The sequence below is a fragment of the Harpia harpyja genome, chromosome 3 (genome assembly GCF_026419915.1).
Source record: "Harpia harpyja isolate bHarHar1 chromosome 3, bHarHar1 primary haplotype, whole genome shotgun sequence".
In the NCBI taxonomy this organism is placed as follows: domain Eukaryota; kingdom Metazoa; phylum Chordata; class Aves; order Accipitriformes; family Accipitridae; genus Harpia; species Harpia harpyja.
The window spans coordinates 26,685,000-27,217,671 of record NC_068942.1 but is presented as its reverse complement, the minus strand read 5'-3'; the positions used below and the strand labels follow the sequence as shown (position 1 = coordinate 27,217,671).

Sequence of the window (532,672 nt, the reverse complement as noted above, 5' to 3'; positions counted from 1 at the left end):
AGGGCAGTATGAGAAGCTGAAAAATCCTTGACTGAGTGTAAACACTGCTTAGCAACTAATAAACATCAGTGTGTTATCGTTATTCTCATCCTAAATCCAAACCACAGCACTATACCAGCTACTAAGAAGAAAATTAACTTTATTCCAGCTGAAACCAGGACATTCTTAAACTTACTTTCAGGTAAGATCAGCAGTGAAATGTGCAGCAGTAAGACAGAAAATGGTAGATGTGGTATTCACTAAAATACAAATGTGATGAACTCAAATTCATTAGAGTTGTATGTTGAACAGTTTAGCTGGAAATACTTTCTTGGGTGGAGGGGCTAGAATCACCAATGGCAATGATGTTTTCTCCCCTTCTGCCCAGAAGTGAGATTAAATTGGAGATGGGTTCATTTTCCTGCTTTGAGGAGATTTTAACCCTTAGAACTCGGATGTCCTTCATGTAGCAGATTGTCCCAAACAAGAAGTTAACAGCATCTGATTGCTCCCAGTATTTAAGTTTTTCGTACACAGTGTGATGGTCCTACCAGAGAGACGGAAGTAGATGGCTCTCTGAGAAACCTGTGTGCTGGGGGAGAAGGCAGAGCGGCATATGATGCAGTACTGGTCACGGGAAATCCCAGTTCAGATCCTAGTTCCGAATCAAGGACAGAGTGGGTTTCACCAGTCTTCAAAGCTGAAGTTTAAAAATGGTCCTGGTGGTTCCTATCTCTGTGTCATGTGTGTTTACTGAGAATTTATCAGTATTTATCAGCCTTGTGCTCTGCTGAAGGTGCGTTCCAGGTGAGTGTCCTAAGTGCAAGGCAATCAAACTGCAACATGGATGACTGGCAGAGACTAAAATTAGAACTTTTTGTTTTCCTTTTCTTCCTGTTGTTCTAAGAGCCCTGAAACCATGTTGCATTTTTGTCACTGCAGGGCTGAAAAAACATGTTCATCTATCACCTCTCTGCTTTTGAAGTCCCTCCCACAGCCTGTGAAGTCTATAAATCCCAGCCTGCTCCATTCTAATCACTTTAACTTCAAAGAAGGTAGATCAAGTTCAATTTTTTTGTGATCATTTTCAATTCTCTGTTTATTCCAGGCTTTATGTTCCCTTTGTAAAACTCTTTCAGACATTCTTGTTTTGGCTAATCTGCATAGTACATATGTGCAGCATGTTGGAAAACCTGTCTGTATGTCAGACAGAAGCTTACAGCTTCCCAGCAAGTGCAGGGGACTTCTGGATCGATCTGTTCAGAGAAGATGGCACCCTCAGAGCTCACAAGAGTCGTACTGCCTTTGGTTAAACCCCACGCCCCTAGCCAAAAACACTTGCAAACTCCAAAGCTATCACAACAACTGCAGGCACTTAAATCCCCAAGATGTAGGAAGTATTTCTCTTACATGCCTCTCACATTTACTTTGTCTTTAAATTTTGATTATGTTAGGAAAAATGCAGTTCTCTTTGTTCTTAATGATATACGATTAACATGCTACAGGCTATAATTAAAACAGAGATTTTTCGCTTAGCCCATGTTTTAGGCAAAATCATCATTACTTTTAAAAATACATTAGAACACGTTTGCTTAAATATTGCTTGAGATAAAGCATCAAACTTACAAACACTCCAGGAATTTCCAGGGAAGTTTATAATACACCTTAGTAGTAACTAAGGCTCAGTTCTAAGTATTTTCTCATGTGTGTAATCTTACTGAGAGTGATAGAAGTTTCCACAGTAGAGAGTAAAGATTTTAGGCGGCCTTGTCAATATATAGAATGCCTTTGGGAGAAAAGTTAGGACAAAATGGTTCAAAATAATTCATAGAGGATTTTCCTGTCTCCCAGTTGGAGCAGAATGAAAATTAATAAAATGACAAATGAAAATCTGGCAAAGTTCTTTCTTTCTCTGCAACTTCTTGTCACTCAAATGTACAGATGTGTAGTGCCCCTAAACGCAGTATATCACAGAGTGCAGGAAATAAAAGAGCATCAGCATGGCAGATACATACCAAGCGTATGTATAATACTTGAGAGATACTTGTGATACTCTTCATACTTGAGAGATGAAATAGGAATAAAATGGAACTAAGTTGGAGCACAGTCATGGAATTAAAATAATTAATTCTTAGTAACTTAAAGGCTTAACCGAGTTGCCAGGCATTGGAGAGAATCATGGGGCTCCTCTCATGATTTGAAATGGGGTTCAAATCATAAAAACTTAGTAAATGCAGCTCCAGGGGGCCATCATCATTACCTGCAGTTGACCCTGTGGAGGTGGTTTAATTTTGCAGAAAGGTGGGCAGGGAAAAATTAAGCTTTAGAAGTTTGCTGGGTGTAAGTTCGTTACATTGCAGGTATGCTTATATATAGCAATTACTGTTACCAGGAGGGTTGTAATGAACACGTGTGGCCATTAGAAAGGAAAATAAAGGCATGATAGTTTTGCTTAGTTCAAATGTTTGGTGTATTTGTTGGAATTATTTTTGTGTGTAATGAAGTACAAAGCTGAGATGTAATAGTAACAGAACATGAAAATTTAAGTGAAGTCAGTTTGATGAAAATGATTTATGTAGCCGATAAAAGTATATCCTAATATAATAATTAACATTAAGAAATGCTTGGAAAAAATGTATGCAATGTACATAAAACAAGATTCAAAAGGCATGTTTAGAAAGGTGATTCTCCAGAGTTTGTCCTCCATTTATTTCTTAAGAGAATTTCATTTTTTTCCACATGCCTTTGCTGCTTCCAGGCTCTTTTTGAGCAAACATCTGGTTTTGTTTTTTTAATAATACAGAATTGCATTTCTCCCTCTTCCTTTCCACCTAAGTATAAGCTAATACAGTATCTGTAATACTGTAATAATAATTGATCAAAAATGAACATGGAAAAACTTACAGTTAAGACATTGTTGTGGTTGTAGTTTTTAATGTGGAAAATAACTACAAGGGAAACGTCAGGAACTAAGGGGATTTCTTTTGAAAACTTGACCTTTTATTTTTCTTCTATCCCTGAGTCAGAACCCCAATTCTAGTGAAGTAACTAACGACCATGTTGTTGCATATCAGTCTAAATGTCTGATCGAAGGTTGGATTTTTTAAGATGTTGACCAAATTATTTATAAAATGCAAGAATACTACCCAAAGCAGGCAATGAATAGTATGCTAACAGAAAATTCTCCAGTATAAATCAAAGAAGTCTGTCATAAGGCTTGTGGCAGGGAAAACAAATCAAGCAGGGAAAAGAGAAAAGGTCTATTTTAAAATGAGAATGCTAAATGAGATAGCTAATTGATGTCTGCCTCATAGGCATAGAACTATTATAGAGAGAATTGATGTCAGATTGCTCAAAGATGATGCTGTAAATGCAGTGTAACAGGTGATGAGATCTGTGGGAGATCTTGGGGTAAGGCATGCAAGGATTCTGGAAATGAAAAGCACTTTTAAATTGATTGTGATATGAATGGGGAACCAGTGGAATTGGTTGAAAGTGGGAGCAGTATGGTGACTTTCTTCTCAGTCATGGGAACGAAAGCAGTGATGGTCGCTCCCAACTGCAGTACAGAAAGTGATCATGTCATGAGAGCTTGGAGAAGAATTCAAGACCAGAGGTACAGAGATTTCCATAGTGTCACTTGTGCTGATCATAGATGGGGAATATTGTTTATTTTGGTACCATTATCTGGGAAGCTTCCTAAAGTTGCTGAAAGCAGCAGACTTCCTTTGCCTTCTAGTAAGCAAAAATGCAGCTTACAAATGCACGCTGGACTGCTAGATGCCTGCAAGACTAGATGTCTTCCTGAAGATTTGATGTTGCTGGTGCTAGCAAATTTCTAAATAAGCTCATATGAAAAGGAAACTCAGTATTAAGTGTTATTCTAAAGGAAAGATAAATGAATGGGAGTGGATTCACAGTATATTTTACTGAAGAGACTAAAGCTATTGCAGTACTAACAACACGTGAACAAACAAATGAAAAAATGTAATTAAGACTGGTTTAAGATGAGTATCGAGTGTAGAAAAGAGCATTGCTAAGGATCAGAATGTTGGTACCATTCTACTATTTCCAGCACTGAAATACATGTTAAGAAATAAGGCGAACACAAACATGATACCTAGTATTAAAGCTTTTTTGGCTGGATTTGGGTGGAGTTGTAAATCGCAAATCAATTCTTTTATGAACCACAAATTCTCCTTTTTCTTTACTTCATACACTTGTCAACAGCCTCTGATATTATCTGATAAGTCCCTATTTTAATATTATTTCATAACGTAGTCTCAATTTTATATGTTGTTAAAGAAACTTTGAAATAAATCATTATGCGTATCTTTACATTCAGTAGCCACCTTCAGCTGGGTGTTAATTGGCACAATATGAAACAGATCTGTTAAGGGGCATTCACATGTTGAAGTTATATTGAAGGTTTTGCAGGGCTATGCAGGAAAGCAGGATTTATTTCTTCATGCAAATGTTTGCACATCTAATAAACAACTTACCTGGCATGAATTTTCATGAAAACAGCAAAACTTTGGAAATTATCGGATGATGTTTTTTCAAGGGCAAGGTTTCAACATGAAACTAAAAACTTAGTTCTGAGCGTCGCGTTCATCCAGAGAACTGGAACAGGCTTTGTGATCGGTATGCTGAGGCAAGGCCAAACAAAACAGCTCCGATTTTGAATATCGGATAGTTTCTAGTGTTACAGATAAGGAGAGGAGACTGATGAAATGCAGTCTTCTACAGCTACTGGATGTTTGGTACAGGGGAGCTGAACTCAGACCAGTATATGGAAAGGGTGAGGTTTGTGGCATGGACCTAAGGTAGCACACCGGTGAGCCTTGAGAGTGCATGGGAATCTCTGTAATGGTGATGGAGGTTGTCTTCCTTCTTTAAGATGCTGCGGGTAAAATGTGATCTGTATTTTTGTAACTAAATTTTTTGTTTGGTAACGCAAAGTTATCTCCTGCTGTAACCAGTAAGATGTCGGCAATTCCAAGACAACTGCCATCCCTGCCCCCTTTTTTTCTTTCTTGTACCTTTTTCATCTTTCTCTCACCTCCCTTCCCTCCTCCTCTGAGTTTCCTTTTTTGGACAGTGGGCTTCATGAAGAAACTGGCAACACAGAATTAGTATTTCAAGTCGATGGAGAATTCAGGAACGTAAGATAGGACCAGTTTCATCCTATTTGGTGAGCTATTTCTGCAGAGGAATTCCTTAGACAAACCCTACTGAAGATATAATTTGAAGGAAAAGTAGTTATCATCTGGACAACAGTATCCCTAAAATTTTGGGGGCACGTAATTAGATTTATTATCTTTCCGTTGCTTTTGTTCCTTCTCTAGCTTTTGCATTTTTAAAGAAAATATTTCAATACCATTTATATGTAAGTCATTGGAAGTTCCATTTTTTCCCCACTTTTAAAAAATTAAAGGGTTTTATGGTTATAATATTGTGGATGAATGATGTCTATAACCAGTAGAAATGCTTCAGAGCAGGTTGAAAGGAGGATGCTAGGCTTTCTGAAATGCTCTGATTGAATATGAGATATGGGAGCATCCAACTTGCTTTAACAATAAAAACTCTTTTTTTTTTTCCTGTGTAAAAATAGATCACAGTGCAGTGACCCCAGAGGGAGAGAAAGAATGAAAAAGATACGCATTTCTCTAAAACTCCTGACTATATTGTTACAATCTGTGTCAAAGAATGACAAATCCGAATTGCACTGCTTCCTGTGTTCTTTGAATTAGAGCTTGGTGTGTGCTACACCATTTTGACCTCTTCAAAATTTTGTAGTTTAATTAGCAGATTTCTTTCTCCCTATCCAGTTCATTTTGAAAGGGAAAAAGGAAGAGACATATGCCACTGTGATAACACTTCATTATTTTCTGAATCTAATTGCATATTTTGAATGCAATTGGTATGAAAGCATTCTTGTATGAATTTAAATCAGAAGGACATAAAACCAATAAGCAGTGTTAACCAACAGGGATTGAAGACTACCTGAACTGGCTAGAAAAAATTTACTCCCCAGTCACTAATTTATAGGCTTGGTGCTTACTAGTGTATTTGTCCAGCTGCACCTGCCTTATCAACGTGTTCAAATGTGAATTAGTTAGCACAAAAAGTTGGCAGAGGAATAGGGAATTTTTCACCTCAAGGTCAGAAACAGGGCAGGCTGATACTGATTTAGTGCTGTTATGGTCTGATAGTTCGGCATGAACATGTCTCTATATTGCCATCAGTTGACACGTGTCTACATTTGAAGAAACGCTCTTTTCTAACTGACATCCTTTTTGCAAGAACACTAAGTAGCAGGCACCTGCCTTAGCTGGCAAAAAGTTAGGTGTCCTGGCTAAGCCAGTTGTCTAGGCTTCCTCTGTAAGCCGTGGGGAGAGGGATTTTCAGAGTGATTCATACTGTTCTAAGATACGTGTCTAAAATAGATGAGATGACTCATCCTCTGGAAGTACCTGCCACTCTACTGATGACAGAGGGAGACCTAGATGACTAACTTACCCTAGATAGCTAAATTCTGGACTAGTAAGTAATGTGAGAGAGAGCTCAGCACCAATGTCTTTTTTCTTTAATGAAAGGGGGCTCAAGTATGCAGTCATTATGAAAAAGGTTGTAAGAAGACCATTGGTCATGCAGTATATGCTGAAAAAGAGGTGGACCTGCATTGCTGTCCTGCTATATCTTTCATAAATATGTTGATTTTATTTTTTGCTAAATTAATCTCTGTCAAGGTGAGAAAAAGAACATGCTTCTTCACCTTAAAAATCCCCCTGGAAAGGGATAAGTGTTATTTACATTACACAGAGGTATGAAGCAATGGGCATGATATTTATTCTGCATCAGTTTCCATTATTTAAATTGCTTTGTATTGAAATTGCTTTGTATTTATACCAGTGGAACTGGATGTAAAATCCATTACACTTGGTGTTTATATACTAAAAGGTTGTTAGCATTTATCTCCTTAAGTCCAGCATGGACTTTGAAGATCAGCAGTCTGCAGGGGAATGTGCATGACATTAACTTCACTGTCCACTGGTTACTGCTTCAGGTGCACTTTTTTCCAGAACTTATGAAAACTAAGCTTTAAACTCATTAATATTTAATTAAAACCCATCACTTGGCCACTTTGAAAATTATGAGGTCTCCGTGAATATTCAGGAAGTATTCACCACGTCTGATTTTAGATACTGAGTTAGGTTTCTAAACAAGGAATCTAGGCACCTTCTGTAATCAGCAGAGAAGAGTTGGCACCTCCAGGGAACAACTCAGAGCAGCTCAGGTAAGCAAGAAGTTAGTGCTCTGGTTGCCCTCCAGAGGATATACACTGCTGCCTAGCTTGAATCCTCTGAAATAACCTCTGAGATCCTTATCCCTTGCTATTTACTGTGCAGGAAGCCTAGCCTGGTGTTGTAGGCTGTTAAAGTGGGCAACATGAATACTTCACTTCTAGTTTCCTATCATAATTTTTAGGTCAGTAATACATTGTCAACTCTGAGCAGAATATTTTCTGAATATATTTAGAATATATTTCTGAACATCAGGCTTAGCTTGCATTAAAAGTGGCTGTTGCATGGTTAATGATGCTCAGTAATGTTAATGTAGTAGTATGTAACACAGGAGTAGTATGTATGTAATGTAATGTATATAGTATACTCAGTTTTAAACTTTTTTTCTCTTGTAACTTAATTGACTGAGCACCCCCCACATGCCCAGGATAGTCAGCAAAATCCATTTGGCTTTCTCAGAAAGTTTGCCTTCATTTTGGGTGCTCTCTGGTTGAATCACAAACAATTGTAATCTCTCCTGTGTCTGCAAGGCCTTGAGTACCGAGCTGCTGGCTGGCACAGACACCGTAAGGCCCTCTTCATTTACCACTGCATTCAGAGTGTTAGAATGCAATACTTTGGATCAAACAGCCCAGTGAATTTTTATATTCTTCTGTTGGTCGACAGCTGCTTTACCTAAAGCACTACACTCCTACTATAGCTTTGCAAGTACAGTAACTGGTTATATATTGCTTTATGCAGATTGTACAGAGCTTAGAAATTCAGGGAGTTGAACTGATTTGCTACGGTTTGAAAAATCATCTACAGAGTTTAGGAGCGTATTGACATGGTAAGTTGAGATCCATGGATTTTCCTTTCCTTTAATATGGAAGTCCAAGTTTATAGGTAAAGCACAAAATCAGGGAAGGGTGAAGAGAAGTCACAGAACAAAGACCAGCCTTGATCAATCTCCATTGCACCCAGAGAGAAAACAGCACCATACAGGGTATTATGTTAGCGCCTGGGGGAGGAGGAGTTCCCAGACTTCCAGGGAGAAAAGGAGGCATGTTACAAAAGACAAACAACTCTAAGTGCTGTACACCGGGCATTGTCTTACAGTGAAGGAGTTTAGATGACAATTACTTTAATATGGTAACCATAAGAAATAGTGAATGCATTCACCGAAGACAATAAACAACCTTGAATCTGTTGGATAAGTTCAAGTTCTACTCTTTGGTAATTCTTGTTTTAAAGACAAAGGAAGGTAAAATTGCAAAGGACACAAGGGTGTATCCAGGGGAACAAGAACATCATTTATAGTCGCCAGTGTTGTTTGATGAGGCACGCTTGCTAGATACCTGATAACAAGGAAGACTAATCTGTCACTGTATGGTTCCATAAAGAAGATTTGTCTATAATAGGGAGCATTAAACAGGGTAATGGAAATTTCTTGAGCAGCTACTGAATTAATTTTCATTTTAAACATACTCTTATTTAAAGATAACAACCGGCTGGACAGCATGGCAAGTTTTGTATCTGAGTGCATCTGTCAAAAAAGGACTGTGAGAAGTTTGCTGGTTTTGAATATAAACCTGACTCTGCTGTCAGCTAACATCTCCCTTACCTAGGGCAAAACTTTAAGTGATGCATAATACAGGTGGGACTCCGTTGTGGACTCCTGAAATCATTACCTCACACAAACTGCTATTATTTAATAGAGAAATGTAATTGTTTCTCCAGAGGGTGATGAATGTGATTAATTATATTTGATCTTTTTCGTACCAGAAGAATACTGCTGTTGCTAGCTGGGAAGACTTTTTGGCAAATCAAAAGGAGACTGCTGGTTTGGAGCATTTCTCTGTCAGTTTGAAATCCCCAAGCTGTAGCTTCGAGCTCGGCAGTGAGTGCTCTGCAGTAGAACCAAGAAAGCTGAAATAATCAACAATAGAAACCTTTTATCTCATGTCTGAAATCCATAGATAGAAAGAGAATGTATATATAAATATTTCTCTTTAATATTTCACATCGTGCTTCCACTTAAGAAGTTTAAAGTTCTTTCACCGAGAGTGGACATAAGCCAAACCAAGCCACAGGATTAATCATAAATAATTTACATGAAATCCCTCTACTAAGATATCCCGCAATTTCATAAAGAATGAACGCATGTTCTGAGAATACATAAGGATTGCTAAAATTAGCTTGCTTTAACACGCCTGGGAACAACACATGAAGCTGCTGTTGCAGTTTTTCTGACATAGCTGATCATGTTGCTCACTGTTCACAACAATTAGATGCTCTTTTTCTGTTTGTTTTTTTTTTTTTTCTTAGGACCGCTTCCAGATTAAGAGAAAAAAATCTGCTAAAAATTCTGAACAATGTCGACTGGTAAAGGCTGTAGAACAACTATTGGTGCAATAAACAGGATTAGTTTTGGATTACTTTCTCTACAAAGACTCTGCAGCAGTGCCTTACTCCTCCTTGCTGAGAAACGTCAAGCCTTTCAGGTCTCCATGGTTATCTCACAGAATGAAAAGTAAAAGCATTCTGGGATGATTATATAAAAACTTGTAAAGGGTAAGTGCAAACTAAAAAACAGTGTTTGAGGACTAAACAGCGCATTTTCAGGTGGCTGAGTCTGTGTGCCTCTATGGTTGGACAGATGAATGGAAGCCTTAAACTGTGCAGCATGGGATGGACCTTGGTTTGGGGAAGATACAAAACAGGCCGTAGTGATTTATTATTAGTGTATCTTTTGAACACATACCTACCAATTTGATTAAAGCAACAAGAAGTGATAATTAGCTGGATTGTATTTGGAAACTACACCAGTGGCTTAATTATTAAATATAAACATCAGTAAAGTACAAAATATTCAATATTCCTAAAACACCTGTACAAAAGAGATTTAAGAACATAGTTAAAGCTAGGCTTGCATATGGATGTGCATACCATTAAGGCTGGGGAAGTGTGGATTTCTGCCATGTTCTGTAAATGTAAGATACATAAATTAGAATTGCTTAGGGATAGTGTTGCTTACATGAATCGCTTCTCTGCTGTTTTTCATTTATGAAAAAATGTGCTTGGTGTGACTACTGTTGTCTCACAGTGATCTCAAACAGCAGAAAATACCCTGTATACAATGGCTTGCAGATATATAATATCCATAAGCTATGTTTCTCAATATTGATTACAGGTGTTTTATATTTACAGGCAATTCAAAGCTGGGAGGATCAAAATACACCCAAGAAATGTTTAATATTGATGTGGAGAAATAGTCTGAGAAAATCAGGATGCAGTTCAGGGGCAAATTCAAAATACTGCTCTATTTAGATCGTATTTCTTATCTAAAATGTAGTATGAGGAATGGATAACGGTACTTAGGTTAAGCGTGAGTCAACAGTGTTGTGTTACTATAAAAAAGTAAACATGCTGGGAAGACATGACAAATGTCAAATATTTAAAAGACTTGAAAGTAGAAAGAGAATAACCTCTCCTGTGGGCTAATGGGAGTAGGAAAATATAAAATGAGCTTAAATCATAGGAAAATTTCAGGCTAAATATTATCATTACATTATTTTTGCTAGGCATATTGAAAGCACTGGGACTGTGGAGGCTTCTCTGCCTGCTTGTTTATGAGCTGGTCAGATAAATATCTGTCAGATATAATAGATACTGCCTTGGGACTAGATAAGTCTTTTGGTTCCTACCAGCTCTGGACTCTATTATTCAATATGGTAATAAAACTTCCCAAGTAGTTTCATGCAAATATGCATACAGACACAATTCAAAGGGAGTATAAAGCCTTTGACACTAAGCGCTGCATGAGATATGCAATTTTCCTCCAACATAAAATCTACTTCTGTTTTCGGTGAAGTAAATAGTCAAGCTTCTAAATTAGCTTTGATTTCATATTGTCATCTCAGTGTCACTCCTTCTTCACAATATCTCATTCAACCCAGAGATTCCTGTATCAGAATAATACCTTTGCCACCTTCCTCCTCCTCGGTAGGTTGGGACAACACAGAAAAGGAAAGAGAAACTGCCGTGGACAGCCAACTCCATTCAAGTTGACAATACGATGCTGCTGTTGAAAAGGCAACGCTTATTCTGTGGTGTATTCAATAAACATATGCATAAAGCACTGGAGGTAGTTGATCTACCCTACTGGGCATCCCCTGGGCTACTACAGGGCAACACACCATTACAGAGAATCCAGAGGACAACAAGAAATAAAAACATTTTAGAAAATACAACCTGTAAGAGACAGCAGAATACAGTGTAGAAATGGGGAGTGGGGAACTCTCCCCCTCATTTAGGTGTCTGACTCGCACTTTAGCTATATGTGTTTAGTGATGAGTTTTTAGTGTTTAATGAGATGTATGTATCTCTGTATATAAAGAACGCTCTTAAGAGAAGCACATTAACTCTTCCAGTCTGTAAAAGGCTGTTACAAAGGCAGGAGCTGTCACTGGAGCAAGAAGATAGCAATTTCATTTTTTATCAAAACCTATATTCAAGAAGGGCTTCTGTCTAAAGCGAGACAAGCTCTATCATGTTGCTGCTTCTTTAACATTTCTGTAGGAAAATTTTAGAAATAGGTTACCCAAATATCTTTCAAGGATGGTCTTGATATGCTGAATTTTGTTCTCACCAGGTCCATCCCCATTTTGGGACATTTCCAAACCTAAATTTCTGGGATTTCTATTATTTAATAGGGTTTGCTCTTGGTATTTGTAATCAACTTTCCCCCACCCCGTTTTCGTTCTGTCACTGTGTCCAGAATATCTAAGGCAGTGGAAGAGAAGCCTCCAGAATGTCAGTGCTAACACTGCTATGTAGTGCTCTTGTCCTTGATTCCTATCAGAAATTCCTATCAGAGAGCCACACAGACAGGTTTTGTGGAAGAGTTTTCCTGACAGAACACCATATGCTGGTATGATTAGGTCTGGCTGGACACATGCAGTGTTTTCTTCACATGGGACTTGGTGAAGGGTGGTTGCCCCTGCTACGCACAAACCAGGCGGTTTCATAAGGCAGTTCATACTTTGCGTTCTTTCATTTATGGCCCCAACGTGCCTATGATTAGACTGCAAAATGAGAGTATGCATAAAATATGTACTTTTACACTAGCTCGCTGATCCAAAATACTTTTACCAACCCCCAGTCTAGATGAAAAAGAACCTGAGAGATGATTTAAAGAGGGATTGTTTAAGGAAAATCAAATGTGTTTTATTTTATATTGCTGAATCCTTGATCAGGATAGGCTGCATTTTGCTGGGTGGCATACATGCACTGAAGTCTTAATTTTCACCTCAAAGTGCTTGAGTTTCTCTGACTCCAACCTCTACTTATCTGATGATAATGCCTTTTGCTAAAATGAAAGATACTGAGAAATGCCTATTTCATGTTACACACCTACATAAATACAGAGGTGTCGTGGTGTAGGAGATGTCTCCAAACAAAAAGGAGTAAAACCGATCTCATGGCGTGGCTCTCAGAGGTAATGTTTTCAGATACCTCACACCACTAACACTACCTTAATCCTCTGGGTGAAGATCTTTCCAGACTGAAATGACTCAGGATTTTGCACAGCTATTCAGTGCAATCAAAGGCCTTTTGAGAGCATTGAAAACCACTGCAGAAAGGAAGCTTTAGGTAATTAGCATTATATAGTTTGGGGAGCAGGGTTTGAGGCTTGCTTTTTCTGTGTTTTTTTCCTGATAAATAAACTATATTTCCTAACACCTACTATTTCTTTTTTTAAGTTCATTTTGCCAGCATATATGTTACATAGGCTATTAAAAGGGTTGAAAATGAATTTGCAGCCTTTATTAAGAAAGGACTTTGACTTACAAACTGTTACCATTTAAGTGACCCCTGTCTTTTTTAAGCAGTTCAGAGATTGTTTGTTTGTGCAGCAGTATCCCAAGTAACTCTTTTGTACAAGGAATAAATATTTGAATTAAAGGCTAAAGTATGTGCAGTCAGCAGTGTCTGTGAAACAGTATTGGAAACCTATCATTAGTAAAAAGTTTTCAAATTTGAGAAATTTAATTGCTTTTCTCAATTTCCTGTGAGACAGAAAGAAAAATGTAAGAGATTTTTCCCATTATGTGTAAGTGACAGCAGACTCATCTATTAAAATAATCATCAATTTCCTCATTAGAAGTTCTTACCTGGATTTTTATAGAATTCTTCTAAAATATCATTTATCTTCTATTGAACAGTAGATTCCTCGAAATAATTACATTCTGCTAGAACATATTTGCATCTTTCTTACCTAATCTATCAAGAAGCATCTTTCCATTCTTCTTCTCACTCTCAATTTCATCTGGCTTTTAATTTCAGAATAAAAAAACCCAACACTCTTCTTGTTAACTTTAAGTAACTCTTGTCTGATATCTGAAGATGCAACAAAAGATCTGCAGATACATTTGTAAATCTGGTTTCTGGAATTTAATCCTTTTTATTTTATGTTCCATCAATGGCTGTGTTTGAAAGAACATAAAGACCGTAAATGTGTCAAATATCTATTACAGTCCATTACCTTAATTCAAGTATTTTAAAATTAACTGGAAAGCTTAGTACAATTAACTATTGGTGAAGGGGTATCATCCAATCTCACTAGGATCTGGTTTAAAGCAACTTACATTGTACAGAATGCTTGTTAATGCTTGAGAGACCAAGTAAGGGAAACTGTAGAGGATCTAGTTATAATCTGTGATTTGTAAACTGAAGAAATTAGGCTTTGGTTGTGCATAGCTTTATAAACCTCTGTGCTTTCCAAAGGAAAATGAGATTTATGTTTTCTCAGTGTCTTTCTCAATTTTCTTTTTCTATTCTTTGCCTCATGCCTACTCCTTCAGAAACTTTTGAATCTAGTGCCCCATTTCAACCAAATTTGAGAAGGGAGAAAACTTGGAGTTTCATGAATGAAGATGTTCAAGGAGGGGAGATGCCTTGAGCTGCTTTGAAGGAAGGGCTGTGTATAAGAGCATTCTTTATTGAAAAGCCATCAGAGAAGCCATATTGGAGCTCACACCTGAGAGACATATCTATAGGATACTGGACTTCATGGATTTCAGTAAATTTCATGGTATGGTTATTCATTTCAGTGGAACTATTCAAATGTTTGAAAGTCAAAACTCCATATAATATACAAATAAGAACAGTGTAAAATAATATGAAACTGTGGCAAAGTCTCTTACAAAGATTGTGATGCGACTTTTAAGCCCTCCATCATTTATGTATTATATTGAACTAGTGTACTAATACTAAAAGGACAGGAGAAATAAATAGGGATAATGCCATCAGTGGCTTACAGAGGTGGAAATTTAATGGAAGTGTGAAGTGCTGAGTCATAGTTAAAATTTGCAGTGGTGGAATATGGGATCCTATCATTCTCTCAAATTTTAAGTGGATCTGGTGAGTTTTGAAAGAGATATTTCAATATTCTCATTAATTCATTTAATGGATAAGAAAAAAGTATGTGAATTATTCTAAATGTGTTCACCTGCAGAGCACTTTTAAATGCCAGATTTTAGGAGTTCCTTATCCATGGCCTGGAGCCACAAAATTTAATGTAAGTGTTTTTGCTCTTGGTTTATGAGGATAGGAGTATTGATCCAAGATGGAAATCCTTGTGACATACAGCCAAATTCACTGAAAGTTGTTGCAGGGACCTGGAAATTACCTGATGTATATGAGGAAACAACACAGAGCAGCAGCAGAATTCCATAGGGTGGGCGATATAACTGGACATGATATAGTGTGTTTAGGTCTGGGCGAGTCAGTGTCCTAAAGGTCTTGAAGGACCTGTTGGAAGTGTCCTGAAGGACTTGAAGGACAAGTTGAAGAGTACACAGCAAGTGCAATAAAAATGGCTTGGAAGTGGAAGCAAGTGGAAGACTGAACTTGTACAGCTTGACTACATGACAGCCAAAACTCTACAAAGGCATGATAAAAATTTATAAATACGTAAAGGGTGTACAGAAAAAGACGAGAGTTCTGTAGTTCAATAAATAGGATATAGAATTGAGTGTGAGATGAAGAAAAATTAAATTGATCAGTTTTAGGACTCAGTTCCTGTGATGTTAGATTTCCTCCCTGCAACAGTCCCCCTCAAGGGAAGAGGAGGAAGCCTCCTTTTATGGAAAAACACCAGTAAACAGCCCCTAGTGAACAATCCTATACAGATATAAGGTGTAACTCATAACAAATTCCTAGTTTAACAACATATAACCCTGAAGGAACTAATGTGACCATATTGTTTGACCTACTCTGTAGTGGACAGGACATTCTAGAAGCAATTCCTGATTGGATTAGATTTCCTTCTTGCCCATTACATATGGTTTCACCCTTGGTGTCCAGCTCATTATGCAATTTCTTTTATCCAGTTCTTCACCTGAAATACTCTTTAAGCAGTGAACCAAAGCTAGAAGATAGTTTGAGAGCATGGATGTGAGCCCTGTACTTGTGAGGGAGGAAAGGGAGGGGGAGCAGGAGAATTTGGAAAATGATGTGTTCGGTATATCTTTTCTTTCTGCTTGTTTGCTCTCTCTGTACGGTTTGTTTTGCTGCTGAACACACCATATAAGGAAAATCTATATATATTTGTATCTTAGGACTAGTGGAAGATGGGTATTCTCTCACTGCTGGAGAGAAAGAGTTTAAAGGAATTCCATACATCTTGATGTATAAATTTTCAGAATGAAAATTGAAAATTAAGGACAGATTTCTAATTTCCATGTAGTCAAAGAAGAGAAGGAATGTAATGAGAATTCCCTGTGGATAAATGCTTAGCCCAATAAGTCAACCAGGTGAATTCCCTAGTAGAATTACCTGGAAAATGCAATGAGCTTTCTGGCCATGTAGTCCTGGGGCACCCAGCTAAGGCTAGCGAGTGGTGAGGATGGAGCACTGGAACAGTAAGGTGCCTCCTTCTGGTCAGTCTGTTTCTGATACACATGTCAAGAATACATGAGTCTCACAGTCTGGCAAATAGGACGTGCGGGACTGTCCCTTCTGTAGGAATATTAGACCATTGCTTGGTATGGAGAAGAGATGCGTTCATAGTCAGGAACATCCCCCACCCTCCCTGATGGCCTTATCCTGCAGAGCTGGCCATGGCAGCAGCTGAATGAGAAGCAAAAGCAGAGCAGACCCTCTGTGATGTAGAACTCAAATTTCTTCCACGATGTGAATTTTTTGTTAACTATGAATTCACAAACAGATTCATATGTTGTTTTCTCCCCAAATATGTTCTCTCCATCCTAATTGTAATTCACTTTCATGTCTCAGCAGACCTAATCTGGAGCTGCGTTTGCCTAGACCTCAGTGCTTGATTCCACTGTATTTGTGATGATACATACATTTTCTTGAACTCAGCCTGCATCTTTGCCCCTTTAAAGAGACCGCTGAAGAGGAACACTGCTGTAGTACCTATGAAAAATTATCCAAGCAATAACAGCTAAGTTGTGTAACAATAAATGCACCTTTTCAAAAACCTTTCAAGCTGTTCATGAACTGTCCACTTTATGTACATATATCTTTTTAGCCATTTTTGCCCCATGTCAATTTACTGATCACGCACACCTGTGGCTCCCATTTCAAAGTAGGCTCCATCATTGAATTTTACATGCATAAAGATGCAGAGCCCTGCAATAATCCTTACACGTAGACCGCGTGAATGCCGAGGCCTGACTGAGAGGCTCTCTGAAGTCCCAGGAGAAATTGGCAAAAAAAGATTTCAGGATTGAAAAGGGAGATAAGAAATTATTTGAAGCAAAGGCTCCAAGCACCATGTGTTTGTGCAGCATCCAGCACGATATTGCCTTGATTATGCCCAGAGCTCTTGAGTCCTGTTATTGTACGTGACAACCACAGGCTGTATCATTTTATTTATAAACTATATAATTTTTCCATTTTTCCCTTTCTTGCCATGAACATTTTTTATCTTCTCTCAACCTAGCTGAAGTTTTTTTCCCCTTTTATGAATATTTATCTTCCTATCATCTATCATATATTAATTTGGAAAAGAAAAAGATAACTTTAAAGAGTTAAATAAACAATAGGCCCTAGTTGTAAACTGACAAAGCCATAATACTCAGTATTCCAGGGCTGAACCCAACAATTGATCCGCTGTGGCTCCCAGTACTTACACCAGCTCTAAAATAAATGGGCACAGTCCCAAATACGGAGGCTGTTATCTCTCTATGTACTTTTCAGATAACAGACATTAAATAATTCACTATACAAAGTCTTATTTCAATTAAAATGGTAAAACTGATAAAGAAGTTTTCTTTACTTTTGGGAACAGATCTTTGGCTTGTAATTGCATTAATTACAAATACACACAGTTGAAAAGTTACTCAAATGCAAATTTTCTTAATGAGAAGAAAGGAATTGGGAGTCTAATTTTTAGTTGTTGCCGTTAATGAAAGTATTTGATTTTGTTTTAATTGCACTTTTAATAAAATAAAGTGCTCTCACAGTGATGAGATTTCACTAATATAGCATCATCTAACAGCAGTGCTAGAACTTCCAAAGGTTGCTGATGGTGGATAGATCAGCCAGCGCTGGGTCCTTGGTGGAGATAGATAAGTGAAGCAAACAACACTCGCTCCTGGGCAGAGCTGTACGTGTTGAGGTGCTGGTCTCTGGCTAACAGCAGTGTACTAAAGGATGTCACCAAAGTAAAGCACAGGGCAGAAAATTTATGCCTTAAAAATCACAAGGGGAGGAGTAAATAAAGTGATGTCCGGGCCCCACTGTTTTCATACCTTCGAATCATGGAGAAGAGAGTTGGGAGAGCCATTTGGAGAACGTCTGGTCCAGTGCGTCTCTGCCGCTTTCAGCGCAAGAATTACTAATCATTAGGAAAATATCCACACACAAGATTCTGTAAGTGTGCCCAAGTTTTAATTTAAAATAGAATAAAAATGAAGTTTAAATTGGGGAAAAACCCTATTTACCTCATTTTCTGTGCTTGCTTGCTTTGAAATATGTTTGTGCACCGCAAGAAAGTCATTTCACAGAAAGTGGTGTGCTCTCTTATGAGCAGCTCGTGTTTACAGATCATGTGTTGGAGAATACTGACCTAGTCTATCCCTGTGCCCATGAGGCAGGGTCAGCTATACCTAAGCCATTCTTTCTTTACAGAAGTTTGTTCCACCTTATCTTTAGAAAGCTTCAGTGATGGTGGCTTTCCAAGCATGAACTGAAGCTCGGTGCACTCTCATTTTCAGTGCAGTTACCATGATGCAAGAACCAAGGAAAAGGAATGCCTTCTAAAACTCTATTCAACTTTATGGAACGAGTTTGCATCTCGTAGGCTATGTTAACCAAAGCGAGGCACTTTTAAATTTTTTTTTCTTGGAAAATATTGGTTTTAATTTTTTTAACCTTCAAATAGTCGATACTCCAAAAGGGTTTGGAATTCCCTGATATTTTATGAAACACCGGTAAGGAATTGCAGTAGTTTCTCTTCAAAAGGATTGATGTTAAAATGGATTTTCCTCCTTCCCCAAACTTCCTTCCCTCAATTTTTTTTCTATTCTAAATTATTAAAAACAATGAAATATAGAATAAATCTTAGTGGATTACACTTACACATTTCAGTTTTTTATGTTAGGTAGTGTCTCTGCAGGAGAGCAATCACCTGGGAAAACAGGAAGGTCGAAGGAAAAAGGATGGTTTGTGTTTGGCAGATCCCATCACTGGAAGAGCCTCCTGGTACCCATGAGGAGCTGTATCTAAACCCCAGTGGGTTACATTTCCTCACCTGTGAATTCAGAAAGCCAAGCTTTCCAACTGTTTTTGCAATTTAAAGCAAGAGTGAGTTCCAGAAAGGCTTGGTCTATTTGCAGACAATTTAGGAACAGCAGAAAGGTAAAATGAATCAAATAAATAGGAGTGTTTTCATTTAACTCTACTTATAATTAACATAGCTGAAGGTGTGATAAAAGGTTCCCATAATAAATCTCAGCTGTTTGCATCATATATAATGAAGAAATCTAGTTATTTTTAGCATTTTAACAGAATATAATTTGGTATAGAGAGAAAGTGTTAATTTTGTAATTTTTTTTTGTTCAAAGAAGCAAGTATTTCAGAGGTACATACATGGCAAATTAATTTTTCATAGAGATTATGCATAAATGAAATTTAGAGAAAAAATATGCATATCTTAAATTGAATAGATTCACCATAGAATCCTGATAAGCTTTCACCTGCTGTTAATTTTCCTCTGAGATGAAAACACTACCAAGCAACAAAAACAGATGTCTAATCACATCTTCTCAGGGTGGAAAAAAGGGTTTTAAGATTAAAATTTCCAACAGATTTTGATCCCAAGCAACAACCTATAGAAGCCCATGGAGATCTCTCAGATAAATGTAACAGAATCCAATATATAAGGCCACTCACATGACAATCTCCGTGTTTTACAACGGAAAGATAAGGGTTATGGGAGTGAAGTAAAGGGTGAGGCAAGAGCAGGAAGGAAAGGACATCATCCTGGGAAAGGGAAGAGAGTATAGTGAAGTTCAGGTCAGAGAGGAATGAAAGGAAGGATAGAGCAGGAAGAGGGATAGGGAACAGTAGGTACGGAGTCTTTCCCAGTTTTCCATTTTCTTCCCATGTGTGTGAATGAGGGATATCTCCTAGGCAGCCCTAAGCATTTCACCTTTCTCCCACAGAAGCTCATGGAAAGCGGCTACCTGCTCCTCCACCCGCCTGGGGGGACATGGCCAGAGTTGGTTTTTTCAGGTTGTTTCTGCCCCAGGAGTACCTACACTCATTTGACAGCATTTGGATGAATGACCCAGAGAACGTTTTCATGTGCAAAGGATAGCTTGTTTAAGGGCTCTAAAATCTGCATGTTTGCTCAATTCTGAGTGCGTTGTAGTGATGGAGGTCCAGAGATATGCTCTGGGGAATTTGTGACCTGGGGTTCTCCAGAGGTAGCCTTTGGAGGAAGCAAGAGCAAGCTTTTCTTACAGCTGTCAGATTCTATGAATATTTTTTGCTTCTTAAATACTATTGCTGTAATGGAATGTAAAAAAGGAATGGGATCTGGATGGCCAGGATGGCAGGAGTAACTTGGACACTGTGAAATGGCGAAGGAGATAATGACAGAGGGAGACATCAGTTTGCTTTTAAATGTTTACTATTACTGTAGCCATCATGTCATGGAAGGTCATTGACATCTTGAGCTATAGAGCCAAGTTGCTTTTCTCTTTTCAAATACAGCATTTCAGACACAACCATAATCTCCATTGTGCTGTAACAAAGCAGAAGCTTAGCGATGGGAACTGGGCATTTCTAGCACCCCTGCAGCTACTGGAGAGAAGAGTGATGTGGGATCCCTAGAGCTACCCACTGGCCTTGGGGGGGACACTTGTGACCGTGCCCTGTGAGCTGACCCTTTCCTTCTCTCTGCAATATTGACGGTGGTGTTTCCCCCTCCAGTAAATGCCAAGGAAAAACACTGTCTGTTTTTGCATACTTGAATTGCATCACTACAGCCACATCTTAAATGGATATCTGCAACTGCTTAAAAGTCCACCCGCATGTACAAAACCAAATGTAAATGCATTCGCTTCAAGAAAGAAAATAATTCACTGCTGAAAAACTCTGCTAAGGCAGTAAACGCATCTCAGGCATATCTTGTGCCCTTTCAGAATGGGAAAGTCAACAAATATTAGGCTTCTAGAAAACCATGACATGAAGAGTTGTTTTAAGTTCCCAAATAACCTTAATTCTGCCTTATTTGAACAATGGCCCAATAAACACACAACTTCTCTCTTTCTGTCTCAAAAACTGTACTGAAAGAGAAGCTGCTTATGTTTTCTCTGTGCTCAGACTTGCCCTAGTCCAAAAAAGTACACCCCACCTGCTAAATTTCACAGCTACCTCACCCCTCTTTTCCCACTCCTTTATCCTGATGCAAATGTGCAATGTAACCTTTTTTTTTTTTCAGTTTTCCATTAGTCTCTACACAAATTGTATTAATCTCCAGCTTCAGCACTGACAACACTTTACAACACCGCTTTGCAACACTGCTTTACAACAAAAAGACCTGTAAGGTGACTGCACCCAGTGGTTGTTCATCTTACACTCTGTAGTAAGTTTGGCTTTATGAAGTGGTAGAGGTCTGGGTTCCCTGCAGTGTGAAATTCCAGCTGTAATGAGCGGAAGCGAATTGCCTCAAATGTTGGGGCCAAATCTATGACCCTGAAATGTGAGGGGTAGGAGATGCCTCCAGAGATCATGCAGTCCATTTTTTCTGTTAAGAGGCAAGACTAAATATACGCAGGCCATCGTGGTCCATGGCACCAGCAAAAATGCTCAGTACAGTTGAGTGATCCCATCCAGCCCAGCATCTACTGCTGTGACCTTGTGTGCAAGGGTGAGCGAGCAAAACAGCCACACGTGGAGGCCTGGAGTGGCTGGAGGGATCCTGGTCATCTCCGTGTGCCCGTGCACGCATTCCTGCCATTGATCTGCTGACGTGCTTACCGGGGAGGAGGGCACTGCTCTCCTGCGACTGTGGGGAGAGGAGCGTTACAGTTCTGTTTGTTTGTGACCTACACAGCTACCCCAGGCTATAATTCGAGCCAAAGAGTTGAACGAAGGGGGCCATGCTGGCACAGCCCATCGCTGAGGGGTATGTACCTGTTTGATATGGTCTTGCACCGGGATGGCAGGGATTCCGCCACCTCCCCAGCTAACCTCTTTTAAGGCTTATAATTAGAAGGCAAACTGTTGATAAACATTCCCTTAAGCATGATTGAAAAATCATGCTTACTGAAAAGTAATTGTAGAGTATTTTCATCTTTTCAATAGAAAGGAGTCATCTTGCCTAAGGGTAGATATCTGAAAGTTGGTTGTCGATGTCTAGACTCATCAACCTAGATTCCCTTTATAGCCAGCTGAAAGAAACAGGCACCTCCAGGGCATGATTCATCTGTCTGTCTTAGAAGAGATGTTAAGTGGAGAAGGATTGCTTTCTGAAAGATATGCCGCAAAAATGATTAGACTTGTACAGGAAATGGTATTCATGTTCTGTGGGAAATGGATTTAAAAAACTTGTTTTCTTCAATACTAGAATGAAGAAAAAAACTTTCAGAATTTCAAGAAAATTACATATTTAAAAATTCACTCTTGCTCAGTAAAATGAAAGGGTGTTTTCTGATTTTTTTCTTCTTATTTTGTGTTTTATAATTCATAATGGAAAAAATTACATTTGGAGATGAAAAGAGGTTTTAATAAGAAAAACTGAAACGTCATGAGGTCAAACTGGAACATTTTGATCTCACTACGATGCTTCAACTTGGATTGGTTTTGTCTCATGAAAGGACACCAAAATTGGCCCATTCTTACAGAAAGTTTTGGTTTCCATGGGATGGCACTTTTATAGAAAAATGTGACAACAGAATTTTTTCAACCACTGTAGAAGTTATGTATGAGTGGACAGACCTGTGTAAAATTAACTTGGTTTTTTAATCTCAAGACCCTCTTTATAAAAAAATTCTTCTTTCAATTAAAAAAGTTATTTTAACTTTCCTTAGGCTAACAAGTAGTTCTCACTTAAGAAAGGGCTAACTGTGGTATAGTTTTGAATACATCTTATAAAGGCAACCTTCTAATAAAAGTAAAATAATTAGGCACATAAGATTACTTTGTGCTAATTTGTTGTCACAATTTTCCTGAAGGACGTGACCAACAGACTGAAGTATCATATAGTCCCTACTTTCATGTGACCAAGTGCGAACAAAGAAAATAAACAGAATAATGCTGTAATAAGAAGAATTTGTATTGGTCCCCCCATTGAAAATTAGCCAGGGATTTGAATTTTGTATTATATATGAATGATGGCTATCAAGCTATCTGAGACTGCAAAGTTAATATATTCAGCTATGGTATGACAATAACGAGCTGTGACAGTCTAACTGAGTAAGGGAAAGTTTCACAGAGCTGGGCGTCTGGAAGGAAGACATCAAAGTTGACAAATGACTTCTAGCTAACTTGCTTCCTTCTCCAAGGCATGTTCTAGTGATGCTGAGGGACAGATGTTAAATGGAGCTAGACAGAACTGAACACACTTCAGGAAATATCTTGCTGATGATAGAATGATTTACACGCCAGGAAGAGAGAAGAAAAATTTTTAGGAAAATCTGAACAATATCTTAGACTTTGTTCAGACATACAATGTAGGATTCACCTCATCTAATGGTGAACTGTCTACTACATAGTATTTACACTTCAGAGTAGCAAGCACACTTTATAGTCAATGGAGAGAAGTATATATTTGTAGGGCACGTGCTTTAGGACACACACGTAAGAAGCATTTATTTGTCATGCCAGATTAGAAAGAAAGTCTGGGGTAACTCGCTTAGGTGCCAGTGCTTACAATGGACCTATCACCAATCTTCAGTGCAGTCTCAGGATTTGATAAACTAAACTGCTGCCTATGGAATATTTAATAATTAAATTTCCATTTTTATTATATTGATTTTTTTCATCAGCCACTTGGATTTAATTCAGTGCCAAATGTTTTCTATAGACTAATTAGGTAATTGTTTGAGGGAGCTGAAAGCTGAAATACATACGTGATGTTCTAGTTAGGAAGAATCTGACTGCTAGACATCTAGACCGACCAGAAGAGGAAAAAATGTTATCTGCTTGTAAGTTCTGTTAAATTTTTGCCAGGATAAAACTAAATCGATTTAACAAGAACATACTAATTAAATAAAAAAAACATTTCAGCTTATAGTTCCTAGCATAATACCATATCATTCTCCCACCATGGCATCTCCATTTACTGCGATACTCGGTGTATACAAGGTTAACTCAACGCCTGTGTTGATCTGTAGTGCCAGGGCCCCGACGGTCACGCCCACAGGCCGGAACGTCCCAGCCCGGCCTCCCCTGGGGACTCCCCCAGCCCCCTCGAGGGGCCCAGCACCCCCATTTCAGCCCATCTCGGGGCCGCCCGTCCCTGCCCCAGCTACGGCACGGGGGTGTGTGTCTCTGGCCCTGTCCGCTTTAGCTCCCAACTGGATCCCCCCACAACCCGGTGGTCCCCGGACGGGGTGCATCACTTGCCGTGCCTGGGGCTCGTTGATGGGCCCTGCTGCCAGCCCGGGCCCTGCCCGACGCCCTCAGCCCCAGCAGGATGGCACCTCGCAGGCGAGGGCACAGCCTGCGCCGGGGTCACCCTCCCTCTGCTCCTTCCCCGAGGGAGCAGCCAGCCCCTCGCCGCTGCCCAACGCGACGTCTTTGTCAGTGTCCTCCGAGAGGCTGAAACATTGCTGATCACTGCTCACCGTCGATACGTGTAGGCTGTTTGTACAAGCAAGGGCTGGTCTTCTCTTTCAGAACAAGTACACAGACTGAGTATTTTCACCTGAAATGGCAAAAGAAGAGCACTCGCAAGCCCGGGCTAGGACATGCTCTCATCTTCCTCGGATATTCAAAACAGCTCTTCACTGAAATGACATCAGAGATGCCTGAAAAGTGTGGACGAAGAGATTAGATGAGCACCGGGTGCTAATGCATATGCGAGTTTGGGAAGAGTGGTATGCCTGTAGGTATAAGTTAGATCCTGACCTTAAACATACCCCTTTGGCTTCCAGAAGGGGACAGAGCTTCAGGCACACTGTGAATCAGTCACACCGAGTACCACTGAGATTTCAGAGAGGAGTGACTTCCAGCAGATGAAGATTGTACAGTGAAGATAATAAAGACCTTTGTATGTTTTGAAAATGCTAGGGAATAGCTTCATGTTTTGACAACTGTAATGCAAAAGTAAAGAGGGGGCAACATGGCAAAAACCTCTGCGGCACAACTGTGCTTCTTAGAAACAGCAGCGTTAACAAGCAAGTAACTCAAACAAATGGGGAATACTGAATCAACACCAAAAATGCTGAATAGCTGACATAGAGAACCAGGTGGGACAAGAAATTAATCTGATAGAGTAAGAAAAAAAATGGTATCAGAAAGAACTGTATGAGCTGGATTATACTTTTCAAGACCTGTGACTAGAAGGTTTAAATGATGAGAACGTATGGTAGCATAGCAATGAGAAGCAAGTTTCTCAACCGAGGAAGAAGTGCTTAGAGTAAAAGAACACAAAAACAGGCATAGTACAACTGACCAAAGCTCACCCTGGCTACATTTCATGTATCCAACAGCAGCCATAAGCAAATAGAGAAAAACATAAGAACAGGGCATATACTTGCACCTGATTCTCTACCAGCCTCTAGCCATCTTCATCTTGGGGATTTCCTATGCTCCATATGGTTTCTGCTTATTGTAACTTTTGGAGGATTTATCTTCAATTAACTTGTACAGTGGCCCTTTGAATTAATGGAAACATTCAGACCCCTTTGGCAAAGCATTCTCTACCTGGGGCTATCTTGCACCAAAAACCCCCCTACCTTTTGTTTTGAAGCAGGTTATTGCCATCTTTATTCGAGGTTCTATTCTTGTCTTGGAAGACACATTGAACAGTCCATCAGAGATGAAATTAATAGCTGCAGGTGTGTTTGATCGTTTAATGAGATAAGATTGCTTTCTGAACAGTATTCACTGAAAAGCCAACTTTGTAAGCAGTTTGGACAGCAAGTTTTGAATGTTTGGCCATTTCCATGCTTTGAATGTCAGTCATTGTTGTTCTGCTTTGAAAGTAGCTCATTACTCAGCATTCCAGAAAGAGGACACAGTTGTTAGCACACCTTACTCCAGCCTGGATAAATCCTAAGCATCTATGGCATACAGGAGTTTTCTCAATCACTTCCAGCTTATTTTATCTTTTTTTTTTCTTTCTTTCTTTTTTCTTTCTTCTTCTTCTTTTTCTTTCTTTTTAATGAGAGTCTGGTTTAGACAAAATAACTCTTTCTTAGGTAACACTGTTATTATGCAGTACCATTTGGGTTTCAAGCAATGCATTAATCAATTGGTATTTCAGAATGGCCAGAAACCTCAGATGCCGTCCCTAATATTTTCCATCAGCGAACTGGATGGTGCCAAGGAGAAACCAAAGCTGCATTTCCCCTTTCTATGTGCTTTATCTAAAAGACAACATAGTCAGTTCTGAACAGCAGTGCAAGAACATCTAAACTGTTCTTTCTGTGTAAGATGGTAAAATAAATTTAATAATACAGAAAGCAAACTTGTTTGAATAACTCCAATAGGAAAATAATATGGAAATCATGAAAATGAAGTCATATTTGTTTACATCAAGTGTTTTATTATTTATCCTTTCTTACTTCTATATTTAACGACAAATTAAAAGCACTAGGTAAAGCGGTCTTTTTATATAAAGCTATCCAAAGACAACTTGACAACAGACCTCCTCTGTTTAGCATAACTGAAACAAGCAAATGTGCATCTTTGCTTTTGTTGGGCCCAAAATACCCTTCACCAAAGCAACAGTTCCAGTTTTGTTTCCATGACAATATGTGTGACTTTTATAAAAGCCCTGGATCTTTTTGCCTAAGAGATGTGACTAAACCAGCAACATTTCATTTGCCTGTAAGTCTCCTTTTTTTCTCCTCAGTCATGAGAAGACTTTATTCCAGACATTTATTTCCAAGAAGTTCTGCAGTCTTATACTTCAGTAATTACAAATATTTCATCTTTTCTTTCTCTTTTACCTAATTCTCAGCATCCTCCATGTAAGAATGTCCACTTCATTCATTTTTTTTCTATTTCTGTTTCTATATGATTTCATCTCATCAATCTCTGTTTTCTTAGTCTTAACACTACATACTTTTCCTGTCTTTAGCCACACTAATTTTCTTCCATTTCAACTCCTTTAGTGCTTCATTGCCTTAATACCATCTACATTGAAGATTCCCTTCTCTTCTTGTCTGTTACATAAACATAATAGGAGCCGTTTCTTAAAACAGTCTTTTGATATTTGTCTTCACTCTCTGTATTATTCTCTAATTAGCCTCTTCTTGATCAGGTAACAAATTTCCTCCTTAATACAGGGTCTATCTTCAAGCTTTTTTTTCCTACATAATGTTATTACTTTCATCCCTATCTGATTTCTTGACTAATAATTTTGAAAAATATTTGCTTTTCCTATAACCTAGTATCAAATTTCCATATAAATAGATGTTTGGTCACATGAAGACCAAAGTCACCAAAATGATAATTTCTTTACAAATTATTTTAAGAAAATTTATTTTTCTTCTATTTACTTTCCTTTTCTTTTCTTGTTCCATACTTTTCATTCTTCCGTTATTCTATCAATAAAATGTTCTTATTGCTTCAGCAAAATATGTTACCAAAGTCTGTGAAATTATAACTTACTACAATACGGTATTTTTTAGGGATGGCTAGAAGGAGAATCCATTAGTGCACTTTCACATATACATAATTAGCCCACAGAAGTTACTGCTTCAGAACTATGGCTTCAAGATCTCACCAGAATTCAAAAACTCTTGATAACTGAACAGAAATAATTAGACTATAAAGTCTAGAAATCTTCACATTCCAGTAAGAAAACCATCTGACTGCTGTTAAGAAGAAATCCCAAGGGGAGCAGATGTTTTTTTTTCTTTATATTTGGCCATCCTAGGAACTTTTTCATCAGCCTCTGAAGCTTTGCCTGTTACTAGTGACTTGTTAAGCCACTGTTCTGACCCAGCAAGGTGATTTTATTGTTGCATTTTTTGCAGTTGAATCAAATCTCTCCAAAGCTGAGAGGGGAAAATTTGTATCATCGCTTTTTAAAATGTAAGGCCATCACCCATTTTAAACCGAAGACTATAAAATAGGCTAAATTTTATGTCATTTGGTGCATAATATTTATTTCTGTTTTTCTAATTCATCCTTGCCTTTTTGAAAAATTAATTAAAATGCATTTTGCATGGCATAAATGAGGTACATATACTTAGGTATTTCTGTATTATTTATGCATTGATTTTTGTATTGCTGTCTACTCTGTCTCAAAAGGCTAACTTCTTACAGAGACATGTACTGGAAAGGATGGAATAAGCATAAAATGGATTGGATGTGGTTCAAGTAGAAATGTCAGCTGTGATATAAATGGTGTATCATGAATCAGCAGCAAGTAACTAGAGCTACTGTGATGCTACAGTGGAGACCAACAACTGGACCCTTACCTTTTTAATTGACTGACAGACATGAAAATATTTCATCTACATGCCCCACTATCCTTTCCGACACCTTCCGAACACTGAACACCACAGATCTCCTTCTACAGATATGCTGATTTGTAGAGATAGGTCCCGTACTGTGAGGACACAGCCTTCCTTTCCAGCAGCCTTTGCAGTGTCTGGCAAAAATATCATCAACACCTATGAACAGGCAGATGTGATAGCAGGGATTTCAGTTCAAAGTATTTCAGTAAAATAAGGGAAAGTTAATTTCCTTTTTGTGCCACATCCTGCTCATAACTACTAATTTTTAGTCTTCTGATGCATGTCATGGTCATAGAGTTGGCTTGCTGTGGACTCGGCATTTTCTTCTGTCAAAAATGTTCAAGGGTTTCACCACCTCAGCATTGGAGTTTCTGTGAAGGGGAGCTCTTTTCTGGTGGTTAATCAAATCGCTGTTCCATACACAAGAAAATAAGTTTTATTCAGTTGCCATTATTATCCTTTATTACTTGCTTTTAGTACACACAGTGCAATATCAAAAACCCCTGAGGAGGGCACCAGCAGCAATCACTTGGGATCCAAAGTATATGTAGTTGGATGCATTTCTAACTCCTGATCAGGCCAAGGTGTACTGGACGTCGTCTATAACAGTCCCATTTAGATTTGAAACCAGGCATGGCTATTGTATATATCCTAGATAAAAAGAATGTATCTTTCTTGCCTACATCTCTGGAAAAATCTCCACCAACCTTGCTTTCTCTGATCTGCAAATATTAATGAAATTTCAGAATAGTTTGGTGAGTTTTCATGCAGGGTACTTCATGCAGTCCTGTTCATCTGTGTTCAAAAAAGATGATCTCAAGCTGGAAGGTATTTTTGAAATGGTTAACAGGACAATTAGGGGGATGGAGAGCCTATGGGAGATTGGCTCTCAGTACACTAAATCAAGAGCTGGAAGGAGATATGATCACTGCCTATAAATATAAAGATCAATGTAGGAGGAGAGCTTTTTAAACTAAGGGGCAGCAGTACAGCATAGATGAAGAGAATTTGGCATGAATTAATTCTGGGCTTGAAATTCAAAGGATTTTAGTACTCAAAACCTTCAGGTTCTGGAACAATCTCTAACAGTAACAAAGTAAAAAGGCGATAGCTTGATGCTTGATTGAATTATGAAAGAGATTGTGTTATATGATTGCTTGAAGCAGTTGCAGTTGGATTTGTTACCCAGGAAGTTCTTTTCAGTTTTACTTCCCATTTTTATGGTATGGTATATGATCTATCAAACCTTAAAAGATTCAAAGTGTGAGAAAGCAGTACCCATGACAGCTATGTGACTGCAAAATGAACAAAACCATTGATATTAAGGCATTTTTATAAGAATATTGTTCTCCTCCAGGGAGAATAATCCAATCCATGGCCTGTTGGACAGCACCAGAGAGACTTATCGCAGACGTGTAGTTTGTTACCTTGGCCAGTACAAAAAGGTATGCTCTTAACCAAACAATGAAACAAATTCAAGTCAATGTTCCCAAACACTAAGTCCGTGTTGAGTAATAGGTAACATCTCACTTTGACAAGAGGTTGCTGCTTTGCTGCAGACATTCACTGAGCATACAGCTGTCAAGACATTAGGTCTCCAAAGGACATTCAGTCTCATTTGGACCTGCTGAAGGAGTTCCAGCAAGTGTAAGAGATTTCAGCCAGCAGAGTTGAAGCATTCCTCTGTGAAGAAAGATGGGTCTCATCTCGTCTAACTTTAGATGTCTACAATACAGGCGTTTATTGCTGGGCTAATCACCCTGAGCTCCCTCTTCGTCAGTAGGGAGAAAACAAGTTTTTTATTATATATAAGCCATAAAAAAAAGCGTCAAGGCACAGTACACCCTCTAATTCTGTGGCCTTTATTTTCAAATGGCACTATTCCAAGCATCGGAAATTGGAAAGCACGTTAACAGAGTGGTTTAGAATTCCTTTTTACTTAGATTATTTTTCAACCTGCTTGAAGCAATGGAGTAGACAGCAAGAGATAAAAGAACTAGTAATGTTATTGCCACTAAGAAACAAATAAGACAATTAAAATACACACCCATGCACAGTTGCTGTGCTTTGCATGGACAGCATTCTGGAAAGTTTAGCTTCTCTAAAGGTATTTACGCACAAACTTTCTTGTAATGCCCCAATAATTTAGAATTGGAAATTGTGGTTGCCAAATTATCAAGGCTGACTTCAGCCTGTAAAAAAAAGCAAGATGATCTGAAAATAACTACCACTGAGAGCCAAATAAACCACTTATTTTCTTTTTAAGTTTGAGCTTTTCTTAGGTATGCAGAGCTAAAACCACCCATGTTATTTTCACATCATGAGATGCTAGTGGAGCAAAGTATTGTTTTAAAGTCAATTAAGCTAACAACACAGGATGAAGTCTTGTCCCCTTTCTCTGCAGGTCAAAAAAGGTTCGTGTCTACAGCAGAACACGTGCGTATCCTGTTTCTACAGGAATTCTTACCTCTTGTATTTTGGCAATCTCAGATGGATTTTTATAATTTAGTTTTTCTAGCAGAAGAGATAAGAGACAGAGCAAAAATGTGGATTTTTAACAAGGGGAGAAGGAAGCCTGTTTGCAAGGAGAGGAGATTTTGATAGCAGTACTGTTGGGCAAAGGAAGTCTTAAATCTTAGACATGTGGCCTGCAGGACTTGCCTATGAAGCTCACCAGAGGCAAAAGACAGCGTCTACTGATGAACAGAGAAAAAAACCAACATCACCAGTTTGACAACCAAAACAGTTCTTTGCCATTTTCTCCACTAACTAACCAGACAAGATATGTGCCAGAAGTACCAGTAGTGGTATGAATATTTATGATTCTTTTGGACAGTGAGCATCATGCACTATACCTTACTATCCTGATCCTGTTCCTTTTGAAGTCTGTGGAAAACCATTGTTAACTTCAGAGGGTCCAAGAACACAGAACCCACCAAATGGAGACATTCTTGACTGGCATACTGGCTCCTGAGAGAACAGTTTCACATCCTCATTGATCTTCTATCAGGATTCCTCCAGTAATATGATAGACATGGTTGAGGTGTTGGTGGGTACTGATTAACCGAGGAAAGAGAAGGATGAGGAGGTGAGTTCTAAGGGGATGTAGTGTTAGTAATTAGTATGTAGTACATGCAAGACTATTAGTACCGGCCCGTGTTTTATGTGCATGGCCACAGCACGTGAGGAAGTGGAGCCACACAACTGTGCAGCCCCAGTTAACGTGCCATAACTTTTGTGAGGGACTTTTGGTCCTTGGAAAGGGCCTCATGAAATTCTCCTGATAAACTCTAAGGATGATAAGAATTACTCTAAGGATATCTGTAATCAGCAATGAAGCTAACCTAGAAAGAGAAAAAAAAAGCATCTCCTTAAAAACCTAGTCCACCCTGACTTTGAAATACTGTTTCCCCAAAGTCCCAACCAAATACTTTTCAAAGATTTGAATGTTAAGGTACCTTAAAAATTACACTTTTTGCCCATTTATATAGCTAGTTAGTAGGGGTTTTGCCAACTTCGTCCCTTGAATGAAAATTGATGTTAAATACCTGGAAGCTTTCAACAATCTGTCTCAGGCTCAATTTTCTAATGAACAAAAAGGCAACCTTATCCAGAGAGGTACTGCATTCAATAGGCTTATTAATGGACAAAAGTTGGTGTGGCAGTGTATGAGTAAGCCAGACTGCAATAGCTGTGTTTGTATACAGTATTGACTAGCTCAATCTAAATTGCAAACATAGTAGACAGAGAGGTGTGGTGAGGAACATCTTAAATCAAACAAGTGTCAGCTGGGCCTCATTTCCTGATTTAAACAATTACATAGCTGAATAACCTATACTTAAAAACACAAAACCTAATGAATAAGCAATAAGACTACTTGACCTATATTCAAAGCAATTGCTAGCTTCTATCCTCTGTATTTAAGTTGAGTTCTGTCTCATTCAGCTTTAGCAGAGGAGGGTGCTTTCTGAAGCAGCCAGCTCTGCTCACAGAGACAGAGTTGTCTCTCCGTGATAACCTCTCAGAGCAGCAGGGGACAGAACATCATCCTCGCCATTCCTGTTCTGCTAGTTTGGGGGATGCATTTTGTCAAAAAATTCCTCTAACTTTGAAAAATTGAAGGAATTTTTTTGCAGCAAAATATTATAAAAAATACTGTTTGCCTTCTCTGTCTGCTGGGGCTTCCTGGCTGGCACAGGTTTTGTCCTAAACATGTATGCTGGACCTCCTTTCAACACGGCCACTGCCCAAGGGACCAGGAAAATAGACATTCAGGTGTGAAATACTTTTTTCCTACAATTTTTCCTTCTCTCCTTTGTATGTTTTTTCCTTCTAAGTGCCATCATCTTGAAACAATAGGCTCATCAGCTGTACAGTACTTTGGGGCAGAATCACAAAAAGGCTGATACAGAATGCAATCAGCAAGGAATTAAATGAAGGTGTTTTAATTAATGGCAATCAACATGGCTTTGTTGACTGTGTCTTATCAAACAAATCTGATATTGCTTATAGTTGGATTAAAAGCATGGTTAATACAAGTAATTGGTGTAATATATTTAGATTCATGACATTCTGATAAAAATTAAGAATATACAAAATCGATACAACCTACTTAAAGCAAATTAAAAACTAGCCAAGTAATAGATTGCAAAATGTAATTGTATATGTAAATTACAAATCATCCATTGGGGTGGTTTTAGCAGGTCCTGCAGAGATCTGCTCTTTGCCCTCCCTACCAGACGGAGGGACTGGAGGGATTGAAGGAACCTTAAAACCTAAAATATCCCACTTAGTGGAAGACTGTTCTAACAAGTAGACTATTCCAAGGTTGGGGGTTGTCTTGGTTACAGTGACCATGAGATTGTGGAGTTTAAAATCCTGAGAGAAGTGAGGAAGACAAATAGTAGAATCATAACCCTGGACTTTTGGAGAACAGATTTTGGCTTATTCTGGGATCTTCTTGGCAGGATCCAAGGGGAAGTTGCCATGGAGGACACCAGGGCGCAGGAGAGCTGGTTGAACTTCCTCAGAGAATAAAATCGGTCTATTCTGATGTGCGGGAAGGTGAGCAAATGTGGCAGAAGGTCAGCATGGATGAACAGGGAACTTCCAAGTGAGCTCAAACACCAAAAAGAAGTATATGAACCAAGGAAGGAGGAATGGACTTCCCAGGAGGAACATTGAGATGGTGCCCAAACATGCAGGGATGGAGCCGAGAAAGCCAAAGCTCACCTGGCGCTGAGACCAGCAGGGAATGCGAAGGGCAAAATGAAGGGCTTCTCTAAGTACATCAGCAGCAAAATAAAGGCAGAGGAAAATTATTTACATGGGGTTTAAGTACATAAATCCCAGCACTGGCAATTTTTAGATGGATCTGGTGACTTTTCGGTGGATCTGGCCCATTTTTTATTTTAAATATTACAGTAATTATAAAGATACAGTAAGCAATATCCTGACTACTGGAATATTTCTTTCTGTTTTTGGACAAATAAAGAGGTGAACAGAAAGTAGACAGTCTTGGTAGCAGTTCCCAGGGTACCCAACTATACGGATGAAATCTGCCTACTGATACATACTTTACATACTTTGAAGATATAAAGTGCTCCATGCCCCCCCCCCAGCAGTGTAAAGCACAGGGCCAAATCTAAATTTTTCAGGCATCTTGTTCCTCTTGTTATTGATAAAGCACAACAAACAACCAGAAAACAGCAAGTCATTCCACTAAGGGTAGCAGAATAACTACAGTCCTCCTCCCTCCACATTTTGTAGACAGACAAATACAAAGCAGTGAAACAAATATAAAACTTTAATAATAGGCTGGATTATATAGAAGAAGTCATACTCATAAGAGTTATTAAAACTATAATAGATTTTGGCAGGAATCTTTTCAGATGAATTTTTTTTTTTTACAAACTTAAAATCAAGGAACAATGAACCTTCCAAGTTGCTAGGTCTGGCACAAAAATATTGAAATGCAGTAGCTGCCTCCAAGAGGTTACTGGCAGAGTTTCAGAAAAGAAGATAGGAAAGCCCAGGAAAACAATGAGATGATTTGTCAGGGGTCATGGACTGCCTAGTTATTACTGAATTTCTCTGTAGACAATCTAACAGGAAAGGGGGATTTGTAGCACTGTAATTCATGCTATCTTCTTGTTTGATTCTTTTTCCACCTTACTTACTCCAGAGCTGACAGGAATCCATAGGAGTCATGCAGTATGCTATTCAGCTGGAAATTAGGCAAAGAAATACAGATTTAAGCGTACAGTATTAGATATCCAACTTAGGAATTTTGACTAAACTTTTCCTTTATGAGATCTAAGGGATGGTTATTACTATGGAAAGGTCAAAATCAGCTAACAGCTAAAATTAGATGATGAGCAAGTAAAAGGCCTGGTTCTATGGAAGAAGAGACTTTTCCTATTTTGGTGGAAATCAACATCAGAAATTTCTATCCGTTGTCCTTTTTCAGTCAGAGCTCTGCTCCTTCCGGAGCAGCAACAGAGAAGAGTATTCCCTTCCTGTTAGCTCCAAGGAGAGAGAAGAGAAGAAATTTCTCTTTCTCTCCCAACAGAAAATATCTCACGAGTGAAGAAGTAAATATATGAGTAACAGACCAAAGCAGTTTGAGTGAGATGATAGAAAAAACCAGAAGCTTGTGAGAAATGACATAATAGAGGATGATGGGAGCAGTGAAACAAGACAAATAATAGAAAAGTTGGATCAAACCATTAGAAAAAAAACTTAAAAACTGTTCAACAAGCTAGCATGGGATAAAGAGGAATGACTAATGGGAAAGATAACAGAGCAACAGAAACACACACTTTATATTGCAGTACAGACAATCCTGTACCAAATTCTGCATGCTAATAATCAATAACATTTCATGGGAAATTGTGAGACAAAACTGAGTGAACAGGGAAATGCTCAGTGTATCTGGTTTTAGATTGGGCCTCTGTGCCTGATATGCACATGGGACAGATGGGAGAACATGGTTAGTGATAGTGCTTGTGGTTTTGAGTAATGCTTGCTTTTTTATAAAACTTAACTTGCTTATGCTAATTCATAGAAAAATGTCAGAGGAATCTATTTTTCCAGTTCCGCACTTTAAAATTTTCTAAAATGCTAGACATTATGTCAGAAATTTTTGAACATTCTGGAATTTGTAATTTTGCTTTGGTTTTTTTCATCAGCTCAAGTCCATCCTTTTCAGGTGAGTGAAAATAATCATCTCGATGCACTCATTTTGTCCATTCCGCTACCCACAGCACCTTCCATTGTGCATACACCGAGATACCTGCTGACCTGACAAGGGTTTGTTAAGGACAAGTGCTCTTTTCAGAAACCTCCTCTTGACTCCCTTCACTCCTGCTGTTGGTATTTCTTTCCCTTTGCTTACAACATCATAATAATGCAATGATAAGAGAAACAGCATAGGTGAGAAACAGAGTAGGTGTAAATCTGCTATCTTAATTTTAGATGTAGATTAAGATTCAGACCCCCTAAAAATCTACTGAGGCTATAATGAGCCTTTTTACATGGGGCAAGTCAAGAACCTCAAAGCTTTATTTGATTAGCTTCTAGCTGCCAGTTTCCCATCTTTCATTATCGTTGTGTCCCTTCAGTTTGACGCTGTGGCTGAAGCTACTTCATGTTGATTTTACTCAAAGACATCAACAGGAGGTGGTGTGAGACCCCATAAGGACTACCATGTGAGGCCCAATTTGAAAACAGAAGCCTTGCTTTTCTGCATATCAGCAAAGCAGCAGGAAAGAAAAAATGAAAACTTCTATTCTAAAAGGTGAACCTCATGCTGGAGGAGTGTCCAAAACACAACACTATACCAGCTACTAGGAAGAAAATTAACTCTATCCCAGCTGAAACCAGGACAAGGAGGAAGCGCAGACAATTTCTTAGGACTATGCTATTTGAAGATGCATGATATCTGAAAAGCCTCACCAGTATAAGAATGCAGACTTGGCTATCACAAGATTCATCTTATTGACTGAAATTGAGTAAATCCAAAGGCTGACAAATGTCAAAGCAACAAAACTTTTGACAAGTGTCAAAACAACAAAAAGCAAAGAAATATTTTTTATAGAATCAAGCTACTTTCTGTATTAAGTACCTAATTTAAGCACAGTCTCATTAAAAATGTAGGCACTTTGAGTGAATAAACACTCAAATAGGCACTTTGAGTGAAAGAGAAGGTGATCTCTGCTTAACTGCCTATATTACTGAAACAGTGGAGGTTTGAATATCTCAGCTAGGAAGTCTAGTCATCACGTAAGATTATAATAAACCAAGTTACTAAAATCATTAAAGTGTTAATTTCTTATTTGTAATGTTGTTTTGCCAAAGTCTTCACTCTCTAAAGAAACAATGGACTCCCTTTGAACAAAACCCTTTGACTCTTGCATAGAGGTATGTTTCCACAAGAGCTATGCCAATCATCAACATTTCCCTACTGTGTCTCTGTCTTTAACTATTGACAATTTAACTATTTACTCATTAAGGTCATGACAGGAAAATCAAAGCTTTGGTAGGTCCATTTAAAAATAATCTTTTTTTTGAGAATGAGAAAGGAGAATGAAAGTGGAGCTGAGGGATGAGAGGAGACTAGAAATGTAACTTCATCATTTTCAGGTGCATTTTTCTACTTGAATACCAGGGTATTTTTCTACTTGAACGTTTCAAGAACCTGGGCTAAATTTGCTTTCTCATAGCCTGTTCATATCTTGTCTCTGAGAGGGAACACTGAGAAACACTGAAACCTGCATGTATTTTTGAAAAGCTGCTTCACAGCTTTAGAACTTCTTGTGTTAATGGAGGTACTCAATTTCTACCATTATTTTTTTTTTCTCAACCTGTCCACTCCCCAACAATCTTTGCACTAAACCAAACTGCTACTATGAAAGTAAGAAAACAAACCTGCACTTTATAAAATACTCTGTAGGAATGTCTGACAGATGAGTGTTTAGGCACAGATGACTTGTTACATGCTTATTCCTCGTACTCTGAATGGAAAAGTGACAGAAATTGCTATTAGATAAAAGCATTTGGTCCTATTAAGATTTAGTTCTCCTGGTTTGGGTTCATGAGACTCACACAGAGATAAAGATGCTTAGAAGTGTCTGTTAATGGCAGCACTGGTGGTAATCTGATGATAATGCCCCAGGAAGAGATGCCGTGTGATTTGACTTGTGCATCTTCTGTGTAGTGGCCAAATTCTGTGCAATCTCAATCTTATAATAGAACCTCTATCTATCTGTATAGAACATGTAATATGTTTTGGGTAGAATAAAGCCAATCTACAATAATGGACTCTCCTGTTGTAATGACATATTAGTTTGCTCCCTTTATGACACAAATTCTATTTATGAATATTAAAATGATAGTTAATTACTGTTTAATTCAGCCACTGCAGACTAAAAAACCCTGTTAAAATCATAAAATCCACCAGAAACAGAATTTTGGATCCATAATAGAAAAGAGTTGCTTTATTTTTTTGTGTGTGTGCATGTGTGTTAAAGACACAAGAAACATTGAGGCTTTTTAGTTTGCTTGATGTGATTTCATTTTGTCTGTGAAAAAATAATAGCTGGATATTAATAAGTTATTTTCATTAGTCTCCTTGTTTGGAAGGAAGTTGATTGACTTGTTAGTAGACTATTGTCCATGAATATAATGAAGAATATACGGATGTCGTTATAAATATGGGTCTGACATTTATGTTGGTATAAGTCTGGATTTATGCATCTGAAATTAATGGAGCTACACTGATATCAATCCCAGGCAAATTAGGTCAAAGGAATTCAAAATGGTAAACAGAGCTGCACCAAGCCAGTCCCTGATACATGAAAAGAGTCTAAAAACAAAGCGGAATTATGGATCTGGCATTTGCAACTGTGCCAATGCTAGCTTAACCTCACTAGCACAAGTAATCACTGTGAAGATACAATGGAATGGTCTTCCATGCACTCTAGTACCTACAACACAAACTCCCTCCAGATCTTGGGGGCACGTCTGAAAGATTGTGGTGCTGCATGTTCCTTGCAACAGTCAGTTAGATCGATCTAACAAAGATTTGCTGCCACATGCTGTACTCACATCTGTTATCAAGAATACCCACACTCCTTAAGAGGTCTACCTTATCAGTGGTGAGAGAGACCTCATTTCCAAATGCTTTGAGTCTTTATAGTTTTTTACGTGTTTGAAAATTAGTGAAGTAGCATTCTACGTTTTCTTTGCACATCTGCAAGTAATTATCCAATGTACAAAGCAAGGGCAATTCAATCAGAGAGGACAACAAATGAAATTTAGCCCCATTTTCCTTTAACTTTGGGTGCTTTAAATCTGGAATGACTCCATGAGACCTTGTGTAACCAAGGCAAATGAAAAGATGGATTTGGTTTGGTCGCAGACACAGTGAGCCAAATACTCCTTTCTCTAGTCCTTAGGGGCATTTCCTGCCATCTAAAAAGATTATTGAGCCCCTGCCCAACATATTGACCTCTTCCCAAGGTAGTTTCTTCAGCTCAGATATGACATTATCTGCAACTAAGCACCACGCAGCTGCTCACTCACTCCCCCCCACCCAGTGGGATGGGGGGATAAAATCGGGAAAAGAAGTAAAACTCGTGGGTTAAGAACGGTTTAATAGAACAGAAAAAGAAGAAACTAATAATGATAATGATAACACTAATAAAATGACAACAGTAATAATAAAAGGATTGGAATGTACAAATGATGCGCAGTGCAATTGCTCACCACCTGCCGACCGACACCCAGCCAGTCCCCGAGCGGCGATTCCCTGCCCCCACTTCCCCGTTCCTATACTAGATGGGACGTCACATGGTACGGAATACCCCGTTGGCCAGTTTGGGTCAGGTGCCCTGGCTGTGTCCTGTGCCAACTTCTTGTGCCCCTCCAGCTTTCTCGCTGGCTGGGCATGAGAAGCTGAAAAATCCTTGACTTTCGTCTAAACACTACTGAGCAACAACTGAAAACATCAGTGTTATCAACATTCTTCACATACTGAACTCAAAACATAGCACTGTACCAGCTACTAGGAAGACAGTTAACTCTATCCCAGCTGAAACTAGGACAGTAGGGTATAAACGGTAAGGTTTTGGTAGTGGGGGGCCTGCGGGGGGGGGGGGGGCTCTGTAGGACGAGGCCAGGGACTGCCCTGTGCTGGACGCTGCCAGTTCAAGCCAGCTCAGCAATGGATCCACTGCATGCCAGAGCTAAGCAAATCAGAGGAATTTGCGGTGCCTCTGTGATGACATATTTAAAAAAAGGAAAAACCATCAAAGGTGATGGAAGAAGTGAAAAACAGAGGAAACAACAAGGCTACAGCAGTAGGAGGCATTCCACAGTGGAGGCGGTTACACCCCTGAAGGAACTGTGGTCTATGGAAGACCCACACTAGAGCAGGTACTTCCCAGAAGAGACTGTGGCCTGTGGGTAAGCTCATGCCAAAGCAAGTACTTCTGGAAAGGATTGCAGCCCACAGAGGACCCATGGCAGAGCAGATACTTCCATGAAGGGAGTGCAGCTCGTGGATAAGCTTGCACTGCAGCAAGTACAACCCTGTAGGGACTGTGGCCCATGGAGGAGCCCGCACTGGAGCAGAGGGAACAGTAAGAAGGAAGGAGCAGTGCAGGAAAAAAGGAACAAAGCATCAGAAAGAAATACCTATGCACTGGCCACAACCTCCTGCACCATCTGCTGCCTCACTGATGGGACTGAGTGATAGGTAACCTGCAGTGACAGGAAGGGGAGAGGAGATTGGGAAGCAGGGAGGAGAGGTGGCTGGAGTGAAGTTGAACCTGGGAGTGGGGGAGAAAAGGTGTCTTCCCTAAGTGTTTAAAAGTTTGTCAACTTTGTTTCCCAATACCCAAATCAGTAATTAAATGTTTTAAATTAAATTCCCCAAGTTGAGTCTGTATTGCCAACTGCAGTAATTGGTCAGTGATTTCCTTGTCTTTGTTTTGATCCACAAGTTTTCTTGTTCTTGTTCTTCCTATTTTCTTCCCATTCGCACTGCGAGTGGGGAAAGGAGGGAAGAGTGAGCAAGCGGCTCTGTGGGTGCTTGGCTGCTGGCCGGGGCCATCCCACCATGCATTAGACTTGGCGATGCATCCTGTCAGTGGTGGTTACCAGCAGAACAAGGTTTTCACTCGCACCTTGTTGTTTGCTGTTTGATTGCATTTACCATGCATCTACGCATCTTTAACGACTTCAAAACCCAAGTCTCTCACTTTGCCCATGATTATTCTGGATTCTCTATGGAAGCTAACCAAACTAATCCACCGAACATAACAAGGAAAAGGTTTTTGTTCTGTATGCTTGTAGAAAGATTGGGCTATGGATCATGGAGAACCCATGCGGGCCAAGGTGGGGAGCAGAAGGCGGGTGCTGGCCGTGGTGCTGAACGGGCTCCGCCGAGAGCTCCTCCCCACGGGCAGCGCAGCCTTGCCGAAAGGCTAACAGCTTCCATGGGAGTAACCAGTAATTGAAAAAACAAACATTTGACATAAAGCTTTAAAAACGTACCGTATAGTTAGATGAACAGTGGTGCAAGAACCTTTCTGTTATCACCTATGAATAAATGCAATTTTTTCACTATTTGTACTCAACAATCCATATTAATGCCATTACACATGGATATCAGCATCTGCCCACTCAGCTCAGGGTGATGTAAATATAAACATTTACACTTAATATTTGCAGATTTTCTATATTAACTAATATTTTTCCATTTGAAAGTGCCAGTGTTTTCTGGAAAGTAATGGGATTAACACTTACCACAATTAAATCTATTTGTGGAACAACCAAATGGAGCTGGGATAAAACAAATTTATCTATGTATCATACATTCCTGGTGTTTAGGATCAGAAAGCCTGACACTCTGCCTTTTATAAATCCTCACATTTCACCCACTTACCCCATTTTGAACTCAGACATTTGTGTGGTTAAACTTCCTTCTGAAAGGAAGATAGACCTGAATTAAAGAAATAACAATTTTTTTTCCCTTCCCCCAGTATTACTGCTTTCTCTATTAGAGAGGAGAACTTGGTATTTTCGTTATGCAAAATAACATATCCAAGTCACTTCTTAATGTCCTCCTTGCTAAAAATAAGCACCGAGATCTTTAAGTCTTTCATGATATATTTGCAGTTCTTTCCTGCCTTTTCCTCTAATTTTCAGCACCAGTTTTAAGACGTATGTACCACACCTGGAGGTGGCACACCGGTGTCACCAATGCCACATGCAGAGTAAAAAACATTTCCCCGTTTCTATTCAGTACTTCTGTTTGTACATTCGCAGTTTGTGCTGCATCTTTGTGCCATAGCATCACAATGAGAACTCAGATTCTTGTCCGCTGTGACTCCACAATTTATTTTAAAGTCACTATTTTTCAGTTTAGAATTCAGTATTCTGTAGGGATAGCTGTATCTTGCTGTATTAAATTACAGTTTGTTTGAATAGACAAGTCTACCAGCTGACCCAAATCACACTGACTTATCTATATTCACTGTTAGTTACCACTCTGCCAACCCTCATGTCATCTGCAGCTTTTATTAATGCTGATTTTATATTTACTTTTAGGTCACTGAGGAGAATGTTGAATACTGTAAAATTTAGTCATAAGGAAATCCATCAGAGACACCCTACCCAGGGATGACTCCATATTGACAGACAACGTTGCAGACTATAATTTCTGAGTCCACTTATTATGCACTTCACAGGTATTGTGTGGCCCTAATTGTTTAACAGAATGTCATGAGCTGCTAAGTCATACTCTTTTCTAAAGTCTACATTAAATTGTCTCAGTTCCTTTAGCAAAGGAATTCTTATGTCAAAGAAGTAAAATGACCTACTTTCGTGTTAACTGAAATTTGTATCTTCCTGCCTTTTAATTCCCATTTAAGACAGTATATCAAAGATTTCATTGCAAATGTTCTGTGATTTTATTCTGCACTGCTTTCACTCTAAATTGCTATTGTAAAATACTCTTCCAGTCTTATTTTCAGTATATAGTCCCATGTTTTAACTTTTCCTTTAAGCAAATATCCTACAATATCCTTTTTATTGTGATGAACTATCTTCACTGTATTATTCAGAGCAGCCAAAGCTGACTCACAAAAGATTCACTATTTGTTGTCCCATAACTGCTGCTATTTACATACATTTCCTATGGGATGTTTCCACTCTTCAAACCACAGAGAACTCACAGAGTGTGTATGTAAACTGGATACTAAAAGATAAGAGGTGAACTGAGGACTGTAGTGCTATGACCATGAAGAAAGTCACATCTAGAGGTGTGTACTGGTAGGGAATAAAGTGGGAAAAAGATTTAGGTAAGGAAGTTAATAATGCTTAGATGGCAATAGCAGAATAGAAACCTTTCTTCATAGCTCCTGAGTGTCAGGGAGTTGCTTGTTTTTGTCTGGTAGAAATGAAGCTTGGAATTTCAGGCCAAAATTATACATGCTGTAGCATTTTAAAACTGAGCATGAATATTTACAGTTTAAAAGTTCTAATTTAGATGTAAAACAGTAAATCAAGGACATTTTGAGAAAAAACAGCCAGTCAATCTTGAATAAGCCCCTGAACAACCAGAGACTTTTGTCAGCACATATGGTTGTCTAACAGGGCGCCTCAGAACAGTGGGTGATATTATGTGCCATATGTGCTGCTATACCAAAGAATGATTTGGTTTCTGGTAATACTATAACCAAAGACTAAACTCTAAAATTACCTAGCTTTTCTTAATCGATATCAGCATCTTATTATTTCATCTATATTTAATTGCATTCTTAGTGGGCTAAAAGAATGCCGTTTAGCTGTCAGAAGAAAATATGAGGAGAAATGGTTTACCTAAATAAAACAAAACTTTCAAAGTGTATTATTAGCTTGCTATTCATTTGATTATTTTAAACTCATTAGGGCAACAATTATACTTTACTGGAACAAAAATTAAAAAAAAATGACGAATAAAGCAAACAATGTGGAGGCTCTGATATTTTGTCTCATAAACTTCATAGAAAGGCATAGAACTTCTCTGCGATACCCATAAAGATGTGATAATATGGTAAGGAATATTTTCCCGACCAGAACTAATTTGGTATCTTATACTTAGAAATTCACACATTCATATAGTTCTGAGTTCCATCAGATCTCTAAATAATCCTTTGCAACAATGAACTTCATTGCTTGTGATGCACTACACATTTAAAATTTGGCCTAAAATTTCAGGAAGTCATTTGCTTTGTGTCCTTAACTCAAAATGACTTGTGGAATCTGATTTCCAAATAGCAAGTTTTCAATCACTGTGAAATTTAAACACATTTGAGGCATCTCAGTTTGAATACTTTACAGTGAACACCTACATCAACAGTCACTTCTGATAATTTAGGTGAGGAAGTCTTTAAAGGCTAGAGCTAGTACTTCTTAACCCAATACTTGGCTACTGCAGTGGTCTTCACTGTAAGCGGTTTCAGTTATTTTCACTTACAAAGAAGCATTTGCCCCCCTAGTAATTTTCACTACCTCTCTGTAAATTTCTATTTTCAGGAACTCTCCAGGCGGGTTTGAACTTTAGCTGTCAGAAGCAGACAAAATTCTACTGGAAGCCATAGTTCAGCTAAAGATTTGGCTCTACAGCCAAATACAGAAATCAATGAGATTTCCTGGACTGAGTGCAATTTTAAAAGTAAACACATCAATGTGAGTGTGCCATCATATCTGCAATCTCCATCCAACCTCTGCTTTAAAAACTAAAATATTCTATACACAAATGTGCTTTACAGAATAAGCTCTAGGAACAAGTAGGAAGTCATATAAAAGATCTGAAAAGGTAACAAAAGGCCCTGAATGTCAGAGGACAGTATAGGGTGGGTCTTTGTAGGTGTTAGTGTGCCCTTTGCTGTCAATCAGCTCTGCTAGTAAAATGAAGAGGTCACAACCTCACCCGTTTCAGCGGGCACATCAGACCAAAAGAAGAGCAGTCTGCGTGAAATGGTCTCACATGAAGAGACAAAATGCTACATTGTCCCTGACTCTCACTGTCTCACAGGCCCTATCAGATTAGCTTTTCTTTTTTCTAATTCCCAGCAGAGGCCTGGTTATTCAAATGCACTTATTCAAATCCAGCACCAGTTACAATCACAAGTGAGATAACCTACATCTCTTCCCTTTCTAAAAAACTCATTGCAATGTCCAGGCACTGCCACAGAATTGTCCAACATCAAGGTTAGACAATTTTGTCGTGAGGTAAGATTTCTTTCAGCAGCCACCAGCATTCATAGGTTTCCTCTATTGTTTTTCCCAATGCACATTACCTTTCAGGAAATGCACGTGCTTTTGGTCTGGGAGCTGACCTTGTGCAAAGATTTGTTTTGCTGCTACTTATATTGTAAGAAGGATGTTATAACTATAGCATCACATTAATTAAAATCGCAAATAATTACAAAAACATATTAAGGAAGCTCTTGAAATGTTGTAAAAACAAAGTAGTCCATACATTTAATGAAAAACTGTGTCACCTCAAGAAAAGTAACAATAGCAATGCTTAAGATTCGTCTCGATAGACATTAGGAATAGGAAATACAGTGTATAGTGCATATGCCCTGAGTGCACCAATTAGCTCTGATTGCCCTGAGAACATCTGGGACCTCCACCTATACATCCTCCACCTCTGGCCCACTAGCTCCATTTAAGCTCAGGCCCAGGCCCTAGTCCTTGCCTGAGCTACACTGCATAGGTAAGTCTGCATCCAGCTCTGTTCCTTGATGATCCTGACTTGCTGGCTGGACTTCCTGGATTGACCTTGAACATAACATGTCACTTTGCATATATCTGATCACTGGACTGTTGGCTGAGCCTGTTACTGTCACCAACCCTGCTCTGTTTGTCTTGCTTGGATACTGTGGGACTGTGCCCTTGTCAGAGTGGTCATTGCTCCTACCTACCTGCATTGTGGCCAGCTCCTCAGCTTCTCTGACGAAGTGGCCCCATTCTTGTTGCTCCTTGCCATAGCTTATACTTTACTAACTAAAGCAGAGGCCTGGGAATCAAGATTTTTAGTCCACTCGCAATTTTGCCATTGGGTCCCAATTTTCGAGGCAATCACTTAATCTCTGAGCTTCTAGTCTTTGTCCATATAAACTAGTGGTGTAGTTACCTATTGACATCTTTATCTTCTATTCTTTTCAAGGGAGGTTGCACTTTAGGAAGCTTGAACCCATTTTCTTTCTAGATTAGAGATCTAAACCACCAAAATGTCTTAATCCAACCTTTAACTGGTTGAGGTTTAATTCTTCAGTATGCAGCATACTCTCAAAATGACTCAGCATTCACACTGGAAAAAAAAGATACTGGTAGTCTTCTGTCAAATCCTATCCACAAGCCAATTTTTTTCCCCACCTGAAATGCCAAAGCAAGATACTGCACAAAGCACCTTGCACTCCTTTTTCAGGTCCCCTTTGGTGAACATTCAATGTGTTGTCCAAATTGAAGAGCAGGCACAATAGTTGTATCTCTAGGTGCTGAAGGGTAAATTAAGACTGGGTAGAGAAGGTACCCGAGTCTTAATTTTGCTCTTACTTCTTGCTGTCACAGTGAAAAACATGGAACCTGGAAACATGGAAGGTCTTCCTGAGACAGAACATATCCTTCAGCAGAGAAAGAAACGGTGCCAGTTCAAGGCTGGTAAAAGCCTCTTGGGCCTTGTCAGATCAGACTGGTGTCTGGGGTTTGTGTGGCGGGGTTTTGGCAGCGGGGCAGGGCCGCAGGGCCGGCTCCTGTCAGAAGCTGCTGGAAGCTTCCCCGGCTCCAAGCCGGACCCGCCTCTGGCCCAGGCCGAGCCCCTCAGCGATGGCGGTAGCGCCTCTGGGAGAACAGATTTCAGAAGGGGAACTGCAGCGAGTCGGGGGATTGGAATGTGAGAGGAATACCTGTGCGGATACAGAGGTCCGGGAAGGAGGAGGGGATGCCGCCGCAGCCCGCGGTGAGGCGGCAGGCTGTCCTCCCCCAGCCCGTGGAGGCGAGCGGAGGCCGCCCAAAATGGCCGGGACTCTGTGGGAAAGCCCGCGCTGGAGCAGGCTGTGAGGGAAGGACTGCACCCTGTGGAAGGGACCCGCGCTGGAGCAGTTGGTGAGGAACTGCAGCCCGCGGGAAGGAGCCTCGTTGGAGACGTCGGTGAAGGGCTGTCTGCCGCGGGAGACACCCCACGGCGGAGCGGGGGCCGAGCGCGGAGTCCTTCTCCCCCTGAGGAGGACGGAGCGGCAGAGACCAGGGGTGAGGAACCGACCCCAGCCCCCGTCCCCTGCTCCCCTGGGGAGAGAGAACAGGGAGTGGGGCTGAGGCGGGAGGGTGGGGGGGAAGCTGCTCTCGGGTTGGGGTTTACTTCCCAATAGCCTTGGTTTGGTTTGACTGGTAGCAAATTAAATTGATTTTGTTCCTTCCCCAAGTTGAGCCTGTAATGAACTGGTTAACTTTGTTCATGAAATCGCATGTGGGGGTAGAGACATTCCTCGCTTATCTAAAACCACAGTATCCAGTTAAGTACCGATGATTAACGAAAGACGGTCCACCTAACAAACAAATAACGGCGCAAACGCACACACAATGCAGAAGATACCAGCCGTCACGTAGACAGAAACTAGAAACTGTATAAATAAAGGGACTCTTCCCCATTTTCGGCGCGAGCCTTTGGCGGAGCACTGTCTCCCCGGCCGCCCAGCGCTGTTTTGCTCTCTTATCGCTTGCTAATAAATTCGATCTTGTCATTTAATACAAATTGGCTCCTCCAATTTGTCACGAGCGTCTATAACAAACTTGGTGCCGTGACTCGGATCCAGGTTCTTTGGTACTGACCCTCGCAAGCGGGGAGGCGCCCTATCCCCGGATAGCCCCGTCTTGAGGAGGTGCCGCCACCATACCCTGGACCCACGAACCCCCTTTAAATTACGATAATTGAGCAAAAGAACTTGCAGGACCCCTTAAATTTTGTACACGAAGACCAAACGAAGACCCCAGGAGTGGGTGAGTATATAAATTGTGAGCCGTTTGGTTGAGGTGGTTATCCCGAGGTGTGACTGTGTGAGAGGTCTCTCTGAGATCACGCGAGTGCGGACCCTCCAGTAGTGCAGTTCTCGTAGCCCGCGAGGGAGCGAGTCACGACCGAGGGGAAGTGTGTGTGTGTGGATAAAGGCACCTCGGAAGATGGGGCAGAGGAAAAGCAAGCCCTCTGGAGCCATGGGGATGGGGAAGAAAGATAAGTTACCAGACATACCCCCAGATAGTCCCCTAGGCCTGATGATAAGATATTGGAACAGTTCCCCAAGGAGAAAGAATAAGTCTAAGGAAAAGATGATTAATTATTGTATGGCGATTTGGGGTGGGAAACCCCTCAGCAATCCTCATGTATTCTGGCCCGTGTTCGGGTCCTCTGAGGATTGGGTGTGTCAACAATTAAATATATGGGTAAACAATAGGAGACCACCAGCCAGCCCAGAGGAGAGCGAATATGCTGCCTTATGGATTCCCCAATCTTGGGAACCATCATTCCTCTTTGCCTTAAGGGAAAAAAGACCGGAAAAACCCCGAAAGGATGATGAGGACCCCCTTTGACCCCCTCCCTATACCCCTCAGACCCCTCCACCTCAGGACCCACCCCAAGGCCAGGGAATAGCCCAGGCCCAGGAGGGGTCAGATTCGAAACCTGATTCCCCGACCCCGACACCCCCTCCCAGAAAGTCTGCACGTAATAGAATAAAGCGAGGAGAGGAGAGATTGTTTCCTCTTCGGGAAATGTTAGTGCCTGGTGGGGATGGACGGGGGGGACCGGGACCGGGGTATGTGACAGTTCCCCTTAATACGGGGGATGTAAGGGAATTTAAGAAGGAAATGGGGAGTTTGTTAGATGATCCCCTGGGGGTAGCCGAGAGGCTGGATCAATTCTTGGGACCGAATTTGTACACGTGGGATGAATTACAGTCTATCCTGAGCATACTATTTACCGTGGAAGAGAGGGACATGATTAGAAGGGCTGGAATGAGAGTGTGGGATCAGCAACATCAAGCTGGCCCGGCTGCGGATCAGAAATGGCCTTTAAACCGGCCAGACTGGAATAACCAGGATCCAACTCATAGGAATAATATGTCAGATCTGAGAACAATTATAATTCAGGGGATACGAGAATCTATTCCCCGAGGTCAGAATATTAATAAAGCCTTTAGTGAACAACAGAAGAAAGATGAAACCCCGACAGAATGGCTTGAAAGGCTAAGAAAAAGTTTCCAGTTGTACTCTGGGGTGGACCCTGCTACCCCTGTGGGACAGGCGTTGCTGAAAACTCAGTTTGTGGCAAAATCTTGGGGAGATATTAAGAAAAAGTTAGAGAAAATTGAGGACTGGCAGGAGCGGGGGCTGGATGAATTACTTAGAGAGGCTCAGAAGGTGTATGTGAAGCGAGAAGAGGAAACTGAAAAGCGACAGACTAGGCTACTGGTTGCTGCGGTAAGAAAAGGACAGAAAAGTGTAATAAGGTGTGATAGGTCTGGTGGGGGAGATAAGGAAAGAATTGAGAGGAGATAAAGCCGTGGAATGTTTCTATTGCGGGAAAAAAAGACACATGAAGAGAGAATGTAGAAAAAGGATTCAGGATGAGAAAGCGTTCCGGGAGGATTAGCGGGGTCAGGGACTCTATGTGCTGAGGACCCCTGGTAAGAAAGAACCCTTGATAACTTTAAAAGTGGGTCCTCAGCGCCAGGAGGTGACCTTTCTTGTGGATACCGGAGCCGAAAGGTCTACTGTACAATCATTACCTCCAGGATGTAAAATATCCAGGGATAAAGTTAATGTAATTGGAACAAAAGGGGAACCATTTAGGGTCCCCGTTATAAAAGATGTGGCGGTGGAATCAAGTTGCCGATATGGAATTGGAACGCTGTTGTTAGTACCTGAAGCGGAATACAACTTATTAGGTAGGGATTTAATTGTAAAGATGGGGATTCGGGTGGACGTGGAAAAGGAAGAGTTAAAAATCAGGCTTTGTCCCCTTACAGAGGTGGATGAGAAACAAATTAACCCCGAAGTGTGGTATACTCCCGAAACAGTTGGAAAACTGGATATTGAACCGTTTGAGGTGGTTATTAAGAACCCCGAGATTCCAGTGAGAATTAAACAATATCCCTTATCTAATGAGGGGAGAAGGGGACTAAAACCTGAGATCGAGAGACTATTGGGAAAAGGGTTACTTGAACCCTGCATGTCCCCTTTTAATACCCCGATTTTACCAGTAAAGAAATCCGATGGCAGCTATCGGTTGGTGCATGACCTAAGGGAAATCAATAAACGAACTGTCAGCCGGTTCCCGGTAGTGGCAAACCCACACACCCTGTTGAGTCAATTGGGGCCCGAGAATCAATGGTATAGTGTAATAGATCTTAAGGATGCATTCTGGTCATGCCCTCTAAAGGAGGAATGTAGGAATTATTTTGCCTTCGAGTGGGAAAACCCAGACACTCATAGGAGACAGCAGTTAAGGTGGACTGTACTTCCCCAAGGGTTTACGGAATCCCCAAACTTATTTGGACAAGCCCTAGAAAGGATTCTACGGGAATACCGGCTGCAAGATGGGGTCGTGCTAGTACAATATGTGGATGACTTATTGTTGGCAGGAGAAAATCAAGAGGCAGTCAGAAAAGAAAGCATACGGTTGTTAAATTTCTTGAGCCTTCAAGGCCTCAAAATATCACGGTTGAAACTACAGTTTGTGGAAGAGGAGGTAAAATATTTAGGACACTGGATAAGCAAGGGGACTAAGAAGTTAGACCCCGAACGAGTAAATGGAATTTTATCACTGAAAGCCCCGAGGAATAAACGACAGATTAGACAATTGTTGGGGCTATTTGGGTATTGTAGGCAGTGGATTGAGAACTTTAGTGCGAAAGTGCGATTTTTGTATCAAAAGTTAACTATGGATGGATTGCTTAAATGGACCCAAGAGGATGAGGAGAGATTAGAGAATCTTAAAGCTGATCTAGTTAACGCACCTGTCTTGAGTTTACCTAATGTGAAGAGACCCTTTTATTTATTTGTGGCCACTGAGGAGGGGACAGCATACGGGGTTTTGACCCAGGAGTGGGCAGGGAAAAAGAAACCCGTAGGGTATATTTCCAAATTATTAGACCCCGTCAGTAGAGGGTGGCCCACCTGTTTACAGGCAGTCGTTGCTGTAGCCCTGATCGTGGAAGAAGTGAATAAGGTAACATTTGGAAGTGAATTAAGGGTGTTCTCTCCCCATAATATTCGAAAAGTTCTCCAACAAAAGACTGAAAAATGGATCACCGATGCCAGGCTTTTAAAATATGAGGGGATCCTAATCCATTCCCCTAAATTGGAGATCGGAACAACAAGCTTGCAGAACCCGGCACAGTTTTTGTATGGGGATCCTGAAGAGGAGCTAACACATAATTGCCTCCAAACCATTGAAGAACAAACGAAAATTAGACCAGATCTAGAAGAAGTAGAATTGGGAGAGGGAGAGAAGTTATTTGCTGATGGATCATCTCGAGTAATAGCAGGAAAAAGAAAGTCAGGGTATGCAATTGTAGATGGGGAAAGCCTAAAAGTAAAGGAATCTGGGCCTCTCAGCCCTAGTTGGTCAGCGCAGGCCTGCGAGTTGTACGCAATATTTAGGGCATTGGAACTTTTAAAGAGCAAAAAGGGAACGGTATATACTGATTCGAAATATGCATATGGAGTAGTACACACGTTTGGAAAAATTTGGGAGGAACGGGGACTTATTAATTCCCAAGGAAAGGGTTTAATCCATGAGGAACTAATTGTTAAAATCCTACGGGCACTTAGGGGGCCCGAGAGGATTGCGGTAGTACATGTTAGGGGACATCAAAGGGAAACATCTCCTGAAATTCGGGGGAATAACCTGGCTGACCAAGAGGCCAAGACAGCAGCATTACTGACTATAACGGTCACCCCACTGACAAATGAAAAATCGTCAAAAATCCTAAACCCACAATTTAGTAAACCAGAAATGTACAAATTAAAGGAGATGGGAGTAATAGAAAAAGGGGGTAATTGGGAATTACCTGATGGGAGGCAAGTATTACCAAAAGCATTAACATGGAAAATAATGAAGAGCATGCACTTAAAGACCCATTGGGGTGTTCAAGCATTAGTTGATCAGTTTGCAATTAAATATATGTGTATTGGAGTTTATAATGTGGCTAAGGGAATTGTACAGGGATGTTTGACGTGTCAGAAAATTAATAAGCAACGTCTTAGAAAACAAGTACCAGGAAGACGGGAGTTAACACACCGACCATTTGCTAAGATACAGATTGACTTTACTGATCTCCCCAAAGTGGGACGGTACAAACACCTACTGGTATTAGTGGACCACCTCACCCATTATGTAAAAACATTCCCTACTGCTAGGGCCACTACCAATACAGTAGTGAAAGTACTTTTAGAACATATTATACCCCGATATGGGAATATTGAAACTATTGACTCAGATCGAGGCCCCCATTTTGTTTCCAAGGTGGTAAGAGAAGCTCTGGCCCCCTTTGGAATTAAATGGGAATTCCATACCCCCTGACATCCCCAAAGCTCTGGTAAGGTAGAACAGATGAATGGTGAAATTAAGAAACAGTTGACTAAATTAATGATAGAAACCAAAATGTCATGGGTAAAGTGTTTACTAATTGCTTTGTTAAACATTCGAACTCAGCCCCGGACAGATACAGGAATTTCCCCATTTGAAATGTTGTATGGCATGCCTTATGATATGGAGTGTCCAGCCGACCACCCCACTTTAGATGAAGAGAATATTAACCCATATATAATTCAGCTAATGAAAAGAAGGGAAAAATTGTGGAAGAAATGGATGGTAGTACAGAGACCACCCCTAGATATATCCATACATTCGGTAAAGCCAGGTGATATGGTATTGATCAGAGCCTGGAAAGAATCCTCTCTCACTCCTAGGTGGGAGGGGCCCTTTCTTGTTTTACTTACCACAGAAACTGCTATCCGGACTGCAGAACGAGGATGAACGCATACCTCACGAATTAAAGGACCTTTACCCAGAGATCAGTGGGAAATAGCAAAGACTTCAGAGGACTTGAAACTAGTGATAAGGAAGAAAAGGAGCTGCACGAGTGAATGAATCCTTTTGGAAGAACGGTAAAACCTAATTTATATCAGTAGTTCCAGATATCACCTGGAGATGATCTACAGGTGGTGAATTTTGTTCCTTGGTGTATAAAACGGATACCTCATCAAACCGGTGGAGCTGGTATATACAAACTAGCAGGAACCCCTCGGTACTTACCTTTTTGTTGTGAAGTAGAGACTAAAATACCTACGACATCGGAGTATCTTGACGGGATTTCGTATTTAAAGCATCATAACCACAACCATTGGAGTTGGGTGTTTCGTAACTGTGTAAAGTGCAGTGAGAAATGGTATTGTAGTCCCAGTAGGAGACATTATTATTGTATGGAATGTCGAGAGCATCAATTCCCCAATAGGAACCAGTTGGACAAAATAGACATCGGGAAATTACTTTGTGGGAGGGAATTATTAGTGCCTGAAACCTGGGAAGTATATGAGAAAGATTGGTCCAGAACTATAAAACAGTGTGCTATTAGATTTACGTGGAAACAAACTAAATGTGCCACTAAGATGGCTTCTGCTCTTAAATAAAAAAAATTGTACAGGGAATGCTGGTGGACACACTGTAAAAACAGCCACCCATCTAGGGACGGCTGTACACAGTGTACCCAAAGGAGAAGGGAACCAAAATACAACCTCCTCAAAGGGTGGGGGAGTAACTGCGGGAAGTCCCTAACAAACCCAGAGCTCCTATAACCCTGAATCCTACGAGTGTCTTGTCATTTCCCAGGCAATATAAAATATCCTACACGAGTTCCCGAGGAGGAACTAAGCCCCGTAAGGGCTTTGTAAGTGGAAAACACGCCCCTGAGAAGTACTACTACTGCCGAGAAGATGAAAAACCTCGCTGCTCCAGGCACCGGAGTAGGCGAAGTAGGCAGAGGCGTACGGAAAAGGGAGCGCGAGTACACCGTGAGATCATCGGCAGGTAATAACGGGGAACAGACACTTCGAGGGGAAGGATGGACTCTGGGAGTCCGGCTGGGCATATTCTGACAGAGAGAAATTCAAGAATTGACGTTGACACCTGTTGGTACTCCTCGGGGAACCCCACCAACAATCCGTGTCTGGATGATATTATTATGGTATCTACCTATGGTATGTGGGAACATCCACCATCAACCCTTCAAATGGTCTTTAATACAACCAGATCGATCAAAGGTATTACAAACTGTTACTACCCCTGGATCTCCGTCCTTTAATGTGACAATATGCAGTATGCTAGGGCATGTGTCTCCCTATTCCTGTGGTAAAGAGAAGTTAGAGATTAAACCAACCATTTATATGTACCCCCTTTCGAACCCAGGCCGTTCATATTGCAATTACCCTGGACACTATTATTGTACATATTGGGGTTGTGAGACTATAACTACTGGATGGAGAGTTGGGAATCCTGATTTATTTTTAGACGTAAAATGGAGTCCACAAGGATGTAAACTTCCCTCTTATGCTCATGACGGGGAACCATTAGGGGGAAAATACAAATCGAATTGTACCAGCTTGAATATGACTATCAGACAACCTGAGAATTCAGGATGGTTACATGGGAAGATGTGAAGAATAAGAATATGGGAACCAGGGACGGATCGAGGAGGGTTCATCCAAATAAGAAAAGAAAATCCCTTCCCACATACTTCAGATGTCGGACCAAATCTGGTCCTGGTAGGGGAAGGTGGAAGTAACAGTATTGTACATACTGTTACAATCTCTCCTAACATCAACGTCATTGAAAATAGCATCCCGGGCGTATCAGTAAAAATCAAACCCTCGACTCTTGCACCCGAAGTCAGCGTCAACCCATTGTGGAATATACTTCAAGCCAGTTATCAGGTACTGAATACCACCTACCCTAATATAACTGAACATTGTTGGTTATGTTACGACATTCAGCCACCCTTTTATGAAGCTATTGGGGTGAACAGTAGATTTAAGAAAGCCAACGGAACAAATCCAGCTCAGTGCTTGTGGAATAAGGAATCTGAACGTAAACAAGAGATAACAATGTCCCAAGTATCGGGAAAAGGAAAGTGTATAGGAAATGTCCCAAAAGACAAACGACACCTATGTAACACAACTCGCAAATCAGGAGAAATAACAACTGAATGGTTAATTCCTGCAGATAATACTAAGTGGATTTGTTCCCAAACTGGGGTTACACCTTGTATATCCCTAAAGGTCTTTAATTGGACAACTGAATATTGTATACAAGTAGCTGTGATACCTAGGCTTATTTACCATCCCGAAGATTTCGTTTATGACTATCAAACTACTCAGACCCATCATATACAAAAACGTGAGCCCTTTACAACCCTCACGGTGGCAACACTCCTGGCAGTCGGAGCTGCTGGAGCTGGTACAGGAATAACCTCCCTCGTACAACAAAATCAAAAATTTCAATCTTTAAGGGTAGCAGTCGATGAAGATTTAACCAGGATAGAAAAGACCATGACAACCCTGGAACAGTCTGTTAAGTCTTTATCAGAAGTGGTATTACAAAACAGACGGAGCTTAGACCTAATGTTCATGCAACAGAGGGGGTTATGTACAGCCCTACGGGAAGAGTGTTGTGTATATGTTGATCATACTGGGGTAGTTAGAGATACCATGGCCAAGCTACGAGAGGGGTTAGAAAAACGAAAAAAAGACCGGGAATCACAACAGAGCTGGTATGAGTCTATGTTTAACTATTCACCCTGGTTAACCACCCTATTGTCGACTATTACAGGACCTCTTATTGTATTAATCTTATTTTTGACTTTTGGACCATGCATTTTCAATAGGTTAATCGCTATTGTTAAAGGACGCTTAGAAACTGCACACTTAATGCTGCTACGGAAGCAATACAAACAAATCGGGGACGGAGGAATTACTCCTATCCTCGGGTGGGCAAAAGAAGCATTGGATCGATTTAATGAACAAAATCAGGATAAAATAGAAAAGGGGGGATTGTAATGAACTGGTTAACTTTGTTCATGAAATCGCATGTGGGGGTAGAGACATTCCTCGCTTATCTAAAACCACAGTATCCAGTTAAGTACCGATGATTAACGAAAGACGGTCCACCTAACAAACAAATAACAGCGCAAACGCACACACAATGCAGAAGATACCAGCCGTCATGTAGACAGAAACTAGAAACTGTATAAATAAAGGGACTCTTCCCCATTTTCGGCGCGAGCCTTTGGCGGAGCACTGTCTCCCCGGCCGCCCAGCGCTGTTTTGCTCTCTTATCGCTTGCTAATAAATTCGATCTTGTCATTTAATACAAATTGGCTCCTCCAATTTGTCACGAGCGTCTATAACAGAGCCTGTCTTTTGCCCGTGACCATAAGTGGGGAGTGATCCCTCCCTGTCCTTGTCTCGACCCATGAGTGTTTCTTTACATTTTCTCCTCATCCCACCAGGGCCGGGGGGGAGTGAGGGAGCGACTGCCCGGTGCTTTGTTGCCGGCTGGGCTGAAACCACGACAACTGGTTTCTGCAGTTCGGAGCTGTGTATTGGGAGGACAAGAAGTCACAGGGGTCTCTTTAGCTATACCTACTCCATACTGATAGGCTAAACAGGGAGAGGACCTGTCTTGGGACCCTGAAGCCAGCCAGAGGAGTTTGGTATAGTCAATACTTTTTAAAAACTTTTAGCCTCCAAAACAGCATGGGATTATTGAAGTTCTTTGTAGGAACTGGCTGGCTTGTGCTGTCTTGAACCCAGAAAGGGATTTTTTTGGCAGAGGCGATAGCTGATGTAGGAGAAAACCTTGCTGCAAACTAAAATGTAGAGACAACTGACCTCCAATGTCTATGTCCGTCCTGTGGTACTCTTAACTTATTGATACAGACAAAGCTTATGATCCTGGTCAGATACACTTCACACTTAGTTATACTCTTGCATCGTCTGGCTTAGTGGGTCAGAATAAGCAAAAAAATTTCAGGCAAAATAAACAGGCGTTCTCTTCCGGGTACCATCTTACAGTACCAAACATAGGTGCCAGTCATAAGCTTGTGCTGAGACTAGTAATGTGAACTTCCATCTTCTATCTTTCACAAGCAGTGGCAAGGTTGACAATATAACAGTTAGGGCAGAATTCAGATTTATAAACAAATTAATGTTAATTAGATGTCACAGGATATTCTGCTTGGGGTCCTATAAGCCCTTTAGTCAAGCCCATGCAAGTGTCTGCAGCACCTACAGGGTTTGCAAATGGCACTAGGTGCCTCTGTTTAGGTAGCTAATCTGTTTTAATTGGATTAGCACTGTTGATCATCTAAAATAATTCTTATGATATAAATGGGACTGTTCACATCTCTCAGATCCATGTTCTTGGACCTCTGCAAGCAACTCCAAGGATTACCTGGCGTGTCTTCTTGTTTATCAACAGCCTATTTCAGGAGACTGATAGATGGTTAAAACAAACTACTTGTAGGCTGGAAATGGATAAATCCTTAAAACACAAGAGCAGCTAAGTAGTTTTGGGTAATTATTTTTTGTCACAACTATTGTAATTAAATGTATTCTGCTTGGTCACTAATGGCATGTTTACGTATAAATACTACTGAACAGTTTCAGTGAGAATGGCTATCTTTACACTTTCATTTAATATTGAAGCATGAATGACAGTAGTTTTGCTAGCTCAAGAAAATGTTAGGCACAACAAAACCTTGCCAATCTGGCAAGTTTAAATTGGTACAAAATCAGGCACGCAATCTCCCCGGACAGCAGTTTGTTGTAATGCAGGGGTTTAGTATTAATTCTTCTCATATCATTAGGTCTTCCTGTTTTTTTTTGTTTTGTTTTGTTTTGCTTCCAAATAAGATATTGCTAGGAAGTGGTTAATGTTTGGAGGACTCCATAGTAGCAAGTTACAGAGCCGTTTGACATATAATGTAAGTTCACACATGCAGTTCCTAACACTTAACGGGTTAGTGGATGTCAGCTGAGCTGTAGCAATTCTTCAGCAACTGTGTACATGTTTGAAGATCTGGATTCACAGGCCGATGGGAGGTTAATTCCACTGAAATCACTGACTAAGCTTGTTGGGGCCCAGGCCAGCAATTTCAAAAGCATTTCCATTTAGTTTGATTATTCTTCCCTGCAAACTAAAACAAGATGTGTTGCCCCACATTTGCTGAAGGTTAAAACTGTGCATATTGGTAGCACCTGATAAGGAGAAATGCTTGAATCAGGGCAACTCCACTGTGAGCTACAGACCTACTGACTATAGGCCTTTGAACTGGACTGAGATACTGTTGTGATAAGTTCCTTTATTGGCAGCCATTAAGATCAGGCTTTATTGACATAGACAAGCAGTGATAACAGCATGACAACTAGAAAGACAAATGTTATTTTGCAAGGTATTTGCTAACATATTAGAAAAATCAGTAATTAAAATACAACTAACACTATTAAAACCAGATTTTTTTTTTTTCATATTTTTTCATTGTCCGTGTTCTCCCTTGCTAGTTCACACTATTCATTAACTTCCACAGGGTCCATCAGTTTTGAGGAAGGTAAACCGAGTTTATTTGCTTACATTTAAAGATATTTTTGCATTCACGTGCATCACTTTTCTAATTGCTTTAAGTTTTAGGAGATACCAAGTCAAACAGCTCCTGCACTGACCTCGTCACGCTGTTTTGTCTTTGTCCAGTGGGAATGCTGTCACTGCCATAGAGATCACTAGAAATGTGGCAGGGTGTTTCACACTGCCATTCCAAAGAAAGTCTCCTTTGATACAGGTACTAAAAAAAATTAAATCCCCGATCCCTAACCTGGCCAGCTTTTGCTTCCCAACCTCTGTTTCCATGGTATTCTCAGCTGGTAGAAGGCAGAAAGCTAGTACACTAAAAGAGGCAGACCAGCTTGTGCAGTACTTTCCTAGCAACACCTACAGCCTGCAGGATCCTGTTGCGTTAACTTTAACAAGAATAGAAACAGAATCTCTTTGTACCTTTTTTCTTCTTCCCTTTCAAGGGTATAAATGGAGGAGAGAGATTGAATGGGGCCTAGCAATTGCTGACCCTTGCGTTTATAGTGCTACAGCACAGCGGTAACCTTCAGCAGCAAGACAGGCTCCTGCTCTAATAAGCTGCATTTGTAATCATAATGAGAAATAAATATCTCATCAGAATGCTAGTCTTGCCTAGTTTTGAGTGAAATTCATAACTATCTAGTTTTTGCTTATGTGTTACTCTAGGGTATGATTCTACCACTTGTTTTTTTAAAGAATTCCTTGGTTTACATATAAGAAATTATTTATGCATTATTTTTGTAGGTAACAGTTATAACAATAAGTTATAACAATTTGTTATAATAGTAATTCTTGTAACATTATACTTAAATGCTACTTAATTCAGTGGAGCTGCTTCAGCTGTAAATCAGCACACCTAAAGACTCTGAAATGGACCATACAGATAAATCATAACATCTCCATGAGATGTTAGATTACGTTCCACCAATACAGATCAGACTGTAATACAAAGGACCTAAAATCATAATGTGAACCCACTTCTCAAAACCAGAGTATGCTTAAATGCCGTCATGATATTAGGATGCTGAAGCTATGTTCTAAGAAATGTGGAGAAACTGGTCAGGTACAGTTGTTGTAGGCTGTTTCATTTGCCCATGACTTTTGTGTACCTTTCTTTCAGGTGATTCTAAAGAATTGTGTAGCCACTTCCCTCATAATAGCATTAAGAATAAAATTTACACACTTTTAGGAAGTAAGGAAGAAGGGAGTCAAGACAGCTATTTGCATTGTAAAAGTTTGGTTGTTTGAATGTCTGAAATTGCCAGGATGGGAACACTGTGGAAGAGAATACTGAGAAAAGATGCGATAGCAATCTTCAGATGCATGAAAGGCTGCTGCAAAGAGGATGAGAATGTTCCCTGTGTACAAAACAGGAAACAATGGGCTAAAATTGCAGCAGACTTATTTTAACATTAGGAGTAGCTTTCTAAAAGTAAAGATAGCCAGTCTCTGGAATAGTTTAGCTGTCCTGAGGAACAGGGTGGGCAAATGTCTACCAGCAATGATGATTGATCATAAATGAATAATTGATCCTACTTTGGGTGGGAGGATAGAGCAGGTGACCTCCTGAAGCCTCTTTTCACCTGTTCTTCTGTGATTCTCTATACTTAGATACCAAAGGGACTGATATTTATCACACTTAACACTTGTCAAAACTACTTAAAATAGGCAAGACAGAAAACCTATGAGAAATGGTGACATGTTAATGACTCTCTTTAGGTATTTCGTTCCATCCCTACCTCTTTCTCATCCTTCTGTTCAGTCATATTTGACACTTTGTCCCCTTATACTGAGTTACCATCTTTTCTCCTCTTCTCATACTCTTGCAAGTCTGATACTCCAGTACTTTAATGGAAGACAAGAGGCTTGGCAAAGGAACCTCTGCTTCTCACCGAGCATCATATTTGACTTGCACCTCCTCTGAGATCTCAGAGGATGACTGACAGACTGTGCATAAGTGTAATTCTGATCTTTTGCACGCATCCCAATCCAGTGATTTTCTCTCTCCTCCACTCTTATTCTACCCAATCTCCAGGTGAGCGTAAGTCTGCAAAACTAAAACAGCAATACTTCTGCATTTTGAATATTTTATAAGATAGGAGCTGTGTTTTGAAAACATGGAGGCTGATTACTCAACTAGTTTAAAATACCCAGACTGATTAAGTACCTCATCTTTGGTACCTCCAATCTGTTTACTCACAGTTTGGAAGACATCTGTGTCTAAGAACATCCAATGAACAGATTCACAGATAGGTACCCAAACAAGCCCTACTTATATCTTACTACTAATAGGCATATTTGGAAGGGAGGAAATCTTTGCATTAGGTCATTCAGTTAACTGGTCATAGGCTCTGATAGAATAAGGGCTAAAAGAAAGTTCTGAGGCTTCTTAGCTGCTGGCTACAGGAGTAGCTGGTAGCCAAAGGTGTGCTGTCTTGATATCTTGTCTTAGGTGAAACTTTCAGATACAGGAAGAGTTCCTGGGAAACAAAATAACACAAATTGATCCTTTTAATATTTTGGGGCATAACAATAATGTTTCATTCCACTTGGCTTTCTGCCAAAAGATACCAGGCTATGCTTTCCAAATAGCGGTGTTAGGACTCAGCCTTTCAGTTTTTCTATTCAATCAATTTACTGGTTTCCACTTTCTGTCTATTAAATTTAAAAAACCAAAACAAACAACGACCTTTGGTCTTTCTTCCCTCCTGCCCTTCACACCAAAGGAAAATTCTGTAAATAGCCACAAAGCTACCTTATTAACTCCTTTTAAGTGTCTCCTTATGCTCTCCTTTGCCACACTGGCAGCAGCCCTTGGCTGAGACTATCACCTCTCATGCTGACAGATACTGAGCACTGTTTCTTGATACGCTCCCTCTCCTGGTACCCAGCTGTTCCCTCTGGCTTCGTGCTTAAATGGCACACTCTTCAGGGAAGGAATTAACTTCCGAATGGTTCGTGGGAGATGTGGCACTAGCCTTGGTTCAATGGCAATGCTCAGTGCTGAAAGTCAGTCTTAAGGTTCAGGTAAAGTAAGCTGCTGAGGTCTGAAAAGATGGAGTCTTTGTGAGTCAAGATGAAGTAAGGGTCTAAATAAAATAATAGGATCCTGAGCCTGATGGGATGCACGCCAGGGGTATTTCACTTCAAAGAGTGCCAACAGAGAGAAGAGTCAGAATGAAGCATGTTTCTGACCTCTGAGGAAAAAGCACTAGGAAGTCTAGACAGAGATCTTTACTATACCTTAGTACAGCAATATAGTATTCATCCTCTCTTTGGCTTGTAGTGCAGCTGTTGCAGGGCAGGGACTGCCGTTAATGCGGAACTATCTAGGGTTTGTGCCACTATCCCTAACAAAGCAGACCTATCTAGCCCAAGAATGACTTGGCCCACCAGCTGCAAGCCAGTGCATCGGCTGGAGACAGAGTGCCCGGAAAGCAGCTTGCTACCACGGCTGCCTGCCAGCATGCTTCTTCCAGGGGTGGCATGAAGGGGGTCTGTCCCTGCAATTCCAGCACCATGGCTCTGAGGAAACTATGGGTGCTGCCAGAAATCCCCCAAGCTACTGATGTGCAGATTGCCACTTGCAGCTCCTGGGGTAAGAGGTCTCCCAGAACTTCAGGATAAACCTGTGCTTCTAGGATTTGGCCATAATCACCCTGCAGGAGGTCTGAAGACTTAGCAGGGTGCTCTAAGGACACAAGGCCATGCAAGAACCATGTGAGCTAAATCACTACTATGCCTGAAGACGTTCAGCTGGTGTGCTGCATCTCTGGGGATGCTCTTTTCAGCAGCAGCATCTCTGTAGGAGCTGTTGCCTCTACAGAAACACCTAAGCAGAGAACTCCCCTTGCTGGGATGCAGTACTACAGAATGAAAAACCTGTTTCAAAGAAACCCTTATAGTTAAACTGATAAAGTTGCAGCAGATGCAATGCCTGCCCTTCCCTGAAAGGCAAATACATTGCAATAATGTGAATTATAACCTAAGCCAGTATAGTGTATATAAGACTGTAAGCTACAACGCACCATGCCCATGCAGTACATCTCTTCTACAGGTTTATTCCAGAACAGCTACATAAATTAAGCTGTGGTGGTGGGTAGTTATTAATACTGAGACAGCTTTAGTATAATCTCTATGATTTCCTTGGGCTGCTCTCCATTATCACCAACACTCTTCTGGTTTGCGATGCCTCTGAGTCTCCGAAGAATTCTCTGAGGACAGCTGATCCTGTCAACTCTCACAACACAAATGGATTTACCTTTGCTTTGACAACTATCTCTGGCCCTCAGAAAGAAGTGATTTTATTTTGAAGTCTAATAGCTTTGACTTCTGGTTTCTTGATTTTTCCTTTGTGGTACAGCCACTAGATTGAAAACAATGTGGGTTTTTAAATCAAAGTGGAAAAAATATAGATTCCTTAACACAAGGTGAGAAGGCCGGCAACGATCCTTTCCAAAGAACTGAAATTTGTATTTGCTGTCTCCTTGCTGACCAAAGTTTTTCTCTAACAGAAGTCTCTCATCAGCCTACCTATGTGCTACAGTACCACCAGTTAAAAGACAAAGATCTATATATGCCTTTTAACCCTCTTCTATTGCAAAGTATAAGGAGCTATTTAGTCTGACATCCGTTTTGTTAGTTTCTACCAGCAGCAGCTGGTAGATTTCTCCGGGGTTTTCTTCACAGCATCTGGCTTGGGTCAGGTCACTATAAAAAATTTAACAAACATCCTTTACAGGACTGGCTTGAGCTTTTTTAAATAAGGAAATCTCATCTATCTCCAATCTAACAAAGGCTTTGTTTCCGTTCTGTCAACGCAGAAGACATATTAAGCATTGCATTTAATGAGATATTGAACATCACTTTGTTCCTAGTGTATACAGGAGCAAGCTGTGCTTAGAAAACACATCACTTGGTTTTGGTTTACTCTGTGGTTGGAGTAGAAGTAGTTTTGTTGTGATAAAACAGGTATTTCTTCCATTTGGACAGCAATAAAATGGGCTAGACTCTAGGCTGCATCTCAGCTAATATTGGAATGGAGCAAGACAGGCTGAACAACTGCGTAGCCCCTGAAATGTGGGGCCAATTTTGAGCATGATCATTAAAAAAAAAAAAAAAAAGAAAAAAGCCAAGTGGCAAGAACGTAAGAACGGCCATACTGATTCAAAACAAAGGTCCTTCTAGCCAATGTTCTGTCTCTAACAGTGATCATAAGTTGACATTTAGGGAAGAATAAGAACCATGTAAGTATATATGGTTGTTTCCCCTAATACTATTCCAGCTTCTAACCTAGAGGATTTCCCGAGTCTTTTATAGTTTGTTTATTTAGCAACTCTTCATGAATCATTCTTCCAAGTACTTCTCCCCCTGAACTTATATAAACTTCTTCCATTCACAGTGTCTTTTGCAAGGATTTCCACAGGTCTGGTACCCTATGTGTGCGGAACCACTATCACAGGCTTTATTTGATGACTGCTAATGTCCCGGAAAGGGACAGTGAATAGTTGATCTCTATCCACTTCAGTCATGTTACTTATGTTTTTGTAGATTTCTGTCACATCCCCACAAATCACCCTTTTTTTTCAGAATCCCAGCCTACCGAATCATTCATTGTACAGAAGCCACTCTGTATTATTTGACCTTCAAATATGTCCTTCTCTGAATCTCTTTTAAGCTCTAATGTATCCTTTCTTAAATGAGGAGACCAGAACTGCAGACAGAATTCAAAGTGTAAGAAATGTGCATTTATCCAGAGATGTAACTGTGTTTTCTGTCTTGTTCTTTACTCCGTTCCTGATAGTTCCTAGCATTTGATTTATTTTTTGACTGCTGCTGAGCACTGAGATGGTGCTTTCTTGGAACTATTTATCTTAACCCCAAAGTCTCTCTCACTTCTGGGTGGTAATGGTCAGGTCACAGTCCACTGTTTGATATATGAAGCTAAGATTGTTTTTCACAACAGCATTTCACAAAACATTTTATTGCTCTGTCATGAAGCCTCATAAGATCTTTCAGCAATTGTACACTCAAACCTTGTCCTTATTATGTTGACAACTGTATTATCAGAAAACTTTGAAATCTCACCGCTCATCCCCTTTTCCAGGTCATTTGTGGCTATGCGAAAACATATGGGTCCCAGCACAGAATTCTGTCAAACCCCTCTTCCTTTACTGAGAATTCTGACTATTAGTTCCCATTGTGTTTTACTTCTAGCTGTGTTTGTTCAGCTTGAAGGGAAGGCTAAAGGGAAATCTGATTGCTTTTTTTGGCTTCTTGAGATGATAGAGAACACAGAGGTAGAGTCTTCTCAGAGGTTGACAATGAAAGAAGGGCTGATGGGCATGAGTTGCTGCAAGGGAAATTCTGATTAGAAATAAGATTTTCTTCACACTGCACCAAGATACCCAAAGAGCTTGTGGGTTTTCTATCCTTCAGGATATTCAAAGCTTGACTGTTCATGACCCCAAGCCACCTTATCTAAGGTGTAAGCTGGCGTTACTTTGAGCAAGAGGTTGGACTATATGACCTCCAGAAGTCCATTCAAACCTAAGTTATTGCATGATTCTATACATTTAAGACAGGATTTTTCCTCTTCTCCCATGGCTGTTGAGTATCCTTTCTTGAAGGATATTGTCAAGGTCTTTTGGAAATCCTAGTAAACTGTATCAACAGGATCACACAGAACCACATACTTGTTGACCACTTCAGAGAACTCCAAGAGGTTTACAAGGCAGAACCATGTGTTCTCTTTTCAAGATCACAGTCATCATCAGGTGGCAATACACATTACCGTTAGTAATTGATCTATTTTCTCTTTAAGTTTTTAGGTGAATACCACTTGGCCCTGGTGATTTGTATTCGTTACCTTTCATTCTATTTCTTTGAATTATAATCCCTTCCAAAGGTGCTTCAATTTTCAGACATTTTCACTGATTTCCCCTCAAAAAATTATGCTTGTGTTGTAACCTCCCATCTTTTCTGTAATGAACCTGGATGCTAATTACCTGTTTGGCTTCTCTGGCATGGTCTTGTCCTCTCTGACTGCTCCTTTTCTACTCCAGTTAAGGAAGTGCTACAAAATGCTTGCCAGATATTTTTCTCCTGATGTCCTAAGAGAAGAATTTAGTACTAATTTTAGTTCCTTTAGGGAGCTACTCCTCTGATTCGCTTTTGGTCTGCATGATTATATTTTCACATTTCATCTACCCAAATTTATGATCCTTTTCATTTTGTTTGAATACAACTTCAGATTTTTAAATGATGCTTTCTTAATTCTAACAACACAGCTTAGCCATTCCATCTTCCTTTTGCCAGTTTCCAAGCCTCTCCTAATACACTGTATGCAATGTTGTTGTGCTTCCACTTTGGTGTCCTTCAGCCTCTACACCACCTGTAACTTAATTCTCTGTCGCCCAATTGATGGCAGAACTGTGGTCAAGTTTTTGGCCTTTTGGGTTTTTTTTTGTCATGGATGCTGGATCTGAGTAACACTTATAGTTGCACAGTTGTGCTTCCCGAGGAAATTTTGAATCAGATTTTTGTCATTATCTTGTCAAGGGCTCCATTTCCTCTTGTGGGCTTGCTAGCCAGCTGATCCGTGAAAGAATCACTGACAATTTCATCTATGGTTTATGACGCTGAGTGAAGTTTCCCTCTTCTACACGGAGGTAACTGAAGTGACCCAATAGTTTCTGTCCATACTAACTCTCTGACTTCTTACAGCTTAAGTCAGCTTGTCTCAGCTCCTGGGTGGGAGGCTGGTAGTATTGACCCCGTTCTGTAGTCTTCCTCTTTGGGTCTGGCATTTCAATCCAGCTTCTGTGCTACTTGTTAAGGTGGTTATCTTGTTAATTCAATTTGATCCCAAGCTCTAACTAAACATGTAACTCTATTGTAGCAGTAACACAGTATACTTTTTTCATGCCTCTATATTTTGGACACTAGTATTACAGCATCCGACTGGCTATCTTTCTTCCACCAGGAAGAAAGGAGGAAGAAAAACAGCTGTAATTGATAGTTGTTCAACCACATCATCAGTAGTTTTTGATCTGATTCCTTTGCTTTCAGGACTGCAGCAGAGCTTATGCTGTTGTGTTTTGACCCTGAAGCCTGCTACTCTCTACTAAGATCAACATCTGAGCTCCACTTTCTGTTCCTCTACTACTCTGCTGAGCCCAAATGCTTTCACCTTCATTGCAAATTCATTAATTCTACTCCATTTTCCTCATCCTGATAATATTCTATTCTGGCACTCTGATTTTGTCTTTAGCCCAGGGGGCAACAATATTGACTGTAACTGAAGACAGTCTTATACTTGTAAAAATTTTCTCCTTTCTAATAATGCCTTGCCCACAAAAAGTGTTTCAACAGATAGATATAATTTTATTTTTAACACAAAACTACACTTACATAGATATCCCTTTCCAAGCTGAATCTCAAGTATTGACCTGAGACCGCAGACCTCTCCTCTAGGAGTTCAGTACATAATCGCATACACCCTGAGAAGGGTAAAAAAACCTAGGTAGAGTTTCATCTTTTCTTTCAGCATTTCAGCTTTTAAAGGTGACTTGCAAAATAATCTGAGAATATGTAATTCTCTGGCAACAAAATGACTACTGGAGACCACTGGGAAGTAATTTTAGGAACATAATCTCCAGGCATCAGTAAATTATTTACTTCAAACATCTTCCTAAGTTTTTCATTTAGGAAACATGGAACTTTACATAAACTGTTGTATTGTATTGTTAGAACGTTGCAACAACATTATTCAGGGCAAAGCTTTTGACTGGAACACACTGATTTAGGTGCCACGGTTCTGAATTTTCTCCCTCTTTATAGTTTGGTACTTCCCTATGCATAAAAAAATATGCATATGTTCTGAGTATAAGAACTCAGAGCAAATAGAGAGGATTTTGTATATAAAAAGGAGATAACACATAAATGAGAATATTATGTTGCATCTTTTTGGTAAAAAAAATAACATTTTGAAAGAGAAAACGAAACAGCTGCTTTCCAGATCTGTATTGAAACAAATACTTTAAATTAATTACCTGTTTAAGCTCACCTGTTTTACTCTGTATTGCATTGGACTACAAGCACTCAGTCTTTGTTGTGACTCAGAGTACAGCAGCTAAGGGAAGACTAATGGAAGTAACTACTCAGACTATTCAGCTTGATTGTAAGAGCACCCTAAAATGTAGGAGGCAGATGAATAGTTAGACCACAGGAATTGGATGTGACCCTTTATTATTTTCTCCTCATTTCCAGTGACTCACTTGATGACTTGGGTAATGTCACTTATTCAGTCTGTGCCTCAGCTTCCTGAAATCAATCTGTGCCTCAGCTTCCCCAATTATAAAGATGGTACAGCTGGCCGAGAACAGGGTTGTCTGATGTGATTTTTTTTTTCTTTTTTTTCATGGTACTGAATTGGAACAGCAAAAATCCAAATTATTTGCAAAACAAATATTCCCCCAAATGTTGTTTTGGGATTATCACAACTTCGTTTTTCATGCTTTCTCTTTAATACAGTTGTGGCTCTTACAGTGAAGTATTTAACTTCTTAAATACAATATATAGTCACCTTTTTTTCATCAGCAGTTGCTCTTTCAAGAATTTAGTAAAATATAAAGTTCAAACAAAATTAATCAAAACGTTATCAAAATGGAGAAATTCTACACCACAGAAGCATTTTTTCTCCAGTTAAACAATGCAGTAGATGCTGACACATTTCTGACGAATGTTTTCATTTTGATGATACTACATTTTGTTTAAAGTCATTAACTCAGTACACATATTGGTTTTACGATTATCTGGTTGTTCTCTCATCTCATCTGACATCTTCCTCTTTCACAGGTAATAATTATCTTTATGTCTGTCTTTCCTTCTATTTCCTTCTCTTTTCCACAAATGCATCACTCCTCTTACAAATACCCTCTCTATTCCACATATTTCAAGCACTCTTTTCTCTCAGGTTGTCTAGGCGATTAAAATGATAAAGTTTAGTTCAAAGCAACTGTTCCCAGGCTGTGCTTAGCTTGCATGTTGCTGTTTCTTTTCAAACCTAAAAGGGCTTGTGTGCCTTAAAGTTTGTTCAACTTTTCTGATTATATCCATCGGATAATTAAAGGTATTTTCTCCTACAAACTTTGCCTCACTACTTCTTAAGACAAACTGTTCCACCAAAACTCTTGTGCCTGTGTTAGTAATAATACTGACTTTTATTGTGATGGGGTTGCAATAGATTGTAAGACAGAACTTGGCATAGCACATCCTCCACTGTAGGAACAGCTCCGGAGAATGACACCTTCCTCCCCTCACTGCCATTTTCTTACCTGCTGCTTCTTTACAGCTTGCCTGGGGAATCAGGTGTTTACTGCCAATTAGGCTTGATAAAACAGCAGGAGTTTCTTACATTCTCTTGACAGGAGTATCTCTGGGCTGTTGGCAGCTGTTGGAGGGCTTCTGGCGACATGGACAGCATTAGACCTCAGTGTACTAAGCACTTTGTTCATTTGGTGATTTAGATCATTTAGATCTTACCCTTACTGCACTCTCTGCTGCAGTCATAGTGTAAAACATTCAAGACTTTATTGAAGATTTTCTTTTGGAGAAAAAATAATGGTGAGATACTTCAATTGGCAGCAAATATTAAAAAAACCCCTTTATATATTACAATGCAAAGTACATATTCATTATATTGATAGGCTACTTTACTAATTATATTAGAACTGTTCAGTAAAACCACTGGAGCAACAATAAAAGTCTTATTCCAAAAAGATATGGTCCATAATTATAGAAAATGTAGTGTTACTTCAATGCTTGAACTGAATCATTGCTTTTCCAACTGCCAGATTGCTGACTAAGAGTATTGGGCTTCAGTTTCTTCTCTCTGAGCCATAACACTTCTCAGCCTTTCTGACAGATGTAAAAAGATACTACAAACTTAGGGTCTTTCTATGCAATGGCCTTATGCAGGGTTCTCCTGAACTGAATGGGGTTGAATCTGCCTGCACTATCAGCTTTAGACAATAGGCCCAGAAGAGAAACAAAAAGTAGATGATGACTTTTTGGGGTGGAGGGTGGTGTCGGTTCCATCATTTTTGCACATTTTCTAGTTAAAGGAGAGAAAATGGAAACTGATCTCAGTACTTTGGAAAATGATGTTGTACTTAAAACCTTGTTAGTATTTCTGGGTTAAAAAATAATTATTAACAAACACATTTGGAAAGTAGTCTGACTGAAATAAGAATCAGGTCATAACAGTTTCAAATCAGATAGGAGTTTGCAAATGCACTGTTGCACCTAAAAGGGTGTATGATTTGGAGCTGCGCATACAGAAGCATCATGTCATGGAGGAGGAAGGTGACAGTTCCTGTTTACGCATTTTTGGCAAGCTGCACCTGAAGGATGGGATGATTTTCTGGAAACTGCCATGCCAGAAATACACAGCTAAACAGGAGGGAACTGAGAAGAGCAAAGGGAATAATTAGAGACCTATGGGGGTGGGACAGAGTTTCTAGTCTACTTTTTTAAGGAAACTAAGCTACGCAATTGCACTGTTTTTCTGTCAGTACTCCAGCAATAACATTTGAATCTCTTGACCAATTTCAAAGCAGCCTGACAAAAAGGGAGAGGTCTAAAAACACTGAGCTCCTGCAAGTTTTATGAAAATCAGCAGCTACATAGAGGAGACTCAGATTTGTGCACCCACTAAAGGACAGGTGGAAGTGCAAACTCAGCTGCATTGTTTGACACAAGAGAATCCAAAGCTGTCATCCAAAACCAGGCTCTGTAAGGTTTGCTGCTGATGGAACTGCTAGTTTGTTGTTTAGAGGGGTTTTTTTTCTTTTTTTTTTTTTTTTAATAAAATATATTTAGAAGAAGACCAAGGCTTCTGTCTGAGAGCATTTTTAAGACACTAATCACTGCAGGATGTAGGCACTCATTATAAAATTATGCATAATAACAGATCTTGTCCGGAATAGGCACTGAAATCCCTACCTGAAACGAACTCCTTTTGTGCCAGTGTTTTTTGTCTGCCTTGAAAAGGACTGTTTCCATTTCTTCTCATGCTAGAGCTAGCTGTGACCTTCTTCTCTCTCTTAAAATACTGCAGTGCCACCACACTTAAAGAAATGAAAAATCGTGAGTCAGATGCCAAAACAAAAACTGCTCTTGAAAATCATGATAGGTTAATAAAAGATATTTTACTGTGCATTTGATCTGTCTTTGAAATTTTTAAATTCCTTCAACTTCTTGAGTGAGAGAGAAGTCACGGTGTCCCACTTCTACTAATCTATTGTGAGAAACTACTTTGAGCCCTTATGCTACAGGATATTTCATCCTTCATGACTGTCCCTCAAACAGCAAACCCCCTCAGACAGAAAACTCCTCCACAGCTTTCACTATTCCCAGTCTCCCATGAGTCTGAGAAAGAGCACCACTCTTCTAGGGAAGGAACCTAAAGGAAAACCCTCTGAATTGTTTGTTTCCAGTTTCTTCTTTCAGTTTGCGTCAAGCAAGAAGAACAGACAATCATGACTGCTCACAGCTAGGCTAACACAAGGAGCTTGAAAAGGGAGTATTGGTGGAATTGAGAAATTTAGAACGTGGCCTTTGGACAATCTGAAAGGAAGATATGGGGGAGAAGAAAAGTTCCTAAGATTGAGGGAAGGTCTACAGTCATAAAGAAATATGCGTCTGCTGTGCATGGGGCATATGTGGATACTTGTTGCTATGAAGTGAGAGGAAAAGATCACAGATTCCATTATAATGACTGGCTTCTCACGTTTAAGAAAGTAATTTACCCGGTATGTTACAACAGCTATATTGATATTCCAGTTCTAGATTTCACAGCAGTCTTTGCTAGATAGGACTTCAGAGAAATGGCGTTAGTAGGATGCCTGTCAGTGACAAGACTTTGGATGTTACTAAGCAGGGGGCATTCTTACTAAACAGGCAATGAAATTCTTTTCAAGACTCTCATGTATCGTTCCAGCTTCAGGATATAATGTATTGAACTAGACTGGGCTTTCCACACATTGTTGGTTGGATGACAACAGCAGATATTTCATATTTACAAAGCAAATGTGGGCAAATCCGAAAATGACCACTAAGGGTCTGAAGTACTGACAATAAGAGCTGAGTCTCTTCATGTAGCCCTATGAAAAATGAGATTACTTTTATGGTTTCTTCTATATTTCTCTCTAGTAGAGTGTACTGTCTTCGTGCAAAAATAATGTAAAATCATTTGTTGTGCCTAAGACGTAGGCATTAGGAAAAGCACTGCCAGAAGGTTGAGAGAGGTGAACCTTCCCATCTACTCGGCACTGGTGAAGCCGCATCTGGAGTGCTAAGACTAGTTCATGGCTCCCCGGTACAAGAAAGACATTAACATGCTGGAGCAGGTCAAGTGAAGGGCAATGAAGATAGTTGAGGGATTGGAGCATGTCATATGAGGAAAGGCTGAGAGGTGGGACTTTTGCCTAGAGAACAGAAGGCTCAGAGGGATCTTATCAATGTGAATAAATATCTGATGGGAGGGTGTAAGCAAGACTGAGGCTCTTTTCGGTGGTGCCCAGTGAGAGGACCAGAGGCAATGGGCACAAACTAAAACACAGGGGGTCTCATCTGAACATGAGGAAACACTTTTTCATGTGAGGGTGACTGAGCACTGGCACAGGTTGCCTGGAGAGGCTGTGGAGTCTACATCCTTGCAGCTACTCAAAAGCCATCTGGATGCGGTCCTGGGCAGCCTGCTCTAGCTGACCCTGCTTGACCAGGGAGGCTGGACCAGATGACCTCCAGAGGTCCCTTCCAACCTAAATGATTCTGTGATTCTGTGCTTTTCAGTAATGCAGTTTTATTCACAATAGCGGCTTGATGCAAGTCCACAATCCAACTTCCATCACTTTTTTTAACCATTACTCTGCAAGAGCTTTCATCTTTCCCTTTTAAGTTATGAAACCTATATATAAAATCCCCTCATGCTCTTTGTATTCATTTTGTATTTCACACACAGCAGTAAGAACTCCTGTGCTTGACCCAGCATACAGTAATTAACACAATAATACAGAACAGACATATACGTGACTGTGTCAGTAATTAATAGGCAGAAAGGTGAGCAGGATAACTTAACCTCATGTAATATTTTCTTCATAAAATTATCTTAGAGACACTTGGGTCTTACGGTCATAGACCTTTAATATTTTGTTTAGGCGGGGCTTAAAGCAGCAACTCTTCAACACTAGGGCCACTGCTCTAGTGAATTAGTTCTTGCAGTTACTTGAGCTACATCTTTTATGTGGCATGTGCAGGCCTAAATCGTCTGAGGGAGTGTGGACTACCTATGGATACTTGTAACAACATAATCATGGTGTCTAGTATTACTATTCCAGTCACGTCATGTTTTAGTTGTTTCTAATACTAAACATATGGTGGTACCTCACCTTCTTCTCATCATCTTATTCTTTTCAGTCTTGCATCCTTCTGTTTTGAGGTGGCTGCCATACTTTTGCCTGTTGGTAATGAATGGAAAAATTCTTCAGCATCAGCCTGTAACATGAAGGCTATCTTCCCTGCCAGTCGCAGATGGCGGGAAGTGATTTTATTGATTTGTTAGTACTTAGCTAGAAGGATTACATCTAGCAGTAATAACGTGGCCAGGCCCTGGGACAAATCACCACATGAGTTAGCGGAGGGTCTGTGTCTTTAACTGAGTGTGACATTATGATATCTACCAGCCCTTCATAGTGCTTTGCTTATTAACACCACTTTAATCTCTTCTGAGCCATCTGTCGGTCATTCAAGTTTCAGTTTCCTTCATGTGCTGGAAGAGTTGAGAGACTTCACTTTCTGAGCTGAACTTGGACATTACGACTCAAAAGTCCTGGTGGTCACTGTAGTGCTTATTATTTTTTTCTTTTTAATTTGTGTTATCAAATTGTGTCCTGCAGAAAATCTCTTGGGGGGACACAAGCAGATGGCCACAGTAATTCCTCTCAAATTCAAAGGGTCACGAAGGTTCATAGCGCTCAGAATTTGCGTGAGAGGTATTAGCGTGGCTGGCTGAAAGCTGGTCCCTCTCCCTATTCCAAACCCGGCAAGTTTGGCAGCAAGAAGCATTGAACACTGCCAGCATAGATTTTTTTCCTTTGGTTCGTGCCCATCAGACGATCTCTCTAGAAACCAGAGCTGCTTCCATGCTGTGACCTCGGCAGAAGCGTGACTGAGAGGTCTTGAGTGTCAGCGTGTGTTAGTGGCAGTTCACATTTTATTTGAAAGTGCAGTTTTCTCTGTATTTCGGCTTTGCATTTCCAAGTAGCCTGAACGATTTCGTTCCCTGACAGGCACGCGTTTGAGCAAGGGACCCTTCAGAGCTATCGGCATGAGCTTCTGGCCAGCGGATCGCACGCAGATGATCTCCTGGAGGGAAGGGCTGTTGTGTTCGTTACCAGCTCCCCAACAACCCCAAGTTGCTCAGAGCTGGCAGATCAGACTTTGACAGGGAAGCTGTCTCTGTCTGGAAGTGATGTTTCCTTTCATTGCACGCTACCCCCTCAGCTGAGCAGTGGGCACCGTGGCACGCTTCACGGCCGCTCCCGGTGGGTCACAGCAGTGAAAAAAGCCGTGTCTGTCGGACAAGGAGAGTTAAGAGCACTCGCCACCCCCACGGGAGGCGGGGGGGGGGGAACACACCGCGGCGTGGGTGCCACTTACTGGGTGTAAGCAGCCTATGAAGAAAGTGCTGAAGCATGGGACGCCAAGGAACGGGTGGTGACAGCGCTGGCTCAAGGCAAGGGGGCTGCAGCTGGAGCCGAAGCCGGCACGGCTCGCCCGAGGGACCGGCGGCAGCACCGGGAGCCCAGGGCTTCCCCGGCGCCTCAGGCAGCCCTCAGGCGGCCCGCAGGGCCCCCCCCCCCCCGCCTCGGGCGAGACGGCAGCCTCGGCGGGAGCTCGGGCGAGCTCCCGGCCCCGACCCGCGGGTGCGGGAACCTGGAGGAGAACGTGAGGAGGACGGCGGTGCCGGGAACAACGGCCGTGACCGCGCGGGACGAGCGGGCGGGCGGGGGGAGAAGGGCGGGCAGCCGGCGGACAGAGGCAGCGGCAGGGGCGGGCAGCGCTGCCGCCCCTGAGGCAGCGGAGGCCAGCGCCGGACTCCGCCTCACCGGCCCCTGCCCCCCCCGCTCCCTCCGCCCAGCGCCAGGCTCGCAGCGGCGGAGCATCGCGGCGGCGGTACCCGCCCTTCCCGGCCGGCCCGCGGCGCGTACCGCCTACCCCCCCCCCCCCCGCCCGCCCTCCCCTCACGCAGCCCGCCAGCGGCGATCGGGAGCCCTCCGCGCCACGGCACCCCCCGCCCCGCACACCCACCGCCGGGAAGGATGGGCTGCGGGCGGCGGCACGGCAGCCCCCGAGCTCCCTGAAGCTGCGGAAACAAAGGGAGCAAGCAGCAAAGCGGCGGCGGCAGCAGCGGCAGCCGGGCCGGGGTGGATGCAAGCAACCATGAAAGGCTGGGTCTCCGCCTCCTCCGCTGCTGCCAGAGAGCTGCCGGCTGCTGCTGCTCGGAGGACTACACTGTGAAGGGGGCGGAGGAGAGGCTGGCTGGGTTGGCCGTGCAAAGGTAGAAGGTGTAAGGGAGCGGCGGAAAGAAAATGTCTTCTTCGGTGGGGCCCCGCGGCCCTCGCCCGCCCACGGTGCCCCCCCCGATGCAGGAGCTGCCCGACCTGAGCCACCTGACAGAGGAGGAGAGGAACATTATCATGGCAGTGATGGACCGGCAGAAAGAAGAGGAAGAGAAAGAAGAGGCCATCCTCAAGTAAGCAGACGCCAGTCATTCATTCATTCAGGCACTCATTCATGCGCCGATCGCCGGCGGGCGGGAGCGGGGCGCTGCCACCGCGGGAGCCGGCCGGTGCCCGGGGGCCGGCCGGCTTCGCCCCGCTCGGCGGGCCGCCCCGCGGGGACCCCCTCAGCGGGGACCCGGCGCTGCGGAGCCCCGCTCCCCTCCCGACCCCTAACTTCCTCCTCCTCCGGCCGTCCTCCCCCACCCCGGGCGGCTCCTCCCGAGGCAGACCTTGCCGGAGGAGCCCGGCGCGGCGGGACGGAGCGGGACGGCGGGCCCTCCCCGCCCCGAGGGAGCCAGCGGCGCAGAAAGCGGCGGGCGGAAACCCCGCCGCGGGGGCCAGGCGGCGGTGGTCGGTGGTGGTTTGGGGGGCTGGGGCGGGGGGGGGATCGAGCGAGGTGGGATTCCTTTGGGGTCCCCAGAACCCCGCCTCTGCCAGGAGGGGCCGCTGGGTGGGGTTTCCCTGCGTGCGGGAGCCTCCGCGGCTGCCGTGCTGCCCCCGCCTGGCTCGGCCTCCGCTACCGCCCGCCGCGGGGCTGAGGCGGCCGCCCCCCGCCCCCCCTCCCCGCTTCCCCACCCCGCTCCGTCTTCCCGCCGCCGCCTCGCGCCCCCAACCGCCGTCTCTCTCTCTCTCTCGCCCGCCCGCCCGCCCGTCGCCCGCTCCCGGGAGGTCCACAGCTCGCTGTGGGGGACAGCAGGGCGGTCGTAATTAGGAAATAAACGCAATTAGTCGCGCCTCTCGTTACGGAGGGGAAGCGTGCGTGGCGGCGGGACGGAGGGGGGGGGGGGGAGTGGGTTTATCCCGCTGCCGGCGGCGCGGGGAGGGGTGTGGGTAGGTGCCATGTTTGGCGACCAGGTCCCCACAGCCTCTTGTGGACCTTTTCTCTCTCCCCCCCCCCCCCATCCTTGCCAAACGGCACATGTGACCACATTTTCTAGCCTCCTCCGTCAATAGGAGGCTTCAAACGTAATGTTACCAAATTGCCTGCTGCGAGTGGTGAGAATAAACAGATTGAAGCTGTGGCCTGTGGAGGAGAATCAGGGTTTCTCCTCTTCTGACTACCCGTCAGGCCTGTTCGCTCTGGGGGGGAAACGGTAGGAGAGGTGACTGGACTAGTGCAAACCTCTGACGTTACCCAGACCCTCCCTGCCAGGGGAGGTGTATCCTTACCTCACGGTCTTCTGGTTGCATACACCTGTGCTTGGAAGGGACGCTCTGGAGGTGTGATGTGATCTGGGTATTTCTCTTGGCAGCATCGGAAATAACACCCACTTGAGCCATGCGGGTGCCAGCTCTTCCCCGCGGCTTTCTCTGACGGATGGAGAGACCAAACCCCCGCAGGCTCCCGACTTCGGCCCCGCGCGCTGTGCGTGCTGCAGCTGGGACAGCCTTTCACTATATTGCTGTCTCTGTCCCTTCCCGTCGGTGCCTGGCTCTGAATTTTTACAGGGGCTACTAAAGGTGATTGCAGCGGCGGGTACCGAGGCCCAGCTGCTAGCGTTGCGTATCGCCGAGGAGCCGGCCGGGACCGCGGTGTTTGGATCTCAGTCCAAGACGAAGAGTTCAGTTTGCCGTTGCTGTTCTTTACGCTTGGGGTGTGGCTAGTCTTGGAGGTGGGGTGGTTGAGAGGAGAAATGTTCTGTGAAAATGCGTTGTGTTAGTCAGTGTGGGAAAACGTTAAGTGAAGGATCCCTCCTCGGTTTCTATTTATCAGAAGAAAATTAAAGGAGTAGCTCCAAGGCTCTAAACTACATTTATCCTTCTCCCATTCCTCGTCCTCCAGCACAGCTACTTCCCTATAAATATTTAGCTTTTATTCCGTGAAGAAGATTACTGGTTCTGTGATCGTGTGGTAGAGCAGTACTATAAATCTTACAGTCACTGCGAGAATGAACTTTTGTTGGTACAGATGGTAATTTCTCAGCCCTGTTCTTGTTAACATGGGGTAGAGGATAAATTTTCCTCTTTTTTTTCCCCATTTTTTTCTTCTGCTCTTCTTTTGTATTGGCATTTCTGAATTCTGGACTGATGCTTCCTTTTCTGTGAGGTTATGGGAATCTTCAGCAGTTTTACTAAATGAATTTAAGACACTTTAAATACAGTTTTTAGAAGAGGTCAAAAATTGTGCTTTGCGAATTCAACTTGAAATTACTTTATGTTATCTTCAAAGGTTTGTGATACCCAAGTTAAAAAGTTTATTTCCTTACAACAGTTCTTTCAAATCATGAGAATAACAGTCTAGGCTCTCGATTGGTCTGAGAAATTGTGATTTTAAATAGACTTTTTTTCTTTAAATGAAGAGCCGGAAATTAATAGAAAATACATTGGGAAACTTACAAACCTGTATACTCACTTTAGCTGTATTGTTGGTTTTCAAAAATTAGGTCACAGCAAACAGTTTTCATATGGATTATGATTCGACTCTTAGAGAGCCACTAGGTTGCCTGAGATTGTTTGCCTTTTCTGTATGCTGAGCACTTCCTTTTTGGGACAAGAGTTAGACACATCTTTCCAGAGAGTAACCCTTATAAGATTGGATGTTGAGACAAGAATTTACTTCCATAATTTTGTAGAGGTTTGTTACAAATATGCAACGGTGCTATCCAGATGACACAGCTATATTATAAAAGTCAGATATCGTCACCATCCCTTCCTATTATCTTCAGTAAAAGTTTTTCTGGTGATCTCCATGTCTCAGCAGAATAGCCACCGGTTTTCATTTAAAACCACCTGGCAGAGAAATGTTTCCGTCTGTAACACCCACATGCAAATCTGTGATGTCCCCTGGAAGTGAAGCTGATCTGTGTTGCAAACTATGCTACCTTCAATCCTGCAGCCGGATGCGTGCTGTCTCATGAATCATAAGGGCTAAAAAGGATGCAGCATTTCTCTCCTGTTCTGGATGTCCTGATCGTTAGCAATAAAAGTTTCCAAAACAGTACTTGTAATTTTCCTTTCCAGCACTCCTCATGGCAGAAAACTGTAGGAAGAATTATCGGTTAAACTACTGTATTCTTCACACGATGGTCTTAAAATTGTGGATCCAAGGGAATTTGAGGTGTTTCTGTGAGTAGACTGCATGGATTTGAGGAGAAGTGGAAGAGATGAGGGTCATCGGTAAGGAGGCTGTGTCCCTCTCCTCCGGGTCTGTACCTCTCTGTCTTCCTGAGCCCTGTTTCTGACTCTGAGCTAACAGCCTTCTTGTAAACCCTCTCTGCCAGTTCATGCTGACATCAGCGCGTATTGCAGCGTGCCAGCCTGGGAGCAGGGCACTGTGACAGGGAGCAGGACTACGGACAACGTGATGCTTTTGCTGCTTGCGCTGGAGAATGACAGAAATGCATGCTTCGGTTTGAAACCACCTGCTTGTCTCTTTCCAGGAACTTGCCCTATCTGTCAGTTTGTTGGCCCGCTGAGTTTCCTTCAGTAGTCTGGGGCTAATGGAGCTTGTCACACCCTTAGGATAAAGGCATGCAACTTGTACTGGCTTTTGACTTTCTTTTTCTAGGTGTACCTGGTCAGTGGCAGAGACCTCAACCTCCCCTCACCCATCCAATATCAGATTTCAAACCGCTGTGTGTGGTGTTTGGGGAAGGGGAGCATTCTGCTGTCCTGTGACCTGTTGAATACCTTGGAGCAATGTGGTGAGGAGTTAGGGCTTTTGTGAAGGTTCCTCCTTTTGCTTTTTTTGTGAACAGGTGTACCTTGGCATGAGGAACACATTGTTAGCTGATTGCCTTGAAATTGCCTTTACATCCAAGGATGGCTTTTGCATTCCTGCTGTAATAGGGGCAGTGTCACTAGGTAGTCCTGAGAGCGTATCTATGCCTTTGTGCAGTGAAGCGTGGTCCCAATCTGGTGTATGGCACTGAAGACTCAAATCCACATAAGCACGTCAGTGCTTACCTGGCACCAAGTAGAAACTGAGGCACCTTCAGTGCAGTCCACAAAATCTTTCCGTAATGGTGCACCTGAGAAGCTGTGTGTTCCTGTGTGTCCGGGGCATATAGGACCAGAGCATGTGAGTGTCTTGGCTGCTGAATTGCTTGGTCTCTGTCTTGCACCTAAGCCTGTTTGGGAGTCACAAACTACGTAGTCATATGCTTAAGTCCTCTAAAAGACCTGACGCTAATACAGTACCACTATAATGCCTATCGATACTCAGTGCTGAACTCCAAGTGCTGTTGTCACAGCGATGGCCGCTTTCCTAACATGTAGAGGACAGGCAGTATTACTGCTTTCAGCTACCTTAGGTGTAATAGCCTGGCAGTTAGGAAGCGGTTACCTAAGCCCCGTACACTTATTGGCCTGAAGAAATTGTGTCCTAGACGAGTGCGGTTACATTATAACTTAGTGGAAACAGTTTGGCTCCCCATACAGAGAAGAATGAAAACTTTATGGGCCCAGGAGCCTAACTCAATGTCAAGCCCACTAAGAAGAGCTCTCCTGGCAAAGGAGCTGTCTTGCTCTCGTGCTGCACGCTTCTGGTTACCCAGGGTTGTTAATGTAGCCTTTTTTAAAAGTCAGAGAAGTTTCAAATACCCAGAGGGCTAGGAGTAGGAAGCAGGTCCTCCTCCCTCCCAGCTGAATGATCTCCTCTTCGGGCTTCAGAGCTTTGCCTTTTTGTTCCTCTGTGGCTGGGAGAGCTTCACCTTCCTGCATGTCACACCTTTGACTGCAGCATGGAGAGCAGTCTGTTGAGGAGGAGGGTCTTTACCATGGTAGGCTCAACTCTCATCCACTCTTGTTTTCCCTGTTTCACATTGGCTGTGCCAGATTTTGTGGGTATCTCTGAAGACTGTAGTCTCTAGCAACTCTTAATTGGAGCTTGGCCTCACAGACCCAAGCTTCTGCTGCTCCTGTATGAATAAATGTTTGCATAGGACAGTGCTAGAATGTGCCATGGCCTCCTCTGCAGACTAATTCACATTGGAGGCATTTTTTCCTGTTTTACATGGTAGGTACTCCTGTAGCTGAAAGGGAAGAGGTTCGTGTTGAGTGGCTGATGTGTCTAGCCTGAAGTCCAGATGCTGCCTTACAGGTGACTGATGTGACTAACAAATTGTGAAGAAGTGTGAGAGGGAAAGTTTTCAGTGAGGCTGAAGAGAGAAACAAACCATCATTTGCAAAAATGGGGGGCAAAAAACATTTTAAAGGAAAAATAGTTTTAAGTGTACATTCAAACACTAGATAGCCTGAGACAACTATATTGTTTGTGGGTATAGGGTGCCTTGACGTGAAACAACCCCAGTTAATAAATTTCAGTCGTAGACAAATCACAGAACTATATATATTTACATTTATGTACTTAAGCTGAAGTTTGCTTATGTGCAGTTGTGTGCCTTATCTCATTGGGTTAGTTAAGTACTAAGTGCAAACCATGGCAGCTGTGAACACAGCTAGTTGAGTTCCAGTTCTGTTTTTCTGTGCACTCTCACAGCCCAAAAGGACCATGCATTGGGACAGCCAATGTACTTTTCTCCACCCCTGCTGAACAGTATCTTATCAAAGGGGGAACAGCTATAAATCAACCTTAGACAAATTTTGGCCAGAAATTAGAAGAAGGTTCCTAGTTACCACGGCAGTCATTTAATGGAGCAAGTTTAAGTGGGGACAATAGCTCTTACTGCCCTTCTGATGGGGTTTAACAAGACTGAAGGAGATTGTTTGCCAAGGTAGTGGCAAGAGTAGGAAACTTAACTCAAAGACACAGGAGGTTCTTCGTAGTTTCTTAGAGTAGCTTCAGCAGAGAGGCTAGCAGGAACTTGAAACCTTCCCAGGTCTTAAGAGAGTTATTTCAAGATTTGCCATGAGAGTGGCAGTTAATAACTAGGGAGAAGTTGATCCTAACACCCTATTTTGACCATCTAGTGTGGTACACAAACTTGATTTTAGTAGAATTCAGGTCTCTAGAATTAACAGGGATGTTAGAGCCTCTCACTTTTCAGGGCTGCCAAATCCTGAAGTCACTTGCAGTTGGTGAGAATCTCTGTTTCAGAGATTGCAAGATAACGCCTATGTAATTTCCTGTGTGCACCTGGAAGCTTCCAGCCTGAACTGCTAGCTGTGTAACTCTGAAGATTAACAGATTGGCCAGGAGGCATGTGCTCTTAACCAGTTTCCTGGAGGCAGTTTGTTTCCCTCTCCATTTCTGACACTTGGACCACACCTAACATTGTCAGAAAACATTGAATACTGCTCAAAACACAGTGAGAGCTGCTGCCACCCTTATTTTGTATAGTGCTTATGGGCAAAATAAGGAAGTAGGGTTCCAAGACCTTCTTAGCCTGAATGCTGTAAATCCCCTGACGATAATTGCCCTTCCATAAGCAGTAGGGAAGGGAGAGGTAGGATCATTCTTCATCCCTTCTGTTGAAACTGGGCCACTTTGCAGAAATAAAAGCAAGAGTCAAGCAGCCATCATGAGGAACTCTGTCTTTATCCTATCTTTAGGATAAAGAATTTAAAGCCTATCTTTAATCCCACTGAGAAGACAAAGGAGGAATCGAGAGTTCTGGGAACTGATTGTGCATTTGGCACCAAGGAATTAAAGGCTAAAATAGATAAACAATACCAAGACTCCCTCCTCCGAGTCAGACTCTCTCTTGCTTATTCTTTCCGTGGTCCCATGAATCTCACTTTCTGTGCAGTGGAGCAGGAGGAATGGAGGATGCCCTCACCTCTGCTGCTTGAAAGCCTTTATTTCTTCCTTTGTACTTAAAGTGGTTTGGACCCACCGTGTTTCAGGCTCTGTGATGGAGCAGGGAACAGAGTGCAGGTCACTTGCTGTGTGCGTGGGTGGTTTACGTCCCTAGAATCACCCAGACAGACTGTTTGAATACTGCCTTGCACCTCTCCCTGGCAGTGCCAGCCCTGATCCTGACACTTGAGTGTACAAACCCATGGTGAAACGATTTTACTCCTGGAGGACTGCAGGAGTCTGAAGATTGTCTAGTCCAACCCCCTGCTCAGAGCAGGGCCACCTACAGCCGGTAGCCTGGGACCGTGTCCAGGTGGCTTTCGAATATCTCCAAGGATGGAGACTCCACAACCTCTCTGGACAACCTTGTCCAGTGTTCAGCCACCCTCACAGTAAAAAGTGTTTCCTGATGTTCAGATGGCTCCGCCTGTGTTTCAGTTTGTGTCCATTGCTTCTGGTCCTGTCACCGGGCCCCTCTGAGAAGAGTTTGCGTCTGTCTTCTTTACTCCTCCCCACAGGGGATCTGTACACATTGTTAAGATCCCCCTGAGCCTTCTCTTCTCCAGGCTGAACAGTCCCCACTCTCTCAGCCTTTCCTCATGTGACGTGCTCCAGTCCCTTAACTGTCTTTGCGGCTCTTTGCTGCACTTGCTCCAGCGTGTCCATGTCTTTCTTAAGCTGGGGAGCCCAGAACTAGACTTAGCATCCAGATGTGGCTTCACCAGTGCTGAGGCAGAGAGGAAAGATCACCTCTCTCGATCTGCTGGCAATGCTTTTCCAGTGCAGCCCCGGATGATGTTGGCCTTCTCCGCTGCAAGGGCACATTGCTGGCTCATTGCTTATCTTGGTGTTGACCAGGAATCCTCAGTTGCTTCTCTGCAGAGCTTCTTTCCAGCTGGTTGGCCCCAGCATGTACTGGTGCATGGGATTATTCCTCTCCTTGTGCTGGACTTGACATGTCCCTTTGTTGAATGTTTTAAAGCTTAAGAGGGAGACCAGTATCTAATGTGTTGTCAAATCAGTCTGAATCATTCAGGGGGAGGATTGCTTGTGGTCACTGCTTCCAGCCCCTTCCTCTTTACTGTCCAAGGCCCTCAGAGAGGGAGAGAGAGGACTGAACGGTGCAGAAACTATTGTTGCCTTTTGGCCAATGGAAACGTCAGAAAGAATTTAACAGCATTTGAGGCTTCAAGTTTTCACCACTCTGAGAGGGCAGGTGTGGCCAGAAGGATGTCCTGATCAAAGGAGACAACTGTGGTGACCTCAGAATTGCAAGGAGGGTTTTCATGACTTGCAGGGAAATTCAGAGAGTTGATAGTGATTTTTAAGCAGGAAGGTGGACTGAGTAGTCCAAGGAGACGACTATATACCGACAAAATGTATTCACAACTGCACACAGTCACGCGGTAAGGCAACTATGAGACAGTCATTGACTGTCCTACTGGGGGGCCATCTCACCGCCAAGGCAGGAGCCGGAGACTGTCAGCAGACAATAGCAGATTCACAGGAATCTCCTCAAAAACTATAGAAGAGCGGGAGGTGATAGGGGATGACAGGCAGTAATAAACATCCCTACCATGTTCTAGACACAGGCTTCAGATTGGCATATGTTGAGATTTCAGAAGGTCTGAAGTGTAAGCTTTTGTCCAGAGCTTTTTTCTGACCCCAGTTTCAGTGGTTTTATTGAAATGCACAGGGCGTTATTTCTGTGTATGCGTCTTCCCACGTGATTCTCCACTTGATATAAGAAGCCGCCAAAGCTTCATGCCTTGCTTTTGCACTAATACTTTCTGACTGAGTAGTCTGTGAGTCTACAAATTCATGGGCATTATCTGTGCCCTGCAGAAGGGTGAAGACAAAGACTGGGTGAAAGAACATGATATCTGCGCAGGAACTTCTCAAAGTACAGAGTTATTATAAACCCAGATCTTAAAAGGAATTATGCAGAAGAGACCTCTTCTCTAGAAGGGAAGGGTACCCTCCCGTTGGTTGGTTTTCTGGAAAATAGCAGAGGGAGAACAACATTAAGAGAGGTTTGAAATTCTCAGTCTTGTCAATGCCCTTTTATTTCTGAAGACTCATGTGAAGAATTTTTTGCAACCTTGGATACAGGAAAGCAACTAACAAACATGTAGCGTGCTTCCTTCATCAGGCGGTTACTAAGCATTTTAAGACTTGAACTTAATATCTTAAGAAAGGGCTATTTAAAAATACTGCTGACCTTGTATTCAGGCTTTTTGGGAGGCAGGCGTTATTGAAGGTGGAAAATGACAAAATTGAAATTTTATTTTTGGTTGCCAATAGTTAGAGCCAGTTATAATTTCTACCCAACTTTACCTTCTTCACTCTACCCACTGGTACCCGCTGCATTTTTCTTCTCCCCTGGGCCTACCAGTTTTAATTAATAGATGCTGGCATGCAATTACGTTTTGGTGGAAAAAGCTTGTGTGCCTACAGTTTGACTCTAATTCCCAGTGGTGATAAAACATATAAGAAAATCCAATGTAATCAGTTACAAACACAGAGTGGTTTCATTCTGTTTTTTGGAAATACTTGCATATAATTTAGAATTACTGGAGTGATTTACACCTGATCAGGGCTGTGTGATTTACCCCGGTCAGATCCATATATTGGATCTGTAAGGATGCAGATAGCTTATCAGATCTCTGCATCTGTCAAGAATTACAATTGTTTTATCCCTTCTTTTATACTTCACAGATATGGTAAAATATTATGCAATGTTTATGGTGTTGCTGGAATCTAGGCAGCAAATGTTAGTCAGAGTTATTTTTGGTTTTCACAACAAACAGCAGAAAAGAATACCACTATAAGTTTGCTTTAATAGTTTCTTAGGTAAGACAATTTGCACAATGTGATAGGGTAACGTCGTAATTCTTTATACTTAATCCTGAAGTAATCATCCTCAAAATTTGATTGCATATGAGATACTTATGTCCAGAGAGAGTTTTAAACAAGAAAGCCATGTTCCAAATATACTCTCTGGCACTGTTACAGAGGCAAGAAAAGCTAGTTGCCATTTTCAGAATAATGACACGCACAAAACCATTCATACACTTGCCACTTCAGAGGCATGAAGAGACATGGCACGATGAATAGCTGTTTCCGGACAGTTCTAGAGTGAATTAGAACATCTATGTTGGCACTCATTTCTGAGTTTGTTCACATCAGTTGTGTGCCTTATTTTCAGTGTCAGGACTTTGTGCACTTTGCTTATGATAAGCATTGTTAATACTATTGAAGATAGGGGAGAGTGTCTGCCTGTGTATGTTTCTTTCAGGTATCTGTAATAAAAATGGGTAGTGTTTGAAATCTCCTAATTTTTTGGTCTGTCTTTCGTATATGAAGCCATCTTGGAATCACTGAAGATCAGTGTATGCCCTGAAAGTTGCTTTTTGATCAGGGGTGAACCTAGCAGATAGAGCTGCACTTTTTAGTGGTGACAGTGGTGGATCTAGCAAACTAGCTGTTTCAACTTTTGAGGATCTGGGGTGTAACCAAAGACTAATTTTCTCTGTATTTTGGGCTTTAGATAAACACCAAATTCTAGTTAGAGTGGTGGTTTAAATGCCTTGCATCAAAATACAGTTATTTACTTTGAGGTCCTTAACTGAGAGTTATTTTTTTAAACTTCATTATGTGAAATTCATTAGGACATTGCTCATGAATGGAACACAGCCCAACCATGCTATTTTAGTGTGAGTACTGTTATATTGCAGAGAAAAAGTCTACTACTCGTCTAGCAAGAAGCAGAGAAAAAGTCTACTACTCGTCTAGCAAGAAACAGAGAGCTCTGTTTGGTCTGAGAATTGCTAATGGAAGTCTTCACATGCTTGAATGACCGAAGTGCGCAGTGTCTTCTCAAGTGTTTCTCTTGGTTACCAATACGGCATACTCTGAATTGATCAAACAAAGAAATTATGTACCCCAAATTCTGTCTACATCTTACGCTAGCAGGTCTAATAAAAGATACTACATTTTTTTACAAACCTAGTTTGGCCTATGAGCCTAGCAAGCATTAGAAATTTTGTAGCCACTGCTCATGAAGATTTTGTCTACATTTTTGTAAAATATATATTAATTCTAAAGTTTTTGAATGTACTGTGAAGGCTTTAAAATCCTATCGATAAACTATGATTTTGTAATTTTTATATTGATACATCAATTCTCTTTCCAGATATTTAGCAAACCTACAGTCCTATACTATACAAACAGATTTAACTGCGGGCTATTTGCATCGGTATGTCTTAATCATGTGGAAGTATTCTACAGATCAAATGATTAGTAGTAGGAATTTTGAGAGAAATGACAATGAAGCAGTTCATGTAACAAAAGGCCATTTTGGAACTGGATGATTGAGTATGTTTAGTTGTGTTTCGAGCCGTGATTTGTTAGTATAACTGTTTTCTTTTGATGATTCCACTGATCTTGGAAAAAGCATCAAGACCTATGCAAAAGCAGACATCGTAGTTGTCTGAGCTTTCTAATATCTTTTCTTTACACAATTTCTTTAGCACTTGCATGTACTAAGAAAGCAGTTGGAGTAATTTTTCACTTATATTCATTATTCTCTAGGTTTTTAATTAGCCTTTCATATGAAGTTATTTTCAAAATAAAGTCATTGCACTTTTGCATATTTGCAGTATTAAGAGTCATTTTGACATTTGACATCAGGAGACTAAATTTTGTACTGATTAAATGAAATTGCACAGATGTAGATGAAAACATAATGTGAAAGCTTGAGCAGTAAAAGGTTATGAACAATCTATGAGTATTTTAGTTACTTGAGGTGATAAGTCTCCTTGGTACTGTTATTTATTGCAAAAATTTTGACATTGCATGACAAAGTTCAGCGATACAGTTTTATGTTCTGCTGTCTATGTGTTTTTAGCTGTGGATGTAGAACAGGAAGGCAGCTGGTTGATGGAGTGCGTGGTGCATGAGGCTAGGCAGTTGAGAAGAAAGGACAGAATTTATGAGAACTCTAGATCATCCTACTTTAACTGTATTGATTTTGGCCCTGGATGCCACCTGCAAAGTATCGGGGTAATGGGTTTGCACTTTATGGATGAGAATTAGAAGAGATTTTGTATGTGTATGTGTGCTTGTGCCTAAGAATATGGAACCAAGCTGTACGGAAATATGTACAAGTTGTTTTAGGGACTTTAATTGCAACATTATGTTGCATAGCATTCCTTAAAATATGCAAAGTGCATTGGCGAGATTTGATCAGGAGCTGAAAATTGGGAACAATTTTACCTGCAGTCATATCGTGGGGACAGGTGACACAGTTGAACAGGTTGCTGCCATGGACCAGCAAAACACTGTATTGCTGTGGTCCTGTGCCTCTGCTGAGTTTGATTAACTTTGGTGAATCTCTGCCTTGGAACAAGTGTCACTGTAAGCACATCTGTTAACTGGAGTAAGACTTAAGTGTTGCTGAGTCCGTTTAGATGGGATACGTCCCTGCAAGTCTTGTATTTTGCAGAAAGAAGCACATTTTTCTCAAATTCATTCAGTAACTGTTCAGTTACTCCCCAAGCTTTACGTAGAAAGTAAATTTCCGAAGAGTGAAGCCAAGGCATGGCTACCTACACTTCTGCACCCCCCCCTGCTTTTCACTGCTCAAAGCTGTATCTGTATTTTTTTAAATTACTTTTTGTTCTGTATACCCCTAATTTCCTGCAGTCTTAATTGTGTATTTTGTTTTCCTTTATTTTCTCCAAAAAGCTGTTTTTCAATACACTCATAGAAAGGAAGTGTATTCACTCAGAGGTGGAGATTGCAGAGTTATATGAATTGATTCTGATAGTGTATATGTAAAAAGTGTGTAAATTCCTTTGAGATTAAATGCACAGTACATTTTTCTTATATTTCAGAGCAAAATTAGATATTGATTTTTTAATGAGAAATCTATTTTAAGAATATAGAACCTCACTAACATACTATGATTCTTGTATTTTGTGTTTTTAAATGATTTGATGTTGATTGTAGTTTTTAAATTTAAAAGCTCTCATGTTTATAAGCAAAATCTCTTCATAATGTATTTTGCAAATTTTTTTGTAAAATTAAATAAGCTTAAAGCAAAATGTCCTCCCTTAAAAAAGTCTATTTCAAACAATTATAGCACTCACTGTAAAATAACTTTCAGCAGGACCCATTTGGACTGGATTAACCAGTTCAGGGAATCAGCAGTATATTTACAGGTTTGTTCACCTCTAACATCCCTTTTTCTGGTGAGGATGTTTCAAGTTCTAAGCTTGTCGCTGTCTGAACGGGTTTAAACAGACCATGTGGAAAAGGAGCTGGGGAGTTCTAGTTACATGGCAGATGGGACAGTGCTCTCTTTCATCCAACCAAGGTCAGCTGATTCTTTCTTTCCTGGTATTTATCTTGGATGGGATCAGAAGTAAAAAAGCCAAGGTTTCCTTGAGGTAAAGTAAAATTAATGAAGTTAACAATATGAGGGAAGAATCTTGAGGAGAACAGCAGCAACAGTAGTGCTTCCTATTATGGAGGGGGTTTGTCCTCTTATTTTTTACAGGGTTTGCAGTTTGGCAATGCTTTCAGCTCTCTCCTTGCAGAATTTATGGTCAAGTATGCTTTTTTCTGTCTGCATTTAAGTGTTTGCCATATTTCTCTGAAATCAAGACCTTGTCAGAGTGATTCATGGTTTCTGTCACCTTCTGTTGGATTACTGCAACATATTGTACATGGGATTACCCTTGAAAACCCTCCTGTTGATCTCATACTGTGCCTTTTTACTTTTCCCTCTGCTTCCTACTGTATGTATTCTAAAGCGGAGCTTTCCTTCCTGTGTACTGGTAGAGAAATGGAGGTCAACTGAGACCAGAGAAGAAAGCCTTCTTAAAGTGGAGAAGACAGGGAACTTCCACGTACAGCTTTAGCGGAGGGGCCCTAAATTTGAGAGCTTTCTATGAAAGCCAAAGTTCAATGAACTTTCTGCGAGGGCAGCTCGCTTGTTATGTGAAAGTTTCAGAGGTGGAAAGGAACTAATCTTCCTGGCAATTTACTTAATGGTGTAAAATACCAGGTGTTAAATTTTGAAGACAGGCCCTTGCATGTCTGGCATTCATAAATAAACCAAGAAAATCAATAAGTGACTTCAGCAACTGCCACCCTTTTGACTCCCTTGTCAGAGGCTAAGAATTGAATGAACAAGAAAATTAAAAGTGTTTTCCCTGAAGGAAAAGGAAAAGTAGTTTTTCCTCCAGGCTAAAGCTGAGGCCACTGAGAGTACGGGAAAGCTTTTTTTGCTGTGTGTTACCATAGTTTGCCTGAATCTACCAGTCTGCAGTTTTTTAGACTGTGAAGTTGTGCCCTTCTTATTTGATATCAAGATGTTTGTCCTTCAGAGCTGCACCCCAGGGCCGTCAGCCTCCTATTTTTTATTAGTTCCCCAAATATTTTTTGTTACATTTTGTAAACCTGAGAAGTACTACTACTGTCTGTTCACTAGAAGACAGATCAAATTATGCTCCATAATACTGTGGTGCTTCCCAGCTGAATTCTAAGCCAGTTTATGGTGCATGTGTCTTTATCTCATAATATATTTTTCAGTAAGGCTTTCAACTTTACTTACCTTCCAGATGTTTAAATCGTCATGGTTACACTGATGTATATTACATATATATCATACCTATTATATACAATATATCCAGTACATCAGAGTTCAATCTCTAATATTTTAGGTTTTTTCTTTTTTTTCTCATTCCAGGCATTATAATCATGCTAGTAATAAAAGAAAATCCTAGACAAATCAAGTTGAGTTAAAGAGCCATTTTATACATATTAAATCGCATATCTGTTTAAGGTGAGCTTCCTGCAAAACTGTAAGGGAACTGCAGTGTTGTTCAGTGCAAATGTCATGCTCAGTTCATAAAATGTTGATAAGAGGACGAACTGCGGTCGGTCTTCAGAGATACAAAACACTACCCAGTTGTGGCTGAGGGTCTGTCTGGGCTGTCCCTGGAGGTACGGTGACAGCACAGAAATCGTGCTTGTGTCTCCCAGGAGGGGATTTCGTTGCCTAAACACAGGTGTCTGCTACTATTGAAGAAGTCCAGTGGTACCCCTCCTTGTCTTCAGGAGGGGGGAAAGCGTGGGAAGCTGGTTGCTGTTTTAAACCAGGTTTTGCAGCAGTGGGCAGCAGGGAGTGGAGGGAGCTCGGGAGCAGGCGGTGGTATCTGTGGCTGACCGGCACAGAGATCCCTCGGGCACATCGTGGGTGGGTATTTCCTCAGCTGGAAGCGGTCCCTGGGCCATCCGGGTTTCATTGCTGGACATAGAGAGCAATGGCAAAAGCTTCAGCTCAGTCGATGGGTCTGATTGTGTTTTCAGACCTGTGCAACAGCCTGCCACTTTCTCCAGATCCCTCCTGCAGGATTTTTGAGATCGCTGTCTTTCCTTCAGGGATCTCTTATTTCTCAAATAAAATTATGGCTATTGAGGTAAAAGCATGTTTCCCTCCACATGAGAAGCAGTACCTTTTCAATGTGAATTATCATTAAACAGCCATCAATGAAAATGAGATACTTTGTTTGATAAAATCCTTATTTTATTTTATTGTGTTAATCCTGAGTCTTGTGCTAGCTAAGGTGTTTTAAATGTCCTTACAAGGTAACCACCAGATTAATGAGAAAAGACTACAAAATGGTCGGCATTTTGCATTGTGCTGGCAAGGCTGTTCACTAGAAAGACTATGGTTGCTTAGTTGCCGTGGGAGAGGAAAAATGAGAGGAGAAGATGAGAATGCAGGCTATAGCCTTGTGAGGGACAGCAGGAAAGGGGAAAGTAGGCAGCAAGTGAGCGAGAAACTGTAAGAAAGTACACATCCCTTAAGGCACAAAAAGTTGGACTCAGAGGGCATATAGGCAGGTCTGTGGGGATCAGACAGAGGAGGAATGTATGACAGGGGAGAGATGTGAGGGGAAGGCTGGAATTAGCTGGGATGGGAGCCGGGAAGTCGGCTGTGAGTGATGCAGCTGCTTTTTCGTCTAGTGCAGAACAAGCGTAAAATAGCACTTCTGCACACTGAGAATTGAGTAATGAAAAGTGATGGATCCTTTGGTAGCAGACCTGGGACTTGTGTATTTATGTGTCTGTTTCACTTTGGGTTTGAACTGGAGATGGTTAAGCACACAAATCAGGAGGAGGTGAACATTTATTTTCAGTGTGAAAATAAATAAATAGAAGGCAAGTAGAAAATACAAAGGTTCAGAAATGCTCGGAGCATGAGCCAGCCTCATGACTGTGAAGAGAGGGGTCTGAGTCATTAGGTTCAGATGTTTGGGGCTTGGGAGAGCTGCTTTCCTGGATCTCGGCAGGCTCAGATGGTGCAGCTAGAGCATCCAGAAACACAAGGTAGCTTGGCCGAAGAAGGAACTGGACACCTCAGTGCATTTGAATTCAACGTTCCCAGCAAAATCAGCATTTTATAGTATTACCTAACTACTCTTGGGCTGTCCCTAAGCTTCTCATTGAAAGGTAGGTCCATGTAAGAGATCTGGTCTGGTTTAACAGGAAGGACGGTGGTTAGGTTTCCTCCTTGTTAGTAGCAGAGGACTTGGAAACCTGGCTCAGCCACATCTTAGAGTTCGTAAACCTGATCGTAGTAATGCAAATTACTATTTTTCAAAATAATTTGCTATGTTAACTCAGAATTTTTGAGGCCTTTGAATATTTGGAATTTGCTTTAACCTTACTATTTATAAGAAGAGTGCTTCCTCTGGTTAGGAAAGGGCCCCTGCTGTCACAGGAGCTGTATGACAGAGGGCTGTGGAAAGGCCCCGCACCAGGAGTTTTACCTTCCTAACAAAGTAAGCAGACAAAAGGGAGATGAGGTATAAAGAGCACAAGTACATCAGCTGTAAGGCGGCACTAAATGTTGTGTTAGTCTCAAGGTTTATAGGCAGGGTGCCACGTCCCCTGCGTCTGTCCAGCCTTGTCATCTCCAGCCTGACATATTGGAGGTTGTGTGCATGTACATATTAATCTGTGCAGGCTCAGTGCCTGAGGGAATGGTCTGTGTTTGTGTGTTTTTGTTTTTAATTAAAGGTGGCGTCTCTGCTTTTTGGGTGGGTGAAGAATGGAGCTGAAAGGAATCAGCTGAATGGAAAGAAAAAGGAGTAAAGGGTGTTGAAGTTTGAGGCGAGGGTGCAAGAACAGCTAAAAGACTGAGCAGGGGAGAAGAAAGGAGAACAACTGGGGCAAAGAGATCACTGTACAGCAGAGACCTTAATCAAAACCATAGAAAGTGTAAAGGTCCCCGCTTTGCTGAATCAGCAGCTGCTCTTGGCTGGGAAATCTTCCTGATATTTTTCTGTAGTTTTTCCCCAGTACCACACTCGGGCAGGTGGGGATAACTTTTCGGTCCTCAGGCAGTGTGTGATCTCCCTGGTATGTGTGTGTGTGTGGCTGTGCACATGCATATTATATATAGTAGTATCGGAGACAGCATTTAGAAAACTTTGCTCCAGTCTTTAAGATAAGCCACATAGGTGCATAATCTCATAGGCTGCATAGTGTCATTTGGGATGAGCAAACACAATGGTAGGCAGTCTTATTTTACTCCCCGCACTCTTTGGTATCAAGGGCCTGCTTGGCCACTTCTAGCACTGATCCCACCACCTGGAAGATCTGGCTGTTCCTCTCTGCGTTTTCCTCAGTGGCGCAATGGAAAGGGAGGGGAGAGGGCAAACAGCATCTAAATCCTATGGAGGTGGCATAGAAGTCTCTGCCTTGATCCTGCACTGTCTGATCCTACATCCTCTGAAACAGCTGGAAAGTGGAAGAGGAGCAAATCCAGCTCTTTACTGCCCTTTTTTCTCAGTGTAGAAGACCCCATTTGGCTACAGTATGAACCTTATTTTCACAGTTAAAGATTGTCACGCAATAATAATGTAGTTAACGCAGAACTAAACCTTGACTCTCCTGTGCTGGTCTAGCTCTTTCTTTTCTAGATGTTGGAGAAAGTAATGAGTTTTCCAAACTATGATGAAAAACAGATAAGCAGTAGTGTCATCCTGTGTCTTGGCAGCCAGAAGATCATAGAATCATAGAATCATGGAATCATTTAGGTTGGAAAAGACCTTCAAGATCATGAAGTCCAACCATCAACCATGCCCACTAAACCATGTTCTGAAAGATGGATATGAAAGAGGCAAAGAAGTGTATCAGTGCTACATTTGGGAGGGGTGACTGCAGCAGACAGGCTTGCACTAAACTTAAGTTTTGGCTGTTTTGGATGGCCTTAAGGTTAGAAGGATGCGGACTTCAATATGGAACAGGTGTCTGCCCCAGTGTGCTTGATAAGGGATGCACAGTGAAATCTCAAACTGCAATACATGTAGTCGTTTCATCACGGCTACACAAGCAAATGTTACTGTTCACAGATTGCTGCTGACCACAAGTGTGCACACAAAGAGGCAGCAGCCCCCCTCACCCCCCAAAAAAAGCTCTTGAATGTGTGATATTCATTAGCCAAAAAAAAAAAAAAAAGAGAAGGTGAGGGAGATAGAGAGATACGAATAAGTAGATCTGCTGGGGAACAAGTTTGAGGGAGCTAGGATATCCTGGGGGTTGTACTAAGGAAAGAGATGGGTATTTCAAATCTGAGATATGTTGTAGCTTGGGACTGGCAGTTTTGTGTTTCTTTCCCAAATTACAGAATAAGCACTCTGATAGAAACAAAATTTTGTCATCAGCTACTTGATTTATCAGTGATATCTTGCTTCTGTACCAACACGTGTCTGCTAATTTTGAAATTCGGAGTTTCAAGAAGTCAGGATATGGGAGTGATGCTGTGATACATACTCACATATCTTAGTGGTCATCCATTGCAAGAGCAAGGTGATTCAGTGATATTATTCTTCTGAAAACATCAATTTTTCCCTTTCTTATAAATTAACGTGAAATACCTGAAAGGGACCAGCCCTTGATACTGAGTTGTCTAACCACAACTGATAGGCAATAGCCAGAGCGTGTGCTGGGATCCAGCAGTTCTGGAGGGGTCACTTTAAGACGATTTAATGATTCATTTCCGATGTCTTTGGTGCTTTTGGTTGAATTTTGAGGGTAGGGATTTGCCAGAAGTGCTAACTGTGATGGAAGTTTGCTAATTCACCTGCTTGCTTGCCAGAAATTACAATCAAGAGTATCTGATTTTTTCCAAAGGTGCACTGTGCTGCCGTGATGCTGAACATAACTGTAGCTGGAAGACTTCTGGCAGCCTGTAACAAGTGTCAGGAGCAATTATCAGTCCTTGTCATCCAGAAAATTTGTCATTGTTCTGCTAGTGCTACTCTGAGATTCGTACTTCTTGATTTCACTTTAAGAAAGAATCAGTCTGGATGTTAAGTTATTGGACAGAGAGTTGAGATACAATTAACCTTTGTGTGCTGCCACTCTGGAGAAGTTGGAGTCTGCCTGTACCTCAGGTCTGCATTCGTTAAATTGAGATAATGCTTTTTTCTTCCCTTCAGTTGTCTGTCTTCTTTCTTCAGATTGTTTCTTGTCTCAGTGACACTCCTTTCCCATGCGTTCAGATAGTCTCCAGGCTTTGCTCTGAGAATCCGTGGTCTCAGTGGAGGTCTCAGGACACAGTGCTACAAGGCAAAGCAATAATAATAAATCCAAATAACCAGCTTTGTTGATGTCTGCAGCTGGGTCTGACTTCACTCTCTGTGCCAAAATTGGAACTGTTTGGGGCTCCTCTGTAAGGACTGCTGCCTCCTGGATAGCGAAGTCTCATCCTTTTTTCAAGGTGATAATTTCCTAAGAATGAGACACGAATACAAATTATTTTGGCAAAGGAAGATATAAATCTATTGTACAGGATACACAGTACAAGGAATTACTCTTTTACAGTGGTAGTTTAACAGCAAGTTCAACACTTTGTGCTCATGAGAAAGGTTTGTGTTTGCTGCTTTTAAACTCGGACATTTCATGTAGTTAACTCAGTTAGGTAATGCATCTTCTACGTGAGCACAACTTAGTCATTTAGCAAAGTGTATTTCTGAGAATACCCTTGAATCTCTCCACTTGCTTTTTCTGTCGAAAGTTGGCCACGCAGCTCAGTGATGTACCCAAATGCTGGTTTAATAGAAAGGCACAGATCCCGTTGTGTGGATTTGATGTGTGTGCTGCCTGCATGTTGTTATTTGTGACCGCATACAGATTTGAAACGCTTAATGACCAGCATTTCTTCGTGTGTTGAAATTTCATGCTTTGGTGTTTGGTGACAGAGAATATTCTTCACTGGACTTGTTAACAAAACTCTATTTACATAAAAATGCACTTGACAAGAAGATCATAGAATCATAGAATTGTTTAGGTTGGAAAAGACCTTTAAGATCATCGAGTCTAACCGTTAACCTAGCACTGCCAAGCCCACCACTAAACCATGTCCCTGAGCACCACATCTACACGTCTTTTAAATACCTCCAGGGATGGTGACTCCACCACTTCCCTGGGCAGCCTGTTCCAGTGCTTGAGAACACTTTGGGTGAAGAAATTTTTCCTAATATCCAATCTAAACCTCCCCTGGTGCAACTTCAGACCATTTCCTCTCGTCCTATCGCTTGTTACTTGGGAGAAGAGACCAGCACCCACCTCACTACAACCTCCTTCCAGGTAGTTGCAGGGAGCGATAAGGTCTCCCCTCAGCCTCCTTTTCTCCAGACTAAACTGCCCCAGTTCCCTCAGCCGTTCCCCATAAGACTTGTGCTCCAGGCCCCTCACCAGCTTCGTTGCCCTTCTCTGGACACGCTCCAGCACCTCCATGTCTTTCCTGTAGTGAGGGGCCCAAAACTGAACACAGGACTCGAGGTGCGGCCTCACCAGTGCCCAGTACAGGGGGACCATCACCTCCCTGCTCCTGCTGGCCACACTGTTCCTGATACAGGCCAGGATGTTACTGGCCTTCTTGGCCACCTGGGCACACTGCTGGCTCATATTGAGCCGGCTGTTGACCAACATCCCAGGTCCTTTCTCTGCCAGACAGCTTTCCAGCCACCCTTCCCCAAGCCTGTAGCGCTGCATGGGGTTGTTGTGACCCACATGCAGGACCCGGCACTTGGCCTTGTTGAACCTCATACAGTTGGCCTTGTCCCATCAATCCAGCCTGTCCAGGTCCCTCTGTGGAGCCTTCCTACCCTCGAGCAGATCAACACTCCCGCCCAACTTGGTGTCACCTGCAAACTTACTGAGGGTGCACTCAATCCCCTCGTCCAGATCATGGATAAAGATATGAAGACGGGAGTGAATAGGATGTTCAAACATCCCCCCGTCTCATTTCATTACAAAAGATGGAGACAAACAGTGACCTAATATCAGAGCTGTTAGCCCATGTATTGCTCTTTGGCCATCTTTGCATTGTTTAAACAAGGCAGATTCGTGTGATGTATTGCTTTCAAGGTACGTTTTTATTTCTTACGTAATTATGCAAGCTTAGTCCTGTATGCCATGATATTTTATTTTCCTCTAAGTCATACTTATAATGTCACTCAAGGCCTAATTGTTAAGAAAAAGTGGAAATACCCGCTGATTTTTTGAATGGAAATCCCTTGTGCTGGTTCAATGATCATGAATTTGCCTTTGGGGGTTCTGCTTTCAGAAAAACCACATCAGAAAAGCTGTTCTCCATGCTGGTCAAGGTGGCCGTTCTCTAATAAACAGCTGCTAACCTCAGTGAAAAAAAGATAAAAAACCCCTGCAGCTAGGAAAATGTATCAAGGACCTTAAAGCACATACCCAAGTAATACTGAAATAGTTTACCAACACGTAGCAGCCCATGCTAGCAATACATAGTATAGTTCTTCTGATACCAGAGTCCTTTATTCCAGTCTCCCTTCCAAAATCCTCTCTCTGAGCACACATTTTTATATTTTTTTTGATATAATTTAATTTTTAAAACATTAAAAAGGTGATGAAGGTGAAGGGAGTTATTACAAACCCTTTTCGTCAGACTTTTATGTAAACAAATGTAATCAATATGTAGAAAAGAGTTGATTTTAATCTCTTTTTTTAAAAGCCAGAATAGGATCTGCAGATAACACTAAGAATAAATGCAGCTTCAACTTTAACAAGAGATTTAAAAAATCCTATTTAGATCTTCTGTTAATTTTCTCTATTGTTTTAGTTCATTGAAAGCTTGAAACCAAGGCTGCACTTCTTCATGAGGCATTTAATATGAAAATCTTTTTTGTCTGCTTATAAAGGAAAACTAAAATAGTTCTTCAAAGAGATCTTCTGATTTTTTTAATACTCTTTCTGTGGGCCTTGCTACTTAATGTAAAACTATTTAAATCATATTCTTGCTAACATAGGATTGAAATTATATTAGAATGAAAAGTTTCACTACTTTCTAGACCTTATTTGGCCCTTAATTAGACACCGTAAACCTTGATTTAGTGTATAATAAAGTACAAACTCCAAAATACAATTTTCTTTCCAAGTGCAGCAGTGTCAGTCTCCTGTGCCCTGAAGTACAGGATGCTGCTGGAAAATTAGTGGTTTAGAGGCCACAGATCCTAATGACTAATATGCTTTCAGTAGTTTAACAAGTGCATCCTGCAAAAATTCTTTCCTTATAGCCAGTAATAATATACCAAGTGCGTGTTCTGCACATAACAAGGGATTTTATTCATTTTCCTACTTAACCTGAGCAGGGAGGGCATGTTGGTGATTAAAAAATTTGCATTAATTTGCACTCTGCTGAGAATGTATATATATAAATTTTTATACTGTTGGTATTTTGACAATAATGGCAGCTTGTGACTTACTGTCTCATTTTAAAGGTTAAAAAACTTGAGTTCCTCAGAGCTCCTGTAATGAGCCCCAGAACTGTGTCAGCTTTTGGAAGGGGTTATTTGGAAATGCACAGAGAAATTAATGTCCAGAAGAAAAGAAGAATGCGTGAAAGGGTAATAGAAGTGTTTCTTTGGCGAAATGTTTCAGCTGTGAGAAAGATACCAGTTTGTGACTCTGGCAATGGACTTTCACAGGACCCAGTGAGTTCTCATTGCCTTTAGTCCTTCATTATTGCCTCCAGTGTCGATTTTTGCCGCTCACACTTTCCTTTTCACTCTTGTTTTATTCTGCAGTGAAAATGAAGTGTTGGGTATATGTTGATGTGTTGATGGCTTAGTAAGTGCAGAGATTTCAGTAGAAATATAATACCCGAAAGATTAGATAATACTAGAAATTTATTTCATTTTATTTATTTCTTTTAAAGCACAGTGTGGTGATAGAGCAGAACCTTGTGATTGTAATTATTGATCTCTTAGTCTTGAACGTATACGGTATATTGTGGTATATGTTTGTGTATGTGTGTAGAGGTGCAAGTTTGTCCTTTTAAATACATTTTGTAGCAGCTAACACGTGGGGTTTCCTGCAGTGAGTAAGATAGCACAGGTGGGTGTTTTGGTGTATTGGAAATTTGTACTAGGAGCAGGAAAATTGGATTTTGTAATCTCCTAGTCACTTGTTCCATTACTGTTTGCATATATTTTTACAAGTGTAAGAGGCAGAGATAAGACTGGTTGATGTGGTAGTGAGGGGATGAAGAATGTTATGGAAATGGGAACAGTTTGGGCCTTTTAATAGCTCCTGTCCAGATTTTTTTTTCTTACCTTGGGTTATTTTAAGTTGAAGATTTATATAAAAATGTAGCATTTTAAGAAGTGCTAGATGGAGTCTTCTGAAAGTCCTTTGCAATTTGCTCTATATTTTAGTGTGCTGTTTGTTCAGAAATTCCCCCTACTTTCTAATTCAGCACCAAATTTTGCTTTAGGCAGGCATACAAAATATACATAGGATTGTCCGGTTTCTTTAAGTCCAGAAGGCACAGCAAGGAGGGAACTTGCTGCTGCTGGTTTCAAGTGAGTATGTTTGAGGTGGAAGCTTGCTTCAGTAATAAATCTTGGTAACATGGCTGAGGGAATAGAGGGATGGGGAAAACTTTATCTATGTATTGTTTAAATGTCTTATAAAGCATTTTTCTGAATGTATGTGTGCGTATATATAATATTTCATATATAAAATATATATGATTTTATATCTAGAAGCATTGTATTCTTAGTGATTTCTGGCACAGATGTAAGCCATGCTGTACTCCTGCTTCCCATCTGTCGTCTCACCTCACCTTCGGTTCCACACCCGCTCTGCGCTCTCGTTCTTCCCCATTCACTTCACTTCCAACTTCACGTCCTGTCTTCTCCAAGACCTCAGCACACCTTAGGTCCTGGCCATTTCTGCTTTTGTTCGTATAGACCCAGCTCCTCTGCGGAACAGTCCATTAGAGACCGAGAAAACTGTTCTGTGTGAGATTGCTATCCTTACTCCATTCACACCCCACCTTTGGCTGAGGCGAGTAGGTGCCCATGTAACACCATACACATTTTAATAGCAGGCATCTTTCTGTTTTAACTGTGTGCAAATCAAACAGCTGTGTCTTTTTATTCCCCAAAATATCTCTTTTTCAAAGACACTAAAAAGTATTTTGTTTCTAGTGAAACAAACATGGAATTTGTAGGCCAATCTTTAATGAAGATAAGAACCAAAAAGCTTAGAAATAGTTTTGAAAAGTCATGCCAAGGTAGCATGTGAGATTTAGATCAGGTCCTTATGTTTGGCCAAGCTGTGCTCAAAAGAGAGCCCCACTTTTTTTTTTTTTTTTTCTTTTACTTGGGGAACATAAATTTGAATAACCTATAGGTGGTAACAGACCCATGAACTTTTTCACTGCTGGGGAATTGACAGTTAAGGCTCAATGGCTGCAGCTTCTCTCAATCACTTTATATTCCTTGCTGTAGAGGTGCTTGGGAGAGGAGAGATTGGATATAGCTGAATATTTCCATTCTATAGGGCAGTCTGAGCATTTTAAAATCTGCTCTTATAACTTCAAAGTTGGACTGTTTTTTTTAATCCTGAATTTTACACAAAATGAACACACTATGCCTGTAAATAATGTATTTTTTAATAATTTAGTGGAATTAGTCACAACAATGTCTGTTTGACAGAATAAAATTGAGAGGGGAAGTAGATGAAGAGTGCCCCAATACACAGTTCTAGAAATAATCTTTTGTGCTTATGTAGACCTTACATGCTATGATCAGACATGACCTGGGAAGGAAAGATGTCCTTAAAGTCTCCCAGGTGCACAGTCCCAGGCTGGGTCATCAGAATTGACTGCATTCATTTCCCAGACATACCTCTCAAGGGATATAATTAGGATAAAGAGAATTGTGTCTTTCAAAACCCCCATTGCACTGAAGACACTTAATGACATGTTGCTGTGAACTCCGGTGCTGTTGCTCTAGCAGCCAGGGTACATGTTGGAGTTCTAGGGAGGGCTAAACACCTAGGCAAGTACCTGCATAGTTAAATGTAAGTTAGTTAGAAGTTACAGAGAAAACAAAATCTATTTTGAAGTGTATAGTTTCTTCTCACCTAAATCCTTACTCCTATGCTTTTTGCTTTTTACTTTTTAATTTAAACTGAAGACTGTGTCTTATGTTAAGGCAGAAGGGGAACCTAGGGTGAAACTTGTCAGCATAGGATGAACTGCTTCTCCATAGCTAGTAAGTCAGTATAGCAGCAGGGAATGCAGGCTTATTTACAATAAGCTGCAAGAATTAGGGAGTGACCACTGCAGAGGTATTGCATGAGGAAGGAATTTGAGGAGGCAGATTTTGAGAAGAGAATTGTCTCTGGCGGTATGTTGATGAGTGCCTTGCTTACAAGATGGAGTAATTGGAATCATTTAGGCAAGTATGTTTTCTGTAGGATCCTTCTTTTACGATTTGGCTCATCAGGACCTAGCTCTCATTCCCTAGGAAGTTGTTCTCTTCACAGGTGAAGATGAAGTAAATAATAATGATTTAAGCTATCTCTGCAATACCTGTATGCTCTGGTGTACATATAATGACATATCGCTCCATCAGTAGCTGCTAAGAAGTGGTTTGCTTGTGTACTATTTATTCAATCAAGCAAGAGAAGAGTTTCAAAGCTTTTCACTAAAACTTTCCAAAGAAATCCACTCAAGCATTGTGAGTGGTCAACTGTATTAGTGTAACTTTGGGAATTCACAAATGACTAAAAATACCTACAATTAAATGTCTGTTATTTTCAAATCAAGATGGTTCATAGAGTTTTATCTTAAGTTAAAATATTACTGTACTACAGCTAAGTTTTTGACGATACAGGAATGGATTGCAGACAGAGCTGAAGGGTTAAGCTTATCCTTCTGATGTGCTTAGCAACATAGATGGAGATCCCCGAGTCTTCCACTTTAATGAAAATTGGTGGAGACAGAAATTACTGAAGAGCTCATGGAACATGGTGTTGTGGAAGGAAACACAGCACATTAATAAGAGGTGCTATTTGTTTAGGCTTGTTTTAAAGGACTTTCTGTTGGATTTCATTTATTAACTGTATTTCTTTTCTCTGAAAAATCTAATCTTGAATAAACAGTGGAAGTTTACCTTGTAATATATCACGACAAATATGAAGAGTGTGGTGTGTTTAGTGTGATACTCTCTGTAGAGACTCAGGGTGAAATCCTTGCCCCATTGAAATTAATAGGCACTGTCCCCATTGTGTTCAGTGCAGATGCATTGTTTCTGAAAGAGGGCTGAAATGCTGAATGTATTGAATGCCTCTGCCGCTACTATGGTAATATGGTACCTAACCATTTGCTCTAGCTTTCATGCAGCTATCATCATGCTGAATTGCAGGTGAAAGCTATAAAGCACAGAGACTGATGTGCTTTGCAAGCACATAGGTATGGCTAACTTTTCTTGTCTTCATTTTTTCAAGAACTTAGTGCCAGTGCTCATCCAGCAGGCCAGATCCTTGTGAAATCAGATTTGTGTTGGTGCCTGAAAGAAAACTGAACGCTTCTGAAAGCTTGCCCTAGTGTGTTACGTAGTCCATGTAGACTAAAAGGGATAAGACAAAGTCTCTGGTCAGTACTGCTGTGCATGTGCTGATTACTATTTTTGGGATGTAGCCCGAAAGTGGAAAAAAAAATGAAATTGGGTTACAGAGTGACCAAAAATGGTATCTTTTTAAATTGTGCTTAATCAGAAAATTCTTCCTCATTTTCCCCTCTGGAAAAAAAACCCCACAACAAAGGCCAAAGACCAAAACCCCAGAATCATTCTGCGTATTTAAAAATATTCATTGGATTAGGAAGTGGATCCTACCTAGTCAGATTCCTAAGCATATGTCTTAACTAGTGAGCTGTGAAGGCAATTTGGTAATTTCAAATACACTGAGTTAGTAAGTCGTTCAGTATTTTTATATCAGCTGCATCAGCTGTGGGAGAGAATATATCCAAATACTCTGGATCCTGATGGATAAGACTCTTTCATGAAGAATGCAAATTTGAATCCAAAAAAAGGCTTTTGAAGCAAGATATATCACATCACAGGTGAGGGTCTTGAAACTCCTTACTGGCCATTTATGGGGTCTTTCTGTGGTATGATTAAACGTGTTTTATATAATGTGTATATATGTAGATATACATGTATTCGTGTGTGTATACACCGGTTTAATTGTTACAAACCAGTTCAGAAATGTGTGTGAAATTAGGTCATTGGATGAGATTCAGTGATGCACAGAAGAGAATTTGCATATAAAAGGGAAGAGAATTAATAAAGCTTTACATGAACATTGTACCTGTGCAGTTCTGGGCTGCTTCAGACATTGCAGTCAACCCCACAGACATGGTATGGACAGTCAGACCTAAAGAGATTTGTCCTCAGCTGCCACCACCCTGAGTCTTCTGCAGTGGCGTGCCCTGAGGACTTCACCTCTTACCAAGGGAGCTGTGTGTTGGAAGTGAAACATTGATAGTTAAATGTGTGCAAAATTAAATCCTCTGCCCGCAGTTCCCTGCCTTCGCTCTTTGGAGCAATGCTTCTCTTCATAGGACCATGGCTTTTACAATCCTTTTACATTTCTGCATAATCTGTCACATGGTGGTGGAGACTGCTGTTTTGATTCCCTAGTGGGCATACCGTCCTGGCAAATGTGCTTTGTCTTCCTTATTTATTTATTTTCTTAATTTTAAACTGTATCTTCTTACAGTATCCTGTGGAAGGGAAAGGACAAACTTCTTTGCAGGAAATGAGAAGGGATAGAATAATCCAAAGATGTGTGTTAGTGGATGAGAGGAGCGTAACGGGTGGGTCTATCTGCCCTTTCCAAAAGAGTCGTCTCAAATACAGCCATCTGCAGAGAGTGCCCTCAAGTGCTTTTCCTGTCAAGTGCCATAAGACCTATGCAAGCACACCTGGAGACGTGGTGAATGAATGCCCTGCTTGTACACTTTGGGTCCGGTGTGCCTCCAAGTGCACCTTCCAGCTGTGCATGAACCTGTGCCTGCAGATCTGCTCTTTTCAGACTTTCAGACTTTGGTCGTGAGTGCAGCCTTGGACTGGACCTCAAAAGGCATCAGAGATACCTTCGGTATGAGGTAGACACGAATCTGTGCAAGTGGTAACCTCTGAGCAGAGAAAGTTGGGACTTCTTATCTTTAGAAAATTTTGGCCCCTGAAATCTTTGAGACCCTTGGATGAAGGGTGCTAAAGAAGTGTGAAGCATTGCAACCAGGGATCAGATAATGGTTTCTTCATGTGCATTTTTGTTATTTCCTTTATTTTGTGCAAGGTAAATTGCTCCATGTGCCTTCAAGCAATCTTAATTTAATGCAGTGATGACTTCGAGTGATTGAAGAAGTAATCAACTCCAGCCGCCACTTCTCATCCTCTAGCTTAAGAATGATGAGCCTGTAGGTACCTTTCTCCCTATCCCTCCTCGTACCACAGCTCCCCAGGAATACGGATCCTCGAAGTGTAATCACAATGCTTGTGTTCGCACATCCAAAGGCCACAAGTCGGGTAGAGGTAGGATGTGGTGTAGGCTGGGTTTTTTTAGTTCATGCAGGAAGGAATGAATCAGAGCAGATTTTTAATCATTTAATAAGAAATACAACAAGCACCAGATGTTTTTCTTTGGGTTAGGGCTTGAGTGACATTAACACATAATAGCAAAACTTGGAAGGGATCTAGAAGAGTTGAATGATCTGACCTTTCCAAGAAGACATCTCATGAACTTAGGAATTGCATCTGTGTAAGTTATTTTGTTCCCAAACATAAGCTTGTTTTATCCAGTAGCATGCATACGTACGTAAGTACACATCTTCCCACTCTGCCACATGCATGCATTCATACACACAGTCATGTCTTTCATACTTAAATCTGTTTAAACTTTTTATATAGTCACTTGAGTATGTTAGAATTTCTTTTAAAAAAATCATCTCAGTCATTCAGAGCAATAGTTTAATTTCAAACCAGCTTGAGGGTTTTTTTTTTAATCTGAGAATCTTCTTTTCATGTCTTCTTGGCTTTGAAGAAAACAAAATGTATCCTAGAAAATTCCATCACTGCTTACTGAGAGTTTAGGAGCTACATTTCTGTAACATAACCCCTGGTATACTTAATGACAGAAGAATAAAGATACTGGAAATACAAGCATGGAAGGGCAAACCAGCTTTTTCTGAACAAAAGGAAATCAAACTGTGGCAAAACTTGCATAAAATTGGCTGTGAGCATCCAAGTCAAAATTGTGAATCTGTATGTTTTATATTTAATCAGCGATGTATGCTACAATTTTTAAAAAGAAAAAAAATGGAGGGGGGTGGCATTCATTGGTTAAATGAGATTTTAGGAATACCGTCCAACAGTTTCAATTCTGGTCTCAAATTTTGAATCTATCCTAGCTGAGATCAAGTATATATATAAAAATATAAAAGTCCTGTATGTTTATTCTACATGTGACCTATCCTGCATCTACATTGGACCTGTCCTGTACAGTGATTACTACACAAAAGCCAGTGTAAATTTAATTTTTTTTTGATTTGTTACACACTTTCTGAGAGTCTTGGTTATCTTCTTTTGGATTTGTTAAAGAGAGATAGGAACATGAGATGAATGTATGCTGTAATGAGAGACAGCAGTGTTAGCCCATAACAAAGATCTACTGGTAAGTATATGGTTGGCAGCAGGCAAGGCATTTTACACCACAGAATTTGGAGGCTTTCACAGCAACCGAGCTGGATATTTTCATTTGCTGGCATATTCTCCCCTTGCCCCTCCTAGCTCCATTGGTGGCTCAGGTCATTGCGAACAGTGGAAATACCAAAACACATGTGCTGGGTTCTGATGTGCCCTCAGCAGTGCAGCCTACTGGAGAAGGAGATATTCTGATCATGTAAGAATCATGGTGGCAATTTGACAATCTCTGAATATTATTTTTTGACAAATATTATAAGTGTTATAGAAATATTTTCATGCAATATTAGCATTATTGTAACACCAGTATAGAAGCATAAATTACCAGATGAGTCAGAATTATGGCCCTTTTCCTGCTGTGTGTGGGCAGACCCATGCATCTGTGCTCGTGACAGGTTTGGGACCTAAATGCATAAGATGTGTACTGGAAGAAAATGAGTCTGCAAAGTATTTTAATAGAAGGAATACGCTGCTCTTGGTTGTGAAGAAAGAAAATCCTCTAAAGATGGAAATTTCCTCATGCTTTGCTTTTAAAAGACAAGTATGTTAACATGGAAATGTCGCTGGAAATTCTTGTAAGATTAATGACAAAACTGAAAAAAAAAAAGTAAAGCAGCTCAAATCAATGTCTTGAAACAAAAGCGGAGGGGGGTTATCTTCTGGAGATTCCATACAGGTTTTGTGTAAGTGGACTGTAGTGGTGGTCCAGTACTTCTGTAAAGTATATCTGTAGGTAATGTACTAATATCTAATACAGTATGGTAATGTCATTAACTCTTTGTGACAGCAATTTTCCCAAAGTCATAAACTGTAATTTCATTGTCTGCTTCTTCTCAAGGGAACACTGAAAATACTAATAGGGATCTCTCCTTTCATCTGACACCTTTCCTCAAACGGAAGCTTGCAGGTTATTGAAGAAGACCTCCCATTGCTTGGGATCATAAGATTTGTCTTTGTTTTTAAGTACTTCAAAGATTTTTGTGTGCAGCACTACTTTATTTGGATTTTCTGCCTCTGTGAAAGTACTATGTTCAGTGTCCATCATCTGGGTTGACTTTATATACTGAGCAACAACAGTACGTATTTCAGAAAAGCAAGTAGTTGTGCTTTTGCTCAGAAAAGTGGAAATTACAAGAGAAAAGCATCAAAGTCAGAAGAGGCAAATGAGAAGGAGTGAAATTTAATTTCTTGTAGCTGAAGTTGCTCGAGTGGACCCTGCCTCTACTTCTAGAGTGATCATGTTCTGGGTAGCAGGATTAGAAATTTCTTTTCCCCACTGTGAATAAAAAATTTGATGATTCCCAACTTCCACTGAACTGCTTCATGCTCCTCCTTTTCCTCACACATCACCTTGTGCTATTTCTTCCTCCCATCTCTGGGCCTCTCTGGGTGAAGGAAAGAGTGGCTCCTCTTTTTCTTCCCCCTTTGCTGCTGCCTCCAGGGAAGATTAAAAATCCCACCCAGTGCTTTCCAGAACCACTGAAAATTCAGCGTTACCAATCCTGAGGGTCATCTGGACACTACAGTTTTCAAGTTAATATTCAGAGCAGTTACAGGGACCCCTGCCTCTTCCTTTGTTTTTATTAATCAATTTAGGAAAATTTGATTAGCTCTGGTTGTTTGTGAGAATACAAATCAACCCCCTTTTTCTTTTCAGATTGCCTGAATCTTGTCCTCTGAGGTGCCCAGACCTTGTGACGTGCTGATTTCTTTCCCTTGAACCAATTTTCATCTAGTCAATTGAATTATCATTTCATCTAACTCCTTCCCTCCCTGAAAGTGTGATATTCATTGTGAGCTTTTTCTTGGCTTTGTAATAACTTTCAACTTGAGTATCAGAAAAAAGTAGTACTTGGAAAATATTTTGATAGTCTTACAATTCAAGGTATGTTGTCAGATCTCTCTAGCGACCACACACAATATAAGAGCAACATATGTAATTAACTTGGCACAGGTGAGGGGAGGATAGGGAAATTGTCTCCGTTACCTCCCTTCTTCAGTTTTGAAATCTCATGCTCTTGCATGATATGCTCGGGAAATTACAGGCTGTGAGTGGGATTCATGTGGCGAAATGTAGACGTCTACATCTGAGTTAGTCACCCAAGGCTCCCTGTGTGGGGAATGGAGAGAACCAGGACAGATGAATCACACCCTTGAAAAACCTATTTTTTTTTACCTTTATGCTAAGACAAAATGACTCATAGCCTGAAAGTGCCTGTTTGGCTAGTAAGGGAGGCTGGGGTAACAGCTGCGTGCGATGGCTGCATTCTGCACCCCAAAAACTAGATGTGATGGCTGCATTCTGCACCCCAAAAACTAGATGAGATGAACATGGCACTTTGTGGCTCTGCTGCGTGCCTGTATGCTTGCGTGTACACATTTGTTTGTAGTACTGTGCGAGTGTTGAGTTCCTAGAAAAAAAATCTGTGTTTTTCCACATAGAAATCCCTTGAAAAACTAAAAACAACTTTAGGTTTCCATGTGTGAGAACTCAGAAATCATGAAATGTGTAAGCTGAATTAGCACGTTTCTCGTGTATGTGCTTTTCTCAATATGCATCAGTAAATTATAAAAAACCCCTAATATGTAAGTTTTCAAAACTTTGGCGGCATGTCAGTTTAGTAGCTGAGAGGTAGATTAAATGATGCCGCTGTTTGGAAACCGTATGTCCTCTGCTCTTAGGGAGACATGCAGACGTTTTCTGGATAGCTTAGGGACCTGTGAGCTCTTCATGCTACATCAGAGGTAGTCTCTTCTCTCTGTGTGTAAACCACATAGTCTGTCTCCCTCAAATTATCTGTGTCTTAAGTCAGCCTGAGGAGTCTGCAGTAAGTGAGTATATGAAGACCTTGCACCACTACTTGCAGAAAGGAAATCCGTCTTTCCGTGTTTGCTTCTTCAGTACGTCGTTGGCAGGAGCGTGCGGGGCGTGAGCCGGGGTGGGCTTGTAGGAGCAAGTTGTGTTCACGGAGGTGCAGGTGCCACTAAACGTCTGTGCGGGGTCCCCTCAGCTGAAAACGTCAGTGAGATATATACCATCTTCCCGCAAAGAGGTGAACAATATTAAAATAGAAGTGGCCAATGAATCAAGACAAATAAAGGTAGCCCCGTAATATAGCATTTACAGTTTCTTTTCATCTTCTGTTTTGTATATGCACAGATATGCATGATTTATTGAAAAAAATGAAACTGGGGGACTTCTATTTGAGCTTAAAAAGGAGGAATAAACTTATTTGGCTTAGATCTGTAGTCAGACTATGTCCAGAAAGATGGGTTTTGGTAGAAATGGAGCTTTTGCAGCCCCTAACTCTAGGCACCTGGCCTGAGGAGCATGATCCAGCAATTAGATTCCAGCACACCAGTTGCCTATGTAATCAGTGTACGTAGATACCGTGAAAGGGGTAGCGTGACATGAGGGTCACAGCTCCTCCTGCTCTGGAGCTCAGAGCTGCCAACTACAACCTACGCAAGATCCGCACCCTGGAGATGTATTCTGGGTAGCTGTGTAAATCACAGCTGATTTCTATGCACAAATGAAGCCACGGTGTATCAGAAGCAATGCATCTAGATTATTCTCTGTCAAATTCACAGATCACAAATCCCAATTCCCAGAAAGTCTTTCCCTGCCAGGTCACACTAGGTTTAAGAAGCACATCTCTCTGTCGGTCCTTTTGAAACTGGGCGGTTTTGAAGCCAGATGTGCAAGATTCAAGTCATGGAAAATAAGATGCGGCCTGACTGTAGCCTGACAGTGACACAGAACGTTGGACAACCACTGGATTCAACACCCTCTTACTTCCAGACAAAAATAACATTGCCATCCTCTCCCTGGCAAAAAAGAAGAAGAACGCTCAGAAGAGAGCAGTGGCTGTGTTACGGAACCATTATAAAATGTAAGTTTGAGGTACCCAACGTACCTTTCTGAATCAAGCGACGGAGTTCAGTTAAACTGATGCCTCTGCTGGCTTTTGATCTGGCTAGATCAGTTCAACACCATGCTGTAGGTTAAATTAGCGAAACAGTGGAGGTAGCTGGCTACAGCGCTGAATTTCTCCCAGCTGGTAGCGTTTTGTCAGCACCGGTCAGCGCTTTGTGCGCAAGTGATTTCGGCAGAATCATCACCAGTGAGCAGCAGGCTCTTTTTTGGCTTTTTACCTTACCTTTCAGCCAAAGGCAGGCAGGTCTAGAACAGCAGCCTTACGTGGAAGCTGCCTTGGAGAGCTGTGGGCGGGCTCGCAGAGTCAAGTGGTTCAAACTGGTGTGTCGACAACTGCCTACAAAAGCAGGGCTGGAGTTCCTCCAGTCCCTGGAAAGCTGGTGTGCCACTTCCAGGTGAGAACCGGTGTGCTCAGCATCAGGTGGTCAATGTGGATGCTGCCCGCTTTTGTCTGTGCTGGTTTGAGGAAAGACCTTTTTATATGATAATATCTTCCTAGATTAGTGCCCACTGTATAGCAGCTGGATTACTTGCTGGTCTTTCAAATCTTTATTTGCAGGAAAGCCTTTTATATGCATATATATGCACACATACACAAATAAATTTCATGTTTGTTTTGAAAGATACTTGTCAAATAATGATTCCTGGACAAAATTCCTACTTTTATATATTGGTGGGTCATAATTTGGATTATAGCTACTTCAACGTGCTGCTTTTGTGTGATAAAATGGCTCTTAGAAGCAGCTTCCATTATAATTCAGGTATCGTGATGGTATCAAATAATTCAGATAACTGATAAAAATATCTCCTCATGATTTTATGTGTGTTTGCACTTCAAAGGACCAGCAATGAAAAGATGATCACACATCTGAGTCAGAAGGATAATATTTATATCTGAATTGAGGAACCATGTAATTCTGTCGGTGTTTCCCATGCTCTGTCTGTCCTCCTCCTCTTGCATGCTGTAGCCTGATTCAGATCTTCTGTGCAGTGTTTATTACCTGACCTGAAAAGCTCAATCTAAATATTTGGTGAGTTCAGTGATGTTCCCGGTGTAGTTATGGCTGCTTACGTTCTTACGGAAGAGTGAAATACAAGAGGCTGGCCATTCCGTAGCTCTGTAAATTTTATTTTTGATATTCACAGGATGCTTTTAGAAACTGGCTAAAAATTACATTTTCCAGTATTCAGCTGCAGAGGAGGACTCGGTATTTTCAGATGTGTTAGGAGGAGTGATGCTTTTTGTACGCATATATGTATCTATTCAAATCTCTCCAAAAGGATTCCTCTGTCACAAGCCCTCCAGATGCCAGCTAGAAGAGATCAATCCTCAGATCTGGCCTGATAATTAGGTATTATAAATTCTAGGCTGAATTTATTTTCTAGCTAGCGTATATGTATTGCTTATTGTTCAGCAATTTTCCTCTGTGTATTTTACCCTGATGTAGTTAAAGAAGACAGTGTTACATTCTTTGTTTGAATGAGCAATTTTGGGTCTCCTTTGCTCAGGCAGCCTCCATTCCCAGGTCATCCTGGTGGCCTTTTCCTCCAGCAGAATGTTCCAGGAGGTTTTTCTCTCTCCCCTCTTCCTACAAATAGAGGGAGAAGGAGGTTGGCCAGAGCCATAATTTATTCTTAAAATTCAAGAATTGTCAGTGGGTGGCTACCAAGATACACAACTTACAGACAGAATTCATCATCTGAGCTAGGCTGAAATAGTCGCTGCAGTTGAGGAGGCTCTCTGGGAGGTAGGGAATTTCATTCCTCTTTCTTACACTTTTCTTCTGGTCATTCCAGTGGTGCTTTTCATTTCTCTTCATTCTAGTTTTATATTCTGCCCTTACACATTGACCTGATGTATTTTTTCATTCCATTTTTAAAGTCCATAAATCCTTGAATTCTTAAGGGGTGACCAAAAGTAATTGTTGCTAATTACTAATTGTTACGTGTTACTGGCTTGTGGACCTAACAAAGTGAGGGGAACCTTCCTGTACCACTTCCACAGTAAACCATCACAGGCCACTGTTTCCTGCTTTCTCATTAATTAATTTCCTTGTCTTTGTTTAATACGCTTTGCATTAATGAGGGTCTAGAAGGCCTTTAGGTGGAACTTTAATACGTATATAATTACAGTACATACAGCATACGAATTATTTAAGGTAATGGTATGTACAACATTGCCAAAATGCATTAACAGTGTGGTGGGTTGACCCTGGCTGGGCTCCAGGTGCCCACCAAAGCCGCTCTATCGCTCCCCTCCTCAGCTGGACAGGGGAGAGAAAATATAACAAAAAGCTCGTGGGTCGAGATAAGGACAGGGAGATCACTCAGCAGTTACCTTCAGAGGCAAAACAGACTTGGCTTGGGGAAATCTGCTTAATTTATTACCAGTCAAATCAGAGTAGGGTAATGAGAAATAAAACCTAAATCTTAAAACACCTTCCCCTCGGAAATGCACTATATTTACCATTTTCTGGGATTGCATTTGTTGTTCACAGCCATGCTGTGATGAACGAGCAGACTTGGGCTGGTTGGTCTCTCTCTCTCTTTCCTCACTCGTTTCCAGGTAATGAACTCGTACCTTGTAATAGCTGTTATTAATCTGTAGCTGCCTGACATTACATTTTGTACTACTGAATGTAATCTTATTGTGTTACTCAAGGTCATTTGACTTTGTGTACTGTTCAATCTTTCTCTTAATTGACCTTGCCTCCTGAATTTGTATCACAAGAAAACTTCTGCGTCACAATTACACTTTTTGTGCAAAGACTATTGAAATAAATGATAAATATAGGCAATCCTAGTCCTAGTTCAGTGAAACTTGATTAGTCATCCTCCTTTTGGCTGGTAGTACCCCTCTCAGATAAATATTTTCCTGCCTTTTCTTCAGCTTGGTTACTGAAGAAACCTTCTTCAGTTTAACCAAAGATTTCCCATTTGAGTCTGTATCAAATGCTTTACTGAAATTTAGATCCACTACATCTCCCTTTGTTTAGAAAAAACAGTCAAGTCATCAAAGGAGGCTCTTGCCAGTGGTCTGGTGCGACGTGTATTTCCTTAAATTCTTCTTTCTTCTCAGTGTTCTTAAATTTACTTCCATCTTTGATAGTCATTTCCGTCAAAAGCATACTACCGAGGCCTGGCTAAAGTCATATGTACTGTGTGGTTCAGAATAAAACCGTGCATGCCCAGGCTAATGAGTGCTTGAATCACCCTTCTAAAAATGGTTACGAGTTTTGCTCTTCCTCGTTATGTCACTGTCCCCCGGTGGACCTGCAGTTATAGCGGGGACTTCATGTGCCAGCTCTTCTGATACACGGACCAACGTTGACTCATTCTTCCCTTCTGCTCTCCCATCTGTCGGTGTCCGTGTGTTGTGGCGTGCCCAGGACTTGGGTAATCAGCTGTCAGGGGCTGTGCTTTTGTGACTGCACAACACCTAGAGCACCTAGCACCCGGGGCATCCACAGCTCAGGCTAAAGTGGTACGATCAATAAGATTTGTCACATTTTGACTTTTTTGATTTTTTGGCTTCTGTTTGGAGAAGCTTTCGCTTCCTTTAGTAGCTCCTTCTAAAGCTGGCAGAAGTTTGTCCTGTGTGTTTGATGTCATCTCTATTAGGGGAACGACGTATGGAGTTGTGTTCTTTCTCTGTTCAAGAACTCATTGTCTTTGAGCTTCACAAACAGAGGAGGGAGGTAACCTTTAATATCCAGAAGTTTCATGGTCTTCACCCAAGAAAGATCGTTCTGGATGAAAGAGAACCCACTTGTTCCAAGGGTGGTAACAAAAGGTACGTCAGCACGAATAAACTGTGCTGAAGAAGTTTTCTTCCATATTCTCTGAAACACACACGTTCTCTGCACAGCGGATGAGAGTCGTACAAAATCTGAATGCTTTTCAAAGTGCAGAGTCAGCAAGGAGGTTTGTCCTGAAGTCATACAGATTCACTAGCCAGGAAGTTTCCCTAGTGATTTTGCAAACCTGTACTTGAGAATATGCCAGTCTCTGCCAACTCCGACTGTTTTTTAGCTGCTGGTTTTTGCTGAATTCTGTGCAGCCAAAAGCACCCCTCTCAGTATAGAAAATCTGGTAAGTGGGAGTTAGGTGTAAGGACAAAATGTGTGTTTACTTAAAATTAGAAGACGCATAGTGTTAAAAAGTTTTGTAATGTCTTAACCTAACTGTGCATCTCTTTATCAGCTAAGTGTTTGAAACTCCTGTACCATACTAGTATGTCATTAATCAGCGAGTTGAAAAACACTGGTTTAGAATTTAAAATAAGTTAAAGCAGGACATAAGTTAGGATGAATCATCCTTTGCTGATCTTTTTAAGTGTAACTGTCATTTACCTACTGTAAATGCAATTCAGTAGCATGGTAACATTGCATGTTACCTGATTTTGCTGTTTACCATTAGCTATTTAAAATATGATATTACTGTGTTCCCAGTTGAAATATGCCTCTGTTTTTAGCGTGGTAGGTTTTTCACGTGGTTCACTTTACCACGTACTTGCAATATCTGTTAAAGATAATTGGTTTTAATGTTTCCTCGCATTCCCTTAGCATTTTCCAGACCAGAATATCATAGTTGTTCATCAATATTGAAAAAATTGTGCCTATTAAGCATGGTGGCCTTGATTTTAAAAACTGCCATTGAAATATGACAGCTGTTAGACGAAACACCTTAGAGGATTTCCAAGGTTGGCACTGTTTGAAAACCTGTTCCTTTTTAAAAGACTGTAATTGGGTACCCCGATTCCTTAGTTACATTAAAAGAAAATTTTATAAATAAGCCTATCCGTTTTGCTTCACTGCTGGGAAATAGGATTAAATAGATAATCATTTTGATTCAAATAACAATAAAATCCAAGTATTTACTAACACTGAAATAATAAATTTGCTGTTATTTTACCTGCTAATTAGTATGCACTTACTGAGTCTGAAGTATAGGTGGGGAGTTCTTTTTAAGTGGTTGGGAAGCTCCTATTTCATTTACCTTTGTGCATTAAAAATATGATTAGATTTTTTTTTTTCATAATCAAGTAAGGAGGGAAAAATCGTTCTGCCTTTCTATTTTGCTTTTGTATTTACAAAAGCATACCCCATCCATTAAAGTCACGTAAGCTCTGCAAGCCAACCTCGACTGCATGTAGACTGGCATCTCAGCTTGTCACGCATGCTGGCCCTGGCTGCTGTCAATAATCTTGATTGTTAAAACTCTGGAGTTATGAAGTAACTTACGGGAGCGAATATTAAAGAAAGAATCGGCTCAATTACATTGAACTCCAGCTGCCTCCCGTTCACTTTTCGGTCCCCTGTTCTTCACTGCGGTGTCCTGTACGAAGGACGCTGCCGTACATGAGACCTTCCTTGGTGTGTAAGCAGCAAAAGCAAAGTGCTTCTGGTGAGCTTCGTGGCTGTGACATTGTTCTGGGTGCAGGTCCAAAGCCTTGAACAAACCGTCCGCAGACGGAGCTTTGAATTTCCTACTGGTAACAACCATTGAACTGCTTGATACGAGCCAGTTTCTGTGCACTGACCTGTGCTTGGCAAGCGTTAGAAGCCAGTGACTGCAATGAAATTTCACCCTTTGTTTTCATGTGCTGTGCAGAGGCAGCGAGCGTACTTTTGGCTTCTTAAATAATGAATAGAAAACCATGTGGCCACCAGGTTAGTTACAAATAACTAATGTAAATATGTGTTAAAATTTAGTAACTTAGTTCTTCAGTGAACATCCTTGCTTTGTCCCCTCTTTATTTCAGTCCAATTAAAAAAGAAAACAAAACCCCTAGAATAGCAAACTTACTGACTTTGTTAGCAACAATAAAAATCTATAATTGGATTGACATATCTTTTTCTGACTGCATTTTTGATAACACTTACGAAATCATGATTCTTTAGAGACTTTGTAAGGTGATAGGCTAATAGCTATGAGTTTAAACCCACTCAGGAGAGTAGTATGTCAGTACCCTCAGGAGAAAAAAGGGGAATATGAGCTTAGTTTATGTGGTAATGAATAATACTGAGTTCAAAATTATTTCTAAATAATATTTTTAAAACACTTTCCTGTATTCATTGACAGAATCTATTTCTACAGAACACTGAGTTAAATGAAAAGATTGTGAATGTTATTCATTACCCATGCAGTTAGTACTGATGGGTTATGATACAGGTCACTGAATCAAACCATGTAAATTACTCACATATTTCTAATCAGGCTAGAAAAAACAAATTGATACCATTTTCTGTAGATTTTTCTCCACTTTTTCTCCACACTTGCAATTGTGTTCAATTGAGCAAAAAAATACTTAAACCTCAAGCACATGTTACGTGATCTGCCCTGCTTGCCATGCCTACCAAAAGCTCCATCTGATTTCAGTGGGACTTTGATCACACAAACTGAAGACAGAGCCTCTCTCAAATGTTATACACTATCTAAATCTCTTAATTTTCAACTCTTACTTGAGAATACTTTGTCTGAAACAGAGACTGTTATTCACAGAAGTGCTCACTGCAGAACTGTGTGTAAAATTACTTGACAGAAAGTCACTTGACATTTGGACAGCAAATGCAAAAAAACCTGCCAAACCAATCATAGTGCCAAATATCATAGCTTTTTACTAAAAATAGTCTCCTTTAAGAAAAGTATTTCAGTGTGATTGTTCATGCCTAATTAATCTCATTAATTGCTACAGATTTTGAAAATGCTTTCTTATATTAATACTTTAAACCTAGATATCCTCTTGTTATTTTGAATTCAGTGATATAAACAATAAACCCAAAATACACATAGAGTATTATAATGCAATTTACATTAGCCAGTTTTTTAAGAAAGCAATTGAAAAGTTAAAAGCGTGTCAGGAGACTGATCAGATTAATGTGCTCAGTTTTGATGTACTGTAGTTACCACAGAAATAGTAATGACTTAACTCTAATGAAAGGAAATAAGGTTTTACCTACCACTGTGTCTGAAATTATTAGGTTTCAGACACAGTTGGACAGTTCTGAAGTAAGTTTTTATGGTATAATGTAATTTGAAATTTAAAATCTAGTTATACTCTGCTATTACCATCTAGTCCATAGGATGTTAAACTGAATTTCTTGACTGTTTGTGGTCAAATCATGGTCTTCTGGCATTTTCTGCAAGTGCACAAAGTTATAACCAAGAAAGAGCCTGAAGTCATTGTTTAAATCACTTACTTAAATTTTGATGTGGGCACAGTATTGCCTGCAGAATGCTGCCTGTATTCCAAATGTAGAATCTTATGTCTGCTTTTAACTTTTAAGGTAAATATTCCTTTAAAGCCAGTGTTAGCATCTGTAGGTGCAGAATGTAGGATAGCATTTATAGGAGAAGGAATATCTATGTAGCTCATAATCCTTTTGCTGTTTTACACTTAGAATACTGAAAAAGTGTTACATTCTTTCCTATTTCAAATGCATTTCTTCACTGAACATCTACCGAGTGCCCTGAGAGCTAGAAAAAGAAAGAAACATCTTCAACATGTTTTCATTGTCATTTAAAACCAAATTAAATTTTCACTGCATAAACTTTTTATTTTTGCTTTCCATGTACCTTTACTTACATGATTCTTTGGGTAGACTGCGTATTTAAAGAAATAAGTACAAATATTTGATATAAAGATTTAATCTGAATTTATCACAATCATTCACACTGCAGCCCTGCCTTACAGTTTTACATTCATTCAGTGAGGGAGCAGGAGTATATCATGCATCCTAATCATCCACATAACTCAAATTTAAGATAATTAGTATTTTGAAAGCTTTGTTTGAAGTGAAAATTACTTGCAGATCTTTCAATGTGAATAATTTTCAATAACAAAAGGTTTTAAAAAGAGAGTTTTGATATTGTGGTGAGAGTTTGCAAAGAGCAAAAATAGAGGAATACATTCAAGCCAGCATAGAGAGTTCTTCAGCTGTGTCAAATATAATCTTTGTTTTTTAGCATTACCAAGTACTAGCTCTTAAAACTTGTCTTACGATTCTTCAGTAGTGATTTGAATGCTTGGTTAATACTTTTTAGGTATGAGGTAATTTTAAAAGGATCTTTCTGTTGTATGAGTAAGTCCACACAAATAACAAATCTGCTGTTAAAGCAGTGGCAGAGTTCAGTTACTTCTGCAGCTGTAGGTTGGTATTATATTAAGTTTTAATCCACCCACATTACCGCAGCATCCACCCAGTCATGCATTAAGTGGCACGATTAACATCTGTCGTGTGCGCTTCATCGTCAGCCTTAGAAGGCTGGGTATGTAGGATAACAATTTATTTTAGTAGAGTTCATTTTAAGTGTATTTCTGTATGCTTGTATTAGAAAAGGCAGACCTGAAGATGTGTATTTGAAGCAGAAGGCAGTGATGGTAGATATATCTTGTCAGACTTGAAGTCCTTTTTTCAGCTGATCTATGAGAAAGCTAGCTCCTGCCAAATGAGGTTTTCCTTTTGAAGTGGAAGATTCCTCATGATCTCCAGAAAGCTCCATGGTTGGAAACGGTGGCCAGCAATCAGCGGTGGCTGTTGGCCATTGTTTCCAACATGGAGCTTTCTGGAGGTCCTGGACCTGGTTGTTGGCCACCGTTTTGAGTCATGGAGCTTTCTGGAGATCCTGGACCTGGTGGTTTGCCACCGTTTTGAGTCATGGAGCTTTCTGGAGATCTTGGACCTTCAAAGACCGTGGAGATGAGGTGTGGGTGAGAGGATGACACAGGTGATGACTGGATAGGTGCTTCAGTAGGTTCGGTTTCCTGCCTGACTCAGGACTCTATACTTACAAAATGTCTGATGCTGGTGTCTCTACATTTCAATTCCAAGTGGTGGGAAATTCACAAGATCGGTTGTTTTTCTCAAATGTTGCCATCTTGGCCTGAACTCAAATGACAGCAGCTGTTCTCATGAGATTTCACTTGCAGCCAACTGAAAAAACAGCCTTTTCCTTTTCAGATCTAACCAGCTAGTGACAGTGGCAGTGACTTCAGTTCACAACATTAGGAATCCATACATCCCCTCCCTCACGCCACATACACATGAAGAATAAAATGGAGCTGGATGCCAGTGTGCTACATATTTATCATTTTCACTGAATGGAGTTGTGTATTTTGTATGTGGAAAACATGGCTCAGTCTTCCAGTGCCCAGCATTTACATTTAGTATGCGATGTATTCACAAAGGATTTATGTGTAAAGATCTTTAAAAGGAGAAATTTTCCTCTAGGGAAGAGCTGACTGGGAATGACTTCTATCTTCAGCCGCATGCGATGGCACTGAAATACCAACTCCTCCTGCTTGATCTCTGCCAGCGTTCACTTGCCCTTCTTCCTCTCCAGCTTGCAGCAGCATATGGAGCATCAACAGACTCGTGGGCAGCTTGGCTTGACCTGAAAAAATCAGAAAGCAGTACTGATTTTAAAAATAGGGTGCAGAAGCTAAAGGCAACTTGTGCCTCTGTCTCACAGGAACAGGAGGAGTGACGGAGGTCAAAGAGGACTTGGTGTTGTGAGTGTTGAGAGGGTTAGGACCGGGTAAGCAGGGAAGAAAATACGGTCGTACTTCTCCTCCCTTCTCTTACGCATGGGCATGTTCCCCGAGAGGGGTACGCGACCGTATCCTCCACAGTCCCTGCCAGAAGGTGGGGAAGGTGCTCCCTTTCCCCGGGGTGCCAGCGCTGCTTCCACACTGTCTCTGGGTGTTTCTCACTGGTGGGCTTTCAGTTCCTGGCTGCTGTGCTGGGGTATCTGGTTAATAGGCACCTTTTTCGTCACCTCCATCCAGGGTGGGCACCCCGTGAGCCTGGTGACTAGGGAGATGTCACGAATATGTGTCTTCACTGCCCCAAGGCAGAAGATGACGGTTTGGAGTAATGCAGATTATGTTCACTTTGGGCAGTAGGAATAGGGGAAACCATTGAGCACCTTACAATACCAGTGAATAACCACTCAAATGAGAGTTTTTGTTTTTCTCAGTCTCTCTCTCGTCTGAATCCACAGCAGAACTACTGACGGTCAGCCTGGGAGCCATTTGTTGTTCTGGCTTCCTCTCATGTTGTTGAAGGGAAGGTCTAAGGCTTTCTGTCTAAGAGATTATTTAATCCAGGGATATGTAATTCCCAGCCAGATTGAGAGGAGGCTCAAATCCTGATTGTGGGCTGAAAAACTGCGTGACATGTTTGAAACTTGATCCTGGATGTGAAGTGTCAAAGGGAGAGTGTCTTTTCCAGGCTGGTGCAATGCTGGTTGTCTTACTTAAACCTTACGGTGCTGAGAGGAGTAGGTGATCACTGTTATGTATGTAATGTTAAAGATTAAGCTCTCCTCTGGCTGTTCAGACACCATAAAAGAAGCGAATGTGGCCGCAAATATTCCAGGTATGTTATCTATTCCAGATCCAAATCCAAACCTGTGCTAGTAAGTGCTCACTTAGAAACCATCGCTGGGATTCAGCTCAACAAATAGAAGTGTATGTGTGTACCTGAAGTCTTCAGACGAGTTAGTAGTCCTAAATTCTCCTTAGTAATCATTGGAGAGAAATGGGTACTTGAGGGGTGCTATTCATCTCATTCTAAGGCCCCTGTTTCTCTACACTGACTACAAAAGGAGCCTAGAGTGAGTAGCTCAGGTAGTGATACCCTTTTTTTTGTAGGTGTGTGAAGATAGGCAAGATGAATCTCACTCTTTTTGTCAGTGGGGCAACATGGAGCTGCTCGCCAGCAGTTACGTGTCAGAGCACAGTCCTCTTTCTCAGGATCAAGAAGCTGGAAGCAGTTCCTGGGTGCCTGTCCTGTACAGCAGAGAGCTATAGCACAGGAGGAGATCTTGCTCCAAAATAAAGAAAATATAAAAATAACCCTTAGGGGAACATTCACATTTGCAGTCAGGACTGTGGGTACAGAGCTGGCAAAGGCTGCCTGGAGTTGGATGTGATGTTATAATGAAGAGCAACATGAACTGCCAGTAAATGCTCAAGGTAACCTGTGCGTCCTCCTAACAGGTCTGTAACTGGGAATTCAGAAGACTCTCCACTGTCTTACTGGCTGACCTTGGAAATATTTTTTCTTCTCACTATAGCTCTGGTTCCCAGTAAGTGTAGCGTGGACAAGGCATTGATTTCCTGCAAAGCCCTTTGTGAAGCCAAATGATGAAGCGCTACGTAAGTGCTGAAGTGTTTTCTCCAGTAACTGGAGTATTTTGGAGCTCCAAAATGTACTGTAGAGCTGCCATTTAATTTTAATTAATAGGTCTTAAGATAGCGTTAAGAGTATTATAAGAATAGATGCAGCAACTTAACCAAACCAAGTACAACTAAAAAGTGTATAGATGGTGTATACCCAACATAACTTTAATTGTGCCTCTAGATGAGATGACTTTTAAAGTAGTAATAAATAATCCATGCTTTCAATATGCAAAGCTCAGGAAGCAAGCTTGATCACAAACAGAAAATACACATGCTCATCTTTCACAGGAAAAGATGATTTTATAAAAGTAACAGATATCTTGATCCAGATAAAAATAAATAAAATGTAGTGATAATGATGCACAAGTGCTTTCTAAAGAAGAAGGTAGTTATCTGTTAGTGATAAAATAATTAAAAACCAATAGTTCCTTTGGAACTGAATCAGTGTTCGTGCTCGGCTTCTTACCTGGCAGAGATGAAGAAACCTTCTTTGATTTTAAGTGATTATGGTAATATTTCTTCCATTTGCCATGTATGATTTCTGTTTAAGGCACTAAACTCGAGTTTTTAATTGAAACAGTTGCTTTTCTACATTTTATGTTTTCCCATTTTTTTTATCTCCACAAGAAAATCATGCCTTCTGTATTAGTGTCGCCGATGAATTCTCCATGTCTAAGCTATATTGAAATAGCGTTTTACCCGCTCTGTTGCTGTGACCACAGTGTTACAGGGTATAAGAATGACCTGTCCAAGTTTTTTTCAGGACACCAAGCTGAATTGCCTTGCCAGTGAGATAGAGGGAGGGATGTCTGCTGAGAGAATCCTGCTAGAGCTTGGGAGTCTTGCTGGCGAGCAGTCCTGCTAGAGCAGCATTGGTAGGACCTGGGTGCTTGCAGTCATTTCCAGTGTTAACTGATCTAAAGCAGCACTGGTGTTTTTATACTGAGGGAGACTAGGAGCAGTTGTATGATCCACAACGACGTCCGGAGGCAGAAATGAATATAGTTCGTAGATGCCGAAGTAAACTGCTGTAATGAGGTCTGCAGAAAAGTGTGTTGTGTCTGCAGTTCTAGTCAAGGCAAGTGAATTAGCTAAGACAGTCTTGAGCAGAATGACTGTAAGGAGCAGGTTTGTTTACTGTGTCCAACTGACAGGGGTTGTTATAAAAAATAGCAAGAACACCACTCAAGTGCACCATAGCTGCCTTGAATGTAATTACATTTTTGACTTTTGAAACATTCAGTTGTGAATGGTTTTCAACAAATCAGATGGAACATGCAGCAAAAAAAAGTTAAATAGTTCAATAGTTCAATAATAAGTTTTGTTAGCATATGCTTTTCTCAGAGTGATTTTATTTTTATTTCAGATTGAATTAAAAATTAGTATAGTACTTTTTTCCATTCTAATATTAAATATAATTTATGTGCAGTATAATTATTTAAAGGATTTGTGCCTAATTTATATATTAAAAATATTTGGGATTTTATTTACATGTTTGAAATTATGTGCTAACTTGGGTGTCTAGCCACACAGCTACAGCAATTTAACCTGCATCAGGGTAATACTGATGTGAGTCCACACATACAATATTTGTTACACAAGTTTACTTTATATTTTTTCCTTCATACATAGGAAAATGAAATCCAATACATGTAGCTGGAGTAGTTTAAAACATTCCTTCTCACTAGCTGTTCACTGCCGGCAGAAGGTCCCAGTTGGCCGCGGAGCTGCCTTAGTGGATTGTGGTTGCTCTCATCTCCTTCAGGACAAAGTCAGCTGGGTTAGCCTGTGCCTTGGCGGTCCGTGTGTGCAGTTGTACCGTCTGTCATGCAGAACAGCTGTAGGAACTTGCTCGTAAACTGTTCTAGCTGTTTCCAAACTATTGCCAACTCTGTAGGGCTCTGGTATAGCGTTGTGTGCGGGCCAATGCTTTTAAAAGTTGAAAGAACAGCAAGCCATCTTAACAGCGGTGAGGAATCTTTTAGAACCATTTTTGTCCAAATTGTACGTTGGGAAGAGAGGCAGTTCCTTGCAAAAACAGGGGTTCCTATTAATGAATTTATAAGAATAAAACTTGTAAAGTGTATTTGACAGTATTTAGCAGCTGCAGAATCCCATCATTTGTCCCATGATTTCATGCTGTCAAATTTGACAACATGAACTAGTGCCAATTTTCGCTTTGGAAGACAATTTCCTTTTTATAAAAATTCTAATTATTAAAGCTAAATTTGGATTTCATTAAAAGGAAGTTGTTAGTCTTTTTTATTTGTCAAATAGCTCTCAAAAACTAAGTTGATTCTACCTTTGACGATTTGTCACAACGATATTTACTGAAAACCACAAATTATATGTTGTTTCCGCCTTCTGCTACCAATGGATGAAGTTGGTGTCAGTGGCATGGAAGGCACGGGTATTTTTGGTACACATAAAAACCTCTTTGTCAATTGTGTAGAAGCCTGGATTTATTACCGATTTTCAGATATGCCTAGTTGGGCATGCTTAGACCTCGTTTAGCTAGAGACACTAATGAGCACCCACTACATGCGGAGGAGAGAGTGTTCATCAGGACTTGCCACTGTGGAGTTAACTCAGATGTTGCCATAATTTGGGTTCTAACAATACACAACCCTTATGTCTTTAAAATGATAGTGCTTTTAACACCCTTCTTGATTGAATTTTCAGGTAGTACAGGTGAAAGTTTGAATTAATGCAGGTTAGCAGCTGTTACTGCAACCAGTGGTCTGGATGCAGGCTAGCTCAGCTCAGATGCTACTGGCCTTGTGAACTGTTCTCTCATTTTCCAGTTTCTGCCGCTACCTAGAAAGCACAGACCAGTTATCCCACCATTTACCATAAAATAGTGTATGGGACAGTTTATTGTTTGGGTGCAACATGCACTTTTATCAATCATAGTAGCAAGCTAGTCTCCTGACCTGTTCCCCTGGGATACACCAGGCTCCTGGATGAAGAACGGGTGTAAGTGTGCAATTAGCTGGTAATGAGGGATTTGACCCCTTTTCCCTCCTTCCCCCCCAGGAGCTTAGTGTAGAAGCTATGGCAGTTGTACGGTGTAGAGGCTGTGACGAGTGTTACAGTAAGTACATTGCCAAATGAGGAGAAAACTTTGGTGGTGGTGTTCTGGGGCTTCCTGGTTATGTTTTCATGATTATAAGCAATTGAGGCATGATCACTGAAGAAGTACTAGTGAAATGTGAATTTTCTGCACCATCTGAAGGTGCAGCCGTGTTCAGCTTCTGGAACAGTTTTCCTGAATGAACACAGTTTTGAACGTACTGTACGATGCTGCTATAGTTCTAGCCTGGTTCTATAAGGAATAATGAAGCATATACATTAAAAATGAAAAGAAAAATCTTAGTGTGGTGCAAACTACTGTGGAAACGCATACCTACAGGGCACAACAGTGCACACAGACTCACAGAATAGTTAAGATTGGAAGGAACCTCTGGAGATCGTCTAGTCCAACTCCCCTGCTCAAGCAGGATCAGTTAAAGCAGGTTGCGCAGGGCCACGTTCAGCCAGATTTTGAGTATCTCCAAGGATGGAGACTCCACAACCTCTGTGGAGAACCTGTGTTCAGTCAGCCTCACAATACAAAAAAGCTTTTTCTTGTGTTTAAAAGGAATTTCCTGTATTTCAGTTTGTGACAGTTGGCTCTTGTCCATTCACGGGCTACCACGGAGAAGAGCCTGGCTCCGTCCTCTTTGCACCCTCCCGTCAGGTATTTATACACACTGATGAAATCCCTCCTGAGCCTTCTCTTCTCCAGGCTCAACAGTCCCAGCTCTCTCATCCTCCTCTCGTATGACAGACACTCCAGACCCTCAGTCGTCTTCGTGGTCCTTCGCTGAACCCGCTCCAGTTTGTCCATGTCTCCCTTGCGCTGGGGAGCCCAGAACTGGACCCAGCACCCCAGGTGTGTCTCACCAGTGCTGAGCAGAGGGGAAGGATCACCTCCCTCGACCTGCTGTGGCAGTGCACCCTCCTCATGCGGGTCAGGATGGTGTTGGCTGCCTTTGTGAAGCTTATATGGTCTAGTATTGTGTGGCAGGTGTCACTAGAGAGAAATTAAATTTTAGGAGAAGTCAGCTAGCTTGAATTAAATTTTCAAGTGGCAAAATATGGCCTCAGTGAAGTGAGCAATGCGTGCTAGTAAACTACAGGAGAGAGACTGGCATTCTGGGAATGAGACAACTGCCTGCAGAGGCTGCAGACATCAATGAAAGCAACCTAAAGAGCCAGCAGAGTAGGGCGTATTTCTTGGAAAATCTCTTGGCCTGGGAATAAGCCTTGGGTTGGCACTGGGCAAGGGGCTGAGGCATCCAATAGGCTACAAAGCTACCGAGTAATACCCTGCAGTACGCAGGAGGCCTCTGTATAAGCTCCATTTCTATGTAATTATTTTTAGAGTTAGGTTTGGTTACATATCTAAAATGCCCTGCTGCTGACTTTGCATAAAGCCAGGTGTAAAGAATACTTAGGGGTGAGTCTCTGTTTTTTCCCCCTCCCTGGCTTCCAGTTAATCAGTCATGAGAATATGATGGGGAATTGTTTTGACGGTTTTTTCCACATGCTGGGTGATTAAGGACCTGAGTGCTCGAGACTCACTTTCCCCTTCCTTAAGCGTCGTTTTCTCTTCCACCCAATTTGCAGTATGTTCTTCAGGCCCTGCTAGAGCTCATAAAACATTTATACCCATGGTTACACGGTACAAATATTACATTTTGTAGTACTTATACCCTGGCATTACTGTGTGTCTGTAGCCACCAGATCTGATGCTGTTAACACGAATTATGGACCTAAACTTTCTGCCTGAAGACTTGCACGAGAGCAAGTTTTCCTCTGCTTCCTTCCTCACCCAGCGTCATACCTGTTTGTAATTAGGTGTCGTCAGAAGTGGCCTTAGTTAATGCCCTTTCATTTCATGGTGATCTTATTTCTTCTCCCAGACCTTCAATACCGGTTCTGCACCTGGAGGCCCATTCTGATCTGTTAAAAGCAAAGAAATGAGTATCCGTAAACATTGGGGATCTGGACAGAATGGTCACTCTGGTTTCTTGTTCTTCAATATACTGCAGTCTGATTTGGGTTCTAAATTGAAATATTGCTGAAAAGTGAAAAGGAAACCCCGTAATGTTCATAAAATCTCTCAGATGAGGAGTCTTGTCAGCTAGTTTAAAAAAACATGTGCTGCTTGAAATGTGTTGTCTGTGGGTCCCAGTTCCTCCATGGCTGCTGCTGCTGTGAAGGAGCTCTTCCTTGTGCAGCATGTGGCCGAAAATCGCTTCAGGTTCCCATCGATGTGCTCCAGGAGGGTAACAGTCATTAAAAAGGTAGTTACTTTTCTGATTATGCTGATGTTTTCAGTTTAGGAGAACGCCGAAAACCAACTCACAAGTTCATCTGAAATGCTCTGGTTAGCTGTATTAATTTTCAAACTATTTTGTGGGTATTGAAGGAAATACCGTATCTGAAGGAGAAGGTTTTTGCAGCCCGCCTGCTCGATGGGTAGGGACAGCCCAGGGAAGCAGTGCAGTGGTAGGAGAGCCCCTGTGGAAGGACCCAACTCGCGTTAGCCTCAGGAGCAGCGGGGATTTACAGCTCCTCCTCGTCACTGGGAAGAAGGATGGTCTGGTGAGTTTTCCCTGTCCGTAAAGGCTATTTCAGCCCCCGGTCCATGCCTGATGGCTTCCTGCGGGTCAGCTAGGAGCCCCAGCCTGGGTACCCATCACTGGGATGGGTGACGGCGTGCAGGATTTTCTGTGGCTGGAGGTGTTTGGGTGGGAATCCCACCAAGGGGAGGGCAGAGGAGATGGGGGGCTTCAGGAGGTGCCTGAAGCCAAGGGACCCGGTGGCACAGGGAGCAGGAGAGCATTCCCTGGGAGCGTGCTGGCGCATGTGCCAGACCTCTGTCTGCTCGTGGAGTGGCCCCTGAGGACCACAGCAGGGCATGTGCCAGGGTCCCGGGTCCGGCTGCTGCTCGTGGATGGCGTTGGCAGTTTGTGGTTTGGTTTCTGGATCTTTGGGGGCTTTTTACGGCATGTGCCATATTGCTGCTGGGAAAGGTCAACCCCTGGTTAGGGTGGATCAAGCACATGTTCAGCTAGTGCTGGGGATGCAGCTGTGTAACGTCTTTATCAGTGACCTGGAAAAGGCACCGGAATGTACTCTCGTCAAGTTTGCAGATGATGCCCTACTGGGGGGACCAGTAGATAGGTTCGAGGACAGGGCTGCCATCCAGAGTGACCCCGTTAAACTGGAGGAATGGGTTGACAGGAACCGTATGAAATTCAGTAGGGCAAGTGCAAACTCCTGTGTCTGGGAAGGAATATAACAGTGTCGGCTGGGAACTGACTGACTGGGGGCAGTGCAGCCGAAGAGGACTTGGGTATCCGAGTAGACAGCAAGCTGAATATAAGACAGCAGCGTGCCTTGGCAGCAAAGAAAGCTGACAGCACCCAGCAGCCAGGAGATCGAGGAGAGGGATTATCCTCTACTCAGCACTCATTAGGCATCATCTAGAATATTGCATCTGGTTTTGGACCCCACAGTACAGGAAAGATGTTGATGAACTGGAGCGAGTTCAGCAGAGGCCACCAACATGGTCAGGGACCTGGAGCGCTTGCCCTGGGAGAGGCTGAGGGACCTAGGCTTGTTCAGCCTGGAGAAGAGATGGCTTCGGGGGACCTGTTAGTGGCCTTCCAGTACCTATGAGGAGTTTATTCAGAAGATGGAGCCAGGCTGTTGCAAGCATTGTGTTGGTTGGAGGATGAGAGATACTGGGCATAAACTGAAATGAGGGATTCAGAGTGGATATAAGGAAAAGCTTTTTCATCATAAGGATAGTCAAGCAGTGAGCAGTTGCCCAGAGAGGCTGTGTAGTCTCCATCCTTGGAGGTTTCAAGACTGAGCGGATAAAGCCCTGAGCGACCCAATCTGATGTCAGAGCTGACCCAGCTGTGAGCAGTGGGTTGGACTAGATGATCTCCAGAGATCCCTTCCGACCTCAAATGTCCTGTGATCCTGTGTGTGTGTGTAGGAGTATGCAAGTATAGATTAAGTACAGAATGAGTTCTGTGGAGATCATATATGGCATATGTCTTCACAGAGGATATAGAGGCCACAAAAGTGGTTCACTATTGACAAGTAATATATAGGTTTTTTTGATAAGGAATTCTTGGATTTCAATGGAGAAAAAGAAAAAAACACAAACCCACTGTACCTGCTTTTCTCCACCTCCCCCATGCTTTACAGATCTTATTTTTGTCCAGAACCAGCAAGGTCTGAAATGTTGTCACCATATTCGTGCACATATCCCTTGCCTGGATTCATGTTGAATGCATCTCTCTGAAGGATTTAATAAGTGACTTCCATTTACATCATTTATGTAGAGAATAGGGCATGAGAAGTGGAAAAACCAGCTTTCAAAATATCAATGTAGCTGTTCCGTTTGGAGACAACCCTTCAAATAGCTGAATTATTACATGTCTATTAAAGTGAAGACATGGAGTAAGGGTGATACATGTATTCTAGGTAAATGCAACACTGGTATTTGACAGTTTGCAAATAATTCATACAATAAATGTCCCCTACTGAAGTCTAAATGCAGCTCTCAGCTATTTCCAACTGGGCAGCATAGATGTAATCAGAAATAATTGAAGAGCTGATTTTGTGCTATGTGAACATAACTGTCTGTCTTCCTGAATATGTTATGATGCCTAACATGTTGGCTTTTTCCACGATCATACAACAAAAGTTGTTTGAATTGAATGTGAAAGAATGGTTAGTACTGTTTAGTCATGATCTGTCATAAGAATCTTAAATAGCTTAGAAAAAATCCATAATTATGTCCCTAAGACTGATGGTATTTCAGATCTTGCAGTGATAAAGGTTTTTTGGTCTTGCCTCAGAATTACTTTCAGACAAAAAAGTGTGTTCTCAGCCTAATCATGTCAGCATCAGAACACCTGCAAAAATAGATCAAAAGAAACAGCAGAATTACTGAGATTTTTTTGCTATGAATAGCACTGGTGTGAATGTATTAAGCAATCATGTTGACTGTACTGGAAATGCAAAATATCCAGGGGAGCAACTACAAATGTAAACAAATCTGGGGACATGTTGGCTGTTTCAGATAGCAACTTTGGCTGGTTTCATCCCCTGCCCTTTTGTTTGCTCCTTTCTGTGGGGTAGTGACTGAAAAACCTGTGTCAGCTGGGGATCATCAGACTTGCCTCAAGCTGCAGGATGACCATGACAGCTGCAAAACCGAGTAACGCTGTTCTTGTGTTGGAAATGTTGGTTTTTTTGTGTCAGAAGCAAAAATGATGGCAGGTACCAGGTAATGAAAATCTTATTTGACTACTAGAATCTTAATGATTGATCGTCTCCCCTGGGTACCTGGCCTAGAACCCAGCCAGTGCAAACTGATCACCTCTCTGAAAAACTGTGCATGGCAAACTTCTGGGTGGACGGCATGCTTTGTTTACAGACGGACGTCGGTGTGGCGAGATGGGAAAAGCAGCAAGCTGTAACAGGGTCAGGGAACTTCAAAGGCTGTGTCTGCCACTGTCACCTTCCGCTTTTCTAATGGTAGTTTTGTGGTAGCTTGTGATAGTGTAAAGGTATATGTAAGCAAGGCAAAATTCATAGTAAGAGGTGACCATCTTTTATAAAACTAATACTGCTGCAGATGGAAAACAAGCTAATTGGGTATGAATGTGCTCATCTTCAGGCTTCCTTAACTGCTATTCCTTTGTAGCCATTTGATCTTCCTTAAGCAGAGAGACAATTATTCTGTTTCTTTGTCCCTGTATTTTTGTTTTGCAAGAAGGCTTAAAAAACTCGAAAAAAACCCCCAAAACCAAAACCACAATAAATTGCTGCTAAGGGTTTGTTTTAATACTGTTTCTCAGGACACAAAGGAAATGTTGGCTCCATCATTCATTTCACACCACTTTACATGTCCTGTGCATATCAGTATTTGCTGGGAACTGGAGGAGAGGAAACAGTTTGCTTTAGGCCATAGCACCTGAGGAGGAGTTCACTAAAACCTTTTGATACATTTTGTGATGATTTCATGGGTCTCAGCTGAAGTCAAGCCATTGACATGAAGATGTTGAAATACTTTTGTCATTATATACATTACTAATGTTTTTTTCTTCATGCTCAGATGAGCAGAGCATGAATAGGAGCTTCATTTAGCCCAGTTCGATTAGAGAAAGTGTATGGAGAGTGGGATTTGCAACTCGTGTACTTTTGTCTGGTTATATACACATTTACATTAAAAATACTTGTTAGTGCATTAAATGAGTTAAATTTGCTGGTGTTTTAAAGATACTGAAAAGATCACTTTAGGTCTTGTGTCCCTCCCACCCCAGCCCTTACCTGTGTTGTTCATGATCATTCTTTAGCAATAATTGTGCTGAAACGTGGTGTGTAAGTTTCCAGTGTGTTGTGTTACATCTTCAAGTCTATTCTTGAAACTTGTTAGGCATTAGGACATGAGATTAAGCTTCAGTATCAGCTGCTTCTGAAAGTATTTCGTTCACCATTTTTTACGTATACTTAAAACGATGAGTTGTATTCTAGATGGTAATTTATTGTGCTCAGATATCTTCAATCACTCACTGTTTTAGCTGAATTGAGCGTAAGGCATGCAGAAGACATTGGATGCTGCCTGTTCTGACAACTTTTTCTGTGTTTCTGTTCTAGATCCTTTACATTTTTCCCAACTGAATAATGCTCAGTGAAGGCGCTCCTGTATCTGTGCCACTTTGATATTTCTGAATGTGCTAATTGCAAGCTGTTCAGGTTCACTCTTCTTCGCATGTCCCAAACACCTCCGTTTTCCCTTCTAGATAACAGGAGTTACCAAGCTCTCTTATTTGCTGTTACAGCTAAACCAAGTGAAACAAAGCTGAAGACAGGCCAAGGGAAGTTCAGACAAAGCAGGGCTGACGAGCCTTGGTCCCGAGGCCTTGCAAACTGGGTGCAAAGCTGGTGGCTTGTTCCTAGCATGGCAATACTGGGCTGCAGGGTTGCAAGAACTGAAAAGGCATCTTAAGCAGTATGCAATAGAGCATACCTTGCTTTTTGTTTTATTTTATTTTCTGTTATAATGGAGTGATGTCAGAGCATGCAGCGAGCTACTTCTTGATTTACATTTGGCCTTAGTAACTAATCTGTAATACAAATGTTTCTCCTATGTGGGTTTTTTACCCTCTGCTTACAGTCACAAATTTAGATTGATCAGGCTATGATGGTAACTACTGTGGCATTTAACATTCTTTATAGGCCATTCTCATTGTAATAAACAAGCAAAATAGTACTGATTGCTTTCATGTATCCATTAAATTAAGAAATTAGTGGTATAGAAGTAACTGCCTTCTGGATAGAAAGTATCTTTTATTATGAAACATTACCAATATAGTATTGCAAAACAACTGACAGATTTTATGTTTTGGCTCCAGATAAATCTTGGTTTGCTGGAAGTAGGTGAGGGCTCTTTAATTCCAGTTTTCCTGTTTGTTGCTGAAGCAGTGGAGCATTCAGAAAAAGACAATTTCACTTTGATTAAATGCCTAAAAAGTTATCTGGTTGGAAAAAAAAAAAAAAGAAAAAGGATGTTGCATAAGCTTTTAATATTTAATTTCTATACTCTAAGTATCCGGAAGAACATTTAGTTCCTGTTTTGAAAGATGAATGCCATACATTGGAAAGTGTACTGAAGGCTCATTTGCAGTCACAGAGCTTGTTTGCTTCTCTAGTATGTACGTGCAGGGAAGAGTAGAAAGGGTTGAGTGGGCAGTTGGCAGTCATTCATTGTCAGTGATTGCTAGTCATTCATAAAAACTGCAGAGCTGAGAGGTGGAGCCAGCAGCAGCAGCCGCCTTTCAGGCTCTTGCAGAAGACACGTTTGTGCAATCACAAGTGATTTGAGAAGCTGCTCAAATACGGCGTGATGAATGTAATGAGGAGATGGGTGCTAAATGCATCTAATTAAAAGGAGTTGCTTAGAATAAAGTAAAATGTTTTAATTCTTTTCTCCTCAAGCCCACCACAGTTTGTGAACGTAGAGATCTAACGGTTCTGTGTTCAGTTAAAGGCAATAAATCACTCTCAAGGAGTGCCCTCTAGTTTGTGATACCATCTGGAGTATGTCTTTCGCCTTTAAAACAAGCAGGTTTAGGAAATTAATGGGTCTCAATCTACTGATAGAAGGGAAATATTGAGGTGAGTAGGGAATATATTCTTGGACTGCGTATTTTTAAGGCGTAAATGACAGCGAAAGTTTAATTTCAAGAAGAGAGAGTGTCAGATGCAGCAAACCATCCTGTACGGTCTTGCTCTTAAAATTGCTGCATCTGTATTTTTTCCCCTCATTGCAATGACTGCCAATCTAATAGACGGCCTCGATAAGATTTTATTTCATCTTTGTCCCCAAAGTGAGGAAGTTACAGCAGGTTCAAAGACTTCCGTTTTTAATTTATAAATCTGATTTATTTGAAACTGGGTGTGAGTAAATGCTATTGTATCAGCTGTTCCATCCCTTCTAGTTTGGCCTATGCAGTTCACTGCTTCTCAGAAAGCTACAGAGCTGTCACTGCAGGCTGATCTAGTACTGGCTAGGACATGGTATTTAAGGCCGGGTTTGTGTCTAGGCTGCCATTGCATTTAAATTGAAGGACTTCACTTGAAAATAGCAGGTTCTTTGTTGTTAAGTCAAGGCTTAGGATGTTAAATTACAAAACACTATCCCCTTACAGAACCAGGACTGTCCATTGAGAAGTGGAATAATCAATCTTGACTTCCCTGTATTTGACCTGTTTGCAGGTAGACTCCTGGGTCTGATCTTGCTCTAAGCACAGCCTGGAAGAACGTAATTCTGGGCTAGAAGATTTCATTTTAAATGAAGGTCTGGAGCACTGTGTGTGTATGGTTTACATAGAACCTTGGACTGAATGTGCTTTTTCCTTATCAGATGGCAGAATTTCAAAGCAAGCCTAGTCTCTCTCTAACAAATAGCTAATTAAATTGTACACTGTAGGCTCTTTGAAGCTTTTTCAGAAGCTCTGATTAAAATATATATAAGCCAAACTTCACTATGGCAATGTTCCAATGAAAGTGAATGTATGCTTTATCTCCTTTTCAGGAGGTTTTGCGTTGTACTTCAGGCAGCTCAAAGTATGGCAAGTCACTGCTTTCACCAGGAGTGAGTGCACACCCCTCGGGGCCCTGGTTTCCCTTTGTTCTCAAGAGTTTTTCAGTGCTCTCATTAGTATTAACAAGTGTAATATATGTACATCAAAGGAAAATACACGCTTAAAGAAAGAATATTGTATGTGACCTGCTGAGAGATTAGTGCATGTGAGATCGGTCTGGAGGTACGACTTCCCCAGGTGTGTTGCTGCTTCTGGAGCTGGACCAGCAGAGTCTCATGTACCACCACATATCCCTTCCTGCAGCAGCCCGATTTCTCTTTTCAGATGGAGAAGTGACCAGGTGTTCTCTTATCCATACGTGCATGTGCAGTTAATTGACTGTATACAAGAGAAGTGATTTACAGGTGCCTAGAAAATATCTGTTCATAATTTACGTGGGTGTTGAATGAGTGTCCTTGGTTCCTCGCATTTTGAAAAATGAAGTGCTGTACAAATACAATTTTTAAAACAGTCTCTCTTCCTTTTGAAGACACATTTCACAACAGAAGGAAGAAATCAAATGTATTGAACTTGCTTTCCACCTCAGTGTTATTTCATCTTTCAGAAGATTCAAGTAATGTATTGTCTGTTTATTTTAAGGCCATTCAGCTGGGTGTTTTTTGGAGGCTGGCTTGAAGTCCTTGTCTATTACTGGAGAGCAGCTGATATTAGAGATGAGTGGTATGATTTATTTGGTTACACTATATACATAGCTGTCTATATACAGCTCTAAACATTATATAGGGGAGTATGATGCCCTGAAAGCAGACTCAAACTCATGCAGACTAGTCCCACTGTAGTAACTGAGCATCCGTGAAGAGCAACTGTTAAAGATACCTTTTTAGGTTTCTAACTATCTCTTTTAATACCACAGTCAAAAACTAGAAAAGCAGCAGCAGCAGATTCATCACAGTGCTTTCTGCTGACCTACTACTGATGAGAACATGTATTGCAATATACTGCGTTGCTTTTAATTTCTCTCTGCAGTCAGCACTGCAGGTTTCGGTGTTCTGAAATAGGTAACATTTTACAATGTTAGGGTTTTTTTTAAGGGATTCATGCTTTCTTTTAAATAAAATATAAAACAGATTAAAGCCAGCCCATCAGTGAAATGCATCTCACAGCTGTAGTCAGAATGGCAGTTTCTATTTTTAACTTGGCAACTTCCCCATGTAACAGGCTACAGCTTTCAGTGACATTTCAGATATAGCTAATATCCTTTCAGTTTTGTTGGGGGCCCATCTTATTTTGCATCCCCCAAACAACAGCAGTGGATGCTTGTGCAGAATGGGGGGAAAGGGCTACAGAAAGCAGTCCAGCTCATGTGCTCTCCCTATATAGCCTCTACTACCATCTTTTATTAGAGCCAAAATATAGGACTGGACAGACCATTGGTCCGACCTTGTAGAGTATTTCTTGTGTTTGTGTGTTGTTTCCTACACTCCAGTGTTAACAACTATACACAGAAATAGTTTAATTGATCAGAAAAATCATAGTCCCATATTTGATTCTTCATCTTGGAACACTTAAAAATCCAAACAACATACAAATACCTCTGTGACTTAAGTAACATGGCTGCTTCATGGATGAGTGATGTACCCGTAGAAACATTTCTCCATGTTTTATCTTTACTAGCAATTCACATTCTAGTCAATGTCTTCTCTCAGTGCTGCTTCTTACACACGTTGCTTTTCCCTCTGGTTTTCTGCTTGCTTCTGTGTCAGCAAAAGAAAATGGGAAAGAGCCGGTAGTGCTGGCTAACTGACTAGTACTCAGTTGCCAGCCAGGCAACTAAAATAGGATGCATCAGGCTACATATAAACATCTGCAACATCGCTGGCTTCTTCTAGGGTAGTTGATTATAAAAAAATTACTAGTTAATTGAAAAGAATAGGAACATCTGTATCTAGAGTGCCTATGGCTCAGTCTAAAGTAGACGTATAAAACAAATGAGATGTTCCTAGATGTACCTGTTTTTCCTGGCTATGAAAGAAACCTAGGGTGACTGGCTCAGATATGGATGAGTGAAGTTACGGGAGTCAAGTCTCTCTATGTAAGGAAAAGACACCCCAAGAGACAGAAGTAGTGAAGTTTATTTCCTAACCCAAATTATTTATCTTTTCCATCTTTTTGGGTAGCTGTGTGTTCTCTCTTTGCTTGTAGCGTAGATACAAAGACAAATGGCTGGACATTGTTTAAGAACTTAAAATTTCAGGTACACTATTTACTGAAATCTCTCAGGTGCCTGATGAGACTTTATCAGCCCACTCAAAAATCTCCCTTCAAGCTTGAACACTTTTGAATATCATTCCAAATCACTGTGTGAAGACAGTACATATTTAAGCACACTTCTCCTTGTAGTTCTGTCTTGTATGGCTGTAATGGAGACTTGCAGGAAAAGGGTGTCTAGATGCCTTCAGGAGAACCATAAGGAAACCCTCCACAGTAAAGGCTCTTTTCTTAGCTTATTCTCTTGGAACTGCCATGGAATCTGGTTCAGGATCCTGTATTCCTGGAAAACTGACCCTTTCTTCTTGTTTTGTAGTAGGGCAGGTAGAGTTTTAAGACAACTAGTATGTCCCTGTGTGGTTTTATGAAGAAGGGTACTGGAGCCCTTTGCATTATGCTAACTAGCTGCTTCTTTTTGATTTGGAGAGTCTTCATCTAGTTGATCCAGGAAGGTACTGCAGAATTGTTGTATTTCCATGGTTTGAAGACTTAATTCAAGCGCAGAGGCTGTAAGAGCACCTGGTCTCAGCAGAACTGGAGATGGGGAGGAATTTCTGACACAGGGGCAGGAGAGCACCTGAATTTGCTGGCAGAGAGCAGCACTGTATGTGCCATGGCAGCGTTCTCTAGCCTGCTTCTAGCACCCTGCCCTCTCTGACAGGTCAGAGGAAGACAAGGGCAGATGTTGCCCTCCGTGAGATTCAAAAATTAGAGCCTGACCCTGTATGCACCCTATAAGCACCTTCTCCATTTTGCATTTGTGTGAACTAGTGTCAGGCAGACCAAATCTTGCATCCTTTTGAAGTTCCTTCTGTTAATATTTACTATTTAACAACTTCTGACAAGCATAGAGCTTATTCTTTCAGTAGTGTGTGGGTTTTGGGAAAACCATATCTGCTTTTCTGCAAATGTACAGGGCTGGAGAGTGACAGCCAGGCTTTCTTCTTGGTGTGAGTGACATAAGCATAAGCCACAGTCCTGTCGGGTGATGGAGGGGAAGATGATAATACTGTCTGATCTGAGAGAACTTTGATAAACATCAAGTACAAAAATGTCTGTTCTGTTCATATACTCCTCTAAGTCGATGTTGAAGACTAGGCTTGTTGTAGCAAGTATTGCAGTCTCGATAGTTCTTCACTACAGAAAAAAAATGAATAACCAAAAGAAAAGCTGATTTAGATGCAGAAAAAAATGTATTTGCTGCATTGTAAAGAATAATTTTGAAGGCCCAGGGGGACATAGGAGAAAATAGAAAGAGGATGTAAAGGAAAGGGAGTAGAATCAAAGAACCATAGAATGGTTTGGGTTGGAAGGAACCTTAAAGAACATCTCGTTCCAATCCCCCTGCCATGGGCAGGGACACCTTCCACCAGACCAGGTTGCTCAAAGCCCCATCCAACCTGGCCTTGAACACTGCCAGGGATGGGGCAGCCACAACCTCTCTGGGCAACCTGTTCCCTCAGTGCCTCACCACCCTCACAGTGAAGAACTTTTTCCTTTCATCTAGACTAAACCTACCCTCTTTCTGTTTAAAGCCATTACCCTTTGTTCTATCACTACATGCCCTTGTAAAAAGTCCCTCTCCGGCTTTCTTGTAGACCTCCTTTAGGTACTGGAAGGCTGCTATAGGGTCTCCCCAGAGCCTTCTCTTCTCCAGGCTGAACAACCCCAACTCTCAGCCTATATTCACAGGAGGGGTGCTCCAGCCCCCTGATCATCTTCGCGGCCCTGCTCTGGACCTGCTCCAACAGGTCCATGTCCTTCTTATGTTGGGGGCCCCAGAGCTGAACGCAGTACTGCAGGTGGGGTCTCACGAGAGCAGGGTAGAGGGGGAGAATCCCCTCCCTCGACCTGCTGGTCATGTTTCTTCTGATGCAGCCCAGGATACGGTTGGCTTTCTGGGCTGGAAGTGCACACTGCCTGGTCATGTTGAGCTTCTTGTCAACCAACACTCCCAAGTCCTTCTCCTCAAGGCTGCTCTCAATCCACTCATCGCCCAGCCTGTATTGATACCAGGGATTGCCCCAACCCATGTGCAGGACCTTGCACTTGGCCTTGTTGACCTTCATGAGGTTCGCACGGGCCCACCTCTCAAGCCTGTCAAGGTCCCTCTGGATGGCATCCCTTCCCTCCAGCGTGTTGACTGCACCACACAGCTTGGTGTTGTTGGTAAACTCGCTGAGGGTGCACTCAATCCCACTGTCCATGTCGCCGACAAAGGTGTTAAACAGCGCTGGTCCCAATACTGATCCCTGAGGAACGCTACTCGTCACTGCTCTCCACTTGGACATCGAGCCGTTGACCGCAACTCCTTGAGTGTGACCATCCAGCCAATTCCTTATCCACCGAGTGGTCCATCTGTCAAATCCATGTCTCTCCAATTTAGAGACAAGGATGTTGTGTGGGACAGTGTCATATGCTTTGCACAAGTCCAGGTAGATGATGTCAGTTGCTCTTCCCTTGTCCACCAATGCTGTAACCCCGTCGTAGAAGGCCACCAGATTTGTCAGGCACGATTTGCCCTTAGTGAAACCATGTTGGCTGTCACCAATCACCTCCTTATTTTCCATGTGCCTTAGCGTAGTTTCCAGGAGGATCTTCTCCGTGATCTTGCTGGGCACAGAGGTGAGACTGACTGGCCTGTAGTTCCCTGGGTCTGCCTTTTTTCCCTTTTTAAAAATGGGGGTTATGTTTCCCCTTTTCCAGTGAGTGGGAACTTCCCTGGACTGCCATGACTCCTCAAATGTGATGGATAGAGGCTTAGCCACTTCATCTGCCAGTTCCCTCAGGACCTGCGGATGCATCTCATCAGGTCCCATGGACTTGTGCACCTTCAGGTTCCTTAGATGGTGTCGAACCTGACCTTCTCCTGCAGTGGGTGGTTCTTTATTCTCCCAGTCCCTGCATTTGCCTTCTGCAACTTGGGTGAAGTAGGAAGAATGAAGGCATATACTGTGTGAATGGAAGTGTGTGTGTTTTTTAACTCCTTGAACCATAGGAAACGTGGAACTAGGGTTCTTGATTAGGAACTGTGAATCTAACAATCTGTGAAGAATCTCCAAAACCAATGTTCAATTCAGTGTCATGACTAGAAATGGCTACCTTTTAATTCTAAACTGTGTGCGTGTTAGGGAAGGGGAAATGTGTAATCAGTATAAATGCATTTATTATATAAATTTTCTAACAATTTATGGATCAAATGTTTTCATGTTTTGGAGAAAATCTTGTTTGCTTTAGATTCCTGGCAGCATAAATCATATATAAATATGGGACCCTGTGCTTCTGAAAATACTGTTTTGTAATCCTTCTATCTACTGGGAGTAAAGTGAATTTGCATGAACTTACCAGTTTAATAACTGAGACTGAGCCAGTGGGTTCCCCAGCCAATGAGTTCACCTCTAAGTGAAGGCTCTGTGCATCTGTGGCTGAATTATGTAGTTTGAGAAATCTTTTATTGTCATTATATGGTGATTCAGGGTCTGAAGCTTGTTGTGCTAGGTGTTGTACTAAGGCTTAGACTATTCCAGACCTGGAGAATTTTAAATGTAAGCTGTGGGTTTACATCCTGCATACCAAAAGTTTCCTTATGGCAGCTGTGTGCTCTGTTGGCACAACTCCCTTTGATGTGGAAGGGTTTAAAAAAAAGTCCACCTTTCTCCCTTTAGTTGTAGCCTTCCCACTAAACATAAACCATCTTTTTTTTCAGTTGATGGCTTAGGTGTAATATTACAAAGCTTCGTCCAGGTTGAGGTTGAGATGGGGAAGGAAGGAATTGGCAGTTTTCCCTGGCATGTCTGTGGGACTGTTGCTGTTCTGGCTGGACTGCTGGATGCCTTGGTATTCTTCTGTTAGACACGTGGAAATCCCAGACAAATAACCACTATGTGTTAGTAATTAGTGAGACGTGCATTTGCAGTGTAGGGATGTTTCATACTTACTGTGAAGTCAGTGGAGAGTCTGCAGAAGAGTGCACATGTGAGCACCGTACATATGCAATGAGTCATCTGATGTGACTTGCCACGCATGCTCTGGCCATTTGAGGCACTTGAAATCGGTGGTCATACTTCACACGTTGTTTGAGGCACACATCCATATTTCTGCATGGGATTTTGTAGATCGAAAAGTGAAGCCATTGCTCCTCTGCAGAGAGATGAGAAGGAGGAAACCTCTACTGCAGTTATAGGTAAGTTTGCCCAAATAATATCTGGCTGTCATCACTGAGACCAAAAACATTGAAGTAAAACACCACGGGACTTGCTGAATTTAGCATGAATGATATTGCTTCAGTGATGTCTGCACTGGAAAACTGCAGCTGCTGGGTAAAAACATAGTGTGGTTTTGATCCCAGCCTCTGGATCACAAAATGTAATTTTTTTTATGTATGAGTGTGTGTGTATATATATTTGTATATATATGTATATATATAAAATACTAAAAAGAAATAATAAGAAAGAGCACTTAATGTCATTTTGCTCCCTGTGATTGTTGGTTCAATGAGTTAAATGAAAGTAAAGTGATTGTAGTATCCTTTTCTTTTTGACAGCTCTTCAATTTTGGAGATATAAGTCACCAATTCATGCAACAAATCCTCTTAGAAGATGGCCCATATCCTAGAGCCTTTTATTTCTGATGGTTTGTAACAAAATGAACCTGAGTATACTGAGATGTAAAACCTAAGGCCAGGATAAATGTAGAGCAGTTGAGACTACCCTAGAGTTCAGATAAAAACGTGGTACCTTGCAACCTAAGACATTTTCCAGAACAGCCAGTTACTGACTCAGAATTCAGTAGCTTGTTAGCAAATTTCTAAACCAAACTTTTTGTTCTAGCTCTTTCATGGGACAATAAGAGCATCTGCCATCCAGACAGATTTCTAAATGTATCTTTTCTAAATACACTGAAATACGGTATTGCAAACAATGGTAGTTTTCTCTTGCTCTTAAATTATTAAGTTTATCCATGGAGCCTATGCCCAAATTACTTCTTCTCCTGTCACATTTATCTCCATCTTGCTGTCTGTAGGGTGAAGGAGGTGATGGGAGAGACCTGTTTTTTAGTTCTTTTATATAATAAATTTCAAATTTCTTTTTCCTGATTGAAGGTAAATCTTTGGAGTATGCAAGACCTTGAGGAAAAACACTCCTCACTTTATCCTGCATACCTTTTCAATCCAGTTCCTCTTCCTAGGTTTGAGGGTATCTCCATTTCTATACCTTGTTGCTTTCCTCTGTTCTTTGACTTTTCTTTGACATTCTTTCCAGGATAAATTTATTCGGTATTAAGTTATTAGTATAAAGAAATCAAAAGGAAGAGTATTAAATTACTAGTACAAGCAACAACAAAAGAAGGAAGAATAAAGTCTCAAAAAGGACAAATAATACTGAATTAATACTCCACAGTTAAAGTTGGTGGGAATCAGGCTTCTGCATCATTCCCGTTGGGATATCAGCTGCTCTTTTTTCCGTGGTCTGGCAGCCATTTCCATCACTCTAGCTTCTATCCCCCATGCTTCGGTTTTTGTTCTTCTTGCTCATGGCTCTAGCGCTCAAGACCTGTCCCAAAGGCCTCTTCATATAAAGCAGTCCAAGTCCTCGCCTCATATGTTGCATCAGCTGGTGGGAAATGAGCAGATGACCTAAGAAGTCATCCAGATAGATACACAAAGGGAGGATGCTGCCAGCAAGACACTTAGGGCTCTAGGGCCCATCAGGAGCTGGAGTCGATAGATAGCTCTGAGGTGGAAGAGTCCAGAACGCTGCAAGGGCTGCTGCTCTGCCAGAGCAAAACAGAGGGACGTGGATGGGGAAGGTCATATTCCACCAAAATGACTGGAAAAATGTCCTCAACTGCTCTTTGTTCTTCCCAGTTTCCATCTCCGTTAATTCTGGCTAGTATTTTTTTCTTTTTCAATCAGGCCAGAGTAGAGGCAGTGGTTTGGGTTTCTCTTCTCGCCCATTGTAACATTCGTCTGGAGGACAGACTAGGTCATGCTTTGGTGAGGGCCTCAAGAGGAATGCTCCTGGCCATGTGTCGGTGGAGGGTAACTTCCGAGTTCCTTCATGGTAGCTAATGAACTCTTTGAGTCTGGGTTATGTGGAGAGAGTGGTGTGTGAAGGTCTTGGATGTGGCACTGGAAGGTGGAAAGAGCAGTCAAGTATCTCTGAACATATGTTTCTGTTTTCTCTTGTCTATAGACAGCCATACACTTGAGAGGGTTGCATGCATCCAACTGGCAAATGCCAGGCTAACTTTGATCTCCCTTTTCCAGAGTAAGAGTGCTCGCAAATCTGCCACGTTTGGAGTTGGTGGAGCCTAGAGAACAGACTAGGGACGAGTCTGGACACACAAGCTGTGTCTGAGATGCACTGATCCACCCATGGCATTACGGAAGGTCTTGTGGGTGATGTGATAGTTGGAGGCTGTCTTGGGCATAGCAATCACAAAATGATAAGAGTTTATGATTCTCGGAGAAGTAAGGATGGGGGTCAGCAGAACTGCTACCCCTTGGACTTCTGGAGGGCAGACTTTGGCCTGTTTAGGATCCTGGTTGACAGAGTCCCTTGGGAGGCAGTCCTGAAGGGCAGAAGGGTCCAGGAAGGCTGGACATTCTTCAAGAAGGAAATCTTGAAGGCACAGGAGCAAGCTGTCCCCATGTGCCAAAAGACAAGGTGGCAGGGAAGAAGACAGTCCTGGCTGAACAGAGAGCTTTGGCTGGAACTCAGGAAAAAAAGGAGAGTTTATGACCTTTGGAAGATGGGGCTGGCAACTCAGGAGGACTACAAGGATGTCATGAGGTTATGCAGGGAGAAAATTAGAAGGGCCAAAGCCCAACTGGAACTTAATCTGGCTACTACCATAAAAGACAATAAAAAATGTTTCTATAAATACACTGGCAACAAAAGGAGGGCTAAGGAGAATCTCCATCCTTTATTGGATGTGGAGGGAAACATAGTGACAAAGGATGAAGAAAACACTGATGTGATCAATGCTTTCTTTGCCTCAGTCTTTAACGGTAAGACTAGTTGTTCTCTGGGTACCCATCCCCCTGAGCTGGAAGACAGAGATGGGGAGCACAATGAAATCCCCATAATCCAAGGGGAAATGGTCAGTGACCTGCTACACCACTTAGACACACACACGTCTGTGGGGCCGGATGGGATCCACTGAAGGGTACCGAGGGAGCTGGCAGAAGCGCTCACCAAGCCACTTTCAATCATTTACCAGCAGTCCTGGCTAACCGGGGAGGTCCCAGTTGACTGGAAGTTAGCAAATGTGCCACCTATCTACAAGAAGGGCTGGAAGGAGAATCCGGGGAGCTACAGGCCTGTCAGTCTGACCTTGGTGCCGGGGCAGGTTATGGAGCAGATCATCCTGAGTGCCATCACGCAGCACATACAGGACAACCAGGCAATCAGGCCCAGTCAGCATGTGTTTATGAAAGGCGGGTCCTGCTTGACCAACCTGATCTCCTTCTATGACAAGGTGACCTGCTTAGTGGATGAGGGAAAGGCTGTAGATGTTGTCTATCTAGACTTTAGTAAAGCCTTTGACACCATTTCCCACAGCATTCTCCTGCAGAAACTGACTGCTCACGGCTTGGACGGGTGTACTCTTCTCTGGGTAAAAAACTGTCTGGATGGCCGGGCTCAGAGAGTTGTGGTGAATGGAGTTAAATCCAGTTGGCGGCTGGTCACAAGGGGTGTTCCCCAGGGCTCAGTATCGGGGCCAGTTCTATTTAATACCTTTATCCATGATCTGGACGAGGGGATTGAGTGCACCCTCAGTAAGTTTGCAGGTGACACCAAGTTAGGCGGGAGTGTTGATCTGCTCGAGGGTAGGAAGGCTCCACAGAGGGACCTGGACAGGCTGGATTGATGGGACAAGGCCAACTGTATGAGGTTCAACAAGGCCAAGTGCCGGGTCCTGCACTTGGGTCACAACAACCCCATGCAGCGCTACAGGCTTGGGGAAGAGTGGCTGGAAAGCTGTCTGGCAGAAAAGGACCTGGGGGTGCTGGTCAACAGCCAGCTCAATATGAGCCAGCAGTGTGCCCAGGTGGCCAAGAAGGCCAACGGCATCCTGGCTTGCATCAGGAACAGTGTGGCCAGCAGGAGCAGGGAGGTGGTTGTTCCCCCGTACTGGGCACTGGTGAGGCTGCACCTCGAGTCCTGTGTTCAGTTTTGGGCCCCTCACTACAGGAAAGACATGGAGGTGCTGGAGCGTGTCCAGAGAAGGGCAACCAAGCTGGTGAGGGGCCTGGAGCACAAGTCTTATGGGGAACGGCTGAGGGAGCTGGGGTGGTTTAGTCTGGAGAAGAGGAGGCTGAGGGGAGACCTTATCGTCTCTACAACTACCTGAAAGGAGGGTGTAGAGAGGTGGGGGTCGGTCTCTTCTCCCAAGTAACAAGCGATAGGAAGAGAGGAGATGGCCTCAGGTTGCGCCAGGGGAGGTTTAGATTGGATATTAGGAAAAATTTCTTTACTGAAAGGGTTGTCAGGCATTGGAACAGGCTGCCCAGGGAAGTGGTGGAGTCACCATCCCTGGAGGTATTTAAAAGACGTGTAGATGTGGTGCTCAGGGACATAGTTTAGTGGTGGACTTGGTAGTGTTAGGTTTACGGTTGGACTTGATGGTCTTAAAGGTCTTTTCCAACCTAAACGATTCTATGATTCTATGATTTTTCTGTACTAAGTAGCTATATCTGTCGGTTTACAGGATACCAAAAAGCCTGAAGAACGACCCTGCTGTAAACCCACCATGGTTTTGGGAACTGTACAGTCAAATGCAGAGGTTCTGTAATTGTGTGGAACCTAGACAGAAGAATGGAAAGCTGCTTACAAGCTTTCTGGAGAGCTTCCTCCTATGTTGAGGATGAAGGACCATAATACTGAGGCGGCCCTTCTGTGGACTTCCCTACAGGGATTTACTATTTTCCATCCCTGATCTGGTGTATGGCACCTACAGTGCAATGTAGGGGAAGCTGGCAAATCTCAGATACTTTCTGAGGTATTTGCTTCATAAAGGTATAAAATTGGAAATTTCTGGAGAAAGGAGCAGACCATGCACCAAGTGTAGTTTCTTCAGGGTTGCCATCAGAAATTAAAGCCTGGTTTCTCATTTACATCCTTCATGCCCTAGAATGCTCCCTCTTTAAACAGCTTGATTGTCCTTTACAGTAGACTTTGGTGAAGCTCTGTGAACATTGCTTACCATGGTAATTCTTCTGCAGCTTCTAGATCCTGAAAATAACTCATTACCTGGAGTAATTTTTTTGGTCATATGAGGCTGGGAAATGATAGTTTATCTTGATGATTAACAGCAAAAATAAGCCATGCCACATGCTTCTCCAGGGCTCAGTTGTCTGATTAAAAATTTGTCATGCTGAAAGAAAATGAAATAGGAACAATACTGACCTTATGCTCTGGTCTAAAAAGAGTTACTGGCTTATAAGGAATTTATTTTTCTCTTGTTTTTTCAGCTTGGATACCTGTGGAATTAGTGACCCTCCTAGACATGATTTCAAAATCTCTTCAAGGGAGAAAACTGCTTTCAGTTGGTTAGACGGTTCTGTCTTAAAACAATGGTGATATGTTAAAATGTCTTGTTAGTGGGTTTTCAATTCTTTTGCTTTTTAAGACTTTGAAACTTTGCTGCAGGTAATGATAACTTGCTTTTTAAATGTATGCAAGTTGTCCATCTACATGAAGCAGACCATTAAGACCAGGGGGACAGCAGCACTAAAGTGCACAGAAAATCCCTGTTCATCAGTTAGAGTAGCCGGGGAGGCACAAATGAGAGAAAATACTTCATAAAATGCTCATGCTATTGTGAATATTTTTAAGTCTTAGTACGCTAGCACCCAAAACTACATTTCTGTTAGTATTTAAAGTGCAGGAATTTGCTGATTTAGAAGATCAATGAAACGAAAAGAGAAGCTGCAGTGAAGTGACAGGCTTGGAACAGTCTGCCAACACTTGTTCACAGCAAAGGAAAACAACTTAAAATACAAAATTTTACCAAAAGAAATATTTAACGCCAGAAGGTTGGGAAATGTATCTTTTTTTTAATTGTAGGAGTATTCAAATGCAGTTTTGTGGTATTTGAGCTGTGATGCGTAGAGGACTTCTAAATTTTAATTTCAGTAGCAACCACGTTTTCACTTCACGCATATGTTCAGACAGAACACATTTGAATTCTGAACTAGAAAGCACTTTAAAACGTACCTTGTGTCTAGGAGTGGACTCTTTTTTGTGAAAGCATCTTCCTGGTGATCAGGTCTGTTACTGTGAAGGTTTTAGGCCTGATGGATGAGAAACAGCCTTCAGATACCATAGGGATCTGCACAAAGTAAGGACCTAAACAGATAAGCAGACCATTTGTTTGGGGTTATCTGGGATCGAAGCTGCGTTGGGCTATGCTGTCTTGTTCTTCTGTAATTTTCTTTCTGTGTGCTTACAAGGCACTTATCATCATGGCATTTTGCTTAGATTTAAAAGTAGAAATAGTGATAGGAATTTGTGGTTTGAGTTTTTTTTAATTATTATTTTGGGGAGAAACAGGTTGTGTAGTTCATAGTGGAGGTTATATACAAGAAAGAAGGAGAAAAAAAATTGATATGCTGCGTAGGGCTATTCTCAAATCTTTCCTTACCTTTTTTTTTGAAAGAATTTTTGATTTTTCAGCTAAGCAAGTGTTTATGAATATCATCTGATATTCAGGGATTTTTTAAATTTTTTTTTGTAAAAGTTCAACCAAAGAAGATATGGAATGCCCCAAAGCCAAACTGTTTCAGAAGTCAGGCAGAGGAAATGACTGAGGTTGGCTATGATGCATTAGACCACATCTTGGTTTTACATTTGTGTACCTGGAGTCCTTGATGAAGTAAGCTCTCTAGGCAGATACATCTGGTACATGTCCACCATGTACGAGCCCCCTTTAGAAAGCTGATGGTGGAAAACATCATACGGTAACAGAGCTTGAGCTCAGAGGAAGGCTAAGTACTCCCACTGCATGTACGCCTGTCAGGAATGCTCTTCGAGAAGATTCCTCCGTGAATCTTTCCTGCAGGAGGAGGGGTTGCCTTCAGTGAATGAACAGAGGCAGCCTGGCGTGATGGAGTGATTTGTAGTACAGAAAAATTCTCTCAAGTGTGACTTTACTACTTCTCCAGCAGAGGAATGATGACCTCTCCTTCTTAATTTCCAGGGCAGTAAAGTAGATTAGAAGGTGTTCTGTGTGTTTGATACTGTCTGCATCTGATAATGTTTTCTAGGACCGCAATATTTTCTTTCTATTATCTGAGAAAGCCAGAGCTGTCTAGGTAGTAGAATGGGAGAGAATGCTTCAGTAATTGCTCTGCTTCTTAGCGTCTAGGGGATTTTTTGAGGTTGCCTTTATCACCACCTTTCTGCCATGTCTTGATGTAATTTGATATTTTTAAATTGTTTTTTTAACTTGAACCTTGCTATTTCAGAGCGATATTTCAGTGAGTTTGCCATGTTGTGATAGAAGCCAGGAGAGATGCTTTTTTTTTATTAAAAAAACACCAGTTAATATTTTTCTTAGACTACAAAGAATACAAAAAAATGACTTAGTCGTATGATTGTCTCCTATTGTCTTCAGTGGGCAGAGTTAACGCTATTCTGTGTGCCCTGACTGCATTTTAATCCATAACACGTAATAAGTTGTATTTAAATTTAACCATTATTCCATTGTTTTTTCATGCTAGGAACAGTTAAATGGAAACTTGCAATGTCACTGAGATGTATTTTTTTATTATATAATTGAAAAGTGCTTCATTCTGAACTGTTTTAACATAATTTTTGTAGCAGAATTTACACAGCATGTAATTTTATCCTTATACTGTGTTATCTATATTCTAGCTACTCGCCCAATTAAAAAAAGTAGGAATGAATACTGAGTCAATTAAATGAGCAAATTGACCGTTCTGGGAGCCTATTTAACAAGATCTTTTACATCAAAACCTACAGATACTAATCTGACGGAGAATTTCTTTGGTTCTGATAAAAATGACAGCCTGTTACACATCTATGCTGGAAACAGACATTGCTTCATCAAAATACTGTTGCAGTCGATCAACAAAATACGCCGGTCCTCTGTGGACAAAAGGGCTAAGATATTTACAAAAATATCTTTATAAGCCACAATTATCTCTTTGGAATGCAAGATAACTGTTATTTGATTTGAAGGTTTACATTATTTGAGGGAGAGAGCAGTTCAAAAGTGTTAAACCACTTTACCACCACCCTGTGGTAAAGAAAGCAGCGAGTGTTTAAGAAAAAAATTTAAAAATCTCTAGAAGATTAGTATTTGTATTGCATGAAAAACATTAGGCAATATTTTATCAGCGTGTGACCAGCATCACAGAAACGACTCATTGATTAACAGTGTTCTGGGTAAGTAAGCACACTTTAAAATTTTGCATCTCAGTGTTAAATGCACATGCAACTTTAAAATATGGTTTTAGTTTAGACCCCTGCCTCCATATTACTAGCATTTAAACCAAAAACCTAATGAGTAATTCTAGTTTATTTATAGATGTGTTAATTGGATTCAGTCTCAAAATATAAGAAGTGATTTATCATCTATCATGAGTATAAAGCATTGGAAGGGCAAATAATCATTTAAACAGCTATGTCTATTTTTACCCCATTTGTTTTGTAACTTGGTATGCCTTTTATGAGCATCCTGAATAAACCGGAGGTGGGTGAGAAGTTAATTTCCTAAAATTCTGTCTTTTCTCATGGAGGTACTAGGAGGTCAATATTTTACAGAGGCAAAGTGGATCTGTCATAGATAAGTGTGTACTGTTGCATGGATGATGTTAAATGTAATTCTAAAGTGGCAGTGTAAATATTTATTATAAATACATTTACTAATCTAAACTTCAGAAAAGTCAGGCAGGAAAGATGAAGTCTCAAATAGGCTGTCACTTTGAATCACATGAGAAAATAAAGCAAAAGTGAAAATGAATCAGTAAAATAAATCAGTGAAACTAAATGTGCCTATTAATGTATAAATATTGTTTTGGAAACAAGATCTGAATCTATGCTTTAAATTATAAGTAAACCCAGCCTTCATATAGGAAGGGGAAATGCTCTGTAATGAAGTGATCATTTAATAAATTTCATTAGTTATTAAATCAAGTTTTGTGCTTTCTAAGTATTTCCTATTAGTGTGTTCCACATACTTGTACGGTACAAGCAGAAGCAAGAGAGCAGATCTGGAAAAGTAAGATGAAGGAGGTGTTTGCTATATAAGGCTTGCAAATGTCAGTAATTTTGCTTCCAACATGTCTTTGCAATATGTCCTCCTGCATTTCTATGTTGTTATTTGGAAATCTCTTAAAATCACGATACAAGCAAAAAGCTTCAGCTATGTTTAGTTCAGCTTTCTTTATTGAATCAGAGTTTCACTTCAACAACCAAACACACCATAAAACATGGCTGGAGAATAAAACCTGCATCATTCCTGCATCCATTTTAGCAAAGGATGATAATTAAGTTGTTCAGAACAGCTGAAAGGCAAGAATCAAAATATTGCTTGACTACCTCTTGAGGATGAATGATTACATTACGTTACATATTGTGATTTAAAGTGGGAGATTGCTGCTTTCCCTTCATATGGAAGTTTTTGTTTGGGGTTCGGGAAGTTTTGTGCTGGCATGTCTCTGATTTTTCCTACTTCAGTAATCCTGGATTGATTTCTGTCTTCCAGCTACGAGGAACCAGGTGGGACTCCTGTCAGCATTTGCCTGTGTTACCATAAGCTGGTAGAGGAAGATGACAGATTAAATGTCGACAGTCCTTTCCTTTCTTTAGTGCTGTTTCCTAGCATAGGCTGCAATTCAAAGTGTACGTGCATGTGCCATTCACCTCTCTGATTTGGGGACCTGGTGTTCTGTAGTTGAGGAGAAGCAGTTGTTTTGCCGGCCTTTTCCTTATACTGATGTATCTCAACAGGAGTTGCTAGAATTAACTCTGCAGCTGCTTTGGGACTTCTGCCCAGATGGGAAAATGTGCAGAAATGGTGTCCAGGACAAGTGGGGCTGGGTAAAAAGAAGTAGAGAACAGTGTCCTCTTTAGAGATTACAGAGTGAGAAATTACACCATCCATTTTTCTTTTAGAGAGGTAAACTACATACTCATGATCAAACCAATCCGAGATCTCAACCAGCAGATTTTAGTGATATCCATATGAAGTTTAAACTAATTGTCCTGTTCTTCAGAAATCCACACAACTTCACATTACTGTGCTGTATCTGCGATCTGATTCCTGTTGTGCTTGCTTTTGTCTGCTGTGGTCTTCCAGTGAAGCAAGCAGCAGTATCTCAGAAGAGAGGAAGAAAACACCCATCGATGGTGTCTGTGCATAGAGCACTCTCCCATTTCCTGATATGATACCAGGCTTTTGGATAACACTGTTCTTCATTCTTTAGTTGGCCAGCCACACACACCGAGTTATTTTTATTCCTGTGAACTGTAGCACCCTTATAAATAAAATGGAGATCGTTCTACTTTTTTAAAATTTAAATAAAGCATGTTGAGGTCTGTCAACTGAAATAAGAGCTATTTGCAATAGTGAATAGCAATAGAAATGCAATAGCAATGACTGAATAGTCCATCCGTCCTTCCTTCCTTCCTTCCTTCCTTCCTTCCTTCCTTCCTTCCATCCTTTCTTTTGGATTTCTCAGTACGTTAAATTATCTATAATTATCTTGTAGTATATGGTCTATCTGAGTCTTTGTCTTGCCTTTGAGCACCTTGATAAATCTTGAAAGGAGTAATTTAAACTCTTTACAGCTGCTGAAATTTTAATAAGATTACTTGGTCTGATAATATACTTCTCTCTCCCATTAGAGTATGTATTTCAGGTAAATTTAATTGCCTCTTTAAGCTATGTGCATCTTGAGAAATTATCTTAAAATAATTTGGATTTATTTTGCACTGCCATAAGTCAAAGGATTTTTTTTTTAAGCCTTAAGCATAGCGTGTGGCAACAAAAATTACGAGTTTTGGTAGTTTTTTTTTTGATGTAGGTCATTTTGAACCTCATGGGCTGATTCTGATGGCAGAAGATTGTGGTTAGAACTGGATTTTTTTGTTGCTGTTTAAGTTAAAAACATGAAAAAGATGTTGAATGCAAAAACTATTTTCAATGAAGTAATGGCAAAATAGAAAAGCAGTAAAAGATAATTTTTTTCCTAAACCACTCTCCCACCTTCCTGTCTGGGTGGACTGAGGACTTGCCAGCCTTCCAGCGTGCTGTGGGCTGCGCAGTGCTGAGCAGTGTTTCTCTCCCTTGTTGGTAACCACATGGTGTATGCTGTATGTTTTTTTGAGGACAGCTGGTTGTCTCAGCTTCCAAAGAATGAAAAAGCCTCTCAGATGCATCTAGCCAGTCAGACTAAATGCCTGGTAAGTTCATGCCATGTGAACACGGAGTCTCCATCCTTGGAGATATTCAAGACCTGACTGGACATGGTCCCAGGCAGCCTGCTGTAGCTGACCCTGCTTGAGTGGGGTGAGGTTGGACTAGGGACCTCGAGTGGTCCTTCTGAAGCTCAATGATGCCATGATTCTATAAAATTAAATTCAGCAAAAAAAAGAAATCCAAATCAGGGCATGTCTGTATGTATTAGATTTCATAGGTCTCTGTCCTCTTAAATGAGGAATTCCTCATGAAATTGTCAAAATAATTTCCTGGATTTTTATTTTGATTCAGTTTGAGTTTTTATATCTTCAGGATAACAATATTTAAGATGTTATAGTTCTGTGTAGATGTTTTGACATCCTCATAATTGTAATGCTTCAGTATCATGTATAATGAATGCTTTGCTTCTTGGGAACTTCCGTTAGTATCTCTTACAACCATGTTAAATAAGTATTATGCTTTGAATTCACATAATGCATAATCATTTTACTCAACCAGCTTCACACTCAGCTAGAGGTTCATAAACTACTTTACTGTTGACTGGATGTCACAGTCAACAGTGGCAAAAATGACAGACACCACCATTAGCAGCGGTGTTGACAGCAAGTAATGCTGTTGGCATGGGCAGTGATCGTCTCTGTGTTGGGCCCCTTGCCAGTCTGAAGTCATTAATGGTTCTTGTACTCAGAACAGCTACTCTAATGGCCTTTTCTTAGGGTCTGCATTATGGTAAGTCCTATTGCTGTAATTCCAAGCCTCCTACCAGACCTTCTGACTGGCAGAACTTGGAACATAGTACAAAGATAAGTTTTGGCTTCAAATGTTAGTTTCTTTTTAAGATAAATGCTTTAATAATGCAAACCATTTTTACTTTCATTATTACTGTCATAGTTTTTATTAGATGAACCAAGCATATTTTAGGGAGACCTTAACTGCCCTTAGGAGCTTTCATCTTTTTGAAGTTACAGCGAATAAAGCGCTTACCACTTCTGAAACCGCATGTATAGATAGATCTCTGTTTCTGCTTCTAGTGTAACAGGACAGGCAATGCAAAGAGAAACTCAGCATCTGAGAACCCTTAACTCTGCAGGTGGTTTGGGTGAGATTCTTCTCATCTACATTTCCTTGTCATCTGAGCTTTTTTCTGGTCAGTGCTGTCAAAAGGTACTTTCAGAGGGCAGGTATACTGAGAAAAACTTCTGTAAAGTTGAATGGCAATCCTCTGTATCTTCTTTTTTTCACCATTAAATGTTGGGAGACTACAGGTGACTAGTTCCTTGTTTTTAGAAAACAAAATTATTTCAGAAGAACTTAAGCATGGTTTCTCCCCCAAACCATAGGTCTTTAAGAGACTTACTCCTACATATTAGCATTGATAGCTCCTGTATTTATGCAGCTCCTTCACTTGCTTCTTTGTCTCTCATCTCAAGAGCTATTGAAAAGATGATTAGAAGTAGGGAACTTCCACCAGTTGACTCAACTCAGTCAGAGCTGAGTCTCATTGACTCAACTCAGAGTTGAATCTTTGGGTGGAGGTACCCTACTTCTTTCTTCAAGCTGAACAAACTAGGTGATACGAGAAACCTCCGAGTAGCTAAATTTGTGTTTTACTAGAGCATACTCAGGTAATCTAAACCAAGATAGCCATTTAACTAGGGGGAACTCTGGTCTCCTAGGTGAATCTCATCTGAGCCTCTTGAAAAGGAGGAATTGGACCAACTTCAGAGTTTTCCCGAGCCACGCAAACTCCACGCAGTTTCCTGTGGTCTCCAGAGCGGTGCTTTTCCTTCCAGTCCATCAGCGTTTTGCCTTGAAAGTCACCCTGGCAACTTTTCAGATTTAGGTTTCTTCAGTGCCCGCCCTTTCCACGGGTCCATGGCAGGAGCCGCAGGTGCCGAGGAGCTCTGAGGAGCAAAGCAGTCTCTCCTCCGGCCCCAGGGAAGTAGTCGGGGCACTGCAACGGGGTGTCCTTCCTCCTGTTCTTCATTTGCATCCTTTCTGGGTTAAACATACATAAGGTAGGTACGCAGTAAACCGAAAACAAACTAAATAATTCTACCATCTGTTATGAGCCATCGAAACAGAGGTAGGATAAAATAAGAATTCATAATAGCTTTAAAAATATAGTGCAATTTGGAGAGAAAGCAGGTGAATGTTTATGTAACATAGCTTGCCGTGGAAAAACTAAGTTGTACATTATTGACATGCTAATGATTTTAAAGCTTCTTAAATGTAATTGGTGAAATTTATCCAGATACCATTTGAAAGAGTCACTGCCATCACAGAGCTAGGTAAGGCTCTGTAGGTGCCTTCCTTCCTGAATAGATGGATAAATACAACTTACATAATTTGCAGCATATAGTTATTGCTGCCCTCTTTTCTTTCATAAATTAGTGGTTTTAATTAATCTTTTTGTTTACGGTCGAGTTGCTTCTCTTTTGGCTGACTTCACCCCCTGTAGGAGCCACTCTGTCCAGTGGTGCAGAAAACCATGTCTATGATAAGAAGCTTGATGAATCACGCACAGGCATAATTTTTACAGGGGATTGTTCTTGTATTATACAGGATATGCAAATGAAATGGCCGTGGGACAAGGATTTTTGTAACGGGACTTAGTACAGTCACCTCTGAGATGAGGATCAAGCGTGTGATCTACAGTGCTGGGGGAATATAGCTTCTGAGTTTTTGGTCAAGTGTTTACTTAGGATAGGCTTGGTTATCTTTTAGAAGGTTTCAGAGAGACTAAGGGTATTTATGAGCAGTGTAGTAACCAAAGTGCTGGTTATTCAACAAACTTTTCTACATTCTTTTGTCGGTTTTTTTTTTTAATAGGACAATGATTTTTATTTTTGTTTACAATTTTTTGGTGTGGAAAGGCGTATTACAGAACCCTGAAGTTCTTTGAATTGCTTCTGAACAAAACACAAATTTTAGCAAAGAACAACTTCTAGAAGGTTTCCTTAGCTAAAGCGTTCAGATAAATAGTGTGGATCCAGAGAGAATGACAAAACCCGTCTGTTCTTCAGGAGTGAAAGCTGATCTTTGCAACACGGGAGTTTTCTGTGGGCTTTGCCTTTCAAGTGTGAGATTTTTCTGGAGTTCAGGCCATGGTTTCACAGTAGGCAAGAACAGGATGAAGAGAATTCTTGATCTTAAGGCATTACATTAATACAAATTAATGTGGAAATTGGTTCCTTTGTATTACAGCATAATTTCAAAATCAGTAGCTTATGGAATGTACTTCCTAAATAATGTCTGCCTAGTTGAATAGATTTAATTGTGCTTCACTGAGAAGGATGTAACACCCTTTGAGGACTTCTTTCTTATTGATAACATTTGTATTTAGAAATATATATATGTGCAAAAAAATTTAAAGTAATATTCCAAACTGCTAACCTAAAATTAAGAATATGAATGTGGAAAAGATTATTCATACAGTACATCAGATGGGCTATTTATTTCATTATGATAATGAAGCACGTCTTTTTAATGAATTAAAAACCATTTTGAGAAAAACAAGTGGTGCTAAAGTTGAAACTGAGTCAAGAGGCATTATACTTGCAAATGAGGGAAGTGGTGATAAGTTACACAATGTGCTGTTGGTAAGAATTGTTGACCCAATCTGCTCTGTGCTGTTCAAATCATCCATTAGATAGATCTTCAAGCAACGGCATGTGTCTCTTATAAAGCGTAAACTATTTCTTGCTTGTTAACTGTCCAGTAATAAAGAATGAAGACTTTCATTGACAGCAAAGTGATTTTAAAAAAAGCCCAGACTTATGCCCTTTCTCATGTTTTCAAGGAGAGGCTTTTTTAGTCCACCCAAACCGAAGGAATTTCTTTCTTGCCCTGGACAGAGATGGCTTGTACTGCACAGGCGGCTTGTCCTGGGTGGAGGTGGTTACAGACGTGCCAAAGCCGGCCTTCGGTTCTACCAATTTCAGCAGTTGACTGGAAGGACAAACTCGAAGTTTATGCACACAGGGACATGTGGCAGGAGCACAGCGTTTTAGCTGTGCGTAGCCCTCCTTTGTTTTTCGTTGTCCATGAGTACCTCCTGCTGCAGCGTAGAGCAGAGTTCAGTCTTCGGAGCTGTTTTATAAAGGAGATGCCAGCCTATTACGCACTTGCACTGCAAAGTGCAATGTGGAAAACCGAGTGTCAGTGTTAATAAGGGTTGCCTGTCAGCCTCGGCAGTCCTGTGCTGTCAATTGTCTAGTAAACAGGCACTCAATGTGAATGATACTTAGATTATTTTTTGATAACTTATTCAGCAAAGCTAATGAGCAGTTAACCTTATGGTATTTTTCATAAGTCGCTCCCAAGTAGTTACTGTTGCATGTGTTCAGTGCTGTCTTTTAGTCCACCGGAATGAATTTTGTACTGTGACACACATTTAGCCACACCTGTAGTTGCTGCATGTGACTTTAATGTGTATGTATGCTCCATGAATTCTTCAGAATTGGAGGTGAATGGTAACTTCTCATGTCCTTTCTGGACGCTTCCGATTCTCCTTAGCCAACAAAGATCCTGTCAGGAATTGTAGTGTTGAAATGACTTGAAAACAAAATAAAAAGCACCAAATAAACATATTACTCAGAACTGGACATACCTAAATCCATGGGACCTGATGGGATGCACTCACAAGTGCTGAGGGAGCTGGCTGATGTCATTGCAAGACTGCTTTCAGTTATCTTTGAAAGTTCTTGGTGGTTGGGAGAGGCTCCTGGAGACTGGAAGAAAGCAAATGCCACTCCTGTCTGAGAAAGGCAAGAAGGAAGATCCAGGGAACTACAGGCCAGTCAGCTTCACCTCCAACCCTGAAAGGTTATGGGGCAATTAATCTGGGAAATGATTTTCAAACAAATGAAGCACAAGAAAGCGCTCATGAGTAGTTACCATGCATTTACGAATGCTTAACCAACCTCATAGCTTTCTACGATGGGGTGACTAGGTTGGTGGATAAGCGGAGAGCGGTGGGTATTGTTTACCTTGATTTCAGGAAGGCTTTTGACACTGTCTCCCATAACATCCTCATAGACAAGGTGCGAAGGTGTGGGTTAGGTAAGCGGACAGTGAGGTGGATTAAAAACAGGCAGAATGATGGGGCCCAGAGCGTGGTGATCAGTGGCACAAAGCCCAGCTGGAGGCAAGTTACTAGTGGTGTACCCAAGGGGTCAAGTATTGTTTAACCTTTTCATTAATGAGCTGGACTGTGGGACAGAGTGAACTCTCGGCATGTTCACAGATGGCACAGAACTGGGAGGAATGGCTGATGCAGGAGATGGATCCATTCAGAAGGATTTGGACAGGCTGGAAAACTGGGCATACAGGAATCTCATGAAGTTCAACAAAGGGATATGCAAAGTCCTGCCTTTGGGGAGGAATAACTACAGGCACCAGTACAGGCTAGGGACCGAGCATCTAGAAGGCAGCTTTGCAGAAGAGAACCTGGAGATCCTGGTGGACAGCAAGTTGGACATGAGCTAGCAATGCACTCTGAAGGCAAAGAAGGCCAACAGCATCCTGGAGCATTAGGATGAAGCATCAGGAGAAGTGTTGCCGGTAGGTTGAGGGAGGCGATCCTTCCCATCTACTCAGCACTGGTGAGGCCACATCTGCAGTGCTGTGTCGAGTTTCTGGGCTCCCCTGTACAAGAGACATATGGACACACTGGAGAGCATCCAGCAAAAGACCATAAAGATGGTGAAGGGACTGGGGCATCTGTAATGAAAACAGGCTGAGAGAGCGTGGACTGTTCAGTTTGGAGAAGTGAAGGCTCAGAGGGGATCCTATCAATATGTATAAATATCTGATAATGGGGATTGAAGATGATGGAGCCAGACTCTTCTCAGTGGTGCCCAGTGACAGGACAAGAGGCAATGGGCACAAATTAAAAACAAGGAAACTCCATCTGAACACAAGAAAACACTTTTTTACTGTGAGGGTGGTCAAACACTGAAACAGGTTGCCCAGGGAGATTGCGGAGGTTTCATCCCTGGAGATACTCAAAATCTGAGTGAATATGGTCCTGGAAACCTTCTCTAACTGACCCTGCTTTAGCAGCAGGGCTGGACAAGATGATCTCAAGATGTCCCTACCAACCTAAATGATTCTGCATGCGAACCAGACTTATTACACGTACTGTTGAAGCTATAAGTTGAAGAGAGCGAGAAGTAGCAGAGAATGAAAAGGAAGTACTGGAGATTTTATCTCCATAAGCATTTAAAATTTCCCATTTGGTAAAACGGAAGCTTTGAAGCTGACTTTCTTTCCTCCCACGCACTCCTGAATTCTTTTACCTGTTCCTGCTTGTGTTTTCTCTGTCCTGGGGTTTCTTGCAGCTGCTGGTACAGTCACCCTTTCTCTGGACCTAAACATCAACTTTTCTTTGGCAGGCAAGTTCTTCTCTTCTTGGGAAATCAGACTTGCTTGGCTTTTGGGCTTTGACTGGAATTTCTAGATCTTACTTATTTTTCTAACATGCTTTTTGATTCTAAACAGCTAAACAAAGTTACTTGTATAAACTGGAAAGGCCAGTTGTGATTCTCTCCTGCCCTTCTTGCTCAGTGCTTTTTGCCTTCTTGACTCTTCCCACTCCACCATGGGAGGCCTGGCAGGGTTGAAGGAAGGTATCTTTGGTGTGATGGGGGGAAGAGCGAAGAAAGCGAGACTGGGACACAGTGACTTGGAAGACAAATGGACTTAGAATAAGGGGAAATGAAATTAGTGGAATTTATAAGCAGAATACACAAGAGGGAGACAGGTACATTAGGCTAGTCAGTAGGCTTAGGGGAGATGTAGCAAGGTAGAGCTGTGGGATGTTTGTATTTGCGTAACATCAGTGTATGCAATTTTATGCAAGTTTTCTCTCAGACTTTGCAATGCTTTTCTAAGAGGAGGTGTATCCTGCAGCCCTACTAAGAATAGGCAGGGAATCTTAAGAAAATCATGATTTAAAAAAACATAGGTGGGAAGGAAAGTGGAAAAATTAAATAGAATTGGAAAAGTGTAGCAGAAGTGGTAGGGAAGAAATAGCACAACTGAAAATCAAAGGGATAACTAACGGAGGAAGAAGATGGCAGTAGCTGTATAAAATGTGGGAAAGAACTAGAAACATGCATCTGCCATCTCTGTCTTTGAGGGAATCATGTTGAAAACTGCTCAACTATGTGCCAGTTACGTGATTGCTGTTCCTCACTGGAGACACATTCTGAAAAAATTTGCCACTCCAGATGTTTTAGAAAGTGTTATGGAAGGCTGTTATGTTTTGAAAAAAGAATTAAAAAAATAGTGGTAAAGCTTCCTGATTTATCTCAGTTGACAAAGATTAGTCAGCTTTGAATATGTGATCTAGGTGCACTTAATACCTGCAAAAATGGTACAGTCATTCACAACAAGTTCTTTTTTAGACATTTATTTGCACTACAGTGTTCCCTTCCACTTGGGCACTGGAACATGCTGATTTTCCCTGGGGAGAGACTGTCCCAATGAGGTGAGAAAATTGGCCTTTTATATTTAAAAAAAACCAAACCAACTAAGTCTGTCAACCTGTCTCTTTTAACAGTTTTCTGTTTGTAACAATCTCAATAGCAAGAAGCTGGTGTTTAACCCTTTAATACATGAAGTTACCTGGATAAAGAGTAATGTTGCTTTTCCCAGAGAAGCCTCATTTAAGTTCAGTGCACTTTTTCTTTAAAACTACTCTTAATAATTGATCATGCATATGCTGATCCACGTGAAGAACTGTGTATTGATGTTAACTTCAAATGAAATGTTTCCTTTCATTTTTCTTGCTTTTAGATGTGGCAAATGGCCAAACTCTGTTATCATGAGTGTACTGATGTCATGAATATTTTTCTAGGTTCCACAGGGTTTTGTTAGTGAGCTGATGTAGATCTTTGTTAACAGGAAAACATTTAAAACCTTGAGGAGAGTTCAGTCTCTTAAAACAACCGTGTAAGTGTAGTGTGATCTAGTGCCACTGTTGGCATCCACTGGTATTTTCTCGTCACCAGTTTATCTCATCATCACGTATTTTCTCATCATCAATACAGTTGATGCACTGCGTGACATATAGTAGGGCGCTAAATTCCTCTGTGCAGAGTTGAGAAAAGTGAAAAATGAATGCTGGTATTACTGCTGAAAACATTTGATGCCTTCAGAGAGAAGGTGCTTGAGAAAAGCAGAACCTAAGTGGTGTAATATTTATTTCCACTAGCATCACTTTTATTTTTGGAAGCACTGCAGGTCTCATAGAACTCATTTTACAGGGGAAAAATACACAAATTAATTCCCCGCTTCTTGCCACAGCTTCTCTGTCATTTTTTCGTCTCTTCCCGTCCTGCTTTTAAAATTAGACTTCTAAGAAGTCTTTATAAAAGCGGCCACTGTGGGACACATTCATTATATCTGCTCTTCTTCTTGCTCATTGAGCCTTAAGTTAGATGATTGAAGTTGGGACAGCAGTTGCAAGCAATCGAATTGATGACTTGGAAGAAAAGCTAGCAGGTGAATTCAGCAGGGTGTCCTTTTTACTATTTAGTTCCTTGATTACCAAGAAAACAGTGCATCACGTTTCTGCAGATAGTTAATCCAGGTAGTAGCACGATCCCCATCTCTAGCCCATCAACAAGTAATAAATCTAGAGCTGCAAGTGGATGGGGAGTGGAAGTGGGTGGATGATGCTATGCTCCTCAGGAATTTGGTTTACAAGCTAGAAGGGTGATGCGGGAGGTGATGTTGGTAGTGTGGCTATGTCTATGGTATTGACTATTCAGTCTTCAGAAAATTATCAATTGTATAATACTTGGAAAATAAAATCCAAAAGAAGCTGTCGTCTTCCAGCCTGCTTTTTGACCCATCATCCCTCATGAAGAATTCTGGATAGAATGAATAATGTAGATGTTTGGTGTTTGAAAGCAGGAGATGTATGCTGTGAATTGAAATATCTGAAGGTAGTTTTGTCAAAATAAGGTGTTCACACAAAGGAAATTTTTGTTTCTTTTCAGACAAAAGAGGAGTTACTTGTGTTTTATAAATAGTAAAAGGTTCTGTTTGCCAGAATTGGTCTTAGGTAAGTAGGCATAGCTATTCTGTGCATAGAATCAGATGTACTTTTATTTTTTAAGTTCCACCATTGTTAGTAAAAGTGACTTCACATCTTTCCAGTACAGTTTGTGTAGTGTTACAAAATAAAACCCTAGGCATCTCTATTTATGTATTTTTGCTCTACGCGTACTTCTGTAGCTCCAATTCTGTTTACACACGCAATGAAATTAAGACGCAATGGATGTATACAAGTAGCATCAGTGCTGCGATGAAGTGCTCTTAAAATAAGTAGAAGTGTCTGGAGATATAAAATATGCAGAGGGTTGAATTAATGACCGGGAAAGGCGGTTTGATGTTTTGAAAGTTTCTTTTTAAAAAATGAATCAATTATGGCTCAATATAAAGCTGTTTGATGAGCCGGTGGCAGCGGGTGTCATCCCTGCGACGGTGAAGGGGAAGAGCGGGTGCGAGGCAGCGGCGAGCCGGCGGTGCGACCTCCGGGGCACGGAGCCTGCATCTCCTCGGGGCGATGGACAGTCGGAGGCGTGAGGAGGGCATCTCCTCCCGGGGGGCTCTCCTGCAGCGGGGAGCGGGCAGCCCGGACGGGGCCGGTGCTGGGATTTCTCCGGGCTGACTGCGAGGAAGGGTTTTCCCACTAGCCTAAAGCTAGCGATGCTGCTGACTTCTCCTTCGCGGTGACTTCCGAAAGGCGCTGTGCGCGTAGAGGTAGAATTGTGCGTTGTGATGTAAAATGTAGCTTCTATCAGGCAGATTTTTTTAGAATGGATTTTGGAGGAAGTAAAAATCGTTAACCGTTAAAATGATCTGTAATATAAGACGTTCTGACGTTCAGTTTGGAAAGCTTTTTAAGGATTCTTTCTGCAACTTCATATGAAACCCCATCTCTCCCCAGGTTCATTGTATAATACTTCCTTAGCCGAAAGAAAGTTTCCATGTGTTTCTCTGCATGTGTGTATATATAGCTAGTTAATGGGCTATATAAATAAGGATCGTGCTTCTCGTCTAAATGATCCATCTTGCTGATACTGCTGTGGAGCGTATCTGTTGTCATCAGAGCTGAGCTCTGGAGGCTGGATGTTCATTTTGGTGAAATCTCAGCTGCTTGCTTTTTTTTTTTTAATTTTTTCTCCTCGTGGCAGAACTCAGATTACACGGTTTCAGTCAAAAAATCACAAAGTCAGTGTTAATGTGGGTTTCTCTCACATGAATCTGAAAATGGTTTCCCTTTTCCTTGGTTTCTGTGTTTCAGACCAGTCCCAGAGAGTGGTCTAAATGTAAGACTAAGGATCACAGAGCTCTGCATTAGCAGTGTCACTTAAAGCACCTCTAAAATTCTGATCTGTCCAGGACATATATGTAAAATTAAAGTGTGAATTTTCTGGATAAGGTTTTTAAACCTAAAAAGGGATTGTTTCTTTGGTTTTAATTTCCTCCACAGGAGCTGCCGTTTTATTGATGCTATTTAGCAGAGGGCCTGGTTTACGGCAGAGTGCTGAGAAGTAGTTTGTTAGAGAACATTGGAAATCAGAACATTTCCAAGTTGTGAAACATCCTGCTAAGTTTATTTTCTAATTAAATGTTTAAAGGATTCTGTATTAACCAAAATAGGTATAAAGTTTACATCACAGGACTTCAGTCTTTCGGCTTTTTAATAAGACTACGCACATGCCAGTGTACAGAGACTGTTAGCAGGATGGTTTTGATCAACCACCACTTCAAATCAGTGTTTTTTTTGGCACTGGCTTTTATATGACGTGATAGCATCAGTGAATAATCTGAAGAAATATCTTCAGAGTATGTCTGACATCTACTCCTTTTATTTGGGTAGCAGCTACTCAGCCTAGTGAAGAAGCACAGGATTTAAGGCTTACCTTTCTTATCTCTAACACATATCATGGCATTTCTGTGTTAGTTTGGGTTTTTTTACTACTGCTGTCCCACAGACAGTACAGGCACTGCCCAGATGCTTCTTCAGCCTTTTTCACCGTGGGGTTGAGAAAACTTTTAAAATTTATATTGATCATTAGGCAGATCAAATACATTGAAATGTGTTTAGTATTCTGTAGTGGATACGTATCGTCCTGCTGACCTTAGGCTAACCTCTTCTGTATAATGATGGCGTATAATTATCCTTCAGAACTGTGGTCTTGGTGTCAAGAGTCAAGTACATGAAATTCAGGACAGAACTGCTCTCTTCAACATGTTAGAGTAAAATGCTGAAAATGGGGTGTGCTGTAAAGACTGGCTGCAAATGGGTATTTTCAAGCCCTTCCTAAAAGTGAGGGAAGATACAGAGTCGGACCTCGAGGTTTTCCAGCAGTTCTGGTCACTTCTTTCACGGTTCAGCCCATTTTCTCTCTGCTTTCTCTTTCCAACCTCCCATTCTTATTCAAATCAGATGTTTTCGGCAGTCCCAACTTAAAAACTTTTGGCTCTTTGATACATACCAGCCTGACATTTCTTTTTAGTTGAACATCTACATCTGCCAGACATCCACGGGTACTGAGTTTGCGACTCCCCAAAACACCTCAGGGGAAGATGCTTTCCTTAAAATGCTTGCACGCGGTAGTGAAGAGGAAATGTCACTCTAAAGATGCCCTTTAAATGTGTCTCAGCAACTGGTTATGAGTCAACCAAGTCCTAGTGCAGGAGGAACTGCTGTGGTGACCCAAACCCCAACTCTGCTGGTGCAGTGACGGTGCCTGGCGCTCAGGCAAGGAGGTGTGAAAGAAATAGCAGAAGAACTGCCCCGCCGGCCCCATTTCTCCAGGACTTCTGTCCAGAAGCCAGCTGCAGGGTTTCTGCCTCTTCCTTTTCATTTCTCCCTTCTCAGAACTCTCAGGAAGTGGGATCACAAGACAATAAAGAATCAGGTCCACTTAGTTGTTAGGCCAGTTATGAATCTGAGTTTTAACCTAAGTAAAAGTAATGTGATTATCAAATAATATATATAATTATACAGTTGATTGTAAAAATCAGGTAGTATGATTTAATTTTTTGCTAGGTATTTTGACAATAGTGAATAAGGGAAAAAAAGATGCTTTGTATAATAATCACAGTCATGTTACCTGAGCTGTGCTTTAGTTCATTTACGTAAAAACATGAATATCTGCCAAAAAGAAAACTAAGTGGGAAACTTGGCACAAAAAAAGAATGTTGTATGTTTCTTGGTTATTCATTTTTTTAAGATTTAGTCTGTAGTTCTGGTTCAGGAGGGAGGTGTGGGTAAAAATGGGATGTAGGGAGATGACAGAAATGTTAGCAGTATCTTCAAGGCATAGACTTTGGGGAGCAGTCTCATGATTATTCTCTGAGCTTTTTGACAATTTTTGATTTCTTAAAATTGATGTTATAGGGTGTATAATGCTTTTAGTCAGTCTAATAAAAATATTTTGTAGTTTGGGAAAGAGAGAGCTCTCTTCAAGTATTGTGTTTCTTTGGCTCATTTCCTAGCTTCTAAATGCTTCCTCTCAGGGTACAATCTTTCAAAGATCAGCAAAGGAAGTACTAATAAGCCATGAGGCTGTTGCTGCCAGTCTAATGTAATTCCCTTTGTAGTGAAGGTAGAGCAGAAGCAGAAAACTGCAGCCAGTTCCCCATGGGATGGAGAGAATGCCTATATCTTAGCTGCAGTAAAATGGAAAAAAATTATGGCAGAGAATGGAATTAGCTGATTATCTGACAAAAGTACCGTATCTTTCTGAAATTCCATTATGTGAAAGTACACAGGAACTTGATCACGGTGCAGAGACCAGGCATGGAGCATTTTCCCTGAGTATGCAAAAGATGTTCACTGCAAGTGGCTAACTGAGCCAGAAGGTGCATGTATGGGTGAAGAGCATTCTGCACACACACAGACATGGATTAACCAGATCTGAGCCACTGGAAGATGACTTTCTGCTATATGGTACCAGAAAATATCTTTAAAGCCAGCTTAACCAACTTCGCAGGGGTAGCTTTGACGTTGGGGAAAACTCGTTTAACAACAAATGTCATTTATCAAACTGAAAGGGATCTTTAGATGAGGGGAAGAATCCTTTTCCTTGCTCCACCTAGGCTTTTCAAATGCTGTTGGTAGATCAAATGTTAATCTACATGCTAGTTTTATCAATAGGATTGTAAAGACTCCAATAGCATGTGAAAATGTCAGTTGGTGGACTCCAGGTCAGATACAATCTGTGCAATGTATGGGCTTGATCTGAAAGTTTGTTAGATATAGAACATATTTTAGAAAGCATCTAAGGAAATTTTGCAGTGGTTCCTACACGTCTTGGTAGAGATGCATCTAAGGTTGTGGAGGAAGCCTGCAGATGTAACAAGACTGCTTTTTATCATCTTTGGAATGTCACGACACATGGCAATCAGGAGAAATCCCTGAAGACTGGAAAAATACAAATGTTGCACCCATCTTGAAGAAGAGCAACACCTACAGGGTTGTTGGTCTTTCCACAGCACCTGGGAAGATTATGGAGCAAATTCTTCTGGAATCCTTTTCTGAGCACATGAAAGGCAAGAAGGTGATGGAGAACAGCTGGCATGGCATTACCAATGACAAGTCATGCCTGACCAACCTAATTGCCTTCTACAAATGACTCTGTAAACAAGAGAAGTGCAGTGAATGTTGCTTGAAATGGACTTCAGCAAGTTCTCCAAAAGTTCTTCAGTGGTATTCTGGTAGACAAATTGGGTATTGATAAGTGCTGGTTGGATTGCTGCATTCCAGGGTTGGTGATCAGCATCCAAAATGCCATTGGCAACTGGCTGCTAGTGATGTCCCTCAGGAACTGATGGTGGGGGACAATGCTGTTTGATGGGACTTCCCTCATTAGTACAGACTTGCCTGGCAATCGCTGGGCCCTTGGCTGAGCTTGGCTACCATCGCCATACCTGGTCTGCTCTCCATGTTTGGTACTCTTGTCATGATAACCACCTCGTTATCATGGTCAATGGCTGGCTCCCCTTGGTTTGCAGAGGTGCTCTTGCTGCTTGCAGACAGCAGTGCATCTTCGAAAACCATGCTGTTCTGAGCAGGGAGTTGCACTAGATGAAGTCCGGAGATCCCTTTCAGCCTACATGGTTTTGTTACTCTGTGAAATGTGGCTGTGCTCTAGCTCAGCTTGCTTACAGCACTCTTGCAGTTTTAAATCTTATTGACTGCCTTGTGAGCCCTTAGTTGCTGGTATTTAGTTATTTTTCTTAAAATAGATACGGAATCTCAGGCAGCCATTTGTTGAGATAAATGTGATAATGGTGAACTTCATTCTACTTTCCCTCGTCATGAGATGTAGACAAAGAGAGGGGGCAGATGGCAGAGGCTCTTCAGCAGATTTCAAGGGAAGTGCTTCAAGAGGACTGCAGAAGGGACAGCATCCCACTCTCCAGAGCTGCAAGGACAAAAGTCTGCAAACTTCGCTAAGCTGGTATCTCTGTCATGATTGCTGCTTGTCGTTTCCATAACACCTGTCTGCCGGCGTGGCAGAGGAACAAGCGAGGTTTGCCGTACGTGGTCCTACCCCTCATGATGTGGTGATGGACTCCCTTCCAGGAGCTCAGAGAAAAGGTGCCTGCAGCCGAGTAGGTGTTTCCCCTAATGTCGAATCCATACGTTGTGCGTGCACCGCGCAGCCGGTCCGCTGTTGCTCCTGGAAGCCAGGCGTGCTCAGCGACCCGGGGTGGAAGCGACCGTGCCAGATTTGCACCCTGTTAGCTCTGCGGGACTCGGGTAGACTCTCTGCTTTCTCCTCCCGGAGCCACCTCCGCTGGCTTGTGCTGGAAATGAAAGCACATGTGGCAAGGAGCAAAAATAATCAGACGCTATTATCTATTTTACTGCCATGCCAGGCAGGATAGAATTGTTCTGCATTTTGCTGTGTTACCTTAACTCTGCTCCTACACAGCGCTAATTATAATCCTGATATGATCTGATTAAAAAACACTCTCTATGCTGCCTGATTGATTCTATAGCCATGAAACAGTGAAAGCTGGGCAGTCTTAGCAAACTCCGACACGTACTTCGTGAATAGTGGGGGGAGAATGTCTGTGAATAAATGGGGTTGGTAATTATGGATATTGTCAGTAAAATCTCAATATTAGGAAATATGCTTCCCAGATAATTTGCCTGGGAATCACTAGATGTTGTGCATGTGGTGGTCTGTACACAAAAAGGCAGCTGTAGGTAGTTTTGGGAGAAGACGACTGTTTGTGCAGCCATTTTTGTATTTGAAACTGTTCCGAGTAAGGAGCCGCTCCATTTGTACTACAATTTCTAATTCCGACTCTGCCGCTAAAACCCAGTGTGATTTTAATGGTTTTTAATCTACGTTTGAATATTGCATGCTTATTTGTTTTCACCAGAGATTTGCTATTGATTGAATTCTTAAATGGTGTCCCTGCTGGCAGAATTGCTTCCTACCAGTTAGCATCTGTCTGCTGGATTGGGGGCTCTGGGTTCATATCCTTGCTTTCACTGACACAAATAGGATGGCTTAGCACATCTTTCTTTTTTTGTCTCTCTCTCCTTATTTGTAGTTCTCCACCTCCGTAAATCCTTCTGTCTTTTCTCTTTCTTCTTTTCCTCTTAACTTCTCACATAGTGAAGCTAACAGAGGAGGGTGTGTGGGATGAGGAGTAGAAAAGGACGGGAGAAAGTGAGAGGGAGAGTGAGGGAGACAAAAGGGAGAATGTGAGAGGTGAGGAGGAGGTGGTAATGAAGGTGGAAAATAGAACAAAGAAGGAAGGGGAGCGAGTGAGTGAAAGGGGAGATTAAATAAGGAGGGCATGAGAGGGGGAGAGACTCTGCTCCTAGACTTTCAACTGGAGATGCGGCAGTCATTTTTTTCCTGCTCACAGGAGGAATAATTAGAGCAAATGTTGGTCCTGAGCCTCTTCTGCCAGGCAGTTAATTTTCCAAAGCCGTGAATGCATCAGCTTTATTTTTTTTCTTACCTGTAGATGTAGGAATTACCTGTAGTTATTAAATGTGTTAAGCAAGTCTGCCCACCGGTCAGCGTGGGGAAGTATCTCCAGGGACTTTTACTTCTATTGATGTGTGGGCAATTTTTTAGATATAAAGATCCAGTGTTGGCAAAATGAATCTAAAAGAGTGTTTGCGTCTTATATCTGCTCTTAGTAGGTGGGATTTAACTTCTGGAGACTGTCTAAATCATTGCCTGCCAGAAGCAAGCTTTGTGGCAGACACAGAATAGCCAGGAACGTGACTTCCCTCCTCTCATGGAGTCCACCTTTCCCTTCTCTTTGCGAGTGTCTCCTACACTATCCCTTTCTCTGGTATGGAAAAGTTGAAGGAAATCAGTGTTTCTCCCACAGATAGACTAGAGATGATGGGTTCACAGGCTGTCCTTTCTCTGTTTAAGACTGTATCTTTTTGGCCTCTTGGTCAGGAAGGCTTAGCACTGATAACTGTGATTGTGCAAAAGGATAGACATGGCAGGCAATAACATGGGGAATGGCTCTGCCCATCAATGCCATCTTCTGCGCATTTTCCATTTCTTTGTTCTTTGCTGTGCAGCAACAGGGACATTCAGCTCATCACTTACTGCTGCTATTCTGTCCATTAATACAGACTGTTGATTTTGTTTGTTTATAGTCAGGATTTATTTGACTATGTGCACCAAGCAGTTATTCACCCCCAAACCCTCCCAAGCAACTTTATGGTGCTGAGCAAATACAAATTAAAATGGAAAGTGTGCTTTGGTGCTTCGCTTTTCTGTAGTTGCAGTGATGTCTGGGGAAATACTGCAATGGAGAAATTCTGTGTTGAGGTAATTCTAGAAATCATATTCACATTAGAAATCCCCAAACTGTACTTTATTTAAAAATGTTTTAATGAGCTGCCATATTCAGTGCATTAATCTGTCAAAGAGAAGTGCATGGGAGTACATTTCAAATCCCAGAGTGGAATTGAGGGAATGTGTTAGAGGTGACATGCTAAGTTTTCATGGTAGAAAGTACGGGTTTGTTCCCTCATACCTTTCCCAATATTAACTCGTGGTGGGAAGCCATTGTGGACTCTATGGTGGTGTAATAAGAACAAAAGAAAATCTTAAATAAGAGAGTAATTGTGATATTCTTCAGCAATCATAGACGTGTCTTGATTTTGTACTTCTTTGGAAGATACTGCAGCAAAAGAGACTTGTGGACAACCTGTAGTATTTTCCCTTCATGAACAGAAGAATGGAACTGGGAAACTGAGATTTCCTGGTGAGTTGTGCTTGGCTGAAGATTATATTTTCCTTTGTGAGGAATGTCTGTGAGAACATTTCTGTTGTTATTGTCACTTGGTTTGCTCTAGCATCTAGGAGCTGTAGGCCTGGGGTGGCATCCTCATTGGAACTGCACACAAAGAATGCCACAGAAAAGACATTGTCTGAAAGAGTTTGTAATCAAAACAGACACACAGTAGGGAAAGAGTGCGAGTATCCTGGTTAGCATAATAGATGCTGATCTCAAAATTTATACCATAACCATTGTCAAATAACTTACAGGCATTGTGGTAAAACAGAATTTGAAGAAAGGATTTGAATAAAATGCATGTCCCTCATTTCACCCATTATGTCTTCAAGCCAACCTAGTCTCATCTTCGTTCCTTTTAATGTTCTTACCCTCTTTCTCAGAGACACCTGCCACAGTGATTTTCTGTCCTGTAGTAAATCATAAGTTGTCAACTACAGGTTCTCTCAGGGTGTGGACTTTGTGAGAGTGTTGGCATCTTCTTGGTTTCTTATGTTCCTTGGTAGTAACTTGTAAGATTGCAATCCTGTGGTGTGTTCAGAACTGAATTTCAGTTGCTTTAAAAATACTACATGCTAGACACTACACAGTATTGAATAGGTGAAAAAGTCCTCTGTGAATATTTACAATGAAGAGGAGCAGGAAAAAGTATCAAAGATCTGTTTTGAAGTTACAATTTTAGGCAATAGTATTAAGGAGAGCTAAATTAAGGAAGAATATGGTAAAAAGCACTGTTAGAGAATGAGCAAAATCCAAATGTTGCTATTTTAAACTTTGGTTAATTTTAGGTTCCATATTAAAAAGGAGTTAGAGAATGAAAGTTTGGGAGAGGCAGATGATTTGCCTGATCCTGTAGGTCTGATCCTGTATGTTTGTATGATTCTGGGCAGTATGAAGATGAGAAATAAAAGACTGGGAAAACAGCAAGACCCCCAAAGAGAGAAAATGAATACATACGTAAGAAACATGCAGTCAGGAGCAATAGTTAGGCTGTTCAGATTCCTTAGTCCAGCTTTTACTAAGTAGGCATTGCTTCACCAAAATTTTGGGCACCTGTTCTTGGAACTCCACCTATATGCATATATGTGATATATCCACCTAAATTCCTCATATAATGAATGGAGAAGAGAATTTCAGAAGATGACCCAGTCTGTCTGATACCTTCCTCTTTTAATTAACTCTAAAGGAAGGTAGGCATTTCCAGGTTTGCATATTCTTGTATAGTAGAAGAAATGAAATTGCATCATATTTAGTTGAAAAAATCTGAGACAAGTCTATGCATTGTCAGTCTCCAAGGAGAAAGAAATTATTTTAAAAAATCAAAAGAAAATTAGTGACTTGCATTTAATTGATTAATGCAGCATATAAAAAGAAAGGATAGCTAAGTAGGAAACCCTGAAGATGATGTCCACAGCTTATTTTGATTTTTTTAATTTAGATTTGTTACACATTTCTGCTAGTATGGTTATGAACTCTGTGTGGTGTGATATATGATTATCTAAAATAATCATGTAGTTTGTGGTAGTAGTGATATGTAGTTGGAAGAAAAAATTTAAAACTTTTCAAAGACTGTTACCAATGTTTTTTTGTTAAACAGGGAAGAATGGCTTTTTTTCTGTGGGCTGTGGGACATTAATACCACATGTAATACTGGAGACAAGAAAAGCAATTTCTATACCAATGTCTTTTTTTTTTTTTCCTCTCCTTACATTTCTACATTTTGGCACCTTGCCCATTGCATAATTCTGGTCCACTCTGCTGCAGGAGTTATGCTGCTTTTAAACTCTATCTAGCCGATCACGTGCAGCTTCTTGCCTCATCCTAGAGGAGTCTCCTACGTACATTTCTATTTGGGTCAGTCCTTTTTGCTTTGAAATTAGTTGAACATTTTCCTGCAAACTAAGTTTCAGGGAATAAAACCTCGCTCATCAACTCTCTCGTGTCCGTCTTTTGTCCTCCTCCTCCATCCAGTACAGCAGTCAGTCTTGTAGGCACTTCTTGTTCTTCTTGTACCTACAAGACACAACTTGTATTATGTGTGACTCAGCAGCAATCTAAAAACCTGCTATTCTTACCATCCTCCCCTTGTCTCTGAACAGACCTGCCACATCTTCACCCCCAGCTTTTAATATGCTTAGCTGTATTGTTAAGAACAAGCATGGTAGCTGTTTGCTAGGCTGTGGGTTCCTTGATCTAGTTGTGCTGGAGAAACAGTTAAGAGTGGTGGTAAGTCCATCCGTTCTCAAGTGGCATTCTAGGTCTTGGCTCTAGATCCTATGTGAACATGAGGAAACAACTGTAATTTTCAATCCTCAGCATATGCTACCATAGTGAAAATGCATAGGACAAAAGATCCTGAAGAACAAAATACTTGGGTTTTGTAGTTCAGGAATTCATGAGATCCCTGTCTTCCTTCTTGTCTGAATCAGGTGTTTTGTTAGTTTTTACATCCTGACTTATTGTCACTTTTCTGGTATCCCCAAAAGAGAATTTACTCACCTGCAAAGCTTTTCTGTTATTGAGGATGTACATATATGTAAGACCTCGAATGAGGGAACAGTAAAGCATTTATACCAAGAGGGCACTGTGTAATTGTCTGGTTCATATATAGTCATATCTGATCAGAATGGTTTTACTCATTTATATGATTAAGTGCTTGAAACATGTTGAACATACATATGTTCTGTACATAATGCTGCATGAAATTTTCACATACAACATCCTACAAGACATTGTAAGCACATGGAATTTATGAAGTTGAAAGCAGCAGAAATCTTTTCATTTCGTTAACATATTAAACATATGTCGTGGTTTAACCCCAGCCAGCAGCTAAGCACCACGCAGCCGCTCACTCACTCCCCCCCACCTAGTGGGATGGGGGAGAGAATAGGGAAAAAAAAGTAAAACTTGTGGGTTGAGATAAGAACAGTTTAATAGAACAGAAAGGAAGAAACTAATAGCAATAATAATAACAATAATAAAAAGATTGGAATATACAAAACAAGTGATGCACAATGCAGTTGCTCACCACTCACCGACCAATGCCCAGTTAGTTCCCGAGCAGTGTTCTGCCCAGGCCAACTCCCCCCAGTTTATATACTGGGCTTGACATCACATGGTATGGAATATCCCTTTGGCTGGTTTGGGTCAGCTGTCCTGCCTGTGTCCCCTCCCAAATTCTTTTTCCCCTCCAGCCTTCTTGCTGGCTGGGCATGAGAAGCTGAAAAATCCTTGACTTAGCTTAAACATTACTTAGCAACAACTGGAAACATCAGTGTGTTATCAACATACTTCTCATACTGAACCCAAAACATAACACTATACCACCTACTAGGAAGACAATTAACTCTATCCCAGCTGAAACCAGGACAACATATTAGACTGAAAATTATTTCAACATGGATAAAGGACACTCCTTTATTATTAAAAGTTACTATCAAAGAGTTTATTCATTTCAATTTGAAGGACTGTATGATACATGATTGTTATTAAAGCATAACCAGAAAGATTGTATTTAGATTGAGTGTGGTTTTGTGGCTTTTAAACGTGATTTCAGGTTATTTCAGAAAAATAGTACAAATTTGATAACAGAGACTATGATTAGGTTACAGCTGCACCAATGTTATTACTGTGGTTCTTCTTTTCTGAAGCGCAGAAAAGATTTTTTTAAAAGTGCTGACACAATTCAAGCGTCTAAACATACTGCCATGCTCTTCTCTTTTAAAAGAGGAGAGCTCTCCCTGAAGGCACTTCCATAACATTGTCCATCAGGCCTGGAACTGGAGACATCCTCTAGTTGTGTGGGTTTTCTTTTTTTCTTTTTTTTTTTTTTTTTTTTCTGTGTGCATATGAGTATGGGAGGGGTGTTTGGGTTTTTCCCCCTGAAAAAGTGTCTTTCTGAAATGGTATAATGGGCTTCTGCCTTGTCTCTCTCATACCAGTTAAAACGCTAGAATCGCTGTCAGTTCTGTAGTTGAGGTTCCCATAGGAAGCGTATGTGATGCTATACTCAAAATCTTACAGGTGAAAAGGAGGACACCATATGTATGGAACTAAGAATTTATTGTTAGTCCAATTAAAGTTTTAATAAACTAATACTTCAAATCACTACTTCTGTTATAATAATATGTAGTTATAGTCAAAATTAATACACAAGAACCTATTTAATACAGGTAATATTGTTACACAGAAAAAACCAACACAAAACCTTTCTGCTTTTCTCTGTTGCTATGCTTACCCTTCCAGTGTTCCTCAGTGTCCTGCCCTTGGCAGCTTTGGTTTTTCCTGAGCAGAATGAGTGCAGGGAGGTTATGACAAACTGTCAGCACCTTGAGGTCTTCCCTAGGAGGAGCTGATGCTCATCAGGGGGGTTTCTCCCTCTTTTTGCTGGGTGGATGCATCCTGCTGATGCTCTCTCATCCTAGGTGTTTTGGTCAGCATGAGTTAATTTTTGTATGTTTTTTTTTTTTTTTTTTAACTCAGTCTCACTCACTTGTTCTTTCACTGGTTCCCAATTGCTCTGTTTTTCCATCCTCTTTGTTGGTTTTTGTGCTGTTTTTTCCTGAATCATGAGGTTGCACTCCTGCGGTGACTGCTATTGACCACTGTCACTCCCGTGTACAGTCTGGGACCTCTGGTATCATCCTGTGTCTACACTTTCCCACACCACGTAGACAGTTTAATCCACACAGGATAGCTTCTTATTACCACTATAAACTAAAGCTGAACAAAACAACCTTAAGCAATAGTTATCTTGACTGCTAGACAATTGCTTTCAGAGCTAAAACTAAATCAGCTCAGGCAGGGCCAAGACAAACCCAAGTCCAAATTAAATTAAATATTTAAACATTATCATGTCTGCAGAGCATTCGTTTTAGCTAAAAATTTACTTCTTTTTTTAACTGTTTTAAGGACATGGAAGTAATTGGAATCTTGACTGCTTTCATTCCACATGAAAAGGCCTAAATACATGCTGACTGGACTTCCCTTTATGTACAACTGACATGTAGAATGAACTATTCTATACTTGTCCTGATTTTATATGGAGTCGTGGCTTACCTTCAATATAACATAGGATTTTTTCTAGCTTACAAAAGCAACTTTTAGTAAATTACCCTTTTCATCCTAGTATTTTCTGAAGTGAGGATGGGAGTTCTGCTATTAACATGGAGAGTTGAGCACTTTATCTGTGGCTTTGTGCCATGGAATTTGGGTTTCTTGAAAACATCAACATTTCTTTCACTCTCCACATCCTGTCATTTAAATTCAACAAGAGAAGATCAGCAGTTTTATTGCCTAGACTCTTATTTTCATTTGCAGAACAGAAGTAAGTTCATATTGGGTAGGTCTTCCCTTGGCGTGTTTAAAATAGGTTTCTAAGTTTTGGGTAATAACACCAAAGAAGTTGCTTTGTCAGTGGAGTCCAGTTAAGGTCATTACTGAAATAGCTCTGGAAATCTACCTCAGTTACAGTCAGACCATTATCTATTCCACATATTATAAAAGCTTATCTTTTATCTTAGAAACAAGCAGCCCCCCAGTTTCTTCCTCTTTACGCGATGCCATGTTGAGGCTATTAAACGGTGTGATTGAGCCAACTTTTGGAGCATCTCTTCTTCGAGCCCTACCAACTGCTCAGCCACCTGTGCATGCTCTGAAGTTCAAAGGAACCCAAGAAAGCACCAGTCTGAACTGGGGGCTTTAGAGATGGGGACAGAGATCATCTTGAATCATGTAGGCACCTGAGCTCTTTCTTAGACCCTTCATCAGAATTTTCGAAGTTGTGTCATTCTACTGCAAAAGTATTCAAAATTTAGTCACCTATTTATGTGTTAAGTATTGTAGAGAAAATATCAACAGATATGGTCCTCCTCTTGCTTCTCAAGTGAGAATGAGAGTCCACACAATTCAAAAGCTGACTGTTATGCAGCCCTTTTTAAATGATGTGCCATTAAGGAAGAAGTAATACTTTACAGTTGTCTAGGAGCCAAACCTCCATTAGGTGAGACCACCAATGAAATAGTCCTCCTGTTTCTTTTTAAGTCAATAGTAAAATTTCCATTGACTTCAGTTGAAAGATAACTGGGCCCAAAAGGCTAATTATTAGAAGTGGGTTAATGTGTTAGAGGCACCCCTTAAAGAAAATTTATTCTAGAGTATCTGGGTCTGATATAGAAATCTGATTACCAAATTAATTAATATTTTTTATAATTTTTGAATTATATTTACAGAATGAACAACTGATGATTATCTCAAATAAATAAAAAAAAATAATGAAATGTAGAGCAAATAGGGAGATATTTGGGCAATCAAAAGCAAATTTCTACTTTATTATGAGGCAATCACACTATAGACTCCATTGACTGTAACTAGGGCCAGGATTCAGTTGCCTGACTGTGGGCATCTAGTGCATCTGTTTGAGATGCTCTTTGGGACTTCTTATTTGGGAACATCTGTGTGTATGGAGCTCATGGTTTTAAGGTGCAGAGTTAAGCAGGTATTTTTTTGTTTGTTCATAGAGTCGCCAATCTCAAAAAAGCTGTTTTAAATTACTGTGTCTCTGAAGGATCTAATACATTATAGACTTTGCTGCTCTCTCAGATCTAGAAACAGAAAATTTCTTACTTATTAATCCCCTTGACTTAATCATTTCAGCTAATGAATAAGCAAGGAAGTAAACTAAGTAGAGCAATATTGGCTTGCCATAGTGGAAGCCTGCTAATGCATTTAATATTTCCCAAATAGGGAAGAAGAAAATTAAACAGTAGAGCAGTATATTTGCAAGATTCTGAAAGTGCTAAAAATGAATACATGACAAAAGTTGTCTGACACTGTACTTTAAATTTTTTGCTTTTTTCGTAGAGTGGCATTTATATTGTCATCTCCTATTCCCTTTTTGTTTTCAGCACCTGCAAAGATTTAAGCTGGAAATTTTATCTTTTGTCTCTCAACTCTTGTCACTCTAAATGTCTCTTGTTGTGTGAATCCATCTTTGCTCTCCTTACAAATAAAATGCAAATCATATCCTTGCCAGAGCTAAACACTTATCGAAGTGAAATCAGAATAAATACTTGAAGGTTAAAACTGAGACTCACTTTCTATTTGAGAAAATCACAGAATGCTACATTACTTTTTGGCTCTAAAAATGTATATACAAATGTCAGAATTTCAGCTCAAAGAAATATCCTTTTTCTGAATTAGGCTTTTTAGATGGTTTTTGTAGTGGTCGTTTCAGGTCACAGGAGATGACGAGAGTAATTGAACAGCAGATACTCAGGATTTTTATTTTTATTATATGGTAACATGTTGGAATTTGTAGGAGTCGTGATTTAAGATGAAGGGTCAAAACAGGTGGAGAATGCCAACAGAGGCAGAGCGAGCTCTGCAAGGCGTATGGGAAGTTTGCCGGTGATGCCCGTTGTCACAGCAGAGTTGACAAGAGGACGGCGGCCGCAATGCCTCGCTGCTGCTGAAGAGCACGCACAAGGAGAAGCGGGAGAGCTATTCATAGCGTTGGCAGCGATGGCACCACGAGCAATAAACAAGAGTGTTCCACTTCAGTCAAGAATTCAAAAGCCTTTTCATGAACTTAATTAAGAAACTTTTCTGACAGCGCGGACATACTAATTGTCTGTTGCGTCCTCGAAGAAGGAAATCAAAGGAGCTCTGCTGAAATTCAGGATTTGCAAGCAATCAACTTTCCTACCTGCCAACATCTGAAAGCTAAAAATAGGAAGTAGAGTGAAGAAGGGATTTTAGAATTGTTTCTAAGGAATTTCCCCTGACTGAAGACTTTGGGATTTAGCTGAGGGACATTAGTAGAGGCAAATGAAGGTACAACACTCAGAAGCATTTTGCTCCAATTAATGGATTTTTTTGTTGTTGTTTGAAAGTAAGATAAGGCTTAGTTTATTAAGTTCTAGTATGATTCACATTACCTAAGAGTTTTTGACAGGAGGGGTAGCGAGTAATTAGAATAGTGAGAACCTTCTTTCTTAAGAAGAGACAGCTGACATTTTTTTTTCATGACAAGAAACGATTTTCTATGAATTAGAAGTTTTCAGTAGTACAAATGATCAAGGGAAAAGCATACACCTGAATGGCCAAGAGAATTAATTCTTTTTTTTTTCTTAAGAAATTGATTGCCATTTTTCATTATGATTAATATTAAATACTCATGTAGGACTCTCCATCTGTAAATCCTGATTGTCATAAAAATGCAAGTTAATTTTTGTACTGTTGAAAAATTTCAAACGTGCTTACTAAGAACTGCAGGAAAGATTTTAAGTAATTCTTTGTAGACGCTACAGAGAAGAAAATAGGGCAATATTTTTAGTATTTTTCAGAGATGAAAAGACTAATGTAATACTTTGAAACTCTCATTTGCTTACATTCCACAGTATCCTGTCAAGTTTAATATGGAGTATCTTCCAGGAAAGGTGATATTTTAACTGGCTAATCTACCTGAGTAACATGGGAATGATACAGCTTTGGTTGCCTTTACTCATCTGTCTTTATTCCTTATAAACACAGATACAAACTGTTTAGAATGATAAGCTATGAAGTACGGAGAGTTGGTAAGGGATACCAAAGAAATGAGGAAAAAATCCAGATCTTCAGGCAGTAACAGACTGTTCAGGAAATGTATTTTACATAGAAGATACCCTAAGGAAGATATTGGCCCATTTTCAGATGGACATACTAGCGGTGCTAATATGTACAAAAAGTGAGAGCATTAGCTAAATATTTCTGTTTGTACATGGAAAAAAATGGAGAAGTGTATTTGCATCCTATGAGGACAAGAAGTAATTTCCCACTTGGATAGTAACCAAAGAAAACTTGAACAACACCTGCTTTGGATAAATATTTAAAAATATGTAGGCCTTAGTTACTTGTGCACAAGAAGACTAAAAGACTTGGCTGCAGAAGTCTCTGGTTGACTGATGCTCTTTTTTTCTTTTTTAAGTTTGGGAAATTAGGAAAATTCTGTAAATTTATGAGACTCCTGACATGGAGCCAGTATTCAAAAGGGGCACTCAGATGGCCAAAGAGGCTGTTGGGCCATTAAGCCTGATGTTCATCCTCGGCATTTGTAATATGGCATTTGAAAAATGGGTGAAAGGAGGACACTGTTCTTAGGGCGTTATGTTTTTAAAGCTTGTTGAAAGGTCGCAAAAGGTTCAGTTAAGAGCTACAATAATGTTTCAGATGCCGGAGAAACTACTTTGCAGTGGAGGGTTTAGACATCTCAGTCTGTTTAGTTTATCACACAGGGGATCAAGAGGTGACTTGATTATAAGATGTAAACACTTTCATACACACACAGTATCTACCGCTAAAAGCTTTTTAATCTGGTGGTGAAAGGCAGAATAAGCACTGAGGGATGGGAATTGAAGTGACTGTCCTTGGAAGCAGGGCATGCATTTTTAATGGTGATGGTGATTCACCTAGGAGGTGCTGATCTTCTCTCAGTATTCTCCGAAGAAGACTTGCTTCTTATCTTAAAGTTAATGCATTATACAGCTTCAGATCCCGTCAACACAATGTTACACACTTCCTAAACTCCAGGACTTAGATAATTTGTTTTTTCTTTTCTGTTTCTTGTCTCCCCCCCCCCCCCCGAAGGAGGGATAGAAGGGGCCATTTTCAAACCTGTTTACTAGAGCTAGAACTGAAGTTTTTGGTGTCAACATGCTGCAAGGATGTTAACGGGCTCATATTGTACATCTTCCCAAGTCAGGAGCCAGTTTCCTAAAGGAACTAATTGACATGTTTTATTGTGTAGTAAAGACAACTTACCTAGATTTACTGCTTTAATATATTTCATTGTACGTGCTGATAATATTTCCAATATAATGGCTGCAACCAATCCCTTGTTTATGACTCATCAGTTCTACATACCACCAATCATAACTCCCTGGTAATCAACTCGGTACTGATACAAAGTGTGTAAAGCCATGCTTCCACACTCCTCCAGGCTAAAATAGTAATCTTTCTAGTCTGCAAACAGTGTAATGATTTGGGTGAAGAATCTATATGAAACACCACATTATCCCGAGGTGTCTTGACCTAACAAAATGACATAAAATAGGATACCTAGTGGATTTCGGTTCAAACTTCTTATCTAGGGACACTGTCATTTGAGTTCCTAACACTCTGCTTCCTTCCAATCTTCCTCACATATATTTTGGTCTTCTAAGGACCTGTGACATAAATAAATTACAGTAGCAATGGCAGTGAGCACAGGCAGATAATCTAGTAAAAAAAAGAAAAAAAATCCTACATCTCAGCCCTCGTCACAGAAGAAAAAAAATCCTGTCTGTCCTTCAGTGTACCATATCCTAAGTCAGGTCCTCGTAAAGTGTTAGAGACAGCATTTCACACTAGTGCAATCCTAGCAGGATGTTTTCTCTCTCCTGTTTTTTGAATATACACATAATACCGGACATACCAGGATAATCTTTTGATAATCTTGGCAATTTATTGAGAGGAAGAAAAGGTGAGAGTTGCTGCTACCCAGAGATACTTACTCCTTGTCTGTTTTCAGGTAGGAAAAGTATTACCTTCCATCAAGCAAGCCAGATTTGTTGTGCACCATCATTCAACATGACAAATTTGTCTGGCAAATTGTACCTAACTTCCTACTTTTTGGGAAGCTGGCAGGTATGAGGCCACATCAGTGACATGGTTGGATGATGTCAGTGTTCTGGGCCCAGCTCACCTCTTGGCTGTTCTGGCTTTAGACCAAGGCATGGTGCAATGCACAGATGGTTTGGTAGGTGATTTTCTTTGAAACATAGAAAAAATCTCAGTATTTGTACTGTTGGCCAGCTCCAGGAATTTTCCTGAAGCCTCCAGATTTTCACTTCTACTTCAGAAATGCTCTCGTGGCTGTTTGGATTATAGTTGACGGAAAGAAATTTTTAGTTGTTCCACTTGGATGGGAAGAGCTGATAAGAAATCGTCATCTTCTGTTTTGAAGGATCTCACTCTAGGTACCCATACAGCTTCACTCTTCGTCGTTCTGTTCAGCCTTTAGAGAATATTGTACAATGTGCTGGATAAAAATGTCACTTAAGCACTCTTAACACTCAGCTTTGGATTTTACATCCTGTACCCCAAGTAAAGGGAGGGAGTGCCTTTTAAAAAACATAGCACAGAACAAGACTACAAAATAGTGGTCTTGTTCTACGACTGTTCTGTGTGGTTGTGGAAAATCTGTGGATTTGGCAGAAGGACAAGTCGGTGATCATCAAAACCACAAGAACTCTGCTTAGATGAGCAGAGGCTGCTAGCTCAAGCAGTAAGAAATCCTGATGTAAAAGAATGATATGCTTCCTTTACATCTAGCTCCATCTGGAAATCCATTTTTAGGTTAAGAAAATCCTGAGCTATGACAGGAGGTAAATCCTTACAGCTTTTGGCTCTCTAAAGGGCTAGCCGAGGGGAATGAAATACCTTTTTCTGCTAGAGAATAGGTAGGAGGCTAATGCTATGGTTAAATCCAAGTATTCTGGAACAAATACTGACTTGGTCACTTGAAAAATTATCAGCGCTTTTCCTATGGGCACAGCTACGCTGGAGTGGCAGGTTTGTACCTGGAGCCTTCTGTGGCATAGGACCAAATTTTCTGGAGGTCTGACCTTCTGGCACGTGATGGCTCAACAACCAGCCCGTGGACTCCTGCGACAGTCAAAAATGATCAGGGAGCCTGAAGCTCCGTGGGTGCATGTTGCTTAACGGGCCGTTGTGAGAACCACTGTAGAATAGTAGAAAAATACTAACCAAGGAAAACCTTTGGAGAAACATCTCTCTGACAGATTTATGGGTATTTCGGAGTAGCAGGCAGAATCATAAAACAGGTTGGTAGACCTTGTGTAGTGTTTCCCAAAGGACACTCGCTCCTGTTATTTAAGGTATTATTGGTTTAAAACGAGCCCTAGGGGTTTTCTGTCAGGACTTAAATGGGAAATGGGTTGGCAGAAGCCTTCCTTCTCTTAAAATCATACCTATGACTAGTATGGCTCCTCAGGAGGGAACCCCGGTGGGTTTGCTGGATGTGATTGGTGTCCTTCTGCTGTGTTGTCCGTATGACAATTTTCCAATATGCGTTATTACAGGACTAAAATCCATATTTTGATATATTAGCAGTACTGAACTGTGTGGACTAAATGTCTTTATGGGAATGTCTTTTTGGAAGAGTTTGGGCATAAATAGTAAGCTTGGGAATTAATGAAACTGTTGATAGAAAACAGGAGGGAAAGGAGACGAGAACCTGAAATTGGATGTCATGGTTTTCTATAGGCCTTGCTGTGGAGGTTTAGATCAAAGGAAAAATAGTTTATACTTATTTTGGGCTTACACTTTCTACTCAACCACTTCATCAGATAAGAGAGATTTGCAGAAAAATTCTTTGTTAACACTGATTTAATTCTTAGCTTGTACAGTCTCAGTGAGCATCATGAAGCAAGGATGCTCACCACAAAAGAGGCTCCATTTTTCTACTGAGAATAATTTCGAGCTCAAGACAATTTTCTTAGAACAGTTATGAACAGTGAGATTTTGGGGAAAAAATAGGTAATAAAAATGTAGAGAGCATGCTATGGGTTTTCTTTCACAAAGAGTATTCTTGAGAACATTTAACTTCAGTAGAGAGTACATTAAAAGAAGGAATTAACATAAATCACAAATATAAAAAGCCTTGGAATTTTTAATTTTACCACGTGCCGTGCTTAAAACATAAAATAAAAGCAGTTAATGTTCTCCTTTTCTAATTTTCTAATTCACTAAAATGCCATATGCTTTTCATTTGTGTTTACTTTGGCATCCAGAAGAATGAAGAGAATTAAATAATGCTGGAGACAAGCGTAATCATTATCTTGTGTTCAAGCACTTTGATGGTATAGTTAAAATAGATGTGTGAGCCTTTTTTGTTCCTTGTAATATGGAAATTATAAAGGAAGGTGAACAGGATGATAAATTAGAGATGCTCTCAGCGAGGCTGTTAAATTATTTTTAGTTAGAAGACATACTGTACACACTGAGCCTCAGCTGAATATAATTAATTTGAAACGTTATCACTGTTGTGCTTGCAGTCCTATTGTAATTTTTTTTCGGTTCTGCATCTTGCTGGCTCCTATCACACCCCTCACTGTGAGATCTTTTCCTGTTTTGCACGTGTCCTGTTTGTTACCACCATATGGTAGTTAGAATTTCAGTAGCTTTGCTCTGTTTACAGACCACTGTGCTTTGTCATATTTTTGCTGCTCACCCTGTATTGCCATCTGATACCTATCATCTGTTTAACACATTGGATGCCAAAAATACTCAGATTTTTTTTTTTTTTCAAATGCATGTGTGAGAAAGACTGTTTCAGAAAGCTGTTTTAATAAACATTGCTCCAAAGTAATTTCCTGTTATGTTGAACCGGTACCCACACCTCTCAACTTTCCAAACTTTTTAACAGGTGCCAGCTGACTGAAGCGATATACTGCAGCACTGGGGATTTTTTTTTTTTTGCTTGTGTGCATTGCACTGTTAGTAGCAGACCGTAATGTGGTTAAGCATCTTTTCCCACTGCGTGATTGTAGCAAAAACAATATTCTCAGAGTATAGCAGGGTCTATTCTTACCCTGGTTGCCAACTGCAACTTTATTAGGGTTGCGCTAAGAAACTGTTTTTGAAACTGCTTTGACAGATAAAATACATCGTGATTTGCAAGTGTTGGCATTAGTGATGGCTGATGCCATTTTAATCCAGCATTTCAATCTCTCGTGATACTGACACCAAAAAAATCACTTCACCAACTGTCACGACGTAATTAAATTTTGGGGGCAGGGGAACAGTATGAAAAATGATTGTATCACTGAATTAGAGATAGAGGAGCCTGCAGCAGCATTTGGGGTATTAGACATGATGAATTTTTCATTCAGTGGTATTTTAAGATGCAAAAATCTTGACTTGCCAGGTGTTCATAAGCTTAAATTTTAAAAGAGGTGCCCGTAAGCCTCTGTTTGCTGTGGCTTCTTGATGGGGACAAAGAATGACAGCAATTCACAGTTGTGTTCCCATAGCGAAGCCATATAATTCTGTGGTCATCTTCTGCCCGCTTCCCTGGGGATTGCTGTGCGTGGGGTTTTCCAAACGGTCTTCACAGCTTCAAAGTGCAAGTCCATAACGGGACCAACTGCCTGTAAATGGTAGCTGATCTCCTGAGACTTCGGGTGGTCCCGTCTGATGGGCAGTTGTTCTGCTCTCCACTGACTCGGGTTGTCTCTGTTGTAGGTAGCTTGGTTGATCAGGACAAATTCTGCCTGGGCTATGTGATTCATCCAGCTGAATTTAGCGATGCTACTAATTAATATTGTTCAGTTGGATAAATGGGCTTCTCTTTTATTTTCTCTCTCTTTCATGCGCACTGCTTCATTAATATGTCTAGTGGTTCTGTATTCAGAATGAGAGCACTAAAACCCGGTACCTGTGTTTGTGATTTTGTGTAGGTGAAAATTTGTGCCTTCCTTACTTTTAAAACTCTCCTCAAAATTTTCATTCATCTTTTTTTCCACCTCTCCAATCCTTAAATTAAGCTTTTCTACTGTAACCACCCCCCCCCCCCCCCCCGCCCCTTTCAGGCTTTTTGCGCTTTGTTTTATGTGACTTTCAGTTATTCTCCATGTTACGGCTGGTTGGTGACGATGTGATGACTGTCCTTAGAAAAAAAACATGCCCACAGTAGCATATTATATGATTCAATAAGTTAATTCAGTAAATTGACGAGAACACCATTTAATTCTCTTTCGCTTCACTCTGAAAACAGGTTAGGTTTTGTTTGTTCACAAAAACACAATTTTGGTGAAGTTTAGCTTAAATAAATGATACTTGTATTCCATAATAAAATGAAGCTGATGTTTTTGAAGAGAAAATAAATCAAGTTATTCTTTACTCATTGGTTTAATGTATTTTAAGGGACATTTGCTGGCAGAGCCACTTCACAAAATAGTATTTACTGGAGAACTTTCCTATGGGGCTCAGAGACTACTGCTCCAAGGATCATTTTGTGCTTCTTTCAGTGAAATAGTGGCATTAAAGCATTGTTACACCATCACGAGCTGACACAGGTCAGCTCATTTGGGGTACACATTTTGTGTGTCTTTTATACAACATGTGGAAGAGAGTGGGTGCTGGGTTAGATTCAGTAATATTTAAGTAAATGAGGAAAATGAAGACATCACTTAGTCAGTTGACAGGGAAAAACATGATCCAGTACCTGAAATATTCCACTTTTTACAGGCTATTATAAAACTAGAGATGGAAACTTCCTAGCAAAGCAACAATAAAGAAAAGAAAAAGCTAAAACCCACTCAGGATTAGGTAGCACAAATTTTATACCTATTTTTAAACTGGTTATGTTCTGTTGGTACTTCTGGTTATTCTTTCCCCACTTTTTTACAGTTGTTGGTTCAGTGGGACTCAGCATCAGCGACAAAAAATTCACGGAGTTATTTGGTACTCGTTCGCTGCATTAGAGGTCATTGCCTCCTCACTTGCTAATCAGTGCTCTTGCTTCTCGAGCATGTTGAAGCACACTTATTTTACGAATGGTGTTGTTTAATGTTGCTCTGAAAAAATGCAGAGCTGTTGATCTGGCTGGGGAAGACAGTAATTAGTCCCTCTGCATCTTGATGAAACTTTCTTTAAGGAACTTACCAGCAGTCTTTTTTAAAAGGTTTTGTAAAAGGAGCTTGTGCCTAACAAGCCTAAAAGGGCTTGGTTTTTTAATAAGCAACCGTGTATGAGAATTACCTGCATCTGCAAATGCAGTAATGTAAAAGGACATGCCCTGTAATCTCGCAAATGGTACTAACATGGCTGGGTGTCTCTGGGATCTTTGCTTTCTGCCATACACCTGTACTAAAACAGTTCATCTGTTACGCTATGTAAAGAAAACACAAAGAATGAAAACATTTCACTGAAAGAAAGAAGGCAAATTAACCTTAGCTAATTGCCTTTAATATTTTTATCCTTCTTCTCTTGGTGTCAGAGTAAGGCCTGATTTCATAATTTTAAGTAAGCCTTGCATAAAACTTATTTAATTTTTTTTTTATATATCTCATTTATTGGATGAATAGATGTTTGTCTCTAAAATAGATGGGAAAAGAAGAGAGGACTCTTGATCTCACTTCCCAGTTTAGCAAGGGCTAAATTGTAAGGGTGTTGCGAATTGCAGAGGCGCTGGAAGACAGTCGCCTTGTTGCGGTTTGATAATGCGGGAAGGCAGCAGGTAAGAGAAAACTTCTCAGGTCTTTTTAGAGTGGAAACTGTTGATCTGACAAATTTTAGAGAACCGAAATTCACTTTTGAAACAAACTCTGTGGCAAATCTTGTTATTTTGATTTTCATTAAGAAAAGCCTTTTTTTCCAAGAGGCACATATCCCAGTTAAAGTCACATACAAACAATATTAAGTTTGCACCGTGAAAAATGCTAGGACTATATTTCCTAAAATGCTTCATTTTGACAGCGCAGTTGCAAGAGCAGCTCAAGCTAGCACTTCTGCTGCAGTAAATGGTTTTATCACCCTGTTCCTCAGCTTCTGATTCTGCTGCTTCTTTTTTTTTCTAATCCAGCATCAATGCAACTGTGTGGGCTGAGATTTTTTTTCCTTAGTTCATGTCCTAACCCCATCCAGTTTCCTAGACTGGTTCACTGTGTGGTTGCATGGGTATTGCTGTCCCTTGCTCATTATGGCTGGTGTTCCTGCAACAGGTATTATGTGAATGCTGCAAGTAAGATAATATATTCATTTATTTCTGCAATTTTGATGCATGAGTAATTAGAGCAATCTTTAAAAAGCTGAATATGTTTATAGGTCCCGTGTTTATTAGGTAGATAATGCTTGGCCTGAATGCTTGTTTTAACGATTCAGTAAGAGAGGGACTGTAACATAGTGATATTTCCATAACTTTTTAAGTGGTTGTGTTTGGTAAAATTCAGGCTGCTAACAGCATTACGCGTACTAACTCATGAAACTTTTTGAACTCTGTCACTTGGAGCTGGTGACAGCTCTTCAGAGGAAGCCAGCTGCTCTCCTGCTTCACCGTCGGTGTTAGGAGAGCTGAGTGGTGAAGAAATTAAACGAGAAAGTGCAGCAGGGCTGGGATGGTTACGTGGTGGAGTTGTCCACAGAGGTAAGAGGTGTATAAAAATGCCCATACTGGTTAAGACCAAAGGACAAGGCATTGACACATTGTGGGGTGTTCTCACCACTCTTCTGCTGGCTCTGGCCAAACTGTCCGTGTGGAGCGTTGGGAAGAGGGAACCTGATGGGGGGTCCTGGAGACTTTGGGGCCTCCAACATCCCATCCTGCCATGTCTCTGGACAGAATGCTGTTTGAGTAGTCAGCTGGCTCTGTGGAGGTCTTCAAGGTGCTCTGCTTGGTGTCCCCTGCAATTAACTGTTTTTACAGTTGATGCTTTTTCTCTTACCCCCCTCTACCTCTCTCTCTTCTTTTTTTTTTTTTTTTTTTTAAATTCTTTGACTCCCATGATTGTTTTCCCAGTTTTGTGGTGGTATTGAAAGCGTTTAGATCCATCCCCCTTCCGTAGGTCACGTTAGGGCTGGAGAACCAACAGGGGCCAATTGGGGGTGATCAGGGAAGCATAGAAATGTAAGGCAAGCGGGTAGACATGTGTCCTCTCTGCACGATACCACTTCACGTACCTTTGTATTCTGGCAAAGCGCTGAATTGACTGTATTAGGTCACAGGAGTCTGCTCGCCTGGGAAGCTGGCAGTAGTGGGATGAGAGAGGAGTCTAACCCGTGGGACTGATGATGAGTAAGTGAAGTTCAAACAATAGCTGGAAGGGCAGATGCTATAGTTAAAATAGGATGGTAAAAGAAGTAGAAGGGTTGAACATTTAGCAAGGACGGCGTGGTTTCTGCAGTGCGGTACCGAGTCAGTTGCTGCCCTAAGGCACAGAGGCAGTCTGCATGTTAGAAGCATGCTGGACTCTGTTCCACGAGACCAAAGGTAATGCGTGTTGTACCACAACTTGTCATTTCCTTGTTTTCAAAAAAGAAAGTTTTATTGAATTTGATGTTCAGATGTGAGTGAAGAAACCATTGAGGAATATGGTTGTTGCTTGCAGTTTTTAAAACAGCTGTTTCCAATGGGCTTGGGGACAAATGTTTATGAATATTATTTTGGTGTGGAACTATGTGCAAGCTGACTCACCTGATGAGACTTCATATTATATTAAGCCTTGTGTCACCGAATTTGGGCAGTGTAATTATTCGTGGTCAATGTAATTACCAATTTAACTTGGATAATACTAAAAAATTGTTAGATTAGTGGAGCTATATCCTTCTCCTGTCTGTGGAAGACAGGGGAGTGGGTAGCTCCTTGCCACCATTTCCCACTCACCATCCTATTTCTATTCTTTTAACTCATTAACATTTTCAAAGTCATCAATACTAACTCTTTCGCTTGTACTTGCATCACAACCTTACTTGAGGGGCTTTATGTGAAACCTGGTCTCATGGCTGGACTTCTGTTGCTGTGACCTCTTCTGACAAGGCTCTTGTTCTCTAAGGCAGTCATCTGGAGCCTCTTCCACCCTCGTGTAATCTCCATCACCTACGCTTCCCTCTCCACCTTGGGGGGATAGATCATATCTCTCATCTGGTTTTCTTCCATTCTGGATTTGTGTTGCCCTTCAGTGTTTCCCATGCTTGTGCTGTGACCCAGAGGTCTTCCTCCTTGTTTTTGTGAAGCCAGCTGGGGCATCATGAATAAGGCTCATGCCCTGCCTTAGAAGAATGCGTTTCCAGATCCCAGCTCATAACAGCAATTAGGTGGATGGGCTTACACCTCCTTAAAAAGGCCAAGGAAGGGGGCACAGAGGTTCCAAAAGTGCAAGGTCCTGAGATGCAGTTGGGATGGAGCGGTACTGGGTGGAAAGGTGTTGTCTCCCTCCTCTCTCAGTCTTGTTTCAATTTTTTTTGCCTGTTAAAACCTTCAAAGTCCAAGTAATTCTTCACGGTTAAAACATAACATTTTTCACTCCAAAAACCCCACGAAACCCCTCCTAATGCTACTGAAATGCTTTTTATGAAAAATAAGACTTTAACTTTTGGAACATAACCTTCTCTGCATGCAGTTACCATAAAGCATAGGAGCTGTACTCTTACTTAAGGTAGTGGAAATAGTCACGTGAGGAGAATGGAACATCTTTTTAGCAATGGTATCAGTTTTCATATTTTTATGAACTCAGAATAAAAAAAAAGGAAAAAACAAGTTGATTTAAATTATTTGCATTTTTTTCATAAAAGCCATGACATAAGAATGTACGTTTTTAAACAAAGAAGGGATAATCATTAATTATTTTTCCGCAGAAGGCATTGGTTCCTTCAGTACTAAATATATCTCAGCGTGTAAGTGCTTTTTAATACAAGACATAGACAATTTCTTTCTGAATTCCCTAGCTATGCCTTTTTTAATACTATTATGCATTGTTTGCTTAGTTACCTGGTTTCTCTTTTATACCTCAGAAAGGGTAACGGTCATTTGGGAGGAACTGTGGGAAGCTGGAATGTAAATTCCTTGTTGTAGATACTGTACATTTCTGACTCACAGTTCTTCAGTTGTGTAAGGAGGAAGTCTGCTTGTGGGCTGTGGTTATTTTTAAAAAACAAATAGAAGTATACGAAAATAAAGTTTTCCAGTAACCTACATTAGGAAACTTCCAGGAAGCTGAAAAATGACATTTTATGCAAGTTATTTAATGAGCTCGTTTATATGCTTGCAGAAAACCTGCCCTTAGTAAGATGTTAGCTTGAAAATGACTGTTACTGCTGGTGAAGAGGCACCAGATAAGAGCCCCAGGAATAAAGCTGCAGTCCACGCCACTTCGGTGGTGTGCCTCTGCTCCGATGGGATGAGGAGGGAGACTTTCTAACCAAGGTGTGGGACTTTCTTGCCTCAGCCTGTGCAGGCTTGTCAGGATGCTGCCAGGTAGTATGCGCTTGATAGGAGATTATACGAGGGAATTGGAATTAAGATAACTTGTGTAGAGGGTACAAGTGTCTGTTACATGTGAACAACTTGTGTAGAGGGTACAAGTGTCTGTTACATGTGAACAACTTTTAATTCCACTGGTGGTGGCCAGGTCTAAATTCCCGTGTGAGGTCTATAAGTGAAACTGTCGTCTTGGCGAAGTCCATACTTTATCGTGAGTCTCATAATGAAATGCTGTGTGGTTATGCTGCTCCTGGTTCCTAGTGTCATGGGCGTATAGGAAAATACCAGCATTCATTAAAAACACTTTGTCCCTCATGGATGTGGGGAAAACTATGAGTATATTGCCTGAGGGCCAGAAACTAAAAAGTAAATGACTAGAAACATAAAATGATTACAAGAAATAAAGAAAGTAACTTCATGAATTTCTGATTCATGTTGGGAGATTTGTATTACCATACTGTCTGGAAGCACTTGTCATGGACTATAACCCTTCTGAGTGAGGGTTTTTATGGGTGTAGGAAAAAAGGCACTTTGCCACAGGGGCAGCCTGCGTTGTAAGTATTAGTCAAATAATAAAATAATAGGAGCAGACAGGGGAGTCTGTATTGTCTGGCCTGATAAGTAAAAGTTTTAACATACCAGTAACCTAATTTTTGTCCAGATCTTTGTAGGCATCAAGGCAAAGGAGAGTTTGAAGGAGGATAATGGGATGGTGTTGTTGCTAATGCTCCCACGTTAGGGGCAACAAGGGGAAAACCACAAAGATTCTTGCTTGAAAGTTTAACTCAAGCAGGAGCGTCTCAGTACTTAATGAGAAATGATAGGCAAGGTGGAAATAGGCTGTGAAAGTCTTTGAAAGTGAACATAAGCCATTTATGTTTTATGCAGTAGAAAAGGGGGCTCATTGGAGGAATACAAAGAGAGAGGTAAAATAAATCAAATTATGTTTGTTGCAGGATTGTGATTAGACTATCAGCAGGACAGGCTTGCACTGGGGAGAAAAGGAATTGAGGGATGAGCTGATGATAGCTGAATGTTTAAGCAGGACGGATATGAAATTAGCTAAACTTTTTTTTTTTTTTTTAATTTACAAAATTAATCTCCGAGGCTTATACAGCATTTTGAGGTGAAGATCTAAATAGGCGTGAGTCCAGTGTAGCACAGTAGTTATTGGTCCTGAGTGGCAAGCAGGATGGAGGTGGTGGTTAAGGTTTGCTGGAGGTACAAGGAGATCTCGCTTTCAGTTTATGGAGTTTGATGTATAGGTCACCCATGATGGGAGTCGGCAATCTCTGTGAAACACTTTGTTTTGGACAGAAGGAAACAAATGTGAGATAGAGAAACAGACCTGTGAGTTACAAGCGTGGTCAAATTTGTGTTTGCACCAATAAAACAGGGAGGAAGAAGAGATCTTGGCACGTGGAGGAGATAGGGCTGATGCCCAGCAGGATTCAGGTGATTGCTGGTGAGGTGAAAAATGTCATGGGCGACAGGTGAAGACCAAGTTGAGAGAATAATAGAGTTGATCCATAGTTGTGTGCTGAACGAACAGGGGAGACTGAAGAAACCTTCAGGCCAGGTAAACTCTGAGATTTTGAGGAATATTTGTTGGTTTTATTATAGGACATAGAACATGCTATAATATATGTTGTATGTAATAATTATTGTGCTATATTTATTAAAAAAACATGTAGGAGGGAGAGACGAGAGCTACAGGAAATGTGAATAGGGAAAAGTCGAATGGGTGGTAAGTAAAGTCACAGAAAAGTGAGAAGTCAGACAGCAAAGGGCTAGAAGCAGCCGCGTTGTGGAGGACAAAGCCCAACACCTGCAAGATATGGAAGCCATTAACTCATCCATTTGCAGTCCTTTGATTAATGCTTGTATTACTCCTACACAAACATGGCCTTTTTTGCTCTAAAGATTAGTTGATTAATTGGGTTCCTAACTGTTTCACAACTTACACAGATCCATGTCTGTCTTGAGTTCGGTGAGCGTTTTTTATAGACAAATACTGTGCTCTTAAAATGGCAGTTCACGCTGAAAAAAAAGTACAGCAATAGCAATAATACCAGAATATTAACATAATATCCAAATTCACTCAGAAGTACAGAATTTAGCAATATGCGTACATTCAGTATTTATCTGAACTTCACGAAACAACCAAACCAAATAATATCATCTGTGCTAAAAAGCAGCACTCCCCAAACATTAAAAAATACCCTGTACTTCAAATATGCTAACACATTAACATTGCTACGTCAAACACTTGGAAGCTGGAAGAGTTAGGTATGTTTATTTATTATGCAACCCTAATTTGTCCTACTTGTGCAGAGGGTATAAATTTTAATAACAGATTTATATGTGATGAGATGATGCATGAAGTAACCAGCAAATATATGTAGACTTCTTCACTGAACTCGGTGAGACTGAGGTGCTTCCAGCTTTACGGAGCTGCTGAACAATGGTTTTCAGATCACAGCTTCAGCGTAGCTGCTTAAAGTTTGTCTACAGGTTTTTAGATCTAGCCGTTGCCTTCATTGTCATATTAAATATCCAGAAGCACGAGAAGTCTGGCTGTTTTGTCCAAATACATTACCCTACCATCCTGTTAATTTTTGTACATCTACAGCAGAAGAAAATGTGTGGAAACAAATCTGAGTTTGCATTCTTGGGTTTTTTGTTTGTTTGGTTTTTATTTACCATAAAAAAGAATGCTAAGAACAGAACTTGGTAAAAGTCTCACTTATTTTATGAAAAAAATTGTCTGAGCTCTGTGTGATTATGTGTTTGCATGGCATGGGTGAACAGGGCAAAGTACTGCATTTTACTAAGCTTTTTTTATACATGAGATAGCCGCTGGTGGGTATGTCACTTAGAGGTGGCACTTCTTCTATGAACATGAACTCATGAGAGGGCATAATATTTTTATAATGTTAAATCAGGCGTTTGAGATGCCCAGATTGAGTCATTTGAGTTGAACTGGGAGAGTGAAAATGCAATCTGTAGTGCCATCTGCTGGATTTTTAAGTAAGTAAAAAATACAGTTTCATACTACCTTTAAAAAACTTTTAAAATATAACCAGTCATAAAGGTGACCCAAATCTTTGGCATTTTTCGAAAAGCTGTGCAGACAGAGCATAAACATGCAAGTGCACCATTTTGTCACTTTTTAATCTTCAGTGTATATTTGCAAATATTTCAGATAGGTATACACTATAGCAATTTAAAAGTAAAACAGCAAAAAAGCAAAACCATAGTATGTTAATAAAAAATTACATTCTTGGATCATAGTTTTAATATCTGTTTAATGGAAATGATTGCAGAGTATAAGTATACATCTTGGGCCAGCTCAGAAGTACTCAACAACATAAATAATAACCATTGTGTGGTTTGATATACCACTTTCTGATCAGTCAATATTATAGATTACCTCAATGTCTATTGTCTGTCCTCCTAATGATATCAGTTAGCTGTCTGAGAAGTTTAAGGTATGTAAGATGCTTATCACGTGAGCATCCTCCAAGGGTTACAGTTTTTAATAAGTACATGAAGACATGAGAAAAGCTTTGCAGAATTGCGTATCAGTAATTTTTTTACCAGTTTACACTGTCAGTGTAAAATACTGAATATTCAAATGAAAATGTGGCACATGTACGACACAGAGCGAAAGCAGTCTTTTTGTGAAATAAATGCCTTTGAAGAAAAAGGGGAGAGGAACCCACCATGTTTTTTTGGGGAAAAAAACCTAGAAACCTGAACGTATGTTGAGGTACATGTATCCTGTAAAAGTGGACAGGTTAAGTCTTTCACTGTACACATGACAACTGTGTATTGGTTTTTGTCTTGCACTACCAGTGGTGGTACCAGCCTCTCCTGTACGTGTGGTAGTCCTGAGGCTGACCTGCCTCTCCAAGCAGCTCAGTCTCTTCCAGAATTTTAGCAACAGAAGGTATTTTTTCAGTCGTACGGGATCTGATGTGCTCGAAGATTCCCCCGTTGTCTGATCGTTTTGTGGTCGCACCCGTACGTGCCACCCGTGTGAACGTGGAATAGCAGGCAGCCTCACCAGCAGAGCCCGCTTACTTTGCTAAGGGTGGTGCGAGGTCCGCGCAAGTGGAGCGTGGCAGTAACGTCTGCGGAGGAAGCTTATCAAAGGTATCGTTGTATTTGTAGATATTTTTTCCTATTGTTTCTCCATGAAGAGGAGAATGGTTTTAATCCTATGTGTGGAGAGGTCTTTCCTGCCTGGAAAGTAAGTTTACTACATAATAAAAGGTGGAGCGGTACTGAAGTCTTGGGCCATCAGATGATGCTCTTGGTGATCCGAACAGTTCCAAAGGCACAGGCGTTTCTGCGTTGCTAGCAAAGGATGGAGTTTCTTACACAAATGTTATAGAGAGGTGCTCTTGGAGGTACCCAAAGGTTGAGACAGTATGTTAAAAAAGGTAGATCTGTTAAGCAAGACATGTGGCTGGAGTGATGCAGAACAAAAATTAAGGGGCTTCTAGTTCAGCAATATTAAATGTAAATATGTAAATATTAAAAATATTAACAATAGAATAATAAATATGTAAAATATATAAGTATGTAAACCTCTGAGAACTTTAATGTTTTCTTACATCTATACCTGGAGGGATATTTTTCTAATTAGTTCAAATTTTGTATCTAATAGTTCTTACTTATTTTCTTATGCAACAGTTGCTGATAGCTTTGTGGATTAAAGGATCAAATCTTAAGGAACAGAGAAATAAATACATTGTCTTTCGTGTGGGATCAAAGAGTTGCAGTTTCAACTCAAAGGACATTTAAACTGAGTAACAAGAGTGGTCATTAACTTTTACGTACTGTCTGCTAAAGTCACCACCACAAAAAACCCTCAGAACAAACAAATAAACAACCAACAACAAAATGCTTTTACAAAATAATATTATTGGAAGATATTTTTTCTACTTAAGAGGTTTTTTTCTGTCATAAAATATGTGTTCAAGGAAATTTGTTGAAGATACCAATTTCAAACATCAATACTAATTTTTAATAAGAACGTTTGGTAGGTTTTTCCTGGTCAACATTTTAAAACTAAATACTGAATTTTACTGTATTTGTTACTGTATTTGTTACTGTATTGTTACAGAACACATCTGAAAGGTGATTTTAACAGTTATTTATTAATAGGTACTACAAAATCTGAATGAATTCGATCTCATACTTGTGTCCTGATGTGCACGGAGACTGTAAGAAGAGTACGGTGTATTTTGTGTACGTGTATTTTACCACAGTGCATTTGCAGTGCATTGCTCCCTCTGGCCATCTTCTGCCTCCTGTATTTCTCACTTTTGAAGGAAAATTTCAATGAAACTTCTTCAGTCTGCCTTATATATGCCCAGTGTTAAGTCCTGGAATAGTTTCCTCTATTTTTTTATCCAATATTTTTTTTTTTCCCCTTCCTTTTTGGAGGCTGTTTGGCTGAGGAAGCCTCCCCTTTTTAGCTGTGCCATTGACCTCAGTAGCAGAACTAGATGAATTTTGGGGTGCATGTTGAAAAATGGTGTGGATATATGCATATATTCCTCTTACATAGTAGCCTGGTTGCTCTTTCTGTCAGAGGGGTTTGAATTGATACCTGCCTCAGGAGTCCCCCAAGCCATTATATCATATGCTGTTATTAAGTCTTTAACATAACCTTTAGATGCTTGTCTAAATTAAGGAATATTTAATAGACTTAAATTTCCCTTGCGTCTGATGAAAATGTGCTGTATAGCTTGGAAGTTAAGGAGCAAACTTGAGAAATATCTATCTGTATTTTAGTTCTTGCTTAATACTTAATATGCTTCTGTATAAGGCAAATAATATTTCTGTATTAGGCAAATAATACTTCTGTATAAGGCAAAACTGTTGAGAGGGATTTGCTGCTGCCGTTATAGAATAGCCAGAGATACAGAGATCCTGTCATTCCTCAGAAAGGTGGGAAAGGTGGTTAAAACCTTGCAAAAGAAGTAATTGAACCAGACCTGCCATGAGCTGGGTAAGATTCTTTCTGCCCTGTGAATTCTGCAACCTTTTTCCCCAATTCGGTTCCTGCCATAGATAAAATGTTAGGATTTCTCCGGTAATGTGGAGTATGACGTGCAAGATAAGCACTTGGTTTTGAACCCCTCGTGGTAAAAAGGGTCTTACACTGCTGCAGAAAGTAAGAAATCTATGAATAAGTGATACTTCTTTATAAAGAAATGAAATCACCTCTCACATGTTTTGCTTAGTTGCTAATATGTTCATCTACCCCTTGATACGCACAGAAGGGCAGAACATCATTGTCTTAACACACTTCCTAAGCTTCATACAAGACCGAAAAAAAATCAGATGTAGACTGTCTACTTGGAAAAGAACAGGAAGAGGGGCAGTGCTTGCTGTTTTCTTCCCTTTCCATGTTAGTGTAGAGCCAGAGCTTTTTGGTCTTGCCGTAGAACTGAATTTAGTTTCCATGGTTCCATTTTTTAATAGAATATTTGATTTAATAAGAAATTTACCTACAGACCTCGCCATTATTTAATTGCATTCTTTAAGCTGGTTATTATACAGATTCCTGAATGTCTTCGGTTGTTTATATGCATTATAAGTGAGCAGCTGAATAAGATAAGCTAAATCATCTGTGTAATCCAATAATGTGGCCAAAAGTATTAAGTTTCTCCAGTATTTTGCCTAATTCTTTTGACCTACTTTTGTCATCTTGCTCGATACTGCAAAGGGTTTTTAAGCAGGTTAGTAAAATATAAAAATAAAACAAAAAACGCCCTTTGCTACTCCTGCCAAGTTTTTCATTAGCATAAAGCATTAAGTATAATGCTTTGTGTTTGTAGTGAGGGAGAATAGATTATTTGGCTTCTTAGCTTTTGCTATTGCTGCTTCCTCACTAGAATGTGCCTGTATGAAGTCACTGGTTTTAGTGTGAGAGTTGGTTCATTTATGTAGTTATCAGCAGTGATAGTCCTGTCCAAATGAAATGTATATTTTACCACGATTCCTGTTAGTTCAGTTGAATTATCATTTTCTAGGCTTGAACATCAAAGTAAGTATTAAAGTAAAAATCTCCACTTCACCAAGACAGTATTTCATAGAAATAACACTGATGATTACTTATATCTTAAAAGTCAAAACAAGTCCACCACACACACACACATACAAAATCCCACAGAAACATGACATTGTCTCACTAGAAATATATTGGTTAAACGGTGTGAGTCTCAATGCTAATTAAGGGAGTAAGTAGCTCAAAGCAGGTAGTGGAGATGGAGGACATCAACAGGACCTCTACAGACAACACACCTACTGTTATCATTCATTAAACTCCCTGTTTCTATTAATAACCTATTTAGCTGTTCCTGATTTTTTTAATGCTATCCATGGAGATGTGGATTTTAAGCAACATCTGGAAATGCGGGTGAAAAGCCTGTGGGTTCCATGTAGCGTGGTGAAAAGATGGAGTTGTTAAATGTGCCCTGCTGCACTCTCCCCCTTAGGCTGTCTGAGGTCTTGCTCAAGCTCGTGAAAATGAAGGTCAGGAGTTGCAGTGCTGTCCTGGTGCACCTACAGAAATTTTTCTTTCTTGTAGGATTTGATGAATAGTAAGATAGTTGACAGCTGAAATATGATCCTTTTAAATTAAGCTTCAGGGTGGGGTAGATTAAGCTTCATGGCAGCTGAGCTCGTTGCTCGTTGCTGCAAAAAGGGTGATTCTGCCCTTTACTGGTCCTTTTCTTTTCTGGCTTCAGGAGCTCATGTCCTACCTTCCTCCCAGGTATCCAGTGCCTTGCTCAGAGCAGAGTGATTCAGAAAGCAAAATGATGGGAAAACAATTTTTTTTTTTTTTTTTTTTTTTATGGTAGGATAATTAATTTTCTGTTGGTTCAGGTTCATGGGTTAGTGTCCTGGTTTCAGCTGGGATAGAGTTAATTTTCTTCTTAGTAGCTGGTACAGTGTGGTTTGGATTTAGTGTGAGAATAAAGTTGATAACACACTGTTGTTTTAGTTGTTGCTAAGTAGCGCTTATCCTAAGTCAAGGATTTTTCATTTTCCTATGCTCTGCCAGCAAGCAGGTGTACAAAAACCTGAGAGGGAGCATGGCCAGGGCAGCTGACCTGAACTAGCCCAAGGGGTATTCCATACCATAGAACATCATGGCCAGGATAGAAACTGGGGGGAGCTGGTGAGAAGGGTAGATCACTGCTTGGGCATCAGTCAGTGGGTGGTGAGCAACTGCATTGTGCATCACTTGTCTTCTCTTGTTTTGTTTTTTCTTTTTTTTTCCTTTTTTTTAATTTTACTTTAGTTATTAAATTGTTCTTATCTCAACCCACGAGTTTTACTTTTTTTTTCTGATTCTTTCCCCCATCCCACTACTGGGGGAGGAGTGAGCGAGCGGCTGCGTGGTGCTTAGTTGCCGGCTGGGCACGACATTTAGCTGGCTGGGAGGGATCTGGTGGATGTGAAGATGAGTGCCTAAGGAGCAGTAAGAGCATGCAGCCAGGAGCAGGAGAGGAGCTGGGTTGCTCCTTTTGGAAGTGCCTGGACCTTTAGCTGGTTCCTCTCTGAAACTTCATCTTTGCCGAGAAAATCTCATAGAAACCAACAGGAGGACATGTTTTTCTTCAGAGATAATATCATAATGATAAGAAAAATTTTATCACTAAATATTTAATTATTATTATTTCTGACTTACACAAGGGGAAGTGAAGGCTAGAGGGCTGAGTGCTTTTCCCTGAGCTCCTGATTAGAAGCTGGGTCTTTTGGGTAGCAGGACGTTTAGCCCATTGGTGGGCATAGCATCAGGCTGTTTGTTATTTGGGGCAGCTGGAGGAGAAGTGCTGCTACTTTGAACACCAGTCTTTATCTTAGGAATCTATATCCCCGCTAATACTCCTATATACTCCTACAGCTAAGCTGGAAGAAATGTCTGTAATGAGGGACAGCAAACCTTAAGTAGTCCCTCATGCTTAACCAGAGAGAATACAACAGATGGTTAATATCTAGATTTGACATAGAAAATTATTCTCAGATTCTTGTAGGGCCACTGTGATTCTAGAGCGTGTTTTGAAATCTTTAAGTTACAGGTGTTAGTAATTTGGATTTTGAAAACAGAAGTGTGACACTAACTGAAGGTTGATTTATACATTTTTTTTTATTACACCTGCTGTATAAATAATGTTGATTAAAAAGCAATGCAAATTTGCTCAGGCAATTATATTTCTGCTTTTATTCTGTACATAGTAGATACTTCTGTTTAAAACTATGCATTTTTTGCCATCTTTTTATATTTGGATCAATTTCTGGTCAAGTGAAATGATTTACTCATGAGCTTTGAAGTAAACCTAATAGGAATACGTATGTCTGTTATTTTTTTCCTTTAGATTCTCCTATGCAGTCTTCCATGTGCAGTGTGTATTTGATATGAGGTAAATTTATTTTTGTGAACATGCCAAGAATATTAGGTAGAGTTATAAATTGAAAGAAAGAAATACACAGTAGTGGTATTTCCTCCTATTCTTGCTATATAAACTTTTTTCTCATCTATGCAGGAGGTTGCATCAACAATTTGAAAGCTATAAAGAGCAAGTAAGAAAGATAGGGGAAGAAGCCCGCCGTTACCAGGGAGAGCACAAGGATGATGCTCCAACATGTGGAATCTGTCATAAAACAAAGTTTGCAGATGGTTGTGGCCATTTATGCTCTTATTGCCGGACCAAGTTTTGTGCTCGATGTGGAGGTCGTGTCTCTCTGCGATCAAACAATGTAAGTCTTCTGATGTGTACTCTTAAGAAAAAGCCTCCTTGACATTGTCACGCTGCAGATTGTTCACCTTAAGTTTGGCATTTCATGCTTCATTTTACTTAAGTGTTTCATTCATCACTTCGTTATGAGGCGTGTATAAAGTAGAATAATGTATTTAATGATTGTGGAGATACATAGGATTCACTGAGTTTACTTAAAAAAAAAAAAGAATACATAGTGTATAGTTTTACTGAGTGATGGCTTGAAGAAAACATACTTGTTTTTCATAGAATGAAAGAGAAAACCTTTTGCTCAGGTACAACTCCAGATTGATAAATTTTTATTGAACTCTTATTTAATTTCAGATTTCTTTTTTTATAGAGCTTTTCATATACATTTATAGATTTCTCTTACATAAAATCAGTCAATTATTTGGTTAGGAAAAAAACCCAACCATTTTTCTTACCACAGTGAGAGTGTTATGTCAATTTATTTTAGAATTATTTTAAAACTATAGATTAATCTGGATTAGGTATCCAACTTTCAGGCAGGTGAGAGAAATCTTTTTCCATCTGATCCGCATGCAGTTATCTGCTGTAGCTGTCCATAAAACTGAAGGGTGTCTGAGAATTCCCTCTGTTCAGTCAGTCCCTTACAAGGAACCGACTATTCACTTGTACATGAGTGGTAGGATCTATATTTGGAAGACCATTATCCAGTGATTAATTTTGGCTGGTCATCTAGGACTATGGTGTGTTATAAAACATTTTACAAATACCCTTCTGTTGCATGAAGAGTTTTGTTATCTATTGTGAGATGAGGTAACTTTCTCATATGGTTTTAAGGTGCCAGTCTTTTGTAGGGGACGTGCGTTCGTGCTCTTTGTATCAATACAAATTCAGTTTAAAGTGGTCACAAATTTTATAGCAGATAATCATGTTCATAATGGAACTAGTTGATGCCCTTTTCACTTTCATTGAGCTAAACATCAACTGAATAGGGCTTCTGAAATTTCACGTAAACAAAAAAAAAGCCCTCAAAAAAATGCATTTCATCTTTATTTTGCAAGTTTTCTGTAGCCCTGATGTACTTGTGAGTCCATTAAATTAAATTCACATTCTGAAAAAATTATATAGTTGTATTGGACAAAAATTTTCATATATTCATCTTTTCATGTAAATAGATGCATTACATTGCATTACCTGCAGGTGGTGTCATTAGAGCAAGTCTATGAAAATATAGTTTGACATGTTACGTTATACTATTAGTTAGAGTGCATATGATACAGATTATCTTTACTCTGAAAAAAATTGAATGTATTTTAAGTATTTTTTCACCCGCTGTTTAAAGTCACAGAAATGGAAAAATGTCCATTCATTTGTAACTTGCCTTTTGTTTGTTATATTGTTTATGCTTCTGTGGGTTAGGGTGGGAAAACATGTTTTCTACTATGCAGTAATGTCATCTTTTTATTTAAAGCTTTTTTTTTTTTTTGAAATTTTAAGTTTTTATCTCTTTTTAGAGAGTTATTAGAATTGCATTTCTTTGAAATCTGTCTATTAATACTTGCCTATTTTATTCTTTTTCTCTTCTTTCTTTCTTTTCTCTTTTTATTCTGCTTCCTTGGATGCTTTCCCAAAGGAGGACAAAGTGGTTAGAATCCATGCTTTTTATCATTTATTATTATAATGTTGTTAGTTAACTGGGAAACATATTAATGTAAAAAACTGAACTGAAATTTTAAAATCATCCAAAGGGGAGGGGGGAAGAACAGGAATGCTAACACCCAGTCCCTGCCCATCCCCTAGCTGAACATAGGCTTCCAGGATAGCCCAGCAAGGAGACCCAAGACTGTTGTCAAAATTAGGACAATAAAAGAAATTAATTAAGAACTGAGAATTATTAATAGGCTAAAAAGTAGAGGAGGTAATGAAGTGTAATAAAGCTTTATTTCACAAAAATGCCTTTGGTTAACAGTTCGACTTTTTTGCATGCAAGGTCCTTCCATCACCTTCAGGAAATCTAATTTAGTATTTTAATTGTAATTTTACATGGATTTACATGGTTTGCTGTGTTTCACTTCCGGCTGCAGCAGAAATTCAGGGAATTCTTGTGAAATCAGCTTTTTAATTTACATTTGGAATAATATGCATAGGCAAAGTATAACCTCTTAAAACTGGACATAAGTATAGTGAGCAGGATGGAGCGAATCCTTAGTGAACGTGTAGTTACCATTTCAAAAATCTGCAGAGCTTTTAGGATCAAGTACTGGTATATTCACCACTAATGCCTGTGCCTTACCTGAAATAGGTGAGGGTGGTTCCCGTTCACCTCTGTGCCCTGTGCGCGGAGGAAGGGATGGCAGTACTCCAGCAGAACAGCGCATGTCCTCCTACCGCCTCTTCTCAGGCACGTCTGCAAAAGGTGGCATTCCAGATTTTAACTTGGAGACTTAGGTAGTGGGAATTAGCCAGCTTCGCTGGCACTTGAGCTGAAACGAGTGTAAAGTCATTACAATCCAATGTAGTTTTTGACGTGTGGATGATGGCGTTACGCTTGTATTACGAAGTAGTGGTATGTCCCAACTTACATACATAGCATAGCTGTAACCTGCAAGTTAGTACTGTGCAACAGCCGGAGAAAATGCTTTCTCTCACACCTTCATATTGCAGTAGTATTTTTTTCTAAGGCAGTAGTGTTCTGAGAGCATGGTTGTTTTTCTAATGGCTATGAAATAGAACTTGCTACAGCTTCATTCCACTGTTTTCTGTGTGGTACTCTGAACAATGCGCTGAAATAATTATTTTCAGTGGCTCGACATTCCTGACTAATCTACATATAGGAACAAACCCTTCTTTATCTGGTGAGCTTTGTGTTAGTAAAGACTTTTAAAACGTGTTTATATGAGCCTTGCTCTCTCCATGTGAATTTTTGCCACAATAAATTACATTAATATTGAAATACATGCACCAAGTTCCTACAAGCTAGGGGTGCTTCAGTTGGAAAGGATTATGAAGTTGTGAGTTACTAAAGTGCCAAGCCCAGGAAAAGTCAAGCATTATTCTAGATTCAAGGTATTTTCTGTAGAGTTGGAGAGTTAGTATTAATGAGACCTCACCTGGGATGTTGTGAACTGTGCGTTACCCATCTTTGACAAATGCAAACTGTGATAGACACAAAGAAGGTCATACAGAGGATGATCAAACAAATGGAGAGCTGCTCATATGAGAGAAGACTAGAGACATTAGGGGGACAAAAGCTAGAGCAATTAGAATTGATATCTAGAAGTACAGAGTTGATATCTAGAAGTACAGTAATTTTAAACAATAAGAATAACCTTCAAACTAGAGGACAGTGAATACATAAGACCAAATTAGTATAACTTGGCCATAAATGCTCTTGGCTTGGAAAAAGATTTTTGCAATCAGTAGAGTAAAACCTTGGGAAATTTTTTCATGTGACTTATTGGAAGAAAAAATAACTTAATAAAGTTTTAAAGGTTAAATTTGATTACAGTTTAGGAAAGGATTTCTGTAATGTGGTTGCTTGTTGCTGTAGGGGAATGTACTAGATCCTAAAGAGGTCCCTTGCAACTGTTGCTCCTAGCTAAGTTTTTTTTAAAATGGGGTATAGATAATGTAATACTTCGAAGCTGTTACTTTTCGAGTAAGCACCACATATATTTTAAGGACTGTTCCAAAAATATATAGCAGAACTTAATATGTTCCCTCCTCATTTAAAATAATAAAGGACATCCCACAGGGCTGATTCCTTGTAGTGCGAGTTAGTGGGCATCCTAGGTTTATCAAGAGATGACTCCAGTACGCTCACAAAATTGATCGGCAATAACTGCTACTTCCTAGTGGCTAATGAGGCACGTAACTTTCAAGGACTCGTATGTCAAAACGCACCCCTAAATACGTGTCCGAAGTTCTTCCATGTTCTTTGAGTATTGGTTAGCTCTTCATACTTCTCACCTGAGCCTGCTCTCCTTTCGTATGATTGCAGGCAGACCATGTTTAATGGCAGCAGTGTCAGATAAGAGGACTGTTAGCTAGTTTGGTTATTCAAATCAGGCTTAAATGTAGTTGTGCAGTGAGAGTGTTCAGTGTTAATAATGTTAGTAATATCATTGGGTTTGAGAACAGTTGACAGTTGTATTATGTACAGAAAAAGTACAAGCATTTTCCTTCATATTACCTTAGTACTCAGAAACACTGTTACGTGAATGTGACAGCCTGCTCACTGTGAGCATTTGTATATACTTTTAAAAAAAGCAGAATATTATTAGTACAGGATTTTATGTGAGAGAGCATTTCAGAAGGGAGTCAGGTAGGTGCTTAGAGAAAAGCTGGCAGGAGTGACCACTTGCTTTTAGTTCGGCACAATGTTTTCCAGGTGTTGTCAGTTCCTTTTAGTGTCTACACTTCTGTTCTGGATCCTTCTAGTTCTGTTCCATCCACCAACATTTTAATTGCCAAAATGGTAACGGGTTTAAGTTACTTCTCTCCATTGCATTCACTCTCCCTCCGACGTGAACCGTCGGGGCTGTTCGGGCAGCGGAGAACCCAGCACAATGTCCAGCTGGCGCGTCTCCGCGCTTTGGCAAGGAGCGGGCAGAGCCCCGGCTCCGTCCTCCCCACGGCCTGGCTGCCACTGCTTGCTCTGTTCTTCCCTCCAGTGGTACCACAGCCTTGCGGAGCAAAAACCACCCGAAAATACGGCTTTTTTCCTTGCACCGTTCCTGTAAAACTACTTCCTAATATTTGGTCAAAATATTTGCAAAAATGCAAAAAGATGCATTTCCTTTGTAAACACCCGATATATGAAGCCGTGCGGCTCTGTTTCTTTCCCCTTGTAGAAAAGGGGATACATTTTAGGATACAAAAGTAGCCTTGAATGAGCGAATGCAGTTTCTCTGAATCAAAATTAAAGTATTTTGTGAGGTGCTGTGGGTGTATTGAACTAAGTGAAATTTGTATGACATCATTGACAGAATTAAGTGGAAGATCCATGTTCCAGATTAAGCTGTATATTTATCCATAGCAATCAGTCTGCCACTCTACAGATTTTGTTAGGATTACAATTTTTGATCAAATTTAAAGTGAAAAGAATTTGGAGCAAATGATGAAAAATAGCTTTATCACCATTTTCCCCGTGTTTTCCAGAAATGTTAGTTGTGCAGAATAGAGCAGTTTGCTTACTCATTTTTCTGTTTACATACGTAAAGGACGACTAGGAGGAAATCAGGATGTGAAATCAATTATAGATACATGAGAATTGATTTAACTGAATTTAGTAGTATGTGATTGTGGAAAGTAATGTCAATTATCAGTGCTGAAATACTAGAGATTCACATTTCTGATCTGGCTTTCACTGGAATTGTTTTCATTTTAGTATAAAGTCAGTGTTTTATACTCTGAAAGAAAGACAACTTGGAAACCTTTCCCTAATTGTATGTCAGGTGTTTTTACAGAGTGTTTGTCATTTAGTTCCTTCAAGTTATGCTTAAAATTTGCTTACATAATGGCTTGCCAATTTAAGCCTTACCAATTGGGTGCGTACGCCGTGCCATTCAGCTGTGTACTAATTGTTTTAACAGAAGTTGTTAATATTGTCAGAACAAAATGTCTGGATTGTCACAAGTGTTTTTACATCCCTTTCACAGAACTCTTATGTCAAATTGTCTATTAAAAAGCTAATTTATGTAAGCTCTGACTAATACAGCTGTAGAACCAGAAAAAAATCCATCAGAAAGAGGTAAAAATTACATAGCAAATTGCAAAGTGATAGCAGATAAATTCTTTCTCTCTGTAGCATTCAGCGTAATTTGTTTCCTAAAAAGATTTGGGGTTTGTATGCGTCAGGAACGAAGTACCGCTTTTCAGTAATCGCTCCCTAGAACTGCTGCTTTCAGCAGGTAAAAGAAGAAAAAGGAAAAGGAAAAAAGTCTGACAAGAAACTGAGGAATTCTGTCTCAAGTAAGATGCAGAGCACTTTACTCTGCTTTCTGGGAAGTTAGTTCACTTCCAAACAAATCCAAGTGTTACATTTTTTTAATTAAATCCTTAAAATCAGCTTGCTCTTCACCAAGTTTGCTGAAGCAACACGTTTGACTTTAATACCTGTTTTTCAGTGTCCAGCTAGCAAAAATGACCGGTCACTTCTTGTAAACAACAACAAAAAAAGCAGGCAGCTGATGTTCATGCTCTGAAGTTAACCAGATCAGAGCTTCTTCATTTAATGGTCGGCGTGTAGAAGAGTCACTAGACAGCTGAGTTTTTTTTTCCCTTATAGATTTAAATCGGCATTAAATCGGTAACCGCTCGGTTATGCTCCTTGGTTTATCCAGGTTTAGTTTACCTGTTAGCCGAACACTTAAACTGTCTCCTTGTCATGCGATTCTACAGTTGATGACCAAGCAAATACATTGCTACTGCAACCTTCTGTCTTAACCCATGACAAAGGGCTCCTGAATCGTTCATGGCTGTTTTTGCTGTTAGCATGCAAGCTGGGTAACAGTGAACTGTGGAGACCCTACATAAACAATGTTGGAAACTCCATGTAGTATAATGGAGCATGAATAAAAAACTTTTAATCCCCTGCAGTGTTACTACTAGACGTGTTATCCTATTTTTAGTCTTGTATTTTCAGTACCTTTATTTCAATTTAACTGATTCAAGAATATGGGAATTGTTTTGAATTTCTTTTAGTTAAGAAAATGTCAGCAATACCTTTGAGTGTAATAATTCCTTCCATTGCAAAAACTTGTGTTAAAAACCCTAAATATTGATAGGATCTCAAAGGTCAATAAGGGTTTTCAAAAAGAGCTTTATTCTATCTTCTCTTGACTAATCTCATGTACTCATATATATGGTATGTGTATGTATAAGCATATATTGTATAGATTTTTCGTAAGTGAACATACATGCATACTATATACAAGCATCCTACTGTATAGTCTAATAAAGGAAGTAGGGGGTGGAATAAAGCTTTTATGAACCACCTTTTTGACCTTTGAAATCTGTAAATCATTCTATGTATTTAAATCAATTGAGGAATTATTATTTATCTTTATCTTGACAAAAAATATGGTACGCCATAGCAGTCACAGAATCCCAGAATGGTTGTAGTTGGAGGGAACCTCTGGAGTCATCTCCTCCAACCCCCTTGCCCAAGCAGGGCCACGTGGACGAACTTGCTCCTCACAGCTTGGCATATCCATGTGTCTTTTGGCTTGCATGGTGCACGATGAAAGAGTCGAGGATCTTTCATGCCATTTTTGTTACTTGTTTCCTCATTGTAACTACACACATTATGAGCTTACACAAAATCTCCTTAAGTTCTGCTAGGGAATAATTCTGTGATTTACAACTTTGCACAAATGAATTCCAGAATTTCACAGAATCCTTCAGAAAGAGCACTAACAAGTACCACGCTTTTTTTTGGCTCAGTGTTCAAACAGAGAGAAAGAAAAAAAAAAAAAAAATACAGCTACCAGAATAACTTCAAGCTTTTTGTTTCCTTCAATGTAGTATTTTTATCATTTTAACACTAACAACCTTACATTCTGTTTGGTCCAATTAAGCTGGTGGTCTAAAGCCAAAGAGCCTTCGAGTGATTCTCCCAGCAATGCTGTGTATCTTACTGGCTCAGATATTGTCTGAGGCATGGGAGATCAGTGTTGAACTCCGTGGTGTTTAAAACTTGCTTTCCCAGATGGAAATACAGCACTATCAGTACTGAAATAGAGAGGAATATCTTCCTACCTGATTTGGGTCAGTCTCACTACAGAGTTAGAATGGAAAATGTTGAAATGATTTTTCTGGTTTTCTTTTTGTCCAGAAGCACACATTGAGTTTGTGTTTAGATTTGACATTGCTGAAAATGTATTTATTCCATTTTTCTAATAAGTTACCTTGCTTTACTTTTAAAGGTGTGCCTTCACTATAAAAGTTAGTAGCAAGTTTAGTTCTGACATTTTATACCTCATAAGCTAGATCTGCTTAAATGGATGCTTTAAAAATAATGGGAAAGAACTAATTTTTTTTCCAGTGAGTGAAGGCTGTGTGATTCTTTTCATTGTTATTTAAAACAAAATCCCATATGCTGAATATATAAGAAAAGTTTGATCAGTTAAAGAAAAAAAAAAAAGACACAAAACCAGCTATCGACTTCTTTATTGCATTAAATCGAAATGCTACAGGTAACCAATCACAGTGGCTGTTCCACTGTGTTGCATGGTAGTTGTCTTATGGTTATGTTCTGTAGGAACTTGTTCTACAATGATGATGATATATCCTATGTTTCCTGGGAGAAGACTTTCAGTTTCTCTTAATTTTTCAGTGTTTGTTTTATAAGGTGTTTTCAGCTGAACAAAAGAACACCTTTTCCCAGGCTGATGCTATTTTCCTCATGTATGTGTTATTTCGTAGTAATAAAGGCTTAAGAGAATGCTTTTTTAAAAGTATTCTTAAGTATTAAATTTAAAAAGTATCATGCGATAGTATACACTTCTGTTTTTGAATGCTTTCCCTTAAGAATTTTTTGATTCCTCATCCTGGGAGTAAAATAAGATTTGTAGCTTCTTGATTTTTTTTAAAACTTTTATTTGCTTGTGTGTCAGCAGGTGTTGCCCTTTTTTACCCTTTTGTTATGTTACTGAGTAATAAACAGTGTTAAAGGGAGTCTTGCATCTGTTCTAGGGAAGGATGATATTGGGGATTTGAGAAATAATTCTGGCTTCAGAAAATGCAACAATATAGAAATATATTTGTTCACTTTTCTGTCAAAAAAGTGTTCATCTATGCCCTGAATCTCTAAGTAAAGAAGTGGGATAAGTGTCTTGTGTAAAGGAAAATATTTTTAGGTAATTAGTTTCAACTGTAAATACATACTGAAAAGAAGACGAAAGGAAATAAGTTCTAACAATTGAAATCTGATATGTCTTGTATACATTGCACTTTAAGAAGAAAGAGGATAATAAAGAAAAAAAAAACATTAGCAGTGCAACACAATAGTAAGAAGTCATGAGAAGAGCCTGTTTGCTGTTTGATGTGTTCATATACCTTAATATAATCAACACGATCCTATAAACTGTTACTTCATAGTAGATTCTGATCCTTGTCTATTCAGTGCACTGCAGTTTTGAAAATGAACAAGTATGACCTTATAGTTTTAGTATGATAATGTATGCATATCTGGTGTAAGGTAAAAGGAAACAACGTGAACAGTTTGAATTAGATGCAATTCTGATAATTCTTGATTAGTCAAAATATGTATATAATTTTATCAAATTAGGAGAAAAGAATCAGCCAATTAAAAAAATTGCTAAAATGATGTGTTCATATGCATGAAATAAAATTTTCTTTCTACATCTTATTGCTTATACTTATTAATTATGATAGATTGGAAATACAGTAATAGTATTTGATCACCCTTTTGCTTGCAATTGTGCCATCAAAAAGGTCTGTAGATAGCTGTAATAATAGTGATACATACAATTAAAACCCTAATTTTAAATGGAGCATTTCTTCTTTAATGAGGGATTGCTCCTGTAACAGGAACCTTTTAGAAACAAGTTATTATTGCTGACTCATTATTAACACTCTCAGTAAATACTAAGGCTTATAATAAATATTTAAGGTTTATACAGTAAATATTTCAGGCTTATATCTCTTCCAGATGTTTTTGGGAGTAGGGTTGGTTAGCTACTGGTAGGATGTCTGTGTAGATGGGTCTAGGTGATCTAGGTGATCGTTTTCAAAGCATAGTCACCCCAGGAATCTGTTTCTGGCTCTTCTAGTTCTTCATTCACTTCAGCACGTTTCCAGCAATGTTACTATCAAGAGAAAACAAACTCAGCCTTAAACCCATGCAAAGCCTGTATATAGCAAGCTGCAGTTTTAGCTGAGAGGTCACTATACTTATTTGGAACTGTTCTTGCATCCTTTCAGTATGTTATGCACATTTAATTGTCTTAATTTTCCCCATTGTGCTACTTTTTCAAGTCCTTTAATTCATTGTAGGAATTGCTTTGAATTTATTGTTGCCTGTTGATAACAAGGCAAATCCAATCTCACTACTATTAACAGACTATTACCTTTATGGTATCTTAAAATCCAAAACTGCTGGCGTTTTCATTGCCGTATCAAATTTGCAGTTATTATTTCTGAATTCAGTTTGCCCTATTGTATTCCAAATTAAGCCGACAATTTTCTTTGCAAGGTGTTGTGTATTTACTGTGTTTCTGTTACCTTCATTTCTGTAACGGAATAATGTGTTGTCAGCAGTGCAGAAATGGCTGGCAGCATGAGAGATTTCTAAGCCACTATATACCATATCTAATAAACATACTATGCTTTTTTTTCTGCTATGGAATACAGAATTAATGAGCAAATATGCTATGTTAATAAAAAAGATGTAGAAAAAGTATCTTCATAGTATTAGCATTAAAATTGAAAATTTTAGAATATGTTTCCGTATAACATCTAGCTGTCTCAGTTGTGCTGCATATAATCTTTTTTCAGTCTGTAAAGAAGTAATCTTGGAGTATAAAAACCAGAAGTTTCGAATAAAGAGGTGGCTAATCCAGAGACTGTGACTGGTATAGGTAATTTTAATTTGTCCATGTCTAGCTTTTCTGAAATTTGGCTTGCACATATTTATTGTATCAACGTGTTGGGGAATAAATTCATTTCATTAGATAGATTTACAGCTCTTTGAAATTAATGGTCTGCAATGTCAGGTGGAGGACGATGTGGAAGCCAGTGTGCTCTACCTGCGTGAGGGTGGGGTGAGTCTGGATATAACCCATTTCCAATGTGCGTCTGTACAGTGAGTCTGATCACTGGAAATGAATTCGTGTTGTGCAATGCTTTGAAAATAGAAATCAAGTAAAAGTGCCATTATTACTGTTGACAAATATGTAACGTGTATACTTGTGTTGTGTCAGATTATTATTATTTACAGAGACATACTGAGCAGGCAAACATTTCAAACCATCTAAACTTTCATCTAATTCACCCAGAAGCTATGAACTTTGATATCTCTTCTAGTTGATATTCTAATGAAAGCTTAGCTGTAGAGACTGGAGATAGTTTTTGTCCTTTTTTTTTTTAATCGAGGACTGAATAGCAAATGTGCAGGAGAGCTCTGGGGAAATGCGTAAGCCTGTCTTTAGGCTCAGGAGGCTTGAAGGAGCGTGTTAGTGGGATGCCTGAGGGGATACGGTACACCAGCAGAGCTGACTGCTGATGTTCAAACAAAGAGCTCAGAGGTATTTGTCCTGCGGCAGCGCCCAATGGAAGTGTTTTTTATCTGAGCAATGCACCTTCAGTTTTTCCAGCAGTGGTCTGTTTCCTGGATATACTTGGGTTTTATTGCTGTAAGAAACTCTAGCCTGTCCCTTAGTTCAAACGGTCCCCAGCTGCGGTATCTTTGAACAGGTCTCCTGTAAAAGGATCCAGTAAAGTGGAAGATTTCTTCTAATCGTGCTCCATCCTTCTCTAAAACACTTTAGGTTTTGGCAACTGAACTCACTGAATCTCCTTGTTCAGCCTGCGGCTACCTCTCTTCCTTCTGGTCACAACAAAACCAGTATGCTGCCGACTCCCGGGCATGTGAGAGCGCTCTCATTTAAACACAGGCTGATTCCACAGCCCAGAGTGTGCCCCTTAGCCCCAGCAAATTCTTCTCTTGATCAATTTATTTCTTCCTGGAATTTGTAGCTTTCAGCTTGAATCATTGTGGCCCTCATTCATGTAAGATACTTTTTGTGTGATGGGGTTTTTAACGTGATATGTGGGGTTTTGGACTAAATATGACTTCTAATATTAATTTAAAATTTCCATAATTATGTACACTGCTGAGGCACAATTCTTTGTTTTTAGTAGTTACAACATAATGTGGATATGCTAAATAGAACTAAATTTAGCAAACTGAATTCTGGGGCTATTTTGTCACCCCAGAACCAGAGAGATTTTAGCTAAAAAGATATCTTGTTGCAAAGAGAGATTTGATAAGATTTGTGACCTATTAAGCGTTATGAGAAACGGACAAGTAGCAGAAAAAATTTCCAGAGAACAAAGTAATTATGAGGACTAGATGTAATCTCTGCTCTTTCTCGCTCTCTATTTCTCTTTTTATTATAAATAACCTTAATCCTCATCCAGGATTAAAATTCAGTGTATTTTTAGCAATGCAATGTCCTAGATAAAAGATACTTCCATCTATGTTTTTATATCTTTTTATATCTTTTGCATTCTGGAGCATTTTGTGATTTTACTTAACAGATGGATACTTCCATCTATATATCTCCAGTGCTGCAATTAGTGAGGGTTTAGGATAGTTTGCCATAGATATACCTGAGGTACATGATTTTATGTGAATTTGGGGATAGAACAGTGTGTGTCAATCAATCAAATCTATAGACAAAGTTTCTGTAATATTTTGTGGGGTTTTTTTGGATTCTATTAGTATAGAGACCCATTTGCAACTCAGCCTTCCTATGGAGATAAATTAAACCCCTCCCCAAAACTGTGATTATAAAATGGTATAAAATATCTGTTACTGGTTGCTTAATGACTGGTAAGAGATTAAGTGAAAATCTACGCAAAATGTAATCTGTATTTCCTTGAGGAGCAGATAAAACCTAATAATTTTTTAAATCCAGATTGAGCTTTCCAAAGAGCTGCGAATTATTTAGGCTGAAGTTTAATCATGTACTGTGCAATTTCAGTATTCCATCTAAAACACCCGTCAACTAACTTACATGCAACAGGTTTACAGAAAATTTGGAATTAAATGTTATTTTTTCAATGATCTATTAGATTTGTGATTAACTTGCCCGTAAAAAAGCAGACTCCTGTAGCAAAACCTTTGTATTGGTGAGTTTTGTGAAAATGATTGGGGATATTACATTGTAAAAAGTTGAGTATTACTGAGAAATACAGATTAATCATAGAGATGAGCAGATGTTGCTGGGACTCTATAAATAGATGAGCATGCACATGATGGTTGTGTTGTCATGACTGGAGGAAATTTTTGTATCTTGCTGGGATGTTATTAATGATGGTGCAATTTGCATCTCTGCAATGTGTGGTAAGTGATCAAAACTCATGTATTCTATTACTTACCTATGCATGCATCGGGAAAGTTAATTTTTCTCTCTAACTTTTTTTCTCTGGCCAGATAGCTTCTACAAGTGGGGAGAGGGCAATTGAAAGTCCATCCAGCAAACTGCTCTCAAGACTTTTGTCGGCCAGACAGCTTTACCCTTTAGGATTATTTGGATCAGTCCTTTTAGCTGTAGAGAAACCTGCTTTCCTAGCCTATTTCAGGGACTGATCTGACTGTCTTTGTGGTGGATTGAAGTGACCACAGAGACAACTTCTTGCCCATGTAACTGCAATGCAGCAGGAAAAGCAACAAGGTGAAGTCGGGAATTAAATGCAGGAAGGTTTCATCCATTCGCTCTTCCTATATTATTCTGGTTTTTACCCCTATGCTTTCAGCATAGATATAACCTTACTCTTGCATTTCTGTGAATATCTTATGTTGCAGGTTTTACCCCTTTGCTCTATACACCTAAGTATATGTTTTCCTGATCAACCAGCAAGTGAGTGTTTAGTAGAGCCGATTGTTCACATTAGAGGAGCTGCCCTCTTGGTCACTTCTATAAACTATTAAAGAGGAGGCTGGTGAGGTGTCCAAGAGAGATGAAGTCAATACATTTACCTGTCAGACTGAGTGGGAATCAGTTCCAGATGAGAACCCCTACATTAGATGTGAGCTGTGTTTCATTGTAGTTACTGGAGGGGATCAGTGTGGCTCAGAGCGATTCAGCTTGCTCTGAACTAAACTAAATCTGCTCTGAATCTTTCTCAGCTGTAGTGCCTGTTTAGGGAAGTAGAGCCCCTAGTCATCTAGTGTCATATCAGGTACTGCAGAGTTTTACCGTAGCTTCCAGCAGCTACCCCAGGTGAGGGCGGCTCTCGGGTAATTCCCATGTCATACCTAACAGCTCCACACTTGTATTTTGGAAGTGTTAGGGCATTGCAGGTAGAACTGAATGCCAGTGTTGAGGCAGTTGAATCCTACTATAGATTTTCATTAGTTACAGTAGGAAATCAGACAGCAGTGATGGCCTGTAGACACATTTAGAAACCTATATTTAGTCTTATCTCAAATGAAACCCTACACGCTTGGTCTGAATCTTCTGTGCAAACCTACGCCTTCTTTCCCCTACAGGCAACCTGACAATTCATACAGCAGCAGATATTTTTTTTTTTAGCCTTTCGTCTCCTACATAGAGTGACCCTCTTCAAAGAGGGTATCTATGGTCTCATGCAGTCTGTGATGTGTGGAAAGCTGTGAATATATTCTGCTATAGAGAGTTCAGTTTGGTTTTTCTCCCACGTTAAAGACAAACACTGACAAGAAAATGTTGTATGTTACTGAAAATTGTACTAACCCACAGTTCAATTTTCAATATTTTATTTAGTATATAAATTATTAGTGTTATAAAATTCTTTTTCCATTTCTTGAGTATAATTCATAGACCTGTGAAGACCAAAATCTTTTTTTAACTGTATGGCCATGCAATTAGATACTTAATACCTCTTGTTGAAAATTTGTTACGCACAATCTTCAGGTAATGAGAATGGCATAGTTCAGCTGACTATGAGTATTCAGCTTCATAAAGATCAGTAGTCAGCGAAGGGAAGAGTTTACTTAACTAGCTTAATCTAGACTACACTGTTTTAGCCTTCTTGAGGCTAAGATGGTGACTGGAGAAAACCCAGGGTGGTCTGACTGATTTAGGAGAAACTGCTTGTTTTTGTAAAAAGAAGCCGACTGACAGATTTGGGATATAAAAGAGAGGTGCTGTAAGCCATGCAGGCTGTTTCCTCCCCAGTCAAAACTAAGGAGCAAGCCCAATGCTTCAAGCTACAGAAGATTCAGGCAGTCTTAGCTAATATATTATGTGTTTCTCAGAAACTGTGCTCTTTCTGTAATGCCAGAGATATACACTATCAAAAGTTACTGTAGGAAGAACTTTGTGGAATCCCAACATCTGTTGCAAACTGTTAGGTACAGTTCTCTCCCGACTCCCTGCCTAAATTCCCAAGTTATCCATTGGGAGGAGAACCGAAAGCTTGACAGATCTGGGGCTCTGTTAGCGAGACCCAGTGATAAATAGAAATAAATACTTCAGAGACAGTAATTACATGAAAAGTAACTTGTTTCATAAGTCCTTTGATATGGAAGTTCATGACTGAGTTAAGTTTGATTAAGGAGGCTGTTAAATCCATCCAAGCTGCATCTGAAATGCATCCAGATAATTTTTTCTTTTTTCCTCCCATTGAAGACTATGGGGAGACACTGTTAAGACTCCAAAGACCGTAGATGGGCTTCGAGTCATTTGTAAAACTGTTATGCAGTTTGTTTCACAGAGACAAGGTTTACGCCAGTCAGCTGCATTTCTTCGTTTTGAAGGTCTTGTTAGAGAAGCTTCTGTGGTGGGTTGCCCTTGGCTGGCTGCTAGATTCCTCAACAGGGCAGGGGGAGAAAATAAGGTGGAAAAGCTCATGGGTCGACATAAAAACAGGGAGTTGGTCACCAGTTACCATTGCAGGCAAAACAGACTCAACTTGGGGAAGATTAATTTATTGCCAACTAAAATAGAGTTGGATGGTGAGAAGCAAAGACAAAACCTAAACCACCTCCCCCTTCTTCCCAGTCTCAACTTCACTCCTCCATTCCCGACTCCTCCGCCTCGTCCCGCTGAGCGGCGCAGGAGGACGGGGAATGGCGGTCGAGGTCAGTCCGTAACAGCTCCTCTCTGCCGCTCCTTCCTTCCTCACGCTGTTCCCCTGCTCCAGCGTGGGGTCCTCCGTGGGCTGCCATCCTTCAGGAAAAAAAGCCCTGCTCCCATGTGGGTTCTCCAGGGGCCGCAGTTCCCGTCAGGAAAACCGGCTCCAGCCCAGTCTTCTCCACCGGCTGCTGGGGAACCTCTGCTGAGGTGCCTGGAGCTCCTCCTCACCCTCCTCCTCCTCCTCCTGGGTGCTCGCAGGGCTGTTTCTCACACTTTTTACCTCACTCCTGACCGCCCGCGTCCCGTTTCTGCCCTTTCTCACCCAGGTTTTCCCCCCGTTAGCTGTGGGGCTGAGCCGTGCCCGGCGGTGGGCGGGTTGGAGCCGGCTGGAACCGGCTGTGTCCGGCACGGACCCTCCTCACAGAGGCCATCTCTGCGGCCCCTCACCGCCAGCGCCTGGGCACCCGCTCCCCCCACAGCTTCAGCCATCTCCCTGGCGGTGCTGCTGCAGCCTGAGGGACGCTGGCCTGTACGCTCTGTCCTTTTCAGCCCTCATACTATTTTCTCTTTCTTTCTTAGCCACTTCTTTTCGGCGCTCCAACTGCCGTGGGATCAGCTCCCCATGTTCTGCTTAATTACTTTCTTTTCTTTGAGCATAAATATCTGTAGTTACTGCTTTCTTCAGTGAACTGACTGAATTCAATCCTTTGATTTGATGCATGAAACAATAGCTTGTTTTCAGTGTAAAGTATGTAGATTTTTGAAACTTTACTTTGGAAGGTTTTCCTTTTTTTATTTTCCCTCCTTTTTTAAAGGTAGAAGATCCTTTATACAGTCAGTGGCACGCAGGTTGTCAACATCCTTATTAGGTTGCTTTCATTTTTCATTTTGTTCTCAACTTTTGATTATTATTCTGATTACCTGCAAATTTTGAAACTATATCATGGCGAGTTTTGGGACAGTGTTGCTTACAGGCCTTATTTGCATTATAAGATAATTTATAATTAAATAACAATTTAATAGATAATAATTCTGCACTTAGCATCCCACTGTTACATTATACCTTGTGTAATAAATGAGAATCATACAAAAGCAACTTTGCATACACCAAGTGGATGAAAATGAGTTTAATGATGATCACAGAGCTAATTCTAAACTACCACCAACATAAAGTGACTGTCTTTCTATTTTAGCCCCAGAAGGATCAGATTTGGGGTTTAACTGCTTTAACATTTGCTTTTAAAAGCCACTCTTTTGGAAGTGCTAAATTATGGCAAGAAGAGCTTCCTGATGTACAACACCTTATGCTGCCTGTAAGCTGGCTGTTTTCTCAAAACTTGTCTCATGTACTGTGCTGTCTGCCATTTCACTTGGTTAAGACCTTCAATTTGTTTGATAGCAATCTGCATTTTAGTGTTTTATTTTAGAGCTGTTCATAGGCAACTAAGAACTCTATTTTTTGGCCATATCTATGTTATAAATGTAGCTACTACAGTGTTTATGGGCTGAGAAATCACCTTTTCCTCCTTGCTGCTATTCTTGGTTTTATTTTTCTGTCAAGTATACAAACTGCCCAGCATATATTTTAACCGTAATTACTATTTCTTAGCAGTTTATCTTACTGAATAGCTGAAAGGTATGTACTCTCTTAATCTTTTTTCCTTCATGTCCGATAGAATCATAGAATTGTTTAGGTTGGAAAAGACCTTTAAGATCATTGACTCCAACCATCAACCATGCCCACTAAACCATGTCCTGATGTGCCTCGTCTATGTGCTTTTTGAATACCTCCAGGGATGGTGACTCAACCACTTCCCTGGGCAGCCTGTTCCAATGCCTGACAACCCTTTCGGTGAAGAAATTTTTCCTAGTATCCAATCTAAAACCTCCCCTGCCGCAACTTGAGGCCATTTGCTCTTGTCCTATCTCCAGACACCTGACAGAAGTCACCAGCACCCATCTCACTACTACAGATAGCTTTCTGGATGGCTACCTTTAGCTCCCCAGTAATTTCTTTTTCCAATTTAAGTGTCACACAGTATTGTATTAAACGAGTGCAAAGAAATTATGATTCCTGTGCTTCAAACAGCAAGGAAAGGGAGCAGTGTTCAGGATCAATGTAGTATACAGCAACTTTTAGGCTTCTGTCTTGTAAACTCTTTGGGCTGACTAAGTATAGCAAATACTGTAAATGTTTCAAAAAGAAAGTTCCTTGTACTTGCACACCAAGTGGCATGGCATAGTCTCAGCAACTCTTTGAAACAAAATGCTTAAATCTCTCTATATAGTAATATTTCTTATGGAGGTTAAGTAAACATGTAGATTTAGAAACTGAAGAGTCACTTCTGCTTTGGTTTAATTTGAAGGACAGCCATCAAAATCATACAAAAAACTTGGTACTATAGTCTGACTTACGCAGAGCATGACAGTGTGGATCTTAAGCCTTTCAGTTCTGTCATATTCTGCAAGCAGCAAATGCTTATAAGGCTAACACTACTCTTACCACTGGTGCTCAGGGGAAAAATAAAAGTTTCTTCTAGTGGTTGAACGTTAAACTTCAGAATAGTTCTTGTTTCCTTAAAATAGGCAGGACAGAAAAAAAAAAAAAAAAGGGAAGGATTTGCAAATAAAAGATTGCAATGCCACATGATTAGTGCAAAAGCTGCTGGACATGCTTTGTTTCCATTTAGAGCTTTAGTGTCTCACATTCAATCTGCCGCTGTTTTCTGCTGTGTGCTAAGAGTCCTAGTAAGCTCATTTGTTAGGTGGTTTGTCGTAGTGCGTGTGCGTGTGTGTGTAGGCTTGTTAATGTCTTATGCTGATTTTGTCTGAAGAGACATAAAGCTTGCCAAAAAGCATTTTTCTTAAAAGAGAAAGATAACCCTGAATCCCCAAATGCCTTCTTTCTTTTCTGAAGAAAAAATCCCAAACCCGAAGGTAAAAAGAAAAACCCCAAACTCAGGAAAGGAAGTAGAGTTTCCTCTGAAGTAAGTTTTATTTGTCCATGCATCATCTCTGCTCCAGATGTGATAACCTTTGATATATGACAACAAGACAACCCAATTTTGTTGCTTTTCCAGCACGATTGTTTCCTCTTAATTCCTGATATTTGTTCTACTTTCTCCCTATTGCCTCTCTCTGAAATTTTCTCCTCCACTTGTTATTGCCTCTTTAACTTTTCTCTTCACCCTACTTTGAACCTTTCTACCTGTTTGTCCATGTCCTCTTGGACATTTTTAGTTCTTGGCCACCTCATCCCACAAGTCTTCCCTCTTACACTGTATTCTTTTGTCTAGAGACAATAAAGAGCTGAAGTGGTTAAGAGAAAGTTATTAAAGACGACAGGGCCAGAAGAGTCTGACCTCCAGTAAACCAGTCGTATTTAAGCTGGGATAAACCGCTGGTTTTAGTATAATCATCTGAAACTTACAGAGACAACCAGAGTAAAACAGTGCTAACCTTATTAATATATAGTCTACTGACCCGATTTCAGTATAGAGTTAAAATTAATTATAAACTAGAGAGAAATACAAATGAATGATTAAACTCACATTCTAGCAACAACAGATATTACTGAAATGAAATCTTCTAGAAAAACTTTCCATGGCTATGGGTGAGGGTGGAATTGTCTGATTTGTCTATTATGTGTGTTTTGGATTTAAATAACCACAGTTGATTTGTTTGGCTGGGCTGATTCTGGTGGCTATATTATGTAATCTGAATTAAAAAAAAAAAAAAAAAAAAAAAGTTCAGCGATGGATTCATGAGAACACGCAGGGATCAAATGAAAACCAAGAGGGATGGTACTGTGCACAGAAAGATTATCAGATGGGTTGGTCAAAATGATCTTTTCAGTTCAAAAGATGGGCTTTTTGGACCCAGCAAAAGGCTGATGTATCTGAAAGTTATTTTTTTCCAGATGTACCACGTGATCAGAAATGTGCCTGCTTCCTGCAAACCCTGGGGTTGTGTTTAGCATTCAGCTACCTCAAATATGGCTGAATACTGAAGATTAAATGCAAGTAACATCTGTGAGCAGGAAAGGTGACCCAAGTTTAGGCAACAGTAGATGGACCCCACGAGCTCTGGAAGCTGTTGCTATGGGAAGGCTACCTTCTACCAAGCAGGGAGTAAGGAAGTTCTTTCAGTTGCTGACATGGTTCTCTTTCCTCTACATAAGTGCAGGTGCCCAGGGAGCTAGCATTTAAGAGGGATCTAGCTGGCCATTAAATTTCTTCCAGCTCCTGATACACACAGAAACCTGCGACATAAAAATCAGTTACCTGGCTAAAAAGATTGCTTGCTTCGTTGAACAGACGGTACATGTGTGCACAAAAAGTCTTCACCGATGTATAACTGTGGACTGAGGCCTCATGGTCTTTATATCTCTGCCACCACGGAGTACGCATCCCTCTATTTCTGATAATAAAGAGGCAGGATATCCTTAACTGTTGCCTCTTCCCCCCATACCCTTAAGTCATCACTGCGCTATATGCCTTTTATTTGTTTAGGAAATACAAAGCCTCATTAGATATCTGTGAATATACAGGTAAGTGCAGGAGATCAGAATGATTGTCTCATCACCTAGCAAAGTTCTGATCTCAATTTTTCAACCTGTTTTTGTAACAGTAGCTTCATCAGATAATAAAATATCATTACTGTTTGAATTTCCCAACTTTAATGTTCTGCACTGCTTTACATCATCTTACCTTATTGAAACTCTCCTCTTTCCCTGTGTGGTCTGCCAGTAGTATTGTAAATTCAGGACAGTAAACTTCTGAAATTGATACAGGGGATGGTCTGTGAATTGGCTGTCAACAGTGTGCTGTTTAGATCAGTTAAAAAAATTATAATATTCTTACGCTGGTGCGAAACTCCTACTGCATTTTCCTGCCCTGTTTTCCTTTTCCTTATCTTTTAAGTCTTCCATATTCAAACTCACAGTTGTTTATCCCTTTCTCAGTCACCCTGTAGTCTTTACTCTCCTAAAAATCTACACTTTTCCTTACCAAAAATACATTGTTTTCCCCAGTTTTGGTTTGTTTTTGTTTTTCTTTTTCTTTTTAAAATCTTAGATATCCACTCAAATTTGCTGTAGAACACTGATATTCTCTCTTCCCCTTCCTCAAATCTTCCATCCCAGATTTACTGAGATTCCTTTGTGCTCGAGCTTGATAGCACAGATAGCACAGACTTAACCAACTTAGCCTCAGACTCTGCACCTGGAGCGAGAGGTGGGAGAATTAAGAGAAAGGACCATGGACATCTCAGAAGGTAGGATCAACAAAGATGAAATGTAAAAGAACCAAAAAGCCAAAAAACTTTGTCATCCTTTCGGTAAGGGAGTAACTGCAAATAAGATGTTGAGCCAACTCGTATGGTATGTTGTGGTTTCTCAGGATAGTCTGGTAGCTTTTTCAGAAGAGGTCATCAGGTTGCTGATCTGTGTAAGGCAGAATGTTGTACAAAGAAAGTGTATGTTTGTTTTAAAAATAGCTGTTATAAACATTTAAGAAGTTGCAGTGATGATATCAAAGTGGGGAGAATGTGCCTTCTGTAATTATAAGCATTCCATGCATTTATGTGCATAACAAAAACCCACCAAGCTTAAGTGTTTCTAATTGTGTGAAGAAAGCTACAAGCCTAAGGGTGAGTCTGGGGTAGATTGTGAATCACGAATGTGTATAACATGTATAGGGCATAATCCTACTTGGTGCTTTGTCAAAACCCTTACTGGGCAGTACTAACTGTTGCAAAATACTCATTTATAAGTAGGTACCATATGATACTTAACATCCCCATAGCATGAAAAGTTCTGTCTAGCTATATTTCCACTACGGTGATTTTTTTTTTTTTTTTTAATTCTGAAAACTAAATATGAAAATAATGTGCAATCATATAATATGAATTTTACTCTTTCACTGAGAATGTTTGCTCTTGAGTGCTTAAGAAAAGTTAAAACATGAAGGACCAAACTGGTAGAAGTTTGTCATGATTTCATTTATTTAAACTTACATTTCCAGGCTTATCCAGATTCTGTTTAGTATTGTATCTGTATGTGACATAAAAAAGTATCTGTAACAGATCAGTTGGAGACCGTTTCACATCTTTGCTCTCAGCCTCAGAAGGACAGTGGCAAGGGCATCCCTGCCATCCTGGCCATTCCTGGCAGTGGTGGTGAGCTCGGGCTGCGTGTAGGGCTGCCCAGGCGTGGGAGGAAGCACACCTTTGGTGCCACACTCTCCCTCACTCAGTCACTTGCAAATTAGATGCTTCATTCCACAGCCTGGTTGTAAGGCTCTGACAGCATTATTCTAGGCTTTGTGTGGACTTGGGGTTGTGGGAGCTCCAAGCAAAACTCAGCAGCCAGAACCTCCCAGCATAGGAGTTGGTGGGGAACAGAGGGCAATTCTGGGTAAGCAGAGCTGATAGTCACCCAGCGCGATTCCCTGTGAGTGGAAAGCTAATCAAAGTGGTCAGAGGAGGCCTCTGTCAAGCTGCACAGCAGAGATCACTGCAATGAGATTATCCTGCAATATGTCAAAAATACTCTTTCTCTCCTCTCAACTAGAGTGTTTTTTGGGCATTTGTTTGAACTGACAGATCCAAACATGCTGCACACACTCCCTTACGTTCCCTGGGCAGGTAGTTATGTCATCCATAAAAATCTTTGTCCTAACATGATTGTCACTACTGTATATTCAGCTCATTCCCACTGGGAATACTCCTGAACTGCCAGCTGTCCTCTGTTGCCTTCTATCCCTATTTACACAGCCAGTAATGATCCTCTTCTTCCTCACAGCCCCTGGATTTCTGCATCGTGTCTGCATAGCGCTCTGTTAGTTTCAGCTCCACTGTCTTCCTATGGATCCAAGCAGTCTCTGTAAGCTTTGCTCATCTTCTGTGTCCATTGTTCTTGCCCCTGAATTGTCCCTGGCAGACAGAGGGGTCCAGAACAGATCTTCTGGTAACCCCATGCTCCTAGCCGCTGTCAAGGCCAGTATGTTTCTCTGAGTAACACAACAGCGACATGCATTTCACAGGTTGGGAACACCAAATACAGGTTTTAGGCAGACAATCTCTTTCAAACCTGGAGGGAACACCATCAGCTGTTAACACCTTACTACAACACAGGATAGAGAGACTTAATCTCTGAAATCTCTGGAGATGGAGATACATAGATATATAGATATATATCTAATAAATATAAGACTTGGTTGTCAGTAACTCATATTGGAAGCTTTCAAACACACAGTCGCTCCACCAGCATTTGGTGGAGGTAATCTTAAGCTCTCAGCTGAGGGAAATGTCTATGCTTATAGACTGTTGCGTGCTCCTGGAAGAAAATACATCAATATGCTGTGGGCTTTCCATAGTCCCTTGTGTGAGTAAAGTGCCTCTCCAACTCAGAACTTTTCAGATTTTATGTACTGTTTGCTTTAGGGCACAAACCTATGTGGATAGTGAGACAAAAAAGGGGCAGACCTAGCAGTAAAGTATTACAAGCATAGTAATACCTAACGTAGTTGAAGAACCATCGGGCCAAGATATTTAAATTTCTCAGTGCTTTATTCCATACAGAATCACAGAGTGGTTGAGGTTTGAAGGGGCCTCTAGAGATCCTCTAGTCCGAATCCCTGCTCAGAGCAGGCCCAAGTAGATAAGGTTGCCAGGGCCATGTCCCATTGGGTTTTGAATGCCTCCGAGGATGGAGAGTCTGTAACACTATTTTTGAGGGGGTTTTTTTGTGTGTGTGTGTTTGAGAATACAAAATTGGAATTCAGTTCATGCCCATCAAGTCCCTTATGACCTCCATCAGTTGACCCACTTGCATTTCCTTCCTTGAGCTTTTTTTTTTTACTTCAGGAATTTGATTCTGCAGTTTAACTGTGTTTCTGTTTTGACTAACCTTCTTTACAACTTCTCTACAGCTACATGTTTCCAATTTCTTTTGTCATCAGTTATTTTCCATTGTATACCAAACAAAAAAATCTCTCTTGCCTTTCTACTACATTTGTTTTGACGCAGTTTGTATAAAAGAATATTTCTATAAAAGAATAGTATAGAAACGTAAGTAATAGTGTAGTGCAAGCTCCTGCAGAGATTATGTACACACTCGTGCACTGCATTTGTATATTTTTACTACAGTTTGTAAATATATTAGTGGGTAAATGGAGCGGAAAGCTTCTGGTGAGTTCTCTCTGTTTTTTGAATGACAACTAAAATTTTATATGAGTCCTGACTGTAAGCTGTTTCATGCCATTTACCTTATTTTGTGAGACTTCTGTCATTTAAAAAAACTATTTCTATGTTCCATGTATATCTGTAACTATGGAAACCATGAAGTGATTAAGAGGAGTACAGTTGATGCTTCTGTGGCTTATCAAGACAGCCAAATGTTCAAATAGTTAGACAAAACTTTTTGTTGTTTTTAAGAAGGTTAGAAGACTGTACAAAAGTTGTCTATGAGAGAATGATTTCTAGTGTAGCTCAATGGTCTATGAAAAATGGAGATCGATGTTACAGCAAATGTGACTGGCAATTCACAACTCCTACATTATCAGAAATAAATTAAGAAAGTGAAGGAAATTCAGGCAAGAGAAATGAAGTTGAAAAAGAAACTCATCTATGAGGAAAGAGTGAGACCAAAGCAGAGCTTTCTGAAGCTGTGATTGTTGCTGGGACTTAGAATTCTTCCACTGCCGAGGAAATAAAAATACTGAGGGTGAAACTGGGTAGTGTGGACAAGATGAGAGAGGAAGGAGTGAGCGTAACAATATGGAAAATGGATTTTAAATGGGGTAGGCTTAAATATAGGGCCATTGGGATGTTTGGTATTGCTGAGTTTCAAAAAAAAGTGGTCTAAGGCTCATCATGATGACCTGTGGATAAATAAAGCCTGTACTGTCTGATGCTCTGTAAACTATTCTTGAGGGTTTGCTTTCTTTCTAAAAAAGAAATTCTCAAGCCTGGGCAAATCAGCCCAAACAATTAGTACTTCCTGAGTCTCTTTTGATTTTTTTAACCAGCCAGGATAAATTCTCATTGATTTTTAACCCCTCCTTTCTCCCTCCAAAGTCTAAGTTTGTAAATTTTGATCATTTTAGTTAGAAGTAGACGTAAAACTAGAGCTGCAAGGAAGTTCAGGTGCAAGGTTTCAGAGTTTGTCCAAGCTGTAGTCCTGCTTTAGAAGGTCACAACTGTAACTGTGACAATACAATTTTTGTAGTGTGTTTTTAGTGCTGTGTATTAATCAATTGATTTGTGTAGTAGATTTAGAAAAAAACAAACTTGCAGGGGGAGAATATTTCAAAATACTGTATGTAAATTTGCTGGTGTGAATTTGTAGACAAAACCTGACTTCTCCACTAGCAATTTTGGTTTCTTCCTTGAAGTCTGAAGGCTTTCTCAGAGAAGTACATTGCAATAGTGACTGAAACCTGGCTGTGTGCTGTTTTAGAGATATTATTTCATATGGTAACTTTATAGTTGCCTGAATATACCACTTCCAACACTCAGTTTGCTGCAGGATTATTCTAGAGAATGTTTAATTTTTGTGGAAGTTGTCGGGAGCTTTCTGAAAGATTGGCAGCTGTAGCTGAGAGATTTTGGCAGCAGGGCGTGTGAAGAAAGTCAGTTGTTTTTTATTTTTTTCTTAAAATAACTAGTAACGCTGTTGCTAGCAGCAGTGTCAACAAAACTGGCATAAAATACCCTTTTGATGTTAACTCCTTGAATCATTGCTCCACTGCACCTTTTCTGCATCCTTCTATTGGCAGTTTGTAATTGTGGGTTTAGAAACTTAGGCCAGGAATAAGATTAGGATCAATGTGTAAACTGTGTGTTCAGTTGCCTAAAAGCAGGCATCTGATGCCTTTTTTGATGCCCTACAGTATGTAAGACATGTACATACAGCTGGCAGTTGTGATGTAGCTCCTGTGGCAGGCTTGTGCCCTCTTAAGTGCCACGTGGCAGCCAGGTGGGATATGCTGACTTATCTCTAATGGCACTAGCCTTTCACTAGGCAGAGGATCTCATTTTATTTTCTTATGTCTACTTGAAAGTGAGTGGATTCTCTTTGGATGCAAGCTTAAATACCTGCCATGCCTATAGTCTATAGCGTAGACAGAAAAAATTTAAGTGTCCTTCATCCTTATTCGTACACATAGGATCTGATTTGGAAAGCTAACATCTCAGTTAACTATAAAAGGCGAGCAGGAAAAGAGTATGAAGTGGGCTTTCTAGTGCAAGTGGAAAATTCTGATAAGGCGGGCTTTTAAACATCCCTCCTGGATGCTCTCAGTCAAACATGTAAATGGCACCGCAGACTTGAAGGTGACATGTAGTTCTGTGAGCAGTGGGGCCTCGTTCCCTATGAGCATGTCTTGCGGTTGAACTGCTATGTAGATGCTGTGATGCCAATAAAAGATTGCACTGATGAGATATTTATAGGGCTTTTATGGAACTGCCTATTTTATGAAACTTTTAAGGATGTAATCCCTTGAAAACTTCCATGCCTGTGCAAAATTTTACTGCATTTGTCCAGGGGGTTAAAACATTATTGGAGGGTGTGGGGAGAAAGGGGGAGAAGAAACCAATCAGCTGTCAGCATAAACCTCATTTTCTTGCCAAACTGGGATAAAAATATCAAGCTGACAACCTAAGTTATGAAGAAAATCTGCTCTGCACAGGAATGGAAGAACAGAGAGTGCTAAAATGGCTTTAATATCCCAGTCCTGAAATGGCTGAGTCTCATATGTCTGATGAGCATCAGCGTGGGCAAAGTGGTCCTCTCCCTGCTTGGAGGAGAGAACGGTAAAGAACTGTACTGTCCCTTTGAACCCTCAAGCTAGACGAGATGCTTCAGAAAAAGCAGAACCTAGAATTCTAGGCGGCTACTTTACTAACAAATTAAACCCAGTCTGGGACTATTGCTAGGTGTTAGAGTACCTGTGCTAGTAAACTGACAGAAGGCTGCTTGGCACGCTCTTGGTCTTCTGCCCACTAGCACCTTCTCATCAATTCTTCCTGGTGGTTTGGGAGTTGGGGTGCTCTGAGGCTCGCCTCCAGGAGGCAATTTGTATGCAGCCACCTTGCTTTGAAGTAGAGCAGAGATCTTAGCATAGATACAGGTTGTTTCATGTCATTGGGCTTCATTGCTCAAAAACGTTTCTGTGCGATTTTAATGTACTACTATTGGTGTCATTTCAAGATGTAGTTTAACAGGAGATGGTGAGCCACTGCCATAGAGAAAACATCCTCTTCCCCCCATTTGCCTCTGTTCCTGGTCACATGATTTCACTACTCATCATACCCCTGCATGAGAAAAATAGATATGACAAAAAAATGAAACCAATTAAAAAATACAGATAAATTTCTACTATGTTTTTAAATGCGAGTGGCTCCTGGGAGGACCTGACAGTCACAGAAGAAGATACGAGGGAGTACGTAGTATGGGGAAGGTGGGAGCGAGGAAGGGAGAGGACAAACCCTGACACGGAGAAAGAAGAGCAAGAGAGAAGGGAGGTGGGGAGAAGACCTTCCCTTTTGGTGACTGGGAGCCATTGGATGAACTCAGCTGTCTGTACAATTTTGAAAAATATATTTAATGAAAGCTTGGATTCACAAGCACATTTTCATTAGAAAGGTAGAGCTGTTTACTTATTTAGATTTTGGGCTAATGTGAGGATTCAAGTAGATTTTCACCTTCATTTATTCATATTTTAATGGAGTGAAGCCACCATGACACTTTAGCTAGGGTTTTATTACAGAATTCATTTTGATATACCAAAAAGAGATAAATGCAATGCTGTATGCTAATTTCATGGTTTGCTGCATGTTTTTATGTTTTCCCAGAATCATTAAGTGATACACAGTCTAACTTAATTCTGTGAATGAATAGTTTTGTAAGAGCAAATTGATAACATTTCTTCCCTCTGAGTTTCAAGAGATGACTTGTAGGATGGTGGCAGAGCTCTGCTGAAGTTAATGGTGCCTGAGGCAGAGAAGATGGTCTGCCTAATGAGATCTCTCTGAAATAATTAGTATTTTCTAGAAGTGTGTAGAAGGTGGAGGCTAAAGGAATGTTAACAAAAGCAATAAACTGGAACGATGTTGTGTATACACCCTTCAGAAGGGAAATAATTGACAGAGCATGAAGGTTTAGTAAGGAATAGCTTGTGGCCTGCTATATTAGCACACTCGTTACCTAATTTGCTGTACAGAGATGAAGCAGGTTGCATGGGGGTCAGTGTAACTGTGGGTTTGCAATTTCTGAACTCATGAAGCATGGAGTGTGCTCCTTGTGGAGCCTCCTCAGAATCCGGGCTTGGGTGAAGGATTTGGGGAACTTGCTCTGACCTCAGTCTGAGTTTTGCCTGGCATGTGTCACACAAATTTGGTATAAAGTTTGAGTCCCCCCTAATGTGACTCCAGCTTCCCAGTGCATGTTTGGAAGTCTCCAGATTTGAACTGGGAAAAAAGCCTTTTTTCTGCATTCTAAAATGCAGTTTTGAAATATGTAATTATGAAGATGTGTTCTTATTTTTGTAACTGAAAATGATTTTTTTCTCTGTGTGTATAGTTGTATATATTATTTACTATGGGCTCTTTCAAGTTGGAATTTCATGTTGTGTTAGTACAGGAATACTGTTCCTACTCATTGTGGATCACATTCAACAGTACCTGTAAGAGTAAGTTTGAGGAATATTTTTTCTGTGAATGAAATACCCCGTATTCCCCATGAAGGCAAGCATGGGATCCTTCTAGCATGTTTTCACGCAACCTGTAAAGTTTCCACGTGAATCTGTATGGGAACTGTTGACACACCTCTGCCGAGTCCTGTATGTGCCACTTTGTTTTTGTTACGTAGTAGTAAAGCCCAGAACCCTTTGCTATGCTGTGAAAATGCACATTTTTCCAGAGCCACGCATATGAACCCTTTGAATGAGGAGCACCCCTTTACTGGTTCTCTTTAATAGCTTCATGTGCAGATACGCATTGACCTGTGCAAGGATGCAATAAACCAGAAACAAACCCAACAACAAACACCAGACTCTGGATGTCTTGAATGACTTACTGTAGCACTGCATCAGAGCTCACCATCCAGAAAAGCGTAAACAGAAACTATTTTTGAAGTGACAGGCCATAGTAAAATTGTCTAACACTTCATTTTACTGCTGCATCATGTGGAGGTCCAGAAGCCACATTAGAGAACTGTAATCCTTCATCAGAGCATTTGTTTGGTTGCCTAACATCTGTGGATTGTTAAGATAAGTTATTACACAGACCTGCTTTACTTTAGATTAGTTTGGAACACATCCCAGTATATTCAATCAGGATATAATTCCTGCATGCTGCTAAATTGCTTGCTCCACATACTTCTCTAAAAATGTTTTTCAATATACAGTTTTGTCACTGAAACTCTTCTGTCACCTCGAGTTTTGTTTGGTTTTTTTTTTTCCTCTTAAAGAAAAGCTTTTATTATTTTTCCTTTTTGGACTGAATATATCTCAAGGCAAATGTAGCATTTATTAAGTCCTGAAGAGATTCCTAAACAGGAATGATAGTGTAGCTTCTGTGTGAGTATAATGCAGATTTCCTGCATGTGTAATCTGTGGTGATTGGTATGTATTGTGTCCAAACTGCCGTGTTTAAAGACAGCTGTAAGAAAATGATTTTGAATTTACACGTCTAGTATTTCTTCTTCCTGTATTCTGTATTTTTCTGTGTCTATTTGTGCATTAGCTATTCCTGTTTGTTTGGATCTCATAATATTTTGCATAAAATTAATTACAATATCAAAGATGATTATGTAAGATAATGGTAATTTCTTGAAGTTTATTATATATTTGACCATTTAAAATATGTATAAAGTATATTAAATTGTAAATGAAGTGTGTAAAGATGGTAACAGATTTAAATGGGCTTGCATACATATACACATATGTAATTTAATTAGAATATTTAAATTTTACTTTAGTATTCCTTTTCCTTCCTTTTAAACAAACTCTAGTTGATTTATTTCTTTATTAACCCTTTTTTCAACTTTCCCTGTAACCTGATAAAATACAGGCAATGACATATTTTTCATTAATGATTGGTTTATAGCATTGACATAGATTTTTATACACAGACACATGTGCATGCACATACTTGCTGTCTAATGAGCTAACAATTGTGTCAGAGTCTATAAAGACATTTAAAAATGTGGCGTTTTTTCCTTTTAGTCTTGCTGGTTTTTTTAAATACTTGTAATAATACCAGATAGACTAAAACTCTATCCTATTAGAACAGATAGTGTGATAAACTGAATCTCTGTTTTGTGAGGTATACTAGATGAAAGAAATAAGACATTTTGGAATCAAAGGATTTTTTTGTTGAAGGACTAGCATTTATTTTGTCGAAGTTGCTGTTCCTGTTATCCTGCTGAGGGTTATCTGTTTTTATCATAATACGTTTGTGCCACTGTTGGAATAAGAGTAGGTTTTGATTCTTTTTTTTTTTTTTTTTTAATTAATTAAAATTTTAATAGGCATTATCCTTCTTAAATAGAAGAAATATAACAGTCATCTTTTGATAAAGGCACAATCCAGATACAGGGAAAAGAGTTGGATGTCTTCTCAGCGTAGTTTGGTCAAACAGTGCAGAAATGGTATTGGAAGTTTTGATGTAGTCTTCAGACCTAAGCAGATAGTCTATTCTAGGGTGTTTTAAATAAATCTTAATTATGTTAACTATGTAAAATACCTAAAATTTCATCATGCCATGTAAGCCACGCACTTCCTCCCCAGGCTAGAGAATAAGAGAGCTCGGTACCAGAGCTTTGTCCTGTTGCAATTTCTTCCCTGAAGTGGTTGTTTTTTCTGTTCCTTCTAGTTTTAAGTATTGTATAATTTTGCAACTGTTGCATCATTCCTGTGTTTACACAAAATAATTTAGGCATATTTTTCATTCCAACTTTTGTCATCCTTCTTACCTTCTCTACAATTTTACCCATTCTTTTACTTCTTTCCGCATTAAACTGGAAGATTTTCTTTACCATTTTCCTTATTAGCTATCAATCAGCTTTGTTTCCTCTCATCTCTATTTTTATTTCTGACAAAATTCCTACCTCTTGTATATTCTTCATGCATTTTTGCCTTTTTTGTTCTTCTGCCCCAAAACTCCTTTTGTCTTTGTCTCAATCTTTTCTTAAATGTTCACACACTTCAGAGTCCTGATTAACCTTTTATTTTTCTCTGGTGATTTACTCCTGGACGTAAGACTGTCTTGTACTGTGTATAAACTTGAAACATGGAGTCTCGCTTTACTGTGTTTACTCCTGTTTATCTGTGTATCTGGAATTAAAAAAACCAAAAAAACTAAGAAGCACCGTTTATGTACACAGCTTAATTGTGATTGCAAGGGACACATGTTTGTTTTATTTATTATTTACAGCTGTAACTCAAAGAGATGGTAAATGATCATTTTCAAGTAGTACAAAATATGGTTCTTTTGCATTCTTTTCATTGGTGCATTTAGTTCTCTATTAGTAGGTTTCTTTAGGTCTTACCTTGCATCTCTGGTAAGTAGCTGTTGTGGATATAGCTAAAACCATGCACAGTAAATGCTGAATTTATTTGCAGGGTAATGTTGAGTTATGTTATGTGAGGAAAAATTAATTAAAGGGAAATACCCTGTCAGTTTTCTGTGGTGGCGGAGGTTGGGAGTTAGCTGGGCAGGACTCTGCCACCCAAGGTACAAGTCCAATTTACAGTCTGGTAGGCTTGTCCTGACAGCGATCCACACCAAGGAAAACAGCCCAACCCACCCCCCAGCTGCATCAACACCGGCAACTAGCGTTGGTCGTGCGGTCGGTGTTAATTCAGAAGCGAGCTAGGGCTGGGCTGGGGGGGCATTGCTACAGGTAGGACTGACATGTATCAGCAGCACGTTTTGGAGAAGCTCACATAGCATGTGCCTGTAGGATGCTTGGCTCTAGCCAGTGCAGTCAGTGCTTGGAGAAGCATGTTCTGGGTCGTGTCATGAGCACCAACCTCGCCAGTTTAGAGGAGAGCGAGAGATTGTACCTGCTCTATGATAGCGAGCATGCATTTCAGGGTCTGAAGGGTAGCTGCACTGACACTTCTTGTTGTCTTCAACTAGGTTATGTGGGTATGCAATTTGTGTCGAAAGCAACAAGAAATCCTAACGAAATCTGGAGCGTGGTTTTTTGGAAGTGGACCGCAGCCCTCGCCCAGCCAGGACGGAGCACTGAGTGATACGGCCACTGGTGGAAGCTCGGATGCACTGAGAGAAAAGAAAGCGAGACTTCAAGAGCGATCGAGATCACAGACTCCCTTAAGTACAGCAACTGCCTCATCACAGGAAATCTCTTCTTCCAGTGTCCAGTCCGACCGTAGGAAAGGAGCAGAAGTATCACAGCCAACTATGGGCCTGGACCAAAAGCAAGTTTCATCAAGGTCTAGAAGTGAACCTCCAAGAGAGAGGTAACGCTTTCTCTCTTGTTAGAGCCTCACAATTATAAATGCTAGTTCCGTAATACTACACAAGGCTGTCGGCTGGGCCCTGTGTGTGTCTAGAACTGTATAAAAACAAAGAGTTGATTGACTGACCAGGGAAGCATAAATGTTCATTAGAAAATACGTTGGCTGATGTGGTCTGTGCAACAGAAATGAGGAAAAAAAATAATAATTGTATTTTAGGAGTATTTCCGTGTACTTCAATGCATTTTGGTGTACGCTTTTAATATAGAATTGTAGGTAACTTTTAAAATTGGCAGGTATTTTAAAGTTACGAAACAAAGAGCAAGCCTTTAACTTGATGAAATAACGTACTAGAATTGAACCCCCCCCCCCCCCCCCCCCAAAAAAAAAACCCCAAACCCAAACAAACAAAAAACCTTGTGGAGTTCTGTCAGATATCCTTATGTGTCATCTTTTTATCAATGATTGTATTATTTTTAATAATAAAACAGGAACTATTAAAAACTCATTTACACCTGCAAAGTAAACATTCATGAAGAACAGCAATAGTACCATCTTGAATTCAGAGCAAACTGTATTCAAGACTAAAGCCAACCAGAAGCACACTATTATTTTTTAAGCAAGGACATGAGTAAATTTCTGAGCTGTAGTCATTGTGATGAACAGGTTGAGGAGTAGCAGATCAAGAGAGGCTAATGTGATGAAGCAGTTGCTGTTCTTTTGGCTGCTGCCTGGCAGATGGCAGAGCACTTGAGGAGGGAGCCTGTGGCAACAAAACAAGAGTCTGCCATAGAACATTTTCCCTTGGCCAGAACGGTTGATGAGGTTTTTTTTTTTTTCATAGCTATTGAAATTGAAAATGGATAATGAACAGTGGCTAGTAACTTACTGTGTGGGTGAGGTCTGTCTGGGTTTAACTGTACCAAAACTCAGGTTAGTGTTATGTATACATATGATGTAAATGAACACATGGTGCCCTCCCCTAATTCTGTTGAATTTTTTCCCCCAACACTGGGAAGGCCCCCAGAGCAGTCATCACTCAGCTGAAGGACACTTTTAGAGCAGCAAAATGCTTTCTATTTCTGCTTTGCTGTCCAAAAGTGAGATGGTTGTATTAATTATACGACAGTAATGTTCTCTACTTGTCACTGAGACTTTCAAATGAAGTCCAAGGGTTCTGAATGGAGAGCATCTATGGTAAACTCAGGTCTCATTTATTGCCAAAAACTCAGGAGGAACAAGAGATGGAGAAAAAGGAGACAGGAGATTAACTTGGATCATATCCAACTTTGCCTGTCCTGTTGGATGCATCTGTGAAAATCTGTGATGTGTAATCCAAAGACTTATCAGTTCTGGAAGGGAAGATTCAGTGCCACAAAACAAAGCCCTAGTGACTTTGTCCTGGTGCAGGTTCATCTCAAATACAGTGTATAGCTGTGTTCAGCCTTCTTCAAAATTGATGGGTTCATATGTGAACTGGTAAACAAAAGGGCAATTGGAATGATGAGAGAAATAAAAATATCTGGTATAAGGGGATTTTATGATTCTTTGGCTTGCTTATTCTCCCAAAGCAGAAGATGAAAGAGGAGAGAGCATAATTTTCATGCAGCTTCATTATTCATTGTTTTGTACTTCAGCTGTATAGAGAAATAAATTTCATTTTTCATCCTCTTTTATTACCAGAGAAAGGAATGCCATTAAATTATCTCAAGGAGTCTATTTGCTTTTCTTTATGTGCTTATGAAATGGGCACTTCTTTTTAGAGTTTTAATAAGATAAAGCAAACTACATCAAATATTATTGTTTCTGGATATATTCTCTTTTGCATTTTTTTTTTATATCCATATTCCTTCTTTCTGTAATGTTATTGTGGGAGATACGCCATTTGGTAGTGTTTATATCTGTACTGTCAGGGTGCTTGAAGTGAATTGTGTGGTTAGTCTGTAAACCTTCTAACAGCTGTCAGAAAAATGGAGAACATACTCCGATACTCTGTCATAGTGCTGCAGTTACTACAGAGATGGCTTTGAGTCTTCCTACTTACGTGGGTAAATTCTTTTTATCTGCATTTATCCATGTTAATATTCTTGTGATTTTACTCAATTGGACCATCTGTAATTGGTGTTTTTGTGGACTCAGGAAGTTGTTTGCTGTTGGAAAATAAAAGTACTGCTGGAAGGAGTAATAGATTTAGTTCATGTTAATGGATCCAGTACCTTTCTATATGTTTTGCCATAGCTTATCCTGGTTTATAATCTGTTTACCATAACAGTGTACACAAGTATTTTATTTTGCATTCAATTCTTCAAGTTATTGTACTCCTTTTTATTGTAGGAAGAAGGCAATGTTGGTTTCAGACCAGAATGGCAAAGGTTTAAAGAGTGAGCGTAAGCGTGTGCCAAAAACCTCACTTCAAAAAGAAGGACCAGCAGATGACAGGGAGCGTAAGGAACGGCATGAAGGTAGAAGGCTGGAGAAAGGCAAGTCACAGGACTACCCAGACTTGCTAGAGAAACTTGAGGAGGGCAAAGTGCCTGATGATGAAAAACAAAGGAAGGAAGATGAATATCATACCCGTTACAGGAGTGACCCCAATCTGGCAAGATATCCTGTAAAACCGCATCCTGAGGAACAGCAGATGCGCATGCACGCGAAAGTTTCTAAAGCACGGCATGAGAGAAGGCACAGTGATGTAGCTTTGCCACATACAGAAATGGAGGAAGCGGAGGTACCTGAGAATAAATTAGGAAAACGCTCACAATTACAGGGAACTCAGGACAGAAAATCTCTTGTGGAAACTCAGAGGTCGTACTCTATAGACAGAACAGGTGATGTAAGAATTTCTGTTTCTAAACAATTAACTAATCATAGCCCACCAACTCCCAGGCATAGTCCAGTTCCTATAGAACACGTAGAGTACAAGAACCACGATTCCTTTAAAAAACAGAGCCGCCTTGATCCTAGCTCTGCTATTCTCATGCGAAAAGCAAAGCGGGAGAAAATGGAGACCATGCTAAGGAATGATTCCCTTAGCTCTGACCAGTCGGAATCAGTGCGGCCATCCCCTCCAAAGCCTCATAGAGCAAAAAGAGGCGGAAAGAAAAGGCAGATGTCAGTTAGTAGCTCAGAGGAAGAAGGGGCATCAACACCAGAATATACTAGCTGTGAAGATGTGGAGATAGAAAGTGAAAGTGTCAGTGAAAAAGGTAAGGACCTTTATGTATATTATGCACATGGCCATGGTTTGGGGGGAAAAAAAAAATCTGTATTTTTCTCTCTCTTTTGCCTCTTTTTTTTTTTAAACGTACACCTTTGTTTTTCACCTTACCTTTTTTTTTTTTTTTTTTTTCTTTCCACGGAGAAGTGTCTTATACCTGTTTACACTTGGTTTGCAATGTTTCCTTTGGAATTCTTAGATGAGCTGGTTACAGGTAGCATCAGCTCATGAGTTTCTTTCTCATTCTCTTCCCTCTTTCACCTAGAAATGACAGAACTGACAGAATTTAAGGGTTCTAGATTATTCTCTTGATGATATCTGTACTCCTTTGGTCATTGCTTCATCCTTTTGTCTGTATGGAGAATAATTTTCTGTGAATGAATTGAAATGGAAAGTGAGTTCTGTAACAATCTGAGAAAACCATTATAAAGCATCGTAATCTTACTGACACCTCAGTCTTAAGATATGCAAAATTTTACCTCATTTAGTAAAATATCAAGGATCTGCCAGAGTTGTCAACAAGGACAGGATACGGGGCAAGGGGAGTGTTATACAGGAAAGAAATGAGAATTGCCTAACTTGTTGTCTGGATGAATTTGCTCCCAAGCTTACAAGTATGTTTAAAGTCTGTTATTTCAGTTTGTCTTCATCTGTTCATGGTAACACTCAGCAGTAAGGAGTGTCGTACACTGTGTGCTTTTAAACAAAGCCTTTCTTGTGGCTGAAGAAGTTAATCATATTCATGAATGGTGAACAGATAAAATACACATTGTCAGAAAAGACTGGGGTAGAATGTACCAACTGTCTTAGAACGCTAATTTGTCTTTAAGTGACACTACAGTGAACTGAAGGCTTTTTGTGTCTTTGGAAGTAGCGTTTAGCTCTTTAGTTTAATTATCTGTGTTTGTAACTTGAAAGTTTTCTGCTGGTGTTCATACTCAAAATGCCAACAGCTTGTCTGCATCGTCTTTTAGTTCCTGGCGCTGATTCCTGACGTGTCTGATTCATATATGCTAACTTGTCTATCTGTCTTTATCTGATGTTGTGGTCTCCTGACACCCCCTAAATCTCCAGATATACATATGAGAGGAAACAACATTTCTCTTCTATCCCATCTGAATGGCTGCTTGTTTTAGCTTTCCAGGCATTAACTTTTCCATTCAAAATATGGAAGCTTGCTTTTCTGGTCATTTTTAAAGAGGCATGATTATCATGCCCCTGAAATCTTAATCCAGATTCCACTTAGACATAAAACCCCTCACTTTTTTGACTGTGGGGGTTGTCAAGCACTGGAACATACTGCACAGAGACATTGTACAGTCTCCATCCTTGGAGGTGCTCAAAACCCAAATAGAGAAGGCCCTGAGCAATCTGCTCTAGCTGACCCTGCTTTTGAGGAAGGGGGTTTGAACTAGACACCTACAGAGGTCCCTTCCAGTCTCAACTATTCTGTCTTTCTAAGAGGACACGTCTCTTTCCCTTATTTTGTGGCAATGTTTTATGCTGATATTTGGGTTTGTGTAATTTTCTCTGACTTCCTCTGTTGGTAGTAGCAGTCTCTAATATAGCATTTCCTTTCCATCTTTCTTTTTTGCTTTTATTTATTTACATCAATTTGAGGTTGCTTATGCGGTAGAAAGGACTTCCCATATTCAGTAAGGGGTATCGTTATAAACTGGAAGGTTGTTGATGTGAAAGTCAAGTCCAGGCTGAAAGTCATTGATACTGGTATCAATGTGTTGATATAGTTTGCTCTATAGTGGTCCTTTGTAAGTAAAACCTTTCAACAGTTGCTTTCAGGCTCATGACACTGATCTCAGCTTTTGACCAATTTCCTGTTGTATTGTTAAACCACTAAGGGTTGGACTTTTTTCCTTCAGTGTTATGAATCCCAGAGGATTTCAAATGTTGATAACTGAATCAAGTTCTTGGGTACCTCTGATATTTAGACTCGTCCTTTAGACAGTGGAGGCCTTGGTCTCTATTATATCAGAGTGCTACCTCATTTTATTTGAATAAAAACTATAAATAGGAGTATGTTAGGGTCCTGTCTGACCACTGCCAACTCAATACTTGGTTAACATTGTTGAGCATTCCTTGAGACCTTATTTCTACTTGTCAGTAAGCTAGCACTGTGTTATTAATCAGAATATATATATGTGTGTATATATATGTGTGTGTATGCAAAACATTAATTAGACTTATATTTATTAATTAAATAGCTGTGAGATGTAGCTGTTAATGTTTTTTTGCTTGATCTTGATATGACTTTTGCAATCCTTGTCATGGGAAAAGAATTGGAAAGCCTTTGAAGCTGGGGGTATAGTACAGAAAAAGAGCTAAGAAATGTGAATACAAATGAGAAAGCAGAAACATTTTTGGTAGTAAAGTATCCAATTATTTTTAGAATTAAATTTTCATCAGTACTTGAAAAAATCTGCACTATTTCAAAAGGGTAGATGGAAAGGCAGAAATTTTATTGCCTAAGAAAATCTTTTAGAAATCCTTCAATATTTTAAAAGAAAAAAATGCCATAGTAAAAGGGCACAGTGTTTAAAAAATTGATACTAATAATTAAAAAATGCCCCTGTTGTAACCGACGTCAGAATCCCATTCATTGCAATGTAGCAGCATTGTTACAAACAGAATTGCACCCACCATTCCTTCAGTGCTTTGCTTGTAATTTGGGAGAGATACTGCACAGGTCCCTAGTTGTAGTGATTCAGTTTATAAGCCCAGGAGGGTCTGGAATCCATCCTCTCTTATCTAAATATCAGCTCAGTCAGAAATCTGGTGCCAAAGTAGAGCTAGAAAGATAGAATTATTGCAAATTTTTTAACTTTGAACACCCTTACCAAGTAAAACCAAGATCATAAAATTAATGCTCACATTTGGTGAGTGCCAATATACAGCAATTGGCAACTGAGTAATAAAGATATACTATTTTCAATTCTATATTGAACAACTAAAATAGACTTTTTTATAGAAAACAGCTTACAGAGATGTTTAAAAGAAAATGATGTCCCATAGAAATGTAAGTTATAGGTAGGATAGATAAGACTGTATTGAAAATCAATAGCCCAAAATGACATATAAAGTAGATACTGTGCAAAAGTTACTTTTTAACATTTGCATTTCATAGAAATACTGTTTAGGATTGCATTACCCTGTCTTCTGAGCACAAAAAACCTTCTAAAAGTGATATTCATAAATACAAAGCAAGCTAATTTAGGTAGTACATCCCCTGCTATTTAATGTAACCATTGAATATGTATTTCTTCAAAATTATGAACAAAATAATTCACAAGCACTGGAGATACTTTCTTTCCAAAAAATAAATGTCTTTTGCAGTCCACTGGGATTTTGCCTTTTTGGTGGAGGACCCAAAGATTTATGTTGAGTTGTTTCCATGTTGGAGTAAATCTAGAGAAAGAACTGTTTAGTGGTGTCCAAAAAGGTCATCTCAAATTTCTTTTTAAAAAAAAGCTACACCCTTTACAGGACACTATTACTGATTGCTGATAGTAATTTTCATCCTGTTATTAATACAGGCTGTAGGACTCCTTTTTCTGAAATGGGTAATAGTTGAACATTAGGTGGACTAGGTTTCCAGTGACAACACTGTCCTGGCAAGGCAAAAGGAGTCCTCTTAGAAGGCATAAATTGCATTCATACTTGCTTCAAAGACTTGCTAGAATAACATAACCCAGACTATTACAAATGAAATCCAGACCTCATTTTAAAACTGAAAACAGCTTCTGCTTACTGCCATCCAATGAAGAACGCAAATTAGATTTGGAGTAAGTTTGAGAAAAAATGTTTTCTTTAAAGTTTAAAACAAAGAACTTGCATAGAACTAGTAGATTTGGGTCCAGATGAGGTTGTATGTAACTTCTTTGATCCCGTGATAGATACAAGAGCTATTCTAGGTGTCTGTCATGCAGTCTTTGAAACTGGAAGATAAGTAGTGTTGGAAATTGGAACGATGTGAGGAGGTACTGAAAGCTGCTCATGTACTTTTATGTAAACAGATGAGTTAATGGTTTCACATTTTGCTTACTCATTGTTCATATTTGCCTAAATGTGTATTTTGTTCACACTGCTTAGGCTTGAAAATATGTCTGATACTCGCATATTGTCAGCAAAATGGTAAAAAGCTAAGTAAAACTCACTTTGTATACTTGCTAATGGATTTAATTGGGAGTGAGGAGAGCATGGTGGAGTTGGAGCCTTGTTTGAAGAAACCTCCTGAGATGACGTTCTGATTTCTTTCAGTGAAGACGTGATTGTTTAATTCATAATGCCTTTCTTATGGAACGGAACAACCCGGTTTCATTCTTACGACATTACCCTTCTGGTTAGAAAGTGTTAGGGGCAGGGATCTTGTTGGGATCTTGGTGTTTGTGCAGGTGTGAAGCAGGGGGGGTGTAGTGACCAGGAGGAGTAGACCTGGGGGTCAGCAGGAGAAAGGGATGCTGTGGTTTGCAGACGAATGTGTTGGCGCTGGCCCAACTCCAGGAGGAGAGGATCCCACCCCTTCCTCCATCCTCCTCTGGTGTCTCGAGTGCCACTTTGGGTGCTCATGCTTGAGGGTGCTTCCAGGGGAAGGAGAGCATAAATTAAATCCCTGCCCCAGTGATGTCTTCCAAGTGCTATAGCATTGCTGGCAAGGAAGGTACCTTTTGAGCTAAGAGAGAAACCGCATGTGTGCGGTAGGGTGTATAAATGGACCAAAAGAAAACATCAGGAAAAGGCTATAGGAAAGAGGAGGCTGGTTTTAAATGGCTTTAGCTAAGTGTTTTCACTGAGGTATTTTAAATGTGGAGTGTAGGCAAGTCAAGTTGTACTGTAACATCTGCTAGCATATTTTAACATCTGTGTGGAGAGTTGGGCATGGAGTTTTAAAAAGAGCTGAATTTGTTTAAAAATGTGGCAGAGCTTTGACTTAGTGTAAAATAAAATACCCTTGCTAGGAAGATTGTTAGTTCTTAGGAATTAGTTCCAATTTATCTTCTAGTTCTTGTGCAATAATTTGGATCTAAATCTGATTCAGATTTTAATAAAAACATAATCTAAAATGGCTCTAGTTTCAGAATTTTGGTCAGTGCTAACATTATTCAATGCTATCAATACTCAGTGCTTTTGAGTAGCTGAAATTACAGTGCTTATGGAGCTGTAAGTAAGTGCTTGTTAAATCAGTGTTGGGCAGTGAGAAATCTGTTTTGTGTACATGGAGTTATGTATAGTACATACATGTCTATGCAAATGAAATAAGATGAGCGTGAGTGGGGAAAAAAGTCATACTGTTGCCAAGAAATCCAGCATTTCACTGAGATATGTAACCATATAAATGGGGATGTCACGGAAGATATGTGGCTGAATTCTCCTTTAAAAGCCTAATAAAGCCCTTTTTCTAGTTTACCTTAAGAAGGTTGTGAACGTGCTGGAGGGAGTTTGCAGGAGAGTGGCGAGATTGACTGAGGTCTATAAAACATGATATGTAAGGAAAGGTGGGATGGATTGGGGTTGAATAGTCTAGAAAAGAAAGAAAGAAAAAAAGGGAAAAAAAGGGCGTGGGGGAAGGCAGGGAGGTCAGATTATCCTTAACTCAAAGTTAAGGATAATTGTAATCATAATTTCTTACTCAGTTGAAATAGAGGATTCCTAGAAATAAAAATTGATTTCTTCATAGCCTGCACTGAAATGGCTCTATGTTAGAAATACTGCTGTTGTTCCTGTGGCAGGCTCTTGGCCAAGATGGGGAAATCTGGGGCTAAATTCATGGAACTCCTGACTGTAGCTTATCTTTTTTTGTCACCCTTTAAGTAATAATATTTGATAGCCATTTCCAGTACAAAGTTTTGTAACAACAGTCTGGTTTTTGAAAAGGAAAAAAGAAATGTGCATTTTGACTTATCAAGAGACATGGAAGAAAAGGATGTCACACACTGTTAAATCTTGAGTTCTTTCTTACATCTCTGGCAGTTGGCAAGGCATTATGTTTTGCTTCTATTAGCATGCTCTGTCTTCTGTTGCTTGATTTTTCACGTTCATTACTTCATTAATTGTTTGTTCTTTGTCGCTTACCTTTCTCCTGCACATCTAATTCATAAAATAGCAACAAATTTGTCCTAATAGTAATTTGTCCAGTAGTAAGATGAGTATTGTCATTACAAAAAGGGGGATACTAAAGCAGGGAGGAATTAGGATCATATGTTCAAAAAGTCTCAACACCTGACAAGCAGGGTAGCTTTAATTTCAGGAGCTGTGAGAGTGTTTGGACCTGTAGAGAAACCCAAGACTTCTCTAGGTTTCTCCATGGAAGACCAATTCTCAAGAACGTTCAGCAGTCAGGTTTTTTTCCATACAGAAATCATTGGAGGTAGCAGGGGCAAGAAGAGCAGTGGGAGCTGTGGGCCATGGAGCACTTTTTAAGGGTCTAAGAGGGTGCTGAGAGCTTTTGAAAAACTTACCCTAATTTTAGCTGCTGACCGCTTTTCAAAATGTAGCTATGCAGTGAACTGAAGTTAAAACTCAGCTAGCCTGAAATGTGGCATGGTGTTATAGCCAGAGGATGTTCCTTTCCCCCACTTTGTCCTACTGTTGAGCATTTTGTATATGCATATATTTTTTGTATAACATAAAAGTTATGTGAACTGCTACTCAGGATTTACTGTTATTCTTTTGATCTGAGAGCTTAGAGGAAAAGGTAAACTGTGAAGGATGAACCAATCTGTGTTTGGTAAAGCTGTGTAACTGTGAATGGTCTGTGCAGCATATTGAAGAGTGAGTTTAGGTCTTGGGACTGAAATCCAAACCTTTTGTTTTTTCCCACCTGTATGGGGAAGCTGCCTCCCTTTGGGTGAAAAATGAAATCCTGTCAAAGAAAAAGGTAAATTAATTATTGGCTTATTATAGAATAATACATATACTTTTATTAATTTCAGAGTTAATTTTAGTTAATTATAGAGTTAACTAGGAGCAAACAAGCATCTGATTCTGTTATTTTCTGAAAAAGTTCATTCTGTTTCCTTTTCTTAGTTACAGGGATTCAGGGTATTCATTCTGATCATCCTATTGACCCCAAACATAGGGGTTATACCATATGGTACTGAGTATTATTGGTTAGTGTTTTCTGTTAGTATTTCTCTGATACCTTTGATACCTTTTTTTGCGTATAATAATGCACTTAATTACTGTAATAGACAGGAACCATTCCAGTTTCTTTCTTTCAGCACAAATTTGAGTAGATAGACTGGCCTATTTGAGCTTTCTATGTGCTGATAAATGGCCTCTAGGAAAAACTTGTGTCAGAAGGAAGGTTAATAATTTTGAAATGTCTGTGTTTCCTTTGACTAAATATGCATGGTTTCATCCTGTTCCTGTCCATTCTGCTTTTTTCATTCTTTCTTTCTCCTTCTGTAATACATATGAACTTCAAAATCAGGGACTCCCCACCTATACTTTGGAATCACTGAAGTTGATTCTTGTCTCCATTTCACCTGTGATACCAAGTACAAGAGTTATGTTTTCAAATGTGCACATCTCACATGGACTCATTGGCTGTATTTACTGTACTAGTAAATTAAACAGCCATTCTTTGACATCTTTGGCCAAGTAACAAAACACATCCCATTTCCATATGATGAAGCTCTTGCATTCATCAAGAGAAAGGCTGCATGGAAGCTGTCTGTTAGGATTTATTCTTGGCATGTCTTCTGCCTAGAAATAAACAGAAGAGTGCTAACTGATCCAGGGCACAACTGTTCCAGGGGTTACTCTAACAGTAGAGCAAGAAAGGCAATCCACTTGGCACTGTCTAATACACTGGTATAAATGTAGTCCCTGTTTCTTATTTGTTCGCCTGCCCATTTTCTTGCCTTGCATTTAAATTGCAAGTTCAGTGGAGTCTGGCATTTCTTTTTGTACAGTGCCTAACTTGTTAGATTTCAGTCCATGACTGAGACTCCAACTTGCCTTGATGATAATAAAATAGTTTTGCTTATTTAATGCAAAGACATGTCATTAGGAGATAACCTTTTCTTCTGTTATCAGCATCCAGCAGAATTCCAAATTACTGTCAAGCATCCTCTGGCACGCTTGCATTTTCTTGTGGCTAACTGTGGGTTGCCTACCACGAGGGATTCAAGTGAGCTGAGATTCCTGTTCTCACTACCTGTTAATTAGCGAAATTATCCTTTTGTTTGCCTGCTTGCTTTTCCCATCAGGTAACAAAGTGATTCATGTACATATACTGCTACCACTTATAAAGATATTGTGGAGCTATTTGTTTTCATATAAAAAGACCAGATTTCCTGACCTTACAGCCTTTTTCAGCCTTTGGGTTGGGTTTTTTTCAGTTTGGGTTCTTTTTGGTGGTGGTTTTTTTTGTTTTTTTGGGTTTTGACTGATGGAGCCACCACTAAAGGATATGACAGCTTGACAGTTGTGTGCATGGGACCTTGCTGCTCTATTAATTCTTCATTAGTTACTGCCCTCCACCCCCTGCCCCCAGGTTTTTAAGACCTTAATGGAATGGTTCTGATAACTGATCACGTTGCTCTCTGGCCCAAGCAGAGGACTCTTCTAAGGTTTTATTTCAAAGGGAGACAGGAGTTTTGTTTTGGCTTGCCCCTCAGCTTGAAGATATGTAAGGACAGGGCAGATTTTTACATTTTGATTTTCAGCTTGATAGTTGTTTTTGTCTTTTCTGCATAAGTTTGCTGTGAGAAGAGAAAGTCTGTAAGCAGGATATGCACAATGTAAGGCAACAGTGATTATTTGTTGGCTAATGCATGTAGTTGACAGCTAGGACCTACATGCTGCTAGCCTAACTGTTAATAAGTTCACTGCCTCCTTCTGCAGACACCCAACTGCTCTAAATGTTAAGGGAGTTGAATAAGTTATGTTTTGAGGTGCTCCGACACTTGAAATCTCTGTATTTGTACATGTTTAGCTTCTTAAAAATATCTCTCTTGTGCATGAGTCCCTAAGCTCATTCCCTTGACTGACTGCAAAAATAGCATATGAAGAGCTTTCTAATTGTTAAACACTTTCAACCTTAGAGGTATTTTGTAAGAGAGCGTAAGTCTCGGAAATGCTGTGATGCTATGCAGTAAATGCATACCTACAGCAGTATTTTTTTGACACCCTCAATATTAAATATTTTATTACATTTTCTTTCCAGCCATGAAGCAACTTCAAATAATACATTTTATTTAGAATATTTTCTTTTCACATTTGCTTCCTGTCTGTAAACACGACCTTTTCTATTTTAGAAAAGCAAATATCAGCATTCTTTACTTTGTGACTTGTGGCTTTGCTGTACCTTATATGCAAATTGGACCAAGTCTGACTTAGTCCGTTGAGCAAGTTTAGAAATGTGCCGGGGCAGTGTGGGTCATCTAAACTTCCCAAATCCAAGTAATGCCTTTGAAGGGAAGGTGGGCTGGTATTGGAACATTAGACTGAAAAGGGTGTTTAACTTAATGTGTATTGTATGCTTCACTTGGGCCACAGCTAGTGTGGGATTATTTTGCAATCATAAATGCAGGTCTGTAAAGAATTCAAGCATATGTTTAACTTTCATTACATAGAGGTTTTAATTGCACATAGGGTCCTAACTTAATATACTTACGGTATTGGTTGTGGGAGCTGTGTGTGGTGGAGGAATAAGTAAAATGTTTATATTCCTTGGCTACCTTTCAGTCGTATGTGTAATTTAAGACAAAATGTTTTCAGACATGTAGCAAGGAGAAATGAAGCACATCACACATACATCTGATTTTAACTCACATGTATTTTATGTTTTAATTGTATACATTAATTTCTAGAATGTAAAGTTCCAGTTTTTGAAACCTGGTCCTCAATTTGGTAATTCTTTCCTCTGCAATAAGAACCTCAATTCTAATTAGTTATTCTCAAAATGATTGTTGGAAAAACGTTGTATTTAAAGCAATTTGGTCATGTTGTTATACCAGTTTTCTAAAGTATCTAAGTTCTTGGTATTTTTTGGAATTGCCATGAAATAGCCTTGGGCAGACTTGAGGGCACACACTTCTTTTTCCCTCTAAAATCAGTGGTGCTCTAGATTTGTTTAGTTGTCCTTCACACAGTAGGAGTGGCTTTCTGAATCACACCTGAGCTTTGAAATTGACTCTTACACTAGGTAAGAGTCAGTGTATATGTTTTAATGGTTGGCTTTTTATTAGTTTGGTTCTTTTACTGAAAATGTAAGATATCTTTTCACTGGAAATGTAAACTCAAATTTGAAGGTAACTTCAACTGTAAATTCAAATGAACAATTTCTAAAACTTTACCATTCTTATTTAAGTTTATTAACTAAATAGAATAAATAAGCTAATAATTAAAAATATAAAAATATTTACTTACTTTTATGGACCTAACTACATTAAACTTTCATGAAGTTTTATTTCATTTTTTGAGATTATTTTTATGTTATGCTATTAAAAGAGCTAGGTGCTAAGAATTTATTTTGCTGTGTTGCTCAGAGAAAAAGCAAGCATCACATGTGGCTCTTTTTAACCTATTAGGCCACATGTTCTTAACCATCAAAATTGTGCTTAATGAGCCGCTAGATGGAGCAGTCAAATCTAACTTTGATCTATCAAACTGTTTATGTAAGACAATTTTTCTCTTAGTGAGGAGAGAGTCTGGAAATGCAGGCACACCTTCCTACTAGAACTGGTAATTTTAAAACCTTTTTCAGATCTTATCTCCATGTGCATTTTTCTGTAGGCAGATTGACATTGTCCTGTAGGTTCAGTGTCAGAGATGGTGAATGGAATCTATTCTGGATATGGAAATGACACTGACAAGTATAGCTCAACGAAAGCAGTTATTCTTTACATGAGTTGAGTCCTATCATCAGAAAAAAATAAACATAGGAAGGAAAAGGTACTCTTTTTTGGGGGATCATGAGCCAGGTTTTCAAAAATTTTGGGAAGCTTAGAGATACCCGTTTACGGATGACTCTGTATGTTTGTGCTTAAGAAATCTTGCAGATACTTCTGGTGAAGTTGCATATTTTGTTCCTGCTTACCCAAATCACATTTCCTTTCAGCCTAATTTTTTCTGTGATCTAATGCATAAGAAACACCTGGTTAGCGAGAGCACACTGTGTTATCTGCTTCAGGAATGCTGCAGTAAAGTAGGTGCAGGAGCAGAAAGAAAAGATACAATAGTGTATGAGAATGCTTTCATATTCTTTGTTTTATTGTCGCTTCATAACATTAGTTGGATGAGATTTTTTGGGGCGTCGTACATGCTTGTGAATGTATAAATAAATGTTTATATGAATTAGAATGAATGTGCGCTATTAGAAAGCATATGTGCATTCTAATACATCTGTTGCATTTCAATACTTCAGGTGTCATGATGTGTACTTGTAGGGCACCATCCCAGAGTGGTGTTAGAGACAGTGGATAGACCTATGTGTGAATATAAAATTCTGCAGATTTTTGTTTTATTCTTTGCCTTTGTAAAGTATTTGAAAGTCGGACTCTTCTGCATTAAAGATTATCGGCAGGTGTTACAAGGGAAGAAATGCCATGCTGAAGCAGCTGTGTACAGTCCTTGGAGTGCCTCAGCCCTGCTCCCACATCTCAGGTGGGAATTGCAAATCCTGGCATGGGGCTCCTGTGAGTTTTGGGTAGAAGTGACAGATAACTTTGCAGAGCAGGGGGCTCATGCTGTGCAAAGCAGTGCTCCTCAGCTGACTCGCTTTAACCCATGTGCAGTTTATTCATATAGTTCTCACCTGAATTGTGAGATGAGCAAAAACCTCTGCTCAGGCAGTGAATGCTAATCAGTGCCATGAGCTGAGGGCTAGTGAGCAGCCAGGTTTTTTTTCAACTCCCCGTGGTCTTGGGTCACTCAGAGGTATAATGCAGGTTCTTGCCTGTCATGCTCCAGAGCTCTACCACAGCAAATTGGTGTAAGTTTACCTCAAAACACATGGGATGCCAGGTAATTTGGTATTCTTTATGGGCTCCGATTTTACTTAAAATATAGTATAAAAGTGACTTGCACTTACTGATAAAACTGAACCTCACAAAAGCAACTCACAAATACAAATTTAAATAGATGTAGATTTGCAAAACTTTCTGGTGTTTGCTGTTTCTGCCAATTTTTATGTAACACGCTGAACCTTGTCAGGGTACCCAGGTAGGTTCAGTTATCTCCCATGGGGCAGGTGTAACGGATTTGCCAGTAGTGGAGTCATTGTCATCTTGAAGCAGAGACTGTCTGTGGGAGGGCAAAACAGCTCTCTGGGAATGAGAACTGAACTCAACACTTAAGAATAAATCCAGTTGTGCTGCTGCAGGCTCTTTTCCACAAAAAAAAATTGCTCTGAAATCAGTTATACAAAAAGTTGATTAATCTGTTCCTGTTACCCAGTTTTAAATCCCACTGCCAAGGAGGTCTTAGGGAATGGCTATTCCTACAAGCCACTGAAAGGATATACTTAGGAAGACATTAATTTTTGCCAGTGAGCAGATTTCTTTTTTTTTTTTTTTTTTTAACAAACAAATGTACCATTTACATTTTGACTTCTCTTCAAATGTTTTCTTTAAAATTCTAATCTATCGGCATCCTTTTCCTTGAAAAGAAAAAAGCTATGACAACTAATAGTGATATTAGCTTAAGGTGCATTGTCGGACATCAGTTATCTGTGCTATTGTGGACCTAATCTTAATTTGACCTAGAAAATTATTATGAGGATTAAGAATGAATTTTCTGGCAATGCTTAAACAAACAACACGGTCAGCATTAAGCCCTGCGTTTAGATGTGTGGTTTTATTTTTTCTGTTTGGATGGTATATAACATTTTTAAAGTAATAGAAAATGTTATTTAATAGAGGTTGACCTTTTGAAATAGTCAGTATGAATGGTACTGCTGCTCTAATTTCTCGGTTTAATCTGAAATTTTTAAAATTAAAGGATCTGGGAGGAATCTGACTTGTAGGAGGAATTGGAAATTAAACCATATCTATGCAGATTTAGGCGGTAAGGAAAAGAAAAGGAGTGAATGTGAATTAGGTTGTCAAAGGTGTCCTGAAATAGAGAAATAGAATGAATTAGTCTGTCACCCTTGGCTGTATAACCTTTCAGTCACAGCCTATACATGATACATGAATCAGTTCAGGGCATGCATTGTCTTTTGTTTTGTTATGTTTTGTAATGGGCGAAAAAAAGAGTTTTGGAAGGAAAAAAAAGAATTGTTTTAAGGAATTTTGGTAAGCTGATGTGGCTTAATTTAAATAAGAAGCTGTAATGATATTGTCACTGTAGGTTGAATCTCCTATTTTTGCTGTAGCCCAGGTTTGAAGATGATACTTTTTGCTTGGCTTGTCTTTTGGCAGGAAAACTCAAGCACAGATTAGATGCCTGCAGTCTCTTCCTACAGGTAGTAACATTGAATTGATTTGAGCAATTCAGTTCTGTGAGTTCAAGCCTGTACCTGAGCGTGGTTATCAAAGGTAGTGCTGTCATACCACCACTTCATCCCAGCTTAGCCTGCAACAGGCAGGTAAGAGACTTTGAATATAGGTCTTCCACATCCATCATGCTGTAGGGCTTGAGACTTGGGAGAAATCTGTCTCTGTGGAGACAGTAACACAACGACTAGAAATAATAGTTAAAGTTGGGAGCAAAAAGAATATTTTGATACTCTTGGTCAGTAAATTGAAAAGTCAGTGTCTGTGTGTCAGTCACCATTTCACTGAAAACATCTGGCTTTGGTTAGCAATTGAATGACCGAGCAAATTGTTTGAATTAGGATTTGGTTAAGACCACCTTTGGCTCTAAAAAAGGCTGTCCAGCAGGTCTTCTATAGATATCGTAAGTTGATTTGTTAAGTACTGCCCTTGTCACAAAGAAAAATACTCTACAAAATCTCTTTTCATACAGAGGTCAGTTCATCATCCTGTGATATCAGAGGAAGTCCAGGAGTCATCTGTAAATCTGACAGTGCAGCACTGATGTTCTCTGTCTTGATGTCAGTAGATCTTCCTCAGTCAAGGCCAATTGTCAAAATGATCAGCTGGAGGAGATGTTGGCTTTTTTAATAGATGAAGTAACTAAGATAAACACATTGCAAAATTACTGGATCATGAAGGCTGGATAGCAAAGATCTCAGCCACTACATCTATGGGATTGAAGGCCCAGCTTAGGTTTTCTAGTGTGAGCATTCTTCTTGTCTCTTTCAATTTTACTGTCATTATCATCTTCCTCCGATGAGTCAAGAACAATCAAGTCAATCAGGGGTGGAGGATGGGGAAACAGAATATTGGTGGCAGCACAGCACTAAACAATTGACAATGGAACTTGGAAATGATGGATACAGGAGCAATAGATAGCGGGGTGTTTCTTTACTGGCTCTTGCATACCTGTGTGCTCGAAGGGGTTCCTATCATTTGGTTGTGCAGCAATGCTCCCATGTCTTCCAGCAGTCTTCCAGTCTGCTGCAAAATGGTGGGTGATGTTCTGTAAAACTGCCCTACAGGACCTTTAGGAACCACGTGGTAAAGCCACTTGTCTGGGATGCCAGTGGGAGGCACACCATAGCCTGCTCCCGCTGTGTGCGTTTACATCGTGTTTTTCAGACAGATGCCAAGTTACTTCACTTCCACTTTGCATTGATTGGCTCGGATCAAGGTTTGAACTAAAAGCTGTGGGGTAACGACAGCATGACATTGATTTAGCCCAAGCTAAATAAAAGGCCAAACTTACTAGTTCCAGTATGTCCCTCTGTTGATGTGACTACATCATTTCTGCTTTAGTGCTTTTGGGTTTTGCCAGCTGGCCACGAATATAAACAGAATATGCTCATGCCTGAATAGAAAGGAACATTGATGAGCTATAACAAGTTCGATGGGTGTTTGAGGGCAGACATTCCTTTTAGGAGTATGTGTCTCCTTCACCACAGTCATCTCAGTTCTTAACATCTGATTTTTCTCAGTAGTTATGAGAAATGGCAGGCCGAGCGATGTCAATCTGTTGAAAAGAAAACCACTTCTGTGTGTGTGTGGATATATGTATTTGTATATTTATATATAGAAGTCTTCCTCTTGTAAATGGTAAATGGTCAACAACGGTCTTTGACAAAGAATCTGAAAAATACTCAGTCCTCTTCACGCGGCAATACTTTACTGAAGATAAGACACACTTACATTGCACAAGTACACAGACAACAGAAGTGTTTTAATTAGCTCAGTGTCAGCTGACCTCTGCACTTAAGCCCAGCAGAAGCAAGCATGTTTTCCTTACTGAGTTTAATTCTGGATGCATAGCCAAAGGCTACATCCAAGTTTTCTATGATCCCAGGAGAGCATTTTGTGGTCTGGAGAGCTGCTAGCTGAGCAAAGGAAAGCCTTGATTCCTCCCCATAAATCTTTGTTCTGATAGTTTTTTACATATCTCACATTTCACGACGAGTTGAACTGCAGTCCTTTTACCATCACTTGAGTCAAGTGGTTATGTCAGTTTTCCACCCACCTCGTAGTTCACCAATTAATTCATATCTCTCCGATTCGGCTACAAGGATATTGTGAGAGACTTGGTTGAAAGCCTCGCTACGGTTACGTTAAACAACATCTGCTACTCTCCCCTTGTCTGCAGATCCAGAAATCATGTTAGTTGGGCATGATTTGCCTTTGGTAAAGCTATGCTGATGGCTCCCAGTCACCTTCTTGGCCTTCATGTGCTCAGGACTGCCTTCCAGAAGGATTTGCTTCATAACCTTCCTAGGGACTCAGGTTAGCCTTCCCAGTTGGTGATTTCCCAGGTCCCTTTTCTTGCTCTCCTTGAAGAGAGGTGTGACGTTTGCTTTGTCCAGTCACTGTGAATCTCCCTCAATAGCCAGGACCTTTTGAAGTGGATCAGACAGGGCCAGAGTACAAAATGTCACATACAATACCTAATATTGTATCTAAGACTCCTGCAATTGTATTAGAATCTCTTCTCCATTGTAACTTGGTTTTGATGTCTGGAGACAGTAACATGGATCTTTTCTGTTGTTTCTCTTATTTCCTAAATTAAATTTCAACTTAAAGCATAGGGTTTTTTCCTTGAATTGCCCTTTCTGTGCTACTGAATTAAGCTTGGAACCATTCTCTGGCTTTCTTCTTTCAAAAAACATGTTGTAAAACTTTTGGTTTAGAGGAAAGCTGCCTTTTCACCCAGGCATAAAACTGAATAGTATGTTTAATGCTTGGAATTTAACCTCTTAAAACTTGACAACTGGTAGGGTTGGATGTCTGTGTGAGATTGTTCAATGATCTTAGGAAGTTTTACAAATGCAGGAGTATCATACATGGATTAAGATCTAGAACAATTATTAGCAGGAAGATTATGGAGCTAAAATATGATGGTCAAAATCTAAGTATCAGATGCACAGTGTAGTGTGCCTCAGAGGATATTGACAGTAAAATAATTTGCAAGGGTAAAAACCTCCTGAGATTACATAGGCAATGTTATCCAAAGCAAAGGCTGAAGTGTGCTATAACTTAATTATGTATTTTTACTAGGACAACTGAATGGTAACTAGATTTCCGGTTAGTTTCCTACTGCCTTTCTACTATTAATGGATGTAAAAGTAAATAAACCATCAGTGTTTGATTCTCAAACTGTCAGATGAGCCTTTGGGGCAGCCAGAAAGGCTCTATTTGGCTGGGGCTGGGTGGAGTGAAAAGCACCCTTAGGGGTGTGCAGTGCATAATGGAGTTGGTGGCACTGTCCTTTCCTGCAAAATGCCCTTCCTGACCTCAGAAAGCTCTTCTGTTATTCCTCTCTTCTGTTACTTCTCAGAAAATACTCGCAGACACCTCTACCATCTAAAGCTGAAGCTGTTAGGCAGGGCTTGGGCAGATCTCATGGCTAGGGAGAGCAGTGGGTAATAACTGGTGTTGAGGACTGCCTGATGTGGGGATGGAGCAGAGAGAGGTTGCACGTATCTGGCACATTGGGGAATGGGAAGCAGTGAGAGCTTCAACAACACCGTTGGGCACAAACAACCTTTCTAAATGCATTTGCGAGAACAGTTTATTTGCTTTTTCACAAACATATGTATGCCATGGCAATGAAAGGAACATTTTAAAAAAAGTCAGAAAACAAGCCCCATATAGTGCAGTCTCGTTTAAAAGTTCTGAGGTTGTAGCAAGTAAGTATTTTTCATCTGTTGAGCCGGGTTGTGGCAAAATCCCCTGCCTTGTTTAGTACGTGCTGCAAGGCGAGGTGAGGATTCAGGATCCAGGTGAGGTGTGTTCTGAAAGTGAAGCAAAGCACTCAATGCCAGCCCTGGCAGAACAGGAGGATGTCCTTCAAGGAGTAGTGCAGAAGGGTCACTGGGAGAGTGGATGTTCTGTGGAAGCGCTGGGCACTTGGATAGTCTGTCTTTTGTCCCTTTTGCAAGAAATGTTCTCCGGCTTTAGGGAAAAGCTGGGTTTATGTTCCCTGGTCAGTAGATGTCCAGACGATAACTGTCTTTTGGAGTATATGAAGCCTGGACATTGTCCTCCTCCAAAGAATCCTCTCCTAACAAGGACATATCATAGAATCATAGAATGGTTTGGGTTGGAAGGGACCTTAAACATCATCTAGATCCAACCCCCCCCTGCCATGGGCAGGGACATCTTTCATTAGACCAGGTTGCTCAAAGCCCCATCCAACCTGGCCTTGAACACCTCCAGGGATGGGGCATCCACAGCCTCTCTGGGCAACCTGTTCCAGTGCCTTACCACCCTCACAGTAAAGAATTTCTTCCTAATATCTAATCTAAATTTACACTCTTTCAGTTTAAAACCGTTACCCCTCATCCTATCGCTACACTCCCTGTTAAAGAGTCCCTCCCCATCTTTCCTATAGACTCCCTTTAGGTGTTGGCAGGCTGCTATAAGGTCTCCCTGGAGCCTTCTCTTCTCCAGGCTGAAGAACCCCAACTTTCAGCTTGTCTTCATAGGAGAGGTGCTCCATCCCTCTGATCATCTTTGTGTCCCTCCTCTGGACTTGCTCCAACAGGTCCGTGTCCTTCTCGTGTTGGGGACCCCAGATCTGGACGCAGTACTGCAGGTGGGGTCTCACCAGAGCGGAGTAGAGGGGGACAATCCCCTCCCTTGACCTGCTGGTCACATGTCAGTGAAAAAAGCAGATGTTGACAGTTGTGTTTATCTTTCTGCTGATACTGTGCTACTGGGGACACTGAAAGTCAGCAGTGGCCGGGGATGTGAGCTGTGGCTTTTGCTATTGACTGACAGGTGAGATGTGGTGTGAAAGGCAGTATTCAGTACCTTGGTTTTGATCATGTGATCCACAATTACAGTGGAACAACTTGATTAAAAGTGTATTTTCATTATTACTAATAGACCTGTATATTATTAAAGACGAAAGAACCGTAAGCTCTCATTAGCTTAATTGTTTATATTTTATCCCTTATAAGCTTCTCTTTGTTTGCTTTGTTTTCTCACATTTTAGTTTCTGAACAGGCAGGTTTATTGTATTTCTGAAGTCCTGCAGTGTCTAGATATGCTGCAGAGAAACATATATTTTTACAGAGGAAGACTGTCTCTGCCAAAGAAACAGTTTTATTGTTGTGTGTTTTGGATATGATTACATTAGATTAAATTCTTTAGCAAATTTTATTAGCTGTGATTCTCTAATCATCTGGCTTTACCCAAATATGCTGGTGTACAGGTTCTGCTTTTCTCTCTTATCTTGAATATGTAATTTGGAATACAAAATGTTATTTCCAGTTTTTTATTTAGAAGATATTTTTCTTATATAAAATTACATTTCCATGCACACATCTCTTGTGTAAGAAAAGTATTAAATCATCCCATTAATTTGTAAAAAATGGTAATTTTTTTCAAGGGCCATTGTGTTTTCAGTGTGCTAGAAGTAAATCTACAGTTTGGGAAGTTTTACATAACTTAAACCAGCCACATTTGCTTTACACAATTGCTTCATTTATGCAGTTCATTAAAACTTGTTCAGCGCACAACTGCTGAATATAAATAATAACTGCAGCAGTAGTATTGATTACTTAGGTACCTGAGCTTGGGTCTACTGTTGGTTTAAAGCACTAAGAAACTTCTTTCCTGTTCTATCCGGAGAGGAAGGAGCTTTTTTTTCCCATCTCGTTTCCTGAGGATTGTTAATTCTGGATTCCTAAAATCATTAACTCCTTCTAGAGACTGAAACTCCTTGTCATTGCAGCGAACGTGTATGAACTAATGCAGTAATCGATGCTTGCACTACACTGCAGAGATTTGTTTTGATGACAAGAGCTCTCGTAGCCCTGTTTGGTGTCACCGGTGTTGAATGTTTGACGCTGCAGAATAATTTGGCTTAGAATCAGGATGCAAGGACCTTAGGGACTTCTTTTATATCGTCTCCTTCACACTGAAGTGGATTTTTGCTTGCATTACGGTTTTGCTACTGTTGCAGGCTGGAATTCAGCAACCTACTAGATGCCAGTTGTGCTCTTTTAACCATTCTCTTGCTGATGCTGCTATGTTTGCTGGGTTTCTTCAGTTTCTACTCCATACATTGCATTCAGGGACAGGTAAATAAGTGGCTATAGAGTGCTGAGGTTTTAGATATATTTTTATATCTTATATTTTTTTAAAATATATCTTTTTATAAACAGATTTCTTTAATGGTACAGTTTGAGTGGAGACGCTGTGTCCTCTGAATGTAAAGTATTAGTTGTAGCAAATATTCAGCTTAAGCAGAGAATAAGGAACCATTTTGCTTGTAAGTCTGTGTTTCAGTTATGTTTATACTTTGAAAGCTCATGTGTCAAATATAATTTGACATTAGTGATGTTATGTGGCATGAGTTTTTAAACAAAAATCTGTATTTTGGAAGCACACATCAAAATGTAAATGTGTTTCTGAAAAGTAATAATAATATTCCAATTGCATTATGACTTTTGCATTTTGGAGAAGTCATGGATAAAAAATTTATAAATTTACTTCAGGAAATAAATAATCATTCCTGTGTATTATTTCTCTTTGCTAGAAGACAATTGATGTGTCCTCAATCCCCTGAACTGCGCTATTGTTAATATCTTTAGCAAGTTCAGAATGAAATATGATTCTGTTACTTTTATTTTTGCATATTATTTTGGGGAAAAAAATCATCAAACCTGTGTGCATAGAACAAGTATGTTTGTTTAGCATAATATACAGTTATGGTTATAATAATAATATATGGGTTATAATAAATGTACAGTTGTGCTTATTTTGAATGTTATCTCTGCATCATCATACTGATGCATTGCACTTTCTGAATCAGGGAAGGACATCAGCCCTGTCCTTAGGGGGGAAAAAAAATAATATCTGTGTTTGGAATAAGGTCCTCAGCTAAATCGCTTAAAGGATCACAGGGGAAAGCAAGAGGAGGGATTGTAGATTGCAAGTTCCTTAGGAATTATGCAGTATGAGAATAACAGATATCTTTAAAATTTCATATCTAAGTAGATGATAACACTGTCTGTAAAAGTCTTTTTTGAAAAGTAGTCTTTTCACTAGAAGAATTAACCCTAAAGATTGTATGATAGAATAAGTCATGAAAGAAGTTTTATCCTCTCAAATATTACAGCTGTTTTAGTTAACATATATTAAAAAATCCATGTGTGAAATTCATTTCTTTTAGCAGAGTTTAGAGGAGAGTAAGAGTATACTGAGGGCAGAATCTGGAGAGATGCGTTGGAGAAAATGGGGTTGAGCAGCAATGAGAACAGAGATGGAACTGAAACAGCAGCAGGAATATCAGGAAAACAAGATGCTGCTAAGGTGGAAGAGATAATGGTCAGCCTTAGCTCTGCATGGAGTTTAAAGGATAAGACTGGAGAAAACCTTTGGTTAAGATCAAAGCCTTGCACTCTCTCTCACATTTAATCAGTCAGTCGTTTATAGCTACATAAAGAAGGTAAACCCCTGTTTCTTCTTCAGGCTACTCACCGTGGTAGACAGCCTTAAACTGCCTTCCAGAGACCTCTTGCACATCCTGGAATAAGTTGATGAAGAAGGTGAAGTAGGGTGGGATTGAGAAGTATAGAGCTATGACACCCTGCGCTGGCAGAGATTCAAGGCTGTGCTGTGGGCAGTGGCATACCGCAGCACGTCTCTAGCCTTTGGAATAGCATGGAATTGGGAGAATTAAAAGATATTTTAAAAATCACACTAGCCCCACATCCCCCGGTCCAGCTTTGGTCTCTCTTGAGAGCGTTTGACTTTTTTGTGTAATAGACTGTAGAGTTATAAAGGATTATTAAACCAGACCATCTCTATCTCTCTGGCCATTAAATTTAACTCATCTCTCCCCCATAACTACATGTCAGTTAAGCTAAGTATTCCTCTCTGAAAATTAAACTGTGTGCTGCAAGGAGAGAACCTAAGAGACTGAGCTGTCATCAAGGTCACTGTTACGTCAGGGTGTTGGTTAGGTGCAAAGGTGCCCAGAAGACAAACCATGATACAGAGTAAAGCAAAACCGAAAAACAGCAACAACAAAACTTTAAGTTCTCCACCAGTTTGACCTGTGGTGGTATTTGGTGGCAAGTAGTAGGCAAGGCACCTGAGCATGGCCTCTGGCCAACCCTTCTAACTCCTCAAGTGCAGGGTAATTACCAGGTAAACCAAGGTAATGGTTTTCAGACAGCAGCCAGGCTTGTATGCTATCCTCTCCTGTTACCACTGTGATAGGTTATATCCACCTCATCATCTTCTGCACAGCTAGTCCTTAACTGATTGACCTTCCTTCCCTTTTTCTACACTTGTTTATCCTGGTCTGAGTGTGGAGCCATTTCCTTGTCCACTCTGAACTGGGTCGTCTTTTTTCCAGTTCATTTTTCCAGTTTGTCAGGATAGCTTTGAAGTCCAGTCCTGGTCTCCTGTAACTAGCCATTCCTTTCTCCTTGGTGTCAAGTCACCTACAAATCTAAAATGTTTCTGGTTTATTATTTAGAATGGTAATTTGAGTGTTGACTATTACTATATTCCAGACAAATCTGACACACCCTGCTTAATGAATGCTTTGGGGTTTTATGTTACCAATTTTAGCTGTTTAGAATATGCTTTTCTAAATAGCTTTTCACCTTATGCTAGTTTCATTTAGACGCTTTTTCTCGTGTGACTCTAACATGGCATGCTCATAAACAAAACTGCTCAACTGAAGATATTTGACATCTGCTCTTTGTTACATATTTTACTGCAGTGGTAGGAAGTGAAATTGGGTTAATTTATTATTGACACTTTGGTTTCTTTGTTTTTTTTGTTTTTTTTTTTTTTTTAGATCTTTTCTCTTATTATCTTGAAGGTCATTTGTTTTGCTTTAGCATTTTTTCAGGAACTGATAATAAGCTGACTGGTCTGTAATTTCTAGCCTCTCTTCCCCTCCCCTCTCCTTTAAGACTATGTGCTGTGTTTGCCCTTTCCCAGTTTTGTGGAACTTCATCCATACTCCACTAATTCTCAAGAAATAATTGTTCTTGGCAATGAGGTAGCTTCAGACAGGTCTGTAAGTACTCAAGGATGAAGTGAATTAGCCTAATGTATACTATATCTAAACAGTTCGACCTCTTCCTGCTTTGGCATAACATCTAATTTTTATGCTACAGACATTGTGAACTTGTTGCTATGAGTTTTGCTGGAGTTTATTTTTAGGAGAACTTATTTAAAAAAAAAACAAAACAACTTAGCTGTCTTGCTGTCATTTGCTGATAGAGCCAAATGGTAGCAGACTCTTTCCATGGTATTCTAGAATGACAAATACTTGGTACTAGATACTAAGCACTAGGGATGATATATTTGCAGAATGATCTCAATTGTTTTTACATTTTGCTGTTTGCATTAAATGTTGTGTGTTTCTAATTTTGTCTTGTGTGCTTCCTGGTACACTATCACTGTAAGTTACTCACTCATAGGCAACTTTGCATTGATTGTTCACCTTCTTCTAGAAAATGAAACATTAATGACTTAGCTGGTCAGTCTTTGACTTAATTTCTCCTTCCTCTGTGTTGGGCTGGTTCTGCTTCTGATGTTGGTATTATTTCTTCAAATGCTTCTATGATTGCTGGACTCCTTTTGCTGTCGTGGCTGCTTCCTTATTTTTGCTAAGGTTGGGGTGGTTTTGGTTTGTTTTGTTTTTTGGTGGTTGGGTGGTTTTTTTGGTTTTGTTTTTTTGTTTGTTTGGGTTTTTTGTAGAAAGGTTTTGGGTGTTTCTTCTGCTCAGCTTCCTTCCCTTTTAAAAGATCACAAAGTTGATTCACTTTCACATTCTTAATTATTTCCTTCTTCTGGTGGGAAGCAAAGCTCCACAGGTCCTTTGCTGGTTGCTTTCCTAGTGTCAGTGATCTCTCGCTGTGCGTTCCAAGGATTCTTCCTGCAGCATTCCCCTCTGAACTGGAGAAACAAAAGCCTTTAAAACCTTTCATTATCTTCAAATGCAGCATAATGGAGGATTCTGATGAATGCTTATTAAAAAACCAAACACAACCAACCGTCACCAGGCTCATCTTCCTAATTTGGTGCTCTGGAGTAGGTCCCCATCATGGTACTGCTGAAGTGTTTTTCTCTTTAATCACGATCCAGAGAATTTCATCTGCTGTATTTCCTTCCTGAAAGCTCTGTCCTGAAGCTCCGGACGACCAAGAGCCTTTTTTTCCCTCCTCAGACTTTCTTTTTCATTGTAATATTTGAGATTAATTATCTCCCCCAGTTTTCATGAAAGTGAAATCATAACTTTGATTATGAAATATAATCTTATTTTTCAAGGGACTTGTGCACGTCTGCATGATTGGCTCTGTGTGTGTATGTTGGACAATTAACAGAAAAGTTCACTGTCTTTCTCCCTTCCGATTCCTGTGGTCCTGTGGATAACAAGAAGCCTTGCTTCTTGTTGCTGTTGTTTCTATCAGCATGTTTATAAATACCGTGTATTACCTTCTATATCTGAGCAGAAATGCCTTTCTCCTTTCCCCACAGTAGGAGAAAATCTATGTTCAAATAAGCCTCTCTGGGCATAGCCCATTTTGGTCACCTTATTTGCAGTGGGTGCTAGCAGGGCACTGATACCTCACTGGGCATTGTATCCATGGGACTTCTAAGGCATGGGGTGCTGTTTCACAGCCTTACACTTTTTTCTGGTTTGCTTGTCCTTGTTAAAATTCCTGTCTACTGGCAGCGTAGAAACACCCTGGGGTTTGAGGAGAATTTATTTTCAGCTTTGATTTTCAATTATAATTTGTTCATGAATCAGTCTTTAACAAATATTAAGATAAAAAATATTCAACTGAATCTTTTTTAAAAGTATCAGGGGAAAAATACCAAAAGAGGCCAAAATGAAAATACTACCTTTTGCAATTAATACCTACTCAATTGGTTTTAAATGTCAAAAAAAGAAAACCCACACCCCACCAAAAAACAACAGAAACAAAGCCAGTACACACAACAGCTGAAAGCTCTTTTGTCTATGTGGGCTTTTTAAAATACCTTCTCCTACCTCTCCATAAAAGGCAATCAAACCAAACCAAAAAAAAAAACCAAACCCCACAGGAAAGAAGAATTGTGTTAGGCTGAAGAACAGCATGGCATACTTGAAGTGCTCGGAATTCCTTCAGAGCAGCAGAAAAGTCATTAAGAGCTGGTCAGGCTTTTAGTGTATGGGATAGCTATGTATCTGTCTCTCCAAAATTATGAGACCATGTGACTTTTTGAGACAACTTGCTATACATTTTGCAAATTTCTTCATACACTGAACAAAAATACTATCAAGAGATCAGGCCAAAGCTAAAATTGTGTTAATTATATGAAACAGGAACTCAAATAAAACTGTTAACACAAGTTAGTGTCAATACTGAATTGGAATTAAATAACAATAATAAATTTATTCAAAGAAGCTCTAAAATTCAAAAAGGAGATCTCCATCTATCCATCCATCTACAGAATTAGCTTCCACTCAAAAGAGTAATCCAAGTCAGCAAAATCAGTACTTAGAGCTAGCCCTGAGATAACAAATTTTTTCTTAAATCTTTAAATACCACAGTATCAAAAAACAATTAAAATGTTTGCCTGCTGATTTGAAGCTCTTAGTGCCGCTAACCATTTTTTTTCTGGATCCTCAATAAAATATTTTTAAGAAAGCTTTCAAAGGAACTTTTCAAATTAATGAAAGCTCATGCATCTTGCTTAGTATTTTACATCTCTCCATCCTACAAGTTCTTTAACACTTGAAACGCTTTCTGAAGACCTTACAGAACATGCTTCTGAGGGCCATCCCTTCGTGAGTCATATAATTCCTGGACTTACATGCTTATAATAAGACTTACACATGCTTAGAATAATATTTTAGGCAGTTTCTGACATGAACTCTTCAACAGCTAGATGTTTATTTTTATCAACCCTTTCCACTCTCAGTGTCTGAGTAGAAGGAACGAAATAATGTTGGTTCAGGGATTGTCATGAGCGGACTCCCTAGAGATTCAGGAAACTTAAAACAGCTTCCTTGTTACATACCTTGTGTCCATATTAAAAGTGTCAGAATCATTCACAAATCCTCAGTTTGTTACTTGACTGGATAGGTAGTGATTTTTGGCTTCAAGCTTCCATTGGCAAGATTAGTAATCTTTGCTTTCAGTAATTTATAAAGCCTTCTAACAACCCTGAGATAATTCAGGTAGGAAGTCCGCCTTGTGAAACATACAAATTGGCCCAATTGGTTTTGTTTTGGAAGGTCTCTTGCAAGTATACCTTTAGATAAACCTTCTTGAGCCATCAATGAACACAAATGCCATACTTTCTTATAAAAGAGTGTATGTGTAAACTGTACCCCTAATTTAAAAAAAAAAAAAATCACAATCCATAAAATAAAAAAGTCTTTGCTAAATAAATATCTGGATAAGAAACTCATGTTATATTTTAAACAGTCCACAGAAAATTCACCTTGCACCCACATAAAAAGAATATATTGAAAGAATTTTTAGTAATCAGCCACTGACAAATCATCCCTTTGCAAAATCAAAAATAATTTTGAATTTGCAAACTCTTGTAAAGAAACAACTTTGCAATATTAACTAAGGGAGAAGTCAAACGGATCTTCCTTTTCACTAGATTTAGTTTATTATTGGTGTCCTTAATCAAAATAATATTTCCTGAGTTCACTACTTCCTTGCCTAATTATTTCTGGATTTCTTGTTTGCAAGTATCAATCAACATTGAAACCTGTGCTGTGCTCACAATGTAACTACCACTTTAAAAAAGATTTTTAAACTAAGGAGTTTGTTTCAAAATAAAATGCCAAAGTGTTCATTTTGAGTGAGAAAGAGTATGAAATGCCCTTATCTTCTAAATGAAATCCAATGCAATTATATATTTTCTGTACAAACTAAAACCTAAACTTCACAGTCATGTGGTGCAGTCTTCCCACATACTGCATGAGCCAGCCTGTCCTTGAACTGCATAAATGGTAAAACACAGACCTTGTTCAGCAGGGATTTAAGTTCTTAACTGTAGGCATCTGAAGTGGGTTGATTTGAGAGCAAGGAGATAATGAGCATTTTTTGAAGCTTTCTGTATAAATAAGCAATAGGTAGCTCTTGAATTCTCTGCTTGCCACTTAGATGTGAAGGCTGTCTGTCAAGCCAGGGTACTCATGTGTTTTCTCTTTATGTGGTTAGTTAGTAGCTTGACTAGAATGATTTAAAGATACATTGTTTATACACTGAATTATTTTTCTGACATGGTAAAATGATTAGCATCTTTTTTTTTTTTTTTCTTGGGCATAGAAGTACTTTCTTGCTTAACAATATGACCTATCACATCTGTAACAGCAGCCAGATGTTTTTGATGGCAATAACATTATGCTGAAGACATTTACCAATAGCATGCAAAATGGTCTTCTAACTCATGAAAACTCAGGCTATGAAGGAGGAAGGCAATCGAGTTGATACATGGAGTTTCTTTACATTTTTTGTAACTTTTCTGTAGGTCGATATGTGGCTTGTATTGATTTTTACCTTGGGAAACAATTGATCATTTCTATGAGATGCTGATCAAGTTCCATGGGGACTGTGGAAGACATAACAGAGGATGTTCCAGATCTTTGATGAGCTTTATTGTCTGTTTAATGCAGGCTGTATTTAACTCTAAAAATTAACAAGGGTAAATACATAAATGGCTGTTGCATGTGTTAATTAGAGAGATCTAGTCTGACTATATAGGAAGCTAGTTTATGCTGTAGTTTTAGATGCAGCCTCTGAAAATAATTGTCTAAGTTTCCTAGTTATGTGATAGAACTGCTTTATTAATTAGCTGCTACGTGTTAGGCTCAATTAAGTGCCTAACATGGGCTGACTGACATCATTAGACTGTCTGCTTCTTGTCTTAAGTAACTGCTGCAAATCTAGTGCATCTGGATTTGAGCAAAACACCAGAAGCACGTTCTTTGCTGAATATCAGTAGTCTCCGAATAGTCTGGATGGATTTGGGGAAACATCTTGGGGTATTTTAACTCTGGTATTCAAGACTCTTTGGAAATCAGCATGACTGGTCATACATGATAACGGACTTTCTCATATTTTGTGCTTGTTGTGGCTTTGCAAGAGAGATAAGGCTGTCATTTCCAGCACTTCTCAGCTTTGCAGGATCTCACTCGAAATCACAGTATCCCAGCATTGGCTTTTGGTATGGGTAGTGCTGCTGAAGATGAAGTATTTTAGAGAAATTTTTTTTTTGGTGGTGTGAGTTTTGCTTTCCCTTCATTTTGAAGGCACGCATGTTGCGGATATAAAAACAACAGCGATTTATTAAGAGTTTTACTCCCTGTCTTGGGATTTGATTGAAGACTGCAAAAGACTTCTCGCGGAAAAACAACCTCAACACATTTGTGTCTTGTAAAGTAGATTTATGATTATATTCATCTGTGTCCAAAAGTAAAGTAATCAAGCAGCAACATGTTAATAGGAAAAATATTTCATTGCTGGAAGGATACAACTTTTGAATTATTCCCTCAGGAAAGAAGGTTTTGTAAATAATATACTTGTTTCACTCCATTGGTCTTAAGTAAATCATGTATCATAACTGCAAATGCATTTTTAATAATATGCTTTAAGTTGAAATACACTTTTGTGTGTTTTAGAACATCAATTCTAAACATATCAGTAATGTATAAAAATAATGGTACAGGATATGTATATTTTCATAGGGGCTTATTATTTTTAAGTTTTTCATGTTTTTAAATTTAAACCATTGTTTAAAAAGTGTTTAAAAACAGTTTAAGCCTGTAAATCAATTATTTGCTCCTTAGAAAAGTAGGTTTTGCCTCTCCATAATGTCTTAAATTTGTCTTATTTTACTAGTTATTTTAGTGACTTTTACCAGTGGAGAGAGTACTCCATGTATAGGGGTTTTTGTTTTGAGTTTTGATGGGGGTTGTTTTGACAAAATCTGAAACTCTGAAACTGTGGTCTTAGATGGTAAGTTTTCGCATGTTACTTACCTGTTCCTGGTTCTCTGTAATACTAGTTCAGTGAAATTATTTTGTGTAATTAAACAAATAGCCAGTTCTGGGGTATGGCAGTGCAAGAATGGTATAAATAAGTATTAAGTAAAGATGCAGCAATGACATAGCATGATCAAGGAGAAATTATTGTTAAAGTATAGCTGTAAAAGAGTACTGAACTGCAGATGACAAGATGCTAGTGTCAGTGTTGCTGGCATAAAATATTTTTTAAGCTCATTTGGGGATTTTGTTCCTTTATGTTTTAATTTGTGTGTTCTACTCTGAGTATTTATAAATATAGATCAACTGACATTTTCCATTGTGAAACCCTTTTTACAGTTGTAGATTCAACCAAAAGTTTGCATGCTAGTGGTCTATTTCGTACTGAATTTTTAATAAGAATGAAAAATTAAGTCATTTTTCAAGAATGTGGACTCTCTTCTCCCCAATTCATGCATTTTTGCAGCTTTTAAAATGTTCACCAAATTGTAGACCTATCACTTTCAGTCAAGGTTTTTGATTTGATGGCTACCTTTATGCCTTCCCAGCGTATCATCCGTGCTCCAGCTCAGTAGAGCCGCGTTAGCAGTGCGGTTCCTGCTCTCACCTTCTGAGAGCAGAGGGCAAAAGGACCGTGGCTGTGGCCGGCCGCGGTGGACGTAGCTGATGGCTTGGAATTTACCAAAGCGCAGAACAGACAAGAGGGGTGAAAGGGACAAAAAGCTAAAGGTGCGGGGAGGAGCGGATAGCGAGGATGTAGCTTAGCACTGAGGGGTGTGAGGGGAAGGAGGGATTAAAATACACAACCTAAAGAAAGGACACCAAAGCCAGAAGCAGAAGGAGACAGAAGATGGATGATTGCAACAAAATGGACGGGGAAGAAAGGCAGCAAAGGGTAGGTAGTTGGTGAGGATGGGAAAATTAGCAGGTTAGCCAAGGCAGAAGACGTATGAGAGCATCTGGTTACAGCAGGAACTTGGTGGGGAAGGATGCTAGATGCATGAATCAAGTAGTCACGGATATGCAATAACCAGGAGGAAGAGCAGCAAGGAAACTGGGACCCAGAAGCTGAAGCTGGGGAAGGAAGAAAGGGGAAAAGACCAGGGAGCAATGGGGACAAGAGCAGAAATGTTTTTGAGCACTTGGACACACACATCTGCATGCTGGAGCTGGCATTTATTCCTGCCTGAACATTTCTCTATTGCTGAGCAAATAGCTGTGAAACATGGAGGCAAAGTGTGTTGTATTTTGCCTGTGGCAGGCCAGCTCACACAAGAGAGTTGCTTTTTGGTGCTATTGTTGAGTCCATTACTGAAAATTGGAGAGCTCTGTGCGACGGATCCCAGCTTACTGCCAGCACTTGGGGTGGCAGTCTGGTTCGTGGATTTGTTGTTCTTGTTGCCATTTTGAAGTCTATAAAGGTGCAAGGAACGTTGCTAAAAATAAAACTGAAAGATCTTTAATGTGAAGTTAAGCTCTCCAAAATTGCAGAACTTGAGTAGCTAATGCAACCGCAAACTGCCTCGTGTGGTTATGCGTATGATCATCATTAAGCTGTTTAAAAATAAGCTTGTGCATGTGATCATGTAGATGGTAAACAATTAAAGACTTTACAGATTATAAAGAGTGATACAACTTGTATTTCATAATCAGCATCTAAAGATTTGTCAAAAAAGAGTCAAAAATAATAAACTCTTCATATAAATGTATTTTTTTTTCTTGGTAGAAGCATGCTTTGTTTGGGGTCCTGTTGGATGCCTGTGTGCTAGTAAGAGTATTGATTTAACAGTAGTATTAGAGAGATGTGTTTTATAAGATAAGACAGTGAAGATGTATTGCCTAAAGTGTACATAATAAATAAAATACGTTTTCTGAAGACATAGAGCATATCAAGAGTGCAGAGAGTATTGTCAATAAGTATCTGACTTTAATGACAAAGTAGGATTTTTACCCGGTGGTTTTTAAATGATCCATAAAGAGTTTGTAGGGATGTTGCTAGGAAAGGATATGAAGAGTTGTTCTGTAACGAAAACTAATGCTGCGACATAATAATTTAAAGACTTGTGAAAAAAAAAAATTACTTGTGAATTCAAAAAGCAGTATTATCAAACTGTTCCACTAACATGTTTCAAATGACCAAGGTTCTCTGCCAAAGTGAGGGTGAAAAATGCCTGAAGTGCAGGTATGGATATAAACCTCAGTGAGAGGTGACTGTATTTCCTTCAGGGTCTAAAACTAACCTCTGAAGTGATAGTTTAGATTTTGGTTTGGTGGGGTTTTTTTTTGTTTGTGTGTTTAAAGGGATTGTAAGGTAAATGGCAGAATCATCTACTTTTTCTCAGATAAAATTCAAAAATATCTCTTGGTTATTTCAGATCAAGCTTTTACATATTACTGCTATTGCAAGAGACAACAAGAGTTGTCGTTCTCATTTCTAAGGACACTATTGCATTTTTGTTAATACACTGTGGCAATGCCCAAAGGGATGAAATAATACCAAGGTTCAGAGCTCACAGGTATATTCTGCTTAAAAGTAGCGCTAGCACTGAAATCCTTCAGAATTGTTCCTGCTGTATCAGTCTCACATTTAGCCTTCTGTTGGATCTATTCTAGCCTGCATCATTCTCCTATGTCCTTCCCAGTATCACCTGCACCCTTCTTCTTCGTAAAGAAAATTGTGCTCTGAATTGCACTCCCTGATATTCTTCCTCTTGCAATTCCTGCCTCGTCCTTTTCTTCCTTGGAGTGCATAGTTACATCAGTCCTCCATCACAGACAACTGCCAGTGAAGCTGGTAGTTTCTTTGCTACCAACTCAGCCTTCTACAGCTGTAATATATTAAGTCAAACTGTTGGTTTCCATAGCTTTCCATAAATTCGTATATACTCTCTGTGGTGTTACGTTCTGCTGCCTTTTCTCCTTGGCCCAATGGGCTCATGGCTTCCAGACCACTGTAATTCATGGGTTTTTTCTTGATGTACATAGTATATAAGTTTGTCCCAATCAAAATGAAAGATTGCAACCTCATATCTGCTGTTGGTACTGTTTGCTCTATTTGTGTGGCTCTTTGGTGCTCTGTTACCCTTAACCAGCTCCTGTGCCTCTCCATCTGTACGGTACCCGTTGTCACAGTATTGATCAACTACTTTGCAGATTTCTGAGTGTGGTTGACCGTTCTGTCCTTAACTATAGCTAAGTGCCTATTTTGTGGAGTATTCTCTCTCATGTCATCGTTAGCTGTAGTCCTGTGTGTTTGCTAGGGAGATGGGGGGAGGAGGAGGGCTGTGAACGAGATGCATTGGAGTCCGTTCTTGGAAGATGAATGGGCAAAGTAAAAACCAGCTGGAGTGCACAAGCAATTCTGAGGTCCAATTCGTGAAAAAGCAGAGGTCCAAATAAATGCATTATTATGTGGTTTTTGTTTTTATGTTATTAGGCCATATTGTTTTCAAATTGATATAAGTTAATTTGAATCATAATGCAGGTTTTGTATTTGCTTCATCAAACTATTGCACATTAAAATTAATGTATGCAGAAGTAATCATTCATACATATTTCTCTGAGAGATTACACATTTCTTTCTACTCATATTCTTCCAGGTGACTTGGATTATTACTGGCTGGATCCTGCCACGTGGCACAGCAGGGAGACATCCCCTATTAGTTCGGTAAGAAATAGGAAAAAAGAGGTTCATAAGTATGAATTAAAATGCTGATTATTTCAGTTCAGCATAGATATTTTGTTGTAAAAAATTATTCTATACAAATTACATGAAAATTTGGTTTAGTGGATCATGGAAATTGAAATCAGAAAGCAATTTTCATTAAAATGTACACTGGTAAAATTGCCTGAATTTTAACTTGAATTTAATTCTTTTGTAGACATGACACTAGATTTCACTACGCACCACAAAAGCAGCTGTGAGCGTGATGCTGCTCTGGGAAAGATTAGTGACTTTTTCTATTGACTTGCACTGGGAAAGGCTCATTTGGATTTTTATTATGTAGTGAACCCATGTGGTAGAGCTGTATAACATGTATATTATTCTAAAGAAGAGAATTTATGAATGCGCTTTGCAGGGTCATGGACTTTAAAAGTAAATGTTTAATTTTATTACCTGAGGTATGTTTTAAATGTTTAATTGTATTGAATTTTGAATTCTATTATAATTCTACCTGCAGACTTAGTGCTGATATTTTTTTTACAGTGGACATAAATATTTAATGAAGCCAGAGTCCAACAGATATAATAATAGAAGCTTGGGTGCAATATGTATCATATCTGAAGGATGTTTGTGTCTACTGTGACATAATGATCCAGAAATTTTATTGGTTTATAAATGTGCATCTAAATACAGGAAGATGGTTGCACTTCTTGAATTCCACTGCTTGTTTTTTTTAACAGCATCCCGTAACGTGGCAGCCTTCTAAAGAGGGAGATCGCTTAATTGGGCGTGTTATTCTTAACAAGAGAACAACCATGCCAAAAGAATCAGGTGCATTACTGGGGCTAAAAGTAAGTATTACATAGTTTATGTGGTAAATGAAAGAAACTTCCACTGACCTTAGACCTAGAGGTCCAACACATTAAATCAGAGGACTCTCCAATTATATGGTCATTTGACAAAAATGTATTCCTCATTTTTATTAAGTTTTGAAAGTTATACAGAAAAATTATGAATGTAAATGTATTTAATCATGCTGTGCAGTCTTCCACTCATGCATGGCAAAGGAGCTGAACCGTTTTGATTAAAAAGTGTCTGTTCATTTAGCTTCTTGTCTGCAAGACATATACTGCATGTTGCAATGCACTAGTGGAGTCCTGCCTTTTCTAGCTCTACTGTTTGCATTTCAGTCAAGTAATTAATCTCATAATCCATATACATAAATGTCATCCGGATGCAAATGTTTATAAGGTCAGTGTTTAAAATCCACACAGCCATTCGGAACAGAAATTTTGTAGAATGAAACTAAACATTTACACAAAAATTTGCAAAAAAAACCCTTAAAGCATAGTAGAGATTATATGAAATGTAATTCCAGTTAATCTGGTGCCTCAAAAATTAAGACATTGGCAACACTGTCCAGTTGATTTAAATCCCTAAATAAGTAATTTGTAGCGGACTTTCAGGTTCATGTCCCTAAATTGCCGGAATGCTTAAAAGAGAGAGAGTGCTCTTTCTGAAGCTGGTGGGGAATACAGTGTGCTAGTTCAAGAATTTCTCTCTCAAGGTATATTTTTAACTATATGGAGCTCCAAAGATGGCTGAGAGAATTTAATTTGGGTGTCTTCCTGTCCCCACTGAGTGCAGCAGAAACAGTGCAAAATATGAAACATTCCCATCCACTTAGGACTGAGTCTACTTCAAAGGGCACTGACACTGAACCGCTCCTTGCATTTAGTTTTCTGATAGTTCAATCCCTCACATGTGATGGAGATGTGGGTTGTCAGTTCTGCTCATCATGGTGGGAATTAAATCAGGAAAGAACCTTGTGAACTTGGTAATGGCATGTCCTGGGTAAGAGCCATTTATCCACCTTGAAATGAGATAGCGTGGCATGGGAATACAGAAGATGAGAACAGCTTCACTCTACTAGATGTCTAGCAGTCTGTAGCACAAGGCTGATTTTTGCTGACAGCAAGCAATTTTTTTTTTAATATGTGAGAAAAAAGGTTGGTCCTAGTAGGAAATGTAGATTGGAGAGCTTCTTTTTGATTTTTCATGTTTCAATGTTGTATGATATGAGCTAAGGCCCCCACTGGCAAATTTAACTTATTATCTTGTGACAGCCTTGTTGGCAGGTAGGCTTCTCGATTTTCTTGGAGATATATCTGTATTAAAGCTTCTACTAGTTATTGTGATTGCAACATAGGGAAATAATACCTAATGAACTAGCGTTCCACTGTTCCCTTTTATTATAAAACTCCTTCCAGGATATTCCTGACAAAAAAAACCAACCTGGCTGGAGAGAGTAAGGAAGCCAAAGAGAATAGCAAGTCAGCAAGACTACATTTTCTTGGTTTATATTTTATTTAAAATCTAATCTCTTGAGGGCACCTTTTGTTCTGATTTTCCTGATCTCTGTATCATGCAGTCATCTTCAAAAATAGCTCTGTTCAGTTCTGTTAACAAAAGTCAGAAGTTGCTCTTTTGTCCTGTCATGTGCTTGAATGAGAGGGCCTGGGGTTTAGCAATAGCAATGTTCTTCTGAACTGTTTGCCCATCTTCCATAGTAGTGTATTTGCTAAGTTTTTAATTGTTGTACCAGTTGCATTTTGGGATTTTCATACATTTGATTTGATGTGTACTTGCAATTTAAACTTAAGCATGTGACAGACATCTATTTGCAAAAGGTACATTTTCTTTGTTATTTATTAAGAAACGTTCTTTCTGCAACAAATTTAGGTACTTAGCAAACGGCATAAGATTGATTACTCGAACACATCAAAAGGAATATCAATTTTATACATTCTGTGTCAGCTGTACTTCTTTTCAAGTAGATCTGGCCTTTTTGTATCTTTAACTTTGTCCTTAAGCCTCTGTAGAGCCCAAATTGACAATAGATTTGCTTATGCGTATTTTAGGTTTAATTTTAAAAATAATGTGAAAACTGATATGTCTATATATTTATGCCTGATATGATGTCTGGTTTGTGGCTTGGAAACTCACAAATTTATGATTAACCAGGTTGTTGGAGGAAAAATGACAGAATTAGGACGACTCGGTGCCTTCATTACCAAAGTGAAGAAAGGTAGCTTGGCTGATGTGGTGGGGCATCTCAGAGCAGGTAAATCAATCAGTTGCATATAAAATATATTGCCTTTTAATTTTGGCTTTTTGTAATGCAGCTGTTAATTTATATTAACATTGGTTGTGTGATATGCTAATATTTTTTAAATACAGGATGATACCGTAATGTTGTTATGGAATGCCACAGCTGCCTACATTTCTAATTTATTATTAACTCCAGTTGCTTGGATGTATGAGCAAAATACAAGACACTCCTCATCAGTGCTGGTGTCAGGACTGAGTGTCACCGGTAACTTTTTGCTTGCTAGCTCAGGAGCTGCTTGTTACACTTTATAGAAGCAATGCAAACATTTTTTAAAACTGTTACCTTGTGGCAAACAAAGCTCACTGCAGTTACTTTACTTGCCCTATACTGTCACCTGAAGGATGATGCACTGTGTACACAATGGTCTTTATTAGTGCTTCTTTCAATGTGAATTGTTACAAATAAAAATGGAAAACAACTCAAGAAAATGGTCTTAAAATATTTCATTTATATAAGATGTATATATTGCACTTACAAATAAGTGTCTGTGCTGTTGGCATATTTCAAGCTTCTAAATGAAGCGAGAACTATGCACAACAGTTGGTTTTCAAAGTTACTTCTTAGCGGTTTATATTTTTACCATGGCTCTAAGCAACTACTTTCCAAGTGTTGTCGTAGCAAACCAAAGTCTATGCAATGCCTTCTTAGGAATCAGAAGCTGCGATGACAACTTGTATGATTTTAGGATAATTGCTTGAAGAAAATAGTAATACAGAAGTAGAAAAGATGAGTCTCTAAAAATACCCTACTTCGTTTTGGCATTTGTTGAGATTTTTTTTTTTTTTTTTTTTACCAAGTCAATATACATGGGATTGATAGCACCAGTTATTATAGTTGTTTATAGATTTTAATTGCAGATAATAAGTACAGAAAATAAGTTTCTTTCCACTAATCTTGAACTATTTGGGCTGAAATATTACATTTCTAATGTGTTGTGTTTTAAGTCAAAGCTATTTTTAATTTCTAAAAATATTTTTAGAGCCAAAATAATTTCACAGAAAAAAAATACATTGTTTTGTGCCTGCTTTCAATGAATGAAAGTCTATTCAGCCTATTGTATGGGAGTAAAACACAAAAAAAGGCATGAATGAGTCCTTGCCGTTAGGAAAACATGCTTTTTCGTCTTTATGAAAAACCTCCAAAATTTGGCTAGTTGGTAAATCTTTGAGTAATTGTACAAACCTCATAAATTTTAACAAAGGCAAATACGAAGTCCTGCATCAGGAACAGAATAACCCAGTGCAACAGTAAACACTAGGAGCCAATCAGCTAGAAAGCAGCTTGGCAGAAGAGTGTCTGGAGGTGCGGGAGGACAACAAGATGACCATGAGTCAGCAAAGCGCCTTGCAGCAAACACTGATCATGTACAAGGCTGTATTAGGAGGGCTGTTGCCAGCAGGTTGAGAGAGGTGGTTGTTGCTCTCTATTCGGTGCTTATGGGGCTGTATCTGGAGTACTGTGTCCAGTTTGGGTTCCTCTAGTACAAGAGAGATACTGACAAACTGGACCAGGTTGGGCAGAGGGACCTAGAAAGTTGATTACGGGTCTGGAGCATATCATGTATGAGAAGCTGAGAGAACTGGGTTTGTTCAGGCTGGCAAAGAAAAGACTATGGGAGGGTCTAATTCTTGTCTTTACCTGTCTAATGGGAGGCTGTAGAGAACCCAGAGTGGGCCTGTTCTCAGAAGTGCACACTGATCACCAAAGAAGCAATGTGCACAAGCTGGAATGAGAGAGATCCTGTTTGTGAAAATCTTTTTTTTTTTTTTTTTTTTTTGTATCTAGAGAGGATAGTTAAGGCTTAGAACAGGTTACCCAGAAGAGATGTTGCACATTCTTCCTTTGAGATACCCAAATCTCATCTGGTGAAATCTCTGAGCAACCTGGTCTATCCTTTGATGTTGGCCTTGCTTTGAGCAGAGGTTGGAACTACCTGACCCGCAGAGGTATCTCCCAATCCGAATTACTATTTTAGAAATCAACATAAAAACAATCAGAGATTTGCAGCGTAAGTCTGAAAACTTTCCATCTCTGCCGAACATGCATCAATAAGTGGGGGTAGAATGCAAGATGCATTAATATTCCTTTCTAGAGGCATCTTAGATACCCTGGGATATATGCCCCACCAGCAGAATTGGCTCCATAAGGGTGTAGGTGTCCTGTAGGTTCCACCAGCCAGCTTTGTGCAGATATCTTGGCTATCCTAAACATCTACAGTGTAAGGTGTCTAACAGCTCCTTGACTGACTGACTTGCAACTCTGTGCTACTACAGTGGGACTTAAGACCGGAGAGTTTCTCACCTGAATTTGTAGCAGTGTATCACAGGATCATAGAATGGTTGAGGTGGGTACGACCTCTTGAGATCTCTAGTCCGACCCCACTGCTTAAGCAGGGTCAGCTAGAGCAGGTTGCACAGGACTATGTCCAGTTGGGTTTTGCTTATGTCCAAGTTTTGAGTATCTGAATGGTGTTTTCCTGTGTCCATGCCTATTACTGAGAGCAGAAATCGGAATGTAAGCCTTATAAACAGTATCTTAGATGAAGGAGACAATGTAAAAGGGCTTGGCTGGTCAAAAAGATAACTCAACAAGCTGAGCAAAAGATGGATGGTGGTGATCTGGTTAGAACTAGCAGAAGTGTCATTTCACTCAAATCTCCATTTGGATCTAGTTTTCAGTAAGAGCAATTGGAGCCACATCTGTTAATTTAGCATTCTGACTATGATGATCTTACATTTAGTCATCCTGGCAATTCTTTTTTTTTTTACTTGTTTGATCTCCTATTGATTCTCAAAAGTAAAAAAGCTGCTTAAGTCCTCTAAAATTGCGATACAGGCACCTCCATGTTCCTCTTCAGGATTCTCAACCATGTTGCACCTATTTTGTCTTCAAAATGTGATAGATCATTGCTGTGTAAATGACATTTAAATTGTGATTTTAAGTGTTACAAATGTAGCGTATGTACCAGTTGGGTTTTGCCATTAAGTTATAACTATTGCAAAGCTGGCCACATCTTGTTCCTTTTAAGGCCTGGGATGCTTTTGTAAATTAAGCCAACTATCTCTAAAGAAATCAGATTATATTTTAGGGAAAAAACAACATGTTAGTTTATAACAGTTGTTAGCTTTAAAATACAGTCAGTATTACAGAAGAAACTGGGTGTGTTTTTACCGAGTTGTATAAATTTTAAATGAAGTTCCTAGGCAATATCTAATTCCTGTTCCCCCCGACATAAGATTATGTAATAAATATATGAAATATTTAAAACTGTTTCAGCTAAACAATGTGGTAGAAAATGAAACTTAGGCCAGCAAGCATTTATTAAGTCTGTCTTTAGCAAGCCCTCATGTTTTAAAGAATGCCAAAATGCTTTGAAAGCCAGTGGAATACTCTGTAGAGTCCTTTCTTAAAATACCAAAATAACAGGCTGTTCGGGAAAAAGGACTTCAGTTTTTCCTTGGCTTATTAACAAGCGCAAGTTTGATCATTTGGCTTAGATCTCCTCAGAAAGGAGCAAAGCCAGCAGCTGAAGGGTTGTTCCTGACTGAATCTGATAAACATAAAATCATTGTCCATAAAATTAGTTATTTGTGGCATCAGATAGTGGTTGTGAAGTTTTGGCTGCTGCATATGATGGGGCATAAGAGCGTAAACTTACCCTATGGTTCCTGCAGTTCAGTTGTATATACTGATCTTTCTTTAGAAACTACCCTTCAAGGTTTTCACCTTTTTATAATAAGGCCAAAATACAGTGTAATGTACATACTATTTAAATTCCAGAAATAGCAAGCTGAAAAAAGAAAGTTTAGATAACTTTCACATCATGTTTTCCTTTCTGTCCCCTCTAACATCCTCAGGGGATAGTGACTCACTCCTTGCTTTTCTTTTTGGTTCGTTTGACACAGACAATGAAGACTGTCCTTTTTGTAGAGAAATTGAAATGCACAGTGTATAAATTGTACTAAAATGTCACGATTTTTAAAGGCTTAACAGTAGGTATTTATATTTTTCATTTTTGAAGATTAAGCTGTTTTCAAAGCTTATTAACTGCTAGTTAATAAAAGATTGTTTTAAAAAGACTCTTTCATTTCATAGCGCAATAACAGGTCCTGTATTATTTTGGAAATACTTAATATGTTTCCACAAGTGGTTTCTTTAATATGTTTTGTGTGTACAAATTGTAGCTGTGTTCTGAGAAAGGAGCCTTCTTAGTGTCTCAGAAACCTTTTTTGTGTTTCAGCACAGCTTTTTAATTGATTTTGGGCAATGTTACTTGGTTATATAGATTTCATAAATGTCTTGCACGTCTTTGTAAAAGAATATGGAAATGAGATAAACTTCTTTTTAAATTCAAGGGGACGAAGTTCTAGAATGGAATGGTAAACCCTTGCCTGGAGCTACAAATGAAGAAGTTTACAACATTATTTTAGAATCAAAATCAGAACCTCAAGTTGAAATTATTGTTTCAAGGCCTATTGGGTAAGGCTAAAGACTTGCTTCTTAAGTACAGTTATTACTTCTACTAATGGGACTTTTAAAGGGACTATTTGTGAGTTCATTATTTTTTAGCTCTTAATAATGGAATATGATTCACTTTCTATTATTGACATGCTGTATATTCCATTTTCTTCACTGCCATTTACAATCTTGGATCTTTCCAGTGAGATATATATATATAAATGTTGTGTTCCGTATGGTCGAAGTACTCACAAGGTTTTTGCCAAGTGGCAAAGCTAAATTGGTGTATCAAGTGGACCTGTGCATGAGAAAAATCTGGTTTTCAGGCTTTGAGCTTCACTAAATCAGAATAACTTATGCAAGTTTTCATGAGTGGAAGGAAGCATCAGCAAACGTGGAGCATTGCACAATTTTAATAAGTCAATGCTAGTGGGATTTTAAACAGGCCTTCTTTAAAAGCTAAAAAAAGGAAAACCAAAACTATTAACTGAAAAAACTATATTTAGCATTAAATGATACTGTCATCAAAATCAAAAGTGGAAACAAAAAGTTTCATCAAAAATTAGCATTAACTTGTTATGTTTATAATCTTAATTTTTATTTATTATAAATCCAGGCTTGGGGTTTTGTGATAACAATTCTTCTGTTATTGATTTCCCAAATAAACCTTAGAAAGATCATAAAATCTGTTTCAATTGATAAGATTAGTGGCGTTGGCCCTGCATTTGTCACAATTGTTTCAGTGATATTCTACACTCCTTCCCGGAACACGACTCTATTGGGACTGTTTTGAGCTAAGTATTACAGGATTGAATATGCATCATATATTGTAAATTCACATTTGTATTGCAGAACAGAGTCACATGATTAACAGTAAAAAGTGACTCTTGGCTAATTTAAAAAAAAAATTAAAAGGATTTAAATCTCTCTGTAGTTTTTCATCTTCCCAGATGTCATGTGCACTCACTGTCAAGTCTCTAAATACCACTGTCCTGTAGGTAGACGGTAAACTGTTTCCTCCTTATGAATGCATGATTATTTCATTTTGAATTTGCTAGTTTTCATCCTAATTATAATTTTTATCTGTCTCAAATATAAGTTTTCACTTTTAGAAACAAAAAACCATGATTAATTTTCTGACTAAAACATTCTTCTACATTTATTTCACATCAGCTTTTGATTTTTGGTTTTGTCTATACTGCGCAAGTGTAGCTATATTTTGCAAATGAGTTCTGCCTTTTTAATGGTAATCACTATTAAAAGTACTTAAAATTGACATTCGTTGCTAATTCCAGTTATGAGTTTGACCTTCTAATGGAAAATGAAAGCTTGATGCAATAATAGTGGTTGTTAAAGGCTAAAATTACCATCCAGATGGAGACTGTGGGGGAGTAGAAACCTTATTTTACATTCTTTAGTCAGATAAATTAGGAGACATTCCTGACTGAAAGTTGCAAATTCAGTCCTATGTCTTTGTAATTAAAAATAAAATGCCATAAGGAGATTTTTGGAAGTCTAGTTTTTATGTTTAAATCAGCAGAAAAGAAATATGTTGATACTGGACCCGATTTGAACTCCATGTCTCAGTTGAAGAAAATCTGAAAATTGATTTGTACAACTGATGTAAAAGGAAAGTGCTAGATTAGTATTTTAAGTAATGAGCTTTAGGTATATTTATTGCTATCAGTATGTTTGCAAATGTCATGCATCCTCAAACTTTTACGATAACTTCATTATTAAACCATTTGAATTCTTTTAGTTTATGGATTTGGCAAATCTAATAGCTTCAAAAAGTGAAGTACAAGGTGACCACATTCCAGTGACATATTCTTGAAGAAAAATCAAGAGAAAATACTGCAACTGTTGAACTGAGGCACAGAACATGAATTGCATTCAAAATTAAAGAATGTCTGAATCTGAGCAGTGAATTTTACACTGGAAAAAGTGTACCCAGAAATAGTACCAGAAAACGTAAAGTTTTGCTTTGGATGACCCGTGCATATTTTTTCCAGACATAGGCAAAAATAGACCACGTAAGATTGTGCTTTTATTTTGAGATAAATAGAGTCTTGGCATGGAGGTTTTTACATACTATAATAGCACTATTCTTGTAGAGTTGTGTCTTGATTGATATTTTTCTGTTTGGTTTTTTTTCTTTGAGGATTGTTTGGTTTTGGGTTTTTTTTTCTGAGAAGAGCTAATAAACATCCCAAAGTGACTAGTGCATGGAACTTTGAAATTTAAAGATATTTCCGTTTTCCAGCAGTAATGAGTCAAAGTCCTGTTGTTTTGTATCAGACTGGGATTTACCTGTCTGTCATCTTAAAAGAACAAAAAGTATCAGACATTGTTAAATGAAGAAAATCCTGGTATTCGTTAACAAAAAAGAACATACTACACAGGATTCTCTTTTTTCTTTTTTCTTTTTTTTTTTTTTAATAATTATAATCTATGTAAATTATGTTACATAATGGGAAATGGTTTGCTTGCATTAACAGATTACTTTCCCCCTGCCCCCAGCTTCTCCTTGTCTTGTTATCCAAACTATGTGATTGTTTCAAATTCATGACAGCAAATTTTATTTGATCCAACAAATCTAGTATATCAAAGTTTTGTGTCTACTTTAGGTGCTGACTCAGCAAAATTGAAGCCGCTTGATACAGCATTAAGTGGTAATCCATTACACCTAAAATTCCTGTGAGGAAATAGGTTCCCGAAAGACCTGAAAAATGATATTTCATCTGCATAATTTACGTGTTTTCATCTCTCAGTATTAATAATGCAAATAACGTACCATCACTTTTAATGGTCGTGATTTAAAAAGTCCTAGCATATTAGGTCTAAAAAGCCCAAATATGACACAGTTTGGCATAAGTGAATACTGGGACGATTGTAAGCCCACAATTAGACTGCCAGTTACAAAAATGATGGCTAAACAATTTGCTCAGTCGTGTAAATTTGGATTTGTGTGTCTACCAGCAAATGTAATTTTGAGTAATGGATAATTGTAGGATGTTTATTAGAGAAAAATGTGAAACATGTAACACTATTAGCAGATGAAGGCATAGCAACAATAAAGAGTATAACCACAACAGTACGGTGAAAACTCCATAGAAACTAATTGATGCTAATGCTAGTGATTGCAACACAAGGTAGGTAAGAGACCTATAAAAAGTAGAATTAATGGGTTGGCTATCTGAATACGAGGGGAAGAATTACCTATGAATATGCATACAATGTGAGAGGTGGTTAATGTAGGGCAGCATAGAAAATCCTCTGGCAGCATTCTTTTTGGAGAAGAAACCTGGCATGGTAACTAACTCACCGTCTCTTGTGTGCTGGGGTGAGCTCTATGGGATAGCACAGGTAAAACAAATCTTTTTTCATTTGTCTCTGTTTTCTTTGTCAGATGCTAGCTATCTTTGCTTGGATTTCCACAGATAATATTGCCAAAATTGTTGTTTCTCTGGTGTGATTCAGCTCCTCTGTGCAGGGACTGCTACTGTGCTCTAGGTCCTCGCAAGGAGGCTGAACCTCCATCACAAACCAGGCAGTACTGAATTCCAGAGAGTCGCTCAAGTAGTGTAATTAGTGCAAACTGCAGATTGATTTACAGGTTCTGGTGGGAAGGAATGCTTTTGGAAATAGAAGGTTGAGCACTGGGGACACGTACACAGAAACTGAAAACTCTGTAGGGTGTAGAGGACTATGCTTCTGTCCCTAGAGAAATCTAAAAAAAGTGTGGGTTGCAGCTACAGTTGAATTTGGTTTGTCTTCAGTGATCAAGCTCTTGACTATAGACCTCAGGGAAATTATAGCTGTTCCTGTGTTTTACAAAATAGTGATCCTCACAAACCATGTATCTGCACAGAGGAGTCTCAACCTAAGGTATAGTTTGATTTAATTTACGTATTCATTGAGGTGTGGAAGAATCAGACATAAGATAATCATATGTAACATGACATATGACCACAAAATACCTTTGCCTTCCAAGGCAGAGATAGAAAGACAAAGTTCGGTGTCGGCAGCACTTTACTGGATGTGTGTCTGACATTACTTTTCTGACCTTCACGTTGCTCCGAAAGGGGAGTGAAATTTTGTTACTATTTTAAATAAGTGGTTGTGCAACTTCTTACTTTGTTTTTACCATTTGCTTTGTCTAGTCTAGTTTTGAACATTTTAAGTCATGAGCTACTATTTCTTCTGAAGAGCTTTTTTGTAAATCATAGCGTTAGAATGCTTTCTGCAATCCAAAAATAAAAGCAGGCTAGATAAGACTAATTTTCTTACATAACAAGTTTTAGATTATAGTTTCTTTTTAGAATTTTCATTCTTTAATTAAAATGCCAACATTTTAAAAAAATACCACTCATACTTTTGATAAAGTCTAGTACACCGGTTGTTTTTCTTGTGTGCATGTAATATTTAAGAAATGATTATGTAAACTGGATTATTGAATTTGTAAGAAATTCACGCATAGACAGAAGTATAGCTTTAGATTACTTCATGTACATGTTGAAATCAATAGCAGAAAGCAGAACTGTTAGAGAGCTTGTTAGAATACTCTGCCATGAGTTTGGTGATCGGTACCATATTGCATACTGAATTTATTTCTTTCTTTTATTTTTGTGTCTTGCAACGTGGTGTGGAGCTGTACTTAAATATATTACAGATGCGATTTCCTTAGTAATAATTTATATATGTATATGCACACATATACACACAGACACATGCATTATGTATATATAAAAATATTTTTAATTTAATTTTTATATATACAAATTATATATATTTTTTTTAAAAAAGCTGTCCATTGTATTATAAAGTTTTAGAGATTTCAAATAACATTTCTATTGCAAACATGCATTTTGTCTGGAGTTGGAATTTATGTTCTAACCTCCACTGTTCCGGTTGGTTTTTCATATGAATTACAAGGAGTTTAGAAAAATACATTTAAAAAAATTGTACTTTCAGTTCTTTCCTGTCTGATTCATAAAGTCTTGAGAAAGATCTGATTATTTTTGTCATTTACCTTTACCTGGTGAGGACTTTTGTGTTGCCAGCTCTAAGTGAGGAAAATACTCTCAACTTGACCATTTTTTTTCATGATGTGGTATCTTCATTCCAGTGTCTGTTTTTCCTCTTGTAAACTGTGTGGATCTGATTCTCATCTTGGTTTATTATTAGACTTTTCTGTGTTGGTCTAATAGCGCAGTGGTACCTTAATGTCAGTATAAATCAGTTCTTCAGTGCTTATGTATGTAATTTGACTCTTATTTTTAGGCTTTTTTTTACTGTATTGTCATCAATACAGAGAAAAATCCAAACCAAATTCATTTTAGTGTCTTTCTTCACCCACCCAGGGATTATGAAACTTGACACTGTAGGTTGCACTTCCCATGTTAAAACACTCCTGGCACATAGGAGCCTTCGTTTAGCTATCCTAAGCGTGATGTTATTACGAACAATGCTATACTGCAGATGAGAGTGTTCATATTCTAGCACAAGATATCATTACAAACTTAATGTTGTCTTGAGCAGAAAAATCAGTTTAAATGTGGTAAGTAAATATTTCAGACTGCTGAGAATTGCCCTGGAAATTCTGCCTTGGAAAGAGAGAAAATGTTAAGAGGCAGAAGTCTGCACAGCAGCCCTGCTGTGCCACAGGTCGTTAATCTGTTTATATGTTTGTAAAGTAGTTCTATGCCGTGTCAAGAATGAGTAAAGCAGTTATATTTCCATGAGTCTGAGGAAACCACATTACTCTCGAATTACAAATTCAAGGCAAAGAGAAGCACGTTCTTGTTTAGTGATGTGAGGTGTAAGCTGATGTGAGACATTAACGTGGAGCTGAAATAGGCTTTTTTAAAACACAGGCACCAGAAGTTTAAATTGCAGGACATGAAAAGCGAATTTAAGACTATCTGATTGGCTATTGTTACATTCCTTTTCTGACTTAACTGTCTGTTTCTTTTTCATAAGTGACTTTTATATACCTAGAAGTCTTAGTTTTATTGACTTCCAAGTCAGTAAGATAGTGGTTCACTGAACAGAGAAGTGCCTGAATACCTTTAAAATGCTCAGCTTTAGGCTTAAAATCTTGTAAATGTTCTTCACAAATGTTATTGTAGTCCCAATTTGGGATTATTTTGTGTAGATAAAAATATTTTCAAGTAATTCAATGAAGAACTTGGTTTCTATTTTCCTGCTCTGCTGCTTTGCTAACATTTGTACAATAACAGTTGTTTCTTTTGCTCTTGCAATGTATTTTCAATGATTGCTGAGAACAGAGGAGAGCCAGGAGCTAGCATCATCCAGATTTTGATGGAAGAGTAAATTTGTTGATGGCAAAATTTTGATGTGTGTGGACTTAACCAGTTTGATTTTGCTTATAGCTCTATATGTGCTGGGTATGTCTATGTTGAAAAATGTCCATACCCAATTGTAATATGATTTGATTTTATTTTTTTTTTTTTTAGCCTTTGAAGAAATGCATTATTCTTTTGTTTGTTTAACATTGCTAATATAATTTGCTTTTTCTTTTTATTATTATAAGACATTTTCATCAGTTTCATTCCGTGAACTCCTTGAGACGTTTATATAAAAATTACTAGTGAGTTAATCTATATCTTATTTTTTTGATTTTTCTTCGTCCCCAAAATAGTTGAACATCCGTAGCTGTACTACCTTTTGCCACCTTTCACTTCCTAAAAGCTCTCTAACTTTATTCTGGTTGTAAAAATATTGTGGAATCCATCCACAATATGAACACTGACTGTAGTGCTCATATTGTTATGTCTGCTAGTTCCTTAACTTGAAAGACGTAGTTTGCATTAGTAAGATTTTCATGAATGCTAGTGGAAAATATGTGTTTCTTTCCTTGTAACCCATTAGAACAGAAACAGATCCATATTTCTAGAAATGTGTCTCAGAAACGTATTTGTCACAGCAGAAGGTCATCTCTGTTGTTTCTAATTACTATGTGTATATTCACGTTTTAGTGATATTCCACGGATTCCCGAGACTTCTCACCCCCCATTAGAGTCTAGTGAGTATACACCTTGTTCCTTCCACTAAGCATGGTCTTGTATCCAGTACAATCATTTCAGCTATGAATTTTCTGAAAGATGAGCACTGGGAGACTGCATTGGCTCTGAGGTTTCTGTATGACAAAATTCACTGGGTTTTGGTCATATGTGTTAAATCTGAAGCAATATAGATTTGATTAAAGCTATACAGATTTCAAATGGTAGCAGGTTTTTATTGTTTTCTTCTATATCTTGTGTTGTTAGAACCGTACTGGTATACATGCTCTGGCCCAAAACAGACATTTACTTGCCCTAACATAAGAGAGGAAACAGGTATAAGGGATTGCCAAAGGTCAAATGGTGTCAGAATTCCACCTCCTGCACCATCCAGTCTAAGTCCAGAGTTCTTGCTTCTCTTTTTCTTAACAAGGCAAAATTGGTTAGGTGAACTTTTTGTGTATCATGCTTCAAAAGAATGGTTTTCTTTTGAACTATCCCATTTGAACAGTGTCAGCTGGAGCATGTGAGGGCTACGGCTCCCAGTCTTTTCTCATCTGAGCCTTGCCTGAGATGCAACCAGAAACCTTACCTGGGACAGGGTCCTGTGGGGCCACCGAGTGCTGTTACACATGTCGCGAGCTCATCTCATTTGTGAGGGCTCTGCTTTGCTGGTGGAGAACTGCTGATATCCTGCAGGCGCCGGAGCATCCTCCATGCCAGACGCATGTCCTGCATACCTTACTGTGTGCCAGTTCCTTGGGAGTTAAAATTTCAGAGGCTACCAGGAGTATAATCCATACAACAGATGTGGGTTTATTCATCAAAGATTTGAGATCATAGAATAGTTTGGGTTGGAAGGGAGAATGTGTAATTCTGTCAGAGGACAATATTTTATTTGAAACACTTGGTATGCTTTATCACTGCTATATGAGGAGCACTTTGTTATATGTTATTTGAAATAAACCCCAAAACGGCAGGTTTAATCTGGGGTAAGGGTATCCAGGCAGTCTTTTTCACTATGCTATATACATCAGTTTAAAATCTTTCTGTATATTAATCCAGTTATACTGTGCATAAATGCAAACTTTATGCAATTCAACAAAAAAGCAATTCATAAGTTATCCAAATTTGCTTCAAAGTTTTGGATGGAAAGTTCATGTGTTTCTCATGTATTTTTAGGTTCGAGTTCTTTTGAATCTCAGAAGATGGAAAGGCCTTCTATTTCTGTTATATCTCCGACCAGCCCTGGAGCCCTACGGGATGCACCACAAGTCCTACCAGGGCAGCTTTCTGTGAGCATATTTTGTTTTTCCTGAGTTGTTAATGAAAATCTATGAAGTGCTGGTCCCTCAGCACTCCACATTCACAGGGTCTGTTGGGAGGTCAAGAGAAATGTCTGTTGTTGGTAAAGACTAACATCTTTCCAATGTTTTTAAGACTCTCTGTACACACTCACAAACCATCACTGTAATCACAGCAGAGGTAAAGAATTGTCTTAATACACCAAAAAGCGCAAGAATTTACATTGAGAGGAGCCCATAAAAGTGCCTTGTAACTTGTCATCCTGTACCCTCTGCACTGAAAATGGTGTCTCTTCTGTACATTCCAGTAGTCCGCAGATAAGTGTAGTATCACTTTATCTTCTTTATGGGAGCATTTAAAGAGCTGTATATTTGTTAAGAGTTACACTGTTCAGCAATGCATTTTAATTTATATACACACTACATCCTGAAACTGTCTGTAATACTAATTGAAGCTGTGCTTATTAAATATACTGTGAGTACTTAGACTTTTTGAACATTCTTATATTTTTTTTATATTGATCATATTAATTTCCAAGTATACAGCAGGCTCAAAAAATTCGTAATGTTAGGATTCTCTTAAGAAATTATTTAGCTCTATATTGTACTTTCCATAAGAACATTTGCAAGGTGACAAATCAGAGTAGATAGATTTCAGCTATGCCTCAAGTTTAGTTGCAGTCAGGGCTTCCTATTTGAATGTAGCTTTCAAGGTGCAGAGCTAAGACATGCTGGTTTAAGTGCACTCAGATGCAAGATTATGCAGTGAGTACAATAAACAATGTAAGTATAATCAGGCACTAGCATTTTATTCAGCTGTGGCAAACAGAATAGTCTTTGGTATATACCATCATCTCTTCCATCTAACTTAATTAAATATTAGGGGATTTGAAATAAAATATATCTCATTGTCTCTCGAAAAAAAACAATGGTTACTTTTGCATTGCGGTTAATGTGATGCAGTGTGAAAATTCGGGGTTTTCTCCATTTTCAGTAATGTTTTCTGGTAACTTGATTCTTGTAGGTTAAACTGTGGTACGACAAAGTGGGACATCAGTTAATAGTAAATGTTCTGCAAGCAACAGATTTGCCACCAAGAGTAGATGGACGCCCTAGGAATCCCTATGTAAAAATGTATTTTCTTCCAGACAGAAGGTAGTAGAATTTCAGTCTAGAAAATTATGTTGTAATTTACCATGTATTGAATCAACTTTTAAATGAATGCTTATGAAGTAAAGAATTCCTTTTTTATAATTTGTTATAGTTGGATTAATTGTAACAAAAAATTGCACTTGAATCGTGCAAGTCAGTATCAAATTAGCTTTGTGGACTTTTGGATGAATGTGATCCACTGTACAGCAAATAATTCTCTCTTTAGGCATTATCAGATCAGAAAGAATGAAAACAGTAAGTGCTGATGAGTAGATGGCATTTTGTGATTTATCTCTACAAACAATTTACAACAAATATTTATGTTTCAGTGATAAGAGTAAAAGGAGGACCAAAACAGTAAAGAAAAGTCTAGAGCCAAAATGGAACCAAACTTTTCTCTACTCACATGTACATCGTAGAGATTTTAGAGAACGAATGCTTGAAATAACCGTATGGGATCAGCCAAGAGTACAAGAAGAAGAGAGTGAATTTCTTGGAGAGGTGATAAATACAATCACATTTCTCCTGAGTTCGTTGTTTGGTTTTGAATACATATGCATATATATTTTATATATGTGTTTGTGTGTGTGCGCCTTGAAAGTAAAATTAAAACCTGATAATTTTCCTACTAGATTCTTATAGAGCTGGAGACAGCGCTTTTAGATGATGAACCACATTGGTATAAGCTACAGACACATGATGAATCTTCACTACCTCTGCCTCAGCCATCACCTTTCATGCCAAGACGACATGTTCATGGTGGAGAAAGCACTAGCAAAAAATTACAAAGTAGGTCTAAATTCCGTTCATCTCTTTTAAATTTTAAATTAGAAATGCTCGATATGGTGTAATGATATTTAACTTTCATATACAAGATAAAAATTCCATTTCATAGTCTTTAAACATAATGAAAATGTGTGGCAGAAGAGAGATACAAATTATGACATTATGACGTAGCAGCCTTTCACCTGTGATGCATAACTTTCAAGTATGTGAAACCTGTTGGAATTAGTTTGGTCTTCACTAACAAAAGAAAATTGTTCAAACGTTTGTTTGCGTAAATTTCCTTTTAAATAGAAATCTGAAGTTCATCATTATTGGATAAATCTTTTTAATAATTAAAAGCTTTTCATTTACAAAAAGAAAGTCCTTAAAGACTTAAGAGGCTTAACACTTTTCATCGTAAAGTTAGTCGCAACCTCCAATATGCTCATTATACAGTCAGATGAGAAGTGTGCTTTTGCAACAAAAAGAAGTTGTATGCATGTATTTGGGAGGTACAGTTGTTTTGATGAGTCTGATTTCAGGTTTGTATGAGGCATATTAAAATAATGAATGTATTGAAATATTTTAATATTGTAGCTTCTCTGTTCATTTAAATTAATTTAAGATTTATTTAGAAATACGAAGGATGTAGGGGATTATTTTCAAGTACGTTTCCAAGCTATTTTTCTGTTTTTTTTCTTAAACATGGAAGTCATTCATTCCAGCCAATGCGTAGGAAATTGGTGCACACTCAGGAATGATATATAAAAATGTGATATTGCTGTAATTGCTGCATGAGGATATGTATAGAGAGAGCAAATTAAAGGTTAGTTTTTATGAGAGATTTGAATTTTTCTAAAAGCTGGCAGTGCTGTTTCCTCTTCCCCTCTTTCACCATATGTTGCCACCTCTCCTTTCCTGTTCAGCAAGCTGATTCAGCTTACTCACTGAAATAGCACAAAAGTATTTTTCTTCTTTGAGTTAACTTTTTGCTGGTTTAGTGAGATAAACTATCCTAGTAGAGGATTACTGAGGACATGAGGGAAGGAGAAGGGGAAAGGAGGCTGCAGCAGCTGTAAGATGTTAAATTGGCTCAGCTGTCTTGTGAAACACCACTGTCAGTCACTGGGGTTGAGTTCTCCTCCTCTATTGTTTAGACTTAAAATCATTTTTTTAATTTCAGTAGTGTGTTAAATGAACATATTTTTTACATTTTATGACACGACCAGATGTTCAGGTATTTGTTTACCTTACTGTTGTGCAGGATCTCGGCCAATCAGTGATAGTGACATCTCAGATTATGATGTTGATGATGGTATTGGAGTTGTTCCTCCAGGTGCGTGGGTGAACAGCATGGTCCTGCTTTCTTCCTCTTCTTCTTTTTTGCTTGTTTGATTTTTTTTTTCTTTATAACATTTTGGAATATTGAGGATACTGGTTTTGGAGAGTGCATTGTGAAAAAAACAGTTTTCCTGATTATTCCATGGTACCTGTTCTAAATCATGGTGAATTAAAAGATTTTACTATTCATTCATTGATATTTCTTTTACATATCATTCTTCATATGTGAACCACTGGATGGTTCAAATTGTTTAATTGTTTACTTTGTAATGTTCTAAGCATTATTTAAAATATAAATTAAATTCAAAAAATCATTTTAAAATAACAATTAAGATTTCAGTGTTTATTGCAAGCATTTTTTTATTTATTTTGCTTTTTGCTTGAAACTTAGATATAATGCAGTCTCCCATGGACTTTGAGAATGCATGGCTGTAGATTAAGATGCATGTAGCATGGCTATATCTTTTACAGTTTTCATAAGCCTTCATGAACTGTCATTACCCTAAATGTTCATAAATATATCCTTGTAGAGACTATCGTGGTTTGACTTTTAGTTCAGCATTCCTTACATACTGAAAATCTTAAGGATCATTTTGGATACCACATTTTTCTACTTCTATTTGGCTGTTGCCACAAGTCAGATGAATATTTCCTAGTTGTCCCAAACTAACTGAAGAGTCACTATGTCATTGACAGCACTAAATCAGTTTTTCTGTGGATCCTCCTGATGAAAATCACTGAATTATATCATGGTGGGATTTGGAAAACTCTCTATCTTCCTGACCTGTGTTTAAAATAATCTGACAATTTATTTATTCATTATATAACCACAGAAATAACTCACATATTCTATTAACACAATATCATTTTGATGTTTACCGAGCCAAATTCTCCTTCCTTCAATGTTGATTGAGTTCCTTCCTTACTTTAATGCATTAACCACCTGAGTTACTAAGAGGGAAATTTGTCAGGTATGTCTAGTAATGATATTTGCTTTAATGAAGTGACTAATCTTGATATTTTTACATCAGCTAAGAGAGTGAATAATTAAAATTAAAATAAATCATAGGTTCTAAATATTTTTTCCTGTTTATTATTTCATTTTTTTAGTTGGCAGTGTAGATACGGGCATATCTGTGTAGTCTTACTTATATTTAAGATTTCAGTATACTGTGTTAAGAATTGGGGCTTTTTGTCAGCTGCCAGTTCTTCAAGGCATCCATTTGCCATTTGAAATAAACCATTTTCCATCTGACAGGAAATGTTCAAAAATGTTCAGCTGAATGCATTGGACTCTATTCACTGGGTCAGTGCTTGAGTAACTGATTCTTACGGAAATTTCTTGGGACTGTGCAAGCTCAGGTGTGCCTTTGAAGAATGCGTGGGTCCAAACTTTCTCATTGGTCACTGTAGAAAATTGCAAGATTTAATCTGTAGCAACAGAATTTACAATAAGTTGAGAGTCTCTAAACTGAAACTTGAAGGGCCTGGTGGGGAAACTCCTTCTGGACCTGACCAAGCACAAATTTGTCTATTTTGAGTGTAATGGATACATTTGTTTGGCAATTCTAAGTGGTGTTCATCTGTTTGTGATTCCTATGTGAAGTGGAGACGTGTAAGTGGGGGGGGGTTGTTTGCACGTGCAACCTGAATTCTTAAATGGGGGTTAGACTTTAGGCACACAGGGGCAAAGAAAATTTCAGTCATCAGCCACGAATGTGTGACAGCCTAGACAGCATATGAAAATGTGTTTTGCAGTGAGAGCTGGAAAAGGTTGCCAGTCCCACCATCTACTGAGTTGCTCGACAGTCTTAGGCACAGATTCACAAATGTGCCTGGAGACCAAGTTCAGATACGCATTTCTACCCTCCTTTCCAACCTTCCTTACTTATCCCATTGCTAAATCTTCTAAGACTTTGGACTGCTACCTTAATTTGCACTGAATGAATAGTACAATATCTTCTCCATCTAACAGTCTCCTCTGTTAAAACTAAGTTGCATGCAAGTTCCTTGTTGTGCTGCAGGGTCTTTACCCCTTCCCTCCTCCTGCCCCCCAACACCATGAACCTCACCAGAGTGCAGTGCAGCTCATCTGGTCCAGATTTCCCACACATTCTCTTGCAAGGTGTGCGTGTGGGAGGGAGCAACCAAGATCCCTATTTCCCCATAATGTAGGCTGATGATGCAGCTCAGGTGCACTCTTAGACCATTTTGGCATAACCTCTATTGGCTTCAATAGATTAGTCTAGGATTAAGATATTCCTTCGCAACAGAAGTAAAAGTATCAAAACTGAGTTTACAACATGCGATGCAAAAGAAAATGTTTCCCTTTAAAGCCCCTTTACCACTTACTAGCCAGTCTTACGCACCGTGGCACTTATATATTATAAATCAGCTTTGTCTTTATTAAAGCTATATTCTTACAATTGTTAATTTATTCTTATTCTTGAAATATTCAGAAGAGAAGGAAGTTATTTTGCCGCCTTAATATCTCAAGATTTTCACAAAGATTATTGCTCATTTTCTAAAAAACAGACACGTAACTGCAAAATGTAGAAGCACAAAAGTTCACTTGATCACCACCATAAGCTAAAAAAGGAATGATGAAAATATTTTGGCTAATTTAACTAACAGTGGAAATCCTTAAAACTATAATATCAAATGTTTTACCAATCTTTAAGGCAAATGCAGTATTAGCATTTAGTAACAACAGAGAAAACTACTTTCCTAGAGGTTTCAGCAGCTGCAAAGAATCACTGCTTGTCAATGAAGGTAAACACTCCTACATCAAAAATAATGACACTTTGATGACTTCAAGAATATTTTAAGAAAAGTATTTTTCCCTTGTCATATCACAAATGTGTCTTATCTTTCATATAATTGTACTGTTCTCATTTATTATTATTATCTTGCAGTGATATATATAATTTTTTTAAAATCAGCTCATAGAACTGATCATAAAAGGCGTTTATATCAACACCTGAAAGTAACTTTAATTTGAAGCTCAGCTTTAACAGAATTGATTTTTGACAGGGTTTTGTGGTATGCCCACATCTATTTACCTGAAGAAAATGTTATTTTAAATCTCTTAGCCTCTCCTCATATGAGAGATGCTGCAATCTCTTAATTATCTTTGTGCTCCTGAGCTGGACTCACACCCATAACTCCATGTCTCTCTCGTACTGGGGAGCCCAGTACTCCAGCTGTGGCCTTATTAATGCTAAGTATATGGGAAGGGTCAATAAAGGATCACTAAAGGATTTACTAAAAACCAGACATGTTTTGAGGTCTTTTTAACCAAAACTTCAGTAACTTCCTTAATTAAAGAGAAAAAAAGCTGATACACAGTTGGCAATATCCCCAGTAACTTTCTTAATTAAAAAGAAAAAAAAAAAGCTGATATACAGTTGGCAATATCCCAAAGGGTAATTTTAATGAGCTGTATTGCTTATGCTATGGGTAACTCTTCAGAACAATTTATTTTTCTATCATATATAATCTGTATAAATGGTTGCATTGTACTTACTTTCGTCCTGTAGCAGCAGGGTGACATCAACACAACACCTTGTCATTGTCTGTATTGTCTTTAAAAAAAAAAAAAAACCAACATTCTGCTATCAATCATTTGCTAGAACCATTTTCATCATTCATCCAGCTTCCATTTCATGTTACACCTGACAGTTTCCCATGAGCAACTGAGAAACTTCTGCATAAACTACCAGAAGCTTGATTGCTGTTATCATGCTGGTCCATGCAAACATTTTCTCTGCTCACTCTGGAGAGCACAGAGCCTTTGTATTTTGAGGATATGAGGAAATGTTACTGTTGCTGTCACTGTCATGGTCACTATGGAAGTATGGATGCAATTTGTCCAACTTGACAGTACTTGACTTAATACTTAGGATAAATGTGAATTACTATTGCTCCGTCTGTTCTGTAAGCTTTGTGTAAACACAATGCACAAGTTTCAGATATTGTTCCCTGGATAGCTTGGCTATGAAGAATATATAGGATAAAATCATCTTTCTGTACCAGACTTCTAAGTGTACAGGATAATCCTAGGTGTATTTTTTTTTAGGCAGACTAGAGATACTCACTCTAGAAATATATTTTAAACTGAAATGTATATTTATTTTTTATATATTTAAATTATATGTATTTCAGTACAGTTGCCTAAAGCTTGGAAAGAAGTTTTGGATTTCTTTGATTTTAGTGTTAAGTAAATATAAACTAATATTCCTTCTGATAGAGGTGACAGGATTTTATCTAAAACAAGCTTGTTTGGAAAATGAAATATCTTTTAGCACATACAGCTTAGATTTACCTATCCTGGGAAACGGAACACAACCAGCTTTTGTCATGTGTAGTCTTTTTTCTTCTTCTGACAAAGCCCCTGACATTTTCTGCAGCAACCTTAGTACATGAGATGAGGGAATCTCCATTGAAGTCCTGAGGGAGTCCCTTTTTTGCTTCAAAATTTGCACGCAGTCCTTGTCCTGAGATCAGGGCGACCCTCATGTTTCTAATTTTATTACACAACTCTGAAACACTTTTTTGGCAGGTAAGGTACTCCAGCATCAGAGTACCTAAAAAGCTGTGAAACATTGGAGTCCTCCTTTGTTAAAAGGTTGATAAACCTCAGTAGATACTTTCATGCATGCCATCAACTTTTACAGGCCCATTTTGCAGTCAGTACTCAGTGCAGCTTCACTATTAAAAATGCTCTTTAAGTGGCAATCATTTGCTGGTTTTGTAGCTTCTAGTGAGCTCTCTTTAGTAGCTACAAGTGAGCTCTCCAAAAAGTTTTTTCTCCATGTTTTCCTGGTTTTCAAGTAATAGCTCCCACCCTCCCCAAACCTGAGCAATATCACATTTTAAATATGAAATTATATTCATTATTTTTATTTGACATGACTAACCCAGTGTTGTTTGAGGACAGCGCACATGTGCACTCAACATTATTGTGCCTGACATTTGTTTCTCAGCTACATGATATGTTCTTATTTCGAGTGCTTTTCTTTGGGCCCAGTCCTACCTTCTAATCTAAAATCTATCAATACTCAAAGTGCTTCTTGGTTCCCTGATTTATTAACCTCATCCCACCCCTCTGCTTCAAGAAATGGAAGAAAAAAACTATTTCCCATGTTCTCACACCAGCTGCTATACTATGAAGTAGAAGACACGGAAGTTGGACAAAATGATAGCAGAACTTGCAAAAGTCTTTCTGCATATGTTTTCTAGCTGACGGTAACCAGAATGTCTGTAGTAAAACTGTCCAATCATCTTTTTGTCAACATTGTCTCCTTCCTATCTGCCTTCCCTATCATATTTGTAGTGGTAAATATATTAAAGACAGGAACTTAGTGAAACCAATCTTTTTTTATTTACTGAAGTTGCTGGAAAGCTGGTATAAGGCTGAAAGCTACTGTAGGATACTACAGCACATAGGTGCTCTACTGTTATCTTTGGATAACTTCTGCTAGTTTGTTCGGTACTATGTAAAAGGTGGACACATGTCTGGAGGCTGTGATATTATAAGCTGTATAGTCAGGGAAAACAGTCTTAGAGTTCCTTGGATGATAAAGTGCATCATCTAGTAAGTCCCAGTTCTCACTTTTGTGTTACTGAGATGAATCTGTTTTATGGTGGAAGATATTATTCTAGGATTGCTTATCACTGTTTTAACAAAGTGTTGTCCTCCAGGTCTAATAATGAGATAATGCATTCAAATAAGTTACATGTCCATTAGAATACGTTGGTAAACTGATGCACGGTTTGGGAAAAAAGCATGAATGCTTCCTTGATGTTTGTGATCAGGGTTCAGACTTGCAGCTAAACAGGTTATCAAGTGTCATTGAATACATGACCAAGACTAACACAGACTGTATATGGGCTACACTTTTAAGAGGGCTATAACAATTTGATAGAAGATCAGAGGAGAACTACAAGAATTATACAAATTATACAAAAGATGAAAAATACCCAAACTTGAAACTCTATCACAAGATCCTTAAAAAGTGCAACTTATTTAATTTATCCAATTGATGACTGAGTGACTAAATCATAGTCTTTTCCTGCGTGGAAAGAAGATTTCTGATACAGGCTGGTTTTTTTAGCTGAACAAAATAACACATTACAGGAACTCAGTGCTAGACAAATTCAGAGAAGCAGCAAAATTATTATTTTGGAATCTAAACAATAATTTGTGAAGTCATTAAGGGATGACCCTTTCTGTCATTAAGGGATTTTTCTGTCAAGGGCTTCTTGTAATCTAATTCAAATGTCTAGAATTGAGCAATTGAAGCCTGAACAAATCTCCTTAGGGTCTTTTGGAAAGGTAACAGGCACCTTTTGAAAGCTGTTCATCTTATTGAGCTTCACTGTCTGTTTTAGGATGGGATTCAAAGTGTATAACAAGGCAAACAGTGTGCTACATGGAGAAAGGCACAGGAATATCAACACTTTAAATGTACTAACAATCTGCTGACTTTTTTTTTTCTTTTTAAATCCTATGTAAAAATGAACTACGAGGAACCTTGCAGCTTATTCATAGTATTCAGAAAAAATGTTCCGCAGAGTATGCAACACCCAATATTTTATACAATATACTCTAAATGGTCGTAAGTTTTGAAAGTACGTGGCTTTGGCCAAGTTCAGTAGGAGATCATCTTTGTATTTAACTGAAACAAGAGTCAGAAGGATGCTTTATATATGAGCAGTCCTGGATGAGTCTGTGCTGTTGTACACAAGCATGTCGTTTGTTAGATGAGGTAAACCTACATTGCTTGGATTCCTTTCAAATACGTGCTACGGTATGACAATTTTGAAATACAATTTACTCTGGGTACTCTTCCTCAAGTCAGAAACCTATTTCAGTCCTCTCGTCTACATCTTCCAGTACATAATGAAAATCATTTCAGTTTCTCTGTGTCTGTACATGTAGATATTTAAAGGTAATGCTAGTAATTTATCCTGGCTGCATGATACGTCGAGATGTACAACAGCTGAATGACGACTTGAAAGTTGTGTAAGCGTTTAGGTGTGTGTTCCTGGAAGGACTAACCATCTGAATTCTTTCCAAACCCAGACTTTTATTCTCTAATTTCCTTTTGTTGCCCTCTTGCCAGTAGGTTATAGATCTAGTACTAGAGAAAGCAAATCTACAACGCTAACTGTGCCAGAACAGCAAAGAACAACACATCATCGTTCACGATCTGTATCTCCTCACCGTGGCGACGATCAGGGCAGGACCCGTTCACGTTTACCAAATGTGCCATTACAGAGGTAGGCATCACAAGTTAGTGAAACACTGGGTGATTTCAACTTTCTGGAATCTGTCATTATTAACTTTTTTCTTGTTCAGCAATTTTTAACAATTTTAAAACTTGTTTTGTATCTGAATTTAGTAGTGCAGTATTTGAACTTGCTGTATGCTTTTATTAATCATTCAAGAGCGCTCATGGGCTGAATTGTAACTTTGTAATGCTTACCACTTCTTACTGATATTTTCTCTGTGATTCATCATCTGCGTGCCATAACTAAAATGTAGGTTTGGAAATGTTTTTTCAGTCAGAGTCTGAATCTTGTATGGAGCCACTTAAGTATATTTGTAGGATAATAAATAGTGGCATGTACAAATTGTGTAATAACTATGAATTAAACTAATTTTGAAGTAACAGCAAGCTGAAATTACCAATTGTGTTTATAATGTGGCATTTTTAATGGAAGAAGTAAAAAATACTTTACAGAATCAGTGATTTATAAACCTCTATTTTCTGCATTTACTGCTTTCAATAGACAACCTGTTAAAAGGAGAATCCTTTTTGAGCTTTTCATTTGCATGCTTTATGCTTTTTTTGAATAGTGCCATACAGACTGTTTAAGCACAAAACTTGGCCCACTTGATTTTACTTGTTTTATTGTGCAGGGCAATAAGCTTCTTTTGCAACCTCTCATGAAACCCTAAAAGTCAGCCAGTTTTTACCAGTTTTCCTTTTCTACATTTTTTAGGAAGCTTTATTCTTGAATTACTGCAAGAGCTTGAAGTGTTGTACTAGCAACATTATTGCCCACTAGCCGTGGTAGTTTACTGAAAATCTACCCTTCTTAGCTGAGTTTTGTGTACAAAATTCTGTGCTACAGTACTGTCCTTATCAATCATTTGGTGTCTCTTTTTTGGAGTTCCATCACTGGTCATTTAATACCAGACATCTGTGATGTTTTAAACTGATGGTATATTCTGGAAAACCAGCTTCTCCTCCCAGTTGAGAATCCTGATGATCTTGCTTCTTCCTTTCCATCCTCCGTGCCATATATACTGTTCTTGTGTGTTGAAATTTTGTGTGGTGCTTAAGTCCCTGTATGCATCCCCCTGTTACCTGAGTTCTTACAGATGAAGCTATTTCACTACCCACCAAATCACTTGCTGTTGCATTTCTCAGTAATGCATTCTTAACAGATAGAAGATTATGGCTGTACATAAACCAGACTGTGGCACTGACTCTTTTTTTTTTTTTTTACAGTAGAGAGAATGAGAGCTCCTCATTCTGCTTTTGCAAACAATTATATGTGCTCTTGTTGACTCTATCTACAAGCACGATGCACAAATGAAATATTTCATAGTCAATCCCACTCATCCTTTCATTTTATACTTTGAAAAACTAATGCGTCTTGTTCCAATGGCAATTACTAAACTAAAGGAAGAATCTGCCCTTCAGATAGTAGTTTCTTTTCTTGTTCTTTTCCATGTGAATAGAGCTTTAAATTACTGTCATGGGGGTCAGAGTTTCCCTGCACTTATACAGAATCATACCCCTTTTGTGTAACACTTAAAGATTTTATCAATCTGCTGTAAGTTCCCATATCCTATCCCAGATTTTCTTAAAGAATACTTGGAGATACCTGCAAAAAGTTGGCAGCCCCAGATCAGCCCTTTAGAAATCTGGCTGTGAATCTACAAATGCATAAAACTTAATTTCATGTGAAGTGTTATCAGTTCTTGTGTTATCTCAGTTATTCTTTAAGTCCAGGCTTTGAAAATGCCATTACTGAATCCATCAGTGTACACAGAAACAGGCATATACTTCTAAATACGGTAGAAATGGATGCTTTCTATGCTCAGAGGTGTTTTTTTTTTTTAATCTTAGGAGCCGATATTTTTCTAGAAGTCGTATATTAACAATTTAATGATTAAAAACTTCCTTCAAGCAACTTGTACTGTAATCCATTAAGCTGTATTATTTATGAGAAAACAAGATTATCATACATATTTCTGTCTTTCAGGAGTTTAGATGAAATTCATCAAATGAGAAGATCACGTTCTCCAACTAGACACCATGATGCCTCCAGAACTCCAGTTGATTACAGATCCAGAGATATGGATAGTCAGTATTTGTCTGATCAAGAAAGGTACATCGTCAGCCTGAACTTGGAAAAAATTTTAGAAATGTCTTTGCCAGTTTGCCTAATTTTCAAGGGCGCAGTAGAAACATGACTGATACTAATGGGAAAGGGAGAGAAATCACCCTAACTGACAAATCTAGTGTCATGGTTAAATTATCTATACCTCTTCTTTGGTAAAACTGTGCACTGGGTTGACAGTAATAGCAGGTATCTAGACTAATGGTTCTTGGGTGTTTGTCCCTAGAGTATTCTGCTGTTTGTTTCATGAATGAAGCCCAGAGATTTTTGCTAGAAAACCATAAATCTGGACATATGCCCTAGCTCTTCTTGTAACTCAGAATTTATCTGTTTTGGTAGCCAGCAAGATACCAGGTATGTGTTCCTACTAGTTGGGAGTTGCATATGCTATGATTTGCATTCCTGTGCTTATAGATTTTGGACATCTATATTTGAAGTCTCACAGCATCTTATGTAACATCCTGGTGAACTTGGTACAGTACCCAAGCATAGCAAGGATAGTTGCGGTGCTTGTAATTAGCAAAAATCTCCAAACTTAGATGCGTGACATGTACACGTGTCTCTCTGGAATACATGCAGTGGCTACACTCCTCAGAGAATGCTTGGTCTGTCTTAGTAGGCATTGTTTTCAGGTATCTAGGAATATATTCTAATATAATGGAAGAAAATGAGAATTTCTGTTTATAGCTAAAAAAAGTTTAAAAAAGTATTTCAGTTCAGTATTTGGGAAACATAATGATGACAGTCACATAGATTATCAATGTTTGTGGGTTGTTTGTTTACTTCAAAAAAAATCATATAGCTAAACTGTAATGGCAAACGTTTACCATTCATATAAGATCAATTATCCTAGTAATGCCTTTGGATTTTTTTTTTTGCAGTAAGTTACTATTTTTTATGACTAAAGACAACAAAACTTTTCCAAATGATCCAGTAAATTCAATACAGAACATACACTTCATAGTGATGTGAAAACATGTAAAGAATAAATCATAAAAATCTCTGGAACTCTTTGTCCAGTTTTGAAGCAACACAGAAATTGAACAGATGGCTTTTGCAGTTAAATTAGTTCAGTTTTGTATATGATCTTGCCTGTTTTGCTTTTTGAATGTGATAACATACATACAGGAATTAATGAGTTATTCAGAACATTTTCAAATTCAACTTTATAGGCAAGATGTACAGAATTGTCTAAGTTGGATTGTTTTACTGAATTTCCTTTCAGAGGTGAATTGAAATGCTTTTTAAATGTAGTAGTCAGATTTATAGTTAAGCTAATTTAAATAATTTCCACTTGTTGCAAATGTTTCGTGTTATTATTTATTGTAAGTAGTGATATATTAAAAAGATTCCTGAGGGTATTTATTGGATAGATTTCTTATTCAGCAGATCTGAAGAGGTAGACACATTAGAAAGTAGCTTTTGTCAGTAGAAAAAAATATAAACAGTTAACTGTCTAGAAAATTTTCTTCCAGTAAAGCCTCAAACCATGATATAAATGATGATATATGCATGGGTTATGCTTGGAGAGCGGGGCTTGCATTGAGGCTTTCTTGGACATGAGACCAGAGCCACAGCAGCAATGGGCCAGTGGATTTGTTCAGAGGCGTAAGATGCAGTTTTCAGCTCTTTTCAATGTTCAGAAAACGCTTTTCAGAAGTTTAAAGATCAGACATGATGGATGTACGTGGCTTATTTGCAGGATTTAAAGATGAGTCCATGTACTTACTCTCCTTGAGTAATAATCTTGTCTGCGGTGGTCTCCTTTCTCCTGTTTTCATCTTTTCCCCAGATTTCTTCAGTTGTGGAGACTGTTTAACCCTTGCAGGTTTCACTGTCTTTCGTTACATAAGAGCAGCATCATAGGGAAGATCAAAACCGGCTTTTGTTGAGGAAGATTCTCTATTGCATCCAAGGATTTAAAAACCCAATCTTTATTCAGTGTTATGTATTAGTATCAATAGTAGTATAAGTATTATGTGTTGTTCATTTACTGAACCCCTCATCTAAACAAGTACATTCATGTAGATACCTAACAAAAACCTGGTTTGAAAGGTGAGTAATTACCTGATAGTTACATGGTAGAAATTACAGTTGCTGATCACTTTTGATCATTTTCTCAATGATCTGTTATTGGTCCCAAATTAATATTGAATATTCTGAATAGATCTTTGTAAAAGTAGTTACTATAGTCTCTTACTAAAGCATCTGGTATGATAAATTTCCAGTGGAAGTGATTTGTCCACTTTACCTTTTTTTATTTATATTTATATACGTATATACACGCGTGTGTGTATACATATATACATCTGTTAGGAAAAGCTTTTTATTAGGAAATCTAGCTAAGCAGTATATTTTGCTCTGAATTTAGGATCATCATCCAATTTTCAAGGGCACGGCCCTTTTCATATTTTTTTTTTTTAGTGTTTCTTTTATTCCTAAATAAAATTTTTAATGTGAGTACTAAAATACTCACATTAGATAACACTTGTTTTAGAACAACAATCTTTATTTTAAATGTCTCCAAACCAGACTTAATTTATTATAGAATTGTGAGTATCTTCTTATATTATCAGTAATCTACTGTAATGGATTCTTTTGCTTTGTTTTTTTATCTTGAAGATTTCATGGTGCATTTGCTATTTTATATCCCTTTTCTGGATGAATTTTATATTACTGTTTGCCATGGGCCAATTACAATAGATACTCTTTGGCTTAGCAAACGTAGAGTAAATATTAACGAAGTACCCTGTGATTTAAAATGGACTTTGCAACTACTTTGCAACTCTTAAGAAAATGGTAACTGTTTTCCTGAAGTGCATTTTTATTTGTAATTTGGAAAGGTGCATATAAATTCTGTCAGTCCTCTGAGCTTATGAATGGAAATTTTACTTAAAAAACAAACAAACAAACAACAGTTCAATTTTAATACATTTTGTTGCATCAAATCAGGCTAGTGGTTCCAGATGCAAAGTTAAATCTCACATGTGACTCGCAAGCTGTTATTTCAAGCTGCCCAGTTTAGAATTTTAGATAAATATTACCTATATTGCATCGAGTCATTTTATAATGGCATGAAGCACAAAGCACATTGAACAACTGCTGCTTTATCTATTTTATAATCTTTTCTCTCTTTGTCACCATAGTACTTCATATTATTCCCTGCTTCTTTTAAAATAGCACGTTTCCATGAAGTTTACCTTTAATTTCATATTTACAATAATAAGGAGGTTTGGAGCTCGGTCTTTCTGATTCTGTTGAATTGCATAAAACTACAAGATTAATTCAAGGGATATTTCATATCATAGTCATATTTACCATAGGCATAAATATGTATTAATTTTACCATCTTGCTGGCTGTAGCATGTGTTTGGTTACAGTAAATAAAAAATAGAATAGACGGCTGATTTTCTCAATTGGAAACAGCAAGAAACAAAAAAAATCTGATGGCTGATTAGCAATTTTTTTGCTTCTTTAGGATTGCATTACAAAATACTGTCAATAGCTATAAGTCAGATTTTATATTTGGCCAAATGTAATATTTCCAGTGAACATATATTTTTGTTTTTCCCAAAAGGGTGACTGGTTACTCTTCTCATAAACTGATCTGCAATAAATTAATAGTAAACCCTCCCTGTTTTTTCATCTATGATTTTGTGGCTTAGGAAGAAAAAAAACCCCACAAAACAAACAACAAGCATAATTCTTTTTTTTCTAAAGTATTTCTTCTTTAATTAGTTCACAGGAAAGGAGGTTATTAGAGAAATGTAGCTGTCTTATGGATACCTTTTGTCATGAAGAGCTCTGAAACAGCACTTCTGAATTTTAAAAGGAGAAATCCCACAAAAATAGGTGCCATGCTAAAAGGAGTTTGCTGAACATGTAGTTATCACAGGCATTTTTTGGCTCATATTTGAGAAGTGCAGTCTGGGTTTGAACATTATCAGACTATCTGGGTAGAAGCTTCTTGTTTCTTTTTATGTTTTCATTTGCATATCATTGGCATAACCCATGTCATCTAATGCTTCACAATTATATCTGTTTCACTCACCACCCATCCTGTCTGTGCAGTGAGCTTCTTATGCTGCCCAGAGCAAAACGAGGAAGAAGTGCAGAGTGCCTACATACCATCAGGTAACTACAGGAATTTGGTAATCATGAACACATCTGGTTAGTTGTCTATACTTTGTGTGCCCAACTTTTTTCCATAGTGGTATTAGTCCCAGTAAGTAAAGAACTTCCCAGTACATTGTGATCCAGGTGTCAGTTTTTCTTTTTTGTTTGTTTTAATTCAGATCGAGATATGTATATATGTTTGTGAACTTCAGTAGTAAGGATTAAAGCAGTTGAAGAAATTCTGATTTTGCAGTTATATTTTATGATAGATTTTCTGTCTAGTCACAGAAGTCCTGATCTCCCAATGCATGACAGTGTTGTTATAATTTCAAACATTCCTTTTTAGTTGTTTTTGTGTTTTCTTTTATTTGCATTTTTATGTTTATATTACAGCCACGCAGAAGCCAACAATCTTTACTTGTTGTGACACTTAATCTCATGCTGATTTTGGTCACTTGTAGGGGAAAGAACAGTGATTAACGAGGGCTCGCTGGGAACTCCAGATTTGAGGAGTCTCGTATTACTTGGTTTTGCATCTACAAATTGTGCTATAAATTAGATCCAGGCATAAACTTTGTAGTTTGGGCTCATCTTCAATCTTCATTAATCTCTCGTTCCAAAGCGTGGAGCTCCCTGTCTCAACTCTTCTGAATGTTGTGAAACTAAACGGGACTGAAATATCTTTATCTAACAAATCTAATTCTGCCCCTCCCTGCCTTTTTTTTCCACCTCATCTGTTAACCTTGTTAAAAATACATGTCAGATTGCGTAGAAAATTTTCCATTTAGAATCGGTAAAAATGTAGGTTGAAGTTGAAGTAGTTAACCAGTCAACTGCTTCAAGCAAGTAGTTAACCATTTTTCGTAAAGTTTTACGTCAGTGCTATATGTTTAAAACCATCAAACTTTTAAACCCATGTTGTCTAATGTACTTACTCATTTACTTGGTGTAGGATTTTCCCATACAGAGTAGTTTGGTTTTTTTAATATGCCTTGGGTTGCTTTAATTCTCTTCATCAAATTTGAAACAGCATCAAAGATGCTGTGATAGGGTCCTATTATAAGGCACAGTAGTATAAAGGTAAAATAATAAATATGAAAACTTTCCAAAAAATCTGTGCATCAGAGAAGCTATTAATTTAAAAATTAAGTTTTTATTATCAGTAGAAAGAGTTTCGTTCTCATACTTTATTTAAAAAAGCCTTTTCCTCAACATTTTAGGTTTTAAAAGTTAATAATTTATTTCACTTCCTGTTATTTTATGTCCTTTTATTGTCATGCAATAGCAATTTTTCCTGCCTCCTTCCTATGGCCTTTCTCTTTTTGCTGTATCTTCTATAGCTTCACCCCCCTCCTTGTCCCCAGCTCTGTGCTTTTTCCTTTCCCTCTTAAAGATTATCGTTTTCATTAGAATTCTTCAATGAAAATGCTTAAATTCTCACTTAATTCACAAAGTAAATATTGTATTATGAACTTTTGATGCACTTTGCCCAGCCACAATAGATTTCCAATAGTTTTACAAATCTGCTAACCAGTTAGGCCAGCTAACCAGCTAAAAATTGTGCATGGGCAGCAATGGAGTTAAGTAAGCGCTACACTGAATTCAGAGAGTACAGCCTTGTCTTGCCTTTTTCCTTATTCTAATTATTGCTGTTACTTTTCTTGATCATAAAAAAGTAACAAATTCACCCCTTTAAAGTAACAGTAATGGTATACTATAGAACAGAATGGTAATTTTAATAATGTATTGAAGGTGAATATAAGGGCAATAGAAGACAATAGATTGATTTTTTTAAATTTAACTCTGAGGCTTATACAGCCTAATCCAAGTTTGACTAATACCCAGAAAATTGCCAATATCCATCCTTGACTGGATAGTCTCAAAAACTGTTTCAACAAAAATTTGTTCTGTGCATCGGTTGCCATATTTTGTCCTTTCTCATTTGTAGTGGCCTGACATTTATTAATGTTAGAAACATTATAAAGCTTTATCCTTGTTTTCTAGAGAGCTTGCTGAATAATTGAGACAGCTTCAGCTTAAAATGGAAAAGAAATGTTAAGGGTCTAATGTTAAATGAAAGAAATACTAATATGAGATAGTCCAAGCTACAAAGTTAAGATACATGTTTAGTTTAATACACCAGTTTAGAATGATACTAGTCCTAGTTGTCCATCTGTACGCAATTATTGACTAACAGCAGAAATGCTGGAAGGACATGTGTACCTATGCCATAGGCCATGGCTTGTCACATTCCATGTCGTAGGTCACACCCACTTTGATTGCTAATATCTGCTAATATGCCAGGATTGATATGATGGACAACCATTCCTTTATTCCAACTTTGCGACGTCACAGTGACCTCTGCTAGAGATGTCAGCAGTGATGACTGCTAAACCTGTACAAGAAGGGTCAAAGCTCCTCTGTTAAATCCTTCAGGGTTTTACAAACACTGGGGTTTCCAGGCAGAGAGTTGTTTCATCTGTCTGTGACACAGCCGGGTTTGTAATGTTGATCTGCTGTGCCTAGGTCCAAGCCTCAACAAGAATCAAAATGTTCAAAACCCTCAAGGCTGCTGGTCCTTCTGCTAATAGCACTGCAGCTGTGTCCTGGTAGGGTATGTGGAAAATTGTTAGAACTTGGTTATTAACCCTTAAACATTAAATGGCCATGATTCCCACTCAGAGGCCTGTCTGCCTTTAAATTTCTCCCTTATTCATTGGGTAGAGCTGGATAATAAAGTAAACATTTCCTGTTCTAAAATCTCATGTACTGTAAGTGATATTAGAGTTGTCATGTAACATCTCAGAGTGCTGCTGTGCTGGCTGATATAGTAGATCTCCTAGGTTTTTTAATTAGCTTATTATTAATAGCATTTACTTACTGTTAAATATTGAAGCTAATAAACCACTTCCAAAAGACTTCCATATTCAAAAATGCCAGATGCTAATACATCTATAATTAAGTTTGTGATACTATATTTCACTGTTTCAGCAAGCTTTTCATGCTTAGCTACTGAAGAGGTTAAAGTCTCTGTAGGCTTAAGTAAGGCATCACTAAGAGGAATAAAGACCAAGTTTCATATCAACCTAATCCTTTACAACAGCTTGTATATTTTAATTAAAAACCTCTATAAATGGAATTAATTAATTACAGGGGAAAAAATCTGAGCTGACTAGTATTGTCATGAGTTCATAGACTGCATTAACAAAAGTGTAAATACAAAAATTTGTCCCCCAGATAGCTGTCACAGTAGTTGAGAAAAACATATATTGAGGAATCTACTCATACGGCTATTAAATGTAGTAGAGTATTATGCATTTATTTTACATTTTGGTCAGTCTTGGCTTACCTTTGCCTGTCTTTTTATTTCTGGCATGTTTTTGTGTTGTTCTGTTTTCTTTTCTGTTCCACCACATTCAAGAAGTTCTGTTAGGCACTATAAAACATTACCACCCAAGATGCCTTTACTAGAAAATGGTACTCATTGGAACCTATACAGGTAAGAAGTGTTTAGAGTCCCCTTTAAGTAGTTCGTTCCTTTTTAAAAAAATAAATAGTCTTGCTTTGTTAAATAAAAAAACCAATAAAAATGTTTCATACACTTTTCATAACTGAGAGATAAGGGATATAATCCTAAAATAACTTCATATAACTGTTTAAATTAACCCCCACGTTGCAAAAAAACCCCAAACCAAGCCACTTTGTATTAGGTAGAGTTGTCTTCACTGTTAAAATTATATGTTGCATGTTTTTCTTTGTTACATTCTTTTGTTTATGTATAAGGTTTTGGTTACGTGTCAAATTTATTTTCATTTTGTTTAAAAAATTTTAATTTACAAAGCTCAACTCTTCCTGCATGTGCTAAGACCAAATCCATGATTAGACAGGATATTTCACTCCTTCGTGATTGCCTTAATTCACGAATACCGAAATTTGGAGATGATCTACTGGTTAGGTAAGAAACTGAGGATTAATGCCCCTGCTGTTTGGTATCTAATATGGATTTGCAGAGTAAATGAGCTTCACTGTAAAGTGATTTCACATAATATATAGTGTATCTCATCCTTTTATGTTGGCTTAAGATTTACTGCTGTTAATAAGGATTTTAAATTTATTGTTTGATATTTCTCATTCCACTTTCTTACAAGTGGATGTTGTTCTGTCTCATTCAGTTTTAAGCATTTCAACAATCTTAGCAAAAAATTTCTAGCAGTCTTTTGTTTGCTTTTATTTTGTAAACAAATCTTGGCACTGTCATCCAGTCAGCTCTTTTACGTTTTCCTTAATTAAATCATTGTGATTCTACATTTTCTGTAAAGAGAGCATTATTTTATGAGTTAATATCTAACATTGTATTCCTTTCTTTGTTTTCTTTTTCTTTCTCTTCTACCATTGGATGCAATGCACTGGCACTAGTGAACTACAGCCCTCCCTTGACAGGGCTAGGAGTGCTAGTACCAACTGCTTGAGACCAGATACTAGTTTGCATTCACCAGAACGAGAAAGGTATAAAATAAAAACTTATGAATTTCTTGTCATCTGTGCTGGTGATCTCTATCAGTTTTGTTTTTCTTCATATGACTACTCTACATTCTTGTACATTCATGTCTGCTTTGGTATTTGTAGACATTTTTGCTCCCATATTCATGTATGTCACGTGAACTGTGTGTTGGAGTTTATAACCGCTTCTGGCTTCTTTCCTTGTTTCAGTTCAAGCTGTTGTCATTGTTAACAAAAGTCCTCAGTATGCTGATAATAGCATTGCAGTGTTAAGTATTTTGACAAAGTACCACTTGGTTCTTTATCTTCATCATCATTTGCTAAAAAGTATTACATTTGTTTCTTGCCTGTTCTGTGGACTGCTAAGGCGGTGACATAATTTATAAATTATGACAAAACTCTCGTATTTCAAGCCAGAACTGTAGTTTGTGTAGTGATGTATTTTCTACAAAACAGCCAAACTCCATTGCTTTCTTAATCTAATCTGCTGCATCTGCTTTTGCAATTACAAGGCAAATCACTGCATTAAGTTTTTTTTTCACTCTGTGACATTATATTAAGGCTCACATAAGTCTTAAGAAGACATGTTTGCAATTTAAATGAAATATTGTTGTGTCATATATCGTGCGGGCATTTTATGGATGCTTTCTGAATTTTTAATATTACAATAGTTTCGTTCAAAATCTTAGATGAACCAAATACTACTGGTGTGTTTGACAGATGGGATTGTTTCACAAGGGAATTTTTCATCACCGCCTGTGTTTACCATTTTAGAGTGAGATTTTAGCTTCACTAAAGGCAGTAATAGGCTCCCATTGAGTGGGACTATGGTGGAATTACAATTTCATCTGTGCGATACATATTGAACTAGCATGGCAGTTACTAATGCAAAGTTGCTTTGTCAGTCGCCACAGTGCAGTGGTTATAACAGTTGCATCATTTTCATTACTGTGGGAGAGGACCTGTGAAGAAGGGCAGCAAGAATGTAGTTCTCCCTTTGAGATAAGGTTTCTCCTAAGTTTTTTGTGAAATTTCCCTTCCTCTCCTTCCCACTTCTCGCTGCTCCTTGATTGGAACTTTGCTTTTCTCAAGTTGTGCCCCTGTTGCAGAGGAGTGACTAATGTTCTGCTGAGATAAATCAGATGGATCTATACTAGTTCATTCCTTTTTGAGATTGAGCTCAAGATATCATAGATAATATATACATCATTATTAAAAAAACAAAAAAAAGTATGACAGAAATAAGGCCACTCAGAATGAAATACAGGTTATCATTCTAGATTTAAAAGAAAAAATATCGTAGCCTCATATTAAGAAATAAGTGTGTAGATATATACAGCTGTATTCGTCTACAAGCAACTATTTAATGTAATAACTTTTATTTCAAGATGCCACCCATCATTTGAATATTCAGTGAAACAGTAACTGGCAATTGTAAACTATCTAATTAAAATATTATACTCAAAACTACACCTGTCACTGATGTTAACTAGTTCTATTGTGTCTTTCTAATTCATGCCCAGCAACCTCTGTCCTATAGGCACTGCACAGAATCTGCAGCATTTTTCATCAGCTCATTGTAAAGAAAAGTGTTTAGTCTGTGTTAATTGCCTCTACTGCTACTATACATGTGATTTTACCAAATCATCTGTGAGCCTGATCCAGAAAAATTGTCCATCACTATGAAACTTTTTATTTCTTTGCTTTTAGAAGTCCTAAATAGGTGCTTTTGACTTGGGATCCTTCGTGAGGGTGCAGAAAACTCTTTTTTAAGAAAGTCATATTCAAATTTTCCATGATGGTTTTGTTGAAAATAAGACCTGTGTGGCTCTGACACGGGATTTAGGACATACTTTTTTTAAATTTTTCTCCCGACATAGATGATGTTTTTCCAACACAGCCCAATTTTTGGAGGAAGATGTTATATTTAATGTATAAAACCCACCAAATTAATATTTTTGTTTTGGGGTAAGCTAATTTTAGAAGATTTAATTCTCCACTGTTGAATGTATCTGCTTACACTTTAACGTGAGGTTAGTGATCAGTTGCATGTAATGATAGAGGAGACTTCAGTTTGAAGAACATAGAATTAAGTTCAAGGTATGCAGAAAGCGTTTTGTTCCTGTGCTGGACAAGACGAGAATAAGGGACTTAAAATACAGTAAGATAGGTTCATCTTAAACAGTAGGAAAGCTTTTTTGAAAGCAAATGTAATGAAACACTGTAGTAGATGATATGGAAAAGGTTGTTTTGGCTTCATTACTGGAGATGGTCTAAGAAGAGATTAGACAAATGTCCATCAGGTGTAGAGTAGGTCCTGCTTGTAGCAAAGAGAAACACTACATGGTTTTGTGAAGTCCGATCTGTGCAACACCACTTTATTATTATTATTATTATATTTGAGGGACCTATGTTAAAGGTATTGTTAGTTGTTTGCATGGTGTTTCCTCTCCCCCCACACCCCAAATGGAATTGTAGATTTTATTTAAAAATTTAGACTTTTTAGACCTCAAAATATAGACTTCTAAATGTGGCATTGTATATTTTCTTCAACAAAATTATGAGTGTACTCACCTATGGAAAATTATTTCTATTTATTCCACCCAATCTTTTGTCTTAGAGGGTGTAAATTAGATTGAATTTGAAATCAAGAGTTAAAATAGTCCACTTGCGCTTTTTTTAACAAATTGGTGTTGGCTGTGTGTAACTGATGGACAATAGAGTCCTGTTTCTCTGTGACAATGATTTGTTGGAAATGGTTTTGATCCTTAAACTATACAACATCATTCCTGTCATTTGGAATGGTCGGACTAGTTACTGGTTTTTAAGATGCTGCTTTGCCAGTCATTTTGTTGACCCACATATATCAGCAGAAAAATACTTTCAGCAGTATATATAAATTTGGGATATATGAGTCTTGTTAGTTGCACTAAAACAAAAACAAAACAACAACAAAAAGACATTCCTTTTCTCCTGCTGTAAGCCTCATCATTTGAGCAAGGAAAGTCTGTATAACTTGACTGGCAAACTGACCTTGCCCTGCCACAGGCCTGCCAAAGTTTTTTGGTAAATGGAATTGTTTAGTACAGAACTTAATCCGTCATGTATTTCTCCTTGGCGCAGTATACACTAGGATACTCAAAAATATCCAGCCCCTACTGCATACATCTACACAGTTGCACCATGCCTGCCTTTTTTTTTTTTTCTCTCCCCACCCACCTCCCCATTTATTCCAAGCTGGGGTTTTCTGGGTTTTTGTTTTTTTTTTTTTTTTCAAAATGATTGCATTGTTGAAGTTCCTGTGATGATCTGCAAGGCCTATGTTACATTTATAATATAGTCATAAATATCCTCTAATGCCATTGAAAAATGTTTTTGCTGCTACTACTTCCTTTATTATGATTTTTTTTATTGTCCTTTTCACTGTGTCTCAAATTTTTTGCTTTTTTCCTTGTAAATTATGCACCATTTCTTTAGAATGAGGAAATTTGCAACCCCCAGCCTCCAGTTAGGAAAGCACATAGGCATGAGATTTAAGTGCAGTATCTGAACTGATTCAGCAGTGGTTTCTCATAACGGCATCTTCCCCAGATTGATATAAGATTGCAGGCAGTGATAGTTACTCAATAATATGTAGTGTGGCTTTTATTTGCCTTTTAAGTTTCTTATGTTGCAAGCAATTGTGTGTATTAGCGGTTAGCGCAAGAGCAGTTGTACAGATTGGTACTGTTTGTATGCTTTGGTCCTGGGAGGTTAGGTAGTGGAGATCTGAGCAAATAAAACCAAAGAGCACAGCCCAGGGATTAGTTCATGTACAACAGGGTCAGCACATCTGCAAAATGCAGCCCAGCGGCTGTGTTGTTAGATTTGTTCTGAGGTGCTTTGCTGCAGTAGGAATCAAAACATTTCAAGGATCTTCAGGATGTTTGCGATTAGCTGGTCACTACCACCTGAAGAAGGCACAAAGCCGAACAGTTACTTGTTACCTGCTCATAAATAGATAACAGAGAAGTTGGAGCTGTCACTTGATCCAATTAAGAGCTGTCCTGATTTCATGTTGATTTTTCTAAGGTTTTTTAGTAAGTCTGAAGTGTTAGGTGTTTATATTGCATGCCTTTAACAGTTATGTGGAATATCACCATTTACATTTAAAATAATGTGCAGTAAAAAAATAACTGTTTGCATTAGGTATGCAACATATTGTTTCCAGTTCTTTCCAACCATGTAAAGGAACAGGTTACTGCATGTTTGTCTGCGTTGTACTGTGGCTCACAGTCATTCAACATTCAGTGAAGGAGAGCATGTTCTCAAAGTTCATATTGCATGACCTAGTTAATTCTATCAAATGCTGTTTAATATTTGTAGTGGATATCAGCATATTAAGGGCTTTGAGTGCACTGATGCATTAACATTTTCTTTAACTCTTGCTTTGGAGAGAAAAAGAAACTAACTACTAACAACCTATTTGCTCTTGAAACTTCTGAAAGTTCTACCTTAATGTTCAAGTGATGCTAATCTTGAAAACTTTGTTATTTGCATGTTCCATAAATCAAACCCTTTTCGTTATTACATGGACTGGAAGGATGCCTCAGAAAGTGAAATATTAGATAGTTGTGCAGAGTTTTTGTAAACATTTTGCTGTTTGTAAATTAATCAGTATGTTTTGATTTTGTAAATTGTTATATGTACACTTGTACTATTACAACCACATAACATCCCAACAAAATAAGCAACACCAGTCTATAGGATAGTATGTATCATTCTAAATTAAATGAGCTTTTTAAAAAAAAAATCATGTAAGACATCAGTTTTCATTCACAGCTCAGGTCCTTTTTGTTAAATTTAATTATACAACATAATCTGCTGGCATGTACTGCAGGGATACAGAGAAACGAACAGAAGAGGAAGCTGGCTGCACATTGCTTTCAATATATATTTTTAAATGAAAAAAATTACTCCAGTACAAGTACACAAATGTGTGTAGCTTAGTTGTAGCTAATTGATTTACCTTTACTCTCTCATTGTGTTCCAGAAAAGGGTCACTTTATGCCTTAGAATTTTTCTTATAATTCATAGTCCTATATTTTTATTGAGAATGCATTTTTCAGTACAAAGAGCTAGGAGACATGAACTTAACAAAATACCAGCCAGTAGTCAACAGAAAATGACCATCATATGGTCTTTGAAAATCTCTTCTAGTTTGGAATTACAACTTTCTATGCTAATGACAGGCTTTTAGATAATCTAGCATTTAAGAATATTTGAAAACTTAATGGTTCACTATGTAAAAGATTTATATCGGTCTAAATTCTGCATCTTTGGGCACACATTCTCTTTGTTTCAGCTGTAATGTTTCTGCAGTAAACAGCCATTAGAATAGTATACTTGGGGATTAGAAAACTGCTAGAAAAAATAATTAAATGACACACTTTCATGACTTTTTGGGGTATTTTTCCAGTCCCAAATCCCATATATTTAATTTTATCACAAACTAAATATCCTGTTTTTTTCCTGTTTTATTGAACGGGCAAACAGGGGTAGATGGTCCCCCTCCCTAGAGAGGAGACGACCTACTAGTCCCAGGATTCATATCCAGCATGCATCTCCAGAGGATGACAGGTACTAGTCAACTCCTCCCAGTGGAAAGTGGCTTACTGCATCTTGCACTCTCGGAGGAGTATACTGAAATTTAAAAGTATGCGTATAAGTAGAGAGAGATTTACAACCTCCAGAAGCCCAAAATAAAACAGCAGCTTAGATACCATCTCTGCATTTTGTTGAACTTTTATAAAGCACCTAGGAATTAATGTCTTTTCAAGTCTTCTCTTTGCCTGAATGGTCACAAGCCATGAAATAAGATGTCTAATACAACAGAACATCATCTGTGTTAATGTTCTTTAGTCTGTTTTTGCTTGCTTCTGTAAACGTTGGTGGTGTTTTCACTGTGGTGCTTTATAATATGATAAATATTTGTTGTACAGCCTATTCTTGTCTAGGTGCTTATTTTTATTTTATTGGGTTTTTTTCCTTTTTTTAACAAACTGTTTCTAAGAGGGAAAAAACCCCACAAATTGATATGTTGGAAGTCTTGATAACACTTGCTAGTTGATGTATGTAAAAATTGGCACTGTTTGTAAATTCTGTCCAAATCAGGATGGTCTCCATGGAGCATGTTTTCCTAACAAGGTAGGTTTTGGTTAAAAACACCAGTGCTTGAATTTTTTTTTTTTTTTTATGCTGAATACCACCTGTGATTAATAGAAGCACCTTTGGTTTTTTTCTTGTCATGAACTTTCTACTCAAATCAGTTTTGGTATTCCGTTGCCTTGGCGGTAGTAGTTCTTTTTTTGGTATTTTTTTTCCAGATAGATCTGGGGTTTTTTTTAAGCAGACATTATAATTCTTATTGAGATGCAAATTCAAAGTTTTCCCTTCAATTTTTTTATTTTACAGTAAATGACAGGATACAGATGGTTCATGTAAATAATCCATACATGTGTAAACTCTTACGAAGTTGCACTTCAAACTGTAAGACTGGTATATGGATAAAACTCAGTTACTATAATGCTAGTGCTTACCTTCTGCTAAAGTGTATCCACAGTACTTATATTTGTACTGTAATTTGTTTACTTGATACTGGATGTATTCCACTAATACAAGGTGGGAAGAGTGTAATTGTGTTTGGATAGCGTTTCTTTTTCTATTTGAGTAAGACAGCATTATAAATTAGAAAATTAAATTTGTGAAACATTATTTCAAAATTGTCCCCCCTTACAGATACTGCATTTCTAGAAATTTTGCCAACACGTCCCTTTGATGGGACAGCTATTAATAGCTTACAAATGTCCTTTGTATCTTTCAGGCATTTTTAAGTAATTTTGCTTCCCATTTTTCAAGTCGATGGAAGACTGTCTTTGACTTCAGTGGATCAGAGTTGATAAAATCTTGCTGTCATTGAAGTGATTAGAATTAAATCATAATCATATCACATATCAGTGAAATGAGGTTTTCATCTAAGTACTGCCATTCTTAATGCAGAATTGTAAGCCTTTTGATGTCAGCTGAAGTTTTGTGGAGTAAGACTGAAATCATCTAATACCTGTTAGCAAACATATTACAGTAAAACATCTGTACGATATAGAGTCCGTTATGGGAAAGATTTTGAGTCAGAGAAACAGCAGTCTAATTTTCTTAGTGAAATGAGTACCTTCATGTGCTTGGAAGTCTTGCAGGTAATCTGGTCACCAAATCCCAGTGATGCAGTCAGTGATGAACTTGGAGTTTAGGCTAACTTCAATCCCGATGACTGGTTGCAGCCTCTCAGTTCCAGGATCTTCCTTTGCATTGCATGCCCAATACAAAATAATAGCGCACCTTGTCTGTAGAGAGAGTATCAATGAGGGAATCAAAGGTGGTTTACCTTTGTTTTATACTCTTTAAGTTTACATTCATTCTGATTATTTCCCATAGCTTTAGCAGTTGGCCAACACCACTCAGTTCAATAATCTATGGTTTTTTAAGACGTGCTTGTATCAATCTGACAACTGATGCAGTGGGTGTCAGGGAATGAGGGTCTGGTGGATCAGCAGGGGTAGCTGACTAACTGCTTATCACTGCTTTCAAATCATATTTTCACAGATTAATTGACTTCAACAGATGTCATCTTATTCTTCATTTGAGTACATTCCAGATTTATCTTACAAATTGGCCCAATTTGCATATAGGGTGCAATCAAGAAGATCTATTTCTGAATACATTTCTTAAACATATGACTTATGCATTATTTCTAATTTTGATCGTTTGAATCCAGTTTTTGCAACATTGTATTTATCAATAGTGATTCATAACATAAATTTTAGTAAAGGTCTTGGCAAGATTGCTGTTATTCTGGAATTCGTTCACTTGCCATATCAGAAAAAGTGACACCTAGATGTACCTTGACAAGATGAAGACATGGGTTATATGTTATTTCAGTGTTAAGAATTAACAAGTGTTTGGTTAGTATCATGTATTTCTTTAAGACTCTTTAAAGAATAGTTTTTGGTTTGAATTTGATAGCTTCATTGCTGGGAGTTTTTTGGGGTTTTGTATTAGAAATTAGAATTAGAAAGTCTGTCTAAAGTTAACGACTTTCTGGTAACTGGAGAACTGCAAAATTGTGAAATTGTAAGTGATGATAAAAACAAGGAGAATGAAAGCAGTTAATGGTAGGTGGGAATTTTATTCAGACTGTTCTTTTTGAGAAGTCTGCATATAGGTTCAGCATATAATAAAGACTGGATAAAATAAGCCTTTTAAAAAATTAATTCTCATGTACTTTCAGTTAAGAGAAGTAACTTTTGGTGGTCATGCATGCATCTGTAAGAATGCTTGTCCAAGAGTCATCCTGAAGCCAGCTGTAGTGCACTGCCAGCGGCAGACTGATACGGCCTGGATGATCCTTTCCCGTCTTTCCAGCAACTATGTGACTTGATCAGGGACGCAGTTTTGCAAGACATGAATTGAAGTGCTAGGAATGAGTGCGAGGAGCTACCAAGCCTTCAGAGTAGTTGTGACCTCCCAGCTCACATACCATGTAGATCCAGCCTTTCAGAAATATTCAGGAAAAATCAGGAAGTATTGAACATGACGTTTTTGATGGCTTTAAGGCTACATAAATGAACAGACTGACTGCAAACCATTGAGGTCTCTTGTACAAGCCAGTAATAAACCATTTTAAATGTTTGACACTGAATTTTACAAAAATGTTATTTTGTCACTTTAAGACAAGTAATTTTTAATTTTGATATGAATATAATTCTATTTCTGTGTGTAGATTTTGTTTACACTCAACAGTGATAAATATTTTGAGCCACATGGGTCATTGGAACATGAACTGTGAATAGCTTGTCTGTATATAAAATAATATATAGTGCTTGTCTATATATGTAACAAGGCCTTATTGATTGGTGATTTGGTGTGACACTTGGTAGATTTTTGACCTTAAAGAGAAATGTCACCATTTCCTCACCCTAATGGAGGCATAGATGCAAATTTATTACATACCCTGGATTATTAGTGGACTGCAAATTTTGCTGAGTTTTCTCATTAAAAGCCAAATTTGATATTTGAAAAAAAATCTTACATTGATATACCTTATAAAGAAAAAAAAAATTTTTTACCATATGTACCATAAAAAACTAATAATAAACCAACAAGCTACTAATATTTATGTCAAATTGAAAGCTGTGAACAAATTCTGAGGTTCTTAAACAGCTTCAGCAAAAATGAAAATAATACAGAAAATAAGAAATAGTCTGAACTTTATTTGAATTTTTAAAAGAAAGCTGAGTCAGTTATTCTAATTTGCTATTGAATTGTTGTTAATTATTACTGTAGCAGACTGGCTGGCAACAGAATATGAAGTTTTCATCAGAATATATGAAATTATGAAATTTACCTGCATTTTCAGGAGAATTTCACAATATGACAAAATACGCATGTTTCAAATTACTGAGGGAAGATATTTTCTATAGGTTTATATATTAATCTAATGAAAATACTGTAGATTAATTCTCAAGAAGGATAATGGCAACTATTATGCCACAGTGCTGCTGTTCAGCATGTAGAGTATACAAGTCTTTAACAATATTGTTGTGGCTTTCATTCATTCTTTCATACTTTATTGCATCTTAGATTGTTGATATTATGTCTAAAAATGTTAACATTACCTTAAAGTGTATGGATTAAATCTATGGAAGGGGAAATGAGAAATATAGCCTTTCTCAGCAGATAGTGCCTTAATGCTTTTGGTTTATATATTTGACTGCATGTCTCCACCTTCACTGCATGTGACCATCTCTCTGTATCTGCTCATTCTGTCCAAATTCATATCCATGTTTCCAAATTTTGTGAAGAACAAGGACGCTGGAGTCTTGCATTCCAAAACAGGACAGTGTAGACCACCTAAGTGCTAAACCTGGAGCAGCACAGAGGTATCCTTATTTACTCAAATTATAGTTCCAAATAAATGAGGTCTTGGTTATAGTATGTTCTTCATATCCTCTGCATATGAAGTTTTTTTCTCTTTTTATGTATAAGTACATATATGTATGTATTGTTCATAGATACTATTTAATCCCCTCTAAAGTACATTTAAGAGGTAAATTTGAGTATGACTTGAGTGTTCTTATCCCCAGTGCACTCTTTGTACCTTGTATATGGGCATGAAAGGACGCCTGCCTGTAAATACATACCTGCCAATGCCCACACTGTGCTCAAGCTGTCAGGACTGCAAGTGCTGTAGTAGGCTGTTGAGCTATATGGAATTGTATACAGCATCCTCTTAGCAAGAGGAAGGAAACAGGAAGGAAATTATGATTTTTAAACATATATCTAATGTGTGCTGCTCACAAGGACAGCCAGAGAGCAGAGAAATAAGTATATTCAGCTCACCAGTGCTATATATTACTTTGTCACTTTTCACAAGAAAGGATGTCCTGCTCTCATCTTTTCCATCTTACAAGGAGTAGTCACTATGTGCTCTTTTTCTCCATTGCACATAATGTCACAGTCTAAGCAAGTGACATAAGGAGTAAGAGAAAAATAACCCCCATACCCAGACAAACAGAAAATGAAAAGGCTGACATCATTTGAGTGATAATGGTGCTGCATCCAGTGGATCTAACCATAACTTTAAATACTTTGCTAACCTTTGCTTTTAAGTAAAGCTGCAGCATTAAATATGTTTTCCTGTGTATCCACCTTGTATTTGGCCTGGTAAAGAAAAAAATTAAAAAGTAATGAGAATATAAAAAAAATGAATCTGGAGAAAATAGTTTGAGGACAAAAGGGATTATAATTTTTAATCCGAGATATTATTTTTGGTAAGAAAGTATTTTCTTTTAAAACCTGGAAAGCATCAGGTTATGACCTCTGCTCATGCAAAAAGCATTTTGTATTTTGCTGCAGTATTTTCTTTGTTGTGGAGCATACCGCATCACAATATAATGCTCATCAAATATTACAGTGGGTACAAATCATGAAAATGCACTGTGATTATGTTCTTTGGGTATAATTTGGTGTTACAGCTGTTTAGGTATCTTCCAGTTCAGACACTGGATTACTCTTTATAACCACAACAGTTTAAAAAGAAAATATATTTTTAAAATATTATTTTTATCTGTTTGTTTTGCCCACAGTAATTCTTTTATAGCTTAATATATGACATTGATTATATCGTTGCAAGTTGCTATATATGTTTCTTGCACCAGCATAAGATGCAGGTTAGGGTTTGTCAACGTTCCTGATCTAACAATGAATAATCATCGCTTCCTGTTTTAGACCACTCCTGAAATACTGTATGCACTATTTATTCTGAAAAACTGATATATATTCATGATTATCAAAGGTTTAAAATCGTAAATCCTGTTGTGTAAATGCTCACATTACTGTGGATAGTAAAGAGAATTTTGGAACACACAAGACTTGCAGAGATTTTCATAGTATATTTATAGTCCTGGGTCATAATGGTGAAACATGCTTTACCTTCCTTCTTACATTTATTGACTCATATTACTGTTCATTGTTTTTATTTACTATCAAAGTAAATGCTTAGGTTGTCAGAGGTAACTAGTGCCTCACTATGCAAATGTCAGATGAATTCTATAAAAGATTTATGTGGAAAAGGAGTGAAGAAATGAAATAAACTTCTGACTGACTTATATTGACTAGAAAAAAAAAATAGAATTGTTTTAAACTGTTTCTAAAAAACCTTAACAAGTTTCAATACAATGAGATTTTTGAAAAGCCGAGTTTTTATTAATATAGTGACAGCATTATTTAAATCTGATATGATGCAGTATTTGTTTTGCTTTTGGAATTTAGATTTAAAAGCAATTTTTAAAGTTTACATTTGATTAGTATTTTCTGGTCCTTTCTGCAACATTTTTTTACTGCTGTCTACTCTGCATTTGGTTTTTCATGCTGTTAAGAGATGACTAAAAGGCCTACAAGGAGGTGCTGTTTCTAATCAAATACAGACTGTGAAGTGGGAGCTAGCTACAGGTTCAGTCAGGATCAATGTTAACTCCCCTGTTTTGGTACCTCCTAACTTTCACGCCATCAGCCCCAGTCAAACCTAATCAGTGCAATGTGTCTTAAACCTCGAGTTCACCAGCCTGTTCATGACAATAGTTGTCACTTTTTCATCTGTCAACCATTTCTGTTATTACCTTTATAATACATTAATAAATAATCTTCATATTTCTGTATTCTTTTTCTTCTTTGTTTATTTCTTTTCTGACATGTCATTTCACAGGCAGTCCAGAAAAGTGGAAAGATATAGCAGCCAAAAACAAACTAGGAAAGGCTCCGCAACTGAAACAGAAAGGTAGGATTGCTGATCGATGAGTAAACATCTCTTATTATCCATATGATTCCAGTTTTTTGAATATACCTCTAATACGACTTTTAAAGTAGAACGACTATGACAGTACCAAAAGCTGTTGTCATAATTTACAGTATTATTTACTTTGTATCTATATTATTAGCACTGCTTGCTGCGTTGCGTACGTATGGAATTTTGCTGACATTCTCCATCATGGCAGATAAACTCAATGGTAAAGACTAGCAGTCCGTCCATTTCATAAACCAAAACCTGAGACCCATCGCCACTATCTTGATCTCCGTAAGATGACATTTGGAAGTGTGTAGTATATTTCATTAGTATGGGACTAAACCTTTTCTGCACTTTACCACTGATCTTATTCCAAAAAATCTCGTCTGTTTTACAATAAATTTGAGGATGAAAAAAATATATTCACAGATTAATAATTCAAGATGTCTCTGATCAAATTACTTTCAATTTATAATATAAAAACGTTAAGTTATGCATTTAAATATCTATAGAAAATTTTATAATCTATCAGTATATAAAGTCAATATAAACACTGGGTCTTTAACCTTTGAATTCATTGAATTTTCCTGTACTTATATTATCATTGTAACTTTTAGCTTTGATGCTACAGTAGTATAGGGTTATGTATTCAAATTATTAAGAAGAAGTGAAAACCAAAAATATATTTAGTCAGCAGTACATCTAGTTAAGTATTAAACCCTGTGTATTGGCTGAAATAAGAGCAGTGAGGAGGGGTGAGGTCCTGCCTTTGTCAGAAACAGATTTATTTATCTTGATTAGCAGAGGAGGAATGTACATCTCTTTACATTGTGAGGGTTGAAAAACTTCTGTGAACAACACAGACAATTTTTTTTTTTTTTCAATAAAAATGCACATTGTTTAGAAAAACTTCAGAGCTTTTATTTTATTTTACTGCTTCAAGCCCCAGATTATCGTTCCTGATCCAAAAGCAATGGTTACATTTTTCTTAGTTTTGATGATTCTGTTGTCACAACAGCCCAGTTGCTTTTTCACTTTAGACCAGAGAAATTACCTAAATAATGGCTGAAATCCTTGCTGTGTTTAAACCAGGGACAGTTTTGCCATTGAGATCACTAAAGCCATTTTTACCCCCGTTTTTTTCTAACTTATGAAGAGTAAGGGGAGCCACTGGGTCTGAGGTCCAAGGGGCTCACGGTTCTTGATAACTGTTCAGCGATGAACCCAGTGCAACAAGAGCATAGGGAAACGTGAATTGCGCTACTTCTTTTTACATCTCCATGGCACATGGTGTAGGCTTCTGTTTCCGTAAAGTGATTCATTACGACTAGATGCGAGACACAAATGCCTAAATAAGTCAGAGTGCTGTAGTTTAGTATTTCATCATAGATATAACGTTGCACTAGTGCCAGAAAGTTTTGATAATAGGACAGGCAATTAATTTTCTTGTCAAATGGCAAATATAACTCAAGACTATTTCTTCCTTAAATATTCATATCTGTCTTAGATTTGATCTTTATTTTGCAATTTGCAGATCTTGTCTAATATTAGCTAAGCAGATTACTGGAATAAGATACCAACATGCTATCAGCTTCTCTGTAGAGCCTTTCAACATGCTATGTAAGATTAAGTTCTCCATGTATTGTGATAGCTTAGGAAATGTACATAAAAGGGAAAAAGCAAACCTTCTCAGGATAGTTTACAGAGCCTAAGAATTCTCTTAATTGGCTGTGATAAGCCTTCAAGATGGGATTCAGTAAACTCTTCTGAAGGAGTAAAACTGATTACATGAAGATCAAACATTTTCTGTGCTTGTATGAATGAGAAAAACTGTGGTAAAACTTGGTTCATCCCAATCCTAAAATGTTTTCTTTCAGCCCTAACTGATCACCCCAGAAATGCCAGATCTGAGGTTACCTGTCATATGTGTTATGATACATGCAGTCTTCAACTGTACTTGCTGTATTGTACATAGGACCCGGTGCCAGGCGTGTGCTGGATTGGTGATGCTCTCTCATTCTTAGTTTTTCTTTATAGTTCCATAAGTGGAAGCATGTTGTATTTAGTATGTGCCACTGAGGCATCTGTCTGAAGAGAAAGGAATTTGAGTTTTCTTGTGTGCAGGCAGAGCTGGAACCTGTAGGATTCCCATGTAGACCATTGCCAATTGAATTAACAGGTTTGCTGCTTGCAGTGTTACCTTCCTCTTTGAGGAACCAGGAGATGATACACATGTATGTGCTCGTTGCAGTCTATTGCTCACCAGGTATCATTCCTCTCCTCTCCGTACTTCTTATCTCACTTCTGTCTCGTTTCCTCAGTCATACACTAGCTTTTGTCTCCCGTGCTTGTTCCTTTTTGTCTCATTCTGATCAGCCATTTGCAAACTTCTTCCTTTCAGCAACCGATCTTTCTCCTAGGCCAGCAAGTCCTTAACACCATTCTAGTTTTTCTCCACTTCCCTTTTAGCTCTATTTTCATTTGCACCCCAAGTAGCATATTTGTCTCAGTGTAATAGCCCAGCTAATGCAAGTCTTAAGCCTCATGTGTCTTCATTTTAGTTAAGCAGATCTTCTATCTTTCTCTCATGGAAGGGGACAGGTCTATAAAAAGGGTATTACTGAAAGAGCAGGAGTTAAGTTTCTGAGTCTCAGATAAAGTGTTCTGTAATGGCAGGACAGACTCTCCTAGTGCTTTGCTAGGCTTTCAGATAAATTCCAGGACATTTAGCCTCTAAAATGAGAAAAATCAGAACTGAGAACATGATGACTTTGTTAGATTGGAGCATTCATTCATAGTAAAAGCAGGCAAGCGCTTTCTGGCACAGGGTGGGATCCATATTTACCTTATGGATGTTATCTGATAAAACAGGCTTAAAAGCTGGTTGCATGCAATAGTTGGCATGGTTTACTTTTACAGACAGCGTGGAGAAACAGGTGTTTTCTGAACTCAGCTCATCTTCGTTATCGTAAGCATCTTATAGAATCAGGGGAATCAGTCTCTGCAGGAATGTTACGGTTATCACCACAGCAAACCAGGAGTTAAGCTAAAGAAGCATTAGGGTTTGAGAGAGAATAAGGCAAGGGCAGCAGAATCCTGGTTTTGTTGTATTGTGACTGGACTTGCACATAAACTGTTACTGATGAAATGGCTTTGAAACCAAACCTGCTTGTTATGCTTGGTAGGCATCCGCATGTTATCTCATATATATTTTTTTTTTTTTTAGGTTGACTTTTCAGTGTATGATAGTCATATAAACTAGACAGTCCCTTGGTTACTTGACTGTATCTTGTGAGAAAGTTGTGCTGGGTGTCTGAAGGGAGACTTCATAAGTCTGCAGAAATTAAAAAAACAAAAAACAAAAAACAAAAAACCAACCAAACCAACCAAAAAACCCACAATGAAATGATGTCACAGGAAACTGAAATTTCTGAAATAACAGCAGTTACAGTAGTACCATTTCCAAAATGCTGCACTGTTGGGAAACCAAGGAAGAGTAAAAAGGCACAGTTAGAATACTTTGTAACACTCCAAACTTGAAGTGTTCCAGGTTATCTTATACTTGCAGTGTATGTAATTATTAAACTACTAATAATTATGCTTTATTATACTAACACGAGTAATCATTTTACTGCATATTTTAATTATATTTTCATTAGAGTTCCTTCAGAACTGTATTTCTGTTTTAGGACTTACAGCAGAAAGATACTTAATTAGATTCCTTATTTCAAACTCCTAGGGAAACCAAGGGAATTACATATGTGCTTACATATTGTCCTTTTTTAGGACACTAATTGAAATCCAGTTAATATTTTGAATAAGGATAAAAGCTATGGTTTAGAAATGCTTTGTGGTAGAACTAGGTATTCATAGCCTACCCTGTGCTAGTACTTATGTCATATGTTCTGTTAGCTTGTGTTTGCTGTGTTTAAGATGCAGCTAGAGTTTTTGGCCAACTGTCCGCTATATGCAGTGCAGTTCAACAATTCCACAAGTAGGGTCATGTGTATCTGCAGTGGTGAGTGTTCTGCAGTTTGTCATTTTGAAAATAGATTTGCATTCAGAATTAATAACTTCAATCTGAAATGTCAACCCTGGTCCTGCAGCCAGGATTTGCAGTGTTCTTTGATGGAGGGGGGCATGGGAAGGTACGCCTGGAGCTAACAACTGAACAGTTTCTTTTTGGCCCTGATGTTTTAGGGGTCTGCTACCATGTCTTTCTAGAAGGGGACTTCCAACCCCACGAACGACTGAACAGCCAGTCATTAGGGGAAAACATCACGCTCGCTCAAGGTCGAGTGAGCACTCTAGTATCAGACCCTTATGCTCTGTACATCACCTAGCGCCTGGAGGTTCGGCGCCACCTTCTCCGCTTCTGACAAGGTTGCTATTACGTGTACAGCACAGCTTTCATGTCCTGCCTCCCAGGTGTCAGTGTGGTGTTGTACTTTCCTGAGCATACATGGCGCGTTCACTCATTCTGGCACTGTAGATTATCCTCTCTTCATGGTATTTACACTTCTCCCATATCCTTTACGCCACCTATCTTCACCATCCAGATGGTACTTCTTGCTGTTGAACTTAAATACTTAAGCGAACGTAAGAGTAAAAAATTGGCTGTGTTTCGTCCTTCCATTGTTGTGTTTTGTTCTGTATCCATACGAAAATTATCAAAGTATTTCTCTAAACATTGTGCAGGAAATCATGTGCTGTTCACACAGCTAACTCTGAGCTTACAGGCTAAGAGAAAGTCAGTTGATCTACGCAGTGTGAAAACCAACAGTATTTTGGACTTCCACAAATGTGTTACTCAAAATCGCAAATTATCTACTTGCTGCCTTAGGGTAGTAGATAAACAGTGCTTATCCACTGTAGTAAGTGTGATATTACTGTAACTGGCAAGGGCATTTAATAGTAAGCTCTCCCCCTCAGTGGTCTGCTCCTTCTCATCTTTGTTTTACTTTCTTAAACTTTTTCCCTAGTTACTAGAGGCGGCCGTACTTATTTTAAATGCAAACTTACCAGCGTTCCAAAGGTGTTTGATGTGTTACACTCAGATGCTGTAACTGTGTATAAGAAATGAAGTAGCCAAGGTGCTCTGAAATAGTGCTAGCTAGAATTCAGCCAAAGGGGTTTAGGATATTTACTTAGGTACGATTATTAAAAATCTTGTAAAAATCTTTGTGCGAACCCACACATGCACACCCCACCCCACCCCCCATACAAAGGTTAAAGTTCTTTTTCCTTCTCTGAGTTCAGGGTAAAACAACATGTTATCCCATGGGAACAGGTACTTGCTGTCCAGTTCTCTGTGGCCTTGTGCAATTATTGCATCAGCACAAGGGGAATACAAGAGTTAATAAAATATAGAGGTGACGTTTTGTTTTGCCCTTATACCAGTGCAGGAGAACATATATAAATTGCGAGTCATAATCATAAATGGGTTTTAGAAAACTATTTTTCATTCAGTGGTTTTTGACTAGTACTTTATTAAAAAAAAACAACAACAAAATAAGGAAAATATTTCTCCTTAGTTGAAGGTAGTTATAAGGCCTCACATTTAATTTCTCTAAGTTAACTAGGTATCTAGACCTGAGTATTTGCATATGGCATACACCAAATGCAAACTTCTTCAAACCCATCTTCAGTATATGCAACTTAATATGTGTTGAAAATTCAGAATATAAAAATTCTCTTCATTTGTGTTATTTTACTTTTATCTTAATTTCATTTGCAGAGTACATCAACAAGGAAGTCCCACACAGTCTCCTCCTGCAGACACATCCTTCAGCAGTCGCAGGGGAAGACAGCTACCGCAAGTTCCAGTAAGAAGTGGCAGTATAGAGCAAGGTATCAAATAATGAGCTTATGATAGCTCAAACTCTTTGATTTCTTACCTTTCTTTACTTAAAGTCTACTTTCATAACTACATGTTCAATGCTATAATTCTACTCATAAATCAATAGAAGAGAATGAAAGCATATTTGTAGTCTGGGAAATCCAGCAGAGTTTGACTGGTAGATTATTACGCATGGTTTAATTGCCCTAATTTTCTAGTACCCTTTTATGTTTGTCTTCTTTTAAATTTCTATTAGAGTCGTCGTAGTTTCCAACAGATATCTAGTTTGTATTCAGCTAAAGAAATCAGGGGCAAAGATTCTGACAACATTTTGCCAGTCTTACTCATTTCTTATTTTGTGGTTTATATTAATTGTTATGTATTATTAACATAAATTAATAATAAACATCACAAATCTGTTTTTCTTCTGGAGTTCATAGTTCAGTGAGTAAAGAATGAAAATAGTCACCATGGGAAATGTGAAAGCACAGGTCATCAGCTCTTTCTTTCTTAAGAATAAACTGATCAAGGCAGAGGAGTGCTGCTCTTTTCTGAAAAAGACGACATAGACGTAATGGTTGTGGAAGATGTTTTTTACATACTGATATCAAATAAGTATGAATATTGCTGTTTCTTTTTCTAGCAACATACTGCACACAGAATATGAGCTATTATGATAAAATGAAATGGCACAATGGATAATATTTGCACATTCAGGTTTTCGTCTGTGTTTTAAAAGCCTGTTTTCTCATTGACTACAAGCAACAACTGAGATTGTCATGTGTCACAAGGTTTTCTTCTACGTGGAAATTATAGAAATGCTTCTAATGGTGAAATATTGTAGCGCTTTATAGAACTGTTGGCAGACTGCTTTCTTGAATAGATAATATTGCTGACCATGACCTTCTTATCATGATAGATTATCATGGAATTTTTTTTGTATGATGGCTTGCATTAACATGCAATCAGCTTACATTAATTTTATGGCTTTGAGCTGTGATGGCATACTACACCTTCAATTAACACATAGAAAAATGCATTCTTGTTTTATACATGTGTTTATTTTGAATGATTAATATACTAATACAAGTGGGGTTTATTAATTTTAAACTTTACATTCGAGTCCTCTCGTTTTGTAGTGAATCTAGGACTGTCTGGATTATAAACTAGTTACAAACTACATTTACATCTTCTATTTCTGCATATTAGTAAGTTGGGAACCTCTTAGGGAAACGTAATAAGTAATGAATTTCAAATTTCTTTCATGTTTCTTCTGCAATTTCAGAACTCGGTACAATATGTAATGATGAATCAGCCTTTAATTTAATTTTAAGTTGGCTTTCCTTTGGATATTCATCTGTCATCTTTCTGCTGTTCTTGATAACTGGTGTGTTGAGGATAAAATGCTAATTTATATTTTGTTAAAGACATTGGAAATGAATGTAGAACTTACCATGAAAATGAGTAGAGATGGGTTGTATACAGAAGTGAAAAGAAAAAATGAAAGTTGAGCAGAAGGCTAAAGCTACTCTAGGTTTAGAAAGTTGTTGATACTGTGAATACCTGTAAAGTAATGCTGTTTCACTGAACTCTTATTTACATTTGTTGATATGCTTGCGTCTTATGTATAAAATGTACAAGTAGGATGCGACATATCATTTACTTTGTTGTTATATATCATACCATCTGTGTCAATATAGCTGCATTACAGCACATGGAATCGAAGGCTAAAGAGATTTCCCTCTCTACACAGTACTTTGGTTTTGTCTAAGTGACTGGCTTGTCCTTTTGAAGGGGAGGTTTTCTGATTTTACCCATGTTTAATACTTTGTTTAAGCTGAGAATGTATTTGCAGAGAAGTACTAAATTGAATAGATTTTATAAAATATTTTTAAATGGTTTTGTCAGTATCTTCTGAAATAAATATGATAATATGTATAAACTTTATACTACTGTAGGAAATTAAATTCAGTGAGGCTATAAGACCATAGCATTTGCTCTGATTTACAGTATCAAATTTTAATATCAGTTTCACCTCTTTAATCCCTGTCAAATGAGCATCGGGGTCAAATGGATTGACTAGAAGTGATCTGACCCTAATGTAGGGTTGAATCCGAAGCGTGATGAGGTCTGTAAAAGATTTCCATTAGCTGTACTTGGAACTGAATTGTGTCCTTAATGATTTAAATTCACAGTCACCATGGATATAGACGATGTCAAAATCTAGTGCAATATACAAGTGTTATAGGGAGCATTTCAAAATGCCTTTTCTTCATTTATAAAGCAAGCTACTTTTTGGTGGTCAGTATTGACATCCTGTGTTTCAAGGAAATCCTGTATGATAAACCATAAGGTATCATTTTTATAGTAAAGTACTTCTGTACACTCTACAGGAATTCTGTTGTGTCAGGAGGGTTGAATGCACATCTAAATATATACATCTATGAATCTGTGTCTGTTTTACAAATCACAGTGATTGCTGTAAAAAATTGAATGTCTGTATATCAAAAGGGTTTTTTTTATTTGCTCTTTGCATATTCAGAAAGCATAGAAGAATCCAGTAAAGTAATTTTATTACTCTCTAAAGCTCTCATTATGAAACAAATGAGAGTTAATGAAGGAGCAAGAGACTGGTAGTGGTTTTCATCTCGAGAAACAGAGTGATATTTTAACTCTAAATCTTTAATCTTTAGCTCTCAATTGTAAACGATCATATCCATGCTAATAAGGTTTGTTCTAGGACTGACATTGCATCTCAGACATTCCATTTTGTCATTGTCAAGTTTAGAACTGAAAAAACGGTTGCTTCCTTCTCTCTACCAGATGATGTTGTCTTAGACACTGCTCTGGTCAGCAGTTAGAGAATCATAAAGTCAACTTGTGAGAAAATAAGGTAGTTTTAAAAGGTCCTTATTAGTAGACACTCTTTATTTAAAAAAAAAAAATCTCATAGAAGTAATTCTTGCTGAGACGACCAAAGTAGTGGTCCCTATTCCATTACAGAAATGGGCTTGGTACTACTGATCAGGAAGGGAGAAAAAATCTTAAATGTAGAGGAAAAAGTCCAATTTAAGGAATAAAACCTCAAAAGAGCATAATTATGCACAGTAGCAAAAAAAAAAAAAAAAGAAAAGGCTTCTTGGTGATTATGTTCTAAAGGGGATAGCAGCTTTGCCTAGTTTTGCAGTGTGGGGTGGGTATTTTCACTTGGAACTGTTCTAACTAAATAATATTTTTAGCAATGCCAGTACATGCAGACTTTTTAAAGTGGTTACAGTTAAGATTGTAGGCTTCTGTAATTTTTAGGCAATGTGATTTTTATTTTAATCCCAGTGATACTCAAGGAAGACATGGTTGTATTTCTTTCCTTTGAAACCCCGTCAGCAGTATTTCCTAGAGTGCAAGACACAGTGGGATGTTATTGCATCTAAAGGTCTTGAGATGCTTGAATATTGAAAGCTAGGCTGGTGTAGATGTGTCTCTGTGTGTTTTCAAAAAGTCGCACTTTAGTAGTCATTACCCTAATGTATGCTACTTAAGAAGCGTTTTTTATTTCTTTGTTTTAACTGATAATTTTATAAAAGGACCTAATAATATGAAGATATTTTGGCTCAGTGACTAAAGCAGTGAAATTCTAAGCCATGATAAGGACAATGGTGTGTTCTCAATATGTCATGCTGTGCCGAGCTGTAACAGATTTGCATCAGTGTTTTTTTAACTTGCATCATGTTTGAGTGGAACAGCACACATCATTAAGAGGGGCAGGGATTCTGCGTTGACTTTGCGTTTCAGCTGTTTCTATAACAACTTTGTTATGTAGTTGCACAGTTGTTAAATAATACTTCTGTATAAAGCATATTTCTGTGATCTTTATTCAGTCCATCCTCTGTCATTGCAACTATCAAACATCACAGGAATTCTTGCTTGAATAGGATTTGAGGGTGGGTCTCTACACTTTTGTATAATGGTTAATCATTGTGTTGATCAAGGAAATGAATACAAGCTGAAGATTTGTAACATTTTTCTACACTCCTTTTTGGCTGTGGTAGATAATATTAGGAAATCTAGCAAATAAATAAGAAAAAACATGTTATGTACTATTGAAATTTATGAACCAGCAAGATAAATGTGCAATGATTGTTTGTAGTCTAAAAAATATTTTTAAGAGCTAATTCATGCAAACCAGGTCTTTCTCCCTGTATCTGCTTCTATTTGGTGCTTCACAGCATGATTTCTTTTTCATAGCTTCGACAATGTATTTTCATATTTCAGAAGCTCTATAATGAGAGTAAGGTTTGTGATAATCAGCAGTCTATTTACATGTAAAGAGTACCTGTAAACTTAACTGAGCTAGTGTGGTTCTATGTGTTTCCAGTGGCATCCGTTTATGGCAACAGGCCTTACGCAGTGACCTTTAGAAAAGCAAAAGTGTGACCAGCTTTAAGTATTGCTGTATCTTAGCTCATGTTAGAAAAAGCTGCATAAGTTTTGTACGTGGCTTGTATGCAGGGTGAAGTACATGCGTGCGTGTTAGCGTTTCATGAGGGAAAGCTACGTTGAAGACTCTACTGGTACTGAATGGGGATTACTTGTCTAAAGTTCACATGTCTCATATATGTACAAGTCTTTAATGGTAGTCACATCATAGAGGAATGAAGTGTTTTGATGTCCAGTGTTTCCTTTTAACAAGTAAGAGTCAGAATTTTGTACAGAAAATCAGTATGTTGTCAAATAATACCTTTGAGTTGCAAATATCTTTTTATATTTAACCAACTTATGATCCTAAAAAAAAATGAATAGCTAGTGAAAACCATTCTGTGTATATGTACTTGATCATTTAAATGTCATTGCAGTGACAGTGTGGCTTGAGTAATGGTAAAAGATCAAACCGTTTCAGTTAAAACCTTTTTTCAGATCCATCAGTATAAAACTTGAATGGCAGAAGAAAAAGAATAAGTCATTTCCATTTTAGGTGTTAGTCTTTTAGCACTGTTTGTTTTGTCTTCATATTTCTGGTTTTATTTTGAAATTCTTAGGTGGCTCTGCATATTTTGAGGCAGCTTGTGGAATCTTTACTCACGCTGGAGAGTATTTTTTCTCAGCATTGCTAACTCTTGCAAATGAGTTCAAGCCTCATAATCTTTTATGTTTTCCTTAAAGACTGATTTTCAGTAGTCCAGTGGTTATTGAGTATTATAGATTTCAGTTAATAGAAAATAAATTTGTAACACTCATTATTGCAGAAAAGGCTTCAGAATCTAAATGAGGATTACGTGCTTCAGGAGTGAGAGTGATACTTAAAGCAATTTTAAGATTTTAATGTTAATCATAAATTTGGGTATGACAATACTGCTCGAGCGGAATACTTAAAGACTCCACAATCTGGTTCTTGGTAACTTCATTATTCCTGTTAATTTTAAAGAAAAAGTCATAGGCTTTATTATTTATCATGGTTTATCATTTTAATTTTCTACATTACTTTTACATATGCTGGAGTACTGCCTACTGTACATGCCATTGTCACATGTAACACATTTCTTTATCTAACTTTAAATTTGCTGATTTCTTTTTCTGTTTCCATCATTCCGTGCATTTAATTCATTGAAGAGCAAGAGACTTTTAACTCTTCCACAAAAGGTAAATATTTATGTAATTTTTTACAAATGTTTGGCAACTGTTAATACTGGCTTTTCCCTCAATATATTCCATGTCAGCATATAGTATTTAGTTAACAGTGTTTAACAGGCGAGAAGATTGTTTCTCAAATATCTATATACTATCTGATGCCCCTCTTTAGAATCTGAAAATGGTTTCTTTTGTAATTTCTAATTTTCCTATTGAAATGCAATATACTGGATTTAACAGGAGTAGTCATGGTATTTTACACGGCTTAGAAGGTGCTTGATTGAGTTAAAGTTCACGCAAAGACTAAGATTTTACCTAAGCTGCTCTTGACCTCTGCACAACATCTGCTTCTAATGATGCAGCCATGGCTTTTGGCATCTGTGAAGGATGTTTCATAGGTCTGGGCTTGGGAATATTTGAAGGTGATGATGGCCAGAAACTATCCTTCGTATGCAGAGAGCTTCTGAAGAATGAGCTGTGTTTTATTTGCATGACAAGCCCTTGACACTCAGAAAGTTAGTTATGTTGCAGGGCAGGTTTCTAGGGGCAGAAGTACAGCGCTCACCTCCTATGCATTTGACCTCCTATGAATCCTCCATGTCTGTGCCGATACCAGTAAATCAATGAGCTCAAACAACAGGTATCTAAGGCTGTCCCACATAGTGAAAAGTGTAGTCTGTCCCCTATCGAGGCAACGCTGCAGAGAAGTCCTTTTTCTGTTTTTTTGTTTTGTTTTGTTTTGTTTTTTTTCTTTTTGCTAAAAGTAAGAGTTATCTCAAAACAGAATGAGGCTTGGAGAGAAAAAAATGAAAAATATTAATCCCTTTTAACATTAACAGCAAACTACTATGCTGCATAAACATTAATGGCACAGATTAACCTTTTCTGACCTTTAGTCCTGAGTCCTGCAGATCTTGGGAAATTCTGGTCTGAATATAGGCTTTGGTGGGTCAAAGCCAAACTGTAAGGTGAACCTGAATCAGAATATTTCCTACAACCTCTCTACTTTCTGAAAGGGTGAATCCCACTGACACATTCATACTTGCTTAGATAAAAATACAGCAGCTGTTCCACTAGCTACAGACTCCAACACCTATGCCAATACTCAGGAGTATGTTTTCATGATAATGTTAAAAAAAAGATGAAAAAGAAATAACATTTAACTTAGGTATTAGCAATTACATGTTATTTTGCAGTGTTAAGAACGTATTATGAAATGTCTTAAGAAAGTGCTAAGAATGGTTGATTTTACAAATTATTTCTGTCATTTTTGCTTTCTTCAATATTTATATTTCTCTCAAACAGAACAATACAAATCAATCATGCCAGTTTGGTTTATATGCCTCTTTCAAGTTCACAAACCTTGCCCTGTGACTTGGACTGCAGTGGATGTTTCTTTGTTTAAAACGATTGACTTTATGCAGACAAACTAGACCATGCCTGTAACAGGTTTGTAAAAGAGCTTGTTTCCACAACATTTGGATGGGTCTGGCCCAAGATTTGGGAGTGTGTAGAAGGTGGTGGGATCATTATACGCACAGATTCCTCTGGCTCAAGGGAGCTGAATGCCCCGAGGCAGAAAAGAGCTGGGCAAAAGAAGAAGAGTGGGAAGAAGTGGAGTGCTGGCAGTTCTGGGGCACCATGAGTAACTTAAGTTGAGCTGACTTACACTAGTAGCCCACTGTCACCTCTGACTTTCCCCAGGGCAGAATGAGAGATAAAAAGGACAGTAGGTGAATGGGAGGTATGGATGGGGAGGGTTACAGGATATTATGTGGCAAGAGATGTAGGTATGAATGAAAGCATATACTACAGATGTGAACAACACTGACCAGATAGATCTACAACAAAAAAATCAAGCATCTGTTCCACTTAATCAATGGGAAGGGTTCCAATAAAGTCTTCAGCAGATTACAAAGATGCTGACTTGGATTGCTGCCAGAACCAGTGGTTTATTTTTTTCAAATTTTAAGAAGTATATGGTTGTTTTCTTGTTGTTTCCTTTTAAATAGAAGCTTCTGTTGGGATCATCCTTTAAACTCTTTGAGGAAGAACTGAGTGTTGCATCAGCCAGTTCAGATTTTTGCATTGGCTTATCTTCCTTCTGGAGTGAGTTATTAAACTCAAGATGACCACCATGCCTCTGCATGTACTGAGAGATCCAAGCTCATTTCCCAGCTTGGCAGTCTGAGTATGTGCTTTGGTCATGCCTCCATTCTGATTTGGGAGGAGGTCCAGAGCAGTATCAGCTCCCACGGAAAGGAAACCCATGTACACAAGCTTAAAGGAGCCCACAGCACGTTCTAGTCAGGTATAGGGACCAGGGCTGCAGAGCAGGCTTCAGAGCCCATCTCCCTCACTACCTGCATGTTGCTGATAAGTACTTTTTGAATTCGTATATGCAGAGGAGTGGTAACAAGTTCTCTATCTTAGCAACAGAGTAATTTTTCAGGGTTACTAACCTTGTATTTCAAGACATTCCTTCGCTCATGATTTCAAAATTTTATGTGTTTTTTACATTTCACAGTAGAGTTTGCTGTGGATTTTTAAAGTCATGAAACCTACCACAGGGATACTTTCGTGTGTGCATATTGCAAAACTCATCCTGAAGGCTGAACAGAAATAACCTGGAGACTCTCTGTTATTTCTGAAACGCTTCATCCTGGTCCAACACCAGTGTGAGTTCTCTCTGCTGTGCCACACAGCCAGCTCTGCAGTGAATGCTCCCCTCCTTCCTCGCTTCCCTTGCCCACTGCACTAGGGGATCCTGCCATCCCAATTTCACCACTGCTTTATTTCCCTGCCTTTGTTCTGGACATTGGTTCTGCCTAGTTTCTTCTTCAGCTTCCCGTGCTCACTTCCTCAAACCAGATGCTGGTTTTTTCCCCCCAGTTCCCATCGACAGAGCATCTAAGCAGCACAGACAGATGAAGCTCCTGGCTTTTGCTGTGTAGAAGAGCTAAGTGTACGCGCCTCTAGACTGCATTATAGCTGTAGCTGTTTGTCATTGTTCAACTTTTCTTCTTAGTGTGAAGACAGAGTGAAGAATAGGTCAGATCTCTGTTGCCTTCTGGGGTAAGTGCAGTTCCCTGTTGCCCTGCCAGCACCTGCTGTTTGTGCCCCAGAGACACTGTTACTATGAAATAGTTTTTATGAGATAAATTTTCACTTCAATTTACTTTTCAGTAGCTTCCTTTGTATAAGAAAATCTTTCTGTCATTTTAGACTTATAGAGTTTTTCCCTTTAAGTTTGCATCATAAAGGATGTGTGATATCTGGTGGTAAGGGTTACAGCTATCTGAAATCTTGATGCCGATTTCTTCTTGTTACATAGCTTACTCCAACATTTAATAGGGCAGGTAAGATTTGGAGGATTTCCAAATTGTACTGTTTGCCTACACCTGCTTTCTGTCTTGACCATCTTGAACAGAAACATGAAGTGTCTCAAGAGCCAATTGTATGTTTGCAGACTTCACCATTACAGAAAATGATATAGTCAGTGCTAAGACATCCGTAGGTTTTCTATAGTCTAGGAAAAACCGATATGGTTATCAGTTTTAATCACAGACCATGGTAATGTTACCAGTCATTCTGGCATTAAGCCCATACTTGGGTTTGAGCAACAATGTCCTTTTAGAAAGGTATTTTCACTTAATGACTGCAAGTGATGGAAAATTGTTCCTGTGCTTAACCACCTGACTTTTTAAACATATGTCTTATTACTTATCTGACCTTATCTAACTTCATAGCTACTGGGCATTATTGTACCTGTATCTGCTAAGTTGAAGAGCCTTTTATGGTTAGAAGTCTTCCAACATGTAAATAATTATGGACCCTAATCAAGCCACATATCTCCTTTCTTTTTAATCGTTTCCTAAATCTGTTTCTGCAAGACTGCGTCCTGGACTTGGTATAATTATCATGACTTCTCTCTGAATCTTTTTCACCAACAGTATGCTTGGAATGATAGTCTTCCTAAAATATCAGAATCCATTAACCTTAGGTAAACTTAGTATCTTCCAGTTTCCATGTGGATTTTTGATGTCCTAAAACTCCCTATCTCTGTATGGCATTTAAGAATTTGTTCTTTTTGTGTAAGCATAAAGGCTTATTTTCATATACCTTGCCAAAATTTCCCTTCTCCTTCTTGCTTTATTACTTGCTAGATAGCAACAAGTCGTCAGAGATAGTGATATTTTGCTGGAGATATATGTGTAGCATGTACAGCAGTTCAATTTTGGGTATAAGGTTGTTTTCCTTGGAATTTGGTGATGTTCACACTGCTACACAGGAGTTAGTTTCAGTGCTAAAACAACTCTAATCCCTTTTTTCAAATGTATGAGTGGGTTCTTTTTAGATGTTATTTATTGACAAGATTCACAGCTTTCCAAAGTCTACAGAATGTAGAGTCTCTTTGGTGATTGTTGTAATGTGAAAGAGGTGGAGACCTAAACAGTTAAGATCAGGACTTAAAAACTAGAGCTAGAAAGGCAGCTATAGCATTTTTGCTGTTCCTTGCTGGTTCAGTGTTGCTGCCTGTGGTACAATCTTTATTTAAATTAGCTGACATGTTTCATACATTCTGCTATCAGCTTAATAGATAGGTGTTTATAGCATCATGCCATTTAAGAAATTTTGCAAATAATACAGAGTTTAGTTCCCCTTTCAAACCTTAAATAGGGGACTTAAAACATTAAAATTAGCTCAGTTTCTTTTGCACTGGTCACTACTGTTAGTGCAGCTTTTGTAGCTCTCACTGATTTTCATTGGATTGGTCTGTTGTTGATACCAATGTAGGTTGAATTTATTTTAAAGTCACATTTTGTGCATTGTTAGATTCCTGTTCTGTGGATAACAGAAAAATGCCATATGATACATTCTGTCTATCTACCAAAGTATTTAAAAAAAAAAAAAAAAAAAAGAGAAAACTTTATCTGGCCTACTCTGTTTGATATGTTAGTATAGTATTTGCTTATGGTTCTGTTGTTCTGTACATAATTGGAAAGGTAGCACATATTCTGAACAGTTAGGATTCTAGCCAGCTCTAGCTTCTCTATCAGTTAAACAGCAGGTAGGAGTTGAAATGTGCCCATACTAGTTTTCTGAGGACAGAAATAAAGATGAGGGCTGTCAACTAGTTAATACCATCAGATGTAAATCTATAAACCTTACCATAGCGCTGACGTAATAAAAGGAGTATGACTAGTACATAAATTCTTTGTAAACAGATAATGTCTTAGAAAAACTAAGAAATGGCCGTCTCCTTTGAGAAAAAACAACTGTTAGCCTGTCCTGATTTTCTTTAAGGGTAGGTTGCAGGCTGAAAATGAGATCTGTAGCTATTTTGTTCCATTTATTCCCTACTTCCTTTAAGTAGCATATTATGGACTTGAGTGTTTTAGACATTCAAAGGACAGCATGTATTTTATAGGCTGTCAATAAAAAAACCCCCAAACCTTTCTTTATGATGGAAATATGTACCAAGAACTGCCTTTAATGGTAATCAAAACTCCTTTTATCACAAGAAATACAAGCAAGTTTTTAAATTACTTTTTGAATAAAAAAAACGACTCTTCCATTATGTGCATGTGTTTAAATTATTCTTTTAGTAATACCATGATCACATGCAAAGATTGGAAATCCAGATGTTTAGTTATACTTCCAGCATGTAGCATATTTAGAATGCTGTAAGGTCTGTTATGAATTACAGTACGAAGTGAACAGTCTTCACAAGGATGTTTCTTGAATGACATGTGAGGAAGAGACCCAGGAGGAGCTGATGGACCTGCTAGCCTATGGAATGGGAGATGATCTTAATCTTTGTAGACCATGTCTTCTTCCTTTGAATCCTATTCACAGTGGAAGCCAGATGGGACTTAGCAGTGAGTTGAATAATAAACTAAGTAATAGCTAAGGGAACTTTTCTTTGTTTGACGGAAGACCATTCAGACCTACGTTGGGCAGTTAATTCTTGGTAGCTTGGTGTGGTGGGTTGACCCAAGCCAGCAATTAAGCTCCCACCAGCTGCTCACTCATTCCACCCGCCACGGTGGGATGGGAAAGAGAATTTGAAGAGCAGTAGTGAGTTAAAAACTCATGAGCCAAGATAAAGACAGTTTAATAAGTGAAGGGGAAAAAATGACAAAAAAGAAAAAAAACCACAAACCCCACCACCAAGTGATGCAAAGGCAATCAATCACTGATCACCTCCCACCAGCAGACCAGTGCCCAGCCAGTCTCTGAGCAACAGCGACCTTGGAAAGACTACCCCCAGTTTTATTGCTGAGGATGATGCTCTATGGTATGGGATGTCCCTTTGGTCAGTTGGGGTCAGCTGTCGCAGCTGTTTCCCCTCCCAATCACCATCCTACTTATGGGGGTGGTGGAGCAGCATGAGAAGCAGAGAAGGCCTTGGTGCTGTGCAAGCACTGCTCAGCAATTGCTAAAACATCGATGTGTTATCAACACTGTTTTAGTCACAAATCTAAAACTCAGCACCGTACAGGCTGCTGTGAAGAAAACTACCTCCATCCCAGCCAGACCCAGTACACCTGGGATTACAGGAGTCAGACCGGTTTATAAATATATTAATGGAATTGAAGTATAACATTTTGATTCCATTCGTATGTCTGTCTGTTCTCTCCTGCATGGCTTGATTGTTTATGTACATCATTGTTGTACAGCCTTCACATGGTTTAGTAGTAGTAAAAGCCTTAGCTCTAAACTTGCACCCCTTATCTAAGCAGTCTGCTCAATGAGTTCTCTTCTTTCAATTACTTCTTATACTGATTGATCTCACATCTGAATCAGCAGCTCTTGAAGAGATGAGAGTTATAGCTCTCTGAAGCATCACTTCTGACACCAAAGAGAGTAACATGTTGACACAACTGCTATTGATGGTAGTTGTACCACTAATTTGAGACACTTATGGTAAACCTCCATAATTTGAATTCTAGGGCCGCTGTAGAATTTAAAGGTCTTGGGATTACAGTGCTTTGATCTGTAAATTACTGTGTAGTCCTACCTCTCAAGAGCTCCAGGGAAAGCACTCTGTACATACTGATGTCCTAAAAGAAAGTAGATCCATATTTTTCTAAGAGGCAGGTTAAGTCCTTGAAGTATTGTTTATGTCAAATTTTCGTTACCTGTGGTAACCAGCTGTGTTCCAAGAAAGTAATGTGATCGTATGGTGGCGTTACCTATGGTTGTTACAGCTTCTGCTAATGTGCTTTTGCTCCTGTGTTAGATTTTTTTCTGCTTCTTGTGATTAACGTGTAAAGAGTATACTAGGCTACTTATCAGGCAGCTGAAATTTTCCATCACAGAACTGAGCTGGATACAACATATGCTCAGTTGTGCATGGTAAACAAAGCTGGAAGAAAGAACACAGTTGTATCTTCTAGAGCAGACTTACATTTCACACAGTTGCTTGCTTAGAAATACGTTAACAGGTAATTGGTGCTAAATTACTTTTTACTCCATGCACACAAAACCAACTTTCTCCATTAGAGAATTTAGATTTACTTCACAGTCCTCGTTAATTGTTCTCATGCTATTTTATATAATGATATCTAATAATGAAAACCAGAACATAAGCGTGTTGTTAAGGTTAAGGATTTAAACATAACAAAAATCAAGAATTATGGAGTTAAGGTTGAATATTTACCCAACCTCAACTGCAGTAATTTTCACATATAGTCACTGAATTAGCATCTCATTACATAATAGAATATTCTTTCTCAGGTATTGCAAGTAATACAGAGTAACATTATATCATATAAATTATTTAGTATAATGTACAGTTGACAGGGTGAAACACCTAAAAGTCACACAGTGAAAGGGTTATTTTCTAGAGTAACTGTAATCTGTGCACCATACACATATAGGGCTAAATTTTTAAAGGGGTCTCAATTTTCCCTCTTATTTTATATTCTCAGTCTATTTCACGCAAGTATGATAGGATTAAGATATCTGAGTTTTTCACTTCAGTCACTATTTGGTATATCTTAATCCTTTCGTATCTGTCCTTAAAATAAGAGGCCATCTTTAAAAATTTCACCTAAAGTGCTCAATTTTGCCTTCAGATACCTCCATGCAACTTCCATTGAAGTAATTGGAGCTGTGCCTGCATATCTGATGGTGGAACTGGACTCATTGCAATTAAGGTACACATTTACCGACATAATTAGTCATCTGGAATAATTGCTGGGTCCAGTGTGACATTCTGCATATGCAGAATTTCCTAGATTGGACCCTCTGCGTGTGGGAGATTGAAGATTACAATGATAACTTAATTTCATGCCTTAAACTTGTAGCTGTAGCAGAATTTTCATGTAATTTGCTGTATTTAATTTTCCTATTTTTAAATAAGAAATGTGGAAGGAGGACATGAAAGCAACATATTTTTCACAGTGATGTCTTTGTATATTTTTTCATACCCAGCCAGCGCACAGACATTCCATCGTTTCCACAAGCATATTACAGATGGTACGTGCATGCACTTTTGTGATTTGTGCAGTAGCACACACTTTAAAATATCCAACCCTGAGTGTACTGTTTGGGGTTTGGTTTTTCTTTTGTATCTTTGTGCTTGCAAAGCACAGACAAAAAAAAGATGTGTAAAGAATCCCACAGTTAACAGCATAAAACCCACATATGAGAACTTTGGTACCTCTTAATTCACAATACAGATCTTTAAACAACATGATAGAGTACTTATCTTCCACTAATTTAAAATTCTCTGTTTTGAGATTGAAAATTGATTCCGTGCAGCTTTTAAATTGGTGTCTTTCTCCTGTCACTGGTCTGGGGAGGGCTGTTTACAAAAAAACTTGACATTTAAAACTCGTTTTGGAGAGTCATATAAATCCATGGTTGACCCAAAAGCAGAAGGTTTTGCAAATAAAATGCCAGTCTTGAATTTGTGACCACACAAAATATTCTAACTAAAAGAAGTTGTTCTGGGATGTTATAACCTGTTAAAACACAATGAGCATAGTGAGTACTTCTATTATTTAGAATAGTCACTGATGACTATTTGGGTCCAGGTCTAGAACTGTTAAAAAGTGCCAGTTTTCAAGGTATTCTTTTATTGGTATTCCTTTGCATTTATAGTGCTCCCAAGTTTAAGAATAGCAGTATATATAGTTCCCTCTGAAAATTACCCACTACCACAAAGGTTAACTTATTTTAAGGAACCCTTAGCCCACAGGATTTCACACCACTCTTTCCGTTAGTACAAGGTCATCTTCCTGTGGCAAGCACAGCCAAGATTAATTGCCATAACTTGTTCAAATTGAAGAAAATGTTCTTTATAGCACCACAACTTCTTGAAGGTTTGAGATTAGATTTCTTTTTTTAAACAAACACTGTCATAGGGAAGTTGAAAGCCTAAGAACAAATAATTTCTTTGAAATAGAAGTGAACATTAGAGAGCAAAGTAGTGCTTTTAAAGGACTTTTTGTAAAAAAAAGGAAATTGCTAGAAAATTACTGTATTTTTTACTATGACTGGTTGAATGGATAAATTATTCTTCTCAAATAATCTTTAGCTATGGTAAGCAGTTATGTTTTAAGATAGTAGGAGGAGATAATTACTTTAAATTTTAATACCTGTTTAATGCAATTATTCTTAGAATGCTACTGTAATATTTTCTACATTTAGGCAAATACCTGGTTAGATGATCATGGATTTATGTCCCTTGCATCCAGAATACTTAACAGGTTTATAATTCAGCCTATCACCTAAATTCTTTCACTCTTTTCATATCTGTTGCACCAGCTTGATTATGTATAGGAAATTGGGATGTCTGCCCATTTTCAGGTAAACACTCTTGCAATGGAAGTGGTTGATTTCTTGACATAAGTGTTCCTTTGTTCTGTGTTTACACCCTGCTTGTTCTACATGTTTGTACATTTCTTTGTTTCATTGAGATGGAAATAAGCTAAAATTGTTGCTAAACCACTGGTTTTTCCAAAAAGTTTTCACTGTTTTTAATTTATTTTCATTGTGTGTTTTTGCAGCAAGCTTAGTAGTGGAGGAGCGAACGAGACAGATGAAAATGAAAGTGCACCGTTATAATCAGACATCAGGGTCTGGTTCTAGCCAAGAACATGAGCGTGAGCAATATACCAAGGTAAAGTCAGTAGTATTGAAATGGTACTTTGGCTTGAAAACTGAAGGCATAAACCTGTTTATTTAAAATATTATATAACCCTCAAGTACATTGTGTTATAAAGCCTGACAGAAATGTCTTCGAGTGATAGCTTTTTAACATCATTTTTACCCCCATCTAATGTGCATTAGACTTAGTCTTTAATGTCACCTAAAATGAATCTGCAAAAACCAGAACACTTCAAAACTAATTCAGGGAAGAAAGATCCTTCAACAGCTGTTAAACAAACCCATGTCACCTCTAGCTTAGGAAGTCCCTGGCCTGAAAATCCCTGGAGACTGGAAAAGTGGGCCATGGAAGTATCGTGGTATGTTGGCCCTACTCTTTGGTTCTTCTCTAAGCCCTTGCTGGTTTCTGACGTGTAGAGAGCTAGACAGAATTAGATCCAATCCCATGCAGATGTTCTCATATTTGTATAATTTTTTCACATCCTACTAACGTCACAGATAAAGTATTTCCTTTCTTGAAATACATACTGATTACTTTGATCTCCTTTCATAAAGATTTCCTCTGATAATTAAGTGTACATGAAATTACATTAATGAAGCTATATAGAGGGACTTTTTTTTCTTGATAATACTAAAATCATATCCCACAGCCTTGTAAGTTTAAAACTGTATAGGCTTCTGAGCAAACTGCTGAAATCATCTCACACATCTGCACTGCCACTTTTACAAATCAAGCTATGAGGGGCTGGAGCTGAACTTTTGGCTAAAGATGTTTTGCCTTGTGATGTCTAACAGAGGGGGAACATTTGCAAAAGTCAGGAGGGAAAATGTTTAGTTAGATTCTGTGTTTCCTTTTAGAAATACAGCACTGTGTTGGTGTAGGCAGAGTAAAGGGCAGAGGCAAAACCAGCAGTAACTCAGTTGTGGGGGAAGCATTCCTACAATTCTCTTCTTCTGGTGCCACTGAGTTAGGTGCTTTCAGTGAGTGACCACGGGACGGCACTATGAATGTAAAAGTCCACAGTAAAAAATTCAAAGACACACATAGCAACTGTGTGCATTAAAAATAAGGTCTCAGAATAACAATAGTTGGAAGAAAATCACAGCTTTTATTAATTTAGACTTCCGTGCTTCAAGAGCCACATTTCAAAGACCTTCTTCTCATCACTAAGAACTAAACACTTGTATTTTTATTTCTACATTTTAAAAGAGACGACCATTCCATTTGCGAGCAGGTGCCATACAGAAAGCAAGCACCGTCGTCAAGCTCTCAACAGCTGCGGACATCAGAATGCTCCTGGCATTTGTTCCGGTAGTGCAGGCACTGGACTTTCTGTCCTTGCCCCTGCAGGGTCACGTCCCCGTGTTTCACAGAACTGATGCGTGCTCCTGGAGGCACAGGTTAAAATAACAGATAAGTGAGGTACTCAGCAGAAACAAAATCAGAAATTTACTTTAGGGATGGGTAAATAGGAAATTGGGCATCTAACTTGTAATATCTAACAGATTTGAAAGATTTGTTCAAGATCTTGTTACGGTTAAATATGGAGATAACTTTAACAGGGATGTTTCTTTTTTGAGACCACCTCACTGTGAACGCAGAATGTAAATGAAACAGTTCTCAAAGGGAAGAGAAATAAGAGAATCAAGGCTTTAGGCCCTCAATTGCCAAATTGTGGGATATCAGTGCTATTAAAAAACCCCAACAGTTGGGACGGAAATTTCCAATGAGATCATCTCTCAGAAGACAGAATTTGTATAATAATTAGAAGAGCTCATTTGGTATTGGGTTTGCCATTACCTTCACAAGAGGTCAACTCAGGACAAGAGGGTGAGATGCATCATGTCTCTGTGGTACTTCCCAACCAGTTAACATTTTAAAAAAATAGTAAAAATGGGTTTGATAAAGTTTGCAGGAGAGAAAGGTAATGTGTGATCTGAGGACTTTGGCCAGGATGACCAAACATATATCTTTGTTCCTAGTGAAAGGCCAGTTTTCTGATTTGGATTAACTGTGCTTACAGATTGATTCAAATGTTTGTATTTTTTCATTATGAAACATATTTTTTAATCCTGACTCTCTTTAATATTTATCATAAGCATTATTTTTGCTCCTCAATATATTTTTCTTATTGGGTTAATGTAGATCCAGTGTATGGTTAAATACTCGTTGGAAAACACCAACCTGCAATGTTACAAATTTCTCTTATCCTCTAGTACCTAGAGTTTTCCAGTGTCATCTTTCGTTTTTAAATATATGTGGAAACGAAATCAAAATTGAAATCACACCACAATGAGTACAAAATGGAACAAACTCTGTTGAAAATTTGCTTTATTCAGAATTTTTTTTAAAAAGTATGACCACAACTTTGAGGAAGCAAATTCTCTGTCCGCTGTTATAAGAAAAATATTTTTGGAGTACCCAGTGTTCTGACAGACATGTACTCCTTTCCATGCTAAAACAGTAGTAAGGAGAATGAACTAGTTGTCCTGGACTTTAAATCCAAAAATCTTTAACTTTTCATGTATATTCTACATGAAAATGGTGTAGTCCTAGATAGGATGGTAAAACCTACAATAAATTTTTAAGTGCTGAGATCACATTATATTAGCACATTCTAACACTGTACTATATTCAGTGATGTAGCTGTTTGCTTCATATCTCTATGGTGATAGTCACCACTTTAAAAGTGTTACTAAAGCAAACCTTGTGCTACTGCCTTTCTTTACCCTTAGAAGATGCTGAAAGTCAAGAAAATAAACCTGACAGATGAAGGTTTAGACAGCTCTAATGAAAATGTAGTAAGTTATATCAGGTGGTGCATTAAGCTGATGACTGAGACATCTAAGGACTTAAGACTATACCTAATTTCTGCTGCCAAAATCTGTGAAAATTCTTTGAAAGCTGCAAGAGCAAGACTTACTTTAAATAAAAAAGAAAAAATGTTCAGTGGTCTAATAGACATTTTGGGGATGATGAGAAAGAAATATTAAATGGCTATTAAAGAAATGGCAGTTGCAAGCAAATTTGTCCCTCTTTAGCAGAAATGCTTCTTTCTTTCCCAAGTAGCACTGTTTGCCCACTTCTTCAGAAAATAAGTATTTATAATTATTAGAGAAATTATGCTGTGTTGCACATTGAGAAAATATTCCCTTCTACTTTTCAGAGCAAACAGCTCACATGGATTTGATTCTTCTACTATTTTAGCATTTGCAAATATGCTTGGTTTATTACATATAAAATTCTCTGAACCCTTCAAAAGTTTTCCTTCAGTATGGACTGGTTCTCCTTTGCAATAGTTAATTATGTGTATGCAAAATTAATTCCTTAAATTTAAATATGTTTTCTCTTATGCTGAAACAAGCATTTTTTTCAGAGGTATCATAACATGGCTTTTGCGATTTCCAGTCCATTTCTGGTGCATTTCTTCCATTTTTGTAATTTCTCCCTCTCAGTTTCTCAATCTTCTGATCTCCGTAAGCAAGCACTAGTTTTTCAAGCATGCATCATGCAATTTAGTGTGTAAACACTTTTAAACATCTCTGTTTTAAACATCCGTTAATGGATTTTGAATAGGTAACTTGTCTGCTCTACAACATTTGTATAGGTCTTGATGGCTGTTCCGCTCTAATTGTTTTGAGACTTCCACAGAGCTCACATCCTTATTTCCTTCAGTTCCAGTGGAGAGACTCCATAATTTATGTGAAACAGTTAAATTCTGAAAAGCTAAATGAAAAAAGAAAAAAAACAAAACAAAACAATAAACCCTCTGTGGATTTGGCGAAAGGGTTTAAAGAGCAGCTTTAAACATCTGTCTGCCTTCTTTCTTGTGTATTGGTAAGGCTGTTGTGGCCAGTAACCACATATTTGTGCTGTTTCAGTGTTTGCGAGAGTAAAAACACTTTGGCAGCATAATATTGGATTTGCATAGTTATAAATGGCAGTATATCTTAATTAGGCTTTTAATTCAAAATACAGTAAGTTTTTATTCCAGATGCCACATGCAGAACACAAACATCATGCTGCAGCTGCCCCAGCTTTCCAGAGAATGTGCAACACATTTTTTTTGGAAGGACTGTTTATTCAAGAGAGTTACTGATCAGAACACCGTAGTATATACTTAATAGTATAAAGTAAAAAAAAAGTAATGTAAAAGGCTATGTGTAGAAAATGCTCTCGGACATTGATGTGATGAGTATCTTCTTTTAATCTCCCTTCATCTGCCTTCAAGAAAAAAAATATTTACTATATATCATATTGATACAACAGTCATCCCGGTACTGGTAGGGTTTCACAAAATTCAATGAGGTCCATTCATTCGCCTCGTGGGCTTCACTGCAGTTTTCCCATGGTTTGACTTGCTCATTTTTACTGTTCCCTGCTAGGTAGTTGAGTGGGGTTCCCAGTAGTTGAGTTGGATACCATTATGGGGAGAGTTACTCAGAATCACTGGTGCTTCCTGGGCGCTGGGCCATCAGGTGAGCTGCTGCTAAGACAGAGACCCAGGGGCTGGAAGGAGTCAGAGATGAGGCCTGGACATCATACCCCGTTTTTCTTCTTTTGCTGGTGTAGAAGCAGCAGCAACTCCACAAGTGGTAAAGTGAATGGAAGAACTGCATTTCAGCTGTCTATATTTCCAATAGTTATATTGAAAAAACTTCTGTCTTTGTAATGCAGAAGCAGACAGTGCAGATAGTTTGGATATTTGAAGCTAGCTGCTATTGTTTAAAAAAAACAGGCCTACTCTTTAGTAATTGCTATCAAAGTTGCTGCAAACTTCAGCAACTCTCCTAATGTGATAAATAGTGCACCTCAGAATAGAAATGTTACATAAGCTTTAACTCTGTAAGATATAGAGTTGAAGGAGAAGTGATTGCACTGAAAATTCACTTTATTTTGAAACTTCAAAATTATGTAATATTTAAATATAACATGACAGGGAAATTTATTGTGAATACATGCAGAGTTATGATGAGCAGGACTGTATCGTATTATGTTTGAGCCCAGTCGGAAAACTGCAGGCATTACTTTAGTGCAGATACCAAATAAGTGGATCTTAGCCCGTGACATGTTTTTTTCTGAATCGTAAGTTCAGGTGTATTGCAACAGTAAAATATTCTTCTTTTAATGATCACTGCTTTGTGGGAGAGTACTATTTGCTTCTGTCTATATTTGAGGGGAAAAAAGGTTAACTTCAAAATTGCTTTCAGTTTTTTTCATCTGTTAGCTGAGATGACTGATTGTCAGATTGTACTGAAAAGGGGTAACCAGTAGGCAATAAGTAGGAAAAGTTGTATGCCTCCTGTAGAGGACAGTGAATTCAGTAGAAGCAGCAGCTATAGGAAGGAAGAGCTAAATCCGGAAAATGTAAATGCTGTAGCACTCAGCATTAACTTCCAGCATCACCACTTTTTGTGCTAATCTTTTTCTGTGAAGGGAAGGGTTTTCAGTTTCTTAGGAATCACAGCCCTGGCATACAGTATAAAAGGGTAGTAAAAGTTCAACCATACCATGAAAAACTCATTTAGGAAGGGATGCTCCATGTTTTATGCAGTAGCTCTGTGATTGGAATACCAAGGCAAGCAGAAGACATGGATTCAGTTTTTTCTTTATCTCCCATCTCACTGTAAAATTCTGTTTACCAACATATGAAAGGCTGGCTGTTAAGCCAGTCTGATACTTACAAAGCAATTCCATTTTGTACAGACTGCTGGACTATAGGGAGCAAGAGAAAGCGAGGGTATCTACATAGTCCCCACTTATGGGGCATGATACCTGGGCTGACAACCCTGCAGCAATAAATGGTTTCATATTGACACTAAACAGTCATGCAATGAGGCTGAGTCCCTAAACAGTCACTGATACACAAGCAGGAACTTATGACTTCTCTTCCAGTTATCCTAACCAGTAAGCTGGACAACCATGCTTGATGCTTTCTCTCTCTCTCCTCCTCATCTTTCCCAGCCCATGTAGGTAGCCCATGAAATGTGGAGCAAATTCTGTACGAGTGAAACAGAGGGCCTTCTGCTGCTTCACATGGCATATATAGTCCATTGTGTTCAACTTCGTTATTTTGCTGTTGAATAATAAATTGACTGCTAAACAAACAGCAGGATACAGATGTGATTTGGGCCAAAGGCCAGCAGCCTATACCTCCCTCAACACATAAGAAGAAGAAGGGCTTCCAGCAGGACAAGGGAAATGACTGCAGCTGGCCTTGATGGTTCCCTTCATGGGAGAGCTCAGACTGGGTCAGCCTTCTCCAGCAGCGTGTTGTGCTTGCTCAGCGACCACATGAATCTTCTTCTAGCAGTCCAGATTTACTGTATGCGCTCTCAAACCAAGGGCCACAAAGAGAATGTGGACTTTTTGGTGAGGAAGAAAAGTAACTAGACATCATAATGGTGGAGGGGGAAGGTCAGATTGTCTTCAGCAAATATAAATAAAAAATGGAACTATTGCTGAGACACTGTTACCATGCGTAAAACCCCATGTATGTGAGAGAGATTGCATGGTTATATTTTAAACAAAGTATTTTTAAAACCTCACCTGCAGAGGAATCATTTCTAGATATAGTTTAAATATATAGGAAAGGCAAAATCCCTATTTCACTGAAGTCAACAGAAATTTTATTATTTTATAGGATCATGATTTCTTTTGCAGAATGCAATTCTATTTAGCTCAATGGAAAGCCAGAACATTCCATGTGTTCAGATACTTTTCATGTTTTTAGATGCCTCATTTTAGGAAAGCTTAAATGATTCATTAGGAATTCTGTGGGAATATTTTATAAAATATCAAGGCTGGCTCAGGAGTGGAGGAGTTTAACTTAAACTGGAAGAAATTAACCATTCAGTTTTCCAGCCTCTGAACATTTATGTTTAGCCTAAGTAAAAAGTTTTCATAGCTTTTATTCTTGCTTTGAATTTTTTTTAGACTTTAGAAGAAAAATATGTCATCTAAAGAAATTTAAATATTCCATTATTATGAAATGGAGCTGATAAGAATTAGTGTGCTTTGTATTTCCATTTCGGAGAGGTTTATTTTGGAGTCTGAAAGAGGGCAAGCATCAAAATTATTTATCAGACTGTACAAGCCATTTCCAAAAGGTGATCTGAATAAACATATCAGCATAGTCTCACCTTAACCCTGTTGGTCGTTTATATTCAGATAAGTCACACCTAGTCACTTGGAAAGAGAATCTCCAAATAAATCCTTGCTGTAGTTGAAAATATTTTTAAATATTGGAGTTCTTGAGTCCTCTGTGTTACCCACTTTATTAAATCAGAGGTCTGCTGCATCTGTTTCCATGTCAAGCCTGTTAGACATGTTATCATGCTCGAAGCTACTCTGAAATTATCTGCAGAGTTTCATTTAGTATTTCAAGCTGAAAATTTACCCTTAGTAAACCAGAGCTTTCTCTCCTGCAGATGTTTTTATTCAGTCAGCCAGTGCAAGCCCCTCACAGGGTATTGCTGAGAGTTTCCTCAATGCACAGTCCTCAGGTCAAACCCCCAGGTTTTTATTAATAAATTAGCTTGTGTTTTTAATTTTGGCGTATGCCTTCCAGGAGCTGTGAGTAACCCTGAAACACACGCTGAGACACTAAATGTGTATAACCTCCATTTCTCCTACAGATTTCTATATTTACAGTCAGTGCTTAGGGTCCTCTTTATTCCCTCCCCTTCTCTACTCCCGTTAACTTCCTCATTTATCTTAGATGTTTTACCAAGAGGTTTCCACGTGTGCTGTGGAGACCTCAAACATAGTTGCTGAAAGGCTCTGGAGAAAAAGAAGATAAACCTGGCTTGAGGACAGGAGGCCTGATACCTTCCTCTGTACAAACCTGAGCTTGTGTTTGACAGGCTTTTAAAGTTAAGTCATGACATTTGCCGACTGACTCAGCCTGTAACCCAGTGCTTAGTTGAGCTGGGGATATTCACAGACTGTCACAGCTTTCCATATAATTCATAAATAAACTTTTATGACTTGCAATTTTGCAGAGCATAGATCTGGAAAATGAACTCCCTAGAGTGTCATGTCAAACACTGCCTAGTCTTCCCATGTGTTAATAGTTTTCCCATAATATGCCCTGGGAAGTATACCACTGTTTTAGTCGCTTCCCAGCCAAGGCTACCTTGCTTTCTATTGGTAGTGGGTTTTAGGTTTGCGAGCCTGGCAATTATTTGATCCTCATATCTGTGTGACTGAAAATTTAGGTAAGTGTGACATTGCTAGTATTGAAGCTTCCTTTTATACACGTCTGACTGATGATGTGAGTAATACGAGCATTATGTGATAGGTGGTGTGGTGTTGCAGTTGGTTTTAACTAATCAAAGCTGCTGCTGTTAGCAAAAGGGAAAAGACTTCTACCCCCGTCCACATATTCCTCCTGCTGGGTCTTCTGCTAGTTCTCACACGTGCGCATATAAAAGCAACTAGATCAGGGAACTGATCTGCCTGAGAACAAATACTATTTTTGCTCAGTTAGCTTTGTGCCTGACTAGTCCTCTGGTATCATGATACAAAGAGATATTTTGATGTAGAAAATGTAGGGGTTTTTCCTTTTCTGATAGGTATTGAAATCAATCCCCAATGTCAGCTTCATGTAGCATTACATTTCATTCAGACTCACACGCAGTTCTCCTGTTCCAGACTAACTCTGTACAGGTATTTCATAGCATGTTTTTTTAATATTTGAAAAGTTGAAAAAAGGGTCTATAGCCAAATAGATGGTATGCATGTGCTTGAGAAGATGTATGTCCACTGCATAAATACTTCATTATTATAATTCCAGCATACTAAAGAACCAGCAGGCTATTTCAGTTCTAATGCTGTAATTTATTTCAAGTGTCTTAGTCCATAAATATCATGTTTGATTTCTTCACTAGACATAAAGACATTATTTAATATAGGCATTTTTCTAAATTTCATACAGTTTTGTTAGATGTAAAAACAGAATTGTAATACTTAGGTCGCTTGTTGTCTCAATATATGCGCTATGTTTTGATGAGACTCCTCACCCTTTCTTTTCTTGATCTCTAGTATAATATACAAACAGATCAGTACAGAAGTTGTGATAACGTCTCTGCCAAATCATCAGATAGTGATGTCAGTGATGTGTCAGCCATTTCCCGAACCAGCAGTGCCTCACGCCTCAGCAGCACAAGTTTTATGTCAGAGCAATCTGAACGCCCTCGGGGCAGAATCAGGTGAGTTCTCAGTGCAGCTTCAATTGTATCACATCCCCTCTTTCGTTTAGTGCCAAAATACAATCAGAAATTATTGAAATGAGATGACCAGAAGATATTATGAAAGCATAAGAGAACATAAGAATTTATGAAAAACGTTATGCACATATAAACCGTCTTCCATTGCTAGCCTAAGATAACTATGATGATTTTTGCAGTTGTGCATCTAAAACAGAAAGCAAACTTCCCATGAGGAGGTGACAGATTAATGTATCTGTGGCAAGTGAAACTTGAACACACGTTATCATGTCATTGCTAGCTATGAATCAGTATAATCTATATGCTAATAAGGTATTACAGCAGAAATATTACTAAATTTTTACTCTAAAGAATTTTCTTTCATAAAGGCTTTGTTTTCCCTTCTTCCAATCTATGTATTCATTTCCTTACCTATCTGCTTTTATTTTGCTGTTTTCATGCATATGATAAATTACTAGATTTGAAACAAGTACTTGTATAGTAATTTTGATATCTCTGGTTCAAAAGTAGTTTAATTCATTTGCATTATCAATAACCAAATATCTCTTTCATCTTTGATAATAATCTATTCTTGGTTTAGTGCTTTTTTAGATACACAGTTCCTGTCTTCATTTAACTTAATGACAAAACTCTCACCAGCTATAAGTGCTGTAGGATTGGCTTGGTAGTCTATAATTACATCTACCAATGTCTAAACTCTCAAAAATTTGACTTTAAGTGTTATAAGACACCGGAAGAATTAGGAACTATAAAAAAAAAAAATATCCCTATGGAGGAAATCAGTCTGATAAAAGTCTGGATGGCATCATTTACTACTTCAGAACACTTCTAGACAGACCACTATCCGACAAGTCCAGCTGGAGGCTTTTTGATCTGTTTGTGCAATGGGAAGGGGTGTTAGGGAAATCAGAAACTGGCCTCTATATATGAACTAGCTCCCACCTCATTTTCTTTGTTAAGGAAAGTTGACGAGGGTATTCAAAGTCATGTCTCAGATTGCTGAAATTATAACCTGGGAGCTTCAGTAATCCATAATCCAGCAGAACACTGCAGTGGAACTTTAAATGCATTTAAAGTTATTGAAGTGTTTAAAGTTATTTCAATTCATGTGTTTAAATGCTGCATTTCATTGTGTCCTAGCTTTTCAGTATTTGTCTCTTGCAGAGGGCTTTAGTCATACCAAAATACTTGTATTTTCTAGACATTGAATTTTCTCAACTAGGTCCTGTCACAGGGCAGGTTGAACAAAATAGGTTTTTTTTTCCATAAATATCTCTATGTTGAACAGATTTTATCAGAGATGTTCCTTGGGTTCAGAATGTCTGATCACAAATATCAGAATGAGGAGAACCAGTAACCTCATGTGAGGCTGGGAAGGGGGAAACGTAGGGTCAAATCCTTGCTTCCGTTCAACCCCTTCCGTTCTAATGAGTAGCAGAGCACCTTGGGTACGGGATTAGCCAACCTAGTTAGTGTACAAAACCAAGTGTCTGCAATGGGAGCTCTAGTTCACCTTTACTCTAGACCCCTAAAGTGAGATATAAGTAGAATTCAGATGCCTTCCCTTTCTGATACAGTCCACAGAATCCATACCTCAGAGATTAGACACTTTATACTTCCTTGCTTTAATTTTCTCTAAATTCAGGTAGTACTTCCACAGTGAACAAAGTGTATAGTAATAATATACAGCGCAGCTCATTCAGTAGAAATATGAGGAAGAAATTAACAGATCATAAATTACTCATAAATTTCAATATTTTTCTTCTAAGCTGGCAGAGGTTTTGCTTCCCTGAAAGACCTGTTAAAATAAGTGGGACATGCCTAATGTACTATCTTTGCAATTAGCCTATTTCAACCATTAAGTGCAGTGGAGTGAAATTTTAAATAATTTTGATGTTATGTTGGAAAACATTGTATCCGGCAGATTAACATCCACTGTTCAAAATTTTCCATTTGAGTTGTGCACACTTTATTTTTGGATGATTGCCTAGCATCGCTATAAAAAGGTCAAAGTCTTTAGAGACCTGCAAAAATGTTGTATCATGGGAATTAGATATCAAAAGAGGTCAGAATGAAAGGAGGTTGGGTGTTGAAGAAAAGAAAAAGGAGAAGGCATTTTGCTGATGATCTGAGCCATAGTCTGCTTCCTACCCTCCTGTGTCTGTACTGGTAGCCTCTGTCACATAGTCTTTAGTCAATTCTTTGTGCAGTTTACTTATTACATGGAAATGAAGAGTTAATTTGGGGAAAGCGTTGATTGTATTACAATTTTTTCAGAGTGAGATTCATGCTGTTTAACTTTAGCCTTAAAAACTACATATCTACAGTAGAATTCACATAAAAAATAGGGGTTTGTTAAATCGTCTAACTTCCCTAAGTCATCACTAAAAGGAAAAAAACACATACTATCTTCAATGGTTCACCTCATCTTCAGATAGATGTCAAAGACAGGTGAATTGTCGTCTTCCAGCATTAATTGTTGAAGGAACCCTAGATGACTATTTTAGATCGGTCGCTTTAATTTTAGACATCTAAAATTAAGTGAAATGGATTCTTTCTCTTAATTACTAATTTTTCTTTAAGTTCAAGGTATTAGAAATTTGAATTTCAAGTTTGATTAGTAATTTGAAGTTCAAATTTTATTTTTGCCTGCAAGGAACCAGATGTTAACCTATATCAAGCAGGATGGGATGGGATGGAATGGGATGGTCGAGCAAAAGGGGCAAGGAAATGAGCACTTTTTGACTTATGCCTTACTGGAACCGCATGTCCACCATCTTCATTTGGAAGTGTGTCAGCCCAGTGGCCATGGCAAGTGTGTCAGTGTAATGTTAAGTTTAAAGACAGTTTGTTGAACTGTCTGGCTTTTATGCACCTACTTTTGTTCTCCAGATACCTTCTGGAGATGAGAGCTATGAAGAACCTAGTAAGCACATAGAAGTTCAAAGGAGGTGGCCCAGTTTCAGCCATCTCACTAAACTAAGTCATTCAACTAGTATCCTTAGGTGTCTTTTGTATCCAGAAGAAAACCACACAAGTTCAGAATACACAAGCAAGATTCCTGGTATGCATCACCTTTCAAAAGGGTGTCTCCATCTCTTTCTCCATTGAGTAGAGAAAAATGAATCCTAGGGCTATTGACCAGCAAGCTGAGTAGATTAAATGGAGATGTGTGACTGGAGAGTACTCCAGAGTTCAGATTAGTAACCTGAAGTGAAACTGTGCTCCTCTAACATTTCTGCATGAGCTAAAAAGCACTGGTTAGTTATTCCTGTTACAGTCGTGGTGTCAGATTTCTGAATGTGAAGCGTGCCAGCTTAAGACAGCAGTAGTTTTAGTTAATGTTGTTAGTCAATATAACCCCATCATCCCTCATATTAATGCATCTGTGAAAAGGGATATAAATTAAGCTCCTAGACATATCCTAGACATACAAGATGCTGTCCTTTTTAGGGCTGCAGGAAAGCAAACTTTTGTTGTAATTTTGTACAAAATATCATTACTTTTAAATGTCAGAAGGACCGAGGTTTCAGCTCATAGTAAGTGTGGTTTACATCCACTAACTTCACCACCAGTTCTGCCAGCACAAACAGCTTCCTGACCTTTCCTCCCAAATCCTAATGGAGGAAAGATCCTTAAAAAATATAGCTAATGCCTTTTCCCTATCAATCCAGGCAGAATTGATCTCTCTCTCTTCTCTATCAGTTTTGAAGACTTGAGATTCTGTCATTTCAGACAATGTGTTCTATATTATCCTATGTTTATTAATAGTTATTTCTTTATTCAAAGCAGTAAAGATTTTAAAACCCAGAAGCACATCTCTTTTTCTTGTGGCTCTAAAGTCTATGTGTATTAGCTGTAAGTGCAGAACAATTCGTGGGGGTTTTCAGCAATTTTTAATATTAATAAGTAACTCTAGTTACATTACTCAATCTCCACTGTGCTTTTAATAATGTACAGCATTTATAGAATGAAACACTGTCTGAACAGCAAGGATAAAACCAGTTGATGCAGAACAACACAGAAATACTGTGCATCTTATTTGAATAGCTAGATAACACTCTAGCTATTCTTTGGGTCAAAACTCCCAAACTTAAGGTTTTTTAGTATTAGGAAACTTGAACATGTTGAAGAAGTTAGTAACATAGTGAGAGCAAAAGCAAATCTTCCTTTTCCTTTACTCAATGACAAGACTATGTGTAAACCTTTTAAGGCAGAAGACTAATTTCATTCCTACATTATATTTGTAATTGAATTACCTGTCAGAAAACTGTGACATAGCATGCATGGAAAATACCAATAGTTAATCTTCAGTCTGGAGATTTTGTTGATTAACACTTCTAATAGGTTGCAAGAGGGAATTATGATTGATGCACGTTCTAAATATAAGTATATAAAATAGCTTCTTAATTTCTAATTTGTTAGCATTTTCAGGTGAATGTCATAACAAATGGCTATGCATGGATAAACTAGTCTGCATATGAAATTATTCCGAACATCTTTCTTGCTACCATCCTGGGAAGTCTGGTTGACTGCCATGCCCTCTAGTGGAAGTGCAGGCAAATATCAGGAATTTTTGTTCTGGGAACAAAATGTTCTGGGACTTTTGACTTGAATCAGAGGCAGACTTGTGAATTTGGCTTGCCATAGCATTTGGAGTCGGTGTGTATTTCATGACTGAAGTCAGATTACCAGTCCTTCTTTATGGAGGTTTGCTTTCATCAGTCATGGTCTTTATGCATTCATAATACAGTCAAGCAATACTTCGTGCCTGTGTATGCTGGAGATGTTACTGTATATGACTCAGGAACATTTCTCACATCCTAAATGAAGCAGAAGGAAATTTTTCGCGGTTTAATGCAAATGATTGATAAGTAAGAATCCATGTTAAATACACGGTGATTAATCAGCACCATATGGGCTTGATCAGACAAAGAAGGGCATTTGCTCACTTCATTAAAAATTATGCCCATGATGTCATTGCATCATTTTTCATTAGGGGCCTGCTTAATGCAAAGACACCTGGACATCTTGGTGATGTCAAGTAGGGAACTGTCATGCCACCTTTACCACAAAGGTGAGCTGGAGGCTTCTGGTTTGGAGGATTTAGCAAGTTGGCTACCATAAATCGTTTCACTTAAATCTGATTGAACAAAATTGCTAAATATATGAAAGAGTAGATAACTAGTTTTAAGGTGAATTTCTCTCACTGTATCTGGGTTTCAAACAAATTGCCCCTGCATTAGGAATATCACTGTTATTCCTCATTTGAAATTTGAAAACCACATCTTTATTACGAATTACATTTAGTATCTTAATAAATGTGTCATATAATTATGTATGTGCCATATTTTAATCTGGTTTTATATGCTTTGCTTAATTGAATGCTTAAGTTTAATTTAAATATTTTAAACGAGCTTATCAAAGAAAGAGGGTAATATGATGGGTTGTAACAGTGGACTTAAACCAGTCCTAATTTATTTCACATATTATACCATGCCACTGAATGGCTTGTATCAGAAACTCGTATTTGCTTCTTGGGATTCAGGTATGCTCTCAGCACATTACTGAAGGAAAAGAACTGGTTTCGGTTCATACTGTCAGACTTTATCTGACAAACAGTTTCATCCCCAATTTCCAGAACAACATATACAACTTGCACATAGCTGTTATTCTTTCCAGATACTAGAACTTTAGCGCTCGTACACTTCGGCTTTGGAACAGGAGCAATGGAGGAGGGAAATGCCGACACGTGATCAAGTGAGGAAGTGGTTGATGGGTTGATAAGCAAAGGGTGCAGGGTGATGGGGACAGGCAGGACCTCGTAATCAACAAACAGGGCAGGAAGCAGCCCGCCCCAAGTATATGCAAGTGAATAAGGATGTGCTTGAGAGGAGAGCATTTGGGGGAAGCTCTCATACCTTTATCTGGGAGATCAGCACAAGTGGGTGGCTCTCGAAATGGCCCATACTCTAATGCATGGGGAACAAACAAGAGGAATTAGAGGTATGTTGTGCAGCTGCAGGGTTACGATCTCATCATGATCACAGAGACGTGGTGGGATAGCTCACATGACTGGAGTGTTGCAATCCATGGAAGCACAGGGCAGAACGGCAAGGAAGGGGTGTTATGTGAGAGGGCAGAGTTATGCAGGGAGCTCTGCCTAGAGATGGGTGATGAACCAGCTGAGAGTTTATGGGTAAAGATTAGAGGGCCACACAATGTCATGATGTTGTGAGTGTCTGCTATGGACTTCCTGATCAGGACGAAGAAGTAGATGAAACCTTCTTCCAACAACTGGACGTTTCACATCCACAGGCTTTGGCTTTCATGGGGAACTTAAATCATCTTGGTATCTGCTGTTTGAGCAATGCAGTAGGGCACAAGCAATCCAGGAGGTTTCTGTAGTGTGTTGATGACCAGAGGGAATATCTGGACCAAGGACTCAGCAGAGGATGATCAGATCAGGGAACAGTTAAACAAACTGGACATGTACAGGTTGTTGGCATGTGGCAAGATGCACCCGTGAATACTAAATGAGTGGTGCTGACCGATGTCATTGCCACTCAATAATCTTTGGAACATTATGGCAACCGGGGAATGTTCTTGAAGACTAGGAGAAAGAAATTGTCACTACTATCTTCAAGAAGGGCAAGGGGGATCTGGTGAATTATAGGCCTGCCAGCCTCAGCTCAGCCCCTGGGAGGGTGATGGAACAAATAATCCTGGAAACCATTTCCAAACATACAGAACAAGAGGGTGGTTGTGAATAGTCAGCATGTATTTACAAAGGGGAAATCACGCCTGACTAACCTGATAGCCATCTTTCATTAGTTGACTCGCTTGGTGGATGAGAGGAGAATAGCAGATGTTCTCTATGTTGTCTTTAGTAATTAGGCTTTCAGCACTCTATTCCAAAGCATCCTCATAGACAAACTGAGGAAGGACAGCCTAGGTAAGTGAGCAGTGAGGCAGATTGAAAACTGGCTGAATGCCAGGCTCAGAGGGTTGTGATCGTGACACAAAGTCCAGCTGGAGGCAAGTCACTTTTGGTATGCGCTGGGGGTCAATATTTTGGCAGTACTGTTGAACGTCTTCATTAGTGACTGGGATGATGGGACAGAGTGCACCCTCAGCAGACTTGCAGACAACAGAAAACTGATGGGAATGGTTGATAGACTAGGTGGGTCTGACGCTGTTCAGAGGGACCTCAACAGGATGGAGAAATGGGCCAATAGGAACCTCATGAAATTGAACAAGGGAAATGCAAAATCCTGCATCTGGGGAGGAACAACCCCATGTACCATTACATACTGGGGGCTCACAGCTGGAAAGCAGCTTAAGCTGGAAAGCAGCTTTGGAGGAAAGACCCTAGGATCCTTGTAGACACTAAGTTGAAAGTGAGCCAGCAATGCCTCTTTGCATTAAAGAAGGCCAACACTACCGTGGGTTGCATTAGGAATAGTGTTGCCAGCAGGCTGAGCAGCATGATCCTTCCCCTCTACTTGGCTCTAGTGAGACACATCTGGAGTGCTGAGTCTAGTTCTGGGCTCCCTGGTACAAGAGACATGGAGCTACTGGAGCAAGTCCAGCAAAGGACCATGAAGATGATGAAGGGATTGGAGCATCTGTCATACAAGGAGACACTGAGAGAGCTGGGACTGTTCATGGAAAAGAGAAGGCTCAGGAGGGATCTTATCAATATGCGTAAATGCCTCATGAGAGAGAGTAACGACAGAGCCAGGCTCTTCTCAGTGAAAGGGCGAGAGACAATTGGTACAAACTGCAGTTAGGGAAATCCCACTTAAATATAAGAAGGCTCAATTTGTGACACCAGTAGTGTAGATGAGGTTTCCTGCACAGTGTCATTAATTCTGCCCTAACCAACATATGGAAGAATCCATTTGCTTTTTTCATAACCATAATACTTGGTTGTGCTGGTTGTGTAGCAATTGGCCAAAATAGTCAAAAACTCTAACCATGTCAGAAGCTGTGCCTTTGGAGGCATAGTTACAGCTAGATGGTTTCCTCAGTTCCCTACATCTCCTTCAGAGTCCTTTCTCCTCGGATATTGAGCATGCATGAAGAGCTAGCTGATACCAGTGTGGACCGTGGTACAGTGTTCTCTTCAGCACCCTGCTCCTGCTCTTTCCTCTGCAGGTTCTCCTTGCCACTTCGACCAGGAGGAAAGCTGAGAAACTTAGGTCTTTTTTCTATCCCCTCAGAGTTTTGATTGGCAATAGTTACTGAGAGGGAAGATCCGGTGAATGTAAATTAGCTTTCAGATATAACTGTAGTTTCCAAATATCCTTAATTTTTTTACTGAAAAGGAACTGTCTGCTAATTAATGAATCTGCTGTTCATTTCTTTCTTTTAAAAGGAATGAACTTATTAAAGTTGGGTTTGACTGTGACTGAAGATTTACACTAAAAGTCTGAATGTCACTGTGAAACTGAAGATAACATAGTTGGTGTGTCGTGCAACGTTAACTTTTTGGATCCACGGCTTTTGCACAACTCCCAACAATTCTTCCAGTTTGTCAGCAGGCATTAGAAGTACCCTCTGCTATGTCTCTGTCAGTCTCTAAGAAAATAACCTAATGTTCTTCTGCTGATGGTACTCTCATGCAAGGAGCTAACTAGAAATGAGGCCATTTAAATATTTTCTTTCCAAAGCTTTTGGGGACTTTCCTAGTTACTGTGACAATTCTGGAAACTCACACTTCTGGAGAGGGAGCCTGCTGGCGTTATGTACATGTAGGAGACTCCCTAGCACAAGATAGGGTCCCTGTCCTTACGCTGTTGTACTTTTTTGTCCTGTTAGTTACTGTGGAGCCAGTTTCTTCAAGCTCTTAAGGGGATGAGCTTGCAAACTCTAAGCCAGGCAAAGGCTCCCAGTGACTCAAATAAGACCTCTCCCTTCCCCGCTTCTAGACGTGCCCAGAGACATTCCGCTTGGAGTTCATTGGGAAATGGTGAGTGCTGACTGGCTGCTTTTCTATGCTTGTAGCTCCCTCTTATTTAGTAATGTTAGTGCACGTAGATCCCTCTTTCTTTTCAGAGTTTCATTTCATGCTGCATATTCTGCTGTTCTCTTACATAAAATGCTCAGTGTCTTTAGTGTGGAGCCAGATGAAGTAACTGGAGGTTTGCCATCTCATTGAGGACAAACAGCAGCATCGATCTGCAGAAGACCTCTCAAGAAGATGTAGCCAGAGAGCACTCTCTGGATTGGAAATAGATTTTCTCCCATTGGTTTTCCATCCTCCCAGATAGTACATTGCATCTAGCTTAATACAATTTATGGTAATGAGGGAGAATGGAGTAGAGAGAGTCTAAAGGGTCTTCTGACTTCTTCTCAGCCTTCCCAATAGTGCTGCCTGTTACCTCCCTAAATGTATGTGATGTGACCTGGGCAATAAAGTTGTTCCGTCCTTCGCCTACCCTCTGGTTAGACTAGGGCTGCATCCATCCTTGTCAGCTCACTGATTCACTTGAAATGCAGCAGTACTGCACCACAGAGCCAGCTGAGCGAAGTTAATACACCAAGGCTTTTCACGCATTTCAGTTGATGAGACTGAGGTCTGTGTTGAAATAAAGAAACCCACTCGTTTCATGTTAATTACAAAAGTAATTAAAATCTGTATATTGAGTTTGTGCTACAGTGTACAGGGTGTAGTTAAGATTCTTCACTCATAGAAAAAAAACCAAAATGTAAAATCTTTTAATTATTATTGTGGACAGAACTAGTGGAGGCAACAACGGAAGAGCACTGCAGTTTATTCATCAATAAAAGCAAATCACCTGGAAAATGGGAACAAATTCGCAGGTAGTTTCAAACTGACTTTTTGTGGGATATTCACTATGCCACACTCATGATCTAAACCTAGGAGGGGATCCTGAAAATGTGGTGAATGTTACAGATATTTTTGTACTTTGCATATGTTTGATCTCGTGTTCCTTATACAAACCTGTGTGTAAGGGCAAGTTCATGTTATATAAAGAAAGGATTGAGCTATATAAATTTGCAGTGAAATGTGCAGTACTGTAGCTTAGCATGAGAGGGATCCGTTTGGGTATACTAGACCAAACTGGACGTTCCTGATTTTTATAGCTCTTGCTACCGGTATTCTGTATAAAAATAAATATTATTCTAACTGTGCAAGATGCTATCAGCCCAGATCCTTGTCTGGCAAAGCAGACATTGTCCTGAAGTTGGAAGCATGGTGGTTCCTCATGCTAGGATTTTGAGGGCCTTCAGGGTGTCATACTGGAAGACATAGTAGATTCATCTTATATACTATATATGCTGCAGCAGTGCTAAACAGATTAAAAAAAAAAAAACTTATTACTTGCATACCTCCTGCATGCCTAGCTGTATGCCGTCAGGTGTTAATGATCACAGTGTTCTAGCAGTGTGCTCATCTGGGTCTCTTTCTCAGAAGAAGTGGATGTTAGCAGTATATGAAGGGCTAGATCCCAGCGCCTATAAATCTCCACAGCTCCATAAACAGCCGTGTGGCAATATCAGTCTGCATCACATTGAAAATCTAGTCCTTAATCGGCCTTTTCAAAAGGGTGTTTCTTGTTTTCGTGGTTAAATTCTGCTACGTGCAGCATTTCAGAACATCACTGTGGAAGATCTGTTACACATTTCTCAGGCCTAAAGCACCACACAGTCAATTACATACCTGTAGCAGTACCAGAAATTATTAATTCTGCTGCATATATATTCACATATGAATCAGATCAGCCTTTCTTTTCAGAAATTTTAACTCCAGGTAATTACAGCTTGTCACATTTATAAAGAATCTTGGACGAAGTTCTCATTTGCTATTCATCTTCCATATTACATCTGCTTCAAAGCCTCCATAGCTAAGCACTTGCAAATTAATAGATGGCTGCAGTTGTAATTTATCAGCTGGACTGTGGATCATCAGAATCCATGCTTCAATATGATTTTTTTTTTAATCAATTGTCAAAGCCCCAGTGCAAAGGCGCTCATTGAAATGATACTCATTTCTGTTCATAATGCAAACTGGCATGGCTTTGGGGAGATAATACAGAAGTTGTCCTCTTTTCTGAAGTTTTCATTTTTATGATTTTTTAATGATCAGAATTATGAGAGAGTTCCCAATTTATTTTTTTAAATTATGTCTCTGCAAACTTAGCTTGACTGAAGAGTATTTCTTGACCTGAGTATTTCTTTCTCATGAGAACTTGTAGATCCTGCAATTTTCAGGTACAAATTTTTTTCAGGTAACTAGAATGTACTTCATGTAATTATGAAATCCTCCATCTTCTCTGTAAACAGGAATCCCTCCTTTCTAAGAAAGAAATATGAGATACTAGAACTAGGCTACTCTGATTAAAGCAATTCATACATTGATAATGCAATAATATATTTCTTTTGTGCTTAAATGTACAAATAACAGAAAAATCAGAAATAAGTGGCTCTTTCTTCTAATTTGAATAATTAAATCATACTGATTTTTATAGCTATTACAGCTTAGAATCAAATTTCAAGCCTCACACTTTAAGCTACAAGATTAACTTTTAGGTTTTGAGTTATAGTTCAGTAAGCTGTAACTGAAAAACTGTGTAACACTTGTAAGTATATAAAGTCTCTCAACTGCCTAGGAACTAAATATCTGTTTTCTAACTTCAATGTGTAGCAACTGCATTTTATTATACTATTGTCTGTTACATTATAGTCCTCTAGTACTAGGTGGCTTCCAGAGGCCAAAGTTTTTTAACCTATGTAATTTCTCAATTAATAATATATTGAGTGGAATTCTTTAAAAGTCAGATAAAAATTTATTTGGGGTTTGGGTTTTTTTTGGCCCTTCTTCAAATGTGTCTCCTGCTAGAGGGACAATGCATAGTGTTCCCCAGGATGAAATTTATTGTATGACTTTCTGTTTCTAGAACCTCCTGTGGTCCAGTTTTTCAGCTTAGACTGGTTAGGGGATTTTTGTTGCTTCTGAGCAGAAGAGAGAATTACCTTAAACTGTTTTACCTTAAAGAAAAATCTATTGCTACTTTTCATTCTTCACTGGAAATGTTGAGCCAGTCTGTCCACCATTTTTTGTCATGCCCCAAAAATGAAATAATGCAAGTAATATAAGAGAGACTTCACTGTAGTTTGATTCTTCTTTTTTACCTAGCTAAGTTCCACGGAAATTCAGGGTTGTACTCTGTGTGTGACCCAGAGACTCTAATAGAGCAGAAAAACACAGAATTTTTTCCTTAAACACTCTTTCTGTTTTAACTTCACAAGCCCTTAGAATTTAGTGTAAGGAAGGAGAGGCTTTTGCAGAGGCAGATCAGACATCCAGCTCAGAGAGTCACTGAAGCAGAAACACTATGAGTTAACAGCCCAGTTTGACCTAGTGTTGAGGCAAGCTTCCTCTTTGTGGAAAGAAAGGAGGTTTTGATTCAAGGCACTATTACAGAGCTCAAATTGCTGGGATTCCCTGCTGAACTGGGATGTCAAAATGTTTAAATAGTCACTCTATGTATTGACAGGGAACGTCACCAAGGGATAGCCAGCAGAGCGCAGTGGTCTGATTCTTCATTGGAAGGTCTCTCTTCATTCTCTCTTCAGTTTGCTTTTGTTGTGTTGACGTTTGTACTAAGATGGGTGTTTGGGGGGGGAATTTGCAGGGAATTGAGCATTTGAAGCTTATCTTCATATCAGCAAGCTTAGCTGTGCGCAGGGAGGGGAGAAGATTAATGGCTTTTTCCGTTGCACGACAGTAACAAGCAGCAGTGAGTGACCATCAGCAGTAAGGGAGAGGGAAGGATAGTGAGCTACAGCCCACATGTGCAAGAAGAACCAGATGGTTTCGGTGAAGGATGAATGAGCACTCCCCACAACCGATGAAGGATTGTGGTTAGTGATTTATACTGACGTTCAGTGAAGTATGTAGCCTGTGCTGTGCCACGTGTTTTGCTGGAAGGGAGAAGATTGAAGTCCGTGGCAGCACTTTACTGAATCAGGATGTTAAGCACTTGTTTGTATGTTTTATTCTGGCTGGCTGGACTTCTGCATTGCATTGAGTGCTTGCATTGAATTGTCAAGTACTTTTCCATTCCTGTTAGCTTCAGGAATTAGACTGTCTCAGCACTTGTGTTAATAAGCTAATTAAGCACATGGCAGTAATGACCATCTGCTTTGATTTCCCAAATATATTTTAACAATTATTTATTTGTAATTTTTAAATACAAGCTATTAAAGTCAGTATTAGAACTAAGATACTGTACTGCTTTAGCTTTTGTTCAGCATGACTACAACAGTAATGGAATTCCAATTTGAGATTAAAAAAGACTCATAAATACCAGAAGACAACTTCTGTATTTATGACACTAATTATATTGCTGATAATTTGCCCGTGTATGACTGTTTCTGTGTAGTCAAGGTTTCTGCTGTAAACAAGACATTTAGGGTCACTAAGTAGAGACTGATTTTCTTATATAATGTAATAAGCAATGTTTATTGTGCAGTGGCTTCATGGTTTATAGTTCTGTGTTTAAATACTGAGAGAGATTAATTAGTTGATATTGCAATGGAGAACATCTTCCTTTCCATAGCTAGAATAGGAGCATCCATAATGTAGCCAGTGCTGCTGACAGACTGAAGACTTTCCATGGGTTTTACTATTAAAAATAAACAATAAAAGCCCTCATTGGATTCATACCCATATGTCTGCTATGTTTTCAGAAGATTTCTTTTTATCCTGGAATTTTCCATTGCAAAGTCTTTATTTAAAAACAGAATGTTTAAATTAACATTTTACTATGTGACTGGTGTTAGCGTTTATTCCATCCAAACAGCATCTCACCATTAATGATGCAGAGAAGGGTATATGGGGTAGCATTATAAGAAGCGGTATTTTCCAAAGCACAGGATGCTTTAAAATCATCGGTGAAACTTATCCACTCCATAGTTGCTGATCAAACTCCTACTGCAAGAATAAAATGAGGTGAAATCAAGACCATCAACAGTGGGTGCTAGATTCAATCATTTTTTTGATGGAGTCTTTCCACATTTATTATGCTCATTTGCACTGTGTGTTGCATCTATAAGTACGTGTGTGTGTGTCCCTGGTAGGTGCTTGCATTAGTGCTGTGCTCACAAAAGATACACAATTATTAACTAAAACATGGAGGGTTGATAAAAAAATAAATTAATCCAACTCAATTCAACTTTAATATTTATCGCAGTGAAAAGGCCATGCGTACAAGATGTTTTGGAACAAATCAATTAGTGGAGTGTCACAACCTAGCAGATCACCTCACCAATGCTGCAGTCACCTCCCTCCTCCAGTGTATCTCCATGATCTTCCCCTACCCAGAGTGTCCAGCTGGCAGACCAAAGAGAATACATAAGTACTGAGATCATACAGCAACCTTTCTTCAGCAGGGCACCTTATTTAATGTATCTCTCATCTGCCTAGTTATCAGACTTCACAAAACTTATAAAACCTTGGTATCTTCAATTCTTTCCCAATACGTTAGTTCTGGTTGAAATTCACCATGGGCCAGTAGGGAAACAAGTGGTAGAAGCTCTAAGGATTGCATAAGGAAGCAAGTCTAAAAGCTCAGAAATTTCATATCTGAGTTAAAAAAATGAAGTTCACTAATTCTTGTCTTTTTTCTGAACTGGAAGTTTATAAGCCAAAAAATAATTTGACTTTCAGAGGAGAGTGTGATAAATAGCACTTGAAACTCTTTAACAAGTTTGTACTCAAGATACTGATACATTTTTACAAGCATTAGTAAATTTTTTATGATAATTTAGAACATTATGCTCTGGAAGACATCAGTGTAGTGGTAACATTTTAAATCTGGGTTTAAAAAGCACACTAGTTCATCTTTTTATTTACAAGCTGGGAGTTTGACTATTTTGTGTGCTTAACAAACTGATACCTTTATTCAGCTTCCCCCTAGAGGGGTAAGTGATACTTGTCAGAGCAGAGATGTCTTTTAAATGATTACACTATTCTTCAATTTTTTACAAACACCAAAAGTTCAAGCTGATGGAAAACTTGTCAGTCTTCATTATAACTCTCTTGAGTAGTAGTGATATGACTGCTACTTTGCTTAAAATACAATTTACAATTGAGAAATATGGATGTAAGATGAAACAGTCCAAGCCAAATTGTCTTGAAAGAGAATACAATTTTAATATAGTGCAAAACGCAACTTGTGGCTAATGCAAATTCCCTAGCTGGGTTAGCAAAGACTAAGAGCTTCACAGATGTAGACAATTGTGTTCTAGCTGTCATCTGATCTGAGAAATGAAGGAGCATCTTCTTAAAACTTCAGAACGGTAATAGTGTTCATTCTCTCAAAGAAAGAGTATTTATGCAGCAAAAAGCCTGATCAAGACTTTTAGGCAAAGCCATAGGGATAAAACCTCTCTAGGAACATTTTCAGCACTGGGCAGCTTTAAGACTTGGTTGTCTCATCTGCGTTCCCAGCTGTCTGAGAAGTAGAGAGTACGGTTGTAAAATTCTTCCTGATCGAAATGACCTTCTGTTGGCAATAGAGAAACTGTCACATTGTGAGTTGGTCAAAGTTTGTTAAGAAAGCTAAAAGCATATAGCTGAGGCCAGATTATCCAAACCATAACACAGCATAAGAAACTCAGGTAGAAATAGGCAGTGGGAAGAAAAAGAAGGGATCTTTTCACCAACTCTGGCACTGGAGGACCGTCATGCTACCTATTCTGGACATATCCCTGCATCTCGATATTCCGTGCCATAGTATCTGAAATTATTTGTCTGTACTTTGCAGTTTGATTTCTTTTTTGGAGTGCCTTTTAATCATGTGGTACATACACAGCTGTTCATATGCGACAGCTTTATCCCAACATATTATCTCAAGTCAGCAACTTGCTATGCCTGGACCGGGACTCCTGCCTTTCTGGGCTCGTGAGGTTGGGCACAACACCACTAAGTGCAGCTCCGTGGCTTCTCACTCCCCAGCTAGTTTGTTTACAGGAAGCTTTTCGTCCCTGTGTTGCTTCATGCCTTCGTATCAAGAGTGTCTCCACAGAATAGTTACCGTATGGACTGTTTTCTTTTGAACAAGTGCTGGAAGAGAGTATATAGTATTTTGGTTTGAGAGGGATCTTTTGCATTAGTCTGTGATTTTATGGTTAGTCTCCATGCCTCCAAATAACATAAGGTATGAGTAGTTGGAAGAGAAATTCAAGCACAGTAAAGTTGTCAGAGTTTAGCCAGAATAGTGAAGGTATGTTTAAGTTCATCAATAAAAATTACTTAGCCGTAGAAAGTCAGAAGACTGCAATTTTAACAAAGTTTGGCTGGCTAAGCAATTCAGTACACTGACTGAAATTGATAATGACCAGAAATGGAAGAATGACCAGCAAATTGGCTTGAAGAGCTGTCAGAATAAATTTAAAATCACCCAACCCCCTCAGTCCACAACACTTCAACTGAAAACAGAAAGGAGAAACTTAAAACAGTTCTGATTTGTTAAGGTTATGGCTGTTTACTCTTCAGTTCTTGGTATATTAGAATGAAATGTGTTTTTATAAAAATTCACCTGATTAAAAGTGTAGCCTGAAATGGAAAGAAAAAAACCAACATTTTATGGCTCTTAGATTGATGTGTATATGTTTAAAAAATCAGGAGAAAAATGGCAGGATTTTTGCTTGCATATATGAATAAAATATTCCACTAGTTCTACTGCTTACATGTAAATGTTTTTAATGACATAAAGCACTAAATTTTAATTTATATAATACAAAGAATGCTTACTAAAGAGAACTTTTACAAAATTTGTATGAAAAAAATATGAAGAGTGCAAAGCTAAGTGCTGAAAGATAGGAGATACTAGAACTGAGCCTGCCTGTGTAAACCTGGCCTTTTTGTGTGTAGGTATACTCGTTTAATTAGCCTTACATTTCTGTCCATGGAAATTGCCTCAATCAGTGTATGGTATGGGCTTGTCCCAAGGATAAATGAAGACAGTGCACATAAAGAGTCAGTCATCTTTAAAACTCAAATTCTCTTTGTTACAGAAGCTAGAACTTGTTTAGAGAATGAGGGAGGAATTGTAGAAAGAGAAGGGATGGTCTTCTGGCTCAGCTAGTTAATTACTGCTCTGGGAAATTAATCTCTTCAGGTGTCTGCCCCATAGCTTTTATGTGAGGATTGACAAGTCACTTCAAACATGTCTTCATTGGTGATCATACGCTGCCTGTTGCATGTGAGTTTCTTCTGGCTTGACGCTGTGGATTCAATCCCTCATCATGTGGAAAGTTTGGAGCAAAAAACATACCTGATTCTTTAATATTCTGGTTTGTTTAACCCAGCTACATAGTAAAAGATCGCACATTACATGATAGCTGGGTTCATCATGCGGAACAGGGTGAATGGCACATGAAAAAGCAGTGTGCTTTCTCTGCAAAAGCAAGGGGAAAGTGAGTGTTTTGTTGTTACAAAAGATAAACTGACCATCTCGTGGGAGGGTCATAATATAATAAATACTTGTGATGGTATGTTAGAAAGGCTTTTGTTCAGTCTCAGGAATTTTTAGGAACCATTTTGTCTTCAGAAAGAGAGATGAAAAGAATTTATTCTCCAAGTTTTCTTATTCTCTTCCTGCTTCTGTATCACCATGAACCAGTCTCTTTCCTTCCAGGGATTATTGTCCATCTCACTTTTTTTGCACTCCAGTCAGATGACTTCGTCTTGGGTCATGCCTGATGGCCAACAGAGAAGATGCAGGCTCCCTGCATCCTGGACAGTCCAGCTAACTTTCCCAGATCTAGAGTAGCCAAGACAAGCAATTCCTGGGAAATACTGACTTTCTGCCTCTAGCCTTGAGGTGAAATAGTAGTATTCAGGAAATGTACAATCTCTTTAGCAATAGGAGCTGTGAGTGCAATGCCGCTTTGTTATAGCAAGTGACCTGTTAAGTGTTGGTCTTTGAAGTCTCTAACATGAGAGTTATGACTTAAAGATGTTGATTTACCAAATTTACAGCTACTCAAAGGAACAGAAAACAGTTTGTGCCAAATAGAAGGATCACCTCCTTGGCATCTTTCAGTCAGGCACCAGCCATAAGTACTTCTCAAAGTGAATTTATTTATTTGTTTATTATGCAACAGTACAATATTGTTTTTTTTTTTTTTTTCTTTTTAATTCCTTCAAAAGGACCAGACAATCTGTCATGCTATTTCAGCTGGAACTTAGAATAAATAAAAGAAGAAATTCAACCTTGGGCAGAAACCAGGAATGGAAAATTCCTACCTAAATTTTTAATGTTTGACAAATTTGAAGAATAGATGTAACTAACAGGCAAGCCAGTAACATTATAACTGACTGGCATTTTGCATTTAAAATCTCCACACTGTAAGCATCTACCACCACACTTGAAGTAAATTGGCAACCCTACTTTGTTTCTGATTACCCAAATCACTGCAGCCCAAGACTGAACAACGAAACTGTTTCATTAACTAGTGCACTTCCCAGTTTCATTAGGAGAAACATTTTGAACATGTATGGCAATTAATTAATATTGCTTCTTAGGTGATCTCTCTTGGGGCAAGGGCAAGCACGCTGATGTAACCTGAGTCACAACTCTTGCTTTTTTGGGGGGGAAATAGAGGGCAATAGCCTCCAAATTATTATCACGGAGGCAAGATATAGTAAAAATGTTAAGCTAAGCTGCTTAAAAAATACAGTGTATCCTTTTTACCCCCAAATAGTGTATCACAGATGGAAACTTCTGGTTCTGAGGTCATTTGTGTACAAAACCAAGGTGAAGCCAGAGTAATTAATGTTCTGATTATTCATTATCTGAAGATAATGATTTTTTCAAATCCATCATTATAAACTGCTTTATGTGTCTGTCAGAGAGGGAGAGAGATGGAGTCTTTAATCCCTTCAGAACATCTGTACATGAAAAATGTACTATGGAGCATTGCTTGTGCATTTTTAATTATCTAATTATGCTTCCTCTTTCAAAGAAGCTGTCATGTTACCAGCAGACTTTCTTAATGATCTGAAAAAGACTGAAAAATAATTTGAATTGGTTTTTCATTTAATTATTGCAGTTGATTAAGTTGAAATATAATTCATAAACTTTTAGTATAAGAACATTACACTAATATTTTTAAGAGGCAGTACATGTTATTTTTAGACTGAAGAAATGTAGAAAAATAGCTTTAGCCATGGCTCAGACCTCAAAGTAGCTCTCACTTGCTTTATCTTCCTCTCAGTTTATCTTTTTTTAAAATGTTTTCTGTATTTTCTTTGTTAATCCTGTCCTTCCACTGTTCCATTTAGCCTTTCAGATTTTCCTCCTCCATTCCCTATTTTATGCCTATTGCCTGTTGCTGTTATTTACTTTTCTAAAGGAGCAGCGAGCAATCCATTTTATGTCGATGGGGTAGCCTTTGTACACGAAGAGCAGCGAGATCACAGGTTCTTCAGTACCTCGTGCTTTGGAGGGAAGAAAGCAATGCAACATGGAGAATAATATGTTATTGCTGAATGTTATACAAAGAAAGAAAAACGGGTGAATTTAGCTTTCTTGCTACTGAAGAAAGTTTCCTCCGTTCAGCTTAAACTCCACATTTTTGTATTTGTCACACACCCCCCACCAATACCTATTTTCTTGATGTGGATTTAACGTTTACGTGCTTGCTATGTTTGATACACTTGAACTTAATATATACGTGGCTATTTGCAGTCAAGTTTGGGTCATTTGAGCTGTTTGCCCTTTGATTCCCATTAGCCTGCCCGCATCAGCGTTAATAGGAATACGTAACCCTGAGCAGCGTCCCTGCAGTAAAGAACTGCTTTTGTGTTGGTTTCATTTTATGATTCATGCGATTAGTTGGCTTCAGGCTGACAGTGCCGTGGGTACGCACAGGCAGACGCACGGGCTTCCGCGTACACAGACAATTGCTCTGCTTGTTTCAGAGAATATAAATCGACTTGATGAAATGTTCTTGGGAAATAATTAAAATCTGCTTATCTTTTGTAATGTTCAGACTTACTTTCTGAATTATTATTCTTCCATTTCATGGAGAAATGCTAGTTTTACGAGTTTAAAAAATAGAAATCTGTCAGAGCTGTGAAACTTGCACAATTCACTGGTCAGCATGTTACTGAGAAAAGCATTTTCACAAAACAGATTCCGATACTATATTAGCACTTTGTTACAATATAGGAATATTGTCAAGAACAGGTATAGTTTACAAGAGTTACTGAATTTCAACTATCTTAATACAACAATAGGACTCTAATACGGTGACTTTACAGGAGAAGCAAGTTTTTTTCTGATTCTAACAGCTATTTCATGGATTTAATATATGATCGATGTGCATGTTAGATCAATATGTAGTTCCAGTTGGTACAGACTGTACAAAATTATTATTTTATTGAATCAACTAACTTCTTTATGATCTAAAAAAGTCTATTGACTAACTAGAGAGAATTTTAAGATAGGATATGTGTTTCTCCTTTGGTTTGTAAAACACCATGTTTGAACTAATTTATGAAATACCATAAATTGTACAGTAATTAATCTTGCAGCAAATGTTATGTATCATATGCAAATACAGCTATATATTCTAAGAGTGACAGATCAGTTTGTGGATAGGTAATTTGGACTTTGGGTTTATTAATTATATATCATAGTTTATTTTTAGAAATGTAATGTTCCTCATTATAAAGGAGTGCTCATCTTCCCTTTGGTCCACAACTACTACATGTTTAGGAGGTTATTAGTATTCATGAGCTACCTCATTGCAAAAGGGTGCCATAGGGGCTATGAATTAGTACGTGTTTCTGCATTCAGCAGAAGAGAAAGGAAGCTTACTAGCTCATGCTGGTGAAGGCCAGGGATTCTGTCGAAAGATTCAAGTTACTGCAACTGTGTGGAAAGAACTTATATTAAAATATCATCTATACAGCAAGGAATACAGGGGATTATTTATTTACTCATGGCTTGCATTATTGGAAAAATGGATGGAGTAAAAATGAGTGATCATGAAAAGAAACGCCTAAAATATTTTTTTATAAATCATCAGTAAATCTAAGAGAATGAAGGAAATACTGTAATTTTAGCAATGGCTAATGACTTAAGATTTTTTCCCTAGAAGGATATGCTTCCAGATCTTATATAGGTGAGTTTATGGGCAAAGTTTGTTCTAGCTTCCTGTGTCTTACTATCTTTCTTTTTCAGGTGATATGTACTATTGGGAGGTATTTTGTGTAGTTAATGAGAAATACTGCGTTTATATCTACATACTAATTTTCTCAATCCAAATAATTTGTCTGGTATAATTGTATGGATCTTGAATATATGTATTAGGTATCTGTATGTAGAAAGATATACAATGATTTAATACGTGTAATTGGCTTTGTTACAGTTCTATATGCTGTAGTTTAATATAAGCAAGTATAATCTACAATGTCCTTGTAGTGTGTTCATTTTATAGAACTTACGTTGGGGTTAATTTTTATGGTAGCTTGTAACTACTCTTTGAACAAGTTTTTTGTCTTCATAGTTCATTCTTCATTCCCACAGATACAAGTACAACCTTCAGGTAGCAGCAGCTTGCAGAACTGAAAGTGCTGCTTGCTTTCACAGCTGATGGCTGACATGTAAATATCATCTTGATTTTGCCTTGTGTAGTACATATACCACTTTAGATAGGATCCGTCTAAACTGCATAAGTTTTGGCAGGAAAATGGAAGCGTTTTTCCCTAGGTAAAGGGAGCGGGGTCTTCCCAGCTGATGCGGGAGCCTGGGGTAGTGGGTGATGTGGGTGCTGAAGGAGAGTTCTGGGGAGCCCGGGCTGGGGGGGCAGCTCTGCTCTTGCTGGGGTCAAAGGGGGTTTTGCTTTAGTCATTTACTTCAATTAAAAAAAAAAAGAAAAGAAAAAAAAGAAGAAAAAAAAAATCAAGTGACTTTTTCTGTGCTAAATATCTGTGAAGTAAAACAGAGGAACAGGACATCTATAACTATTCTTAATACACATTGATGAGGATGTTATACCAATGATTAGAAATGGCATAAGATTTTTGCTGAACTAGTCATTGAAAGCATTGCTAAAGATGGTAAAATAATAAAAAAAAAAATGTAGTGAATTATTTGATTTAGAAATAAATGGAGTATACTGCTAAATATGTTACTCTTAGTTATCCTACTGAAAACTTTATTTATTTATTGTGGTATGATAACTAGGTTTGAATTAACAATATAACTTAATAATTTACCAATTTTAGCCACAGGCCTTCAAAAACGTGTGTCTGCATTTAAACAAATGTGTCAATAATCCCAGCAAGTCCAGTAAAGGAAAATAAAATGTTAGGTATGTTGTTATCAGAAGGGTTAAGTACAAAAGGATATATGTAAATTCATGCAGGTATTTTGCTTCTTTGTGCTTCATTAATTAATCTCTAACCATACTGAAGAAAGTAACAACATGAGCTAGGAGCTATTTCTCCAAGTGATAGCCAGTAATGGAATGGAGAAATATTGCGTTCTAAGGGTACTCAATTAGATCGTATAAGAAGACTGAATTTTAAATGCCTGTTCTTTTGATACTGTTCCAATTAATGTCAAATAATAAACTAGCCCAGGGATTAGATAAATGCAAAGGAATCTTAATCTGTTTGCTTCGTTATGACAAGGGGAGGTATTGGACAGCTGTAGGATTTGATCCTTGGCCCTATCCTGTTAAGCCTGTTTCTAGCAAACTAGCAGCTATTTTGTACTAGAAGTACACTAGAACATATTTCCTAGGAAAGTAGGACTTGATATTCGCAAGGTAAAAACAAGTACAAGATTAATCTGAATTCCAAATATCTCAATCTTTTTTTTATTAAGATGAATCCTCTAGGTTCCTCTACCTGTCACAAAGAATGAAAATTGAAAATTACGTGGGTCTTTGAAAAAGCAATTTATCTGTTATTCAGAAAGTATTCATAGTCCTTGAGTTAGGGAATTAATACATCAAAAGTGGGATTTTCCTGAAGTCAATACTATCAATTCTTATTTCTCAGTTGATGGACATCATTGTCTCCTCAACTCGTATTAAATAATGTGGTGAGATTAGAGCATTTCAGCTCTGTTAGACAAAAAAGTGAAGATGGCATGAAAACATCGTAAGATTAGTGTTTATTACATTCATAAACACTTGAAATTCAGTAGAACAAAGTCAATAGTATGATAAACAATTATTTCTTTAATTGCATGGTAGATTTTGTAGTCCATTTAAACTTTATTGCTGTAAATGATATGTTTATAGATTAGTATGTCAGCAAAGTACATGTCAATATAGCTCAAATATCAACAGATGCTCTGAAAAGAGATATTTTCAGTTTCTTCCCTCTCTTAGTAAAGTATTGATGCATAAAGTCAAGAGTTCCAGAGCTGACAACAACTCCATGGCTCAAAATGGGAACAAAATGACTACAGAAAGCTTTGAGTAGGGGCCATCACCAGCATCGCAGAAATAGTCCCTGAAATCCGATTCCAAGCACTGGTGGAAAGGAACTATCCACGTGGAAAGGAATTATCCATGTCTAAGCAAGGTAGAAAGTAGGACCCCTGAAAATGAGGACTGTGTGATCCTGCCCCCTCCAAGTATCAGACTGTATTTTTGGTCTGCCCTCTGCTTGAAATGGCAAATATACTGAATTAGGGAGTGAAGTGTCTGTTCAAATACAGGGACTGCGTGACAGCACTCTGAGCTAATGGTGCAGGTTGATTGCATATGCAGACAGTATTATCACATTGTACATTTGATCTCTAGTTTTAAGGTTTTCTTGATACGTGTGCAAGTTAATAACACCACTTCTTAAAGAGAAAACATTTTCTAAGATATTCTGGCCATAGCCAGAATTCTCTGCTAGTGCTATGATAGACCAATGTCTGGCCCTCAAATTAAGAAAGATAAACTTCACTAAATCTTTTCAAACTGTAGAAAAATATTTTTATCAGAAGTTTCAGCATGAATTTTGTGATGTTCATCACTGCTTTTTTAAATTAATTTGCTATTTGAAGAATAATGACTCCTATGTGGCAATCCCAATTCATATTTTTTCACATTACAGTGTTTGTGAAGAGGTGAAGAAAGATATCTGTGTTACTTGAAACAAAAGTAGCTGCTAGATATTTTGTAAAAGTTGAGGTTATTGCATTCTGTGAACAACAATAAAAATACCGTTATTTAGTGATCACTGCAACTTTAAAAAGTGGCGGTATATGTAACCTATGAAGTAAACACCTGTACTATATTAGGGACATGATTTATTTTAAAGCCAAGAAATTAATATTTGTCTCTCTCAAGAAAATTGGTCTCTATTTTGAAAATGGGAAATATTTTAGGGCATTTTTTCTTAATTTGATATTGTATTTAAGTGAACAGAACTAGTTTGCCTTACACAAAACCTTTTCCTTGATACTTGCATATTTAGGGAAGATGGTCTTTTTTGAGTTTTTTTTAAATTACCAAAAGGTGCAGTTAAAATTCTTCCTAGAATGGTTGAATATATATATATGTGTGTGTGTGTCTATATGTGTGTGCTCACATACATGTAAGGGAGTGTGTGCTGAGGGAGATCTACCATAAAATACAAAGGAATATTACATACCAACATCAAAATACCTATGTCCTTCTATTTTTGCAGTGCAAACCCGAAAGCCAGTCACTCAAGTCGCAGTGGGATAGGAGGGAACAAGAGAGAACCTATTTTAAGCTCAGTGTGCCTCAGGTGGTCCACTAAAATGTGTTCTTGAGTACTTTAGTGCATCACAGCACCTTGTTCTGTGTGAAGGTGGTAGCTGGTTTTTTATTTGAACTTAACAGGAGCAGATCCTAAGTGCTGAACATCGTTAAATGCCTGTGCAGAGATTGATAATGACCTTTCTCTTAAGTATTGTCTATTCAAGGACTTTTTCTTTTCTAGCTTCTGCTTCAAAAAATACTGTCTGTTTTTCTCTGCTCTTACCTAGCCACACGTTAGTAAATCTTGGTAACTGTCAGTAAACCAAACTTACCTATACATTATTTTATATTTTCCTGGATCTGTCTTCGGACAGGACTGATTTCAGCTTTAGCAGGGCCCAGATCCGTGGAAGTCACAGGATGTCAGTTCTTCTCCCACAGACCCCTTCATTTCTTCTGGCGAGGTTTCCTATCTGTGTGAAACTTGCCGTGACACAAAGCCTGTGTCTCTATACTCTCTTTTTTTTATTATTTGGGGGGGGGGGGGGGGGGGGGGAGGGAGGGCAGGAGCAGGCCATCACATCTGCTGGGAAGGGAACCTGCTGGGAGGGACAGCAGGACTGTGGGTCAACAAATAAATTCAAAATTTGACTTCAAAATACAGAATTACTGAAAAAAAAAATCCTAAAATCAGTATGTTGCCAGTAGGTCTACTAATCAGCAATACAACATCAAGGAATTTCCCACATACTGGGCTGATTTAACAACGACATCTGAAGTGAGTCAGGCTGCGGCTTAAATTTCTGGGTGTCTGCAGAGTGATAGCTGACTTTGTATTGCCATTAGAGCTAGGGCATCGCTTGGTCGTAGCAGCGTTAGGACTGTGTATTAGTATGTCCTGTGTGTATTTGAGATTGTTCTCTAGAGCGTGTTTCTGAATACTTTATCCAGCCTCCGTGTGCAGGAGCAGAAAAAGGATTTGTATAGAAACATTTAAATGCGATGCAATAGCTAAAGGAAATCAAACAGAACTGACAGAGCGATTCATCTTTCTGTCAATCAATGAAAGTTCTAGCGGGTTATTAGATTTTTTTGCCTCAACATTATTTTGCCTTCATACTGTGATTATTGCATTTACTTTTAAAGAAGTGATAGAGTGAAGACCTAAAAAATACTACATATTGTATTATCTCTTTCTGTGAAGTGTGAAAATATGGAAGATGATATCTTCATATTTATTAGGTCTTAAGGCTTTGGTGAACAGTGCCGATAAGATACGTGTATTAACCTAGATATATTCTCTTGGCCCATAATTGTTTTCTTTGGTCATAAAATTGCTGTTTTATTGCTTTCTGTATTCTGGGGATATATACAGGAAGGCTCCACATGACTTTTAAATGTTGTGTGTCTCTGTCGCTCTGAAAAACATGGGAAACGGTTCATTTTATTTATTTCCCTCGAAGGAGTGAAGAACAAATTATAATACTGGAAATATATACTCTGAGGAGCATCAAATTAACCTTTTATTTGTGAACCAAATAAATGAAAATGTATCAAGACTTAAAATTAATTTACTAATTAAAAAAAAAAAAAGGTTTTTGGAAATGCTGTTGCAGACAAATTAACATGTTTGTTTTTACTTTGTAACTGTAGTACATTTACTCCTAAAATGCAAGGCAGACGGATGGGGACTTCAGGGAGAATCACTAAGAGCACAAGTGTGAGCGGAGAGATGTATAAGCTGGAGCACAATGACGGGAGTCAGTCGGACACGGCTGTCGGCACGGTTGGAACAGGTGGGAAGAAAAGGCGTTCCAGCCTTAGTGCCAAAGTGGTTGCCATAGTATCTCGAAGGAGCAGAAGCACATCTCAACTTAGCCAAACAGGTGAGTGAGACACACTTTCCTGGTCGGAAACAGGACTCTCACCAAACGTGGTTTACCATTATTTCATCTGTGGCATCTGTGTTACATGTATATGGATATAGACCACTCGGGAGAGAAGATTTTCCAGTTGTGAATAAATTTCTGAGATATTAATTTTCTTTGATCATTAGGCATCTGCAAGAAACAATATACAAATGCCTTTTAGAATATCTACCATAACAACTTTCTGTCCTGATCAGTGATGTTTTTATCTCTTAGAAGCCTTGCTTACAGGTAGGCAAGGAAATGCAAAGACGCATATGTGGCTATCAACAGTGGATAATGGTTTGGCGAAGAGCAGCTTTTTACGTATAGGAAATTTCTTCTAGCACAAGAGTTGAGTACAAATGGGGAAACTGAAATCTGAGCAAATGAATGGCGGTTATGTAACTTGGATAAAAGGTTGTACCTGTAGTGGCAAAAAATATGTTTTTACAAACTACCTTTGACTTCTTAGGCAAGAGTAAATCCAATATTTTTTCGTTAAAAACAACACTGGCAAATTGGGGTCAGTGATTTCAGATAAATTAAAAAACAGCATGATGCTTCGTTAGGAACATAAGACTTCCAACTCTTTATTGCGACTTCAGAAATCTTAAAAGCTTCATATCTGCACAGCCTGAAGGAACAAAAGCTCATACAGAAAGATACAAAAGGAAAAAAAAAAATGTTTTAAAGTCCCTGTCCTGCTCCTATTGAGCCCCAGTGAAGACTTTTGCTCTTGTCTTCAGTGGGAGCAGGACCTGGCCCTAAGGGTTCTTTCTTACTATAAAAGAAGGGAAAAAAGAGGAAAAGCTTCAGCCTAGCATAGAATGTACGCGTATGGCAGCATTCCTCTCACATAGTCAGGGTAATCTAAATGAAGGTAAGTAACAATATTGTTTATTTATATCATCAAATATCTCACCCTTTTCCGTTGGTTTTCTTTTTTTGCCAGATGAGCGGTAGAAGTGATTCTTTCAAAATGTAAAGCTGTGTCAGCTTTAACAAAAAGATTGTAATACTTTTCTACACTACTCATTTATTAATTTTAAGCCAGAAAGCATATAATCATGCAGTTGGACCAAATGATAGACGTAGTAGGTGTATTTGAAGCCCAGAACTGTAATTAATAGTGTTGCTCGAAAATGCACTCTGCCTGAATATTAGAGTAGAATATAGATAGTTGTATACGCTAAGTTGTTATTTTAGATGCATCAGAATCAATGACATGCTCTTAAAGTAATAAAAAGTGGTATTGTATTATAGAAAGGATTTTAGATTCACGTTTTACTCCACTTACTATAAAGAACAAAATATTTTAAGTATTTCAGAGAATGTTTTTGTGGTTTGATCTGGCGTTCCTTTCTAGCTCCTAAATCTTACTGAAATAGGAATTGCTGTGACAGAGAATATCTTTGCTCCATCTTACTCAGTAGTCCAGCTCTGACCAGGAACCAGGGCTGTATGCCTAAAAGGAAGGCACAGGGGGCTACCAAACATACAGTGATTTGCTTGCCATGAGCCCTAACTCACTCTTCTCAGTGAAGTTAGTAAATAACTTAAAATCTAAACTGTGACTTCCAAACACTTCTCAGCATTATCTATTTAAAGCTCAGATGTTTCTATTCTTCATAGAAAGATACTATAGCTCTCCAAATTTTGCTTGGCATAAATTCCAAAACAACAGGAATTTTGCAAGGAATGGAGCACCTAAAGTTATAATGAAACTCAAACAGCAAATCAAATATGAAAAGTATGATTATGATTGTAAAACAGAGTTGAGAATGATATTTACTTTGCCTTACTGTGGCTCAGGCAAACAGCACGATCTGTGGTCTAAGCAGAGCAAATAAAATGTGACATGTTTTCTCAGTCACTATTTTTTTAGTTAAATTATGTCAGAAATCGTTGAATTGAATTAATGCATTTTTTAGGACAATATACACAAGAGACTTGATAGGTTTTCCAAAGAAAATCCATTGCTGAAGACTAAATACTCATGCCCTAAATCAGGGACCCACTGTCCTTCCTTCCTGTAGTGTACAAGAGGGGAGGAGAAGTCTAAAAAGGTCTAATTAATTTTAATGTGTTGTGCCTAAGTAACTTAATAATGTCTCCACTATTGAGAATTAAAAAAAAAAAAAAAATCTGTTTTGACAATATAATATAAACTAGGTCCTTAAAATTGATTATGTAAAAATTGGTTCTAATGGCCAAATTCTGAAGTTTTAAAACTGGTGTGGAGGTGTATGGGCCGCCAAAAATTGGTGCCAGGTATGAACTTCTGCTACAGATCCTCAGTAACTGACGGTGTGCTGTCGACACAGAGCATGTATTTTAAAGGAAGTATAAAAAATACGGAAATGTATGTGTAGCCTCCACAGTTTTTCCTGAACTGGTCAGTTCAAAATTTTTTTTCCTATGACTTGCATGATTGTAAGTCAGGTACACTTGACATATATAGTTATTTGTTTCTGAAAACTCAAAATAGAAGATCAGAAATAAAACAAAAGGTCAGGTATTTCTTGAAAATCAGAGGTTCCTTATTTTTGTGGAACATGTAGATCTGAAATGCTAGTTTACTACTGTCTTCAAAACCAGTAAAATTAACTTCCATCTTGCTTTTTCTCATTTGAAGAAATGGTCAATAAGGGCTGAATTTGACTTTTTTTAGGCACTTATTGCTTTTAGCATACTGCACAGGTTTAATCTTACAGAAAAATCGAAGTGGTGTGTATGAAACTGCTACTAAGTAGCTGTTATTTCTGAGAGTTGATTTTCTTTTCAATTGAAAAAGGGGTGTGTGTGAGACTGTGTATGCATGTATGTGTCTATATATACACACGGACCTCTTTGCATATATGGGGCAGATCCACTTGCATGTTAGATTTAGAAGGACCAGTAATCACATTACTTTGTGCACCCTTTTTCAGTGCTTTTAAAAATATTTATTCTGAATATGTGCCTTATAAGATTGTCAGTGAAAGAATCGGGTTTTATTTTTATGTAAATCTGCAAGGAAAAGTATGTATTTCTGCTGCACCTGCCTTTTGATTATGTTTAAGATTTCATAATACTTTTAGTAACTGTTCATTGAAATAACAAAATCCTTACTTACTATGGTTTGTTCATTGTGCCCGCAAATTGGATAGATTTTGTAGTCCATCAAAAAAAGCTTGTAATCTTCTGGCAGTATTCCTAATGAAAATCCAGCTCTGCTTATGCTATCACAGTTAAAAAGAAGAAAAAAAAAAAGAAAAAGGGAAAAAAAAAAAGCAAAACCCCCAGAAAGGCCACAGAAGAATGAAAATAGCTCCAGGCATGTTCTGTACAATTTTAGTTACAATCCAACTTTTCTAGCTTTCTTTACCAGCCTAATTTTTGTAAATAAATATATACATATATACAAAATAAATATATAACTGCGGATTTTCTAAATAATTACAGCAACTAAGTTTAAATCATAGGAAAATGATAGGAAAATAGATTATGATAGGAAATCATCATCTATTGTCTTGATTTTGTGATACAACACCCTATTCCCCTACAGGTATATTATAGTTTCCTGATCAATGGGTGACTGAGGGCAGTACTGATCATACTGCATTTGGATTTGGGGTTCTGGGTTTATTTTGAAAGAGATAAAAACTGCTGCCATAGGAGGAAAGAGTTTTATTACAGAATTTATACCATAAATAGAGACATAATAGTGCATTACAAAGTGGATGGGGGTAATGGTAGAGGTATCACCAGTGAGATGAGTTCTGGAGAAAAGGAAAAGCTCAATCTCAGATAAACACAAGTATTCCCATCCCTGGATCCATGCAGAGGCGTGCATTAAGAAGGCGAAAGGATTCCTCCCTTTTGCTTTCTAACCCCTGGTCAGCAGACAGGGGTTCAGAAAGATCATCTGCTAATAGAAGCACACTTTTCTTGTTCTTTTTAAGTGCTAACAGTGCTTTGCAACCATTCTGACACTATATCTTTGCCATCTTGCTATCAGAGATTTGGTAGTGTCACATCTCTGTGGCGTATTCAGCCTGATGCAATTACCTGTGGGTCAGCAAGACAGGTTTTTGTCTTTAAGGCAAATGGACAGGATGACTGGCTGTGTTTTTGTTTGGTTTGTTGAAGGACTTAGAGTATTTTCATTCTCTAGCCTCTTCTAATGGAGGCCAACTTTTCTGTCAAAAGCACTGAGAGTAAGAGTTTAAAAGGAATTACAAAATAATTTGGGAGTGTTTACTGGAGATATCCAAAACATGATAAGCAGTACAGATAGAAAGACTGAAAATACCAGCTTTGAGATAAATATGAACAAAACTACCTGCGATGCGACTGGTGAGCCTTTTGAGACATGGGCTCTATGTTTTCCAAATACGAGTTCTTTGAGACTACTTTTATTTTCCAAGGTGCTCAACACCATTAATGTCAGTATTCTGACTAGTTCTCCATTGACACTGCTTGAGGAATGTTAGTGATCTCATATAAGGTAAAGGTGAGACTTTGCCTGGATTATTGTATCTTGTTCCTACTACTGGCTCAAAACAGATGAGAGCAGAAGAGATGCAGAGAAGAGCTGAGGAGCTTGGAAAAGCAGGGAGCTTGTCCAGTCTCACATTACACTGATATCGGGTCATTTTTCTAAATGGAAATACCTTGCTATGTTTGTGGTATGAACGAAAATGAGATGTTTCTACATAAGAACCAAAGTTACTTGTTGTCCATCTCCTGTTTGTGAAGTTTAACATCAATAACCTGAAATGAAGCCATAGGCATTAACATTTCAGAGGGAGGTTACGTACTGTGAAGTGGAGCTGAAATCAAGTATTGTCACAAGGTGAAAACAGAGTGAAAAAAGACTCTGTTCATTTATGTGCATCTGTGAACTGGATACTTGGAAGGAATCTTTAAGTGTCTGATTGCTTCACTCAGGAAGCAACTGGCAACCTGAACAAAACCACATGAGAATCTTATAACGTATTTCCCTATGTAAAAATAGCACATGTCCTCACATGGAATTCCCTGCTATAGTGTATTTTCTGTAATTTCTGGTAATTTTCTCATTGAAGAAGTGGCTTTCTGTATATTCTTTTGAATTAAATTCCAAATTCCCAATTGCAGAAATGATACTGTCATGTAAGTGAGGAAATTGTCATTGAGCACTGAAATCCTGATAATCTTGTACTCCACAGTACAGCTGTGCTCCTTTTGGGTGCTCACTCTAGCTTTAAGAACACTCCTTCTTCATCTGGTTGACTGCCCCACATTTCACCTTCCAAGACTGATCTTAAGAAGGCTTTCTCTCATGGTTTTGTAGAATGACTGAAGTTTAGGTAAACATTTAGAAAAGACAACCCCATCCATTACACAAAATGTCCTCTAGTGGTGGAGAATATGCTGGTTCACTGGAGGGACTTAGTGACTGTTAGCAAGCACCACTATGCTGTGGTAAAAATAACGCTGCCTGGGAAACATGGAAATTAAACAGAGTAAAGCAATCTTCCAGGCTCGGAGCTACCTCGTTTCAGAGTAGACACTGCTAGAAAAAAAAATCTCAGTTTTTCATTTTCACAGTCTTTGGTAATGCCAGCAGGGGTAATTTCCTGTCCATCCTTGTAGTAATTTTGTGATACAACAAGAGATTTCATAGAGGTCTAGATAGTATGGACAGATAAAGCAGATAATAAATCAGAAATAAAATACCTGGAGGGTGAGGCCTTTGGGATAATGAGGGGTAGTTTGTTGTCTTTCTTGAGAAAGCAATTGCTTCTTTCCAGAATTTTGTTACTTTTTTACAAGGGTCGTGATAACCTTTTCTTGCAGTGGTCAGGCTTTGTTTTTTTTCACATTTCATTTTGATTGATTGAGTCTCAATTATAAACAATGCAAGGATGCATTTCTGAGCATGTTTCTTTTACCTCATAACCTCTTGAGTTTATGTTTTTATTACTGTAGCGAAAGAAATTGTGCTTATTTAAAAATTTGCATTTATTTGATAAGAAAGCTGAGTGCTAGACAAAAGTTCAAAAGACTTATTTTATTTAGACTTCAGTAAATCATCTATTATTATTATTAAACTGGATGGAAAGCATGAAGTCGGGAAGAAACTGGTTAGGGAGGAGGCATCAGCTGGTTTTATTAAAACAAGAGCCAGAGAGTGCTTACTGGTTGAGTTTCTAAGACAAAAACCACAGGCAGGTCTCGTTAATATTTTAATGAGAGGTAGCGTGTATGCTGCTAGAATATGCTGATGATACTGGTTTGGAAAGTATGTCACTTCCAGGCGATATAGAGGAAGGACTGATGAACTTGAGGACTAGAAAAATAGAACTCAGATAAAACGTGGTAATGCAGATTGCAAGATCATTCCTTTCAGAATGACTAATGAAAATTTCCAGATGCAATCTGGGAGCTCTGTCATCTAGAAGAAAACAGGAGGAGGAGGAAGACACGCGTATAATAAAAATCACAGAATGAATATAAGCTATGTATAAGATCTGGCCAGGGAAAAGGCAAATGCTACCCTGGGTGCATCAAGCAAGGTGTTTCCTTGGAGAGCAAAGAAAATGTTAACATTATTGAATGAGGCCCCACTGACAGCTCACCTGGAATACTGGTCGCTCAGCGTTCAAGAAAATGAAAGCTGGATGTTTGTGGGAATCAAGGCGTTGAAGGATGATTTACTGCCTGATTTGTTCAGCCTATAAAAGTGAAGGTTGAACAGGGATGTGATTGTTCTGTAAGAATGCAATGAGGGTAAACATCCAAAAGGCGGAAGAGTTTTTGAAGCTAAGGGGCAACACCATCAGAAACTGTGGTATAAGAACAAACAGGTATAAATTAGTTATGAATAAATTTTGTATTTGTCTCAAAATTACAATAAAGTTTCTAACAATCAGAACAGAGGGAGGGGTAGCTTAAACCTTTCAAAGCATTTAGCATGCTAGGGATGAAAAAGCTCTTTTTTTGTTTCTTATCTAGCATAATATCCCATTGCTGTTTTCATAGGATTTGTTTTCTGATGCTGTTCTTTTGTATTAGCATCTCCTGTTCATCCAGACAAAATGCTACAAGATCCCCAACTTTCTAATGGTAGATTCAGAAAATTATCTTGGAAGTCAGAATGTCCATGAGTCTTACAGCTATACAGTTACCCTGCAGGTTTAGTTTAGTCTTCTGGTATTCACCTGTTGTTCACTGTGTTGTAGAGGAGCATTTCCAAGTATTTGCTTGCACTGGGCATTTACCTCTGCAGGAATGCCTAGCATTTACATGTGAGCTTCCTTACCTACAGATACCTCCGTTTTGTTATCTTAAGTCTGCACGCTTTGCAAATCTTTTCCTTAACGTTAGACTGCGTGTACTTGAAAAGTAACTTTCTGCAGCCTAGCAGAAGTCTGGTGGTCCGTCCTGCAGCTCACTCAGTAGCCTTGTTTGGCTGTTCGGTATTATTTCTGTGAGAGTCTTTCCTATCCGGGTTGTTATTTTTCCCAGAGCAGGGCATTAGAGCTTGCTTTGCATAGTTGTGGTGATCTATGAGGACAACGGCTCTGTTGCACAAAAAGAATGGAGGGAGATTGACGTTAAGATGGATTTCTCTTTTCGGCCGATCTAAAAAAAGTCTGTAGTGCAACAGCAGGGATGGTGGTGGTGCCTTAGGGTGGGTGACAGGACCTGGGCTCTAAACCTGCCGCCCTGGCAGCAAAGAGCAGCAGGTCCCCTTGGACCCAGCAAAAGCTTCATACTCATCCTGCACGCACCCAAATGTTTCTGCAGCAGGAGGGGGGAAACGAACCAATGGATGAAGAATAATACTAAAAACGAAGCAAAAGACCTGATTATTTTTGTAAGAGGAACTCTTTGTTCTAGTAATGATACTTAATTCTTTGAAACCATTGAGTGAATGTAAGCATGTTCTCTTTTATTTACTGTTGCCGTCTAGCTGAGGAATTCACTACCCTTAATAGAAACATAATTCAGTTCCAGTTACTCATCTTCCAAAAGATTTCCTAATAAGGGCTAGTATTTTCAAACACAGTTCCGCCGCTCTGTTGAGTTAGTGTTACATGTGGCTCTTTTCCTTTTTCCTGAAACATAAATTTTGACTGTCTCCTGTTATGTAGTTAGTTGACTTGTACTCAAAAGCATTCATTTGCTTTTCTGTCTATTTGCATTTTCTCCCTAGATTTTTTAACAGAGATATTACAGCAGTAATAACTGTACTTTGGGCTATTTCCAATATATAAGTAGTGTGGGGTTTAGGAGAATTTACTCCTTTCCAGAAGTATAATCTTGATTTTAGCTAAGCTATGACATACATGCCTTGTAGAACTAGAATTTCAAAGTATGCCAAATGTATTTAATAAGTGTAGCTTCACTGTTATGTTTCTATTGGGTTTTTTAATGAAATGTTTTATAGAAAGACCTACTGATAATTCTATTTAACTAAGCTTTGTTTAAAGAGGATTTTTATTTGCTTTTTCATCTGATTCACACTGCATTCACAAGTTTTATTTTGTGCAAGTATAAACACTGAGCTGAAATAATATCAAAATTATGGCAGAAAAAGGAAATAGAGCGATGCCAAAGTACTATCAAGAGGGGAAAAAAGTCTACCAGCTTCACATTAAACATTTCTACATAAATACCTATATGTAAGAGAATGTCAGCCTTAAACTTGAATTTTATTACCCTTCATATGCTTCTTGCCTGATCAGGGCTACAGTTTCTGGCTTTCTGGAACTTGTGGGATTTTGTAGAAAGGTTTGGAGTACCTGCAGTCATCCAGAGGAAAAATACTCTCATTCTGTGGCACAGGAATGAATTCCTGTCTTAGAGAAGAATAAAGCCCCCTATTTTTAGAGTCAGGTGATCTAGCTTAATTTTGATAGACCTGAAATTATTTTTTTTTCCTTTCCAAAGCAGTCCTTTTCTTACCTAACATAAACTTTGATTTTCATTTGAATGAGATAGCCTGAGCTCCCAAATCCATACTAAAAAATTGAATAGTTGTTTCATGCTGAACAGACTATCTAGTTTAAAACTGGAAAGAACAGAAATAGCTGGATCTGCAGTATTTCCTTCACAGGGTTGTTCCGAGCATCTAGATGAAGTTTGGGGCAGAACTGACTTGTCATATACAATTGTCTACTCAGATGGCTGCTCAAGACTGTTAATGTCACCATTTTTTGTCAAATTTTGCAGATTCTCACACTATGGCCTTTTCCCTGATACTTTTGGTAAATGCAACACAGAATTCCAGAGAGCAGATCAAAATATTTCATAGAAAGAGAAATTTTGAAATCCGGCCAGTACATGGCAGTATTTCTTACAAACCATTTATGGTATTATTTTTCTCATGTAACTGAAGAATTTGCAATAATTTGAAGAATGTTTTAAAACTATTCTTAATTCTTCCCCACAAACACACAACTGAAATTTTCTTTGCACTCTTTTATAGATCACCTTTAATATTTTGCTTGCTTGCTTGTAGCTTTGGTGTAGCTACAGTCAAGGACAAAGTGGGTCTTTGCATCTAAATATGGACTGAGATTCTTCTTTGATTCCAGCACAGTATTTCAAATATGAATATTATATCTCTAAATCCATTCTGGGCAAGAAATGATTTAATTCTGGATCTTTTAGAAAATAAACCTGAGTTTTCAAAATCTTGAATTTTTTTTATAAAACTTTTATAAAAATGTGTGGTAATCATATATTTGATGATAAAATACTGGTGGGCTGAGTTTAAAAAAAGTGCATTTAGCTGAATGCAAAGAAGCATTAGATTCAGAGACACTGTTTTCATCTTAGCACTTTTACGTGTGAACATGAAGATGAGCTTTGAGGGATTTTTCAGTATTTTTTTTGGCTAGGAATAGAACTGTTAGCAACAGAATCCAAAGGAAAAGCAGTAAACCTAACCTAAGACAAAAAGGAGGATCAACAGGTGTTTTTAAGGGATTTGCAAGGATAGTAATGATCATCATAATAATAGTAAAGCTTGCCGCTTTTATTGCAGCTGATGATGTTAATGTATTTATAAAAAACCTGTATACATATCTATAATGTAACTAATAGAGTCTGCAATACAGATAATGGCCCTTAGGTACTCTGAATTGCATATTATAAGTAATGAAATATGCAGAACTCAGTAAAATTATGAAAAAATGTTCATAGGATTTTTTAAAAAAATAAGTTTCAAGTTTTTTGCCAAGTCATTAAGTTGGATGAAAAACTATTTCAATTCTAACAGCTTACGATGTCCATCTTGAAAGGACACAATTCAGCTTGAGTATTTCCTTAAATACAAATAAATATGAACGACATTTTAAAACAAATGCTGACAGCATCAGATAGAGCAGGTATCGGTTCACAAACCATTTCAGTGTTGCCAAATCTCCTTTTATTTTTTTTCTTTTCTTTTTTTCTGAAAAAAAATACCCAGCTCTCCCTCCTCCAATACTTTTTACAGATCATGAAGGGAGGTTGAGTTCAGCTGGCTGAGACTCAGATAACAGCAGCATTGCAGGACAGGAGAGGACAGATGATAAACGAGGACAGTCACTGGCCTTGTTCCCACATGCATCAGTCTGGCAGCATATCTGCTAGCCAGGGCTATTGGCCAGTCCAATGTTGACTTTGTTTCCAAGAAGAGAAGGAGCCGCGGTCTAATGTAAACTGTGTGACAACGGAATTTGATCTCTGGTTGTATAACATTTATTGCCCAGAGTCCTCTCCCTGCTTTAGATGGCATGTAAATTAAATTAACATAAGTAATAACCACTTTGGCAAGTCTTAAAATAGGACAAAGGTAGAAGAGATGAAAATGAGCACATCATATTACTTGCTAGTCCAAACTCGCTTCCTGCCAACCAATCTGATACGCAAAGAGAAGGGAAAAAAAAGGGACTGAGGCACCCGATGGATTTCTGCTCCTTCAGAACAAAGCTTGGCTCTTCAGTGGCGTCCGCTTGCACTGCATGTGTGAACGCTGCTCGTGAGCAGTGGGGTTCATCCCATGGAACTGACTGCTCTCTGTGCATGTGGCTGACTTTCATCAAAGCATACCAGGCATGATTTCTTTTTAAGGAAATCAGTCAGAGACTAGTGAGAATTTAACAGAGGTTTATATTTGGCAATTTTTTTCTATTTCTACAGTATCTTTTCTTTTTCCTTTGTGCTGGTATTTCAAGTGTTTAAATTAAACTTTCAGTGATTGTTAGGCACTCCATTTGACTAGCCAGTTTGTTGCATCTGCTAAATTTTCTTCAAATTGCCAAGAAAAGGCAAAGAAAAAAAACAGCCAAGGAAGTTAGCGAAGTTGGGATCTCTAAGTCATTGGCATGTTGTCAAAGTGCAAATATTTTTATCAACTGTGGCGTATGTTTACAGTTTCATCAGCATTTTGAATGTTGTGCCAGCCTTTCTTAAGTTTGCTAAGTGTGCGAATTTTAGAATGTGATGGTCCTATAACTTCCGAAAGGGGACTGAGAGTGTAAAATGTTAAGTTTGTTTAAATCTGTATTGATTTCTATTGCATTGTTAGGTGCTACATATATCAGTTACTTGGTATAACTTACTCTAAGGCATGAAAATACTGTGCAATATTGAAGTTGAATTACTGTTTCCTGTTGTACAGACCTCAATATAGTTAGTTACTTAGACCTCAGCAAACAGTACATGTTGCCTCTATATATCCTCAGGTCTCTGTTGGAAGGTTCATCCCTGAACTTGCCTGAATTTACTAAAATTTGACAATCTGTTTAGATTTTCAGACTGAAGTCTACAAATATTTAACTAACTGCAGTGTCATAGACTTAAGACATTCAAAGGACTGAAAGAGTAAACTACAGTATTTTTTTCGGTGATCTGTTGTGTGTTTATCCTCATAAGTTACGTGAGAATTGCTTTGAAATTACTTAGTATTTATAAAAGTCCTTGATGCTCACAGACAGACACTCATATATGGTTTATTTCATTTACTCACATAATCATTTTTCATATTGCAAAAGTTCGGTTTCTGGTGCCTGATAGCTTCAAAAGCATTGCTTTACAAGAAATCTTAGAAATGAGATGTTTTTCTTCTGGGAAGCTCTAGATGTCTGGCAATCCCAGCAGAAATTCCCAGTGTTTGACCAGTCAGAATTGGCCACCCATTCCTGCTAGATTCTGAAAAATGCAAGATCTGATATTACTGAAGAAAGAAACCAAGGCAGAAGAGTCCGTATGAGAAGGCAATGTGAGATACTGCCTCTTCGCACTGTCAGTACAGAGGAGAAACCTGTTTTACTCTCCTTCGAGCACTCTTGCTGCCTCCTCTCCAGTTTCCTCATTTACTTCTGTGATTTGTGAAGCACAGGAGTTCCGTGGTTAGAAAAGATAGGGTGGCTGCCCAAAACAGACACCCAACTTCTGTTTTTGAAGCTTGGGTTAACTGGGTGACTGATTTCGATATTAAATGGTGCTTGCAAAATACCAGTGTGAAACAGTATTGAAAGCTGATTTTTTTAATGGTGGCTTTTGTGTCTTTGGGATAAAAACCAGTGTCCTGGGAATCCATTTATTCATGATGATTTTTCTGGTCTCAGAACAGAACTTGTCAGATTGACAAGTTATCTTAACACAGGTATATGCAAATGAATTTCCTATTTATAAAGCAGGTTAAGGGAGGAATCTCACGGCTGCTGTTTTGATTAGTTTTGCTTTCACGTGGCTGTTGCTGGCTTTATTTATAGCTCTGCCATTTGATTAGATTTGATGGTGCTAAGTGTTCTCTCTCAGAGCGTGGCCAGAGTGAAACACTGAATTAGGTATAGATGTGACCCAGGATTTATGTATAAAAGTAAATCGGTTTTACCCATCACTCTCCTTTTGAAAATTATCCTACTAACCATCTTTTCTCCTGCCTGAGCAGCTCTTTTCTAGAGTTCATGGTCAGGGCAGGGTGGGGGGATTTCTTTGACAAGGCTCATCAGCTTGCTTCAGTCTGGACTCCAAAGTGACTAAAATGTTAATAGGGGAGGATGTTCAAGTGGCATTGAAAACAAACTCCAGGGTGTATACACAGCAGAGTTGGCTTAGTTTTTTGCATACTGAAAGTATTATGTTGAAGTTTAGTATTTATTGATAGGAAAGGGATAGTTTACCAGGAGAACATTTTGAGTTGTCTCCACCTTAGAGGCATACCATGGTAGGAACCAAGTGGTTCTGCCTAGGCAGAGGTGCTCCACAGCACTGTGAAGTGGTCACTTCTTAAGAAAGGTCTGATTAATGTAGTAACCAAACTCTTTCTCTGGAGTCTCAGTAATGGCCCTTGTGAGGCACAGCCGCTCCAAGAGTTGGGTGTGACAGAACTGAGTTCCATTTGTATTGCACTTAGTTCTCCTCTGATGTGAAAAAGATGCACAGTTCTGGCAACAGGCTCATATCACAGCAAGAAGAGAGCTGTCATCTCTAGCATGTGTTGGAACAGGCAACTTTTGATATATTTATGCAGGGATTATAGAGCCCGGTCGGGACTTAGCTCTTAACAGAAGAGCCATTGTCATTGACTGGGGAATCCAGGAGAAAAAGCGACTGAGAAGGTGACAGAAACTGTGGTACGTTTGAGTAGCAGTTCGCAGTTTTACTTTAACAGCACTTACATAGCTGAAAATACAGTTACATTTTTGTTCAGGCAGCATTTTTATGCTCCATGCCTGGGTACAGGCCTTTACCCTATACTCTGCTTCAAGAGGGTAGACATGTTTATGGCCAGCTTGGGAACAATGGCAAGAAATTCGATGGGATCCCCAAATTCCTCTTTTAGCCAAGGTTTGGGCGTTCCCAGTCTGCCTCACAGTAGTTTCTGGTCCAAAGTTTGCCCATGGCCAAAATCCCAGGTCCATTAAATTGTCTTGCATTTATTTTGGAGCCTGTGTTTTTAAACATCTGACCATGTTCCCGAAGTATTCAGAAGAGTGACTCTTCACAGTAACCACCTCCAGATTGCAACAGGCTACTGCAATACCAGTTAAAGTTTACTGACTTGGGCAGGGGGATACTCTGAAGAGGGCAAAAAGCCCCTCTCCAGTCCTAGTTGATGTGGTCCAGGAACAAATCTTCCTGTGCAAATGCTGGTGACTGAATATTTGACGTCATGGATTGTTTCATTTACCTGGTGCCATTTTATTGCATGTGGCAGCTGCTTTCATTGCTTTACTTGCTCTGGATCAAAAAAAAAAAAAAAATCTGGGGCTGCATCTAGAAAAACTTGAGCACAAATCTTCCAGCCACTAATTCCCACTTATTGCGCTTATCTCTTCAAGGAATCCCATATGTCCGTGTCTCTCACATCATGCTTTTTCAATACACCGATATGGTACGAGCTGTACGTCAGGAACTGGAGAGGGATTGTGGGATAGAGAGGGGGAACCCTGCCGTTGACAACTAGAGAGGCACCGTTCTTCAAAGCAGCAGACCGGGAGCCGTAATCACAGCAAGTGGGATTAGTCTGAGCAAGTGTAGGTGCCCACGGAGTAGCTGTCAGTTCATCACTTTCTTTCTAGGCAGCAGAGAGAAAGGTACGCTTCTGCGCATGGCTTATCCATCCTCAAGTAAATACCTGAGATAGCAAAAATGAACTGCACCCTAAAATACCTGTTTCTCTCTATACGCTCTAAAAGGAGTCTGGCAGGACTAGCTCCAGTACAGCATTGACAGACACGTAAAATTCCCTTCTGCTCCCAGCCTTTGCCTTGGTTCCCCCTCAAAGGCCAGCAGTAGCAAGGGCTTCGGCTGCCCCAATCCTTCATCTCCTGTAGCTGAATCCTGCAAGGTTTTCTGTTGCCCCTCTTGCACAGAGGAGAGGGACACGGCAGAGTTGCCTGGATAGAAGAGGTCTTACTTCAGAAATGACCCAGCTGCTGAGCTACCCAAAATAGAGACTTTCTTTTTCTTGCAGCTTGGTGTGCAATAGGCAAACTGTGTCGCAGCACCGGGTTTGATCCTCATCTTGCTGCATGATAGCAAAGTTCAAATTACAAATTCAAGAGTGCCTTTGGCACACTTACAATGAAATTACCACTTTTTAAAGAGGGTGTATTTTTTCACTGGTACAACTGACTTAAGTTTTCTGATGCTATTTTTGTAGGAGATCAGATAATGTTCTTACTAAGATGGAGTAATTCTCTACCTTGTAAGCAGTTTCTCTCATTTGCTCTGCTGATTGCTCAGCATCCATAAGAGTGGCAGGATTTGGTTGCAGATGTGAAGTCAGAGTTTTCTAAGTCTCTGTGTGAATGCTAATCAAGAGTTACATATATATGTGTGCCTATTTTATATTTTTTTATTAATTGTTTGCATGAAGGAAGCCATTAATATGTTTATATAAAGGACAGTGAGATTGTCAGCCTCGGAAGAAAAGTACTGCCATGAAAAGCCTTTAAGAAGTCTACTGGTTAATTGTTCTACATGTGATCAAATCAGAAGAAATAAGGGAAGGCAGTTTTAGGTCTGATGATCTCCTTAACTATCTTACCTTTTCTGATAAGCGAATGCCATCATTAGAACTAACACTATGTAATTGTTATAAATCTTTCCAGTCAAACCAAAAATCGAATCACCATGTAGATGGAAATGACACAGAGAATTGTAATTTTATTGTAACTTTAATTAGTTGCACTGTCAGCACAACTGTCATGATTCAAGCCTTTCATACATTGTCATCAATCAAGCATAATATGTAATAACAGCATTGTCCTGTGATACCTTGTTTATGATGAAAATGTAAGTACTTTCACTAATAATATTCTTTTTTCAGTGTACCATTAACACAAATACAACTTTTTTCTATTATGTGACACTGCCAGTTTCTACAAACTGGGAATATGATAATGCTTTTAGTCTTCAAAGGGCAATCAGAGAGCACAGCAAGCTGCAATATGCTGTTATTCATCTAGTGCTGCCATGTGTTTGGTGCTGGTATAATGAGCAGTAAATACGCAATCTTAGTTTTACGGGGGGGGGGGGAGAAAAACTCTTACATGTTAATGCTTTTATTGATAATATGCTTCCTTATTATCATATTAATATTACTTTTCACATATAATTGCAAATAGTCTGTTGCTGAAAGAGCAAAAATATTTGGACAACATGAACTTGAGTTAAAAGTGAGGAAGAGAAAGAGTGAGGCGAATCAAATGTCCAGCTGGATCAGTGATTGCTCCCAAAAGGAGGGCTGAATGATGTCAGTTTAGGGTGACAGATAGGACTTCTGACTTTTCTCATTTTTTACTCTCTGTCTGTGTTCACGTGGTGCCCATCACTACAGTATTGGCAGTACTTACGACAGAAGCGGTGTGCCATAGAGAACTAGGATCATCAGTAGTTTATAAAAGAACTGTGAATGAAATGAGGTTGCAAAACTGAGAAGTGAACCCTGATGCTTTGCATCGCAGCATTCCTTTTTCACTTAAAGACTTTCCTTCTTCCCACAGGCACGCCAGTCGGCATGTTACATACACAGGCTGTTTGTCTTTATGCATAAAAAGTCCTCTTTGTTGGTGGGATATGCTTATTTTTAAGAAATCAATTGCTCCTGAGAGCTTGTTGCTGAAAAATCCCATTGATTTCAAGCCATGATTCATGGCTTAAGAATTTGGTAACCCGATAAGACTGTTTTGTAGAATAGATGGATGACCTTTTGCAGATTGCTTTTTTTCTGTTTGTTGTCCAAAGCTTTCTATCCTGGTCAGAGTTGCAGCAGCAGTATAGCAATCATTTTGCAATCCCAGCTGGAGCAAGAACTGCTATGGCTACTATGTAAACATGTACTGTTGAACTTCGCTTTGTAGTGCAATTTATTTTATGCGCTCTTAATTTATGTTCTGACTTTTATAGTTCATGTCAGACCTCTTTAATAGTAGCGATGGTTCTTTGTTCTTTGCATTGTTGGCAGTCGTAGACCTTAAAGCATTTTACAAAGGAACGGTAAGTGCCATTGTCCCATTTTTATTGAGGAACAAACTCCAGGACTGGAAGTGACCGACTGCAAATCTCACAGCCTGCAGAAGAGCCAAGACTTCCTAAAAACTTATGACTGTAATTACCAGATTTAAAAATATTTGTGACTGTTTAAAGTACCTAGGAGCACATTATAAGAGATATAGTAATCTCATTGAAATGATGCTGGAAAAGAAACAACCCAGAGTGCCCGCAGAGTGTGCCTGCATGTGTGTGAGCACGTGTGCGTAACCTTTAGTTAGGGGTATTGTTTTAAGCAAAGATTCCGTGGGACCTTAAATGTCCATACATTAAAGCATGTCTAAATATCACTTCCATATTAAACATGTTTAATAATATTTACAATACAAACTAGGACAGTGTCAGCTTTCTTGAAATGGGAATCTATGACTGAAAGCAATACAACGTTTGACCCCTACAACACGTTCTAGTAGGACTCACACCTCTGTGCTGCTGGGATATAATGTGGGTCGTGCATACATTTGTCCTTGGCTTCGCTTAGCAGCTTCATTTCTTGTGTCCTCCTAGTAATAGTGCTTCTGTTTGGGGGATTTCAGTTAAATGCTCTACCAGGAAGGACTTGCTTTAAAGTTTAACACAGTACATTATTCTCTGCAGAGTAAAATTAGCTAAATGAGCAAAGAGTAGTACCTGATTTCTTGACATATTTTAGTGATATTATTATAAAAGGTATGTTGACCACAAGCTGAGTCAGAACTTCACTGTAAGAAGATTCCTAAATTTTTTTAACTTGGTGAACTCAGTTGAACTGTGAAGAAGTGCGTAAGATATGTGAACAGCTCATTAACTAAATTAAAATAATTACAAATAGATTCATCCGTCACTGGGTAGCCTTGAAAATGTGTATGTTTATACTCGCATCCTGCTGACCATTCTTTCAGCTCATATTTTGTACTTCAGAACATAGCATGGTGACATTTGTTATCTTACTTGATGGCACAGTGCTGAACTCTCTGTAACAAGATCTTTTTATTCAGATTGCTAGTTTTTCTATCAAAATAATAGCTTATCACTGTCATAAGTTATCTTTACAACATACCTGAAAATACTGTGGTTACGTGCCTTGCTGAATAGGAAGATGGCATGATAAGCGATCACTTAAGTGTACGCCAGATGTTTTTTGTAATACTGAAGAAAAGCAGACCAGAATTTCACCCTGATTCTGGGTTGGTGCTTTATTTGCTATTGTGTTGTTGGGATGAATAGAACAGAACATATTATAAACTCATGGACTGTGATTTATATTAAAAACCATAATACTATTTTATATAGCTCATATCCTAGTAGCTAGGTAATTGTAATTATTTCAAATTTTCAGACACCATTGTGCTGGAGCAGGATTTTTAGGGAAAGTTGACTTTGGTTTCTAAAGTGCATTATTTTCCTCACTGTTGAAATACCATATTGTCACATTACAAACATATTGGAAGTTTTATTTAAATATGATGCATTAAGCATCTAGATGAGGGTGAAGTCCAGTCCTATGTATGTTTCACAGGGAAGAGTCCCATGGAGATCTACACATGATGAACTTGGACCTTGGTGAAAATTCTGCATGGTTTTGTGAACAAGTATGTAAGACATAAAAAAAATGCTTCTTCCCAATATAGAGGAAAAGAAAACATTCAATAGGACCGTGCACTTTGGATTTGTTTTAAATTACCCACGCTTTTATATTTAGCTTGATATAGTCAATGAGCCTGTGTAGCCCAAAGTTCCTCTGAAGATGACACAAAAATGTATAGAAAAGTTAAGGCCTTTGAAAAAGTTTTGGTCTTCATTGTGCATCTTCCTCTTTCCCAACTTGGCATACACATAATACAGTCTTCAGAGAAAGACCACCACTGGACAATAGTGTCCAATCAAGGGTTAGAAAGATGGCTTTTACTTAAAAATTTCTGTGGAAGAAAACGTAAATTCTTCTAAGAACTTTTCTGGCTATATATTGAAAGTTCTTGACTTGAGAGAAATGCCTTCAGTTTTCATCTAGAATATGTTCTTTTTGTTAAAAATTAAATACATGTCTTTAAAGCTGAGGAAAATAGGAGATATTGTAAATATATATATATATTCTTTTGGAAACTGTATGCAATGAGGCACGTTGTATGAAAGAATTATGAAGTAAAATAATTTTTAGATTTGAGTCATCTTTCGGTGACATTGGCTCCTGTTGCCACTGAAATGCACATGAAAACTCACTTCAAAAGAGACTGGAGATTGTCTTCATTACATATCTTCAGTGCTGCATCACTAATGGATAAGGCAAATCCTGTGATTACAGTCTCCTTTTCACAAATATCCTCTTTCTAATAGCTGACATGCTAGTTTTTATATTTTTCATAGTCTAAAGATGGTGTATTTAATAACATATAATCATTATTATCTAAAGGCTCTGAAATAGTTATTATACTAATGATGTATGTTACTTAAGCTTATTCAAAGTTGCTTCTATATTGTTTTTCTAGCAGTAGCTATATCATTTAACTTATCAAGGAGCTTCCCAAACTTTTCCTTTTGTGATGGTTGCATGCTCTTGATGTTATCTTTCATTATGATTTTATTAGAAGTTACCTGACAATAAGTTTTATTATGTCCATCCAGTCTTTACTTACTCAAGAGGGTAGTAATACCAGTTTTAGATAAATGAGCTGGGATTTATGCACTTTTTATTGTTTGGTTGTTGTTTTCTTTCCAATATTCCATCATGTTAGATTCTGTGGTACTCATGGAGTTTTAAAATCTGTTATATTATAGAGGCTATAATAGCAAAAATACATGTTTCCTTAAATAGCATTTCATAATAACAGAGCAAGATCATGTTTTTAAGTTTTATCTTATGTGATTTTGATTTATATTGTATATAGCAATCTTTTTTTCTGTGCATATATTGTGTTTAATCCTTATTTTGACGACATCTTACCTGCATAGAATTTACGTGTCTTATTTTTGCCTACTATATAACTGGCCGATGCTATTTTTATAGCAACCTGTACTCAGTAACAGCTAACCTCTCACCCTGTGAACACACCCAAAAAGAAGCACTCTCATTAATGATCATAGTAATCCTGAGCAGCAAATAGAGCTTTATCTGTCAGTTCCAAGAAAAAATACTATCTGAAATAATTTGTGTAATATACAGATAATAAGAGATTAGTGCATCTGTTCCAAAGAGCCTGACCTTCAAACCATTAGCTCTGCAAGATTCAAGCACCATGGTGTAATTCTGCTATGAAAGGCAAGTTTGTTTTACTTTTGTATTTTACGATCTTCATCCATGAGCTAATATATATTCAAATCCCTGGAACGATGTAGTACTACTTGGCTTAAGTTATTCTATGCTAAGTTAGAGACTACAATTACTGTAAAAGGCAAGTTTCTGTTTTGCCAATAGTAAGCCTAGGACTGTGAAAATAAGGTGTGCTTATTATATTTTCATTTTGTGCCATCTACTCTGGGGAGCCATCTTTCTATATGCTATCTGCAAGTAAATAAGGATTTTGAAATCTGTGGTTCAGACTGGCTGATTGATTACTGTAGATTTTCATGTTTGGTTTTATGATGTGGATTTGAAAGTTTCCCTTCATACCAAGCTGTTCGATTTTCTGCTACCCTTTCTCATTTTCTTCGTGCCGATGTCTATATGCAATTTTTGTTTTCCAGTTTATTTTAAAATGGTTGTCATCTCTTCATCTGTGATAGGTTTGTTAGTGCCCTCTATATCAAAACAGCAAGAAAATGTAATGTTCGGTCTTAGCCTCTGCTTTTGGATAATATAGAAAGAGAAAAATGGCCTGTTAAATAGTTTGGAAGTATTGGAATTAGCTTCATATTGTGCTGGAATGTCCGTTATTAGCATACATGGAGCAACTTTTGCAGATATTATATTAGCTCAAGACAAGTGCCTTTAATCATTAAACTTACTAATATGCCTGCACCATTGCATTAAAAATTGTAGTTCAAGTAACCCTGTGTTTTACTTGGCATAGCATTTTGGAAGTGTTTTCACTTCAGAAATAGCTAGAAGTTTGGGAGGGAGTTGCGTTTTTTTCTGTGGAGATAGGCTGTATTAGCACCATTTCATTTTCTTTTTCCATCTCATCCTGCCTTGTGTTTTAAAGGGCTTTAAAATTTGATAAACACTCGCTGTCTGCTTGTATTTATTGGCTCTAATTCAGATCTTTCAAATACTAATTTATAATATATGGCTAATTCTCCCTTGTGCTTGTATTTTTCTTAGCTTTTTATCGTGTTTGTAACAGATTAATTATATGAGAAATCTATTATCAAACAAGCCAACAGTCACAATAAAGAAATCTTGCTTTGTAATAAAAATTTAGCATAATTTACCAGAGAAAACACAGAACAACTCTTCCTGTGTCAGTACCCTTTCTGCCTGGTGTCTGTTGACCGTTGTCTCATCTCCTTTGCCTTTGAGAAGGACGAGTGCTTCCTCGCTAAGCAAGGTTTGCAACCCAGAAAAGGGAGCTGAGGAGAATGAGAAATGGGCAGCCATAGGGACCTGCAAAAATAATCTGGATTCATTTTTAATGGCAAAAAGCAAGGTGTTAGAGAAAGTCCTACTATCTCGCATCTCTCCCTACCTTGCCCGGTAATCAAAGCCATACTGATGCGGTGACAATTTTTTGTGCTGGTGTCTGTCTGCGGCACAGCTGAACCTTTACGTCTTGTCAGGAGGGTTTTCCTCAGTGCATATTTGATAATGGGCATAAACCAGCAATACTGGATGCAAACCTTAGGATTTCGTAGCAGAGTTATGCCAGAGCATTCATTTGGGAAGTTTGGCTGAACTATCTGTCTCTAAACTGTGTCTTCGTTTACAGTTGTCCACTTTCAATAATATAAACACAAAGGGAACAATTATATCTTACAGTTATGCGGTGTTTATCTAGCACAGATCCACTGCCCAAGTCCGTAGGTGTTTTTACATACTGACTGCTGTAACTAATGTAAACCAGTTTGAACGTAATGCCACAAACAGCTGTTTTAAAATGAAAACATTCAGCAACTGGCTTGCTCACTACTTACCTGTCTTAACTACTACTGTGAATAAAAAGCTGATTAAAAAGGTAAATTTTGCACCAGCACCACCATTAAGCGGATTTGAACTCTAGCTGACCAAAAGACGGAGCCTCTCCTGAGTTTTTAGTCTCCCTTCTGGCAGCTGTTACCTGGGCTGACCTCAAATGCGAGAGGTAGGTCCGTATGTCATCGCAACATAGCTGTCTTGGGACTTTATGTAGTCACATTTAAAAAGAAATTAATTCAAAAGCAAAGTAAACCTTAGCATAGGTACTTAGGCTGAAGAAGAACGTGGCTGTATGTTACTGTAGCTGAAACTTCAGAGGGATCACTGATGGTGATACAAGGTACAGCACTACAAACAAGGTTGCAAAAACAACATGCACATTTATGTTTAGGAATGTAGAAAGTTTAAATGAAAGTTTGTTTTGGGGTGTGGTACTTTGGAGGCTGCCCAGAAAAATTTGCTCTGTAGAGAGTCCGAGGCTCGAATTCGCTCTTCCTGCAGTGGTGGAGGAACAAGCCAAGCTTTTGGTCAGCCTTTCTGTTACAGATCTGGAATTGCAGATCAAACAGTTAACAATCCTGGCAAGGGGTTTTGATCATACAAATAAGAAAAATAAGGAATGATTTTTCCTGAGACTAGGAGAAGGAGTGTAAAGGAGGAAAGGCTGTGACTGAAGTGGGGGCTTTCTGGGAGCCTATGGCGTGAAAGCCTTCCCTCCATGGGTTTTTTATTTAACTATACACCTCTGTTGAGTTTCCCTGAGTAAGAGCCTGAGTGGGAGGGAATTTCTGTACACTTGACATAAGTGGAGCACTTTGTGTAGAACTGCTCAACAGGGCAGCCTGGTCTCAGAGCCTTTGCCGTGCATGTGCTTGAAGGCACGTCTCGGGAGGGTGACAGGCACACATTAGCAGCTACCAACATCAGCATTTCATTCCTACCATGGCATTGTACTGACCTTTGGAAGATAAATCTTTCCATTTAATTGTATTTTTCTGTTTTAATTTTTTTTAACATATATCACGAGAGAACTGCAAACCATATGACTACGTATTTTTCAAAAAGGTGGTAAGCCACCCTCTCTGTGGGATTCTGAGCATCATTTCTAAATGTGTACTGCAGAGCAAGAAGATACAAATTATACAAATTACTTTAACCATTGCACTATATAGGAAGTCTGTGCCTATGCAGTGAAAACAGGTGGACATTTCTGCATAGGTGTGACATTGAGATATACTGCATCCCCACTGCGGAGGATTTTGAATTTGTTAGTCACCCATACAGTATTTGCAACCACAAGTCCTGTTACATCTTTATTAGCTGAAATGCACAATATCATTTGTGGCATTTTTCTCATTAATCATTTTACGATACTTTAAATAATCAGAACTTCACCATAACTTGAAGATCCACTGGAGAGAAATTTATTGCATGCATGTTTTTCGTTTTCTCCCCATTATAATTCTTTTTGAAACAGTTTTCTTCTTTTTGCTTGACAAATGCTGAGACATTTCCTTTCTCCTTTCTATCTCTAATCAACCTGATGTCCAAATTCATTAGGTTGGGTACCTCCTTTCTTTGTAAAAGAGAGCGAGAGAAAGCACATCGGTCCCTACAATGCTTGAGTGCCAAGTTGATAAAGGTTTGTTAAATTAATTGATTCTTAAGCAGTTGCAAGAGGAAAGCATATTACATTTTTGGAGTCGAGTATCAGAAAAACTGAATGATTTGACATGGAAACAACTCTGTGGCAAAGTCTGTTTCCTCAAAATGAAGTTTAAAGATGAAAGGGGTAATTCAAAAAGGAAGTTCTGTTCTCAAAATGCACATGGGTGTTTAGGAGGCAGTGAAACTTTAACTTTGGTGTGCTCAAAGTCCCTCTAAGACAGTAACATTGTTAAGAATTTTCTATAGCATAACTGTAATTTAGTATTTAATGCTAATTTGATGGTCTCTCAGCTTTGCAATTTTTCAGGTGGTTTTGTACCAAAATTCATGCAGAATGAGTCAAAATCACCAAGACAGAGAAATGTATTTCTGGGTTTGTCTGACTCTCCTCATCCAGTGCTGAACAGCAGCGTTAAAAAAATGCATCAACCAAGGTTACCAAGAATATTTTGTGCTCTTCTCTACTTGCACATCACTAGAAAATACACTGCTGACTGAATTTTTTAATGTTTCGTCAATATATTATGAAGTGCTAGCTGGCAGGTAGTTCAGTACTTTTTCACTGCAAGGCCCTATAATGTAATCAGAGTTGTAAAAGGAACTTGTGAGTGAAGCAACTTGATCATTCCTCGCAGTGCTGCCGTGCCAAGTGGTTACAGGAGAACGAGGGAGAGGCAACGCCAAGACCCCAGAGATTTATTCTACCCAGAAACAGCACGAGTTACTTAAACAAAGGTGAATTTGCTTTAGGTGCCAGCTGCTTGCTAAGGATTATATCGTAGCCGATGTTTAATTTTGCTTAAACCAGAGGTAAGCCTGTATTTTCTGTGTGTTACTGTGATGAGCCTACTTATTAGTCTGATCTAGCAGCGTGTGTTAGTCTGGGGTTATAACTTTGCAATGTTACAGTCACTAAGGAAAAACCAGTGCTGGCGTGATACTCCATTGATCTGATACGCTAGAAATGATTTCTAAAGGCAGGTTAGTAACATTTTTAAAGGGAAATGTGATACCCACCTGGGAGGTGCTCTTAGTGGTAAAATAAAACTTGAAGGGCTTGAAAGTTGCCGTCCAAACAAATCAAACCGCAGAAAAGGTATGGCATATTCAGATCAATTTACAGGATGCAAATTGTTGTGAGGAAAAGGAGGGGACTGTTTCTGAAGCTGTAATGTCTCCTGATTAGTATACTGTGCCATTAAATTCGGGTTAGTATTCAGAAACTTTTCAACTGTACAAGAAGGCATGTAACATCTTTTTACTAGAAGATGCTTTGGCACCAGTGGTTTTGACAGTGTTTCAATTTACAGTTTTTATGGAAATTATTAAAAGAATTAGGCTTTGGGTTGCCATTATATACATCACACTTCTCAGGAAATTTTTTGAAGATGCATAGCAATAGTAAGGTTTTTTTATTAGTGATATCTTATAAATTGTCTCATGGGTGATATCATCTTGTAAAACATTGTCTTTTAGTAATTATACTGTCATTTTATGTTTTTAATAATAAATACTGAAGTATTTGTAATTGTGAAGACTCTTATTTAAAAACAGTCTCAAATTTACTAAAATTGCAATGGCTGCCTAGAACCAAAAAAGACGTCATGCAGTTACTTAAATATGTTTAAATTTTTAAAGAAATAAAATGTTGTTTTAGTTTATCTGAAGAATCTCTTCTACTTTCTCCTGCATTACAATGTTGTTTTCCCCTCCTGTATTAACTGGCAGGTGTGTCCCAGCACCCTTTCAGTGGACAAATGTTATCTCTGTACCATATGTCAGTTCTCTTCTAAGGGTTGGCTGGTAATAAACGATGTTGGTAATGTAGGGCTGTGTTTTGCTGTAAAAATGTTACTGTTGAAGTGCAAACAGCTTTTCTGAGCTGCATTCATTCCGTCTGGCTTTCTCCTCCAGTCTAACAAAGCCAAGAATATGTAAGAAACAGAGTGCTTGAAATTTTATAAACTGTTTATATAGTAAATAATTTGTTGGAAACATGACTTTGTTGTGTTCCTAATTGAATTTCACTGAAAGAGGCTTTAAGAGTTGAAGAACTAGACATGTATACCTATTACCAGTTTCATTGACATATTCTGCTTTTATATAGCTCTTTGCATATGTGTAAACAAGGTAATTAAGATGCTGTTATTTCTGTATGTTTATGAAGTGTGTTTAGTGCAATCCCAGCAGTAAAAACTCGTTACCATGTATCATCACTGATTGCCTCATTTTGGCTGACAGACAGCGGCTGATTTCACTTCATTGCAAGTATGGGGACAAAACTATTAATGTAAAAGTCTTTGGACAAAAAATACTAGTAATTTCAGAAGCCATAACTGAACTTCTTCTGACCAGATACCCTTGCTTTTCCTTCCAGGTTTTTCCTTTCCAGGTTTTCTTCCCTGACATGGGGAATTCATAGGTATCAGGATAATCATACAAAATGACACGCTTGTTTTTACTTTTTTTTTTTTTCAGTAAACATGCCTAAGACCATCTTTTCTTAAGGAGATATCATTTGTAAAAGCAGTTGCTCAGAGTTTTGAGGCCATTGTCAGGTAGTAAATAATGGCCTGATTTTCAAGTTCCTGTTTACTTTTGTTTTAAGCATGGACCTTAAGCAGTTCCTGGCATTTTTTCTCAAAGTACTTCTTCAGCTTCACGGAAGTCAATAGGAGCTGTTGGATAAGTAAAGTTACTTTCCTTTGAAATCTAAGTGCAAACTGTTAAAGAGTCTGAGTTTGCAAGTTTGCTTTTCAGTGACAAACACAGTCAAAAGCTGAGATTCTGCAGTACGCTGGCTAAAATGCCATCAAAGCATTAACATAACTGTTAACAGCATTTCAGTGAATTCTCCTTTTGTTAGGATTGGTGCTTTTTGTTCCTTTGTCTCTAAATATGTCAGAAAAAAATACTGTGTGTATTAATGGACCAATTGCATTACCTTCTTTTTATCTGAAAAATATCTTTTTATATCTTCTGTATTATCTGAAAATATTTATTGAGAATGAAATTGGTTTGCCAGCTGAATATATGAATTTATAAATATAGTTGTGAGATACATTTTTTTCCAAACTCCTGATAAAAAGATACGTCTTGGTAAATTATCTCAGCTGAAAAGGTGAATATTCTTTCTAGAAGGTTTTGTTATTTATAATAGTATAAATGTTGTTTGTGGATTTGTTTTAATAAATAGAAATGGGAAGAAGTACATGATGGTTTATATTTTGATCTAACACCACAGAATATGAACAGCATTCTCCTTTCTTTGAATATATTGTGTGATAGGTGGAGGAAACATTTAGAAGACCATTACTACAATATTTCAGATGTCTTTTTATAAACAGCATTATATATTCAGGAGAGTATAGCAGAATACACAGAATGGAAAATACAGTGGAGTATTGTGGAATATGAAGTCTAGGAAACATTTGTATTTAAATGTCATATTTTTTACTGTTTATCTTCTGTCCATAGTCACTATGTATTTTCAATCTTTGCAATCAATCTACTGCTGAGTTCATCTGAGATGTACACATGTAAAAGAAAATGCTGTTTGAATTATTTCTTCTTTTCTTTCTCTGTTTTAGGACTAAAGCCAAAGGGCTCTTTGTCAATTCATGTGTAAATACATTTTGTTGTTGTTTGAAAGTGCTACATGCAGAGTGAGTGGGATGCTGCAGAACTTGTAACTCAGCAGGTCTCCCAGCAGCTAAATTTGAGGTTGTTAAATCAGTAGCACATCATAAAGGACCAGAGGGAAATGCACCCCTTGGCTTTTCTTTTTATAGTTCTTCGAATTGAGGATGACCCTTACTATTCCAGTTGGCGTAATCTTGGTGGTGTCTCGCACAGTCGGTGTGCAAACCAACAATATGGTCACAGTCCTGCCAGGTTTCAGTCAGAGCTGGCTTGGAGCTGTAGTCCTTTTAGGCTTTCTTTGGATGCATGAGCATGCTTGATACCGTGAATAATTTGCCCTTGAGTCATGCAATGACATTGAGTATTAGTACCCTTCTTGTTATCCCTTTCATTAGTGGATTTAGCAGTGGTGTATGCTTTGTTCTCTGGAGCGTTCTTTTGAATGAGTCATGAATTTTCCATGCCACGTACCCAGGTGCTGCATGTGTGTAAATTTCTTTTTTTGGTGCTAACCAACCAGTTGCCCTCAAGTATGATTCTGGGCAATGCTTGCTCAAGGCACCTCTCCCTATAGGCAGTACATAGAAGACCACATCAGGATTGTCATCTTCTGCCCTGCAGAGATCTCTAACACTGTCCTGTTGACTAAATCACCAAGCTTGGGTCCTTGCATATTCTTGTATGTCCCCTAGCCTTGTCCCGTGGCATGTAATATACATCTTGACTTCACAGGATAAAAGCTTTACTCCAGCAGGTCGTGACGCAGCCGCTCATGTTACTTCAGGCTTACTATACTGAAACAAGAGCAAAATGTAGTAATTGCCTCCAGGCACCACATGGAGCCCAGAGGAAAAGCCAGGCCAATGGTGATGCCGTGTGCAGTCATGCCTTCGCTAAGAGCAGTCATGGATTCAAGTCATTTTGGGCCATTTGTCCTGGCTTTGTCATCTCTGAATTGGATGCCTTTAGAAATGTAAAGCTAGCCTGCAGGTATCTCGAGTAGGCCATCTTAATTCTATAGATACTATCACTGACCCTTTCTCGCTAATATAATTCTGTTGTCAATGGTGTTTCCTGACTGCTATACTTGAAGGTGATGAGGAAGTACAGAAATTGGGGGTATATCAACTGCATTGATATTTTGTGCAAATGTGAGACAGCGCATACTCTAACAAGCTTGCTTTTTGCTCTTCATCATTACTTAGATCAGGATCTCCGTTAATTTACTTTTGTCTGAGAAAACCAAAATCAGGGACCAGTTTCTTGTCAGACCCAAAAAGAATCACTATAGACTGTATTTATAATACGTAGACTGAAATAGCACATTGCACACATGCATCAGTGTGTTGTAGCAGGAGTGCTAAAATGAGGCTGTTGATGAATTGCAAAATGCTTACAAGCTGTGTACATTTTGTAGCTGCAGATGGCTGCTTTATGATCCTTTTGCATCAGTTATTAAATCTGCAAAAATGTTCATCACAATTGCTCTATAATAGTCTTTCTCTAGCTTGTACCTGTTAAACTATATGTTTACATGCAATTTATACACATCAATCTGCATTTCTGCTTGCAGAAAGCCTTACATAACTGACACAGCAGACAGAAGCATACAGGCCATTTTGGAGTAAGTTTTGCATCTAAATGGTATTCAGTATAGGGACAGTTTATCTTCAGTCTGCACAATGAATATGGTGTAATTTACACAGTGCAGGCAAATAACGGTAACATATTATAAAATTTAATACCAAACTAATACCAAACTAATAAAAATCAGAAGCAGGACCAAGCTTTTTCCAATAGATAACCAGGCAAGAGTAGCAAATCTTCTCAATATGTCATAGATATTGAACTTAAATATTTTACGAACTTGTACTGTTCGTATAAAGGCAGCATTCCAAAGATATATGCAGAACTGCTAGGTTAAAAGTAATGAAAATGAAAGTTTTAAAAAGAACACATTATCAAGAACAGGAGAAACACTGGTAGTTGTTCGGATTCTGTATTTCATTGTGCAGTTAAGGCAGGACTGGAAGTTTTACCCCAAAGTGTGACTTCGTATTACTGGGGCAGCTTTAGAAATAACAGCAGTTCCCAACTCAGCTGTATGCCAACCACCTCCCTCCCTTGCAGAACTAGGTTTTGCTGAGAAGTTTACAGGAGTACACCAACAAGACAAACTGTTCTCATTACTTTTTGTGCTATAAGTGGATGAAAAAAATATGATCTGCATAACTGACCAAGGTTAAAACATCCAAAACCTGTGCAACGTGTGTTTCAGTTCTTAGTCATGGGCAAAAGCAATTCCCTTTATGCCATAGAACTCTTGAGGTATTTTACCATTCTGTCTTGGGTTACTTTTATGTTATATTTCTGATTGTACTGCAGAATATTAAGTCTGAGGTTGTACAGTGAAATATGCAGGAGGACTCTAGTTTTCCCAGGAAATGTTGTGGATACTAGTAGCACTTACAAGAGGAGGCAAAAGAATTTTTTTTAATTTTCAACCTGAAAAAAAATGTTGACAAGAAAAAAAAGAGGTGGAATCCAGCAGAGTAAGACAGAGAGCAATGACTTGAAAAACATTCGGAAAAAGACAGGCTGGTATTTGCAGCACAGCGAGACAAGGTTGTGGACTTGCTTATGGCCATGCACAAGGATTCCTACTTCGTGGTCTGTACATTTAAAACCTGTGGAGCAAAGAAGTATGTTCAAGCAGCAACATGGACATTATCCATGATAATATAAAATTACTCTTTCAGAAAAACCCACTTGCTATTTTCAATCTCTGCTGTGGCTCAAAGCTAAAATATTAATTTCTGTAATGTCATCAATGGATATTTTTTATAGTGGTTATTTCTATGAATATGTTCTTCAGCCTGGTTCAAATCCCTAAGTTCTGCACCCACCATGTTGTCCAGGTGGTACAGAGCAACATCCCTTTCCCAATTTGTGCTAAGGTCATGATGATCTTGTAGCTACCTTTCGTGTCCCATCACTCCCATTTCCTGAGCCGTGAATACTCACAGGCAACCCTATTCAGCCACCTGCATTTCAGGCTCTACCATATTATATCCTTCTGCTCCTGCTGCCTGATCTGGCTGGCTCCAGAAAAGAAGGCTGGGGATAAACCATATAATCTCACCCGCTTTGTAGGAGAAGATGGAAGCGGATGGAAACTTTCAGACAGGTCCCAGCAAGAGAGAGAAGCACAAAACAATATGGGTGGCAAACGCGTAGCTACTGAAAATGTGAGAGTCCTGCTTTGGTGTAGGGCTCTGCATGTGGGCTACGCTTCCTAGGCTGCCTTTTGATTCATTTTTGATGCTCAGCTTACCTTTCAGCGTTGATGTGCTGGACACCATCTATTTTTAAAGATAAAGCTCAGGTCCAAAATGTAGCATTTGATTTTCTACATATGGAGTCACTGAAGTTCTAGCAAATACCTTCCACAGCCACCTGCACTGTCCACGAGCGGAACCTGGTCTGCCTGGTGTACCTTGACTAGCCTACTCTACTCATGTTTAGCAGCACTGACTAATGCCTTTTCAGCTGACCAAGGACCAAGAATTTGGATGAGTTGCAGTGGCCCACAGCAAAACCTCAGAGCTGTTGGCCTCAGAAGGGAGTAAAGGATCTGTGGAAATAGCTGATTTCTTCTGCTCCGCAGTTTCTCTGCTTCTGGGTGGCCATAGGTAAACAACCCCTGCTCCAGAAGGCATAAGAGGAAAACCACAGCCCCACATGCTGTGGTGATGTCTCTCTCCTCTAAGCCCAATATACGAATTCTTTCTTTTTCGCTTTGGCCATGTTTGCTGTCTCTCTGCTAGCTCCAGAGAGGTTACTGTGATAACTCGGGGAGGGGGACCTGCTCTGTCGTGTGATTTCTCCTTGCCCTCCACCAGCTCTGCAGACCCAAAGAGCAAGGGCCAGCTCTTCTCTGCAGCGCGATTAAACACCCTGAGCAATGGGTGTCGCGGGGCTACCAAAGCCAGAACTTTTATGTGAAGAAAGGTCAAGATCTGTCAGCTTCAAACATCAATGGTGTCCATGTGAAACAGGAAGGTGAAAAATTTTTCAGAACAATCCAGTCCACAGGAGGTGAAGGTGGAAGAAACATTGACTTTTTCAGATGCTCCCCTGAGCAGACTGTGAAAAGGAAGCACAGACTTCACAGAGGGAAAATGAAGGAGCACTGAAATGAAGGGGCAAATGCAGGAGAATGTTTTTGCATGCACTTACGTGGAACTTTGTCAAATCTATTACTTCCTGAGAGAAACTAATGTTACCCATTGAATGATAGGCTGAACTAAATGCAAAAGAACAGGACACTGAGTTTGAAGTCAGCATACGCTATTACATCACACAGAGACTTTGGTGGACGTATTTCAGTTATAGATCTCTGAGAACAGTTATCGTCAGCTAGAAGCATAATTTCTGCCATGCGACAGCAGAATTCATTGATCGGCCGTTGCACCTTGAGCCCATAACCACCGCTGTAAAGGACTGGAAGCTCTCCTTGCGCAGGGGTAACATGAAACCTTCCAGGTGGAATGCAAGTTGCATTTTAAAGAATGTGTGATGGAAGTTTTTCCAAATGGATCGAGTCTTTAAAGAATTTCACAAGATTTGCATTACTCGGTAGTGTTCGGTTGCAAGCCTAGACTGTGAAGTCCGTCGTCTCCCAAACAAATTCTCCAAGAGTTAATTCTGCTTAGGAAGTGCTGAGATCAGAAGTTATGCAAAGCTCACTGTTTACTTTGAAGAATTTCTGTGGTGAAAAGTAAGATTTTGCTGAGTCAAAACACATTATTATATTTTTGATACTAAGTATTTTAGTACTTAACATTTTTCTGTGGAATGCATAAAGGATTTTTTTCCCTCTTTTTTTCTGAGAGTTGTAACTTCTTTTGTAGTCACCCAACCTAACTAACAAGGTGGCTAGAGACACCTTACCGAGTATATGGTTAGCAGGCACTATCACAGTCATCCTGTCTACATTCCAACTGTGTAAAGGTCATTCATTAATAAGACACCTAATTTCTAACAGTTTGCCCTAATGAAGATCTGCAGGTTGCATCCCTTTTAAAGAGAAGCTATTGCCAGTTTGCAACTGAAGAAGAGAGATTCCTTCTTTGATCAGAATAGTCTTTTTGTATTATTAAATAGTAATGGTCAAGTCAGTTCACTGTTGTTGGGGGAAAACTGCAAGGAAAGGCTTTGCTCTAAGTTGTTATTCTAACTATTGCTCTTTTTCTCTGCTTTCAGAGGCTGGCAACAAGAAGCTAAAGAGCACGATACAGAGAAGCACAGAGACAGGAATGGCAGCAGAGATGAGAAGTCGTATGGTTCGACAGCCAAGTCGGGAATCCACTGACGGCAGCATAAATAGTTATAGCTCTGAGGGCAAGTAAGTGGCATTAAAAATATCAGCAATGTAGGAGAAGTTTCTTGTCTTTGTAAGAAAACTTGGGATGTGAACAGAGGTCCCAGCTCTGGCTGAAGGGGATAGCTCTGCGTACAGATTCTTCCTCTTGAAACGTTTGCAAAACTGAACTATTTTAGGCATGTAACACAAATGTCTTGAAAACTGAAATTGAGAGAGGACTTCTTAAGGATTCACATTTTCCCTGTCATCCGGTGAGGCATTTTGTTCATCAAAAGACAACTAAATTCAGACCGCGTTATTCAAAACAAAACATAGGGGTACTTTTTCTTTGAGTTATGTTTGGATTAACTCAGAGTTAAACTTCAGATGTTGTATGTAAATCCCTGTGATATGAAACTCTGTTCAGTAATACTATATACAAAGAAAGTTTAGTCTGGAGTTGGTCCAAGTCTCTTATTGAGAACTGTAAACCCAGAGTCCAGCTGCCCCATCAGCTGAAATCAGGCAGACAATGGTGGGGAATGGGTAACTGTTTTCATTCACTGCTGACTGACTCAATATGTAGGAAAGGAGAACAAAGGCAGATCTGACACAAAAGTGTGCGTGAATAGTCCAGCCTCCTCACAGCTCTCAGGGGGACTCTATCCTGTGTGCCAGGGCACAGTGGTCACTCGGAAATTCTTAGAAGATGCCTCCCCACAAAAGAAGAAACCGGGGGTAGGCAAATTGCACCCTGTAGACCTGGAAAAAATGAGAGATTGGGACTTCTTTGTCTTCATCTTTTTATATGCTTACCGTGTTACCACAATTGCTATTGCACATTGTATAAGGCACGAAGAGCCAGGGGCAGCCATGGTGGTGGCAAGGTGCAGTTTCTTCGTCATCGGATGATCTCACTGCCCTCATTTTTTTACAATGAGGGTGGTGAGGCACTGGAACAGGTTGCCCAGAGAACTTATGGGTGTCCCATCATTGGAAATGTTCAAGGCCAGGTTGGATGGGCCTTTGAGCAACCTGATCTAGTGGAAGTTAAGGGGGTTGGAACTAGATGATCTTTAAGGTCCCTTCCAACCCAAACCATTCTATGATTCTTTGACAAATCTAAGAATTGCAAGAGCTATGTAAGAAAAACAGGCTCTATCATGAATAACTCAGAGTAAATAAGCATCAGATGAAGAGTGAGGGACAAGAGTAAAATATCCCAGTATCTTTCCCACTATGATTCTATGATAGGGCATTACCTTTACTCTTTCAACACTCCATCCTGCCATCCTCCTTCCTTTCTTTGTGCTGGAGTGTCAGTCTGTAAGGCACCAGTCACTCACCGTGGAGGCAAAGGGCCCAGTAAACTGGACCCTGCTAAGGCAGAGCTGGAGGAGCCTGTTTCCCTGGTTAGCAGTATGGGAGAGGTGGGTGCCCAGCGCTGACAGTGAGGATCTTTTCAGGGGAACAGCCTAATCCTCTGCTCCAGCCTCAGAGTGTGTAAACAGATTTGGCAAGGCTGGGGCAGCCAAGGTCTGGATCTGGAGGTCACAGCGGGCATCTGAAGGACAGAAACTGCAAGGTAGAGCCTTAAATTGTTGACTTGAGAATCAGTCTCTGAGTAAGGCAGTGAAGAGAGGAAGTGTGCTTGCTTCTTACTGGGACATATTGCAGGCTGGGTGTGCATAGCGGGACTTAGTTTGAAAATTATCCTTTAGAACTAGGTCCACCTTCAAGGTAAAGTGAGCTATCGCAAGGTGGTAGTCACACGATCTGCATCTTATGTCTTGTTTCTGCCTCCTTAGCTCCTGTGCCTGCTCCCCATCTCTTGTTCCAGCACCAGTTCTCCTCTGACAATTCTCCTTACCTCTCTCAGGGCTCTCATACAATAGATTTCTTCACATCTGACCACGTTTGTCCTGCTTTTTTGATCCATACTTTTGGCACCGGCTTCCTAACTTTTCACTATGTTTCTGTCCCAGACTTCTGGTTTGATAGAGTTACCAGCTCTTCTGGTTGATTCCTGATCCTCAATATACCTCAACTTCATTGAGATTGCAAACCTCAATGCAGGTTTGCAAACCTGACTGCAAACCCACTTCGCACTTGACCTTAGCCTTAAACACTGACCCTGATCTCCACGTCCCTATTCCAATCTCCGGCAAGAGTAAAGAAACAGTGAGGCCAGTGAAGTGAGACCACCACCAATATCTAACAGTGGCTCTGAAGGGAAGCCCAGGAGAATGGGCCAAAGGAGGCAGGTAACAAAACTCAGGTGAAACAGTTAAATATATCTCGCTGCAATGAAGGAAGGGAAACGTTCCTTAAACAGGACACAATGCCATAGGCAAAAGGGATACCAGAGGGCTCTGTTCAGTGTGGTGCTGTACTTTGTGGCTTAGAAAACTTCTCTGAAGTCTTCTGCTTTTCTATGATTCTGATTTAGCTATAGATCAAATCCTCAGATGCTCTGCAAACTTGCATGAGTTTGGTAGAACAATGTTAGTTACAGCAGCTCTGGGTTTAGATTGCAGTGAATGAAAAATGTTAAACACAGAGATTCTTGTAAGAAAGATGACCAATAAAACAATTTTCTACTGTTTAATCACTTCCCCCACTTGCATCACTGGCTTATTTGTAGAACATAAGTTGGACACAGCTGCAGGGTGGAAGGAAAGGTGCATAACTGCATCACATAATCAGGGGTACATGCACTGTGCCACCTGATCCTAAAATCCTCTCCCTCTCTCCCTCCTCCTTCTGGGCCTTTTTCGGACATTAGAAATGTCACCTTTAACTTCAGATGTTATTTCTAGTGTGAGCACGAATCTGTTTTTGATAGCACATTGTATTCAGAGTAGTGAAGCTGTTTGCTAGGATTTCCCTGTCTCTTGTGAGATTCCCATCAAAATCAGCGAGAGCTTGACTTTGCTCGCTTTAGTAGTATTTTTGTCTGCAGTTCACTCTTGACATTACTGTAGGCGGGTAATCATGACAATTAGGAAATACGTAAGTTTGCACAGGCTACTTTTCCTTCCTTGTGTGTGTGTACATTATCATACTGACTTTACGTCCAGGATCACAGTTTATTGACAGTATCATGCCTCATCCTGCATTTCATAAGACCAATTAATGTGTAGCTCAGCTGAGAAAGCAGATTCCTACAGTACATACCCCAGGTACCATGTTGCATTCTTCTGCTTGGCCCATATCTGGAGTTAATGAATTAGAATTAATACACATTAAGGTGAATGTGTACTTCATAACCTTCAGGTGTCTGAAAAGTGAGAATGCTCTCAAGTGAACATTTTCAGTGTTGTTAGTCATTCCATAGCAAAATGTAACATGTTTGGGGGGGAAAGGCCAAAGAAATGAGCAAAAACTTTTCATAGCAGGGGCAAGAGTGAACGAGTAGTGCTACTGGGGAGAGAAGCAGACTGTGTGTCTTGTCAGGAAGGGTGGGCTTGAAGCTGCATCTCAAGGTTAGGTGAATGCTGTGCCTGGTGGGCTTACGGTTGAACTGGAGACCTTGAGGTTCTTTTCCTCCTCCATCTAAAGAAATCTTCTTAAAAAAAAGGTTTCTTAAAATTAAACTTATGTGAAAAGCTTACCTTTTGGTAAATCAGAGTGTTCTAATGAAAAGCACTGTGCTGATATTTTCTGGCCAGCTTTAGTTACAGGCAGTCATTTAGGCAAGCATAGTAAATGACTTAGTCTTGAAGAGAAGAATGGGCTTTTCCTATCCAACGAACTGGGGGTTGCAAAGAGTTTTCAGTGTGAAATGAGTGACTGGAGCACATAAGCCTGATCTGTGGAAATCAGATTTTATTAGGAAGTTTTGTTATTATTTTCTCCAGTCTAACAGGGAATTTTCTTTGAGGGACAAGCAGATACAGAGTGGTGGATGGCCTGCTGGGTAAAATGCTATCTAGACTTGGTTCAAAGTCTGTTCTTCTGTTCCTCATAATTGTGATGAGGAAGTCAAAGCTGAGTCTCCCCACCATGGATCATTCTTTCTCTCTCTTTTTTTTGTTTGTTTGTTTCTTTTGTTATTGTTTGGAGACTGTATATCTATTTAAAAGAAAGCGGAGATCCTGGAATACAAGCAAGCAGCTTGGATATCGTAGAATCATAGAATGGTTTGGGTTGGAAGGGACCTTTAAAGCTCATCTAGTCCAATCCCCCTGCAGTGAGCAGGGACATCTTCAACTCGATCAGGTTGCTCAGAGCCCAGTCCAGCCTGACCTGGAATGTTTCCATATATTCTGTGCTGATGTATTACAGTTCAGTTTGTGTCCTGAAAGAGGGGTGGGTACCAGCTGTAGATCCAGATGTGGCTACCAGAATATTTGGCTAGGGAGTGGCATTAGCTCTAAGCAACACTACTACTACCTGCCAGTTTACTGCTTCATTAAACAGCTGCAGCAATCAGATTCATTTAGTGTATTCAACTGTTTTCCCTTTTTGTTCTAACTGATATGGATGGCGTTTGGATGTATGTATAGATATCAAACAGTATTACAAGGCAAATCAAGCATTCAAGAATGAAGAAGGATAGGCTATTAAAGTTCATGAGGCTTTTTATGTTTTCTCATACAAGGTCACTCATAGTTTATTCACTTGTCAGGCTCTTCACTAGGCTCTCACCTAGAGAACTCTTTAGCCAGAACTGTTTTATGGACTACTTTGGGTCCATGTGCAGAATTTCACTACACTTCTTTGGGGTCCATGGGAGACAGCTCATTCCTGATGCTGCAGAACAATTTGTGGTTGCACATCCTGAGCTGTTTGCTTTGTATCAGTAGTAATTTTGAGGTAAATGCTGTAGGACAATAGAAATTAATCCTGTTCTTATGTTTAATCAGCTTTTATTTTGTCTTCAGCTTAATATTTCCTGGAGTACGGCTGGGCGCTGACAGTCAGTTTAGTGATTTCCTCGACGGACTTGGACCTGCACAGTTAGTAGGCCGACAAACGCTAGCAACCCCTGCCATGGGTAAGAATAATATGTTCTCCTCTGTTAAATGAATAATAAGCCAATTAACTAATGCACACACTGCCAGACTACAGCACCAAAAAGACTTTTACAAAGTGGCTTCCTTCACTGTAAACATGAAGGTCCCATATGCAGTCACTGATATTCCTAGCACGCTAGCATCCAAAATGAGATGAGAAACAGTATTTGCTCCATTTGAGGTGTCAGCTAATCTCATTTGCAATTTGAAGATAGGGGTTGCACTTCCCACTCAAAATTATTGTGGCTTCTCCAATTGTATCTCACTGCAAAATCTCAGCTGTTCAGAGTTTATATTTACTTTCCACAGATTATTTTGGATGTGACAGACAGTTCCTGGCCAAACTCTGCACTTGTCCAAACGTAGTTCATCTAACCCCAGAATGTGAAACTTCTGCCCACATTTGCAATGCCCAATAATCAGTTGCTGATAAAGCCAGTCTTTGTCATGAAAGAGACAAAATCCTTTCCTACAGCAGCTGCCTGGGGCTGTCTGTGATCTTCTCTGTGTTCCAGACCAGTCTGTATTTCCCTCTAGTAGCATTAGCTGTACCTTGGTTATGAACAGAGTATGAGTGTATAAGGTGTTCAATAGTGCAGTGCTGTGTATGTATCTTGGGAAAGGTTTGATTTTTTTTTTTTTTTGCTTATATATGAGCAATTCTTTGACATGCTTTAGGATGCTAAGCGAGGAGTCCTTGATCCACTACTTTAACCATACTTCTCCTGCTGGAAATTATAAATGGCCAGTGTTTCAGTACAGCTGTCTTGGGAGAATCAGCTTCAGGAAGGGCTACTGAGCCGCTTCTGAAAAAGGAGAGAGAAACAGAAAGAAAAATTGCAGAAGAGAGTGTTTTCCTCCCAACTTGTGAGCAGGAGGAGACAGAAACTTTCTTGAGAATGCTTTGAGTTACCCCCTAAGTCAAGGGCTGCTGTGTAAGTCCAAGTAACTTTTTCTTACTGGTGCATTAATAAGCACCAAACTTGTTAAATCTGTATTTTTTATTATTATTTTGAAAGAGGAGGTATTTGTGAGATGATTTGCCCAATAAAAATCTAAGTGGCTCTACTGGTACAAATGTAAGGGTCTAGATTTCTTCCGTCTCTATTTTAATCCTTTTCTGACTAAATATTTTTCTGCAGATTACTTGAGTAGTATATTTATTTTCACCTCTTAGAACTGCTTTATTTACTAAAGGCTCAAGTTTTGGCCCCCAAAAAAGCACTCAATCATGCTTTTTAACAATTTTCAGAAGACCTTCTATGTGGTACCCTTTCACTAGTGACGATTTGAAAATGTTTGTATTATCGCTCCCCCTTCTGGTTCCCTGTTGCATGTTTTATTTTGGATATGCGATACAGAGATGTGCTCTTAAAAAGGCTTGTTGGAATTTTCCTGTGAACTATTTTTAGCGCAACACAGGGCTCTGTTTATTCAAACAAAGTTTGATTGATAAAGAAATGTTCCGTGCTGCTCTGTCATACCTCAAGTACCAAGGTCTAAACACTGCTTTAATATACTGTTAGACAAGCATGTGAAAAATTGCATGCCCAGTTAATTTCAAAATGCTGTCTTTCTAAATCCAGACCCCAAATTCTGTAGTTCAGGACCATCTATTCATGAGTGTGTTTTTCTAGACAGTCAGAGTTTGCATGTCAAATACATACATACTCGTGTTTCATGGATATATGCATAGTTCATTTATTTGCACAGGTGTCACGTAGCTGCCCATGTCATCACACTGTGCATTGTTTATTCTAAGTGGCCTGTTAGATTTTTACCCAGCTGATTCCATGATATATGAAACCATAGAGATAGAACACTTTTGAGCATCAGCCCATAGTTCACTTCCCTTGCATTTTGTTGATCTAGATCAGAACAGTGCTTGGTCTTGGACTAAGCAGTTTCCTTTTTCTGCAGAACATGTCATTTGTCAGAACTCAGGCAGGGAAACAAGTTTGACTATTTAGTAGCGAAAGCAGTTTCTTATTTTAACGTGTTGCATCATTTTATTCACACCAAAAATGGGTGTGGAATATTGATAAAAACAGGAAAATTGTCACCCCCGTACTTGTTGGAGACTGTTGCAGAAAAAAGACCTCTTTTGAGCTCTTGAGGGGCAGGGCATCATTCTCTGAAGCTGTGCTATGCCTGCGTGCCTCATGTGGTTGGCGTCTCTGCCTTACGCTGAGGATCCAGTCAGGCAATTGTAGTTACAGAAGAAGGTTTCAACGTTAGCCTCTACCAGCAGTTCTCCTTCCTCCTTCATCAGACAAGGAGCCTTTGCACTACCAGCTCTTGCGTCTCAGCTTGGAGGCAGAAACTTCCAGCCGAAGGGATTTCTGAACATGAGTTTGGATTTTAGGCTCTCTGAGTGTGGGACCGCTGTCAGGGCAGCGCATGTCAGTGACTGGCATGCTGGGGCAACAGTCCTAGGTGGGAAGTCTCTAGATAATTCGCCAGTGCAAAATTAAAGGTGTGGTGGTTATACCATAGTGTTGCTGTAAATTTGCCTGCCTCCATGGATCAGAAATACTGAGCTCTGATATAAACCGTACACCAAGAGAGGGCACTGTGCTCCCTAAGTGTATATCTTTTAGTCGTGGTTTAAGGATGGGGAAATTAAAGGGATCAGGAGGAGAGGTGACAAGCACACTAACGCAGCAGACTAGTAGCAAACTAGTCCTTCCGTTTCTCACTCTCATACCCTATCTTCTGGGGCGCACTGCTTGTCTAAAATCTGGGCTTCTTTCTTCTCCCTCTCAGGTGACATCCAGATTGGAATGGTGGATAAAAAGGGCCAATTAGAAGTAGAAGTCATTAGAGCCCGTGGCCTCACACAAAAACCTGGCTCCAAATCTACCCCAGGTAAGGAAAAAAAAAAAAGACAATACATGAACAGAAAACAAGAATATGAAATATGCTGATGAACTGGGGATCGGAGACTTTTTGAGCTCCTCATTAGCTGTCACTCCATTTGCATTTGTTTGGTTTGCTTTTCAACAAGGAATGTGTGCGTGGAGATATCCTTGCTACCAATGGCCAATTTTTACCGCCTTGCATCTGCCAGTTGCATGCCACCTTCCAAGGAAGGATTTTCAGCAGCTCAACATCCATTCTGGAAGGAACATTTGCAGAAATATTTCTGCGTATCTTAGGCAAGTCATATATCTCAGAGGGGCTTTGTCAATGTAGATGAAGTCCTTTGTGTTTGTTCCACGTCAAAACAAGAGATGGAGAACAGATGAAAGTGCTTTGAACAAACAGCTTAACAGACCCACCACATGCCAGGATCTTCTGTATGCAACAGTGCTTCAGGAAGACAGCAGGTTGTGCTAGTGCCAGTGTCAATAATTTGTATAATGAATGAGATTTAATATTGTATCATTTTATAAGGATGTTTTTTGACGTTCTAATTATTTACAGAAATCTTTGTTAGAGGAGATTTATAATTGCTACCAGAACCACTGCTTACCGAAACAACTGGAGCAGTTGTTTTAGATAACATTTTGCCAAAATGGTGCTTTGCAACCTCCTTAGGAGCCAAAGATGAAAGAGCAATTAATGTCTGTTATTGGAATGACTTAGTTTAAAATATTCCTTTCAATGAAACATGAAAGTATTATTTTTGTTAAATATCTCTGACCCCTAAACATGCATAGAGACTCCAGAGTAGCTAGCAGGGACAGTTAATTCCTGGCAAAAGAAAGTGTTTTTAAAATGACAGGCATGCATGAAACATAATTGTTGTTAGTAACATCTTAGATCATTACATTCAAAGTTTATAAAAATCAAATTGATTTCTTATGGGCCACGTCATTTATTTTAAGAATATAATTGTATTCAGATTGTACAGTGAAGATAAGGTGTGTCATTTTCTTTCCACTCAGCTTCCTTTTAAGGCATTTGTCATCCAGCTCAGATGTGCAATGTAGAAGTTTTTAAGTCCAAACATAAAACTCATGATGTTTTGTTTGCAGCTCCGTATGTCAAAGTGTATTTATTGGAAAATGGAACGTGTATAGCTAAGAAGAAAACAAGAATTGCACGGAAGACCCTTGATCCTTTGTACCAGCAGACACTGGTTTTTGATGAAAGTCCACAGGGTAAAGTCCTTCAGGTCAGTTGCTTCTTAATCCCATTTTAGGCTATAATTTGGAGAAGCACTTGCGTGTTTACTTAACTTTAAGCAATATGCATAAACCCATTCCAACTCACTAAGCATTTAATTTTATAAATACCAGCAAACGCGTCCTTGTGGCTTGTGGTTTCAGACCTGCAAAATGTCTGGCTGTATTAAACATTTCTCTTTTGTTGACTCTCGCTCCTGTCCTACCATTAGGTTTTCCCACAAGAGGGAGCAATCTTTCACCCTTAAGAATAACATTTTACTTACGCTACACATAACAAGAGCAGGAGTGAACATATGAGCATGGGATTGGGGACAATGCTGAACCTGTATTTTATCTTCTTCCAGGTAATAGTTTGGGGAGACTATGGCCGAATGGACCACAAATGCTTCATGGGAGTTGCCCAGATCCTTCTGGAGGAACTGGATCTGTCCAGTGTGGTAATAGGCTGGTATAAATTATTTCCACCTTCATCACTAGTGGATCCAACCTTGACTCCCCTGACACGCAGGGCTTCCCAGTCATCTCTGGAAAGTTCAACTGGGCCTCCCTGCATTAGATCATAGTAGCAGGTGCTGTCTAATAAAAACATCACCCAGGATGACAGTTGGAACCAGATATTTACATGATCAAAAAACACTGTTGGAGAGAGACAATCACTTCTGTTTTTGCTTGTAGTAGTTATCCAAACATATGTCTGTTTGTCGAGAGATGGCTTAAATTGACAGAACAAAGGTTTATCACATACGGCCAATCTATTAGCGGCTATCACCGATGCTTATAATGATCCAAAAAAAAAAAAAAAAAAAGAGAGAGAGAGGGACCTTTAGATTCGACCTAAGTCAAAGATGACCCAAACTGGAAGCTCTCACTCTGTTAACAATGTTGTATTTTTTCACATTTTGAGAGAGCCCTCAAGCAGTGTTACCTTCCTGGTGTTTCAGCAGTTTTTCTGTACTTGTCACTTCCACTAGTTTTTTGCCATGTGATTCTGCTAGTTTTGTAGAAGTCCTCACAACGCTAACAGAGACCCTTCCTTTCTTTTTCTAAACCAAACAACAAAGGGCTGAAGCATATCTCTGTAAGCATCGTTAAAGTGTTCAACAGCCACAGTTACGATTCCAGCGAGTTCAAATCGTTTCTCTGTTCTGGTACTTCCAAGTCTCTCACGTGGGAACCAGAACAAATGACCAATCTAAGTTATATTCTTAAAAATAAATAATCATCACAGTGCCACTTTTTCTTTGTAAAAAGCAGATATGTTTGCATTATATATAATAACTTTTATGTTTATGATGTTTTGCATGGAAGAATTTTGAAGAATTCTGCAACTACTGCTGGGGACTGGTATAAAGCAGCTTTAGTCTTAATTTTGACATTGAATATGTTACTGGTAATGCAATTTTCCTCCTAGAAATAGAGAGGAAATATTTACGTTTCTGTGTATAAATGTATATTTGACTTCCCAAAATGTTGACCAGGAATGGATTGAGCATATGACACTTTCAGCTGTACCCAGGCTTCTCTGATGTGTGTCGCTTCAGACGCACCTGTCTGCCCTGGATAGAGCATGGTATGAATTGTTCAATGTTCCACTGGAAATTCCAGTTGAAATATTCTGCACTTACTAATGTTTTTATCAAATTTTAGTTTACATTTCTTTGAGATTGATGCAAGCACAAGGCTTGATTTTTTAACGCAAGATATCTTACTTTTTGGAGAAAAAAAAAGTCAAATTTCAATTTGCTTTTTATTCATTTGAGTTCTTCTTGGCCTTGAAATCCCTTGTGATATTCTGTAAATGTGCGAACAACTGCAGATTCCTGCAGGTGCATTGATATGTTTCCCCTCCTTTTACAGGCCATTCAATTTTGTGATCACACAAATAGAGCAGCATGACTTGGAACTGTTCAAAGCTGCATGCACGTTTTGTAAAAAGAGATGAAAAAGGTTATTTAATAATGTATGTTAGTTCCACATAGGCCAGCTTGTATGTTGCATGTACTTGTACAGTTTGCTCGTAATTACTATACTGAAGTAACCAAGAAATCTAAGCCATCCATTTTTCTTATAGACATTTTGCAGGTTTTAGCCAGGCTAGGTCTGTGAGTCTGGTGCTAAATGTCTATAGATGGACTTTATTTTTTACCCTATGGAAAACGTGATGTAGTACGGACCAAATTCCTTCTAATAACTATTTTGGTGTAGATTCCTACTGTGGGGCTGTAACACATGTAGAAACTGTGTACACACTAGGTTTTAATTCATAGACATACTGCCTGCACCAAGTGAACTATTTATTATTACTCAACACGTGGGAATTATTCTGCCCATCTTTCCATAGGGCGCAGATTGGTTACTGCTCGACCTGCTGAGCAGGAAGAACTCAAGCATTGGTGCACTACTACTAGATCCTGTTCTGTCTTAGTGGCCAAAAACCAACTAGCTATAATTCGATAGTACCTTTCTATTTTGACCACTTGTCTTAACACTCCCCTGTGCTTTTAAATGAACTTCCAACTCATGTTATGTAAACACGTTTAATAAAATTTCCTTTTCATGTCCAGTGTAGTAGTTGTGCTCTGTGTATGTTCTGAGGTTCATCTGTGATTCTGCTCGCTGCAGGACTGTGTGAAATGTGTTAAGGAACAGTAAAATGACAAGTAATTTCTATGGTTCTTTTGATTGCTGTAATAGTGTGTGTTGAAATCTGGGGCCAAAAACTGAGGCCTGGTGAAAGTCATGTTTGGTTGGCTTCCTTTTCACTGAGAAAGGAGCCAAATTGTGCTCTCATTCGTTGAAGCAGGCAAATTGAAGTCAAAAAGCAAATTTAGCCAAATTACCATCTGGTGAAGTCAAATCAGTTTATTGGAGTTGAGTCATGCTGCGACTGCTTGCACGAGGTCAGCGGGGCGGTATGTGTTAGAGCCAGACACCAGCTCTCCATTTGGTGTGTGCTTTAAGATGTGAGAACAACTCCCGATCTTTTGCACTTTTTAAACCTAGAAATATGCCCTTGTATTGTAATGCTGTTAGGGACAATGCTTTATAGACATCTACCTGAGAGCAGAATTTGGCGCTAAATTTTATTAGAGAAGCAAAGATTATGTACTTCGTTTGATTTTTAGTTTTCCATGTCACACAGATACCTGATCACAATTTAAAAATAACATAAAGACAATATTGCCTCACTTTGAACACTTTTGTTTATTACTTTATTTAACTGAATACGTGGTTAAGCTACTGAAAAAAATGAATAATTAAACATGGTAAATCTCTGAACAAAAGGCATGTTATATTTCTGCTTCTGTGTGGTGGGAGTGATCTGTTTAAATACAGTTTGTCATACTGTTGCAAAAAGCCTTCAATTTCATAAATCTCATGGCTTCGAATACTGTGTCCAGTACTAGGGTATCTTTTCCCTTCTGATCCTGAGAAATAAGTAAAGTTCAGCATTTCTGATCTCCCGCTCGAGCACAGAAAATACAACAGCAAAAGAACGTGCTGAACTATTTCTTTTATAGTGTTTCTGATGAACGGGGATCACGTATGCAAAGATTTCAGGAATGAAGTAGTAGACTATGCTAGGACAGAGAAGTTGTGTGCCGGTCTCCTTTCCCAGCGACTGTTGCCTTTTAAAAACTCATTGCTGAGTGCTGGGATTATAACACACAGATAAATCAGCTTTAGTTCCCTCCTGGTTTTCCCTAGAGAGTGCAGTACTGCCTTATATGCCATACGCAGGGAAAGAGCAAAGATACTGAACTCGTAATGCCTGCCATATAATCAGACAGTTATTTTCCTCATGATGAGTAAATGTTCTAAATTTTGCATTGAAATGCAAATTTAGCGTCCCTCTTTGTGGGCGGAGAAAAAGCTTTTGGCCTTGACCTTTGTGTTAGAGAGACATCAGAACTGCTGTGAGTGGGTAGGACGGACAAACCAGAGCTTCATGATCTCCTTCCTTCGTAATTCCCAGAGAAATGATACATGCACTTTTGTTGCCTGTTTTCACTCACAAATGACAGTCCCAAAAGTCGAGTTCAGCCCAGGTATGATGTGCTATACATACAAGAAAAGTTCAGAGTGGATCTTCAGTGGCTGTTCTGCATACTCCAAGATTTTACTTACAGCCTTTGTCCTCTATGAAGTTGGCTGTTTGCTGCTCCTGTGTAGTCGCTACTCTACTGTTCACAGCCCACTTAATTCTAGGAAAAAGGATTATGGGCCTCATGCTCTTCTTTTGCCTTAAGTGGAGAAAGTCATGGCAGACAGCAATGTGGCTCACTCTTTCAAGCCCCAAATGCTCACCCCATGTTACCCTACTATAATTCTACAGACATAGAAGAAAGCAATCTGCAAGAAAGCAGATTGTTACTGAAGGATGGAGTTTCTCAACTCAGGTAATGAGTATTCTGGCCATCCTGAGTGATTAAGAACTCTGCAAACATCTATCAAGAGTAACAAGAGTCTCAATTAATACCTCACTCCCAGCCCTGCCATTTTTTCCAGGAGGAAAAGAAAACACAGGGGCCATATATGTGTTTTCTCAGTGTCTGCATGGATGACCATGTATGCTGGTAGTTAAATACCATGGTTATGAATGAGGTAGTGTTTGGCAGGCATGTCACTTGCATCAAATGTTCTTCCAAATTTCTTGATCCAAATTTGTCCTACCTGAGGTGCCGGAGATGGGAGGGGGAGCTGCCTTCACTCCTTCTAGAATCCAGCTGATGATGATGATTCAGCTCCTGAATGCACAGCCTGGTGTCTAACGGAATGCCCCTGGGTTAGGTACTTTTTAGTAGTCGGTATGATGTGAAGCCGCAGTTGTGCATCAGGACATAAAACCTTCAATGTTCTGCCTTGTTAAGTCAAAGTGTCTAATGCTCAATGCTAGGAGTAACTGAGGGAAAGGGTAAAAAGTTGTCAGAATCTGTAATTACAGCGTATCAATACAGCACTTCAGGTAAGGCAAATATTATACAGCGGTATACAGGTATTTATGCCTCAGCTAATACAAGAAAGGCATCCTCGAGAGCTGAGTCCTTTGGAGGTTTCAGATGCTGGCTGCCAGAAGCGAGTCACCTCAGGGTTTCACAGAATCTCACAGGTGGCCTCTGGAAAAATTAACTTCAAAAGGCGATGAGCAGCAGATCATTATTATAATGCTCCTTGGACAACTCCTCAGAATTATTCATTCTGATCACCTTTAACGTGTACAGTTTCAGAGCCCTGCTAAAATACAGTTACAAATCACTAGTGGCCTGCTTGGTAGAGCACTGGGTCCATAGTGAAAGGCTGTGTGATACCACCATCTGCGTGGGTTTTCACTATGTCTGCAACAATTCATTTAGGTGAAGATTTAAAGTATTTTTTTCACATTTCCTTCTCATTTGTATCAGTGGGATCTATGCTTCCAGGTGACTCTGACAACCTAGTTATCAGTCTCTGCACCTGGATTTTGTGCTGAATAAAATGGGTGTAGGCTTAATTCTCCATCTCGGAGACATTGCATATATATGGAAAGAGCAGAACGTAGATGTGGAAAAAGCAGTTGTGAGGTCCTCAGAGACTGAGATGCCATAAGATGATCCCATCTTCTTGTCCTGGCTCTGAAAGTCTTTTTTACACTGGTAAGTATCAGGAAGCACTATCTTCCGTACTAAACCTTGTCGCTCAATTTCAGCTACAGCTAAATAAAAATTCCTGAGCCACACACCTAAGCAGGACACGGCTGTCATCTTCAGTTTATACCATCCCCTGTACAAAGAGTCCTTCATACAGCATATGGCTCATCTCTCAGTCTCCTACTCTTCAGAAAGAACAACAGCACTATCACCTCTGCATTTCCAGTACCACCACTTTGTCTTTAGTCCCCGTCGCCTGGTCTGACAGCAGGTCTCCAAAGAAGAAAGCTGCCCAGGTACATGCTACAGCACTAATTATAGAAGACAGAATAATCCTGTTTAGAACAATCTCATACAAGGGTCAGTAAGACAGTTCTAGGTATTTTAAGAAATCTTGCCATGCAATTTAACCCAAAAGATTAAGATTTGCAAATCTAGCAAATATTATAAAACAGAACCTCAATTAAATGTTACGGTGCGTACTCGGAAAAGAAATCAGTGTTGGTATCTGTATTTGCATGCTGCAGAAACAATGTCCGCACATAATGCAAAAATGGCAGTATTAGACTAGCACATAGGAGCAAAAAGACAACCAGTTATTATTTTCAGTAATGCAGAGGGTGAGAGATGGCCAGGAGGGAAATGTTTTCTAAATATTTAGTAACTAAGCAAAGTCTGTTAGAAGCCAGGAGCAGCATTATCCTTGAGCTGCTGTTTGTTAAAGCTGCAGCAAAAGGAACCAAGAGAGCGCCCAAGAACTTCACCCTCCAGTTTTAAAGTGCTGTGTTTCTTCCAGTGACAGAGTCTGAGGCTATGTGAGCAACAAAAAGGCAGTGCTTCAAAACCATGTGGAAAACTGCCTGATGATTGTGAAGGCCTGAGAGTGCAGCTGTCCCTGGAACAGCTAGGGAACAAGAGTCTGGATTTAGAACGAGCCCCGAGATGTCCCTCTCATACTACAGGTTGGAAGGGTTGGATGTCTGTTAGCAGCCGATGCTACAGCATTTCTGAGCACGAGTCAACTTCTAACGGAGCAGTCTGTATGTACAGCTTGTCCATGCTTTTCTCTTCGGAGATGGTCTGACACATGCATTGAGTGTGAGCTTAACTTTAAGGGGATGTAAAGGGTATATTTAATTTTAAGCTCAAAAAACTATGTTGTGGAAGAGGGATCTTGCATCAGCCGTCATAAAGCATTGGCTAGGATGGTAAAGAAGTCTGGTGCTCTGTGATGGGTAAACCAATGAGTCAGAAACAGACGTCTGCATGGAGGGCAGGGCAGACTTCGGGAGCAGAGAGGGCGAGGAGGGAAGAGAAGGAAATGGTGCCTCTCTTCCCCTGGGGGGGACAAAAGAGGGAGGCCCAGGAAAAATAAAGAGGAGTAACAGCTTAGCTCCTGTGTTTTTGACTGAAAGCTCCAAAAAGAAGAAGCGTGAGCGACTCCTTAAAGCCTCACAGATGGCAGTGGATTTCTTCCTGAAGGGCTGAAGGATTTCGCCCAACTTCATTGCTTCAGTATTGGCAACAGACTGTCTGGTGGCAGCAGGGCTTGTCAAAAAGATATGGTGCACTGTTTTCCTTTCTGATGGGTGAATCTCTAGGAGTTAACCAGGAGAGGAAAAGCAAGTTGGTGGCACAAATAATCTTTGAGTTGCTCTCTACCTAGTCTCAAAAGGCACATAAAAGCTGTAATTGCTGGGAATAGGGAGTATCAAAAAGCTTCTTGCAAGAGTGGCTTGTTGACCTCTTTTCCTTCTTTTTACCTGGTAGAAAAGGCCCTAAGGTTTGGGAGGCAGCTGAAGTTCAGTATCTGCTCTCCCAGAAGATGTAAGAAATGCCAATTCCCTCCTCTCACCCTTCCCCTGGTCATTGCTCCTGCAAACCGTGAAGCAAAGATTAGTGTAGTTTGGTCTGCTCTGGTGCTGCCAGCAGCTCACTTGATTCCCAAGCCTGTTGGTGGAAAAGACCAGCATTCCTAAACCATTCATGTTAAAATACAAAAAAAAACCCCAACCCTCGGGCCTTTATCATTCATCATGTGCATGAAAAGCCAGAGGGAAGAAACCCATCGCGTCTTCTTTTGTTGGAGAGCTTGAAATAGAATTAAATTACAGCTGCGCCAGAAGTCACTGCTGTGCTATCTATACAATCCTTCAGCTCCGCTATAAATGCATTGTTATATATACATTGTTAGATTTCTGTTATGCCATTCAAATATTCCCTAAAACAAATCCCAAAATGAGAAGGAGATACATTGCAATGCCAGTGAGCCACTCTTCAGGGCTTAATGTTCTTCTCCCTTTGTTCTTTAGGTGTGCATCTCCCCCCCCAGCACTAATCTTAGCCTTGTTCTCCCATCACTTGTTTGCCTGATACCACCTCAGAGCTATATCTGTTGTCTCCAGAGAGTGTACCTGTTGGATTTGATAACATTTACATTTCTTCAGCGAGTGAGAGTGAATGGAGGAAAGTCAGAGGAGGGTTTTTGAATACCTTGCCTGTCTGGGACTGCTCTTCCATTTGTACATGGCTGGTTTAAGACCACTGCTTTCCCCTTGCTGTACTTGTATACCTCATACACGCTCTGCATTTTTTTACGGACTCTGGATTTGCTTCATCTGCGCTGAAGAGTCTGGGAATTTTGCCACCGATTTCAATGAGACTGAACCCAAATTGCTTTTGTGACAAAAGGTGACTGATACAGCGCAGCGAGCCTCTTTCAGTGACAGCAAAACAAAGCCAGGAGGCCAGCCAGCGATTCCAGCTGCGCAAAGCACAGAGCCGCATTTTCTCTGTGAGGAGGTGGAGGTGACAGAGGTGACAGCCAGCGGCTGCGCATCCAGCATCCGTGACAGGAGGATGTTGCCTGGCCCTTAGATGAGCCTTGTTTTTTTTTTTTATTTTTGTAATGCATATGCCCTAACAAATAAGTCCGAAAGCTGGCGTTTTCTGGAGAGCCACCCACTTCAGAAGAGCCGCGCTGGGCTGTGTGACAGCTGAGGTGGCACCGGCCGGCGCCTGGCCCAGCATGACGGTGCCGGGGGCGGCTGAGGGGCAGCGAGACGGAAAAACCCGCCGCTGTGGGCGACGGCTAGTCAGCCAGCTCTTGCAAACAGTGTCATTTATTCAGACCAAAAAAAAAAAAAAAAAGAATCTCCTGAGGGACGCTCATTTAGAGGAAAGCGCCCCGCCGTTGGCGGGCTGCAGGAAAAGGACAAAAAGCCTTCAAAGACGTTATTCGGCTGAGCGAGCGCCCCGCGGAAGGGCCTCACGGGGCCGCCGGTACCTCAGGAAGCCGCCGGTACCTCACGGGGCCGCCGGTACCTCACGAAGCCGCCGGTACCTCACGGGGCCGCCGGTCCCCGAGGGCCGGCCGTTGCCGCGCCGCGCCGCCCGCCGCTGCCCCCTGCCGCCGCCGGAGGGCGCCTCAGCACCGCGGCCGTTGGCGAAGGGGCGGCCCCCCCCGGCCCTCAGCGGTTTCCCGCCCGGGCGGGCTCGGCTTCGCCCCGTCTCCCTCGTTCGTTCCCGGGTCTCGGGCTGAGTCGAAGTTTTAGGGCCGCCCGGCTGGTCCTTCACACCGTCGCCGGGTTACCCCGCCCGGGCTGTCGGCGGAGGCTGGGGAGGCCGGCGGGAGGTTGCGGCGGGCAGCGCTGCTGCTGAGGCTGAGGAGCCGGGGGTGGCAAAGATCTCCGCTGTAATGTGGAAAAATAGGCGCCTGCTTTATTAGGCACTTTTATATTATATGGGCGGGGGGGGAGGGGGAGCCGTGGTGTTTTTTCCAGCTCAAAAGTTTTGAAGGAGGACTCAAGAAGCGTAAAAAGAAATAATGCTTATTTTCAACAGCCTACCCTTTTCTCTGATTCAGTAGTGATCATGAACTCACTCGAATCAATGCATTTCCACTAAGGAGTGTTAAAAAAGCACATTTGTCCCCATTCCTGCCTTATTTGCAGCAGCTGCTCCGACAGATTAACATCAGGCTACTGCGTGGTTAAGCGACAAGCCTCATGTTGTTTTCTGAGTATTACCTTCATTGTTAGACTGAGCTGTACCCTCACTACACCTTTGTTACTTTCATGCTAAGCTGCAAGTCAGATACATCAGGAGAACTTCTTGCAGCCAGTGAACGCTTGTGCTGGAGGATTATTAAACTTTGACGATAATCCGTTTAAGGAGGAAAAAACAGGTATTACTGCTGACAGCCAAAATGGTTTGATAACTCAGGTACTGCTCGTCTAGCCCCTACCTGAGAGAAGTCAGTCAGCAAAGGCATGAAAGGAAAGGTCTTGCTCAGTCAGAGCAGACAAAAAAGCAGGCTGGGTTTGGGGGAGCAAGGGCTATTTTTATACCTGAGCCGTAAAAAACCATTCAAAGCCGTGAAGGAACTGAAGCAGGGAACAGCACAGGACTGGTTTGTGTAGCCCCATATAGCTACTGTGGTGTTTAAATTGCCAAATGAGTGGAATAAAGTCTTCATGCCTTCAGCTCACCAACATCCTCAAAGAGGCAAACTAAAGTTTGCTGGGACTTGGGCTCAGGCTGACTTGGCATGGAGAATCTCCCAGCTGCAGGCTGGCAGGCAGCACCTATGTGCAAGGGCTGAGCCCTGAGGCCGGTGCTAGAGCTCCTCTTCCCAAATCACAGAGGGCTAACAACACACGGCCCTGGTTTAGGACTCTAACCCAGCTGTTGTGAGTCTAGAAGGGGAGGACAACCAGAAGAATGATGCTCACCTTGGTATAGCTCTGAGGGTCAGCAGGGGACAACACGCTTTGCTGCTCCCTGCTAGCGACAGCTGCGCTTCAGCAGCGGGGGTTCTGCTAGACGGCAATGAGGGAAGCGCTCACTTGGTATAAAGTGCTTTGGAAGATTGCTAGCATAAAAGTCTGCAATTGTAAAAACTACCAGTTCTCAAATTAGCTAGCGTGGCAGGGCAGCTGCACTCTGTGACAGCTTCACACTAGGTCGTAGCACAAAACTTCCTAAACGTAACCCTGCACTTCCAGCTTTTTGAAGCTCCCCTCTCCTCTGCAAGACACAGGAGGTAAACAGAAGGTGTCCCTGGCATTTTCCCCAAGCTCCCGGAGAAGAAGCTGTTCCAGGGGACATGACTAGCGTATCCTTATGTCCTGGCAACGCTTGGTTGCCAGAAAAGCTTCTCGAGTTGGTGGTTGGCACAGCTCACAGCAGCCTTTAACCTGCTATAACATGCTCTGAAGTGAGGACAGCTGCAGGCAACACTTACTTCTTTTGAACTATGCTCCAGTCCGATGTGCACATGCTGCCCTTCAGCAAACTAGCACAATTGCAGGCAGAGAAGGGAGGGCCTTGCCTGCAAGCTACAGCCTCCAGTTGTGAAGCCCTCTCACTTCCTCGTGAACAGGGCTGGCGAAGGCCTGCCAAGTTGGCTTCACCCGGGTATGCGAGCAAGATTCAGCAGGACTTGTTCACAGAAGTTGACACCGGACCAAGCCCTTCAGATGCACATTCCTGAGCCCACTCCTCCCCTTTAGGGCATTTTATGCCAGCCGCTCCCAGGTTTCCCCCTCACCTTAATTACCTTTCTGTAGGGATCAGCTCCGTGTGTGTGTGCTTGCTAATGCTAGCAAGGGCTGTCAGCGCAGCTTTGCAAGGGCTGTCAGCGTAGCTTTGCAGCCCAATCTCTTCTAACATGATCCTGGCTTCAGGCTGCAGCTTTTTTTCCAGTGCCTAAATGCACCGTGTATGGATTTTAGGCGAGGGCAAGAATTTGCTTTTTTCTTGCACGCAAAACAAGGAAATGCATTCTGCCTCGCCACAGCTCCCGCAACCACAACCGTGCCGCTGAACCAGCTGCGCTTGCTGGCCTACAGCGAGGCAGTCGGAGCAAACTCAGTAGTCACCCTGCCCCTTCCCTCCTTGCCGTTCCTCCACCAGAGTCCTCTAGATGCCAGTCCCACGGTGGGGACTGCAGAGTCTCTCTCTCTCTCGATGGATAGAGGAACCTTCGTTAAGTGAGCTGCAGCCACGTGCAGAGCACTAGAGGTGAGGGCTGGCGTGATCCCGCATTAGTGGCCACAGCTCTGCAGCCAAGAAATGGAAGAGGGAAGGGGGAGTATTGAACCTGACGGTGTTACAAGGCAATCTGAGGAAACTCCTCCTCTAACAGGCTGGAGATAATGGTCCTCGCCCTGCAGCCCTTGTAAGGCCCCACTGGAACTTGGCTACGGTAAGAGGGGCTAGGAGAGCAGAGACTCAAATTATTAGCTCGCGGCATGATTCAGAAATATCTGTCCACACCACAGGCATGACTCAGAGCCTAGAAAGGTCTTTGGGATCTATGAAGATAACCCGAAGAGGTCCAACCCTTGAGAAACACTTTCAGACCTTAAATTGGTCTTGTCTCCAGATCTGAGCTAATTTTTGGCGGATGCAGAATTTCCTGGATGAAAGTTAAACAGAGCGGCTGAACATACCTTGCCATTGGCTTTCTTCTTGTTGTTTGGTTTGGGTTGGGTTTTATTTTTAATGCTTCTTTGGTGGTTTTTTTTGTATCTTTGCATGTTTCAAAAGGATTGAAAAGAAGTGGAAATGCTAACGGGTTTTTTGGCTCGTTCTGCCGTGTAGAGGGTTTCTGTGCCAAAGCGCTAGTTACCTAGGAAACTGCTGTAGGATTGAATTTGGATAGATGTGTTGTCAACTGCAAATGAGTAGAGTGGCTTTTCAAGAGGTGGGGAAGAGTGTAAAATGCACTGAAAATATGAATGCCTGTAATGTGATTTCTAGGTAAGATGGCAGTCCTATCTTTCTGACTGGTACTTTGTAGGCACCCTGGCAACTGCACAAAGGGATCGCAGATGGAGTGCATGGCCATGCCTCGGCACCTGAGCTTGAATGCCCTTGTGTTTGTAAGCTGGGTGAACATTCATCTAAATATCAGACCATGACTGTCTACAAAGAATAGTACTAAGGCTGCCATTAAGCATTTTGCCCATTTTATTACACCAGAGTTATGATGATCCAAGGAAATTACAGCTTTTCTAGAGATGTGAAAGGTAGCACTGCATGGCCATTTGCAAAGAAAAAAAAAAAAGACCGATGAAACATGTTTAATGATTGAGATACATCTAAGGGCTTATGCAATGAAGAAAAATGTGATTGCAGAGCTTTTCCTGGAAATCATCAATAATGGGCCTTTTTTTAATACAGCAGCAAAAATGTGAGAAAGCAAATAAATGCTTCACTCCAGGGGAATTATACTGATGTCTATCAGTTCTGCCACAATGGCTAAATCTGCCAGTGGTTACTTATCCCAGGGGAGTCAATACTTACGGTGGTCCACGGCTGAAAAAAATGAGTAACGCGGTGGGGTTTACTTGGTTAGAATAGATCTCCCACAATTCTTCCTATTCCCTCCTCCGCCTCGAAACACGTGCAGGATTAGCATTTGGGCTTACACTGAACACCAATTTCCTTGTATTTCACCTACGAAATGCACTTCAAATGGCAAATGCAAACTCTCAGTAGTTTATTCATGTTACGACAGGTGTCATCGGTTGGCACAGCTACACCTAAACTTCAAAGGTTTGGGTTCCCCCCGCCCCCACACCAAGCAGGTGAGCAAGTTTCCAGCCTTGAAAAGGCAGGTTGTGCTGCTTGTTTTGGGTTAGGCAAGTGCACCAGGTGAGAAGAAGGCTGAGGTAAAGCACTGCCCTTATTCCCCTGGCTAAAGCTCTGAGGCAGGACCTGCTTCCAGAGCCACTGCCAAGGCCGGCTGGTCCCTGCTCCCTGCCGCTGTGCACCACCAGAGCACCCACATCCCCCGCATCTCTCTCTGCAGGCGCTTCTCCCCTCCCGGGGACCTAAAATAAACGCCGAAGTCACCAGTCCTAGCCTCTGGCCTGACCGCGGGACTGTACAGCCTTCCTGCAGGGAGAAGACATGCGTCTTGCTTTGCCTTCCCACTGAGTGCTGCCCAGGCTCTACCTTCGGGGCAGGATCGGTCCCTCAGAGCCGAGGGTAAGACGAGGGTCCCGCCAGCCGTTTGACCAGCTCGTGTCAGGCTGGCACATCTACACGGCTAAGACAAACCGCCCCGTGGACGTATCTGGACTCTGCCCCTGCCTGCTTTGCTGCCAGGAGGCCAGGCTACGTGGGTCCAGCCAGCTGACGCTGCTGCGCTGGAGACAGACACCAGAGTCAAAAAGAAGCTGTGATATCTCGGATCTCTCCTCCGTTGTTTATGAGAATACAGACACCCTGATCACTATTCCTTCAAGGACCTCTTTAACAACATTTACGTTGGAGATCAGCCAAAACCTATAAAACTGCAGGCTGCCGGGCCTGGAGGTGGCTGCAGCAGAGTCTGTTGCATCCAAACTTTCTCTCTGGCCTCTGTCTTTGGAGAGGGGCTGAGGTGGCATCCAGGGCCGGACACCCTTCCTCCCCTCGAGCCTGTGTGCACCGGCAGATGTGCACACAGACCTGAGCAGACTCCTCTATTTCGGGCCCATCTGTAACCTGCATAATGAATAAAGTACAATGAATTTGTGGTCTACATGTTTATTAAGTGACTCAGTATTTCCAGTGGAGATTTTGTGCTCATGTTTTACTCACATCGCAAAACCCACTCACTCTTTTATTATCCCCAGCAGCGGTAGGCAATAATAAATTATACAACTGCAGATGACGGTAACTATATCAACAAACAAATTGTATTAATTTTCAGTGTGAGTTTAAAGCTCCGTTTACTGGTTGTGCAAACTATGAAAAAGGAATTTGGGAATGCTGCTGCTGTTATTAAATGTTCTTACCAGGCTGTAATCCAAGCCTTCCACAGCGCGTCTCTAAAGAAGATTTTTGCCTACTGTGTACCACCGCTTTTACATATGGGATTAGGCATTTACATACGTAAGGGCAGAGAAAGAAACGTAATTTACGCAATAGTGACAGTCCCGTTTGTTACTGCATGAAAGGGCTGAAAGATTAAAGGAGTCTCGGTGGTGGAATTCAGAGCTAATCCTGCTCCACTGCATTTGCAGAAACACATTCGTACCCTCCAAAACACAAAGGCCTGTAGCAAAACGTCAATCAATCAACAGCGCAGCTACATCCTGTGTATTGAAACGAGCTCACACGCTCTCTAAATTCCTCTGGATCCCATTTTAAGCTTAATAAGCTACTCAATTAATAATCTCTATAGCTGTGGAAAGATGTGAGCTTATGCCACAGCAGCCATTTTGAAACAGCTGACACACCCGTGGCCGGGGATTGACTTTTTTGGGAAGCAGGTGTAGCAGTATTTAGAAAGTTACAGTATACTTTCCGAGAGGAACAAAGGCTGTGTTTATAGAGAAACTCATTTCTGCATGATAAATGTACACGTCAGTCACAAGACAGAACACTTGGGTAAATGTAAGTGTGGCTCACTTACCACGCCACATGCTGTGTTCTTGTTTTAGTTGAAAATTTTCCATTTTTAGCTGTTTATGCTCAGTGGCTACATGGAAAAACGGGCCTGGAGCTGTGTTGCTTACCCGAGTGACCCTCACCACCTAGGTGCTGGATGGGGCATACAGGTGAGGGAATAAATACGGCTGAAACTTTCAGCGGGAGGAGACCGTCCTGCAGGCTGGGTGATGGTCAGGTTTTGCTCTGAATTTCCCTGCAGAGTGATCCTAATCCCTCTGGGTCTGGGACAGGCTGAAGCGATGCAAAGCTGACTAAGCTGCTGCGTGACTAAGCCTCCTGGACCTCACCAGGCTCAATAACTAATACTTTGAACCGAGCTGCTGATCACCGTCCTGACATGCCAGCCAGGTTTTGCACGTTTCGTTGCCCATAAATATGGTTAGGGCTGTCGTGAGCCTTTTCTGTCAGCTCCTTTTGCAGTTCCTTGTTCCCAGGGGCTGTGAAGGAGCCCTCTGCCAGTGGAGCTGGGGAGGTTTCAGCCCAGAAACCTCTTGGAAAAGGGCCCTCAGAGACTGAACTCAGTCCCCTCCCTTGTAATTGCTATTGGGACCTGGCAGAAGAAGTACATATTTGCAATTAGTGTTGGCTGTTAAGGTGTTCTTGGAGCTTGACACCATTAACTTTGACACCAAGAGCTTGAGGCCAGACCTTTGAGCATTTCCTCCTGCAGCATCACCAATCTTTGCATGACTAAGTAAGACCAATTACAGACATAAGTCGGTTCTTGTTACACGGATGTCTCTTATCCACAGCCTATACAGTCCTCAGCATCTTTTTAAAACAGCAACCAGTCACTATAAAGCCAGCCAGCAGTCAGTCAGGACACATGGGTTGTTGCTGTTGGGCTTTCGTAAGGATTTAGCTGTGTTACACAAATTGCCAATTAAACTGGAAAGTTAAAATGAAGAAAAAAGTCAGGTAGTGTCATTAACTTAGCTTCAGACCGCAAGAACCTATTCTCCAAATAAACACAGTATGTCTGGAAATCCAAGCACATTCAGAATGGCTCCCATTTTAGCATCCATTGACTGCTTGGCCATTTTTAAATTTGAATAGTTAATTATTCCCTCAAACAGGTTGCAATGTTCTATTTATTTTGTTGTGAGCCAAGCATCAGTCTTCCCTTCTGGATGACACTTTACCTAGGCAAAGCAACTTACTTTATTTTGATGGGAGGGTTGTTAGGTTTTGCTTCTTTTGTGTTCCCGATTGCTATGGTTGTTTTTTTTTTTTTCTTCTCCCTGAGCACTTGTCATCTTGCAAACACAAGATTTACATTGTGTACAGCAAGCAACTTTTAAAGCAACCTGATATTCGTGGAGATAATTAAAATGTTTTATTGGACTCTTTTACAAGAGCAAGGTGCCCCAGGTCACGGCAAGGGACGTATCTTCCGACCACGCAGAGGCACTGCTGCAGCCGCTGCCCACCGCGCTGGCAGTACTCAGTAACCGCTCCCCCAGCCAACCCTCCTGCCTTACACCAGCTCCGTGCTCCCCTCGCTTCCCAACGGCTTCCAGCTGGGGATCAGAGCTCACGACACTGCCCATGTCCCTCTCCAGCAAGAACAGCCTTTCAGAGGAGATTGCTTTGTGCTTAACTTAAATTATTTCGGACTGGCGGGTGGGCGTATCTACAGCCAGGCCTGGACTAATTTTTCTTTTTTTTCCTTATATCCGATTCACTTATGGTGAGAAACTCCAGAAGTTAACATTTGAGTAAATTACCCTAAAGGGTATGAATAAACATAAGGATGATCAACAGGAATAACGTAATGTGTTCGCCTTAATTTCATAACAACATCTCCGCTAGGAACGTAATATACAACGCAATATACAATAAAATCTGTTACAATTACAGAGGTAATTTTAAATAAGCTTTTTTATGGCCACCCCTGGGTTTTTGGTCATTTCTTGCCTTCTGTTTGTATGTCCTTTACACCAGACCCTCTCTCCTGACAGACTCCCTGTTTGCTCTGTCCCTTCTTCACGGCTTCTAGAAGCAAGAGAAGCACTCAGAGGCATGGAAAGTTACTCTTCCTTATTACAATAATGGTATGTAAATGTATGCTACATCCTCAGCCTCTTCTGTAAATAGAGCCGGGTGTGTTATCTTTACATTCCAGGGCTGCTGTTATTAAAACATCTCACACAAACACACACTTAGTACTCAGTTTGCACAGCAATAGCCTTGCTCATTTGCTTTTGGGTGGAAAGAGAACTGGCTGTTGTTGAATACATGAGAACCTGGGCAAGACCACACCACCAAAACAAGCTGACAAAGTGAGAGCGCATCTTTGTAAGTATGCCTTCACTAGTATAGGAAAAAAGGTATCTTCTTAATCTAGGTTCACTAACCTGATTTCAAAGAGCTGCGAATAGCAAGTTGTTCAGTTTTAACTTGGGTCAGCAGCTCAAGTTCAAACGTTGTCACGAACCTGATACTTTAACCTGGGTGAGCACACCAGGCGCTGGAGGAGGCAGGGCAGGTTCTGCAGGTGGGAGACCACGGTACGCTCCCGCGGGGTCCCAGCCCAAGCGGAGAACTGAGGGGCTTTTCCAGCTGGATCTGCGGCCACGCTGCCCGCTCTGCTGGGAGCAGAGGCAAGGCGTCCCCTCGCCCGGGCAGCTCCTGGTTTGAAGCACGCCTGCACGACGTAGCTGCAGCAGTGTGGAGAGTCAGTTAGCAAAGAGCAAAGCAGCCTGGGCACCAGTCTGGGCCAGCGTGGTTTACCCACAGCCAGGCTGGGTGGCTTAACTGGTATAAACTCTCTTTACGACACTAGTGAAGGCAACCGAGCTCTGCCATGTCCATCACTGTGGAGGGCACCGCCGTGAAACCTCACAGGACACAGCCCGCCTGGGGCGAGGAGGACTTCTCTGAGGGTTCGGAAATACTCCGTGTCACTCTTCCCAGAGAAGTCGTAACATCCCCATTAGGAGATGGTTTCCTGGAGTTCAGCCTTTCTTTGCATAGTGTTTGCCCTCTTGCTGCTTTGTCAGCTTGAAACTGGGAATATGGAATTTAAGTGGTTTGGGTATGGGGCTGAAAAAATAGTCTTTCTTTGTAGTAAAATTTAGAGTATTCATTTAACTACATCTAGTTAATTGACAGCTGTTTGGTAGTTAATTCTATTTATCAATTTCCGTCTGAAGTATTAAGAAATTAGGGCCAGAATTATTTATGGATTCTTATTTAATCCCTCTCTGGTTGGTCAAGCACTGAGCAGGCAGGTTGGTAAAGGCTCTGGCAAGCTGAGCTGTCTTGCAAATTCACCCTTGCCTGTTCTCCTGCAAAAACACTCAGATCCTTTGTAAATAAAAGGGTTAAAAATGATAATAAAGTGCAAAATCAAGAGAGCGAAGACATACTGTATCACCAGCAAGAACTAAATGCTGACCACGTGTGGTGGGTTGACCTTGGCTAGACACCAGGGTCCCACCAAAGCAGCTCTATCACTCCTCCTCCGCAGCTGGACAGGGGAGAGAAAAAATACAAGGAAAGGCTCATGGCTCGATGTGAGGACTGGGAGATATTGCTCACCAAGTACCGTCATGGGCAAAACAGACTCGACTTGGGGAAATTAGTTTAATTTATTACCAATCAAATCAGAGTAGGATAATGAGAAATAAAACCAAATCTTAAAACACCTTTGGCCCCACCCCTCCCTTCTTCCTGGGCACAGCTTCACTCCTGAATTCTCTACCTCCAGCGGCGCAGGGGGACGGTAAATGGGGGTTGGGGTCAGTTCATCACACCTTGTTTCTGCCGCTCCTTCCTCCTCAGGGGCAGGACTCCTCACTCTTCCCCTGCTCCACCGTGGGGTCCCTCCCACGGTAGACAGTCCTCCATGAACTTCTCCAATGTGGGTCCTTCCCATGGGCTGCAGTTCTTCACGAACTGCTCCAGCGTGGGTCCCTTCCCCGGGCTGCAGTCCTTCAGGCACAGACTGCTCCAGCGTGGGTCCCCCGCGGGGTCACAAGTCCTGCCAGCAAACCTGCTCCAGCGTGGGCTCCTCTGTCCACGGGGCCGTGGGTCCTGCCGGGAGCCTGCTCCAGCGCGGGCTTCCCACAGGGTCACAGCCTCCTTCGGGCATCCCCCTGCTCCAGCGTGGGGTCCTCTCTCCCTGGGCTGCAGGTGGAGATCTGCTCCACCGTGGACCTCCCTGGGCTGCAGGGGGACAGCCTGCCTCACCATGGTCTTCATCACCAGGGGCTGCAGGGGAATCTCTGCTCCGGCGCCTGGAGCACCTCCTCCCCTCCTTCTGCACTGACCTGGGGGTCTGCAGGGTTGTTGCTCTCACATCTTCTCACTCCTCTCTCCAGCTGCAGTTGCCATTGTGCAGGTTTTTTTTCCCCCCTTCTTAAATCTGTTCTCCCAGAGGCACTACCACCGTCGCTGATGGGCTTGGACTTGGCCAGCGGCGAGTCCGTCTTGGAGCCGGCTGGAAATGGCTCTGTCGGACATGGGGGAAGCTTCCAGCAGCTTCCCACAGAAGTCACCCCTGTAGCCCCCATGCTACCAAAACTTTGCCATGCAAACCTAATACAACGTGCCACAACAAGACGCTTTAATCCTAACATAGCAAGGTCAAAATCTGAACATTAGCCCACTGCTATATATCTTTTATTAAGAAAGTTTCCATTTCCTTCTTGACAAGTACAAATGTCTGTTACTGGCACTGTGAATATGTGCCTTTTTTCAAGCCAATACTGTTTGTAAAATTTCTTTTAAAAAATTACTTAAAGCAGGAGTTAACCCCTTGTTAACTTGAATTGACAGATTCTTGGTCCAAATAGCTTCTTCTCTACCACATTGCTTTCCCCAACTGAGTTTTTTCTTCAGCAGCTTACATTTCAGCGATACATTTTCTGACCTCTGTGCCATAGTTTGCACATAGCCCTGCCTAATGTGCAGTTCAGCCTGTAAGCAAATCATATTTGTTTTCTCCTATATCTATCCATCCTTTGGAAAATCTGGGTTTACAGCCAAGGTTTTACAGACTTAGGTACTCTATTTCATTGTAATGTGGCTCTGCTAGTGCCAAGATACGTCAATTGCCTGAAAATATTGGTGTCTGAAGGGTTTGATTTTCTCTCTTTGCTATAATTAAATACTGTGCAGATGGAGTTAAGGATTTATTTAGAATAATTATTGAATTTTTTTCTTCATCTTTCTCACTATTTTTTCTCATTGTGAAGTTTTGTGCCTATCTCAGTTTCCTATTTTTGTTAGGCTACTTGTGGGCCATAAAAAATATTATGCAATCGTGGGTCATCCACTCAAGAATGTTAGATAAAAATTTCTGTGAAGGCAGCTATAGAGCTGCTATCCATTTAAAATCTTTTTTTGATGTCTGTGGTAATAGATTTCAAACTAGCCTGGAATTAAAAAAAAATAATTAAGAATATTTTTGTGGATTTTTTTTTTCTTTAAACAGGTAACTTTGAACTTCAAAGAGGATCATTTCATCAAGTATTTTGATGAAGAATTTCTTCTTCACTGAGTAGCAGGACTGTACATGTCCCAGGATGTGCTAAGAGATGGGTTGTACTATGGGAGTGGGGCTTGTCAGGTTTCTGCTGCAAGACCCAGTAGCTTTGGTAATAAATGACAGTAATCTCAGGAAACTACCTAGGCAAAAGACTTTCTGTTGCTCTGATGCTGCCACTGAATGGAAAGGGAATGTTTATTTAATGACCGAACTGGCTTGTCCTCAAATGTGCCATTTTGTCTTCCTAAATTTTGGGAAAAATCCGGAGAATGTTGCCAAGGGCAACCACTGCATCTTGAGGAACTGGAAACGAAATACAGGAAGAAAATAGAACAAAGATTCCTTAAAGGAGTTTACCCTATTGTATTCAGTGCCTTGTAAGTAAGCACATGTTACAACTACCCTGGTTATTCGTCAGCAGGTAACACCCCTGGGGCATTAAATGTCAAGAAAAGTTAAACTGCAGGCTGAGTACTCCTTCCAACATCGGTCTGTGCTAATGGGCTTCAGCTGCCGTTGTTAAGGGTCAGGGTGCCTCCACAGAGCACTGCCCTCATTGCTTCTCCTCCTGCGCTCCCTCAGACCATTGAGGCGATTTTCCTACATCTGCAATCCCCTTCCCAAAGTGACAGTATATTTCCCTTCTCTCTCCTCCCCCTGCGGCCATACAGCTGGTGTTGGGTAGGGATGGGTGAGCGGAGGATCACGGCTCACTAACGTATCCTACAAACGTCATCACTTGGGTCCAATGTAGCCAAGAGTCCCTGACACAAAAGGCAGAGACCTGTGATTTGGTCTGCAGTCCTGTGAAACTGGTCTAAATTTCACTGAGGACCTGAAAGAGTCATCAAACATGGAGGAAAACTCATGCACGTGTTGACATGGGAGAGATGGATGAAGGGTCGTCCAGATGAGAGTTCAAACAGCTAGTGGTCCACTCAGCTGACCCCTGTAGCCTTCTGAGTCAGTAAGAGCAACGCAAAAGAGAAGCATGTAGCATGGTGCTGGCAGCTATTTTAATGAATGACCTTATTGGGGGTGAAAAACTGAGATGGCTCCTACCCAGTATTATGACTGGACCCTCCTGACTGCCCTTCTAGAAGACAGATGACTGTTTCTCTATGAGGAAATCAATTTATAACTCAGTTTCAAGCTCTGCTACATTTGGGATGGTTTGGCTCTATGGTTTGCTGTTCAGGCTCATCCATATTAAAAAAAATATTCCGGAATTATTTTCCCATACTTGGACAGCTATATGGGCTGATGCTTCCAGACTCTCTCCCCAGAGCAAATTCTCTGAATTCATACAGCTCGAGTGACCTTTCCAGTTCACAGCAGTGACTAAGATTCCCAGCATTTGTGCAAGCTTTGTAATTAGTTATACATACATACATATATACATATTTATACACGGATTTATACATATACTACACATGCACACACACAGAGAGAGACAGAGTATGTATGTGTGTATGTATAAAAAGACTGCTTAGAATTTCAGCTCTCATGTTCCCAAGCTCTGTGTCTATACAAGTTATGGAAATTCTGGCAAAAAACAGAAAGCGACAAGCATATTTTATATTCACACAGCTCATCTGTTGAAGCATGATTTTAAGAGCCTCTAGCTATTTAAACACTTACTGTAAAGCGAGCGAGTAAATGGTTTTCTGGATTAGGATTTTAGTCAGGTTGTAAATTTTTAGGGATTGGGTCTGTGTTTGCCTGATTTTGTACACAGGCAATAGATTTTGGTCCCTAGGAGCTGTCTCTGAAGGAATAATTAGAACCACTCCAAGAACTGAGAAAATGCACTGAAAATTCCTGTACTATTTAGTTTCCAGTTTAATTTGGTGAAATTTTCCAGACAGCTCCTCAAATAATAAAAGCAATAACGACTACTATTTTTTTTAAAAACGATATTTCTCCTTTGCTAGACTTCTTTGACAAATACTTGAAATAAACCCTCTGATGTCTTGGGGAGAAGAGAGCTATAGGGTCTGTTACAGCTTCAATTGTTACTTCTTTTTTTTTTAACACAGGCTGCTTGCTGGCAAGAAAGGTTTCAAGACAAAACCCTATCCAATCCAGCCAGCATTATCTTCCTCAAACTGTTGATAGAAGTTGATAAAACTCTCTTTTCTCTTGGGTGGCTATGAGTAGCTTTAAGGAGTCTTCAGCATATGCATCTGATTAGGTAAACACTTGGGATGCTGTTCAGTTCAAGAATGAGACACCTGAAGTTGAATGTCTATATATCTATAGGTCTTTAAGCTCCGAGTGTAACAGAGAAGGCAGGTCAATGTAGTCAGCGGAGCCTAAAGCTAACCAGCTGTGGGGGATGAATCCAGATGCCGATATAGTTTGGGACACCAGGGGCACCACAGACACCCAGGAGCTACTCAGGGCTGGCAGATCGGACGTGGGATGTGTGAGAGGCCACACGGGATATCCCATAATGCCTAAACCCACATACCATCGATGCCTACGTTTAGACAACTTGACTGAGCCCCAGCTGCATACCAAAGGCAACCTGAACCATGCCTTATGTTCCACCGCTCTGCCGATTAAAAGCTTAATTCAGTTGCCTGTACCAGGCGTCTCAAGCCATTTGAAAAGCCTTAGGGTAGCCCAGACATTGGTAAGAGGCCGGCAGATGTGACCCTTGCCTTTCTGGAAGATTACAAGGAAATTTCAGTCGCCCATCAGCAACCTGTTGAACTGCTCCTTAGATCTCAGTGACAGTAAAGGGAGCTGAGACCCCGGCACACGAATAGAAGCCTTCAAGCATCTAAGTGGCCTCACAGCCCTCTCTGTACCAGTCTGAAGTTTTCCAGTAATGTTTATGCAGCTACTTCATTCTTCTACTGTTTATCCACCCGCTGCCCTGCATTCTCTCTTCTGCATATATGTACTTTGGCCTGCATATTTTGCCCGGACATTTTTAGACTTACCCAGCGTCTTCTCTGCTGGCTCACACACTCGATCCATAAACTTTCCTTGCTGCCAACCAGCTTCCCACCAGAAACTCTCCACATGGCTCCCAGGCGAGGCATGAGGAGCATTCGTCCTCCCACCCCACTTCTCGTCCGTAGGGGGAGAGCAGAGGCTGGAAAGCAGCAGCGGCTGGAGCTGGAGACACCACCTCATTCCTCTGACAGCCTTCCTTCGCTGGGCCAAGGACATCGTAACTGCTGCAACCGTCTTTCTGGCAATAAATACTCTCATGCAATGCATGGGTTTGTTTTTGGTTTTGTTTCTGTGGAAGACCATAGATACTGTTTCTTGTAAAACATAATATATATCGTATTTAAAGAGACCATTACAATTAAATGATTCTTGGCCTTTCTGTCCCGGGGAATTGAAAAGTGATTAATCTGGTGTTAGTGGCCAGGCATACCAGGTCAAGCTGGGCTAAAAATGATTTAAGTGAGTAAAATATACTTGTAAAATCCTATCATTTTACATCTACATGTCTATATATTTCTTCAAATGTCTGTCACGTTGCCATCAAGGCAGCAGTCGGTAGGTTTGTGCTCTGCAGTAGAACTCCCTGGAGAGATTAATGCCAGCAATAACCCACAGAGGAAATGGAGGCAGCAGCAACTGTGGCCAGAAAGAAAGAAAGAAAGAATAGAAGCAAAGAGTACTGTTCATAGAATTACAGTGTCCTTTGTGCTTTCAGACGGAGATGAACTTGTCTGTAAGCTAAACAGTAGCTTCCAAGAAGCACAGCTAAGAAAAGTGGTACAGTCTAGAAGGACCCCTGTCCCTGAGCAGCCTTCCCTGACCCCCCTGACAAGTCCTGCTCCAGAATATTTACCTTTCACTACAACACAAACATTATTAATGTTTCATCTCTGCCTTGGTTTGCTTCTCCTTGAACGCACAGCTAATGTCTTCACCTGTCCATTCCGACAAATCCAGATTCTTTTTCATACTTTTTAATAGATTCCTGCCACATATATATTAGTGAGCCCTGAATGTTATGCTCAGATATTTTCTTTTTCTAAATATAAGGTGATATTGGTTCCACCCTGTTTGATCTTCAGCTAGGCCATAGTCATCTCAGATTCCAATTTAAAATTATCCTTCTGGTGTTAAAGGTTCCCCAGGGACTTGTCAGCTCTACAACAGCTATTTGACTTGCAAACCAGGGTGCTTCTAAACAGTGGTAACTTCTCAGTTTATACTTACTAAGGGTGCTGATATCAGCATTTAAAAAAAAAAAAGGTAAAAACAAGGTGAGAACAAACTGTGGGCCTAAGGAATGACATTTACAGCAATCGTGATCAATTCACCAGCCTCATTGTATTAATTATCGTACTGAAACATCTTATTTCTTTTGATTGTCACAGTACTGTGGCAACCTCTGAGCAGGAAATAAAACCATGATTTTTTTTAAATCAGAGCCTAATGTGTTTAACACAACTGAAGGCAGTTAGAATGAGGAGAGTATGTCACCCTAACTGTCTGAGCTTGGGATGTATTTACACAGTAGTCGCTTCGGGTTTTGGACAGGTAAATAAACTCACATTAAGTTTCTTGTTGCTGTGGAAGGTCAGCTGCTGGTCTCCACGGCAATTCATGTAAAGGTAGTTCAGGTGCTGCTAGAATTAATCAAAGCCACTCCTGCAGCAGCGTGGAGACGTGCCCTTCCATTCGAACACAGAGTCCAAAAGCTCCAGGCTCTTCATATTGGAATTTGACTTCAAAAAGTGATTTGTAAGATGCTTAAGGCTTTGGCTAGAGAAAGTTTCCATTAGTGGTATTCTGGCAGCAGTACCTCAGTGATTTTTCTTTTCCTGTTTGTTTTACTGTGGTGTTCTTATTATCTGTTTTGCTCGTGACCCTCCATTTCAGTGTGGCTGCTGTTCTGTGCGTGTGCATATTGGCGACCCAGGGCCACAATGCGGCGTGCAACTCCTAGTCCCAGATTAGCAGCAACCTGCAGTCTGACTTCAATTAGCTGGAAGGATGATGTTTCTTGACTGTCTGGTGTTTAAATGAACTGAAAATCAAAACCCTGTTTTTCTTGGTTCTCTTCCAAATCGCACACTAAGGTACAGTTTGCCTCATTAAAGATTAAAACAGATGTTGGTAAAAGGAGATAAGTCTGAATCAAATTTGAGATCCAAATAGTCCCGAGCTTGTGGTTTGAGCTTTTCTCTTCTGAAATGTAGGAGGAAGCACTGAAGAATTCAGATCCATGGGATGAAGGTAAGAGGGGCTGCAGGGGCTTAGCAAGACCCTTCCTTCATTTTAGCAGCTCAGTGAACTCTTTCTGTCTGCAGTAGGCTGCAGGTGAGGTGCCCGCTGTAGATCAGCAAAGACACCCAACAAGGCACGGGGAGATAAGGTCCTGCAGAAGCACCTTTCCACCTTTGCCTTTGAAGAGCTGACCCAGGGTGACCTGGATCCCGTGTCCCAGACCCCCGGGCGTAGGTCCTTTTCTCTCCCTGCAGTGGACCGTAAAAACGACCAGAATACTGCTGCTGCTTTTTGCAGTTTAGCATCTGAATTGAAAACGAGAGAGAGAAAAGGCCAGGGAGAACACACAGTTACAATGAAATAATTGCAGCTAATCTAATATGTAGTTGTAACAGCATCTAGGTGCCTCCTCACTGTTGGGAAAACTGTTGGGGTTTTCTTTCTTGGGAACATCACCCTGCTTCACCATGACCTTCTCAGTTAACTTAATAAGCCAAGTATTTTTGTATGAAAACAGCTTCTCAGTTTCCACGCTAGAGAATACACTGCCTTATCACTTACTGTAATTTTGATTATGAAACAGTTGTTTTCATAAGCCTCACTTTTCTGTTGCTTGGAGCTATCAGAAATCTTTTTTCAGGCTACCACTTCCTTGTACTTCTCAGTTCTTCAGCAACAACACTTTATGCAGATGAGGGTTACATTTTAAAGAAAACCTCTTTGATAGTTTTTCAAATCCTTGTCATATACCTGTATGCTGTTAGTTGCAGAGGTTGTACACGTAGTTTGTAAATATATAGGTCAATGCAGATGCCTCATTTGGCCTAACATTTGTTTTTCAGCATGGCCTTTCCTACTGGTCATAAAGCCTTACGGTACAGCTTCAAGGGAGCCAGATACCTTGGGCACAGAGGGGTGCTAGTGAAGCCCAGAGCTGCTGTAGGCTTGTGACCCCTGATAACCATCCCTGGTGTGGAAACGAACACCTTTGGCCCTGGGGAGTAAACCTCTTGAAAAAGAGTCTTGTACGTTGCCTGTGAGTATTCATTTCACTTGTATTCACCAACTTTTGTTTTTCTCCCAAAGTCGCTAGTCTCATCATGCACCCCAAAGGGTGCATCACCCCTCAGGTCCCTCCGAAATTTGGGCTCCCGCCTCCCCGCTGTGCCTACGCTCTCCACGTGGGCTGGCTGTTCCCACGCCTGCGCCGTAACTCCCCGATGGCTCCGGCACCCTTTGAAAAAGCCACCGAGCTGTCGGCCTGACTTCACTCTGGAGCTCAGTAGGTGACGCTGATCTTGTGAGAGAGTAGGAGGCACGTCAAGCTGAGGATGCAGCTGATCAGAAAATGTTTGACATTTTGTTTTGGTCCAAATGTTCTCTTACTAAGAACACGCTTCCCTTTTGACTAGTAATTGAGATTTCTCCTCTTTAATATTAATCACTTGGCAAGGAATTTGCACAATTCATTTTCTTAACCACGTTTTTAAAAATGCAGTTAGAGCCAGCTATGCTTTCATCCCGTATCACAGAGGGCTGTGATGAGAAGGTTTCAGGTGTTGCTTAGAGGTGTGTGCTGCTGAGCACTTTCACACTGTACTTAAAAAGGTGTTTATAACGTCCCGGCAAAAGGACTGAATGTCCCTCCTCCAGATACTGTGAAAAAATAATTAGATAATATTGTAGATCTCAGGTTCATAGCCACGGCTGTCTGCGCTGTCTCCAGGTCATCTAACATGGCAATTTTCTCTGACAGTAGCTGATACATATGATACATCAGTGGTACCTTGCCTTCCTCTGGGTGCTGTCACCCCCCACCCCACATTAGCCAAGGTCCGCAAAGGATAGCTGGGATGAAATGGGTTTTCTAGCCCTGTGAATAAGGGTTGTATAGTTGTCTTTTTGTCAAAAAATCCAATTTGCACAATCCTAAATTCTCTCATTGTCTACCCAGATGCCCACCCCGGCCTGAACTCTCAGCCTGTCTAAGACAGGAGGACAAGAAATTTTGCTTCTGAATCATAGCATTTTATTACAAATACACTAATGTTAAAAGTTGCTATTCTGACAGTCATATTAAAAAACTATATAGTACTTGAGCTCTCTCTATATTTGGCTTCTGCTTCAATACAGAAGCCGTCCTTTCACAAAGAATCCAGAGCAAAGCTTGAGGCCAGGATGGTAGGTGCAGCAGCTTTGCAAACCAGTGAGCCACTCGAAAAAGCTCGTTAGTGTTTTGATTGAAAGGATGCAGTGTTTGATATTCAAAAAAGAAACTTAAGGTTAAAAAAAAAAAAAAAAGAATATTAAAGGAACTCTGCATAACAGCAAATCTGAGTAATTAATCACTACATTTGCCTTCATGCTCAACAGCTACTTGTGCCCATAGAAGTCATAGGGGGTATGTAAAACCTCCAGAGGCACAAAGGTCATTCCAAAGCGGCATTTCATGGGTGATGCCTGTATGTTTGATTACCGCAATTACGAGGCAGCGGGGAGCCAGGGGAGGGGGGGGGTAGGTGCCACCACTGCCCGGTGCGGCTCAGCCGGTGGCGGTCAGGCTGGCACCGCGGTGTAAAGGTGCAGCCTTTGTGGTGAAGGCCAGGGGCTACATCCCTCCTCTCCCGGGATGCTCCCCGTCGTTTCACTGCAGGCAGGTCCCAAAACCCATCTGGGTCTGCTCTGGTCGCCCGAGCCCAGGGAAGCTGCAGCTGCAGGGGTGTTTGTGGCTTCCTTCCCCCTCCGGCTCCTGCGTCTCTGTGATTGAGAAACTTTTTCTCTTCCCGCAGGAACAGCCGTGGGTGAAAAGGGAGGCCAAAGGGGTGACGTCTGCCCTGCCCCGACCTGTGGACCCCAGCCGGACCTCAGCCATCACGGCCACACGCGCCCGGCCACCCTGGGTTGCAGCTGGCCAGACTGACAAGCTATGTCATAAAAACCAAGTAATTTAAAATAATTTTAAAGGAAATAGTTAATATTCTCTAAGACTTCCAAAACTCCGTACTACTGATGAAAGACGCTACATTTCCCTTTATGCTCTTCTGTAACCTTGGGCTGCGCTTGTCCAGCCTCTCCCATGCCATTTCATCTGCCCCGTGGCGGTGCCATCCTGGGCTGTAGCACCCAGAAAAACAACAGCAGAGGCCTCAAAGTCTCTTGTAAAAAAACCCCACTGTCACCAGATTTGAAAATCATAAGCATTTTCAAAATGATGAGTATTAGGAGACTTGTAAGTAATCACCTTGGAACTTAGATGGTATTTCTCTTTTTTTAATTCAGCTACCGTTTTCCTCATTGCAAAATGAATGTAATTTAGTTATGCTATTTTATTTAATTTTAAGAATACAACATCCATTAGAAAGTACATTATAAAGTATGTTTTGCCAGAAACATCTCCAATATTATAGTGAATAATCCTGTTATATCCTTCTGTGATTTATAGTGCTTTTTTTTCTTGTCTTTAACTTCAAACATTTGCCAGTAAAAGATGGTAGTGTCAGGCTAAGAAGCTCCATAAAGTTTTATGCACCTGGAAAAAGAGGACCCCTTTCATGTTTTCTAGTTTGACTTCTATATGTGTTACTTTTTTCTGGAATTGTCTGCAATTTGGCTCAAGTTTCCTGAAGAACATGAAAGTAGTACTGCAAAAAAATAGTCCTCTGAATGGAAAATACAAGAACGAAAAGATCCCCTGAATTGAGGGGGAAAAAAGGCCGTAGGAACAGTGGATTATAGGTGTCGGTTCTTGGATCTTCTTTCTAATGCCAGTTTGACTCACTGTAGAGCTTTAGTTGAGTTAAATAATCCTCTTTCACCCCTCGAATCGGGATCTGCAGGCATAATAGTCTTTTCCTGCTTTGCAGGGAATTTGAAAGAGATATACATGAATAGACTAACACAGAAGTACAAGGCCAAATTAGTGAAAATATAATATGTAGCAGCTAATGATTAACTTGTAGGGAAAACACTGTACCTCATTGCACATCATTTGGATTGTGGCTGTATTTTAGGTATTTTCCCTTTTAAATCTGTCACTGGTATTAAAAGTATGATGGAGAACTTAACTCTTCATTCAGCATGAATGAGGAAGAAAGGTATAATAGAAGAACCAACAGTGAAGGGAAACTTCTTTTTTCTAATTGAAATATTCCACGTATTCAGCATTTCCTGTTGTCTAAGCACATAAACAGAGGGATTTATTAAATAAAAAGTCATTGCAACTGCATAAGTTCTTCTCCACTTTAAGACCAGCCCTATAAGGGAGGATATGATCTGCATACTCTGACAATTTACTTTAGTTCTTTAGCTTCACCATACACAAATGTTTAAATCATTGGTAGTCTGTAAGAGATATACTTTCCCTGATAATATAATTCAGCAGAAGCTAAAAGCCTTTCCTGGGATTAAAGTAGAGTTCACCAGCTTTGACACTGAGAAGCAGCTTAATAAAAAACAATCTTGGAGGACATACCTCCTTGGCTTTGCAGACACGTACACAGGACTCTTTCTCCCATTCCCCAGCACAGCCCTCCCCCTCTCTGGTCCAAGAAAATGGAGAAATAATGTTATTCCATTTTTAGCTTCCTTTCATGAGATTTATCGGATAGACAGGAGATGGAAGTTCAGCAGCATGGAAGCTGCAGGTATGCTGGTGCTGTGTTGGGTCCTGCTCAAGACCTACAGATCTCATGTTGAGAGCTGCTGAATTATCCCGGGGAGGAGCGGGATGGCTTCAGGGTGGTAGCTCCAGCGAGATACTTGAACTTTTCTGTCTTAGCTGTGCATTTAGGTGACAGCTAACATACTTAGTGAGCTCTTGTATTTTGTTAAGCTCTCCACTCGTAGCTGCCTCCTGTACTCAAAGGCTTGCCCCACACCCTTCTCGATGCTGAGGTTTGGTCATTACATGGTGCTAAATACAACCGATCTCTGGAAAAATCTGGGTTAAGGATCCTGGAGAGCCTGCTGGCCTTCGCCAGCCGAGCGTTCCCTGTTGGGGATTGACCACACGCTCCCTGGGAGAACTGGAGACCTTGGACGGCAGTGCCAGCAGCAAGCTCTCCTCCTAATTAATTGTAGCTATACTGCAATCTGTTAAGGAGCTGTGTGATGGCAACTGAACAGTGATAACTGGCACCCACTGATGCCAGATCATAAAAAGCTGAATTACGCGTTTGGTTGTCCTAGTATTTGGGGAGGGGGCAGGGCGAGGGAGAAATACCATATGCTGTTTTTAATCTTTTTAGAGTTGTTTAATGTTCCTCTAGCACAAAAATGGTTTCTTAGGAGTACTTTCCTTTGCAGAATTTCTTTGTGATAAATTATTTCCCTTTCAGCTTGAATGCATACTATGCGGTACCACATTAGATACTGTTTTCTTTTTCTAAGTGTTGTTGTTTAATAAGTTTCAGAATTCAGAAAAAAAAAAGTCAAGGAAGTTATATTTTACATGATACCTAGGAAAATTCCAGAAGGAGCTCAATCTTCCTTTAAAAAAACACTTAAGAAAGAGAGTTGAAGTATTGCCTTGAGAAGGAGTATTCAAAACCTGCCTGGGGAAGGACCATGAGGAGAGGCTGTTTAGCCACTAAAAATTGTCTCTGAAGGAGATTAAATGCTGAGATTTTGCAGTGTGAGTGCACAAGAGGAACCTGGACGGTTGTATGGGCACAGAGGCAGGTACCAAGGGGCCTTATATACACATGCACCTCATGAGTTACCTCCACATACTCAACAAAGACAAAAAAATCACAGGTTTTTTTTTTATTGGGGTTTTATTGGCCATTATGAACAAATATGGTGACCAGCTGATAGTCATAATCAGATCTTGCTCACAGTTTTTTTAGATTAGGGGAGAATGGTGGGGGGGACCACCCCAGGAAGCCACACAGCTGGTAATTATTATGTATCCTTTTTATCTGGATTTAAGAAACAGTGCCTGCTTATTTCTCAAGTTAATGCACATGAAAGAGAGAAGACAAGACCAAGATCTTGCAGATATTAAAGTGGAAAAAAAAATGCTGAGCAGCCACAGTTTTTGCAAGCGGTGCACACTGGAAAAGCAATAAAAGGACCAACATGGGCATTTATCACTGCTGCAGAAGTTTCCTTCTTAGCGAGGGCAAGTTTATCCATAAATTGCAACAAGCAGAATATTGCTGCTGAATGGGAACCACATAAAGAAAGAAAACACACAGGAAAGACGAGAATAAATTGTTTGAATTCCAACATTTCAGTCTTCAGGAAGAAAACCCTGACCAGCATTGTCCTTCTTAGCTCTCCACCTCTCAGGCACTAAGAGGGGTCCTTTCATTTCTTTGCAGAGGCCCTTCAGCAAGCAGGGCCCTGTGAGAGCTGCATGGTCTCCAAAGCAAAAGGGGCTGGGACCCCATGAATTACCTTGTAGAGCTGGGGGGATTTCCAAGGACCTCCAATGCACCCTCCCTTAGTTGCCAGGGCAGGAGGGCACGGATGCTGCTCGTGCGAGCATCTGTCTCTGCACTCTCTGTTCTACTAGACCACTGGTTAGAAAATCTGTCGAGACTCTTCTGAAGTTAAATTCTGAGTTTTCTTTTCACAAAACAACACTTGCTTTTGATGGACAATTTATTTTTTTTTCTCTTCCCTCTAAAGACTGAACAGTAAAAGCCAAAACATTTTGGCCAGATGTGTGGAAAAAATTTATTTGGCGTTGCTGCCAATGAATTGTGGGAGTCACTGTTTGGCTGTCTCACGCCTCTGCTCTCCTCACCAAGCCTCCGGATGATGATATCTCCTGAAATGCACTGTGGCAAGCGTGCTGCTCTGGCATCTCTGCAAAGGAGAAAGAGTGCATGGGGGAAGAGCCTGGCCCCAGGAGCACACAGCAGAGAACCCCTCCACAGCAACACCTTTGAGCCATATGGGCAGCTGTGGTACAGGCAAACGTCAAAGTTTCAGGTTCAGATTTTTCTTTAAAAAGATAAAAAGTGTATTTAGGAAAAACAAAGCCCCTTTCCAAGCAGCTCTCATTAAGACCTTATTTTACCTTTGCTGGGAGGAGGAGGACAGTGAAAGAATCATCTTATCTCCATCAGCTCATAGCAATGCTCTTGCTCGGATGCCCTAAAGCTCATTCTCTCCTATTTCCCATGCTTGCCTTTGCTATAGACCTTCAAAGACAGCAGCAAGGTAGCAGACTTTTGATTTTTCACATGCTGAGATGTGAAAGAAAGACAATTAATTTTCTATTCCCTAGCAACTGCCCATATAAACAACTACTAGACAAGCAATAAAACTGGGTTTGAGACCTACAAGAAAATTGACATTGTAAATAAATTGTTTTCGTACTGAAGTGGTGTAAGAGGACCAAAAGGAGAGTTAAATCCAAGTGAAGATCCTTGTTTTTTCCTTTCATCAAATGTAGCAGAGTAGACCACTAAGTCCAGCCATCTTTTCCCAGCAGCACTCACCAATTTTCCCAGTCCCAGCTTCTTCACATTGCCATTTCCCAAAGCTTTTCCTGTAAAATTAAACAAGCTTAGGTATATCACGAATGCAGAAATACTGCAGATTTTGAATGATTTTAATTTGCTTATAGTTGCTCCCATTGTGTGTCCTCCTGCTTTCCATGTTTGCTTCTCAGCTCACTTCTTGGCCATGGTGCGGTGGCACCACCAGTGCCGCAAGTGCTTCCACACGTCTGGCTCAGAGGTCTTTGGGGAAATTGCCTTTTGTCCTCCTCATGTCACAACCTAAAGGGCTCCCCAGCCTGCGGGTGTGTGGCGATCACAACTGTGGGTTTGTAGGATTCTGTAATACACAAGAACATGGAGGCCTTATCCTCTAAATTTCTCTGCTTTGTTACAGATGACCACAAATACCACAAAAATCACCACTAGCAAGTATACCTATGATTAATAAAGGGAATATAAACATCTCAAGCTATTTACAAATTACTATTAGCAATTAATAGAGTGGCAGCAATCAATCATAGTAACAATCAGTAGTATAGCAACAATCAATAGTATTAGAGCAACAACCAAATAGATATATACTATCAGAGGTTACTACAAAGTTATCATGAGTGAAGCAACTTATCAACAATACAGATATACTTATGATAGTTTACTTATATGAATATATAATATCAGTATTAAGCAAATTAGATCTCAGAAGGGGCCAAACCATCCCAAAAGTGGGAGGACAAACCAAACTGACCCCAGAAGGGGGCCCAAAGGGCACCAGTAACGTTAACAGCGAGAGTCTCACTTCAGAGATGCTCTGCATCACAGAGGCTGGAGTCAGCCAGGCATTCCCAGTCAGGGTCCAAGATTTCATAGAACATTCGTGTGGAGAATTCAACCTGTTTAGGGAATGAAAAGTACGCGCAGCACAGAAAGTTCTCAGAGAGAGCGAGCAGCTCCATTTTGGATTAAAAAAAAAGTCATTTTTTATATCACAGAGACAGAAGAGGGCATAGGACACCACCACTTTGAACAGCCAATAGATGCTGTTAATTTCTGTTTTTCATCTGGGACAGCCAATAGATGATGATGTTTTCTGTTCTTTCAGACCAATTTTTATTTTCCCAGACTGTTTTCCTCTTCATGCAGTTAGAAGAGCCAAGGGCAGCTACCAAATCATACTTTCTCAGGATGTTTTCCTCCTTTTTCCAGACTGTTTTTCACCTTTTCAGATGATAAGTTGCTGTTACAGTTCCTTGTTTTTGCAGTTATCAATGGTATCTCTGGATGTCTCCGGTTTCTAGGTACCCAGCTGTACTTCAAAGATGCCAGCTGTGTAATTCTCAAGGATGCTTCTGGTTCAAAGACTTGGTTCCCAGGCTCACCGTTCCCAGACTGGCAGGCATTTCCTCTGTCAGTATTTCTCCAGCAGATATTTTCTTCTGTTAACTAATTTTCCCCTTCTAACCAGGCTGCCTTTATGGCTGCTACCATCACCTCACCAACCAGCGTCACTGCTTGGTGGCCACTAAGTCAAGTCTGCAAGCTGCTAGGCTTGTCTACAGGAGGGAAAATAGTTATTTTGGCAGTTGGCTTGTCTGCAAGGGTGAAGGGGTGTTATTTGTCAATTTGTTTTGTTTTAAGCCAAAAAAAATTAAGCAGGAGCTAGGTTGAACGAGAGGAAAATGCTGTAAGGGTTTCTGGGAGGGTCTGAATGCTAAATGCTGTCTGTGCACAGGTTACAAAAACAGATGAGCTGAGATTTGTTGTATTTTTCCTCCATCAGAATTTTTTGCTTTATATTCTAGCTAAAATGGTGCATAGGAAGAAAATTACAGAAAATATGTTTTTGCTTACATTTTCCAGTTATTCCTTTTCAAAAAGAGGCTGCTTTTTTTTCTCTAATCTGACTCCTAGTGAAAAAAAATCCATAAAAGTAGAAGCCCCAGGCTAGACTGTTTTGCATGATATGAAAATGGAGAGTAAGACTCCCATCTCAGGCCTGCTTCAGTCTCCTGAAGGGAAGGAGATGGGACTGTGTATCTGGTGCTCTCCATCTTACCATTGGGGAAGATCTGGACACAAGCAGAAATGGCACAGATTTTTAAAGATATTTCGACCTCACTCCTATCTGAAAGGTCTGAATCATTTAGAAGCCCCTTACAAAAAGGGACACAGGTGCTAGGTTCTCATTGCCAGTCCATGGGTGATTTAAAATCTCTTAGGACCATCAATGAGCCTTGCAACATGAGAAAAGCAATACTTGAAATACTTAGCGAGGCTGACTCATTGTGAGGTTGGAATTGATTGATGTCTTTGACATCTACATCTATCTCTGGGTAAGGTCTGGGGCCCTGCAAAAACACAGGGCACAAAGAAGCATGAGGCCAAAGTATGACGTAGACCAGAGATTCTACTGTTACCTTATAAGAGAAATCTGGACATAAAATTGAATGTCTGATGGGGATCATCAAAAATATAGCTTTTACCTAGTCTGCTAGGTAGGGATTTGTATTTATGAATCTTTATTGTGTTTATACCATTTTCATCTCCTTCACTTATTTATCTGTTCTCTGCCAGGTTTCCTCTTTTCTTCAACAACATTTGACTAGATGCCCTGTCATGAGAGAAAAGTATGAAGAAATACTAATTTTTCAAAACTGAATCTAAAATATATGGTTTATGGTTTTTCTTATGTTACTGTACAGATTAATTGTATCTCAGTTGTTCCTAAATCTGGCTTTCATAGCAAATAGAGTTATCAAGAGCTGAATATTTCTTTGAGACAATTCTACTGAAATCAGTGTAGTTCACAGATGCAGGTCTGAAATCCATGGCTTAGCTTTCTTCTGTTATCTCAGTAACAGTCTTCTATGTTTGACAGTATAATTTCTCCAACTGCCTATCCAGAAAGTGACCAAAAGGTAGGATCTGGAAAGGTAATATGAAAAAAATGTCACTATCTTAAAAAAAGCCCACATTTCATTTCCACTAAGCAGCTTGTTAGAGGAAGATGAGATGGCAAATCAACAACATGGAGGTAGGAAGGCCAGGTCGTGCAATGGTCAGCTAAGTCCCTCCCATGCTGTGTCAAATATCTGAGGAAAAAATACTGCAGCATGAAGAAATAGTAAATCTACTTCTGCTTCTCATTCAGAAACTATACTCAGTGCTTCCCTTCTGATGGCTGTCAGCTGGATAATGCTACTGGATAATTGGATTTACAGCTTTGGAAAAAAATCAAATCTATTTAGGGACAGTAGGATTCCTTTTCAGAAGGCAAACAAACAAACCACCAGTTATACAAGCAGGAGGATGCCTCGTAAGAGTCCTTTCAGTGACAATCTGGACTGAGGTGAGGATGAGAGCGGGTCTCTGTGTGTGCGGTAATGGGCATCAGGCTGGGAATGAAGCAGCGTTTTGTCCTGCAGAACTGGCTCACCCCCAACACTGCTCCTTTCAGCTCACTTTCTGAAACATCCCACATTTGCCGGGTATGATGCCAGCCAGAGTCATAGTAACCTGCAGCAAACTGTTATCTTACAAAAGACATGCAGGTAGCATGCAGGCAGCTTACCTTCCTGTAGTTCTGTTGGCACAGGAGAGTTTTACTCCTTGTGCAGCTTTGAGCTCTTCAGCAGTTATCTTAAAATGTGAATTAGCTAACTGGGTTATTCTCTTTCTGGTTGTGACTGGGACTCGGATCAAGGGTCCCCCAAACAAATTCCCCTTTACCTTTATGGGCATGTGTTTAGGATCTTGATTTGGGCTGATGAAGCTTGCTGATTTGCAGTTAGGTAGGTATGTATATATATAAATTCAGTATTATGGACATTAAATAATAGCAAGATCACCTGAAATTTAGATAAAAGATAGACAGTGATTGCAAGTGGAGTACGGCCTGACTATCTGAAGGAATTGGTTGAATACACTGTGGACCCAAATGTCATATTTCTGTTACCCATCAAACATTGTACCCCTTTGGGGGGACAGAAATCTCAAATTCCAATCTGTAAAAAATAAGCTGCGTGAGCCACATCTCATTTCAGTGTTAGGAATCATACTAATGAAAATGTACCTGATTTGTAGGCATATGAGGGTAAGAACATTGTCACAAAATAGGTATATCAAAGCGTCTATGGCATAAAGAACAACTAGGTTAGGAAACGGGCTATATAAACCATCAAGATTTTAGCAGAGCATTTGCCTTTTTCCATGACGGTATGTCACACTGGGAACATGGGACACCAAGAAAATGAAATTCTAAGTATATTTAAAGAGTGATGTTGATGACAAAGACAGTGTTGTGCTGATGAAATCTCGGAGGTAAGCTCAGGAAAGGATGCTTTCTGGTCACAACATAAAAGAATCCACACGGCTGAGGCCCAGGCCAGACTTAAATGGAAGGAAGTATTTATCACAGCACAGATATAAGTTATAAAGTGCATTATGAACAAAGCATTTATGTACAAAGCATTTCCAAAAAGCCAAGGATGAGCACAAGGCAACAGAACTGAGCATGACTCCCTACGCGATGCTGGCATTAGTAAAATCCCGCGGTAGCTCTGAAATACAAACACGTACAGGGAAATGAGATACGGAATAACTCCATTATTTTCTGGCTCATTTAAAATTGTGTATTCTTCCTTTGGTGAACATGAAGCATGAGCGGCAGAAACCGGTGACCAGTTTAACTGTAAGAGGGTGAGTCCTGAGACCTTCTGTCCCTCTGATCCTCACCATCCCGCCTGGTGCCTGGCAGGTCCCGCGGTGGTGGCCGAAGGGCTGCTCCCACTCCCAGTGCTCCTCAGCCAGAGCTCACCCCGGCACAGCCTCCCCGGACGGGCTACATGGGAATGCCTGCTGGCTTGATAGTAGGAAGAAAGCCAGAAGGCTTATGGGGTGGCTTTGCACCTCTAGATAACATGCAGGCAAGGGGACCGTGCTCTTTCCCATGCCTGCATTCAGTGTCACGGTGAGCCCACACCGTCCCATCAGTAAAGCCTAACAGGGTGTTTCACAGCTGGGTCCCCACGACACCCCCAGTACCTTTGCACCTGATGCCAGAGGGCAGACGGACTGCCAGAGGAAGAATAAATATTTAGCCATCAATAGATGGGGCAGAAACAGGGTGCACCAGGACAGAAGATGAAGCAGATGAACCTTAAGACAATCTGAAAAAGAAAAATTGGGAAAAGGTGGAGATTATTATTGGTTTATACTCTGTCAATAAAGCTACTTTGAGGCTGATGCTGTGCATACCCTTAAAAAGCCCCACATAGAGTATATACCAACATTTACATGCAGTGAATTTCCCTAAAATTTTAGTAGAAATTAGAGTAACAAATATAACAGGGAACTGTGATTTTTTTCCCCAAGGTTACTCTTTCCAGAAGAAAAAAGCTGTAGATTCTAAGGAAGGAGAAAAATCATTGAAAATAAAAGTCAGCTTTAACCCAGGACATGAAAGCTCTACTTTCATGCTGTACTGCAGCAGGTGTTTTTTAATCATCAGAGAAAACCGTGTATATGAGCCCCCATGCAGCAAAGTCAGCTCGTGCGGCTGATGGATGTTAAGCTAGAAGATTTGAAAAAAAAACCATAAAATAAACAATTGGGAGCAGCAGAAATTTAACAAATAGAGTCAAAGAAGCTTCAAAAGGTGCCCTTACGGGTGATACTTGTAGGACCCAGGACATGCTGGTAACCTGGGAGATAAGTTCACCCTTATCCTTCCTGATTAGAGACAGAGATCTGAAGCAGATCTTTGTCCTCCCAGCAGGATCATCCCAGTAACCCGTGTGCTATGGAGCATGTCTTCTGCCAAAACAGTCCCATTTTAGAGGAAATGGGAAACACTTGTGTCTGTGGTTGGCCAGAGAGCTAATCAGCAGGTCAGGGCCCATGTAGGCCCGGTTGCCAGTCCCTGCTCTGGTCAACAGTAAATGTTTTATACAAATTGGAAACATGTTGACCAGTTGATACTGAAACGAACTTCCTTTAGAATATCCTACATGCAATCTGTTCTGGAGGAGGTGATAGGAGGGATTTGAAACAGGTTTCCCAAGTCTGGATGGAAGTCTTAAAGGAAGGGAAGAGTAGTTTTTTCTTTTCTTTGGATTTCTTCCTTCATTTTGGCCAAACATACGCAACAAAATCAACTCAGATTCGAAAATCAGATTGATTCTAATTGAAATAAATTTTCAGGACACGAGGTATTTCATAAATACTATAATAAAAGAAGAAAGAAAGTTAGATAAAATAATTAAAAGTGGACTAGAAATCCAGAGTGAGATATTTCTTCACCCAGGCTTGTTCTGTAACCTTCTGCAGTTGACCCTTCTTGCTCTGGCTCACAGAAGTATGACCACCTACCTGAACTCCATCTGGGATTTAGATACCCAGCTCGGGCTCTCCACAGGCTATCGGCTGTTGTATGCCGGGGCTGTGCCGCTGCGCTCTGTTCCCGGACCTCTGCCCTGCCTGGGAAGAGAAGTCAGGCAACTCCCAACTAAGTTCATTTAATGCACACCCCCACGGAGTATCATTCTCTGAGCCTGGCCTGGCATAACAGAAAGAAGAACAATAAAACCTTGTACAACTGCTGCATGATGGAAGTGTTCAATTCTGAGACAGGTATCACCTTTAATGTGTTGCTCCTCTAACAAGTCTACAGGGAAGCAGTCAATAGCGGCATTTTCTCTTGTTCTTCCTTTACCAATTTTCTCCTGCATTTTCAGTCTCCGAGAGCTAATGAAAGGACATACCAGGATGTCTAATGAAGTGCTAACAAATGAGTCTTTCTGATGTTTTTCAAGGTCTTGGATAATAAACGCCAACCAGAGGTCTCACTTATTTACCAGCCATTGGGTACAGCAAGGAGTCCTGGGCTAGTGGGAAGCAAGTGCCCACCATGATGGCCCATCAAGAAGCACAGCGTGGTCCCCGTAGCCCACCAAGGTCATTGCACAATTACGGTTTGTTTGCCATATGTCCCTGTGAAAGGAAAGTTAGAGACCTTTTTGCTGTAATTCTCACTGAATTTTGGTGGTTTATATAAGGTCAAATAAGATTCTGTAATATGCTGAACCTTTCGGCATAACAATGTATAACCCAGTTATCTTCTGTTGACAGTTCAAGGTCTGACTATATTGGGAAGAAATGACAATCCGTAGTAGGACTGGATATTTAGGGTCTGGGCAACTGTGTTTATTTCTGCCTGAACTCTGTTTCAGTTTTGCATGTGTAAGAAAAGTGGTGCCCGTTAGACTGCCTTGCAGGAGGACTGTTTAGGGTTGGGTGGCAAGGCTGAAAGGCACCTTTCATCTCCCCGTGAGAGAAGCCGCAGAGTGGACACATGAGCGTAATTTAGCGAGGGATGCCATGTTCCTCTTCCAGCTCCCAGCAGACCCAAACCCCAGAGGAAGTCTGAAATGAAGCCAGGGAACTTGGCTAAAATTATTTTTTTGAAAGTGCCAGCACTGTTTGGAACTTCCACGACTATCTTAAGCAATCTGTTGGGTTTTGTCATAATGCTGCAGGCTCACGTAGGACTTAGGAAGGAAAATGCACCTGACCTCTGGCTGCCATGAGTGGCTTGGGCTGTAGCCCTGTGGCCACGGGTCTGTTCTGGGTCCTGTGCTGCTTTGCCTGATCCTGGCCACGAACTTGTGGGCCAGTTGCTGCCCCGCCTCTGTCCTATTTCCTCCATTTCACCACTTGATTGCAACTTAAAATAATGCTCTGCCTTCCTTCCTTTTTATTGTACCTTTATTTTATATTGCTTCTAAAGAAGCGATGGTTGCCATTAGGGAAACCTGGAGTTTCTTTCTCTTTCCTTAACTAACGTTCTTTTGAAACCTCTCTCGCTTCTCTTCCAGCTTTCTCTTATTATTAACATAATGTGTGTCTTTCCATCTCAACTGCCATTTTAGTCTGAAAAGTGACTGTGAAATTGCTTTTATCTGTAATGTGCTCCCTGTAAGAGTTCAGTTAGATCTTATTTTAGTGACAAAACCAAGCTCCTCCTGCTATAGCTGCCAAATTAACGTGGCTAAGAAAAAAACAAAGTAGAGTCTGTTTCTTCATTGGTATCTTAAAAAGAAACCTGTTTATGTAAAACCTATCCATTTTGTTTAGATTTATGCAATTCCAGAGCTTACTTATGCAAACAAGAAACGACACAAGTCCTAGTTTTCAGTTGCCTACAGCTCTGAAAGCTGTCAACAGACCTGGATGGACAAAACTTGTCATCTTGGCGCTTACGAGCTTGCAGAAGAAAACTAGTTTTCAGATCACAGATTGAATCTGCAATCAGTTTAATGCCTGGAGGCAAAAAAGAACAAGCCTGCCGGGCAGGCTCAATTCCAAAGTATTGAAAACTTCAGTGTCATTTTGTTAATAGTTTTCCATTAAGACACCAACGTTTTTAAAAGTCTGGGAAGATAAATTCCATAGCTTTTTATTAAGTTAGGCCAGGCCTTCACTTTTCCAATATGATGCAGAAAAGGATCCCCAAGCCTCATATGGCATTAATGAAGGCAGGGCTGCTGCAGGGCAGTGGGGGTCACGGAGCCCCTGTGTGCACCACGTATCTCCCACCCGCTGCCCTCTGGAAAGGCATCTCCCCTTGCCTTGTCAGATGTGTAACTGATGGTCTTTATTGAAATGAATATACAAAGGGATAAAATTGGGCACTGTCTTGTCCTTATACAACCATCTTTGTAAGTGCATTTGATAGGTTTTTCCTGATACTGTTAGGCTGACCCATTTTTTTGCATGACCCCAGCTTTGCAAGGTACATGTCACATTATCTTGCAGTGAGTAAAATAAATTATTCCATTTAAATTTGTTTAATTTAATATAAAATGTGGTTTAGCTGCATGTTCTAGTTTTGAAATCCCTTTTAACAATTGAGTAATAGGCAGTACTGTATGTTTTCATTTTTTAAAATAATTCAGTCCTGATTCAAGTCATTAAGATTTATAGAGTTAGTATACTGTCTGTTGATGCTGGTATTTTCTTGCTTTACAGTCTCTTTGTAGCAGGGATCCAACTTTTAAACTTATTTTGCCTTCTCAGTTTTCACTGTAAGCAGTGACGTTCCGCAGTATGTTTTTAGTGATGTCACAGAAGACTGAATCATAGAAAAAGGGGTTCAGAAGGATCTCAAAAGACCACTCACCCCTACTTGGAGGAAGGATCAACTGCATTTCTGTCGTGATTCACAGATGTTTATCAAAAATATTTGGTTTTGAAGGTGTCCAGTAGTGGATTTTCCAGGGCTTGTCCGGTGATAAAACCAGTGCCTCACTATATTTTAGGGTTTCTCATTAGTTGTCTTCCTATGTCCAGCGTGAAGTCCCTTTTTACAATTAAGCCCACACATTCTTGCCTTCACTGCTGTATGCATACAGAGAGAATCTTTTTTCTCTTCCTCTGAAACATTTTTTTTTCAACATGCTTGAATACCGTCTTGTTCCCTCAGACTCTTTGTACACTGAACATCTTCTCTTGATTCAACCTTTCTCAGAGATCATGTTTTCTGGTCCTCTGATCATTCTTACAGCTCCCCTCTGCAGCCTCTGTGCTTCCTTGATGGCTCTCCTGAAGCAGAGTGCTCTGAGCTTTATTTGTAATAGAGCTGAGCTAGCACAGTACTGTTTTAAATGATTTTAGGGAGACAACAGTACCAGAAGGAAACCCCCTAATATCTTCTTTAAAAAGGCAAGTAAGGAATAAAAGGATATGTTTTGTGGTAGAAGCCAAACAAGCAAGGAACCAAAGAAATGGTTAAGTTTTCCAAATGAATTGAATATTATAAAAAAAAAAAAAGAAAAATCCCATACACAATGCAAATGCAGTGAATAAAATATAGCTAATATTTCTAGACTATGAGGCAGCTTATATAAACTTGGCTGAAAAAAATCTGTAGTAACAAGTTTTAATGATATGAGGAAAATAAAGTGTGTAAGCAATTTAAGGAAAAAAGAAATCCCATAAGTGGGGAATGAAGCCTGTGCTGCATTGGGGAAGGGGGGGGGGTGCTTAAGTGAGAGACAGAGAGAGAAATTGCATTTCTCTTGGTAAGTCTTAATGAAATTGAACTATTTATAGCAAGACAGTTGCTATAACAGTTCAGTTGCCAAAATTTTAAGGAAAGACCCTAGGTCATAATAAATGACAGCACAACTAGCATCTGAAATAAAGAATTTACTTTGCAGGAGAGAAGAGCAAAGAATGTGTTAATTCATGCAGCATATGCTTACTGTCATTCGTACAGATGGAGAGTAAGGATATGTTTATATGGATTTTTTTTTTTTTTGAGGTACGTTTAGATTAACAAGTGCTTGCTTTCACCAAGATGAAGCGTGCATCACCAGGGCCAGGGTGGTTCATCTAGCCTGGACAGCACATGATACTGCCAGTGCTGGGATTTCCCAGCGAGGTGCTGGCTGCCCGAGGGCAGTGGGAGTCCAAACCGGGGTGCCAGGCTCCCTACTGCTCTCCCTGGCTCCACGCTGGAGAGCCATGCAACATCTCTTGCCTGTTTCTCCTTGTATAAATTGAGAAGAACATATTCTGAGCCTGTGTCGTGCCTTGGGTTCTGTGGATGACAAACACTTTCTCCAACAGGGAGTTTCTAGTTCTAAAACTATTTCTCAGGGGATCTACCAGGCACACCGCTGGGCTACGTATGCCTTTCTAACATGAAGATTACATATGCTTTTGTCCTGAAGCTGCAGTAAAAGTGTAACTTAACTAATCCATTCCACACCCAGCCCCTTAAACACTAAAATGTCCCATGAAGGGACAGTAAAGTCCTCCAAAGTTGCAGTTCAGTCAGTGGCCCTGCAGGGATTCATCTCATTCACCACCATTCCAGGTTACTGAGGCTCAGAGGGTTTCTTGTATTTGTTCCCCTCTTTGACTTATCCTTCCCTTTGAATTATCCTACTGGACTCTTGAGTTATCCTACAAGCCTCTTCTGGCCTCTGGTATCTCAAGAGTAATTCATGCAATTAGTTGCTGCCTTACAGAGCTAACTGCTGATGCAAACCAGGTATCACCCATGAATAAAGCAAGAGAAGTGCTAAAAAGAAAAATACTGAAGCCTAAAATGGATACAAAATGAATGAGAAAAGGCAGGACTGGACAAGGTTGTCTTTACTCCCCCATTTGTGTTTTACTCCTCCATATGTTGCTTACGCAACGTAAAACATTCCTTGCTGCCAGCAACAGACTAACCCATCACACATAACTCACTGTCTGGCCATCACATCTGTAACTTGTGTCATATTATGTAAAAAGTAGGCGAAGCAAAAGGGAGTGTTACTGCAGTCTAATACCAAAAATATTATTTCTATGGAATCTAGTGCAGCAGGGTAGATGTGTTTCAAGAAGCCACAAAAAAGGAGAGAAATTGTTTTCAAGGTGTTAATCAAATATATGAAACTCTGATTTTGCCATCCTGAACCTCAGGGTAAAAGAGATTCAGGTTTGAATATTTGTTTCAAAAATCTGTTGCAAGGAAAATGGGATCAAATCCAGGACTTTGGTGGGGAAATGAATGGCAGAATTCCTGCTGGTTTTGGTAGCGCAAGAGTCTGGCTGCTGCTTAGGATGCAGCAAGAGGGGCTGGTTCGCTTCCCTGGAAGATGGAGATGCATTCCCTTGCCCCGCTCAGAGGAAGTGCATTTGAGTTTATGTGGGGTGAATTAATAGTTCTTAGTGTTTCTGGAGACATTTGGACTGCACTTGTTCATGCTTCAGTGGGCAGCTGGATTAGTTTTGGGGGTTTGCCAATGATAGCTGGTCTTTCATTATTAATGTCTCAGACTAATATATTGGATTTTCATAATTCTGGCTCTCATCCCTTTATGTGTAAAATAAGTTTTCAGATAATGTGCCTTCTCATGTAAATCTGCAAGATATAAAGAGTGAAGGTAGAGGGAAAGGTAAGCAGGACGGGGGGACAGGCTGTGAGAGCAAGTTAGTGACAAGGGGCTCCTTGGAGAGAAGGAGGAGGGTGACGGGGAAGGAATGCACGGGGCTGGCCAGCTGGAGGGTGCTCAGGGTAAGTTCCTTGAGACTCAGCCTCCTGCTGAACCACAGCTTTCAATTTTTGGTTTAGGCATAACCTCTGAAAAAATAGTAGTAACTGATGCATTACTATCAGATAGCAAAGGATCCAGTTGAAAAACTAGAAGCACTGCTGTGGTAATGCAAGAGTTAATCATCAGTTATACAAATCCTCAGCAACTGAAACAAATAAGCAGGTTGATAGATAGAAACTATCTGTCTCTGCTGGGTCCGGGAAACCATTATTTTGGCATGAAGAATGAGAAAGGGCAGATAATAGAATTGCCCATGCTCCAGGGCGCAAACACACAAATTCTCACGCATAGCTTTGTGCAACAAACTCTCTGATAAAGTTTGTTGTCTCGTTCCAAATGAAATTCATCCGGTTAAAAGATGCACTTCTAAACTTCATGTCCTTCACACACATCACAAATGCAGTTGGTGTTATGGACAAGGAATTAATGGCCTAATTCGATTTCACCTTCTTCCTTTAGGGAAGATGCAAAATAATCACAAAGTCCTGGTCCATTTACATTTTCTGGGTCACACTGGAGGAGCACCTTGGGCTGGGCAGGCTGATCCAGGTTCTCTCTCCCATGGTAACACCTCTTTTCTTTTTTTGTTGGGAGACTGTATGAGCATTTCCCTTCTTTTCTGCTGTGACAGGGTTTCCAGAAGAGCTGAGCACAGTTCCTAGCATGATGAGCTGAGACTGTCCATCACTGGAGAGATGCAAGACGTGCAGACAAGATGCTCTGGCAGGATGCTCTTCATCCTCCAGATACCCCTAGAGCAGTCTAGGTCCCTGGGGGGCAGCAGCAAACAGGTAGCACTTTTTAATACCCCACACCTGAACCACAGAAGCCCTGCCTCAATTTTAAATAAACATGAGCAACTTCAGAGGATCTTGTATATTAACATGGTGTCATCAGATCGTGAGTTGGAGGTAACTTCACTAGGGGCTGAAAGGTTCCCTTCAGAGGGAACAATGCAGTTAGGCCATTGGGAAGCCTTTGGCTCATGCTATACTTTTGATGACATATATATATCTCTGTACTTTTCTATATATTTGTATGTGGGAAAGAATGTTTTTAACTCTGACTGTTGCCTCAAACATGGTAAAAGCCCATGACTATAGCAGAGAAGACAACTATTTTTTAAAATGCAGGTTGATCAGTGCACGGAAGAGCTCGCAATCCCGGGGGCCTGGACTGTGGCGCAGGCAGTCCTTCCATCTCCGTTTTCTTAACAACAAGCACAGTTACACAGTGAACACCCTCACTTGTCGGCTCAGCTGGAGGGGAAAAGCCTTTGAAGTATCCCTGTCTGATCTCTGCAGGAGAGCTGGGAGGCCCTCTGAGAGCTCAGTCCCAGAGACGCCCTTTGGGCTCAGGTTGTTGTCTCCTTAAAAAGGAGCGTACCCCAATTCCCATACAACTAAAGATCCCTGTTAAAAATATTGACAAATTGCATGCTGCAGTTGTTATATGTGGAGAAATCGAACTCAGTATTTTACCCAGAGATCCTCGAACTATCCTTAGGTCATAAAGCAAACACTTAGTTGATACTGTTTTTTCCCCCTACATTGTTTTGCTATTTCAGGTGTGCTGGCATCCTCTAATATCACTTCTCCCCTTGTGACTAATCTATGATGAAGAAGTTGTATTTGCAAGGAGAGAAGCAGCTCCATAGTGAAAAAGGCCTTGCCAAGTGAGGCAGGAGGGAAAACAATACCTCAACACTTATTGTCTATCATTCACCTGCCCTCCTACAATGCAAGCAATTAAATGAATATCGATTTGTATCGTTCCTATTAAAACTTTCCAGCTTAAAGGGCTAAGCATTTTTCCCTACTGAGTTTTCTCTTTTATGAGAAGTTTGATGTTAAGGTCTAATTCTGTTTCTGCCTCAGATTCAACCTCATACCCAGAGCCACTTAAAGTTGCCAGATAACTTCAGATTCAACCACTGGCTGAAGATCTTCGTTGGAGCCTAATGATTTTTCTCCCCACAGAATACAACTGTAATCACTAAAAATTTTGCTGAATAAATAGAGAAATCAAAGACACACCTGCTTAGCAAACATTAAGTCTAGGCTCTATAATGAAGGGCCTAATAAAAGTCAAGGTAAGAGGTAAGAAAAACAGATGGTTAAAATCCAGGGAGCAATGGAGCTTCAAGTCAGAAGTTACTCAGATGTGGAAATTTAAGGAGGATTAGCATCAGGCTTAATCATTATTACTGCAATACTTAGTCTTCATTTTCCATTCCTGTCCAGACTTGCGTTTGGTAAAATACTCTTGAGAAATAAGCACTGTCATTCTTATTTTGTAGTGAGATTAAGCTTTTAAGCCTTTTCTACAAAAGCCGTTGCAATGGCTGAGGCTAGAAACTTCAGGCCGTCATTATCTACCTCTTCACCATTGAATTGCTCTCATCTTGCCGATATCCTTGGAAATCTGCAATCCTTCCTGTTAGCAGCCTCTTGTGTAGGAGGTGGACAACTGGTGAGGCAGTTGAAGGCACCAGAATGGTGCTGGGGACCTGAACATGTACTGAGAGCCTGTGAAAGCTTTGTCCTCTGCTCTTCGGCCAACTCCCAGCCTTACTTGCAGGGCCCGGCTGCAGCCTCGTGCCGCTCCACCTCGCACATCACGAGAGGGCTGAATCCAACAAGTAAGCTCTACAGTTAATATTTTCACCAAATAGATGAAATGGGTACTGCTCTGTATATCATCCACAAGTGGCACATCGTGAAAGAGTCACTACCAAGGTCCCAAAATATATATCCCTTGGCAGCTCTCCTCTACTAGTCGAGGCTACTTAAAGGCTGCTTTCAGCGCTTACGCTAACGCTTCTTCGTGGGTGGCAGGAGCAACGTGCCAGCTCAGCAGCTGCTGCTTGTCCCAACTTTCAGGACATCTCTAACCATTACAGGGCTGTAGCTGGAGATCCCAAAGCTATCTTCCAGTTCCATTTCCACAGCCCACAACCCACATTGTGAAAATTTTTGAATACCAAGTAACGTTAAAAACCCTTCACCTTCTCTAATAGAGGATGAAAATACAGAGCGAGATGCTCTTTTTTTTTTTATATTGCAGCTTTTTTGAATACTGCTTAGCAGTCAGAAATGAAATTAGTACCTTGGCTTCATCATCAAGGCCATAGTGTAGTTCTTCCCTCACAGTCAGATGCTTGTGGAGCACGAGTTGCATCAGCAGTTCATGACCATGCTACACAGTTTTGTGTTCCCCTGGGCTACATTACAAACGTAATTTGTGGCCTTAAGCCACATTTTATGTCTTTTTAGTGCCGTGTACAAATGCCAGTCCTTGAATTTAAAGCGGGACATTTGAAGTTGGATTTTGCAGGGAATTGGGTTTTCCTTTGGCACCTGGAAATTACTCTGGGGAAATAACTATTGACATTCCAAAAGCACCCTGAAGTCATCGAAACTGAAAGCAGGGTGATGGTGGAACCTGACTGCAGGTCACCATGTGAATTGCTAGTAATCTGATGAATTTTCCTTTCATAGGAACATTCATATAAGAAAAATTGTAAAAGGAATGTTTATATTCATACAATGAGGACATTTCTGTTATGCTTTACAAACTTGGGCTATTTGAAAAACACGTTACTTTAAATGAAATTATTTAGCTTTTCTTACTCTCTGATTCAAAGCCCTTTGTCTTGATTATTGCAACATGTTTACAATTGCAACCCACAGTTGCTCAGACTCCCTCTTTCTCTGCTGCATCTGATGTTTTAGACTTGCCCTCAGATTTATATGCTTCATACCCTATCACCACTGTGTGTCTTCCCTGCCTTTTAACAATGAAAGCCAGTTGCCACCACTGATTGGTTTCTTCAAATGCCCCCTGCTAAAATTTTCAGATACCACCTTGTGTGACCATCTCCATCCTGGCCCTCATCTTTGGAGGAGCTCTCTAAAATTGCAATGAGGCAATGTTGAGTCTTTCAGGCTCCTGAGGCAACCCGTCTTTGTAGGAAGGCCTGCAAAAACCTATGTGAACTGTAAATTGTGATCATGGGACCTCTGCCAAGAGGTATCTGTATCTGTCTGTTTTCCATCTGCTTCACTTCTCTGAGTAGAGCCCAGCATTTCCACCTCTATGTATAGTCCTTAACACAGTGGGGGTTCAGTTCATGGCTAGAGGAGCTCTGTGGCTATGTGCTGCACTACTACAAACAGCAAGTGATACTCGTTATTTAGACATCCTGGTGAGCAAGACTGAAAATTTCTTGGGCCTGGATCTGTCTTTTGTGCAGTACCTAAGATCACCTGCTTTTGAAAGATGATCAGAAACCTCTGAGTAAATATTTTGTCTATCATTAATATCAATGCAGCAGTTTGAATGATCAATATCTGTATTAGTTTACCTGAAACAGTGAAGTTTCTGCTCTGACTACTTGTTTTGTGACTCTTGGGTCTTTTCTTTCTGCCTCCTCCATTCCATCCATGCTTTCTGAGAACCTTCTGTGTAAAATTGCAGCGGGAGGGACAGCCTGGAGTAGCTGTTAGCTGGTTTCATAGAGTTCCTGCCAGTTTTCCTTCTCAGAGTTAGAACTTTGCTTTGGTTACTGCACTGGTTTTGTTTTCTTTTGGGGGATATTTTGAGATATGATATTTTTTTCTCTCTTTCCTGCATGGGAAAAATTATTTGAATCCAAACTGGAGCTATCTGTAGCGTGTATGGGAGAAGAAGAAAAGGGGAAGGAAGCAAAGGGCATAAATCCAGCTCCTTGCTTCTGACCTCGAGGGAAGTGGAGAGGCTCCACTGGACATGAAGCAGTGTCTCTCCTTCCTAAGCACCCACCAGGCCTCAGCAAACTCACAGTTCAGCAGCTATAACGCACTCTAGCAGCTTCTCTCGTTGGCAGATGCAGATTGCTGCTAATGAGATGGCTGGCAATATTTGGCAGCTGCCGATGGCAGTGGTTCCAGAGGCAGCTTGCTAGATTTGGCATGCCCGCAGCATTGGCAAAAATCATAATCGGCCCTGTTGCATTCCCACGGATATTCTGAACACACATTTCTGTGTTTTTCTACTGGGGTGTGGCATGCTATCCTACTTTGAGCACGGAGTGTTTCTATCATTGGTCTTCATTTTTCTTTATATCATGTTGCATCCAGAGATCAGCCCAGTCCTTTAAGGTGCTGCTAAGCACACCCATCCTGCTATGTACATTCCCAGGGGGAGGACAAAAGTTCAATTGTTTTCTGAGCGAGGCCCAAACTCAACACTGGCTGATGTACGAGGCTCTCAAAGCCTGTGGCGCTAAGACTTGAAGTGGATAAGGCCTGTTTTTGTCTTTGCCTTGGATATTTGTTCAAGAGCAATGATTTATGGCAGTGAGCTGAAACATGAACCTGACTGGCAGTGGAATTAAAGTATGGGTAGGTTGGTTTAGCAAAATCAGATCTCTTCCCTGTCAATGTAGCTAGACTATCTTGAGGTTGTGGGCAATAGCCCTAGGTCATTTTGGCCCTGGAAATAGCTTTGTTTTGGCATTTGTTTGTGAGGTCTCTGTCTGAACAATAAACCGTGCTTTAAAGGATTGGGATAATGACACTTTTTTGAGGAAGGGAGGTGGGGAGATATTTTATAAACATGCACACTTACTGTCTCACTTCCCCTGGTGTTACGGTCCCAGATCAGCTTTGGCTGGGAGGTAGCTGACCAGCCAGAGGTGAAGCTGCGTCACTTTGAGACTCAACTTCCCATGGCGGGATGCCACATTCAGCAAGCTTGGAATTCGGTGCATGGGGGGAAGTCCACACCTTGTTTAGGCCATCTGGAGCATCGGGCCTTTGCTGTGCTAATTTAGACAAGAAATTTTGCTGCAGCAAAGGGAATTTACATCACTTGGTCCTAGAACAGCCACGTGTTCTGTTCCCAAAATGTTGGATGGTGACTGTACATACGCACGTGTTACGGACGTGCTTGGCATCCTTCAGTATGGACAAAGCGTTGCAGAGTGTGGTACTTTCCGGGCTTTGTACTTCCTAGGTTGAAAAGGGTCTGGGCTGCTCTCCATGGCTGGGAAAGATGCAAAATATAACCAGTCCACCTGGAGTTTGTATTTGCTAAGTTTTGGAGTATGCTTTATTCATTTGTGTATAAATGGCAGAATGCCCATGTTCCACTGAAAAGCTTTGGAAATCACTTATAATGTTGTCCCTCCAGAAGCCGGTAAAGGTAGATCCAATTTAGGGAAATATTGTGTCAGCTTCCCACAGTAGATAAGCAATTGCATTTTTTGTTTGTTTTCTTCAGACCCTAGGTTCTCAAGGCAATCTGAGTGAAGAGAGCTTGATCCTATTCAGCTCTTCAGCTGAGCTGTTAAAACTCCTTTAAATCTGGAGATGATAGTGCAGCAGTGTGTGTGTGGGAGGAATGGGAAGAGAAGCTAGCAAAAGAAACCTTCTGCCCTTACTTCGCTCCAAAGTCTGGATCTATTTTCCCGACCTGATAATACGCAGCCACCACACAGCACAAACCCCACAATCCAGACATTTTCACAGCATTTCCACTGCAGTTTCAGCTCTCCAGCTCAGGGGGGGCCACAGCATTTTGTAGAGCCCAGCCCTGCCGGCATCAGCTGCGTCTTTTGGCTACGAACTGGCCCTTCACATCTCTACGGCAGGGCAATGCTCCAAGGGGCTGTGGCAGTGCTAGCGCATGGGAGCCATGGGCTGCACCTCTGCTTTATTCCTCACGGGAAGACCGTTGCCTTTCCAGGAGCTCTCGCCGGGCTGCCCAACCACAGGAGGGGTAGGATGTCCATTGCCACGCACAGGGCAACTGAGCCCCGCACACACCATCTTTTCCCTGGTTGTCCCTGTTGTTACCATACCCCACGTTTGCTGATTCCGTCCAGATTCATCTTGTTCCTGACACCAGAATGGCTCTGTGGAAAAAATAAGTAAAGACATAATTAGCAAGACAACATCAGGCTTTTAGAGACAGTTTTGGAGAAAAGTTGCAAATAAGATAAATATTAAAATGTATTTTTTACTTGTACTTAACAATGACATCGCTTTTTAGCTATTTTCTATACCTGTCACCTACATTCTTCTGGCATGTCCTAGCTGCAAAAACTGGGGCTTCAGAAATTTCCTAGGGCTTCCAGATGGCTCCTTAAATTTTATATGACTCTACCTACCCCCTCTGACATTTCTTTCTAGTTAAGATTTGAGTACAAACGGAAATATTCCAGATGGCTTTAGCTGGAGCCAAGTGCCTTCAGTACTTCAGAGCTGCCTAGACAGCCCACTAACTAATTGTCCCTTCTCAGTCTGTTCATGTTAAATTCCTCAGACTTCTTTTGGGGTTACAAAAATGTTCTTCTGTGATATACAGTGTCAGTAAGTTATACTCTGTTCAGTGACATCCATATGCCCAGTTTCTTTAAAAGACTACATATAATCCATTTAATAATACCACGAATAGCAGACCCAGCAAGAGATTTGCTTTGCCCAAACATGTCTGGCAGTTTCCTCCTCTTGCCCTCAAAAACCCCGTGGTTCTTGTGTGGCATGGTATACCTTGTAGTTCTATAAGAACTATAGATAGTGCTCATGTAAACCCAGGTATATTTCCAAGATTTCCAAGTTTGGTTTCTCGTAGTGAATAATGATGTAATCTGAATAGAATTAATTATTGGAAAAGCAAATCTGGAGACATGGATTTAGAGTGATTTACATTGAGGACTGCCTAAGATTTTTAGAGCTTATTATCTTTACTTTTGCTATTAGTTGCAGAAGTTTTTCCTATCTCTTTTCATGTGCTTTTCCATGGAATTCTTAAGCAGTAACATAATGAAATGAACACAATGGTCTGCAAAATTCTAAAACTAACATCTTCCTAGCAATAAAATAATTCCCAACCAAGGGAAGCAACCAAACACTTCAAATCCTTTGTTCCGCACTGCTACCTGAGGAGAGCAGAGTGGCTTGCCTCATTAGACTTCAAAGCATGACACAAAATATAGGAGATAAAAATATCAGCAAGACAAGCTTTGCTAATGGCATGTTTTTCATGTTTAAAAAACAGTTTTGTGCTCTACAAGAGATTTAATCAGGATAGAGTACCAAGGTTCATGCAACTAGAAATTAGCATTCAATTTGTCTATTATAAGAAAAAGACCTCTGTCTAGTCAGGGCATTAAAAGTTGCCATCTCACAGAACAACACAGAAAGGAGAGCAAACTCTTTTAGGGCTTAGACCTGAAAGTGTATAAAGCAGAAATGACTGCTGAAATGTCAGAAGACAGAAATCAAAGTCTCTTACAACCTTTTAGGTGAAGTTGACATATGTCTTTCTTTTTTAACCTACATAAAAAGGCCAGCATAATTATGCCTATGGTATTTGAATGCATGCTATTAGAGATAAAACATTCATCAGCTGCTTTTTTAAAGATACTGTTAGCATTTTGTTAATTAAATGTATTATTACACGAAGCTGATTGTAGCACTTCATATTTCTGGAGAAAAATATTGAGATGGGCATGAGAAGCTATACACTGGCTGGCAAAAGAGAATGAGCATGAGATGAAGCCAAAGGTGAGAAAAAATGAAGCTGATGAAAAAGAGTCAGGAAAATCAGTCATGTTCACTAGTTCATGCTGACTTCCAGAAGAATATAATCTGTGATTCCTAAATCTTCCTATTCCCTGTGAATGGAGTTCTATACTAGTATTCCTCTGTCCCTGGTTTTCTAAGTAACAAGTCAGTGCTCCTAGCTGTTACTCCATTGCCTTGTTGGGCAGCCCAAGTGCCAGATCTCTGTGTGGTGATCAAAAATTTCCAGCCCTGGCGATGATCTTCCTAAGTATCGATACAATTCCCTTGAGGAGCTTCTGGTTTGAATTTACTGTTTCTTCAGTTCAGGTCATTATACTAATATTCTCAGGAATACACAGTCACTACCAAAAAGCAGCCTTAAAAATGGTATTAAGCTGGCAAAGTCCACTACTTAAAAGTTAAGAAATGTTGAGAAATTAAGCAGCACAGTAGCACCATATTACAGCTCACACAACATTAGAAATGTATCTGGCAGTAGTGGAACTTAAGAGCTGTTTCACAGAGTCCCAGCACAGGATCTAAATTCCCAAGGAAATTTTGCTAAAGGCTTGTGAAGCTGTCTGGCACCCTAATTCTCCTACCGACCTCTGGACTTGGACTGGTAGACCTTTTCCCAAACCTGGTGTCACAACACCTTTTATTGTACCAGGGACTTTTATTGTAAAGTGGAAGAAATGTTAGTAAATAAATAAAGGGAATCTACTGTATTAATTGAAGAGAGGCTACCAGCACAGCTCTGTGGAGCTTTATGTAAAAGCCTTGCAAGTGAACTAGAAGTCAGACTGAACTGTGCCTCTGGCAATGGGAGCAGAGGGAAAAACAACTCTTGACCTGATTTTCTCTCCCTCTCCTGTTACCTTACAGCCATGCAGAAGCCAGGTAGACTGTGAGTGTGTGCAGACTAGGCAGGAAAGGAGTACTCATTTTGAGCCAAATGTTGTCAAAGCTTGACAACAGACTTTGCCAGAAATTTTGCTTTTCTTATACAGGAACCAGGTGTGGCTTATGATACAGTGATAAAATCTTTGATTAGACAAAATGTGACGAATGTTCTGCATACACTAGAATAAAGCTGAATAATCTCTGCCTTTGAAACAACCTAGTTTGCTGCCTAGGAGATAGTGAAAAGAGGAAAGGCTGTTGTAGAAGGCAGCAGATGTTTTTCTTATCTATATATCCTTTAGATGGCCTCATTACAGTAGTGTCTGGGTATATTGTTCTTCTTCCTGAAGACTCTCAGGAGGTAAGGAAATGATATTTTACCCATTTTCAAGGAGAATTAAGGCACAGGGGATAAACAATGTCTGTAGCATTGGAGGAGGCTGACCCCAGGTGCTCAGTTTCTATTAATCTATCTATGGACCTTCCCTCAGTTCTGTTTTTGCTTCTGGTATGTGCAGCTCCAAGCATAGTTTTAAGCGTCTGCAGGGAGGTTGCCTTCTTTTATGTGTATAACTACATTTATCTAAAATACAAGATTCTTCAGTAAAAGCAATCAAAAGGGAGGAAAAAGAAAAATGAAGTATGCACAATCTTATTTTGACTTCTCTGGGCACATAATTATGAAAGTCCAATTGCATAAACACAAATTCTTTCTTCTTCTCTAGACCCGGCATTATTCAAGCAGTAGTGACAAATGGTGATTGTTGTACTGGAATGTGCTGTGTTTCTATTCACCCCTAAGTCTAAATTTTATAACCCATCTTCCAATTTCTCCACTAAGCAGAAACCATTAAATTCTTTGTGGACTTTGTTGTGCTTTCATCACTAGAGTGCTCCACCACCACTAGGGAAGTTCAACCCAGACTTCCAGAAGTGCCCACTAGGTTTCAGTGCCTGATCATGAATAACTTGTGGCTGATTTCCCATAGACTTCATCTCTTCTCTCCAACTTCCATGTCATACCTTTGGGGTCTCAAGCAAGCAACCAGAAAATGAGGAACGCGGTTCGTGGTTGAGTGAAAGTTTTAGCCTATATTGTATAAAGGACATCTGAACCATTCAGAAGGATGTGGTCTTTGAACAAGGGATTTGGGCAGAGTGTTGCTATTCAAATCCCAAAGTACAGTTCTGAAACCTCCTAATTCAGTTGCCATCCAACATTTCAGTGCCAAAATGCCATAGGGAGTTTATCACACTAGAGGTTGAGGGTCACTGTGGGTTGTACTTCTGTATTTGCCTGAGCTATGACAAAGAGCAGTTTGTTACCTGGCTTACTCCTGAGCTGGCCTAACATCTAGAAATGGGATTGTGGCAGTTTTAGCTAATTTCTCTCAGCAACTGGTAATTGGTAGACCCTCCCTCTCAGCAGCATGTGTGATGTGTTACCTCAAAACCGAGTAGACTGCCTGAGAAATTGGAGCCCAGAATTCCTTGTCAGCCCAAGTGGTAGCAATTTAAAATTAAATGTTACTATTTTTCAGACCTACTGTATACAGGCTAGTGGACTTGGTGTCCCTGGGACATGGGATGGTAAGAATGTCTCTGAGGTTATGGGTTAGCCTTAATAGTTTCCAACCTCTTGTGTCATCTGAGCAGTCACCTCCATTGTGGGTTGCTGTTTCTTGCTCCCTTGAGTACACAAGCAAACAAGGTCAGATGACAACAAGTCTCCAAATACTCATGTATTCCCCCACACCCCAAAAACTGTGGATGTGAAAGTGGCAAAAAGCAGGGGCACAAAGGTAATCAGCCTGAAACCCTGCCTGTGTTTTCAGAAAAATGTTTAAGCTCTGTCTTGGCCAGCTCTAATTTAATTTGAGGGAGGATGCTGCTCCTGTTGTCTTTGGATGCCTTTTATAGCTGAGGTTGGGGTGAAGGAAGGTTAAAGCTGCAGTAGTATAAATAATGTAACAGTACTTCATCTTGACTTGGGATCTTAAAAAAATATTATTAGATGACCATCCTTCTGAGATAAGAATCTGTTCGAACAGTACTATTTGTTGAAGTAATTTTTGTCTATTTTCACTGGGTGTGCTTTCTGAAGTAAGAATTTCAGATAGCTTTAATATGAAGCACATAAACAGCAAAGCGTTGAGCTGTTGTCTTTGGTATAATCCCAGATTTTATTCGTTTATATATTAGCATTAAAAAAAAAAAAGGAAAACCAAGTTCTGTCCAGGAAAGCATCCACTTATAATTCTATTCATAAATATTCAAAACATCACTTTATATTAAATATTTAAAGTGTCTAAAGTGTAGCCACTGGAAGAGTTTCAGCACTGTTTTTGTAAGTCTCACTTCATGGTAGAACTCTGTAACTAGTGGCAACTTGGACTGAGACTAAGCTACAACACCCAAAGCCATTGTATTTCACATCTAGTACTCCTGGGACTGGCCATGTGCCTACCCTAGCGCCTGACTTTCATTGACAGGATCAAAGTTTGCTGGGCAGCAAATGCTGGATTTCCCCATTCTGGCCCAACTCTGGTTTTTGTTATTAGCTACAAATCAAAGTTGAGAGAAAGAATGTGTGTTAAGATGGCAAATGCTTGATGGCATGCTTCTCCCTAAGCTAAATTAATATTGAACAACATGAAACTCATTGAATGAGTCAGCCAGTGAGTCAGCAGAGTAGTTAGTGGCGAAAGTGCAAGCCTGCGGCTGATAGACATGATTTAGAATCTAAAATCCACAATCTGTTTTCTTTATGAAACTTTAGAGATCTCAGGAAAACAACTTAACATGATTGCCCAGGCTAGCAAGAAACCTTCTCCTTTATCACATAAACACTCCTCTGTGTGAATTGAACCATAAAAGTATATCCACAGAGAGCTCATCTACTGCTAGAAAAAGTTTACACATGCTTCATTTCATTATTTCTTTCTATGAGATAAGAATATCTAGGCTTGAGTGAAATGATCACACTCACAGCAGCTAACGCAATTCATACTGCCTGGCTTCTATTCAATATGAAATCCCAACAGGAACACAAAACAAAGAGAGAATGACTGTGTAGTCAATGAATTTATTTTATTTTTTTCAAAAGGAAAGAGTAAACACTCTTTGAAAACTATGATCAGTTGTCTTTAAAATGTGCCCTGTTAGCAGTGCTCAGATAGGTAGTGCTAAATGCATCTTATTAAAGTCTAATTTTATACATTGACAATACCTTGGTTAGCAGTTAAATAATGAAAACCACAAAAATTTAAGATCAGTATTTTTTTAAAAGGGATTTTTAAACAGAAGGGTACATGTCCTAGGCTGTAATTTATGGGATCTTATGCTGTTTGGACTTTTGGAGTTTAAAACTGCAACTTCACACATGATGGAAAAAGCTCTCAGTCAAAAACAGAGTTCAGAATTGCTCACCAGTGAAGTTGTGGAGTCTCCAGCCTTGGAGATATTCAAAACTTGACTGGACATGACCCTGAGCAACCTGCTGTAGCTGACCCTGCTCTGAGCATAGTGGGTAGACTAGACAATCTCCAGAGGTCCTGACCGATCTCAGCTGCTCTGTGTTTCTATGAAGTACTAGTGGTCCTGGCTAGCAGTTCTTCCTACACTAGCTCCAAGACCATCTAATGGTTCCTCCATGCAGCAGGGTAGTAGGCCTATTTCAAGGTCTTGCTGTCTCACTATGCACTGTATAAACTAGAGTGTCCCAAGAGACACATTAGAACTAAATATCAGGCCTTCAATCCCTGCTAAAGCTGAAGTTCCATGGATTTTATTTGAACAGAAAACTAATTTACTGTTTGTGGAGCTCTCGGTATCATTATCAGGACGTAGTCATGACAGACAGTGGTCAAACACAGAGCAAAAAGGGACTGTCTACCTCTCAAAAAGTGCAGCTCAAGCATAAACCAGAGACAGATGGATGAGAAATGCGTGGATAAAACAAGTAGATATTAGTTAGCAACATTAGGAATCTAACCACTATCAAATTTTTGTAGGCATTTGGGGAATTTAGGGAACATTTCCCCAGCATGAGGGAAAGAGATCAGCATGGAAGAAAGCACAGTAGTTCTTGTCCGAAAATGTGAAAAATGAGTGTTAGTGGCCAGGACATGGTCTGATAATTTAACTGCGCAGAAGTGAATGATTGGATGAGTTTATGAAAAGAAGGTCAGTGCAAGAATAAGACAAACACCAAGGGCAAAGAAGCAAACATGTTGGATACAAAATTAATATGAAATTAATATGAAATATGGGTATAAACCAAAGGGAGGGAAATACCAGATGAAGAGGAAAATGGTGGTCATAGCTGAGGAGGGGCGGTAGTGACCAGAAATGGGCGATTGAGACAGCTGTGAAAAGAAGGAGGAGAGAAGAGATGCAGAAAAAACTTTTCTTTTTAAGTTTAAAAACTGATGTGGTAGTCGTGCTCCCAGAAGCATCCCTCCAGCAGCTGGAGAGCACTGTCCCAGCTTGCTAGATGTGAGAGTGTGTAGCTCCTTCCCAGTGGCCCATGCAGAGCTCCCATGTTGGGAAAGGGAGAGATGGCTGAGCCAGGAGCACATCATGCCTAGCCCTGCAAGCATGTGGCATGGGATTTCTGCTCTTTGTCTTTTCAGGGCAAAATAAGGCAACTATTTTACTAGCTAAATGTCATAGTAGTTAACTTATTTTCCTACATATGTTGTTAAGCATTGGCTAGAAAATATCCCATACCCATGCCACTTAGCCAGCAGATGGGCAAGAGATCAAGTATATGGGAAGGACACTTGAGATGAATGTGAGCAAGTGTGAGACATCTTCTTGAAGAAAAGCACTGGTTTTATTCATGTTAATAGGTGGGCTGTTTAAAAAGAGCCAAGGAAGTAGACTATACATATATGTAAAATATGCTGTATGTCAAAGATTGTTATTGACCGTTTTTGTATTAATATTACGGTGCTACCTAAATTAATAGAGTTCCTGAGACATCAGCACTGGTGGTAGGATAAATGGGGTCACTGAGCTGGTCTGTGTGCCTGCCATTTTCTGAACTTACCACAGATGTTGTTGTCTGTGTCCTGTGCTGCTCTCTTGCTATCCTCATCGTCCAGCTGAAGCGCCTGGATTTGCCCTAGGGCACACAAGGAACGGGGCAGCTGGGAGAGACACAACTCCTTTCTGCTTCCCTGACCCAAAACTTTGCTGCTGGGTCCACGCATCGCTTCAGCTGCAGCAGCGGGTCCCGAAACCTGGCTTTAGAGGCATCTGAAATATCATGCCATTAATCCTAGTCCTTGCTTTTCTTCCCATCTCCTCATTTCACTAATGTTTTCCAGTAAGAGCTGTGGCACTTGCTGGCTCCTGCACGTGGCGGTGAGTGTGCGGATCAAGCTTTATTTGGTTTTGGAGCAATTAGATCTCGCCAACGTCCTTTTTTCGGTGGGACGTTTTCTCCTCCGGTGCTCCCCAGGCAGCATGTGTGACGGAAGGGCTGCGGGTTTATGTCTTCGCAGCGTCTACGATGAACTTCGATAAAAGCATTGACGAAGGCCGCACGCAGCCCCTACCCTCCTTGGGGAAGCCCATCTACGGCGTCCTGGCTCCTCCGTCTCAAAACACCCGGACAGCCTGCAGCCCTGCCCCTCGCGGCCTCTGAAACTCTGCTGTTCCATGAAAAATATCTTCTCCTGGAATATTACACTATTGGTCTCCAGAGGAAACTTGTGACTTTTATTAAAAAAAGATTTCTAGAACTTTTCTATGCAACTTAAAAACAAAACTAACAAGAACTAATTAAAAATAGCCAGAAACTGCTAGCTCCAGCACAACACTGGAGAAGATGGAGAAGGCCAGTTCACCGAAACCAGAGTCAGCACCGTGCTCTCCAGGCCTGTGGAGTCTAATGGGATTTTTTTCACCCTTAACAGTTGGAGAAGAAGATGAGCAAACAAGGGAAAGACAAAGATTTCTCTTAGGTTAGATTTAATTAAAACACCTCCCATTCTTGCTTTAGCTCTTTCATGTTGTGTTATGTTTTAAAAGTCCTTCAAAACTGTCTCCATGTCTCTGCAGGCATTAATGTGCTTTTCTGAACAATCTTGCACATTTCTACAGCATCCATTAAAGATGTCAATTTAAACACTCTTTATCTTAAAAGACTGTTATTCCAGTTGACAAAGTCTTAATGGGGAAATTTAAGCTGAATATTTTAGATTCTCACAAGGGTGTGGATTGCAATAGACTTCTGCTCTATAGTGCATTAATTCTCCATGATAAGGTTTTTGATCCTTCTAACACCTTGTTTGCCAGCATGCATATGAGTAGCATCTTTTGACTTACGCGGAGGTACTTGTGCAAGAATGAGTTCGAAGTTCCAGGTAATATTTTTCTGTGGTGGCATCTGGCTTGATTATTGTATTCAATTATGAAATACTTTTAAGACCATCTCAAGAATGATGGATTTCGCTGGGGGACGTAAATCTACCGTAAACTTTACTCCAGGTGCTAAGTACCTGTCTCCAGACTCAGCTTTGCTCCCCCTCCCCACCGGCCAAGTAGTCCACTATTTTTAGTTGCATGTGGTTTATATTCTTTTGGTTTTAAACCACATCCCACTTTCTCCCATGGTAGAGAAAGAGAAAGAGAGAGGTAATATTTATGAGTCATACCACAGAGTGAACTCGAGAAAGAATCCCATCACTGCACTAGAGTACAGCAGAGAGTACAGGGTGGGACAGCAAAGTGGAGAAGCAAAGCATAGCATAGAATAACAAACCTCAGGAGGGTCACTAGGGTGTCTTCTCTCCTGTATAGTGGACTGCATCCTACAGGGAGGAGATACTGATGCCAGAGGAGTTCTGGATTGCAGATTCTTAATTCACTGTCCAGTAAGCTCTCACAGAAAGCTAGATGTCTGGAAGATACTAAATTCCTACAGATCTCAGAGAAACTGGTTGGTGGTTAGTGAAGAATGGTCCCCATTGCTGTCCCATTTAAAGTAAATGTTGCTGAGTGAACCCAACACTTATCCTCTGTGTTTGGCTTCCTGGCTGGCAAAAGCATATACTTTCAAGCCAGTCACTGTTCATGCTGCACCTTGCCCCTTTAGAGATTATGATGTGACTTGCAAAGTAGATAGATAGAAAATGTTTGAGGGAATATGAGAAGAAATATGGGAGTACTGGTAGGCAGGGAGCATATGTGGGAGAAACTGGAGGTGTAAGAGGATGAAGCTGGGACGAAGGACAGAGGGACAAGGAGTGCACTGGGGGTGTGCAGAGAAACCAGAACTCTCTTTGAGTCAGCTTCCAAACTTCTGCTAATTACTTAGTGTATATGTCTGAATGTAAGGGAGGGGGGAGGGGAGGGAAGAGAAATGTTACTTTTGTGTATTTAATGGCTATAAAAAACAGTTAGAGCTTCCAAAAAGATACTGCTTTTTGAAAGATTGAGTAATGGGACCAAAGCTTTTTGCAATAATAAGAATCTTTCCAATAGATTCAGCTGGCTTAGATTTGTTAGATTTTCAAAATAATTTCTTCGATGCTGTGATAGAGGTCCCTGCTCTTAGGAGCTCATGACTGAAAAAACAGATGTTGAGCTAAGATACAATGCGAGAGTTAGTGAAAACAAATGATATGGATTTCTTTTTTGTTTGGTTGTTTGCCAAGTAAGTAAAATGGAGGTTCTTTGGCTGTGAGCTACTTGGAACGGTAAGTGTTAACGATGAGAAGATGTAAGCTTGTTGAACTCCAAACCCTACTTCCCTCACAGATAAAAGTTCCTCCACCATTTAAAAATGAGTGTACAGGTTACTGTGTATATTCTTAAAACCAGTTAAAGATCAGAATACTTAGGATCTTTGCTTTCTCTTTGTGCTGTCTGCAAACAGCATGAGAAAGCTAAATGGGGCTGTTGGGTTTTCACCAGTTTTAAAGGTCAGCATTGTACCGTATATTCTTTCGATGAATCATGAAATTCACTGTAACTGTCTCTTTCTTGCTCTATGTTTTCCAAAGTATTGCTGAACCTGAGCCACCTCACTCAATTCCCTAAACCAATATAATTGTGTTTTGGCTCTATATTCTTCTCTATAGCAGATTGATTTTGTACAGCTCTGTTCAGCAAAATTTATCTTACCCATTTCAATACAGTCAGGTCTGGAAGAGCTGTTTAACAGTAACAGGATGATACAGAACGTAACCATCTACTGCCAAGTTGGAAATTTCAAAAGAAAATATGCCTGTTCTGAATTCTGCTCTCTTACAGCTAATTACTGGTACTTACGGGGAAAAAGACACCAGGATTTTATGGGATTTCTGAGGTCAGTTGCTGAGCATATCTGAAAGTCAGAGGATGTATTTAGTACTTAAAGATATTTTAAAATGTTCAGCCTGAGGACTCCATGTTTAAAAATGTTGGCCAATATACACATAATCACCTAAGGATGGAAAGAATGCATTTTAACAAATCTTTAATCTGTGCAAAAAACAATGGTGCCAAAAAGATTTCTATGTAATCCAAATTCAGTTTGTTCTTGAAAAGCTGTCTGGAAGAAGGGAATATGAGACACAGTTCACACTCATATCTCAGGCTTAAATAACCAGTTCTGATTGAAAGGTCTTATGTTAATTTACTTCCAAAGTCTTTGACATATAGCAGTTTTCAACTGATGATGCGCTTATAATAAAGCAAGGAGGTAAAGAACATGCATGGGTATGTTGTTTTTGGGGAACCAAGTCATCTATATTTGGATCCTTGGGAGCTTGAAGTGTACATTTCCCATGTGTGTCTGTCTGGGACAAAGGCAATGAACCATGTTTCCAGTTCTCAAACTCATTCTGTGAGAAGGAAAAGCAAACAAATGAGAGCTTTATTAAGTATGCGGGTGCTGACAGCACCAAAACAGTTTTGGACGTTTGTCCAGTGTCAGAGGAATGGCTTAAACTTTTTAAAGGTCTCTAAAGCCTGTAAAGGTACAGACTTCTGAAGTTTGGTGATACAAAGCTTGGTGTTACAGTTGGCCCCTGATCAGTAAGATATTTTCAGCTACTTGCTTCTCTTTCAGGTTTTCTCCATGCATCAGAAAAGTCAGCAGAGAGAACGAACTTATTCAAGAATAAATATGAAAGAGACTTTATACTCCTCTTTCCCTCTCTCCACCGTAAGTGCACTTTATGACCTTATGTTTCAGACCATTAATACTGGAAGATTTTAAATATGGCACAGTCTCATCACCCAGAAGGTTAACTAAGTGGCCTTCATCCTATTTTTTTCTAATCATAATGTTAAAATTTGGTATTTTTTTCTCCCAGGCTTTTGGGTCAGTAAGTTGAAGTGTTCAGGTGAAATTCAGGATTCTCCATATCTTTCAGTTTTTTTCAAGGCATTGATTTCCTTAACAGAAGTTATTAGTTTTTCTGCCAGATGTCAAGGCAAATATGGATATATAAGATAATGACAGTGTAGTAGATGCTTTCAGCAGTGTGAGCTGCTCTGTCCCTTTCTTTCCCAAAAGCATTGAGTAAAGATTTTTCAGTCAGGGCATCTCAGCCCTGTGAAAATCATGCCAAAACTTATATCTGGGTACCTAAGCACAGGTTTAAGAGCTTAACTTTAGTTTTTTATTCTGGCTTTCACTGGTATTACTCAAATACCCGTCTGTTTCTCTTGGAGTAAATCTTTGAAATGCAGTTATCAGCATGCATTGTTAAAGTCATCATAAAGTAACAAACAGAACAAAGACATACTGTGTAGTCCCAAGGAGAGAAATCTGTTCTTTACTCATAAAAGAAACTTACAGAAAGGAAACCCGCAAGCAAATTTTCCATAACTGAATACGTGAGGAAAAGAAATCAGAAATCAAAAGACAGGTAATGAAGAGACAGGACAAAAAGCTAACCAGCTCACACTAGTTGTCCTTTTTTGGAGGTGTGAATTTGCAGAGCAAAAGTGGATCATTGTTGCAAAATTCCCTTTTGAACTATTGAATACAAAATACGGTAAAGTAGGTATGGAAGAATTTACAAGAGACAAAGCTTTGAAGTCAGATTTAGGATCTCAAAAAAATATTAGTGCAAACAAGATATTTGTGGTTCATCATCAGGTAATTTTGCCAGTGGGAATGGAAAATCTTTTATCTTAAAAATGATGACTTAGAAAGTTCTGCAGCTCCAAACCACCCAACTTAATGAATGTTATAGGCCTTTCTTGAAAGATAAATATTTTATTTCTAATTAACAAAGAAAAAAAATTTAAGGTACACTTGCTTACAACTGCAGTTAGTCTTGTTCTCTAGTTAATGTCTACAATGAAATCAGAATATGTTCCTTCTGTCACACTTTCATTTCTAAGGGAAAAGATACTTGATCAGTACCAGACATCCAGATTAACAATTAACTTTATTTAGCTACGTGCCAAGCTTACTGTGTACTGTCTATAAAAAACCCTAGGTAATAAGTGCAGCACAATTTGATAAAGTACTGGTTATCAAATAAGCAGTGAAAAGGTATAATCCCAAATGTGAACAATATTTGAAAAATCCAGGCCAAAAAGATTTAAGTGAACAGTTTAATATAAAAATATCCTCAAGATAAATACTAAATGAAATGTGCAGATCAAATTTGGGATGCAGAAATTGTTTCCTTTCATTTTGCAATACCAAGATATGGTATAAAGAATCTCTTCCTTCCCTTCCAGCTAATCCATTGCTCTAATCTCACTGGTTCAGTGAGATAAATAAGCACATGCCCAATTTTGCACACTTGAGTAGTTTCTATTTCAGAGGACTATTTTCCTGAGAAGGTTAAGCAGAAGCCAAGTTTCTTACTGAACTGGTCCTTTTGGGCATGCTGCCCTGCCCATTGAGGTCACTGGAAATCTAAACGATGCCTTTTTCCTTTTCTTTTTCTTCTAGGAGCTTGAAACAAGATTTAGGTAGCCCTTAGGCCCACAAATTCAAACTTGTAGTGCAAAAAATACCTGTGCAGCAGCAGCTTTTTCTGGGGAGTAGTTAACCTCCATGATTTTTTCCATTTATGCCCCGAGACTTTCCCTGATGCCCAGACTTGCAGGTGTGGGTATGCCCAGCTCAGGTGATGCCTGGGCAGGTAGTTCCCACCCAAACACTAGCTGGGTGCAAGACCAGGATCAGTCTGTAACTTTGTCTCCCAGAGGGTCTGGAACTGTAGGAGTGCTCACCACCCCTTGACCAGACTTCATCCCTGGCAAAAAGCAAAAAAAAAAAAAAAAAAATCTCTTTTCTTTTTGAAATGTGGAAGTAGTAATCCCATTTTATCTGAAAGGTTATAGCTGGGAAATAGTAGGTCTCCTAGCAACCTGAGAGCAACCAAACCCACATCCTTTGCCCTGTCAGGAAGCTCAGTCTATGGGCTTTACCAAATATTGCAGGCAATGTACATAGCTGCTGGGTAAAAGGGGAACTGGTTACGTGTGCTGGAGAACACTTCTAACCTGAACTTCATATTGAATTTTGCTGAGCTGGTTTGCTAGAGACCCGACAACGTTGCCTGTGTTACCCCTGCGGACAGGCAGGTCCTCCGGCTTCGCTTGGGGTCCTGCTGGCGTCTGGCAGAGCCTTGCTGTGCTCTTGGACGCCGAGTTTCACACCCAGCTGCCGAGATCATGGAAGCACAGAGCAAAAGTGCAAACACAACCAAGCTTTCTGTTCGCTGGGTACTGCTGGAGACTTTTCCACATATTTATTCCTAAAATTATCTGGAATAATTGAGGTGGGGTTTTTTGGAGAGGGTATGACAGAGGTATGCTTTATAGTAATAAATCCTCATAGCCAAAACTAACTCCTTCAAGGGAAGGATTATTTCTTCTTTCAAACATTGCTCCTTCACCTTCCGCACGCCTCTGCCAAAAATAATTTTGGAAATAGTATCCTAAATGACCGAACATGCGGTACAAGTAATTTCGGATCTTAGCTGGCATCAGACCAGGAGGCTGGGAGATGTGCAAAGTACGTTGGTGTTTTGTATACATTAACGCCTCTGGATGAGTCCTGGTGGCACATTGGGTTGGTTTGCTCTCCGTCAGCACGCTGGCTGCCCGCAGAGGAGAGCGTGAAGGTTGCTGGGACCTGCCAGGGGAGTGGGACCAACTCTTGCCCACAGCCCACAGCCCCGGCAATGGCTGCGAAGAAGCCAGTAGAGGAGCTGGAGATGCACCACGTCGAGCAGGACACCCTCTGCTCTGGGGCTGCCGGGGGAGCGGGCAGCCGGCATGCAGCCAGCATCGACAGAGGTGGGAGGGAAGGCATCCTGGGGAGCCGAGAGGAACGGGCACAGTATGATCCCGAGCAGAAAGCCTTAGAGTTAGCTGAATGTGCTCCAGAAAGCGAGGGTACAATGAGCGGAAGAGAGATTTGTTTATAAACCCTTTTACTTCTGTTCCATCTCACCCAGTCACTTTGAGTGCTTCTCTATTTGTGAAGTATTTATAGCCTAATAAGACCGGTCTTTCTGGGAAGTTACTATAGTGAAAAGTGCTGGCCATTTGAAAGTGCTGGCTGGGTCCCATCACATTCCACTATCCCAAATTTTCCAATAATTTAATTTGGATGTTAACATGAAACTTTGAATTTTGAACATATTTCTGTAGGAAATATTTATATTATTTTGGTGCTAGGTTTGACGTGTCTTTTTATAACATTCAGAAAATGAATTCTGATTTTTTTTTAAGAGACTGGAAATTATGTACAGGCTCCTGTTGCTCTCGGTTTCTGTGGTCCTTAGTAGTTTGAAAATGCTAAGAGGTCTTAGGACTACAGAAGAGAGAAGCTGCTGTAGGTTGAAGGTGATTGTGGTGAGACTGCTGATGGAAGATGTCAGTCAGGACATCCCGGTGATAATGGCTGACAGCAGTTCTAAGAAGAGAAAGAAATGTTCCTGCTGTGTCTTTCAGGTAACTTTGGGCAACTAAGGAACCAGAAAGTTAGCCTTGAGTATTTATTTAAGAAAGATTGACATATTTCCTAATCTTTCCTGCTAAGCAACTTCTTTTCTTGACAGTTTCCAAGACAGAAATTATACAACATCTCTAGACTTGGTTACAGCAAACCAAGTGACTGGGTGGCATTTAGTCTTAACTACAGTTGTTATTACAGCATCACTGTAAAACCTGTGAGAGCTGGTCCTGGATGGGGGGCCTGTCAGCCAGGTGCTGTACAGAAAGAGAACGAAGAGATGGTCCCCGATACCAAGCATGTCAATACCTTGAGAAAACACTATAAAGCTTTGAAAGATCTGGAGTGAGAAGGTAGCTTGTGGCAGAGAGCATCATGCTGCGCCTGTACCGCTGCAGCTGTTTTGTTGCTCAGCAGCGGGAGGGCAGAAGGGCAAGGATGCAATTTTCTGTATTCTGGGACTGAAAAGAGACCACTGATGATGAGTTACTGAGCTTCAAACCAAGGTGAACGCTTAACGAGAAACCTAATGCAGATCCTAAAATGAACATTTGTGTTACTTACCTTAAACAGAGCAAGAGGCTATCAAAGATAAAGCAAGAATTAATGTACTATTTTGGGCAGAACCAACCTCACTGCTTCTGCAACAGCATCTTAGTTTAAAAAAAATAGCAGTTGAGAAACACCTTTGCTGGAACCAGGTAGAATAAAGCAGTTTTTTCTTTGCTTTTTGAAGGAATATCCAGCTAGATGCTAGAGACTCCCCAAGGAGAGGCAGCCTGGTAGCAGCCTGTTGTTTCTCTCTGTTTCCTACATCTGCCATGTTCTCTTTTTGACTCGGTTCAGTTTCCTATCCTACCTGGGAAACCTTGGGAGAGGCTACTGCAGTTGACTTTCCCTCTGTAAACTGGCAGGCTGTTGCCTATCGCAATCCATCATTAGGAGCTACAGCACATCAAGTCCTATCATCTCAGAGAATCGGGAGTCCTAAAACCACAGCTTTGCTCTTCTCCCTAAGTTAACCATGGAGAAACATTTTTCCCACTGGGATTAATCAATATTTTCTTAGATCCTTTAATAATTGTTCCTTTGTGAGCATAATAAGGATTTTTTAAGACATAGATAAAAGCTCCTGTTGATTTTGGAGAAAAGAAGCATGTGTTGTGCCAGAATTACTAAGAAACAAATTTATAAAAGTATTTAGCTGTTTAAGTGTAGTTGTGATTCTTAGGTGGGACCTGCTTTTTCTGGTGAAAAGTCATCTCTTTCAAACTCCTCATCTTCTTCTTGCATTCCTCCATTGCTCTTTGCACAGCCAAGTACAATAACCTAATGAATTCTACAGAATCCTTTCTCATGCTAGCAGGAACACAATAAAAACATTTGCAGAGAAGAGGTGAAATACAGTAATGATGACTAGCCTAAGAAGATGGGGCCAAACTCACTTCTGGTTTCATGGAAGACAATCAAATATAGAATTACACCAGGATAATTCAGGTGCACGCAGCTTCCAAGAATTTCCCTTAATGGATTGTTACTTAAGAAAAGCAAATTTACCGCAGATGCCAGCTAGAGCTAAGGAGAAGAAGGTAATATAATGTACTGGAGAAACATTAAGCACATATGTTGGTGGCACGTAGCAACTGCATGTTAAAATGTTTTCTCAATTTTGTCATATTAAAGCTACCTATAATCACAACAATTCTCTGCCCAGAGAACTTCTGATAAGATTCTGTCAGAGCTGCCGAAAAATGTAAGAAGCCTAAAGCAATTTGACTCTTGGCCTGAAACAGCTCTTAGGGACCCTGCTCTCTCTAACTTTTATTTGGAGAGTAAGTGGCAGGCAATGAATTGTCGGAAGAACTCCCGACTCTTCCACCAGGCACTGTTTCTGATCTTCAAAACCAGAAACAAAATCAGTACTGGCCTCAGGCCCAGTGCAGCCATATAAGGGACAAGAGAGGAACAGGGTTGGAAATCAGGATGTAGAGGGTTACCGAAATAACCCAGCACATTCGTGAAGGGTGGGGAACAGTGTGAACCTTTTGAAGTAAAGAATACCTTGTCCTGGAGTAGAGGTCTCAAAACCTGTCCAAACTGGCAGATCCAGCAGGATTTTGTGATCCCTAGTCCAGATACGCATCCCCATAGCAGACCTAGGCTTACGCATGTACTGGTCCCCTCTCTTCTTACACCTTTGTGCTGGGGGCAAACGCGGGAGCTCTGGGCAGTGCCAAGATCCAGCAAAGTCCCTGTCCTGGTTGAGGGCGGACCCACTGTGCAATGCAACAGGGACTTGTTGCTCAGCCTGCCAGGATTTTCTCTAAATCACCTATCCAAATATTTAGGGCATTTAATCCTTGATATAAGATCTCTGCAGATCCAAGCATACACCACTGCATACATTGTGCTTGAGACTCATCAGACTTAGCTTTACTATGCAGTAGTGGTGACTAGAAGCATGTAAAAAGTCTGCCATCCTCATACAGTGACTGCAAGAAATGGGGCCAGACATATATTTGCAGTTACAATGGGCTTTCATAGACTATTACCTATCATGACTCATTCTGCCAAAGTGTAGTGTTTAGTTGTGCTACCGTTCCATATAAGTGTGGAATAATTTCTTATTAGAAATACTCTCTGACAGCTCTAGTACTAGTTCTGCTAGTGACTATATCTTAGTTTGTCACATGGTCTACTTTTTACTTATTAATTTCCTTTTCTCAGGTATATTAAAACACGTTTAAAAGTGCATCACATTAGATTATCACTGAAAATACCTTTTATATTCATCTTATAATCACAGACTGAGAACATAAAGTAGTGGTTGTGGAGTCTCCCCCCTTGGAGATATTCAAAAGCCATCTGGACATTGTCCTGGGCAACCTGCTTGAGGTGGCCCTGCTTGAGCCCCAGGGGTTGGACCAGATGACATCCAGAGGTCCCTTCAAACCTCAACCACTCTGTCATTCTACTCTAAAACACAGATTCCCTTTAGGCTTTATCTTTAGGAATACTTCGGTATGCCTTCTTGACACTTATTTGGTAATAGCACCCGTGAGACAGAAAATAGTTGATCTTCAGCAAGGGAGGGAGTTACATTCTACAGACACATTGCTTTCCATTTTCTGTGTCTAGTTCTTGTTTTAGCTAGTGAATGAGTACAATGTGTTCAGCATGAATTTCAGTGAAGAATTGAATAATTTTATTTTAGAAAATCTTTTCGAAATGCACTTATTTGCCTAAGCATCTAATTTATTCTGATGTACTCTATCAGTCTCCTTTCTCTCTTTACATAATGAGCATTCTAAAGCATTCCATGGCTTTTCTCAATAGACTAAGATGTGCCAGTCCTGCCTAGACTTTATACCTCAGCTATTTTTTATGGTTTTGTTTGTGTGTGGTTTTTTGCTTTTAAAATGCGAGTTACTGTTTTTATCACTCTGTTCATCCAGTGCTAGACATGGATTTTTAGAAGGATAATGTAAATTGGCAAAAACTTATTTTGTTCTACATACTAACTCCAAACAAAAAAGAAATGGCACTTACTTACTTCTTTTTTGTTTACCACTACTTATGATTATAAAAATTATTTCATTTTCATAATTGTGTGTGTACAAACGTTGTTACATGTGTGTATCATACTGATATATGTTAGTATGTATTCATACTGATGTTTATATGTGCATATATGCATAAAATTATTATAGGACATTTCATGTCAAGGATTTAGAGCTAATTTTGCTATGTGTATCAGAACAGTTGGTTACAGAGAAGGTGAAAGTCTGTGAAATCAGGTGTATGTGATTTCATGTTAATGGTATGTCCTTATTTTGATGTCCAGTTCCTCATTAGAGGGACCTGAATTTACGACACATCTTTGATTCTCTTCTGCTTTTTAGTCTTGTCTATTTTTTATGCAAATCTAAATGGCAAATGGGAGGATATAAGGGCATTTGCTGGTTTCAACAGAGAATAAAATTCATTTTGAAAGATGAAAGTTCACCTGATCTTCAACAAAGTAGAATGAACATATAGACAGAAAGAGTCTTTGGGGACAGGATGACCATATGACCAAATACAGTTGTCCACTTGTGAGTTAGTTACCCTCTGCGCTGTTCATGGTTGACGGAGATAAATAGGCACTTATAACTGAGGTTCAATTCAGCATGAAGTAGAAGTTTAAAATAGATTGGATGAATCACATCCCAAAAGTTCCTGTTTATTTCCACTGAGTATAAAATGGCCCTTGGGTTCTTAGCAGAGATGTAGGTATCTCCATTGTAGGCGTATGAAACTGGTTGAGATAGATCAACCTGACCACAAGTGATAGAGGAGCCAACAGGGAGAGGTCTTCTGCTAGACCTCATACTCATGAACAAGGAAGGACGTACTGGGGATGTGAGGGCCAATGACAGCCTTAGTTGCAGTGACCATGAGATGGTGGATTTAAGGATCCTCAGAGAAGGGAGCAGGGCAAAAAGCAATATCACAAGCCTGGACTTCAGGAGAGCAGACTTTGGTCTCTTCAGGGGTCTGCTTGAAAGAGTCCCACGAGATAAGGCGCTGGAGGGAAGAGAAGTCTAAGCAAGCTGGTTGATATTCAAGGATCACCACCTCTAAGCTCAAGGGCAGTCCATCCCAACAGGCGTGAAGTCAGGCAAACATGTGAGGAGGCCTGCAAGGATGAACAAGGAGCTCCTGGCAAAACTCAAACACAAAAAGGAAGAATACAGAAGGTGGAAGCAGGGAGGGGTAACCCAGGAGGAATATAGAAACACTGTCTGAGCATGCAGGGGTGCGGTTTAGGAAAGCCAAAGCCCAACTGGAGTGGAATCTGGTGAGGGATGTCAAAGGCAACAGAAGGACTTACAAGTACACAGGTGACAAAAGAAGAGTAGGGAAAATGTGGGCCTATTTCTGAAAGGGGCAGGGGCCCTGGTGACACATGACATGGAAAAGACTGAGGTACCGAATGCCGCCTTTGCCTCAGTCTTTACTAGCAAGACCAGCCTTCAGAAATGCCAGGCCCTGAAGACCAGGGGAAAGCCTGGAGCGAGGAAGATGTGCCCTTGGCAGAGGAGGATCTGGTCAGGGAATACTTCAGCAAATTGGACGTATATAAATCCATAGACCTTGATGGGATGCACCCACAAGTGCTGAGGGAGCCGGCTGATGGCTTTATGAGGTCACTCTTGATAATCTTTGCGTGATCATGGTGACTGGGAGAGGTGCCTGACGGCTGGAGGAAAGCAAATGTCACTCCTACCTTCAAGAAGGACCAGGGGGAGGACCCAGGGAACTACAGGCCAGTCAGCCCCACCTCAACCCCTGCACAACTAATGCTAGGAACCGTTTCCAGGCACATGAAGAGCAAGAGGGTGATTGGGAGTAGTCAGCATAAACTCACAAGGGGAAAGTCATGCTTGACCAACCTGATAAATATCTATGATGAGATGACTGGCTTGACAGATGAGAGAAGAGCAGTGGGTATTGTCTACCTTGACTTCAGGAAGGCTTTCGTCACCATCTCCTATAGCATGCTCATAAAGAAGCTGATGAAGTATGGCCAGGTGAGCCAACAGTGAGGTAGACTGAAATCAGCTGAATAGCCCAAAGGGTGCTGATCAGCGGTACAAAGTCTAGTGGGAGGCCAGTCACTAGTGGTATACCTCAGGGGTCAATACTGGGTCCAATCCTGTTCAACGTCATTAATGATCTGGATGATAGGGCAGAGTGTACCCTCAGCAAGTTTTCGGGTGACACAAAACTGGGAGGAGTGGCTAATATGCCAGCAGGTCGTGCTGCCATCCAGAGGGACCTGGACAGGCTGGAGAAATGGGCAGACAGGAACCTCATGCAGTTCCAAAAAGGAAAGTGCCAAGTCCTGCACCTGGGAAAGAAAACCCCATGCACATGTTGGGGATCAACTGGCTGGAAAGCAGCTTTGCAGAAAAGGACCTGGGGGTCCTGGTGGACACCAAATTGAACAAGAGCCAGCGAAGGGCTACTAGGATAATTAAGGGACTGGAGGATCTCTCCTATGAGGAAGGGCTGAGAAAGCAGTGACTGTTCAGCCTGGAGAAGAGAAGGCTCAGGTGGCATCTCATCAATGTGTATAAATACCTGAAGGAAGGGCACAAAGAAGATAGAGCCACACTCTTCTGTGGTGCCCAGTGACAGGACCAGAGGCAATGGGCACAAACCGAAGCACAGGAGTCTCTGTCTGAACATCAGGAAACACATTTTTTTACTGTGAGGGTGACTGAGCACTGGCACAGGTTGCCCAGGGAGGTTGTGGAGTCTCCCTCTTTGGAGATATTCAAAAGCCATATGGACATGGTCCTGGGCAGCCTGCTCTAGGTAAGCCTGCTTGAGCCAGGGGATTTGGACAAGATGATCTTCAGAGACACCTTCTAACATCAACCATTATGTGATTCTGTGATTCTGTGAACCAGCCCTTCATTGTTGCGATTCCCAATTTCTTGCTTACTGGGGCTACATACTAGGAACACTTCAGTTCTTCCAGATCCCTGAATCACAGTAGAAAGGCAGGACACTCACAAATTCCCAGGCTGAGAAGCTGTGTCATTGTACCCCAGAAGAGAAGCAGTTAGAGCAGACTACACAGGAGAGTAAAACACTTGGCAACCTTTAAAGCACATGCAGAAAGGAAAACCTTGCTTTCATGAGCCTACGCAAATGATTCAGGCTGTTGTCATATGAAAAACAGTAACTCCAGGGAAGAAGAAGGTCTGTTGAGATTAAATTCCCACTTCTTCACACCTGCTAGTGAAGGGACTACCTCACTGGTACTCTTTCCTTAGTTAAAATCATGTTTTCTGTTCTCTGTGTTACCAAGTAGCAACAGCACTTCTTCTCTATCATACCGCTTACCTGTAACTAATGTATGAAACGAAGTGTTTTGAATGGGGGTGGTGAAAATCTCCATCTAAGAGATGGAGGCAGGGTCCTCACTTTATGAACACTGTGCAATTTGCAAGAGGAAAGAGTTGACTCCAGAAAATCCATGTCCTTATCTGCTTGAGAAGTTTTCTTCTCTCTGTGCCTTTCATGTCCAACACTGAAGGTTGTTGGCTAAAGTGCCCAAAAAGCTGGTATCCAATTAGAAAGATTTCTGCACTGATGAATCTCTTATGGGTCAGCAAAATCAAATACTGGACTGGTGTTGGACCAGTCATGTTGCTACCTGGCCTCTGAGCATTTTGGGGATGTTAATGGAGCATGAGAGCAACCAGCCCTTGATGCAAGATGGGCAGGAAGGCCAGAAAGAAAAGAGAGAAAAGGGGCTGGTGGACCCTGTCTTGTGCATCTAGTGATAGAGAAAGTGGATGATTGCTCTTCAAGGCCTGCAGTCTGTTTTAACTGCAACTGAAAAAAGCATTAGGCTTCTAAGCACAAAAAAGATTGTTTTGTGGCAAAATGGTTAATATTGTAACAAAGACTGTGGAAAGTAAATTGCAAGGTTTGAAAGCTGTGACTTAAGTTCAGAATGTGAATAAAATGAAAAGTAAGGAAGAAATGAATCCTGTTCCTAAGCATAACTCTCAACAGATGCTGACTGAAAAGCAATATCGCCCACCTCCACAGAACTGCAGCGATATCTGTGTGAGCTGCCTGGTAGCAGGTAATCATCCCGTACCAAAGAGACACAAAAGGCAGTATTGCATGTCTGTGTATAAATGCAGACTACAGTCCCCTTCAAGATATGTTTCACCTTACTCCAATGTGAGACACTTTCCAAGAGTATAGCAACAGAAAGCCCTCCAGACACCTTGCAGCCAGTCAATGCTGCCCCTTTTCTAAAGTCTACCCTGACAGGCAGCTTTCGGAGAGTGGGAGATGGGCACAACCATGTGCATGATGCATTTCCACTGCCAGACAGCAGATGATGAACATCACAACAGGATCACAACTGTGGATTTGCACCACGCTGTTTCTGGTCTCAAAGTTAGGATTGAATCAGTGATGCTAAAAGGCCAGCCTGAGGCTTCAAACAGTTCAATTATTACTGAAAGGAAATAAAGTTTTACTATGTTTGCATGCTTGGTTTTTTCTTAGTTATGCAAGTAATTTTCCAGATTTCTCAGGCATGTTTGCAAGTATCCACTGATATAATGTCAAAGACATACATCTTAAATCTGATGGTTACCATGATGAAGTCATATAAAAAAGATCAGTTCTGCTGATTCATTTAGTTGTCCTTTTGTGTGTGATCATACATTCTTTTTAAACAGCTGCTTTGTTTGTTTGGTTTTTTTTTTTTGCTTGCACTGGTTAAGCTGTGCTTGTGGAAAGCTCCTATTTGGCCTCTCCTCACCTTATATTCATTATTCTAAACTTAGGTGTACAGAAGACAGCACAGGCTTTTTGGTCTTTAAGTAAATGTGAGACATTTGCAGTGAAAGCATACAGGATCCTTTAGGGTGGCATATGAAAAAATAATTTGTTTTTATACAAATGGGAGCAGGTGGCAATATTTCGTATTACTGGAATGGCAGTTTTCACTAATGCCTCTCATGAGGCTGCAATAATTTAGATCAATGCCTTCAGGCTTTAAGTTTGACCTGTCTTGATCTATATGTTAGCTTGGGATTCAGGACTGTGCTTGAATCCAAGCTCCCTACTTGTCCCCGGACATTTGCGGAGAGCTAATGGCTGCGTGGGCAGGGATGCTGAGGCACAGGCTGCTGCGGGGGGACCAGCCCACCCTCAGGCTTGGCCCCGAAGTGGAGGGGGTTATCTCCCTTTCAGAGCACTCAGCTTTGAAAGCTGGAGTCCATAATCAGACACAGACATTAAAAAAAGGCAGTATGCACCCTGGTACTCATGTTTCCCCTCTTTAAGTGAACAGGTTTCTTTTTGCAACTCAAAGCATACCATTTATCCATTCTTCTTTTTCGCTATGTGCTTAGTGTTGGGACTTAGCTAAGGATGGTTCTCTCAGTTTACAAGTCCTTTTTTTTTAATGATTTTTGTTTGTTTGTTTGTTTGCAAGCTGTTTCCCCCATTTCCTGCACACATTCTGCTATCAAACAGGCAGAGATCAATACCATGTTTTGGTGTCTGAAGTGCAAAATCAGTAGCAGAACAGTCTGAGACTTTCCTATGCTGAATGTAGGCTAGGGAAAGGAGTTAAGTCTTTAGGCAGCCAAAGTGTTTTGCTGGTCTTTAAAATGAACTAGAAAGAACATCATTTATTAACTGGACAGAAGATGTCTCTGAAAAGTAAAAGTTTACTGTTGCTATCCTACTTTACTGATTTATTATTTTTTTTCATTGAAAAAACCAAGTCTAGCATCCTGGAATTTACAGAGCCTTATAGTTGTAGCAAATGGTATCTTTCTGCAGCACCAATTCAGGGCACTAGGGATGGCAATTTGACCAGGATCCATTTCTGTGCTTTTTCTCTATCAACAGACTGTCATATGCAATTAGGACAAAAAGAGAAAAGGAAAAAAAGACTGTTCTTCCCGTCCTAACCCTACAACCAGTGAAGTGAACAAGAGCAGAATAAAAATCACATATCCCTCTTTCTTTTTTGGAGCAAATGATGGACATTTGAGAGGTACTTCCTGCATTACGTTTATTACTTGGTTTGAGCTTTTGATCAAGAAGCAATAAGAAGCTTGGCAGTGATTTCTTTTGATGTCTCAAGTGCTGAATCCAGCCAGAACAAGTATTCATGAACAGCAGTTTTAGACAAGGACTAGCATATCATTTCTTCAAAGACCAATGCAAGGTAAAGAATGTTTTATGTGAGGACAGGAGATTTTTTTTAAATGGGGAGGTGACAACTGCCTAATCTTTTAAACACCAAATCGTCAAGAAATGTTCTGTGGAAGGATCTGGCAAACTCTGGTTAACTCTCCCCTTCCTGCAAGTGTAGTTTGTGTCAACAGATACCTGCGTTTTGCTTTTTCCTCAAAGGGCTATGAAGGAGACTTCAGAAAAAGGCCATTATATCCACCTGCTAGGAAGGAGTTACAAGCATAAATAATAGTGTCCAACTGATCATGGCTTTTAAGAAGAAGAGTGGTGCTGCGTGGCTATAGTGTAGGAGTGTAGTGCAAATCATTGAACACACAGAAATGTTAGTAGGAGGTGGCCTGAGTTCTAGGTATTGCTTAGCTTTTGTGGACTAAAATCCATCCTTACCACCTCCCAAAATTCACAGACTGACAGTTGGGTGCAGCACTTTACCTAAATAGCAGCTTAGGCAGAAATAAGACTACGTGAGTCCTACCCAAAAAGTCAAAAGTCACTTTAGAAAATGAGATTTGAGATTCTAAGACATTAAGAAACTCCACAAAATGTTATGCCAAGCCTAGTGACATCCAACTTCAAAGTCACTGAGCTTTGCATCAGAAATACTTTTGACCTATCCATTTTGTAACAAGAATGCTGCAGTCTTGCTGCTGAAAAATAAAACTTTCACCAATGTACGGTGAATCCAGTCAAAATGAATGTGTCTTCCATGTCTTCTTACTATCTGAATTTTCAGTAGTACATATTTTGAGATTATTATAATGCCATGAAGAAAATTATGAAAACTGTCAGCCTCAGGTATTTTTGCATGAGACTAACAGCCACCCTTGTCTTTAGATCAGAGCATTTAACAAACAGTGGGCTTGTAGGATATGAGTTCTTGAGCATTAAAGTGATTGTGACTGACAGTTCAAAAATTACAGATGAGAAGATCTTAGACTCTTTATTTGCCAATGAGACTCAATGCTAGCTGGATAGCTAATACTGAACCCTAAGATTTCTTTGAAGATTCCTGCTTTGCCCCTAGTGACACATGTTTCACCCATAAATAACTGTTTTCCTTTCAAGCACCTTTTCTGTCAGAGCCTAAAGCTGCCAAGTGATGCCCAGAATAGCATTTCTTTTTTACAGAGGTGCTGTATTTTAGTGGGATTGTCTCTGCAGGAGGTCTGGAAGGGAACGCTCCAGCAACTGTGAGTGCTGGCTGTGCTCTAAAACCTACCTGATGCTGAAGTCCTTACCAGAGCACGCAGGTTTTGAAGCTGGATTCTGAGGAAAGAAAGTATCAGGGTCCTTGTTCCTTTGGAGCCCTGCTCCAGGACTGACAAGCACAGTTGTTATAGGAAGGAGATAGAAACTTTGTCATTTTAAATTCAGAAGTCTTTGTGCAGTAGAATGTTAACCTCAAGACTGAAGATTACATCACAAGGAAGAGAAGTCTGCGGTATTTTGAAAAGCACAGATGACAAGATAGGAAGAAAATATCTGCTAAGGCTAACAGAAGAAGAAAAATATGATACTTGATCCTAATTTGATTTATAATTTTAAAATATTAGTAGCAAAAATGCTAACAAAGATGTTACTGAGACATAGCATTAGGGCCTTTTATCCTACGGATGCCATTTCTAATGGCAGTCTCAGTATTCTCAAAGACAGCAGAGTGCAGAATATGTGCTTTTTTTTCCCTTGGATCTACACAACTGCTATTCTAGTTAAGGAGTGTCAAGAAAAAGAAGTAGGAAATGTAGGACAAGAAAAAATACTACACAGAAAAGATCCTTTGTCTTCTCTTTTCCTCTGTCTTTTCATTCTTTTCTCCTTTACTTCTGTCAATCTTTTACAGAGGGAGGAACAAAATCACTCAGTTGTAAACATACATAAGTGGGTAATATTTTAATTTCTTTGAGAGGCAGGATGTACATACAAAGAAAACCCACATGCAGGGTGCACTGAAGTCATCATACTGTGAGTGTGGGATTAGGGTTAAAGGGGCAGTCCTTTGGCCTCTGCCAGGGTTGGGCTACCTGGAGGAAGAGAAGAGAGCCAACAACTCATAGTGGATGCAAGAAGAAGAGACCAATTCAGTTTCCACTGCAGAAGTAAGAACATGGATGGATGCGTTCTGCTAAATTGCAAAAGAGGTAGGGTTTTTTGGTCAGCAGAGCATGGAAAATTAGAGACAAGAAAAGCACCGAAGCAACACTGGGGCTGCGTGTTCAAGAATGAAAATCCCAAGCAAGAAAAGCAACATTTGTAAAGTCAAGCAGAAGGTATCTAGTTACAAGAATAGTTGAGAGACAGACAAATAACAGGATATGGCTGGTAGAATAAACAGGCGAGGAGTCTACAGGCATTTCCATGAGTCACCACTGGGCTACATACGGTAACCAAAACGGCCCAGAGAAATGATTCAAGGGGATGCAAGGGAAGTGGATGCAGAAGAAATAAAAAAGAGGATAAAAGTGTTGTAAAGCTGAGGAGACAGGGGAATGGATGAGATGGAATGATGTCATGGAGAGATACCTTTCTTGGCCAGACATGTGGAAAATTGAGGTACATAGATTATAGTTCTGTTTATGATCCGCTGCCAGCAACTGCTTGTTTACAGCTCTGAGGGTTAAGGTGACAGCTGTACCTTAATGTGACAGGAAACCTTATTTCGCAGTAAGTTTGATTGGCCTGGCAAGGGATCATGTCTGGTAGCAATGGAGGTCTGAAGAGACTTTTTAAATCTAGTACACATCTGAAAAGAATCAAAGTGGAAAAGGAAGAATATATCTTTCTTTTTCAGATTTATAGTACTGAAGAAGAAAGATAATTTTTTCCAAGAATCATTGCTAGATGCTGGTGGAAGCAAACAAAATCAAATGGGCAACTTGGAAATCAAAGCATATTTTAAAATGAAGGATTTGTTTTTATCCTCACCAGGAGTAAAAGCTGGAATGAACCTGAGCCTACTGTTACCATCTAAGTGTCTGAAATGAAATAAACAGGTTTCTGACTGAGTGGCTATCCCCATGGCAATAGGAGAGGATCTTGCACATTAAAGACTGAAAGGAATGAATAGATGAGAAGGAAGCACAGTAGATCCTGACACAGCCCGAGGTACAGCATGTATCCTTAGAACCCAGCTGTGAAGGATACATGCAGAAGGAACATTCCCTGTATTTCCAGGGTTTATCAGTAATATGAGATAGGACTACACTGCAAGTCAGGCAAGGACAAAAAGTACCCTTGCTAATTTTAGAAGCACTGGGATTATTGTGTCTGGAGCATTAAAGGTGCATTATTTAATGGGTGTCTAAAACTTTTATTAACTCCCCTTCAGTTACATTTATTTTCTATTCCATGGCTCAAACACAGCCCTGGATAGTTACCAGAATAAACTTTAAAGCCAACAGGAGCTGTGCCTATTTATTCCAGGGTTGGAAGGAGCTCTCTAGCTTCAGCTCTAAACTGAATAACCCTTGCAAACCTGCAGCAGAGCTCTATATGAATTACTGATTTATTTTTTTTTAGTTCTGCTGTAAAACAGGAAAAGAGAAATAAAAATATCATTGGCACCAACCAAATTCTAAGTTCTTATTTTGGCAAGAAGGAAAAAAAAAAGATGTTCTGACACAGAATGTTCCCGTTTGGCACAAACAAAACCATTAAGGTATTTGAAAGAAAAGCCAAAGAAATAAAGCATTAGCTTCATAAAATATGATGTGGCAATTTCATGCCTTTTCTCCATAGGTTCAGGGAGCAGATTTCTCACCCAAGCTGTGACCGGCTGAATTCTCTCCTCTCCTACATGCCCCATATCCTCGCGGAGCACCCCGCTCTCCAGCCTGGTAGGACAACACTAGGTTGAGCTTCGTCTCTCATCCCTGTTGATATTCTTACATTCCATTAGAAAAAAGGATATATGTATTCTTTATATCACGGAGTGTGAGTGAGGGCAAGTTGTTCGCTTGGTTTACACCAGGAAGGTAAGAGGGCAGGTTTCAGTTCCCTCAAGCAGATAATGGAACTTAATTTGCATCTCTAGTATCCTGAAAAGCTCTGGTTCTTGAGCCCTTGTGTGGGCTTTTTCTCTTTTTTCTTTTCTTCTTTTCTTTCTTTTTTCTTTTCTTTTCTTTTCTTTTCTTTTCTTTTCTTTTCTTTTCTTTTCTTTTCTTTTCTTTTCTTTTCTTTTCTTTTCTTTTCTTTTCTTTTCTTTTCTTTTCTTTTCTTTTCTTTTCTTTTCTTTTCTCTTCTCTTCTCTTCTCTTCTCTTCTCTTCTCTTTTACTTTTTTTTTCTTTTATTCTGGTTTTGTTTGTCTGGTTCTTTAAGCAAACCAACCAACCCACTTAAAAATCTTTCAATACACCTGGACTGAATTTGTTATTTAAATTCAGGCTGATCGAAATTCTAGGTTTACCAATTATTATTCACTAGAAAAAAATCTATCCAGCTAGTGTTGAGAGGGAGTAAAGTCTCCCCAGATGATCTCTACAAATCTCTCCAAGCTCATATTCAGTGGGAAACACCCTTGCCCCCCAAAGTCTCTCACACAATAAAAAAAGGAAAGGGGAGATGATGGATTTTCTTTTCCCATAAGCAAAAGTAGCCTCTGGAGTAATTTATTTTCCCTGATCCTTTTAGCCCTTTCACTGTTAGTGAAGCTAGAGTATGCTACCCTGCCACAAGGAGGGCTGTGATAAGATGTCTTGTGTTTTAAGATCACTGGACCATCCTAAATTTACATCCATTTATAAAACCAAAAAGCTGCAGCAATAATTGGCCTGGTCTTAATTTCCTCCACAGTTAGCACAGTTAGTTGCACATTCAGATTTAAAGGCAGAGGCTGGAAATAAAATAATCAATTTTAGTAGCACTATATGACATCTTTGGAAACCTCAGTGGAAAGAGCCATTCCCCAGCAATCCATAGTTGCAGGGATCAGTATGAACATTTGTTTTAAATGGCCATGCAGGATCTGAAACAAGAACTTAGAAATCAGAGTGATCAATTTATTTCAGATGGCCTTTGGTTTGTGAAGGTTTTTCCCTGAAAGCAGTTTAGCTACAGGAGAAAGCACAAATAGCTACCTTTGCAAACCTTCTGTGACAATGCATAAATACGATGCATAAAGAATAATAAGGTTAAAAAGTCAAGCAGTCTAAAGGAAGAAAAAAGCAAATTCACAGAATCATAGGATAATCCAGGTAGGAAGAGACTCCAGGAGGTCGCTGGTCCAACCTCCTGTTCAAAGCAGGGTCGGCTAGGGGGTCAGACCAGGTTGCTCATGGTTTCATTCAAATGGGTTCTGAAAATGTGCAGTCCCCAGGAAACCTGCTCTGCTGCTGGGCTGTCCTCACAAGGTAAAAGTTTCTCTTTCCATGCAATCTGAACCTTTCTTGTCGCAATTTAGGTTCGTTCTCTCTCATCCTGCCTGTCTCTGTCTTCTTGATGACCTTGTCATAGGTCCTAGAAGGCTGCTTGTAGGACCCCCTTAAGATTTTCCTTAATTAACTTTAGGAAACTTAATTAAAGTTTCCTCCTCAACTTTCTTTTAGTTTCCTCATGTACATGCACATGGCATGTGCTATCGTAGGGTGTCTAATTACCTGAACAAATACTACTCCTTTCTCAAGATTTCATCCTCATTTACTGAAAAGGGTGGATGGCATCTTACTTAAAGGGTAGCAACTTATTAAATTTTTATTCTGCATCATTCAGCATGTGGTCTCATTCCTTGTTTACAGCACACTCTTAAAATTAGCCCCCTAAGGAGGTTTTTCTCATTATCATTAATTCCCTCCCCAGTTTCTAATAGTATTGACTGTGGCACTTGTGTGGGAATTGGAATTTGCATTACATGAAATTACATAGAATAGTCTTGTATTTTTAATTTCTGATTTAGAAAACAAAGAAAAATGTTCCTGCAAAACATTTTTAAATTAGACATTGACCTGTTTATGTGGAATAGCTCAGACTGAACAAAGCTGTAATTGTTACGTTACATGATTTGTTTTCAGGTTTTCATAATTTCAAATACGAGGTGGCCTGAAGGTGTATTATGCTTATTTTACAAGCAGAAAATTGAAGCACAGAATAAGAAAGTTCTAGGGCAACCATATATTTTGTATGTATAAATTAAAACACCTGAGAATGTGGTTAAACAGAGCTGAGAGAATTTTACAGAGTCCTGAGCCCTTGTGCTCTTCCACATAAAGAGGTGAACACTTGTGAACCTTAAGGAGATTATGATGCTCTAGAAAGAGAAGGGACTCAAGAGGGACTTGAGTCTTCTCTGTTAGTCTGGGGGGGTCTACACAGGGACAAGCATCTTGACTTAGTTATATTTCCAGCAGTTTTGGAGGACAGAGTGCAGCTCATACATCTGCTGGGAAGAACTGCCAAAAGTTGATGCTCTGCTTACAAGTCCAGTGCAAAACTAAAAATGTGACTCTTTTCTGATTTGGCTAGTCTGCTCCCAGACACAGCAGGTTTTGGAGGGCAACGCATAGAAGGGGCCAGCATCTCTGCTCAGAACAGCATCCACGTCCTCTGCAGTGGTGGTGACGTGTGGCAGAGCATGGTCCCCAGCTCCCCCGGACCATCTACCCCTGCCACATCGGAGACCTCGGACCAGAGGGAGCTCCTAAGGGTGGGTGCAGCTCCACGGCCAGGGGCTCTGGAGACACCAGAGGCCTCTCACCAGGGGCCCAGCTTAGACGTGCTCCTTGCCTGCAGCACATGGGTGCCATCAGGGATGGCAAACAAGAGCTTGGCTGGAGCTTCTCCAAAACCCTGCAGGTACCAGAGCCTGAACCCCCAGCTGCATTGACGGAGGAGGAGGCAGAGTCCATGCTTGTGGCACTGGGAAATGGAGATTGCTGTGATGGTGAAGGCTGGAAGCTGGTGAATTCTGGCCCCAGGAGGGTGGCTCCAGCCCCATCTGCAGATCTGCAGCTCCAGAAGGGTGTCAGTGTCCTAGTAGGAGAGGAGAGGCTGAGTGCTGTGTCCATGAAGCCTCTGAACCAGCAGCATGAGATGGTGAAATTCAGGATGCTGAGAAAAAAGAGCAAGGCAAGGAGCAAGATCACAACCCTGGACTTCAGGAGTGAAGACTTTGGCCCATTCAGGGATATTCTTTGAAGAATCCCATGGGATACAGTCCTAGGGAGGAGTCCAGGAAACCTGGTCAGTTCTAAAGGATCCATCTCGTTCAAGCTTAAGACTGGTCCTTCTCCACATGTAGATAGTCAAGAAAAGGTGGCAGGTCTGCGTGGATGAACAAGGAGCTCCCGACAAATCTGAAACATAAAAAGAAAGTGTACATAAGGGGAAGCAGGGACAGGTCACACTGGAGGAATACGGAGAAAGACACTATTCGAGTGAGCAGGGATGGGTTTAGGAAAGCCAATATCCACATGGACTTGAATCTGGGCAGGAATGTAAAGGGCAAAAAAGTCTTCAGCTGGTACAACAGCAGCAAAAGGAAGACAAGTGAAAATGTGGACCCACTGCTGAATGGGGCAGGTGGCCTAGTGACAAAGGACATGGAAAAGGCTGAAGTACTCCATGACACTTGCCCTCTGTCTTTAGTGGTAAGAACAGCCTTCAGGTATCCCAGGCTCCTGAGATGAGTGGGAAATTCTGGAGCAATGGAGATTTACCTATGGTGGAGGGTGATCCCATCAGGAGGCATTTAAACAAACTGGACATGCACAAGTCCATGGGACCTGACAGGATGCACCCACGAGTGCTGAAGGTGGTGGCTGGTGTCATTGTGAGGCCACTCTAGATTGCCTTTGAAAGGTCATGGTGATCAGGGGAGGTTCCTGGGGACTGGATGAAAGCAAAATGGCACTCCTGCCTTCAAGAAGGGCAAGGAGAATCTCGGAAACTACAGGCCTGCCAGCCTCAGCTTGATCCCTGAGAATATCCTGGAGCAACTAATCCTGGAAATCATATCTAGGCATCCAGGACAAGATGGTGATTGGGAACAGTCAGCGTGAATTTACGAAGGAGAAATCATTCTTGACCAACCTGACAGCCTGCTGTGATGACATGACTGGCTCAGTGGATGAAGGGAGAGCAGTGGATGTTGTTTACCTTGCCTCTGGTGAGGCTTTTGACACTACCTCTCATAACATCCTCATAGACAAACTGAGGAAGTATAGATTTGATAGATGGCCAGTAAGGTAAATTAAAAAACTGGCTGAAGTGCTGGGCTGAAAAGGTTGTGATCTGTCTGTGGCATAAAGCCCAGCTGGAGGCCGGTCAGTAGTGATGAACCCCAGGGGTCAATACCGAGGCCAGTGCTGTTTAACATCTTCATTAATGATCTGGACAATGGAGCAGAGTACATCCTCACCAAGTTTGCAGATGATACAAAACTGGGAGGAGTGGCAGATACATCAAATAAGTGTCACCATTCAGAAGGACCTTGGCAGGTTGGAAGAAAGGGCCAGTGGTTATCTCATGAAGTTCAGCAAAGGGAAATGCCAAGTCCTGCCCCTGGGGAGGAATAACCCCATGTGCCAGTGGGGCTATACCTCCATGCTGGGGGCCAATGGGTTGAAAAACAGTTTGGCAGAAAAGGCACTGGGGGTCTTGGTGGACACCAGGTTGAACATGAGCCAGCAATGCGCCCTTGCGGCAAAAGCGGCCAAAACCATCCTGGGCTGTGTGTTGCGGACCGTTGCCATCAGGCTGAAAGAGGTGATCCTTCCCCCTACTCAGCTCTGGTGAGACACATCCAGAGCCCTGGACTGAAGTCTGGGCTTCCCTGTACAACAGAGACATGGACATACTGGAGCAAGTCTAGCAAAAGGCCACAAAGATGATGAAGGGACTGAGACACGTATGAGGAGAGGTTGAGAGAGCTGGGACTGTTCAGCCTGGAGAAAAGAAGGCTCAGGGGGATCTCACCAATGTATATAAATACCTGATGGGAGGGAGTAAAATGGAGCCAGACTTTTAGTGGTATTCAGTGACAGGACAAGATGCAATGGGCACAAAAAGAAATAAGGGAAATTCCATTTAAAAGTAAGAAGAAAATATTTTACTGTGAGGGTTAGCAAGCACTGGCACAGATTGCCTACAGAGATTGTGAGGTCTCCATCTGTGGAGATGTTCAAAACCCAACTGGACACAGTCCCAGGCAATGGGCTATAGCTGACCGTGCTGTGAGCAGGGACTACATGATCTCCAGAGATGCCATCCAGCCTCAAATGGTCTGTGATTCTCTGATTCTATGATTTTTTTCTCTCTGAATCTGACATTTCAATAAACTCTCTACGGACAACAAAATGGGTGGAGCTTGCTTTCATTACATCTCTTTCCTTCTGTTCCCCCTTAAAATATTCTCAGAAACCTCTTGCTTGTGGTCTTTTGGGTCTTCATGGATTTTGTGGAGTTTTCTCCATACATTCTAAAGTGTAGGTCCTGGATACTACCACTACTCAGGGCCAACCTGTGTGGAGTTATGCTCAGGCCAAAGTAAACTGTATATACAGTCCATAGTCTTGTCCGTGTTCTCAGTAACAGATGGTGAGAAAAGGGTATCATAAGGTCATGCTTCTCTTGCTGTACCTTTGCTGCCTCAACTTCCTGCAACCTGGCAGCTGACAGTGTTTTTACCTGTGTCTTGTGTCTTTAATGGTTGTCAATAGTCTTTCGACCCATGCTTTTATTGAAGTAAAGTTGAACTAATTTATTTTTCTGGGTTCCCTAACGTCCTGCAGCAATCTTTCCACAACATTTATGTTTTTGACTACATCTGTTTGCTTTAAAGTTGCTGCTTAGATTCATTTCTTTATTCCCATGTTGTGACTAGTGAATAATCACTCCCTCTTCATGTTCTCCATGGTGCTAATGATTTCATACACTCTTAATATATTCACCTAGAGAATCTTTTTCTGTGCTAAAGAATGCTAATCTATCTACTTATAAAGCAGTTGTTTCATACTCCTACTCATCTTTGCCACCTTCCTCTGTCACCTTCCACTGTCCTTATTCTATGAGATGTGTCCATGGGCTGGGGGGACAGGGCCTTACGTAATGCCTAAGATGTGGACAGACAGTAGCATTATATTTTTTCTTTTCTCTTTTCTTTTCTTTGGCTCTTTCCCTTTTCTAATAATTTGCAATGTTTTGTTTTACATACTGAGCAGACATCTTTCTAGGATGATCCACAACACTTCCTTGATCCATTTCCTGAGATGTAATAACTGATTTGGAGCATTTCAGTGAGTATGTCTAGTTAGAGTTATTTTTCTCCATGTGTTTTACATTCAACAACATTAAAACTTACCTGCAATTTACAATTTTGCTAGACCTATGGCTCTCCCACAGCAATACCCCAGTTTTGTTAGGCAGTTGTACATTCACTCTTTCTGGCTTTGCTGTGTTTTGGTTCAGCTATCCCATCCTGCTGTATTTGTGGCCTGCCTGCAGCCACCTTCTCCACAGTAGATAACTTGTGGCCATTCTTTTGGTGGTAAATTGAGGTGCTTTATCTGTTTCTTTATCATATTTACCCATCCTGAGTAACCATACCATCAAAAGATAGAGCTAGTTCTTGCTACCCCAGTGCTATTGCAATGCCATTTGAAGGAATTGGATTCCAAGCCGTATGAAATTCCATATTGGTTTTTTCTCTTGTTTCCAAAAATTTCCATGCCTGATATCAGTGTACAGCAGTGAAGGTATCTTGTTTCAGTTTTCTGCAGGGAAAAAAAAAACCAGTCCTGTACTTCCTTAGTGATATTCTTACTTTAACTGAATAGTATTAAATACAGATGCATGTCAATCAGTATCTTTTTAAGTAGATGCTAAATTTTTGTCACTAACTTATTCCAGCTACTTAGGCTAGAGGTAATTAGAGCTCGTTAATTATATTTTTAAATTCAAATTTCACTGCAAACTCATGCCTACTGAAAAGCATGCTGTAGTCAGGCCAGGAATACTATATTCCACAAAAATAAATGTATATGATCATTTGTTTAAGCATGGTTACTGTCTAGTATTGTAATCTCAGGGAAGGCAGAACAACTATAAAGAAAGCCTCATCATAAACAAGTATATATGATTTAAAAAAACTTCTACCTGTAATTCCTTAATGGACCAAGGTTTTCTATATCACAAGCATTGGCTCTTTCAGATGACTTGCTATATATATTCTTTGTACTTTTTGTAAGCCAAACAGCCTTAATGAAAGCGATTGTTCTTTTTAGGTCAACATTAAAGTCTTTTCCTACTCTTAGGTTTTTGATTCTGTAAATCATCCTTATACCTATCCTTTGAAGCATTTTTTTTTGTGTAATAGCTTGGCAATTATTATCTTGGTGCTTTCAGATAAAATCTCAACCGAAAGCCTTCCCTTACAATGGGGTCTAGGAATACACTGTACTGGTTCTCCAGGGCTATTTTTTGCAGGGTCTTGTTCCTAACAATAGTGCCAGGAATAATAGTCCTCATTTTCACCTGAAACCAGACCACATTTTTAATCAGATTCACAGCACATAACATGCCTCTTGACTTAGCTCCATTGCACTGTCAGAATGCTCTGAGTGCGTCTGCAACCACTAATTCTTTCCCCACTTGGTGTTCAATTTGCAAATCATACATTTGTAGCTGAAAAAACAAGCTCTATTCTTAGCGGCAGCAGAACGGTTTGCCAGACCCCTTTTGGCACTGTCAACACGTGGTTTATGGTCAGTGTCAGCTAATAGTGGCCTCCCATAAATAAAAACATGAAACATTTTTCACCCATGGAGTGAGACCAAAGCCACATTCTTTATTTGAGTTTATTGAAATCTTGGGTTTTGTTCATTCCTATGATGATTATTCTATTGGGGTTTTTAAGTTTTGACCACACCATTGTAAAAGATTGTGCAATGCTTTTCTTAGAGCCATCAGTGAACAAATTTGTTTTGCATTTATCATCATAGCAACTCATGACTGAAATCTCATCAAACCCTTTAATCTCTCTTTTTTTAAGGGCCAGAATGAGTGTTTTGTCTTTATTGGGATACCAATTCACTACAGCCTCCTGGTTCACTAAGCATGGAAAAAATCACTTGTATTTACCATTTCTCTAAATATTCCTCTCCTTTCTAGGTAATAGAAAATTTTCCATTTTAGTGTGACTATTTAGCTTCTTGGACTTGACATCTAAATGAAGGGTCCTTTTTCTGTGCTGAATTGCGCATGCCTGGACGTTTGTTGGTTCTCCTTGTTGCTGTATGGTTCTGAGGCAAAGAGTCTACTTCCCTATCTTCTTGCCCCAGACTTAGGGGGTTTTGTGAGATCACTGGGGTTTTTCAAGTGTAGTACGTAGAACATAGGTGTGAACTTCTTTTTCCTCTGAATATAACTTTGGAACGTGTTTGACACAGCTGGTTCCCCTGCCATCTCCAGCGAATGCATCTGCTGGATGAAACTAAGGGTTTGGGCACATTTCTAATGTGGTCTTTTCCCTTAATACTATTACAGGGAACATCTCTTCCATACTCTCTAAAATGGCACGTAAACACCTTACACATGAAAAACCTGGAAAAAGTTAATGAAAAGATATTACTACCATACTCCTCCTTTTGCTTTTTGACACACACACGTACACAAAGTTGAGACCAGAGAAGCAATTAGAAAATCTGCTGCAAAAGGCATGGTGAAGGGGCTGCTGCTGAGCGAGCTGCAGAGTTGCAGGGCGAGAGCAGCCCGTGGCAAGAGGATATGGGCAATGAAGCCATGAAGCTGCAGCCGACATATGCTTTTCTATCCTGGGTCACTCTTTTTGCATGTCTCGCTGGGCTTAGGTGTCCACTCCTAACGCATGTCATTCTGGACAGGTAGGCTCCTTTCCTTGAGAAAATCTAATGGTTGTCCAAAGGTTAATTTTGGGAACTCCACAACAGTCTTGAGGTGTTTTGTCTTGCATCTAAATCCAAATTTATCATTTAATATGTGATTTGGTTAGTGCCACATACCTTCCAAACTGCAACCTTCAGCTGTCAGCCTTTGTTCAATCTTTTTCACTTCTTATTTCTTAGTGTGTTGAAACCTGTTTCTGCTAAGTTTCAACTTCATGTGGAGACACAGACAAGATATGAAACAGCAGAGGACAAAGTCAAGGTGAAATTATGCAAAATCAATAGCTACACTATTATTTGTGTAACACAATGTGTGAAATGAACACGGTACTACACTCCACTGACTGTAAAAAATTTTAGCTTTCCTGATTTTTTCAGTTACTATTGCTCAGACTTTCCTAAAATTATCACTTTCAGAAAGTTCAAAACATGAGTAATTTCAGCCCCCAGACTCTGACATCTATGAAGAAACACATGTATAAAGAAAGGGCTGATTTTTAGTAGAAATTTTTTTAGTCTCTTAGCTGTTTAAGCATTGACAGAAATCTACTGTCCCTTAAAAATGACATTTCAATAAACTTCCTTGTCTTACACAGCCAAATGGAAATAAAATTAAATTTTGAGCTACCAAATGATGTTGTGGAAAGAATATGTTCCCAGTGTATGAACAGGAAAAGAATATATTTGTTGCCTGCTTTCTCCTCCAGTTTTGACCCGAACAGCCCACTCCCCTGCCTTCGCATCTTAGTAGAGCATATGAACCAGCTCCTACTTCTGAAGGACAGTCATATAATTTGCATCACTTAGCATCACAGTTTGCCTCTTCATAAAGCTTTTCTTGATGGAGGGCTAAGCATGCCGACTTGAAATATGGAGTCGTAGAATGGTTTGGGTTGGAAGGAACCTTTAAAGATCATTTAGTCCATCCACCCTGCCATGGGCAGGGACACCTTCCAGTAGATCAGGTTGCTCAAAGCCCCATACGATGTGACCTTGACCATGTCCAATGATGGGGCATCCACAACTTCTCTGGGTAAACTATATGCTTCAGTTCTTACCCTAAAGACATTCATATTTATTTTTTTATTGGTGCTTTTTCATGCCCTCAGTAAAGCAACTCTTCCTCTTCAGGCTGAGAGTGTGTCTTCAGAGGAGTGCTCACTTGTAGGTCGGTTCTCCCATGCTTACCCACGAACACTGCTCCCATACAGCACGCCTCCACTGCGACCAAAATCCTCCTCGGGCTTTTGCAGAAAAAAAAGCATGGAATAACATGAGAAGCAGGAGCTATTCCACCTCTCCACACCACCTATTAGCAGGAAAAAACCTTCTACATAACCACTACATAAGAACTTTCCAGCCTGACACCCTCTACCACTGTGAATTTCATGGTCTGCAAGCACCCTCCCAGCTTCCTCAGCAGCGATGTTCGGCGATTACAGCACCCAACCGATGTCCCCCGAGGTCCCTCAGGCCAGAGCCCTCCCTGGGACGTGCAGGTCCGGGGCTGTCGCTGCTCCACGGGGCTGGGGCTGTGCACGGGGCTGCACCGTAGGCAGTGCCAGCTGGGAGCCTGGGGCACAGATGGCTCCCAGACACCATGTCCTATGCGCTGGTACGGCTGCCTGTGCTGGATCTGCTCACAGTTAGAGAGGGTTTGATTTTCTCTGCGTGTCTCCCCTGGAAATTAACTGTTTCTGTTTCATACATCAGCCAGTCTTCTAAATTGCAGGTACAAAGTTAGTGGCTGATTGTGTGCTGCCATGGCCTCCTGTTGACATATTATTGTTTGAACATCTGCCTGTTCAAAAAAACCCTGCTTGCTCTAATTGCAGCTTTGGGCAGTATCTTGGCACAATGCACTTTTGAGGTTTCAGTGGTTATTTTGTCTATTTTCATCTTCCGTGGATTGATTTTGCTCCTTTACAACAGGCATGGTCTTCTCTGGAAACATCTAAAATTACGGCCATACAAATTACTGCAAAGACCAGAGGGTGAGACATTCTCCCCTCCCAATATTTCTGAGTGCACATCTTGGCTGGTTAAGTGCAACGCTCTTGCATGCAGTGGAGCTGGGCCAGCTGACACCACTTGTGAATCTGGCACTTTCCATTTAGACAAAACTACTATTTCATGCAGAATCTATTTTTTCCCCTCTAAGGAAGGAGTCCAGGAACTGCAATCACGAAGGGGTTTACAAATGAGTCTACAATTTAGAGCCTCAGAACTGCTGTTCAGCTGCTGTCTTATCCTAGATTAGAGACCGCAGGTTCCTGGAAGCCCTCTGCCCCAAAGTGCCGAACAGCTAATGCCATCTTCTTAAACCCACCCCACTAGAGCTCTCCACGAGGCGCACTGCAGGTGAGCAGGCTTGCCTGGGGAATGCTCGACTGATTGGGCTCCACAAAAAATGCAGCAAGGAAAGACAGCGGATGCAGACCCCTTTAGTTGCTATCACCCTCATTTGTTCAGCACTTTTGTGATTACCCCTGGCACTGGACATCTGTGACAGAAATTCGACTCGCATCTGAGGCCACCACAGCCAACTGCATAGGACAAGGTGGGAATATTCATATTTCCTCTGAGTCTTGTTCCACTTGCCTGGAAGAAGTCAATATGCAGTAGTTCAGAGAGAAAATGAGGATGAAGTCCTTGTTCCTGGTGAATTAGGGCATCCCACCAGAAAAAGGGATACACGGCTGCCAAGTCTGATGGATATTAAGTATACAGAAGTAAAACTACAGCAGTATGCTAGGCTCTCCCCCAGGTAGGTAAATACATTGATGACTGGTCTATAAAATAATTTTCACTGTCCCACTGAAAGTAGGAACTTATCTATAATGCCTGGGTACCATTCCTGGCTTCAGGCATAAGTTTGTATTCTGTCTTAGTAACTATGAAAGATCTCTTCTTTCTTTCTTTTATTTTTTTGTTGACCATTGCTGGAGTTGTATACATAAATGAAGATTAACGTCAAATGATGGGGAGCTAGAAATTAACCTCAGCATGATTTTAAACAAGTGAGATATCAAGTATGGATCTATGATATTTTTAAACTACTTTTTTCATGTATCATTTTGAGTCCTGTAGCTCACCAAGAATTCTTTTCCCCAGAATTTAAATCCATTTTTCTTTGTTTACACTGAAAGTATTCTACATTCTCCAAGTACAGAAAACTACTCTGACTATAAAGCCTTGCAGTTGCAGCTTTTTCCCTTCTGTCACTTCTAGCAGTTAGAGAGTCTTATCTGTGACTTTAACATAAATTTCTTCCCTAGTGTATTTGTCATTGTGATCTTGTCAAAACTTTTAAGTTGTAAAAGTTCTTTATCCCCAAAGGCATTATTCTGTATTAGAATCTTTTCTTTTCTCACCCCTAAAAATGAAACTTAAGCTTTTCTTGGTACTGTGTGTTAATTCTCTCCATCTTTACAATTCTTTTCAGTAACTGTGATCCCTCTTAAATTTTACTCATGTGCTTTCTTTTAAACTTGTGATGAACTCAAAGAGACTGCAGTTTGTCTGAGAGACTGGTGAGATGGACAAGAAAGGATTTGTGCCCCTCATTTCTCAGACTCTGGGCTGGAGACAGAGAACGATACCTAAATATAAGCAACTAATGTAATTTGAGATATCAGATGGCTCAGATGTCTCCAATGTCCTAGGGCAGTTCAAGTCTATGGCCCTTGAAATGGCACTAAATGTCTGTGTTGAGGTAACTGATTCCCACCCCAAATAGGTGGGATTAGGACACCTGAAGTTAGGTAGCTAAATATAGGTGTTTACACGTGAGCCAGGTGCCAAGCTCGCATTATAGTCAACAGGGCTCGATTCAAACTGGCAGCTGGAGACGCGCTTGCTGACGCTGCATGTCACTCCACGTTTATTTTTAGCTTTCATAAAGAGTATGCAATGTAGCTCGTGTGTCACGCTGGGGTGACAAGAAATCACTCCTCAGGCAGAGGTGTGCCAAAGGCATTGCACAATTGCCCTCTTTGCAAACAAAATGGATTTTCACGGGCGTGCACGCGCTGGGTGGCAGGTGGGCTGTAAAATTAGCCTGCCACATACAAAAGCTGGTAGAGGATGGGAGAGCTCAGTGAAGCTCCCACAAATCTTTAACTTAAGGTATCTGTTCTGTACCTAAATAATTATAAAATTGTTGCCATTACATCTGGACTTTTTGGTTAAGCATTCTCTCTTAAAATGGGAAATAGTTAGGGTCAGAACCATGTTAACCATTTGGAGGCCCTAAAAAATGTCCACATCTTAGGTGTTACAAGTTAAAGCCTTCATCTGACTAGATATAGCTCAGATATGTGTTTTAAGGATATAATTATGACTAAGACAATGAAGCTAATGTCTCAACAACACATTTTCACTCCCAAAGAACCAAACAATTTCTCCTATTTCCATAGTAAATGCCTTAAGGAAAGTGAACAGTCTAAATAATTTCTAACAGCTTCATTTTTTTTCCAGGGGAATGTTGAAAACTGCTTTTAACAATCACCCACATCTATTCAATATGCAACATGTCACATGAATGTCAATTTATCACCACATTAGCAATGGAAAGATGTTTTTCAGCAGGAATTTATGCAGCAGAATAAACTCTGAAAAGTGTTTACCTTGTCTTTTCTGCATTGTGGATTTATTTTCTGGAAAGGTGTGAATGGCGTCTTAACATTGAATCCCAGCTAGCACAATTATTTGCAGAGTCAGACTTGGATGGCTTTTTTCCTTAAAGCACCAAGAGTGAGACTCGCTTCATAGAGGGAAAAGGACGGGGTTGTAGGAAAGAGGTTCCTTCACAGCATTGCTAAGGTGAGACCTGTTGGTGCTGAGCACGTAAATGTACGTGGGCTGAACAGCCGAAACCACTGGCCTTGGCAGAGCTGAAGTCCCTTCCCTGGGGCTGCCCATAAAGCATCGCAATTGGCATCTACTTCCACCCCTGCAACTGATGTTGGAGAAGTCAAGAGGTTCTCACAGTGCAACCTGAAGTGCAAAGACAATGATTTATCTAGCATCCTTCCCAAAAATCACATTGATATGCGACTGTGCTGTGACCTTTATTGCTTTGCTTTTTTTTTTTTTTGTGTCAGATGATAGTAGTTGGAAGTAGATGAAAGAAGCACGGGATGATGTGGGTATGAAGAGTAAGGCAGGAAAAAGGAGAGTTACAAAGACAGAAGAGAAACATTAACATTCTGTTGTAAAACTTCCAAAGTAAGTTTCCTCCCAAAATTATAAGAACAAAATCAGACTGTTTTTAGACTTTTTTAATAAGCATTTTGGACAGTCCACTATTACTGGTGGGACAAATCAAGTCCTTAAGTTGCTGATGTCTGGGGATAGTTGAAATTTATTTACATCGTGAGGCCAGCTTTAGGTCAGCTCCTGTTTGTACTCTTGAGGGTACCAAATGATGTCTTTCAGAGTAATTTTCAGAGTTAACGAAAACAGTGCACCTGTGTGTACAGGTATGAGGAGAAACGACAAATAGAAATTGCGGTTGTTTATTGTACCTGCTGATCTGGGCGCAACACAAGTACTACGTGTTGAGTGATAACCCAACATTTACCTTCTAAAGACACGGCAGAAATAAATATCATAACCTTATTCCTCATCCTAGGAGGGATGATTACCCACTTCAGGTTTTTTGGTGGCAGCAAAACTTCTAAACACTGAGATTTCCCTTTCTAAATGTTAGGATGAAACTGCCAGCCAGTTCATCTGCAATTCCACTGTATGAAAAGACCTATAGTATCACCTGGATCATGAAAAACACTCTAAACACTCTAAATTTAATACATTACCTAGCTACAGACTTTCTCCTGGGAGAAGAAACGTACATCAGTTTCTATCAATTTAATTTGTGGTGAGTTTCTTAGTGGAAAACAAGCAAGCAATTGTGGTGACCCAGCTTTAGCTTTAGCTTTTTTTTTTTTTACCCAGCAGCAGAATATTTTGGTGAAAACACTTGAATACAAATCTTTGAAGACTGTGGTCTCGTCTTTATGGCTTCTAAAAGATCTGTCATATCATTCTGTCTCTTTTTTTTTTTTTTTTTAACACCACTCAATTACATTTTAAAAGGCTTCTATTAACCCCTCTTTTTTGAGTTAGACTCAAGCCAATCCCACCAAAAAATTATTTAAAAACACTTTAAAGTCTGATAACTTTCCCTCAAACACAGAAGAGGCGAACTCTCTGTTACCCCCAACGAAAATTGCTATAGGTCGTATAGTGATAATATCCACAGGATGCTTTAAAGACCCACAAACAGAATTTCCTTAGGTAAATCTTTTTCCTTCAGAGCAGGCATTGTAGGTTTATTTTGAAACCAGTTAGATCATGTTATTACTTTCTACAGAAAAGCTGTAAAAATATATTTTGTATAAGCAAAATACATTAAATATTCCCAGCCCTAACTTATTTCTGAATGCCTTCAAAGAACAGGGGGCGGGGGAGAGAAAAAAAAGAGAAAAAAAGTCATCTATATCATGCGGTAACCAGTAAATATTGCAAGGTTAGATTCCTCAATGTCCTGTAGTCATCCTGCTACAAAGCTGAGTGTCATGGATCCTGCAATGTTTCCCACTTCTCCTGATGGGATGCCTTTTTAGTAGCTGACATTTTTGCTGCCATGAGAGCTGGAGGGAAGCTCTGACAAGCACTAGACATAATTTCTTCAGAGATGGGACACATCCCACTCAAAAGAATATATCAATGTATCCCCTAAAGCAATTCCCAATTTTCTGCTTTTAGTAAAATTTTAGTTCTTCATAAGAAGTCACGAGGATATGTTTTAGGTAATCATACACTTTAAATATTTTAGCATGAAATATCTTCTTATGTCTTAGCACCAGAATATTGTACTCTTTTGTCAAGCTGGATGAAAACCCACCTCTTGAAATAGGTGGATATTTTGCTGATCATTTCACAAGAATGAGGAATTTCCATACTGAGCATTTCTTTATTCTAAAAATCTTGAAACAGTCCATGAGGTAAGCACTCACTCATCATAAATGAAGACTATCACAGTCTTTAGTCATTAATTACTGAAGCTGTACCTTCTTGATGTAACAAAGTGAAAATTGTCATAGCACAAATAAGCTCTAACAAGTAGACATTCAAAATCCAGGGCAAAGCAGCAAAATGCATTGTGTGATTAAACTGCTGAAGACTGACATCTGATATTTTCGAGTATCCATTAAAAAAAAAAGGTTTAAATATAAATTGCAGATTGGATCAATGCATTCCAGATGTTTGCTTGGTCGAAAAGGAAAATATAAATCCAGCACGCTATTTTTTTCCATAAGAGGTGAGAATGCTGGGGTCCTGTCCCTGCGGCAAGGGCAAGAGGATGCCCAAGACATTCGCACAGACTTCTATCTGGAAGAAGGAGCTCACCCCACTGGTGGTGGCCTCTCAACGGAAAAGAGACCCATAAAAGAGTTGACTGGGAATGTGAGGAGGTGAGGGGCCCGTCTTCTGCCTGGTCTTCCTGTTGGGAGGCTCTGCATCCCTCCTTGGAGCTAGCCTGGCAGCTGGAACTAATTCAAGAGAAGCACAAAAAGCTTGGAGGAAAAGTCAGCTTCAACTTGGCTGCTATTTCTGGAGAAGACAGTGCCTTCGTCTGCTAGCCAGCTCACCGGGCTGAGTCCATAGGGGCTGGGTTAGTAAGCCTCGCTATCAATCCTAACAAAAGATTTGCAATGCAAAATAGGGAGCAGAAGAAATCAGAACAACAACAGCAACAGAAACACTGTGTGTTGGAGACTCTGTGCTTGAAGTAAGCAATTCAAAATCCAAACAGAACTCCCCCTAGGAAGGAAGCTTAATTTGCACAGTCCGCTTTATTCAATGTCATGAGATTCCTCTGGCAGCCCCTCAGAGTCACCTGCCACGCAAACAGGGATCGTGGATTACACGGCATTCCCTCCGCATGTGGGTTTTTCAGGGTCTGACATTTCATTATACTCTCCATCCCTTTAAAATGAAAAGGCTGTACGTATTTTTAACAGGAGTGGTAATGTGTGTGTGTGCATACGTTATATATATAATAATGTGTACGTGCACTGAATTATAATGTCATGTATAGAATAGATCTACAATACGTACAAGATATGAAAGGCATTACATAATTCCAGAAAACTGTCAAAACCAGCCTCTGAATCACTGCTGATTATTGCTCAATGATTTTAAAAGGTGAGTGATACATCCCAAACTGACATTTTTCTTATACGTTTTGTAGATAGATGCTGTCCCCAGGCAAGGCACTTGCAAGATGCCACTGTTACCAGGCGGGTGGCTGATTCCCTCGTGCGCACAGTAACAGGCAGACCAACCTCTCGGCAGAAGCTGGAGAGGGTCAGCCTTCCCCAGCTCATTGCCACGTGGAGGCTGCGTTACGTCTGCGAGGTGGTGGCGGGTTGCGCGCAGACCTGCACGTTCGCTCTCTCGTGCCCCTCACCTCTTTCCAGTCGTGCATCCGTTTACACTTCTTCATTAAATTGTTGCCGTTCTCTGCAAAAAGACCTGGGAGGATCACGGTGCTTCCCAGCACCCCTCCATCCAGCGTCAGCTCTGGGAAGAGCAGGGACAGTCCGCGTGGACGGAAGAGTTTTGGGAACTGCCTTTGCGCTCAGAGCCTCCAAGTGCCCTCTTCCCTTCTGCAGAAGGGAAGGGAAAACTCAGCTGCCGGCTCCTGATGCACAGCCAGGTCCCAAGCCAGGTCTTCCCCCACCTCCAGCACGATGTGGCTGGCAGTCGACGAACAAGTCCAGACCGTTGCATTTCCCCTGTCCCCATCAAAGCAAGGAGCATATCCACGTATTCGGCCACTCCTGGGTCACCGGGCTCCTCGGCAGCGAGACGCCTTCTTTCTAGAGATGGAAACAGAAGAGGAGAAGAAGGGCGTAGGAGGAGGACAGGCTTCTGTGAAAGCCTCTCCTTTCTTCTGTGCTTGGAAAGAAGAGGTATCTACGGTTTGCACCGACTCAGAGGTGGTGCAGGCAGGGAGCCCTGCCCACAGCCGCCGGTCCTCTGCGGCTGGCAGCGGTGCTTTTCTGCCGGGGGACGGAAGGGGTGGTCGCCAGCAAGTCGGTCGGCGTGTCTGGGGAAAGACAGGGATATTTAGGAAGTAGAAGCGGCATCGCAGTGGGTAAACACGTCTTTTGCTAATATTTAAATATTTTCAGAGTTCAGTAGTTGTTTAGTGTGGAAAAGCTGCGGAGAGCCGGTGCCAGATTTGGCATCAGCAGGGATTTGGATGGGAATTGCTGACAGAAAGTTACACTGCTTTTTAAAATAAATTTGGCGTCAGACCCAACAAAGTTTACCATCACTGCTGCAGAAAAAAGATCAGTGGAAGTGTGAGAAAATATTGGAAATGAATATTTTATACGCAGGAAGATTAACAGGGAAGCCTAAGAAATAAATTACGCTGTTGCCCTCATCTTAACTTGTTATTCGACTCCTTAGATTTTCATGTAAGAAAGTAGATAGAGTTTTTATATCTTGGCCTAACTTGGAGATGATCTCAGAACATTTTTAATGGAGAACTCTTTTACTTGTAATTTAGTCTTGCTTGTACTTCACACCTAGGTAAGAGTGATTCAATAGTCATGAAAGATCACTCATGACATAGAAGAAACTATGCTGATACTTCTTCTGTGCCCTTCAAAACCTGCTTACTTAGTACCCATTAAAAGCAGAAAAAACACTGGAATTGCCAGAAAATAGGTTTAAATGTTTTTCCTGCTTTTTATTAACCTTTCAATAGATGACTAGTTTGATTTTTTTCCAGAAAGATCTGTTTTAGAGTTGAACCCCTTTTTTGTTTGTTCAACTGTATGGGATGAACTAAGCTTCCATTTGAAGAATGTTTCTACTATCTGAAGAAATTATATTAATATCTGCCTCTCCTTCTTATTAACAGGAGTTTCCAAAAGTTGGCTTTGGAGCACTGGTGTATTTTTTTCATTTTGTTTCTCATAGATAAGAAAATTAATATATGGAAAAAAGCCTACATAATAAGACTAATCATTAAGATACGTTTTGATGCAGTGAGAACTCTATAATTATAGTAGCCTAATGTGCTGTTTAATGTCAATTACATCAGCCAGGTGTCAATGAGATGTTTCATGGCATGGGAAAACAGACTTTTTTCTGTTGTTTATTTTCACAGTTGGGCAAGTGCGTCCTATAGCTGATCCTCATGTCCTTCATATCGCCAAACCAAATTTGAAAATCTGGTATGATAACAGACCTACCTAATAAGATAAAGCAGATTACTTACTTAATGTAGCATGATGCCAAGTTTGCCAATTAGCTGTGTTTCTAAATCACTGTACAAGAAGGTCGCTATTACCAGGGAGTTGTTTTTAACTCTAACTAGAAAACAGTTTTCATGAAGGATAATTGCCTGCTAGAGCAAATATATTGAAGTCCTTCAATCATTAAAATCCCTATCCTCCAAATATGCAGGCAACTCTCACAGTTCTATCAGATTCCATGGAATAAGCTACATGTGTTACTATAAATAAACTGCAAAATTCCAGTAAAATCAACTGAAAAAAAAACCCCAAACCATCTAGTGAAGTATCTAATCTCAGCAGTAGAAGGTTTTTCTTATTAAAAAATTTCTTTAAAAATTCAGACTCACATTTGTTTGCTACCTACCAGAGCTGAAGAATGTCAAGAGGATTTATCTTTTGTATGTGGAAAATCAGTGACTGATGGATAATATAAATGACTGGTTGAGAACTGAATTCTGAAGTAGATGCTATTATACACTCTGTGCCAGTTAACTGAGTGCTGCTGTATCTTATTATTACCTAAGAGTCTCATTTTTTTATTTTAACAAAAACAAAACCTTCCATTATTTTGATTACAGTTGATAATCAAACCACTAGCAGAACATGTTTTCATCAAAATAGTGTAGCTCTCTTTAAACGCTTTGTGAAGTCTTGTCTTTTTTTACTGAAATTTCATTTATGCGAGGAAAAAACAGGATGAAAGGCTCCGGCAATATCAAAATAGCTCATTTTGACATCTTTAAATGAAAGTCTTATACTTTCCTTTTTGAAATGGCTTTTTAACTTTGATTTTTGTGTTTCATACAGACATATGTGAAATGTGTAAAAAATCTAAATTGGAAAAAATTGATCCATCTGTAACTAGATATTTTTCATTTTGCAGAACACTTTAATACTGAAGTTTTCTCGAACTGGGATAAAAATGTCTCTAGAAAACTCAAAGTTCTGGAAGCATTTTTATTCTCCATAGAGTTCTAGATTTGCTTTAAGTTATGGACCAGGCATGTTACCAGAGTTACAAGTAAAATGGCCTGTAATTACTCTCTACACTGATGTCTACCCTGGATGTGTGAACAAACACGGAAAGCTTTAAGAGAAGCAGCTATCCAAGCACTTTTGGGGCACTAATTGGAAATTCAGAGACAAGCAATTCTCTCTGGTGATTCCATTTTGCAAATTTTCGAGGAGTAGAGCCGAGACAGAGGAGTCACATCCTCTGAGTGTTTCCTTCAAACAACCAGCATCCACCTTTGTATGACGGAGGTGTTCTTTTGGAGAAAAGGAAAATTAACCCTTTGAAACTTGAGAAAGGTTCAAGCCTTGCTTTTACCTTTCAAGATTTCCTGCAAACCATGCAATGGTCTTTGGCTAGTGCAAAATGGGGCTTAGCTATCTCAGAGTGGTTCTCCATGGTTCTCCCCCAAGTTGTCCTTCAGACAGCGAGAAATGGAAGCAGAAATAGGTGAAATTTAAGGATGTCATTCTTAAAATAGAGGCAAAATAAACAAATGTCTTAAGCTTTGGGATGGCAAGATTACAACATTCAGAGTTAGCATAGTGGATTTGCCAGGGACCAGACTTCCCAAAGAGACCAAGGTCCACTGGCTCCTTGGCCACGGTAACGGCAGGTTATGGTCCAAGCTGCCACCAAGCCTGGTCCTGTTTTGCAGCTGGCTTCAGCTAAGATTACATGGGCCTTGTAGTGCCCAGACAAGGTCTGATGCTGGCCAGAAGAAAGGGAGAAGAAAAGCTGCCTGCTCAGCTGCTGGCATGACCTGCCACCTCGCCTCTCCGAAACGACAGGGGAGCACGACAGAGTTAGTGACAGAGCAGCTCCAAGCACAGTTTTAAGTTTTTTACCATCATGATCACCTACAGTGTGGTTGGGGAACGCACTTGGTGTCCCTACCCTGAACCTTTTCAGGGATGCTTCTGTGGAAGCACTCCTGAGTCAGCACAGTCCAGCATAGACCATGGCCAACAATATGAGAGAAACAGGGCGTAGATATTCTGCTTGATGTTGTGGTTTCACCCTCCTAGACCTACATCTACAGCCAGCAATGGCTAGGATGTGCAGCATCTAAAAATGAGAAGCAGACTTGCATGTTTCCCAGCTGTTAAAAAGTTCACCACCCATGCCGTCCCTCTTGCAGCTGCTCACATTCACGGTGAATGGGCAAGGGAAGGAGACGACACGCCAGGGCAGGACAAGCAGCAAGGCTTTTGGAGGTGATGAGTGACAGGCAATGCTACCGCTGGGGCATTTCTCACAGGAAAGAGAATGGCTCGGGCGGCTCTGCCTCCCCAAATGAAGCTCCTCGTCAGGGGAAATAGAAGTTGCTGATGTGTTGAGCGTGTCAGCACCCACTGCAGGGTTTCCAAAAGTGAGCTGTGGTTGTGCAAGCCTCTGTGCCCTTCTGTCTTCAGAGAATAAGCAGATAGTCAGGACTTGTTGAAAATCCCTGAAGCAGGGGAGGTGGGATAAATCCAGGCTTGCACGGTGCTGGTTTGTAATGTGAGTCTTCCCGTTTCTGTCCCCAGAGTGGTTTATCCTCAGGCTGAGTATCAGCTTACCAGTGGGAAAAAAAGAATGATTTAAAATGTGTTATGTAAAACCAAATACATAAACAAATTGAGACAATCTCTATGTTTTCCTTGGTTTCTGTTCATTATGAAGTATAAGGCCAATTTCTTTCCTTTTGCTATTTTTCCCAATAACCTAGCTAAGTAAACACAGTTCTGACAGTATTTATAATATGATAATACATAGACATAAGCTCCTGCATGAATAATTTAAGCAACCTTTATAAAACACAATAAAAAAACTACAGAGTAAGTGAAATGTCTGTCTTTTCCCTTTTTTGGTGGGGGGTGGTGGTGGTGGTGAGTGGAATTCATACCGTTTGGGTGGTGCAGGTAAATTCCACTTTAGAAGAAGTTTATAGTATTGTAGTGAAGACTATCAGGAGAACCAATTAAAAACTTTTATATGACTTGCTGTTTATAGTAGTCCTGCTATATTATAATAATAACACTCAGGTATTGGAAAGATTTCCCACATGACACTGTAAATGTAGTTGAATTCTGATTTTCAGTAATCTTTCTCTAACGTCAAGCCTTACTGGAGCAAATGTGGGGAGAGGTTACAAACTGTGTCTGTATACAACTCATTCCATGTTTGGCTTTGATTTTTAATACCGTGCAGCTCTACCAGAGCAATACAAACAAACCGCACTATGGGTGATTATACAGACTACATTTAGAGCTAGACCTCCAGAGGTGAAAAGCTGGAGAAATATCCCATTGGATTGACAGGTTTGTGCTCAGAGAACTCTAAATCTTCCCGTCTCTCATAAATGTAACTACTGACTTAGTAAAGAATACCAAGTCACTGGAAAAATAAACATAAAAGAAGATATTTTAAGTTATAGGTACTACATACTTTGTTACACTATACATGAACTGTGGTTTGAGGTTTGGAACAAAAGCAGTGGCTCAATAATATCTCCATAATAATAATAACCTTGTATCCCTGTAGTCTGCCAATAAACTGTGGCCAGAAACGAGTCCCCAGGTCCATATTCTCAGCTGGCTGAACGGTCAGAGGTGCTGCATAGCCAATAGTTCCTACTGACTTATTGAAAGTTAATGTTCCCTTGTTGTTCATAGGAATTTGGATTTAGTATATAATTTAAGGCAGCTTCTGAAGCAAGCTTCTGAAGGAAGCTTCTGAGCATCCGCGGCAGAGTAAACTAACAGGGCCAGCCACTCACCAAAACCCAAGAGCCCGACCCTGAGCCAGAGGCACATTCTCCCACATCCCTTGACACCCCATGTAATCTACGTGGGGATTTGATCCTACCTCCCCAAAACAGCGCGACTGGCGAATCCCCCCGCCTCTCACGGCTCAAAGCTACGCGGCTTAAACCATCCTGCCAGGTGAGTGATGGGAAAAGGGACGGAGAGCAAAGCGGTGGAGGATCCTTGGTTTGTTCACATATCAACAAAGTGCTTGAAGGCTTTCAAATATTATATTAAACTAGTCAATAAGTAGATAAATTACTTTGGTGGAGAGGGGAAGGGAATGTCAACATCCACTGGAGGAGAGAGGAATATCACTCAAACGAGCCCACAGTCAGAAGATTGTACTTCAGGCTGTAATATTTCGCAATAAAACAGCAGCGTAACTTGGTTTCAATATGGGTTTAACCCACTCCTTGTCATCTTGCTGTTTCCACTTGTATGCTTCAATTCAGGGTTGGTTGTTTTGTTTTGTTTTTTTTAAAAGTGGTGCTCGAGTGCTTCATGATTAAAATTTTTAAGGCATTTTAAAATTATCTGCAGGGTAACTGAGTCAGATCTTGATTGGCTGTGTATAATAGCAGATGTTTGTTAGTGCTGTAGAGCAATGTAACAACATGCTACAAAATGTTCCATTAGAAATGCATACTTGTTATAAGAATAAGGACATTTAATTAATTTGCTCTGTGGTAATAAATTTTTTACTCTTAGTCATGCATTAAAATAGATGTATTTTACACAATGACAAATGTACAAAACATCTCACTGACTTAGCAACATCCGCTTGTGTCAGAGTTATCCTGACTGTGAGCACAGTCCTCTCCATCTGTGGTAGATGACTGAAGAGATAAGCAAACTGTGCCGTCTTTGAGTATGAAGGAAGAGTACATGTATTTAACCATGGGCTTTTAAACCATCTTAAGGATGATAGCAGCAACCTTCCAAAAATTGAGGGGGTTATCATTATAACACCATCTGAAGTTAACAAATTATTGCTCCGGTTTTACAGTTGGGAAACCGAGGCATAGACATGCCATGTAATTTCCCCAAATCTGCTTGGGGAGACTGCTGGCTGTGCTGATAAAAGAACACCGAGCTCCTGGCAAACTGATTTGCTGTAGTATCCTCCATACTCGACACATCCAAGACAAATCATCAGCAGCTAAACTAGAAAACAATCTTCCTTCTAATGCTTTCTCATGAGATCTTCCCTTTTTCTAAACCAAGAATTAATTCTTCCTCTTACCTCATTCCATAGACATACTTTAATCTGAAAGTTGAGATCCTAATACAACTCTGGCCAAGATCTGATTTGCCTTTATGTCCTGTCCCCCAGCTAGCTTAGAAAAGGGGGCGTGTGCATTTTGGGGGTCTTTCCTGCAATGCATTCTACTGCCTGCATAACTCCCAACTGAGCAATTAATTAGAGAACTTAAAATAAAGAGTTTTCAAAAAAGCTGAAAGAAAAATCCCAAAGACTCCATTCCTCTGCATGCTGAATAACTAGCTCAGACAAATGCTTTTCTGATAAAAAACTGCAGAAGGTTTACAGCCCTCATAGAAAAACTATTTAATATCAATATAAACCTTTCCCTTGTTTATTAAAATTTTTTAAAACCTACACCCTAAATTGTTCTTAAAAATACTGCGGAGAAAAGCTTTTCTCAGGCAGATATCTCTATTGATCCTGCCATAAACTTGATGCTCTCATGTCACAGTAAAATTGCTTCGTCAAATCCCATTCTGCATGCCTCTAAGAAGGAACAGAATGTCTCGAGTGAGCAGCAAATCGCAACTCTGCTCACCTGAAGCTGTCTGGAACAAAACGGGCAGAAAGCTGCATGGACTAAATGGCAACACAGTAGATGCTGAACCCCTTTAGTAGCACACTTACTGAAAATCGGGGAACTTGGCAGGACACTCCTAGTTAAGCGCCCTTCCCAGTATTTCCTGAAGGTGCGTTCTTTGCCTTTCCATCTCGTTAGAAAGAGTTTGTGCCCTCTGAGCAAATGAGCAAAGTTAAGGGTAGGAAGCCTTTTGGGGGCTTCTTTCTGCTGCAGAAAGACAATTTAGGGATCAATGATTGGTACAAAGTTCTCTATTTAACTTTAAAAAACAATTGCTATTCAATACCATAATATAACTTGGAAAGGGAGTAGTAGAAATTTTCAGGATGTAAAGCAAGAAGAAAACAAATGTAAAGGTGTTACAGTCCAGTAGAGCCACCACTTGTAGCAATCACAGAATTAATACGGGAATATTTATTTTATGTCAAAAAAGAATATATGATGTATGCTTCTGGTGATTGGGGTAATGTAGGTACCCACAGTTACACGGACAATTGAAAGCCAAAATCCAGGCAGAGCGTATTTCCTGTATGCCACTGGTATAAGTGCATAAAGTAAGGCTACATCTAAAATAACAATACGTAGATGAGGATAGTCTTCTTCATACTATTTCAGCAGGAGAAAGAGGACTGCGTGTAAATATTAACTTCATAATTTAAAATAGTTTGTTTACCTGCAGTTACACGTGTTTCAAGAAATCTGTAAGCTGCAGGTGTCATTCTAAGTAACCGCAAGCATCTGACTTACTGCAATACTTTGACAGCTGATAAGTGTAGCATGGAAAATGTGTAGATTTTGTGTTTCCACAGCCTAACACCAGTCAGGCTTCTGTTACTCTGCTGCCTTTGTACCAGCCCCTTTCATCGGAGCATGCATTTTAATGAAAAAAAACCATTGCGATAATCAGCCTGAGAAGACTTAGAGCCAGGGATAGAACCTGGCTTCAAAAAAGCGAAAGCCTGGGAATGTGCTCCAATGGGAAGCAATTAGAACAATACAGAAAAGTTAGGTGTTATTGAATGCTGCAGGAGGCGAACAGAGCAGCGCAGCCATGGAAACCACCGCACCGGCAGGTCTCCTCTGATGGAACGCGCAGAACCTCCGAGGGACGCGCAGAACTTCCCAACCCACACCTCCTTCCTTCCTCTGCTTCCCGCTTACTTCCTCTTCTGTCTTGGGATGAATCCTCAGCAGTGGGCAGGTGAAGAGGAACTGTCAATCACAATGCCTCTCTGGGCTCCAGAGATAGGTTTCTGAAGCACTTGTCAATAAAGATAAACATAGTCTTCCCCCCACAGAAAATGTATTATTTCCTAGTTGCCCGAAGTCCTGGATCACGAGACCGATCATTTCTTTTTAAAAATTTGAGTCCCGCTTGGAATCGTCGACTAACCAGCACATGACTGCAGCAAATTGCCACATTTTTAAATAGTGGATACACAGCTTCTGAAAATAAACAGAAAAGCTGTCAGACGATATATGCAAATGAGCCAAATACGTAAAAATGTGTGTATTTTCGCAATTTGTAAACAGGTACTAGCAAACAAATAGAACACACAAAATACAATACTCCGTTACTCTTGCCTTACTCTCTTTTTAACTAGAGGACCGCATGTGCTATACAAAAACCCAAAATAACCAAAAATAATGAGCGGTATTCATTACTGATGTCATTCCACCAAAGTTAGCACAGACACAATGGGGAACAGAGTCTGGATCAGCATCTTAACTACGCTTATTTAGATGAGTACTAATTAAACAAACTCCATTCAACAATTGTTCCTGCAAACCCTAATCCTCTTAATAGGTAATCACTTGTGATAGTCATTAAAAAAAAGTGATATATTTAACTTGAGGCTATTTTAAAACCCTTAAGATGTAATAAAAAATGATATTGCAGAAACATATAAAATACCTCAAAAAAGAAATAGAAAACAAATGCAGACACTATTTACCATGGCTGGCTCTATAAACTCAACACATTCACATGATTAATATTTTGGCTATTCAAATAAAGAGGGATCGCCCTGTCTGAAATTTAATTGTTTCAACATACTTTTACATGGATATTTCTTCACGTATCTGCTCCCTTCAGGGAATAGCTCAAGACTGGCAACGCTTATAAATCCTTGTGTAAGCAGTCACAGAAGTATTTAATCATAACAGGATTAAATTCACGTCGACCAAATTTAACAAAAAGATGCGTTTTTTCCCACGATGTTTTTACCATCATTTACACACAAGTCCAATCACAACCGTGATGGTGAAGGGACTGCGTGGATAGGGGAGCAATACTTTTGATTTCTTATTTTTTGAGGGGGGGTTGTGGAGTTTTTGGGGGATGGGTTTTTTTTTTGTTTGTTTTCCCAATTGCATCAATTTTTGCTTCAAATTCCTTTGAGGAATTACTTAACATTTACTAAAAGACCCACACTGCTGGGTGGGGGGGGGAGAAGGACATATCCTGCCATCCCTCTCCCCCATACCCCCCCCCCGACCTTCCGCAGCTGCTCCGCTCCCCTCTGGCTGGTGCTGGGGGGGCTCCACGCACCCCTCCCCGTCGTGGGCCGCCACTGCCACCTGCTGAGGACACCGAGCTACTGACGGTCCCGGCCCCCTGGGGTCCCCCGGGCCCCCGGGGGCCGAGCAGTGCGGAGGATGCTGAGGATGCAGAAGATGCGGAGGATGCAGAAGATGCAGAAGATGCGGAGGATGCAGAAGATGCGGAGGATGCGGAGGAGGCGGAGGATGCGGAGGACGCAGAAGAAGCGGAGGATGCAGAAGATGCGGGGGATGCGGAGGATGCAGAAGATGCGGAGGATGCAGAAGATGCGGAGGATGCGGAGGATGCAGAAGATGCGGAGGATGCAGAAGATGCGGAGGATGCGGTCAGCCCCCCCCCACGTCGATGGCAGCATCGCAGCGCTAAGGACGGTGTCAAATCAAGAGAAAACGTAGGGCCGCCAGTTTTCCTTCCGTTCCGCTTAGTCTACCAGCTTCCTAAACTAGCCAGTTAGTAGGTCTTAAGTCGGAAGAAATGATGTTGGGTGGCCTCATCATCGTGGGGGATTTCCGCAAGGTGTGTTTTGCTGTAAATTCTTCCCTTTTACAAAGCATACTGTGTGAGTTCTTCTCTTTAGGAAGAGAACATGCCGGTTCAGTGGGCAGCAAATAATTACGCAAGAGGAGGTAAGGTTACACGGTGGAAATTATTACTCCTAACTAATGCGGTACATGAAACCAAAATGCCTTCAATACGTCTTGTCGGCCAAAGGCAACGTACAAAAGAGATTGTCATATACTATATTAAAGAAAGAAAACCTGTTTGTTTTGTAGCTGGGAATAAGATCCTATTCGATATTACTTGGGGTCTAAAGCAACACTGCTCTTCTGAAATTATCATCAGCATTGCAAATGCTCCCCTCTGTAGAAAATAAAGTCAGTAATCCTTCATCAGTTGAGCAGAAGTAAACAATAAAATGTTTGTTACTATCTGGGGCTCATTTGATTCAGCAGGAAACTGTCTTCACCATTAACGCTACTCAAGTGTACAGATTCGCTCTGGAAAGAGAGATGTATCCTTATCTGTATGGATTTACATATGGAAAGAGACAGTGAATGGAAAGAACAACTTCAATCAGATATTTTAAGTTACAACTGAATCGTGTGTTTATGGCCCCAGACAGCGTGCTCTGCAAAATGTTCCAAAACACTCATCTCTAAGCTTTCAACTATTTCTCACTTCTGCTCCAGTGAAACATTTTGAGAAAAAGAAAAAAAAGGAGAAAGAAAAAAAAAAAGGTTTGCTATCAGGATCTAACATAAGGAAGGTGGAATAACAGTGATAACAATTTCCAACTGAGATATGAAGGTAGTTTGTTGCTTTTATTTATCACCCATCATTATCACCTAGGCCATCATTTCTTTTTCAAATATGCAAGAGTTTTGCTTCCAGTACCCAATCCTTACACTATAAAAATCATTTTAGAACCGTAGTTTTATAGTGCACCTTTTAGAAGATAATGGCTTAAATTTCTAGTTTCTCTCTTTATTGCAGTGATAGGATAGCCGCTCCTATAAACCAGTCTAGATAATATGTCATATCTCTCTTCAGCAGCTACTGCACACATGATATAGGAAACTCTCCTGCTACTCATTAAAGTTAAGTGATAGGGATCCACATGGCAAGGTTAAATTTCAACACTTTAAACCCTGCTGAAAGTTGCTAATAATAATGTTTAATTTTCATTCCAAGCATTTATGGTATCATCAACTTGAGCCAGTTATTTTCTTCTTCTCATTAGCTGGAGCCAATGAACGTCCCCGCAGAATAAAAATCTTCAGGCAGAATAACAAAATAGGGGCAGAATTTGACCCCTGCTTCAATTAAACAACCTAAACGGGTTTAATGTGAATGTCCTATTAACCGGAGGCAAAGTTTGGTCAAGATTTTCAAAAAGGACTAGAGATTTTAACATCCTAGTAGGGAAATGCTAACAGAAACATGATTTTCAAATGAGGAGCCCTCCACACTTTCTTAAAATGGTCTGTTATGTAGGGCAACTAAAATAGCTACTCCCTTTTAAAAAACAACATTTTTTAAATGCTGCCTTTTTATTCGGGGAAAATAAGGTTTGCAACCAATCACCCATAATCTCTTGACACTGAGAGGCCTTGCTGCAAAAAATTCAGCCAAGTTCAAACCATCTCACGGGGAAAGCAAGAGATGAGAAAAGGAAGACTGTTCGCTATGGCAGGGAGGGCTGGAGAAAGGGAGGGGAAGCCAACGGGCTGCAGAGCGGTGGGACCCGCGGTGGAGACAGGGCAGGCACCCGGTCCCGCGCTTTTCCTCACGGTTCTGCTCGCGTGGGACTGTGCTACTCATTCTCCTGTCCTCCCCCTTTTTAGAGAAGCAATCGGAGGACCTGTTACAGCAAAGGCAGAAACCACTGCTATCCTTTCAACCCTCTACCCCCTGCACGTAAGGTTTGTGATTTTGCAGCGGGGGCAGAGTATCAGCAGTGACAGATGCATATGGGTCCTTACAGTATTGACCAGGTCAAACTTATCAATGGGGTTTTATTTCACAGGGTAAGTCATAAAGTATTCATTGCCCTAGGTCATCTAGACTCATGGAATAATTTAGGTTGGAAGGAACTTCTAGAGGTCATCTACTCCAACCTGCCCTACGCATGGCTCTCGTCAAAGTTACGTCAGGTTGTCTGAGGCCTGCTAAGCTTTGAAAACCTCCAAGGACAGACTCCAAGGCAACCTATATGGGCACCCTGCCAGTGTCCGACCACCCTCATGGTAAAAGGCTGTGGGGTTTGCCTTATATCTGTATTTGCACAACTTGCCTCTCACATAAACGCTCCCCTAGTAAACCTGGCCTATGGCGTTTAGTCATCCTCTTCCCAACACTGCAAGGATATTAAAAATCACTTTCGGCTCATACGCTTCCTTGCAGACGATGATATGTGTGGAGACATAAACCAAGTGAGCTTTAGATACATCACAGCTTCTATTTTATTCCTCTTTTGAAATGAAATAACTACCTCCAGCCTTTCTCTAGGAATACAGCTGTTAGACCACCCCTTTCAGCTGCGTGGGAAAAAGCCCTGTTCTCTGTCATCTTACTCCCCACGTTTATGATTCCTGCTTACCTGTTGTTGCAAACTCTGTCTCGTTATTGTGGTGGTCTTACAGCCTCACTGGATTGCCTATATTCCTCTTAGCCTTTGCTTTCTTGATTTTCATCTTTCCACTGATGGAGATTTTTGAAGTGCCTGCTTTAGGATGAGATTTAAGAACATAGGTAAGTCAAGTGCCTAACCATGCCTGTAGAAGCCTAAGGAATTCCTTTCTGATGTGCTACGGTTCCAACAGCTCTGACTCATCCAACAGGAGCTCTTGAGGGCCCTACTGACCTTAGACACTCTCCCCTCCGCCTTTACGGTTCACCTAAGGACAGGAATAAGTCTCACTGAAGTCAACAGGAATGCACCAGCAGAAAGGAGGACCCCCAAGCATACAATTCCTACAAAAGGTTTCCAACGACTAGTTGTCCTCTGATACACCAATGGAAGTACACGCTGTCAGAGTTCGTGTCTGCTCCAGCCTTCTGTGGTGCCTCTAGATTATGAGTAAGTTCTCGTTATGTCACTTGGGTAACTCAGAGGGCACGTCTGATTCAAATCCTTTGAGGATCATAGATGCTGTCAAATTATTTGAACAGGCACATCGAAAAGGCCAAATATTTTTATATTTTTTATGAAAAATGGCAGTAAATTATTTTTTATTTTAAAATGTACCTGCAGAATATATTAGGTTGGTGATTAACCATCTAATTTAGAAAGAATGTTACTCCAGTTACAATGAATTACAGTCATTTAGTTTTGAGTCCTGTATTTATGCCATGAATAAAGCCTAAGACACAAGAGCATTTGTATGCAAGACGAACAGCTGATGATCTTTTGAGAATATTCTATCACTCCTAGATCTCAACAGAAACTTTAGATGCTAGGAAACTCTGTGCTTTAGCCCCTAAAATTTTAAGTCCTATTCCAAGAGCAGAAACCAGACTCCTCTGTCAAGGCTAGGCCATCTCGATAACGCATGAAGCCTCTGGGCACCTCCATATGAGGGTCACAGAAGCTGGGGCACCAGACAAGGAACCTTTTATACTGGCCAGAAACATGCAGACGGTATCTCCTCTTGTGTCCCGCACGTGAGATTAGTGATGCTGCCAACCTGTCCTGGTGGTCAGCGGTCGGAGTACTCCCTCCAGCCTCAGCATGGATCTGCTGCCCACAGCAACACCTAGAGATGTTCAGCATTTCTCAAGTACAAGCACCCTGAGGTAAGAGCAGCCGAAGCGGTTGGCTCTCTTTCTTGAATTTATTTGGCCAGAGAGAGGAAAGGTGAACGCATCTCCTGTATCTACAAGTTTGTGGAAACAAACAGCATAAATGCAAATTATGCTCCAGTTGGCTCAAGTGAAGACCGATGGGCTTCTAGGTATTTTCAGAAGAAAAGTTTTAGGCGATTCTGAAATACTAATGTCAAAAATTGCAGTGCTTCCAAGATTAGGCCACAGCTGAATAGCAATTTTCAAAATCAGAGCTGCTCTAGTACAAGTGGAAGAGATGCACAGGGAAGGGGAAAGAGGAGATGGCCAGAAGTTCCTGTCTGGTAAATAATGAAGGTCACTGTAGTCTAAAGGAAAAGCTCGTAATGAGATACATAGAAATATCAGCCACCAGCTTCTTTCAGGTACCTCTCTAGATGATCTGCTGCATAAACACTATATATTGCTGCGTCTTAAAGGAATTTTGTGAACTCTAGGGATCAAGCTGAGCTTTCAAAGAATATTTCCTCCACACCCAAAGAAACCAGAAACAAATCCAAACAACAACAACAAAATCCTTACTTGTTTCCTACACTGGAAACCGGAAAAAACTAATGTCCTCTTGCTGAATCCCTAAGCAGTCATATTCTGACCTTGCTGGGTTTCTTCAGGTCTGCTGTGGGTTGTTACCATCCCTGCTGGAAGGAACTGTGGACTTGCAAGCTAGCCAAATTGCCCTCTTCTCCTTGAAAACAAGCAATTTTGAAGACAACATCCCAAGGATCCCGAAGACCTCTTTTCTTCTTTAGAAACTGTGTTTGGCTACAAAAGACTGCATTAAACATTAACATTTTTGATTGGCATGTTTTCTCCAAAACTTCTAGGTGTTTGGGGGAACATGATTTTGAAAGTCCAAATATTTTGAGAAATGAAACCTTTCTATCTGAAAATATATTTCATATTCTATTATATTTATATTATATTCCCAGCTTGTGTATGGTAAACTGCTCTGCAGTTCTCAGTATAGACTCTTTTTTTTTGTCTTTTTTTTTTTTTTTATGGTCAAACGCTTTGGTTTTGCTAGATTAGAGAGTGGGAATGGTCTATGGAGCAGGGCCTGCACCTGTGGCAGGGCTGGCACCATTCAAGACATACAGTCTTGTTTTGTCACCAGACTTTGCTCCAGAGTCCAGACAGCTGAATCACAGAGAGAGGAAGCTTAGGAAGGAAGGAAGAGAAGCATCACAAAATATTAAAAAAACCCACAAAACCCCAATTAGAAAACAAAAAAGAAAGTAAGAGATGAACAGAAGAGCCGTTTATGAGAGAGGGCGTTGGGGTCTGGCAATGACTTTACAGAGAGGCATGCCTTATTAACGGAGAGTGATGTTTAGATATTTAGTTAAGTAGGAATCAACGGAATCAATTAATTCTCTTATCAGGGGTGAATATCTGATGCGTGAGAGGAAATGCTAGATGTCGGGAAGCAAAATAAACATTTTGCTGGGACAGCCAGACAGCACAGAAGCAAAGCCAGGAATTTCTGCCGCTGAGCTGGACCAGGCAAGGAGAGGACGCCAAACCGTTCCTCTCGTTGGGCAGGAGCAAACAGCTCCTGCCAGAGGAAGGGGTCCACTAGAAACAGTTTGGGAACTGGCCCTGGGTTTTACAGATGTAATAGCCAGGCAGAAGTGTTTCTGGCGTACCTCCGGCCAAGGAGGCACAGGTACTGCGAGTGAGCCGTTCACGTCTTGTACGCCGATTAAAATTTAGCCTGTGCTGGTAGTAACCCCGAGTGATTATCGGTGCTGGCCATGGTCTGCTCGGAATGAAAGTCTGGGCTCAGGACAGCTCGTTGTGGAGACAGGTCTTCCTCAGGGTTAGCAACCTCGTAGCAGTCTAAAAGCAAGATCAACACATAAAAGTGACATCCAAACTAAATTATTCTTGAAGGTACTCCCTCGAGTTCAAGGTTAAGGGACCTCATGAAGAATGCACCGGGAAGGTTGGGCAGTCCTTTCTGCTGTGTTTGGTGCATGAACGCCTCGTGCTACTGACAGACTTGCTTCTTCCATTTGTGTGAAAAAAGCTTGCAGGAAAATATTCCAACATCCTGGAACATTAATGCAAGATACATATAATATTCCAACATTTTGCAATATTAATATCAGAGCCCTACTACAGCTGCTGGCATGTTACATGCGCTGACTAGACAGCTTGTAATATGCATCCTAACATGCCGTTCGCCTCATCTGACATTTTGCTAATGATTTGTTATGCAATAGTGATGCTCAGTTTAGGGCTTCCTGGAGATGCATAGCATGTATCACAGGCCACACAACAGGTCCACATAGCAAATGAATTGTTCCTAACACCTAAGTGCTTTGAAAACTTACTCCTGACTCTCGTATGCTCGGCACCAAGAATAGCAATGTGTATCCCCTCCTCCGTAGAACTAGGCAGAAAGGTAAAAATCTTACAAAGAGATGCAAAACTAGAGTATAGCTGGTACCTTCACGGTATTATATAACACAAAAAAAGGTTATTAACAAGCAACTCAAATGAACTCAAAACATGACACCACGGTAAGCTGACCTTTGCGAAGCGTCGCTACGAAGGCCCTCCAGCTCGCACGCTGGCTGCTTTTCTCTTTAAAACAGCCACTCTATGGACGTGATTTGTACCGTTCCCCCTTTGCAGCACCTGAGCGTCTTACAGCGTTCCATGAATTCGTGCTAACCATCACTCTCGCTACGAACGAATTGCTACCACCCCCTGTGACGGATACCGAATTGAGGCACAGAGACAAGCTTTTTCAAATCCATGTAAACACTAAAAGCTGCATATAGGTACACCGCTGGTTTTCAGCAGCTCGGTGAGCATCTGTGTGTGGCTTGAGGCAACTATACGCTCGGGTACTTTGGACTTGATGTGGGCAGGTTCCAGTCCCAGCTGGCCCGAACTCCGGCCGCTGCCCTCCAACACCACTGCTCTGCTCTGGTTCCCTCTTGGTTTTGCCCTGTAACAAGGTTCTTCTTCTATTAATACCTACCCTGCGTCCTGATTACACCAGTGCATTTCAGTATTCCTCTCATTTACCTGCAAATGTAGCCCTCGTGAAGGCCTGCTTTAACTTCTAGTGTGGCTAACCCCAGAATTGCATTAGTAAATGTCTCAGAAAAGAAGTTTACATGCTGTTGCAAAAGCGTATTTTATTGTAAATAAGGGGATAAGGGAATATCGCTGCTGTTTAAATTATTTCCTCCCTTTTATTAAAGCAGAACCCAGAAACACTGATTTAAGACAACCCATCACAAGTAACACATTGGAAAGAAAACCCTGAAAATCCCAAACACATGTAACATTTCGTTCCTGATCAGAAGAGATTGTATGTACCAGCTGACCCTTCCACAAGTCAGGATAGATAACATTTGATGTATACATCTGGAATAATGCAACGCGATCTTAAAACCCGTGATTTACAATTTTGGAGGAATATGTCGTTGGCATTTGCCATAAAGCACAGTAATGGCTACTCCTCAGGCGCACGTTGGCATGCCGTTTTCCTTGTCCTGCCTGCAGGTGGGATACACCGTACCTGCTGCAGCCCCGAGAAGTCAAGATTCCTTGGGATGTTCTGGCCTTGGAGATTTCGTCAAGTAGATCCTCTTACTGACACCTGAACCCAGGGTGACCTTCGACCACGCGGACACGCTAGAATTTCACACGACTCACCTCTGTAGGTATTATGTAGTCCGAAGCCAAAATATCAGGGGAATTTGTTGTTGTATCAATGGAGACGCGTATTTTGCAATAAATACTTAGAGGAGGACTGGCTTTTTTAGATAGTACAGCCCCTCTGCCTGGTACCGGGCAGGCAGCTGCCTGGGTGCTAATGATCTACTCGGCATTCAACCAGCCTACCATGCCCTGGTTATCGGACATACTAACAAGTAGGAATTAGATTAATTACCGTCAATCTCTTCTCATAATACGTACTTTTTAAAGCATTATTTAATAAAAGAGAATAAGTGGGAAAATACTTCTGGTCATACACTGCAAAAATAAAATACTTCATTCGTTAGTAAGAGGATTACTTTTGTTTGCTTCTAGCTGTCCTGGCATCTATGGCTACATTTCAATATTGGCCCATACTATTTGTGCTCACAGGCTGCTTTCCTCACTATTATTTAAATTAATAGATGATTTTAAGCGCCACTAGAGGGCACAGAATTATAACAATATTTCTTAGTGGATCACAAAAAGTACATCAGGAAGAGGAGTTCAGTAATTTTCATAGTTTATCGTTCAAATCCCCAGTTTAAAGCCTCGAGCCGACCAGCAGCGATGCACGCGTGCAGTTCCGCGGCCGCAAGCCGTGCCGCTGCCCACCCGTGCCAAGTGAACGGAGCTCACGGGTGAGAACTTGTGGGACGGGGGCCTTGCTGAGCGGGCTGGACCACGTCCTCCCAGTTGAACGGGCACGGTTTACCTTCCTGGAACTTGAGTACCGACGCTCAAATATTTTACTCAAGTGACGAAGGTCAGTGGAGTGTAAATCTAAGCACGGTGCCGGAGGCCCAGCTGATGCGAAAGGCATGCTGTACATCTTCGGCTGTAAACGAGTACATCGGGGTGAGAAAAATGAAGAGTATAAACACTTGCATATCAGACCAGGGAAATGCAAACAAGTAGTAAATGAAGGATTAACTAACTCAATTTACAATTCAAAGAAAGAGGAGTAGATATGTGCCACTGGAAAGCTTAAATATTAATGGGGTTGCTGTGGATACTTATATCAACTACGTAACATCTGTTTTGACATGTGTGTGCTGTTTCTGCCACCCCTTATCAGGAGCGTGAGCGGCCACTGCAGTTCACATGTTCATTCCTGTTTGAAGCTGCCTGCAGTGGAGGAGGAAGTGCAGCGAAGAAAGGAAGAAGATTAAGCTCTTTATTTAAAGACAATGGATTGAGCACCTCTGGAGACCCCGTAGCAGTAAACTAGTACTGTTGATGTTGCCATGTTTCTTTAGTAGAGGCACAAGTTAAGGTCCTCAGCCAGCCTATGACATCTACTTCACTGCTTACTTCTTTTTCTGGAAGTTGGAGATGGTGTGTCAGTCAAAGGCTTGAGAGCCTGGCCTCTAACTAGCCGGTACGCAGAAAAAAACCCTGAAATTTAATTGAATTTGAGAATGCCTCTATCGATTTTCGCCTAGCACCAGCGTCCGCATCCTTCCTTTCCGTTAACCCTTCACGAATTAGCCTCCCATTCTCACACTGCCGTGCTCAGGCTGCAAAACCACTGACACGCAGCTATTTGTCACGAAGTGGGTGCTGAAGTGCCCGGCCACCGGCTCCCCCTCTCCCCGGGGTGTAGGGGGGGGCGGCGGGCGCTGCCGACCCCCGGGCAGCGCCGGGGGGGATCCGGGGAGGGGTGACCGAGGCGGGGGGTACGCCGAGCACCGGCAATAAACGGCGGCCGAAGCCGGGGCGTTTGCGGACGGGGAGGCGCGGAGCGGCCGCGCCTGCGGCGTGGTAGGATTTTTTTTTTTTTAATTAATTTTTTTTTTTTTTTTTTCCGCAAGCTCACCTTGATGCGGCGGGGAGTTAAAGGCCGGCTCTCGGCAGGGGGAGCTTTGTTTTCTCCGCGCAGCTCGGGCACCGAGCGGCGGTACCGCGGGGCTCCGCTGGCACCCAGCCGGGGCCGGAGCTGCCGAGGGGGGGACTGGAGGAGGAGGAGGAGGAGGAGGAGGAGGAGGAAGGGGGCCGGCAGGGATTTGCTCTCCCGCCGCCGAGCCGGGCCGGGGCACGGCGGAAGCTCCGGA

At 39.9% G+C, this 532,672-nt stretch overlaps 1 protein-coding gene and 1 long non-coding RNA gene across 51 annotated transcripts; one reads left to right on the top strand and one right to left on the bottom strand.

Moving 5' to 3' along the window:
- Nucleotides 1-74,493: 74,493 nt before the first annotated feature.
- RIMS1 (regulating synaptic membrane exocytosis 1) lies at nucleotides 74,494-416,220 on the top strand. Of its 50 annotated transcripts, none has more exons than XM_052781720.1 (35): nucleotides 74,494-74,997; nucleotides 196,782-196,995; nucleotides 228,938-229,281; nucleotides 231,613-232,484; nucleotides 264,616-264,683; nucleotides 265,421-265,531; nucleotides 267,705-267,804; nucleotides 272,208-272,331; nucleotides 278,867-278,923; nucleotides 279,312-279,358; nucleotides 280,518-280,630; nucleotides 281,664-281,794; nucleotides 282,121-282,292; nucleotides 282,424-282,580; nucleotides 283,821-283,892; nucleotides 291,025-291,181; nucleotides 293,180-293,305; nucleotides 297,389-297,451; nucleotides 300,855-300,932; nucleotides 301,275-301,388; nucleotides 301,850-301,939; nucleotides 307,469-307,552; nucleotides 311,830-311,907; nucleotides 314,232-314,303; nucleotides 318,510-318,692; nucleotides 320,047-320,159; nucleotides 325,756-325,785; nucleotides 335,796-335,908; nucleotides 344,942-345,108; nucleotides 371,503-371,735; nucleotides 404,407-404,548; nucleotides 409,393-409,505; nucleotides 412,291-412,392; nucleotides 413,505-413,644; nucleotides 414,002-416,220. In XM_052781720.1, the coding sequence occupies exons 1-35, from the start codon at nucleotides 74,834-74,836 to the stop codon at nucleotides 414,218-414,220; spliced, it is 5,163 nt and encodes a 1,720-aa protein (XP_052637680.1). In that variant the 5' UTR covers nucleotides 74,494-74,833; the 3' UTR covers nucleotides 414,221-416,220. The 50 variants fall into 50 exon arrangements, with proteins under 50 accessions (XP_052637680.1, XP_052637681.1, XP_052637682.1 ...); XM_052781721.1 differs by having other exon boundaries at nucleotides 74,497-74,997; nucleotides 291,028-291,181; XM_052781722.1 differs by having other exon boundaries at nucleotides 74,497-74,997; nucleotides 300,858-300,932.
- Nucleotides 416,221-445,144: 28,924 nt separating this feature from the next.
- Nucleotides 445,145-447,835, bottom strand: LOC128140214 (uncharacterized). Its single transcript, XR_008234646.1, has 3 exons — nucleotides 447,687-447,835; nucleotides 447,066-447,227; nucleotides 445,145-446,937 (listed from the first exon to the last, which is right to left on the bottom strand). It is a non-coding gene; the product is annotated as an uncharacterized LOC128140214 (long non-coding RNA).
- Nucleotides 447,836-532,672: the final 84,837 nt, after the last annotated feature.

Coding starts and splice junctions, on each gene's coding strand:
- RIMS1 (XM_052781720.1), top strand. CDS start 74,834: ATGTCTTCTTCGGTGGGGCCCCGCGGCCCTCGCCCGCCCACGGTGCCC. Junction 279,359..280,517: donor TCACCCCCCATTAGAGTCTA/GTGAGTATACAC, acceptor ATGTATTTTTAG/GTTCGAGTTCTTTTGAATCT. Junction 404,549..409,392: donor AGTTATAGCTCTGAGGGCAA/GTAAGTGGCATT, acceptor TTTTGTCTTCAG/CTTAATATTTCCTGGAGTAC.